At 51.2% G+C, this 570,718-nt stretch overlaps 5 protein-coding genes and 1 non-coding gene across 17 annotated transcripts; 4 read left to right on the top strand and 2 right to left on the bottom strand.

The window, feature by feature from the left end:
* The first annotated feature begins 119,198 nt into the window (after window positions 1-119,198).
* PHACTR3 (phosphatase and actin regulator 3) lies at window positions 119,199-317,466 on the top strand. The gene is made up of 13 exons (XM_032350182.1): window positions 119,199-119,764; window positions 232,979-233,140; window positions 236,362-236,439; window positions 242,390-242,572; window positions 250,839-251,051; window positions 255,983-256,157; window positions 256,951-257,198; window positions 284,795-284,948; window positions 308,756-308,811; window positions 312,496-312,557; window positions 313,476-313,616; window positions 314,978-315,054; window positions 316,882-317,466. The coding sequence occupies exons 1-13, from the start codon at window positions 119,647-119,649 to the stop codon at window positions 316,895-316,897; spliced, it is 1,683 nt and encodes a 560-aa protein (XP_032206073.1). The 5' UTR covers window positions 119,199-119,646; the 3' UTR covers window positions 316,898-317,466.
* An 8,822-nt stretch (window positions 317,467-326,288) lies between these two features.
* SYCP2 (synaptonemal complex protein 2) lies at window positions 326,289-402,920 on the bottom strand. 10 transcript variants are annotated; one of them, XM_032350167.1, is made up of 43 exons: window positions 402,836-402,920; window positions 387,592-387,653; window positions 386,476-386,619; window positions 385,581-385,709; window positions 384,684-384,788; window positions 384,310-384,334; window positions 382,107-382,192; window positions 381,383-381,468; window positions 381,077-381,111; window positions 380,085-380,227; window positions 379,952-380,004; window positions 378,492-378,537; window positions 377,420-377,515; window positions 372,321-372,381; window positions 365,996-366,144; window positions 364,719-364,793; window positions 364,151-364,297; window positions 360,970-361,069; window positions 359,955-360,112; window positions 358,033-358,102; window positions 357,680-357,737; window positions 357,016-357,149; window positions 356,435-356,874; window positions 345,848-345,975; window positions 344,809-344,845; window positions 342,893-342,963; window positions 342,742-342,799; window positions 342,223-342,278; window positions 341,672-341,729; window positions 341,023-341,191; window positions 338,914-338,951; window positions 338,241-338,411; window positions 336,611-336,809; window positions 335,217-335,428; window positions 331,020-331,110; window positions 330,630-330,785; window positions 329,958-330,085; window positions 328,812-328,906; window positions 328,634-328,733; window positions 328,337-328,395; window positions 328,168-328,246; window positions 328,015-328,071; window positions 326,289-327,103 (listed from the first exon to the last, which is right to left on the bottom strand). In XM_032350167.1, exons 2-43 carry the CDS (start codon window positions 387,613-387,615, stop codon window positions 327,026-327,028), a joined length of 4,404 nt encoding a protein of 1,467 aa, XP_032206058.1. In that variant the 5' UTR covers window positions 387,616-387,653; window positions 402,836-402,920; the 3' UTR covers window positions 326,289-327,025. The 10 variants fall into 10 exon arrangements, with proteins under 10 accessions (XP_032206058.1, XP_032206062.1, XP_032206064.1 ...); XM_032350171.1 differs by having other exon boundaries at window positions 386,476-386,616; XM_032350173.1 differs by lacking the exon at window positions 402,836-402,920 and adding an exon at window positions 397,617-398,360 and having other exon boundaries at window positions 326,289-326,971.
* Window positions 399,290-402,459, bottom strand: PPP1R3D (protein phosphatase 1 regulatory subunit 3D). The gene has a single exon (XM_032350181.1). It carries the CDS (start codon window positions 402,446-402,448, stop codon window positions 401,549-401,551), a length of 900 nt encoding a protein of 299 aa, XP_032206072.1. The 5' UTR covers window positions 402,449-402,459; the 3' UTR covers window positions 399,290-401,548.
* FAM217B (family with sequence similarity 217 member B) lies at window positions 402,660-407,837 on the top strand. 3 transcript variants are annotated; one of them, XM_032350178.1, is made up of 4 exons: window positions 402,660-403,054; window positions 404,620-404,748; window positions 404,893-404,978; window positions 406,351-407,837. In XM_032350178.1, exons 1-4 carry the CDS (start codon window positions 402,686-402,688, stop codon window positions 407,489-407,491), a joined length of 1,725 nt encoding a protein of 574 aa, XP_032206069.1. In that variant the 5' UTR covers window positions 402,660-402,685; the 3' UTR covers window positions 407,492-407,837. The 3 variants fall into 3 exon arrangements, with proteins under 3 accessions (XP_032206069.1, XP_032206071.1, XP_032206070.1); XM_032350180.1 differs by having other exon boundaries at window positions 402,938-403,054; window positions 404,637-404,748; XM_032350179.1 differs by having other exon boundaries at window positions 402,945-403,862; window positions 404,637-404,748.
* A 9,912-nt stretch (window positions 407,838-417,749) lies between these two features.
* Window positions 417,750-459,612, top strand: CDH26 (cadherin 26). Its single transcript, XM_032352949.1, is given in 18 exon segments — window positions 417,750-417,812; window positions 423,710-423,766; window positions 425,059-425,163; window positions 426,799-426,960; window positions 431,660-431,807; window positions 433,590-433,754; window positions 433,944-434,074; window positions 435,900-436,085; window positions 437,389-437,646; window positions 440,681-440,828; window positions 442,038-442,277; window positions 443,650-443,814; window positions 445,278-445,473; window positions 446,160-446,352; window positions 447,346-447,423; window positions 452,415-452,642; window positions 454,005-454,155; window positions 459,524-459,612. Coding segments are annotated over 18 exon segments (2,763 nt in total).
* Window positions 429,454-429,559, top strand: LOC116596665. Its single transcript, XR_004288249.1, has one exon. It is a non-coding gene; the product is annotated as a U6 spliceosomal RNA (small nuclear RNA).
* Window positions 459,613-570,718: the final 111,106 nt, after the last annotated feature.

Raw genomic sequence — 570,718 nt, 5'->3', positions numbered from 1 at the left:
AGCCCATCAGGCGCCCACACTCCAGGGGGAGGGCTTCTGGGTCTCAAGACCTTTGTGGTCTTGGGGCACTATTTCTTGGGAAGGGAGGAGGCTAAGACAGAGCAGGACAGAGATGGAAGCACCCCCTGCCTCGGAAGAGGAAAATGGAATTGCATTCATCCGAGGAGCCCACCCGACCACCCATAGTCTAGATCCTGACTGGGTTTCCTTGACACACGTTTGTAACTTGAACTGTAATGTGTTTTGTGCTCCGTGATGGGCTTGAGCAGTGGTAGTGTGGGACGTTCATTCATGCACACGACCAATGATGTACATGGTGGGTGAATTATCTCTACCTTTGATCGGTGTGGCTGTCGCAAGGAGGCATGCTCGGAGGGCAGGCCCATTGACTTCCCAGATGCACAGAGTCTGGGTTTGGTCAGCATGGAAGGTTTGCAAGCAACAGGCAGAGTCTTTTGGGATCACATGTATGTGGAGAGGCCTCAGTGGGCCTGGGTGGGGGGGGGGGCGGGGAACAGTCAATGGGTGCATTATTTTTTTTACTTTGTGAGAAACAAGCCAGTTAGCGGTGCCTTGAGTTAGGAAGGAGAAGGCCTGCGTGGTGATGATTACAGAATGAATCCAAGAAGGAAGGAAGGACATTCGGGGTTGTAAACCCCAAATGGTGTCTTCATGAAATGCTTAAGGGTTTCCTTTTCTTCTCCCCATAAAATCAGTCTCTTACCGTTGAGATATAATCATTATTATAAAAAAGTGGCCAACCATTTGGCTTTTATTTTCCAAATTCTTTTAAAGAGATTATTCCAGACAGCAGAGCAAGAGCGAGAGAACTTCGAAAGCCGATTTAAAGGCGGTGGTTTCAGAGGCCAGGAGAGTCTCCATCAAGAGTGATCTGGAAAAAATTGCCAAGAGAATTCATGTTGGCTCAGCAAATAAACTGGCCCTGGAGAAGCTGATTAATGTTTATTTACATCCATCCCAATGTTCGGGCTCTGGTGACCACAGCAGGCCCACTGAGATAAGCGGGCAGGGCACACTCATTAAGGACCCGCCATCTTCCCCAGGGCCACTTTATTACCCCTGGTTCATTTATTCGCTTTGAAATTATGATGGTGAATTGACGCCTCAAAGTGTGTGTCTTGTCACGACTGATTTCTCCTTGTTTGTGGAGAAATCAGGTGCGTATCCACGGTTGCCTGGATCAAGGGCCCCTGGCTGAGCCCCAGACCTGGGGCCGGAGCCGCAGCAGCCGCCATCACCTCTCCCCGGCCCCTCCGCCGCGGGGAGCAAGAAGGGACGCGTGTCACACCGTGGGCTCCATCCGGGGCCTCCCAGCTCGGTGGCAACGTTGCGTTGCCAAGTGGGTGCCCAACGCGACTGCCCTCCCCCGGAACGGCCCACAAAAGCCTTTCCCTACCTACGGCATTTACCAAACACACGGATGGTGCCTGGTGGCCCCACGTGAGGACCCACTGGCCCCGCTCACAGTCGTCTTCCCACTCCCTCCCTCACCGCCGTGCCCCCCCCACGTCCCTCCTGGGGCCCATCTTTACCTGCCATCTTGGATCCTTCCAGTCAGGAAGCTCTCTGGGCCTGTTGCCACCAATGGCACCACTTCCAAAGGCTTTGCAGGAAAGGCTTTGATGGTTCCAAGTCGGGAGAACCTTGTTCGGAGTAACCATGACCGCGAAGGCCTGCCGAGGAGACTCGGTGTTTCTGCCATCCTGCCGTCCAGGAGAATGTCACTTGCTCCCCTCAGGAAGCCGACGGGGACCCGGCAAACCAGCGTTGTGTGTCCTGAATGTAAATGAGCAAAGGGAGAGAAGATAGCCTAAGCCCAGAGCCCCCACCACATACTCAAAACCCAGTTTCTGCCTAGGACAGACGGCGCTGCAGTGGGGACCCAGGGAGAATGGCACAGGGTCTTGTGGCATGACGCCGTCCTCGCCAGACACGGTGGACACAGCACAATGCACAGCCCAGAGGGCCGCCGGGGCAGGACACCTTGGCAGCCACAGAAACGGGAGGAGCTTGCCCCAGGGAACCAGAGGGGTGTGCGGTCAGGTCCCGGGTGTCCTCCATGCCCACCTCCAAGGGCAGGTTTGAAGCCTGCACTTCCCACCTACGGCGCTGTTCCGAGGGCTCTGTGTGTGTTAGCTTTCCAAATCCTTGTCGTGGCCCTTTAAGATTGCGCAGAAGTATCTGGCAATGTCTAGACACGTGTCTGGTTGTCACAGCAGGGGTGGGGATGCTCCCGGCCTCAGGGGGGTCGATACCCTACAGTGACCCAGGCAGCCCCCCGACTCAGAACGACCCCGAAGGACTCTAGCGCCAAAGCTGAGGACCCCTAAGGGGGGTTGAATCAGTACCCCACTTCACAGGAGAGAAAACAAAACACCCAGAGAGGGGCAGTGACCTGCTCCAGGACACACAGTGCAGAAACGAGCTGCGTGTGTGTCGCAAGTGTGAGGCCGGCCGCGTCTAGCCTCCCGCAGGGAGACACCACCGTTCACGCCGCCTGCAGGTGCACGTGTCTGCCGGAGTCGCCCCCATGTCTCCACACGGGCTGGAGTGGCCGACTCGGGAGCCCTCGTTCCAAAAAGTTGAAGGCACAGCACCTGGCGGTGTGACCTCTTGGTTCCTGAATCGAGTGGTTTGGGAAAACCATGAAAGGCAGCGGGCAGAGAAAACCCACCGTGCAGGACTAACGTCACGGGAGCCAGTGCCAAACCCAAGGAAGGCTCCTTGCCAAAACCTCTTGGATCCTCAAAAGAACAGCCTCTGAGTTTTCATATATTTTAGCATTTAATAATCCAAGAAGTCTGAGTAATAAACATGAGGCTAGAACAGAGTTCTTCCTGCTGCTTCCCCCAGAAAGGACCCAGGCCGCTGGCTCGGGGCGCCGGCGCTGCTGCGATCACACCGGGGTGCTCCCGTGGGAACTAATGGTGCCCAGGAGCCCGGCGGGGGCTCGAGCCGGTGCCTGGGCAGGAGGTATGGATCGCAAAACTCTGTGCCAGGTTACCAAGGGTGCTGTTGGCATTGTAAGTGCGAGGGTCTGTTTTGTTTTCTCCTGATTCCGCTAAGCTGGGCAGTGACCACGGTCTGTTAGATACCCTTGCAAAAAGCCTTCTGAACAGCTGGGCTGTTCTGTACATTTAATCTCAGCCCGGAAAGGGGAGAGAGAGACGGCCTCACTGGTAAACACCAGCAAGCCGCCAGCTGCTGCCGACATACCCTGCGAGAGTCTGACCCCACACGCCCCTCCCCGGGGCTCCCTGTTCTCGAAGCCCCTTTGGAAGGATGGAATATTTTATTCCACTATTAGAGCTCAGGACCGCAGCGCCCTCCCCAGAACACGGTCAAGGGGATCACGGTTTTCTTGCAGCATTTTACGGACTTTCTGAGGTGTGTGAGGTCACCCCACCAAAAGAGAGGGGGGAGCGGGATTTCCCGAGTTCAGGGAGGATCTGGGGGTGCAGCCCCCTCTCTTCCCCACTTCGCTCAAACCCACACCCCCGGAAAACAGTGCCCTCCCAACCAGGGAGAGCCGTGGCTCACCCACAGCACTGGTCAGTGCAGCCTGAGAAAGGGATCTAGTGCCACCTTGAGATGCTTTTCAGGAAGCAGCCGAAACATCTAGAAATTGCTGGTCCCTGTTTACAAGAGCTGCCTCCCCAAGCGTTCAAGCTCGGGTCTGTCTCTTGTTTTCCAGGCTCTCGGTGTCTGCTTCTCCAGTTCTCAGGTGACCCCACTGACCCTGTCAAGTGGGAATGTGGCCCTGTGGAGGTGCTGGACGAGCCTAGCCCCCCTCCCTGCCCCCAGGACCTGGGGGCCACTCTCTTCAGCAAGGAGGTGGCCCTGGCAGGGCCAGCCCCCCGGCCCTGGGGCCTCCTTGAGCTCTTCAAATGTCACTTAGCAGAAATTAGTTAATCAGGGAAGAAAGATTTCCTGAAAATTAGTTCAAGGTTGGGGGTAAGAGGGAAATTGCCAGGCAGAGACTTCTTGTTTATGAAAGCTGTCCCTTCTCAGACCTGTTTTCCTTCCAACTAATCAGCCACCCAGCATTCTCCCCTTTCACCGCCGACTGGGGAGCCCCAACCCCCCCATGCTCCTCACATGGGAGACCCGACCTCAACAGCCCCTCTCCGAAGGGCTCCATGCGGCAGCCCCAAGGCAGGTTTCTGTCTCACTCAGGAGAGTCCTGAGTTTCTTAATGCATCAGAAAGGACAGAGGGGACTCGGGGCCAAAGGTGGGGACCTCCATGACCGGTCCCTCCTCAGCTCAGCCTGGGCACCTGGGGCTGGTAGGGTATGTCCTCCCCCAGTGCCACTGCCCCCCACCCTCCCCCACCCATGAGAAAACCAACTCTTGGGGAGCCTGCTCTGATCACCTCTGTCGAAACTTTCCTCTAAAGGGAAAGTCTTGTCTGTGCCGTGACTCAAGTGAGGGGTCCTGCAGTGGCTTGGGTTAGCACAAGACCAAGGCTTACTTTATTTTACAAGAGGTAGAGTGATTTTTTTTTTTTTTTTTACTGTTGAGAAATAATATTCAGCGCTTCCCAACCAAGGGGGGTTCTGCCCTATAGGGACACTTGGCAACATCTGGGGTCATTTGGGGTGTAATGTCTGGGATGAGAGGACACTACTGGGGCCCAGGGGACAACGGCTCAACACCCGTGCACAGGACAGCCTCCTGTGACAGAGAGTAACTTGACCCCACACGTCAGTCTTGCGGAGGTGGAGATCTGAGCTGACCGTATAGCAAGCCGGACAAATCCTGAGTGCACATGGCCACGACCTTCCACGGACAGACACACTGCATTACTTTCCTAATATCAATGTAAAATTCACCACAACTAGCAGCTTAAAACAAGCCCCCTGTGTTACGTTGCTGTTCCGGAGGCCAGAGGTTTTAGGAGAGAACCCACCTCCTTGCCTTTTCCTGTTCCCAGGAGCACCCACGGTCCTTGGCTCACGGCCCCATCCTCTGTCTCCTCTTTTCCGTGACCGTCTTGCCTGCGTGAGATGACCTTGGGCTCACCCAGTGATCCAGGAGAGTCTCCCTCACTTCAAGATCCATCCTGGCTGCAAAGTCCCCTTTACCATGTAAGGCAGCAAGTCCATGGGTTTCAAGGATTTGGACGTTGACATCTTTGCGGGGGCAGGGGGGCTGCATTATCCTGCCTGCTGCCTCGACTCAGACGGACACGAAGACCGCTTCCACGATCGGGAAGGCTCCCATGTGCTCCTTCCACATGCAGTATCCCTGCCCGCCATTCGGACTCTATCACCATAGGAAACTTGACTTGTTCTTGGGGCTGATAATTGAAAACTTGGACCCAGCTTGGAAGGGACCAGAACTTAATGAGGGTGGACAGTGGTTAGGCAGCAGGCAGAGACGGACATTAATAATAGAAGAGACGCAGGGAGGCAGGAGCCGAGGGTGGGGTTCAAGCGCCGGGAATCACACACACTCACAGAGCAGCAAATCATGGTGGAATTTTCAAGATGCTTAACATCGTCGTCGTGCTAATATACTAAGAGCTATCATGGATGAGAGGCTGGTGCGCGGCTGCCGCACAGAATGACAGACTGCCGGGTGCCAAGTTGCAAACATTCATGATTTTTCTCCCTTATCCAGCGGCACCGGGATGGGGCTTGGGGCCAAGCAGCGAGGCTCGGAGGCTGGGGTGGGGCTGGGGCAGGAACACGAGGGCCTTCTGGGGCTGGCGGGGCTTACTGCCTCTCCCCAACTCGGCACATGCTTCTTGAGAACAAGAAGGGCCCCTCACCGAGATGCCCTATGACTGGCACAGGACGGGCTCTGCCGACGTCCAAGCTCCAGCAGCCCTGCTTCGGGGTGTCTGTGGATGCAGGTCAGAGTCCAGCAACTGGGGGCCCTGGGGATCCGTCTGCCCTGCGGACTCGGGGAGCCACGGCCACCGCTCTGCCCGGGGCGGCTGCGACCCGGCCGTGGCGTGGTCTCCCCGATCCTTTCATTCTTCCGTGGCTGCGTCGGCAGCAGCGTCCTAGCCACCAGGTGGACGGGGCCAGGATTCCCGTTCACCGCTGGGAGCCCAAGACTCAAGAGGGACTGCTTGTTCCTCAGCCAAGGCCAGCCAGCCAGCCAGTGTCCAGGCGAGTCCCACCCAGGACCACGCCGTCCCGGGGCCCTGCACCCCTCACCAGCCAGGACATCTCGGTCCTGAGGTCTGTGCTGGCCACTCTGCTTTGTGGGGACACAGGACCCCCGCACATGGAGGAAGTTCCCCCTTCCATTCTCAGACTTGGAACCAAGCCCTGCCCCATGAGTTACCCCGGCCCTGGAGACAAAGCCGCAGAGGTCAGAGGAAGGAGGGTCAGCACACGAGTCCAGCCTGCCTCACTGGGCCAGAGCCCGGCCGTCTCGGGGAGGTCCCACCTCAGGGCGAGCTTAAACACTGGGATGGAAGTCCTGGTCGTTTGGGCCGTACATTGGCTTTCCATCTTGCTCTGTCCAGTTGGCCCAGGGGGCACCCAGAAGGGCAGCCGTGGAAGGCCAGTGGGGAGGCAGGGCGTGTTCTAGAAGGAGGTGGTAGCAAAGGGAAAAGGAGTTTTGTCGGCCTGTGGAGGCTATGGCCTGTGTCAGCTTTCAATTTTCCTAGCGTTCGGTTGTAATTGTCCCGCATCTTCCTGAAGACTGACTGAGCTGTGGCTCGGACCAAGAGTCCGGGCTCCTTGGAAGAAGTTGTTCTGGTCAGCTCGGAGCGAAGGGAGCTGTTCCAGGCTCTCTCCGCACGTGATCTTCAAGAAGGCTCAGCAGCCGGAGAGCCCACAGGAAGACACCCCCTCCCGCCTGCTGGGAAGCCTGGCGCGTTATGAGAGGAGTTCTGTTTTGTTTTGTTTCTTTGGATCTTAGAGGAATTATGCGAAAGGGTGCTCAGAAGGAGCTGGGACGATGCCTGGGCTGCACAGCTGGCCGGGACCCTAATGAAATTAAAAATGAAGAAGGAGAAACAATGGGAAATTATTGCAAAAGTATTTTCTCCGAATTGAGGAGGGGGACGGGCAGAAGAGAGAATATAATTGACTGGAGGTTGGGGAAAGGGCAGGACTCGCTCTAATAAACATCTCGCAAGAAAACTAACTAAGGAGAGTCTTTCTTGGCCCCATAATGGATTGTGTACTCGGCAAGCTCCAGGGATATTCGAGGAGGATCCGGATCCTATCAGCAGATGGTGTGGCCCGAGCTAACGAGCACACGCCTGAAAACGAAGGGAATGGGACTTTGTCGGAGGGAAGAGCTGCTTCTGACGCTACGTTTCAGAGGTTTTGTAGGGTAACGATCATAACAGCTTCCTTTCTGCTCCTCCCAAAGCACCCCGGCTCCGTAAATAGGTCAGCACCAGGCAGATCCTCAGTCCCCAAGGCCCTGGACCAGAACCTCCAGGTTCGACCCATGAGGCTGGCGGGCTTGCCCGGGTGTAGAGAGGCAGGAGCCGGGACGGAGCCAAGAGCTTCCAAGCTCCCTAGAAGAAGGCTTTTCTCTGCTTCCACGAGGGGATTCCTCATCCCTGCTCCCCTCCGGAGGCTGGAAACAGGGACCAGATCCTTCCACGGCACGCTGCAGTGGTCCCTCCCGCCCTTCGTGCCGCTGACCTGGTTGCATTGAAAAGTGGGAGCCTTTACGTTGCAACCCGGATGCAAACTTGTCTCGAGGAGTGGGGAGATCGGGCAGCTGTGGCCCGTTCCCCTGTGGTGCTGGCAGTCAGGCGGGGCACCCCCAGCCCATGTCCCTTGTTTAGGGTCTGGCCTCAGGCCATGTCTCTGGCCTGCCCTCCCTCCGTGTCTGAGAGTGTGATACCTGTTCCCCATCCCCATTTGGGGCGAGCTCTCTCCCAAGTCCCCAAGGCAAATGGAATAAGGGACAAACGCTGTAGCGATACTTAAAAGGCCAAAGTTTCTGTTCGTGCCAGAATCCTGTGGGTGCGACGCTGTGATGTGCACAGGAGCGCGAGCTAATCCTGTTTGCACCGCGCCCTCCGGAACCCAAACTCACCACCAGAGTCCGAGGAGCTTAGCTCCAGCTGGACAGTCCGAGCCAGCCCACCGGTTTGACGGCGTGGAGAGCCTCTAAGAGACGGGGCGCCGGTCAGTGGAAGCCCGGCTGAACGAAACGAGACACTGCGTGTGACGGAATTCTAATCAGCAGTTACAATGGGTGAACTACAGCCCTGTCAATGTGTCTTTAAATATACACACAACGCAATACTGTATAGCTGGACCTGGCAAAGGGCCCACCCACTGCCTGTTTTTGTAAATAAAGTTTTATTGGCACACATCCATGCCGGTTTGTTACAGATGGCCTGTGGTTGCTTTCACACTGCAGCAGCAGAGCCGAGGAGCCACAGCGGAGACCATATGGTCCACCGAGCCGGAAATCTCTATTAGCTGGCCATTTACAGGAAGCGTTAGCCATCCCTCGCTCTACATTATTTTGGGAGATATGCACATATCTATATTTCATGCATGGGTATTTGGTTGGAAAGATTTTTGAAGTTCATGGTCGAGGTTGTCTGTGAGAGGGCATTCAAGGTGTCAGGACTAAGTGGTGCAAGATGTCCTTGATCCTAAAATGCCATCTCTCTAGTTGAAAAAGTATATATTCGGAGCAGTACCGATAAATGCCAACAGCTGTCAGAGTCCAGTTGCGGTTCATGCGTGTTTGTTTTTTTAGTATTTGAGCTTTTCTGTATTTAAAATGTTTTAAATAAAAATGATGTCATCAAAGAACAAAATAAAGTTTTAGGAATAGACAATTACCCCTACATTATAAAACTCTCGGAGTGACACTATAATTACGTGTTTACAATGATCTACCATAGCCATCTTCTTAAATATTTAATATTACGCAGGGTTTTCATCCACGCTATTTGGGAAGAAAGGATTTAAGTTTCAGATTTTCTTTAACTTGTATATTTTACAAGTTCCCTACTCTATCTTTATAAATAGTTCCTAGGTACGACCGACAAATTCACTTAATCCAGGCCCCCCTCGCCCCCGCCTCGTGCTCCTGCATGATTTTCCCTCCCACGGGAGCAGCGTGTGGACTCATCCAAGAGCAACAGCGTAATTATGCAACCAGCGGCTTCTAGCATGTGAATAGCCCCGTCGGAGAATCCAGGAAAAATAACCAGCTGGGGCCTTGTCCCACTTTACTCAAATCACATGGACAGTTGACGTCCATGAATTGGAATTTCAACTTGATCTCAGAGTTTACGTGGAGGGGCCAAGGCACATTACAGGGGTGGAGAGGGAGGGGAGCTGACAAAGTTAGGAATTAGAGAAACATAAAATAGACACGGGCACTTCGCCAGGTGCCCCCTTGAGCCAGGGGCTGGGTTGGGGCAGGGGACTCGGGCTGCATGGGTCCTGCACCAGGCCAGGGGAGCCTGCGGCCACGTGAGGGATGATCGGTGGGCAGCGGGCAGCTTTCGGATCTGCAGTCTCTCCCTCTCTGGCTCTTTGCACCCAAGGAGCTGAGCACGGGGTCTGGCAATTTCAGAACATGCCCCCTTCCATACCTGAATGAGGGGTTCTGCCCAAAACGCTAGGCGGCCAGATGGGCGTCTTTTGAAAACAGACTTCTGGAATTTCCCAGACTTCTTGCAAATAATTCACAGTACTTTGTCAGGGTGGAAAAACCTGAATTTCTTCCTACTCTGTCTGGAATATATACAGTAAAGTCTTTGTGACTTGGCAGAGAGCTCCTGGCCACGAAGATCTCTGCTCTTGGCCGCACTGTGCTGCCATGAATGTGGTGACCTTCACAGACTCAGACACGTCTGAGGTCCTCTATCCACTGGTCAGGGGCACTGGGGATCTGGGGAAGGGCCAGAGTTTCTGAAAATCACAGGGTCACTGCATGGTGGCGAGCTGGGTGGGCAGCTCGCTGCTGTAGGGCTCTGGATGGAGAGCAAAGAGGGTCCAGAGAGAGAGAGAGAGGCAGAGCAAGCATCCTGGAGACTGGGGCAGGGAGTGTGGCCTCTCCCCAGACTTGCTGCAGACACATGGTCCCATCGTCACATGGCCATCTGTCCTGGTTGCAAACAGGGTGCCTGCTCTCCTGGACCTCTCTTTTCACGGCCTTTTGTGTCAATCCCTAGTTGTAACCCGCCTGTGGGCTCCCAGACCCAGCCTCCCACAGGAGCTCCTGGGTCTGTTCCCCTTCCCGCAGGAGGTTTTAGGAGCATGGACCCAGGTCAGACATGAGCCGCGGCTCGAGATGCAACCTTGGAGTGTCCTCAACGTCTCCAAAGCTCATCTGGGAAATGGGAGCGATCACAGGGTCTGTCTTGGCAAAGATTCAGGGAGAGCAGGACCAGAACTCTGAAGGGGAGGTCAGAGGATTGTTCCGTTCCCCGCCTCCCTCCGCCAGACAGCCCTCCATCTTCCTCCTCATAAAGCAGCCCTCTCTTGCAGCTTTGCCTTTTTCCTCAACCCTGGTCACTACCCATAATGCCTCATGCCCGGAATCCTGACCCCAACCCAAATATGGTCCCTTCTGTGCACGAGGCACGTCACCTCTTGTGCCGTGGGGCTGCCATGCCCTGCAGCGGCTCCTTTCTCCAGCACTCGGAGAACCTTCTCTGTACGGGGCATGGTCCTCTCGCTGGAGCAGTGGACTTGGCCGAGGAGGCAAGAACTTCTCCCTGTTGGTGGGACAGAAAAAAATAGAAAGAAAACACAGGCAATGATTAGGGCCTGCCTTGCCATGATGAGAGTGATGTGAGGGTCTGGTGAGGGGCTGCTTTCGGCAGGCAGGTCAGCGGAGGTGACTGGCCAACTAGACGGAGGCAGGCAGCTGTGCGAACAGGACACACAGCAGGCCGGCGGCAGATTGGTGAGCGCAAAGGCCCAACGGCAAAGACTTGGGCCCCCTGGGACCAAGCTGTGGTCTGCCACGAAGAAGGGGAGGATGTGACCTGAGTATCGGGGACCTAGGGGGCCGCAGCCCAAAGTTGGGGGGAATGTCCTTTCCATTTGAAAAAGCTGCAGGCCACCGCTGGGCAGGGCGGGGGTGGGGGGGAGCAGACCGTGGGGCTCAGTGGGGTGGGAGAGTCCCCACTTCTGCTGCCCTTCATTGGAGAGAACCGGGCACGTTTTCTAATTTAAGCTCCAGCTCAGTTAAACTAATTTAACTTCACGGAACCTAGGAATTAATGGCCGGTCCGATGACCCCACTGCCGCAGGAGCGTGGAAGAATCACAAAGCCTCACCCACAGAGAAGTTAATGAAAACTGCTTATGGGTCTGACCTGCACGGCCACAGCTGGGTTTTAATAAAATTAACACATTTGGGAACTCTGTTGTTCTTCCCTTTCTCAAAAGAAAACAAAAATGAAACACACCACCCCAATTCCTATTGAAAAGTACATGGTCTTTCAGAGCTGTGCTGAATACCTACTACCATATTATCAGGATTTCTCCTAAACAATCCCCCCCCTCCTAAAACAAAGCCACAGCTCTTTGGGAGAAGGTTGGCCTTAATTTAATTATTGAGAATTACTTTAAGATTCATGTTTTTTCCTCGTATTACTGAAAAGTAATCATCGTCATAATGAAGACCGCATGTGTCCTGGTTCTAATTATTAAATCGTTATATTGTTTTATAATTCCTATTAGCTGCTTTGGCTGAAGGGTCAGATGAAAAAAGTCAGAAGTGTTTTTTCTTTTTCGAACTGACATTTTAGTTTCCATCCATATGATTTCGGGCAGCGCGCCGGATGGCTGGGTAGGAAGACAGGGTTGGCCGTCATGGCAGTTGGGTGCCCAGAAGGATCCAGGTGGGGTTCCTGAGGCACAGGAACAGGATCAAGGGTCTCCAGTCCCAGAGCCGGCCCCTAAAGGCAGGCAGGAGGCACTCCATGAGCCAAGTCTAGGTGCCTTTTCTGCTGGGTCCTTCTTGGAGTGGCTTTAATCCTTCAGACACTGAGGGCTGTCCCTGAGGCTACCTGCCTTTCTCAAAGTCCTCTGAAAGGTAAAGACAGTGCAGCAAACACAGATGAGTGCATGTGCAATTAGCACCTAAAGGTGAAATTGTGTCAGCTGCAAATCTCTTACATACAGTCGCCTGAGCAAGAGGAGCAAAATCCATGCATCTTCCACTACAAAATAGAACACAAGAAAATTTGTAAGGACACATGCAGATAAGGCATGACTTTTGGGGGTAGAGTAAAATTCTAAATAATGGGAAAAGCCACATTATCAAAATCTTTCCAAACATTTCTTCAGCCAGAAATCTTTTGTGAAGCAGTACATGCCGTGGTGGGGCTGGGAGCAGCACCTCCTGCCTGGACCAGGACCTGTAGTAGTTGCTCATTAAGCCCTTCTCAGAGGATCTCTGGCACAGTCTGAGTTTGTCCCTGGGAACCATGGTAGGCTCCAGACAGAAGGAACCTAAGGCAGTTGTGGCCCCATGTCAGCACTCATGAAAGCCACTGCATAGTGAATTAGTGGAGTCCAACCATCGTGGAAAAGAGCAAATACTGCTCTGCTACCCAGTGCGTTCCAAGGGACATGGCCACCTGGGTCACTCATCTGCAAGGATCATGGAGGGCACAGGGGCTTGAGGGGATTAAACCACTGCAGCCTAGAGACGGAGTCATAGGGCCTTCAGCAGAGGTCGGAACCTCTTGCTCAATGCCAAGGATCCTGTTCAGACTTGCCCTTTGTTCAGACCCATGGGCTGCCCTTCGCTGAGCAGTCAGAAAAGGAGGTACTTAACAGGTGCTTGCCGACTTTCCCTCTGTGAAAGCAAGTTTTTGGCAAAGAAATGTCAGCAGGGGTTCCCAGGAAGATTCTGGAGATGCTTCAGGGAAAGCTGCATGTGAGAGACCTGTTTCTCAAAGCCCGGAGCTCCAGCGTGTTATGGCTGTGTGTTATGATGCCAGGAGGGTCTCGGCAGCCAGGACAGCAGCGAAGGTTAGAAAGGCAGGGCTAGATGACACTCTCCTGCCCACCCCTCTCTGGCCTCTGCACAGACAGACCCCTGCAGGTCCTTGAAAACTAAGGGATGGCTCCGTATGGAGGTTAATTTGCATTTAATAGAGGCATAAATTGCAGCAATGACTTAACCATGGCAACGAGCAATTATATTAGGCTGAAATTTTAAAATGGGGGAGAAAAAAAGGAACACCTGAAGGATCCAGCAGTCCCTTCTTAGACATGGGGACCCAAGACAGACAGTGAGGACTTCACTGGGGGTACAGGGCCCTGAGCTCAGAAGAACACACACTTAGTTTAATTCGGGGCCGTTGCCATCTTGAAATTTTTGACAATTGTCAAACGAGAGGGCTATCTTTTCATGGCACCAGGCCCCACAATTTGTATGGCTGGACCCAGTTATAGAATGTGGCTGCTGTACCTCGCCCGTCTCTCCATGTCTTCATCCCAGTTTCTCAGGCAAAGGACTTTGTGCCAGCGTTTCCTGTTTTTCTCTTAATTATTATTTATCTGCCCTTTTAAAGTAATGTATGATGTGCAAAGAGCAAAGCTCGAAAATCTTAATCACTGATTTATTGATTGATTGATTGTTGGATGTATGGATGAGTCCTTGTCCTGCGCTAAGTGTTCCCATCCCCCAGAAGGTTCTTTGGTCCAGCGTCTCAGTTACTCCCCAGGTACCTGCCATCTGACGCTAAGTATCATAGCTGCATTTACAGCAGCATTCTATCCCAGAAACATTTTCTTATTTAACCTCCTCACTTCTCTTGGAGATTATTCAGGTCCATGGGAATCCAGAAAATCATAGGGGAGGAAGAAATAAAAGAACTATTTTAAATAATACGGGCTATGGCACAAACACCCCAAGCGGGAAGAAACTTGGAGTCCTTCAAATACTGTGAGACGTAATTCTATTTGGACAGTCCATTTCTGCAATGAGATCCTTGGGTTTTTTACGAGATGCTTTCAGGGATCTGGAATCATATATTTTTGAAATGGTGTATTTCCTTAGATTATCTTAATTGGTTCATTAATGTGAACTTGATACAAAGTAGCCTCTCGCAGTACATCGCTAAGGAAGGGAAGCAGGTTAATAACCTCGTCAGGCATTTGGCAACAACTGACACGCCTCCTGGAAAGGGTACTCAAAAAATTTCATTTAAAAATGTAATTATATTGATTAGAAAGACGTAGTCCTTTGTTTTAGGGAGCAGATCTTATAGTTTAAGAGCATTTAGCTGAACTGATAGAATTATATTTAAAATGCCATCTTCTTAATTGTATAAAATGTAATTTCCAGGCTTTTACTGCAGAAAGACTAGGGTTTCTGGAGTCTTCTGTCTTCCTAATGTTGATTTGGGGGTGACCCCTGGTGTTACTGGAAATGAAAACAAAAATGAAGTAGGATTTTATGCACGGCGTCTTCATGCCAGAGCCCGCCTGGTGGCGGGAAAGGTGGCTGCAGTGGTACCGACAGGTGTGAGCAGTCGGAACAGGTGGGCAAGAAGGGGGCTCCCAGGGTGGACAGGGGCTCTTTGGGAAGTGCGTCCCCAGTGCCAGCTGCCGGGGGCCCGAGCCTCATCCCCCAGGGCCCAGCTTTCCTCTTGGGAGCCAAGAACCTTGACATAATTTTTCGGTCTTCTTTGCAGTAACATACCTACCTTCTTTGAGGGAGGGATGGCTATTTTGAAACAAGTCATTAAAGCTAAAACGAGCTCGTGATCAGCCCGGGGAGATGATGTTCTGAGATTAAATTCTGGACAACGGGGCAAATCACCAAAGTCCTGAGGCTGATTTTCTCGGGAGCCTTCAAAAGCTCCCCCATCCTTTGATCCTGGGGGTCCTCTTTCTCCTGGTCCCTTATCTGAAGGGAATCATACCTAGGAAGGGAAAACCATGCTGCCTGCATGTGGATCTGTGCGGGCGTGTTTATAGTAGCGGCTGGGTAAATAAACAAGCAGGCCAAGTCGAAAATAACCTCCATGCCCCCGAGAGGGTCTGCAAGGCCTCCTGGGCCCAGGCCCCCCACGCGGACGTCGTGAAGACGGACGGCCCCAGCACACAGACACACTGAAGAGGGAGTGTGGGAGGAAGCCGAGACCCTGAGGGGCGCCTGGCTGGCCCAGTCTCAGGAGCTTGTGACTGTTGATCTCGGGGTCATGGATTCGAGCCCCACGTTGTGGGTAGAGATTACTTAAGTAAATAAATATGTTTTAAAAAGAACCCGAGACCTCCAAATTGTAGGTGCCTCTACCTTTGGGGGAAAATAGCTGTTAGTTCAGGCTTGTGGGGTTCTGAGGGAAGGACGTGTCCCTTTGTTTTGGCTTCAAACTGCATCTTTTTTTTTTTTTAATTTTATTTATTTATTTGAGAGACAGAGATCACAAGTAGGCAGAGAGGCAGGCAGAGAGAGAGAAGGAAGCAGGCTCCCTGCCAAGCAGAGAGCCCAATGCGGGGCTCGATTCCAGGACCCTGAGATCATGACCTGAGCCGAAGGCAGAGGCTTTAACCCACTGAGCCACCCAGGCGCCCCTCAAACTGCATCTTTGTGGCAAAAATGCACGGGACAAAGAAGGGCAGCCCAGGAAAACGGCAGCCTCCCCCTGGGCAGCACAATTCTGAGAGGAAGTATTTTGAGCAACGACGCCGTCTCTAGAATGTGTGATAATCCCTGAAGGCAAATGTGACGGAAGGGACAGGGGTATCTGGACGTAAGTTCATAGAAAAATCTTCATGTAAATTCGTTCACTTTGCTCAGTACCAGCCAATGAGGATATTGTTCTTATCACCAAGTGACGGGGTGGGAGGTAACACTGGGTCCAAGACGGCCACCGGTGATCTCGCGGACGGTCCAAGGCTACATAACGGACTTCAGAGAAGGAGGCTTGTCCCCGGATCTGAGGCCCTCGTCAGACAAAAGGGGACTCGGGCAGACGGGTCTGTTCTGTCCTGTGAGACGAGGCGGGTGTCTCAGCCACACAGCCCGTGGCCTCCCTGAGGACTTTCCCGCCATCTTGGTTGTGCTCAGTCCCAATGGCATCCCTCAGAGGACCTTCTGCCTACCTGACCTGATAGTCCCTGGAGGCGGAAGGTGAAGTCTCAGCTCCAGGCCCCGAGGAAACCAACTCAAAGTCCCTCAGAGGCCAGAGCTGGGCGGGGCGAGCCTTGGTTCTCCTGCGACCCGTGGGCGGACTCTTCCCATCTAGGTAGAGATGTGTCTTCTATCATCTTTGACTCAGATCATGCAGCTCTCCTGGTTTATCTGTTCTCATTTTGACAGAAATTAGGATGAAAGGAACTATTGCTCTAATGCGACGAAAAACCCTGTCCTTGAGGGCTCACAGGCAAGGAGCACCGCCTCGGGAAAGCAGTAGGGCATTGGGGAGGATGTGGCAAAATTGGGAAATCCCACCCCGAGGGGGCTCCCTTATGGCTGCTTGTGGCTTCAGACTTTCTGTGGCACACAATTCTTTTGTCTTGCCAAGACTCAAACAACTGGTGTATTTGTAGAGCCCAATAAAAATGGCAACAAAGACATATAAAATACAATCCCCATTTAAAAAAATTATTAGCTCCAGCAGCCATAAAATTAATGTATGACATTGCTGTAGAAGTTTCTAAATGCTCGCGTGTCAGTCCTTGGCCCATCAGAGACAGCTATCAAGCCGCTCAGGGACCCCGGCAGCCCTGTGGCCAGGACCACCTCCAGAGCAGGACCGCTCAGAATGACCCCATCCAAGAAGCAGGAACCCCGGCGTGTTTATGAACCATCGGGTCGCCTACAGTCGCTAAGGGCTGTAACCCGGGCAATTAGCCCTCTGTCCTTGCGTCCCTCCCCTGCGGACCTGTCATGTCCAGCAATGGTAAGCGGCAGGGATACTGTACCAACCCGCGGGCACTGACGTGATGCCAGGGGAATGCGGACAGGCCACCGACAGCAGCTGCTCCACGAGAATCTTTCAGCAGCTGCTCTACGAGAATCTTTCTTTCGTGTGTGCTCCATTGTCATGGTTCTCAGACCTCCAAGTGTGGTCGCCGGGCCAGCAACATCAGCACCACCTGGAAACATGCTCGGAAATGCCCATTCTCAGGCTCCATCTGACACACGCTGAGTTAGAAAGTCTAGGAGTGAGACCTGCCAGGGGACTGCTCACGAACCCTCCAGGGGTCGTGATAAAATCCCCCCAAGATATCCCCCCCAAGTTAGAGAACCTCTGCTTCATCGCGTTTTAAAGCAATCAGGCCCACCCACAGTTAAGAAATACCTTTTCCCTCACATACAACTTATTCAAACTTAACTGGTTTTGGCATCCTTCTTTCAAAGCACTCAGAGTGAAAATATTTTCCTAACAATTGCATTATATTAAATAATGCAATGCCTTCAGCTCTCTATTTCCTTTTCTGTAAACCCCGCCAATAAGTGCAATGCAGAGAAACGGCTTTAAAATCCAGCTGTGAAGATCTGTATTCAGAAATGTTTCTCAAGTCACTCTTCTGTTAGATGTCAGCAGTGGCAATGATAAACTCCCTTCTGCAATGTGACACCTTCTTTACTCCAAGACCATTAAGTTGTCTGAAGCAGAGTTCTCTCCGATTAAACAGGAAATGCCATCTGCGGAGTCTGGTGTCCATCCAGGGTCTGTGAAGAGAGGGGCCCAGACAAAGAATAATAAAATGCCTTTCATTTGCTCCTAGTGCTCTATTCAAAGTACCTTCATGTAAATATGCGGAGAGCCTGGCCGTGACCAGGTGGGACAGACTGACAAGGAGTAGTGACATCGCCACTGGGGGACAAGGAAATTGAAGTGCGGGTGGGAAGGGGGGCTGCCTGGACGCGTGTTGTGTGCTGAGTGCGGGACGCTCTTCTTCTCCTGAACTAGACCCGGAGCTTGAATGGATTTGCTCAGATATGACGGTTCTCACTGAGCCTTCAGCTCCCACTGAATGCCCAAGGGGTTCGACACCAGCTCCAAGGGGCGTATGTGTCCCCCCTCAGTCTGGCTGGGCGTCCCAGGCCTCATAGCTCACCCCCAGGTTGATCTTGTGTCAGCAGCTTTGGTGTCACCCTATAAAGAATCTGATTGAGGTCTAATAGATCGTTGGTCCTGAGAACAGAAACGCGATGGAAGGACAATGACTTACTTGGCTATTTACATACCTTGATGCACTCTAAGCGGATAGTCCAAACTAATCTGAAGGCTTCAGTCCTTGGCATTTGTAGCCAAGTGGTAGCCGGCTGGCGCGGTTTGGCCATCTCCCGCAGCCCAGTGACGACATCTGGAGATGCGTCGGGTTGCCGCAGCTAGGGCAAGGGGTGCTGGGGGTGCATCGTGGGCAGAGGCCAGAGACGCTGCCGAACAGTGTGCAGAGAGCCCCCAGCGTGGGGGGGGGTCTGGCTCAAGGCGGAAAAGTGCTGCTCGAAGGCACTAGGGCCCTTCCCCACTCAGCCACACCTTGCACAACACCATAAACCAAGCAGTGCCCTAGAAACAGAGCAGGAGGGCTGGTTCAGAGAGTATAGATTTGGTGTTCAAAGTACAGGTTTGCTGGTCAGTGAAACTGGGGTCTGAGTTTCTTTTTTTTTTTTTTTTTAAAGATTTTATTTATTTATTTGACAGACAGAGATCACAAATAGGCAGAAAGGCAGACAAAGAGAGGAGGAAGCAGGCTCCCTGCTGAGCAGAGAGCCCGATATGGGGCTCGATCCCAGGACCCTGGGATCATGACCTGAGCTGAAGGCAGAGGCTTTAACCCACTGAGCCACCCAGGTGCCCCTGGGGTCTGAGTTTCAACCCTCTTTGCTGAAAGGGAAGATCTTTCCTACTGAGGGTTCATTAGTTAGTATCTTTTGGCTCTGTTTTAGGCAAACAAACCACCGATTTATTTTTGTTTAATGGAAGTTGAAATGCTAACCTTAGGCAAACTGTATTGAAATATGGATCGGGTGAGCGGGTCCCAGCACCTCCTGCCTTGGATGCCCACAGGCTGGCCGCCAGGCCCGAGGAGGCTCACCTTTCCTCCTCGAACAGTTGAGTTCCATCTGATGGATTTTCAGCAAGCGGCTGCTCCAGTAGCCACCACGGGGTCACCCCTGGCTGGCGGAGGTCTGGCGGGCAAGAGTTTCAGGCAACCCACAAGGTGGGGTGTCAGAAGGAGGCAGGCAAGGCGCCAAGGCACGGGGCTCAGAGATGGGGGCTGCTGAGGAGAAAGAGGGGAGGGGCCTGGGCTCCAAGAGTTCTCACAGCCTGAGATCCGCCGCCCCCAGGACCCATTAACAGCTAACTCCGTGCCCTGGAGGAAATTCTCTGACATCACACGGGGTAGAAGTTTCCTTGGACCCTGGAAGCGGGCGGGTTCATCCATTCTTTCTCCCTCTGCGCCCCCACCATCCCCTGCCCCCAGGGACGCCGGCTCCAGGAAGACCGCAGGAATTAAGAGTGCGCGAGCTCCCCCAGAGCCCTGCACCGGGGTTCCCGGTTTCTCCACTGGCAAGATCTGAGCCGTCAGGCCTGCCTCCTGCCTTCTGTGTCTATAAACATATTTCAGTCAACGATTTGAAGATGCACCTGAAGACGCCATCATTCCTGGAGGAAACGGAGCGGCCCGGACTCCCCTCACGAAGCACATCTGCCTTTCTCCTTCTCGTAATCGTGTTTCCTGCACTAACTTTATTTACGTGAAGATGGGGTCCGAGCCTGGCGGGCGGACGTCTAGGAGCATGAATGAGATTTGCTATGTGCCTCCCCGAGTGCCTCCCCTGGGTCTGGGGCTCCGGAGGAAGGTTGGGGTGGCTGGGAAGTAACCCTCCCCGCGGAGGCAGAGATCCCTCGGGGAGCGGACACCCCGAGTCAGAAAAACGCCCTCCTGGGAGTTCACGAGGGGCGGAACCAGCTACCCCCACTCCCGAGCCCCAGGTCGCCGGCTGCTGGTAGGATGGGTTTGGGCCCGTCGGTCAGACGGGACAGGGGCAAGACACTGGTCGTGTCAGTCATTACCATCCTGGAGAGGACTTCATGCAAAGGCAGCTAGACAGGAGATTGGAATTTCTCCTCTCTCAAATTGTTCATTATCTGCAACAACATCTTAATAATACAGACAAAGGGTCAGTAATTAGAGCTTGATAATTAAACTGAAAAGGAACCGCGGAGCTCCACGGCAGAACGCAGTGATATCCCCTGACGTATGGTGACCTACCGACGGAGGGAAGGGGCACGGGAGGGGTGGCTCAGTGGCCGAGACACCAGGCAGCGGCCCTGAGCTGCCTCTGCACGGCGGGTGTGGACGGAGGGGCTCGAGCACAGGTGCGGCGGCTCTTGTTGGCCGGGGCCACCTCTGGGGCCACCGCTGGGCCGCTGACGGGCAGGCTCGAGCTTCATTTAACCAGACGGCAAGACAAAGAAATGAAAATGAAACGTCTGTGTATTTCCTTTGCTTTCCGTATGGCAGATGTGAAGTTTCCTGAGAAGCTTGCCTGGAAAAAGAAATGAGTCTCCGCTTTCAAAGGGGAGAGAGCCTGGGAAGCTCTAGGAAAAACACGTGGTGTGAGTTCAGTGCTGGAAGGTAGGGAACCATGGACCGCCATGGGGGACTAAGAGAGGGCAAACAAACAAACAAACAAAAAAAAAAAACAGGAAAGCAAAAAAAACCAAAGAACAAAAAACAGCCCACCACCTCGGGCTGTCACTTTTCCCGCTTGCTTATCTCCTGGCGAATTTTGCAACCTTGAGGACTTTGCCCCGGGCGGGGGAGGGCTTGGTTCCAGACCCTGCAAAGATGTGGGTTTATCTAAATTCTGGTCTTTGTCTGAGGTCTCGGGAGGGCGTGAGGGGTGGTTCTGAGACGCTCTTCCTCCCGCAGCCCTGCTCTGTCCTCCATCGGCCCACTTGAAGCTCCGCCACTTCCCTGAAGGGTCCTTGGGAGGGCCTCTCTGGTCGGTAGCTAGAGCCCAAGGCGAAGGCCCTTCCACCGGTCAGGCTTGCTCTCTCGGGGATAATCATCCAAAAAAATCTCCTTTGTCTTTTGAGCAGGGAGAGGGTCACAGGGTCTAACAGGGCTGAGCAGGACCTGTGGTTTCCTGGGCTCCTCCTCCGCGCAGGGGGGACCCGAGTTCAGATCTCCCGCGGAGTCCCAGTTGCTCCCGTTCTTGGGGACACCGCGCCACCCCCCCGCCCCCACTTCCTTTCGGTCTGTGTTTGACTCCTCTTCTGCCTCTGCCTCTGTCCTGATCCCAACTGGCTCGCAGGGTCCTTTTCCCTTCCAAGGTTGGAAAATACCTTTGCCTCCAATTTTCCAAACCATGAGCACATTAATGTCTTGTTCCCAACTTGCTGGTTGAATTGCAGACCACCAACACAGAGCTCCGCCCGGGGTCAGGCGGCAGACGTCCAGAGAGGCCCATCGGCTGGGAGAACCTGGTGCAGCTCAGCACTCGGGGACCACGGAATCCTGGCCAAGGCACCTGCCCCACAACCAGCTGACAATTCTGTCAGACTGCCCTGTGTGTCCCGTCACCCACGGGGCTGCAGGCGACACTTGAGTTATACCATCTCATGGACGTTGGAGTTGGTGCTCAGTGACCGTGGCTGTCTCCGCATGGTTTCCTTCAGGGCGGGGAGGGGATAGGCATCCCTGATCATAAGGGGAGTCCCGGCCAGACTCTGGTCTATCATGGGTCTACTGGGCCTATGGACCCATGCAGGGGGCGGTTCCCTGATTCCCGGATGCCCATTTAGGGTGGACATGGTAGGCACATCGGATAATCTCAGTGGAGAAGGTCAAGAGAGAACTCTGAAACTTTGTGCCTTGCAGCCCACGTACCACATCCCGGGATGGGGGTGGTGATCAGGGCCGCTTTCCAAGAGCTGAAGGATCCAGCCATAGGGGGTCCCATCGCATCTCCGTGTGATGTTTCTCTCTGGCCCTGGTAGACCACCAGAAGCCCACCCAGTAGTACAGCAGTGCCCCATCAGTTTTGATGCTAGAGTACTACTACCTTCGCTAGAGCAAACTAGCTCAGTCCCAGGCCCAAGGTACGCAGCCACCACAGGGGCAAACACATTCTTTTCAGTCCCATCAGAAAAGAAGCCTAGACATGGTTTGCACCAATCGGGACTGAAGGCTGTATGCACTGGCAGGTTGGCCCGGGGCTAGCTCACCGTCCAACCCAGTATCATCACGAAATCAGCGCCACCCAGACACCAGCAGGACATCAGCCCGTTCTCCTGTACCGATGACATCGTGGTGCCAGGCCAACGCACAGGGGGCAGCAGGCTGCGGGCAGCCTTTAGCAGACACACACTTCGGGAGATCTGAGAGAGACCCTGTGACGATTCTGGGCCTTGTTCCCCCGACGGGGGCTCCGGCAGTTTGGAGGCGTGCCCAGACCTTCTCTCCGGATAGAAGACCCAGTGCAGCGTCTTGCACCTCTGACCGTGAAGCGGGCATGTGTGGGTCTGGCAGGGAGCGTATTCTGCACCTGGGCATGGCGGCAGCACACCACGGAGAGCCTCGAGGGGGGCCCAGAGCAGGGGCTGATGGACCCCTGGCCAGGGGACATCACGTGACCCCGAGATCACGACCGTCCCTCTGAGCTTCATCCTTTCCCTACCAAGCCATGGGGATGTGCTGGCCCAACAGCAGCTCCCGCTGAGTGGAAAGGGCCCAGGACGGAGCACGGGAGGGACCGGAGGGTGCCAGCCAGCTCCCCCCAGGAGGTGGCACGTGCGGAAGGGAATCCCGCAGGAGCCCCCTCCGGGAAGCCCTTGCTGCCAGCTGCTCTGAAGGCGGTTCGCAGGTGCCTCGGGCTGTCCATCCCGGGGGTGGGGGCGCCCTCGGCTGCTTTCCCAGGGCAACATCCGGGGACCAGCCCGGCAAGGACACAGAGGCCCAGCCCTTCTGGATGGACGTGGAACGTCCCGGCCGCACCAGTCCCATCCGTGTCCCTGCAGCCAGCCAGAGCTTCAGGCCCGAGACCCAGGCCTCGCTCTCCCCCGCTCAATGCCGCCTCGGCCTTGCCGGGCGCCGGGCCGCTAAACGGCTCCTGTTCAGCTCCCGCTCCAGCGCCTGCTCCTGGAGAATGAAGCCTGCGGCTCAGACCCAGCACCGAGCAGTGACGTGGACCCCTACACGCTTGCTTCTCGCGCAGGTGAGGCTCCCCCCGGGGGCTGCCGAGTGGGACGGTGTGTGCCCGTGCCGGGCCGTGTACACGCGAGTTCCAGCGCCCGCGCCGTCATTCAGCCTCTGGCTCGCGGGGGCAGAGGGTGCGGGGGATGAGGAGGCACAGCCGCTCCGCGGAGTTTGGGCCCCAGACGGACACCCATCGTGCGCCCCCATCCAGCGGCACGGGGGGCTGGGCAGGCGACACTTGGACCGTGTCGTCTGAGGTTGGGTCTCACGCCGGGTCCTGCCAGAAGCTAGTGTCCTCGACACTAGGAACCGAATGCTAGTGGTTTATTTGTTTGCCTTGTTCTTCAAGTTTTTATTTAAATTTAACTTAGGTCACATACAGCGCAGTCTTGGTTTCTGGAGTAGACTTCAGGGATTCGTCACCCACATACAACACCCGGGGCTGATCCGGACAAGTGCCGCCCTTAATCCCCGTCGCCCACCCAGGCCTCCCCCGCGACGCGGCCCGCCAGCGACCCTCGGTTCGTCCTCTGTCATTAAGAGTGTTGTGTGGTTTGTTTCCGTCTCACTCTCTTATGCCCGCTGCCGTACGCTCGTCTGTGTTGTTTCTTAAATTTCACATGTGAGTGAAATCATATGGTTTTTGTCTTTCTGTGACTTATTTCACTTGGCGTAATGCCCTCTAGTTCATCCACATTGTTGCAAATGCCTAGATTTCATTCTTCTCAGTGGCTGAGTAGTAGTCCACTGTGTGTGTATAACAGAGCACATATAATACAGACATCATCTGTAATATCATATATTACACACTCACACACACACACACACACACGAATGTCACTTCTTCTTTATCCGTTCATCAGTCAGTGGCCACTTGGGTTTTTCCCATAATTTGGCTATTGCTGATAATGCTGCTATTAACATAGCGGTGCCCCTCTGAATGTGTTTTGTGTCCTTTGGATAAATACCCCATAGCAGTGTGATTGCTGGGTTGTGGGGTAGCTCTATTTGCAACTTTTTGAGGAACCTCCATGCTGTTTTCCAGAGCGGCCGCCCCAGGGTGCGTCCCCTTCAGCAGTGCACAAGGGATCCCCTTTCTCTGCGTCGGCGGGAGTGGTTTATTCAGAACCTGGTCTCAGGAAACGCTGGGGGCGGGGGCGGGGGATGGGAGGTAGACCAGGAAAGGAAGGCGGACCCTGCACGCTGTGTGGGCGGGCGCGGTGCCCCTGCTGTAAACCGTAGACCCCAAAGTAATTCTGGGAGACCAGGCAGCCCATGAGGTCATCATTCCTGAGATGGAAGATACCAGTTCTGCCCGAGACTGGGAGAGGACTGATTCCAGGGGCGCTGACCCTCTGGTACCGGACGTCCCCGCCACGGGGAGCGCCGCGGTCCTCTCCTGGGCTGTGGACGCGAGCAGTCGGGAGACGCGTCTGCTCAGACGACCTTGCGGCGGAAGGGCAGCTCCAACCATACACTTCGCGCTGTCCTTCACCGCTGCTCACTGAAGACGGCAAAAGACGGACTCTCAGAAGAAATCGGCGCCCTTTCCTGTCTCTCCCTCCACCTCTCCGCCGCTACTGCCCAGGTCCTGTGCCAGTGCCTGCGACCGGCAGGAACAAGCCTCAGCTCCCGCCTTCATAAATTCTCAGCTTGGCGCAGGATGACGGCTGGGCTGGTGTGACTGGCAGATTGCGCCGAGGTGAGAGAATCCTGCTGACCACCCCATGAATTTTAAAAAGACACATTTTCGTTTTCAACAAGGCGTCTCCAAGTCTTGTTTTTGTCACTCATCCGGAAAGGTGCACACGCACGGGTGGAAATCCCTCGTATGTCCGGGTCCGCGTGTGCGTGCGTGTACGTGGCACCACTTTTTAGTCCTGTGGAAACCCGGACCTCTTAGGGTGACCGGAGGAGTGATTTTCTTTGCCTTTCAAGAGACCTTCCGCCTCTCAAATGCAAACACAGCCAATCTACCTTTCCTCCAGCTTTAATAATAGTTTTGCGAAAGCCCCAGGGACTCTGCCTTGCCTAACCTTCAAGCCAGATTTACAAGTCAAGGGATGTTAGAAATGAATTAATTACCCCGCGAAATGCAAGCGGGACACAAGTGCACATAAAAGGGAAGAGAGAGGCTCTTATTTCCCATGCAGAAAAGGTTACCAGAGAAATGATCCTGAAGTATTCTTCCTTCCATCACATCTCCAACATGTTTGAAAGCCGTATGCACCAGCTCATTTGCATATTCCCTGAGAAGCTGGGCTGCCCCTGCCTCTCCTCCCCACTCAGATGCCCACACAGGACCCTGCAGCAGAGACGTACTATTCTCCATCTGTTCCAAGGGTACAAAGGGAAAGCCCCGTCTTTCTCTTCTGCAATGGGCTTTTAACTGCCTTCTCGATGCAGGTGTGAAGTTCCGCTGTTCCAGCGTCGAGAAGGTAAATGTTTATGTGCACGTGCCAGCGACGACGCACTTGGTCTCCAGGTCTCCTTCCCCTGGCTCAGCCCTGACCTCACCAACCCCATCACAACCACCCCTGGAAACTTGTCCACAAAATTTAAAAAAAAAAAAAAAAAAAAAGGAGCCAGGTTCTCATCGTCCATCTCCCTATGAACTGACCCGGCTTGGGGGGTTGGGGAGGTGGCCTTGATTTCAGGGGAAGACTCTAGAGAAAAACCAAACAAGAAAAAGAAAAGCCTCATCCCTCTCTTTTTAAGCATTTCACTTAAAGTTTCGTGATAGGAAAAAAGAAAAGTTTGAAGGACGCACAGGCACAGAGAGTTGGGTACCAAATCTTTCCCACAGCAGACTATACTTTTATTAAAGTTCTGCTGGCAAATAAATGCTAGAAAAGCAAATTCAGGACTAAGAGCAATGTTACGACAATCCTGTAGACTTTGCCACTTTAGAATGAAAGTTTCAAGCTGTAAAAGGAAAAAAAAAGTCTCTGGAGCCACAGTTTATCCAATATATTGATTGAAGCCAGATTTTGCCAACCACAACAATGTCATCCCAGAGACCATATGCACAGACGTGTTTTCTTCAGAACTTCTAAAGTGGAAATCAAATATACAATGAAAACAATTAGATGAAATTTGGAAAATGCCAAACCAGGAGACCTGGGGCAGCTTTAGGCTGGGGCCCCTTTGGGAAGCAGATTCATGCTTCCCAGGAAGTGGGGGTTGGAGGTTGGGGGGGGTGGGGAGCTCCAAAGGGAAGTCTTGGAAATGCCCAGGATGAAAAAATCCAGAGTATTTGAGCAAACTGAGTGGGAGGGTCAAGGGCAGGAAGGCTGTTTGATCTACAGTGTTGCAATGGGGCTTTGTAGATTTTCTTTGTATCTGATCTCTGTAATCCAGTTTGGGACGATGATGATCGCGTCTCTAACCCGTGCTCTGCCGCCGGGCCCAGAGCGGTCCTGATGAAGGCCGCTGGCCTCAGGAAGGGAAAGGGCGGTTTTCGGAGCTGGGTCTGCGCACAGATTAAGAGGGAGACGCCCATGGGCTTGCATTTGGAAGTTCAGGCTGGTGTGACCTGGGGGGTGTGAGGGCAGCGGCTGTGGCCCAGGGCTGGGTGGTCCGCTGGTCGCTGGTCGCTGGTCTGGCCGCAGCTCGGCCCCTCTGCCAGCCTTCCTGTGCTTCCTTCACTCTGAGTGGGGAGAGCACCTCTCAGGGATCACCTTCTTGAACCCTCACAATAAAGGAAGGGACCACGTCACCTCCAAGTTGTGGGTGGGGAAACTAAGTCACAAAGGAGTTGAAAGGTCACACCTTCGAGACGGGGGTTGGAACCCAGGTGGTTTGGGCCCCGAGTCTCTCCGGCCCTGTGCCCTGCCGTCTAGAACTGCCCGCCATCCACCGCAGCCACCAGCCAGGGGGGCCGACTTATATTTCGATTAGCTACAGTGGAACTTAAAGTTTCATTCTTCAGTCACACCAGTCATGTATCAAGTGGCCAATAGCCACACGTGGTCACTGACCCCCGCATAGGCCAGTGAGGGCGTGGAGCACCTCCGTCCCTGCGGAACGTTCTGCGGGATGGCACAAGGTGTTCATCTAGACCCAGCCCAGGGACAGAAGGCTTGTGAAGTGGGGTAAACTCCGTTAGTGATTGTTCACGAGTGAAAGGACGAGGCTGCCCGCGTGATTTCTTTAACCAGAGGAGTGAAGCGTCCGTTTCCAGGTCACTACCTGCTGGACCGATGAAGGGGAGGGGAGTGGGTTGATGACTAGAGCTAGAGAAAGTTCTGGAGCGTTGGGCGTGGCTCAAAGCGCAGGTGGAGCAGAGTGCGGGTCTGAGTGGACTGCACCCGCCAGCAGGTTCCAGGTCACGGGCTCAGTTCCTTTCTGTGGTTGGATTTTGGTCTTAAAAATGGGGTGTCCTGGGACACCGGGGTAGCTCAGTCCATAGGGCGTCTGCCTTGGGCTCAGGTCATGATCCTAGGGTCCTGGGATCAAGTCCAGTGTCAGGCTCTCTGCTCAGCGGGGAGCCTGCCTCTCTCTTTCCTGCTCCCCCTGCTTGTTTGCATGCTCTCGCTCTCTCTCTCTCTCTCTAATAAATAAAATCCTTTTAAAAAATGGGGTGTCCTGCTTCACAGGGAAAGCTGACAGTGAGTCCAGAAGATTCACTTTGAAGACCGCCCGCCTGTTCCCCATTTGCCTTCTCCTTCTGGCCTGGCCACCAGCTTGCTGTGGGGCCTTGAGCAGGGCCTTTGACCTTCCGTGCCTCTGCTTCCCCACGTGCAGATGGGGAAGTGGGCCACTGTGGAGCACCCTGCGAATCCCCTCTTGTTCCTTTGCTCTGTCAGCTGTCATCCGTGCGAGGGGAGGGTGAGTCTCAAGGACGAACATGACAGGCAGAGCAGCGTCATGCAACATTTGTGAAACTCCTACCCTGTGCCAAGTTCCCCAAGCAAACTCAAGGTGGACTAAGTGGGTGGCTGAGCCGTGGCGGAGTGTGTCCTCGGAGCCCCTGGAGGGAGCCGTCACGGGGGACTTTTGCAATGAAGCCCTGCTCTCCGCAGACGCGCATCACCTATCGGCGAGTCAGGCATGGGTGAGGAGCTCATCGAAGAGGTGAGTTCATAGTCTCAACCTGGTCTCCCAGAGAGCTCTGGAGATGAGTTACTCCTCAAAGTTTTCTCCTCACCGCGTGACCCCCTGAGTTGAGAGCCCAAGGCTGTCTGGTCCCCGCATCTGACATTCAGGTACTGTGTTCATTCAGACATTCAGTAGTTCAGTAGTCGATGCCCCTGGGGAGACTGTGGGTTTTGACCCCACAGAAACCTCTGGGGACAGGGTTCTCAAGGGCAGGTGGTGGTCTTTTGGGGGGGCATGAGTGTGAGCCGCCAACAGCTGGGACATGTGTGCATCCGCCAGGAAGAGGGGACATGGGTGGGATCTACTATCTTTGCTTCCGTGATTCTCAGGCCACGAAAGAGAAGGCATCCCCTGTATGTTTGCAGAGGTTTCTTCAAGTGAAGGTGTCTTTTGATCCCTTCTAGAACACACTGAGGTCCTTGAGACAGCTGCTGCTGTGTCTTCCCCAGGAAGAAATGAAGCCGTTGGGTTTTGTGTCGAGTCAGTCCTGCCGTCATAAATGGCAGCTCAAAGGTTTCAGGCAGCACAGACAGAGTGGAAAAGTCGCCTCATTAACAGAGTGAGGCCCTGAATGTTCTGAAGCCATCGATCCCAAAGGGGGCTGCATTAATTAGAACTATTTCCATTCAACACAAGAACATTTGGCCATCTGGAAGCAGGAAAGAGACACTCAGTTGCCCAGTTCACCAATGTGCTTTGCAAAGCCTTGGTATTTCCGTGTCCCTAAAAGACAAAGGCCCACAAAGGCAGTGCATTTGGCCTGATGCAAGCTTCACCGACTTTCTAACAGGGAACGCTTGCCCCGTACATGCAATACTTTTCTAATTAGTCCGGGTGTTCCTCCTAATAAGGCAAGGCAGTCTGGGAGGTTGGAAAAAATTCTTTTCCTGCCAGACTAGAAAGAAAGGCGACGTTTTGAAAGACCGACTCTCGTCTTTCATGGTCTGAGTAGACTCAAGTCTGTGTCTTCGCATCTGAAGCCTCTGACTTCAGCTTTCCCGTCCATCCGGCCTCAGATGTCTCCAACAGTCTTGCAGCAGCCAAATTAAATATGACGAAAGTAGGAGGGTGCTTAGAAATGTCACAGCGCGTGCCTCCGCCTCATACGCGGCCGGAGGGGGCGGCTGGCCCTGGTTTCTCAAGCCTGAGACCCGGATCCATGGGAAATGCTGCTGGAAACAGCATAGAAGGTCGGGGGGGGGGAGCAGATGCACCTGAAATCCAAAATCCCAAAGGCTGTGGGGCTTTGGGTGGTGGTCCCCAAGGTGAGCAGTGCTTAACCTGCCCACCGCAGGGTCCTCCACTGTAATAGGAATAATACCAGACTCGTGGTTGTGTTGTGAGAACAGCAGGTGTGCAGGGGGAGCCCTGCCTGCATGTTGGTCTGTGTCATGGTTAACCACAGTGACATTCCTGGCCTGGGGTTCCTGCATGGGGTGCAAAAGCAAAGACCTGGAAAGAGGGTCTTTCTTCCTGGGGAGCAATTTACTTTACATGCATTTTCTGGAAGTTTCTCATCAGAAGGTGTTGACGTTTTAGCTTCTGGTCTCAACCGGAGCAGAGCCCTCTGCAGAGCTATGGCTGGAAAGGCCCCACCTGGGAGCTGGGTGGTCGTGTCTCTTCCTTGGGAGGCTTTGGCTGAGGGGGGTGGGGGGAGCAGCCCAGCTTTCTGCACAAAAAGGCGCCTCTCTCCCCGGAGTTGAGCAGCTCAGAGCAGCACACCCGTTCCAAGAGCTTCCGTGACCTTTCCCAGAAGGCAGAAAGGTTAAGAATGTAGGAGTGTAGGTCAGTGGGTGACCCCGGAGCTCAGAATTCTTGGACTCTGATCCTCCCACTGATAAGATGTAAGTGGATGTAAAAAAAAAATTCCTCGAGAGAGGGGCCCACGAGGGCTCCCACGCCGAAAATAACTTTGCCTTTTCTCTTCCTTGGGTTCAGTTTCTTTCCTCTTTGGACCCGTTTCTACCTCGTTTCTCAGCTCACATATGTTTGCATGGGTTTAATTAGGATGAAACGTCCGTGATTCACCATGCTCTTTGGCAAACGAAGAGAATAAGCACAGAGAAGAAGGCAGGAAAACATGCTCACTGTGTGTCCCGGTCACCCAGGATTCACGCAAATCTGTTCCCCGGGGCTCCCGGAGGCTGCGTGGGATACCCAAAAGAGCAAAACGGGGGAGACGGCCTCCTGGGGTGCCACTCTGGGCGCTAGAAGGCATTCTTCTGCCAGTAGAAGAGCTTTGGCAGGAGAACCGTGGTTAGTAACAGTGTACGGCACACTTCGATCTTAAGTGTTCTCCCCGCACGACAAATTAAACAGGTGGATGTGTGAGGCGGTGCATGGGCCAGCCAGCACGGTTGGAGAAATCGGCTCACAGTGTGTCCGTCTACGCAAAGCGTGCCCTTGTACCCTTCAGTCCGTGCCATGTTACTCACCAGTTGTGCCTCAATAAATGTGGGGACAAAGAGCTTCTCTTCCCTCTCCAGAAGCCCGCCCCTGTGCCCCACACTTCCATCTTGCTGACCCATATGATTCTTTTTGCAGGAAGGAATAGGCCATTAAAAAATACTTCCAGGCACCAACCTAATGGACCAAACGGTTAAATCCAACCACGAGCCTCTCCAGCTCCGCTATCTTGTCGAAACGTGGCAAAACGAGCATTTGTCTCTTATTGTAAATGAAATATTTTCAAAGGCTGCTCTAATTTGGAGAACAAGATTGATTGTGAACTTTCTGATTTAGCCAGGCGCGCGGCTCTGTAGCTGTTGGGTGATGAACTAAGCAGAGGCTCCAGCAAGACATGGAGCCATGGAAAGCTGACCCAGAGCCTGGCTGGAAATAGAGGAGGCGCCCTTCGAATTTCTAAATGTGGGAACACAACACTGAAAGGGGGTCTCTTTTGTTTTTGTTTTTTTGTTTTTGTTTTTGTTTAAGTAGGGCTCCAACCTCAGCATAGAGCCCAACACAGAGCCTGAACTCATAACCCTGACACGAAGACCCGTGTGGAAATCACGAGTCAGACACCCAGCCTACGGAGCCACCCCGGTGCCCCGAACGGGGGGCCTTTTTGAATTTATTAAGTTCAAGTTAGTTAACATATAGTGCCATTTTTTCAACCAGACCCTTCTCTTTTCCTGGAGTTAGAAAGTTTCTAGAGGATTCTGAAATTAACAGAGGCATAACATCAGAATGATACAGTTTACAGGAAACAGGCACTTTCTCTTCTCTGTGAGTTTAGGGGAAAGATCACCTCAGCACTCTTTATTCCTTATTCCTGCCTTCTCGGGAATGGACCTCATGCTTTTCAGATTCCCTCCTGTGGATATGTGACTCCCTGCATCTGGGGGGAGCCGTGGTAGTATCCGAGCTTGGAGCTCCGGGAGCGTGTTCACGGGTACGCCTCCGCCCCATGGCGAGGCCATTCCCAGATGCAGAGGCAAAGCTGTCCAGACGTATAATGCATTGGGCATGAAAAGGCTCCCAGACAAATAAACATGACCCAGGCCTCAAGTTCTCCCTTGAGCACCATGATGCAGAGTTCGTGTCTGGAAGGGGCAAAGCTACAGAAAGGAAGCCCTTCGGAACACGTCCGATCCAAATAAAGGGAAGGTCCGACAGAGACAAGATTGCAACTGTTCCTCCGAGTCCAGACCAGTGGCTGGATCCGCTCGATGGCTTTCTCCTTCTCCCCCCACTTCCCTCCTCACTCCCAGTGACCCCCCAACAACCCCTTCCTGCCCTTTTCCGTCTTTCCTCCGTTTCTCAGCTGGAATATTCCAGTTCGGCTGTTTACAGAGCTGAAATCCACGGGCTAATTGTCCGTTTTTCTCTCTTCCTCGTCACCGGTGGTGTCTTACCTGAGCTAAATGCTTACTCACGCAAGATAATAAGAAATACCAAAAGCCACAGAAGCATTTAGAAGACAAACAGGTTATAAAATTGCCTATTAGGGATCTAATTTAAAATCATTTCCGAAAGGTTCTGCATTCTTTCCCTCCGCCGCCAGCTGCCACCCCCTCTTTAAAATTTCCGGCACTACATGCAAAATGTGGGTGTTTGCAAAGGTCAGTTCCACAAGGCTCACTTGGAACCTCAATTACTTTCTCATGAAAGGAAAAGCGGGTGAAAAAAAAGAAAAAAAGGCACCATGACAGTCTGCGGAAATTTTAATTAGGTACCAAAAGGCAAATGCAAATCTTGGATTTTTCCAAAAGCCAAGATAAAATTGCTTACCCAGAACACCTGTTGCTGATCATACTTCCTGAGGTTAACTGGGTGAGCCTTGTGTATGCGTACGAAGAGACACCCACCTCTGTGGTATAAGTCTGTGTACCTAAACGTGCTATTATACGGGACCCAAAAACACATTCAAAGGATTTTTGTAACCAAATGGAGAGAAAAATGTGTTATTTTCATGTCACGTTAATGTGTTTTTTTTCCCCCTGCCCCTAATTATGCTATTTCAAGAAAATAATTGGAATTGGCTAGGAGAAATTAAGAATAGAAACTTGCAAATTATATAACCTAATGTATCTAACTTTTGGTAATGAACCTAGTTGCTACTTAACACGCATCATTGGACCCTGCATTAAACAGAGGAGCCCTGCTAATTCTTTTAATTCAACTGAACCATTCTTAATAATTCATAATTAAGTCTGGCTCAGAAATGATAGTCTCCATGGCAATATTGATTTATTTGCTTTTTGTGTCTCTGCCAAATGTTGAAAACGACAGAATCCGGAGTTGCAGCAGGCGAATGCCGTCAACAGAGATCACGGAAGCAAATGGAGGACAAAGGGCTTTACTGAAAGTCCTTCCTCTCTTCCGTTCCAAGAGACAGGAGCTATAAAATGCAAGAAAACGGGATGTGGGGCTTATGGGCTCCCCACTTGGGTTTCAGCCTGAGGTAGCAACGCCAAGCCCCTCCTCGTGCTGGAAAAATAGAAGCCCGTTGAGCTCTGTGTCTGCCGGGGGAGAGGAAGGTCCGCCGAAGGCTCGGGGAGCGGCTCGCCCCGTTCGCCCCATCTCCAGCTCCCTTTCCGCGTGAGGGACCATCACAGCCCGCACTTAGAGAGAAGATGACTCAAAGGAGAAGAGATTTTAAAAATGCCCCCTTTGGTCTTCAGGGCTTTCTCCGTGGGCCCTTCAAACAGAGACACGCCCGGCTCTGGACCATGCATTGGTCACGTAGACTTGAAAAACCCCAAATTACCCTCTGACTGTGATCGCTCGCTTTTTGCCTGGTCTTCATAAAAATGTCATTCTGCTCGAGCTGAAACACTCCCTAAGGACCCATCGTCTGAATCCTAAACTCTGACCCAGAAGGAAATGAAGGGGGCTCCAGGGCACGGCTCTCAGTGCAGAGCTGTTATTTCTAGAACACGTGGTCAGGAAAGCACGGATACCTATAATAAAAGTCATAGACTCAATGAAAGTCCGTCTTCAGAGACATTATGAACAGGAGTCAAACAGTGCATAAGCATGTGTTTTAAAAGTCCCAGGAAGAGCCTGCGTTAAAGGGCGATGCAGAAGAAACCCTGGGCAGAGCACGGGGCTCGCACGTGCTGCTTCCCGGAACGTTGCGGCCCGAGTCAGGCTCTCACGCACTCTTGAGGCTGTGCTGCCGGTGATTCACCAGCTGTTCTCCTCTGATGCCTTCCAGCCGGCTGGGCACCCGCACTTTACTGAATGGGAGCCTGATGCGTGTTGAACGGCGTCCTAGAGGCTTTTAAAAACGGCTTAAAATAGTCCAAGGCCAGCAACATTCTGCCGCTGAGATTGCCGAAACGTCACGCAGCGGATCCTGAGCCGCTTCCTCCCGGTGAGGAACGTCACCCGCCAGGTGCTGGTTTAAGTCCCGCACACAAGTGCACACCCACACCGCCCCGTCGCTGTGCCCCACGGCGAGGCTCCGGGCCCTGAGCCAGCCGGTGGGGTGTCCGGACGACCAGCTTTGAGTTTCACGTGGCCACCGGCCAGCCAAAGTCACCGTATGTCTCCCCCGCACCTTTAGCTCTCTCAGATGGGGATGATTGGCCCTGTCCCGCCCGCTTCCCGGGGGCGTCGAGGACTTCCAAGGCCAGGGGAGATGGGAAAGCAGAGGGTAAAGGGTCAAGGGGAGAGGGTTAAGGGTCAACAGCGTCCCAGCTCTTCCTCGTACCTGCTCCCACACGTGATACGTCCTTGTTTGTACAACATGGCGGTCACGGCGACATCTGTCTCCTAGGATCATGGTAGCCAGCACACTGATGGGGAGGGCACAGGGCAGCCTTTCTCATTACAGCTATTACCACGGCAAGCACGCTTTGTTGAAAAGGAAAGTGGAAAAGAGGTTGTCCTCTTCTCTCTGAGAGGGACCTGACTTCTGTCCATCAAGTCACAGGACCCGCAGAGCCTCCTGGGAGGCCCCTGATATAAATCCCGGAGGACAACACGGCCGCGGAAAATGGCGTCCACTATGTAATCTTAAAAACAACACGTAGCTCCCACAAAAACTGCAACAAATGAGTTTTCGATCGGGAACACAGGGAGGGCTCCCGGGCAGTCCGTCTGCGCTGGTCCGCGCAGCAGAGAGACCGGCAGAGAGCTCTCGCTCATTCGCTGGGAATCAGCGTCGGCCGAGCCCCTGCTGGGTGGGAAGTCCTTGCTGAACATGGGGCATCTGGGAGACAGACCCTGCATCTTTGCAGAGCTCACAACTTAGCAAGGGAGAGTGACTATGGGTCCAGAGAGGAACACGAGGGCTGGGAGCCCCGAGGGAAGGGTGATGTGTTTCTCGGGTGCCGAGGCGGTGCGCTGGGGAAAACTGAGAGATGGAGAGGCAGTCAGCCATGGGGGGCGTTCCAGGAGCGGAGGCGTGGGGATATCGGGGTGGGTAGCGACCGATTTCTGTGCGTGAAGAGGTGGGAGAGAGCAGACAAACTCAGGAAGAGTCTTGAAAACCTGCGAAGGACTTTGAATTTCACGTGGAGATGGGGTGGTCCACGGAGGCGCCAAACAGGGTTGGGATGCGAGCTCACCTCCACTGTGGAGTGCTCACTCCAGGGGTAGGAGGGTTGGACCAGATGGGGGTGAGACCAAGGCATAAGGCCTTGAGCAGGTGTTAGAAGTTCAGCAGGAGACCATCGGGCAGGCGGCCCTTGACCCCGATGGAAGTCCCCCGATCACCAGCACACTGTCCCGCACTCTTGGATGAGAGGGCGCAGAAGGGCAGTTTGGGGAAGGGGCTTCCCCTCACCGTCAGTGGTCCCGAGACGTGCTCTGCTGGGAAAACCGAGGAAAAGGCACGAAGTGGAGGTGAGGAGGACGAGGCTTCCTTGCGTAGCCGAGACTGAGGAGCGAGCGAGGGCGGCGGCCCCTTCCTTCCCTCCTCGGGACTTTCTGGAAATGAAAAGACGGGTGAAGAGACCCTGGTGTGATTTCCCTGGGATGCGACGCCAGGCGAAGAGGCATCCCTCGCAGGGCCAGGAAGTCACCTTGTCGCCCTGCATAGCTTGTCTGCCCTGAACGGACACTGCGGTTTTCAGTTCATGCCGAATAAATTAATTGGCAGAGTCGCCGCGTGAATCCATCACCAACGCGCCTTATTGAAAATCCGGGGCTGGTATGGGGAAAGATTGTGCGGGCGTCTTCAGCAACCCCACGGCGGCCATAAACGCCCCAGAGATCCACAGGTAGCCTTGGCAAACCTTCCTTACCCCCCATTCCTCTGGCTGCTGCTTCTGCTTTAATTTAAAAAGCTATTGATGGCCTGGCTCAAAGATCCCTGTTTTTCTATTCAAACAGCTTTCTTGAAGTTTGGAAAATAGAAAGTATCCCTCCGGGTATAAAGAACACACATTTCAAGAATGAGGAACCTGGCAAAGTGAAATTAAAAAGTTGGCTGTAGATAACACAGCTGTCAGGCGCAAGTGTTTTATTACCCAGGTTCTTAAAACGAAGCGCTAAGTAAAGGTTTCTTCCGCCTGCGCACCGGGAGGACGACCGGCGGCTCTCAGACCCGGCTCTCCGTGCTCCCCAAACATCGCCTGCAACCCCCGCTCAGCCTCACGGTCTGATCCTGTCTCTCTCACCCGCGCCCCCTCCCACGCGACCTCCGGGCCGCTCCCCTCTTTTTGACCGAGCAAAGCCCAAACACATACTCTCCATTCGTACTCTGGAATAGCTAAGATTTAAAGTGTCAACAATATCCGAAACATAAAACAAAATCTGCTCCCACAGCAGCCACAGCAACAGACCGCTGGTCACAAAGTGCCCCACGTCCGTCACCGTCCGCAGGTGCCAAGGCGGCGCGGGTCACGGGCGCCAGCCCCAGGGCAGCCCGTGGGAGCGGGGAGGGAGCCCAGGGGAGCGGGCCGGGCTGTGCCGGGCCGTACAATGCCCACGGATGGAGTGACTCTTGAAGTTGAGCGTTTTTCAAATTTCATAGGAAATGATGCTTGCTCTTGGCAGGGAGACATGTGGATCTCTTTTCTCTCCCGAGGACACAGTTGTGCTCAGACTGAGTTGGAGTAAACACGCAGCTGGGGAGGGAAGGGGTGAATATATGACTTCCCCTCACAGGCGATGTGATGCGTTTGCACAGAGGTAGTCAGCGCTGGGCCTCTTAAGCCAGCGTGGGTCTCACCTGCTGGTTCTCAAACAGCCTTCAAAAGGCAGCTGAATGTGGAGACCCAGGGCCTTGGGTGGGGAAAGGGGCCAGTGTTTGTTAGCTTTGGTAATCAGAGGGCATGACAGGCCACCCATAGGCCTCAGATTCTTCGTTTGGAAAATGGCTTAATATACTTGCATGAGGAGTCACAGACCAGGTTGGCAATGGCACAGAGCCGTGAATAAGACAGGGAAGTCCTGCCTGAGGGCAGCTCCCGGTCTGAAGAGGAGAGAGAAAGTTTACAGTCTTCCTCGAGTACTAGAAAGAGAACACAAATGAGTGATCTAGGGAGCCCTGGGCCGGGAGGGGAGGGGTCCAGACTGCCGCACCGGGGGCAGCAGCCCAGCCGACACCACGGGGCACCAGGCGCATTAGGGCTCTTCCTCTGTGCCACGTACTGTGCAGGGTCTGGACCCATCGCCGCAGGGATCACCCGTGGAACGCCCTTGTGAAGCCTGCCATCTGGGGAGGGATGGCCGGCAGAATCCCACGAAAGGTACAAAATGACAAGGTAGGCGTGGGTGAAGGAGCGCGCGGATGGAGGAGGCAAGGCCTGCCGGCCCGCGCGGGGTGCTCGGGTCCAGAAGGGAACCAGCCAGAGCACGAGGGGAGGCAGAGGGCAGTCATGGGGCAGGGAGGTGGCTGGGGACGGCCACACGGGGCCAGACCAGGTTTCCTGGGTCTGAGCAGGACCGCGAGCTGCAGAGTGATGCAGGGAGGAGACGCATCCGGCCTGGGGGTGCAGGAGGTCTCGTCCCAGTCGCCCCCCGGCTCCCCTTTCGGCTCTTCTCATCCTGATTCCCGGGTCAGGAAGGACCAAAAAGAACCTGGTGGTTCGGAGAGCGGGAGCGGGACGTGGCCGCTTCCCTTCGTTCTCGGCCCACAGGAGCGCCCTCTTGTGTCAGCTCGTGGGGCTCCTGGTGGATGGAGCTGCCTTCCCTCCGCACTCAGGTGTGACGCACCGGGTACTCCCTGAGAGACGCTGACCCGTGGCCGAGTAACGTCTTTGCAACAGTGTTTATAACGGCAAAATTTGGAACTTAAGTATGTCCGTCGCTAGGGAGTGGGTTGGGTAGATCGTGGCCGGGTTCTCAACCTCAGCACTACTGACATTTGGGATGGATAATTAATTCTCCGTGGCGGGGCTGTCCCGGGTCTTACCGGATGTTAGGCAGCACCTCTGGCCTCTGCGTACTTGATGCCAGGAAGCCCCCTCCCCAGTCGTAACAACAAAATATGTCTCCGGATCTTGTCAAACCTTCCCCCGGAGGGCACACTTGGACCCAGTTACGAACCCCTGGGTTATGGTGCATAGACGCCACGGGACATCATATTGGCCCTGAAGAAGGGGGAAGACCTTTCCTGGTCTGGACTCCAGAGAGCCCCTCCCTCGAAGTCAGCAGGTCCGTGGGAAGAGAACTCCCAGGCGACCGAGGTGGGGTCTGGAGGTGAGGACTTGGAAAACCACTGGCAGGAAGCAGAGACGGGGGACACAGAGCGCAACGGCCCCATGCTGGTCGGCTCACGGCTATGGCAAGAAAAATCATCAAGAAAAGCCGAGGAAGTATAAGGAAAAGGATGCCGAGCAGATGTGTGTACCGTACACACTTCCTTGAAATGAAATGAGTGTGCGGAGCAGCGTCTGCTGAGCCCCGCTGGGACCCTCGAGGCTGTGGGGCCAACGTCTCCACGGCCGCTTTGTCCGCTCCCTTGGGACCCAGGATGTGGGCCCAGAGTCTCTGACTGCCTGTCCTGTTTGGGGTCCAGCGAGCACCCCTGGACAGGTGGCAGGTCATTTAGAAACCCCATCCAGAGACTCATCTTAAGGCCCCCAGGATGTCAGTACGCCCAATTAATTCCAGTTGGCACCGAGTTAGCAAGTTTTCCTGAAGAATGCTCATTTTTCCGAGTAGTCTCATTGGTTTTATTTACAGAAACGGAGAGCGGCTCTGACATACGGACCAGATTCGCTGGCAGAGCAGTTCACAGTGGAAAAAAGTCCGTTTTTGTGGACATTGGCTTGACATATGCTTTTCCCTAAACCCGGGAGCGGGAGGAGTCGTGCTAATGGCCGCCTGGCCCACTTTCCGCCGCTCTCTCCTTAATGCGTAAATGTGAAAAGAAAACATATCGTTCCTCTCCTATCTTCCCCTGCCTGACTCACAGGCTCGAACGTGGCTTTTTGCTGGCTCAGCTGAAGCTGGGGGCCCGGACCTTGGCCTCCCCTCCAGCACCATCATATATACCAGCCGGTCTGAGCTGAAATTTCTCACTTAAGGTCTTCTCTTCCAGAAAAAAATAATGAAAGTGTCCCTCTTAGATCATAAAAAATGTGGCTTAAAAACTGAGAACATCTGGCCCAAGCTGATGGTTTAATGGAAACATCTCCAGGGGTTCCTACACGCCAGAGCCCTCCAGGGCAGCTTGGGCACTGAGAGCCCCTGACAGAGCAGCCAGGAATGGTGTGGCCCAGGCCGTGGCCACGGTCAGGCTATCAGCCACATACTCCTCTTGACAGAACAAGACATGTAGTTGGGGAGTAGAAATGTCACTCTGGCCCTTTAGGCTCAACTGCCCCCCAGCCCCCAAAGAACAGGGCAGTTAGGAGCCTTCGTGCTGAGCCATGGAGACCCCAGGTGCCACGGGCGGCTCCCTGACAAGGGGCCTGTGAGTCCAGGCAAGGGCTGAGCTGTCCCTGCAGGCTGGGGACAATTGTATCCAGGCTTTGCTACATTGGGACACAGCATAGCTCTTTCCGATATGACACCCCCCCCCCAAACTGTGGGCTCTGGTACATTGTTGGGGGCACCTGGCGAGGTGTATACCAGGGTCCCCTCCCTCTGATGGTCTCTTCCTCTCCTGCAACCTGTGGGAGTACAGAGGGGCCCTGCCCCGGGAACCAGGGCACCAGCCGGAGAAAGGCCGGGATTTGTCAGGACTCGGGCTCTGTTCCAAAGCTATCTGCAGATGGAAACTTCTCTGAGAGTCTTTGCACCGCAGAGAGAATTTTTTTTTTTTTTCCATCCGCCCACGCAGGCAGCTCATTTGTGAGGCAACAGCACCCCCTCTGGTCAGAAAGCAGTATTTCCTCTAGAACTTTCCGTGGGGTTTCAAAGCACCTGTGCCCAGGGTAAGAGGGTGTGCGGCAGGTGTGTGGCCGGGGAAGGGAAGGCAGCCTTCGCATGCCCCGTCCTGTCTGAGGGCCGGAACGGTTCCTTTCCTCTCCAGCACCCGGCGGCTGCTCCTTCTGACCGCGGATGACGGGGGCGAGTAGGCAGAAAGGCCCGTATCCCGAGAAGCCTGCGCCCCTCCCCAGGACTCCCCCCTCCCCTGGCCCCTCAGCCCATCCTCGCAGGGCCAGCCCTCCCTAACGCGACCCAGGTGTGTTTTGCTCTGGTCTGTTGCAGTCCCGGGGGGCTGACCGGAGCCCGCCTTGCCTTGATACCTCCCTAGGACACCCCAGCAGGGGAAACTGGGCTGTGGCTTGCTCTGGAGCAGTCTCGGGGGGGGGGGGTCTGTTTATTTGTCCAAGTCTCCCCGCATAATGCCTGAAGAGAGAGGGAAGTTCTTTCCCCTTGGAGCTTCCTCCCACCCCTCAGGAGACAGCAGAGTGGGGTGACATGTGTCCCCTGATCTTTCGTACCAGGACCCCGGTCCCCCACACCACACCCTCTGTCCCGGGACTCCTCCCCAGCCTCACCCTGAGCCCCGGGACAGGCCACCCAGCTCTCCTGGCCGACTCGCATCTCAGGGGCCCTGGGAGACTGAGAAAGGGGAGACTTGGACAAATACACAGACCCCGTGCTGGGTATTCGCACCGGAGGTTTGGAGAGGCTGGGAAGTCGTCGCAGTCACACGGCAGTGAGGACTCGAGCTGGGCCCCGGGGCCCACTCTGAACCTCGTGCTTTGGGAAGATCGCTGCTTCGTTTGTTAAGTGGCTCACTGTGTTCCTAAATGACTGTGGGAGGGGTTTTATCTGCATTCTCTTTCCCAATGATCACTACAAGGGGCAGGTTATAGGATGCCCATTTTATAGATACAGAAACTGAGGTACAGGTGGGCCAGCCCAGCTAGAAGTGATGGACTCAGTTTCCAAACCAAAGGCTTGACTGGCCTTTCATCTTTTACTGAGCTGCCGGGTCATCCTGCCTCTGTGGGGGCAGGTTTACACCCCTGGCTCCCGAACTGGGAACGGACGTCGTCATGGACGCTCGTTCCGCGTCTGCGCGCGGCGGGGCACTTCCCTCGCATCATTCACCGCCCCCACTGCTGCTCGGGGCTCGGTCCGGTTATCGTCCCCATCTCTCAGATGAGGGAACCGAGGGCCAGAGGAGTTGAGAGACTTGGCCAAGGCCCGGCAGCAGGAGCACAGCCAAGCCAGGGTTCAAGGCTGCCCTCAAGGAGCCTCAGCACTTGGCCATCATTCTCCAGCAGTTACTGGGATTAACGCTACCATCCACATCCTGGCCTCCGTGTAGGAGTTGCTTGGGCCACAGATGTGTTCTGAACGCTCCCTCCAGGTCGGGGTCTGGGCTGCCGAGCGGCTCCTTCCTCCTCACTGACCTCTGCTCTGACAGAGGGGATAAGCGGGCCACACGGCCCTCTGGGCAGGGACCCAGGCGGTGAGGGGCTCAGGGAAAGCCCGAGGGTATTCCTGCTGCCTTCTCCTTCTCTCCGGCTGCCTACGCTGCACCATTCGTCCCTCAGCACCCCTGTCCACGCCCCCAGGAACACCTCCCCCAAACACAGGGGCATTTCCGTCTGTGGGGTGCCCCGTGGCTCTCTTGTCTGCTCCGCACACAGCATGCTCAGTTCCACTCAAGGAGGAGCTCCGCTTAGACTCTCGGTCCACGGGGCTTGGATGGGGCTCACCCGCCTCCCTCCCTGACCAGAGTGATGAACCTGTGGCTCAGCCTGGACAGTGGAGTCATGATCATTTGGCTGGTGATGGGCATGGCACAGGAAAGCTGTGTGCTGCTGGGTGGGAGCCAGCCATGGTCACCGGCCTTCCAGATGCCCCCACAGACCCCGATGACTCTTGTCTTCTGGTATCTTGCTGTATGCAGTCCCTGCTCACCTTGGTAAAGCCAACCGGCATTACCAACCTAGAGGGCAGAGCGGAGGAAGCGTGGCTTCTAGGTCAGCAAAGACATTGCAGCCCCTCCTTGATCACTCTTCCCATGGTCCTGCCGTGAGGACACGCAAGCAGCCATGTGGAGAGGCCACGTAGCAAGAGACTGCAGCCTCCTACCCACGGCCTTTGGGGTGTGCCGTCTTGGAAGCCACTCCTCCAGCCCCATTCAGTCCATGAGATGACGCAGCCAGGCTGACATCTTGGTTATAACCTCACGAGAGACCTCAAACCATGACACCACTTCTGAACTCCTGGTCCACAAAAATTGTGTGAGATATTAGAGGCTTATTGTTTTAGGCAGATACATTTTGTGGCAATTTGCTACACGGTGCTAGTAGCAAATATAGAAGCAAGCACAGAGGAATGTAGCATTGAGAGATGGAAGGTGTCACGTTCATGATGACCTATTTGGACTCCCTAGATCCAGCTGTGCCTGAAGCCAGGAATCTTCAAATTTCTCAGTTAATGAGCCAATCAGTCCTTTTGCTCAAGCCAGTGTGGGTCGGGTCTCTTTGCAACAGAAAAGCCCTCATCAATACAGGGGCTTGAACAATAACATATGCACCAGGAATCCCACCCTGGCCTTCTGGGCCAAGGGGCTGCCTGAGCCCATCTTATGTGAAGGGAGAGACTCGGAAAGCCATCCGAGAGCCATAACCTCCCCTCCATCGCTGAAGAACCTTGTGCGTGCCCATGGCCTTGGGCCTGTGCCAGGGGGCTGTCACTCAGGGTCCTGGCTTCCAGGGATGCAGAAGCAGGAGGGGGCCTTGGAGCCACCCCCCCCTTCAGGCCCCCCGAGGGCCCCCTGGACCAGCTGGAGCTGGAGAGCGAGGGGGAGTTTGCGACATTGCCAGATGAGACGATGACTAATGGCCCTGCCAGGCCCTGGGGACACAGGGCAGGCTCAGCACGGCAGATGTTCCTGATTGCAGGAAGTCAAGGCAGGGGGGGCTCAGGGCCCTCGGCTCTGCACCTAGGGCGGGCTGGGCCCGGGCTTGTTAAGAACGAAGCGCTCGGCGCGGGCAGGCTGGCGAGCTTGCGCGAGGGCCCTCCGCAGAGGCCGCCATCTGCTTCCAGTTAATGACACAGCCTTGCTCTGGTGTTGCTCTTTTTTTTATAAAAAAACAACAACTCAACAAAAAGTCATCTTTTCTTTTTTTTTTTTTTTCCTTAAATGAAGTTAATCGTTTTTTAAGTTGCCATATGTTGCCTTCGGTTCAATCCCTTCTCAGTAGTTTACAGAACCCACATTGGAGGGCCGGGTCCCCGAAGTGCCTGTGTGAGCCCCAGAGGTGCGTGCTTCTGGAGGAGGGGCCTCAAAGCAGAACAGGGGCTCTGTCCCCCCGTGGGCCCCGTGGGCAGGAATCCGGGCGGTCTACCAAGCCAGCCATGGCCTCCCCAACGTGGCTGCACTTTGGAATCGTGGGGGAGATGGAAAATGCAGATGGCACGGCCACCCATGCTTCTCTTGGTCCCTGTGTGGCCCTGGGCGTCTGGAGTCTACAATCCGCCCAGGTATTCTAAGGAGATGCCAAGTCGGCCCAGGGCTGCGCTGCCTCGGGGCGTGGCCGGGAGGATAAAACCCTTACAATCCCCGCTATTACCCCGATCGCTGCAGTAGCGATTATTAACGTTATTTGAGCTGAGAAAATTGGGGCTCTGGGAAGTCAGCTGGTCTAGCCCATCCGGGCTGAGCACAGGGCTTCTGTGATTCCGAAGCCCCGGGCCGAGACGGAAGCTATTTCAACTCAGCCGAAGTAAGAAAACTGGTATTATTTCAGTTCTAGCTCACAATCAGCAATCACTCTACATTTTTATTTTCAATCAATAGGCGGCTTGCGGGGTTTAAAGACTCGGGATGTGAGTGGGAACGTTTCTCCTCGAAGTGTGCCCAAACTCCAGATTCTAGAGACTTCAGGGGAGCACCGTGGCTGCAAGGCACAGAGCGGGCAGGAAGTTCTTGCCCTAGGGTTGGGGGAAGAGAGAGGCAGTGAGGGGGAGGGGAAACCCTGCTCTGGGCGTAGCTGTGGAATTATCAGCCTAGAGAGAGGGAGTGAGGCAGGTGCCTGGTAGACCTTTGATCCCTCGGAGGGGATGGGTGGGCCATCCTGGACCGGGGAGCAAAGACATCTGAATCTTGAGGCCACCAGCAAGGTCTTGCATAACGAACAGCCTTGAACTTCTATGGGCAGCAGGGGAAGGGGGCAATGTCACAGGGGTTCCTAGTGGCGAGAGGGAGCCCCCAGATTTAGGAGTCAATGCTGGGAGCTTATTTCTCAGTTATCCATCTTTCTGCGTCTCTCGCTTAACGCTTGTCATCTTACGCCCGCGGTGGGCGTGAATCTGAATCACCTGGAAGGCCTCACCCTCAGGTTTCTAAGAATTTGCATCTCTCCCGGGGTCCCAGGTGCTGCTCATGTGGCTGGTCCAGGGTCCTCCGAGAACTGCTGTCTTGACTGATGTTCACAACAGTCTCGCGAGACAGGGACAGAGGGGGGCGCCGGAGCTCAGAGAGTGGAGGCTACTGCCCGAGGCCGCCCAGCTAGACAACCACACAGAGGCAAGACCGGAGCCCCCCACCCAGAGTCAGGTACCCTGCTTCTCATTTGAGGCTTGTTCTCAGACAGGCATCCTGAGTCGGGACTGACAACACTTCCTGTTCCTCCGGAAGCTTTGAGAGTTTTTGATGCAGAGGCTGCTCCCAGACCTGTTCGATCCAAATCCCTGGGGTGGCCCCGGGGTGGCAGGAAGTCCCCAAACCGGATGATTTCACTGTGTGGCCACACGGGAGATCCCAGACTTCGGAGGCCAGACCAGCCTTAGCAGCGAGGCTGGGCAGCACCACAGGAGGGCCACCCCACAGGTGGCCGACCCCCACCGAGCTGACGCTAGTCCTGTGTGGTCAGCAGTCCCCAGCAGGGGGCGCCCTGGGGCAGGCCAGGCCCCGCAGTGACCAGGGTAACTAAGGGAAGCGTGACTTTCCCAGCTGGCGACGGTTGTGGGGTGGGGTGGGCAGAGGCCTTGGGTAACATTCAGGGTAACCTACAGAGTGCCCAGGTGGCTTTGAATGTCAGCTAACAGCACAAACATCTTTGTATCATAAGCATGCCCCCAACAGTGCACGGAGCATGCGTCCACTAGAATTCTCTCCCAGAGTCTTTGCACCCTGAATTTATTTGTTAAATGCAGCAGTTCTGTGCAGAACCCTGCTCTGAAGAGGGACCCCAGCCCAAGCAGGTGACTCTGCGTGCACTGGGCGCACCGCTGGGGACAGAAGTCAGGAGGGAGGGACTGAATGAGCGCAGTTGTTCATCTGGTTAAGCCCTTGGAGCGATGCTGTGTGGCCAGGGGGTTGATTCTCTCACTGGAATACCAGGGTCTGCTCGTCAGGTCCGGGAGCCAGCAGGGTGGGGTGGGTCCCCAGGATACACACAGGGGACATGCACTCTCAGGGACCCCTCAGTACTGGCTGTTTCTGGCCCTGCTGAATAGATGCCTTTCTTTCCAGCTTTTTTTGAGGGGTGCAGCCTTGGGTTTGGAAAGCACCTTTGCGGGGAGGGGAGGGTTCTAGGCACTGGGAGAGGGGAACCAACCCCGCCCCCCAGCCTCCAGCACAGAGGATCTGGCCACCACCTTGATCTCAGCATTGAGAGACCCCAAGCTGAGAACCCAGAGGCCACCGGGACTTCTCACCTCCGGAAACAGTAAATCAGTGAGGTTGAGTTCTTTGAAGCTGCTCAGTTTGTGGCGATTTGCTACAGTAACAATCAAAAATCAGTCTCTGCTTCAAACCTCTGCAGCCAGGCAAAGCGTGGTTTCCTTAGAGCTCCTGAGAGAACACGGGGCCCAGGCAGATGGCCCAGGATAACTCCCCTGTTTTAGGGTCTGTAACCTAAAGTCCCTTCTGCCACATCACGTGACATTCACAGGTGCCAGAGGCGAGGGCGTGGCCGTCTTCGGGACCATTCTGCCGCCCTCGGACTTGCAGAGCCCCTCTCGATGTCTGTCTCCGCACCTGCGCACCCGCCACCACCCAGAGCCGCTCGCAGAACGTTCTGGGGCCCCAGCAAGCAGCCTGCCACCCTGGCCTGCGTCACCACTCTCCTGCCCCCAAAGGTACCCAGTCGCTGTTTCTGAAACTTTTTGAGAGGCGTGATACAGAATGTGTATTTCTCCATCTCTGTTTCCTGCCATCTAACGTTACTCTGTGAGATCCATTCATTTCGTTGTTGCTCTAATGGGGTATTCCGTTGCACGATCATGTTCTTGTCTGCGCAGGCTGCCGCTGACGGGCACTGGGGTCGTTAGGGGTTCGGGGCTCTTGTGAATGCGGCCGACATGCCATCTGGGTTACAAAGAGTCTGAGGTGGCTTCCGCTGACACGCGTCCCACGAGCGGAGCCGTGTACATGTGGGTGAGCGGCGACTGGTCCCACGGTCCGGACTGCGGACTGTTGTCCGACGGCTGGCGGTCTTGTCTCTGTGTTGCTGGGCCCTGGTGGCCTCGGGCTGTCACTCAACTCTCCTGCCTCAGTTTCCTCTCCTCGCAGAGGGTATTAATAGTCGCCCCCTCGAAGGTGAGGGTGCGTTCGTCCTAAGTACACGGTAAACACTGGCTATCGTCATCATGAGCCCAGCAGCATAACGAAACTGAAAATGCAGGAGAAATTAGAAACAGGGAAGGAAAACAACAGTAGGGACCTGCGGTGGGCTCACGAATGAGCCCCGTGCGGGGAATGCCCACTCTCAAGTCCACACACCCCCACGAAGTGGGCAGGGAGCAGAGAGCCCACGCTGTCCGCTTACAGGCTCGGGACCCAGGGAAGCTTGCTTGGGACAAAGGGAGAGCAGTGAGGCCAGCTGGAGTAGAGTGTGTCCTCCTGAACGACTGACTTTTTATATACAAATTTTATTTTTATTTTTTAATGTAAATTCCAGTGTAACTAACATAGAGCATGCAATATAGTGGTTCGACCATCGTGTACGTGACTCAGCTCCTCATGGTAAGTGGACTCTGAATCTCGCCCACCTGCCTCCCTCTGGTGGCCATCTGTGTTCTCTATAGGTAAGAGCCTGGGTTTTTGTTCGTATCTTTTTTTCTTTGTTCGTTTGTTTCTTAAATTCCACATATGAGTGAAATCATGCAGTATTTGTCTTTCTCTGACTTATTTTACTTAGCATGATGCCCTCTAGATCCACCCCTGTTGTTGCAAACGGCAGGATTTCGTTCTTTTTTATGGCGGAGTAATAGTACTCCGTTGTGTATACACACACAGACCGCATCTTCATTCCTCTGCCCACGGACAATGAGGCTGCTTCCGTAATTTGGTTACCGTAAGTAATGCTGCATTAAACATAGGTGAGCGTATCTTGTAGAATTAGTGTTTCCATGTTCTTTGGGTGAATATCCAGTAGCAGAATTCCTGCATAATATGAGAGTTCTATCTGTCATATTTTCAGGACCCCTCGTCCTGTTCTCCAGAGCGGCTGTGCCGTGTGCGTTCCCACCAAGAGCGCGCGAGGGTCCCTTTTTCTTTACATCCTCGCCAACACCTGTCGTTTCTTGTGTTGTTAACTTTAGCCATTGGGACAGGCGGGGAGTGGCATCTCATCGTGGTTTTGATGTGTATCCCCTGATGCCGAGTGATGTTGAGCAGTTTTTCACACGTCCGTAGGCCGCCTGGTGTCTTCACTGGAGAAATGTCTCTTCCTATCTTCTGGCCATTTTCAAAATTGGATGATTTGGCTTTCTGGTGTTGAGTTATGTGAAGTTCTTCATATGTTTTAGGTACTAGCCCTTTATCAGAGATGTCATTTGCAAATATCATCTCCCACTCAGCAGGTTGTCCTTGAGTTTTGTTGATTGTGTCTTTTGCCGGGCAGAAGAGGTTTATTTTGACGTTGTCCCCAAAGTTCATTTTTGATTTTGTTGCCCTTGCCTCTGGAGACCTCTACAGAAAAACGCTGCGGTGGCTGCTGTCCGAGAGATGACGGCCCATGCTCTCTTCCTGGGTCTGTATCGTTTCAGGTCTCACACGTAGGTCCGTAATCCATTCGGAGTTTGTCTTTGCGTGTGGTGAGAAGCGGTCCTGTTTCATTCTTCTGCACGAAGCTGCCCAGTTTCTCCACAGCATTTGTTGACTGTTTTCCCACTGGATAAGCCTCCTTTGTTGAAGATTAATTGACCATATAATTGTGGGTTTATTTCTGGGCTCCCTGTTCCGTTCCATTAACATTTTTGTGTCGACTTTTGCGCCGCTACCATATCGCTTTGACAACCACAGCTTTGCAGTCTAGCTTGAAATCTGGGATTATGCCTTCAATTTTGTTCTCCCTTTGCAGAATTGCTTTAGCCACGTGGGGTCTTTTGTGGTTCCATACACATTTTTAGGATTATTTGTCCTAGTTCTGCGAAGAGAGCTGTGGGTAGGTATTTTGATTGGGATTGCCTTAAATATGATTTTTATTTTTACACCAAAACAAAGTTTGAAGGAGACTGAAAAATCCCTTGCATTCTTAACATTAGGCAAGGCTCTTCAGAAACCTCTAGCATTTGCTCCCTGCCCTTGGGTGGACAGGGCAACGCCAGCTCTGTGCTTTCTGATGGCACCAGAGGGCAAGAGTGTGAGGTCCAAGATTCATAAGGCCCTAAAGAAAAAGAGCAAAGGGAGCATCTCTCCTTTCTCCTGGTTTTGGCTGACGCTGAGGTTGTTGGTGACGGCGTCATGTCACACCGGCTGGGTGGGTCCCTGCTTGGCCTCCTTTACTGATTTGTAGCCCTTCTGAGCTCCATCCACTCCCTTCCCAGACCAGGACTAGTAGAGAATAAAGAGAAAGAGAGGAAGGGGGAATTGGGAGCTAGAAAGGAGAGGGGTTCTGAGCGGGGGCGTCAGAGGCTGGTCCCTGGGCCAACAGGTGTTAGGGTCACGCTGGGGTTTGGAAAGCACCAGGCAAATGCACTTTGGGAAAGGAATGCTGTGGAGTGTGTGTGTGTGTTGGGGAGGTGGGGTCCACAAGTGCTCAGCAGCAGTGGCCGAAGGGGGGGGTCTGTCCCCAGCACTGTGACGCTGACGCCGGCTCCCCAGGAAGTGAGCAGAATCCCTCGACCAGCCGTGGAGCCCTGTCTTACCCACTGTCTCCTGGGGCCTCTGTGTCCCCTGTGAAATCAGAGTGACAAACAGCCCCGACAGTGTTGGGAGGAGGGAGCGGCAGCACTTTGGCCTGTGCCTGGCTCATAATGGCTCTCTGTAAATGGGAGCTAATGCTCGTTAGAGAGCCATTGTTGGCCACGTCCTCACACTCCCCTTCCTCCACAGAGGGCTCAGGATGGCACAGTGCCAGAGCGGCGGGCCGTCTGGAGCAGGGAGGAGGTGGGCGACAGCTCCCAGCTGGCCCCGGAGTCGGGCCAGTGGGATGGGTCACACTCTGGGCTCCAAGATCCAGGGGTCCCGGCCAGGCACATGGGTCGATGTGAAGCTGCAGGATAAACCTGGGACATATTTTAACCTAAATATTTGAAAATTAACAATGCGATGACTTTTATATTTAAAAAACTGTCAGGGTATTAGAAAGCAAAAGATAAAATTCTCATGAATTTAATGGCACAAGAACGCAGACTAGTAGAGGCACTGCCTCCCATCCCTCGGTGGCAAGCACCCACAGCCCTGTAGACACCTGGGGACCACCCCCCCCCGTGCTGGGAATCTGGACTCGGGGCTGCGGTCTCCCCAGCAACCACTAGAAGAACACATGCTTTTTTCCACCGCCCGAGAGACAAAAGTAAATCCTTTGCTCGGGTGTAGGTCACACCTATTAACTTCTTATTGCAAATAATACTTCCCTTACCTCTTCTTTCCTCGGTTTGACCAGTTTGGGGCCCATTTCTGGCTGTCGGTCCATGTCAAGACCCTGGTACGTGATAGTAACACACTGTCCGTGGATACAGTATCAGATGGTGACCCCCCCCTCAGATGCCTCTGTGAGCAGCACCTGAGCGCACCCCCAGCCTAAATGTTGGGCTCCGGTGACACTCCCTCCCACAAAGTCTCGATCTGGCCCCCGAGTGAGCATGACCCTCAGGTGTCCTTGTCTTCGGGCAGACAAAGCAATTCCAGGCTTTGAAGGATTGAGACCCAGGTTGAGGGCAAAGCGAGATTTTCACCTGCAACAGCCAGAGCTCTTAGCAGACCTCTTCCCTGCCCACAGAAACGGTCTCTGCCTTTTCCTGTAAGTGCCTTATGGGGCCATTTCTGACTCTGCTTCCTGTCCAGGCTCCCAGGTAGGCACTCTGCCCTCACATACACACCTCCTAGATTACACCCGTCCCGACACAGAAGCTCTTCCCAGTTCCACCTTTTCAATTAATGATACACAGTGAAGATCATCCATTTAATGGATACAGTTTGGCAACTTTTAGCAAAGGTAAACAAGCGCGTGACCACAACAGTACGGACAACGCACGCTTTCATCTCTTTCAAAGTGTTCACTCCTGCCCCTTTGTGTCACTCTCGATAATTCTGCCTTTTCTTCATTTCCACATAAAAGGACTCATGGAGCCATTTCCGCGTCCGGCGTCTTTCATCGTGCAAAGCGTTTTTGAGATCCATTCATGTTTTAAGTGTGTCTGTAATTGGTTCTGTTTGTTATCGCTGACAAGCGTTCAAGCGCGAGGGCACGTACCTATGTCTTCGTCTGTTGAGGGACATTTGGGTTGTTTCCAGTCTGGGCTACTGTGTATAAAGTTGCTGTGAACACTCACGCGCTTTCTGGTGACCTGGCTTTCGTTTTTCGTAGGCGAATGTTTCAATTAGCCTCATCTTTAAAATGAAAGACATATCAACTTTTATTGACGGCCCATGACTTTTGTATCAGATCTAAGACTTACGCTGAGATGGTGAAGATTTTTCTCCTTTATTTTCTTTAAAAAAAAAAAAAAAGATTTATTTATTTGAGAGCGAGAAAGAGCAAAGGGAGCGCATGAGCAGAGGGAGGGGCAGAGAGAGGGGGAGAGCCCCCTGGTAGACTCGGCAGTGGACACCGGCGCTGGCTCAATTCCGAAACCTCGAGATCATGACTTGAGCCCAAATCGATCAAGAGTCAGAGTTTCAACCAACTGAGCCACCGGGCTCCCCTTTGGTTTTTTTTTGTTGGTTTGCTTGTTTTTTTTTTGTTTGTTTGTTTGTTTTTGCTATCCCATGGTAATATTGACTTTTCTATTTAGATTTCTGATCAAATTTCAGCTCATTTTTGCATGTATTGTATGTTGAGAGTATCACGATTTCTCCCCCTTACGGACATTCAGTTTTTCCAGCCCCAGTTTCCAGAAAACACCATCCTTCTCGTGGAATTTCCTTGGCGCCTTATTGAAAAGCATTGGACCATCCACGTGAGGATCGATTTCTGAACTCCCTCTTCTTTTCCATTGATCTGTTTGTCTGTCTTAACAAGATGCTGTGCTGTCTGGTCACTGCGTTGGCAGCAGTGGTAGGTCGGACGGTGTCAGTCCACCAACTTTGTTTTTCTGTTTCGAAGCTATGGAGGCTGTTCCAGGTCCTTTGTATTTCCACATATGTTTTAGAATCAGATTGTTAAATTTACAAAAAAAAGATTAGGATCACGGTCGCTCTGAACCTGCAAACATCAAGTCTTTCGATCTATGAATGCAGTACAGCTGTTGGCTGAGGACCTTTTTAATAGCTCTCAGCAAGATTTTGTAGTTTTCAGGGTATTGATCTTGAATCTGTGTGGTTAAATTTGGCACCAGGTATTTCACGTTTTTTGACGTTATTTTAAAATTTCCTTTTCCAGTTGTTTGCTAGCATGCAGAAATACATTGGTTTTGTATATTGAGTCAAAGCAATCCCTCTCAGATTTCAGAAGACCTTCTTTTTGTAAAAATAAGCACATATAATAAGTCACTTATTAGTTACTATAACTAATGTGAAACTTCTAAAAAATAGAGTCTTTTTTGATTCCTTGGAATTTGCTAACATACATAATCACACTCTCTTTGCGGAATGATTTTTAATTTTGAATTCCATTTCTTAATTAATAGAGAGCCACTTAGTTTTCCTACTTCCTTTTAAAGCCATTATGGAACTTTTTTCTTTCAAAGAATTCATTCATTTCATCGAATTTATGCCGTGTAACAGCATAAAGCTGTTTAACGTCGACGGTGTACTCTCTTTTTTAATACCTTTGTTGAATTATAATTCATATACAAAAAATGCACATATCTTAGTATAGTTTGATGAGTTTGCATATATGCAAATACCCATGGTGCCATCCCCACAGTCAAGGTCATGGCCACACTCAAGGTCATAGACACATCTACTACCTTCCTGAGTGTCCTCATGGCCCTCTGTTTGTTCCTGTATGAGAACACTTAACATGAGATCTACCTTCCTAATACATCTTGACGTGCACAAAGCCACATTTTCTCTCTTCTTTCATTCCTGATATCGGTCATTTGTGTCTCTCTTCTTCTTGATGGGTCTAGCTAAAGGTTTACCAGCTTTATAGGTCTTTTCAAAGAAATTTTTTGGCTCACTTGAGGTCCCTGTGTTGTTTTGAGGTTTTCTTTTTTCTTATTTTCTATTCTTCTTGTTGGCCCCTGTGCAGCACTTTTGCCCTGAAGGACTTTCGATGAATCCTCAGGCCTCCCAGGCTCTGGGCTGGAGAGGCAGACGCTGCAACGTGTGCTCTTTGAGGGACGGTCCGGCTTCAGGGTGAACGCCCCCATGCCTGGTCAGCGGGCTGGACGGTCCCTAAGGCCTGAGTTGAAATTAGTTCAGTTGCAACGTGTGGTCTACTTATTTTTGTTTTTTTATTGTGGCAAAATGTATACAACAGACAGTTGACCATTTCAGCTTTTTAAAAATATATTCACCCTCTTGTGTTACCATCGCTACCATCTGTCTTCCCCAGCTGAACTCTACACCCCTGACAGCAACCTCCCACCCCCGTCACGTCCCCTGCCCAGCCCATGGCACCCACCATCTATTTTCTGTCTCCGAAGTTGACAACTCCAGGAACCTCGAAAGTGGAACCTACAGTATTTGTCTTTTTTTTTTTTTTAAAGATTTTATGTATTTATTTGACAGAGAGAAATCACAAGTAGATGGAGAGGCAGGCAGAGAGAGAGAGAGAGAGAGAGAGAGGAGGAAGCAGGCTCCCCGCTGAGCAGAGAGCCCGATGCGGGACTCGATCCCAGGACCCTGAGATCATGACCTGAGCCAAAGGCAGCGGCCCAACCCACTGAGCCACCCAGGCGCCCAGTATTTGTCTTTTTGTGTCTGGCTTATTTTACTTGGCATAATGTCCCCAAGGCTCACCCGTGTCGTAGCAGGTGTCAAGAACTCCTTCCTTGCTCAAGTCAAATAATATTCCCTTGTCCGGACAGACCACATTTCACGTATCCATTCGTCCGTCCGCGGACATTTCTGCTGTGTTCACGTTGCGGTTGTTCCGAATAACGCTGCTGGTGAACGTGGGTGTGTCAGCATCCCTTTGAGACCCTGCTTTCACTCCTTTTGGGTATATGCCCCAAAGTGGAATTTGGGGATCATATGGTAATTCTACATTCACTGTTTTGAGGAACAACAATACTGTTTTCCATGTGGCCACGCCACGTATTCCCACCAACGCTGAGCAAGGGTTCCCGCTTCTCCACATTCTCGCCAACGCTCACTTATTGTTCGTTCGTTTGTTTTGATCATAGTCACCCTACTGGGTATGAAGTGATGTCTCATTGTGCTGGGTTTCATTTAATTTTAATTTTTATAGCTTCTTTTTTTGAAGATTTTATTTGTTTATTTGTCCGAGAGAGGGAGAGAGAGAGCACAGCAGGGAGAGCGGCAGGCAGGGGGAGAAGCAGGCGCCCCGTCAGGAAGGAGCCTGAGGAGGGGCTCGACCGCAGGACCCTGGGATCATGACCTGAGCGGAAGGCAGCCGCTTCATCAACCACTGAGGTGCCCCTGATTTTTACAGCTTCTTAAGGGGAAAGCATAGGATAGTCTTTTTTTTTTTTTAATTTTATTTATTTATCTGACAGAGAGAGATTACAAGTAGGCAGAGAGGCAGGCAGAGAGAGAGGAAGAAGCAGGCTCCCTGCTGAGCAGAGAGCCCGATGTGGGGCTCGATCCCAGGACCCTGAGATCATGACCTGAGCCGAAGGCAGAGGCTTAACCCCCTGAGCCACCCAGGTGCCCCAAAGCATAGGATAGGCTTAACCATTCCACTCTGCCACTCCATTTTATCCAGGTCCAAGTTCACCAAAGATTGGGAAAAACAACTTTTAAAACCAATGATTTATCATTGAAAGGTATTTTAGGGGAATACAAGGCACCTCAAAAAAGAATGGGGCTTAAGTCAATGACTTTAGGCTTCTTCCTCCAACCTCAGACGAGGGCTCATCAGAACCAACAGTTAAATTTCCAGGAGTTTTATAAGCTGCTTGTTAATCACAACCATTATTATAAGTTAGAACTTTTAAACTTAAATAAATGATGTAATAAAACAAAGCAAATAATTACTCAAAGGCCATCACTTCCAAATGTCTTAACCATATTTTGCTATTATCTATGTTCTTAGGGTCATTTATGTCTAGGGTGTCCGTGGGACAGAAACACTATTTGCCAGTTGGTGTCTCTTCCCAAACGGTAGTCAGCAATATCACATCAGTAGCTGGTGATCATCCCTGATGGGAATATTTACTCCGTGGAGGGCAGTCCCTGTTAGATTGTTTTCTTGATTATCTAGACTTAATAAAGTGATAGAAGCGTGTTAATAATGCAAATTAACCTTAAACATGGCACGTCTGTGGCTCTTACATTGTAAAGAGCACAAAAACACTGAGGAAATAATCTTTTAGTATTTGAAAACCATTATCTAATTCAGCAAGGAAGTTACTCACATCATTGTCAAATGAGCGAAGTTTTGACATATGTCTTTGTGATATTACTTTTGTCTTACTAGCTAACATAAATGAAAATATCAACCAGTATTCAGGTGGGAACTGTAATTGTTTGTCAATGATGTGAGCCGAATTCTGTGCTGAATCAGATATCAATCAAGTGTTCATTCGCAGACTGCTAATGTGACTCTATTGTTGGCAGTATAATTTTAAAAGCTGGCGATGGAGTTTCAAGAAATACAATGTACACAGAAGTTATCCTCGTGTGGAATTTACAATAGAGTGTTGGAACTCGTGACTCCCAGGCTGTTGCTCTAAACCCTTCATGTCGGTCAACTTTATAATCTAAATATATATGCATGTGCCTATATGCGTGTTATTTTCTGGAAAGCCAGTCATGTGGTGTTTACTGGCATGTGACCACTCTTGTGTGCTCCAGAGCCCACGGGCAGCCAGCTGTTCCCTCCTGGTGGCTCTAGGAGGTGCAGAGATAGCTCCGAGACCGTGGGCTCTATAGTGGAGGCCTGAGCAGCGTCCTGTTTCTCCAACCTGAGCACATTCCCGAAGGACATTTCATCTCCAGGGGGGTCAGACCTCCAGACTCCAGCTGGAGAACACTGATGTATGACCCAAAAGCATAAGCTACAAAAGTGGTCCGGTCGTGCGTTAACCCTCTAATTGGGAGGGTTTTGTCAAGTTCTTTTTTTTTTTTTTTTTTAAAGAGAGAGAGAGAGAGCAGGAACAGGGGTGAAAGGGAGAAGCAGGCTCCCCCACTGAGCAGGGAGCCTGAGGTGGGGCTCGACCCCAGGACTCCGGGATCACTACCTGAGCCGAAGGCAGATGCTTAACCAAATGAGCCACCCAGGCGCTCCTTGTTAAGTTCTTTTAAAAAGTTTCCCATAGCAAAGAAAGGGACAATTCAATTTCTGGTAGCACATTCCCTCCAGAGAAGTCTCCCCATGGGGTCCACACCAGTGTGGGGTCCACTGAGCCGCAGGCTCACGTCACCCACACCGTTCTCAGCCTTGTTATTGTCACTGCCTTTCCAGCGTGAGACCCGCTTTCATGCCACAGGCACGGCGTCCCTCGTGAGTCCCTGCGGAGACGGCAGCTGCCTTTCTAAACCAGCCTCAACTAACGGAAGGCCCAGCCCCTGGGGTCCTGAGTGCCCAGCTGGTCCCCTGGGCCCCAGACCTTCCTGCTGTTTGCGCAGAAGCTGCCACATCCCAGCGCGTGACGTCCTCTGGCTGCCTGAGCAAAGTGCAGACCTAGAGGTTGAAGACAGCCCTGATGCGTTCTCTTAGAGTTCTAGAGGTCCGATGTCCTCAAATCAGTCTCCCTGGGCAACAGCCAGGGTTGCTCTAGCGGAGAAGTCATTTCCCTGTCTTCATCCACGGCTCCTGGCTCTTCCTCCACCAGAGTCGGTGGCGTTTCCGATCTCTGACTCCGAGCCCCTGCCTCGCTCTCACGGAATGTATTTCCATCGGGCCAACCTGAAGAGTCCGGGATATCGTCCGCATCTCAGGATCATTAACCTGATCTCCTTTACAAACTCCTACTGCTCTATAAGGCCACATTCAAGGGATTAGGGTGCGTACACCTTGGGGAACCCTTATTCACCCAAGTGCCCCCCACAACCCCCCAGTCTCGGCACGCCGTATGGCTGGTCGTCTGTTAGCGGTCCATCCCCCTCCCTTGCCCTCGGCCAGCCCCATTGTTCCATTGCGGACGTCTTTCCCCCGTGAGCCTGGACCCAGGGGCTGTCAGTTCACCACCCAAACCCGGGTGACGCCCCTGCCCTTCCGCCCCGGACACGGCCAGAATGATTCATCTCAGCCCAGCAGTGTGACCTTCTGAAAATTAATTAACCTTTGGGGCCATAACGGCTTCTATCCAAAGACAGTAATAAACCTTCCTCTTCCCGCCGGTGTGGGATGGAACCGGAGAGGGTGTGTGGCGTCCCTCGCAAGGGATCTGAAGGGCCCTCGATGGCTGCAGCTAGCATTTTAATCAGATCCCCATTGTCAGGGGTTTATTCACACACTCCTTTCATTTCAAGGAGGGCCCCTTGGGCTCACAATGCCTCATAAATTAGAGCAGCAGGACCGAGCCTGTGGTTTGGAGCGTGGAGAAGAGGGGCTGCCGGGCGAGTGAGCACAGGGCCAGGATGCTGCGTGGGCTTGGGCGGGGCTGGCGCACGGGACGTGGGGGGGTGCCCAGGCTCTCCCCGGGGGCAGCCCCCATGCTGGGCTCCAGGCTGCGCCTCCCGGGCCCCTAACTCCCAGAGGTCGCTGTCAGCGTGCTGGGGGGGGATGTAAAGCGGCAGGCCCTCTTTTCATTAAGAATCTGGATGTGAAAAGTCTATTTATATTGAAAGACGCAACTTTGTGGACATTATGCCGGATGCAATCAGCCAGCCACAAAGCCCAGGTGATGCTACCCGCGGGAGGTCCCTGGAGCCCTCGCGTTCCGAGAGAAGGAAGTCGATGGTGGCGGTCAGGGACTGCTGTCCTGAGAAGAGGAGGAGGCGCACGGGGAGGAGGCCACCTGGCCACAGAGCCCCGGTGGGGCGGCGGCGAACCAAGGATTGCCAGACACCTCCGGACGCTGGGCTTGGGGGGCCCCAGGGCAGATCCTGCCTACTGGGTGTTAAAGCCCTTCCTCCTCCTTTTCGTGATTCCAACACCAGGCCAGGGCTGGGAAGCGCTGCCTGGAGGAGATCCCAGGACGTCCGTGTGAGAGAGGAAAGCGCCATCTTAGGACCCTTCTTTGTTCTTGTCCTTGTCATGTTTGCGGTTCTGTTTGCCCTCTCTGCTCCCACAGCTCGGGCGCCAGCCGGGACGACCATCACCCAGTCTGCCTAGGACTGGACTCTCCCTACTCAAGTCAGGAAAGTTCTAGGCTTGTAGGCATGAGCCAGGCCCCCAGGGCCCTGCTGAGCCCCTGCCCCTGCAGTCTGTCCGCCGTGCTGTAAATGGGGTGACCAGCTGTCCCAGTCTGCACAAGACCTCCTAGTTTGGGCCTTAAAGCCCAGAGGGTGGGTTGTCCTAGCTGCAAGGTGCGTGACGCCCGTGATTTCGTCCATGAGTGAGGGCCGCCCTCTGGACCCGGGATCCTCACCCCTGCCTGCACCTGCCAGTCGCTGGGAAGAGTCTGGAAACCCTGGTTCTCTGGCCATGCATGAAGAAACCCTGACTGCCTTGCTCTGGGGAGGGCCTGGGCTGCCTGTTCAGACCGGTTTCATTCTTTTTGTGTCGGTTTTAATAACGTGGCTCTTAAAACAGACGGTCCATTGTCAAAATTTTCAACTTCTTGGCACAAATGTTTTCATCGTTTCTTCTCGCCTGCGCAGTGTCTGTGACAAAGCGTTCTCTTTTCGTCCCCGAAACTGGCCGTTGGGGTGCTCGGGCGCTTTACCCTCTCACTTGCCCCATCGCTTTGGTTTTATGGGCATTAAGGGCTCCGTGGTGTCTCCCTCTACTTTTCATCGCTGGGAGTTGTAGTTACACGTTTGAGGGTAGAGTACACGGGCTTCCGGGGGCACGCTGACCGCTGCTGTGGAACGTGGGTCACGATTTCTCCCCAAGACTCTCGTCCGCCCGCGAGAGCAGTGACTGGGACCACCCAGCTCCATGCCAGACAGACCTTTGGGAAGGGTCTGTTTGAATCTGGAGTAAGATGGGTCCCAGAGAAATAGGAAACCTAGGAACAAAGCAAAAATTAGGCACCAGCGGTAAAGAAAGTTAAAAATGACACCAAGGCAGGAGAAGTGGAGAGCCCCGTTGACTGAAGCCGGGAATGAGAATCCACACTTCTTGGGGGGCTGCTGACTTATTTCTCAAGTCATTCGCATCGGGCGGGGGTGGGTCCTGCAAGGAGCCCTGGGCCAGGTGCCAAGGACCGGAAAAGCTATGGGCACCTAGAGCATCTTCTCATGGTCCAGGAGTCACAAACAGGGACACACAGAGCCTCGTCTGTCCTGGCCGGAGTCTACGGATCATACGGATCGCGTCTCTTCAAATCCAATAGTCCTTCGGCTGGAGAGAGTGACCGTTCGATACCGGCGGTGCGGGGCGACTGGGGAAAATGAAGTCCTTCCTCGGGGCATTCAACGTAGAACACGCGGAATGCAGAGACGAGATTCAAACCCCGATGTGCATCCCCCGGGCCAGTGCTCTTAATGCCCGGGGACTCTGTCTTGGTTTCAGGGACGACTGTATTTTATATAAAGTCCCGTTAAAAAGTAAATTTTCTGTGTAAATGCGCGGAGCTGTGTTGTGCACGGAATAGCAACTTTGGATGCGGTTTGGAGAAACAACAAAAATGCACGAGTGCATGGCCCTGGGTCCAGTCCCGTCCACACCTCCGAGGGGCCTTCTGGAGCCTTGCAGAGCACTGGCAGCTCCTATTTTAATCAAACTGCCTCGTAATGTGTTTGGTTGCGTTCTCTCTCCATTCTGAGAGCGGTCCAGAAGCCCCAACCTGCTGTAAGTGCGAGAGGTAGGGTGACCAAGAAGGCGGGCGGCAGACGCCGGGCGGGGGATGCCCAGGTGACCCTCCCTGTCCTGTCCAGACCCGCTGGAGGGAGGCGGTCGTGTGCTGGGCCCCGAGCCTGTGCTTTTCAGACGATGGTCCCCTCGCCCTTGGGTCACCTGGCCTCAGGTACAGCACCATGCAGCCCATCTTCTAGGCACCTCTTTGAACCTGAAACTTTCAAGTTTTAAAAAACGCCATTATTTCATACCCAGAGAAACAGGCCCCTATGAGGGAGTAAACATGAAATTCCCATTAATTTTCCAGCTCAAGGGGAAAATGAAAGAAAATTGAATGCTCTCCTGCCCTCACCCCGTAACTCGGCGGGGGAGGTGGTGGGTTCCATTTGTTCAGCTCAGGAGGATTTTGATGGGAAAATCAGCGACGCTTCCACCCAACCCAGCGGCAGCCGTCCCGCATGTCGCCGGCCCCGCCCCGGCTCCCGGAGCTCCTGGGGGACTGTTCTCAACGTTTCCCGGCACTGAGTCGTTGCTGTTACCCTCTTCGTTGTGTCCAAGTCAGTTTGGGGCCAGGGCTTGCCACCTCCCTCCCTTGGACGCCATGTGATCCGCCGTGTCCCAGAAGGGGCCACCTTCCTACCAGCGTCCTGCAGCCTGGCTGCGGGTCACCCTCCCTGGAGGTGGGGCTGAGCACACACTCCTGCCGAGTTGTTGCCCAGAGAGCCCGACTGACGTGGACAGAGGGGGACAGAGCACGGACAGGTCCACAAGGTCAGGTCCCTCTGAAGCACGGCCCTAGAGCAAAGCAGGCGGGAGCTGCCAGTGCCCCCTCGCCCCCAACCTGGAGCAGCCAGCCGGCATCGCCCCCCACCCCCACCCCTGGAAGGAAGCACTTTGCTGACCACACGGTGCCCCTGGCAGCCAGCCATTCCCGGGGCCACGTGCACGGAGATGGACCCGACCTCCATGTCCACCTTGCCAGAGGACCCGGTGACCCATCCAGATGTGGTCGTCCACAGACGGGAGCCCAGGGGTCAAGATCTGAGGCCTGGGGGCAGGGTCCTGGGTGTGCGCCCTCTCTGCTTCCCGCCTTCCCCGTCACATCCCTCCTCCCGCCACCTCCAGCCACACGCCGACCCCCTCCTCCCTGGGGACCCGGCCCCGAACTTCGCTCCAGTGTTTCTGAGTGATGCCCTGTCGGCTTCCTCTTCAGACCCGCCGTCCCCTGTGGGCGCCTCCTCTGCCCGGGCCCCAGGCTCAGGGTGCGGATGTTTCTGCCAGTGGACTGTGCGGTCTCTCAGTTCCTGGTGGCCGCAGATTGGCCCGGCTTGTGACCCCACCTATGCCTCCTGCCCTCGAGGCCGGGAACTCTGTCTCCACAGAGCTTCCCCTCTGTGTGTCCAGCCTGCTTCTCCCTTCGCCAGGACACATGGCTGCATTAGGGCCCACCTGGACGGTTCGGGACAACCACTATCTCGAGATCCTGAACCTCACCGCGTCCATGCAGATGCCGTTTCTACAAAGGCCGCATTCGCAGGTCCCTGGGATGAGGACGTGGGATTATTTGGAGGGGACATTGTTCTGCCAACCACACATATGTTAATGGATTTAATCCACACAAACATACTATGAGATGAATTATTAATAGCCCCATTTTGCAGATGGGAAAACGGAGGCAGAGAAAGTTCAGGCAGAGAAGGTTCAGCTCGGCCACGGAGCTGGCCCCGGAAGCCAGGCCTCGGGCCCCAGGTCTTTTCAATGGGCACTGGCCCCGGGGGGAGCTTGTGGAGTGGCACTTGTATTCCGCAAGCCTGTGAAGCTTCACTTCCGAATGAAAATAATCCCTAAGACCCTCCGAACAGAGCTGAAGTCCCCATGTTAAAAACCTCCCCTCGAGAATTTAGCCTATTAAATTGTGAAAATGTCTTCCCATCGGGACTTTTCAGGGTAATTTTGTTTTTATACTTGGAAAGAGAACTTGAAACCCATCACTGCTAGGAAGTCTCTTTCATATGTGAGGTGTGTGTGTGGGGGGTGTCCTTCCGGGATCCTTGGCGCGCCGCCCTGGGTCTGGAGCCCGATTTGTCCTCTAGGTCAGTTGTCCGCTCCGGCACTTGCTGGAGCCAAGTGGTAGCTAGCAGACGGCTTAGGGCCACGGAGACGTCCTGTCCACAGCCTGGAGTCTAGATGTCCGGATCAAGGGGAGGGCGGGCCTCCGGGGGCAGCCCCGTACCAGGCGTCCTCCTGGCTTCTGGCGGACTCGGGCGTGGATGCCGTCCCCCGCGTGGCATTCTCCCTCATCGTCACATCCTGCGCTCTGTCTCCCTCCAGGGTCCCCCCTTGTAAGGCACATGATTCCCGCCCTCCTCCAGCAGGACCTCATCCTCACTAATTACATCCACCATGATCCTATTTCCAAACCAGGTCGCCCTCTGAGGCCCTGGGGTTTTTTAGGATTTTCACTTACAAATTTGGGGGGTGGGGAGCAGAATTCAACCTTCAGCAGAAGACTACCACGCCCACAGTCCTGCGGCAGGTTTGCTCTGTCCCTGGAATGAAGGACGTGGGCTCTCCGAGAAATGCCGTCAGCCCACAAAGGAAGTTTTTAGTAGCGTCGTTACTTGTAGTTAGGTCCTGGCAACCGTCCTGCACATCCTGGCGTCCGGCCACAGTCCCCACAGGGCTCAGGCTGTGTGTCACCCTTTAGAACAGGCTACCTAAGCCTGTGTCCCTGTCCTCCAGCCAAAGAGCCCGGGGTCATGGCCGTCATCGCTCCGCACGAGGCTGACAGACAGCCTGTGACTCGGTTCCTGGCCTAGGACGGGGCGGGGGGTGGGCGCACGAGATGGGAGCAATCACCCTTCAACCTCTGCCCCAGATGTGGAGAGAGCCGGGCTCGGGTCCCGTCTGGATGAGTGACGTGGGGGCAGCTGCAGGACCGCTTGTGATGTAACTCAACACGGCCACCGTGTCCTCTGTCAAGTGCTGATGGCGTCTCCCCTGCAGGACGGAGTGGGAGCGAGTGGGAAGACAGCCTCGCGCAGGCTCTGGCCACGCACCGGCCTCCTCGTCCGCAGGAGCTCCAGCTTCATCAAATCGCCACTGTTGCCGCTTCTTCATGGGCCCTCTTGTCTGCGGGGGTCTCGGAGAGTGACGCGCAGCAGGGCAGGACGGAAAGCAGGGAGGGTCAGGGCACAGGAGGGACCAGGTGGGGCGCTGCCCCCCCCCCATTCTTGGCCTGGCACAGGGGCTGCAGGTTGGGCAGGTGCCCAGGCTTCTCAGGGGCCTGAGGTGCCCTGTCCCTGTGCCGGGACCAGATGTCATCAGGGACACGCCCAGGCTCCCTCCACCTGCCAGTTAGAAAGTGAGAAACAGGATCATCCTCTCGACACAAACGTGTCTCTGCTGTGGAAGCCAACGGGTGACGTCTCCCTAGAGCTTGCGAGAGGAAGCGGAATGATTCAGAACCCCGTAGGCAATGCCCCAAGGCCCTTGATCCGATGTCTGCCCCGTGCGGGGCATCCTGAGTCGTCTCCACGGTGGGCCCCTCCCCGGTGGGCCACGGCCCTGGGCCAGCGGGCAGCTCTCCCTGCAACATCCTGCGGGGCCCGGAGACTGTGAGCAGGACCGAAACTCCGTCCCAGCAGCAAACCGTCCCTGTTTCCGTTTTCACTGGTAACAGTGTCTCTGCCACCTGCTGCTGGGGTCCACGTCCCGCCCTGGCTGGTCTCTCCGGGTTGCCGGCCGCCTTTACAAACACCCAGCGGTGAGGAGACCTGTTTGGGGTTGTCAAAAGCCACAAGGGATCGCCGCCCTCGCTGGAAATGGCTGACCTCTGACACCCACTCCGGAGCCCCTGCCCGCGCCCCCTCGCCCGGCGGGCGGACACACAGGCTCCGAACTGAGAGCAGCGGCATGTGCTTGGTGGTTAGCGCACCCCAGGACCCCTGTGACCCGCGATGTCCGCGCTCATCCCCTGGTCTGGGTTCCAGCTCCTGTGGTCCAAGAAGCTTCCTGAGCTCAGACCGCTTTGCAGGGTACTCTCAGGAAGGTGTTTCTTTCTCTGCTTTCTCTAAATTTGTGGGGCTGGTTGGGTATCCTCCCAGCCAGGCTACGAGCCCCAGGAGGGCAGGACTGGGTCCGCCTCGCTCACTGCTGTGCCCCCGACCCCTTCCCTGCCTGTCTGGGCCTCCTGCCACCCCCAGAGAGCAGGGGTGGACGGACCCACAGACCAAAGGACCCGGGAATGCCATTCAGGATCTGTGTCGAGCGGGGTAGGCTGTGTGACTTTCTGAGCCTGTGACACGGGGATGGTGCCGCCAGCCCCGTCTGCCCCTGGAGGCATGTGCCCGGAGCCCAGACGCTGGGCACTGACCTGGCGCACGGGGAGGGACCCTCGATGCTGGGAATCCATTTTCCCCTGAGCCTTCACTGCAATTCCATCCCACCTCCTCCTAAGCGTGCATCGTGAGGGCGTCTGCGGGGGCCTGAAATAGAGCAAGAGCTTCGACGTGGGAAGGGGCGAGAAGGCCGAGCGAGCTCTCCTTCCGCTCTACGTGGAGAGAGTGCGCCCAGATCTGCCGGCCGCGCCCCCCAGTCCTGCCCCTCCGTCCACCCACAGCGCACCCCGCCCGGGGTCCTCGCGCTCCCGGGGTGCCGCGACGTCCTGGGAGGGAAGGTGGACCACCTCCCAGAGGACAACAGTCATAGCAGATGCTTCTGGGGTCCTCCTGCTGGGCCCAGGGCTCCCCTGCGTCCCCCTGCTTGACTTTCCCCCTCAAGTCTTCGAAACGGCCCTTTCCGTCGGGTCCTGCTTGTGACAAGACTTTGATGTTGGTGGGGGGGGGGACGGCGGCGCCCTGGGGTGAGGAAGGGGCCCCCAGTCACCACACAGGCAGAGACGCTTAGACGCTAGACCTCGCCAGGCCACCCTGCTTTTTACCGAAATCTCTAGAAAATTCATACTTTCACTGTTAAAACAGATGCAGTCGCACTGTTCGGGAGAGCAGACCCTGCGGCCTGTGTGGGAACACCGGCGACATTTTCCTTCCGAGGAAGCAAGCCGCCTGGGGTGGCCGAGCCCCCTGGAAGGCCCCTCCAGGCTCCGGGGCTGCGGGAGGACCTGGCGAGCGTGTTAGAGGCTCCGGGTGATCCTGAGGTTGAAGCGGGAGCCCACGGCAGGTGACAGCCGGAGCCGTGAGCTCGCGTCCCGTCAATCCGCTCTGGTGAGGCGGTTTCGGGCCGCCTCTTCCTTCGGAGGCTCCAGCAGCCCGCATGGCGCACACAGGAGCCAGCGGACAGGGGTTTGGGAGCTGCTGGCCGGCCGCTAACAGGGAGGAAACGGGGAAACACTTTAGATCTGAAAACAAAACCAAAGCAGCTCTAGGAAGCGCGGTGCCTGCTGCCCACCCCGGCGGCTGAGTTCCTTGTGGGTTGGCCGCGTCCGCCTTAGCAGCCCCCGGTGGGCAGTGGAGGGCTCCTGCCACCGTGCTCCCAGGCCGCGCTCCCGGAGGACTCAGCGCCCAGAAGAGACCAGAAGACCAACTATCGACAATCAGGACATATCACGGCAAGTCTAGTCTCCTCCACGCTGGTTCCTTCTTTCTGGAAGCCGAGCAGACTTCTATTTTTAACATTTCCTTGGTCTTTAGCGTATACAACCACACATGCACGGACATTCGTGCCCCCCTCTCTTCGGGAAATAGTGGCATACTGTACACGCTTTTCTGCGTTTGTATTTTCGATGAAAGATCCATCCCCCAAAGCGCCCCAGAGCAGCGCAGGAGGACACGGCTCATTCCTTCACTGGCAGGAGGATGCTCCGTGGTCCCCCACCGTGGCCCACCAGTCCCCTCGTGGTGCACAGATGTTTCACTTCGCTAAAAGAGCTGCCCAGGTTGCCCTTATACCCGTGCCTCTGTGTTTTATGCCCCCGAATCGTTACCATTTATTCCTGGAGGTGGAATTGCCGGACTCCAGGGGAAAGGTACAAACCGCTTTTCTAAGCGAAGCAACGTCCCGTTCCCCTTCACGGGAGTCGTCCTGTTCTTCCTTCCGATCAGCAGCGACCGGGAATGCCTGTTCACAGACTCACCAACAGAGAAGGATCCACGCCTTTGATCCTCAGGCAAATTGACCAAAGAGAGACGCCATTCCAACGAGCTGTAATCAGTATTTCTTTTGTTCTAAGCAAAGTTAAGCTGTATTTTTTTTTTTCTTTATTTAGGGCCCTTTGCCTTTGCATTTTGGTGCACTTTTCCTCACTCCATTGTGCTGCCTGCGGCTCCTGGCCCCCTGCCCAGATCGCACCCCACTCCAGAGCAGACCCTGCCGCAGCAGGGCTGGGATGACTCCCACACCGGGTTTGGTGGATGACTCCTCTGGGTGATAGCGACATTGTCTCCTGTGTTTCGTAGTTCCTACACAAAGACAACTAGTGTGGAGGGATCGCTGGACTCAGTGTCTAAGGGAAGACTCTTGCCCAGGCAGGTGCTGTGTCGTGAGTGGTATGACCCCTTGTCTCGCTTCCATGATGGCGAACTTGAACAACAGTGGGTTTGCACACCATCAGCTGATTGGGCCAGTGTAATGGTACCCAACGACGTGGAGCTTCAGCTTTTTAGCGCCCATGGACAGCAATTGCCTAGATCCACTATTGCTGGGGGATCCAAAGGATAATTTTTAAAACTCTGTCATTACCCCTGAATTCATGAGCTGGCATTTTGGCCAAAAGAAGACTTTCTCTTGGCACCTAGTTGGTGACTCTAGACTCAAGTCCATATGGGGTAGTCAAAGATTTCATTTATTTATTAGATGGAGAGAGAGCAGAAGCAGGGGGAGTAGCAGAGGGAGAGGGAGAAGCAGACTTCCTGCTGAGCAAGGAGCCCGATGCAGGACTCCATCCCAGGACCCTGGGATCCTAGGGCAGGTGTTTCATCCACGGAGCCACCCAGGCACCACTGCGAGGGATAATCAAGATAAATATTTTATTGTTTCTTGTTATTTACCAATTTTTTAAGATAACAAGATAGAGTTGGTATTTAGGAAGTACACTCTGCATATGCAGGGCACTCATTTTTAAATATCACTGGGTCGTATTTTTCTAAATATTTTTATTAAAGAAGAAAGGAAATTATTTCAAGGAAAATATGTAAGTCCATGCTGATATTTTCAATTCAACATTAAGATTCCAGAGAGCTACTTAACTTCTTTGATTTCAAAATGTCCTCTTAGGGTAAAAATCGTAGCTCCTAACCACTTTAAATGGAATCATTTGCTTTATCCTATAATATGCCTATAATAGTTTTGAAAATAACCATACCAATAAGGAGCTCAGATTCAAACTTCTTTCAGGCATTTTTGTCCTTAGAACATTCTATTAGGAATATATATCCAAAGTGTGTTTAAAAGTCAGTTGAACCGATAATGATTTTCTCCGCATTGTGATGCTGCCCGTCTGATAGAATTTGGGGCTGATTTGTTTCCTTTTGTTTTAAATTATAAGGATTGTTTTCTTTTCCTTTTTAAGCTTAATCTTTTCCTTAAATTATACAAAAATATTTACACAGTTCCAAAGGGAAAACTCCACGAAGATCACACGCGGGGACGTCTGCCTTACCCTGGCCGTGCCGGTCTAGCGCTCCCCTCCCCCGCAGACCACCGAGTGGATGACATTTCTGTTTGCATTTCCATCGTTTCTTTTTGATCGTGTAGGAGTGTGTGTGGACGTGCCTTCATGCCCTGTTTGCAAGCTGCTTTTGCTGTTTTCCCGGGTTTCTTCGGGGAGGGTCCTAGAAGATGGACAGGTCAGGGGGTAGGGTCCTGTGGAGCCGTCGGAGTCCCCTCCCCTGGGGACGTTCAGCCCCAGCAGCAGCGTGCTGCGAACTTCTGGATTTTTTTTTTCTGTTTGTTAAGTGACAATTACATCTCAGCACACTTTCAATTTATATTTCTCATAAACGAGGCAGTGAGCCTTTGCATTCGATGAAGGACCATTTGCGCTTATTTTGCTGTGACTTCTTTGTATCTCTGGCTTGTTTCTTAAGCTTTGAGTTTTACCTGAATTCTTAAGGAGATAGGAACTTGGAGGTCCGCCCGCACGGGTGTCTGCTTTAGTATTTTGTTCATTTTTATCATTTGCATGTGCCACAGGGTTCACCAAGCCCTGGAGATTTGGGTTCTGCAGATGTGGTTGTTGTGAATAACACTGAACAGGAGTACAGACCTGTATTTCATGTATGCACACGTGTCTTCAATTCTCTGGGCTAAAAACCCAGAAAGGGAATTGCGTGGTCCATGACTGATATGTGCTGAGCCACGTGAGGGGCTGCCATCCTCCAGCTCCCAAAGTGGCTGCACTGCTGACATCCTCACCAGCAACGTAGTGGATTGATTTATTATTATTATCATTATTAATACAGAAATCTTTATTAAACCGCAAATGTTTATATCAAGCACAGGAAATCCTCTGTCTCCCTATCGGTCTACTCTGCACAAACCCAAAACTCTTTGGGATCTTCAGCACTTTTTAGGACTGAAAGGAGACACAAGATCCAAGCGTTTGCAGGGAAAAAGGGAGAAGCAGAATGTGTCTTTTTCTAGTGGCCACAAGAGGGCGCTGCGATTACCTCCTGCTGAGTTCTCCGCTGTGAGGCGAGCAGGTTCGCTACAAATTAATTTTCTCACCAGCGGGGCCCAACCCGGCCGGCCGCGTCTGAGGCCGTAAGGTTCAAAAATGCAGATTTAAGGATCTGCATTCGCACTGCAATGGGGGGGGGCTGTCATGAGGCTGCTAACGCCAATTTTTGTTATTGTTGTTGTTTTACTTTTTTTTCCTTGCCAAAAAACAAACAAAACTCTGGCATATGAAAAATTTCTTGGGAAGTGCCCCACGCTTTCCCCACCCCAAACACGCACTCCCTGTGCCCACGGGGTCTGCAGATGCCCGTTTGAGAGAGACACGTCCAGAAGCTAAGGTAGAAGGAAACTGATTGTTCTAGAGAAAGACCTCTTTTCCGCGTAGTGCCGATGCTCTGGTCAGCACCTTTGGCCTTTGCAACACTAGCAGATCATGACCGTTCTCCCCGGGGCCTGGGGACCCCGCCGAGAGCTGCAGACAGCCACTTCATGGGGCCAGGAGGAGCCCTGGGCACCTAGTGAGGTGAGGATGTACTGTCCCTCCATCCCTAGGTGGTGGACCCCAGAGCACCCTGTGCCTGGATCCAGAGCAGCCATGTGACCTCCCTGACAGTGTGGGTCCCCCCTTCTGTTCACCTGACGTTGATGGCAAGGGTATGCACAACACATAGGGTCCTCCACAAATAGAAGCTAATTTAAAATCACATGGCCACTCTTAGGTGTTGGTTCATGCTCCTTTCTTCCGGGGAGGAGAGGGAATCAATGAAGGGTCATGGCATGAAACAGACCTGGGCGAGGCTTGGGTCACCCACCCAGTCCTGTGACCGGCGGCATGGTGTGGCCCATGTGGGTTCTGAGCTCGTAGTTGTCTGTGCGAGGGTCGCTCCCAGAACCCTGGGTCCTTGACCTGGGCTGGATGTTATGGGAACTTGGGGTACAGACCTATCCGCAGGACTGTTTACCTCGAACACTTGAAAATTAAAAATTCCATTTTAATGTTTTTTTAACCAAACACCCCTACGTAAGCAATTAATTTGGAAGCGTTAGGTAGCAGTCGATACATAAAGTTCCAGGACTTTGCAAGAGAAGCAGGATGGCCCTCCCCGTGCTGGCACAGTCCACGCACCCTCTGCCCCGCACCTGGCCCATCCCCCCTGGGGATTCTGACCGAGCTCACAGGATCTCAGCTGCGGCATTTCCAACTGCCGCCAGAGGGAAATGAGACTCACCCAGAATTCGCAGGGTCTCCAGGAAAAAAGCAGAGGAGTATCAATATTCCTGTTTGCCCTGGAAACACTCAGCCCTCTCGGAAGTAAGGGGAGTAGGAACAGAAGCCTCCCCACGCCCTCCTCCGAGCCCCAGCGGTGACCGGCATTTGGCCAATTTTGTTATCTCCATCCCAACTAAAAACTCCTGTTTTCTTAAAGCATCTTTTTAAAAAACAGATCTTATTTATTTATTTGAGATAGATATAGAGAGCGAGAGAGTGCCCAGGTGGCGGGGAGGGGCAGAGAGAGAAGCAGACTGCCAAGCTGAGCAGGGAGCTCAACGTGGGGCTTGCTCCCAGGACCCTGAGATCACGACCCGAGCCAGAAGCCGGAGGCAGATGCTCAACCGCCCGAGGCCCCCAGTATCTCAGAGCAAGAGCCCGGGCCATCGCGCCGTCTCACCTTCAGGGGACACGTCAACAGGCAACCTCGAACCTCCCTTCTGGCCCCAGGAAACCTCGCGGTCTGCAGCATTTCCTGCAATGGATTGAAGGGGAGTCTGGAATGAACTTTGTCATCTGGCACCTAGCCCCCGAGAGTATGTTGGCGCTGCAGACCAGCTCTCCGGGGACACCCAGGTGTGACCCCTGCAGGGTCGCCACCGCCCGGAACCTCAGGCAGGTGTTTCTGCGGCTCCGTCCTGGCACGGGTCCCCCTAGTGGCGGACAGCAGAAGTGCACAGGCCTCCGACAGGCACAGCTTCGGAAGGTGGCAACGGTCACTGCACAGGTGCCCTGAACGGCTCAGCACGGAGGAGAGGGCAAGGCACCCGGGACTGATGACAAAAGCCCCTCAGCTAATGATGCGACCCCTCGTAAACCCTTACATAGCACAGATCATTTGAATTCTGTCTTCTACTCAGTTCTCGGCTTTTGCGTTAGTATCGAAGCAATGGATTCCTCTGGGAAAAAAAAACCTGAGTCAAACAGATATCCCAGGAGAGTGTGTGATTTCTACCCAAGGGGCCCTCTAATGCATGAGCTTGGGGCCATTGAAGGGATACGTAGAGCAGGAGATCCGGTGACCGTGACCAGAGCCCTGGTCCCATCGACAGTGTGGCCGTCCCCTGCCTCCTTGTCCTGTCTCTCTGACCCCCCGCTCCCAACGCCGATTTTGCTGTTGCTTTTTCTGGATCCATGTGACCCATTTGAAGCTATCCTTAGAGTAAGTGGGCTATAAAACCATGCAACATATGAGAAGCAAAGCGCACTCACGGCTGAGGGCTTCCCACCATGGACCAGATGCCAGGACGGATGTTCTGATCATCATCACACTGGCTGGACAGCTGTGAGCTGTCACGGCGGTCACTCTCTCACCCCGAACCCCAGGGGCACAGCGGGTGCACGGATGGGCTCCAGCTGGTGCTGTCTTGCTCCCATCAGAAGTTCGTGCAAACATCAGGGATGGGCTCCTGTCCTTGGACCACAGGTGGGGGCTGGTTTGCTAAGGAGCATGGAGATGGCCATTGCCAAGGCCTTTGCTGGTCTTCAGGAATTCTCTATCATGACCATCACAAAACTCTGTGCTGCCCAAAATGATCACCAAAGTTAGTGCTCCAGGTGGCCATGGAGCTGACTGTGCTCACGGGGCGGTCCCACCATCACCACCGTGGGCCGCTCTGCTGGATGCCTGCTCTGCAACTGTGCTGCTCATCGGCAGGCCCTTGCCTGTAGCCCAGAGCCTGTACGGACAGTGCGCAGAGCCCCAGAGGCCTGATGCTGAGCACCAGACGGGGGAGGTCAGCAGCTTCAGCAGGGTCCGAGGTGACAAGGCCTGGGACTTGGTGGGTGGCCAGGGGGCACGGGAGAAGGGAGCACAGCTGGGACGTCAAACAGGAATGAGGGCATCTGTGCCGCCAGGAAGAGCCGCGTGCCCTCTCCCAGACGCCTGTGCCTTGTCCCAGCTGCGGGGGGTGGGGTGGGGGGACTGTGAGATTAGGGGAGTTTCAGATGGCAGCCAGGCTCTGCCCCCACGTGGGGAGACTCCATCTGTGAAGGCCAGGAACCATCACCTAGCCCAGCAACCATCAGAGTGAGGCCACCCCAGGGTCAGGGACACTCTGGAGCCATATCCACACTCCCAGAATAAAAGCCAAACCTGTCTTGAGATGTCAGGGGTGTGGATGATTGCTTTTATACTAAAACAAGAACAAAGATACTGCACAGATGGCAACATTCAAATATTTTTCAAGAATAGGCAAGGGAGCCCATGAGTATGATTGCTTCCATTATAAATACTCGGCCGCGGTGTCGTGTCGTACTGAGCTACCTGCTTTTCCATCCCTTCAGAGAACCTCTTCAGGGTCATCTCTCTTCACGGGAATGTCAGTGTAAAGGTCAGAGACGTCCTAGGCCAGACTCTGTCAAGGACCCAGGAACCACCGCCTTCAGGGACAGATGCCTGTTTGTGGCACACGTGCCCACGTGCCCAGTGTGGGGTTTCCTCTGAAGGAAAAACATTCTCTCGCAACCCTGAAAAGTATCCTCCATCCCCCACAGTACATATGGCCCCAGACTCTGAAATTATGGTAGAAAAATCCAAGATCTTTTAGGAATATGTTCTCAACCGCAAGCAACGCTGAGAGAGACTTTTTCCTTTTTTTTTTTTTTTTAAATATAATGTGACAGATTTTTAAAAAACTATTTTGGAAATGAAAACACTATTTTGGAAATGAAAAAATTTGAAAAACCCTCTGAGGACTCTGAGACCTTCTGGAAAACTCTTGTGATCTCTGCAAACCCCGCACGAGACCCCCTCAACTTCAGAGTCCCCAGGAGTCGTGTAATAAGACTAGAACATATGTCAGAAGCCCGACAACTACGCAGATGTTTTTCTATCTTTTAAAGATCTTATTTATTTATTAGAGAGAGCGCACGCACACAAGCAGGGGGAGTGGCAGGCGGAGAGAGAAGCAGCCTCCCTGCTGAGCAGGAAGCCAGAAATGGGGCTCGATCCCAGGACCCCAGGATCATGACCTGAGTGGAAGGCAGACACTTAATCGACAGAGCCACCCGGGCTCCCCACAACTACTCTGACTTTGTACTGTATTTATCGTCTGGAGGTGGTGTGGCAGGAGGTTAAGAATAAAGGATCAGGAGGCTTCTGTTTCTAGCTCTGACGGAGCAGCTCGGCCGGTCTAACACTCCGCCGGAGAGCGCCGGGAGAAAGTGAGGAAAGTGTGTGGGATGCGCCAGGGAGCCGTCAGGTGGCCGGCACTTCAGGGGCTAAGATCCGAAAGAAGAGAGAAGAGCTACAGGAGCCCACATCTGGCTGCCTCCTTCCCTTCAGGCATTTGCTGATTCCCAGTGCAAGGGTGAGCCTCAGAGCCCCAGGTCCCTTGCAAAGAGGCAGCAAAGCCACCCACCCGAGTTTTGGGGAATAACATAGGCCCAGAAAGACAAAAACCGGAATTCAGGAACGCCGAGTCAGCGAGGTCTGAAGGGCCAGTTCCAGAGAAAAGCCACAGGGAGTTTGCCAGATGTTTATGACGCGTCACGAGAAGACAGAAAAATGGAACAGGAAGTCACCCAGAAGCCCACCTGTGCTGGTGAGGGCGTCTTCTTAATTAGGTCTGCTGATGCCCATACTAATCTCCACTGCAAACACCCACATAGACTCCCCCAGAAATGCTGTTTCACCAGCCCTGTGGGCACCCCTTAGCCCCGTCAAGGTGACCTGTGAAATTAATCACCATTGCCCTGCTTGTCACCTCGGCACCCACGTGGGTCCCCTTAAACCAAATCTAATCTCCAAATGAAGACAATAATGAGGTCACAATTTTAGCTCACATGATATAACCATCACGGGAAATGCACTATTCCCTTCCCCAGGAGAGGAGGGATGGTCCTTGAGTGATGTTTACTCTCCTCCTGATAGCTCATAACTTAAACACTACGATGTAAGATTAATGATACTTAAACATGTTTATAAAATAAATAAAGCTTATGTTACATGATAAGGAAATAAGAGAGGAAAGAAAGCAAGGATATTTGCCTGATGTCAGTATGCATACACACAAAGGTATTTGTGACAAGATGAGGGGGAAAAGCTCATGCCAATTACAGCTCTCATGTCAGCAGCTGGTCACGTGGTCATCGCTGGTGCTTAGAATGACCTTCTCACACTTACCTGTTCAGTGTTCCCTTGGTCTTCAGCAAGTACCTCAGCCCATTATGGTGCTCTCCTGGCAGGGTGACCCAAGCCTTCATTCCTAGAGGGTCAAGGCCTCAGTAGCCCTCCTGGATTGGGTTTAGTTCTCCACAGACCTTCATCAACACGGCACTGTGATACCAAGAGACCCCTGAGAGGACCTCCTGTATCCCCGGACATGTTCTCCCTCACCTCCCCGGGGACCAGCCATCCGGATTCCCCTTGGTGGTCAGGATCAACAACCCCAGCCAATACTATAGCTCCCTTCTTTGTCTGTTGAGTCAGAGACATGAGGAGCCCAAAGTGCCCAGGGAATGGTACCATACTGGGGACTCAGCTTTGGTCTCTGCTGTTGGCTATTGCTTGGGCCAGTCTTCCTGAGTGGGTATCCATGAATGAGAAGAAGAGCCACAGACTGTGAGAAAAATATTTGCAAGACACTTCTGAGGCAGGACTGTCACCAAAGTATAAAAAGAACTCTTAAAACTCAACTATGAGGAAACACAACCTGATTGAAGAATGAGTCACAAATCCCAAACTCACCAAAAAAAAGATATACAGATGCAGACAACCATATTCATCAGGGAAATGCAAATTTAAACAGCAATGAGATACCACTCCACATGTGACAGATTGACCACAAAAAGCCCTGTACCTGGATGTTTGTAGAAGCTTTCTTCATAATTCCCAAAATTCCTCCAGTAGCTGAGTATATAAATAAAGTGTGGTCCATCCAGACAATGGGCTCTTACTCAGGGCTAAAGAGAAGTGGCTAGCAAGCCACGGAAAGAGGAGGAAACCTAACTGAATACTACTGAGGGAAGCCAATTTGAAGAGGAGACATACGGTTTAGTTCCAAATCTATGACTCTCTGGAAAAGGCAGAACTAAGGAGAGAGACCAGTAGTTGCCAGGGACTGGTGGGGAGAGAGGGAGGAATAAATAGGGCGAGCAGAGGGGATTTTTAGGATAGTGGGCGTACTGTGTACAATATCGTATGATGGACACACGTCATGATTTGTGCAAACCCATACGGTGTACAGCTCCAAGAGTGAACCATAATGTAAATTATGGACTTTGGGTGATGACAGTGTGTCGGTACAAGTTCATCAATTGTGAGAGATGGATGCGACGGAGCTAGATGTCCCCCTGGTGGGGGCTGTTGATAATGGGGGAGACTGCTTGTATGGGAGACAGAACTCATACAAGAAATAGTAGCGCCTTCCTCTCATCTTTGCTGTCAACCTAAAACTGTTCTAAAAAATCTAAGGTCTTAATTAAAAAGTTCAAATGGATTTCCTTATAAAATTCTAGCAAAGCAAAATTAAAAGGGTCTACATGGTCAAACACTATTCTCACTGAACTTGTGTAAATAACTGGGCCAAATTTAATGAAACTTGACTTATTTTGCAAACAAATTGATCCTTTATCTTTGATGAAAATGGGATGAAAGAATTGTGTTTCAACAAAAAAGTTATAGCACACCTTTGAGTTATTGAACAGTGTGTCATGTACCCTAATTTTGAGCATTTTCCCTAGTGGCTGCCATTTTGTCAATAATTAACATTTTCCATTTCTCTCCCATGCTTCTGACGTAAAATTACTAAAATCTGAAATTTCCTTTTCTCCAAAGCTCTACAAGCTGAAACTGAATGACTTAATACAAACTTTAGAGAAATCAGTACAATGGACGGCATGTGGGCAGCCTTCATGCCTACTGCAGTGTGGGCCTCTTAGAAAGTTCATGAGAGTGAAACTGTGCCCCATGGGGTTAATGAAACTTACAGAAAGTTTAAAGCTTGTTTTTCAGACAACTCTTTCCCTCTCACTGGTTACCGTGTCTTTTCATACCCCACTGTGGAACCCACCAGCTGTCTCTGCAGAAGCCTGGACTCAAGGCCAACTGATAAGATCTTAGCTTATAAACAAGCAAGGCCCTGCATTCCTTACCCAAGACGAGGAGCCCACGACCCCATCCAGGTTACACGGACTCCTGGAGCATGCCCATGGCCCCTTTTTCTTGTCCTAAAGTAGCCTCCTGGCATCAGGAGCTGAATTGCCTCATTCTGAGGTTCAGTATCCACACCAAAGTGAACATAGGATGTCTGTTACCTATGTGTCTGCTCAGTGTGCATGCTCTCTCTTCCTCATGGACAGTCATGTCTCCCCTGACCTTTACATGAGTATGTGTATACTCTTACTTCTTAGGATTATAAAAAAACTTGTTCACTCCACCTTTGGGGAGGTGGATTTGAGACTTGCCCTTCCCTCTCGTTTGGCTGCCTCTCAAATAAACTTTTTCTTAATTACCCAGTGTCTCAGTGATGGTCCTTTCTGTGTATCAGGCAGATGGACTTGGGTTCAGGTATAAGAACATCCAGTGCTATCACCAGAGTCATTCAAACTACAAACTAGAAAATTCATCAAAATTGCCACTGCCTGTCTTCACTCCACGATCAAAAAATGCCTCAAGACCAGTGTTTCCTAGCCTGACTGCTTTCTGGACTCCAAAATGGGTTCAATTTTTGTTCTTCAAGGATTGCTTATTTTGGCTTGAAATATGGTAAAATAATTTATAACCATCAAGCTATTTGAGGGGCAAAATGTAATATATAACATACTTGTTTAATTTTTTTAAAGATAAGAATGAAGAGAATTAAAGGAGTTAATAAATGTAGGGCAGAAGGAAAACCAGTAGTAGATGATAAGAAGTAAATCTAAAGATATTAATTTTATTTAACATAAATGGGTTAAATAATCCAATTAAAAGACAAAGATTGCTGGACTGGATAAAAAGAAAACCATACACACTTGTTACTGCTTTCAAGGTACACTACCTTAACCTAAAGGCAGAAAAAATATGAAGTTGACTGTTGGAAAAGATATATGGAAATATTAACCAGAAAAAAGGTGGCTTATCTATACTGATACTGTCAGATGAAGTAGACTTTAAGTTAAGACACGTTGCTGGAGATGAAGAGAGTCATTTCACTATGACAAGTGGGTCAAACCACCAGGAAGTTATGAAGTTACGCACCTAATAACATAGATTCAAAATACGTAAAACAAAAAGCTCCTTCAAGTTTCCACAGGGAGATTGTTATCACATTACCACTGGTGGCGATGAGGGGGGTTCCTGGTGAGGAGCTAAATGAGGAGCGCTCTGTCCTAAAATGGGACTGGATTAGACTAGATGACTCCGTAGACATGAACTGCTTGATTTTGGCTTGGATGAAAAATAATTCAGCGTCAAGTTGAAGGGCTGGTGTCTATTTGAAATTATATTACAGTGCATCTAAATAGAGAGTGCTGGTAAATATCCCAATTCACAGATGATGTAGAGTTCCTCCAGGTGGTAAAATGCATGCAAACTCCTCCACGCCCTGTAAGCCAATGAAAAGATGTCAGGTGAGCTCAGTTACATTTTCACACCGAGGGCATACGTAACCCACACTCTGCATACGCAGTAACTATGAGGAATCCGTTACAAAGGCAATAAAGAGCCACTGTATATTGTTCCCACAGACGCTGGCTTCATCTGCTGTCACTAAACTAACTCAGCTAACCACATCTGGATAAACACCACGATGACGTCAATTTTGGAAACAGAGCAAAAATCATTATGACCTCATCCGAGGCCATCACACAACTGAATCCTGAGTTCGATGGGTTCTTTCCCTCACTGTGTCCGTGGGCAAGGAAGTCTCGTGAGGAGAGATGTAAAACGATTAGGGGCTATTATAATAGACTTTAAAAACAACTGGACTCGCCAGTCTGCAAAGTTCTAGAAAGGTAAAGAGAAAATGTTAGAATCTATAAAACCACAGATGGTAGACTTAGGGAAAGTCCAGACTTCTTCATTCAATCTTGGTGTATATGGGTGAGTCTCCAATTGCCGCCACAACAAATTACCACCAAGTCAGTGGCTTACAACAATACAAATCTATCCCCTTGTGGTTGGAGAGCGTGGGGGTCTGACATGGGTGTCGGCTGGCCTGTGTTCCTTCTGGAGGCTCTCGGGGAGAATGTGTCCTTGCTCTATCCCGTTGCGAGCCCCTGGCCCCTTCCTCCATCTTCAAAGCCGGCACCAGTCAGCTCTGTCTCCACAGACTGGGGGCTTCGACAACAGGCACGTACATCCCCAAAGCTCTGGAGGTGGGAAGTCCCAGATGAAGGCATTGTCGGGTTCATTTCTAATGTGTCCTCTCACCTGGCTGGAGACAGTCGCTTTCCCCTTGCGGTGGAGAGAGTGGGAGTCACAGTCCCGTGGGCTTGGGGCCCACCCTGACGGCTGAGTTCATTACGTCCTGAAGTCCCTAGATCCAGTAACAGTCACACTGGGAGCTCAGGCTTCAGCGAGTGCATTTTGGGAAGACATAGTTCTGTCCACAGCGCAGGGTGACGACTCCTCACGGCATGTCCTTCTGATCTCTCTGGCTTCCTTCTTCCTACTGTGATTGCATCAGGCTAACCGGGATCATCCAGGACAATCCTCCCATTTAAAGTTTGGCTGAGGAACTGCCTTAATTCCGTCTACAGCCTTAGTTTGACCTACTGCCCTCACAGGTTCAGAGGACTTGGGCCCCTCTGGGAGCCTGTGGTCCCATGACACAGTCCATGAGTCACCCCTGTTGAAGTGGAAGTTGACATCACAAGTTACCCCTGAGGTCTGAACCCAGGAGCTTTAGGACAATCTTTTCATGACTTGTGATAAAAACACCAACGTAAAATTTGCCATCCTAATCCTTTTTTGGGGTACGGTAGTGTTAACTCTAGGCACACTGTTGTGCAGCAGAGCTCTAGAACGTCTCACCTCGAGAAACTGAAAGTCTGTCCCCCGTTGAACAGCCCCACCCGTCCCCCCCCCCCACCCCGCAGTCCTGCTGGCTGGGAGTCGGGCGCTCTCCCCGCGCTTGGAAGAGGAGCCCCGCTGCATTTGCCTTTCTTGAACGGGCTTGCTTCGCCAGACGCCCTTGAGGTTCAGCCACAGGGATACGGATGTCCTTCTTTCTTAGGCTGAGTCACATTTCACTGTATGTCTACACCACCTTTGTCCACACCCGTCAGTGCACGTCCATATTGCTTCTGTCTTTGGTCTGTCGTGAGTCATGCTGCTGGGAACGCACGCGTGCGACTATCTCTCCGAGACCCTGTTTTCACGTCTTTGGGTTTTGTTGCCAGAAGTGGGGTTTCTGGATCGTGGGCATTGTTGGGAGAGGCTGTCTCATGTTCGGACTTTTGAGCATGACTCAGCCACACGGGGATGGGCCGGGGGCCCAGAGCACCCCCTCCCCGGGAGGCAGGGTTCTTGCAGCCTGTGCCGGGCTCATCCCCTGCTTTGCAACAGCTGCCCCTGGGTCCGACTCCACTTGTGCTCCTGTGTTCTGCTTAAGCATGTGCATCACATGGCCGGGCCCACGCCCTGCTCTCTCTGTCTCCTGTGGGAAGGGCACATGGTCCAGATGCGGCACAAGAGGGGTGCGTACCCACCAATGGCCCCATGTCTGCTAGCAGGAGGGACTCATGGGTTGGGGGAAGTGATGCCCGCTTCTGCGCTGATCTGTTCTGTCTCTTCTCTGTGCAGGGAAAGCTCATTCTGCCCAGCACCTCGCTGTGTTCTGTTTTCTGGTCCCTTCAATACCAAGATGCGTGGGCAGAAGACCTCCGAGTTCTGCTTCTGGTGACAGGGGACAGGAACAGATGCCACTATCCGGACAGTTTGGTGTGGTGAGTGAGATCACGAATGGAGCTCTCCCAGGCTTAGTCAAAATAGGGGGGCTCCTCAGCCCCAGTGCCCAGGATGGGGGTGCCTGCTCTCAGGAGGGATGGGCTGAGGGCGTGCTCTCTGGACACAGGGGTATGCCTGTGGTGTCCCAGGGGTCACAGACGATGTCCAAGGGAACTGCGGAGCCTCAGGAAGAGATCTGTTTTCACTCTACACAAGACCACTGACAGTGTAGCTAAAAATACGGTTATGGACAGGAGACTTGTCTCAAAGAACAAAACCTACACACTTAAGGTCAGACAGGGACAGAAGCCAGGAAGTCCCATGCAGCCTGGGTGGTGTGTGTGTTGGCTGAACAGGGACACCGAAATGCCTCTGGGTCACAATGGCACAGTTTGAGAATGGACAGAGGCCTCTGGGTGCCCACCTGGGGCGCGTGGTCCTTCACCCCTATCAGGATAAAACTCAGGGACTTTGGACTCCTCTGGGGCTCTCTGTCCTGTGCTCACGTGACGACGCTATTTCCATTGGGGAAGGGTTAAGTGGATGCCACTGGGGGACTTGGGGCAAACGTGATGAGCTGTGAGAGACGGACACTGACACACCTGTGGGGGGGGCTGGTGGCTCCCACAGCTGAGTGCATGGGGGACACCGACATTTTGGCGGCTTGCGGCACAGAGCGTCACTGTGCGGGGATGGCCGTGCGCCCTCAGCTAAGAACGGGAGTCATGGCACTGCTGTGTCCACTCCTTCCAGCCACCTCGATTACCCGAGCCCCGACAGGTGGTACGGGGCGCCCGGGGGAGGTGAGCATTGCTGGGGTAAGCCAGGACCTGCTGCAGATTGGAGGGTAACGAACCTGGACAGGTGTTGACCGCTCGGTCTGGCTGATCCAAAAGGCCCCCAGGCCACAGAAACCCACAAGGAAGCATCCCGGGCTGAAGGACCCCGCAGTGCCAGCCGTCATGGACTCCGCCACAGGCCGTCTGGACTTCAGACTGGAAAGTCGTTATCACTTTCTCTGGTTATGGAGCAGCAGGTGGTGAGGGCTGTCCTCCGTCACCGACACGCTGATGTCGCTGAACTCAACAAGGACGGTGACTTTGCAGGAGTGTCGGTCGTGTTCAGGATATGACTTCCCTCCCTGGGTAAGGGTCAGCTGAAACAGCAGGGGCAGGGGGTCCCCACGGAGGTGGGAGCAGCTCCTCTGGCCTGGAGGTTTGTGGGGCAGGTGGGGGGTGGGGGGAGCGGGTGTATCCTCTCCCGTGGAGGCTGTGCTGTGCCCGTCACCACGACACCCTAACACAGGGCAGGCAGGATGGTCCGTGCTGAGCGGAGGCGAACTTAGAAGTGTGGGTCTGCCGGCCCAGACAAACTTTCTCGGCCCCCATCTCGGCCCCCAATATAGCAGCCTGGCCACGCACCAGGAGTCACTGAACTCACCAGCCCAGGGGGGATGGGTACCACCTGGCTCTCGATTATCCGCGGGCAGAACCGCGGGGTGCGTCCCTGCAGACATCTGGTGCTGAGCACGTGTCGCTTTTGGGGCCGGTGGAAGCTTCCCAGAGACAAGCAGGCAGGAGGTTAGCAGCCGCACCCCTGCAGCCCCTCCAGACCACCCCCTGGACCCCATCTCTCAGGCGCCCGGGGATCCTGGTGGAGGAGCCTCCATCTCCAGCCCGCCCGCTGGGTGGTCTGGGTTACGGGGTTTCTATGCCTTTCATCGTCTTCGGGCGATTTTGCCAACCCGTCCGGTGGAGAAAACAATGGGGTGTGAGTTCTCCGTGGTCGGCAGATACGCAGGGGCTGTTGGTGGCGGAGCCGCGGGCCGTCCCAGAAGCCTGCAGGCGTCTCCCCTGAGCTCGCGGACGGTGACCCCCCGGCGGCTGTTCCTGGGACTCTCCCTGGAGCTGGCTTTTAGCTCCCACGGGTCGCTCATCACGGAGCGACTACAGTCACATCTCTGATGCGCGGTTATTTATATTTGTGTGCGGAAGTCACGAGCTCACCTTTCAGCAAGAATTACACCTCAGCAAATCCCTAAGCGTAGAGTGAAGAGCGGACGGAAGGTCATGGGAGTTTTCAGACGGCTGGGAGCAAAGTAGCAGGAGCTCGGTGCTGCTCAGCCCGGGGCGCGGGGCGCCGGGGATGGGGGTCTTTCAGCCTCTATCTGTCTGTCTGTTTAGAGAAAGTGTGCGCGCGGGGAGGGCCAGAGGGAGAGGGAGAAAGAGAAGCCCCAGCCAGCCCCACCCTGAGCACCGAGCCCGAGGCAGGGCTTGAACTCATGACCCTGAGATCGTGACCTGAGCCTGGTGGTTCTATTGGTTAAGAATGATCTCGGGGTCCTGGGATCGAGTTCCACGTGGGGCTCTGTGCTCAGCGGGGAGTCTGCTTGAGATTCCCTCTCCCTCTCCCCCTGCTTGTGCCCTCCCTCTTCCTCTCTTGCTCTGTCAAATAATAAAATCTTAAAAAAAAATTTGGTGAAAAAAATGGCACACTGAATGTTATGAATCGTGTGTGGTCCCTGGAGAGAGTCAGATGTCAGTGTCTGGATCAGGACAGCCTTGTGTTCCTGTGAGCATTTTGCCATGACCTCAGGAAGCTGCGGAGCTGGACTGGGCCCTGCAGAGACTGCCATGGGCTGGGGGAACAGAGGCCACCAGGTCCCTTTGTCCTGCTACCAAGAGGTGACAAGAGGCCCTCTTCCGTCCCTTGCAGGAGCCCCGGGCTCTGAACCTCGACCCCCCCCCCACCTAGTTGCAGATGACGAATCCAAACAGCCCGGCGGAGGGAGGGCTGGGCCTTTCCTGCTGTACCCCAACCTGGGCAGGGGACGGGGCGGGGGTTGTGTGATGAAACACATCATCAGAGAGAAAGAGCGTCCGTGGGAGGGAGATTCAGAGGACCAAGAAGCAAAATCAGACGTGCAATGAGAGACAGAGACCCAGAGACACGTAGAGACACACAGACTCTCACACAAGGGCCAGCACAGGCCTGCCCCACACCCACAGCTGCCCCACACCCACAATGAGCCCAGCCATATGCTTCCTCTGGGTCTCCTGGGTGTCTCCGTCCCAACTCGCAGGATCCGTGCCTTGCAGCCTCTGCCGTCACGGGCCAGCACACACCCTGCCAGGCGGCACGGCCCATTGCACTTGGATGGCCACGACTTCAGCCCCCAGGCTGCAGGAAGTGAGGGTCTCCTTCGGGCGCACCTGGGAGCTCTCAGGTTGTGGAACTGGTGCTTGGTGGGGGCTCCTCCTCTCCCACCACTTTGTCCGGTGGCGTTTACAGCAGCCGCCCGACGTGGCGCTCTTCCTTACATTCCTACGAATGTTCAAAAGCACCACGTACGGAGTCCCTGAGCTCCTTGCTGCTTCTAGGGGTTGACTCGAAGGACCCATCGTCTGCGTTTTGTGCGTCTGTAAACATGTCACGCTGTGGACTTCATGCTCTTTACTCCGGGGAAAACAACCCGAGGGTCTTATTCTTTATTTAAATTCAGTTTAGTTAACATGTACCGTATTACTCATTTTGGGGTAGAGTCTAGTGATTCGTCAGCTGCCGACAACACCCAGGGCTCATTCTACCGCGCGCCCCCATTAATGCCCATCCCCCAGTTACCCCGTCCCCACCCACCTCCCCTCCAGTAACCATCAGTTTGTTTCCTAGAATAAGAGTCTCCTATGGTCTGTCTACCTCTCTGTTATTATCATATTTTTCCTTCCCTTTCCCTATGTTCATCTGTTTTGTTTCTTTTCTTTTTCTTTTTCTCTTTTTTTTAAGATTTTATTTATTTGACACACAGAGATCACAAGTAGGCAGAGAGGCAGGCAGTGGTGGGGGGCAGGGGTAGAAGGGTCCCTGCTGAGCAGAGAGCCTGATGTGGGGCTCCATCCCAGGACACTGGGATCATGACCTGAGCCGAAGGCAGAGGCTTTAATCCACCCAGGCACCCCTCATCTGTTTTGTTTCTTAAATTGCACATATAAGTGGAATTGTATGGTATTTATCTTTCTCTGACTGACTTGTTTGACTTCACATAATACACTCTAGCTCCAACCGTACCATTGCAAATGGCAAGATTTCATTCTTTTTGATGGCTGCGTAATATTCCATGACAGATAGGTAGGTGGAGAGATAGATATTACATTGTCTTTATCCATCCTTCTTTCAGTGGACATCTTGGCTCTTTCCATAGATTGGCTATTGTGGACATTGATGCAATGAACACTGGGGTGCACGTTCCCCTTCAGATCAATACATTTGCATCTTTGGGGTAAATACCCAGTACTACGATCGCTGGGTCATAGGGTAGCTCTATCTGTAACATTTTGAGGAACCTCCATACTGTTTTCCAGAGTGGCTGCACCAGTTTGCATTCCCACCAACACTGTAAAACGGTTTCCCTTTCTCTGCGTCCTTACCAATATTCCTTGTTTCCTGACTTGTTAGTTTTAGCCATTCTGACCTGTGTGAGTTGGTATCTCTCCGTGGTTTTTATTTGTGTTTCCATGAGGATGAGTGATGTCGAACGTCTATTCATATATCTGTTGGCCATTTGTATGTCCTCCTTGGAGAAATGTCTGTTTATGTCTTCTGCCCATTTCTTGACTGGATTTTTTGTTTCTCGGGTGTTGAGTTTGGTAAGTTGAGTTTGGTAAGTTCTTTATCAATTTTTGATACTAGCCCTTTATCTAATAAGACATTTGCAAATACCTTCTCCCATTCTGTCAATTGTCTTTTGGTTTGGTTGACTGTCTCCTTTGCCATGCAGAAGCTTTTTACCTTGATGAAGTCCCAATCATTCATTTTTGCCTTTGTTTCCCTTGCATTTGGCGACGTATCTAGCAAGAAGTTGTTTTGCCGGAGGTTGAAGCGATTGCTGCCTGGGTTCTCTGGGATTTTGATGGATTCCTGTCTTACATTAGGTCTTTCATCCATTTTGAGTTTATTTTTCTGTATGGTATAAGAAAATGGTCTAGCTTCATTCTTCTGCATGGGGCTGTCCAATTTTCCCAGCACCATTTGTGGAAGAAACTGTCCTTTTCCCGCTGGATATGCTTTCCTGCTTTGTCAAAGACTAGTTGGCCATACAGTTGAACGTCCATTTCTGGGGTCTCTATTCTGTTCCATTGATCTACACATCTGTTTTTGTGCCAGTACCATGCTTTCTTGATTATCACAGCCTTGTAATAGAGCTTGAAGTCCAGAATTGTGATGTCCCCAGCTTTGGTTTTCTGTTTTTGACATTACTTCGTCTATTAAGGGTCTTTTCTGGTTCCATACAAATTTTAAGATTGTTTATTCCAGCTTTATGAAAAATGCTGATGGTATTTTGATAGGGATTGTGCTGAACATGTAGATTGCTCTAGGCAGCACAGATTCTTTAACAATATTTGTTATTCCAATCTATGAGCGTGGAATGTTTTTCCATTTCTTTGTGTCTTTTTCAACTTCTTTCCTAAGTGTCCTATAGATTGCAGAGTACAGGTCCTTTACCTACCTCTTTGGCTAGGTTTATTTCTAGGTATCTTATGGGTTTTGGTGCAATTGTATATGGGGTTGCTTCCATAATTTCTCTTTTCTCTGTCTCATTGTTAGTATATGGAAATGCCACTGATTTCTGCCATTGACTTTATATCCTGTGATTCTGAATTCCTATATCAGTTCTAAAGCACTTTTGGGGTGAAGTCCTTTGGGTATCATGTCATCCGTGAAGAGTGAAAATTTCACTTCTTCTTTGCTCATTTGAATACATTTTATTTCTTTTTGTTGTCTGACTGCTGTGGCTAGGACTTCTGGTACTATGTTGAACAGCAGTGGCGAAAGTGGACATCACTGTCATGTTCTTGACCTTAGTGGAAAGCTCTCAGTTTCTCCCCATGAGCATTCACTGTGGGTCTGTTGTATGTGGTTTTTATGATATTGAGGTATGGTTCCCTCTATCCCGACACTGAAGAGAATTTTTGTCAAGAAAGGATGCTGTATTTTGTCAAATACTTTTTCTGGATTTAGAGGATCATGTGGTTCTTGTCCTTCCTTTTATTAATGTGGTGTATCATGTCGATTGATTTGCAAATGTTGAACCACACTTACACCCCAGAAATAAGTCCTACGTGGTCAGGGTGAGTAATCTGTCTAATGTACTGTTGGATCCTATTGGCTGGTATCTTGGTGAGAATTTTGACATCCATATTCATCAGGGATATTGGTCTATAATTCTCCTTCCTAAAGGGGTCTTTGGTTTAGGGATCAAGGTCATGCTGGTTTCATAGAATGAGTTTGGATGTTTTCCTTCCATTTCTATTTTTTGGCACAGTATCAGAAGAACAGGCATTAATTCTTCTTTAAATGTTTGATAGAATTTATCTGGGAAGCCATCTGGCCCTGGACTCTTGTTTTTTGAGAGATTTTTGATGACTGATACAATTTCTTTGCTGGTTATGGGTCTGTTCAGGTTTCCATTTCTTCCTGGTTCAGTTTCAGTTTTGGTAGTTTATATGTTTGTAGGAATCCATCTGTTTCTTCCAGATTACCTAATTTGTTGGCATATAGTTTCTTATAAGATGTTCTTAAAATTGTTCATATTTCCTTGATGTTGGTCATGATCCCTCCTCTTTAATTCATGATTTCATTTAATTCTTTTTCAGTATTATTGATTTATTAGGAAGGATATGATAAAGGATGCAAATGACCAGCCAGAGGAAGAGATACCCAGGGCAGGGTTTGAAAGGGTCCCTAGCATAGGACCTTTTGTCGCCATGGAGTTCAGGGGGCACCACATTCATGATTTTGTTAATTTGTGTCCTTTCTCTTTTCTTCTTGATAAATCTGCCTAGAGGTTTATCAATCTTATTCTTCCAAAGAACCATCTTCTATACTCGATCTGTTCTACTGTTCTTTTGGTTTCTATTTCATTGACTTCTGCTCTAATCTTTATTATTTCTCCTCTCCTGCTTGGTTTAGGATTTATTTGCTGTTCTTTTTCCAGCTCCTTTAGGAGTAAGGTTAGGATGTGTATTTGAGATGTTTTTAGTTTCTTGAGAAAGGCTTGTGTTGCTATGTACGTCCCACCTGGGACCACCTTTGCTGCATCCCAAAGGTTTTGAACTGTTGTGTTTTCATTTTCATTTGTTTCCATGAATTTTTTAAATTCTTTTTTTAAATTTCCTGGTTGATCCAACCTTCTTTAGTAGGATGCTCATTAACCTTCAAGTATTAGAGTTCCTTCCAGATTTCCTATTGTGATTGAGTTAAAATTTCAAAGCACTGTAGTCTGAAAATATGCAGGGAATAATCTAAGTCACTTGGTACTAGTTCAGACCTGATTTGTGAAGCAGTATGTGATCTATTCTGGAGAATGTTCCATGTACACTCGAGAAGAATATATATTCTTTTGCTTTAGAATGGGATGCTCTGTGTATATGTGTGAAGTCCATCTGGTCTAGTGTGTCATTCAAAGTTCTTGTTTCTTTGTTGATCTTCTACTTAGATGGTCTGTCCATTGCTGTGAGGGGGGTGTTAAAGTCCCCTACTTTTATTGTATTATTATCTAATTTTTTTGCTAATTGGCTTATATAAATGGCTGCTCCCAAGTTAGGAGCATAAATATTTACAATTGTTAGATCTTCTTGTTGGCTATACCCTTTAATTATGATATAGTGTCCCTCTACACCCCTTAGTACAGTCTATGGTTTAAAGTCTGATGTAAGGATGGCTACCCTAGCTTTCTTCTGATGTCTATTAGCATGATAAATGGTTCTCTACCCCCTTGCTTTCAATTTGGAGGTGTCTTTGGGTCCTAAATGAGTCTCTTGTAAGCAAGATATTGATGGGTCTTTTTAAAAAGTCATTCTGACACCCTATGTCTTTTCATTGGAGCATTGATTCTATTTACATTCAGAGTAATTATTGAAAGATATGAATTTAGTGCCAATATAGTACCTGTCAGAAAGTCACTTTATTGTCTAGGTTCCTTTCTGGTGTCTGTTTTGGGGCTCTCTTTTCGCTAACAGGATCACCTTTACAGTTTATTGCAGGGCTGGTTTAGTTATCATAAATTCTTTTAGTTTCTGTTTGTCTTGGAAACTCTTGATCTCTCTTTGCATTCAGAACGACAGCCTTGCTGGATAAAGTATCCTCGGCTGCATTTTTTTCTCATTTAGTAACCTGAGCAATCATGCCAGCCCTTTCTGGCCTGCCGGATCTCTGTGGATTGGTCTGTTTCCAGCCTTATATGTCTACCCGTTGTGGGTCAAGGACCTCCTGTCTCATGCTGCTCTCGGGATTTTCTCTTTATCTTTGAAATCTGCAATTTTGCCTCTACTATAGTGAATTTTGGACCTATTTTATCGATTTTTAGGGGGCTTCTCTGTACCTCCTATACTTGAATGCCTGTTTCCTTCCCCATATTAGGGAAGTTCTCAGCTATAATTTGTTCAAATAAACCTTCTGCCCTTCACTCCCCTTCTTCATCTTCTGGAATTCCTATTTATACAGATATTGTATTATTTTGCTTTACGGAATCACTGAGTTCTCTAAGTCTCCCTTCATGATCTAATAGTTTTCTTTCCCTCTTCCTTTCAGCTTCCTTATTTTCCACCATTTTATCTTCTATATCCTCATTCTGTCCTCTGCTTCATTCATCCTTGTTTTTGTGGCCTCCACTTGGAATTGCATCTTGGTAATAGCATTTTTAATTTTGGTCTCACTAGATTTTAGTTCTTTTATTTCTAAAGTAAGGGATTCTCTAGTGTCTTTTAGTGTCCAAAACCCTCAAGAACCAAGGTCAGCATGTTCAAGGGCAGGAGAACACGGATGTCTCAGGTCAAACATAGAGAAGAAGCTCATCTCCTTCCACCTTTTGTTCTATCCAGGCCATCCACAGACGGTCCAATGCCCACCCACACTGGTGATCTTCTTTACTGAGTCTTCGGAGTCAAACGCTCCTCTCTTCCCAAGATACCGTCGTGATCACTCAGAAATAATATCCTCCCAGCCATCTGAGCATCCCATGGCCCAGTCAAGGTGACGTATAAAATTAACATCACACCAGGCAGACTTCTATTAGCCAAATGGGGATATTTTTGAGAGTGAAAGGGAGTGCTATTGATAATTATACCAAGACAACAAGCATAGAAAGGGCAGTCCCATGTTCACCGGGAGGCATGGTCACAGAGCTGACAACTGCCCCTGTCCCAAAGACCATTGTGTAGACACCTGCCAGCTCTAGCAGCAGAGAGGAGAGGAGAGGCAGGGGACCCCACATGGTCACACTGGCCATGCTGCATGACCCATCCTTGGGACACATGCTCAGCAAGGGAGAGTCCCAGCATGACTGGTTGTTTTATATTAACCCCAAAAGGGCAGAGTACAAAACTGATGAGCTTTTATGAGCTGAAACAAGTCCTCACTTCCTGTTGCTTCAGCTGCAGACCCTTCTCCTTCAAGGATGGCCTCCCTTTCCTTCCTGAGTTGAGGATCTCTGCCAGAGATGGTGGGACTCTGTGGCCAGCTTCCTGCAGCCACTAGAGGGACACCCAATTGGTGCCACAACTCACGTACTTCATCAAAAGGAGCAAATTGTTTTTGTTTTCTAAAAAAATTTATTTATTTACTGAGAGAGAGAGATAGAGAGCACACAAGGGTAGAGGGAGGAGCAGAGGGGGAGAGAGAATCCCAAGCAGACTCCCCACTGAGCGTGGAACCCAACTTGGGGCTCAGTCTCATGACCCTGAGATCATGACTTGTGCCGACACCTAGAGTTCAGACGACCAACCCACTTAGCCACCCTGGGGCTCCAAAGAAAATTGTTGTTGAGAAGGACCAAAGTTCCCAATTCTAATGTCAGCAGCATCAATAATGAGTGTGAGTACAGCTTTGTCACCATTATTGGCGGAGACTATTGGAGGGACAATAGTCTCCCTCACCCAGGACTTACTCTTCTACTGTGCTCTCTTATGACAGACCACCACAGAGGCCTGCAGGGCTGGCCAGGGGGGACACAGCATATGCTCTAAACTGTGCATGTTTCTGGTCGTGGGGGACTGGTTCTGGGGTACCCTCTCCTCTCGGTATGGCAGAGATCCTGCCTGGAGCGCACCTGCATGTCTCGGAGCCCCAGCAGCTGGAGGCGCCTTGCCGCTACCCACGTCCCCCCACCCTGCAGACACTGGAAATTGCTATGGGACCCTGCTCTGAGCCCAGATGCAGGGGAGTCTCAGGGAGTCAGGGCTCCTTGCACAAATCTTTGACCAAGGGGACATAAGAGGTGGTGGCAAGTCCTTTTCTTTTTCTGCCCACAGAGGGACCGTTCTGAGGGTGTCCCTTATACACAGGGTGGCCCTGTGTCACTGATTGCCTGGGACAGTCCCAGTGACACCTGCTGCCTTGTTGTCTTGAGATATCACGTGCTTTCATTCTTGTGAGGGTCCAGTTCATAGGATAAGTAGCTGCTATCCCTCCTTATTCAGCCTTCAGGAGACACAGCAATGGGTGGCTTCCCTGCAGTTTCCCTTGCTCCTGCTCTGGGTCTGCCTCCCTCAGCTCAGCCTGGGGTGGTGGTGGTGGGGGAGACAGGAGCCTTCTAGATGCTAGGAACGGGAGGACAGTACACTCAGCTGAGCCTCAGAGACAGAGTGGGCTCAGTTCCCAGGAGGACGCAGGGACACAGAAGCTCACACAGGTGGCGGAGGGCTTTCTAAAGAAGGGACATTCAGGGGAAAAGGAGAAACGGGTTCTAGGGAGGGCTGGGGGCACTCAGATGTGTGTGTGCAGGGACCTGGGGTGGACATTCCTGAATCCCTAGTTTAGAGAGAAGACTGGAAGGAGTGCCCCCAGTTTGCTGCTCCCCCTAAATCCCAGCCTGGGGTACCTTCCTGTGACCGGTAAGGAAGGAGGAATCAGAGGAGAGGAGAGGGATCCAGGAGACTCTTTCCACTGCGGGGGCACCGGGGGGGTCATGGAGAAGGAGTCCGCAGACCACGTCAGCTGCAGGGCCTGAGACGTGCAGACTGGAGAGAGCGGTGGGGGAGGGGCAGGGGAAAGGCTGGAACTGAGACAGGGCGAGAGAGTGAGGCAAGAGGAGAGAGTCCAGGAGACCACAGCTGATGGAGACCCGGAGGTAGCCAGGAAGGAAAAGGCAGAGAGTCAGAGAAAAGTTGAACGACCACAGAAGGATGAATGGGCAGGGGACAGACGGATGGACGGATGCGTGCATGGGTGGATGAATGCCAGCGAGTTCCCTCCCGCTGTTTCAGCTCTGGCTGTTCTCAAAGTCGGCTCCCGGGAGACCCCCACTCCGCCTCCTCCCCACACCAAGGGAAGAAATGGAGCCTGGTCCCAATCCCAACACAGTAGCCTTCTTGACTCCGTGTTCTTGCTATAAAATAAGTTCATTTTCCCAGCTGCCAGGGGTGTGGAGTGGGGTGGGATTACCTGATAACTTCTAAACACTCTGGCACGTGGTGGGCCCTTCACCAGGTGGCTGAGTGGAGAGCGGTATTTTTAATTGAGACGTCGCTTACGTATCCTAAAGTCACGATTTGGAAGTGTACAAATCAGCCGTTGTTAGTGTATTCACAAGGTCGCGCGGCCATCACTGCCATCCAATTCCAGATCTTTCTTATCACCCTATAAAGAAACCTCGCACCCATCAGTGGCCGCCCCCCATTCCCCACTCCCCAGCCCATGGCAAACACTAATTTGCCTCCTGGATCTCTGGATTTCTTCCTAAAGAGAACCCCACACCTGCTGTCACTCTGTGTCTGGTGTCTTTCACCGAGCACCATGGTCTCAAGGCCCGTCGGGTGATCACGGGTCCGCACGTCTTCCCCTTCACTGTCAAGTAAGGTCCCCTTGTGTGGATGCATTTCAGGTCAGTTATCCACTCACCAGCCCACGTGTATCTGGGTTGTTTCCACTTTTTGGCTATTGCAAGTTGTCATGCTGCCCTGAGGGACCAATCTTTCTGGTGAGACGTGTTTCCAACTCCCCTGGGTCGGCGCCCAGGGTGTGAGTGCTAGGGAGTGCGGGGTCACACAGCAGCTCCACGCTTAGCTTTCTGAGGAATTGTTGGACTGTTTTCCAAGGTGGCGCACCATTGTGCACTATGAGCATTTGTTTTTCACCATTGATCGATATCCCTGCAATGCTTTGCAAAAAGGTTTTGAGGAGCTTTTCCCTCATTCTTAAAACACAGTGGAGAATGGAAGAAGGCAATGCTGATTGTTGGCTAGAATGGCAGGTTGGGTGCATTTTAGAAAACATAGCTCGGCTGCCTGCATGATGCCCTTGTGGGCCATTCCCACCCCACCTCCCCCAACATCAGATAACTCCATCCAGGCCAGGCACCTTCAGCGCCCGGGGTTGGGGAACCTTGGACCAGCTCTGCTGCATCCATCCGAGTGGCCACTAGAGGGCGCGCCGTCCATCCCTGGAGCCTGACATTCCTGGAAACAACTTGGTTTCTGAGTTTCTTTCTCTCCAGCGCCGCAGCTTTGCAATGCTGACCTCTAGTGCTCACCCCCCAAAACTTCCCAAGGGGACAGTGGCAGGCTTAGACTCTTGACCTCAATCAGCATGTGGACAAAAGAGATGACCAGTGAGAATCTGATGGCTGGAGGCAGTCTAGCCTTGAAACGTCCTCTCTGTGGTCACTCCAACGACCTTGAACCCGTGACCCCCTCTGTAAGATGCTGAGAAGCAGGATGTGAGGGGTCCCGAGGGAGGGCATAGGGCCAGCGCACAGCCCCAGTAGGTGCCCCAGAACTGACAGCCACTGCTCTGTATATTTCCGTTTGACCCAAAAAGGGTTTGGGGCAGTTTAGAGTCATTCACAAAATTCAGCACCAGAAGAGAAGTGACTCTGAGCTGGGTCTTGGAGAGACAAGACTGCACAAAGACAGAGGAAAGAGAGGGGCACCTGGGCGGCTCAGTCTGCTAAACATCAGAATCTTCATATCCGCTCAGGTCTCGATCTCAGGGTCACGAGTTCAAACTTTGCGTTGGTCTCCACACCCAGCGCCCCGAAGAAAGGAAGGAAGGAACAGGCGGAGAGCAGGGGCGTGAAACGGGCCAGGACAGGATCGAGGGGGAGGAGGGGGCCGTTCTTGCGGAAGCCATCTCTAGGTCGGTCACAGTGCCCCCGGTGCGGGTCCAGGACAGCCACGGGGCAGAGTACCTGCTCCCTCAGCCTTGGCTCCCCTGGGCCATTTGGAGGGAGATTTTAAGTGTGTGCAGGGAAGGGATTTTTAGGATAAAACAGGAGACTTAAAAGAGCTAATCATTTCAGCCCCAGACCACTGCAGGGCACACACTGATTTTCTTCTGACTTGGGTTTGGACGCCAGGAGTCTCTGTCTTTTGCTTTCAGGAAATAAAGCAGACTCCCGGTGGCTAAGAGAGAAACACACACAAACACACACACAGTGGCTGTGTGTTCCTTCTCCAGAGTCCATCCTCTTCCTCAGCCGAGCCACACGAAGACACTGATACTTTTTGAGGGAATGCTGCTTTTCTCTTTAAAAAAAAAAAAAAATCTATCAACTTAAAAATCCATGGAAGGGGAGGTGAACCGTGAGAGACTATGGACTCTGAAAAACAATCTGAGGGGTTTGAACGGGTGGGGGGTGGGAGGTTGGGGGAACCAGATGGTGGGTATTAGAGAGGGCACGGATTGCATGGAGCACTGGGTGTGGTGTTAAAATAATGAATACTGTTATGCTGAAAATAAAAAAAAAAATGTAGCCTAAAAAAAAATTACTTCAAAAACTAATGATGTAAATAAAATCTTTTAAAAAAACTAAAAAAAAAAATCCACGTCATATAAAAGTAATCATTTTGTTTATTTCTATTTTTTAGAACATTCTTTATTCAAAGTTTGTCTTAAAAGAGCAACTGTCACTAAGATTCCTTTGCATTTTTTCTTCCAGTTTTACTGAAATACAACACAGCTCTGTATAAGTGTATATTGTGTATATATTGTGAAATGATCACACGAAGTTCATTAACATCCATCATTTCCTAGAGATACAAAGAAAGAATGAAAGAAAGAGAAAGAAAGAAAGAGAGAGAGAAAGAAAGGAGAAAGAAGGGGAGGGAAGGAAGGACGGAAGGAAAAAAGGAAGAAGGAAGGGAAAGAAGGCAAGAAAATGTTTTTTCCTTGTGATGATGATTGCCAGAATCTTCTCTCCTTGCAACCTTTGGATGTGCCACACGGCAGGTAGCCATAGTTCTCACGTTGTGTCCCACGTCCAGGACTGACTTATCTTAGGGCTGGATCTTCAAACCTTTGGGCCACCTTCCTCCAATTCCTTTGCCCCACTCCCCACTCCCGCCGCTGGTCCCCACAGATCTGATCTCCATTTCTATGGGTTTGGCTTTTGTTTGTGTTTTTTAGGCTCCTCACAGAAGTGAGATCCCACGGTGTCCGTCTTTTGCTGTCTGGCTTATCTCACTTAGCATGATGCTCTCAAGATCCGTCCACATCGTCGCAAATGGCAGGATTTCCTTCTGCTTTATGGCTGCAGAACATTCCCCTACGTAGCGCCAACATCTTTTTTTTTTTAATTTATTAACATATAATGTATTATTAGCCCCAGGGGTACAGGTCTGTGAATCGCCAGGTTTACACACTTCACAGCACTCACCATAGCACATACCTTCCCCAGTGTCCATAACCCCACCACCCTCTCCCTCCCCCACTCCCCCCAGCCACCCTCAGTTTATTTTGTGAGATTAAGAGTCTCTTATGGTTTGTCTCCCTCCTGATTCCATCTTGTTTCATTTATTCTTTTCCTACCCCCCAAGCCGCCAACATTGCATCTCCACTTCCTCATATCAGGGAGATCATATGATAGTTGTCTTTCTCCAATTGACTTATTTCAATCAGCATAATACCCTCCAAGCACGTCGTCACAAATGGCAAGATTTCATTTCTTTTAGTGGCTGCATAGTATTCCATTATATATATAGACCACATATTCTTTATCCATTCATCTGTTGATGGACATCTAGGTTCTTTCCATAGTTTGGCTATTGTGGACATTGCTGGTATAAACATTTGGGTGCACGCGCTCCTTTGGATCACTACGTTTGTATCTTTAGGGTAAATACCCAGTAGTACGATTGCTGGGTCATAGGGTAGCTCTATTTTCAACTTTTTGAGGATCCTCCATGCTGTTTTCCAGAGTGGCTGCACCAGCTTGCATTCCCACCAACAGTGCAGGAGGGTTCCCCTTTCTCCACGTCCTCACCAGCATCTGTCATTTCCTGATTTGTTAATTTTAGCCATTCTGACTGGTGTGAGCTGATATCTCATTGTGGTTTTGATTTGTATTTCCCTGATGCCGAGTGATGTGGAGCACTTTTTCATGTGTCTGTTGGCCATCTGGATGTCTTCTTTGCAGAAATGCCTGTTCATGGCTTCTGACCATTTCTTGATTGGATTATTTGTTCTTTGGGTGTTGAGTTTGATAAGTTCTTTATAGATTTTGGATACTAGCCCTTTATCTGATATGTCATTTGCAAATATCTTCTCCCATTCTGTCAGTTGTCTTTTGGTTTTGTTAACTGTTTCCTTTGCTGTGCAAAAGCTTTTGATCTTGATGTAGTCCCAATAGTTTTTTGCCCTTGCTTCCCTTGCTTTTGTGCCCACATCTTCTTTATCCATTCATTGGTTGATGGATATTTAGGTCTTTTCCATGTTTTGACTCTTGTGGGGAAGGCAGCTGAGAACAGGGGGGCATGCATATCTCTGTGACATGGTGATTTCATTTCCCGCAGATATATGGGGGTATATGTTCCAGTATTTGCAGGATCATGAGGCTGTTCTCATCACACTCAGTGCTGAGAGCTCAAAAGCTCTTCTCTGAGACTGGGAATAAGTCTAGCCATCCATTCTCATGGCTCCTACTTAACATGGGGCTGGAACCCTTCGTCAGAGCAATGAAGCAAGAGGAAAAAAAAGCATCAGAATTGGAAAGGAAGAAATAAAATTATCTCTATTTGTAGATGACATGATTTTATATGTAGAAAACCCTAAAGATTCCCCCCAACATGGTTAGATCTAATCAACTAATTCAGTATAGTTGCAAAACCAAAATTAACCAGAATTAAATGTGCAATTCTGTGAATTAAATACATTCATAATGTTGTTCTGTTAACAGAACCTTCAGAACGTCTCCTCTTCCCAAACTCCAACTGTCCCCATGGAACACTAACTCTCTCTTCCTCTTTTGCCAGCCCCTGGCAACCTCCCTTCCACTTCTGCCTCCATGAGTCTGACTCTTCCAGGGACCTCATTTAGAAAGGAATCAGGGAGTCCTGGGTGGCTCAGTCCTGGTTTCATCTCAGGTCATGATTTCAAGGTCATGAGATCCAGCCCTGCATCGGGCTTCACGATCAGCCAGGAGTCTGCTTGAGTCTCTCTCTCTACCCCCCGCCCCTCCCCTCTCTGAAATAAATACATAAATCTTTAAATTTTTTTTAAAAAATGGGATCATCCCATATTTTCAGAGCCAGTGTCTTTGCCTGGGCTGTGGTATTGGTACCATGGCCTCAAGGTTCATCTATGGGCACGCAAGTTCAAAGTTTCTTTCCTTTTTAAGACGGGGAATGTTCCACTGTAGGGATAGACCACATTTTGCTTCTCCACTCATCTGTGGATGGACACTTGGGTTGCTTCCACATTTTAGTTTTTGTGAATCACGCTGTTGTGAACACAGGTGGGCAGGTACCTTCGAGGCCCTGATGTCACTTCTTTTCTCTGCAAATCCAGAAGTGGGATTGCTTTTGGACCACCGGGTAATTTTATTTTTAAGTTTTTTGAGGAACCTCCATACCGTTTCCTGCAGCTGCCTCATTTTGTCCTTTCTATTGTGTGTACCCGAAACATCACACAGTCCCACCAACAGTGCACAAAGGTTCTCATTTTTTTTGTGGGTTTTTTTTCCCACTGTTTAAAAAACAGTGGTTTCGAGGTGGTATCCCATTGTGGCTTGGGTTTACATTTCCCAGGGATGACCAGTGTTGAGCATCTTTTCATGGGCTATGGGGCCATTTGCTCATCTTCTTTGGAGAAATGTCTGATCAAGTCCTTTGCCCATTTTTGAACTGGGTTGTTTGTTCTTCTGTTGTTGGTTTTGAGGAGTTCTCTAGCTTTTCAGATAAAGGCACAATTTGCAGACATTCTCTCCAATTCTGTGGGTTGCCCATTTAACACCTTTGATTTGTGAGTATGTTGTCACGTCTGTGTCTTACTCTCTCTTTCCCACCAAGAGTCCTGTGGTGCGTGCCCAACAGAATATGCACACAGTGCAGGGGGCTTGACAAGCAGGAACCAAATGCATGAGGAGGAGAAGCAAGGGAGGCTGAAGGAAAGGCTTCAGAGAAGACACAGTGCTTACACTGGGTCCTGAAGGATGAATAGGAGTTCGCCAGAACATGCCCAGTGGGCTGGGCAGAGAACTAAGGCACTGAGACATCGACTGGGGTCTGAATCCTCTTTCCCATCCTAACTTCCTAGGCCACGTTACTTCTTCTTTCTGAAGCTTAGTCCCGTTCTCTAAAAAGCAAGGTGATCCTAGTACTTCCCTACAGGAGCTGAAGGAGGAGAAAACAGGAGGCAGCTGGGGATGAAGTTCTCATCTATACAGTGGAGATGATAATTCTGCCTTCTTCAAGAAGTTGTCCTAAAGGTTATAGGAGTATAGGCATGGCACGTAGTGTTAGCTATTAGTTGTTACATTGTTACCAAGTTCTAAAGATGAGGAGTGATAAGGACAGGAAATGCTAGAAGCAGGTGGGTAGGATGTCCAGTAGCATCCATGACCAGTGCTGCACTCCGCAGCCCTGTGGCCAGGGACAATTCGTTCCTCTATGCGGCCTGCCCTTCTGCATCTGTGAAATGGACACCGTGATTGCACCTGGTTGCGGAGTTGCTAGGGTTTGAACCCGGGGTTTCCTGGGCAGAGCTGTACCTGGAAGATGCTGGGTGGTGGGGATGGGGGGGTTGTTGTCCCGCTGGGGCTCTGAGGACCTTTGCCTGGTACACTGAGCCAGTCACTCTGCTGGTGACAGGGACCTCTCCAGATGACCCTGATGATGCTGAGGGTCCTGAGCCCAGGTCAGGCAGTGATTCTGCCTCCAAGGCAAAACCCCCAAAGTCAGCAGAGGCGGCTGGAGCCCTTTGAAGACTCGCTGGGGGGAGCGGTGGTGACCGGTGGGAGCTCTCAGGGGGGCGGGGCGGGGGGAATGTTGGCACAGTTCTAATCCTTGAGCCAGTTGGTGGCTACGAGGGTGTCCCACATACAGTACGCATTAAAAATAGTTATGGTTTTAGTTTTATTTTTCACAAAGATCAACAACGCATGTCACGGTGTATTAGCACCACAATGGCTTCTCCGTCGTTAGCAGGTAAATTAAAGGCGGCCAAGGCGTCTCCCACCCTGGAGAGTCACAGTCCAGACTCACTCGCCTCTCGTTTCCCCATCCCCGGGTCCATTTCGCAGCCCCCGACGATGGCGCTGAGGGTCCCGCAGCGGCTCTCCCTGGGCAGCCTCCCCACGCTGTGAACTGCGGCTGCCCCTCCTGCCCGCTCTCCGGTTAACGCTTGCAGGGCGCCCCAGGCCCTGAGGTCCCGCAACCCGGGCTGGGGCGCCCGGCGGGTCCGCGGAGATCAAGGTCAAGGCGGCGCCCCCGGGAGCCCCCGCCCGGCCGAGGGGCGGGCCAGCGTGGTGCCCCGCCCGCGCCCGGCCCCGCAGCCCCGCCCCCGCCCGCACCCCCCGCCCAGCCTTCCGCACCCCCGGGCTCTGCGCGGCGCTCCGCGGCCCCCGGCGGACGCGGCCCGGAGCGGCCCTCCGGCGCGATGCGCGGCCGGGGCGGGGGTCGCGCCCGCTGGCCGGCGCCGGTGCGCTCGGTGCTGCGCGCCTTCGGGACCCGGGACGTCGCCGCCGCCGCCGCCTCCGCCGCCGCCCGAGGCCCCGCGCAAGGTAAGCGCGCGCCGAGGGGAGGGGCCGGGGGGCTCGGGGCCGGGGAGCGAGCACGCCGGGAGCCCGCGCCCTGCCCTCGGCCGCTGCGAGGTGGCCAGACACCCGCGGCGCCCCCCGGCACAGAGGTGGGCGCCTCCCGGCTCGGGCTGTCCTGCAGCCAAGGCGGGCGACTCTGCCCCAAAGGAGGGCGGTGCGCGCAGTGGTCCGACGCTGGCCTTGGGGTCTTGGGGCCGTCGCGGCTGGAGACCCACCTCTGCTAGCTGCGTGTGCTGTGCGCAGAGCACTTGCCTTCGTGCGGCATCTGTAAAATGGGGGCGGTCCAGTGTTTGCGCCTTGGGGCAGTAGGTGGGATCACGTGGGCAGCGCCCCCAACCCAGTAAGAGTTTCGCACGTGTTCCATTGTCCCCCTGCCCCCCAGGAGGACAGCGGGCCACCACCTGTGTCAGGCAGGAGAGGCCAGGGCCCCTGCAGGCAGACACCTGGTCCTGGAGAGGGTCCAGCTGAAGTTAAAGGGACAGGATCTCAGGAGAGGGGCTGAGGAAGCTGAAAAAGGTTGAGAGCGCCACCTGCCCAGGGAAGAGGCGCTGGGAGTGGGGCTTAGGGTCCCCAGTGGCCCTGGTGCATTTGGTGCCCAGAAGGCTGAATGCTGTTGGGCCAGAGGAAACTTGGACCACTGTTTGCAGACTGGCCTCCTGGTGAGAATCCCCTACTACAAGCAGCTTCCCCTGGGGGCGAGGGGGTACCACCCTCAGCCTGCCCCTCAGATTCACCTGGAATCGATATTTTTAATTAGTGCCAGTGGTTCTGGGATCAAGCCAGTCTGGAAACTGGCTTGGAAACCTCAGTAGCATTTTATTGGTGGCTCTCAGGTGGGGTGATTCTGTGCCCCCCATTTTTGATTGCGACATCTCCCCCTACTTACTAGTAGCATCTAGTGGGGAGAAGCCAGGCGTGCCTCAGAACACCTGTGATGCCCAGGACTGCCTCCCCCAGTCCCCCCAGGGAAGAAAAGAGGAGAATGATCTAGTACGCAATGCCAGCCCTGCCGACATTGGGAAACTGAGACACCCGGTGTCAGGGGGTCTAGAAAACAGTGACGCTGGGGTTGATGCTGGGGTTTGGGGATCAGCAGGTAGCCCACAAGAGCCAGCTTTACCAGGCCCTCTGTGGTGCCCTGGGTATGAGAACCCGTGGCTGAAGCTTTGGGGGACCAACCTGTGGTCAAGGGAGCATCTGGAATCCCAGCATAGAGGATGGACGGCCCTTCTGCTGTGACTCCATCCCTCCGGAGCACCGAGGACCCGCTAATCCTAGACCTTGTGCTGAGCTCTGGGGGTACAGCGCTGACCAAGAGTGGGATGCTCCCTGACCCCAGGGTACGCACCCTCCAAAGGGGAAAGAAGTTCCCACACCCCGTTGCCCCCTGCCTGCACACAGGAGGTGCACAGAGAGCTGGCCTCCTCCCGGAAAGCCCCCCGCCGGCCCCACCGTTGGGTACTGAGTTTACAGCCAGTGCATTTGGGGTTGGACTTTGAGAAGGGACAATCCGAGTCCTGACTTCCCACCACTCGCCGGTGCATGGAGAGCCCTCCCGAGGGTATGGGCTGCCCCGTGGACGTTACGCAACTCTGGCCGCACACGTTCATTTCAATTGTTGGGCATTTTTAAAATAGTTCTGTGGCTTCTGTGTAGGCCTTGAAGGCTGGCAGGGCTCAGCCTCTGCTAACCCACTTTTCCCAGGGAGAAAGCCAACCGCGCAGGTTTGGGGGGGGGTGGTCAGCAGGTGTTTATTCGTCCCTGAAAATGGGTCAGGAGCTGACCTAGATGCTGGGCCTGAGGGCAAGGTCAGCTTCCTGCCCTCAGGGAGCTTTTATTCTAGTAGGAGGGAGACCCATCATAGACCTGGAAGCAGAGAAAACAAATAGGATAATCCCTGGGCAGAGAATGGCTGCGAAGAAGCGGTTGATTGAGGATGGGGGCAGTTGCGGGGGAGGGGGTGGCCAGGGAAGGTTCTTGGAAGAGGGCGATTTGGCTGCAGATGTGATAATGGGGGAGAAGCAGGAGCCACGTATGGTAGGAGTGCGAGCATGTCTAGCCAGAGGGAAAGCCGCAGCAGCAGCCCCGAGATGGGAATGAGCTCGGTGGAAACAGGGAGCAGGGGGGGTCACTGAGGCCACGGACCTGTGTGCAGGGGGAGATGAGGGAACTATACCTGGCAAGGCGAGCAGGTAGAGCCGGGACTCCCTGATGAGCCACGGGGCTTTAACGGCACAGACGGCACAGGTCTGAGGCCACGGGCGGTGTTTAAGCAGAGGGATCGGCTGACCTGCTGTATCTGGGGGCAGCTCATCTGGCGGTCCTGGCTCTCGGTGGGGAGGGGAGATGCTGCTGCCCAGGGGACAGAGGTGGGCAAAGTGGACAGCCTTGGGGGCCTGAAATGCAGGAGAGCTCACAGGCTCCATGTCTGGGGCGGTGGGTTCGTGTATGGCCATCAAAGGAGAGAGGCTGGTGGGGGAGAAGGTCGGCAGGAGGAGGCCGTTCTAGCGCGAAGAGGCCGGTGGGACATCCCCGAGGACGTGTGGTGTGGGCAGTGGCATATTTGAGTCTGGAGCCTCCAGGCTGAGATTCATCCGGGCGGAGCCTTCATCCAAAGGATGTCACCCAGGAGGTGGAGGGGGCCCGAGGCAGAGCGGGGCGGAGTTTTTGGGTTTCGGTGTGGAATCAGATAGGACGGCCCAAATACCATATCTCGGTTTGGAGCAAGGGTCCCGGGAGCCGGGGCAGAGCTGGTAGTGTGCCCCCAGCTGTGTGTCCTGATGGCCAGACCCTGGGAAACGAGGCGCCGAGGGTTGTCCAGCGGCCGGCCGCCGGAAGCTCAGCCCCCCTGATTTGGGCGTGGCTGCCTCCGGGGGTCTGCCCTGGGCTGATCCCATGTCCCCACCTTAGAGGGCTGAGGGCTCTGTGGTCAGAGCCGCTGCTCTGATTTAGGAACAAATGAGCCACTCATTCTTCCAGACTTCGGAATCTGATCTGGAAGCTCTGACTCGTACTGGGGTATTTCTGTACCAAATGGGGTTGTATGTTTGTTTGTTTGTTTGAAGGGGAAGGCGTGCTGGATGGTATCATGAAACGCCTCGGCTGATGCTCATAAACGTTGCGGCTTTAGGGGCCGCACAAGGCAGCTGGAAATGTAATGCCTTGTTTCCCTGACTCAGCTCAGGGCTCAGAGTTAGGGCCGGGCCAGGCTTCCCGGAGGCAGTGACCCTGAAGATGTGGCAAGGATCACAGTTGCCCAATTCTGTTGAAATCGGAATGACAGCCAGCTGTGCACAGCTGGCTTTTCGGCTAGCAGGGGACTGGACCTCAGCAGCAAAAGGAGTGCTTGCCAGGTCAAGAGGCTGGAAGTCCAGAGCCCCGTGGCTCAGGGGCTCCAGCTAGTGTCCCATTGTCTGTGCAGGACTCGGGCTGGGCCGCATCACCTGCCCTTGCACCTGTCACTGTGGCCTGGGAGAGGTGGGGGGCTGGGTGGTAGAGGCCAGGTGTGGACGCCCGTCCCTCAGTCGCCAGGCCCGAGGCCCCAGAAGAGATCGGGGGGTGTCTGCAGAAGAGGGAGAGTGGGCGCTGAACACTGCAAACACCAAGCAGCCTGTCTCCGGCTGCCCCCACCCCCAGCAGTGCGGGGACACCAGGTGTAGGCTTACCCGACGGGCGGAAGCCACCATGGGTCCAGACCTGCCCTGCGGACCTCAGCCTTCTCTCTGGGGACAAGTATCATCAGGCAGCCGAGGGCCTGCCAGGGGGAGATCCAGCTTAAGACCTCCCTCCACTCCTGTCCCCCGCCCTGGCATTCTCTCTGCTTGTCCCTTGTCCGCAGGTATCGGCCATCCTGTTACCTTAGGAGCGCCGGCTGCCGAGGAGCACGGCCAATACCGTCGACCGCCTTGCTTTTGTTCCACAGGCACTGAGTGACCCTCAGGCTTTAGAGCGGGTCTGGCCTCTGGTCAGCGCTCGTCAGTATTTGTTGGCTGAAGCGTACGTAGTGCGCTCGATGCAGGCAACAGGCTTCTTTGGGGGAAACTATTAATTACTCCAGCGTGTCACGACTGCCTCGTCCGAGTGAGAAGTGCAAACGTTACGAATGAGGTGAGCACTGCTCCCTGCGCTTCTCCCGTGCTCCCCAGAGGTGACCCCTCTATTACCGTCTCCCGGGGTTCCCGGCAGACTGTCTGGACGCATGTGCGGGGCTCAGAAGCTCTATGGGATGGTTTCCTGTAAGTGTTTTCAAGAAATAGCATCCGAAGGCAGCACATCTTGTTCCGAACCGTATTGTTTTTGCGCACCAACGTGTCTGGGAGATGTATCTGGGTTAATAGATTCCTTCCAACTGTGTTAGAGTATTCCACTGCCGTCTTGGCTTTTTTGCTGCGGCCCGCCGTGGAGGTCGCTCTCGGGTCTTCGCGTCCCGGGCGGGGCTGCAACGAGCGTCCCGTGTGCATCTGTGGGACACCTGGCAAGTGCCCCTCTATACGGTGCATTGTTAGAAGCGGAATTTCTGGGGTAGAAGACACATACATTTTAAATTATGTTTGGTGCAACTGCATAGTTTCCCGAAGAGGCGACGTTGCTTCCAACGGCCGTGTCTGAAGTGCCTGCCTTCCAGCTGTCTTGAGTTGTTCAGAGTCTCCCATTTCCTCAATTCTACAAAAACAAGTGTCACTTCCTTGGTTTAATTTCCATTCCCTAGATTGTTTTGGAGGTTTTTTGTTTGTTTGTCTAAGATTTTATTTATTTATTTGAGAGAGAGAGAGTGAGCAAGAGAGCACACGCCAGGGGAGAGGCAGAGGGAGAAGCAGACTCCCCGCTGAGCAGGGAGCCTGATGTGGGACTCGATCCCAGGACCCTGAGGTCATGACCTGAGCTGAAGGCTGATGCTCAACCCACTGAGCCATCCACGTGCCCCTGGACGGTTGCGTGTGCGTGTGTGTGTATGTGTGTCTGTGCATGTGTGTGCATGTGTGTTAATGTGCATTTGGTTAAGTTTTGTGGGTAGCCGCTCAGTTGCCAGTATTTTTGTGGGGTTGCTGGTCCTCTTCTAGATAGTTTGTAGGAACTATTTTTGTGTTCTCGAGTCTAACCCTCTACTTGCTGAAGGTACTTATGCTGTCTCTGTGGCTTGTCTTTTAACTTTGTCTATAGTGTCTTTGGTGGAGGAGAAGTTCTTAGGTTGGTTTCTTCTTCAGATATAATGGACACGTAACATTGTATTAGGGTCGGGAGTACCGCCTAGCGATTCCAAAGCATGTACATTGCAAGATCCCGGCACTGAGTCTAGTGAACGTCCATCACTACGTGTAGCGGCAAGTGTTTTCTTGCTACGAGAACTTTTAAGATCTACTCTCTTAGCTGCTTTCGGATCTGCGGCCCGGAGCTGGTACCTGCCGCCGCCGCCCCCGACCCCTCAGTACATCCCCGAGGTTTTAGTCTTGATGTAGCAAAACCTATCAAGCTGCTCCTTGATGTCTTTGCTTTTTGTTTCTTAAGAAATCTTTTTCTGCTCCGAGTTTAGAGCGGACACTGAGTTTGCCGGGGACGGTCCTGGTTTTAGCACCGCCAGTCCTTGTCCCTGTAAGTCCTCAGTCCCCAGGGCAAACCAGGATGATGGGTCATAAACATATATGTCACGTTTCCTATCAATGGCCAATCAGGTATTTTTTTATTTCTGTTTCTACTCTGCTGTAGTTCATTTTCATGAAAAGGATGTGGTAGAATCCAGATTTTTAGTAGGGAATCCCAGAGTCAAAATGCTCAGTCCGGGGAGCTGCGGATTCTGGGGGAAACGTCCCCCCCTGCGCCAGCCCAGGCAGGAGAGATGGTCTGGAGGGCGGTGGGGGCTTCGGGTGGTTTCCTTTGCCCGGGATCACAGAGCAGATCCCATCTTCTGAACCATAAATGGAAGCCAGTTTTGGGCAAGAGTTTGTTTTCGGACTCTGTGACGTGTGCGGCTTACTGACACGATCACCGTGTGAGTGTGCATTCACACTGACACGATCACCGTGTGAGTGTGCTTTCACTCCTTCCTTCCTTCCTTCGACTGTGACGCGGCAACTCCTGGGGCCCGCTGCTCAGAAAAGTTGAGGTGAGCCTCCTCACTGCCTCAGTTGCTTGCCACGGCGGGGCCCCCCCGGAGGAGACCCTCCCCACGTGCCGCCCAGACAGGCGCTCTCACGACTTCCTCGTGGTCGACCCAGGGCACTGGGTTCCCCCAACCCCTCTGTTGTTTGAGCTTCATTGAGGCAGCTGCTGCCTTTGGGATTTGTACCAAAGTTCAGTTTTAGGAAATGCAGCTCTAAGGACAGTTAACAGGAACCACGCACACCCCTCGCATGGGTCTTCTCCGAGCCAGCCTGGTGGCCTGGCCGGGATGGTACCACTGGGGCCCCGCAGGCTCCTGCCGGACTGAGCACCACACTGCGGACTCTGCAGTCCTGGGGCAGGGAGGATGGGGGTGGGGAGGGGTGCAGGTGCGTGATGCGGGTGTGGCGCCCTCTGTAGGCTAGTGGCCTGGGTTACCTGGAAGGGGTTGATTTTGTGTGATTGGCATGTTTCTGGGAAGGTGACGGGTTCCACCTGTCACTGGGTGTGGGTGAATATATGTGTCTTCATAAGGCCTTGCTCCGAGTGGAATCCAGCAATCCCGGGTCCTCAGAATTGGGACACCCCGTCTTCTCCTGCCCTTGGACGTTGGCTCTCGGTCTTCAGGTGTGGGCTGGACCTCTGCCGCAGGTGTCCCCGGGTCTCCAGAGGGCGGGCGCCAGACTGTGGGACTTCTTAGCCTCCATGATGCATGTGAGTCAGTGCCTGTAATCAGTCTGGCTGTCTGCGTCAATATTTCTCCTGTCACTTTTGTTTCTCTGGAGACCCTGAGTCGTACGGCTGGTATGTTAGTTTGCTGGGGTCCCCATAACACAACACCACAGACGTGGGGCCTTAAACAACAAAAGTTTGATTTCTCACCGTTCTGGAGGCCGGATGTCCAAGATCGAGGTGTGGGCAGAGCTGGTTTCTCTGGAGGCCTCTCTCTTTGGCTTGTAGATAGCCGCCTCCTCATGTGGCTTTTGTCCTCTGTGTGTGTCGCCCCTGGCGGCTCTCTCCATGTCCACATTTCCGCTGCTTCTAAGCATACAGTCAGACTGGAGCAGGACTCCAGTCTCCCAGGGAAGCCCCTCAGAGACCAGCACCACAGCTGGCAACCGGGGGCTGGTTCTGAAGATATGCTCTGCCTGGCACAACCAGGCACGAGCAGGACTCACGCTAATGGCTTCATTTTGTCTTAATTACGTCTTTAAGTCCCTGTCTCCAGATAGATTCAAGGGCATAAGTGTATGAATTTTGAGGGACACGGTTCAGTCCAGACCTGCACCATATGGGTGCTGCTGGGAGCCCAGCCGGACTGTGGGTTTCAGATCCTTGCTACATGGGCGGCACAGGGGCCCGGAGGTCCCAAGATGGAGCCTCCTAAGAGAAAGGCTCAACTTCTGTTATCTTTGATGATCCGGCCCTGGACGTCACCCAGACGCAGGGGTGAGGGCTGGCACCCGTCCCTCGGTGGGGGCGGTCCAAGGTCACATGGTGAGGACGTGGCGGGTGGAGAACGCTGGGGCCGTAGTTGGAAATCAGCATCTCCCGCCCTGTCCGAAAGACCCCGCCTCGCTGCACTGAGCCTAGCACACTCTCTTCTGAATTCTCGTGCAGCCCTCACCACGCTGTGTGATCGTGTGAAAAAGGGTTAACAGAGCCAGCCCGTCTGCTTTCCTTAGAAAGGCCTGCTTGCAAGGCTGGCCTTCCGCCGGCACCTGCGCCGCTGGGCTTTGGGACGGGTCCCGCCGTTCTCTGACGGATCAGGGCGCCTCTCTGCTCCTCCGCTGTGTGCAGACCGTGGGCTCTACGCCGGGAGCCTGCTTTCCCTCCGGGGCTCTGGCCTCCTGGTTGTGCCAGGCAGAGCATATCTTCAGAACCAGCCCCCGGTTGCCAGCTGTGGTGCTGGTCTCTGAGGGGCTTCCCTGGGAGACTGGCGTTCACAGGTGTCGTCAGAACTTGTTGCTGGAGGACCTGAGTGCCGTCAGCAGGCCTCCGCTGGGAGAGGCTTCTGGAAGCTCATGCCTGGTTTTCCCGGGGCTTCACCCTGCACACCTTTTCCCTTTGCCGGTTGCGCTCAGTGTCCTGTCACGGTAATAGCTCGGGGCTGGGCATTTGACCCTAGCTGAGTTCCAGGAGTCCCCCCGGTGACTCCCTAAACCTGGGCCCTCGCCCAGGAGTCACGTGTTTGCTCACCCGTTAATGACCCGTCTTCCCTGCCAGATGTCCAGCTCTCACAGCAGTGACGTGTCTAGCCCACGGCTCGGTGTCCGGCGTGCGTAGCACACAGTAGGTGCACTACAAATTCTGTGGCCCTACGGAGCACGAGTGGCAGTCTGTGGCGGGACATCTCCTCTCTCCTGGCCCCATGGAGAAAGTCATCCTAGACTCAGTAGCACCTACCTTCACGGGGCTGGGGGCAGGCCGCCGGCCTCTTCGTAGGCATCTCTGAGTGGTTCCCACGTTCTGCGGAATGCACATGGTATTTTTAGACTGTATTGCAGGATCTACGTACCATTTCTCCAACAAATCGTGACTGGGTCCATGTAGGCTGTGGGGCCCTATTCTCCATACAGACCGATGTTCTGTGTACGAGTTCCCTAAGAGACACCTGGCAGACACCATTACCTAAGCCCTAATCAGATGTCCCTGCCTATCCCCGCCTCTGGCCCCCTGTCCACCCTACCCCATTCCTCCCGCCGCAAGCATGGTCTCTTGGCAGGTGGACAGGTGTCCGGCTGCTGGCAGAGTGCGTCTTACAGATACTGATGGGAGCTCCCTGCTGCTTCCCCAAAGAGCAGGAACTAAAAATCGGCCGCACTTAGTGCGGTTGCTAACATGAGATAAGGGCCATATCAGTCCCCTTGCGAGGGTCAGAGCGCTGGGGGAACCGGTCCTTATCCGATGGCTGCGAATCCTCCGACTCGTGCAATTCACACTCGCTCTGAGGACGAGGACGCCGGACTGCAGAGGCTTGCGGCAAATTTTCATTTCTATTTGTATTTTAGTGGCTTTGTCGTCTGTGCTTTCTTTCCGCAATCCACACAAAGTCATGGCAGATTTTTACCTCTGGGGGAAGCATGGGGATTATAAAAAGAAACACCTCTTCTCTTTGTAGATGAAAGTGGTCTCCAACGCGGAGAACTATGGCCATGGGCCCCAGTGCCAAGTACTTGACACTTCTCATTTGCGTTGGGTTGCCTGGGGGTCACCGCAGTGCGGGGACCTGGGAGAAGCCACCGTGAAGTCACCCTGTGGGACGGGGGTCATCACGGCGGCCGAGCCGACTCCGGGCTGAGGGCTGTGCTCCGTCGGCTCCTCCGTCCAGGCATGTCGGGAGGAGCTACGACCCCATTTGACAGATGAGGAGAAACAAGTCTCAGAGATCGGGTCTCTTGCCCAAGGCCGCACAGCTGGTGGACAGAACTTTTAACCTGGACAGTCTCCTCTGGCCGACCCTTGATTCCCAGCCGTTTGCTGTCCGGGCTCTCAAAATTTATGTTCTCTCCCTTGTGCTCTGGGAGGCAGTACTAGTTCTTAGGACCTAACCTGGCAGCCCTTAATGCATGACCCAGTTCTGGCGGCACCTTGGAGATGCCTGCTTTGGAAACGAGGAAGCTGGTGACAGGAAAGGGTCCTGCAGGGGGGATGCCGGGGTGGGGAGAGGGGAGTCCACCACACCTGTCCTGCTCTGCAGCCTCTTCCCTTGGTTCAAGCCTTGAGCTGACCTTGGATGTGACTGCCTCTGTCTTCTGCAGACCCTCTAGGCGGGGCGGAGGGGTGAGAGTTGAGCAGAGCTGGGGGAAGGACCCTTGGAGTCAGGCGAATGGCTCGTTCCAGCTGCAGCCCGGCCTCCCTGCATGACCTCGCGAGCCTGACCTCCCCGCTCTGAGCCGGGCTGTCCTCGTCAGCAGACGGCGACCCCAGAGCCAGTGTCCTCAGCCAGTCCGGAGGATGAGAGAGAGGATGTGTGTGCTTGTTTCCTGCGGCTGCTGAAACACATGGCCCTGAGCAGCCTACAGGAGGACCCGTTTACTTTCACCGTCTTCCGTGGGTGTGAGTCCAGTGGGCTTGGCTGAGCCCCTCCCTGGGTCCCGCAGGGGGAAGTCCCGTGTCTGCTGGTCCGCGCTCCTTCCTGGACCCTCGGGGGCAGAGTCCGCTGCCCGCTCACGCACCAGGCAGAGGTCAGCTCCCGGGCTGTAGGATCCAACTCCCTGTTTTCCTGCTGGCTGTTGGCAGGGACCACTCAGCCTCCGGAGGCTGCCGTGTTCCTCAGCTTGTGGGTCCTCGAGGCCGGTGGGGGGCCGAACCCTTCTCTCAGCTTCAAGTCCTTCTTCCCTCCCCTCCGCCCCATCTCTCTTCCTCTCCTGCCTTCCTCTGCGTAGTGGGGCTCCTGCGACTGCCCCGGGCTGTCCCGGTCACCTGGGGTGATCTCCCCGTCTTCGGGGCTGCTGACTGTAGCCCCGATCTGTCCACAAAAGCCTTCGCAGCAGTGCCTAGAGGAGTGTTTGATTGGGTCACTGGGGGTCAGGATCCCAGGGGATTGGCGCTCTGCCGTCCGCACTGTGGGGAAGTGCATTAGCTCACGGTCAGGCCCACAGGGAGCGGCTCAGTATGGATGGGGTGAGTGAGGGGACCCCAGTACATGGCACCGCCTTGTCCCAGCTGCACGGGTGTGTGGGGCTGGGCGGCTGAGTCCTGCTTTAAGGAATCCTAACACTGAAACAAAAAACCTTCTAACTTAGAGAGTGCATAAATTCGTTGTTAATTATCTGTATTTTAATAGTTTTAGTGGGGTTTTTTTTTTTTTTAATTACAGTAGTAGCGAAAGATACCTTGGAATAAGGCATTGGTGGAACGCAGTGTATCTCGCTCTGGCCACTGCCCTGAGCCCCATCCTCCATGCTGGATGCTGTGGTCCCCGTGCGTCCCTTGTCTCCTGGCCCCTTCTTGCCTCCCTCCACTTGACCTTCCACCCTGTGGCCCCATAACCTCCCGAGAGAAGGTAAATCCTGTCTCTGTCCTATCTGGAGACCCTGCTGGGTTTTTTGTTCCCCTCAGAAGAAAATCCATGCTCTACTCCATGGATCGTAAAGCCCTTTGAGTTCTGGGGTCTCTATGCCCACTCACTGCCTGCCACCCTGCCTTTTCTCAGCTGCTCAAACTGCCCAACCTCGGGGCCTTTGCACCTGCTATTGTCAGGAGCGCCGTCCCCGCCCCCCTCCCCCACGCAACACCTGGCACATATTAGGAGCAGGCGACATCAATCGCTGCAGAAGCACATCAGTCAACAGACCCAACACAGGGCCTTGTGATCTCAAGGGTGCTTCTGTCAGACCAAGCCTGGTGGATCTGTGTGGTCTCTGGGCCCCTGCCTGGATCTAAACGAAGGACCAGCGTCTCATCTTCACTGTGTACTGTGGGTGCTCCTGGGAGCCGGAGCCAACCCACTCGAGATACTTGTACCTTTGTTCTTTCCTGCTGACAGACTCCCAGGCCCACTGCCCCAAAACCCTGAGGCTCCCTTCTATGCCATGGCTTGAGTAGGCACGTGGGTCCCCCCGAGTAGCCTGGAAAAGAACCGAGAGGGTCTGAAACCCCCCAGACTACAGCATGAGACACCAGGAATAATCTGTACCCCGGGGGCTCACTGAAATGTCCCCTGCTAAACACAGAAATCAGTGCTGCCCCCCCAAAGGCTGCAGACATCCCTGGTACTGGCGGGGATGCCGGAATCCGATTGCCCGAATGACTGTTCCCCTGTACCCGACGTCCCGGTCGGCCCACCAGCTCTAGAGCTCGCGTTGGTTTTAATGCGTGCTGGGCTCTGAAGGAGATCACGGCTTCTACGAGAAAGTGCGGACGTTATCGGCATTATTTATGGGTTTGTACAAGTGGATTCCTGGGATTATCACTCCAGCCACGGGACTTACGATGTATTTTTAAAGTACTACCTATAAACCTGGCGTTATGGATTTTCTGTAATTTATAGATCGGGCTCAGTGCTGTGTTTGAACTGTTACAGTGCAAAGTGCTTGGTCTGCCGTTTCTGCAGGAGGGAGCTGGCCAGATCAATCCGTTCTGTGGTTAAGTCAATAAGCCCAGCTCTGCCATCTCCCACGGGAAGAGAAACACGGCTCTCCAGAATATTAATCTGGTGAACGTATTAGAATGTGCATGTTTTGTTGGAGGAAGGATTAAGTGTTTGGGTGACGAAAGGCCATTCCTTAAACACGAATTACCTTTTCTTAAAAAGCAAAGAGTGAAATGACCTAACAGTTCAGGCGGCAAGCACAGCGGCCAACGAGGGGTGCAGGTGTTCCCTCTGTTTATCTTTTACGTTATCATCACGCACATGTTTCATGATCTCCTTCTCTGAGCACGAATGAAATCGCCTCTGGTGGGGAGTTCGGGTGAGCAGCCGCTCCTGGAGGCAGCCACGTGGGCAGCGGGGGAATAGGGCAGCCCAGAACCCCACGTCCAAGCACCTGTGGTGTGACTCTTGCATTTGGCATCATTGTGTTATACAATGTAACCACTTGCCCTGGAAGTCATGATAGATGGATTCATTTCATTGGGGGAAAAAAAAAAAGCCACTATATCACATCCCTTAGTTTGTATGTATCCAAGGTCAGCCATTAGGCTTTGAGAGATATTCGGTTGTTTTCTCTTTATCTGCCTTGTTCGTGACTTCTGTGTACAGGGGTCCCTGCAGAGTCGTTGACAGGAGATGTCCATGCTGGGGGGAGGGGACAGGGTGCGTTTTGTCCTGGCAGAGGACAAGGGAGCCTCTTGCTCCCCAATTAGCTGTTCCGATGGCAAACCCAACGGGGCCGGGAGTGGAGTCGGCTCTGAGTGTGTTTGCCCGAGCTAATGGCTTCAGGGTAGCTGGGGTCATGGTGAGTGAGGGTCGTGGGCAGGATGGGAGGCTTCAGGGATGAGCTGGCACAGTGGAAAGAGGCTAAGAGTCCTGTCCTGTCCTGTCCCTGTCACTTTTTAGCTCTGGGACCTTTGTTAAGTCACACAGCCTCTGGGATGGCGAGTCACACGCGCCAGACTCTTGGTAAGTCATAGGATTGCAGAAACGCAGTTGTTAAATCATCATCATCATCTTCTTCTTCTTTTTTTAAATATTTTATTTATTTATTTGACAGACAGAGATCACAAGTAGGCAGAGAGGCAGACAGAGAGAGAGGAGGAAGCAGGCTCCCCGCTGAGCAGAGAGCCCAATGCGGGACTCGATCCCAGGACCCTGGGATCATGACCTGAGCCGAAGCAGAGGCTTTAACCCGCTGAGCCACCCAGGCGCCCCAGTTGTCAAATCTTCTGTCGTCGTCGTCCAAGTTGGTGGTTTTTGCAGGACTCAAAAAGTGGGAGGTTCCTGCCTGTGCCACGGAGGCTGTGCTTGACGTGGTTACAGCCTGAGCTCGGGAGCTGAGGACCTGGGTTCAAGTTCTGCGTTTGCCAAACAGGCAAGTACTAAGCGCTTTGCATCACACTTGCAAAATGGGAATGTACTAGGACCTAACCGTATTTGGTGACTTTCGGCAGTAGCCACATTAGTAATTACAAAGTGCTTAGAACGATGCCTGGCACATTCTCAGGTCTACAGGTTAAGTAGCTGAAAACCCAGGAGGTTCGCTCCCCACACACGAGATCCAGCGGGAGGCCACTGGAGCCTCTGTCTGCAGGAGCAGGCGTCCCTTCCTAGCTGTGGTGCTGCCCCCGCGAACCCCACGGGAGCCTCCGAGGCAGGGAGTCGGAGCCCAGCTCTTGGCAACAATCATGGCAAATGCCTTTTCTGTAAGTGGCCCTCTGGTCTGCGGCAGTGTTTTCCGGAGGCCTCGGAAGCAGGCCCCTCTCTGTTCATCAGCGGGAGACAGGGTGCCCCCACCAACACACACATGCAGCGGGGAAAAGACATAGGATGTACGGTGCATGGCAAAACCCCCCCGCCAAGTTTCACAGATTTGTGCTGACCTGCGTTAGCCAGAACCTGCTGCCTGTTCTCCGTCTTTCCTAGAGGAGGGCTCCATCTCTCCCCTGCTTGTGCTTCTTGCCCCAGATCGATTGCCATGTATGCCCACCCCTGGCACCTGCGCGTGCATGGGGCACGTGAGACAGTATCAGAAGTCTTGCCCCAGAGGAGACGTTGTACTGGGAGCAGCGAGCACATAGGGAGGTGTCCGGCGTGCCGGGCGCTATGCGGATTGCCCAAACCCGGAGAGTGAGGCTGCCTTTTCCCTCCCTCACGCACCTGGCCCAGGCGCAGCGGGGACAAGCCCGAGGCCACCTAGAGGAAGTCTCTGAGCCCTGTCTCATGCCCGGGTCTTCCGCTCCAGCTCGGAATGGTTTCGCTAGATGGTCCGAGGGGACAGTACCCTGAGGGGGGCTGGAGGCATCACTGGGAAGGCATGGGTCTCCCAGGCCGGCTCTGGCTGCCGGTGCCTTTCAGTACGGCGAGCACGGTGGGTGAAACGGAGGGTTTTGTTTTAAAAGGGTTGCGTATGTTTTAAGAAGATCCCTATCTGGCATTGTATGAAGTACCACCCTGGCCAGCCTTGTGGGTGCGGCTGCAGGGGCAGACCCCGTCAAGAATGTGGCCAAAGTGTGGAAGAATCCAAGGGCAAGGTTGAGTCCCCAAGCCAGGTCAGGGAGGGCCCCTGCGTGATGCATCGGGCGCCATTTCCCCAGTGGCCAGCAGAGGGCGCGCCTCCCCTCCTCAAGGCCAGGCTCAGTGCGATGTGACTGGCTGGTCCCTCGCTGGTCCCTTGGCCTCCCGTCCCCACCCTGGGGTTGGCCCCTTGTCCCTCTTCCACTGGTTCTTTAAGAGCTTGGACAGACACGGCGGCTTGAGCCGTGACGTGTAAGAGATCGAGTTTGCTGGTTTAATTCTGTTTCTTTTTATTTTTTCATTTGGATCCCACTGTGGGCAGCGCCCGGCGCCACAGCCGTGTGGGGTGTGTGAGGTTTTCACCGTTCTGCTCCCTACTTCGCCCTCCCCACCCCCGCCCCACCCGCCTCCCCTCTGGGAACATCACTGTGTTCTCTAGAGGTCAGAGTCTCTCTCTTGGTTTCTCACTCTCTCTTGGTCCTTCATTTGTTTTGTTTCTTAAATTCCACGGAGGAGTGAAATCTTGCCGTTTGCAGTGACATGCGAGGACCCAGAGGGCATCACGCGCTGATGGAGATAAGCCAGTTGGAGAAGATGATTCTGTCCCTGCGGCCGCGGCCGCGGGGAGGCGGAGCCCCGTGTCCCGGAGTGGGGCTCTCCGTCCCGCCGCGTGCACCGTGCACCGGCTCAGCCAGCGCATCTCTTTCCCGGGTGCCTGCGCAATGGCAGGCACGTTCTCGGGTGAGCAGACTTGACAAAGACCCTGAGGTCTTCTGGGTGCTGAGACCCCAGCAGCCCAGATTCCGGGGCTCCTGGGAGCATGAGGGGCCGGGAAGCAGTCAGTGGGCGCTGGCATAACCACTGGAGGGCGCTGACCCTAGCCTCGGGTAGGTGGCCGGTTGTGCCTCCCTGTCCCACTGCTGAGCCCTCTGGGTGCCTTTCACGTGCATTTGGTGGCTGGGCAATGGGGCTGAAGCCTTGGGAGGGGGTTCCGGGGAGAGGCCCCGCAGGGTGGGGTCAGCGCTTGCCACCGGACCCCTGGAATGACCACCATGGGATGGCCGGGCAGGAGGGACCATGCTCGTTCTGTGATGAGGAATTAGAGGCCCAGAGAGGCGTCCCCGGGGCTGCGTCTGGGACTGGCGCATCTGGGGGACCCAGAGCGTGTCCTTTGACACTTTCCGTCGCCAGCTAACCAACAGGTGGAACCCGGGAGTCTTGAGCCAAGTGGGCGTGGACCGAAGGCCGTAGGCTCAAAATGTTGTGTCTAATGAAGTTGGTCCAAAAGGGGCTTCTGGTCTGTCTGCCCCTTCCTGCCCCTTCCGTGACCCTCCCCACCCCGGGAGTAGCATTGTGCCCACCTCGTCGTCAGTATCGTATCATCAGGACACACCTGGACGTCCCTGCACCCCAGCCCCATTAATCATCGAAGTCAGCCATCCGGGAGTCACCTGTGGCTCCCTGCTCTGTCCCGTCCCTTCACAGCCGCCCCCTCGCCAAGTTGCTGGCACCACCTCTGCAGCACACTGAACCCACACTCGGCTCCCCTGTGCCCGCCTTGGGGATTGCCGGCCCCCTCGTCTCTCTCCCCCTACCCGAGGTCCCTTCTCCATCCGCAGCCAGAGGGATCTTCTGGAGACTCACGTCTGCCATCCGCTGCTTTTCACCTTTCTTGGAGCGAACTCCAGACTCCTAAGGAGCCGCACAAGGCACGGTGTGGGCCGCCTCCTGCCCCTCTCTCCAGCCTGGCTCGCTCCCCAGCCCCTCACTCTGCCTCTGTTTGGGGACTTCAAGCCCCACGCTGCTCCCCGGCCCATGTTGGCCCCGCTTCCTCTCTGGCTTAATTGTGGGGTTAATCCCCACGGAGACGTCAGCTTCAAGAAGAGCATCGGTTCCTCGGCCCAGGCTCCTTCCTCCCCAGGCAAGCCCGGCTCTGCGCTCCCTGACCTCAGGGCGCCGACCTAGGGCTCAGTCCTTAACCCTGTCTTCTTAAGGTCACGAGCTCCATGAAGCCAAGGACCAATCACATTTTGTTCATGGTGGCATTCCTGGAAAATCTCGTATTTTGGCACAAAACAGATGTTAACCTGCACATTGTATGAGAATAAAACCAACTCTAGAGATGTGTGTGGGTGGGACTGGGGTCCTTGTAAGCCTCTCCCCTGCTTCCTCAGGACAGTGGACACTTCCTACACTTCCTGTACTTCTCTGCCAGGCCCAGCGTCACCTCCCCCATGATGCCCCCCCTGACTGCCCCAGGCAGAGGAAGACCTTCCTTTTGCCTTCATCCTTAGTGTTTGTTGAAGGGACAGATTTTACTGACTTTGGCTCTTCCTAGTTCTTTGAGGCCACTGTGCTGGGGTTATCATGGCAGCCGGAGTCAAGAAATAGCTTTGGGTTTTCTGATCAAAGACCAGAAGGGTGGCCCCAGAGAGGACTTTAGCCTGATCTGAAGCCCCAGGCAAGGACAGCAGAGGTTTTAAGTATGGTTACACTCTGCAAAGGTGAGAAGCAAATCCAGTCATCCTTCAGATCCAAAGCCCAGCCTAAGGACCTTTGTGTACGCTGTGCGTTGTGTGTGTGTTTAAAACAACTTTATTGAAATAATGTACATGCCATAAAGCTCACCTGTTCAAAGTATAACATTCAGTGTTTTTAAATTTATTTATAGTTGTGAAGTCCCCACCATTGTCTAATTTTAGAACACTCGGAACATTTCTGTCACCCCAAAGGAAGCCCCGAACTCATTAGCAGTGCTTGTACGTTCCCCCAAATTCTGGCCCGAGGCACGCACTCCTCGGCTCGTCTCTGGAGGCGTGTCACGTGGAGGAAATCATGCAACACGTACTCCCTTGTGCGTGGCTTCTACCACTTGGAATAACACTTCAGGGTCCATTCATACTAGAGCCGGGGCCCCTATTCTCGTCATTCTGCGGCTGAATCATGTTCCGGGGCTGGACAAGTCACGTGGTGTTATTCACGTATCAGAGGACGGACATTGGGCTTGTTGAGGTGCTCTATGGTCTAGCTGGTGCCTGTAGGGTTTTTAGCCGGGCACTTACAGGGGTCTGGTTGAGGTGGGACTGTTGGTAACGTTCACTGAGACCCCTTGAGGGTCCTGGAGGCTGGGACACCTCCTGTGGACAGCTGCCTTCTGCCACCCATGGGCCAGATCCTCCCAGGCTTCTGGCCCCTCCTGCTCTGGGTTGGAATGACTTGGAAGGTCAAGTCTCTCCTGAAGGCTCCTACCCCGCAGACTAGTTGCTGCTGACCGGTAGCAGTGGTCACCTTTTTTTTTTTTTTTTTTAAATTTAAAGCTATTTTTATCATGGAACATTTCAAAGCCAGAGAAAACTACGACGACAAGCTGTATGTCTACTCAGCTCTGACAAATCACAATATTTTGCTAAAGCATATTTTTTAAGAAACTAAATCTTGGTTGTCACTCTTGTCTTCTGTCTCTCCACTCCTGGAGCGAATGCCAAGTCTTCTTTCATGTGCTTTTTTTTTTTTTAATTATTTTTTTTATTATTAAAGATTTTATTTATTTATTAGAGAGCGAGCACAAGCAGGGGAAAAGGCAGAGGGAGAGGGAGAAGCAGGCGCTCTGCTGAGCAGGGAGCCTGATGTGGGACTTGAACCCAGGACCCTGGGATCGTGACCTGAGCTGAAGGCAGACACTTAACCGACTGAGCCACCGAGGTGTCCCATCATGGGCTTTTGAGTCCTGCCCCTACGGTTTGAGGGTGGTGGTGAATGGCACTGCAGCGAGACCAACTAAAGAGACGAGACATTATTTTAGCTGGTGCCCGGACAGGCATTTAGGAACGTTGGCTCTCATAAAAAAATTCTTTCTGTGCTTTGTCCTTCTGGCCACATTGAGAACATGTCTGTTTGGGGCCCGAGTGTCTGAACGCCTCTCGACCCTTGCTCCTTTTCCTTTCCAGCGAAGCTGGAGCCCACAGGGGATCTGGCCGGCAGGACCCAGTCAGCACCGTAGTCCTTCCTGTAGGTGACAGGGAGGCCCCTTCTCTGTTGCTGGGACAATGGTTTCCTTTAAAGTGCATGTAAGTACTAAGAATTGATTTAAAAAAAGATCTCTTTTTTTTTTTTTTTGAAGATTTTATTTATTTATTTGAGAGAGAGAGAGAGAGAGAAAGAACACAAGCACGTGAAGAGGCAGAGCCAGAGAGAGAAGGGGAGAAGCAGCTTCCCCACTGAGCAGGGGGTCTGAAGCAGGGCTTGATCCCAGTACCTGGAGATCATGACCTGAGCCAAAGGCAGAGGCTTAACCATCTGAGCCACCCAGGCACCCCTGATTTAAAGGAAAATCTTAAGCAGCGTGGGTTCCGAGTAGGGAAATCGGAACAGTGGGAGGTGGTGGGCATTCGGCAGACAGCTGAAGGCGCCCCCCCCACCCCGCTCCAGTGCCTTTTTCTCTGGGACGCGCCCCTGGGCTGCCACCCCCACCCCCACCGGCCGGTCCATCTCTGTGCCTGCTGCTGGCTTTCTCATCTCCGTGGGGGAGGTGTTGAGGATGGGCTGGGTAGGGGGCTCGAAAGCCCGCCTGTGGGGCCAAGACTCAGCTTGGCTCTCGGGGGTGGGGGGCTGCCTGAAGAGCTCCCAGGCTGGGGGCTGGAGAGCTCCCAGGCCAGAGGCCCGGACAGGCCACTCACGGCTCTGATGTGGCCTCATGTCTGAGGTGGGGGATCTTCCTCAGGCGCCGGGAGGAAGAAACAACGTCCCAAGTGCAGTGCTCAGCCCGGAGCTGGACTCATCACCGTCCGGCACATCTCTTATGTGCATAAAAAGAATCCAGGAAAGTGTCTTCCCGGTTTCCTCTTTTCCATGGTGTTGTCAACTGTAACTGTTTTGGGGGACACCCGGTGGTTTTTTGGTGACCATTCTGAGCTCTGCCCTCCCCTCTCGTCCTGGAAGACCCATTGTGGGGGCTGTTTCTGTGTTTGTTCACTGTTGGATCCGTGGTGCCTGATGGGGCACGCAGTGCGCTAGACTCCTGGGGGTTATTGGAATGAATGAACCGATGGATGAGGGGTGACTGGAGGTGACTGCGGCCGACGGCCCAACGCTGTGCGTGGGCGAGCATCCGCAGCACTTCCCCCCTTCTTGGTTCTGTCCTTGGCCCTCCATGGGGGGGTCATCCAACAGTGCGACGTGCTCCCCCTACACACCCCTACACCCAGCTTTAGGGGCTGCCCACGTCTGGAAGAAGAGCCCCCAGAAGGTCCCAGTCCCTGCGCTGCTCTCGCCAGCTGTGGGACCCCTGGCCAGCTCCTCCTCTGATCTCAGTTTTCCCCTCTGAGCGGGCCTTCCCCCTGCAGTTGTGTGAGGGGCTGAGAGGGCATCCGTGCATGGGAACGCCTGTGCTCCGGCCCCGCACACAGCAAGTCTTGGGGGGAGCAGCCTCCCCCAGGGCCCCTGGGGCCCAGCCATCTGGGCATCTGGTGAAGTGCTCCCTCCTCTGGGCACCTTCCGAGGCCTGGCTCCGTGCCACGCTCCAACCTTCCCTGCGCCTTTACTGGGATTTCCTCTTTTCATTACCCTTCCCGTCCCCCAGGCCTTAGCTGGAGACGCTGGAGCTCCGTGTGCCCCCGCCCCCCACGCCACTATCTGGAATGGTGAGACTTGCTCATTAGCACTTTGGAGGTACCTCTGTAAGTGGCAGCCCTGGGGGTGCCACCTTCACTGCCTGGCCCACCACTTCCATCTAGGCGTCTGGGGAAGCCTCCCTGGAAGGCACGAGGGGCCCATCCTGCCCGTCTCCCCCCAGGCAGGGTGCTGAGGGCCTGGAGGAAGGGGGGGGCAGTGGAGAAGGGATTAAGGTTGCAGGGATAAAGCTCTGGAGGGCACCCCCCCCCCAGGGTGGAGTCTGGGCAGCAGGACCCACTGGCCTCCATATCCCCGAGAGAGGGAGGGCGGGGAGACCAGCTAGCTGCCTGAAGCCTCTGGGGAGATTAGGCCCTGCCTCCAAGGGAGGCACCCTCAGGGTCTCCTCCCCTCCCCCTGGGGAGGGGAGAAGGTGGGACCGGGAGCTTTCTTGTTTCTAGAGCTCTGCTGGGCAGGGGGTAGGCAGTTCATAACTCAGGATGCCCCCCCACACACACACCTCCCTTGGGCAGGCGACAGGCAGCCCAGGTATTGGAGACCCCTCCCCATCACCACGCTGGCTCTCACTCCCTCTCTCGTGACGTCATGCTCCTCTCGCGCGGCATGATGGGAGAATCCTAATGTTTTCCAACAGATGCTCCAAGAACAGCTTTCAGATTAAAGCAATTGCAAGAGCAAAGATTTTCCTTTTTCCCTTTTTTTTCCGGGGGGGTGGGGGGTGGGGTGGGGGGAGGGAGCGCCCCCAGAAATTCCTGGACATCACCCCCTGCCCCAAGCACGCAATAAACACTGACAAGAAAAGTTTTTATTTCCTGGTTCAACTTTTTTTTTTTTTTCCTGGAATATAAACTGAAGAATGGGAATAAACACGAATAAATAGCCGAGCGAGGCCGCGCGCCGGGATGCGCGGGGCTGCAGCCGCGAGGCCATTGTCTCACCGCCCTGAAGCCAGCCTGGCGTTGTCCCCCGGCTCCTTCCCTCTCCCTGTCCTTTTTGATTTTCCTTTTTAAAAAAACGCCCCCTCCAGCCCCCTCGCCTGTGACCTTGGCCGCCTCGGATGCTCTGATTCCAGCAACTTGCCCCCGCTCCGGCCAGGCCCATGGCCGCGTCCGAGGACGGGAGCGGCTGCCTCGTGTCGCGGGGCCGCTCGCAGAGTGACCCCAGCGTTCTCACCGACTCCTCGGCCGCCTCCTCCGCCGACGCCGGCGAGAACCCAGGTAACGGGGCCGGGCGAGGGCGGCCGGGCAGGTGGGCAGGCCGGGGGCAGGTGGCGCTGGGCTCGTCCCCGGCGCTGCTCCGCGCCGCGCTCCGCAATCGGGGAGCCGCGCCAGGACCCGGGCGCCCGGCCTCCGCAGTTCGCGTCCCCAGGAACGCGGCCGGGGCGCCGCGGAGCCCTTTGTCCGGGAAAGAACCGAGTTCGCGGGCAGAGCGGGGGCGCTCCGCATCGGCCCTCCTCGCGGGCTTGCGGGCTCCGCCGTTCCGCTCCGAGGGGCTGTCCTGCCTTGGGCGCTGACCAGCTGGGGGAAGAGAGTCAGACCTGTGGCCGCCTCCGCCCGGGCTGCCTCCGAGCTCTGCGTCCCTCCCCGGGGCCCCAGCCCCGGCGGCCCCGGCTTGGGCGTCCCCGCCCGGGCAGGGCAGCGCTCCCGGGGCCGCCGCGCACGGGGCCTCCGGCTGGACGCCCAACTCCGGCGGGGCCTGGCGCACCTGGGCGCGCCCGCCCGCCTCCCGGGACAGGTGTGCCCGGCGGAGCCTCCGGCAGGGAGATGCAGGGCGTGCGCCAGGGCCGAGCCCCGTTTCATTAAATTACACGGACTTTGTCCGCTCCCCCGCCCCCGCGGCAGCGTCGATTGTTTAGGTGATAAATCCGGTTACAAAGGCGTCTATAGGGCTTGATTGATTACTTTCCAGAGAGGAAGAAAGGCCTAATAAAGCAGGAGGGGGGTGGGCTGCGCGGGGCCTGTCACCATGGAGACGCAGGAAGCAAAGTGATCATTAAAACCTTTCTCCACCAGAAGGCAATTTTCACTTCACAGAGAGAAGTCTGAGCTTCTGAAATGTAGGGTTCAAAAAAAGAATCAAAGCTGGTGTTTTGGTATCAAGCCACTGGACTTGATTTCCTCTCTTTGAGAGGCACAATTTTCTCAGGGATGATGTTTTGACAATAAGTTGCCCCTACCTTCCTTAGAAGATTTATTCTCTCCAGATGCACCAGCCCCAGATGGGGACCTGCTCACGGTAAATGGTGGGCATGGACATCTAGAACCACCCCCCCCCCCCCGGGGGCTGGGGTGAACGCAGGGTTTGTGGGGAGACTCCCTCACCTCCCTGGAACACACAGGAGCTTTACTCTCTAACTACAAAGAGGGACCTATTAAAGGCAGCTCTGCGGGCACCAGGGCTCAATTTGAAATTTTAAACAATAAACCCATGCAAGGCTTGTAAGATTTCTTTGTTAGGACTAGTGACACTGTGTCATTTGGTCAAACTAAGGTACCAGCCGAGGAAATCCCTGGCTTTTGCACATCTGGGAGGGCAAGTTAATTTCCTGGGAGTTTCAAGGGAGCCGGCCATAAGGTGACCCTTAAGCGTTTAATTAATCCTTTTATTAGGAATCGGGGATTAAGCCTTCAGCACTCCATGATGGATTGGTTTTCTCTGTGTTGGAGATGCACATCCATGATTGTTCCAATTATGGAAGTTGAGTGGTTCGTCACGAGAGAATCCTTCCGAGCTCCTTTTGTCTCCCTGGCAGTAAAAGGAAGCAAACTTGAAACGGAAATTATGGAGGATTTAGCTTTTTGGCTGTCTGTGAGTTGATGCCTCCGTGGGTGGGAACAGAGGGCTCGGCAGGTGGCTGGTGCCAGTCCACCAGGGAGAGCTGGAAGGGCTTGGGTGATAACGTGATGCCCTAGGAGGGCACACGCCCGAGTTAGTCTCCGGCTCAGAGGGTCAAAATGGGACCCTGGGAGCAGCTGTCTGAGGTGAAAAGTCTAGAGCGTGTAAAATTCTGCAAGTGGTAGAGCCTTGCTACAGATATCAATTAAGTATTTATGGATTATGTTAAGCAGAGGAGTTCTGGCAGAAAGAGGGTCAGGATCCTCAAGTTGGAAGCAGCCCGGGAGCTTGAAGCAGGAAGGGTGGACTAGGGGAGCATCTTCTATAACTGCCTTGCCTGGTTGGCTTGGCAGGCTTGCATACCTCTTTTGACGGGAGGCTCACTTCTTTATGGGGCGGTGCCTGTTTTTTGGGGGCAGACCTGTTTAAAAATTCTTCAGATGGTTCACTGGAGGCTGCAGCCCGTCCGTCCTGGTGGGATCGTCTCACGGTGTGTGTTACTGGGGGTTGCAGGAAGCCTGTTATTTCAGGGCAGTTATCATATGGATCTGCGTCTTTTTTTCCCCTAGGGCTGCAAAGTCGCAGCCCTCATCTTGCCCTCCCTTCAGGACCTCTTCGTTTGTCCTCCTGCTGCTCTAAACATCTACTCCTGGGAGTTGAAGTGTGCCAGCTGTGGGATAACCCAGTACAAAGTCAAGGAGAAGAGTTGCCTCCTTTCCTCTGAATTCTAGATTTTTATAAAACAGCCCAAGGTTGCATTTACCCTTGCCCCCAAGGCATTTTTTTTTTTTTTTAAGTAGTCTCCATGCCCAGCAGGGAGCTCACTGTGGGGCTTGAACTCATGACCCGGAGATCAAGACCTGAGCTGAGATCGAGAGTTAGACGCTTAACCTCCTGAGCCACTCAGGTGCCCCTCCCCCCCAATACATTTTTCATGCATCAAGATTCTCTTAGTGAGGACTCAGAACGTTCTCAGAAGGGTAGACTCTCCCTCTCTCTCTCTTCAGAGGTTACCATGATGACGAGTTTAGAGGAGATCCTCGGAACTTTCCTATTCGTTTATAGCTACATGTTCTTAGAAGAACAGCTTTGAGAAAACACTGTGTGTAGGGTTCTTCAACTTGTTCCTACTCCATACTGGGTCTTGGAGGTCTTGTCACATAGTATATTTCCATCTCCCTCTCTTTAATACCTGCACAGCAGGCCAGAGAATATATTTTTCAGTTTATGTATTTGTGTTGTTTCCAGTTTCTACCCATCACAATCCCCCTGGCTGGGGCTCCCCGGGCAAAGCCTCCTTGGGCTCCTGTGTAAATTTCCTGTAAGGTGTGTCTCATCTTGTGGGATGTCTGGATTGCGGGGGACCCACATTTTCTTTTTATGATAGTGCACCCTGGAAAATGTACCAACTGACATTCTTTCCAGGCTCTGTGAGAGCGCCCTTTCTCTGATGGCTTGCCAACAGCTGAGATCATCAATCTCCTTTTCCCCCTGCACAAAGAGTGACAACTCGTGGCTCATTGTGTTAATTTGTGGCTCCTTGATTGCTGGTGAGCTTGAGCAGCCTTATTCGTGCATTAAATCTCTCCGTGGCCACGTCTGTGGCCAGGGACTGCGTGGTGGGGATGGAGGGTGCTCCCCGAGGGCCTTTCCTTCCGCTCACTCCGCATCATCGCTGTGATAATGATTCTGGTCTTTGCCAGGCTCCTTTCTGTAAGTCTCTACTCTCTACCCACAGGCATGGGCAGGCCTTCTCCCCAATCTGAGCTTTCAACAAGGGAATGCAGCACGCCTCCCAGGAGTGCCTGCTCATGGGGACTTTGGCTCTGCCCTCAGACTTCCTTCTGCCCCTCGGCACCAGGCACCTGACCTGGCGTGATCCCGCACGGAGAAGGTCATCTGTGACCTCCTTCTTGTCCAACCCTTGCTGCCTCCTCAGCCTTCCCTGTCTTGTCCCCTTAGTGTCCTTGCCCCGTCTCTTGTCCCTCTTTCTGATGCTGTCTTCCCCCTGGACCCTGCTGCCTTTGCTTCGGGGCTCCCTGTTTACCCAGCTTCTCCCCTCTTCCCAGCATGACACTTGGGGTCCCTGCAGGTCCTTGGCCACCTCTTTCTCTACGCCCTGCCACTCTGGATGCCTCCCCAGTTCCCCAGTGCAGGACCAGAGACTGGGCTCAGAGTTAGCTGGGAATACCTTTTAAAACACTTCTGTGGGGGGGGGGGGCGCCTGGGTGGCTCGGTGGGTTAGAGCCTCTGCCTTTGGCTCAGGTCGTGATCCCAGCGTCCTGGGATTGAGCCCCGCATCGGGCTCTCTGCTCTGCGGAAAGCCTGCTTCCTCCTCTCTCTGCCTGCCTCCCTGCCTGCTTGTGATCTCTCTCTCTCTCTCTGTCAAATAAATAAATAAATAAATCTTAAACAAAACAAAACAAAACAAAACAAAACACTTCTGTGGGGCCTGGTCGTCTCCCTTTGTAAAGGCTCTGTTCTAGAGGACCAGCCAGGTGGGGGACCTTTGTGGGTGGGCTTCCTCAGGCTTGGCCCTGTGGACATCTGTGCCGGGTCGCTTTCTGCAGTAGGGCTGTCCTCTGTGCTGTATGGAAATGGTTAGCGGCATTCCCCGCCTCTCCACTAGATGACGGTGGCTCCCCCGCCCCTCATTATGACACCCAAAAATGTCTACAGGCATCGCCAGGTGTCCCCTGGGGGTAAAACGGCTCAGGTGAGCTCACGTGGGGAATCCCTGAGTTTAGGGCTCAGCCATGGCCTCAGTCTCTCTGCTGACAGCTTCCGTGTGTGGGGGAGCCCTGCCCTGCCCTTCCTGAGTCCTGAGCCCCACACCTCTGCTGTCCCCTCTGCTGTCACCTCTGCTGTCCCCCTCCCGTCCCTCAGATCTCGGGCTGACGTCACCTCCTCAGAATGCCCTCCTTGTCCGCCAGGTTAGATCAGACACCCTGCCCCAACCAGCCCCGAACTGCCCTTGAGTTCCAAGTCACTCAGTGTGCTCATCTCTGCCGGGGATGTCGGGGTCTGTCATCCGTGGGGTGAGTCCCCTCTCGGCCCAGAGCCCAGCACAGACCTCACATGCAGGAGGCGCCCGCGAGCATTTGCCGAATGAAAGGCGGACAGGTCCCAGACACCAGGGCCTTCGCTGACGAGGCTTGGGGCTGGCCAGCTGCACCGGCCCCCGTGGAAAAGCAGCTCTGGCACAGCCAAAGGGTGGCTGAGGGGCCAGCAGCTGCATGCTTCTGCAGGGTCAGAGCCACATCTGGAGAGGGAGAAGCCTGTGAGAGCGTCCTGTGCCCCCCTGAGCTGCGGACTGATACCCAGACGCACCCACCGAGAGCGTCCTGTGCCCCCCTGAGCTGCGCACTGATACCCAGACGCACCCACCTTCCTCTCGGGGGAGCACTCCCATGGCTTTCCTTTTCCCTGCCCGTGGCCGCTGGGATCCCCCACCACACCTTCTGGCTGGACCCTCAGGACCGAGTCCCAGGTCTTCTTGTCCCCCGGCCTGGTCCCACAAGGCAGGGCAGGGAGCTTTCCAAAACGTAAGCCCCGTCTGGTGTCTCCTTTGCCGCAGCCCCACGGCCTGGTGGTGGTGAGGGAGGTGCACCCCGTTTACTTCTCTTGGGGTTCTTCCCGGCTCCTGGCTCCGATGCTCAAGTCCCGAGTCCAGGGGTTGTCCCTGTGGCCCCTGGCAGAGGGTCCGCGTGGTTCAATCAGCAGCAGAGCCGTGCGGTAATTACCTTGTCAGCTTCTCTGAGCTTATTAAAAAGAAAAGTTGGACGCTTTAAAGAGATATGGAGTTTAAAAACTTAAGAGTTTCCCCCCCCCCACAGTAAAAGCACCGCACAGAAAAAGATGGGATACTTTTGAGATTTCTGTGCCCTGCCCCCTTCTCACCCAATTGCCACCCAGAAGGCCCTCGCAGGGAGGGCTTTGTCAGCACGAGAAGGTCCATCACCAGGTTCAGGGTCCCGGCTTTTCCCCTCACCACCCTGCGCCCCTCTTGATCTGTTGCCAGTTGCCTTCTCTCTTGGAAATGATCTCACTGATTTATTCGACAACCTAATTTATTATGTCTCTCCCTCTAGACGACACTGTCTAGTGCCATAGCTGGTGACTTGTAGCCATTTGAATCTGAGTAAATAAATTAAAATTAATACTTCCTTTCCCCCATTGCACTGACCACACTTTAAGGACTCGAGAGCCACCGGTGGCTGGTGGCTGCCATCTTAGATAGTGCGGATCTAGAACATTCCATCCCCGTAGTGTTGGGCAGCACTGCTCTGGACTGTAAACCCCCTGAGAGCTGGGCCTTGTCCATTGCCCTCCTGGTTATGCTACACGTGGCTGTTTCCCAGTGAATGTTTGTTGATTGACTGAGGTCACCAGAGTGGGATTGTCATGGCCCAGAGCTCTCCTGCTAGAGAGACCCTCAGCCTCCTTCAGTCTGATCTTCTCATGTTGTGAAGAGGAGGGTGTCCAAGCAGAGACTATCTCATATCCACACAACATTAATTTGTTTCACCCCATTGAGTTTCCTCAGAGGAACTAAAATACCCCGTGTTTGGTTCTTGCTGGTTGGCTCTCTTTGACTAAGAAAACAATGACCTCCAAACACGTTGTCTGCAGCGGGATGGGTGGTCCAAGTCTGGCTCTGCCACATACAGGCTAGATGACTTTAGGCAGGGCACCTCACTTCTCCAAATGTCCATTTCCGTTATGTCACAGAGTGGTAATTTCTGTCCCTAACTCCTGGCGGGTGAGGTTTACTGAGCTATTGTCCATAACCAGGAGTAAATTTTGAGACACTGGTCATTGGTTTCACGGCTTCAGGGAGGCAGGCATCCCCTCAGACATTCTCTGATCACCTCGAGATTGTCCCATCTTCTGTGAATGAAGTCAGGAGGCAGCGAACCCGGGGACCAGGTTGGGGAGGTGTGGGAGGGACAGCTCCTGGGCCCTTGGCAGCCCCTGCTCTAACTGTGTCAAGGCCAAGCTCTCAGGCTCTCCCCCACGCATGAATGTGGGTGAGCCCGTGCTGACCCCGCGGGACTCGTCAGGACGCGGGGCCCCGCAGGGTGTCAGGGTCCGTTCTCAGGAAACGGTGATGAGGAGGAGGCTGTGGTTCTGATTGGGGTTCAGGTCTCCCTGCGTCCCTGCGGCAGCCTGCTGTGTGGACGGGCTGGGTCAAACCATCTCCCTCTCCCTAGCCGTTGGCTCCAGCCCGCACCTGCCCTTTCCCGTAGTCACCGTCCTTCTGGGGCCGTGCCTGACCCCACGGCTGCCTCCCTGTCCAGCTCCAGCTCCCCCTTCCCAGATGCCACTCCCCAGCTGCGTGCCAGCCCCTTCCCCAGACCGCAGTCCCCACAGAGTCCCCTCACCTCCTCCAAGTCACCGACTCAGGTACTATAATTCTGGGGCAGCATTTTGGTGGCCTTGAAATAAGATCTGAATGTGTATTTGGGGGGAGGGGTTTCACCTTTGTGAGTTTGCCTGGCGGGCTCTTTTGGGGAAGGACACCTTCTAGAAGGACATGGCTGAGTCACTGTGACACTTAGGGCCGTGGAGCAGTCACACCAGCCGCCGCTGCAGCAACGGGTGGAATGTTCCAGACCCCCTGCCGGCTCCTCAACCACCCTGTCATTGACGGGGTGGACAGAGACTGTCAGAGAGAGAGAGACACAGGGGGAAAGTGTGAATATGACCAGTGGATATCAGAGGGTTTTTTACTTACTGTTTTGCATTTTGCGAGGTGGGAGCGATTCCCTGCCCTATGGTCGTTCCGCACGGGGCCTGAGCTGCAGGGCCGGTGGGAGCCGCGTCCTGGCCAGCAGGCGAGTTGGGGAGTGGACAGCTGGCGTGGCGCCTGTTAGGGCCATGTGGGAGCACAGGCCCAGGGCTGCCAGATCCCCTATTTATATCCGGAGGCTGGACATCCAGATTTTTAATGTGAAATGTGATTGTTTGAGCTTGTCAAGTCTGTTGGTTAGGGATTGGTTTGGCTCCGTGAAAATAGGAAAACTAAACCGCACTGGCTGAAATGAGGTTGGGGTTTTCTCGGCTGCTAACCCGTTGCAGCATCAGAGGCTCTGTGACTTCCTTGCAAGCTTCTGGTTGCAGATGGTCGCTGCAACTCTAACAGCAGATACACCGTCAGGGCAGGATGAAGGGGATGGTGACAGGTTGAGGGCTGTCTACCTGTGGAGTCATGACCCTGCTTTCCTGGGAGCCCTACCCAGGGACATCCACTGATGCTTTCTTGGCAGGTGCTGCGGGGCTGGGAAATGAGGGGTTTTGTTTGGCTGATTCGTGGTTGTTTAGGATCGGTGCATGGCTTCCTCTCACCAGAGCTGGTGAAAAAGGAGAGGGTCCAAGTGTTTGTAGGTAGTCGCCCGCTGTTGCCTGCCAGGCCAGCCTGAAACCAGACAAAACCCCAACCCAAACCAAGCATCGGGGCTGCATGAGGCCCGCAGGCTGCCCTTCGAGGAAAACGGAGAAGGAATCTCAGGAAGACTGAAGCAGTTATTTTGTTCCATGGCATTTCTTTACCAAGAAATTAAAGGTTGGACTAGGATGTGTGATCTAAGCCTGAACATTATGTCTATCCAAATTTTATTTGAGAATATTTATCCCGGGTACAAGACTGACAAGGTCACTGGCCTTCACGGGGCGGACAGTCTGGTAGATTATTGATAGCTGGAGTGAAAATACGCACGTTGCCAACTCTGCGTTCCATGGGGGCCATCATGCTTCCTTCTGTTTCATCTTCCTCTACAGCCTTGAGGAGGCCGAGGGTCCGGCCCATGGGTAGCTTAGAGGAAGAGGTGGCTGGGGGAGGAGCTTGAATCCAGGGAGCTTGATGCCCCGCCCACCCACCTGCCCACACCACTGCTTGCCCCGCCCACTGCTTGCCCCGCCCCGTCCCTGCCGTACTAACTGCGCATCCCAACCACTCTCTGCCCCGCCCACTCTGCCCCGCCCACTCTGCCTGCCCCGCCCATTCTCTGCGTCCCCTTCATCCCTCTTACCTGCAGGGCCTCATCAGCCTCTTGGATGGAGCAGGTGCTTGTGCTCTGTCCCTCCCCCGGCTCCGGCAGTCCGTCTGGCCGACGTAGGTGTATCCGTGGTCGCATCAGCACAGGCGCAGACATCCTGGTCCATTTCCCAGTTCGTCGGACCAGAACGGCTGCCAGGATGAGATCTATGTATTGAAAGTCAGGCTAGGGGATGGCGGAGAGTCCGCCGTCGGCAGGGTCGTTGACGGTTTCCCCTTGAATGGGCTGGGGCGGTGTCCCTGTCTGTTCGGGCAGGTCACTGGACGGGTGACTTGGCAGCGCACCTTGTCCGACAGGCAGGGCCGGAGGAGGCTGGCACTGATCCGGAGCCAGTCACAGATCGAATCTGCCACGACCCAAGCGGAGGACTGTGGCCCCGTGGCCTAATAAATACGCGTATTCCACGTTGTCCTGCAGCTGTCCTAAATGTAGCCCTTGCTGACGTTTGCCGTCGGTCTCAGTCCTCCTGACGGGCTGCGTTACTGCTTTACGAGTTTGGTCCCACTCCTTCCCGGAAGTTTGTATCCGTGTGCAGAGAGATTTTTGCCTGGTTGTAATCACCAGCTCAGGGGATTTGAATCAAGGCGGAGAGATGTGCCAGAAATGATCTTTTTGCTTCCCTTTGGCAGGAAAACATCGTCTCGGGCAATGTTAATTCGGGGATGACTGTTTTCTGCAGTCACATGAGTCAGGTTGTTGCTGACCTTGGCACATTTGTCAGCCGGGTCCTTTGTGCAAAGCTCCTGAGCCCTCGCGAGCCTCAGAACCCTGCTGCGGTGCTGGGGTCTCCAGGCCCTGCCCCCCGCTTTTAATTTTCTTTTTAGAGTCCAGATGTGCTGGGGGACACGGGTTCCATGGAGAGTGGTCGTAGAGGATCTTCCTTGAAACCAAATCTGTTTACGTCCGGGGGAAGATGCATTAAAACGTGAATAAAGTAGCCCCGTCATGCGTTGAGACAGAAGACACAGAGGCAGCAAAGGTCGGGGAGGTCACAACCGGGGTGTCAGTTTCAGGGACTTGGGGAGATGCTGTATGTTATCATCCTGGGCTTGTGACTCTTTGGTTCTTATTTATCTGCACGGCCACGTGCTTGGTGTGGGGGCTGTGTCGCCCGTTCTGAGAGCTCACAGTCTGGCGAGCTGCACTGACGATACCACGTTCACAAATACAATGACAGGATCCCTGTGTCCTAAGCACCAGACCTCTCAGATTGGTCCCCTTCTGGGCTGGGTCTCGTTCCTTCTCTGCCAGTGATCAGTGGTCCGCAAGCAGGTGGCAGGTCAAGGACCCAGGCTGGGCTCCGTGAGTGCCTCTTTTCCACGTGGGCCTCACCCTCCACGGACCCAGCCACCTTGCCTCGTGGCAGTGGTGGAAATGCAGGTCATAGTAGATACAGGAGGGGCGGAGAACTGGGGCCACGGTGCAGCCCACACAGCAGGCTCGTTTCCCTTCCCGGACCTTCCAAGCTCTCAGAGACGAGGGCTCAGTGGGATTCATGTTCGGTGTCTCCTGCTCCTCTCATGTGGCGGAGCCACCACTGGGAGGCCGACAGGAGAGGTCCGAGGGGGCCTGGCGGGTACGTGGACTCTTTGGTGTCAGACTGCCTGGGTTAGCATGACTTTGGCAGAGCCCCTGAACATCTCTGAGCCTGTGTGCCCATTGGTAGCAGGACGGTTCCTCGTTGCACTGCCTACCATGGAGGATGGTGGTGAGGACGAGGGTGGGGTGGTTTCTGTAAAGCATTAAGCACAGTGCCTGTCAGTACAGAGAAGCTGAGCATTTGGCCAGTGACGGTGGGGGCAGCGTGGAGGCTCTGACACCCATGTCTCCCATGGGTGCCCTCGCGATGCTGCCAGAAGTGTCCCTCCTGGGGGAGTGTCCCTGCACTGCGGGTGGTAACCAGGCATCCCTTCTCACATTCCCACCCTTGCCTGGTTGGCCCCGGGGCTGGTGCACGGGGTCGCTGCTATGGGAGGGACACTCCTCTGGAGGCGCTGTGCCCATCTCCCTAATGGGGAGCTGAACTGGGGAAGCCAGGATGTAACAGGCCCAGGTCAAAGGACAAGGTTGAAGGCTGAGTCACAGTCCCAGCTGGGATGTTCTGCTGCGAGTGTGCGGGACTGGTGCTTGAGGTCAGCCTTGCGTTCGGGAGCGGATGCGTGGACAGCGGGGCCCACCTGCTCCTCTCGTGTGATTCCTGCCCCACGCCAGCTACCCTCATGGGTAGCTGCTTCTTCATTAATGTGAAGCAACAGAAGATTTAGGGACAAGGTATTAGTTTGTCTCACTGTTCTGGTGGGAGAGTGAGTAGCAGGGGACGTTTAATAGCAGGAACGTGGAACGAACTACGAACCCTCCTCATGCTTCTGGGCAGCCCCTCGAGGAGGGCAGGGGGCACAGGCGGTCTCTCTGTGTCCCCTGCAGGACTCTGGTAGAGCTGGCCTTTCCTTAACGCTGTCACTGCGAACATTGGTGACATCTTAACGTGACGCCTTTCCTCTAGTAGTTTCCCAACTCTGCCCCGCTTTCTGGGAACTATATTGGTACCTTCTTTCCGTAAGGATTTGTGCTGTTGGCTGCTGTTCTCAGCTCCAGGACAGTCCTGCTCCGCGTGGATGCTAGCTCTTCTTGAGTACATGGTAACGACACCCCGTACCCCCTTCTTCCTACACGCAGGGAACTGTCGGGAAAAGTAAAATCAGGGGGGGAAAGTCCCCCAGCAAGGGGCAGTGACAGCAGGGCACGGGGCTTCAGGGCAGGTGGTCTTGCCCTTTGGGGAGTTGCTGGAGCCGTGAGAAGGGCAGCACTTGGAGCACGACTCTTGGTGATACCAATACGCATTGCTAAAAAGCAGCCGACAAATGTGTTAATAATTAGTCTCTGTGTGGTTTTTTAAATGAACTAATGACAGTTTATTCCCGGAGGACATTAGCCCGGAGCAGCTGTGCCCTCAGGGAAATACCAACTCCGATCACCCGTCTTGTTTCTCTGGTTCCTTTTTCTGACCCTGGGCCGAGTGGATGTCGCATCTCGCTCGGTGGACTCTTGGGCCAGGAGACCCAGGTCGCCCCTCGAATGGCACCTAGAAGCCCAGTTACCAAACATCTCAGGGGGTGTGACATCGCTCGTTGCAGAGAGGGTGTTAGATGGCTTCTCACCCCACTGCGAGAGCCTGAATTGGGAAAAGAAGAGACACGCAACATACGTGTGACGACCCCAGGGGGCTTCTTGCAAGTGTGGGCTCCCCTCCACTTCCTCCTCACCCCCCCCCCCTCCTGACCAGCACACTGAGTGCCTGCCTCAGGCCAGGTGTGACGGTAGGCATGGGGACAGCATGGACAGCAGAGGCATTGCCCCACTGCCCTGGGGTAGTCTCATGGGGGGGTGGGCCAGGGCTGGGCTCCCCCACAGGCAAACGCGAGTCCCATCAGAGGGAGGCTGCCCTGGTGCGGGGGAGGGGCCTGCAGGCTGGGGGAGCTCCGAGAAGGTGTCACTCGAGTCGGGAGCCGAAATGTGGGTTGGAGTGAACCAGCCTGAGTGGGAAGGGCAGGGTTTTCTGGCGGGAGAAGATGGTCCGTGCAGAGGTGGGAAGGAGTTTGACGGGGTGCTCCAGGACCAGAGTCGTGTGGTGGCCGGAGGGTGGGAGGAGGGGGCGTGTGGCCGGATGGTGCCCCGGGCCGGGAGCCTTCTCCAGGGACTCCTGGGCAGAGCGGGGTGGGGGGCTTGTCTGCACCTGCAGAGGCAGCAGGAAGCCTGGAGGGAGGGGCCCCGTGTCTGCACGTTGTGGGCACGTGTGCGCGCCCGCGTGCGTGGAGAGGGGGACTGGGAGGCTGTTCTCGGGGCCTGTGAAGAGCTCCGGGTTCCCAGCCTGCGTTTTCCTTGGGCTCGCAGACCCCTGTGCGGCTCTGTACAGAATGTGCACAGACGCGACTCCCTGCGGTTTCTCGTGAGTGGGGTTCTGCTGTCCTCTCACGCCGCGAAGCCTGGAATCAGGCCTCACTCCACAGACTGGTGGGGCCACGGCTGTGTGGCCCCTGTCACCCTTGGGAAGCTTGGGGACCATCCCAGCATCGGGGCTGGAAGTGCTGGAAGTGTGGTCGGGCACCTGTTCTCTCTCTCTTTCTCCCTCTTGCCTGCAGTGAGGGGTCTGTGAGCCCGTGTTCACCGGCCCTCTCCCTGCCGTGGGCAGTTCAGAAACCCTCTGTGTGTTTCTCTCGTGGTGCCCAGGCCCAGGACGCTGAGCGTGGGCCCCCGTACCCTGAGGTCAGGGGCTCGGGTGGGCACCTGTACTGTGTGCGACGTGGGAAGGAGGTGGGCAGGCCCAGAGGACAGAGGGACGAGGGTCTCCTTCCCAGAATCACTGGGGGTTTCAGGCTTCTTTCTCCCCCTTCTCTCCATCCTTCCTCTGTTCCCCTCCCCGTGCTCCTGCCTCCCTCCTTCCTGAAAAGAAGCGGCAGTCGTGGGAGAAGGCGCACGGTCGGAGGTTCGCCAGGAGCTGTGAAGGTCCGCTTGTCAGGCTCCTGCAGGCTGTAAGGGCTACACAGCTCCGTGTGCTGACTTTTGTCAGAAGTCGCTGCGGGGGTGGGGGCAGCCTTCGCACACGTGTGTATGTGTGCATGGGTGCAGGGGTGTGTGTGTGTTGAGGTTACTGTTGTAATTCTCATCTTTTGGGGAACGTTTATTTATTCGACAGAGAGCGCGCATACGCTGGTGGGCGGGGCAGTGGGAGAGGGAGAGAGTGTCAAGCAGACTCTGCCCGGAATGCAGATTCCGGACGCGGGGCTCGATCCCAGGACCCTGAGATCATGACCGAGATGAAACCGAGAGCTGGGTGTTCCGTCAGCCAAGGCACCCAGGCACCTGCCTCCCCTCTGGTTTCGAGGCCTCAGAGGGAAGGGACCTGGGTCAGGCGCCATCTCACATCTTTCCCGCAGACCGCTGGAGCCAGTGTCCGGGTGCCTAGTAGTGGGCCTTCGGGGCAGTCTGGAACCCCAGCCCCCCACCCCTCCCCCGGCCAGCCTCGGCAGGCGCCTGCGTCGGGCGCTGCTCACTGTCCTCCTTTCTCCTTTGTGCGTGGAGAGACGACATCTCTGCCTTCCTGGGGAGGTCGTGGGCCTCCGATGAGGCCTGGGAGCTCGGCCCAGATCAGCTGTAACTGACCTGCCGCTGACACTCGCGGGTGGGCACCGTGAGATGACGCCCTTCTCCTGTTCCCCCGGGGTGGCGAGTCTGCGATGGAGCTGCTCTGACTGTGGGGGACGGTGCCCCCTGTTTGCTGGCATGGCCTCAGAAGCCCTCACCGTCTTGCTGTGCACGGGAAGGCCTGGTGTCTTTGTCGCCTCTCCAGCTGCAGGACAGGCAGGGGTCAGAGTGCTTCTGGGGGCTGAGCTGGGCATGGGTCTTAGCAGGGAAGCGCACACATCCAGAGTCCTCTGGGCTGGGTGCTGTTCCTCCGTCCGGGATGCCTGCGTCCTTCCTGAAAGCCGTGAGCCACTGTCTAGAGAAGCCTGAGCTCGACTTGCTGGGGGAGAACCCTCGAGCTAATATGCAATCCCACTGTTACATTTATTCTGGGGAGCACGTGTTCTAATTTGTGTCATCTTAGCTTCCATCAGAAAGATCTCCAGCAAACACTCAGAAGCTTGTTTTCATAGAAGGCATGAGCCTTGGAAAATAATATCCCCCCCAACCCTGGAAATATAGGCAGGAAAGGGGAAATAAATGTTTTCCCTGGGAGGTGGTAGGTAATAGTTCTTATAAAAAACAAAAGGGTTTTACACTGGAGAAGTAATACATGCCCACGTCGGGAAAACTCCGGGCCAGCGGGAGACGGCGGAGTAGGCGCCGGTGAACTGGCGTGGCCCACTCGGGCCTGGGCTGGGGTGTGTTCCAGCCAGCTGTCTGTTTCTTCCCTCCGGGCCTCAGTTTCCCCACTCGCAGCCCCCACCCCCCCGGGTGGTTATGGTCGGCGTTCAGCAGTGCCGCATGTCAGGTGCCCGCCATGGGGAGACTGAGGTGGAGGGGGACTCGGGTGTGCGGGGCAGGGCAGGGGAGGAAGGGCGGCCCCCAGACCCCCTTCAGATGGGGACGGCTGAGGAGCACGATTTGGGGAAGGAGAGCTTGAGTTCAGGAGACGGTCTGGGACGGTTGCCAAGAAGGTATCGGGCACGTGAGCCGGCTGGAGAACAACATCACGCCGACGGGCGCATTTGAGGCTCCGTGCTTCCCTCACAGCGGGGCTGTGGGACACGGGGAGGGACTTTGAATGTCCCCAGACTCTTCCCTGTCTCGGTTACAGTGGGGACCCTGACCAGTCAGCCTGCCTCTGCTCACCTGCATAGAGGCACGGTGCTGGCTGGCTGCTGGGGACAGCCCAAAGGTGCCCTGTCCTCACGGAGGTAGGCCTCGTGACCTGTGCTGGCCACACAGGGGGCTTGTGTCTGGGTCTGAATTTAAGCTCTGGCAGGGGTGGGTCCTAGGGGGACGCTGGGTTGGATGGTGCGGCTTCGCGTCTGCAGTCAGGTCGACCTCAGTGAGTTACTTGCCGTCTCTGTGCCCTCTTTCACCTGTAAAAAGGGGAAAACGATGTGATTCAAGCTGTTTCCAAAGGTGGCCACGATCATTACCTCTGACCCCACCCACCCTTTTGCTATGTCCCCCATCAGGAAGGGTGCTGTCTCCTGCCCCCCTGTGTCCCCGTCACTTGCTTTGACCAACAGATGCCTCAGAAGGGACACAGTATGACTTATGGGCATAGAAGTTAGAGCTCGTGGCCTCTGTTGTGGCCCTCTTGCCTCTTGTGGGCCATCCAGCCAGAGTAGAGCTGAGGTGACCCCGTGAGAGCTGCCGGGCCAATGAGTGCAGCCGTCCTGGACGACCCCAGCCCCGGCCAGGCTCCCAGCTGAATACGGCAGGACCAGTGAGCCCAGCCCTCCCCACGTCGAGCACACGAGCCCGTGCTTCTGGCCCACAGCAGCGAACAGTTACATCCTAAAATAGGCCACTGAGATGTGGGGTGGTTTGTTCCACGCCGATAGCTGATGGACACGGACTCCACGGTGCCGGGGCCTGTTTCTCACCAGGAGTCACACTCTGGTCCTTTGCTCCATGCTGCTGGGCAGGTGGTGACTTTCAATACGATTTCTCTGTTTCTGGCTGGTGCTGGGTCTGCCTTGACTTTGGAGGGTTCACCTGGTCTGTGTTGATGGAAATGAAGGTTTCTATCCCAGGAGCCAGAAGCAGGGAGATTTTAGTGCCTGTGGAGTGCCAGGCAGAGGCCAGCCCATCAGAGGACCCCGGGGCTGGGCTGGATTTTGAAGGCACTCAACTCCGGTGTTCTGAGCTGGGAGCATTCTTTGCAATCCCTTGTGGGGAGCTTAAAAATGAAATCAGCCTGAACTTTCTCCCTGGAATTTGTGACTGGCAGCCGTCATTACAACTGTTTATTGGATACCTGTTCCGGGGATACAGCAATAAAGACTATGATGTCCCTGCCTTCACAGAGCGAATCCTCTGTTGGGATAAAGGGAAACGAATTGGAAAGATGAAGATGTATGGTGTGACACCAGGGAGTTATAAGTGCCCCAAGACCAGGCAGGAGGAGAGGCTGGCTATTGTTAGGTCGTATGGTCAGAGAGAGACAAGGCAGAAGTGAAGGGATTAGTCATGTAAATGCCTTGGAGAATAGTTCTCTGGGCAGAGGAATGGCAGGTGCAAAGGTCCTGAGGTAGATGTGTGCTTGGAGTGTTGATGAACAAGGGGACCAGGAGGCTTAAGTACAGTGAGTGATGGGGGGCTGGAGGTGTTAGAGCCCATGAGACTTGGCAGTCAGGGCTGGGATGCTGGGGAGGTGCCATGGCCCTGCTGGTGGCTTGGGCTTGGTTTCCAGAACCAGCTCTTGGAAGGGGATTGATCTAGCTGCAGTGGGGCATCAGACCATATGGAGTAAGGCCGGTCATGTTGTCAGAGATCGTAGTGGCCAAGAGCACACTGTTTGTAGCTGTTCTTTTGGGTACCCACATCCCGACCCTAGGACCTGCTCTGTCTCTGTCTTCAGCTGCGGTTCCAGCTCTGCCCACACGGCAGGTAGGCAACAGGCGATGTGCCTGAGCCCTCCAGGCTGGCACTGGCGCCCAGGTCCACAGTGGCGTGGTTGCCGGTGCTGTCACGTTGGCAGCTTGAACTTGGCCATAGTTGAAGTATTTATATCGTGGAAACTGGCAGCTGCTATGTGCCTACTCCTGTATCCCTCCCGGGTGTTGGTTAGACACTTAGCAGCTCCCAAGGCCAGGACCCTGCCTTGGGCAAGCACTGGGGGCCCCGGCCCTTCTCCCCTGAAGTGGAAGTATGGCCAGAACATCAGGGAGCTCATGCCTGAGGACTAATCCTCAGCCGAGGGGATGGGGCCAATGTCCTGGCCTCCCTGCTTTCGGGTGGGCAGTCTTAGGAGCCCGTGCGGGGTAACGCCCCGCTGCCCATGGCAGAGACCTTGGGAATGCACATGTATTTCCCCACTCCCCAAACCCTGCTGCCTGGGGCCATCTTCCAGACTGTTTCTCCAAAGCCCACCTCCGGCTCTGCTTCCAGGGAAGCCAAACCAGGATGGTTCTGGAGGCTGAGGCCATGAGATGGGGCCGCTGTCTGGCTGTATTTCGAGGGGGGAGTCCACAGGATTTGCCGAGCCTGAGAGGGGACTCAGGGGGACCCTGAGGGTTGGGCCTGAGCCCCTGGAAGAAGGAAGTCGTTCTGGACAGCGACGAGGGCGGGGGTGGGGAGGGGGAGATAGTGATGAGCAGGCTGGGGGTCTGGGAGTCCGGGTGCGCCGGTGAGCCATGCAGGTTTGAACAGCTTCTGAACCAGAGGTTTCCCAGAGGCCTGGGTGGAAACGTTGCTGAGTTGGGAAAGGTGTAGCCACACGCCTGGGAGGAGACAGCATCGAGCCACTGGCCCCGGCCTCTGACAGTCCGCTCTGTCTCCCGTCTGAGAAGCACGGCGCTCCCTCCGCCCCCTCCTCCGTTCCGTCATCGAGGTACCTGTGTCCCTCATGTATCTTTGATCTGCTGTTTACCTGCCTGTCATCCCCGTCTGTACACGTCATCTGTCTCCCTCGCTGCTGATTGATCTGTCATCCTTCAGTGTATCAAGCCCATCTACCCAGCTACCTCGCATCTGTCTAGCTGTATCTGTCATCGGTCTAAAAATCACCTGTCTGTCTCTCAAGCTCCCATCCATCCATCCATCACTCGCTTCCTTTTAACCCTTCCTTGGCACTCCTGCCCAGACGGAGCCTCGCCCTGGCTTGAATGCCCCCAGGGACGGGCACGTCCCTACTTCCTTGGGATTCTGCTTAGAAGTTTCCGCCTCCTGGGCCCACTTGAGCACCGTGTCATCTGGACCCTGTGCTTCTCTCCCATTCCTCACCCGAGATTTATTTACACTCTCCACTTGCCCCGAGAGAGCCACTTGGGAGTTCAGAGCCGTGCGTCCCCTGGCGGGGCAGCCCTCGGCGCGCTGGGGAAGAATGGGGCCAGTCAGTGTGGGGGGACGCCCCCGCCTCAGCTGCAGCTTCCCTCCTCTTGGCTCCCTGGGCAAAGGCGGCTTTGTGCTCCGCACGGACAAGGCCCGCCATTGAGGCAGGCCAGGGGACGCTGTGGAAGAGCAAATGATGGCTAGAAACTAAAATTAGGCATTTCACAGAAAGCAAGCCCTGCGCCGGTCTCCGCGGCGAGCCCCCGCGTGCCTGCGCCTGAATGAGCTCTTTGCTCTCCGACTGCGCCGCTGAGCCCCGCTTCTCAGTCCCAGGGAGAAAGCTTGCCCTGTTCCCTCCTGGGGCTCTGGCTGACAAAATGAACAAAACCACAAAGAAATGCAAAGTGGTGAGACGATTGGTTCATTTTCTCCTGGCTGCCAGTGGGCCTCCAAACCTGCTTGCGGGGGGAGGGGGTGATGAGTGTTCTGGAAGGTTCCCTACAACTTATTTGCAGATGGGCCAAAAGGAGGCTGGCTTCGAGAGGAAGACCAGTGGCCTGTGACTCAGACAAAGGAACTGGGGCGGCCTGTGAGGAGCTTCAAAGAGGCAAGACTTTGCTTTTTAGATTTTTTTTTTTGCATTTTCTAACTTTTTTATTTAGAAATCATCTTAAACTCATGTGGAAGTTGCAAAAGGTAGTAACACACATTATGCTGATGGACAGCAGGAGATGACCCTTGAAGGAATATTCTAGCCAGGCCAGAGGCCGGGGCCGATGCCAGCAGGCTTGACCTGCAAATTCTTGGTGTTAGTTGTGTGAGATTTTGTTACATTGACAGATTGACCACAAGATGCTGAGACTTTACTTTTAGATTGAAAGCATTTGGCTCCGGTGGCCACTGTGGTCCCTCGGGGCCGCTGCTGGTCCCGGGCAGTGGGAGGCAGGCCCTACCCCCACGAGTCCCCCTTACCCACCGAGGATGCTCAGGACTCTGCCCCCTTCTGCACGAGCTGCCCCAGAACCTTAGCTTGTCTGTGTCCCCCTCCGCTCGTGGTTTCCTGGGGCACCTGGAACAGAGCACTACAGACTTATGGCCTAAGGAAGAGAAACAAACTCTCTTATGGTTCTGGAGGCCAGAAATTCTAGATCAGGGTGTGAGCCAGGTTGTTTCCTTACGGTCACATCCCTGCCCTTAGCACGGGAGGTAGGTCAGCTCCACCAAAGCCCGTGCACTAAGACGGGGCGGGATGGGCCATTACAGGACGCAGGACGAGTAGGGATGCGGTGGCCACTGAGTGGATAGGGCGGCGAGCCCCCGAGACGGGCGCCCAGCCTCTGTTCTGGGCTGTTCTCCTCACCTGTGGCAGGTGCAACTTTCATGCCATGTGCTACCTCCGTCCCCATAAGCTGTCTCCGCCTTGGGTTCTGAGTGGACCCTCTACCCCAACTCCTGGAAGCCTTCTGTTCTCTCTCTAAGGCTTCAGCATTTTGTCCCAACATCCCGCTCTGTTTCTTCCATTGGACTGTCTGCGTCTGTGACTCTTACGTGATATGGGGCGTTTGTTTACCATCTCTTCCCTCTTCCCCACGCTGAGCGAGAGCTCCAGGGAGGAAGAGATCCTGGCTGCATTGTCCCTCCCCCACCCTCTGCCATCGGCCGGCACCTGGCCAGCACCTGGCCAGCACCTGGCCAGGGACTCGTGTGTTCTCAGACGGCGGCATTGCCTGGGACAAGCTGCGTAGCCTCCCTGGCCTGGCATGTCTTTAGCTCTTCCCGCCGATAATGGTCCTCACTGCACGGGCTCACCGCGATCACTTCATGGGACAGCCACATAGAGCACGTAGGGCTCTGCGCTTCTGAAGACCGAGCAAAGCAGCCCCGTTATCCTAGAAATGCTTTGGCACGGCCGCGAGAGGTGGTGGGACGCGGTGGGTAGATTGTGGGGACCTCCGCCGGCTCACACCCAGCTCCGCCATTATGAGCTAGTGAGTTGGTCAGTCACGGTGTGCCTCAGTTTCCTCACCTGTGAAGTGAGAGTAGCACTGACACCAGCCTCCAGGAATCATCTGTTAGTCAAGCACTTACATCCGCATCTGGGTTGGATTGCTTGTGGAGGTGCGAGGTGTTGTCATTGCTGGTGTGTGTCGCCGTCAGACCGCAGCTCAAATGTCGCTTCTCCGGAGCGAGCTGCTCAGAAGCCAGTTGAAAACGCCCGTCGGGAAACGAGCAGAGTGTTTGGGATCGGGGTTCTGCGACTCTAGGTCAGGTCCTGCTGCTTTATCATTAATCCCTAAAGATGCCACCGCCAGCCGGGTCCCCTGCTCACGTAGATGCGTTTCATTGTTCGGGGGACAGATGTGCTGGGCTCCCGCGTTTGCTTCCTGAGCCCCTGTCCAGCTCTGTGCTCTCTGCCAGGGAAGGTCTTACGGGCTGTGGGCTGCACGCCGGCCCCAAACACATTCTGGGGCTTCCGGCTGCCGGGATTCACCCCCAGGAGGCGGCTTCTGTCCTGTGTCAGGAAATGGACCAGAATAAACATCGTCCTTCTCTGGCGTTGGAGACCCGTTCTTGTGATTCTGTGTGAGCACTTCAAAACGTGAAAAGAAAAGAAACCAGCTCTCAATCCCATTACTGTCTTCTGAATAATCCCAGGGTGTGACAAGGAAGGAGCTTTCCGGGGTTATATTCACACTCGTGACCTGTGCTCACACCCTGATCCATAGAAAGTCATTGAGAAAGCATCCCGGCTGGTGATGACCTTGGGGAATCACACGTGTGGGCGTGGCTACTGACCAAGATGTTCCTGCGGCCGAAGGAACACGGATGGCCGTGTAGGTTGAAAGGGTGCCGGCAGGGATGTGCCTGCTTATTCCCTGTGAGGCCGCCCCCTTGCCGGCCAGCCCGGTAGGGTACTGATCTCCTGGCAGTCTCCGTGAGATTTTAGGAGGGGATAAACTATCACATAAGAAGTGTGTACCTTTGTTTGATTTTTTTATTTGGATAAGATTATGTTTCCATTAAAGTAGATGTCAAAATTTCCTTTTACATTTACTTAAGAGAATGTTATGTGTCTATTAATTGCAGACCAGCTGGTTTTATCAGGGCAGAATCCTTGGGAGTCGTGGCTGAGTTAGTGAAATGTGGGAGGTGTTGCGTTGTGCAGAGTCCCGAGGCCCCTCATCCAGCAGAAGGGCTGAGGATGGTTCAGGGGATGCGGAGGAGGGGGCCCGGGCTGCATGCCCTCCAGGAGCTTGCAGTCTGGAAGAGGGGAGGGATAGCACAGGAGACAGGGACGGGGACTTGCTACGCCTGGATAAGCAACTTGGTACCAGGGGGGTGCCGGGAAGAGGGTTATATGCCTGGTGTAGCTGGGGGGTGTGGAGGTGTTTGGCAAAGGCTTTGTGAAGGACAGGAGATGTGTCTGTGGACATTCTGGAGGTGACCGTCAGGGTGCAGGTGACCATCCTGGGGTAGCCGTCATCGTTGAATGATAGGCATGAGGTGGGCTTACAGAAGAGCTAGCAGTGTGGTGTAGCCCTGCCTCAAAGAGAAGCAATTCGAAGGGGGATATGGCCCTGGGCCAAAATTTATGGGGCAAATGCCCATGCTTGGGGGCCCTCTAGTGGCCTCATTAGCAAGAAGAGGTCCTCGCTCCGATAGTCTGGCCCCCCCCCCCCCCCCCCCCCCCCCCCCCCCGCTTCTCGGACTTCTGTGTGCACCTGCACAGATGCCCTGGAGATTTTGTTACAATGTGGATTCTGACTCATCAGGTCTGGGGTGGGGCCTGGGACTCTGCATTCCCAGCAAGCATCCAGCAGGCCCCCAGCCCCGACGGAAGCTTGTCGCCATCCTTGTTCCAGTGACACGAGGTTTGCCGCGCAGAGCCCCGAGCCCGGGGAGGGCGGGAGGGGCAACTCTGCCGCCGTGGTAAAGGTCAGTCCCTTGTTAGTCGAGGCTCAGCCTGGAGGGAAGGGTGGGCACAGGTTCCAGACTTTATAATTTTGGCCAAGTAGGGGTGTTTTGAAACAAAAGAACAATAATGAAGGAATAAGAGGAAACCTCCAACGATGACCACAGGTATTTCCTGAGAGAAACGGGGGTCAGAGTCCAAAGAAGCAGGGAATCTGACCACGCCGGCGGAGGGCCATGTTTTAAAGTAGGCACAGCCTGCCTCAGGAGCACTTTGTAACGTTGTCCTCGCTTGGGGGTCTTGGGAAATGTCACCACAGGCTGGGGTGGATGGACAGGCTGGGGTCGGGGCTGTAGCTGTAAGATCGGGGATTTCCGTGGTCCTCAGAGCTATGGGAGCGTCCCCTGGAGGCCTTGTGTGGCGTGGCTGGGGCTGATCTGACCTTTCCTGGGAGTAATGTGTGGGTTGGGGGAGGCCATGAGCCGGGGGGCCCTCTCTGTCTGTATTGCCCTCCCCTGAGGTCGCTACCCCAGTGCTGCCCCTACTCCGGGCATTTGCCTCATGGTCTCTCCTCTGTGTCCCTCATAGCCCACTGCGAACCACGGGCCTCACCAGCCTGTTTCCCTGAGACACAGCCTGGGTGGTGTTGGGGCCGTGTCCCCAGAGGGCCCAGGAGTGCCCTGTTTCTCCTCACCGTCCAGCTGGGAAGGAGTGTGCCTCCTGTCTCCATCCTTGTGGGACCGGCTGCCGCCCTCCATGGTGCCCTTCTGCCCATGGTGAGCAGCTCTGGGATTGACACGTGACTCAGGCTTGACCCCTGAGAGTCCATTCCCGGACTTCATGAGGAAGGAGGTGTTTTCTCTTTGTGAAGGCGTCCCTGAGCTCCTAGGATGGGAGCCTGGAGGGCTGGTGGCCACTTTCCTCAGCCTGTTCCAGAGGACCTGCGGGGGAATGGGTCCAGGAGGGGAGGGTGACTTTCTGCTGGCGTCATTTCAGCCTGGAAGCAGTGTGGACCCCGGATTCTCAATTCAGCACTTACTCCCTTTGATGCTTAAGCTGGTTCCACTCGCAGCTAAGAGCTCTGAGGATCTCAGCACAGAGAGGAAGGAAGGGCCCTCGCCCAGATGCGGGGGTGGGTGTGAGTGCCCAGACTGGAGTCCCACCCCTGGCCTCTCCCCCCACGATCTGGTCTGGTCTTTGTCCTTCCAAGCACCCCCGCAGGCCCAGCAGCCTCCAGCAGATGACCGGTTTTGCCCATCGGTCTTCAGCATGTCTGCCTCCTGGAGGGTCCTGGGGCTTTTCATGAGCGTGTCTGGAGGACTGGGGCAGTGCCCAGGGGTGTGACAGGAGGCGTCTGTCTGTGGCTTCTGCTGTTGGAAGGACCTTATGACTCCTGATGTCTTAGCAGGTGCTGGGGGTTCAGGCTTTTTCACTAACGTGGGGTTTGCTCGGACCCTCTCATCGTGTGGGCTTGCGTGTCACCTCCAGCCGCTCTAAGTCATGGCAAAGGGTGAGCTCAGGAACTGCTAATGACATATTTCATTTTCATAATGAGACACCCTGCTCACCGCTTACTCCCTCCCGTGGCTTTCCATTCTGGCTGAGCGGCGGAAGAGTCCGCGGTTCGTGGACAACACGATGCATTATTTAGAATGCGGAGGGGGAGGTTCTTATAAAACCAAAGACCTTGGGACCCATTAACTAATAGGTTCCTCACTTAATTATTATTTTGAATTTTCCAAAGACTATTTTCTCTAAAATCACCCAACTAGATGAAGTTCTTGGGGGACATCTAATTTTTCTATGATTTCTCTGCGAGGTTTGACTGGTGTTGTTCTTATCACACCAGAGCTTCCAGCTTTCACGTTACTGTCTGTGAAACACGGACCGTACATCCAGGCGTTAGGAAGCCTTTGGAAGGGTTTGCCACACAAAGTGGTATTTTAACACTCTAGTGCTGCAAATGTGATCACGAGGTTCCGTCTCATTCTCTCGAGGGCTGGTGTGTAGTGGCGACCAGAGAGCCTCAGGCAGGGTGGCCTGAGTGTGCATCCCAGCCGCTGCGCGTGGGCCGGCCACGTCACACCTCTGACTCAGTTTCCTCTGTTGTGCAATGGGGATCCTAGTAGTGTTAACCTGTGTGGGTTGCAGAGTAGCCGTTACGGCAGGACCCCACACGGGGATGATGGCAACACTGTATTCACTAGAGCGAAGGTCAGCAAACCTGGCCCTGGGAGCCCACCTTCTGTGTTTGTAAATAAAGTTTTATTGGGACACAGCTGCACTCATTCATTTATGTTCTTCCCGTGGCTATTTTCACACTACAGTGGCAGAATAGACTAGCTACCCAGAGACGTCTTTATTACATCTTATTTAGTTACAGTTAATTAAAATGGAAAGTACAGTAGCCACTTTTGGTCACGTTTGCACTCTGGGCGCGCAAGGACGTGCTTTTTCTCCCGGGCCAGAGTGTCTGTCCGGTGGCATTTCTCCTGGGCCAGAGTGTCCGTCAGGTGGCATCTTGTGTGGTCCCTGTGGGAGTCCTGGGTGGAGGGGGTTTGGGCTAAGAGGAGGGGAGGGCGGAAGGCTGCCTACTTTGTTTTTTTCTTTTGTTTTTGGTTATTAAAAACATTGTGAGTCATGAGCATCAAACTTTTGGTGAAATATTTGCTAAAGGTAGAAAAGCATGAAGGAAGAAATGAAGATACCTGATCTCATGGTTCTGAGAGGGCTCTGTGTAAATATTTTGTTTGTACGTTGGCGAGATCAGATGGGATGCGGTGCGTTCAGGGTGCTGCGGCCGTAGACCGGTCTGCACGTTTGGTGTCACTTTCGTATACTTGTGTGCTGCGGGAGAGGGGTTGAAAGTGCCCCCGGGGGTGCCACCCTACTTTGCCCCCAGGTCAGGCGCACGCCTAAAGCCTTGTGGAATCGAGGTCCACGTCTTTAAGAGTCTTGGTGATGCGGCAGCCTCTTGGGTTGGTCCCGGGGCCGGTCACAGCCAGGGACTTCGTAAGCAGTTCAAGGATGGTCGTCCTTGCTCTAAGTGTCTTTGCGGTTTTGTTTTTCATGTTCATACAGAGTTCCCACGCACCCTCCTAAGAGACTTTTATCAGTTGATGTTCCTGCAAGAGGTGTTAGAAGTTTCTGCTCCCTCCCACACTGTGGATCCCTCCCACACTGTGGATCCCTCCCACACTGTGGATCCCTCCCACACTGTGGATGCTCAGTCCTGCTCGTCTTCCTGACCTTCGTCAGTCTGACAATGAGAAATGACTCCTCCGTGTTTGTATCACTTTGACTTTGAATAAGATGTGTCCCCAGGAGTCACTGCTGGGAAGTATCTCTGATCATTTCTCTTGCTCTTTGTCATTTCTGGGTTGGGCTACTGGTTAGGAACCAGTTCCTGAATCTTTGGGCAGTCTGGTGGGGTGCGGGTTGGGTCTGCAGAAAGCAGCCTTTAATAGGAGCTCATATTTAATGAGAGTTTTACTACGCATTTTGCTGGTTTTCGCTCCTCTATTCCTGATGACCCAGACACTGTTATCTCCATTTATTGGAGACGGAGCGCTCTCAAGTCCTAGGTCACTGAGTGACAGAGTCTGGAGTTAAACAGATTGCCGCCAGCGCTCCCACTGCTCAAGCCCCCAGTGGGCCGCGCGGTGCAGGGGCAGGCGTGGGAGGTGGGGCACAGCGGATCTGGCTGAAATAGGGCTCACTTAGGGCTTTCTGGCTGGACCAAGTTAGACGGCCCCTCAGAGTTCATAGCTCCCAGAGGGATTCCGGGATGTTTACCTTGTGGGGTTGTTTTAAGGATGATTTTGTCTCAAGAGAAGTGTATAAGAGCCCGGCATCTTTCCTTATACCCCACCAATGACAAATGGTGGCTATTATCTGTATTATCAGCAAAAATTATTAGTACAATGATGAAACACATGGGGTGAAGATGATGGATAGAAAGTGTCTAGAACATCTAGCTACCTGGGTACTAGTTGTCATTATTTCATTACTATGTTGCAATGTCTATTTCTGCATTCTGTAGCATAGCACTATGCAAACTTTGCCAGCCCAAGGTCACTGCCAAGAGCTCCTCATGGGCCCTCGATGGTCTCACAAATGCAGACCTCCCGGCTACAGTGGCCAGGAACCAGTCCACGCAGCCAGTAGTATTTTCATCAGTTTAGGCAAGAATATCACCGGGCTTCACAGGCCGGTGGGGCCTTCCACCTTCTCCTGGGTTTATGGAGTTGGCCAGGCCATGACATCTTAGCTTCCTCTTGGCCCAAGTTTACTGGGAGTAAAAATTCCTGGGATTAAACTCTCCATGGAAATTTGTGTCTGTGACGAGTGCATCTCTCTTGGGAAAGACACTTTCTTAAAGGTAACAACCGTATCATTGACTCTTGACTGTCCCTGTCCTCATTCCAAACCATGGTGTCCACCTTGAACTGATCGGAAAGGAGCCTTAAAACCAACCGACATACCACGGTGGGAAAAAAAAAAAAAAAGAAAAAGCCCATCAAACAGCAGGGAAAAGTCATTCTTTCGGCAGCTCTGTGTCTCCCAGTGCCTAGACAATGCTGACTCATTCTTTTGGCAGAGATGTCCTTCTTGTGGTTGGTTTGGGTGCATTTCTTCTCGTGGAGAAGTTGCTAAAAGGTAGGGTCAGTGATGGGTCTGTGGTGGCAGCTAACGTCTTTATTGATGGCCTGCTTTCTGTCAGGCACCACTCTTAGCTTTTTACACACTCACCTCCCTAAAGTCTCAGGACGGCCCCCAGAGATTCCCTATTACTCTTCTTATTTGGACCACAAGAGAAGAACTGAGACCAAGAACTGAGGCTGGGCGCCCTCAGAGCAGCACCGCCACAGACCGTGGAGGCCATCTTGCCTCCGACTCCAAGGTCTACACTAGATGTGCCTGGGTTCCTTGACACCCCTCCCACCCACCCCAACCAGGTGAGGTCGTCTAGTATTAGCCCTGTTGGCATCTGCAAGGTGGCTTTGTGGCATTCACCGAAACTGTGCTCGGACTGTTGTTCGCCAGCTTGGTCGTTGGAGTCTGTTATGTAGGGCGAGCCGTAGACCGGTGAGGACAGGAACAGTGTCCGCTTGTCTCTCTCCCAGCGCCTTCAGAGTGCTGCACGCACGGCAGGCCTCAGTGACAGCTGGATGGACGGACAGAGGGATGGATCGACACACGGATGGGTGGGTGGATGCCGGGTGGGTGGGTGGGTGGGTGGGCTGGCAGGTGGGTGGTTGGGTGGACGAGGAGCAGGATGGAAGGGTGAGCCGCTGCAGGCACAGATGGCGGCAGAAGCAGACATCCTGTGGGCTGGGGGGTTTCCGTCATGGTCCCCCATTTTGTGGCCCTCAGCTTCTGGAGAAAGAAGCCCCTGGCGGAAGAGCTTGCATGTATGTCTTTTCTTTCCTTTTGGCTGAGACACCCTCACAGCAATGTCTGGTCACACTCAGGAGAAGGGTCTCCTGACCACACAAAGCTGTAAGGAGAGAACAGGCCCATCTCGGGCCTCCAGCTGACTTGAATCTCTCAGCCCGACCCTCACCCTCCACCCTCCGTCTTGGGCCTCTTCTGGGCCGGCAGAAGCGAGAATGATCACCGTGGTGACTTCGAAGAGTCTTCGGGGCAGCCGCACAGAGCACCGGGCCTGGAAAGACGCGCTCGAGCACCAGCCCCAGCGCTTACCGGCCGTGTGGTTTAGGACCAGCGCGCGCCCCGGCAGGCCAGCGTGGGTCGGGGTGGGGGGGCTCCTGTGCGCCTGGAGAAACTGCAGCCAAATAGGGGTGTGTGGCCCGCGCTCATGGCCTGTATGGGCTCCCCGTTTCACTCTCTGTGTTTCCTTGTTAACAAAAACTCCTGGAAGACGTGCTGCGCTGGGATTTACTCTCTAAGATTTATTCTCTCTGTCCTCCGTATTATTCATTGGTTTTTTAAATTTTAATTTTATTTAAATTCAGTTAATTAACACGTAGTGCATTATTAGTGTCAGAGGCAGAGTTGAGCGAGTCGTCCGTCTCGCCGAACGCCCGGTGCTGCTGCCGGCGCGCGCTCTCCTTCCTGCCCGTCCCCCGTATTGTCCATCAGAGCGCGCGTGCACGCGCACACACACACACACTCACACAGGACTGGACAGCCCTGCCGCTGTGCCCCCTGGGAGCTGGCAGAGACCGTGGTTCCAGCCCTGGCCCCGGGAGAGGGCCTCCTGTGGAACAGGGCAAAGCAGGTGTCCTTGGTCCTATGCACGCGGGCTTGAGCCCATGGTGTGGACTGTAGGGAAGTGGAACGTGCCAGGTGGGTTGATACCTTGCCTGAGTCAGCCGCCATTCACCCGCTGAGTGACCTCGGGACAGGCTCTAACCTCCTGCAGCAGCGGCCTGGGTGCATGAGTAGGACCCAGCACAGCGAGTGTAAGAACACTTCAGCCTGAGCACTTCCCCAGGGAGCCTGCTTGGATCTGGGCTGGGCTCAGAGCACAGAGGATGCTTGATGCCCTGGGGCCAGCTGGGCCCCCCCAGGCCTGGGGATTCGCAGCCACTGCCTCCAGCTCAGGGCGGGGAGACCCTGGGAGTCCCAGGGCACCCTTGCCCTGTATGACGAGAATGCGGCCAGGAAGCAGCTGGTTGTGATTATGTGGGAGTCTGAGCTCAAGGTTGCTGGACTCACGGCTTTTAAGAGAATTTGAAAGTCGAGATTTTCATATGCAATCTCTTGACTCTTTAAAAATGTTTGCTTTCAATTCTTAAAAAAAAAAATAAATAAAGTGATACACATATTTCTTGACCTTAGACGCGGGGCCTTGTCAATGCGACAGGCTTTACGGGGAACATGGACGGGGCACCTGTCGTGGCAGAAGGGTCATGAATGCATCTTTGGGAGTCAACAACTTGACTTCTAAGTCATAAAAATGGGCCAAAAAGGGACCAGCAGGGCAGGGACACGTGATCAAGTGTCTGGCTCTACTGTTACCTCTTCTGTCTCTCTTTCCCCCTCTCCCCGCTTCCCTCCCTCTGTTTCTGTCTCTCTTTCAGGGGATGGGTAGACAGAAAGAAGCATGCCTGTATGTGGATGTCTGTAGATATGTGGGTACATAGGTTTATGATACGTAGTTATCTTGTCCACGAGGCTTCACAGCCTGGAGCGAGCGATGACCTCTGACCTGGTGGTTTCCAGTGTCTCTTTACAGACGAATAAATTAGGCAGCATTGATGTCCTCGTCCCTCTTATTAATTACTCTCCTGTTAGTCTGTTTAAAGTCAATTAAACTTCATGGAGTCCCACCTCCTCCTGTAAACATCAGGTCCCTGTCACTTAGGAAACCCAAGCAGACGACCGATGTCTGTTCTCGTGTGACCATGTCCCTGGGGCACAACCCCTCTGCATCTCTGGCGGTTTTCTTGTCCTGGGATTGGCAGAGGGCGTGGGGCTGCCGGTGTCCGGCTGGACGGGCTGTCTGTGGAGAGCCAGCCTCTGGAAAGAAGAGGTCTGGGTCAAAGAGACTGAGGCATGGGCGGGTGCCCTGCCCAGACTCTCCTTTCTCTGGCATCCTGGATTTTGGGGGGTGTTGGGTCATTTCAATATTTAGTTACTGGCTTGTTGCTCTGTCTTTACTTATTTGACAGAGACAGAAAGAGAGAGAGAGAGACCGCACAAGCAGGGGGAGGGGCAGAGGGAGAGGGAAAAGCAGACGCCCCCCTGAGCAGGAACCACTCTGTGGGGCTCAATCCCGGGATCCCAAGACCATGACCTGAGCCGAGGGCAGATGTTTAACCGACTGAGCCACCCAGGTGCCCCTCTAATGTCTTTTCTTATCTTTCTTTTAGACTTTTTTTTTTTTTCCAATCACAGTGACAAATATATGCATTGCTGAAAATTCAGAAAACACAGGAAAATACTGAGAAGGAAATAAACACCGCTCACGAGCCCCCACCCCCACCCCCACCCAGATGTAGCTACTGGATTCATTTCCTTCCAGCCTGTTTTCTATGCAGCTGTTTCTTGTGTGTTTGTTTTTTCTGTCTTGGGGTTACTGTGTATATTCTTCACGAAGTCGGCGTGTCATAAGCACTTCTGCTCTCTCCCCTGCTTGAACCTGCGGTCTTTCATGGTGCTTCACAATACGAATTTGCCAAAATTTACTTGTTTATTTTTTGCCCGTTCTCCTTTATTGGAAACTTAGTCTGGCTTGATGCTTTTATTTGCTTCTTGTTTCTTGCTCTAGTAAGTCTGTGATGGACTTCAGGCTGCATATCTTTTTGTGCACATCTTCGGTGATCGCTTTAGGTTAACTACCTAGCAGCAGGGTTCCTGAATCAAAGGGAGCAAGGTTGGAGGCCTTCGGGCGTCTTCCTGCTGAAGGCGAGGTCTTTGTGGAGAGAGTGGGCTCTGGGCTGAACTAAACAGCATCAAGAAATGTAATTCGACCCCTGAGAGTTGGGGGTGAGTACATGAGAAAGCTGTCACAGCCCCCAGCACATGGTGTACCTTAAATGAATGTGATTCGTTTCTTCATTTATGGTGATTTTCCCCGTCTCTTAGAATTAACTTTATAACTGATTTCCTCCTCTCTTTAAATTGGCCTTATCTGCAGAGCGCTGGGGAAATTCTCTCTCTCTCTCTCTCTCTCACACACACACACACACACACACACACACACACACACAGTGATCCCTTTTTAACATTATTTTAGGCATCATGATTTAATGTGATCCTCCCAATTTTGCTAACTTTTGCCTACTTTTTGAGTATTTCTGCATGAAACCGTGTCCTTACTCCAAGAGGAAAGTAGACATCTGCCTTGATCTTCACAGGATAATTAGACTCTAAAATTAGAAGGGAAACAGTGCATGTTAAAATGCATCTAAGTAAAATCCCAGCGGGAGAACTAGTCTTTGGCGGCCGTGCGGGCGAGCTCCGGTGACGCCCGTGCAGCCGGGAGGAGTGAGTGGGAGTGAGTGGTGCTCCCTGACCTCGGGGAGCACGGGGACAGATGCACAGGTGCTGCTGACTTAGTCCCTTCACTCTGTCTAAAAATACTTCCAAATGAAGCGAAGGAGCGGTGGGCAGCCCTCCAGTGCTATCCTCCGTCGTCCGATGTGCGAGGGTGGCCCTTAGGACGTACTAAGTCCCACCCGGTGTTGTTCTGCAGCTTGTCAGAGAACGCTCCTGGCTATACTTGAGGAAGGAGGCAGATCAGACACCCCGGGGCATGCACAGCTTTTGTTTCAATGACATCAGTTGACCCAGAATATTCCACAGCAGTCCCCCCACCCCCCTGCGAACACTGACTACATGTCTCGTCAAGGGGAAGGGCTCCTTTAATAAGTTAAGGTTCATCAGACACCTACTGTGTGCAGGCAGACATGGGGGCTGCGGCCCCTGATGAGCGAAAGGGACACGACATCCACCTTCCTGAGCAGAGCTGGCGCCGGAGGGCGGGGCAGACGCTAACCACGATCCCCAGACAGCCGGTCGGGGCAAAGGGAGCCGAGCGTGCGTGGGTCTGGACAGACACGTGTGTGCTGTGTTTTGAGGTGAAACGTTTTGAATTCACTTCTACCCGTCGCGAGAGTGAATGGAGTGGATAACACAGAATAGCGGCTCTGGTTTCATTGTCCAGTGTCCACGCGCGCTCGCTTTTCCCGGTCTCTGGCCCCGCCGCACGTCCGCGGAATGGTAAAGCCCAGGAGGTTGGGACCGCGTCTACTCTGTTTCCAGCCGGGACTCCAGAGTCTAGCACAGGGCTGGCACTGAGTGGCGTCTTGTGTGCGGGACGGACCGGTGTCCCTACTGATGCCAGCAGACACGGCTTGTCTCGTGCCACGGTATGGCCTGAGCACCTGGAGATGGGCTTTGGGCGGAGGCCCCTTTAGCCCAGTGTCCCCAGAGCTGACCACTGCCCAGGCTGCCCCCACACCCTCTCAGGAGGCTATCCTGAGCCCTCCCAGCCTCTGCACCCCCGCTGGCCGGTCCTGCTGCGCTGGCGGTCATTTGACCAGGGCTGGGCCAGCCTCCTTATGTGCCGATTACAGGAGCTCAGTATTTTTAGAACCAACACACGTCCTGTTGTAGATTCAAGAGGGAAAGCGGGAGGAGCACCGGAGTAAGCACGGGGTAGGGCAAGGCCTTCCCTCCTGCAATAACCCGCCCTCTCTCTTAGCACCACTGGTGCCCTCGTGACATCCGTCTCAGCTCCCGGGGACCCTCTCCGGCCACTGTTGTGAGATGCTGTCCCCTCCCTCACCCCCACTGTCACTCCCATTACTCATCTCACTGTATTTTCTCCTGAGCACACATAACGCCATCCAGAAATCTATTATTTATGCACAACTGACTACTGCTTATATTAATTATATATAAGATACAAACATGTATACAGACAATAGATAGTCACATGTACATGGCCACCTGTCTACACTACCAGAACAGAATTTGAAATGAAGATGGTCTTTTCTGGCACTCGGCACCTAGCACGTTGAAGGCTAAATTATAACTCGAATGAATGAATGAATGAATGAATGAATGATTTAATTCACTTTGTTGTATTTTTCATGAGGCTGTTGAGCCTACCCATGGCCAGTCACCTCTGGTGCTCGGGCTCACCGAGGGGGACCCACAGTCCGGATCGTGAGACCCGATGGCAGTGGGAAGCTCCTTCCGAGTCCCATGGCAATTCCAGAATCTTAAAGCCCCTGAATTTCCCGAGACGACCCCATGGCATATTTCCAGCAGAAACCCTGACCCAAAGACAGTGTCAGGCCCAAGTCCTTTCAATCTCTTTATCTCCCCTTCTCCCCCTCCCCCACTGGTCCCTGAACCCCTTTGACAAACAGGCTCCGTAGTTTCAAAAGGAAAGGAGTGTTGGGAGTGTGTGCACCCCTGTGTGGACATGTGTGCCCTGTAGTGTGTCCTCTCCTGTAGCGTCTGCATTCCTAACCTGGTTTCCTGAATGCAGTAAGACTTCGGGTCCCTGAATCCAGGCTCCAGCCCCACCGCAGACTTGCTTGTGCCCTCGGTGGCCTTTCTCAGCTTGATTTCCTCACATGTGCGACCTGGGATTTGCATTATTCCATTTCTCCCTTCCTTTCCAGCTTTGAAACACTCTGTGGGTTTCTATTTTGTGTCTACTGCTGGCATCAGAACACTTCTTGGGATTAATTGGTGGATGACGCAGGCGAGGTGCTTTCCCTCCAGAAGGTTTTTCGTCTTATCAGGGAAGATTCTTTGAGTTGTCTGTGGTTTAGTTGCCCTTGAGAAACCCAACCAACCACACTGGCTTCCCCGTAAAATATATTTATTGACCTACAGATTGGATTAGTCTGGGGGGAGTTTGACTTCAGGCCCTTGGATGCAGGTGGTTTCCTTCGAGCCCCAGCATTGGCTCCTTCTCTGTCTCGTGGCCAGATTCTCTGTGTTCACCTGTTGCGAGGCTCTTCTTCCTCCTCTGGGGGCCCTTGTAGGCTCCAGGTTCCAGCCAACTCTGGGAAAGAAGGGAATTCCCCTCTCTGCTAGCTGAAAAGCAAACTCTAGGAAATTGTCTTCTTGGCCTAGGGATGGTCAGCATCTCTGAAATCCTATGGACCGAGTGGCTAAGGAATGGGGGCCCTAGGGGATGTCCAGGGGCTGCCACCAGAAAAGGGTGTAGAGAGGGAGAAGTCCCTCTAATATCTCCTCTAAAATTTCCCCATGATGGTTTAACCAATGAGAGGATGGCTTGAATCCTTATCCTGCAGAGCAGGGTGGCCATGGGGCTGGGGGTTAAGAAGCTGGAAGTCCTGACCTCTGGGGATGGGTGGCACCCCTTGCTCTGCTTCCCAATAACAGACTTGTTCTGACCTTGTTGCTTAACGTGGGCCCTGTCCTTCCCTCCGCTCACCAGCATCCATCACTGTCATGTCCTTTTGGCACTAATTCAAGAGGACACATTGGATTAGTAGAATGATAGATTGGGTGGTTGTGAGTCAGGGTAGGGGAGAGTGAGAGAGAGGAGCTCGGTCTTAGAGGAAGCCCCACCCCGAGTCGTGCAGAGAGCCCACGACACCGGGGGGGTTGGGGTAATCTGGCTACCACCTCCTCCAGGAGACCTGCTTGAATTAGGGACCCCTCACACTCCTCTGTCCGGGGACACCTGCACGGAAGTGATGGGCCACGAAGGGCAGGCGCAAAAACTGTCCTCCCCTTGCTTTGTCCAGCTCAGGGGCGTCGACTCAGGAGGATGATAAAGAACCAAAGGCTTTGCACCCCAGAGGTCATGTGCTGGGTAATTGTTTGCACCCCAGAGGTCATGTGCTGGGTAATTGTTTGCACCCCAGAGGTCATGTGCTGGGTAATTGTTTGCACCCCAGAGGTCATGTGCTGGGTATTTGTTTGCACCCCAGAGGTCATGTGCTGGGTAATTGTTTGCACCCCAGAGGTCATGTGCTGGGTATTTGTTTGCACCCCAGAGGTCATGTGCTGGGTAATTGTTTGCACCCCAGAGGTCATGTGCTGGGTAATTGTTTGCTTAGTTTAGTCAATTTCTGAGTTTTCTTTCTACGACTTGGCCTCACATTAAAAAAAAAAAAAAAGGCTAATGAAGTGAAATTTTATGGTAACTATATTGAAAAGCAAGTAGCGAATAACCCATCTATGAAATTGTTATAAGAAAAGTTATTAGGGTAATGGTTAGAACAAAACAACTCTATTTAATGCTTGGTGGTTATAGAGATTCCAACCAAGATACAGAAATGTATTCTTTCTTAAGAGATTTTTCAAGGCACACGTTTTAATGTGCTTTTTATCCTACACAGGCACGTGTATTCATGAACCGGGTTGAACAGCGTGGCCTGCGCGCAGCAGCCCTGTGTGTGCTTGCTTTCCTTTCTGTTTTGTTAGTTTTTTTGTCATTACAGAAGTGCAGTTGACATATGATATTATATTGGCTTCAGGCGTACGACACAGTGATCGATTCAACAATAACTGGCATTACAGACCGCTCGCACCATAGTCACCGTCTGTCGCTGTACAAAATGATGACCGTATTCCTGATGATATTTCCTAGGCAGTACTTCTTACCCCCATGACTTACTTGTTTTATCACTAGAAGTTTGAGCCTCTTAATCCCCTTCACCCATTTCACCCATCCCCCCACCTCATGACTTCTTTCTTTAAACACAGGATGTAGTTCATGTTGTAAGTAAGTCGTCATTCAAGTTGGATTTTGTGGGAATATAATGGATATTTGGGGACCTGATGTCTATTTTGATTTGGGCTTAAAGAACTTCTCTGTACGCCAGCCTGTTCAAAGAGTCATCCTGTTAGAATCTCAGAAATGCTTCCTCCCATGAAGAACTCAGATGTCAGTACAGATTGACTCTTTGAAGGCTTTTCTTAACCGGTTCATGGTGCAGTAGTATTTGGTGATGTCATGTAGTGTAAGGTATCATTGATAGATCGGGGTGCCTTCTGTATTAGATACAAATTGTCCCTTAAGTACCCGATTATCATTGACCTTCACATGTTAGAAATAAGAAGCAAAAACCTTACAATGTGGTTTTCCACCTTATCTTCGTTTGCAGTGGGGATATGCTTTTATAGATTAGCTTTTGTCTGACTTATTTGAGTTATTTTAGAGGTCTTATTGCACACTTAATAACTGGTAGGTTTCCAATATTTTCAGTGTGAAAAGTCAAGTGGTACTTTCCTACGTATTTTTTCCCCTGCAGGTCAAAAGGTAAATTTGCTACATCTGTCAGAATATAGATGAATAATTTATAGATGTGCACACGTTTAATTTTTATGGGTAGACAAACAGATATAAAGGGACCTAGGAAGGATTTCCTTTTGGCAAGTGAGCATAAAACAAATCAAACTATAAAGAATGTAATACCAGGCTTTGGGTACAGTATACTGTTCATAATATAAAATATGGAGAGTTTTTTATTCATATTTTCTAAGACAGGTTCTTAGAAATCTGTTTCTGCTGTGAAACAAAACAAAGAAATAGTTAAACATCAGGAGAACCATCAAATAAAATGCAAATCAGGGGAGATTCCAAATGCATTTGCTTATGCTTGGGTTTCCTCTAAAATTAATAAAGTATATGCCTTTTGTATCTGCACATATCTAAGGTTTACATAAAGGGTTGCCGATATAAAGACTCTAAGTTCTTAGTGAAGAGAAATAATGTATATGAAGCTGTTTTCTGTCTTTTGCATTATGCTGATCGTGCCTGTGGGGATAAAAATTAATTTTAAAAAGCCAACTGAAAGTAAGCTTTCCCATTAGAGAAAGATACTGTTGTTTTAAAATGTTATCTCACTCAATGCAAATGAAAATGAGATGCTATTTACACTCGTCCTACTGGCAAAAGTAAAAGCATGTAACAATGGGAAGTGTTGGCGAATTTGGAGAAACGGGAACTGTAAGGCTGTGGATGTTAGCATACATGGGTCTGAACACTTTGAAAAGCATTACAACGTGTCTCCTTGAGTTCAAAATACCACCCCAGCAATGACCCTGGAGAAGATCGCGTCCCTGAGTAGCAGGAGAGATATCCAAGGCTGTTTATCCCAGCATGGACTCAGTAGAGGAAAAAACGGGAGGGGCCACAACAGAGGAATGAGAAATCACGGCAGTGAGAATCCACACGCCCACCGTGACGGTCACTGCCTGGCGGTGGCAGAATCAGGTGATACTTTGGACTCCCACGCTTAGCCCAGGGGCTTCAACGCCACCTGAAATACCTGTTTCTCCTAAAAAAACAAAAAACAAAAATGAAAAAAAGCACCCACTTAAAAAAAAATTCCATCCATATATTTGAGAGAGAGACAATGAGCACAAGTGAGGTCAAGAGGCAGAGGGAGAAGGAGACTCGCCATGGAGAAGCGAACCCAACATGGGGCTCGCTCCCAGGACTCTGAGATCATGACCTGAGCCAAAGGCAGATGTTTAACTGACTGAGCCACCCAGGTGCCCCCAAAGAAAACCCATTTTAAGCAGTTATGTCAAGATGTTAATATTTGCTATTTCTGGCTACTGGATGCCCCTGTGTTTATTTTCTGTTACCTGTGTATTATTTAAAAGCAATTAGCACATTCAGAGTGCATTTTTTAAAGTAGTAGAATCCTTTATATTGGAAACTAGAATCATTCATGTCACTGAAGTATGTAGAAAATTATGAACTGTTGTTGGTTGTCAGAATATCCTGCCAGTGTGTGTTAATTAATAAAAAAATATAAAAATATATGAGTTAGAAAAACTAAACTATGTTAGATACCATCACAAACCAGCCCTGTCAACCTTATGGAAGGAAATTTGGCTATGTTTAGCAGAATGACATATACAGTTACCCTTTGAACCATTAATCCCACTTCTAGGAATCTATCCCAGAATATCTTGGCAAAATATAAAATAGCACATATGCAAGACTATTCATTTTGTCATTATTTGTTATAGCAAGATGTTGGAAACAACCCACATATTACCAAATAGTGGACTGGTTGGCTAAACAATGTATATCCCCACGGTGGAGTGTTGGGTGGCTCTCAAGAGAAGGGAGGGTGCCCTTTATGCCAGTGGGGAGTGATGCTCGGGTACATGCTTGAGTGGGAGAAGAATCAGGGTATAGAGCAGTGTTTCGAGTATACTATATTTTGTGTTAAAAGGGAGGAGATGTGTGCATGTGGATGTCCACATATGTGTGCATGCGTGTGTGTGTGCATGCACATGTGTGTTTGTATGCTTAGATTGTCCAAAAGGAACCCCAAAAGTATAAAGCAAAACCGAAGAAACATGGCTGCATGTAGGAGAGGAAACCTACAGGGCGAAGGGCAGAGGTGCAGAAGCAAGGCATCCGTGAGTGCACTTGGTGGTTGAACTTGGAGATTTTTTTTTTTTAAAGATTTTATTTATTTATTTGACAGAGAGAAATTACAAGTACACTGAGAGGCAGGCAGAGAGAGAGAGAAGGAAGCAGGCTCCCTGCTGAGCAGAGAGCCCGATGCAGGACTCGATCCCAGGACCCTGAGATCATGACCTGAGCCGAAGGCAGCGGCTTAACCCACTGAGCCACCCAGGCGCCCCGAACTTGGAGATCTGAAACATGCCAATACTTTCCATATTGAAAGCATTATGTTAAAAAAGGGGAAAAAACAGAAAGATATATAATCATTGAATCTAACTCTGTACCCAGGCAGTGGCTTCGCCTCAGAGAAAGTAATGCCTTCAAGTGACTTTAAAACCCAGTGTTTTAATTGTCCATCTGTCGTGAGGTATAAAGATACATATGCATATAGAAACACGAAGAGATCATGAATAGCATTCATTAGTCTCATTAGCTATGATGTTGATGTTGTTACTTTGAAATTATTATAGGAATAATTTTAGAGAAAGCAAATAAGTGATGTGTTAATGTTAGGAATCAAGGTTCTTAGCATGATGGAACAGAGGTGAGGAAGAGTATTTTTACCTGAAGTCCTATCCTCTTAACGTTGAATTGGAAACATCCAGATGCCTCCATTGCATTCTTTGCTCTTCCAACTATCTCCGTCATACCCTGCATGCCAAAGAGGATTAGAAGCAGTAATAATCCCATGGCAGTGAACACTCCTTCCGGCCCACAGTTTGGTTGCTAAATACCATTTCCTGTAAAAAGGCAGCAGGATATAGAGATTCAGTGGAATGGTTTTCTACTGGTGAAGTTGACATACTTGCATGTCAAACAAAATAGTGACCAGAATTGATTGAAACATTTCAAAATTATAAAAATCTATGCCTTCCAGAATGATACTTCGAAAAGCAATTGGTCACCACTCTATGCTGCCAGGGCACCAGCTGCTTATTCTGCCAGCTCCTAGATAAGGAGGGAGAGTCACTCATTTCTGTCTTCCTGTTTGACTTATATTTTGGGGTAACCAAGTAGTTGGTGCTGGAACGTTTTCCTTTAGAGACAATTTCTAATCAATCAATGCAGAAGGAAAGATACAACTTGGAAATTACCATTTGACAATCATGGTGAAATAACAAATCTAGGCGGGTGTCATCCCTGAGTCTTAACATTGTTGGCATCCATCTAATGGGGAATTGTATAATGGATGAATCTTGCAGATATAACTTGGATCAACTGATCTTTTTCACCTCTCTCAGAGTAGGACAACCACACCTGCTAGTCGTCCCAATACACAACTGGAAACACACATCACCGTCTGGAATGGATTCTTGCCTTAAAAAGTCAACCCTGAATATGATCAAGATTCTAGACCTTACTACCAGCTTGCAGGAAAAATGGGAGCTAAAGGAACATGTTAAGAAGTTAATAACCTTCTGGAACAAGATGTGGAAGAAGTCCATCACTCCAGAAATGTTCCTAGTTTCTTCCTCCCTTCAATTCCATCTTTACTCACAGAAGCAGTGATTTTCCATAGATCTCACCATAGATTATCACACAAATGGCGTCGAGTCCTACAGGATGCATCTGTGCATGTGTCTGGCTTCTTCCACTAAACATAATGTTTTAGAAATTCTTCCATATTGTGTGTGTGTGTTTATATATATAATTGGTTTGTTCCTTTTTTATTGTTGAGTAGTACTTCCTTATATAAATATCCCATAATTTGTCTATTCTTCTGTTGATGGACATTTGTGTGGTTTCCAGTTTTTGGCTGATGTACATAAAGCTGCTTGTGAACATTCTTGTACAATTCTTTTTGTGGATGTATGTTTTTATAACTCTTGGATAAATTTACAAGACGTGAAATTGCTATAATGTAGAGTAGGTATATGAGTAATGTTACAAGGAAGTTAAGTAGTTCTAAGTGGTATGAATTCCAGTGGCTTCACACTCTGCAGAACTGGGTATTGTCTATCATTTTAATTCTGTCATTCAGGTGAATAGGAATTGGCACTCGTTATGATTTTTTTTTTAGTTTATTTTTTACAAAACAGCTTTATTGAGTTTCACATATCATACAATCCACACATTTAAAGTGTATATGTTAACGGTTTTTCATATCATCATATGGTTGGTCATTTGTGATTTCCAAGAAATTTGACCCTCTCTCCTGAATTGTCTGATTTATTGATGTGCAATAATTCATAGTATTCCATCCTCATTCTTTTTATTTCTGCAGGGTTGGTAGTGAAGTCTACTCTTAGATTCCTTCTTTTAGAAATTTGAGTCTTCTCTCTTTTTGTTCTTCAGCAGTTCAGCTAAGGATTTGTAAATCTTCTTTGGTCTGTCCAAGAACCACGTCTTGGTTTTGCTGATTTTCTCTGTTCTTTTCTCTTCTTTATTTCATTGGTTTGTGCACGAATCTTCCTCTATTCCTTCCTTCTGCTTGCATTAGGTTCAGTTTATGCTTCTTTTTCTGCTGTCTTCAGCTTGAGCCTTAGGTTATTGTTTTGAGATTTTTCTTCTAAAATAAGCATTTTGTTGCTATAACCTTCCCTTTATGCATTTCTTTAGCTGTGTCCCATACATTTTGGTTTGCTCTTTCCTCACTTTTATTCATTTTGATGTACTTTCTGATTTTCCTGTGGTTTCTTCTTTGACTCATGGGTTATTTAGGAGCATGTAGTTTAATTTCCACGTTTTTATGAATTCTTCAAATTTCTATTAAGGATTTCTAATTTCATTCCATGTGATCAGAAGTCACACTTTTTATGATTTACATCCTTTTAAATTTATTGAGGTTTGGTTTATGATTTAACACATGGCCTGCCCTAGAGAATGTTCTGAGTGCACTTGAGAAGGATGTCTATTCTGCGGTTGCTGGATGGAGTGATCTGTAGGTGTTGGTCATATTATAGATGCTACAGTTGGTCTATTGTGCTGTTTGGTTCTTCTGTCCCTTCTTGAGCTGCTGCCTGGATGTCCTGTTCATGACTGAAAGTGGGCTCTTGACATCTCCAACTATTGGTATAAAGTTATATGTTTCCCCTTTTACTCTATTAATTTTTGTTTTGTGTGCTCTGGAGCTCTGTTGTTAGGTACATATGTCTGTAATTGTTATGCAGTCCTGACAGATTGACTATTGTATCTTTATAAAATGTCTCTCTGTCTCTAGTAACATTGTTATTTTGTCTGATATTAGTAACCTTCTCCAGCTTTTTAATGGTTGCTCTTTGCAAGATATTTCTTTTGCCATTCTTTTGTGTTTAACCTGTTATATCTTTGAATCTCAAGTATGTTCTTGTAGGGGTTCTTGGATAGTTCAGTCAGTGAAGTGTCCAACTCTTGGTTTCTGCTCAGGTCATGATCTCAGAGTCAGGTTCCACACTCAGCATGGTGTCTGCTTCTCCCTCTGCTCTGCCTCTTCCAATCTCTTTCCCATAAATTGAAAAAAAAATATATTCTTGTAGACAGTGTATACCAGATCTGATTTCTTGTTGTCTGACAGTCTCTGCCTTTTGTTGAACTGTCTAATCCATATAATGGATTTAATGTTATCAACACAGTGGATTTGCATCTCTGTTTTCTATATCTCCTATCTTTTTGTTCTTCATTTCCCCGTTTACTGCTTTATTTTGCATTAGTGAAAACTTTTTAGTGTAGTAATTCTCTTAGTGGCTTTTTAAACTTACTTTCTTAGTGTTTGCTCTAGGGCTTACTATATGCATGCTAACATTTCAGATGATTTATACTGATTTAATTTCAGTCAGATATAGAAACATTACTCTTATATAACTCTATTCCCTTCTCTCTTTTTGTGTTATAATTATTATACATATTACATGTTACATGTTCCAACTCCGATAATACACTGTTACAATAATTACTTCATATGAAATTATATCATTTAAAGAAGCTAAGAGAGTATTGTTTTTTATATTAATCTTTCTGTTTACTATTTCTAGTTTTCTTCATTTGTTCCTGTGGACTCAAGTCACCATCTGGTGTGATTTCCTTACCCTCATTCAGCTTTATCCCACATACTTCCTTTGTATCATTATTGTAAAACACATTACATTTCTAGGAGTTGTGGACCCAGTAATTCATGTGTGTACGTGTGTGTGAATGTGTGTGTGATGTTTTATGTGATTGCTCTTTAAAACCAGTTAACAGAAGAAAGCAGAAGAAATATGCATTCATGCTGTCTCTTAGGATTACATAACCATATTTACTGTGGTGTGTTTTTTTTTTTTTTTTTGGTATGTAGATTTGAATCACTGTCTAGTGTCACTTTCAGCCTGAAAATCTTTCCTAGCATTTCTTATAAGGCAGGTCTGCTAGCAGTGAATCCTCTAGTTTATTTATCTGGAAATGTCTTTCATTCACCTTTAAGTTTGAAAGGTAGTTTTGTTGGATATAAGATTTGTGGTATACAGTGGTGTCTCCTTCCACTGTTGGAAAGTCAACTGTCATTCCAGTGCCTTCTGGCCCCCATTATTTCTGATGAGAAGTCAGCCGTTAATCTTCATGGGGTTGTCTCATATGGCCCTTGTCATTTTTACCTTGCTACTTTGAAGGTATTCTTTGTCTGGTTGTAGGTATATGTGTATTTGTCCTCCTTGGAGTTTATTGAGTGTCCTAGATATAGAAATTAGTTTTTAAAATCAAATTTGGGAAGTTTCAGCCGTTTTTTCTTCCAGTATTTCTTCTGTCCCCTTTCACTGTCCTCTGATTCTGGTACTCCTGTTTTGCATATCTTGTTGCACTTCCTGTTGACTCCAAATTCTTGAGCTTCTTTTTTTTTTCTTTATTCTTTTTTTTCTGTTCTTCAGATGGAATAATGTCATTTTCAGGTTTGACAATTTTTTTTTCTGCAAGTGCAAAGCACCTGTTGACCCCTCTGGTAATTTTTTTGTTTTCATTATTGTAACTTTCTCTTGCAGAATTTCCATTTGATTCTTTTAAATAATTTCTCTTTATTGACATTCTTTTTTAAAAAAATAAGACATTGACATTAAACCTCCCATTTCCTCTTTAAGAGTAATTTCCTTTAGTTCTTTGGACCTTTTTAAAGCTGTTTTGAAATCTTTATCAGCTAAGTCTAACATCTGGCCCCTTTCATAAGCTGTTTCCATTTCTGCTCTTTTTCTATGCATTGGTCATATTTTCCTGTTTGTTTATACATCTGGTATTTTTTTAATTAGATATTTTAGATATGAGACCTTAGGGACCCTGGATATTGGTTTCTTTTTCCCTTGGGTTTGTTGTTTGTTTATGTTTTGTGACTTTGACAGGCTCTTTTGGTGTTTGTTTCTCCCCACAGCCCTTGGTGTTTCTTCTCAAAGGATGCAGCCTTCAGCGTGTGCATAGGCACCCTGAGATGACAGTAGTTTTAGCAGGTCTCTCTTCAGTGGCTGGCCTACCCCCTAATTTCTCTCTTAATCTGCTTGCCTCCTCAAACTGTTGGGCTCCACTATTGCCAGATGATTACTCTATTATTTTTGTCAAGGCCCTGGGGGTTATCTTCCTCTACAGTCTGATCCAATTAAATTTAGCCCCCCCCTTTGCAAAATTATTTTCGATGCTGATTTTTGGCTAAGAGGGCTCTTCTTAGCTCTTTTTCTGATGAACTATCTGATCTACAGTATATCTTGTCGCTACTGGCTTTTTATACCTGTCTTCACATTCACTGATAAATTTCCATTGCATTGCCTAGTCTGCCATTAAGCCTATCTAATGAAGCCCTTATTTCTGATGTTGTATTTTTCATTTTGGCATTTCCATTTGGATTTTTCTCTTAGTTTATGTGTGTTTCAATTCTCCATCTCTTCAGGCATATTACTACTTTCCACACAGTAGTCTTTGGAATTTTTTTCATAGTTATTTTAAAATCCCTATCTGATTATTTCAATAGCTGAACTATTTTAGGTTCTTCTTCTATTGTTGGTTTCCTCTAATGGTCACGCACCAGATTTTCTTGGTTCTTCACACACTTACTCTTTACTACACATGAGACATTTTGTATCAACAGCAGTACATCCCTCTTCTTTCAGGCTATCAAAATCGGAGCCCCACGTCAAACTTGTTTGTAATTTAACTCTCTTGGAGCCTTATTTTGATTGGGTTCACTTCCAGCTGCAAATGCTTAACTCAGCTCTGAGCACTATGTTTTCTAGTGCTTTACCTATGAGCTACAGGCCTTCTGAGACTTGTCATAGCTTAGCTAGCAGAAGTAGGGGTCACAGAATTATTGTATGGTATGATGCTTCCTGACTTTGGAGACTCCAAAGGTCTTACACTTAATGAAGGCCCGTGATGCCTTGATGGGGTTCCCTGTCACACACATTTCCATACCCTTAGGCTTCAACAACTCAAGATTGGAATTTCCGGGATGGATTTCTCTTGAGTTCCCTCCTCAGCCCCCCACTTTCAGGGGACTTCTGCCTTTCAATGGGGGAAGGCGCCACACATTACAGGAATCTTTTTGTTTTCTTGCTTTATCTGTGGGAAGGAGTTGGAGTGGGTAAAAACTCACTCAGTGGCCAGGCTTCTTCATATTCTGATCTGTTATCTGGCCATCAGAAATTCACTAAAATATCATTGCATCTCTCCTTCCTCCTATTCTGTCATTGTGCTGTCAGGGCTGAGAGTAGTCAGCTGCCAGACTCCTTAAATAATATCTTCTATCACTCATTTCCATTTTCTGAATTTCATACTCATGTTAGTCATATGTAAACACTGTGTATACACAGTAAGGGCATCGGTCTCTTGGAGAGCCAGAAAGTGAGTTGTTTTAAGAAACATCCCTTAGTCAATTAAAAATAAACAAGTGCTACAATAGTCATTGCTTTGTCCGAGAAAATTATAGAGGAGGGAATTTGGAGGATCATGACTTCATCTCTGGAGGATAGTTTTTATTTGTCTTACTGACATCCTTTATTCTTCCCAAATTCTGATGGACAAGGAAGAGAAAGTGGCAGCCTAAGGGTCTGTTTGACCACGTCTCTTTACACTGTGATTCTTGTCTTCCTAATGTCAGATCTCAGACATTTCAAGTGGACAATGGATTGCCCAGGTTTTCCAGAGCCTCTTACTCCCCAGTCGTGTGGGAAAATTGGGCTCAGGGCTGAGGGCATAATCTGCCAACCTCACCCAGGTAACTGTGACTTTGCTCAGAATTAAGGATGTTTGAGCCAGAGAAACTGGTCTTTTCCAGCTGGGCTGTTCTTTTATTGCTATGTGTGGTGTGTGATTCCAAAGTCATTCCCTATAGTAAGGACAAGCCCAAGTTGTCATTCCCACTGTAACAGTCCCTGGATCATTGCCAGCATCCTTGTTTCAGGACTTGGTTCTTTGGCCCCCATGCCTGCATCCTGTGTCAGTGAACGTGTTCGCCAAATCTTCTTAGCTATGTTGGAAACGTGTCTGGCTTGGCCATCCATAGGTTGTTCCATGGCCAAAGAGGCCCATACACGTTATTTCCTACGTGCTGGTGGTCTTGGCTCCCCTGACCGGCCATGGAGTGACAGCCCTGCCTCTCAGTGGGAGTTTTCAGGATGTCTAATCAGATGGAAATCTGACCTGTTTGCATGACTGGCTTCAGCAGTTAGATGGTGCAAAACAAATCTGCCCTGGTTTCCTTCTTCCACAAGGTGGCCACAAGCGGTCTTCTGCTTGCTGCAGGCCCCTCGTCTTCTGGTTGGATTGCTTCACGTGGGGTCCGCTTCTCTTGACCCCTGCAAAAGGGAATCATGGAGGCATATTGTACTCAGTGCTGCAGAGGACACCATCGTACTCCAGGGTCTTTCTGTGTGCATTTGCGGCTGTTCGTTCATTCATTCATTTGTTTGTTCATTCATTTTCTCAGCTTCTATCTATTGTACCTCTACTAGGTACTAGATTCCTTGCAAGGCAGTGGGGTCATGGGGGTAAACAGAAGACAGTTCTACCCTAAAGAGCCTTGCATTCTAGAAGAGAGATGGACAGTGAACAAGCAGTTACACATGGGAATATGTGAAGAAGCTCAGGATATGGTGGGACAGCTAGCAGGGAGACGTGGCCCAGCCCGGGGTGGCAGTGGGGACAGAGGTGGTTTCCGCAGAAAACAGCCTTTCCCGAGACCCCCCCCTCCCAGGAGAAACAACATTCCCCAGATGAGGAGGGACAGGTGGGAGACGAAAGAATGACCAGGACAGTGTTGAGGCAAGAGAACTGTATGTGCAAGGGACCTGTGGTAGGCTGAGCAGGATGTCTCGTTCTAAGGTTCCCAGTAGACATGACACTGGGGGGACTGCTGGAGGAGGAGCCATGAAGTGTCCAGCTTTCTGGCTGAGGATGGACCGACACCAGCATGAAGACAGCAGGGCAGCTGAGGCGGGAATGCACGTGGACTGTTGACGTGGGTGTGGGTGAATGACCAGGTGAAGTGAGCATCTCGGTGCACCTCGGGTTGACCTTTTGTTTGGTTGATTCTACACGGAAGCCCTTTCTGCTCTCCCTTATTTAGTGTGCTGTTCTGTAAGCTGCTGCGTGGACGTAGGCTCAGTTCAGTGAAGATTATACACTTGAAATAGTGTGATGACCACCAAGACCTCACCCAGTGCAAGTCCCCTGGTGCATGGCAGGGGGGCGGCTGACCCCTCAGCACCGACCAGCTCTGCACACACCTGTGTGCACCTGAGCTCCTCTGAGCTTAAGTTGCTTCCTTTGTGCAGTGGGGACAAAAATAGGGATAGGGCCATGGAAGGAACCATATAATGCTAGGAAGTGCTGGACAAGAGGACTGGCCTGGTTTTTGTTTTGTTTTTACCTTTAATGGAGGAATTATGTCTGAGGATTTTTTTTTTCACCTAAAAGGATTCTATTTTTAAATTTTTTACCAAAAAGGATTTTTTTTTAACCAAAGAGGATTCTATTTATTTTTTACCAAATACCTGAATAGGAGGGTGTCCGTGATTGTGTGATGCTGGTTCATGCGTCCGTGTTACTCCTCAGTGTCCATTATTGACAAGCGCCGGGTTTCTTGTGACTCTTCCTCCTTTCCTGAACAAGTTGGAGAATAGAATCCCACTTAACTGCAGAGTCTTACTTATGAAGGTATATTTGATTTAGCAGCCTGGGAGATGGGTGCTTGATGGATAAGTAAGAAGCAAAATATAAGCAAAACAATGAGCTTCTCCCACGGAAAGAGGGCAAGGAAGTGAAACCCCACAGACGGGGCAGGACCACGGACCTTTAATCTGATGGGTCTGAGAAGCCCAGTTGTTGCTGGCTTCCTTCGCAGCCCGCCTACACGGCCCTACCCTTGGTCCTCGCATCACACAGAAGACCTCTTCCTCCAGAGTCAAACTCAAGCAGCCAGCCCACCTTTGCAGTCCTGCCTGCCCTCCACCTCCCGATGACCCTGCCCCCAACCCTCCTCCTCCTCATCTTGTAGTCCTTTCCTGGCCCAGCTGCCTCACCGAGCTAGTCTGGGACCCAGGAGCAGACCCAGCCTCACTGTCCCTCGGCTTCAGCCTGGACCCGCAGCTCCCATCCTCAACTTCGGAATGTCCTTCCTCCAGCCCCGGGGAGCTGGCTGCTTGTTGGTGGCAGAAGTCGCATGACCATGCGTTTATCCATTCCTCAACCCCGGCCAAGGCCAAAGGGCTGCTCGCCTAGCTTCTTGGACATCCTAGGATTGCTAAGATCTTGATTCGAGTCTGACCTCCGGCCCTCGCTGGAAGTACCTGACCTTCTGGGCCAACCGTGTGGATGGCAGCTTCCACAAGTCAGCTCCCAGCCTCTGAGCCTGTCATGAAGGCTTTGCCCTTATGTTCATGAGACAAGAGCGAATGTCCTCCCACTAAGTACACACTTCCGGCTGGAGCTGTCGCCCCCAGCCACTTTCACGCTGTCTGCCCTGATGCATGCATTTCAGGCTTGCGCTCGACCTCTGCCCTGAGACCACCATCCACTTCTTTTGCACCTGGTTCGCTTTGTCTTATTTTATTTGGTTGTCAAATAAGAATTTATTTGAAGTCTAAGTTGAAGTTTCATTGCCAAAATGCTGGCATAGGCTGTTCCAGCAGCGTCCCCACTGAAGTGAAATTTACTCACCTGGTCCTCCTTCTGCTGGATATTTTCAATGCTTCGGAGTCTTCAGTGTGACGGCTCATAAAATGGTAAAATCTTCCTGCAGGGAGGGTTCTCTGTATTTAGGATTTTTGTGTCCAGGGTAGAATGTGAGACATGAATCTAGGAAGTTCAGTGTTTGATGCCTCTTGAAAAATAATGCAGGGTTGCCTCTGTGCAGGGCCACACTGACTTCTGCACTCTCAGCAGTGCACAAAGGGGAGTGATTTCACTGCCCCCAAGAGGACTGGAAAATGATGGGAAATCACCTGGGGGAGAGTGGAGAGCTCTGAAGGTGCTCAATGTCCAGCTGAAGCCAAATAAAAGGAATTTTTCGGGGAGCATGGCATTGTGGTTTTCCTCTGGCAGCTTTTAAGCTGTGTGCCTGGGAGCAGAAATGAGAAAAAGCAGATGGTGGGTCAAGGAGGTTGTGGTGGAGGGCACGGGGGTACTGAACCTCGGGTGCTGGTCGGACAGGTTGACTGTGGGGGGCTCCGGTTGAGCTGGATGGAAGTAACACCTGGGAGGAGCTGGCTGAGGGGCTGAAGGCAGGAGAGAGAGCCCGTGTGGCCCAAGGGCTCTGTGGATGGAAGGACGGGGGTCTGAGGCGAAGGGGCTTCATGTTTTCAGTTGAGGGGCAGATCTGGGGGAGGCCGTCTCCGTGTTGGCCATGGTCATGGTGATTGGAGGTGGCGTCGGTGTTGGAACGGCAAGGACTCCTGATGCTGGGGCCTGGACTGGTCCTCACGTGGGCGATGGTTGGGAGGAGACAGAAGACCGTGGCTGGGCTCCCGGGACCTTGGGGCATGGCCAGCGCGGCTGATGATGGACAGAGATGGGGGCCGGTAGAGCTGCAGGCCCTGAGCTTCGGGCGGGTGGGATGTTGGACAACCATAGTGGGGATGTGGGGTGGTGGAAGCCGAGAATCGCCAAGATGAATTCTGTTCGCTGTGGCTCCGACACCGCGGCCTGAGAGAAGGGAGGAGGGCCTTCACGGGGGAGAAGGACGTCGGCTGCGGCTCACGTGCAGAGGCGGATGAAAAGGACCTGCTCCCGAGGTGTCTGCGTGCTCAGGTGGCCGCTCAACCTCTCTGAGCCTCTGTGAACCGAGGACGAAGGCTCCAGCCGCGAGGCCTGCGGGGAGCGCTCTCGGAGCACCCTTGCCCGGAGAGGTGTTCAGTCAAAGCCGGTGATGACAGCACGCGTGGCTGTGAGATTTCTCGGCATTCTGGGTCTCACACACTTTGTTTTTTTAGCAGCTGAAGATGGGGTTAATTACCGATCACCTGGGGATGCAAAGTAAGTAGGGATGCTTTCCTTATTGCCCTATTCATACTCAGGATGTGGCTTCCAGATTGGGAGCATCTGACCCACAGATAAGCTGCCTTGGGAATTTCCTTTCTTTCTTTCTTTTTTTTAATAATTTTTTTTTTTTTTTAATGTCCTGCATGTCCTCCAAGCTGGGGAGTGGGGTGGGGAGGGGCAGAGCGAGAGAGAGAATCTCAAGCAGGCTCCGTCCAGTGGGGCTGGATGTCAGGACCCTGGGATCATGACTCGAGCTGAAATCAAGAGTGAGAGGCTCAACCGACTGAGCCACCCAGGTGCCCCCCAACATTTTCTTTTCTTTCTTTCTTTTTTCTTTCTTCCCTTTTTCTTTGGTAGCAACTTTATTGAAATATGGTCTACACCACATACCGTGAAATTGACCCATTGAAAGCATACTATTGAGTGGTTTTCCCAATTCACAGAATTGTGAAACCAGCACCATAATCAGGTTTAGGACACACCGTGCCCCCAAAAAGGAATCCCTGAGCCCATTAGGAATCACTCCCACACCCCCTTTTCCAGCCCCCAACAGTCTCCAGTCCGCTTTCTATTTCTGCAGATTTGCCTTCTCTGGACGTTCTGTATGAATGGGATCACGCTGTGTGTGGTGATTCTCACCAGCTCCTGTTCCACTTAATGATTCTGGGGTCTTCCCTATTGTAGTGTGTTCAGAGTTTCATTCCTTTCTGTAGCTAATGTCCCCCCGTAGGGATGGACCACATTTTGCTCATTCATTTGTCAGCCGGCAAACATCTGAGTTGTTCCTACTCACTTTCCATCCTCCGCTGGCTTTCACAGCATTCTCGCGTGGATATTTGTCTCTGCTTTAAGTTTCCTTAGTCTGTCTCCTTATCTGTTCAACAGATACTTAGGGAGCACCTCTGTCTTCTGAGTGCTCTGCGGGGCACTTGACAAGCCCACTCGCTGACACGGGAGGGCATGGGCTGTGACCAGTGCACAGGCCGCTGTGTGATAGGTCGGCGCGGGGAGTGCCGGGATCAGCCACGCTGGGCAGAGACCAGGCGAGCGACAGATCTGTTTCCAATGTGGTTGTCAGGGAAGGCCCCCTTGGGGGAGGGGTGTGGGCAGAGCGCGCGCTTGGTCAGGGTCAGGTTCAAAGACGGGCGGATGAGCCTTCCCAGGCCTGGAGACTGGACAGAATTTTGTGGCAAAATCCTTCTTACTCCCTGTGAATCAGCCTCCCATGTGGTCTAGCCCCGAGGGTCCTCCACACCTGCAGGGGTGAAGGGCATCGACGTAGACTCAGCTCCCACCCCGCCTCCGTGTTCTCTGCATTTGGCCTTCTCAGGAGAGAGGAGGGGAGGGTGGACACTTGCAGGAGCCGGCCCTTTCTGTGTCTCTGTCCTGGACAGCTGGCGGTCAGGACCCCATGCTGACCTTCAACAGCACGGGGCACGGGGTGTCTGTAGCCTGTAGTTCATGCCATCTTCCACCGCGATCAGCTGTTTATGGGTCCATCGTACTGGATGGTCTTGTGGGTTCTGTCTCTAAACTACCTCCCGACGGTGGCCAGCTGTTCCCATCTCCCTGCACCTCCCTGGCCCGACTCACCTGCTCCTTGTACCTGGACAAGTGCCGCGGCCTCCCTGCTGGTCTTCCCGCTTCTTCCCAGTCTCACACGTTTGCTCCCAAAGCGGAGGCTGGAGGTGTATGGTGTGCTCTCTGAGTGACCTTGAGGGGCTGCCCCTCTCCCCATCAGCTCCTCCCTTGGTCCAGGAGAGAGAACATTTGGTCCAGGGAGAGCCACGTGGTTCTCCTTCTGCTTACTCTGAGCTTTCTCTTGCTTTTAGCTTCACTTCCCAGCATGGAAAAATCACAGGAGCCAACTGGAAGAGATTCCCAGAATATTTGGCCTTCCTTAAGTGGCTTCCTTGGCCCAGGCGAGAGGGAGATTTGACCATCCATATGTTTCATGATAAGGGCCGGGACATAGCTCCATGCTGGACAAGCCTCCCTTTTCCTGGCCAGGAAAAGTCAAACGTTAGAATCACACTTTCCCTGAAGCTATCATGCTTTCTCCTTTCTCTCTTAAGCCTGGGTCAGAAGCCACCAAGTCTAGAAGCAGCCCAGGGAGGTGACTCGGTGCTGTTTTTCTCTAAATCTGGTGGAAAGGAAGATAGAAATCTAAGATTCCAAACAGGAAGCCCATGGGCCAAGGTTAACCTATAGACTTGCTTGGTTTGGTGAAGAGTGTGTGTGTGTGTGTGTGTGTGTGCATGGCGTGCGCGCCTGGGCACATGCATTTGTGGAACTGAATAAACACTTAAAAGTTGAGGGCTTTCCTATATACAGAAATCCATTGCATCTCTATACACTGATAACAAAGTAGCAGAAAGAGAAATTAATGTTAAAAATTCCCATTTACAGTTACATAAAAAATAACAAAATATGTACAAGTTCACTTAACCAAGGAGGTGAAAACCTGACCCTGAAGAGTGTGAAACACCAGTGAAAGAAATTGAAGATGAGACAAGCAAGCGGAAGACTATTCCCTGATCGTGGGCTGGAGGGACCAATGTTGTTAAAACGTCCATACAACCCAAAGCAACATTTGTGTGGAACCACAAAGACCCTGAATAGCCAAAGCGATCTTGACAAAGAAGAACAGAACTAGAGATATCACAATCCCAGATTTCAAGATATACTATGAAGCTGCGGTAAATAAAACAGGACGGCACTGGCACAAAAAGAGACACAGAGATCGATGGAACAGAAGACAGAGCCTGGAAATGAACCCATGATTATGGGCTCAGGTAATCTTCAACAAAGGAGGCAAGAATATGCAATGGGAAAAAGACAGTGTCTTCAGCAAGTTGTGCTGGGAAAACTGGGCAGCTGCATGCGGAAGAATGAAACAACGTTTCTTACACCGCACACCAACATAAATTCAAAATGGATTAAGCACCTGAATGTGCGACCTGAAACCACACATCCACACGAGTCTGAGAAGAGGGCACTGCAGCCATCTGTCTGACATCAGCCATAGACGGCATCTTTCTAGACGTGTCCCCAGAGACAAGGGAAACAAAAGTAAAAATAAAGTATTGGGACTCCGTCAACAAAAAACCTCTGCACGGTGAAGGAAGTCATCAACAAAACTAAAAGGCAACCTCCGGAATGGGAGAAGACATTGGCAAATGCCATATCTGATAAAGGGTTAGCATCCAAAGTACATAAAGAACTTAAAAACACAACCGGGAGACCCCAAATACTCCAATTAGAAATGGGTGGAAGACATGAACGGACACTTCTCCAGAGAAGACATCCAGATGGCCCGTAGATGCACGAAGAGACGGCATCCTCACTCATCATCAGGGAAATGCAAATTAAGACCACAATGAGCTATCGCCTCCCACCTGTCAGAATGGCAAAAATTAACAATGCAAACAACAGCAGGTTTTGGTGAGGGTGTGGAGAAAGGAGAACCCTGGTGCACTGTTGGTGGGAATGCAGGCTGGTGCAGCCACTGGGGAAGACAGCGTGGGGTGCCTCAAAAATTCCAAAGTAGAATTGCCCTATGGCCCAGTATTTCCACTACTGGGTGTTTACCCAAAGAATACGAAAACAACTAATTGGAGACAATATATCCACGTCTGTGTTTATCTCAGCATTCTTTAGAATAGGCAAGATGTGGCAGCAGCCCAAATGTCCGTTGATTAAAGGATGGATAAAGAAGATGTGGTCCATATACAAAAGGAATATTACGCAGCTATAAAAAAGAAACAGGCTTGCCGTTTGCACCAACATGGATGGATCCAGAGGGCATCACGCTAAGTGAAGTCAGAGAAAGACAAACACTGTATGATCTCACTCATGTGCGGAATTCAAGAAGCAAGGCGTATGAGCAAAGGCGGAATAAAAGGCGAGCGAGGAAACAGAACACACTGCTGGTCACCAGGAGGGAGGCGGGAATGGGGGTTGGGGATGGAGGGTGTCTTGTCGCGATGAGCGCCGGTGGTGGATGGAAGGGCTCAGTCTCTGTACTGTGCACCTAAAGCTGACGTGATTCTGTAAGTTAACTAACTGGAATTAAAATTGAAAGAAAGGAAAGAAAGAAAAAAAGTTGAAGGATCTCACACAAACATCTGGCTCTCCTGGCTCGGCTTGAAAACCCCAGGGCTCTGGCTGTGCTGGGCTGCTGCACTGTCCCTTTCACAAATGACAAGGTTTCTGTCTGATTTGTTCACTGTTTGGTTTTCTTTGCCTGAAAGTCCTGCTTGGAGGCGCTGGTCAGTAACTACAAATGGAGAAAAAGATAGCTGAGTGCGGACTGTGTCTTCCTGGCAGGACCTGCACCAGCCCTGTGCCTACCCCCTGTGTGCGGAATTCGCCCCGGGTCACCTTTCCTTACCTGAGTACTCAGCCGGGGCTCCTGGGCACAACCGTGTGGCTCCGGGTCTGAACGTGGTCCTCCAGACCTCCTGCAGGAGCAAACCTCGAGGCTCAGCAGTGGGCCTAGCCCTCGTGAGTGCCCACATTCTGGAGGGGATCAGCTGGAGGTCACTTGCTGTCGTCTGCCAGGGGAGTGCCCGCTGTGTAAGTGGACATGCGTGGACAGAAGGATGCTGTGTTCAGGGGCCAGTGATGCTCTTTTTGTTTTTCATTTTCAGTGACAAGAGGTCTCAGACCACGGCTAGAGGCAAGGACCACCCTGTCCCTAACACCCCAGTGTTCTGACATCTACAGCGGGGGTGGGGAGAGTGGCCTTGGCAATGTCTGCAGGCATTTTTGGTTGTCATAGCCGGAAGGGAAGCTGTGTTGGCGGTGGCTGGGTGAAGCCCCTGGTGACTGCTGGGCGATGTGTAGCGCGTGGGACAGCCCCACTGCTGAGACCATGTGGCTTCCGTGTCCGTGGTGCGGGGACTGAGACGCTGTGCTCCGCGGTCACAGTGCCCTGGCTTCCTGTGCCCACTCTGTTTCATCGCTGTGTGCCACCGAGCTTCTGCCTCAGTTTCCCATCTCTAACATCGGGATGCTAATGAGATAGCCTGTACCCAGGGTCAGGGGGCGGAGTTCGGCCTCTCTGGGAGGGATCAGTCCTTGGCTGGGGCGCCCAACACTCCGTGCGTGTTAATGGTGACCTCAGGCAACCTGCTCGCCCTCACTGAGCCCGTTGGGTCACCTAGACATCAGGGAGAGAACAGGGTACCCTTCTGGGATGTGAGCATCGAGTGGACCTTGCCTGGACCCGGCACCTGGAGCGCGATGGCGTGTGAGCAGCCTGCCTGGTCCCTCCTCCCCGTGGACCCCGCGCCATTTGGAATCGGGCTCCTGGCCTTCCCTCCACTCACTGTCTCTCTTCCTCCACCAGCCCTGCTCCAAGCCTGTCCTCTGACCCACACGCTCCAGGAGGATTCTGGAAGTTTGTCCTGGGGACAGCTAAGTGTGGCTTAGTCTGGGCTGTGGCCAGTGGGGCTGGGGAGGAGGTGGTGGGACATCCTGGGGGAGGCGCCGGGAAGAGTCGCCAATAGATCGATGTGTCTGTTGCAGTGCATTGTGGGGTACCTGGGGGCGGGAGGGCACGCACTTGACTCCTGTCTCCCGACATCCGAGTCAATATGGTAAATGGAGTTCAATAAACTCGGAGCTCCTGGGCGTCTCTCTGGCACTGCCCTACTTCATTTGTCCTCACAAGTTATGCGTCAGAGTGGCAGGGATGTCCTAAGACTGGGTCCAGGACGCTGTCCGCCTGCGCCTGGCTGAGCCGGGTCTCAGGCTCCCCCTCTGGAGAATGGGGACAGAATCCCTCCCTCCATCGGCTCCTGTGAGGAGCAGAAGACCTGGTGTTGCAAGTCCCGGGCAGAGAGATGGGCTCTTGACATGCAGACGGGAGGAATCTGCTGACGGACCATCCTCATGAGAGCTACCCCCAGGGGTGCTGAATGTGCCCCAGGTGCCTGGCGCCGTGCTGAGCTGAGTTTCCACGGTCGACCTCGTGTGGCGGGGACCGGCCGGGGAAGAAGGCTCTCGCTTCTCTTGTACCTGCTCACAGCCGGTTCTGGGCTGGGCATGGCTGCCCCATGGGCTCAGTCGGCTTGGGGGCCCCTGGGGAGGAAAGGCACCCCTGGAATTCTCCTTCTCAGGATCTGGACTTGCTTGGGCTTTGGTGCTCCCTTGGGACTGCTCTGAGTCAGGACTGTGACTCAGTGGCTGTCCTCTCCCTGAGTGGGGTGCTGGTGCCTCAGAGTGGCCAAGGGTCACACCCTGGCCCAGAGTCAGACAGAGGTAGTTCCTGCTGCCCTCCCCTGCAGCCTCCTAATGAGTGGCAGCTCACTCTGCCTCTCTGAGCCTCAGTTTCCCCACTGGACAGAGGGAGCGTCGAAGTGCTTACCCTTGGGACTGCCGCGTGTGAAGGGGAGGCCGGGTGGGGCTGCAGGACTCTGTGTGGCCCGTGGCCATGTGGCCGAGGAACTCCGCCGTTCCAGGTGCCTGGAAGCCCAGTGCAGCTTCTAGAAACGCCTTGAGCGGGAGGTGAGCAGACGTTACCCGTTTAGGGCCCCATCCTCGCCATTGGCTGTGCTTCTAGTCCTCCACTGTCCTTCCCCGGAAAGGGCAGAGAGGGCCGCCAGCCGCAGTGCCAGTGCACACCGGCTCCCAGGCAGGAGCCGGTAGAGGTGTCATTAGCAGGACAAGCCCTCTTTTCTAAAAGGCAGGAACAGCCTATCATTGACTGCTGGAATTAGAGGTTTCCAGAGAGACCCCAGACATGGAAAAAAGCATGAAAAATGTTTGGGGTTAGTGTGCTTACCCAAGGGACGGTTTTGAGTCTCCTGGGTCTCCTGGGAGCCCTGCCCTTGGGCTGGACCCCCTCCCCGCTACTTCTCCTTGTCCTCCCCAGGTCCTGAGTGAGCTGAGGTATGTAGAGTGATGATGGCACTGGGGAGCCCGTGCCCTTGCACGGTTGGGTGAGCAGAAAGGCATGTGGGGGAGTGTGTGGAGGCAGAGCCCAGCCCCACTCCTGAGCAGGAAGGGTGTGGGCCCCTCTGGGTGAGAGCTCCATTAATCAGCCCCTGGCCTGGGCTCCATTCTTCATGGCCGTTCTACCCACTTCGCAGATGAGAGCACTGAGGCTCAGAGGAGTGGAATCCCAAGTCCACACGGTCATGCAGTTCTTGATTCAGACCCACTCCTGCCTTTCTGCAGCACAGCGGTTCTCAGTAGGGCAGCCCTGCTCCCAGGAGACCTCCAGGATGTCTGGAGACACTGTGGTTGTCCGCCAGGGGTGGAGGGGCTTCTCGCTTCTAGCCAGGAGAGACTAGGGAGGCCGCCAGAGATCCCACAACAGTGCGCAGGCCGGGCCCACAACAGAGATGTGTATGGCCTCAGCGGGCAGCCATGCTGAGCTGGGGACACCCTACTCTGGACCCCCTCTTCCTCAGGCGTCTGCCTTCAGCGTCTCTGTCCCGAGGCCGCAGGTCAGAGTCCCTTTCTCTGCTGTGGTCCCCGGGACTTGGCTCTAGGCAGCCTCCCCGGGCTGAGGCTGCTGCGGCTCCAGATGGCCGAGGTGCCTTCTCCCCAAGGTCAGCGTGCGCTGCTGGGGCAGTGGGGGAGGGAGAGCACCCCCACACTCAGGGGAGAGGTTGCCTAAGGCCCGGAGGGGGTGCTGGCACAGTGGGTTTATTTATGGGAGACTAAAGCCTTCAGTTTGGCGATTTCTGCCCGGCTCCGGCCAGCTGCTGGCCAGGGCAGCGTCCTGACCGTGCGACAAATCAGTGGCACTGAGCAGAGCAGGGGCTTGGTGGGGGCTGGCGCATGCCGCTTGGTCCCCTGAGCCAGTCCCTTGGCCCTGAGCAGCCCTTCTCACCCCCGCCCCACACCCGCACTCCTGCAACGTCTATATTTAAAAATGTTTACGGATAATAATGGTGTTCAGCCCCAAAAGGCAGACGGGAGCTTGCTGACAATTGCAGTGTGGTGCCGGGCTGGGGGGTTGGGGGTTCTTTGGGATGTGAGCGAGTCCTGAGGGCTGCGGGGGCTCTTTGCCAAGCATTACCTCCGAGGGAGGTTTGGGGAGCGGGGATCCGGGAGCCCGCAGGGAGACAGAGTTTCCTGGGAGGATGAGGACCGTAATTCAGAACCTTTCTTTGACTCTAAGGTAAGTGGAATTTGTCCAGACACCGCTGGGGAGGGAGAGAAGTGGACATATTCTGGGGGGAGGCCGCTTAAAGGCAAAGGCTTTGCAAACGTTAACAGCAGCGGGGCTAGCCAGGGGGGAAGGGCGCTGTTGCCCCCTTGAATCAAATGTCCAAGTCTGGAGTCTGGGCGGAGGGATGGGTGCTGCCCCTCTCCCTGCAGATGGGCCCTTTTCAAGTCTCTGGTGAGCAAGCCAGCGTTTGCCAGCAGCCCCGGATCTGCCACAGAGCCCCGGTCTTTTGTTTCCACGTGAATGTGATTTTGACCCTATTACTTTGGGGCTAAAAATAAAAATTCCACCTGGATGCCTTTTCATCTCCAGCTTGTACGAAAATTTCCAGGAAATAATAGATTGTCCTCGATGCGCATTTTGACAGCACAAGGTTCTGTGCGAAAGCCAGGTTTTGTAAAAATCTAAAGGAGGGGAGTTTTCCCAACAGTGGAGATAGAAACCTTCATTTGTGTCTGGAATAACCCTCCCCACCCCCCCAACCCCCCACCCCCCCCGCCCTGAGAGTCACTGTCCCTTGGGCTCTAGGGGGCTGGCCCCTGGGAGGAGGTGGGGAGGAGGAGGCATTTTGCTTTTCTGTGATTTTTGCATTCAGTACCGTTCCTGAGTTTGGATTTCTAAAGGAACAGTTTGCAAGGGAGGTTGGATATCTGGAGTTGGGGCCACAGAGGGAAATGGGGGAACTGATTCCAAGTGTTAATACGGGTCATGGGAAGTTCCTGGAAGCAGAATTGGTTCCCGGTGGTCCCCCACTGTGTTGCTGATGCTGCAAGGGAAATGATGCTCAGAGGGAAATGAAGTTCCCAGGATGTCGGGAGAGGGCTGTGGTCAGCGTGCCCAGCCCCCTCCCCTGAAATGTTCACTTTCTTCCTGGGGGCGGGGGGTGGGGCGCACGGGGAGGAAAGATGGTAATTTAGCAGTTGTGCGGTGCAGAGCCCTGGGCGTGTAATTCTGCCGGGATGAATTACAGAATTATGCACATGCATAATGATGGTAGCCGCTTCCAAACTCTAAGAATAACCGATCATCAAAAAAACAAAAAACCACCATGCTCCAAGTTCATTCAGAAATCATCAGGGGTAGCCTGCTGGAGGGTAGAGAGGAGCAGGGACACTGTCGCAGAGTCATCTCAGCTGTCACTTAGGGGCCACCCCTCAGCAGAAGCAGCCGCGGCCCCTGAGGCATTCTGCACTCCGGCTGCTGTTTCATTTCCCGGCTTTTATCGGGCGAGCTAAAACAAGAAGCCCGTAGGAAAACGCGCTGTTTCTGGAGAACCCGTCACCTCCCCTCCCGAGCCACACCCAGCGGTGGCAGGACACTTGCCAGCTCTCTGTCGCGGTGGAAGAGATAGAAACATTGTGTCTGTCTTTCTTCCCTGGGAACTCTGTGGTTGCGGAGCAGCTATTGACCCTCGACCTGTGTCTCGCCGCGGTTTTTTTTGAATCCCATCGTTGTTACATAATGCAATAGCTTCGCTCGTGCGGTGACTGCTGATATCATGCGTGCACGCCGAGAACATTCTATTTTTAAACCATAGAATAGCCTTCTCAGGAGCAACCTGCTCACTCCTGCCTCCCTGGGAGCCCCGAGCTCTGCACCCGCGGTGTCGTGGGCAGCTGACATGTGGACGGAGCGGGGACAGAGCAGCTCTCCTACCTGGAGCCTTGTGGGACCTGAGGAGTGGCTGGAGGCAGCTTCTTTCTGGTCCTGGAGTGGAGGGACGGGAGCCCTTAGCGCTCAGCCTTGTGGTGCTATTTTTAGCTCCCTTTCTTCATTGCATCTTGACATCATTTGACATGTCACAGCTGAATCCCATCTTTCTGCAGAGGCTCCTGTGTTCTGCAGTCTGGGTTTCTTGGGGCAGACATCGTCTTTGCCTGGGCATGTTGCACTGTCATTACGCAGGTGGGAAGTTCAGATATTCCAATTACCAACTAACTTCAAAAGGTACCTACAAAATAAAACCCGCCCTTTGGTTTATTTTATGCTAATTTCCCTGCCCTCCACCACCCCCTCTCCCTGCTCTGACTGGAGGGACCACCATGGTACAAGCTGCTAGTCCAGAGGAAGGAGACAGTGCTTCTCAGGGTCTGAGTCCCGAGTCTCCCGTAGGGGAGGTGGGGGTGGACGGTGCTGGTCACACCGCTGCCTGCAGGGCCCACCTGCGGAGTTTTAGGGTTCTGCCGGCCTCGTGGGGGAGTGTGAGAATTTGCAGCTGTAATGCGTTCCAGGGCTACACTGCTGGTCAGGCCGCGCTTAGAATCATGGATCCAGATCACAGCGCAGGGTCGGTAAATATTTAAGGGCTGGGAGATCCCTCCGCCTGGGGAAGGCAAGCCAATTTAAGAAATATCCAGATGGCAGAGCTGGAGATTTTTATTGGTTGTGTGTCCTGTATTGGTTGAAGAGGAACGCAACAGGGAAATCAAGTTTAGATGAAAACTTTATTAACTAGAAGGGGCTGGGATTCGGGGTATGAGGGGGTGTTCTTAGTGGTATTAGACACGACCCTATTACTCTAGGGGGACGGGCCACTTAGAGGCGGAGTGTCCACACTTCAGCGTCCTCTAAGACGTCGTGCGGCAGCCGGGCCTGTAGCAGGTGCGTGCGTGCGGACACAGGAAGCTCACGCAGCGAAGTACTAACGATTGCTCAGCGTGGGCTGTTCACTACACGGTTCTTAATTCTTCCCTGCACGTTCAAAAACCATGTTATAACACACCAAGAACGGTCACAGGGCTGAGGACGCAGCTGTGCTTTCCCGTGTGTGTGTAAAGGGGCTAAGTCAGGACAATGCGTGTGTTCAGAGCGAAGTTGCTTGGGGAGGGGTGGGCATGTGGGTGGCATACTCGAAACTCTGACACACAGTTGGTGGCTTCCAGTTGCTCCTTGGGCTGCGGTGATGCGCCCAGTTCACGACGTCTTACTGATACTGGTGCAGCGTCCTCTCCTGGAGCTAGGGTTGATGGCGTTGACGGCCTGCCGGTTCCTACCCGACCTGCAAGCTCCCGATTTCACTTGTTTCCCTGTGAACTAAGCCCCCAGCTGTTAACAAAAGAATTCCCTAAACACAGGGCTGAGGCCCCTTCCAGAACCTGCCTAGGGACAAAGACGTGCATAGAGTTAGTACCAGCTAGACAGTTCAGCCTCTGGAAGGGAGGCATAGCCCGGAGCTGGGGGCTCACAGGAAAACACTTCTGGGCATGTGGAGATCGGGCTGGTGCTGGGGTGGGAGTCGTTGCCACCTGGCCACTCAGAGAGAAGCTCTCGTGCCTTTCTGCCTCCTGCCTCCTCTCCTTACTTCTTTTTTCCACATGGCTTCTGTTACAAGCAAATGGCACAATAGAAACTCGGTGTTAAACTTCATCCTTGGAAATAAAACGTCACCCGCTCCTTCTCAGCCGTCCATGTGCTTCCCCCCGTCCTCACCTGGGCATGGGAGGCAGGTCCTGTCATTGCTACCATCTTACAGATGGGCAAACTGAAGCTTAGGGGTTTAAGGAACTTGCTCATAACCTCCATTCTGAGCCCAATAAGCCCACTTTCTTCCCCCTGCTGTGGTGAGGAGACGGGACAGGACGGGAGTCTTCCAGTCTGTTCTGGGCTCTGCCTCTTGTGCTGGGCCTTGGCTACTCACCCTGTCCAGGTGGAGTTCAGCCTCGGAAGGTGGAGACAGACCTCCGGACTTCTGCTGCCCGGTGAGAAGTTAGTGTGAGCTCCAGATGCATGGCTCAGCTCACAGCTGTCACGTCCCGCATCCCACAGGCTGACTGTGTTCCAGCTTCTCTCCAGGATGCATGTGGGGTATGGCTGGATCTGCTCAGAGAAAGTTTCATCCTGGGCAAATGTTGTTTTTCCTTGGGCTTGTGGGCTGCTGCCGGGTTTTGTCAATAAAGTTTTATTGGAATGCAACCATCCCCGTGATGTATATTTTATGACTGGATTGTTGCAGAGAAAGAGTGCTGACCTCAGCATTTTCCTATAGGAAAATGGCTTTCTTGGTGGAATTTACACACACACACACACACACACACACACACACACACACACACTCACACACTCACAAACACACCACAAAAGGAAATGCAAGATGTTGACGGAAGAGTCCGGGTGTTATATATACGATTGTTCATTGTACTTTGTTTCCCTGCCTTTCTGTATGTTTGAAATTTCATAAAACATTAGGATGATGGTAGTTTGACCATGCCAGGATCTCTAGAGGAATGCAGTTCTAGGTCCTGAACCATCAACATTTGCCTTAACAACTTGACAGGTCAATCAATGGGCTAGATGATAGAAATCGATGAACGCATTCACAGTCCGGCCAACATACTCAAGAGTCAGATACGTATTTTGACAGATGGCTTGGGCAGCCGAGCCAGCCGGGAGGAGGTCAGTGCTGGTGGGCTTCAAGTGCCCAGCCTAGATTCACGAAGCTCCCTGCCAGGCCTGGCAAAGAGTGGATTTGGGCGGAATCAGCCTCTTCACTGAGCTGAATCCCCGTGTTTGGGTCCCTAGAGTGTGCGAGCGCTGTCCTGCCAGCTGGGACACGATGAGCGCAGCAGACAGGATTGCCAGCCTCCCAGGGCCTGCCTTGTTGGGGGGAGGGAAGACACACGATAACTAGTCCCCATGACCAGTAGGGAGTCATCCCGCTTGCCAGGGGTAAGTGCTGTGGGACATGCACAGGAGAGGAAGGGCAGGCACGGGAATCCCAAGTTCAGGGAGGGTCAAATGGAGTGTCAGGGTAGCCATCCCAGCAGAGGTGACGTTTGAGCAAGGTTTGGAAGCAGTGGAGAAGGAGCCATGTGGCTATGGGTGGAAGGGCTTCGGGAAAGGACCTGCCGGCACGAAGACCCAAGTGGGAGCCCGCCAGAGGGTCTGGGAGTAGCTAGGAGCTGTGGTGGCAGGAGAGAGCCAGGGGTGGGGGAGGACGGTGGGTGCTACCACAACTGTGGCCTTTGCTCCCAGTGTGCAGGGGGCCGTGCGAGGGCTTGAAGCTCAGAGACTTCGGATTCGAACTCAGGATTAAGGGACCCGGGCCTCCGCGTGACAGCAGGCAAGTGCAGAAGCAAGGGGCAGACTAGTTAGAGGTCACTGCTGCATCCAGGTGGGGGCCTGTGACTGGTCCCAGGGAAGGAGGTGGCAGCAGGTGCATGTGGTGGGACTGGCCTCCCTGGTGGACAGGACAGGGAGGGATGGGGGTGCCGAGGCTGCCCCTCGGGATTTGCCCTTCCTGCCAGGAGGGTGGAGCTCCCGGCATGGTGGATGGAGACGGGCTTGTGGGGAGAGTGGGGGCTGGGTGCCCCTGTCTGGGCTGGCGCTGTGCACCCGGGGCGCTGCGGAGGCAGGGACTGAACACGCACCCGCGCGTCCTTGCCAGCCTTTGTCGTTTCTCTGCCACTCTTAGCATAATTTGGTGACTATTGTCTTCTAATTCAAGTCTATTTATTTTTACTTAAATTTATTTTAAAAGGAAATATTTTGTTAAGACTAAGCAGAATGCTGATATTGCTTTTGTAACTTTGAAACAATGACCATAAAACATTTAGTTTAAACTAGACACGACCTCCTGCCGAGGTCCAAACACCAAGATCTACAAATGTCGGCGGGCATCAGAATCCTGTCACCCACCATGCTCTAAACTGGGCCCATGAACCCCTTGAAATCACTTCATTACCCTCAGGTCTGTGCCAGAGCCTGGGGGAGGTGCTGGACTGTGTGCAGAATAAGGGAGCTTGGGGTCCAGCCTGACCCTCAGCCAGAGTTGGGTTCACTTTAGGATCCTGTGTTTTCCGAAATACGTCGGCAAACTGGAATTTGCGAGAACGCTGCGGGGGCTGCGGCTGTTTATTCTAGAACAGACGTGGGGAATGGCTGCCTTGGAAGGAAAGGGAGGGGGTTTGTCCCGCGTGATTCCAGAAGGCGGCACCGGGACCTGTGGGGAGGAGACAGCCGGCTTTCCATTCCCTCTGAGCACACGCTTCCTCTCTCAGAATTCTCAGAGTTTGTATTTTTAAATTAAATAATCTGCCTCCTGACTCATCTCTTTCTTCTGGGGAGTTTCTCTCTCCCGTCTGTTTATTACGGTCTCTGTTTCATGGGACAGGCTTTCCTCAGTTGCCTGGTGAGCCACGGCTGACCTTTCCTGCTTGAGAACAAAGCGGCAGGGACCCGAGCGTGCTTGTCGCACGTGTTTCAGTAGAGGGTCAGCTTTGGGGCGCCGGTCTGTGTGTGGGTCCTGCCAGCCCCATTTGGTGGGTGGCCTGGGGACAGGAATGGTGGCCCTCTATGCTGTGCCTGGAGCTGGGAGCTCCCCGCCGATGGCGGGTGGTGAGAGGGGGAGCTCACTGTCGTAAGAACTATGTAAATCAGCCCCCCTCGGTGATGGAAAGGTTGGGGTCTCTGAGGTTCTCCCTGTTTTGTCCCTGTGACGTCTTCTGCAGGAATCCCGAGGCTTCTGACACCTTCTCTGGGCTGGGGGCGCCTGGTGGCTAGGAGCTGCTGGTGGCGGTCACATCACACCCTGCCCTGCTCATACCTTTGGGGGACACACTTAAATGTGAAATGAACGGGAGGAGGAAGGATCCCGCCCCCGAGGCAAACTGCTTGACTGCAGATCCCGGAGCCCAGCATGGTCCCAAGGCCCTTCCCTAGGGAGCTTCCCTAGTTCCCTGAATCCTGCCGTGTGTCCAGGTCCCGCTGCTTTATGACATCTTGACTCACCGCCTGCACCTCTGTCCCCAGGTCACGGTGAGCCTTCTGGTTTCTCCGCTGCTGTTCTCCACACACTGACGCACAACCGCGCAGCCTTCCGGTGGGCTCCCTGCCCCCACTCTTGGCCTCTGTGGACCACCTTCTGCCCAGAGTGGGGGAGGCTCTCAACGTGTAGATCAGAGTCATGCCATCCCTGTTGTCCTTGAATAGAAATCCAGGCTTCCTTGCGGGTGTCACCTTCTATCCCTGTGGAGTGGTGGCCATGTGGCCACGGGTTGGGGACATGGACCCAGCCCCGGACCATGTGGGTCTGAAGCCTGGCTCCCGGCATGCTTGCTTTGTGGCCTGGTTCCTCTTTTCCCTCACCTGTGATGGTGATGGCAACACTGGCTGCCGTGTAGTTTGCTCTGATGCGCCAGTCGACGCGGCCGAGCTGCACGTGGTCGCCCTGTGGGTCCGCTGCGTCTCCCCACTGCACGCAGCTCTCTGGCCACTGGGGCCTTTTCTCATGACTTTGAACTTGTTCAGATTGTTTCCGCCTTCCTTCATTAGGGACATTTGTCCCTGACTTGTCATTTGCTCAGCACGTTATTCTTTGGGTCTCAGGTTAAATGTCACCTCCCTAGAGCAGCCCTCTTTGGCACCCTACTTAAAGGGGGTCCCCTACTCCCACACTCTATCAAAATCCATATTGCCTTGGCTTGCTGTTGTGTTGTGTCTGCAGTGACCAGAATTTGTCCATCACTAGGGGTGAGGACCTTGCTTGCGCTTTCCTCTGCTGTGGTGCCTAGAGCAGCAGGGCCCCGGTCACCCTGAAGGGAGGCGTGAAGCATGAGGGAAGGCGGGAATGCAGACGGGGACCGTGGTGCGAGGCGCCTGGGCAGCCCCTGTCCCTGCCTCTCCCTCTGTGAGAGTTGCTCCTCTGCCCTCGTCCGGCGCTGGCCTCAAGGGCAGGAATACATCACACCATGTGACAGACACCTGCCAGGTGTCTGGTTCCCCGAGACAGCTCAGTGCTAGGGATCAGGCAGAAAGGCGATGAGAAGAGGACTGGGAGCCTAGCGGCTCCGGTGCTCCCTAACTGCTCCCGTGTGATGCTGATTCCTGCCACTCACCGGCCAACTCTGTTCTCCCCGATTACCTCCGTCTCCTCATCTGCAAAGTGGAAGCAACAATAGTACTTGTCCCGAGGGTTGCTTGGGAGGATTAAATGGTGATCCTGAGAGGTCTGCACACAGGGTCAGTGTTGGGCAGGTGGTAATTGCTATGTCAGTGGGAGCTGCTGTGACACTGGTGGTGGTGGTGGTGATGATGGTGATGGTGATGATGACGATGATGATGGTGATATAGTGGTGGTGATGGCGGTGGTGATGGTAATGATAGTGGTGGTGATGATGGTGATGGCGGTGATGGGGCAGGTGGTGATGGTGATGACGTTGTTTTGTAATAGATTTCAGAATGTGGAACAGAGCAGATTTCAACAAAGGACCCCAGAGCTAATGAGAGAGCAAGGACAGAGCAGGTTTTCGCCAGGGAGGGAATAAGCCTGTCTGCGGTTATCAGATGAATTCAGACTCACGAACTTTACTGCAACTGAACTTTCTTGGGGCTAACGGCAGGATCCCTGTTTCCTAGGATGTGGACGCGGCCCCCGCTGGTATCAGAGATTTTCTAGCTGCACATCTCACACCCTCTGTGAAGTGGGACCTGTTTTAAAATTTCCAATGTGTTACAGAGTGGTCCTTTCTTTAACGCGAAGAGAAGCACTGTGACACTTCGGCCTTAAGGGAAGACGGGGGTGGGGACTGGCACCTGGGACAGGTCCTTACCTGGTTGCCATGGCTACACTTGCTGTCCAGATGGGTGGTGGTCCGGATGCCCTTTGAGCCCCACTGTTCTCTGTGTAACTCAGATGGGGCTTTGATGTCACGGAATCGGACGGTCAGATGGCTGACCCCTTTGAATGCTCTTCCAGTCTTCTGGTTGTGAGTATCAAGGAGAAACTTTTAGTTTGTGGCTGGTGTGTCTTTGACCCCAAATGCTAGCTGATTTCCATTCTCCGACAAGCGGAGAACAGCCTCGGCAAGGGCCCTGGGAGGGTCCGGTGCCAGAATATAACTGTACTGACTTGTGTCCACTGTATTTGTTTTGGGGCCACTTAACGATTCTGGAAAGTGATTCTGATTTTCTTTATTGGAGCAGACGTGTAAAATTTCCTTGATAGATACATTTATTTAAGTGCAAAGGCAAGTTGACTTAAAACATACAGTGAATTATCACGTTGCTGAGTGTGCATATCTGACAAAAATCTCATATAATTGGTACAAGAAAGATTCTTGCTAAGTTTTCAGAGGACTCCAGTGGAAGGCAGGGTAAGGGAAGTGCAAAAGGACAGGATGGAAGCTTGGGGGTCATTTGAGGTTGTGTAAGCTTCTCCCCCCGCCCTCTGGTGGGTAGCATCAGGGGCACGCTTCTTTTCATCCCAAGCACCTGATTTGTGAGAAAGCAAGGGAGCCGTTACTCTTGGTACCAGGGCAGCATGGTTTGCTTTATTTGGGGGCAATGCAGAGAATGTTGTAACTGATCTTGTTTCTTTCTTCACGAGGGTTGCTAGGAAGCCTGTCCTCCAACTTCAATTCAAATCTCTTGTCTCTGCACAGAATCCTTTATTATGTGTTTGTGTAACCATGGGATCTGGGGACCCCTGGGTGGCTCAGTCAGTTAAGCATCTGCTTTCAGCTCAGGTCATGAGCCCAGGGTCCTGAGATCGAGCCCCACATCATGGTCCCTGCTTAGCAGAGAGCCTGCTTCTCCCTCTCCCTCTGCTGTTCCCCCCACTCATGCTCTCTCGCTCTTTCTGTCAAATAAACAAAACTTTAAGATTAAAAAAAACAACAACCATGGAATCATGTATTTTTTCACGTGTTTTACCCCTTTCTTTTCTTTCTTTTTTTTTTTTTAGACTGCCATAGGTATTTTTGTAAGCTCTCTGCCTCCTTTTTGAAACATGATGTGGGCAACGAGTAAACTCTGAACAAATAAGTAAATAAGGAACAATGACGCTCTTTTCTCCGGCTGCAGGATTGGGGGCAGCTCTGTTGTTGGAGGTTCTTGAAGGCGATCGGGACTGGGGAGCAGGAGAGTGAGAAGGGTGGGCGCCCTTGCCTCAGAGGCTGGGGCCGGGCGCCGTCATGATGGCTCCGAGCGCCAGTTTCTGTTACCCTGCGGCGCTCAGATCTCGGGCCTCTATTTAAGATACAACATAGATTTCTTCAAGGCACACATTTGCATTGTGTGTGGGCTGAGGTGCCTGGCTTCATTCTCTCTATATATACCCACACCATCCCGTGGGTATTTTTAAATGCACGTCTCGAGAGCCAGCTTTTTGCAGGGTGCAGGCTTATCGTGCCAGGGGACTTGCCGTGTGGGTTTGCGAGGGCTGAGGGCAAAGACGTTAACTTCTGGGCAGAGAGCTGCCAACCTTGAGCAGGGAAGAGCTCGGTCCCCAGAGCTGTTAGGGTTACGGCTGCTGGAAGGGCCGGGAGGCCCCGTGGCCGGAAGGGCAGCGTGGGGAAAGGAGTCAGACAGACTCAGGCAGCGGAGTTGCATGGCGGCAGCGGGGGCTGGCCAAGTTGTTGAGACCCTCACTGTTTCCCGCACTTGTCGGGGATCTTCCCGAGTTTGGTGAGGGCACCCCTCAGGTCCACTTAAGTGAGGGGCGTCCCAGGCTCTCTGAGACGTCTGTCCCTTGGCGTCTGATCGGCTTGCTGTGTGCATCGGGTGGAGCCCATACCTGGATGGTGAAACAGGACAGAAAGCCCGACAGGCGCTCCAGCCTGGCCACTTGACTCGAAGGGAAACTGAGGCCCTGAAGTGGTCCCAAGCTTCAGTCCCTCGTCCTTTATCAGTGTTCCCAGGGGAGGACCCTGCTCTCTACCCAGCTGCTAAAGCCAGAAGCCTGCCTCACCAGTTTTCCTTCTCCCCCCACATCACCACCAACAGCCCTGCAGCCAGCAGACTCCCCCCAGTGCCTCTCAAATCCACACGCTTCTTGGCGCCTCCAGCGAGTGCCAGCATCCAGCCTTGTCATCTCTCGTCCTGCGGGATGCAGCTGCACCCTGACCCAACCCTGCTTCCTCTGATAGGCCCATCTAATTGGGTTTCTGCTGGGTAATGGGAGTGATCTTTTTAAACCTCAAATCTCATTATGGGAGTATTTCCAGCTCCCTCTTCCATGTTCCCATCTTGCTCAGAATTTCTCAGGGTCTGTCCATGACTTGTAAGATTAAAAACACCCAAACTCCTCCCCATGCCTGCTCTGGCCCCTCCTGCTCTTCTGGCCTCCTGATAGCATGGCAGTCCTTCCGGCCTCAGGACCTTGACCCATGCTATACACCACCTGCACCACAACATGTGCAGACCTGGGATGTCGCCGGGCTGAGTCCGGCTCCCCCTTCCCGTCCTAGTCCAAGAACAACTTCTTCACCACAGTCTGTCATGTGTTCTGGTCCTTTGGGACGCTCAGAACCTACTCTCAGTGTCTGAGCTGGAGATCTGTCTGGTTCTCTCACCCGCCAGGTCATTGGCTCTGCGTGCTGCCATGTGGAGGTCTTTAGTAGGTGCCTGTCTATCCAGGGTACCGTCGCACATGCAGAATGGATCAGGACCTCGAGTGTTGTGGGGAGGCCATGGGCCATACAGAGATGTCTGAGATCCAGCAAGAAATGTCTTCTCTCTCCTCACTGTCCTCCTCGGAAATCTTCCCTGTTGGGTTGCTGAGGCATCGTGTCAGGGTGGTTTCAGATTTGGAATCCTCAGGCAAAGGGACCGTCTTCAGTTCACTGTCCCCAGAGCCCCTGCCTTTTGTATCCTATAAGGGTCTCTGCTGCAGATGCTGCTATTACTAGTAATCAGTATTTAACGAATTACTTGCAGTCGGTCATACTGCCAAAGATGAGTCGTTGGAGGCTACCAGCAGCACTCCTGCAGTCCAATGAAGTCAGTTTTATTGAACCTGCTGTGGTGCAGGAGGACATACCATCCTGCGGCCTTGGCAGCCTCCCCGTGAGAGGGGCTGCTTGTATGGTTTGGGGCATGAGCTGGATGGTTCTAGAAGGAATGCAGGAAGTGAGGACCCGCTCTGGGTTAGATACTGTCAAGAGAGAGGCTCCTTCCACTATGGGGTCCCTGTTCAGGAGGTGACAACAAATTGGGGGCAGGAGGTCATGGTTAAAAAAGCAGGACTCGGCCACACGCTGCTGTGTGGCTTCCTGCGTGTCCTGGCCGTGGCCTTGCCTACCATGGGCACCGTCCCCTGGTTGTCTGTGGGGTTGACTCGTGCTCTGCTCACTTCTTTATCGCTTGTTTGTTTGCTTTTTCTATTTCTGAGGGCTCGTCTCTTAGGGAAATTCAGCTCTTTGCCTGAGACACGAGTTGCAAGTATTTTTCTTCGGTTTGATGCTAGTCTTTTGACTGCTTAGAGTGATTTTTGTCATACCCACATTTTCATTTTTATGTAGGTGAATTTATCAAGATGTTCTTTCATTTATGGCATCTGGGTTTCATATCATAGTTAGAAAGGCCTTCTCCACCCTGAGATAATTTTTTAAATGTTTTATTCTCCTTATGTTTTCTTTCTTTTTTTTTTTTTTTTGGTATATTTTAAGCTCTGATAAAGCTGGAATTTATTTTCGTGTAAAATGTGAGGGACAGAATCAACCTACTTTTATTCCCATGTACCACCGATCGCCGTAACTCCATGTACCAAGTAATCCCATATTCCTCTGACTTTCCTTTTAATTCTTTAGAGATATTTTAAATTCCCATGTGAGTTGAGGTCTATGTTTGGACTTTTCATTTTGTCTCATTGACACCTGTCTATTCTTGTAACAAAACCATATTGCTTTAATTATCCCTGTATTATATATGTCTTCATAAGAGAGAAATCTGTGGTTCCTCTCATACCTTATTTCTCTTTCAGTTTTTTTTCTGGTTTCTTGTTTATATCTCTTTTTCATTTAAACTTTAGCTGATCTGCTCTATGTCTCCCGAGTCTCCGATAACATTAGGAGGATTTTAGACCTACGGGGACAGGTGGATTCAAACCTGGGGAATGCTCGCAACCTTCAACGTAGTCCTTCTTTGCTAGAGGGGGCGTAGTGATTTTATCGAGACGATGCTGGGGGAGTGTTGGTGAAGAACCAAAGCTGGTCTTGTTTGCTGCCAAGGAGGAGCTTCATCAGCAGGTGACCCAGTATCCTGTCTTTGACTGAAATTTGCTCTTTTAGGGCAAAGCACTGCCTTGTGCTGTGTAGATGGTAGAGGCGAGGACAGAACTAAGGAAGTCAGCTTTGATCTCCACTTTGCTGGTGGTTTTGTGAGCGAAGCTACAATGTAGCCGATGCGTTTCTTTGTTTCAATGTCGGAAGCCACTTCTGTTAGAGGGGTTGGTTGGCTCCATCGAACTTGTGGGAAGAATGTCCCACGTATCCAAGCACAGGAGCGAGCCGTGTGAAACCGGGCCTGGCAGGCGCTTCCCCAGCAGGACCATGGGACCGGAATCACAATAAACAGAAGCGGGTGAGGATCCAGAAGGTCACACGTGGCTCGGCTCCGGGGTGCCCTTGCCTGTGCTCGCTCTGAGCTAACGTCCGCCTATAAATAGCATCTGGCCAACCGCCCGTGATGATTTTGACTGTCCCTTGCCGGAGGCCTGCACTGCTGGCTTGGTCAGGATTCTGTCGTGGGTCTCTGTGACCTCGAGGAGGAGGGAGTTAGGCGATGATGGATTCTGCTGATGTTGGCAACTAATAGTTTTGGACAGCGTGTCTCATACCCTTCTCTGCACTCTCCCTCAGTTAACCCTTCAGCCTTCCAACACCCCTTGGAGGCAGGTGCTTTATTTATCCCCATATTGCAGATGAGGAAACTGAGTCCCAGAGAGTGGATGGCATAGCTGCTCACTGCCCACAACTCCTCGTCTCTTTTATGTGAAAATACAAACTGCACGAGACATAATCCCACTCCCCGGGGGTGAACGTCGTTGGTGTCTTAGTCGAGCTTGTGACAGTGTTTTCCCCATTCATGTACGCAGATGGGGATTTCATACACAAAATACTGTTTATGCTGTATTCTGTGCTTTTTTTTAATTAAGTTTTTAAATTTTAATTCCTGGAGCGTTAGCATACAGTGTTATATTTGTTTTACTATAGTCTGTGTTTTTCACCCCACATTATTTTTGTGACATGAATATCTTATTGACGGAGGGTCTGGGGGTCAGGCAGTTTTCATTTTACACCTTAAACTCCATGACTATGTAGTAAATGGGGATTTACCAGTATCTACCAGTATCTACCTCACAGAGGTATTTGGCTCGGCTCCCGGGAGGGCTAAATGAGCTGGAGCACTCAGCCCAGCTCCGTAGCTGTCCGCTGTACCCTTTCCAGTGTGTTCCATGAGTTTGGGATCACGACAGACAGTGTACGAGGCTGCAGGTATCCCCTGCCTTCCAGAAGCTGGTCTTAGACCACTTTGCTTTTCTTTTCTCTCTCTTTTTTAAAAGATTATTTATTTATTTGACAGAGAGAGAGAGAAAGGGAGAGGGAGAGAGGGAGCACACACAAGCAGGGGGAGCAGCATAGGGAGAGGGAGAAGTGGGCTCGGGCTCGAGCCCGACGTGGGGCTCTATCCCGGGACCCCGAGAGCATGACCTGAGCCAAAGGTGGAAGCTTCACCGATGGAGCCGCCCAGACGCCTGAGGTCACTTTGCTTTTATAAAACACTAGTTGGTACCCGTTTTTGCTAAGCCCTAAGCAGAAGAAATCCAAAGATGATTTTTATAAATGCACTCAGCGTGGGCGGGGCAGGGAGCCCACGAGCTGTCACAGAGGAAAGCCCACCTCCCCCCGCTGCCCCCACCCCCGCCCCAGGCAGTGAGGGCGGCGCCCCCAGCTCGTGCCCCAGGAGACCCACGCAGGCTCTCAGCCTGCAGCCCCCAGAGTCTGAGCCATGCCTGGGGGCTTCTGGGCTTTATCTCGATGTATTTTGCGCATCTGTTATTGAGATGTGGCCTCAGGTATCAGAAAAACCCAAGAGAGGTTATTTTTGGGGACTGGGATGGCTAAAAAAATTTGTTTTCCATATAAATTCATGGCAGTTCCTTCTTTGCTTTATGTTATTTTGGCTTATGAAAGGTTTCATAGGAATGTTCTATTTTCGATAGCGGGAGGAGCCTGTATTTGGAAGGTCACATGCCAAGAGACATGCTGTATGGTCTTTGGTGCTAGTGCAAAGTAAAATGACATGGAGGTCAAAGCGGAGAGCACTTACGGGTTCCCCGAGTGTCAGAACGACAGCGGCCGGCCGCCAGTGACAAGAGCGGTCTGGTGACGCGGATGCGTGGCTGTACACAGGGCATCCGTCGGCGGCCAGCGGGGAGAGCCAGCCTCGCGGAGGGCGCTCGCAAGAGTCTGCGACGGGCGGCAAGAACGGGAGTGGATCGGAGTCAGGCCTGGGCCGCCTCCTCCGGACGCGGTGGGACCCGCACAGTGTCCGCGGCGGCTGAGCGCGCCGGGTCTGCCCCAGGCAAGCGTGTCCTCGTCCCCACTTGGGTGCGCTGCTCCCCGTGTCCGGTGGAGTGTGTGCGTTCGTGGGGGGCATTCGTACGCCAGCCCGCTGTGCCGAGGAAGCCGGGCGACTTGGCGAATACTAAGGAGGGGCCCCCGGCCTGGCTCAGCCCTGCCGGGCTGCCTGGGCAGCTGCCCACGAAGAATGCCGACAGCCTTGAAGAGGAGCCGGCCAGCAGCGGGCCCCTTCGTCTTGGCGGGACCCAGGGCAGCCTCTCGGGATACCCGGGTCTGCTCCGGGGAGACTCACAGGCTGGTGAGCTTCTTCCCAGCTCACTCTTGCTTTGCCTGAGTCAACACCGGGACGCTGGAAGTGTCGAGCTCTCCGGCTGGGTGGTCTCCGGCTGGACAAGCGGATGGACACTGACCGTCTCAGCAGTAACCCAGAGACGAGTCTCCGAGTGGACCCGAGGGGGATGCGCTTCATCTAGACATCTGGGCAGGGAGGGGAGAGCGCTGGTGGCAGCTCGCTGGTGATGTGACCAAGATCGCTCATGAGTTCCGTTCCCTTTGGTTCTTAGCAAGGCCCTGGGGATGCCGTACGGCCCCACATAACAGGCTGTGAAACTGAGGTTCAGAGGGTTGAGGTGAGACGCCCGGGGTGGACAGGAGCCTGGAAGCCTTCTCTAGAGCCTTCCACAGAGGTGGCAGGCATGGGCGGCTTCCTTACCGCTTTCTTCCCAGTGTGGGACGGCCTCCTCTTTTACTGATGGCTGCAGGAGCAGTGAATTCGGATGGGTCACAGATTCGTGTCATGACTTCACGGAAGGAGGAAGAGAGTATGTGTCTGTCACGGTGGCTCAGACCCACTTCTCCGTGCCTGTCGTTGCGCACAGAGGCCCTGGCAGATACCAAGCAGGGGTTAATGGGTCCACAGGCGCCTCGGCTGGAGACCGTTGCCGTTTCCTAGCCACGGGACTGTTAGCAAGTCCCAGGCGCTTCCCCAGCCTCGGACGGCAACGATTGGTTAGTAACCCACGAGGACCAAGGAAACGGTCACTGAGCATAGGATGCTTTAGGTAGTGCACCGGCCAAGAAAGGAACGGAGAAGACGGGAGAAGGAAGGAAGAGTGGGGCATTTTTCACCCAAGGGATTGACCGAGCCATGGAAATCTTTGACAATGTCAAGTTTGGCCAAAGTGTGTGGGAACAGCTGTCAGGCATCTCAGGTAGAGGTTGGTGTGGTCATTTTGGAGTGGTGGTTTGGCAGACTCGAAGGAAACTGGTAACGTGCTTCCCCGTGTCTGTTTCTAGGCAAGGAGACTTGGCACGGAGGCCAAGGGGGATCCCTCTGATGAGGCCATTGTGGGTAGTAATAAGTCATGAAAACAACCCAGATAGCCTCATGGGAGGGGCCTGATAGATCAGATCTGGTATGTTCTTACCTGGGATGCTGGGCAGTAGTTATAAGCACCAGACTAAATTCCTATGACAAATTCAAGTGCAAGAAATGTACAGTGTGCTATCTTGTTTGTAAACCTACCCCCCCATGTAAACAATATCATACTAGATAAGACTGTGTGGGAAGGTGGCCGGGAGAGAGGAGAGAGTGTGTGTGAGCAAACACACCTGCAGGCAAGTGTGCACGAGCACTGGCAGTCTTGGCCTGGAAAGGCACGAACCAAATCCATTCTGTTGTTCCTTCAAGGAGTGGAAGGAGTAAAGGACCCTTTCTGCTTTGCCAGGGATCCTCACTGCGAACATGGTATGTGTACGTCACCACAGATACGCCCCAAACAACGGCACTGACAACTACCAGTTCTATGTGTTTAATATGTTATACTCTGTGCTTTTGTTTATTTTTGTTTATTTTTAAATTTATTTTTAAGTAGGCTCCACGCCCAGCTTGAAGCCCAATGCAGGGCTTGAACTCACGACTCTGAGATCAAGACCTGAGCTGAGATCAAGAGTCAGACGCTTAACCAACTGAGCCCCCCAGGCGGCCCTCTCTGTGCTTAAAAAAAAATTTTTTTTTTACTATGTGGAGATGTTAAAGAAATAATTTTAAAAGCAAGATTTATTTCTGGAGGAGTTTAGAGAGGAGGGCTGAAGACTCATATTTTAAGTTCAAGGTTGATTGGTCTTACTTTTGTAGGGTCATTTTCTCCTAGAGAATGTTTTCAGCAGACACTTAATAATTGCTGATCATGTATATGGGTCCAGAACAGTCTGTGGTGCTAGTTCTTTAACTACTTGGCACAGAAATAAATTCTCTAATCGAGTTCATTTTGGGTGATTTTTTTCTCTCCATTTGATCAAATCGCCACGCTCTGGGTCACGTAAGTCACAGAATGTGGAGAGCAGATCAGCAGTGCCTGGGACCTACATTCAGACATGGTTTGTTCCAGATGTCCCTGTGTTCCTGCTGATCCCAAATTTGCAAGGCTAGAATAAGTCCAGGGGTCATGTCTGAGCTATAAAAACATCAGCAAATTGCTTGATTAATAACTGGAAAGGGATGTTGCTTATTTTTAGCAAGAGCAAGAGCAGGGAAATATCACAGACCAAGCCAGGGAAGGATGGACACACCAAACCCTGAGCCTCTGTCTTTATCCGCCACCAGACGTGGGGCAGGGGTGTGGTTTGCCGGGAGACGTCCGCACATCCTTATGTTACATCCTGGGCTCCATCCAGTGTAGCGACCTCTAGATTCAGGGCCAAGAGCTACAGGACTCATGTCCTGAAGCAGCAGCTTCAAAAGCAGAAGCTGCTGATTCCTAAGGAAATGCCAGTCCTCCACGTCCCCCTGTGGCCTGTGAAGCCCTGGGATTCCTTTATGCTATTAGTTGTCCTGCCTCCTGCCTCCTATGTGTATGACTCCTTTTAAATCACCATGGGCTCTGGGTCTTGTGCCTGGTCTGGAAAATGGTTTTATTTCTTTCTCATTCCCCCTTACATTTATTTTTAAAATATTTGAATAGAAAAATCGCGTGTATGGTAAGAAAAAATGAAGCAGCAGGAGAAGGGGCACACTATCATCATCATTGCCACTGCCATCGTTATCACCACCATCATCATCATCATCACCACCAATATCACCATCACCACCAATATCACCGTCACCACCACCATGGTCAACATCACCACCATCATCATCATCACCACCAATATCACAATCACCACCAATGTCATCATCATCACCATCAGCACCATCACTGTCATCATCCACAACATCACTACTGATATCATCACCACCAATACCATCATCACCACCATCATCTTTACCACCAGTATCACCATTGCCACTATTGTCATCATCACCACCATCAACAACTTCACCACCATCATCATCACCACCAATATCATCACCACCACCAATATCACCACCATCACCACCATCACCACCAATATCATCATCATCACCATCAGCACCATCACCAACGTCATCCACAACATCACTACTGATATCATCACCACCAATACCATCATCACCACCATCATCATTACGACCAGTATCAGCATTACCGCCATTATCCTCATCTTCACCACCATCATCATCATCACTGCCAGTATCATCATCACCACCATCACCACCATCACCACCAATATCATCATCACCATCACCACCATCACCAACATCATCCACAACATCACTACTGATATCATCAATATCACCACCAGTATCTTCAATATCACTACCATCATCATCACCACCACCACCAATATCATCATCATATCATCATCATCACCACCACCATCATTATCATTGCCACCATTATCATCATCATCATCATCATCATTACCACCATCATCATCACCACCAATATCACCATCATCATCAGTTATGAGACAGGGGAGCCCCTCCTCCTCCTCTTCACTGGCTGCCCGACTCTCCTCTTCTGGCCTCTTGTTCGACTCCTTGAAGATGTACTCACCCTGTAGCATGCATGCACACATGTGTGCGTGTCCTTGCTTTTCACAGTCATGATGGCATTCTCTGCACGCCATTTGGTACCTTTTCTTACTTGGCAGTATTTCTTATAGAGCATCCTGTATCAGTCCACACCAGTCTTTCTCATTCTTTCTCTGTGCTGCCTGATGTTCTAAGGAGAGACATAGCAAAATACTCTCTCCTCCAGGGCCCTCCTCCAGGATACTGAGGTTGCTTCCAAATGCTTGTCAATGAAATCAGCTGTAGCAAGAGCACTCACCTGTGCTCACCTGCGAGGACACTCATCTTCATTCTTGGCTTCCGGTCTGTCTGTAACGTGTGTTCTGGTGATTGTAACCGCTCAGTCAGGCAATTTCATCTGGATAGATAGGAAAAATTGACATGCAAAGATATTATGCCAATTTATAATCAACAGAAATTGGCAGGGACTCTGTTTCTCAACCCCCGCATGCCACCTGTCCATCAGGCTCTTGGGGCACCGGTCACTCTGAGGGTCGACTTAGTAGATCGGTTCCAGGAGGATGGGAAAGAAAGGACAGACACAGGTGGGTTATAGGAACAATTACAACAGCAAGTCTCCTGTTTAAATAGATTTCATTTTTTAGAGCAGTTTCAGGATTAGAGAAAAATTGTACAAAGCTGAGTTCCTATATATTTCCCCTACATTTCTCCCATGACTGCCCCTTTGCAGTAGTGTGATACTTTTGTTACAAGTAATGGGCAGATAAAGATTTTTAACGTAATATGGATTTAAATATGGAATTTTTAAATTCATTATTTAATATTATTATTTATAATATTTATTACATATATATTTATTTATTTATATTTATTTATTATTATAAATATACATTATATTTTTATGTATGTATATTTATATTTATATCTATATAAAATATCATAAAAACATATTTATATTTATATATAATCTTTATATATTATATATAAATATATATAAATTATATATAAATATTATATATAAAATTTATATATAAATAAATATATAAATATAAATTTATATAACTATAATATTTATTTATTTATTTATTTGTAACGAATATTATTTAATATTCGTTATTCATATTCGTTCAAATACGTTAAATATGGATTTAACGTAATATGGATTTTACGGTTTTTAAGTAACGGAAGTCCACAGAGCACCTCGGGGCTCCCCCTTGGTGGTGGGCGTTCTGTGATGTGTAACGTGCAACGTATCCACCTTTACGTCAGCGGATGGAGTCGTCCACCTCCCTGAAAATGGACTGGGCTCCGCCTGCCCCTCGCTCCCTCCCTCTTCCGCCCCCCACAGCTTTGCCTCTTGCAGGAAGGAGGTCATCCCCGTGGGGTCGTACCGCGCGCACACGGCTCGTACTGGCTCTTGATGCTCGTGTCCCCTCGGGTCTTGAGAACTCCTTTCTGTTTATCCTTGGATATTCCGTTGTCTGGAGATGCCACTGTTTGTCTGTTTCCCTACCAGGCTGGGGGCAGCTCGAGTACACTTCCTCCTGGCCCAGTCTTTTTTGAAGAAATGTTTTCAAGGCATCTGGGTGGCTCAGTGGGTTAAGCCGCTGCCTTCGGCTCAGGTCATGGTTTCGGGGTCCTGGAATTGAGCCCCGCATCGGGCTCTCTGCTTGGTGGGGAGCCTGCTTCCTCCTCTCCCTTTGCCTGCCTGCTTGTGATCTCTCTCTGTCAAATAAATAAATTAAATCTTAAAAAAAAAAAAAGAAATGTTTTCATGTGCAATGGATGAATCACTAAATTCTACCTCTGAAACTAAATTTAAAAAAGAGTTAGAGTTTACCCATGAGACTCACTGCGCCTGGAACAGCACCCGGGTGCTCCGCACGACCGGAAGCCCAAGTGGCCTGGGCTCCGCCACCCTCACTGCCCTGCCCGGCTTCACCCCCTCCTGTGTCTCCCGCCCTTCTTCTACTCTGCAGCTGGCCACACTTCCCGGCACCACGCTGAGTCCCACACCAGCACCTTCCGCTGCTTCTTCCCTCTGTCCTAAAGGCTCTTGTGCCAGCTCTCTCCCTGGCTGGGTCCATGCAGCTCAAATGCTACCTCCTCTGAGAAGCCCTCCTGGACCCCTTCTGAAAAGAAGGTTCCCTGCCTGGGGGTCCCCCACAGGCTCCTGTTTTGATTTCCTTTAGTACACTCTTCACTCCCTGAAATGGTCCCATCTGCTCGCTTTCTCTGTTACCTGTCTCCCCGCAGAGGGAGGGGCCCCGTGTGTCTCCCCCCGTCCCCATCTCCCAGCGCTAGGGTGGTGCTGGGGTGCAGAGCGGAGGCTGGACGAGTGAATGACAGTGATGCGTCTGACTGCTCCGATGCTGCTCAGGCTGGTCGCGTCACCTCGATGCTGGTCGAGTTCATCCACGAAGGAGGGGACCTGCAAGCCCGTCTTCAGCGGTGTGGGTCCTGTAGCTGTCGGGGGGACAGCGACAAGTTTTCATGCGGCTTCTGCTGGAGTCGGGTCCACATCCCCTCCCTCCAGAGCAGAAGGGATGGAGCCCGCAGTGGTATATCATCCTACACAAACACGTTGCGAGAATCAATTTCAAAGCGGTCCTTCTTAAAATGAGATTTCTCTCCTTTCCTTTCCGTCCATGTGGCCTCTGAAGGATTTTTATGGTGATTCTGCCGGTCTTCGTTTCCGGCGTGCCGGCAGGTGCCATAAATGCGTGCATTTCGAACGGGTCCTGAGACTTTCTGACAACATTTCCATTTTCTTGTCAGTACTTATGAGCATGAATGGCCTTTTTTGGGGGGGAGGTTGGGGGGGAACTATCTACAGTTGGGGATGGTTTGGAGGTATTTTTGTGAGGACGTTTAGTCATTGGGGATCACTTGTTCCTGAGTCACGCATTTATTTTAAGCCGAAGTCTTTTGAAAGGTCATTTAGATTTTTCAAATATAGTAGGCAAATCATTGTCTCACGTTTCTTCTCCTCACCCATTCTTGACTGTAACAAAGGAAATCATTTTCAGAGAAAGAAGATTGAGATGATGCTCAGGCAGCCCTGGGAGAACAGAGCTTTAATACACCCTGCGAGGTGCTGCGTCTTTTTATGGGGGAAGGCTGGTGTCCGAGGTAGGAAGTGGTGAGAATCTCACCCAAAGTCTCATCTCTGATTATGAAAGTATGACATGTCACATGACGGAAAGATTTTCAGTAAGTGTAAGAGAGAAAATTGTCACCAAGTTGCACCAGATAACATTAACTTTTGGGTTTATTCTGTGTGTGTGTGTGTGTGTGTGTGTGAGAGAGAGAGAGAGAGAGAGACCTTGCGGATCGGACGGTAAATACCAAGCAGGCAGCCCCTCACCCGTCTTGTTATTCTCTAGGTGTCTGTCTACCCCGGAGAAGCTCAAGGCCAATTACTGAATGAAATCAAGTTAAGTATATATGCGTCACGTCTCTCAAAGCAAAATTTAGATAGTTCTTTATATTTCGTTTTGTATCCGGCTTGTTTTTCACTTAAAATACCAGCAGTTCCTCATGAAGATCTCTTTGAAAACATGAGGTTTAATAGTGGGATGTCCTCTCATTGTATGAACACCAGCTGGAAGCCCCTGCCCCCAGCGACCCTCCAGACCCCCTTCATCCATTTTTTGCGGTCCATCTTACGAAGCGGAGTTCTTGGATTGAAGGGCGGGAACGGATTTTAAGCATTTTATATGTTTTTGCTAAGTAACTCTCCAGAAGGAGCCAAGCTTCACTCCCCTCAGGGAAGCATGAAGTGGCTTCTCGGGGTATGCCTCATGGCTAGTGGCTTCGGGGCACCCTCACGGGACAGGTGGATCCCTGCTGTGTATGTTAAAAATATTTGTTCCAGGGAGTAATCTTCTGCTGGGGTGGTGGTATGGTTGTTTTTCTTTTTTTAAACAATGTGTTTTCATGTTCAGAAGCTTTGAAAATCGTGAGGTCAAATCTACTAGTGTTTTTTCTTTATGGCTTCCCTAGTTTCCTTTATACCTAAGGTCATTCCCACTGCCACATCAGATGAGTCGCTACACTCATTATTTTCTTCTGATCCTTTTCTGGGTTCCTCTTCTTTATATTTGACCTTCAGCTCATAGAAAATGCGTTTAGCATGAGGTGGGAGGCCCTGACCTTCTGAGTTAGGTCAGAGACCCAGCTCCGTCCTTGAATTGTCCATTTTTGCCACCGATTTGAAATGCATGTTTTATAATGTACCCACTTTTATTTATACTACATTCTTCTGGAATTTTAACTTTCTTTCATTTCCCTGAGTCTGTCCTTTTAATAACTGGGGTCATGTATTTTAATATCCAGCCTCCCTCATTACCTACTTATATATTAATCATAATTGTACACTAATTAAAATGTATTCAGTGTATGTTTTAGTGAGAGACCTACCTCATTATGTTTTGGAGCTTTGGAGAATCCACAACTTTGCCACATGGAATCATCCTATTCAAGAACATGGTACCTCTCTCCACTCTTTGGGACTTTGAAAAAATAATTCTGTTTAAATTTTCTCGCTTGTTGCCAAGGAGTTCAACAGCGTCTTAGGAGTTTTGCGTCTGTGTGTTCAATGCTGTGTATCAGTTATTACAAATGGGATTGTTCCCTATTAGATTATCTGGGTCATTATTGCTGACTAATTAGGAAAAAAATTGTGGTTTGGATCTGATCATTTTGTAACGAGTTACCTTAGAAACTCTTCGTGTTTAAAATAGCTTTCCCAGTGGTTGGCCTCAGCCCTCCAGGTATAGATACGACCCACCAGTCGCCCACAGGGCCAGTGCCGGAGGGAGGGCATGCGTCCTGCCCACTAAACGCCAGCTGGGTCCATCCTGTCGCCCCTCCGGCCTTTTCAGGGTGCTGTGCTCCCTGTCCCCGTACGGACTCCTGTTCTGACCCAGTGATATCTGCCCGCTCACACCTCTTCTCTTACGGCTCTCGCTGCCAGGGTAAGGACCCTTCTCCCCTTCCCGTCTCACTCACCCCTCATTCAGAGCCACTTCCTTCAGGAAGTCTTCCTGGACGTGCCCACTAAGCCGATCTACCTGGTCCCTGTTTCCATGAGGGCACTTTCCTTTCTCCGGAGGCGGGGGCCTTCGGGTCTGGTCCACGGATGAGACCGGGTAGATAGTGAGCGCTCTGCACATCTAGCTGGCAGGGGTCAGGGGAGTAACGGGGTCCCCCGGGAGGATTTGGGAGGCCAGCCAGGGCTGCCTGTGATCTGAGTCTGGGCCCCCACCCAACGGTCAGGCAGGGGGAAGTGCCAGCCTGCAGCATTCGGACGCCGGCAGGGGACAGTGCTGCTCGCTTGGGAGTTCCGACTGTGTTTATGTCCCAGGACATGGGCAGACCCCGTGTGATGCTGACAAGTCCCCTCGGAAGCCACGTGAGGTCTGGGACCTCTCATTAACCCGCGAGGACGTGACAAAGGGAGCTTCCCAAACCATGGCATGTTTCCTACATGCTCTCCTCTGAGCCTTTCTGGCCTTAGTGAGAGCCTTTCCTGAGGCTCTTGCACACATGGGTCATAGTGACAAAGGGCACATTGACCCCAGCCAGGGGGCGGGGCCCACAGGAAGCTCCTCCTCATCCCTCTCAGCAGAGACCAGGCTCTTGGGCTCCTGCCTGGATCGCATTAGTGCTAATGGACGGTCCGCGTGGGCCGACGGAGATAATGGAGCCGCGTCCCCCCGAGCTGTTAAGTGGGAAAAGAAGTGTCTGTTCTGCTTTGCTTGTTCCAATCTTGTGAGTCGCTTAGAAGGCGAACACGTACCGTCACATGCAGGTGTGCACGGCCGGGAGAACCAAGGGCCCTTGGGTCTGAGAACCAAGCCCGATGGACAGAAAGACAGAGGGGGACCGTGCACAGCCTGGCTCCCCGCGGCCGGGCTCTGGGCTTGCTCGCCGGGGAGCCGCTCAGCTTTCTCTCCCGGGCTGCGAACACCTGCCCTGCTCAGCGCCCCATGTCGTCCAACCCTTTCCTCAGGGTTTCCCTCTCTGCGTCTTGTGCTTGGCTTCCGAGAAGCCTGCGGAGTCTGTCTGTCTGTCCCAGGGCGGGGGCAGGTCTGACTTGGGCAGAGTCAGGAGAAACCAGAAATGCCAGCCAGGGCAGCTGCATCGGGGTGGGGCTTGGAGGTGCGGGAATCTTCTGGGTTGGGTCCGCTCTGCCCACCCATCCAGTCTGGCGTCCTCCCCACCGGCTCTGCCCGGACGGAGCAAGCAGCTCTGGAGAGCCCTGGCCTTGTGCTCTGCATGTCCAGCGATCCTTCCTTGGGAAGACAGACCTTAACCTCAGCATTTGCATGAAACCTCCTGGGGCTGATTCTCATGGGGGGTCCAGGGGGCGCAGAGGCTGGTGGGGGGGGCATTAGGGTGTGAGCTGGGCTCATGCTGCCGTCACTCCCCGAATGTCTGAGGGACTCACACCTGTGGCGTGTGTTCCTCGGATTCTACCTGCCCTCACCCTCAGTGGCACTGGGGAGGGGCGCTGCTTGCACGTGTCCTCGGGGTCCAGGCTTGACCGCGGCGCTCCTGCAGCACATGTCTCTGTGGCCACAGCAGCAGGAAACATTGCTGGTAAAGCATCGGCCCAGAGCGGCCAGCGGGGTTGTAGTTGTCCCCTGGGTGAGACACCCAGCTTCTGTCAGCAATGACAGAGGTACTCCAGCTTCCTCCGCTGGTCCCCAAATCCTCACTTCCTGCCCCTGCCCCCAGGGAGATGATCTCGGGGTCCCAGCCAGTCGCTATAGCTCCTTGTCCAGCACACCTTTAGGGGACAGGTTGTGGTTTTAGATCGTGTTCAGATGGGGCTCTTGTCGGCTCAGAGACTTAAGACAGGTCACCGACCCCCCAGCTCGCCCCTAAGGTTTCCTGTGCTTCCATAAACACTCGGGAAGGGGACAGAGGGGAGGCCCACGCAGCTCCCAAGTTTCAGGTCTGAAACTTCCCCCTCCCTGGGGGAAGGGAGTTCCTTGGTCAGACCCTGGTTTTGTCCTTGGGATGAGCTCCCAGGGCACAGTTCTTAACGCACTGCCCTCCCCACCCCACCCCCGCTCCACCCCTCAGGATGCCCTCTTGTCTCATATTCTTGGTGGGTTGCAACAAGAGATGTTGGAAGACAAAGTGGTCCTGAGCAGTATCTCAGCCTGGAGGGTCAAATCCAAGGACCGGTTATGCAACAGACTGTGCCTGCTTTTATCTCATCTGCTGAGAGTCTGGGCAAGGTAAGCCGCTCAGAGCTCATTTGCGGGGCTCTGGTTGGCCTCACCAGCCAACAGCCATACCTCCATTCTGTCTGAGATGTCTGTGCGATGTGCCCTCCCTGTGAGTCGGAATTGGGGTGCTCTGATGTTGTCAGATGCCCACAGAAGAGCCATAATCGTTGTCACTTTGCCAAACAGTTTCGTCCCTTGAAAGGGTTTGCTAGACAGCATGTAAGTCCATCCCGGATTTTAACAAGGAGTGGGTCAGCAGACAAGAGTCGAAACTACCCTTTGTCACTCAAGGCTTTCTTGCGTTTGTGTTTTCTTGTCGGTGCTAATGAAGCAGGGGGAGCTTCTCCCCACCTTGCAGACCTTTGAATTTCTGGATTCTGTTTCAGTGCTGCTGGACCTCGTTCTCTGGGTGGGCATTTTCCATGGATATCGGTTATATTGTTGAGGATTATTGCCTTCATCTTGGGAGGAATTTGGTGGCTTCTGAGCTGAGAGTTAGTGTCTACTTGAGACTTAAAATTATCCTTAGCATTTCGTAATAAGCAATTGGATGTTTCATGCCGTGTGTATCCCCTTTGTCACTGGAGCATTTAGAAGCCAGTGGAAATTCTGGGTGGGGTGGGGGATTTGGTGCGAGTGGGACACTCGCACGTGGGACGCTCGTGCATGCTGACTCATGTTCAAGTCCCTTGACTCAGGGTCCCAGTGCCTCTGTGATTACGTAAAACCATCTTCGACATCTCTGATGTGCAGGTTACGGGGTGACTTGTAGTCGCTGTGTATGGTCTTTTATGGGGTCCTACCACCTACACAGTATCATCTGGTCCTTTGCAAAACCTGCTGAGCTCGGGTTTTCTCCATTTCGGAGGAGAATCAGTGACATTTCAGGGAAGGTGCTGGTAATTGGTAGAGTCTAGTTTGATGATCGCGTCTTTCTGATTCGGTGATAATTTTTCCCTTTACTTTTCCAGATTGGCTTCTGGAAAGATTTCTTTTAATCATCCATGGTTTACCACTTGAGTTAATAGATGTATCCTAACAAGCACAGAGAATCTTATAATAATCGTTTGGGTATTGTGGACAGGAATGGCAAAGAGAGAAGTGGCCCCACTTTCAGACCCAAGAACTGCATTCTCCCACTTTCGGACCCAAGCTGGATGATCTTGGGGTCTGAGTGGATCTCAGGAGGGATGAGTCTGTAAGACACCAGACGGTAATGGTCCTCCTTGGATCGTGACGAGGGTGACTTACAGAGCTTGGTTTGTTCTTTGCGAGACCGTGAGGGCTCGAAGCGCCATCCGCAGGGGATGGCGGACACAGTAGCAGCTGGGTTTGCTGCTACCCCTTTAGGCAGACACACACTCTGGACTCCTCCAGTCTCCAGTTAGGCTTTTTTATTCTTTGTCAGTTTTCGTCTGGCTCCTGGAAATACCTGGCCCCTTGCAACAGCACCTTCTGCTCTGCGGGTTTCACCAGCGGCTCCATCAGTGACTCCCTTATGGCTGGTCCCGTCCGCTTCACCCTCGTCAGCGCTTAGCTCAGCTTCCAAGTCCCTCTGGGGTCTGCATACCCACCCTCCCTTCCTCACCTCTGTCACCATGGCTCCCCTCAGCCCCCAAACCTGCGTATGTCTTCTCTGCGACACAGCTTTCCCATGATCTGCAAGCTCTTCCCTGCCCTCGAGGTCTAGGTCAGGGCCACACCTTCAGGAAGACTACAAAGAGAACAGTGCTCGTCTGCATCGCAGAGTGTTACGCGCTTATTGTGGAATATTTACAAATCACATGAAAAACACCTGCAGTCATACCAGCCAGTTAATCGCGGCAAATATTTGCATGGATTCCATTCATCCTTTTTAATGCAAATGTACACACACAAAATATAATAGTGACACCATACCATAGAACTAATTATGTGTCCTGGTTTTAAATGCAGCTACTGGACCATTGAGTTTACTTACTTATGTATGAATCTGTGTCTATATTCCCGATTATTTCTTTAGAAATATAATTATGGCCAAGGTGTATAAAGTACTTGAAAGCCTTTGACACACATTGCCAAAGTGGCATTAACTTATACTCCCATCTGTGCTAGATTCTTGCCTTTCCAAATCTTTGCCAACTCTGATGAGTTGATTTTTTAAAAGTTGAATTTGTTCAACTACCAATTTGGTAAAAACGGAAACAATATTTTATTTGTTTCTTTGGAATAACTTGGACAATCGGGTTTTCTTTTCATATTTTTATTGTTTACTTTTTTTTTTCCCCAAAAAACTATTTAAGTCTCCTGTGTACTTTCCAAGGGGCGGCTTTTGTTTTTCTTGTTGATTTTAGAGAGGTCTTTATATATGGAAAGATTTTAGCCTTTGTCATTTCTTGTGAATATATTCCAGAGCTCATCTGATTTTGTTTTATGTGGATTTTAAATGCAAAGTTTTAAAATATTCTTCTATAAGTTGGACTGCCCGTTCTTTTGTTCTCGATGACTTATATTTCTTTTTAAGTTTAAAAAGTTCATCTTAATTCTGAACCAGTTTCATTTTTTCCTAGATTTTCTACCATTGTACTTAATGAATTAAGCCAGGGTTGATCTTAGGGGAAGTACCCACAACTGCCCCGTGTGACCTTTTCCCCAACACCTGGTTCAGATTCCGCCACCTGCTGCGTTGCCGAGGAATGTGTGGCTTCCCACCCCCTTTACGACGCTTCCTTTCCTGTAACTGTGAAAGTGACTTGATTTAAGGGGTCCGGGTGGCCATGTGCTGGGGTCCGAGTAGGAATATGCCTGCAGCTTTGCGATCCTTTTCCAAGTCCGGAAAGTACCCCTGTCGTCCTGCCTTTTCGTCGAGGTCTCCTCCCGGAAGGACTTCTGCCTTCCAGGGGTTTCTGCTGATTGGTGGCTATGTCTTTGCTTTGACGGGTAGCTCCTCAAGGACAGGGGCTGTGTCTTCTCACAGAGCGTGGCCCATCCTGGGGCCGGCCAATTAGAACTCCAGCAAATGTATCTGTCACACCACACGTGCAATTTCCTTCAGGTCATTTTCTGGTTTCCTTGTATTTTTAGACAACCTGCAATTCAGGAAGAAAATATATGCCATTTTTCTGTGGCTCTAGTCTCCAGGCTGCAGCCCCAGCTGATGTGACTTCCCACGCTGTTGGTGGTCAGGCATGGCTTTCTCCAGCCGTGATTTGTAGCGACTCTGAAACGGGAGTTACTTGTATTTCAAACCCAAACGTTATCATTTTAATTATTTTATTTCCTTATTCCTATTTCAAACCAAAACATCACACTGGGATATAAGATGATGTGGAAACATCCAGCAAGGAGGTCTTGACAAAATGAGGTGCTTCCTCTTTTCATGTCAGGATCGGGGTTTGAATCCCTGTTGGAACCGTGATGGACATGGGGAAGCAGATGACCTTCCAGGCTCTTCTGAGTGCTCTTTGACCGCCTGCAGTCTGGCGGGCATCTCTTGGGGTTCACGTTCAGAAGCCCGGAGAAATTTTAATCATTCCTATTTGTTTTTCTGTTTTTTATTTTAACACTTAAATATGTTCCTGGGTATGTTTGTTCCCCACCCCCCCCCCCCCCGCAAGAATAGGCATTTGAAAGACAGGTTTGTATGTTTTTTTAACTTGAAAAAGTTTTAGGAACATTTTATTGCTATGTAGCACTTCCATAAAAATAAAAAACTGTTAAGTGTGCAGACCAGCTAAGTGAATGGGCCTTGCACTGGTATCCAATGGGGAAACCAAGCCATCAGTAGCCCAGAAGACCCTGGGTTCTTCAGTTAGGATTCCCCAAAGAGATCTGCAGTCGTGACTTAGAACAGCCTAGGTGAGTTTTTCTTGTTCCCAAGCCTTTCACAGTTGAGCGAGTGTGACTGATCCTATATTGTATCTGGCTTCTTGTGATTGACATTGACATTTCTGGGCATGCCTCCTCCCACCCCCCCGCCCCCGCCAGAGGCGGTGCTGGTTCACCTGTCTCTCTGCTGGCTGGTACTCTGTTGGGTCACTATGCCACAAAGAGGTCATCCTACTGGGGATACCCCTTGCTGTTTCCAGTATTTGACTGCTATGAATGGTGTCCCTAGAAACATTCTTACTTGTTTTTGTTTATTGGTTGGTTTCTTTATTTCCTTTTTTGTGGGGGGGTGGTGAGGATTGCTGGGTCAGGTGGTTTGATAGGTTCAGCATTAGCAGATCCTGCTGAACAGGCTTCTAAAGTGGGTGAACCACTGTCCATGCCAGTGTCCCTCCCAGGCCAGCAGTGGGGAGTTCTGTTTACTCCGTAGTCTGGTCCCACCGCTGATGCCGTCACCTGCTTTAAAACATTATAGCCCTTGTCGCATCCACGTGGAAATACTACGTTGTGATACAACTGGTGTTTCCTTGGAAATGAGTAAAGTTTGAACGTCTTTTCATTTTCTTTTGGCTCTTGGTAGGTCTCCTTTTCGAAATGCCTTTTAGGTTCTTGTTCGTTAATTGTGTGAGGAGGACAGTGCCCGACTTTTAAAAAATAATTTCTAGAATTTTAAAAAAAAAGTATGGTTTAGATTGAGTGCTTGGGTGGAGATAGAGATCTTGAATATTTTCCCTTGACATGACTCACCTTTTCATTTGCCTAATAGTATTTTTTGATGACAAGAAAGATTTCATTTTAACATAGGCCCCTTTATTTTTTTTTTTTCATTTTTGTGTCTTGTTTGAGGAATATTTGCTCATCCCCAAACCAGTAAGATTTTCTTCTACGTTTTCTTCTAGAAGTGTTAGTATTTTGTCTGTGATGTCTAGAATCAGAGCTGACTATGATTTGGTGTGAGGGAGGGGTCGAGAGTCCGTGTTTCTGTTTGGGTGTCCCATGGATTCAGCAGCAAGTTGGAGAGGCTCACCCTTTTCCAACCCCATACTGCGTAGCTGTGTCCCTTTCTCCTGAGTCACGCTCCACATGGATGTGGTCTGTCTACACCATTCTCTATTCCATTGTGCTTTTTGTCCTACCAACAGCACGTTGTCATAGTTATTATGCATTTATAATCAGGGTATTTTGATAGTATAAATCTTTTTTTTTTTTTTTTTTTTTTTTAAAGATTTTATTTATTTATTTGACAGACAGAGATCACAAGTAGGCAGAGAAGCAGGCAGAGGGAGAGAGAGGAGGAAGCAGGCTCCCTGCTGAGCAGAGAGCCCGATGTGGGACTCGATCCCGGGACGCGAGATCATGACCTGAGCCGAAGGCAGCGGCTTAAACCACTGAGCCACCCAGGCGCCCCTTGATAGTATAAATCTTAACCACATTTATTTTTATTCTTCAAGATTGCCTCAGCCATTCTTGGTCCTATGCATTTCTCTATACAATTATGAAATTTGGGGGGCACCTGAGTGGCTTAGTCAGTTGAGCATCTGACTCTGATTTCAGCTCCAGTCATGATCTCGGGGTCATGGGATCAAGCCCCGCATGGGGCTCCACACTCAGTGGGGAGTCTGCTTGGGATTCTCTCCCTCCCTCTGCTATCTCTTACTCTCTCTCTCTCTCTCTCAAAATTACCATTTAAAAAATTATGAAATTTTGAATTAATTCTCTCTCTTACACACACACAGACACACACAGACACACACAGAGTTGTGATTTTTTTTTTAAAGATTTTATTTATTTTTTTGACAGAGGGAGATCATAGGTAGGCAGAGAGGCAGGCAGAGAGAGAGAGGGAAACAGGCTCTCCCTGAGCAGAGAGCCTGACTCTGGGCTCTATCCCAGGACCCTGGGATCATGACCTGAGCTGAAGGCAGAGGTTTTAACCCACTGAGCCACCCAAGTGCCCCCAGAGTTGTGATTTTGACTGGGTTTGTATTGACCCTATGAATTAATTCGGTAAGAAATGAAATCCTTAAAACATTTAGTTTTTCAATCGGGTGGACCTGGTGTATCTCACATTGTATTTAAGTTATTTCCCTTTTCTTTCAGAACTGCTTTCTCTGTGGAGGCCTCACGCACATCTTTCACCAGATTTATTCTAGGGTATATATTTTTGATGACTTTTAAATGATCTCATTATTTAAATATGATTTTTTAAATCTTTGGTTCTGGCATATAGAAATATAATTTATTTTTGAAAAGGAACCTTCTATGTAATAACCTTGCTAAATTAACTTATTCTAATTTTAGAGACTCTTTTGGATTTTCTAAAAACATTACTCTGGAAAAAAAAAAAAAAGATCGCTTCATTTCTTCCAGTCCCATACTTAAACTTTTTGCTCCTGTCGTGCTGGCTAATATCCCTAGCGCACTTTTAGAGAGACATGTTTAGTCTTCCTCCTGGATCTCAGAGGGAAGGCTTCCAGGATTCCTTCAGTAAGTATGAGTTTGCAGGAGATACTTTGTATCTATTCTTTACGAGACCAAGGAAGTTCCTCCTATTTCTGATTTGCACGCGGTCCTTAATTATGCATGGATGTGGACTTCTATCAAGGACTATTTCTGTATTTATCGAAATGATCATATGACCTTTCCCCTGTATTTGGTTAATGTCATTCCACTGATTGAGGAACAAGTCCAGGGGGAAAGCAGTATGATTGTTTCCGGAACGAGGCCGGCAGGCGTGTGAGTTTTGTCTTCCCGAGTACCTCTGTATCTGACTGACCGGCTTGTGAGCAGCATCTGAGCAGGCAGGGGCGTGGGAGAGTCTGGGCTGCCCCCTCCACTGCTGGCCACGCACTCTTCGGGTTCTGTCCGTGAGTCCTGCCGGCCTCATAAAAAGGATTCCTCTTCCTCCATTCTCTGTAAGGCTGCCATTATTTCCTCCTCATGGTGGCTTGGTGGCTGGGGGTGGGGGGCTCTGTCAATCCAGCTGATGCTCCAGCAGATGCTTAAAAGATTCAGAAAAGACCCCTTCTCAGATGATTGCAGACCAAGCGACAGCCAAGCAGGTGGAAGCAGGGGGCTTGTCCCTGCTTCCCTTAGCGGGAAGATTCATTCATTCAGCAAAAATCTCTTAAATGTCTGAGTGCACCAGGCTGTGCTGGGTGTTAAGGGCCCTGTGGGATCCAAACCCAGAGGCCACGTGCCAGGGAGTTTACGCTTAGGAGAAAGGAGTGCTTTCAAGGCCAGGATGAAGGTGTGTCCCTGCCCTTAGGGCCCCTTGTCCCACACCCTCCCTGCAGCTGCCGCCCCGACCCCTTCTCCGGCTTCTTGGCCCCGCTCAGTTCCCTCCTGGTCTCCTTCCGTGTTTCCATACTCTGGGGCGTGCTGTGCCCCACGTGGCTCAGGGACACTTCCCTCTCCGCTCCTACCTCCATCCTTCCTCTGTGAGCCCTGCTCATTCTGAAAGGTCATTTCTTCAGTGAGGGGTGGGCTGGCTGCGGTTTTAAATGTAGTAGATGAGTAGAGACTTGGAGATGTCACAAGGCCAACAGTTACCGCGGGAAGGAGAGTTCGTCACAGTTCCCAAGAGAAGGGCACAGCCACGCCAATGACAGGGAAGCCCCGGCGTGGGTCAGGAGCCCCTGGGAGCGAGGGGGAGTGGTGGACAAGAGCCTTTACTGCGGTGTCCCAGAGAAGCAGGCTTGGGCTTGGCTAGGTGGGATGATTCCAGTGGGTTCTGGAACACGGGGGCTGCTGCCCCTTGTCTGGGATACGGCCCTAGGGAGTTATGGCAAGTGGATGGTGTCCCAGAGCCCGAGACCCCGTGAGGAAGCACACTGGGGTGTGGCTCCAGGTTGCTTGGCTTGATCTGCCAACCAAGCTTGTGGGCAAGTTGTTTACTGCTTGGCTAGCGTGGGGAGGGCCGTCCCTCCAGGGTCAGCGAAGCTCTCGGTGTCAGAGCACCGGAATGCAGAAATAAAGAGACAGTAGTGTGGCCCCTCGGGCTCACTGAGGGTCTTCAGGCACAGGCTCAGAGCCCATTCTCCTCCCGCAATTGAGTCCTGTGATTGTTGTCGTTTTAATGGTGCTTGTTCTCACCAAATTGTGGTGCTTCCTGGGGACACAAGTTCTACTCATTCTGCTCAGCCGTGGAATCCCTGTGCCCCATGCAAGGCTGGGCACACTCTAGGCGCTCAATAAAGGTGTCCTTCCCTTCCTTTCTAAAGCGTTCTGGAAGGACATTAGTAGGGGAAAAAACACGGAAAAAAAATATAAAACAAAACCTCAAAAAACAAACCAAAGCCAAACCAACCAAATGCAGAAAATGCAGATTAAGACCAAAGCCATCTTGCTTCTGCCATGGGTCCCCGCACCCAGCACGGCTGTGCTGTCTGTACTGGCGGCGTGAGAGCATGAAGGGTGGGGACTTCAGCCTGCTTCCCTTGCGGTGGACGACAGAAACGGTCATCACAGCGAGATTGTTTCAGAAGTGACTGCTCCTACGCGCATTCTGTTTCTGCCCCCAGCAGTACATAGAGACCGCTATTTTTTGTTTTCATGAAAAATTGAAGGAATCCTGGAGTGTTTATTCTCGGCATCCTTCTCGGCAGGGTTAACGATCCTAATAATGAGAATGGCCGGCTGACTATTTAAAATTTGTGTTGAGATCATTGTGGGTCTGCAGGCAGCGTCAGAAATAGTTGAGAGGGATGTGTGTGGCCTCCCCCGGTTCCCCCCAGTGCCAGACTGGAGGGTAGCCGCCTGCCGGACATACTGACGTGGACGTAGTCCCTGAATTTATCACGCCGGTCAGCTTTGCATTCCCATTCAAGGACCTGTGGTGCGTGCTTTGTCTCCTGTAATCGTCACAGCAGCCCTGCATGCGAGATGGTGTCATTGCATGTGTCCTGGAGCCCGGGGCACTAGGGCGGTGAAGTCAGCCTCCTGGCCGGGCCCGCACCACGTGGCAGAGCTGACTCACCCCAGGAGGCCTGGGCCGATGGGAGCCGCCGCGCATGGCTCTGTCTCTCATTGGAGATCATCGAGGAAGAAATTAAAGGGGGGGTAACAAGAAGAATTTTGTTGGAAAGGTGTTTTTGAGTATTCCTCCCAAATCGTGCCTTCTGTAAGTCTTCAACGCCGAAGGCAAACTGTGAAGGTTCAGGGCACCCGGGTGTCCGAGAGGAAGCTCTTTGAAAACCTGCGTGCGTCATTCGTGTTTAGTGCGTCATTCCAGACTCGTGTCCTGGAAGAGCTCTGCCTTTCGGGTTTGCAGGTGTCCCGACGAGGTTTGGGAAGAGATCCCAGGTGGTAAGAAAACTGGGTTTGCCATGTCCTCCTATGTTCTCAGAAGCCAGGGCGCTAAGGCCACCTAGCAGGGAGGTCAAGACTCCCTTTTCTGTCTTCTTCCCAAGACTTTCTCACTTGGGAAGATCGGAAACAGCTTCCCCAAGGCCTGCGAATGGGTCCTTGAGTCCTGACAGGTGCACGCTCTGCCGCCCGCACGTTCTTTCCTGCCCGGTGAGTGGCGTCCAAGCCCACCCGCTTCCTTTCCTGGTCCCTGCGTGGCTCTGGATGACTCCCAGGCAAGGGGCTCCTCGCTATCCCCCCCCCAGCATTTCCTCACAGAGCCCGCAAGTGTGGGCGCCGTGCTTGGGCTGAGCTCCAGGAAGACGCCGCCCCAGGGTCTGTCGCCCTGTTCCTCTGCCAGGGCCACAGGCACTCGCTCCTTGAGTGCCTGCACCTGGGGGCAGAGGAACAGGGCGACTATTTACAGCAGCACGAAGGGCTCATTCCTCAGACTTTGGTCTGGCCCCTATGGGTGACGTAGGAGAAAACTCGCGAACATTTCCAGTCCTACTCATGCCCCTGTTACTTCGTTATAGAATGAGATCCAGCTTTGACCTGACTGGGTCGAACTGGACATGGAACTGCCATTTCTGTAAGGCAGCGACGGCTGAGTAGTGGTGGTGGCGAACGTCCGGTGTCTGTAATACGGTAAGTCCCACCAGCCGTGGAGGAAGGTACAGAGCCGCACTTGGCATGGCTCTGTGTTTTAACAAGGGCATCAGCATCCTTCCGCGGATTTCTGTCGCGTGCTGCAAGCAGCTGCTAGTGGGTGGGGCACCGCGGTTGGCCTGTGTGCGGCCTGTTGTCACCAGAAAGCCCTCCCCGTCCCCAAAGGGACAGGAATGTCATCATGAGGGCCCTTCCTTACCTAGAGAAGAGCCCATCAGATCGCATGAAAATTTAATGTGTCAAAAACTATACTTATGTGAGGCTTCCCCCCACTCCCAGGAAATTAGTGTGTAGCCCCCGGTGGCACAGGTGAATCCATGAGTGATGGGACCTCCTTGGGGACTGGGGGGCTGACAGGCAGCACGCGGGCTGAAATTCGCTTTCTCCTGTTTGTGAATCTATATCTATAAAGGGGACCCCCGGCCCTTTATTTTCCTTTCTGACGTGATTTTAGTTGTGCCGGTTTCTGTGGGGTTTGAGTTGGATTTTGCCCTTTGAGCCCGAGGGCTGCCGCGGGAATAGTCCGGTCACCTTCCCGCTGAGAAACCGTAGATTCTCGCGAGTGGCCCCCGCCAAGCCTCTGTTCTGGGGCAGCCGAAACAGGACTGGTGAGTCGGGTTGGCTTGCTGAAGCATGGCTTTTAGTGGCTGGTTCTGTCATGGGCGTCACCGATGGGGTGAGGGCCCCTGAGGGATGAGCAGAGGCCTGTGGCCTGACCACGGCGACAGGGCCAGCTCCGTGCTGCCAGCCAGTGGCTCCCGGCTCCGAGCTCTGACTCTTTCAGGATTGGCGAATGAGACTGTGGGAAGCTCCTGGGAAGCAGACCCTGTGCTCACTTTTCCATGTCCCTGTGGCCTCCAGTGCTTCACAGGGAGGTGCGTGATGAGCTCAGAGGAGAGGCATTCGGTGCTGGCTGCTTCCCAGATGAGGAAGGGGCATCAGTTCCATGGTACCCTTGGAGGGCCCTGTGTCCAGGACAAAACAGCTTCTCCCAGGAGGCCAGCACACCTGGCCAGACAGCTCCCCATTTCTTTGGGTGAGCCCTGCATACAGTGACCCCCAGTCCACATGGCAGCTCGAGCCCACACAGCGACCCCGAAGCCCGCACAGTGACCCACATCCTGCACAGTGACCCCAGCCTGCACAGTGACCCCAGCCCACATAGTGACCCACATCCTGCACAGCGACCCACATCCCGCACAGCGACCCCAGCCCGCACAGTGACCTCAGCCCGCAAAGCGTCTTGCTGGCTCCTGCAGGCCTGTGCTGTGGACACTCACACATCAGTGAACATCACCGGCAGCCACGGGGAGGCCACAGGCGCATGTGGACAGGCAGGTGGAGACTGAACCAGGCAGAGGCCACAACCTGTTACCTCGGGTCTCTCTGTGGCCACGCCCTTGCTCCCTGGGGCACGGCCATGCAGTGCGGCCCTGCCGCAGCGTCTCTGTCAGGTCCCCAAGGACATGTGGCTAATAATGAAAGACTTGATCAAAGTGTCTTTTTTTGTGATTTCGTTGAAAACTGTGCGGCTTTGCCCGGGATCCCCATGGCGTCCATTCCACAGGTGCTCCTCATTGAGCACCTGCTGTGTGCTGGCGACCGCCATACAGCAAGGCCCCCCAAGGGTCCTGGAAAGACCACTGTCGAAGCAGGTGGGGGCGCCGGGGGTTGTGAAGCCTGGCCGTGTGCTGGACACACGATGCATCTTGACCAGCGTGCGCTCGCCCCACCCTCACAGCTGCGTGTGCGGTGGGTGCTGGCGTCCATCCGTGCTGCACAGATGCCAGGCCCAGTGGCCCCAAGAGGCCAAGTGACTTGTCCACGTTTGGGCAGGTCACGAGAGCTTGCACCGAGAGGCGGTCTGTCTGGCCGTGAGTGGTGTCCAAGCTTGGCAGGTGCTGCCCTGCGCTGGGCGGGCTGGGCCTGCGGGGGCCGCTGCTCACCCCACAGCCCTTTCCCGGGGACTGACCTTGTGCAGGGGCCTGCCCTGATTGGGGCGGCCCCACCTGGCTCTGCGCTCAACGGAGGCTTCCAGCAAGACCTCCGACGAAGCCAGCGGTGCTCTATGAGACTCGATGGAAGGCAGCGGAGATAGACAGCTTGGGGGCCCAGAGCAGGGGGGGCGCAGAGCCCCAACTCTGGAAGAGATTTATTGCGGGAGGACGTGAAGTTTAAGCTGTGATCCAGAGTAGGAGTTGGCCAGCCAAAAATGCAGGGAAAAAGGATTTTCTGAGAGAAGACATGTGTAGAGATCTTGAAGCAAAAGAAAAGAGATCTTGGGAATCACAAAGTGACCAGTTTGGTTGGGTGAACAGTGATGAGACCAAGAGCAGGCAAAACCAGATCCCCTGGGGAGGACCCTGGGGGCCTCCTGGGCTCCCCTCCTGAAGGCAGCTGAGCAGGGGGTGGGAGGCATCCAATAGAAATGTATTGAGACCCTATTGCCCTTGGCGTATGATGCTGGTCAGAGCCCTTGCCCTCCAGGGGCTTGTATTCCAGTGGAAAAGCCAATAGGTAAATATACCACACGGCATCAGAGAGCACTGTGTGCCCCCAAAGGGAAGTCTCAGAGTCAGTTGTGAGGGGAGTAGGAAAGCCACATGAAGAAGGTGGTTGGAGAGGGAGGGCATATTGATGCAGTCGAGACCTGGAGATGAGGAGTCAGCAGTGTGGCAGTGTTGGGGGGAATGCATTCCAGGTGGAGCGGATAGCTGGTGCAAAGGCCCTGAGGCAGCCACCAACTGGGCACGCTCCAGAAATGCAGAGTATGGTAGTGTGGCTGGAATAGAGGGAAGGAGATGGGAACGGGAAGCCAGAGGGATTTCAGGGAGTTTGGGTTCAATCCCAAATCAGGGAGAAGCCAATAGAGAGGGTAGACAGGGTGTGGCAGGGCCTGATTTTTGATTTTGACCATCACTCTGCTCTTGTGCAGCCAGTGGATTGTGGCACAGCAAGCATGGACATTGGGTTGGGTGGAGGGAGTGAGCTCTTGCTGCAGAAGCAGGTGAGTCGACCTGAGCGAGTCCGTGGTGGGGAGAGGAACTCAGGCGGGTGTGGACAATGTTGGCACATGCTCACACTTGCTCTGATACGGAGCTCCTGACCAAGGGGCAGTGACGACCACAGCTATGGGCAGCAGCCTCGGGTCCAGAGGTCCACTTGTCGTGAGAGACACTACCGTCCAGGGAGGTCGGGAATGACCCCCCACGGCTCTCAACTGGCTTGGAAATGGAGCTGGGAGACGATGTGGTCCGGCCTCGACCGTCTTGTGTTTTTCTTTTTTGTAACAGGTTTATTGAGCTATAATCCATGTGCCGTACAAGTCACCCACGTAGAGGATACGATTCAGTGGTTTTATGTCCCCAAGACTGTGCCACCATCCCCACGATTTGTGTAAATGAAGCCCTGTGTCACACGAGGTCTTCTGTGACTTAGTATGATTCCGAGGCCCATCTATGGGGAGCAGGTGTGCAGCCTCCACTCCTTTATATGGACCAGTAACGGTCCGTTGTGGGGACAGCCCATATTTTATTTCTCTGTTCATCAGTCGGTGGAAGCTTGGGTTGTACTTTCCCACTCTCTGGCAATGGTGAGGAACGCTCTTACGAGTACTCACGGGCGTTTTTGTGCGGACGTGTACTCTCACTTCTTTGGGAGAAACACCGGGAGTGGAATTGTCAGAGGGTGATTTGGGGCAGGTGGTCAGGAAACTGCCAGACCGTTCCCCACAGCAGCTGCCCCATCTTCCGTCCCGTCCACTGTGTGTTGAAGGCTTGGCCCTTCTCACGTCCTCACCCACGCTTGCGATCATCCCTGAACACCTCTGACAGGTCCTGTTGCACTTGCCTGAGCGGTCCCCTGGCGATTTACAGACCAGGCACCCGGGAAGAGCACCCCCAGCTCCCGGCTGCGTGAGAAGCTCCGCATCCAATGTTCTCCGCTGCCCAGGGTCCGGATGCCTCAGGGACAGGGTCCTTGCCTTCTCTCCTTCCCCATGCTCATTTCAACCTGCCGGGAGCATCTCAGGCTCCGCTTCATTTACTTAATGGATGGGGAAGGAAATGATTTCTGAGGCCAAGACGCGAGCGGTCCCCGTGGACTCCGTTCTGACAGCACATGTAAACTTCCACGTGGGGATTCGCTCGTTAGGCTGGAAACTGTGACCCAAGACCTTTCAACATTTGGTGTTTATAAAGGGAGTTTGAGAGTAATGACTTTTTAAAAGGCATTGGAGTGGGGAGGGCTGGCATCATTCTGGGGTCCACAGTGTACGTGGAGTTTGCAAAAGCAGCTGGACAAGGCGTGCACTTTGTTACGCTCTGGTCTGGGCTCGGAGGTGGGTGAGCAGCGCAGATGTGTAGAAATTTCCTTCGCCCGGTAAGATGCGAAGCCCGCTGTTCACATCCGGGGCCGTCAGCCGGTGCCGTGTGATCCTGGGCCAGTCACTTAGCCCTCCCCGGCTCTACTTGTTGCTTTGGCACGTGGCTCCTATGGACATGCAAGATCTATGGGCAGTGAAGATGTTTCGGAGAAGGGTGTGCCTGTGCGTCTCCAAGCTGACTCTTTGCAGGTGGCTTCACACACTGTGTTTTTCCAATTGGAAATTGCTTACCCAGACTCATTCCCATTTGATCTTGAGTCTGATTCCTTCTAGCGACTCCCTGCTCAGGCAGTGGAACGGAGCCGCCGCCCGATTTCCGAGGCGCTCACTCAGGAGCTCGCATGTGCTCGCCAGCTGAAGCGGTGCCTCCGCGCAGCATCGTGAGAGCCCAGCCAGGACGCCCTGAAATCAGTGATCCTTGGTGCATTTTTAATTTAGGGTAATTGCAAAATTTGCATGAGACTTTAGGCTTGTGTGGCCTTTTCAGATCTGCCTGAGCCACAGTCCGGATGTGTGTGGGGGTTACCGCTCTGCATCCCGGCTGGCTTCCTCCTGGACCCCAGAGTCCTGGTTCAGCAACGGGCTGGGTTGGCATACGTGAAGGCAGAGGCCAGGCGGGGCAGCGACCGGCGTCAAGGGCACGGGGAGGCTGCTCGCCTCTGTGCAGACCTGCTGGGTCTAGAAGGATCACGTGAGTTACTCTCTGGGACCCGGCTTTCCTTAGCACCGGGGCACGCCACGCTCAAGACGCGGGCGGAGGGGCAAGGGCAGGACTGTTGGACCTTTGTTCCTACCCAGAAACCACCGCTCTTCTTATTAGTCTGACCCTGCCTTATACACGACAGGGGGCACCACTGGGTCAGGACATGCTTTTTGTTTTAATAGAGGTAAAATGACCTCAATTTAACATTTTTAAATACCTGAATTTAATATTCTCTAATTTTTAAAAAAAGATTTATTTATTTTCGAAAGAGAGGGAGAGCACGAGCAGAAAGGGGCGAGGGAGAGAGAATCGCAAGCAGACCCCTTGCTGAGCGCGGAGCCTGATCCTGGGGGCCTGAGACCTTGACCTGAGACAAAACCAAGAGTCAGATGCTAAACCGACTGTGCCACCCCTAAATTTAACATTTTAACTATTCCATCCCCTACGTCAGATGCTAAACCGACCGTGCCACCCCTAAATTTAACATTTTAACTGTTCTATCCCCTACTATTCATGTACGCATAGAAATATGACTGTTTATCTTGATTAACCGTTGGCTTATGTCATTGGCTGCTCCCATTTGGGGGCATAAACATTTACAGTTGTTCGAGCTTCGTGGTGGGCAGCCCCTTTCAGAATGCTGTCATGTCCTGCTTTATCTCTGGCGACAGTCTTTAGTTTAAAATCTAATTTATCTGGTAGGAGAATCGCTACCCCAGCTTTCTTGGAGGCCCGCCGGCACGGAAGATGCTTCTCCTTCCTTTCACTTTCAGTCCGGATGTATCTTTAGGTTCCACATGGGTCTCTTGTAGACAGCATATGGACGGGTCCTGTCATTTTATCCAATCTGCAAGCATGTGCCATTTTATGGACGCATTTAGGGCATTCACGTTGAGAGTGATTATTGAAAGATATGTTTTTATGGACATCGTGTTACCTGTGAAGTCTTTGTTTCTATAGACTGTCTCTATAAATTTCTTTTCTGTGTCACTCTTGGGTTCTTCTTTCTTTTATAGACTCCCCCCCCTTAATATTTCTTATAATGCCGGCTTGGTGGTCACATACTCTTTTTTAAGTCTTGCCGGTCTTGGGAGCGCTTTATCCCTCCATCCATTTTGAATGTCAGTCTTGCTGGATAAAGTATTCTTGGCTGCGTGTTCTTCTCATTCAGTGCCCTGAATATGTCTTGCCAGCCCTTTCTGGCTTGCCAGGTTTCTGTGGACAGGTCTGACCTTATCCTGATGGACCTTCCTCTGTACTTAAGGAATCTCTTCCCCCAGCTGCCCTCAGATGCTCTTGTCTAAAATTATGATTTGTCATTTTCAAAATCAAGTGGCCTTGAGGTCTTTCGAGATCCATTGACCTTGGGGGGTGTTCTTTCTGCCTCTAAGACATGAATGTTGGTTCCATTCCCCAAATTGGAAAAAATTTCATCCAGAGTTTGTTCAACTATATCTTCTAGTCTTCTCTTTCTCTACCCCCTCAGGGATCCCAATAATTGTGACGATGGAATGTTTCATGGCGTCATTTATTTCCCTAATCCTGTTTTCATGGCTTCTAAGCTGTTTGTTCCATGCTTTCTCCTGACCCCTTTTCTCTCTCAGTTTGTCCTCCAGATCACGAATTCTGTCTTCTGCCTCGGTTTCCCTAGCTGTTAGACTATTATAAAGGGTACAGTTCTGTGGCCTTCAGTACCTTCACAGGGTTGTGCAACCTCTGATTTCAGAACTTTCTCATCACCTAAACAGAAACCCGACCCATCAACCATCACCCCGTGTCCCTCCCCTCAGCCAGTGCTGGTGACCACCGATCCACGTTTACCTATTCTGGCCATTTCATACCCATGCATGTCTTTTGGGACTGCGCCTCTCGCTGGGCATGCCCTTCTGGGTGTTCATCGAAGTCGTGGCGCACGTCAGTGCAGCCATGTGGGAGACAGGCTGACCTCTGCTCAAATAGGACTAAGACCCAGCGGTCACGCTTCCATGTGTGCATCCAAAAGAACTGGAAATAGGTCTTCCAGCAAAAACGTGCCTGCGAATGTCCCAGCGGCGCCGTGATGCATGGAGACACAAAACGTGGTGCGTGCGTCCAAGCAAGAGGCTCTTCTTCCACATTGACTAGCTCGCTTGCCTCCCGCTGGGTCTTCAGGACTCGTGCCAGGCGTCCTCAGGTGTCCTCAAGTTGGCCGGAAACTTACCTGAGGCTGAGACCGACCTCGCCTTCCCCACAGAGCACCTCCACCGTGGAGGCCCTTCTGTTCCATCTTTCCCTGCTCCTTTCCAGAACTCTCTAGATCTGACTGTGGGCGGGGCCGGCTGTGGGCGGGGCCGGCTGTGGGCGGGGCCTGTCATGGGTGGGACGGGCTGTGGGCGGGGCCTCTCCTGCAGGGACAGTCCTAGGGAGAGCTTCCGAGGAGCTCTGCCCGGCAGAGCCGGGTTGTGCTGTAGCTCCAGGGGCCTCCCTGTGGAGGAGAGTCTGGCACCCAAAGCCGGGAGACCAGGAGGACGTGGCTGGCAGAGGTGGGAAGGAGAGGGTCCCGCCAGGGGTCACCAAGTACAGGGCTCCAGAGGTGGAAAGGGCCCCCGGGGGCTGAAGCACAAAGTGGGAATTTATTCTAACAGCAGCAGAGGCCACTGGAGCTGGGTCAGGTGGGCTCAGATGTTGCAGGGACTTGGGAGCCATGAGGGGGCCCGGCACGGGGGCAGATGAGCAGCAGAGGATGTAGGAACCAGCACTGTAATGTCCGGGTGCTCGTTCTGCCTTTGCCACTGCCCCCACCCTCCGACCCTGGGCCTGGGAGCACAGGGTTGGGTGTTGGGCCCAGAGTCAATGGTCAGCCAAGTTGTCTCAAGTGTGAGTTAATCAGTTAATCAGTCCAGTCTCCCACTCTTCAGTGGGAGTGGGCAGAGCTGGCCGCCTCACCAGAGCAGCTCCTGGGTGCCCCGTGATGACAGACAGCAGTGGCTGGGGCTGAGGTTAGCCGTGCTTCCATCCGCTGGGGCTGGCCTATCCTGGGGGGCACCAGGAGGCTAGCTCCCAGCCACAACCAGAGACTCTGAGCATTCTCCAAGGATACAGGTGTCACCAGCCGTGGCGTGTTCCTGGAAAATGTGAGCTGTGCGGACTTGCTACCTGGCTGGGCTGGGGTCACCTTTCTTGTTGCTTCTGTGACAGCCACTGGGGGATCCAGGCCAGGACAAGGGCCTGTGGTGAAGTTGGGAGCCACAGTGACAACAAAACAAGGACACTGCATGTTTTCAGGCACAGCGGCTTCTGCTCTCAGGGGCAGCCACAAGTCAACTATGGAGGCACCGGGCGAGGGGGGTGCAGTGCCAGGCTAAAACATAGTGTGGCTGCAGGGTCAGCAAACTGGGGAGGGAGCCCAGCTCGGCAAATCCTGAAAAACGCATCTTGTTGTGTAAGATTTTACACCTCAGAGGTGCCTGCACTCCTTCCCCACGACTAGAGACCGTGAACTCGAGCACAAGCACAGAGGTGTCGGCTTCTCAAATACTTGCCGAAGCTTTGCTGGGCCCTCCTGGGCTCTGTTTTCGTGCCTGGGGAGGCAGTTACATGGGACATCCTGGGTCCCTGCTCTCCTGGTCAGATAGCAAAGGAGGACATTCCACTCATGAATGGGCAGATCAATAGCGAATTCTAAATTGTACTGGAGTCTGTGGTGCAAAACGTAACAGGAAGCCTAACAGGTGGGTACGGAGGACGGGACCCTGAGGAGTGAGTAGGAGTTCATCAGGGACAAGAGTTGCTTCTGGAGGGATTGGCATAGGGGGCAGTCTTACGACGGGAGAGCTCAGGCAGGGCGAAGCAGAGGAGAGGCGGCAATCCGTGGGGTGAGGCAGGGGCGCGGTGGGAGGTAAGCTTGAAGCAGACTCCAGAATCTGGGGTCACTGTTGCGGTCTTGTGTGTCATCCTAAAGGCCACTATGACGCTAAGCAAGGAAGTGACGCAGACCCTGTCTGCCTGGGGGGCCCGGCGTAGCAGAGAGACGCTGGGAAACCCGTCGGAGGCCGCAGAGTTGGAGGCGGGAATGACTCTGGCCTGGACCCCAGGGCTCAGGAGTGCGAGCGGAGGTAAAGCATCCTGAGCACAAACCACGCCCGCTCCCCCTCGTTCTTCTCCGAACGCCCAGGGGGTACCTTTTCCCTGAAGACCTTTCCAAAGGGACCATCTATGGCAGGAGCTGGCAAACAGTGGGTAAACACAGCCGATCTGTCTTCCACTGGTGCCTATAAATCAAGTTTCATTAAAATATATCCAGGCCTATTAACTTAGGCACCGTCTGCAGCTGCTTTCGGCGGTGGCTGGGCAGTCACAGCACAGAGTGTGTGGCCCACGGCACCGGAGATAGATACGAGCTACATGGGAGAGCCTTTGCCCATCCCTGACCTGAGCAAAAGGAATGTGGGACCCATTTTCAAAGTACGGATCTATTGGCTCAGAATCTTCCCAGCATTTGAACATGTTCAATTTCCTCAGAAAAATGCTAAGACATGCATATTTTTAAAAAACTGACATTTGCCCTTAAGCTTGGACTGGCGTCTGAGAACCTCCTCTTACACTTTGGTTTGGAAAGTCCGGGCTGGGAACTTGGGCTTTGAAGATGCTGGGCGGTATCGTCGGCCTAGACGCACATCGCGATGCCGGGGTCTCCTGGTGCGTCGTTTGACGGTTTATCCTCTCTCCGGGACGCTCGCTCTCTCCTCTGTCGGAGAGGATCTTCAGGGGCTGCCTCTAAAAGCAGCTCCTAGACTTTGCAAAGTCCGTGGACTTCTTGCTAAATAATTTCTGTAAGCGTTTGCTGATGTGCAAATACAGACTTTCCTGCTGAGCCCAACACCGGCGAACGCCGAGCCGGTGACGACAGAGGTGCCTTCCCGTCCGCGCCTTCTCCCGCCCTGAGCCCATCCTCCTCCTGCTTTTATTCCTGGTTCCAAACTCCACACAGCCTTTCCAGACCCGCTTGATTTACAGATTTGAGCTGATTTTCACTTGGAGAACCGGCCATATGTCTGGCAGACACCAGCGACCATTGGCAGAATTATGGGGTTGATGCTAAACAGATGGGCCTTCTCATCAGATGGGCTGGTTTTTCCACAATGTATGCGAGGAAGAAAGAAACTGCTTGAATGATGCCTTGGTTTCTCCACGAGTGTCAGGATGTAGATGGTTCTTTGTCTGGTCTTTATGTTTGCACCGTTGCCATGGCGGGGCCTCGAGCAGCTAGAAGACACTTGGAGACACGGGGAGCTTCGAGGCCCAACTTCTAGGAAGGTCTTAGAGGATCCCCTTTGTCTTTGGAATACAGATATTGGGGACAAGACGTTTATATTCCAAAAAGAAATTTGCCGTGTACACTTCTTAGCGGGAGTACGTATAAACTGCTTCCTCTGCCATCTACTGCTCCAAATCCGTTTTCTCTCCAGCCCGGGTGTGGTTATGGCTGTCTGGGCAGCAAGGCATAAACAGGCCTGATCCATCTGTGTAGGAAAAGCTGGCTAAGCAGCTGAATAGAGTTGCTGACTGCAGGACTTCTCAGAGCATTTGTTTGCTGTGACAGTATGTGGTGGTCCTTCAGGGAGGGCTTTCAGCATGCACGGTGTTTTCTCACCTGCCTTCAACCGCAGAGCCCCTCCCGTGCCAGGGTTCCATGGAATGTGCATTGGGAAACACTTGTGTCACGCCCCACAGGTGAGCTCTATTTCGGAAAGCCTAGGCTCCCGGGCCAGTCCCTCTGCTTACCAGCTGTGTGACTGTCTAACTTGGGTCCTACCCCTGCCCCCCGACCCCTGCCTCCTCTTCTTAAATGTCAAATGGAGCTGGAAATTCGGTCCCTGTCCCCTGGGGTTGTTCACTTGGAACAGACATGCTGAAGAACTTGGCGGCTCCCCTTGGGCATTCAAAACCGCGTTCTCCTACAATTAAGCATCCACTCGATGCACGATATTCTGGGGCCACCGTTCTCCCTGAAGCCCAGCCAGGCTCTTGTGTTTCTTAGCCCTCGACTGACGAGCAGGACACAGCAGGGAGACGCTGTCTGTCTGCGGCGCAGCCGGGAGACGGGGTGCGGCAGCGTGAAGCCTGGACGTTGCTTAGGAATTGAATTATCCCCCGCTGTCGAGGGGTGCAGAGGTGACTCCGGTCGCTGTTGATAACCAGTGACCTGCATTCTGATCCCACGTCTGTTTTCCCCCGGCAGGATCCAGCCCCTCATTCAGGCACACACTGACTCTCTCCTTCATGTACTCCACACGCCAGGAGCTATGCTGGGCGCCCAGAGAGGGGTAGAGCCCCGCCGTGGGGGCCCCGTGGCCTCTGCACCGGGGAAGCTGTGCCTTTCCACGCAGGGGCTGTGATGGGTTGCAGGTTCTGAGGGGCAGGCTGGAGGAGCCGTGGAGAAAGCCTGCAGGAGTTCTGGGAAGACGGCCGTCGGCCCTTACAGGTCCCCCTTTTGGATACACTCACCCTTTTTCCTCCCCTACCGGCCCCTCTGACCCCAGTGGCCAGTCCCCGCGTCCACCCCAGCCGTGATGCCGCGGAGTGCCGCCCTCCTTCCTGGACGGTGTTCGGGTGTGGTCCTGCTCCTGCCTGTACTGGTCAGTACCCCCCACATGTCCTGCCTTTCAGCTGTCACTCGAGCGATTTCCAGGAGGCGTGAAGGTCAAACCAGCCATATTTTCACATCTGGGAGACTTAAAGTCCATTTTGAAAATTTGGTTTAGGAGGTTCAGACCCATCCGGGTGATGGGTCACTTAAAACACCAGCACCTCTTTGTGGACAGACATCAAACCACAGCTTTTGCAGGCTGGACACAAGCGGCGGCCTTTGATGCCAAATGCCCTGACCTTTGTCTGTGCTGCTCTGGTGACGGTCTCAGCTGCAGGCCTGCTTTCATCCCACAGCCCGCACCCCTAACGGGGACGTCATCCTCCCGTCCGCGGGGTCTGACGCAGGGCGTAGGATGCGGGTTCCGCCAGCGGGGGTCCTCCCGTCCGTGGGGACTGACGCAGGGCGCAGCGGGGGTCCTGACTTCCGATCCTACTCTCTCCTTCGCTGTGTAACCTGCGGAAATGATTTCCCATCTCTCTGACTCCATTTGTGTCCCTGTGATGGTGACCTGCCTTCTAGGGGCTTGATAGGAATGGAATGAGCTCCTTCATGGTAGGGGCTCGGGACAGGGCTTGTCACACAACACAGCAAGTGTCCCAGAGGTGTTGCTGTGGCCCGTCTCTGTTTTCCGGATTCTTCCCCGTGTGTTCACGTCCCGTGTTGATGGCTCTCCCGGCTCGGGTGACGACTCTGTCTCAACAACATCTCTGGGTCCCTCCCTCCTTTCTGTGCCGGCCCGCCCCCCTTCCCCTGCCTGTCCCTTCTCCGAGGGCCCCCCCGCCTGCAGCCTGGGCCCCTGCCTCCGGCCATCCACACCACACTTTTGAGGCCTTTCCACTGCTCGTCCTTAGCGACTGCCCATCCTCAGGGCTTCAGTCTTGGCCCCCCACGACTCTTCTTGGCCGGGCCCCAGCCTCCCCTCTCACGCCCATTCCGGGAACCCCGAGCTCCAGCTGAGGGCTCCCAGATTCAAGTGCACAGACCCACGCTGGGCAGAGAGGAACACCAAGGATGAGACAGAATGGTTACCTTTTCTCTTACCAGCATATTCCCAACCAGACGATGCCTTTCTTACTTGGAGATTATGTTCTTCCTGTTATGTGCGGCCGGTGGTGCTGGTGGCAGACTCGTGTGGGTGTACTTGCGCGTGTCCGTGTGTGTGTGTGTGTCCATGAGCGCACGTGTGTCCGCATGTGTGTGCCCGTGGACACGCGTGTGTGTCCGCACGTATGTGTGTCTGCACGTGTGTGTCCGTGCGTGTGTGGTCCATGTGCATGTGTGTGTCCGCACGTGTGTGTCCGCACGTGCACGTGTATATGTGTGTGTGTCGGTCGCTAACAGGCACTGTAGAAAGTTGGCGTCTCCATGTGGACCTCGATTTTCTGTGTAGGGATTTTACTGGGCTTCTTTGGAACCTCAGGGACTGTAGACATCAGATCGTGCTTCCCGGCCGTAATTCCCACTGCCCAGATACCACGTCCTGTCGCACGTCGATGGATTTACAAATCCTTGTCAAACTCTGAGGCCTAAATCAAGTATTACCTGGGCCCCAGTGGCCTCTGATTCTCACTGCCCCCATCCCGGCCCCCGGGCAGGAAGAATCATGTCCTCTGCACGTATCATCCCCTGACTTGTTCTTCCTGGTAATTCCAGGCATCTTGGTTTTCTCTGTGGTGGATGGACCGGCGGGGGGAGGGGGAGTGGGGGTCCCCAGGGGGGTCCCAGCACCGCTTCCTTGTTCATCACAGCTGGCAGGTGCTTGCCTCACAGAAGGCGGTCGCTGAGTATCGAGAGATGGAGTCTTTGGGGCCAGGAAGGCTCCCGGAGGACAGAGGCCCCGCTGTGGTGGTCGGCGTGCCAAGTTCTGACATGAGTCCGTCGGTGATCTGACGTTCCCTGGTTGTTTCCCTCTTCACGTCTTCCCCCCTTCTGTGCGCGAGTCCACTTCCCGCAGAGCGGCCCCGGCCCCGCAGGCTCAGCCCACAGCGGACGGACGAGCCTGCGGATGAGTGAGGGCAGCGACCGCGGTGGCGCCGGGATCGCTGGACGCGGAGGGCACTGCCTCCCCCACGAGGCGGCCCGGGCATCAGCGCGGGGTGGGGGGCTTGCCTCCCGCCGTGTTCTGGGGAAAGGGGAAGGGCAAGAAGAGACACCGGAGGTCGGCGGATAGAACATGACGAAGCGGGAGCTTACTCAGGAGGGGCCGCGGGAGTCGGACGGACGGGGCCGCTGGAGTCGGACGGACGGGGCCGCTGGACTCAGACGGACGGGGCCGCTGGAGTCGGACGGGGCCGCGGGAGTCGGACGGACGGGGCCGCTGGAGTCAGACGGACGGGGCCGCGGGAGTCGGACGGACGGGGCCGCTGGAGTCGGACGGACGGGGCCGCTGGACTCGGACGAACGGGGCCGCTGGAGTCGGACGGACGGGGCCGCTGGACTCAGACGGACGGGGCCGCGGGAGTCGGATGGACGGGGCCGCTGGAGTCGGATGGACGGGGCCGCTGGAGTCAGACGGACGGGGCCGCTGGAGTCGGACGGACGGGGCCGCTGGAGTCGGACGGGGCCGCGGGAGTCGGACGGACGGGGCCGCTGGAGTCGGACGGACGGGGCCGCTGGACTCAGACGGACGGGGCCGCTGGAGTCGGACGGGGCCGCGGGAGTCGGACGGACGGGGCCGCTGGAGTCGGACGGACGGGGCCGCTGGACTCGGACGGACGGGGCCGCTGGACTTGGACGGACGGGGCCGCTGGAGTCGGACGGGGCCGCTGGAGTCGGACGGACGGGGCCAGGTCCAGGCTCCCGCCACGGCGGTTCCACCTCCCAGAGCTCGCGGTGATCAAGACAGCCGCAGCTCCTGTTCGTCCTGGTGGGAAGGACTGACGACCACAATCAGCGGGACGCCCCAGGACGACATCCTAGAGCCATCAGAGCAAGCATGGAGGGGATGGCGTGAGGAGAGGCTGGCCTCGGGCCAGGCAGGACCGTTAGCCGGTAGCCCAGTGAGCTCAGTCACGGGGCATCGGCGTCCTTCCCTGCCTTGTTCTAGAACGGCGCCGGGCCACACGTCTGTGGGACCCACTGGTGGGGGGAGGTGGGCAGGGCGGGCACCAGGGACCAGGAGAGGCCGGCGCTGTCCCGGCTGCGGGCTGGGGCCTGCCCCCTTAGCTCCAGCCACTCGTGTCAGCGGGGCCGGCCACGCCCCATCCCTCCTCCGGGAGCCCCGGGAGGCCCCTGCCTGCTCCGTGGGGGCCTGTTTGACTTCCGCATGCAGCTGTGGGAAACAGTTTCCGTTAATTAACTGCTAATGCTTCCCAGGTGGCAGAGGTGGCCCTGGCGCAGCACCGTGTTCCTCGGAGGCTCGAGGGATCTGCTAATGCGTCTGCACCTCCGGGAGCCTCCCATCGCGGGGAAGGGCTTCCTCCCGAGCCCCAGGGAGTTGGCGTCTGAACTCACAGGCGGGGGACGGGGTCCACGCGCACGGCCACCCCACCCTGCCTGCCTTCTGGGGACACACATGCGGGAACGCGCCCACCCGCCACATTGGCCCCAGCCGCGCTTGCGTGCCCTTGAGTGTGTGGGGGCCACTCTGTGCCCAGGAGGGCGCATGCCCGCCTCTTGCTCCCACGGACCCCCACGCACACGGTCAGCGACACACTGATGCCCCCTCTGCCCTCGAGGTGCCGGTGAAGAATTGCTTCGCTGGATGCTACAGCGTCTCTTCTGAAATTTCTCTCCTTGGGCCAGTCCCTGGGCCTGAGCCCCGCTGGGGGAGGTGGCAGGGAGAGGGCATCCCTCCCGGGGTGCGGGGGAGGGGTGCTGGAGCCTGCTGCCCCCTGTGCTTCGCTCCCTGGTGACAGCAGGGCCCCCGAGGAGTTGCTCAGAGGAAGGTGTCTGTCCTGGCCCAGCATGTGGGATACCTGGTAAATGGAGAGGAAGAGACCTCAGGGGCTCCTTCCGAATTTTGGGTCAGGTTCAAGCCCCTGAGTAGGGCCCCTTCTGTGCTCCGGCTGTGTGTGAGGACCAAGTACGCGCTCCAGCCGCCAGGGACAGAGGTGTGGTGGGGGGAGCAGGGAGTCCAGCGAGCCACGTGGCCGAGCCCCAGGCAAGAACATGGGAAGGGCGGCGCCCTCCGTTCCCCAGCAAGGCCGCGGGAGGCGCGAGGGTGCCGGGAGGAGATGGGGTCAGCACGTCCACTCCCATCCGTGAGAGACCGAGCCCGGATGTGAGCCCGATCCCCGGTCGTAGCCCCCGTGTTCCGCATGACTGCACCGTATGGTTTCCGTAGCACGCCAGAAACGTTACTGCCCGGCGAGGACGATAATAAAGTCACGGGGCAGAGGTTGGCAGAGGTGAGTGGGCAGGGGCGGGATGAAGACGTGGGAGCTGTCCTGGCTTGGCGGTCGGTCTGCTGCTTGTGCTACAGGAGAAGGGAAAGGGCAGGGAACGTGCAGAAAAGTGGTGTGACTAGAATTCTGTTTTTAAAAGGGGTGGGGGGACTGTGGGAGGGGGCTGGCTAGAACACCCGTGGGGGCATCTGGGGGGAGCTGCTGGTGGCCTGGACCGGAGGCCCGGTGATGTGGGTAGCCAGTGGGGTGGGATTTGGGGTCCTATTTATGGTTTACTCTGTGTGCTGCTCCTTTTTGCTTTGGCTGCTAGGAAGCTCAGAGCCCCACGTGTGCCCTTCTCCTGTGCCGTCGTGGCGTCTCTAAGCCCTGGGTGCTGTGGTCCTGCCCAGAACTCCCTTCCTCTGGATTTCTGCAGCTGCTCATCTTGTGGGCCCTGTGTTTCTGGTACCCGCCCCCATCTTTTGTGAGCTGTAAACCAAGTGACAACAGCAGTGCACTGTCCCCAGGCGCCTCTCTGGGGATCTTCATCTTCTTCCTCCAACCAGCCTGGAGGCTTGGGGGGACCTGGCCTGTTCTCTTCCCCCTTGTGTCAAAATGCCTGCAGGACAGCAGCCTTCCGGGGCCATGTGGCTCTGGCCGCTTCTGTGGGTGGAAAGGAAAAGAGAGAATAAGAACACGGAATGAACGGCCTCTGGGAAGGGTCTGCTTCCTGTGCCTGGAGGCCTGGAGTGCAGAGCTGGGGAGCCGGTGGTGGGAGGAGTCTGTGACCCAGGCCCTGAGGCTCCTCCCGCTCCCTCCCTCCCTCGCCCACACTTCCTGCGCCCCTGCAGGCTGCTGGGGACACGTGGGAAAACGGGCTCAACTAAGCTGCTTTCTCCCTCAAGTCACCCCTAGGCTTGTTCTTCCACACGGGGTTGCTTTGTCGGCCACCGTGGACACGGTCTCCGCCGTGCAGTTAACAGAACAGCTAGAGAGTGGCCACACACCCTGGTGGGCTGGGACGATCCTGGTTTGTGCCTTTTGTGGTGTCTTCCCCATTTGCGTCCTGCTCTGGGCACAAATTTACAGAAGCAGATTAGAGATACAAGGGGGGGGGGTGGCTCTGGAATCACACTGCTCAAGGTCACGCCGACCTCCAGCATTTCCTCGCTCTGTGAGTCAGCAGGATGGCTCGCGGCTCTGAGCCTCAGTGTGCTCATCTGTACAATGGATAAGAGTCTGTTTCTTACAGATTTACTGTGAGGGGAAGTCGGGTGGTCCCTGTCCCGGAACAAGCCCGGACTGACTTCCGCCCCGTCATTATTCTCGTGCTCCTTGTATAATATAAACCACCAGGAAAACATCTACCGGGAGACCCCCCCACGCGAGCACGGTACGGTAACCAGCGTGTCTGCAGAGCCTTAGAACGTAGACAGTGCTATAATGCAGGGTTTGTAACATGCTCTCAGTGAACTTTGTGTTGAATGTGTTTACCTGAGTTTCCGGTCTCTGTGGTCACCCTGAATCTTCCTTTCAATACAAGGCATCTGGGATGTTCATTATCTTTATTTTACAGACATGGAAACTGAGGCCAAAGTTGCGGGTGCCTTGCCAAGAGCCTTGGGCTGCTGATAGGTGTCAGACCTCCGGGATCATCTGACTGCCGCTCCCCGGGGTCGCGTGTCCCTGGGGCCCCTGTCACGTGGGGCACGGGGCTAGATCTGACGGCGACCAGTCCGTCACAGGGCCTGGCCCCTCTGGGGGCCTCCTTCTGCTGACAGCCCTCCTGATACCCCTCATTCCAGCCCTGCTCTGCCGGGAACCTCGGGTCCCTCGGGGCTTCTTGGATCCATGTAAGCCCCCCCGCCCTGTCTGTGGGGAGCAGCATGTGTGCTGGGCAACATGTGTGTGCACGTGTGTGTGTGTGTGCACACATCTGCATGAGTGTCCTGGCCAGGCTCAAACATGTGTGCCAGCAGCCACACCGGGGAGCACGGACAGGTGTGTGAACATGCACCCAAAGGACACGGAAAGGTTTGAAACTTGGGCACTTGGAGCCTCGTCGCTGCCAGAAGAAAGGTCCCTTCCCTGTGCCTGGGGTTTGGGGCAACTGAAGCTTCTTTCTCCATCCGCTTGGGCGCTGGCCTGAGCGCGGCCTTCGCCACACCTGGTGGACAGGGTCCTGTGGGCCGTGGGGGCAGCACAGGTTGCTCTCACGCGGCTCTCTGATTACTCCGTCTTGTCCGCTGCGTTGTTCTCCGTTCTAACGAACCCTCTGTCTTCGAACGTGAACACATCCTAAACTCCTGAAGGGCCAGTCGTGAAGCTCATGCCTTCCTCTCTCCCAGGCCCCCAGTAGCGCATGTCCCCTGTGGCTTGAGGGCCCCGCAGACGTGTTCCGCGCAGCCGTGTTCTCCGCACGACCGCCTCACGCACGTTGCTGGCGTGTGCTGTGTGACGCTGTGTGTGATTTCTTGACTTAGCAATCGACCGTGGCCTGGTTGCCTCTCTGCTTTCTTTCCTTCGTGTCCATACATGGGTCGCCGAGCGGAGGGATGATTAGTGACTTAGCACTGGCCTGTCGATAATACCAGTCTTGGCACCACGAGCGTCCTTGGATGTCCATCTCTGTGTCCCACAGAGTGTGAAGACAGCGTAGTTTTCTGAACAAGGATCCAAAGGAGAACCACTTTCCTTGGCCTGTTCATGGACCAGCTCCTTCCCTGGCTCTCCAGAGGACCATGGCCAGGCCTCTGCTGAGGGTCAAGGCAGAGAGCTGACAGCTGAGCGGGAGGGCAGGCACCCAGGGACCATTGCGACTCCTCGATGCTGGCACAAGTAGCTTCAGGAGCAGAAAGCAAAGCTCTGCACCTTGTGTGGGGCAGGAGAAGGTGCAGCCTTGTAGAGAAAGTCAGATTTAGCAGAGTGGCTGAAGTTGACAGGGCAAAGAAGACCAGAAGTGCAGCACAGGTGGAGGGCATAGCATGAGCAAAGGTCCTGGGGTGGGAGAGATTTCACGGGGAATTGGAGAAGTCTTCAAACTGCTGTGGCCAAGTGCAAACTTGGGGGAGGGCTTCTGGCTGGCCACGGAAGGGTTCCAGGGGGGAGGGTTTCCCTAGAAGGGGCACAGGAATTCAGGCGCTGGTATGTGCCACCTGTGGGTACTCACCCATGGCAATGAGCCCCAGGCTTTATAGAGTCACTAGTGGCCCCTTGGGTGAGGGAAGTCACCTCAGTAACCCCCCCCGCAAGGAGCCATGTAGGGCTGGTAATCACTTGAGCCCCTCCTTGGTGTCCCCCTCCAGATGAGACGGACCAGGCGCCCCCAGCGCGCTCCGAGCATCTGGTCTCAGGGACGCGAACCCCGCCGGTGAGGAGGAACAGCAGACTGGCCACCCTGGGCAGGATCTTCAAGCCCTGGAAATGGAGGAAGAAGAAAAACGAAAAGCTGAAGCAGACGACGTCCGGTGAGTGTGGGGGACGGGGGCGAGCACCCCGCTGGCCGCGCCTCTGCGCTGACGCTGCCTCCCCGGCCGCCAGGGGAGCGCGGGCTGAGCTCTGTGGGCCCCAACGGCGGGAGCTGCTCAGCCTTGCCGGGTCGCCTCCTGGCTGGGGCGGGTCAGCACCGGGCACACCTGTGACCCACCCACCGCCCAGACTCACGGGGCACACAAGTCGCTGGCAGTCCCGGAGTCCCTGCAGGCCGGGGCAGGGAGGCTGGCTTGGGACTAGTGTCCTTGCTGACCACGCTCCGACCACACTGGGGCCTGCCCTCCCTAGGAGGCCTCTGGGTGACTGGGAGGGTCGAGGCCCTCATCCTGGCTCTTACTGGAAACCAGAGCCAGCTGCTCCGGGCTCCGCAGCTCTTCCTGCAGAGAGGCTGGCTCTCGGGCCCTCCCCCCCAACGCCCTCCCTGCAAAGGGCCCAGAAACTCCCTTCCCTCACTCACCGCGGGCGGCATCCTCACTCACACCCTGCCGGTCCAGGCTCTGTGGGACACTGGGTTGCGCCGGGTTGTACCGTTGCCCCTGCCCCCTAGCGTCCGCAGCAGGAACTGTGGCCGGGGCACTGGACCACGGAGGACAGGTGCGGGGACAGTGACACAGCTGGCGGTGATAGCAAGTAAAGTGACCAAGTAAACACAGAGGACCAGCCCACAGGCCGGTGCCCTTCCTGGGACCCCACCCACCTCGGGAAGGGGCCCCAGGATCCAAGGGAGAAGCCCAGCCCAGGGTCCGGCAACCAGCTGGCCACAGGCTGGGGTGACCCCTGGCAGCCTGGCTCAGGTCTGATTCCTGGATAACGGGGTGTCCTTGGTGAAGGGGAGGGAGGTCAGTGTCCTGAGGAGCAAACCCCGGGGGGATGGCATCTCAGCTCCCGCCAGGGCTCCCTGCTGAGCACGTGCTTGTTAGCTATGGCTGGAAACCATGAACAAGGGAGCTGTGCATGTGGGATTAGTCAAGGCCTTGGGGACCAGCCCGGGAAGGGCTGGTCTCCGGCTTCTGTCTCTAGCCGTCCCCGGAGCCCCGGTCTCCTTCCCATCCTTGGAGCCCTGCAGATTCCAGAGCATCTAGGACACGGAGACAGAGCCGATGGGGGTGTGGGGAGCTGCCGAGAGCAGCAGGCCCTCCGCTCACACTTGTTACACAGTTTACAGATTATTTCTTAACTCCCCAAGAGGCTGATTGAGGAGTCCTCCTTGTTGAGAATGAAGGCAGAGCGGGGTTCCTGCAGGAGTCCTGACTGCCTGCTGTGTGCTGGGCACCGAGTAGATGGGGGGCCTGAGCACTCAGCGCTTTCTGCCCAGTGGGGAGGGGGCAACAGGCCGGCGGGCATGTGCTCCAGCCCTAGAGAGGTCATGGGCCCCCGGTGGGGCCGCGGAGGACCTGAGCAGGTGCTGGGAGGAGGTGCGGTGGGCTGGGCCTCGTTTGGGGCTGGATGATCTGAGCAGCCTCAGGTGAGGAGGCACCGTTGAGCTGAGTCACGATTGGCTCCTTGAGAAAAGCAGGGAACGGCATTGTAGCAGAGGGAATAGCTCATGCAAAGGTACTGAGCTGGGGAAGGCACAGGGGACCAGAACACGGTGACCTCTGTGACCTCGGGAGCCCCTGATGTGCTCTGGGCTGTAGAATTGGAGGTTTGAACTGCGCAGTCTGTAGGCTCCACTCCCTGAGCCCCATGCTGCGGGGGAGTGACAGGCTGTGGGATCCCTGCAGGTGGGCTGAGGTCTGCAGGTAAACACCTGTGGGGTCCTCACCTGGGGGCCTGCAGCCGGCATTTGGAAAACTGGGGATCAGGGCTGCCTTTCGTTTATTCTAAATCATTCTTCCCCGTGAGCGTGGGGGGTTATTTCCGTGTGTTCAGTATATTACTGACCTCACAGGCGTTGCTGGCTAGCATGACGTACATCTAAAGGTGATTTAGAGACAGACACGCCCACAGTGGCCTGGGAAGGGCGAGCAGGGGCAGCACGTCGAGGGCGGCTCCCAGAGGCTGTGGTCTGGGATGTGGGCCCTGAGCTGGAACGTGCTCTGGGCAGTCCCCTGAGATGAGGACAGCAGACCCTCGCGGCGGCCTCTTTGGGTCACTGGGAGGCTCAGGAGTCAGGGCGGGTGACGTCCCGTGTGGGGGCCGGGCCCCCAGACCAGGGGTCCCTCGGGTCTTCACCTCCACCCCGGTTCTGCTCACCCCCATCTGCTGGTCTGGATGGCAGGCGCTCTGTGTACTCCTCCCAAAGCCAGGGCTCAGTTTCTCATTTTTGTGCATACTTCCGGCATCTGGAGATTGGACTAAGAAAGGACATTATGTTTCCTTGGCCCGAAAATGTCTTTTTCCCAACATTCGGGTCTTCCTGTTCATGCTCAGCTCTCAGCGCGAACACCCGCAGGGAAGCCAGCCCCGAAGCTCAGCCCAGCCAGGGCTTCCCAGACCCCGTCCCTGTCCCTCGGGTTCTGGGTCATTCCGCTTGCTCATTTGTAGATGTTCATTGGCTGGTGTCCCCAGGTAGGAGCCGCACCCGTCTTGCTGCCCTATGCCTGCCACAGTAGGTGCTCGGTAGGCGCTTTACTAGCTCTGGTCATTAGAACAGCCCTGTTATTCCTGCCGGCTCCCTCCTAGAGCCTCCTGGAGCCCTGGGCAGTGGGGAGCTGCATTGGTTCTTCTTCCCAGGGACTCCCCAGTGCATGCTCAGCACTTAGCACATCGTAGATGCTCAGTAAGTATTTCTAAATCCGTAACTTCATTGCCATCACCTGTTTGTCCTCTGCTGCCAGTCTTCAAGCTCTGACGGGAGGGGCTGGCTCTGTTCCATGTCCCCCACTGCCGCCTTCGCCAGGCAGAGTGCTTGCATGCGTGGGGGACCTCACGCCCTCTGTGATCACGGTTCACAGCTGCAGTTGGCATCTTTCCAAGAAAGGGTTTGAGGAATTGCATGGGGTCGTATTCGAAACCGAGTTCTTTTGTAGGCAAATCGTTTCCTGGGCAGAGAAAGGAGATTGTCCAGCAGAGCGATCCCCCTACCTCAAGTTTGGGGCATCTGTGCGATGCTCAGCAGAGTGCATAGTAGGAAAGCTTGGGGTTCCTGGACAAGGCCCCTGCCAGTGGCCCCCGACCCCGCAGTCCCCTGCTGTAAATGGGAGGCGCAGGCGGGCCCCGTGGTGACTCACTGGCACGTTTGTGTGTTGTGCAGCGCTGGAGAAGAAGATGGCCGGCAGGCAAGGCCGGGAGGAGCTCATCAAGAAGGGTCTGCTGGAGATGATGGAGCGGGGTAAGTGGGGCTCAGAGGCCCGGCGGAGGCGGAGCGGCTATGGGGGCGCCCAGGGTCCAGGTGCAGGGGCTGGGCCCCAGCGGGGCCTCCCCAGGGGTCGTTCCCTGTCAGGCCCGTCCTGAGGTCCAGGCCACCTCTGCACTGGGCACGGAGCTGAGAGTCGTCCTCTGCCGGGCGGCGCGACAGGCTGGCCCTCCGTCCTGCTTCCCCCGAGCTGGCGGCGTTGGCTTTCGTTTCGAGTTCCGTCACGATCCCCGACTCGGGCAGGTGCTTCTGACTCACGCGGCCCTCTCGTACCCTGTCACCCTTGGGAAGCATCGACGGTGTCCTGCACGCGGACCCGTCCCATTCCTTCCCTGCGCCCCCAGCCCCCGCACTGCTGCTTACCCCACGCTGCAGATGAGGAACGTGAGGGTCTGGGGTGGCTTGCTCCGGGTCACGCAGCTCAGGGCCCGGACACCGTGCACACCTCTCTGGAGGTCTCCCCACGGGGCGTGTGCTTGCTGGCCGATTGTTCACAATGTTCTGGAGCTCCCGCCTCGCGCTCTCGGGGGTGACGAGCCACAGGGCTTGGGTCCTCACGCACACCTTCTGTGCTTGGTCCTTCACGGAGACGCAGGTGTCTGCAGACCTCGCCACGGCTGGGAGCCCCCGCGTCCCAACCGGGGGGCCTGGCCACTTGCAGTCAGCTCCCCGAGGCTGTGCGGGCACGTGGAGCTCCCGGCATCGGGACTGGGAAGGGGCCTCAGGAAGCGGGGGGTCCCGGTGCGAGCGGGCTCGGCCTCTGCCTCATTCCTCCTCTTCAGCTGCAGAGGGACGGGTTTTCATGATGCCACGTTCCTGGGAAATCTGCCCCCGAAATCGCTTCCTCCGGGGGTTGGAACTTCACGCGTGAGTGGGGTGCTTGGTCCCGGGTGCTGTGGCGCTCAGGTGTTGAATGTCTGACCCTCAGATTTGGGGGACTGTCACTGCTGATGGCCATCTGGGCTGTTTGAGTCGGGATGAGACAACGCAGCTCTAAAGCCCGCATTTTGAGTACGTCGCCAGCAGACCTTCCTGCGGACTCTGGGGAAGGGCAGGGCAGGGAGCGTGAGAGAAGCCTTGCTGCGGTTCACCGTAGGAGCTGTTTGGTCAGCAGATGGAGAGGGAGCCAGGGTGTGGGTTGGAGTCCTGTCAGAGAAGCAAGGGGAGCCTTGCAGAGGAGGGCTGTGCTTTTCCTCAACTCTGAGCCCTGTTAAAAGATGTCGTCTGAAGGATGGACGGGCCACATGGAGCCGGCGGTGTCCGGCCTCGGCTCCCGGCGTGTCATTTGCCAACCCCCCAGGTTCGATCCCGCTGTGTCCCGCTGAGTGATTATGAGTCAGGAGCCAGGTGGGTCCAACACACAGTGTGTCCTTCCTCGGGGGTTGGAAATGCGCTCCTGGACGGATGCCGCGGTCAGTAACCCCACAGGCCAACAGAAAGTCACAGCCCAGCTGTGTCACACCCAGAGAACAAGACGCGCGGCCCCGACCCCACCCGGGGGGCAGGGTGTGATGTCTCAGTGGGATCCCAGGACATCAGAAAGGGCTCCGGAGCCCACTGGTCATTACCGCCACCTGGGGAGTGCGCCCGTGAGCGGCTCTGGGCTGGGACGCAGGCACCTGTACTTCCTAAGCCCCCCAGCTGCCTCCGGCCGGGGGCCACCAGGGCTGAGAAGCGGAGAGCTGGAGAGCGCAGGGTGGGGGCGGGGCCCATCTTCCCGCCCCCAGCAGCAGCGGAGCAGGGCCCAGCGTGGAAGGGGAGAAGGGGGGTGAGTGCAGGGAGGTTGGAGAGGGGGCAGGTCCCACAGAGCCTGGCCTCTTCCCTGCACTCCTGGTGGGTGTTAAGCCCAGGGCCGAGCAGGGTGTGGGTCTGCAGTGGGCCTGCCTGGGGTGTCGCTAAGGGGGGCCTGTTAGCAGGGTGGTATGGGTGCTTCCGGGAAGGGGCCTGGGGTCAGGGAGAGGAGGGGGACATGCTCTTGTTCTGTGGGCCTCTGTCCTGCATGTGCCCTCCCCGGAGTGGCAGGGACAGCGGATCCGGGGCCGTGGGGGGCAGCGGCCCCCTTGGCTGAATACCAGCCCGCACTGGTGTTTCTGCCCTGTGGGTGCTCAGGAAACGCCTTCTGCCCTGGGGCAGGAGGCCGGCCCTGGCTTGTCCCAGTGTTTCTGCTGGTGGCTGAGAATCCCTGGTCGGGCTGTGGGCCCCTCCGCCTCTGCGCTGGGAGTGGAGCGGTGAGCCCCTCCGCTCTGCTGGCCTGTGTCTGGGGTAGGGGTGGGGCGTGAGTCCCCATCCTGGGTCTGGATGAGGGACGCCTCAGTGGCCACCACCTGGTCTCGGCCAGGCCTGTGCCTGCAGCCCGAGTGCCTCCCTGCCGCTGGTCGCGTCACTGAGCCTGCGCCCTGCCGGCCCCCGGCGCGGAGGGGGCGCTGACCACGGGCTTGGCCAGGGACGCTGCAGAGGTGCCCCAGACCTCACACTTGAGCTGGTGGCCAGAACGAACCCACACCCGGCTCGCACCTCATACCTGGCACCTGGGAGTTGGCCCACAAAGCAGTAAGCAGCAGGATGGTGCCCCCAGGCAGCGGGGGAGCCCAGGGTGCGAGCCTGTGTCCCTCTCTGGGGCTCTTGTCTTCTGATCCTAGGAGCCCGAGCATTACATCAACCAGCCTGACCCACCCCTCTTGTTCCGAATAGCCTGGTGGTCTGTCGGAAGCTGGGAGGGACCCGTGGCTGCTGTTAAACACACGGGGGGTGGACCAGGCATGGGTGGGGAGGAAGGAGGTGACCCCCTCCCCCGCGCCCATCTTCCCTGCTTTGGTCACACTCCTCTGACTCCTCAGTGATGGGTGGGGTCCGGCCAGCGCCCCCCAGGCTCCTCCATTCCGTCCCTTGCCCGAAGGCAGCCAGTAAGGGGCCTGCACACTCCTCCATCTTCAGGCATGTGTGCACTTGGCTTTCTCCTAACTGAAGGAATTTCGTCCTCGACCACGGGAGAGGATATGGTTGTCTCCCCGGTGCTGTGTTCGGGGACCTGGGAGGCACGAGGTTTCCTTCCTTGGCAGGGACGGGGGGGATTGGGCAGTGACAAATCACATGTGTGTGGTTCTGTGTGGCAGGGATGCTGGGGGCAACATGTGCATGCGTGTGTGTGTGTGTGTGTGTGCGCACGTGCGTGTGTGTGTTTGTGTGTGTGTGTCTGCGGGTGACGGTCCCGGGCGCCGCGGCTGCTCCGGGTAACACAGGTGCTCCACTGGGTGGCCCCGCAGCACTCGGGGTCGGGTGGGCATCTGACAGAACGGGCTGGGAGGGAGCGCTGGCTGAACAGTGAGGCCCAGGGGACAGCCACCCACAGCTCCCCCCGCCCCGGCTGGCGTTCCTTAGCAACGGCCCTGCCAGCAGCGCTATTTTGGGAACTGTAACTTTTCATTGAACAGGATTGTGAACGGGAGCTCTGAGCACGGTCCAGAAGAGTCCTACAGGTGCCCCAAGCTGGGCGCACGTGGGGGACGCTGCCACGGCCTGTCTGCTAGAGACCGCCGGGCCAGTGGCAGGTGCGGACGCGTGGGCCTTCCTGATTCAACGTTCTGACCGCTGTCTGGTTGGTGATGATGACGGTGGGGTGGGGGGCGGTCACTGGCGCAAACCGCAGTGTCGTCACCGGCAGGAGGTGGCCTGTCCTTCAGAAGACCAGGAGTCCGCCTCTCTAAACGCCGGGTTCCAGCCTTGCCCGGCAAAGGTGTGCTGTCGTCAGACTCGGTGCTTGCGGGGTGCCCGTGCTGGGCCTCTGGCGGGGCACAGCGTGCCATCCGCGCCGGCCGGCCTCTGTGCCGCGGACCCTGTAAGCTGAGGGCAGAGCCCGTCCCGGCCGTGTGTCGACGACGTGGAAACCGGCCCTGAGCAAGGGAGGGAGGAAGCGCGGTTTTGAGCTTGAGCTCTGTGACCTTTCATCGTGTCCCCCGCTGTGTTCTCCCAGCCGGCGTCTGCCTCTTCCCCTGGGTCGGTGTTGGTCGGTGAACCCTGGCTGCTAGTCCTGGCCCAGGACCAGGTTTTGGAAGGACCTTGGGCTGCGTCAAGGTTTTTAAACTTAAAGCGCTTTCTGTAAAAATAAAAAAATAAAAAATTGAAGACTTTCAATTTTGGGACCAGATGGCATGTGGGCCACAAAGTCTAAAATACTAGCCTTCTGCTCTTCTTTTGGGAAAGGTTGCTGAGCCGTCGCCCGGACCCTCTGGTCTGGGACACAGCTGCGGAGAGGAGCCCTCCCCCGCCGCACATGTCCAGACTTGGGCCTGGCTGACATTTCTGCCCTTCCCGGGGAGAGGGCTGTGGCCTCGGGGGCAGGAGGTGCTGGGCCATGGCGGCTGCTCCCGTCCCTGCAGGGTCACGTGCACGGGCTGGGCCCACGTCCTGGGTGCAGCGAGGGCTCTGCGGGGGAGCCCGTTGCTCTCACCTGGGCGCCTGCCCCCAGCCTGGGCCCCGGACAGTCCGTCCTTCAGCGTCATCAGCGGCAGTTAGGGTCGTGGCAGGCACACGGCGTCTTTTCTGCGGGGGTGCTTTGTAGACGCACCCACTTACTCCCCGCACGGGTGCGGTGAAGCCCGCAGTGACGTCATTCTCTCCTCTTTTCCGAGGTGAGGAAGCGGAGACCGGAGAGGCCCGCCATGCGTTGGGACGCGTTGGGAGCGAGACCGTCTCCTTCTTGGGCCACTCTGGGGGTAAAAGGGACATTGTTGGAGGCCCAGAAGGCAGCGGGTGGGGTGAAGGGAGCGCTGATCTGAGGTCGGCACCTGCCCCAGGCCCCACAGTGATGGGAGGCAGTGGTTCCGGGGCAAAGGCTCGTGACCCCGCAGCGCCGATCTGCGCGGGGTGGCCTCGTGCACACCGTGTGGCATCTGGGGGGGCATGCGGGGTTCCATGCCCAGTCTGCTCTGCATCTCAGAAGTGGTTATCGTTTGCTGGCTGTTTCTAAGCCCGGACCTGCCATCTGGTGGCCGTGGGACTGGACGCGGTGTGTCCCTGAGCACCATGTCCTCCTTGTTAAGTCGGGGGCTGGAGGTGAACAATCCCTCCCAGGCCAGACCCTCAAGGACTCCAGCCACGGCGCCCAAGCAAGGGGAGGCACGGAGCCCTCCCTTCAGTCCTCCCGGAAGCCTGGGTCGTTTCTTCAGAGGCCTCCCGTCGGCACTTACGGACTCCCTGCTCTGACCCGCTTCAGCCTTGGGCTTCCAGTGCCTCCGCATGAGCCAGCCGGGGGCAGGGATCGACTCTTACTCCCCGCCGCCTTCCTGGGGTGGATGCAGGCCTGGGCGTACCGTGGGTGACAGCGGTTTGTGTGTGAGGGGACCGATGTGAAACAATGGCACAGAAGTGGACCGGTTATCTATAACCACGAGAATGTTCTGTAACCCCCGTAGCTCCTCGGGGCAGACAGCCGCCAGTGGGTGTCATCCTGTCTGGGGCCGGTCTCTGCTGGCTGGACGGGAGCAGCCCTGTTTTGTACATCTGCCTTTTGTCCCTAGCCCGCTGGCCCGGTGCGTCCCGGCAGTGAGGACAGGCAGGGGCTCGATTGTGGGGGTGTGCGAACGCTTCTGAAGTCACTGCTGCTTCAAGGCCTCGTTGGCCAAAGCAAACCAGAGGGTAGAGGCCAGCATGGGAATGGGGAGCACCGCGGGGGTGCCGGTGTGGGCGGGGCTATGGCCAGTCTCCCACAGGCAGGTAGTGGGCAGAGGCTGGGGGGCTGGGGGTGCGGCAGTGCCTGGGCCTCCTTAGGAAGCCCAGATGTGGAGAGGGAGTCCGGGGAGGTGTGGGGAAGAGATGGGGTACCATGCCGGGGCCTGGGGTGCCACTTTTCCCAGGAAGGCCCCTTGCACGATTGAAGGCACATAGGGAGAGAGATGGGGGTTCTGCTGATGGCTGGATTTCCTTGCAGATGCTGAAAGCAAAGCCTGCAGCCCCGACGGAGGGCCCCGGGCCGCACAGAGCGAACCCTCCACCCCCAAGCAGGAGACGCTGACTTCCGATGAAGCCCCTCCCGGAAGTCCTCTAGCCACGGGGACGGACCCCTCATCCCTGGACGAGCCGCTGTCCTTGGACTCCCATTGTGACGACACAGGTACTGGCCACGACCGTGCCGGGCCGAGCTGCTGTGGGGACGGCCGTTGGCCTGGGCAGGCCCCCTGGGGTAGCATTCTCGGCCCCTGTGGTTGGGTTTCAACACTCGCCAGAGCATTTCCCGCTCCTGGTCTTGGCGAGCCTGGCACAGTCAGCAGGTTGTAGGAGCCTGGAGACGCTCACAGGGGCGTCCCCTTTTCATTCGTCCTGGGACAGGGTTGCACGCCTCTGCGAACTTCCGAACGGGAAAATTCTCTCCAAGGGAGCCAGGGCCCAGTGGGAGCAGCTTAGTGGAGCCCCAGGCTGTGGGGCAGGTTGAGGAAGAGGGACCTCCCTCGTGGCCCAAAGCCTCCGCAGGGGCTGCCTCCCCGGCAGCGCCCGTCGCCCGTGCCTGCCACACGGCGCCCGGGGCCTGGGGGTGCTGCTGGGGCGCCGGATGCTTCTCTCAGCTCTCGTCTCCGTGGGGCGTGCTGGGGTGCTGCTCGGAGCCCCCTTCTAGCCTCCAAGAGGTGGGAAAGGCAGTGGTTCCGATTCAGGGTTGTTTGGAGGTAAGAGGAGTCGCCTCGGGTCTTCGCTGGGGACGGTGGGCCGCCAGGTGCGGCTGAGGGAGCAGGTGGGTAGGATAGGATGGTGGAGAGACCACCCGACACGAGCCCACCTGGGAGCCCCTGGTGCTTTGAAACTCCCAGCGCTCTTCTTCGGACCCGGGAGCGGAGTTTTTTATAGAAAAATGTGTTGGGCGGGGGTGAGGGGGGCTTTTCCCCCATGACATTGGCAGCTATGAACGCGTCAGGCCTGGTCTCCACCCGTACGGGAAGCTGGAAGTCCAGGCTGCGTGGACAGGCCGCCGGGTTCTCAGGCTTCAGAGGCAGGTGGGCGTCCCTTCCCTGCGGCCTTCCTCTGCCACCAGAGCCCTGCGTTTCCCCAATGGCCCTGGCCGGCGGAACCCCTCGAGGGTCGGCGGACCCCAGCCAAGAGCTCTGCTCTGCCTTTCCTGGGGGTGCCTGTGTCTCTCTCTGGTTCCACCCCAGCCTGGGGATGTTGTAGGAGTTTGGGGTCTGAAGGGTTGTGACCTTTGGGACTGTCCCGGGGTCCCCAGGCCTCAGACTCCATCCGAGGGGTGGCTGGTGAGCCCCGCCCTTGGCCACAGAGCGTCGCTCTGCCGGGGTACCGCTCCCGGTTCCCTGCTGGGGCGGGTCTCCTCCGCGGCCGGTTCTTTGCGCCCGGTCCCCTCGGCACCCGCCAACCTCGGTGCTTCCTTTCTTGTGCGCTTGGTGTAGAAATGGGGTTCTTGAGAGCAGGGTTGGTCTGTGGAGAGCACAGGTTTGTATTAAGGACTCTCTTCCAAGTAGGATGTGCTGTCGGTCGGGGCTCATAATGGCAAACGTGTCTGGGTCCCGTCCTCACCCGACCCCGAGCGACGGGAGGAGGTGAGCAAACCTGCAGACCCCCTTGAGCGAAGTCCATGACTGTGGGTGTGCCCGCGGGGCTCCTCCCTGAGCCTGGGAGCTGGGGATGAAAAGGCGTTGGTAGGGCAGAGGGGGCAGGAAAGAGCATCCCTGAGCTGGGAAGGAACCTTGCAGAGACCGGAAACAGGGTCCGCAAGCTGCTTCTGCACGAGGCCACGGAAGTGTCTGTCCCCTTCGCGTCAGGTTCCTGATGGACCCACTTCCCTCCTCCGTGTAGCCCAGGAGCAGCCACAGAAGACTTGCGAACGAAGGCACAGGCTCTGCCCGCAAGCCTTCCCTCCAGAAGCGGACCCCAGGCTGAGTTTCGGGGGCTGCAGTTAGCCGGGGAGCAGGGCAGACCATGGCACTTCCATAGAACGCAGTGTCGGTGCGTGTGGTCAGAGCCAGGATAGGATGGAGAGAGGGGCTGAAGGCGGTCGGAACCCAGGGAATGGAGAGGGAGGTGGGGCCCAGGGGATTTGCCCTGCGGGAGGGCACCGGGCTGCAGGGCAGGCCAGCACCTGGGGAGCGAGCGAGACCACCGTCTCTGGTCAGTGTGGGGCCTCCTCCAGCCACTGCCCTCCGTGGGGTCCTGAGTCCCTGGGGCAGGAGAGAGAGTTTATGCAGTTGGTACCGGGAGAAGCACTAGAAAACTCAGCAGTGATGTTTGCTCTCAGTTAGCATGAGGCGAATGGGTTTCTCGTGGAGGACAGTGAAAGGCTTGTGTCCTAATAGAGAAGTTAAAATGAAAAGTGTAAGTTCATGTAGCAGAAAATGCAGCAAACCAAAGTACAGAACATGGAGAAAAGTCTGAAATGTCTGAAGGGGGCAGGTTGTGTGCAGGGCTCTGTTCTAAGCACTACGGACGCACCAGCTCATGTAACCCAGGGATGGAGTTAGGGAACTCAGCAACGTGCTTGATTTCCGGCCAACCCGGCCTTGAGACGTGGCTGAACGCTCGGCTTGGCTGTGTGACGGCGGTTAAGTCCCTCAACCTCTCTGAGCTGTGTTCTCAACTGTAAATGAGGACAAGACCACACCACCTCTCAGGGTTGCTAAAATGAGGGAATCCCCAGGAATCCCGACTCTGTCCTGACACACCCCAAGGACTCTGTAAGTGCTTGCCGCTGGTAATGGTTCTCGTGGTCCTTAGAGTAAAAGCCTCTCTCAGGGACAAATGCACGTAGCACACAGGACCCAGCTGCCCGCACAGGTCTGAGGATGTGGGTCTACCTGCATTTTGCTACTGAGCAGGGGAGGGGGGTCACCGCCGGGGTCTCGGGCAGCCCTGGGGCCTGGAACTCTGCATCAGAAGCCCTGGCCGCCCCTGGGGCCCCAGGTCACTGTGGAGAAGCCTGGCCTTGAACAAAGCCCTTCAGGGAGGGAGCATGTTATAATCGAACAGACTTTAAACTCACTGCTTAAAAAATTGCAAGTCAGCATTTAAAAACAAGATTTCACCCAAATCTTCATGTGCAGCTGGCTTCTTTCCAACCATCAGTGCTACCCCCACCCACCCCGGATCTGGTGTTCCGCTGCAGCTGTGGCTGCGGGCCGTACCCCTGCACGGCCCACCTGTCCGCCCTCGCCCGGCCCATCCTGTGGAGGGCAAGAGCCTGGTCTGTGGAGCCACCTGAGCTGCCACGGGAGGTCCTCACGTGGTGAATGCAGTGGCCCCTGCCTCCATCCGTGGCCTCAGTTCCCCACCGCGAGCCGCTGTCTGGAAGCAGGTGCATTTCCTCCTGACACGCCGTCAGTCAGTCAACGGTGACCGAGTGCTCAGTCCCAGGCCCGCGGCCTTCCCCTCACCGCATCTCCTCACGTCGGCTCATATCCTCTCCCGTCACAAGAAGGGTGAGATCTTCTGAGAGAGCGACCACGTTCACAGACCCTTTTCTCCAGGACGTGGTTATCACGGTTCTGTTCTGCGAGTTATTATGACTCTCCCTGGCTGTGAATTGCACATATCCGACAGGCACCTGGAGAAGAAGACTCGGGACCTGTCAGCTTCGGCGTTCTCCATGGTTCTAGGCATCCAGGGGGTCCTGGAACGTGTCTCCCACAGATAAGGGCGGCTGCTGTAGTTAAGGCACCATGGGGTCCCAGGTCTGCAGGGCCTGAGGCAGAGCTCGGGTGGGCGGGTGGCTGTGATCTGACTCTCTTCGCCTATCAGTCTTGTCCCTACACCAAGTCTTGTCTCCTTCATGTCAGCACCCGACGGAGCCACCTGCTTGTGACCCGTCCCTCTGTGCTGTCAGTGATGCCTCACAGAGAAACCCGGATTGAGCAGCGACTGTAGCAGGGCAGAGCTCGAACCCAGGGCAGAGGCTGGGCTCTTTTCTTGGATCCAGGAAGTTCATGGAAATGTCCAGCAGCCCAGAATGGGATGGCCTTGTGTCCCCAGGAACCCCCTGGGGACTTCTGTGCTGTTCACTGTGTCCTGGAGGGTTAGCTTTTTTTTTTTTTTTTTTGTAAACAGTGGACTTCTGCAGACTTTGCAGGGGAGAGGGAAGGCCACACGTGTGTCAAGAAGCTCCCAGCTTCAGAGACAGCACTCCTTGGCCGGGTGGGAACACCCCAGCTGGGTGTGTGGTTTTCACGGGCTCCCAGCTGCTGTGTGGGTTCGGAGGGGAGTGGTGGGGGTTCCCTCCAAACATCACAAAGATTCTGACCATTGTTTTCTTTGACCCTCAGTTTGAGTTTGGTGGTTGGGGTTGACTTCGGACCCTTGTATTTAGGGTGATTTTGCTTTTCTTGGTTTTATGCAGATGCTGTTATAGCAGCAACATAGCATTTCCTAAAAAAATCGGGAAGGATCTGTTGTTTTGGCTTTGAACAGGACGGGTGACTGTTCTGTGTCTCTGTTGCTGGGCAGGGGCTGAGCTCTGGTGTGCCTGTGAGTGCACTAGTTAAAAAGGAAAGTGGCATTCAGGAAGGATGTACTTTGTTCATTATATTTCCTTAACAACCCAGCTTTTTTTTTTTTTGTTTTAAAGCTGAGAAAGCAGAGGCCCAGAGAGATTTTTGTTCATCCAAGACCACAGAGCCCGGAAGTGGCCAGGTGCAGCTTGATCTCCAGACATGCTTTTGTCCGTGACATTTTGCAGCCTAAACTAGCGGCAAGCAGGGGATACACCTTCCGCCCGCTTCTGGAATGTTCAGGAGTGTGGTTTTTTTCTGAAGTAGAGGTGGGGGTGGTGACGTGGAGGCCCTAGGTCAGACCTGGCTGCCACCTGTGTCTGACGGCGCGCTCGAGTGTGCCACCACCGTTAACCCAGAGTCCAAGTGGAGACCTCCTCTCCCTGACCGGTGGCCACACTTCCCCACTGCTTAGAACCTGGGCTCAGCCCCTCAGACCAGCTGTCCGGCTGAGACCGAGGACATGCCAGGTGTCATTAGGGTGCAGTGGAACTGGACACAGCAGCTGTCCCCCAGCCCACCAGGACCTTCCTGTCACACTGGTCACTCCTGGTCTGGGAATGTCTCTAGCGGGTGACAAATGGGCTCAAAGGATGCCCACCACCTGGACAGCACTCCCAGGCTGACGGGCAGCGTGGAGCTTAGTGTCCATGCAATTCTCTTGTCTTTTGCCTGCCAAGCCTAAAATACGGACTCTGTCCCTGGACGTCAACAAAAAGTTTATCAGATGCTGCCTAAGAAAGTACGTGGGGGGACACGGAAGTAATGGAATAATTTGGTAAAATGTGCTGTTAAGTCGCGGGTGTGCAAACTTGGCTCAGCTTCGTCCCTCCCGTTCATCCTCTACCCGGAGGTTTGCAGGATGACATGGAGCGCTGGTTGAGGGCGCAGCGGGTGAGCAGCGACCTCTGCTGGCGGGAGCGAGCACGAACAGCCCCGGGGCAGGATCCCAAACGTGGGGAAGGTGGGAAAGCGGACATTGTCTTCATTTTTTTTTCCCTGACTTAGCAACTAAGACATTAACGGATTCTGACTTAACGTTTAAATTCTCATTTAATGTTCCGATTTCAACAAGATTGCAAACTATAATGGTGGCTGCACACTCACATGATCTGTAGAGGAAGGTGTAGGCTGAAGAAGATGTTGGGGGCATCTCTTTCCCAGCCTGGGGAGCCCCAGACAGATCAGGATCAGGGACATCGGGGACTGTGTGTGATCAGCTTGGATGAGCTCTGTGGGAAGATGTTGGGGGGGGGTTTGGTGAGACCTGCTGGTGTATTGGGTCCTGGGGCTCTCAGAGCAGAAGAGGGGGACCTGCCTGTCACCTTGGGCTGGTGGGGAGGGAGGACTTCCATAGAGCTGTTAGAAGCTGACCCTGCATTCTCTCTCTGGTTGAGGGGGTAGGGGCTGTGACCATTGACTCCCTCCCAGAAGTCTGCAGCTGCCCTGTGTAGCGCAGTACTCAGTGGCTGCGTGACTACGTAAATTAATTAACACTAAATGAAATTTTAAAAAATCAGCTTCCCAGTCACACTGGCCACTTGTCAGTTGCTCATTGGCCACATCATGGTTGGTGGCCTACTGAAAGGGACAGGGAGGAAACCTGTCCAGCATCTCAGAAGGTTCTATTGGTGGCACATACCCACTCTGGGCACAGGCAGGGGGGTTTTGCTGTTTGAATTGGTCAGCCTTCTGGACTCTGCTGCACCAACAGAGACACTCTGGCCTGCAAAACCCCTTATGGAAAAAGTTTACCAACCCCTGGTTTCAACAATGGATTTGGGGCAGGCAGCATAGCAGGAAGGAAGAGAGCCCTGGAGACCATTGCTGCGGTCCGGGCAGAGGCTGGGGAAGCTTGCACAGGGAGGAAAGTGGACGTGGCTGGGAGTTATTTTGGAAGTAGCCCAGCCAGGATTTATCTGTGAATTACATACAAGGGCCAAGGCATTGGGTGTCCAGTGTGGCTGCTCAGCTGGTGTGTAGGAAGCCTGGTGAAGGATCTGTCTGCTTTAGTGCTGTGTCTGTGGCTCCTGGAAGGCTGCCTGGACCCTGTAATAGTTTCAGGATTGCAAATGTTTCAGGGCATTTGCAAGATGGGTGGATGGATGATGGATGGACAAGTGTGGGAGAGGGAAGCCTCGGGAAGGCTTTCCCCTGGGAAATCAAGAGATGGGTTTGGGAATGTTTCATTTTGTCTTTCTGACCTTCAGATGGAGATGTCACAGTGGTTGATAATGTACGAGTCTGGAGCTTGGAGGGAAGGTCAAGGGTTGACAGAAAGATGGGATTGATTCTGAAGCCAGAGGACAGGATGGGAGAGTTAGAGCTGTGGCCTGAGGGCTGGGTCCTGGGAAGCCTATGTGTGCTGGTGAGAGACTGAGCATTTGTGGTCAGCATGATGGAGGGGACCAGGGACAGGTGTCTGGAAGCTAAAGAGAAACACATTGAACTGAGGACAGCTGAGACATACCAAGTGGACCTGCCCTGGCTGACGCAGGTGTGGGGACCCTGACTTAGGCTGCTCAGTCTTCCTGTTAACCTTTTCCTCGGCAGCACAGCCAAGGGAACACGTGCGGCCAGGTCATACACTGCTCACCTTGTCCAGACCCCCAGGGCCCAGAAACTGGCCTATCCGTGTTGTGCCACAAGAGTGTTCCAGCCATGGAGTCAGCCATGGAGAGTTAAAAGACAGAAATGGTAATGACATGGGACCCGTGGAATGTGCGGTTTGGCCAGCGCTGTGTGTTCAGCACCGCGGACAGCGCCCCGCCCTTCAGGACTCTCCCTGAGGCATGACCCGCACTGTGACTTTAGGATCTACCAAGCTGTTTCTGATGAGTGTTTGTGTCCTCCTCCTCAGCTGGTCTTAAAAAAAAAAAATAAGGTGAGATGTATACAGGCATCGTACTGGGCATCTCAGGTGTGTTCCGAGAAGGCAGGGAGCGCTGGGATCTCGGGTGGGCACAGGGATCCTGTATCAGGGAAGAGGGAGGCAATATGGGGTTTCAGGGACGATTGTGTTTGAGTCAGGGGCTCCTCTATCATCTTTCTCTTGCAGTACTCATGGGGCGGGACCTGGGGGGCAGAGGCCTCATGAGGGAGCTAAATGGAAAGGAAGTGAGGCAGAGGACTTGGGGGTGCCTGTGGGGTGGGTGGTGTCGTGATGATCGGTGGAACTTGATCTGGATGAAGGGAGACGTGAACATGGACTGGGACAGGCCGGGCTGGTGCTCAGGGAGCAGCAGGAAGGAGCGGGGGCGGCCGCAGGGCTCTGAGCAGGCGGACTCTTCCTCACCGCTGGACCGCCCGGCCTCCCGTGCCACCTGCTGGGACCTCCATGCCAGGGGCCGGGGCTGTGGAAAACCAGACCCGTAAAGTCAGTAGGTGCTGAGCTGCTCATCTCATCGTTACTTCCTGTTTAACCCCTACAGCGACCCCATGGGGGACTCCTGGTGTTTGTCATCAGATGTCACGTGTGGGTAAATGGAGACACAGGGGGTTTTTAGTGATTTACCGGGATCGCAGTGCAGCAGCTGATGGGAGCCTGGGCATGTCTCCTTCCGAAGCCTGTGATGGTCGCCATCCCCTGGTCAGGTGGGAGCCGGGACTTTGGCACCACCGGCCGAGCGGGGAAAGGACGGCATTACCTGCGCTCTCGAAGTTCCTCCTTCCCCTCCCCCTCCTCCCCTTCTGTCCCTCCCCACTTCCCCCTTTTGACTTCCAACAGTTCATTGACCTCTGAACTCACCACAAGTCAGGTCTGTCTATAGGCGAAGTGTCCCCTCTGTCCGCTGTTCCTGTTCCAATCCCACCCAGCCCAAGCCTCCTTACTGTCCTCGCTCACGTCCGCCCTGGCCGGAGGAAGAGTAGCTTATCAATGCTGTTTTGCCTTTGAACCAGCCAAGATGCCGTCCGCATCCAGAGGTGAAGAAGCAGACGCCGCCGGCAGCCTCCCGCCAACCACGGACGAGCCCTCTCAAGCCGTAGCTGGGTCTGACTCCCTGGACAGTCCTCCCAGAGCCCTGGAGAGATCCGTGGGCCAACTCCCCAGCCCCCCGCTGTTGCCCACCCCACCGCCCAAGGCAGGCTCCCAAACCACGAGAAACGTCACAGGTGGGTCCGCAGGTACACGTCCTTCTGTTCATCAGCACGTGCTCTCGGCCTGGGGGGCGGCCACGGCGGGCGGGCTCTCACACTTTGCTTTTGGGGTCTGGGCTCTGGGCGGGTGTGGGGAGCAGAACGGGATGCAGGAGGGCAGTTCTTAGCAAGGAGCTCTGGTTGTCAGGAGTCGACCCCTTGGGCTCCCTCGAGCGAATGGGGCAGTCTGTCAGCTGGGGTACAAGGTGTCTTCTAGAGCCTCATGCGGAAGGTGCAGCCGCCCCCAGAATGAGGACTGTCTGTCTGTCCGCCTGGGTGTTCAGGTGTCCTCTGCTCCGTGCCCTCCTCTCCCTCCGTCTTGCTCTCTCATGGTCTCGTCTCCCCCGTGAGCTCCGTCCTGCAGGGCAGAACCAGAAATAAACACTGGCCTGTCGGGCGGAGATCCGAGGGGAGCGTGGCCGGGCGGAGGCCCCAAAAGGCATCGGCTTCCGTAGCGTTGGCCACACTGGCTGAATAATCCCAGAAGTGGAAACATTGGCTTTTGGAGTTTGGGCATTTCTTGTGCCATCACGGGTAGAAACAGGAGACAAGCCTGGTCTCGAGGGAAAGCAGGTCCTTTCGTAAGAGGTGACTCTCCCGAAGAGTAGATGATTCCCCGCTGCCTCGGGGGGTCGCGGGCCAGGAAAGCACACGGATGGCAGACCTGAGCGGCTCTGACCTCGGCCCTCCTTGCTGCTCTGTCCCTCTTGGGGGGGTCACAAGGAGGCCTGGGTACACATCGCCTGTTCCTAATGCCTGTGTCAGCCTCTTGGGGGAGGGGGTGTGTGCTCAATTCATAGTTAAAGAGACAGAGGCTCAGGGGGCTCCGGCAACATGCCCCGGGTCCCATGGCTAATGGAGACTCGACCCCACTTCTGGGCCTGAGGCTTGTGACACCCCCAGCCCCGCTATAGCATTCTTCTCCCTGCTTCCCCCCGGCAGTGCGACCCCAGCCCTGCAGCAACGTGCCCCTTGCCCTCTGGTGCCCGTCACATCCCTTCCCCTTGCCCCATGGGTTGAACAGTGTCCCCTCAAAATTCACTTCTATCTGGAACCTCAGAAAGTGGCTTTCTCTGGCAAAGGGTCTTTGCAGACATAATTATATCAGGAACAAGAAGAAATCATCCTGCCTTCATGTGGGCCCCAAATCCAGTGAGAACGTCCTTACAAGTGACAGAAAAGGACACAGAAGATGAGGGGGAGACAGAGGTTGGAGTGACCTGTTTGCAAGCAAGGGCGTGGTGAGGCTGGCCAGTGGCCACCAGGAGCTGGAGAGAGGCTGGCATGCTTCCCACTCAGCCCTCAGAAGCCTCTAGTCCTCCTGACCCCTTGGTCTTGGACTTCTGGCCCCAACAACCACAAGAGAATGAAGTCTTGTTGTTCTGAGCTACCCCATTGGTGGGATTTGGTGACCACAGCCTAGGACCCCACCGGCCCCCCACCAGATCCCAGACAGCAGCCTGGGACCCCCACCAGGCATACAGCAGGTGCTCAGTGAGTGCACGCGGCCGCAGTCGGTGGAGCAGATGCGTGTCCTGAGCCTCGCCCGCCTAGGACCCCACCAGGCATACAGCAGGTGCTCAGTGAGTGCACGCAGATGCAGTCAGTGGAGCAGATGCGTGTCCCGAGCCTCGCCCGCCTGCTTCTGCATCTCTGGGAAGGAGTCCAGGCCTGCAGGTTGCCGGCGATAGGGCCCCCAGATGAAAGCATTGATCAGGTTCTCACGGTCCTGTGTCTTCCTCCTGTCCTGTGATCAATTTCTTCTCCACCCGTGGCGACCTGAAACCGCTGGAAATCCATCCGACCGGGCACCGTCCAGCACGTTTTCTTCTGGCTCACCTGCAGTTCGCTCTGGTCCCGGGGTAGCTCAGCAGCCCGAGATGACCCGCGTCCGCCGTGCTCGGGACGGACCCGGCCGCGGGCCGCATGCTCCCCCATGGCGACTGCTTGCTCTCACAGCCGAAATTCTGGGTCCGACGCCTCAGGTTCAGTGCCCCGACTTCCGCCCTCTGCTTCCAAGGAGCTCCAGAACATAGGGGGGATTGACATGGGGGCGGGACTAGGAGCTGCGAGAGCACAGGCGGGCGGCTTTGGTCTCCATCTTTTTAACCTCCGAGAATGCATTTTGGTGACGTCTTTGTTTTCTCCCTTCTACCTCTTCCTCTTCTTTTGGGGGAAGCTTCAGCGTGTGGCGCTGGGTGGCAGCAGAGGAAGGCCCCTTACCCGGGCTTAGCTGGGACCCAGGGGGACAGCAGGTACAAGCCCAGTCCCTAGGAGACGCTTTCTTGTCTGCGACGGTGCCCCCAGCCTCCAGCAGAGGTCGGGAATCGTCTCCACGCCCCCAGGCCACTCACAGACTTGCTCTGCTGGGTCTGTTTGGGGTTTAAGTTGTTTTAATGGGTTGCCAGCATTTTAAACGTTCACATACGTTTCAGTGTTAAATATTAACATGGGAAACCACGTAAACTTTACCCGTCATCCGCGTGTTGGGCTCTCCTTGACCAGTCCTCCTGTCCGCAGCCCCGAGTCCCAGCAGCCCCGAACAGGTGGGCAGGTGCTCTCGCTGGCCGAAAACCTCGCCCCTGTTTGTAGGAACTGCGTTAGGTCCCTTGACTCACCTGTGTCTCACCTGCCTGGACCTGGGCCCCGTGTGAGCGAACCCCCCTCAGAGCAGAGCTGCCCTTGCCCAGCTGGGGCACAGCTGCCCCTCCACACGGGGGTCCCGTGGCCTCTGCCAGCTACACTCAAAGGCATTCCAGTCCCAGCCCCTGCCACACCCTGGAGGCACAACTCGGAGTTGGCTTCGGAGCCTGGTTCCACACCTGAGACACGGGGAGGGCGAGAGGCGCCCCGGCCAGGCTGGGGGAGGCGGGCCAGGAACGTGGTCAGCAGAGCGGCACGGGGGAAGCACTCACTCCGTGCGCCCGTGGTTGGTGGGGTGTAGAGACCCCCTCAGAGTCCCGGCTGAGCGAGCCCAGGCAGCGCACGTCCCCTCCATCTCCCTGGGCTGGGGACGCCTTCCTAGCAGGTGCGGAGTAAGGATTCCAGGCATCACCTCCTTGGGGTGTGGTCCCCAGGACGAGCAGGGACGGAGGCTGGCGGGGATGAGCTAGCGGAGTGTGGACAGCTGGGATGGTCTGTGGGCCACACTCGGGGTAGAGCCCCCACCTGCTCTGTCGGACTCTGGCTGGCACCGTGTCGTCCCTTGGGTGTCCCTCCGCTAAGAGGGTCCTGCTGAGAAGCCTCGCCTGAGCCCTGTCACCAGCCCACCTGCTCCCTCAGCCCTGGCCTGAGCCCATCTCTCCCTAAAACTGTCTGCCTTTCCTTCCTGGCTCCGCCCGACCGGCCTCGAGGCCCATTGAGAACAAGGCCTGGGCTGTTTGGTGCTTGTGAAGAAGGAGAAATGACGTGTTTCAGTGAGACTTAAAGTTTTCCTTCTAGGCGCGCGCGTGTGTGTGTGTGTGTGTGTGTTTATTGTCACCGTCCACCTTCTAGGATTGCGTCAGAAAGGCTTTGTCTTTTACGGAGTGGCTTAGATCTGTGTGTGTCTCTCTCTTCCTGCTGAGGCTGAAAAGGGAGTTGGTTGGTTTGTACCCCATCAAACAAATTGGTGGAGCCTGGAGGCTGCGTCTGCAGAGACCAGTCTGGGAGCGAGTCTGTGTACGAACACGTAACACATGCCAGCCCCCACCCCCCACCCCAGCTGCCAGGCTCCTGCTGCCCTGTCAGGGAGCTCTTGGCCCATTTAACAGACAAGAAGGCTGAGGCTTTGAGAGTTCAGGGGGCTTGTCTGGGTGGCTGGGGGGGGGTGCTCTTCCAGCTGGTAAGTAGCCGATGGAGACCGGAGGCCAGATCTATGTAATGAGAAAACCCCTGCTTTCGGCTGCCCCGAGCCCCCGATGCTGTGCAGGGCTTGGAGTGAGCGTTCCGAAAGTAGCTGTTCTTCGGATGGACTTGAGCAGCTCTTTTCTGAGTCTTCAGACTTGTTTCATGTAAATGAATGTCTGTTGCACACGTATCAAGTGCCAGGCCTGGGGGTACAGCAGTAGGAAAGGCAGATGCCAGCCCTGCCCAGAGGCGCAGTCAGGAGAAGGACAAACCCGATGAAGGAATTCATGCCAAGTGGGAGGAGAGGGTGTCAGAGCTGTCTTGATTCCCACGGGCAGGTATGGTGGGCTCTGCACAAGGGTGGGGATTCACAGAAGGTCTCCCCAAGGAAGGGAGATTGGTGCACACAGGGGAAGGGAAAGGCATTCCAGGGAAAGGGAACAGAGTATGCAAAGGCTCAGAGTAGAGCGTGTGGTTTCCTCAAGGACTGGAAAGATCCTCCTGTCCTAGAGTGAAAAGAGCTTGATGGGGATAGCGGAGGAGATGAAGCCAGAGCACCGAGCGGGGCAGCCTACGGGGCCCTGGAACTAGGCCGGGAGCCCAGATGCTGTGCCAAGGAAAATGGGAGCTGCTCGCCTTCCTAACGCTCCCACCGGGTGAGGTACGCGGGGAGGGTTGGGAGGAGATGTGAGGAAGCAGGGACGGTGGTAGGTCCGGGCTGAGTGACCCCTGCCTAGCTGGGGGAACTGTGCTGGTTCCCACGATAGGAAGCGTGGCTTCGGGAAGCCAGATCTGTAGCAGAGCTTCAGGAAGGAGGGTGGTCTGTGCCTGAGACCTTGCCGGGAGCCAGTGGAACTCAGCTCCCAGGGTTGGAGGCCGGAGGGCCCATGGGTGGATCTGGACAGGGGTGAGCCCTGGCTCTGGCCCTGGGGGCAGGGGACCTGGCACAACATCTGAACAGGGTGTGAGGGTCCCCCGGCCAGGCGCTGTGTCCTCTGCTCCTGGGCTCCCGTCTTTGCAGACTCCTTCCTCCCCGCTGCCAGAGACTCACGTTCCCGCTGGTGTCTCTCACGCTCCAGGCCAGACTGCGCTCTTCCAAGGCCCTGGTGGGAAGAGCGCTGACCCTCCCCTCCGAGGACAGCTGTCCACGCCCACGGGGTCTCCACATCTCACCACTGTCCACCGGCCGCTGCCCCCCAGCCGTGTCATTGAGGAGCTGCACAGGGCGCTGGCCACCAAGCATCGCCAGGACAGGTGAGGCCCTCTGCCCTGCTGGTACAGAGACCTGGGTGCCCGGATCCCCGTCAGCCTTGTACTGCGCACCTGTGTAGACACACACACACCCCCCCCCCACACACACACCGCTGGACTGGTCTCTGTACACTGCTGTCACAGTCTTGAAATTGTGAATTTTTGGACAAGAACCCCACCTTTTGATTTCGTACCGGGCTCTGGTCTTGGTTGCCACATTCTGGGGGAGGACATTCTGGGTGGAAGCCTGGCCGTAGAGCCCCTGGGTTTCTCCCGGGGGGCCCAGGGAGGGCAGGGGCGCCTGTGGAAGAGAAGCAGCTGTCACACTGCCCCCGGACCCTGAAGGCTTGCAGGTTTCATTAGGCAGGAGGATAATTAAGCCTGCTCTTGAAGCTTCTAGTTTTACCTTTGGTCTCACATGTCCGTACACAGAGAAGGAGAAGTGGTTGATGGAGGGCAAAGCGGACAGGTAACGGGATGCCCGTAGGGCTGGGCAGAAACGCCGCTGGAGCGCAGCGCCCTTGCCCGATCCTGGGTCGTCCCGGAGCCCAAACTGTGCGGTGCGGAGTGCGGTTGCCCGTCTGCGTCCCTCCCAGCTCCGCCCCGCACTGCGCGTTGTCCACAGCCGGAGCCCGTGCGCCCCCGGGGCTGCTCGTCCCGTGCCTTCGGGACAGAAGCTGGGCGCCGCGCGCATTTGGGGACCACCTTTGCAGTCTCCTCACAAGCCCCCGGGTCGGCTGGGCAGGGTTCTGCGCGGAGGCGGACAGCGTCCAACCCAAACCATCTTCTGATTCAGTTTCCAAGGAAGGGACAGTAAGGCGTCCCCGAAGAAGCGGGCGGACGTCCGCCTGTCGAGAACGTCCAGCGTGGAGCGGGCCAAGGAGAGGGAAGAGGCCTGGAGCTTCGATGGGGTCTCGGAGAGCAAGCGGGCGGCCGCCAGAGGGTCGGAGGAGAACAAGGAGAACTTGATCGTGAACTCGGAACTCAAGGACGACCTGCTGGTGTATCAGGACGAAGAGGCGCTGAACGACTCCATCATCTCTGGTGCGGAGCGGTGGGAGCCAGCAGGGCGGGGCGGGGTCTCAGGCAGGGGGGGCGGGTGGGGGGGTGGGGGGGATTCAGGCTCCAGGGGGGAGGGGCGGTCAAGGGCCTGCCCCCTGGGCGATGGGAGGGGGACGGTCCTGAGCGGACAGGCCCTGGCAGGGACTAGGGGATGCTGAGTGGACCCGTTTTACTTTGGTAACTGCATCGTCATTTTTGAGTGTCTTTGAAAACACCTAGAAGAGGCTCGGTAGTAAGTTCGAGAGCAGGCTGCTCAGGGAGACCCCGCGCACAGAAGTACAGGTGCTGCTCCGAGGTCCATTGTTTGGGAAATAGAGCAAAAACTGTGCCAGGAGAGCGAGCTGCAAAAACTGTGCCCGGAGAGCGAGCTGGGGCGGAAGGAGGGAGAGAGGGCCAGAGTCCAGCGGCCATCCCCGAAGTCGTGCCCTCCGGCCGGCGCCTACTGCTGTGGGAACACATGTTCCGGAGGCCAGCAGAGGCTCAGCTCCAGCTCTGTCCCCCCAGTGTGCTCCGGAGGTCAGAGGGCGTGCTCCGTCCTGCCTTGAGGATATGGGCTCAGGGAGATACAGCATCGCAGCCCCCCTCCCCACAGTGGTGAAGGGAGAGGAGGTGCCGGCCAGGCCAACGGAGCACGGGGAGGGGACGGCGCCCGCTCCTTGCCCGAGGCTCGGTCTCATGCTGACTGTCACCACCGTGGGCAGAGCTCTGGGTAGAGGCACCAGGGACCCAGCCCAGCAACTTGCTTTTTCCTTGGGTGTCTGGTGGCAGATGGGGAAGGGGCTGATGTTGACCTTAGCCCTGGCTGGTCCTGGAGGGATGCGGGCATCAGGCACCATGACCTGGTTACGTGAGGTGTCAGAGGGCAGCCCTGGCTGTCAGCCGTCCTGTCCCTCCGCATACCTCTGAGCCTTTCCCACCATGGCCAGCAAGGCATTTCCGGGAGGGGGTGCCAGCGCGTGTGAGGAGCTCCAGGGTTCTGGGTGCTGGGAAGAGGCTGGCTTTGATCGCTGAGCCAGAAACATGGAGCCAGCCCCTGGCCAAGGGCCTCCGGATGCATCACAGGGGCCTGAGCCTGTGGACTTCCCCCAGCTCCCCCGGCCCCAGAACTCTCTTCCTCGAACACCTGTCAGCCTCTGAGGGAGGGGGTCCCGCGGGAGATCTCTGAGAACAGCTGGTGAAAGTGGGGAAGCCAGTCTGGTGCAGGTGTCCCCCAGGCTCAGCACCGGGGACGCTGGGGACGTGTCCTGTGCCTCGGAGGGTGTTCAGCAGGACGTCTGACCTCCACCCCCCTGGGTCACGCTCCCTCCAGCTCCGGGGCTGGATTCTGTCTGCCCCTCAGCTGCTGGCGGCTCGAGGCTCTCCTGGGCTCGGCAGCGGCTCCCCGCAGTGTCCGCGGTCACATCCCTTTCTCGTCTTCTCCCTGGATCCTCTCCCTTTCTCCCCTCCAAGTACGAACCAGGCCCGATCCTGCTTGGCTGCAGAGATCACACGAGACAGAGCATGTTCAAGGTGGTGCGGCCATAGACACGCCCTCTCCTTTTATGATGGGGCCCCTAGTCACTCGATGTAGGGCTCATCTGCGTAATCATGGGTGCATCTCCTCATTTTGACATCCTTAATTACATCTAGAAAAACAAATCGCCTTTTTTCCCAAATAAGGTTGCATTCACAGAGACAGGGTACACATGTCTTGGGGTCACCATCCCGCCTTCTCTGCCAATCACTCCCAATGGCAGAACATGCTCCTGGCTGAGCCGCCGCGGTCTGATGGACACAGCGAGGGTAGAACTCCTTCTGGAAACACTGTTGCTAACGTGCACAGGCTCACCCCATGCTGCCCAGGAACGTGCTTGCCCAGGAACGTGCTGCACTTCACTGTTTCTGCAAACCCGAAGACAAGCGTCTGCGCGTCTGGCCCCTCCTCCGTGCCGCCAGTGTTCTGGACAGTTCCCTGTGCAACCTGTTGTTGGCTGGGCTTGCCTTACTCGCCATCAGGAATGTCTGGAGAGTCTAGTCTAATGCCAGTCGAGCCTCCGGGTGTTCCTGCCGGGTGCCTGATGCGGGGCTCCCAAAGTGGAAATCCAGTGTGGAAAGTGGGTTCCTTGCTTTTATACATTCCCCTGTGTGTCTGATTCTTTCCAAGAACTTCTCCGATAAAGTACTTGAAGAAAAAAAATTCTATTTTGGTTCTAGAAAAGTCTAGAAGTGTTACTTTTAGAAGGACAGTTACTCACAGCAGGCAGGGTCCCTGAAAGTAGTCTGCTTTGCCTGGTAGGACAGTAGTGACAAGGGTCAGCTGTTTGCTTCTCTCGGGTTCAAGAAGTGTCCCGGGCATTGTCATGTCCCACATGAACATTCCAAGGATGTGACACCCAGGGTTCTCTAGTGAGGTGACGTCCTACACATCAGCGAGAGAATTCCATTTCTTAGAGCTGGTGGTGGCCTCACCCCAGGCAGGTTACCTCATGAATCAGTGACTCTTTGTAGTGAAACAGTGCGCCTGTCGTACTCGGAGTCTGACGGTTGGATTTCCGTGACCATGAAGTGTCTTGGTCAACACAGAGAGATATGTGACAGGCTGTCCTGTGGTGGGCGCAGGAACCTTCATGGGGTGTGCCGTCAGTGCTGGGTAAAAACAGGACACCGAGAATGTTCTCGGGTTCATCAAAGGCGAATTTTTAGGATTTAATTTTTAAAAAGTGGTTGTAGGTTCACAGGAAAATCAAGAGAAAGTTACAGAGACTTCCATGGGCCTCCCCAGCCCTGTGCCCTGCGTGGCCCCCCTGTTAGGAGTGTCGCTCACCGCAGTGGTGCATTTGTGATAAATGATGAGCCTACGGACCCCTCGTCCCCCCAAAGGGTCCTCTCTCGATGTTGTGCCTTCTGTGGGTTTAGACAAATGTACCAGGACTTGAATGATGTCATTCAGAGAATTTTCACTGCTCCGGAACTCCTCCATGGCCCCTGTGCATCCCTCCTACCCCGCAACCACTCATCTTTTTCATTGTCCGCAGTTTTACTTTTCAAGAATGTCACACAGATTTGGAATCGTATAGTGAGTCTCCTTTCCAGACTGGCTTCTTTCACTTAGTAATATGCAGTCAAGTTTCCTCCTTTTAGTGCTGAATAATACTCCGTTGTCCCACTGTCTGGACGGATGGCTGTTTATCCATCCCCTTCTGAGGGACATCTTGGTTCCTTCCAGGTTGGTGACTATGAGTAAAGCTGCTATAAAAACTCCTGTGAAATTTCTCTTGTGGGCATGATTTTCACCTCCTTTGGGTAAATACCAAGGATTGAGATTGCTAGATTGGTGTGGTAGGACTATGCTTAGTTTGTAAGAAACCATCAAACTGTCTTCCCAAGTGTCTGTGCCATTTTGATTCCCAGCAGCATGAGTGAGCTCCCGCTGCCCCACGTCCTCGCCAGCATCCGGTATGGTCAACGCTCTGGATTCTGGCCCTTTTCAGAGGTGTGTGGTGCCACGTCATTGTTTTAATTTGATGACGTGACCTGTGATGTGGAGCAACTCTCCGCACGTTCACTTGCTGCCTGTCGATCTTCACTGGTGAGGTGTCAAGGTTTTGGACCCATTTTTTAATCAGATTATCTGTTTTCTTAGGGTTGAGTGTTAAGAGTTGTTTATATTTTGGATGGCCTTCCTCTATCAGATGTAACTTGTACAAATATTTCCTCCTGCTCTGTGTCTCGTCTTACTCTCTTGATGCTGTCTGTCAAAGAGCAGAAGTTTCTAATGGAGTCAACATTGTTGATTATTTTTATCCTGGTCTGTGCTTTGGGCAGTGTATCTGAAAAGGATTCACCATACTCAAGCTCACTTAAGTTTTTCTCATGTTATCCTCTAAGAGTTTTATCACTTCAAATTTTACATTTAGGTGCATGACCTATTTTGTGATGGTTATATGGCCTGTGTCAATTCTTTTTTTAAATTAATTGGTTTTTTAATAGATTATTTGTTTATTTGATAGAGACAGTGAGAGAGGAACACAAACAGGGGGAGTGGGAGAGGGAGAAAGAGGCTTCCCGTGGAGCAGGGAGCCCGATATGGGGCTCGATCCCGGGACACTGAGATAATGACCTGAGCTGAACACAGATGCTTAACGACTGAGCAACACAGGTACCTCAAGATTCTTCTTCTTCTTCTTCCTTTTTTTGAATAAAAAAAGATGTCCATATCTAGCTAATTTGCTAATTAAAATGTATTTAATTTAGAATTTTAATGTTTCACTTTAATATAAACATTTAAAATTTAACAACTTAGCATTTTTAAACTTTATTAAGTAGGCTCTACACCCAGTGTAGAGCCCACTGCTGGGCTTGAACTCATGGTCCTGAGATCAGGGCCTGAGCTGAGATCAAGAGTCAGACGCTTAACTGACTGAGCTGCCCAGTCAGGGGTCACCCTAAAACTTATTTAACCATTTAAATAATTGTTCTTAATATATTACTGAAGATTTTTGCGTCTGTGTTCATGAGAGATATTGGTCTAGAGTGGTTTTTTTTTTTTTTCTCTGTTGTCTTTGGTTTTGGTATTAGGGTAATGCTGGTCTCAGAAGGAGTTAGCCTCGTATCCTCAGCTTCTGTCCTTTCCAAGAGATTGCAGAGAATTGGTATAATTTTCTTAAAATTTCAGTAGAATTCACCAGTGAGATCATCTTAGCCTAGTGCTTTTCTGTTTGGAAGGTTATTAATTACTGATTCAATATCTTAGATATAAGCCTGTTCAGAAAATCTGTTTATTCTTGTGATTTCGGACAGATTGTGTCTTTCAAGGAATTGGTCCATTTCTTCTAGGTTATGAATTCTGTGGGAATGGAGCTGTTCATAGTATTTCTTTATTTTTTTAATTAATGTCCATGGGATCTGTAGTGATGTCCCTTCTTTCATTTCTGATATTAGTAATTTGTGGCCTCTATCTTTTTTCCTTAATTATCCTAGCTGGAGATTAATAATTTTATTGATCTTGTCAAAGAGCCATCTTTTGGTTTCATTGATTTTTTTTTTCTCTTTTGGTTTGCTGTTTCAGATATCACCGATTCCTGCTCTGATTCTTACTTCTTTCCTTCTTCTTGCTCTGGATTTAATTTGTTCTTCTTTTCCTAGTTTCCTAAGGTGGAAATTTAGATTACTGATTCTAGATCTTTTTTCTCTTCTAATCCATGCATTCAGTGCTATAAATTTTCCTCCAAGCTCTGCTTTTACTGCATCTCACAAATTTTGATAAGTTGCATTTTCATCTTCATTTAATTTAAAATATTTAAAAATCTCTGTTGAGATTTCTTCTTTGACTCATGTGTTGTTTAGATATGTGTTGTTTACCCTTCATGTGTATTGGGATTTTCCAGGTGCCATTCTGTTACTGATTGCTGGTTTAACTGCATTGTGATCTGGGAGCAGACAGTGTTTAGTTTCTAGTCTTTTAAATTTGTAAGGGTGTGTGTTATGGCCCGGAATGTGCTATATCTTGGTGAATATTCCGTGTGACCTTAAGAACAATGTGTGTTCTGCTCTTGCTGGATGAACTAGTCTGTGGGTGTCATTTACACCCAGTTGGTTGGCATGGGTGTGGGGTTCAACCAAGTCCTCGCTGATTTTCCATTCCTGGGTCTGCCCGCTTCTGAGAGAGGGGTGTTGGAGTCTTAATTACAATAATGTGCTCACCTACTTCTCTTTGCAGCTCTGTGTTTGTCACACAGTTCGACATGCTGTTGTTAGATGCAAACTTGTTAGGAACTGTTACACATTCTTCATCCTATGGAATGCCCGACAACCTTCCTTGCTTTCAAATATGCTCTTCTAAAATTAAAGTAGGTACTCCTGTTTTATTTAGATTTGTGTTTTCAGGGTATATTTGTCTATGTCCATCCACTCTGAATCTCTCTGTGTCTTTATATCTGAAGTAGTTTCTTTAGACAACATAGAGTTGTCTTATTTTTTTAAAATATTTTATTTATTTATTTGACAGAGAGAGATCACAAGCAGGCAGAGAGGCAGGCAGAGAGAGAGAGAGGAGGAAGCAGGTTCCCTCCTGAGCAGAGAACCTGACGCAGGACTCGATCCCAGGACCCTGAGATCATGACCCGAGCCGAAGGCAGCGGCTTAACCCACTGAGCCACCCAGGCACCCGAGTTGTCTTATTTTTTTAATCTACTCTGACAACCTCTGCCTTTTAATTGGCATATTTAGGCCATTGACATTAAAAGGGATTGGTAATGTAGTTGGGTGAACTTCTACCACATTTATTATTGTTTTCTGTTTATTGTCCTTGTTCTTTGTTCTTCTCTTCTACCATTTGTGCTTCTATTTTCTTAATTTTAATTCCACTATAGTTAATATACAGTATTATATCAGTTGCAGGTGGACAGTATAATGATTCAACACTCCCATACGTCACCGGTGCTCCTCACAGGTGCCCTCCTCAATCCCCATCACCTGTTTCACCCACATCCCCATCCACCCCCCACTGGTAGCCATCCACTCAATCTTTAGAGTTAAGAGTCTATTTTTCTGTCTCCTTTTTTCTCTTTGTTCATTTATTTTGTTTCTTAAATTCCACACATGAGTGAAGTCATACAGTATTTGTCTTTCTCTGTTTGACTCATTGCACTTAGCATTATACCCCCTAGTTCCATCCATTTTGTTGCAGAGGATTAAGATTTCGTTCTTTTTGATGACTGAGTAACATTCATTGCATACATATAACTTCTTTATGCATCTGTTGATGGACACTTTGGACTGCTTCTGTGATTTGGTTATTATAAATAATGTTGCAGTAAACATAAGGATGCATGTACCCTCTCAAAAATAGTATTTTTTGTGTTCTTTGGGTAAAGAGTAGTGCAATTACTGGATCTTATGGTAGATCTATTTTTCGTTTTTGGAGGACCTTCCATAGTGTCTTCCACAGTGGCTGCACCAGTTTGCATTCTCAGGCAGTGTGTGAGAGTTCCTTTTTCTCCACATCCTCACCAATTGATTTTTTATTTGTTATTTTAACCATCCTGACAGATGTGAAGTGTTATCTTCACATGGTTTTGACTTGCATTCCCTGATGATGAGTGGTGTTGAACATCTTTTCATGTTATCTATTGGCCATTTCTTAGTCTTTTTTGGAAAAATATCTGTTCATGTCATCTACCTATTTTTTAATTGGATTGACTTTTTGGTGTTGGATTGTGTAAGTCTATATTTTAGACACTAACCTTTTATGAGATATGTCATTGGCAAATAACTTCTCCCATTCAGCAAGTTATCTTTTGCTTTGTTGTGTTTTCCTTTGCTGGGCAGAAGCTTTTTATTTTGATGCAGTCCCAATAGTTTATTTTGCTACTGTTTCGCTTGCCTTAGGAGACCTATCTAGAAAAATGTGGGTATGGCCAATGTCAGAGAAATTACCGCCTGTGTTCTCTTCTAGGATTCTTATGCTTTCAGGTCTTACAGTTAGGTCCCTAATCCACTTCCAGTGTGTTGTTGTGGTGTGAGAAAGTGGTCTAGTTTCATTCTTTTGCATGGAGCTCTCCAGTTTTCTCAATACCTTATGTTGAAGACACTCTTTTTCCCATTGCACATTCTTGCCTCCTTTGTTAAGATTAACCATATAATTGCATGTTTATTTCTGGGTTTTCTTTTCTGTTTCATTGATTAATGTGTCTCTTTCTGTGCCAGTACCATACTGTTTGGGATACTACCTCTTGGTAATAGATCTTGAAATCTGGAATTGTCATGCCTTCAGCTTCCTGTTTCTTTTCCAAGATTGCTTTGTCTCCTCAGGGTCTTCTGCAGTTCTGTACAAATTTTAGGAAGGTTCTAGATTTGTGAAAAATGCTGTTGGTATTTTGACAGGGATTGCATTAAGTCTGTAGGCTGCTTTGGGTAGTATGGACATTTTAACATTGTTTCTTCTTCCAATCCATGAGCAAGAAATGTCTTTTCATTTGTTTGTGTCATCTTCAATTTTTTTTCTTACTATGTTCAATTAGCCAACATATAGTAGTACATCATTAGTTTTTGATGTAGTGTTCAACGACTCATTAGTTGCGTATAACACCCAGTGCTCATCACAACACGTGCCCTCCTTAGTACCCATCACCCACTACCCCATCCCATACCCCTTCTGTAATCCTCTCTTTGTTTCCTGGAGTTCAGAGTCTCTCATGGTTTGTCTCCCTCTCTGATTCTTCCTATTCAGTTTTTTTTTCCCCTTCCCCTATGGTCCTCCGCTCTATTCCTTATGTTCCACATCTGAGTGAAACCATATGATAATTGTCTTTCTCTGCTTGACTTCACTCAGTGTAATCTCCTCTAGTTCCATCCCTGTTGATGCAAATGGTAGGTATTCGTCCTTTCTGATGACTGAATAATATTCCATTGTAATTATGGACCCCATCTTCTTTATCCATTCATCTGTTGAAGGGTGTCTTGGCTCCTTCCACAGTTTGGCTATTATAGACCTTGCTGCTATGAATATTTGGGTTCATGTGTCCCTTCTTTTCACTACATCTGTATCTTTGGATTGAATACCCAGTAGTGCAATTACTGGGTCTTAGGGTAGTTCTATTTTTAACATCTTGAGGAACCTCCATACTGTTTTCCAGAGTGCCTGCACCAGCTTGCACTCCCATCAACAGTATAGGAGGGTTCCCCTTTCTCCACATCCTGGCCAACATTTGTTGTTTCCTATCTTGTTAATTTTGGCCATTCTGACTGGTGTAAGGTGGTATCTCATTGTGGTTTTGATTTGTATTACCCTGATGGCTAGTGATCTTGAGCATTTTTTCATGTGACTGTTGGCCATTTGTGTGTCTTCTTTGGAGAAGTATCCATATTTTCTGCCCATTTTTTGACCGGATTATTTGTTGTTTGGGTGTTGAGCTTGAGAAGTTCCTATTAGAACTTGGATACCACCCCTTTATCTGTAATATCATTTGTGAATATCTTCTCCCATTCTGTTGATTACCTCTTAGTTTTGTTGACTTTTACCTTTGCTGTGCAGAAATTTTTCATCTTGATGAAGTCCTAGAAGTTCATTTTTGCTTTTGATTCCCTTGCCTTTGGAGACATGTCTAGTAAGAAGTTGCTGTGGCCAGTTTTTAGTTTTTGGAGTACAGGGTTTTTACCTCCTTGGTTAATTTTATTCCTAGGCTTTTTATTATCTTTGATGAAATGTAAATGGTGTTGTTTTCTTAATTTCTCTTTCCACTACATCATTATTAGGGTATCGAATTGCAGCAGATTTCTGTGCATTGGTTTTTGTATTCTGTGACCTTAATGAATTCATATATTAGTTTTAGTAGTTTTTTTTATGGCGTCTCTATGGTTTCACCTATATAGTATAATGTCATCTGCAAATAGGGAAAGTTTTATTTCTTCCTTATCAATTTGGATGCCTTTTATTTCTTTGTTGTCTGATTGCTGTGGCTAGGACTTCCAGTACTATGTTGAATAAGGTGGTGAGAGTAGATATCCCTGTTTTCCTTCTGACCTTAGGGGAAAACTCTCATTTTCTCCTCATTGAGTATGATGTTCACTGTGGGTTTTCATATAAAGTCTTTGTTTCATATAAGGTCTATGTTGAGGTATGTTCCCTCTAAACTTTATTGAGTTTGTTTGTTTGTTTGTTTTTTAAGATTTATTTATTTATTTGACAGAGAGCTTGTGGTGAGGAGGAGCAGAGAGAGAGGGTCAAGCAGAGTCTGTGCTGAGTGTAGAGCCCATTGTGGGTCTCCATCTCATGACCTTTAGATTATGACCTGAGCCAAAATCAAGATGCTTAACCAACTAAACCACACAGGTGTCCCTACTGAGGGTTGTGGGGTTTTTTGTTTTTGTTTTTGTTTTTGTTTTTGTTTTTTTAACCATGAACGGATGTTGTACTTTTTAAATAGTGATTGATTTTTTTTTAATGTATTGGATTTGGTTAGCTAATATTTTGTTGAGGATTTTAGCATCTGTGTTCATCAGCGATATAGGCCTATGTGTCTTTATCTGTTTTGGTGTCAGGATAATGATGGTCTCCTAGAAAGTATTTGTAAGCTTTCCTCCACTTCTATTTTCTGGAGTAGTTTGAGGAAAAAGAATACTGTTCTTCAAACATATGGTAGAATTCACCTGTGAGGGGCACCTGGGTGGCTCAGTGGGTTAAGCCTCTGCCTTCGGCTCAGGTCATGATCCCACGGTCCTGGGATCGAGCCCCACATCCAGCTCTCTGCTCAGGAGGGAGCCTGCTTCCTCCTCTCTTTCTCCCTGCTGCTCTGCCTATTTCTGATCTCTCTCTCTATCAAATAAATAAATAAAATCTTAAAAAAAAAAAAGAATTCACCTATGAAACCATCTGGTTCTGAGCTTTTGTTTGTCAGGAGTGTTTTGGTTACTGATTCAATGTCCTTGCTAGTAATCTGTTCAGATTTTCTTTTTCTTCCTGATTCAGTTTTGGGAGGTTATATGTTTCTAGGAATTTATCCATTTCCTCTAGGCTATCCAGTTTGTTAGCATATAATTTTTTGTAATATCCTTTTATAGTCCTTTGTGTTTCTGTTATTCAGTTATTTCTCCTCTGTCATTTCTGATTTTGAGTCCTTTTTTTTTTCTTTTAATGAGTCTGTTTAGAAGTTTACCAATTTCGTTGATCTTTCAAAGAACCAGCTCCTAGTTTCATTGATCCATTCCATTGTTTTTTTCTAATTTTTGTTTTTAGTTTCCATATCATTTATTTCTGCTCTAATCTTTATTACTTCTTTCCTTCTACCAGTTTTGGGTTTTGTTCTTCTTCTTGTAGCTCATTTATATGTAAGTTTAGGTTGTTTGAGATTTTTCTTTTTGAGGTACACCTGTATTGTTATAAACTTCCCTCTTAGAACTTTGCTGCATCCCAAAGATTTTGGATAGTTTTGTTTTCATTTTTATTTATTTCTGTGTCCTTTTTAATTTCCTTTATTTCCTAGTTGATCTGGTCATTGTTTAGTGGCATGTTATTTAACCTCCGTATGTTTGAGCTTTTTCCAGATTTTCTCTTCTGGTTGGCTTCTATTTTTGTAGCATCGTGGTCAGAAAAGATGCATGGTATGACTTTGATCTTTTTGAATTTGTTGAGACTGGTTTTGTAGCCCTAATATGTGATCTATTCTGGAAAAGATCCCACGTGCACTTAAAAAGAACATGTCTTTTGCTGTTTTAGCATGGAATGTTTTGAATATATCTGTTAAATTCATCTTGGTACAGTGTGTCATTCAAAGTCATTTCCTTGTTGGTTTTTTCCATTCAGATGATCTGTCCATTGATGTAAGTGGGGTGTTAAAGTCCCCTATTATTATTGTATTATCAAATAGTTCCTTTATGTTTGTTTTATGTATTGGGGTGCTCCCATGTTGGGTGCATGAATATTTACAATTGTCATATCTTCTTGCTGGATTGTCCCCTTTATGATTATATAGTGTTTTTCTTCATCTCTTATTACGGTCTTTGTTCTAAAATCTGTTTGTCTGATAAAAGTATCGCTACCCCAGCTTTTTTTATCACATCCATTTGTATGATACATGTTCCTCCATTCCTTCACTTTCAGTCTGCAGGAGTCTTTAGGTCTGAAATGAGTCTCTTGTAGGCAGCAAAAAGATGGGTCTTGTTTTTGTTTTTGTTTTTTTAATCTATTCTGTCACCCTATGTCTTTTGATTAGAGCATTTCGTCCACTTACAGTCAGTGTAATTATTGATAGTATATTTATTTCCATTTTGCTACTTGTTTTATGGGTGTTTTTATAGTTCTTTTCTCTTCCTTTGTTTTCTTGTTCTCCTTTCTGTCTTTTCTCATGATTATTTGGCTTTCTTTAGTGATACACTTGAGTTTGTTTCTCCTCATTGTTTGCGGATCTATAACTTGGTTTTGATTTATGGTGACCATTAAGCTTGTATATAATATCTTCTGCATATAGTAGAGTATATTAAGTTGATAACCACTTAACTTTGAATCCATTCTTTACTCCTTTCCCTGCCATGTCTTAAGTATATGGTGTCAAACTTTACACCCTTTTGTAAGTCCCTTGACTCATTTTTACTGCTTTTCTGCAGTAAAAAGTAAAGTACTCCTACTTTACTTAGAGTCTTTCCTTTCCACTCCAAGAGTCCCCTTTCACATTTCCTGCAGGGCTGGTTTAACAGTGACAAAGTCCTTTAACCTTTGTTTGTCTGGTAAACTCTTATCTCTCCCTCTTGTTCTGAATGATAGCCTTGCTGGATATTCTTGGCTGCAGATTTTTTCCTTTTAGCATTTTGAATATAGCATGCCACTGTCTTCTGGCCTGCAAAGTTTCTACTATAAAATCAGCTGTTATCCTTATGTGGTTCCCCCTATATGTAACTGTCTTCTTTTCTCTTTTTATTTAAAAATTCTCTTTCACTATTTTTTTGTCATTTTACTGTGTGTCTTGGTGTGGTCCTCCTTGGGTTGATTTTTTGGGGGTTATCTGTGCCTCCTGGACCTGGATGTCTATTTCCTTCTTCAGATTATGGACATTTTCAACGATTATTTCTTCAAATATATTTCCTGCCCACTTTTCTCTCTCTTCCGCAGGGATGCCTATAATATGATTGTTACTATGCTTGATAGTGTCACTGAGTTCCCTGAGTCTATTCTCATTTTGCAAATTTTTTTGTTTTTCTCTCATCTGCTCAGCTTGATTACTTTCTACTATTCTGTCTTCCAGGCTACTGATTTGTTCTTCTGCTTCTCTTGACCTGCTGTTTGTTCCATCTGGTGTATTTTTTATTTCATTTATTGTATTCATCTCTGATTGGTTATTTTTAAAATCTCTTTGTTAAGGGTCCACCGATATCCTCCACTCTTTTCTCAAGTTCAGGGAGTGCCTTTATGATCATTAGTTTAAATTCTCTATCCAGGGATATTATTTATATCCATTTCACTTAGGTCTCTTGTGGTTTTGTCTTGTTCTTTCATTTGGGACATATTCCTCTGTGTCCTCATTTTGCCTAAGTTTTTTTCTCTGTGTTATAGAAGTCAGCTTCGTCTACTTGAACATAGTGGCCTTATGAACAAGAGGTCCTGCAGTGTATCCTGCAGAGCAGTGTACCCTGTTCTCCAGAACCTGGTATGTTAGAGGTATCTCCTGTGTATCCTATATGCCCCCTACTCTTATGGCTGAGCCACTTTTCCTTTCAGTCCAGTCATCTGCAGTGGCTCTCTTGGCTTGTGGGCTGGTCTGGGCTCTCCTTGGAACTGAGTTGAGTCAAACCGGGCATTTTCCAGAGAGGCAGCAGCACCAAACTATAGGGCACTGTCCCTGTGTTGTCCCCTGAGATGCTTTTGTTGGTGGGCAGGGCCTGTAGTCAGATCAGCTGCCTGCCCCCAGCCCACTCTCAGGGGTCTGCAGTGTGACTGGTGTGTGTGGTTATCTTTTCCTCTCCATGGAGTAGGACACTGTTTGGAGTGGTGCTGGCCCCTGTCAGGGCTGTTTGCGCACTGTCAGGCTTGTGGCGCCATTTTGGATGGGCTCTGGCCAAGAGCATATTGGCAGGTGTGGATCCACACAGCAAACAGGGTGAGAGGCAGTGTTAGCAAGGCTTGTGTTGATCTTCTGCAGGGTGGGACTGGCAGCACTGGGGCTGAGGCAGGCTTGGCTGGAGGGGTTGACTCCACTGAAGCATGGCTGGGACAGGGCATGGGGAAGCAAGTTAGGAAGTGAGTATCAGTGTTGTGCTGGTTCCTGAAGCTGGCAGTGTGTTTGTGTTGGGGGGCGGGGGAGAAGGATGGCTCCTGCTAGCTCCTTTACTCTTGAAGGAGTCTCTCTGGCATCTCCATCCCTCTAGAACATGCTCAGAGATGAGTAAACAACACTTCCTCTGGTAGGCACCAGGAGCTTTCAAGCTGCTGCTTCCATGCTGTATTTCAATGGACCGTTGTACTTTCCCTGTAAGGGCTGGGACTCAGTTTTCTCTTGCCTGGTGATTTTTAAAATTCCAGGTTTTAAGACCCACTAGTTGTAAGAACTCAAGAAATTCAGCCCTCTGGTTTTCAAAGCCAGATGTTATGGGGAAAGCACCTTCCCTGTGCAGGTTCCCTGGTATGATTGTCTCTTTCTCTCCCTACTCTGGGCTTCTGCCACATTTAGTGGAGGAGTTTGTTCTGCCGGCCATTGATTTTCTGGGTTCTTTACACTGATGTGAATGTTACCTGGTTGTATCTATGAATGAGGTGAGCATAGGGTCCTCCTGCTCTCTCATCTTCCCAGGAATCCCTACTTTTTGTGGTTTTAATTTAGAATTTTATATAATTTTATTTTCTCTCTTTCTTTTTTCCTTTTTTTACATAAAAGTTATACTTTTTCTTCATGGCTATCCTTGAGTTTATAGATCTTATATAATATACATATAACTCAAGTCCACTTTTAAAGAACACTAGACCAATTCATAGGTAGCACGAGTATTTTATAGTAATGAGATCATCCTGATTCCTTCCTTTGGCCTTTGTATCATTCCCGTTCCTCCTTTCACCTACATAAAAGCATGTATATACACATGAGGAATATACATAAGCATGAAAATATAGTATATATGATATATAGATAAATGTATGTAATCAAATACATTGTTGTAGTTATTTTGAATAAATTTATCTGTTAGATAAATCAAAAATAAGAAAAAATAAAAGTTTTTCTGTCATCTTTACCTGTTTCCTTTGATGGTCTCCCTTTCTTTATGCAGAGCCAAGTTTCTGGTCTGCATGTTTTCCTTCCCTAAAAACTTAACATCTCAGGCAAGACAGGTCTCTTGGTAACAAATCCCCTTGATTTTTGTTTGTCTTAGTAAGTGTGCTTCTCCTTCACTTTGGAAGGATGATTTCTCACTTTCTATAAAATTCTAGGTTGGTGTTTTTTTTTTTTTTTTTTTATCTAAACACTTCAAGTATTTCATTTCACTCTCTCCTTGCTTGTTGGTTTCTGAGGAGAAGCTGGATTGAAATCTTTTCATCATTCTGTAGATGTTTTTCTCTTCTGGCTTCTAACAGAATGTTCTTTATTTTTGATTTTCTGTGGTTTGAAGATGTTATGCCAAAGCATAGTTTTGTTTTGTTTTTCTTTTTGGCATGTGCCCTGCTCGATGTTCTCTGGGATTCCTGGATCTGCGGTTTCGTGTCTGACATTAATTTGAAGAAATTCTCAGGCATTATTATTTCAAAGATTTCTTCTGTTATCTCCGCTTTCTTCACCTGCTGGTATGCCCATTATGTGAGTGCTGCATCTTTAGTAATTGTCGGTCAGTCCTTGGATAGTCTGTTGTTTTGTTTCAGGTTTTATTTTCTCTGCTTTTTGATTTTTAAAGTTTCTGTTGAGATGTCCCCAAGCTTGGAGAGTCTTTCCTTAACTGCGTCCTTTCTACTAATAAGCCCATCAAAGGCATCCTTCATTTCTGTCACAGTGGTTTTTTTTTTCCCTCTCTCTAGAATTCTTCGCGGTTCTTTCATGGAATTTCTCTCTCTCTGCTCACCTCACGTTGCTCACCCCGTCTCGTGTGCTGTTCACTTTATCCATGTGCGCCCTTAGTGGGTTGATCAGGGCTGTTTTAAATTCCTGATGGTTCCAACGTCCCTGCCATGCCCAGTTTCATTGTTCTGTTTCTCCAGATTGTGACTTTGTCTTTTGGGATGCCTCCTAATGCTTACCTGATAGCTGGACTTGACGCCCCAGGGGAAAGGAGCTGCTGTAAACAGGGCTTTGGTAACCAGAGGGGAGGTGGGGGGAGGGGGCATGTTCTGTAGTCCCGGAGCGGGTCTCACTGTGTCCATGAACCGAGCCTCTGGACCATGAAACTCACAAGTTTCTTGGCTTTATTTTCCACCTCAGGTGCGACCCGATGGCCCACGTGGGCTGGAGTCGGGGGTCTCCCTTCCACTGGGACACTTAGCTCTGAGGATATCCCAGTGGGTTAGGCTCTGGTGAGCTGGTTTCCCCAGAGGGAGACCTTGGTAAGGAGAACAGAATGTTCTGGGGTGTTTCAGATCCCTTCTCCCCTTCCTCCTGCTGGAAGGAAGCAGAAGGAGATTCTTCTTCTGATTGTTCACTGCGGGAGCCTGGTCGGGCTCCTGGTGGTAAGACTCGCAGTGCTGTGGGGCCCCTGTGAGCGGGCTGCAGTTTCTAACTCTCAGGTGGTCGCCCTGAGCCTCCAGCAAGTCCTCAATCACCGTTCAGGTCTCCCTGCCCCTGCACCGGTTCCCATGGAGGCCTCTGCCCATGAGTCTCTGCTCTAAGAAGAGATGGCAATTTTGAGTCTGTTCAGCTTTTTGCTTGGTGCTAGAACAGGGTAGTGACTTCCAGGTTCCTTAACACGCTGACCTAGAAAGCAAATTTTGCTCCCCCAGAGGTGAAATTTGCAAGGAACAGTTTCTGTTCTGTTGCCAGTCCAAGATGCAAGCTTAAAATCTGTCAAGAAGATTGTTTTTCCTCTTTTCACCTGTCCTGAACTCAGGGACCACTTCTGTCTACTTTGTCCACTGTTGCTGCCCCGGCCCAGTGGACGCCACGCAGCAGGGGCTTGGAGATTGCTGCATGGCGGGAGGGGGACAACAAGTGACAGAAGGGCTTCACAGCAAGTGGGGCTGTAGGAGAAGGAGGGACTGGAGTGGGAGACCGCCTGTCCCAGAGTGTCCTCAGCAACCTAAGCCATTTGTCCCTGCCTGTGGGTGCTCTCTGCCCAGGTGTCTGCTGTCCCTGCGTGCGGGCAGTTCCCGCCCCTGATGTCCACACAGTGACCCTGCAGAGCCAGGATGTGCATGTGGGGATAGAGCAGGTGCCCCCACGTCCCCCTGTGGGGTGTCTTCGTCTGTCCCGGCTGCTGTGATAAGACACGATAGACTCCGTGGCTTAAACAACAGACATATTTTTCCCAGTTCTGGAGGCTGGCAAGGCCAAGGTCAGGTGCCTGCAGACGGAGGGACTAGTGTCGGCCGCTTCCTAGTCAGCAGATGGCCATTTTCTTGCTGTGCTCTCATGTAGTGGAGGGACAGGGAGGAACAAGTGGCCTTGAGTCTGTTTAAGAAGGGCTCGCGTCCCGTCACGGGGGCTGCGTCCTCGTGACCTAAGCTCCTCCCGGCACCAGCCCAGACGTTCTGTCTGGGGCATCGGGAATATCCTGGTTGAGGGCTGGCCATGCTGTCAGATACGCCTTCTCCCCGGTTCACCGCGTGCTCTGAGAGACATCGCAGGGACCACAATCTCTTTACCTGTCAGGATGTGTCCCTTCTGGCTCTGTGACCGCGGCAGCCCCCCTGAACCTCTCTGTGCCTCAGACACACCGTCTGTAGAACAGGAGCAATGAGAGGCTTATTCTGATGGCTACGGGGGACGGCTCACCGGCGGAGCCCTGACTCTGTGCCGTGAACGCTGTTGCCCTCGTAACCATCATCATCGCTGTCAGTGATGACTGGGGAGGAACCGGGGGGGGGGTCTGGGTGCCCCCATGCCCAGGGTCTGAATGAGTTTCGCCTCCAATTTTGTCGATACCATGTAGCTGATTTGTTCCTTGTTCCCTCAGCTGATTCCCTAGTTGAACCAGAGTGTCCGTGTCCCTGCGGCCGACAGGCCTGTCCTCCACTGGGGAGTCTAATCCGTCCCCTGCACCCTTGGACGTGGCTTTAGAAGGATGGAGCGAGACACAGAGAATCGACCGTTGCTCGGTGCCCGATTCGGCAGACAGGCTGAGGGACCCCTGGCACTGGGAAGGGACACCCCAAGGAGACCTCTGGTGGCACCTGCTGTGAACCACCTGTCCCTGACTTCGAGGGAGGACTACCAGGTCGTAGCTTCCCCGTCTGTAACTGCTGGTGTCCGTTGGGCCTCCCTGATCAGGTTTCCAGGGGACTGACGAGCCATCACGTGTGGCCACCTGCACGGCTCCCATAGTGGCCTCCGCAGTCTGTGTCCTCATTGCTCCTTCGCATGAACACAAGAGCCCCCAGATCCTGAAGTCCCTGCACCTTGTGACAGCAGGCATCCCGGTGCCCTTATGTCCTTGAGACCTAGCAGTTGTCTCCGAGGATCCAGGCCTGCCCTAAACACGGTGGCAGCGGACAGGGCCTCTGGGGAGGCGATGGAGGGACGCGCGGCCCACCGGCTTCAGCTCCAGACGCAAGCAGCACAGGGAGTAACTTGTCCCCCTTGCCCTGTGCCCCAGTGGTACTTGTGGGGCTATCGCCTTGTCGCCCAGTCTGCAGACCCCCCCACACACGTCTGGTTGTGTTCTGCTAAGGGAGAGTCATGCTGCTGACTGTCAGTGGTGAGCACTTATCAGATCGCCCAGGAGGACAGGAAGACTGGCCCAAGGGGGGACCGTTCCCCGGCTGTGCTCAGCGGTGGCTGGTGGCCGTGATCTGTGAGGCATTATGACCCCAAACGCTAATCTGTGGGGACAGTCAAGGTTGAAAGAGAAGCCCAGGGAGGCCGAGGGAGGAGTGCATGTCACCTGAGTGTCACAGACCCCAGCGTAGCCCCAGACTGTGCGGAGACCCAGGGAGGGGAGCCCGCATCCGCAGGCACTTCGGGGTCACTGCTGTTGGGATTGTCTGTGCTTGTGCTCTCTCTTCTGGTGACTTTGTTTCCAGGAATTTCTCCCTCGGTTATCCTAGCACTCACGCACCATGGTTTATAGGCATGAGGGTTTCTCCGCCTTGGTGCTTGTCACATTGGGGGCCGGGGTTTCCCTGCTGTTGGGGGGGGACCCTGGGCACTGGAGCAGGATCCCTGGCCTTCACACGCTCCATGCCAGGAGCCGCCCGCCCCCAGTCGTGACATCAAGAAATGCCTGCGGACACTGCCCCGCGTGCCCGGAGGGGAGCAGCTCCTTTGGTGGAGAAGCACTGACACCTTTGGACGTTCGTGTGTGGTAATGGCCGCAGGGAAATGCTCCGAGGGGGCATCAGTCAGGGACCCATTAAACAAGTTTTACCCCATGTCTGCAGTGGACACAGGCATTGAACAGAAAGTTCCTGCTTCAGCGTGAAGTGCATCCGAGGTGCATGGGGAGGGCGCAGAAAGAATTGAAAACGGTTGTTTTTGTTAACGACGTACAACAAAGTTGCACACACAACCGTATTCTTCACTATAAGGAAGAAAGAATAAATGAGAAAGCAGACCTTTTCTTATCCAGTGTGATCGGGACCTGCCACTTCTGTTTCAGTCAGAACAGCTGATGAAAGTCAGAAACAGAAAACCCAGGCCGGGGCCTCGATGGGGGTCTTCTGGCCAGAGCCCCCAGCCCCTGCAGGCAACACGCCCACTGTGCGCCTCCCGTAGCGTCCAGCTCAGGTTCTAGAGGACGGAGTGGGGGCGAAGGTGCTTTTCAAAACGATGTGGGCGTTCGCTCCTACATGGTAGTTTCTTTCCAATTCTACTTAGGGGAGAAACAGTGAAATCTAGGGTACTCTACTAGTCATCTTGACTTTGTATCAAGTACAAAGTGAGGTCCTCTTGGGGAGTGTAGAGCACAGGTGGCTTCTCCTTGATGCTTACCAGGGACTGGCAGAGGGACGTTCCCTGCGTACAAGTTGCAGGGTTCAGGAGAGCAAGAACTAGTGGAGTTTCTCCTGTTTGTTGCTTTTCAGATCTGCTTAGGAGACAGGTGTTTGCCTGTACGCAGGCCTGGCATGCAGGGGAGGGAAGCGCCTGGTGTGAGCGCAGCGCCTCCCCCAGGAGGTCTGCCAGACTTGCAGGTGGTCCTAGAGAGGGCTGGGGAGCGAGGGCAGGAGCAGCCGCCTGGCTGAGCGCAGGCAGACGGGGTAAGAGCACCTCCCGCAGGCCCAGGGGCCACACAGAGAGGGCGAGTGTGTGTGTGTGTGTGTATGCGTGTGTGTGCAAGAGACGGAGAGAATTCTGGGTACATCTAGATCGTTGCTCCTGGACGTGGGACTCCACTTCTGGCCTGTCTGTCCCCCATTTCAGGCAACGCTGTGCTTGCCTCCCAAGGAGGAAGCCCTGGAAATAACGGCCAGGTTGACAGGAAGGTGCCTTTGGCACTTCATCCTCGATCGGAAAGCACCCTGGGGGCTGTGCTGACACCCCCCCTCAAGGCAGAGAAGGAAGCACCCATTTCCCACCGCGCCTTCAAGCATCCGATCCTGGGAATGGGAGGGGCAGGGAGAGGAGGTTGTTCAAGTTGCCGCCTGTCCGGGCCTTTCGGAACGAGCCCGTCTTTTATCGCTCCACTTTCGGGAAGCCGCCCCCCCCCCCCCGCCGTCCTGTCGTCCTGTCTTGAGGACTCAGTGTTTCACGGAGCAGGTGATAAGAGCGTGACAGCCTGCCCCGGGGGGCACACAGGCTGGGAGCGGGGTGGGCCGTGGGCCAGCGTCACGGGAGGGCAGAGGAGGCTTCCTTCACTGCAGAATGAAGGAGAGGGTGCCGGGTGGCTGACGTCTCGGGAAGGGGGCAGCGGTGGGTGCACGGAGGAAGCTGGCCTGGGCTGCCTGGGGCCCGGCACGTGTGGACAGGGAGCTCTTTGTCCATGGAACAAAGGGTTAAGGTGAGGGTCTTTGATCCCCTGAGCAGCTCTCTGGGGGCTCCCAGCCGTGCGGATCCTCCCACCTGGGCCACGTCCCCTGGGGGGGTTGGTTCTGGGGAGCCACGCGAGCTGCTTCCGGGACTCGCCGTTGAACTCCTGGGCTGCCCTGTGTGCCGCGCGGTTGAGGGAGACCTCGGGTCCGTGATGCTCTCGTGAATCCAGGTGATACTTGGAGCCGAGACTGACCCCTGTGTGGGTCCCGCAGGTGGGGGGGGAGCACGAGGCTTTACCAAGTGACTGTCGGCAGGAGTGCGACCGGATTTAGCGCCACCGATCTGGAGGGACGTTCCTACGGTTTTCTGATGGTGCACCCCAGTAGCAGAGGAAAAAGTACACCCCGGATATCTGGGCGTCGCTTGTACACCTGAGTCCATACGAGTATACCGCAAACATAAAACGTGCCCGAAAATCAGAATACAGAGGGAGGCCATGGACTGGCCGCTCTGTAAGCGTCTCCTGCTGCAGCCTGACCCGCACAATCCTGGGAGTCGGTGCATCCGTGAGCCCAGGTGGGGAGCGGGTGACATAGGCCCTGGGTCCCCAATTCATCCTGGGTGTAAGATAGTGTGAGATAGTGTAAGAGCTAGAGTTGTTTAAAGCTTCTAAGAATGCCTTATTGTTTATTCAGGAAGCACTGTCCGTCCTCGCTCGGGGCGGGGCCTCTCAGGGCCGACTCGGCCGTCCGAGCCGCTCGCTGCCGATGGCGGAAAGCCACCTTTCCGCATCGGGCAAGGAGTCCAAAGAGGCCGTGTCTGGGTGAGGGCCCTTGGGACTCTGGGCTGGACAGATGTGGACGTGGGTGTGGGGGCGGGGGCGGCTGAGCGCTTCTGGCACTACCTGAGCCGAGGGAAGAGGTGTCCCTCTCTGCAGGCTCCGCGACCCTGCCCCTGCGTTTGTGAAAAGCGAAAGCTAAAATGTACTGCGTTAATAGAACCTCATTTCAAATGCGGCAGGGGGCATATTGAAAGCCTCCTTGCAAGATGTCCTCTGAAGTCACCTGTCCGGAGTCAGGGCTCACCTGTCCTCCTCGGGAAGCAGGGCTGGAACCCGCCATTTCCCCCGCGGACACCAGGTGGCGCTGCAGACAGTCGCCGGGAGGCCAGATGCTCTAGGGCGGACCTTGGGGACAACCTGGTGGGCCTTGTGTGGAGGAGTCTTAGGTCTGGGTGGTTCTTGCTGGACACAAGGCGGCCACTTCATGGACGTGAGGGTCCCCGTCATTCACGAGCAAACTCACGCTGTGTCGCGAACGCCCGCCCGCAGGTGGGGTTGTAAGGGCCCCCGAGAGGCGATTGCAGGATTGAGGGAGGAATCCCGGATGTGCACAAGCCAAGAGCGTGCGGATTTCTACAGCCTAAAGCCTTGGCGTCCAGGCCGGCTGCGTGCCCTAAGATGCCCCGATGCTCGTGCCTCCACCCCCGATGGAAGCGTGTCGAAACTGACCCGTTGGTCCTGACCCCCCAGCGTCAGGAAGGTGCCCAGGCCGGGGCAGGATGGGGGCAATGGTGGGGCGATGGGGCCGTCAGGAGGGCCGTGGCCCGGCGCGGGGAGAGGTGGGGACCTCAGAGCAGGGCTGGCCGGGGGTACCAGCCGGCGCGGCCGCCCCTCCAGGTTGCCAGAGACAGGGTGGCTTAGACGTCAGGCACGTCTCGTCTCACGGCTCCGGAGGCTGGCGGTGGCCTGAGTCTGGGCTGTGCCGAGGTCCCTCTTCCTGGCTTGCAGACGGCCACCTTCTCGCCGTGTCCTCCTGTGACCTTGCCCCCGTGAGCACAAGGGGAGGCCTGGCTACTTCGGCTTCTCCTCTCCTCTTAGGACCCCCGTGTAATCGGATCAGGGCCCTGCCCTTAGGGCCTCAACTCTAATCCCCTCCAAAGGCCCCGTCTCCTGGTACAGGCCCATATCGGGGTGGGGCTTCAGGCCATGAGTTTTGTGGGGGACACCAACCCGTAGCCCCGGGGCAGGGGCGAGGCTGAACCAGAGAGAAGCAGTGGGCGGGAGCGGGACTGGTGAGGCCACTGGCTCAGCATTCGGGGGAGAGGAAGGGGTTCCCTGCCCTGTGAGCTCATAAGGGGAGTCCTGACAGGCTCAGGGTCAACTAGGCACCGCACGGTCCCTCAGGAACATTTATTGAGTACCTTCTGCATGTGTGCTGAGTGAAGCCTGGTGACAGAGAGGAGACAGGGGAGCGAGCGTACCTGGGTGTCCTCAGAGCTCCTTGGTCTTGTTCCCAAGCTCCGTCTTCATCCTCTGCTTCCAGCGAGACCCGAGTGGCTCGTGACCTTTCCCTCACGTGGGCCGTCCGACCCCATGTGGTCCCAGAGGCTGTTTGGTTCAGGAATCTGGGTGTCCGTCCCAGGGTGCTGAAGACTTCTAGGCGACTGAGTGTTTCCCCTGCCCCTGGTCCCCTGCTCATCCCTCAGCAGGACCTTGTCCACTGCGGCTGGAGGGGCCCTGGGCTCGCCGCCGTCCCTGCGCAGGGCCTTGGGGCCCTCCCTTCTCTGACAGCCCCCCTTTCCCCTCAGAAGGATCTGGTCTCCTCCCTTGGACAGTTTGAGAACTGGAGGCCCTCTGGGCCCAGAAGGGAGCCGCATGAAGACAGAGAGGGTACGGGTCAGGCCTAAGAGTTTCAGGAGTTGGTCAGGCCTCTTGCTGCTCTAACAGATGGCCGTGCTCGGTGGCTCTAAGACGAATTATCAGCTCACAATCCTGAGGGTCACCCCGGGCAGAACTAAAGCCGTCAGCTGGTTCTGGGCCTTTTGAGGCTCTGGGGGTCTCGCCTCCCTGCCTTTCCCTTCTCATGCCGCCTGCACCCCTGCGCTCGTGGTCCCACCTTCAAAGCCAGCAGCAGCCGGTGGGGACTTGGCAGTGACACTGACTCCTCCACCACCGTCTCTCCCCGGTAAGGACCCCGTTGATGACATGGGCTGCCCCTGGCTACTCCGTGGTCCCACGGTCATGTTCTGGGGTCGGGAAGTAGACGTCTCCGACGGCCTTCCTTCTGCTGACCGCAGTGTCCTTTTTTGTGTGGTCACAGACCCCTCCCTCATGTGCTCTGTTCCTGTACCATTCTCAGCAGTGTGCCCGGCACATAGCAGGTCCTCGGCGATGACAGAGGTAATGGCACGTGGGCCATTGTCCCATCTCACCGGTGACAGAGGACGCGGCTGGCTAGGACTGCGTGGCCAGCAGGCGGTGGCCCAGGGACACCCGGAGTCCCATCCCCCTCCACGTGAGCGCAGCTGTGAGTTGGGGACGAGTCCCTCGCTCCCCCCGGGTGGCAGGTCCCCGCGCTGCTTCCTGAAGCCGGGCTGCCGAGAGCCCTGGGGACGTGGAAACGCGGGATCCGCAGAATCACTTGCTTGGAGTTGCTGTAGCAGCTCCCGTTGGAAACACACGCGAGAAACGTGTTCCTCCCGGGGAGGGTCGTCGGCCCTTTGGGTTCCCCCCTCGGGTTGAGAATTCTTACGAAGGGCTGGGCCTGCTGCCTCCTTTTGAGCAAGATGGCTGGGAAAACGGAGTTTGGGTAATGTTAAAGGCCGGTTGGTCCACGGTATGGTTTCTGGGGAGCAGAGAGCAGAAGCTTAAGGGACAGCAGACTGCAGGGATTTAGGGGTCCCGGGGGCAAGAGCCACAGGACTTCCTTCCCGGCAGCCCCGTGGCGGGGACTGGGCTCCGTGGTAGCCTTTCCTCCGTTCGTGGTCCCTGTGGCTCGTTGACTCCACACTCCCTGTCTGTGCGCCCCGCCTTCCTCGGCTCCCTGCTCTCTTGGCTCCTGTCCCTGCCCTGCCCCTGCTGGGTGTCCCACGGGCTCCCTCCCTCTCCCAGTTCATCCCCACAGGCTGTCCCCATAGCCTCCCCCAGTGAGTGGCTGGCCTTCACCCCTGGCTGCAGGGCTCTGTGACGCAGAAGCCCCAGGTGTCCCTCTGTCCTCTGTTAGTGTCCCCATAGATTCTCTGACTGCCCCCTGGCTCCCCAAAAGCCGAAGCCGTCGCTGCCCCTTCAACAGGAAACCCACCCTCCTTCCTGGGTCTCCATTCGCCGTCGCATCCTCGCCGGGATTCTAGGGAGTCAGGCTCCGGCAGCTGCCGCCTCCCCTTCCCCGCCTTCCCAGAATTCCTCTCTTTGTTCAGGAAATGCGAGCCCCTTTGCATCCTACACGGGGGAGAGAGATGGGCAGGGGCAAGTCCGTGCCTCCAAGGCTCTGGGAGTCTAGTGGCAGCCTTTCTGAGCGCCCCTGTGGCTTTTAGAAGGGGTCTAGCCCTGCTTCAGGCCTGGACAGAACCGTGGTGAACACCCTTCCACCAGAACCGGCTACGGACTGGCCTCGGTGTGGGAGCCACTGTTTGGGGGCGCTGGGCAGCAGGCAGGGCCGGACCATCACCCTTGTTAGATGGGAGACACACGGGGTGAGCTCCACGCCGGCTGTCCGGCTTTCCGCTGGGGCCTCTCCCGGGGGCGGGGGGGTGGCCTCACCAGGATGAGGGGTTAGAGAGGGGGGTTCTGGCTGTTGAAGCAGCTGCAGTCTGTAGGACAGGGACAGACAGGCTGTGTGAAGGGGCCCCGGATGTTGGCGGGGAGGCTGAGCGATCCAGGGCACCGGGCTGTGCCCAAGCAGGTGGAGCTCCACGAGGCCCTGTGCTGGTCACCTGTGGGAGTGAGGCCTGGGCTGGAGTGTAGGAGGTCGGGGGTGCAGGGGGACCCAGCCCAGACCGCGCTCAAAGCCACATAGACCTGCGGGTGTACATTCAGGATCTTCAAGGTCAGGATGAACAGAGAGACAGAGGATTTTAGAGAAAAGAACTATGAAAGAGCACTGAGTGTGCTTTCTGGGGATAAAGCACGTAATGGTTAAAACTGCATCACAGCCATGAAAGGTGGCCCCACCGTGTCACTGCTGGTGCCCAGAGAGGCCGGAGGGCCCTTCTCATGCAGGCTCATGCCCAAGCCGGGCCCTGGGACCAGCGGGGGACCCCTGCCACCCTTGTCTCTCTCCTGGTGCCCAGCCCTGCTTGTTCCTTCCAGAGTCAGCTCGTGCGACCTGAGCCCCCAGGGAGCCGGTGGCCAGTCCAGCTGCGTCAGCAAGGAGAGGGTGTGTGTCCTCGGAGCAAAGACTTGGGCATCTCTGTAATTATGTCCTTAGGATAAATTCCAAGGTGCCACTCATTGAGGAAATTCTGTCTCTTGGCGAGTTTAGCTTCAACTGCCAAAACCTAGTAACGTGCTGACACTCTGGAGAAGACCTCAAGTGAGCCCATTAGTTTTTGGGGTGACCCTGCTGTGCGCATGGGCTGTGCCTGGGAGGCTGGGGGAACCGCTCGCTCCCGGCGCAGAACGAATTCTCGTTTACATCTGTAAGTCTCTGATGAGGGGATCTTTTTTCCGTGAAGAACAAATATGATTAAAGTTTATAATAAGAAACCCAAGACATTTGCAATGTGCTTAAAAGACTTTTGCTATCAAGTGCTAGAAGGATCAAAGGGCACCCAGGGCCGTTTCACGGTTGAGCGCGTCCTGGATCTCCGAAAACCGCAGCCCCTTCTCGCCATGTACCAGACCCTTGACATTCACAAGGATCGTCCCCAAGACCTTCGAGACTCCCTTAACTCATGAAGGCCACCACGGCGCTCTGTTTCCCCCAGAACACATAGTAAAGACTAACCGAAGCCGTGTGCCTCCTTCAGGCTCTCTGTGATCCTGTAAAGCTACTCAAACAAATTCAGGCCGGAGCCCTTGCTGAAATGGCTTGTGCAGTCATTAGTTTTTTCCTTCTCTATGAAACACACGGCAAACAAGCTCACATTAGAAATTCAAACCTCAGCGGAGCCCCAATTTTTGTGTCTTACTTTATCCCAAACTTCCATAAAACGGTCATGTTATTAGACTCATTTCTTGCTTTCCGTTCCCATCTTGGACACTGGGCGCTGGCTGTCTTTGGGAGCCTTTTTTCGGGGGGTGGATAACATTAGCCTCCACCCCTGGGAGTGTGACGTTGGGTGATGGTTCGAGCCCCAGGATCGAAACCCGTGTCCCAGTAGAGATGCAAAACCAGTCACCCTGCCTTGTACTTCCCAGTTACTCGCCAGGGCAGGAGGGGGGTCTCAACGCGCCTGAACACGTCCATGTCCTAGCCCACTAATGAGTTCCCATCCGTGAACACCACCAGACCCCACCTCTCTTAATTTAGACACTCTGTCCTCTGAGATCTCACTTTGCACCCCGATTTTACATCTGTGGAAATAAAGGTCAGCCTCAGCCTGGAGACCCTGCGTCAGCCCCCACGCCCTCACTCTGCGGTCTTCACTGGGGGTTTGCTGCATCGCACGGATCTAGGGCCCGGGCAGGGAAAACCACTCTTGAACTCAGTCTCGTGCAGGAAACAGAATAAAGTAGCTGCCAGGGAAGAGATTGGATTCTGGGGCATTAACGCTGTGGTGTGCTGGTGGTTGGAGCCCCGTCAGGCCTCTGTGGGCAGTTCAAGGCTGGCTGTGGGGACAGGGCTGGCCACAAATGGTCGAGCGGAACAGGGTGGCCGGTGGAGAGCAGACCCGCTGCAGAGGCCCGGAGGTGGGACGTTCTAGAGACTGAAGCCCCACGTGGCCAGAGGGCAGAGGTCAGCGGGGAGTGTGGACCACGTGGGAGAGGGGAGAGGACGGGGGGGGGTGCCACATGCAAAGTGACTGTAAGTCGCGGTCCACACTCGGAAGAAAGCCTGGGAGCCATCAATAATCACGCAGGGCACCAGGTGTCCACCAGGACCGTCCCTGGGGGCCTGGGATGTGCGACTGCTCGCCCCCCCGTGGAACACGTGGCCCATGGTGGTGACATCACCGTGTCCCCAGCTTGCCCACATTCCCGCTGGAAGGCACCCCACGCTGACAGATGTGCCCCAGGTGTCCGGGTGCCGATGCCTTCTCCCAGCAGGGTGGGTGGCTCGCTCAACCAGCCAGCGCTCGGCTAACACTGGTCTTCTTGTCCCTTCTCTCCCCGTCTCTGGGGGTGCTCAGGAACACTGCCAAGGAAATGCAAGAAGGAGCTCTTGGCGGTAAAGCTGCGGAACCGGCCGAGCCAGCAGGAACTGGAAGACAGGAACATTTTCCCCAGAAGGACTGATGAAGAGCGGCAGGAGATCCGGCAGCAGATCGAGATGAAACTCTCCAAGTGAGTAGGGGCACGTCGCCTCAGGCAGAGGCTGCGTCCCGCCGGGCAGCTCAAGCCCCTCGGAGGCCCTGCCCTGCCTCCCGGGGCCGTCCGTGCTGTCTCAGGGCACCCACACGGGGCTCTGACGGTGGCTTCTCACCTCGCCACTATCTGCACTCGGCCTGGGCCAGTGCGTTGTCGTGGGGAGCTGTCCTGTGTGCCATTGGGTGCTGAGCGGCAAGCTGGGTCTCTACACGTGACACCCTCCTGTGACCATCAGAACCGTCCCCACATGTTTTCAAATGTCCCCGGGCGGCAGGGAGCACATCTTCTGCCCCCCAGGGGAGAAGCTCTGGTCTCTAGCGGCCAGGCCAGGCACCTGCAGAAGTGAAAAGGGGGTCGCACTGGGGAAAGGCAGTGACAGAGTTGGGGGGATGCGCCTTGTTGGCGTCCAGGGCCCAGGGGAGAGTCCCACCTGCTCATTGTCCTACCAGAATTACATTTAGCACGGCCACATCTTCTAAGTTTTTCAAGAAAAGCTGGAAATCTATTTGGGGGGCACGGTGTGTGCCGAGATGAGCTCATCTGCTGCCTGGCTCAGACCCGAGTGAGCTCCCTCGCTCCCAGTGGTCCCCTCGGAGGTCCCGGGGTTGGCCGGCTGGAGAGGCACCTTGCTACGGGCCGGCCGGCGTGGAGCTGTGGGTCTTGGCACCTGGGGTCTTTGGGACCCGGTTACGTAGCCCCAGAAAAGGATGCTTCGTAAGGTGGACAGGGTGGGGTTATGACAATGAGGCCGTTTCAGGGGCCGGCTGACTCTCTAGGTTGCTTTCCAGGGACTGGGCTCTCGGGTCCAGAATCCAGAGCACGCCAGGCCCCCAGGGCTCCCCGGCCCCGAAGCCAGCCCAGAGCTGAGCTGGAGCCAGAGCGCTTTTTCAGGGAGTCTGGCCTCCTCAGCAGCTTGGGCCTCCACTTCCTGCCGTCCTCCCGAAGCGTGGGGCCTGATCACAGCCCCAGGATGTGCGAGTGGATGTTGGGGAGGAGATACAGGCGGAGGAGATACAACACAGCTGCGCGCGTGTTGCCGTGTCCCTAACCTCCCTCCGGCACCTGTGCAGTGTCGGCCTGGCCGGCTTGAAGGGACCGTGTCCCGGATCCCCTCCAGCCCACCCGTGCCCTCTTTAAACCCCAAAGCTGGTCCCAGGGAGCAGGAGGAGACGGTATCCCAGTGGTGAGCTGGACCAGCGCGTCACGTGAAGAGCGGCACAGTCTGCTTCCCAAACTGCAGCGCGGTTCAGGGGGCTGTGACGAGAGCCTCCAGGTCTGCAGACGCCGGAGGGACTGGCCTTCGTTGCCCTGTCGGTGTTGCTGCTGGAGCAGGAGCCCCATGTTCTCTTTTCCTGCTGTTCTCGCGATGGAGGAGATTCCCCGTCTCCTCACCGGGGCTTGTGAGGCTCACGTGAGAAGCCAGGGGGAGCGGGTTGCCCGGAATGGGGCCTCCTGCCCTCACGCTGGGTCATGGTGGAACAGCCGTCTTGAGCCGCGCTCTGCCTCCGTTTCCTCGCAAACTGCTCCTTTCTCTCCACTGGGGCACAAGCCGTATTTACACAGTCACACGCTCGGCAGCTACTTGCTGAATAATACGACGTGGCAGACACTGGGCAGGATGCTAGGGTGTCATAGCAAACAACACAGAGGCACTCTCTGCCCTACGGGGCTCACAGCACCTGTGCGTGCTGCAGGCATGGCTGGATCCAGGTGCTTGGATGGCATTGGCAGGAGTTGGTCTGCTTCTGTTTCTTGACTCTCTCGTGCTCTGTGTGGCTTCATTCTCTGGCTCTTTTACTTGACCCCCTAATCCCCTAATCCCTGAAGCTCCAGGCTCCATTCCAGAACCAATCCCTTTGACCCAGAGGATAGAAGGACTAAACTGGACAAGTCCGTATCACGTGCTTGTCCTTGAGCCTGTCACCATGGCCAGGAGCATATGCTGTTTGGTCCAGCTTGGCGAGCGTTGTCGCTGGTCTTGTTGGGTCGTGTGCTCGCAGGCTTGGTTTTGTCTTATTTCTAGTGAGACTGTTAATCAGTGTTAATCAGCTGCTTGGTTTCTTTTCATGTACTTAACCTGCTGCCTTTCCCATCTTAATAATTTTAGGAGTGTACTTGGGAAATCGTGGCTTCCATTTCTTTCTCAGTCTGGGGACTCGTGTTTCGTTTCGTTCCCACTTTCCTGGGTGCAGGAAGGTTGTCGGGTTTCCAGCCGTATCCTCTGGGCGTCCACAGGTCTCTCTGCAAAGGGCCAGAGAGGAACCCTTCCAGGCTCTGTGGACCCGAATGTCGCATCAGCACAACCCTACCCTCGCAGTACTAATGCTACCAGTAGCCCGTGTGCCGTGCGTGGGCCTATCTGTGTTTACAAACGCAGGACACAGGACGTAGTTTGCTGACCTCTCACGTACGTTGTGGTTCATGCCATTTGTGTCATGTTCAAAAAATCCTTCCCGACCCAGAGGTAAAACGTTTATTCCCTCACTGAAGTATTTTGAGCTGACTTCTAGCTCTGCCATCTCAGGATGGTTTTCTATTTGATACACAAACCAAGTTTCTCTTTCAAAATAGAGAATTCAGTGAATTGATTTAAAGAGAAAAGTAATGGGGCGCCTGGGGGGCTCAATGGGCTAAGCGTCTGCCTTTGGCTCAGGTCATGATCTCAGGGTCCTGGGATCCAGCCCCGTGTCCAGCTGCCTGCTCAGCGGGGAGCCTGCTTCTCCCTCTCGCTCGACCCCTCCTGGCTGCTTGTGCTTATTCTCGTTCTCAAATAAATACAAATCTTTATTTAAAAACAAAGGAAAATAGTAAACCGTGATGTATATTTGGTTCAAACCCAGGACAAAGTTATCATGAGGACCCCTGGTGTAAGAGAAGCCCAGGGATCCATCCCCCCCACTGTCTGTGGGTGCAGAGAGGAAGTGGGAGGGGGTGGGGCCAGGAGCCCCACCTGAGGGCTGCAGAGGTTCCCCGAGCACATGCCCTGGACTGGACCTCCCCCATGACTTGCTGAGGCTGTAACTGATGTTCGACCTTGGACGAGAACCCAGCAGCCCCTTAGGCATCCTTTGCCAGGTGTGAAATGGAAAAGCAGGTCCAGTTCTGGGGCTCCTCAGAGGGGCAGTTGAGATGTCGGGTCCCCAGAGGGTCTGCAGCTTGCTTCCCGGCAAAAACAGTTAATTGGATCCCTTTGTCTTTGTTTTGCCTCCTTCTGGGGTCTTCACGAGTGCGTGCTGAATAATTCAGCCCTGGTTGCCATGGCAACACGCCACCTGCCCGTCCCCCTCCAGTGTATTGGGGGTTTCTATTTTGTTTTATTTTCTTTAATTTCCAGACCTTGAAGATTTTATCTCTGGAGCGCTCCCGGGGCTGTTGGGGGTGAGGTGGGCACCGTCCCCGGCTCCGTGCGCAGGGTCTGGGGACTCGGGGACGTCGGAGGCTTCCCCTGATGCGGGAGTGTGGCGCCCCTCAGGACCACGTGCACATGTGTGTGCGAGGGCAGGCAGTGTGTTAGGAACCCACAGCCCCACTCACCACATGGCAGGGGTGTTCTGGAAATCATGCCCAAAGTCAGGGACCTGCGCGCACTATGTCAGGGGCGTGGCGTTTAAGGGGGAAGGACACCCGGCTGTGTGCGTTTCTCCGGGTGGACCCCAGGCCGTAAGTCCTGCTTGCTTTCCCTCATTTAATTCCATCCTTGCGGGAGCCGAGTGAAACAGGTGTCTTTGTTTTTTTTTTAAGATTTTATTTATTTATTTGACAGACAGAGATCACAAGTAGGCAGAGAGGCAGGCATAGAGAGAGAGGGGGAAGCAGGCTCCCTGCCGAGCAGAGAGCCCGACTCGGGGCTCAATCCAGGACCCTGGGATCATGACCTGAGCCGAAGGCAGAGGCTTTAACCCACTGAGCCACCCAGGCGCCCCTGAAACAGGTGTCTTATCTTCATTTTACAGATGAGAACATTAAGCCTGGAAGAGGGGTTCAGTGACTCACTCAGGGGCCCACAGGTTCCCCGGTTCCAGGTGTGTCCCCTGGAGCCCATGCCTAGCCCCCCGGGGAAGTGTTCCAGGACAGCTCCAGGCTCGTTCATCTCAGGGCTTTGCAATTCTCATAGTCCTCTGGCTTCCGTCAGGGCATGTCTGGGCCCCCAGCCAACACAGGCGGCCCCTGGGTGCAGAATCCTTTTTTTCCCTGTCTGGATGGGGGGCAGAGATGATGCAGAGTGTCCCCTGCTGTGAGCGGGGCGGGGGTTTTGTGATGCCCAGAACAGGCCCCTCGAGCCCAACCTCACGGTCACGGCGGTGGGAATTCAGGCAAACGCTGTTGGCTCTGAACCTCCCTCCTGCTTGTAAGGTGGAGATGGGACAGCGCCTTCCCCACGGTCGGTCCTTGCAAGAGCATAAAGCGTGTTCCCGGCAGGAGGCGCTCTGGGGGGTGATGGAGCTGCTGCTGGCAGGTGCCTGGCTGGGGGACCCCTTGTTTCATGGTCGCCTGCGCCAGAGGACAGAGTGAGCCCCCCTCCCTTGCCCCGCGCTCTCCTGGAAGCCAGAGCGGCCTGCGGGCCACGCGGCAGCACCAGCGTCGTTCTCGTGTGTTCTTATTTGCGGCTGCTGCATGATCCTCCTGGAGACGGGGAGCCTGCGGGACACACGAACTTTCTGTCAGCTGTCCCGTGGGGCCTCTGCGCTCGGGGGCCGCGTCGTGAGAAGCTGACGAAGGCCCGGTCATGTCCTTCGGGACTTGGTACTTAGCGTGTGAACACGGGAGTTAAACGATCCTCGAGCTGCTGCCTTTGTACATTTTGTACAAAGCCGCATCCAGAACGTCTGCCGCCACTCAGCCTCCATGGAAACCCAGGCTCCCGGGGTAAAAAAAAAAATTGGAAAAAACAAAAAAACCTACTGTTGTGTGCAGTGCCCCACACCTGCCACGGCCACCCTGAAATCCGCAGAACCGGAAAGAAGAGGCCGGACGTCCCGGGGGTCGGGGATGGAGACGCGGGCTTGATCCCGGGCTTGTCTGGCCTTGAGCACCAGCTTTGGGACCTTCCACTGAAGCCTCAGGAGTGGTGACGGTCCCTTTCAGGGTCCCTGTTCTGTGGACACAAAATTTCAAAACTAGAGAAACTGTTCTTTCTGTGGGCTAACCCGGAAAAAAAAAAAAAAAAAAAGACTTTTAATTGTGGGAAAAGAAGCGTTTCCTTCGGACGGGGCCGAAAAAGCATCGTTGCGGGGACGTGGGGGGCTGTCCTCAGAGCAGCAGGCGTCGGTAAATATTTGCCAGTTGAAGAAATGTTGCTCCACCACTACCCCCTGCTGCCCTGCAGGGTGGGAACCCAGCTCCTCCCGAGCCACTCGGCTCAGGCCCCCGGGCCTCCTGCAGGACCGTCTCATGATGGCCGCTGGGGACATGTATGTGGAGTCCCGTCCAGCTTCCTGGAGTGCTGCTTGATAGTCTCCCCTCGAAGCCTCACAGGGGCTCCCCGGGGAAGCCGCTCTCCACCACCTGGCGTTCAGGTGAGCGCTGGCTCAGACCAGGGCCGTCCCTTGCCCGCGGGTGCACGGCAGGAAGTGCGGACGGGTGACTGGTCGTCTGGTCACGCCTGTGCCCACTCCTGCATATCTGGATTGCTGGGGAGCTTGGTGGAGACAGATTCCCAGACCCCGCTCTGAATCTCCCAAGAAGGAGTCTCTGTTCTAACAGGGCCCTTCCTCACCAAGTGTCCCTGCTGCCTGAGATGTGCTGCGTCTCTTCCTCAGGGTCTTGGGAATACTGTTCTCTGGGGCTTCGGGATCCCCGTATGCTGTGCTCTCCACGACCGCTGCCTGTTAGTATCTTAAGGAGAAAGCACACTTTAGGGGCACCTGGGAGGCTCTGTCAGTTAAGCATCCGACTCTTGATCTCAGCTCAGGTCTTGATCTCAGGGTTGTGAGTTTAAGCCCCATGTTGGGCTTTATGCTGGGTGTGGAGGCTCTTTAAAAAAGAGAGAATGTACACTTTGGAGTTCATCGTGTTTCCCTTTTTGCTTTGGCCACCAGGGTGCTCAGAGCCAAGTGTGCAGCTACTGTGGCAACGTTGTTGTATCGTCTGGGGTGTGGGTCTGCATCTGACTTTCTCTTTTATGCCCTTTGCCTGGATTTCCTCAGGTCTTTATTTTATCTCCATGGGATGTGATTTTTCTATACATGATTTCAAAATCATTTCCAGATTTTACTATAAAAAGTAAGTAAAAATGCATATTTTTTTTTATGGAAGCCCCCTCAGTGAATATGAGATTTGGCCACGTTAGCATCCTGTCAGAAGGGTTTCCGTGGTGCGACACCGAATTCAGATGCTGGTTTTTAGTAGTGTCTCATCTCGAAGGAGCAGACGCATCTGCCAGCTTTGCTGTTCCCTCCCACACTCAACAGACGGGGAGTTTCCCTCAAGATCTTTACTTTTAAAGTAAAGCGACAAGGCTCATTTTCACACGACCGTGTTTTCCTTTTTACGGGTTATTTTCATGAGCTGCGTTTCCAGAAACGGGAGGAGAAGTAAAGCAGGAAGAGCGGGAGGAGGAAAAGCACTCGGAATGAGACAACCTCGTTCCTCGGGAGTGAGGTCACTTGTCGGGGAGCACAGCCGGACCCCAGCAGGTCCCCGGGTGGGCAAGCCTGGAGGGGAGCGAGGCTGGGAGCAAACACGGGGGAGGGGAGAAGCTCTCAGCGTCACTAAGAATCACAGACACGAGAACCTCTAACAACAAAGAATCTTTCCTCCCCAATTAAAATGACAACAGATCTTTCAAAGAATACGATTTTGAAATATGACCCTTTAATGTTCCTATAGACGGAAATAGGAGTAAGGGACTGTGGAATCTGGCCCAGCCCCAATGAGGTGGCGGGTTTCGCGCCCTCCCATCTGCCAGCAGATTCTGCTTTGCTGGGGGTGCGCAGTGGCCCCGAGGCCGCTGCGGATGAGACGATGCACCTGTCGACTCTCCGAGTCTTCCCAGCCTCTGCCTTCAGCACGGTGCCGAGAGATGGGCATTCCCGGGGGTTCCCCACGGTACCTGGGCTGCTTCTCTGGGAGATGCTCTCCTGACCCTGCCTTCCCATCATGACCAGGTCGGCACCGTCATCCGCAGTCAGAGCACATGTTAATGACTTGGTGCCGGTGACCCACCACTGTGTGGGGCTCTGGTCCTGCCCGACCCCAGAGTCAGGCTGACCCGGGTTGAACCGCGCTGGGCACTGGGCCATTTGCTTTTCCGCCTGACCGACGTCCCGGGCCGGAACTGTTGTCTCTGCCCTGCAGAGGAGGAAACTGGGCCCAGAGAGGCAAAGTGGTGTCCCCACGTCCCAGTTAGTGAGCAGCAGACAGCAGGATCCAGAGCCCTGCCCCTGGCCACGGGGCCTCCCTAACTGAGGCCCAGGCGTCCGGCCCCATCTTGCGTACAGAGTACAAAAGTACAAACCTACTGCAGCTGAAGCTTCTGGTGTGTGTCCTGTTAGTGGAGCGGTCCCCTCGGTGTGTGTCCTGTTAACGTCCCCCCGGCTGGGCTGAGTCCACCTGCTTCCACCGCAGCAGCCCCGGGCCTCGGCTCTGTGTCCCGGGTCCTGGGGACCCTGGGCACCGTCGCTGCATCCATGCAGGGAACACCGCTCTTGGGCCCATGGTGGGATCCCCAGCCCCATGCAAGCCAGCGCACCACCCCCCAGACCCGGGCCCGGCCTCAGCCTGCACGGAATACCCCCCTGACCATGGCACTTGCTGCCGTCCCTACAAACTCTTCGAAATTCTGCCCCCGACCCTGACTTTTTCTGTGGCCGCTGTGCTTGAAGGCGAGGGTTTACGTTACGCGGAGAGAAGGGAGACGCCGAGGCTGCAGGGAGACAGGACTGGTCTTCCCAGCAGCTCCTGGATGCGTGCGGCGTGCTCAGCCCCAAGTACCGGGATGTCTGGTTCTGGGGGACGGGAACGGAAAGGCTCGCTCTGAGATGCTGAGAGCGACGTGTGACCCAGCCACAGAGCTGCAGGGTCTAGTGGGGGGAGGGGCCGGGCAGGGATGGGGATGGGGACGGGCCTCAGAGAGCGGGCGGCTCGGAGCGCGATTCTGACGGACCCGCAGGCATCGGTTAACCTGCAGGCAGGAGCACAGGGATGTCCCAGGCTGAGATCCCCCCACAACACCCAAAACCCCGCTAAAATGCACCAAGTCCTGAACCAGCGTGGCTGTGAGGACATGGCGTAGCTGTGGAGGGGCGTGGTGGGCAGAGGGCCCAGGGCGGCTGGGAGTGGGCTTTCTATGCTCCCCAGCCACAAGGAATGGCCTCTGCTTGTCCCTGGCCCAGCTCGGGTGTCCCCCCCAGCCCCGGGCCCTGGCATGACCGCCCCGCCCCCTGACTCCCCCGATGCTCACACCCTGCCCCCCCCAATGCTCGAATCACATGCCGCTATTGTCCTCATCAGCTGCTGCTTAAAATCGCCTCTTTGTTGGCCGCTTCAGGGTCCCCTTCCCCCCAGGACACCGGGATCCTGTCTGTCTTGTCACTGGTGTGTCCTTGATGCATTCAGTAGGTGCTCAATAAGTTGGCGCTAAGTGGTGAACAGAGATGTCTGGTCTTTGTAAGCGGCAGTGAGCGGCCCCTGAGGGGTCACAAGCAGGGGTGCGTTGGGGTGAGGGCACCTGAGGAAGACCGCTCTGCTGACATGTGGGGGGTCGAGTGCAGGGCAGGATGGGGTGAGTGGACACCGGTCCTGCAGGGGCTGCTGGTCAAGGAGATAGACAAGTCACACGGGCCATGAGCTGGACGGCGTGGACTTGAGAGCAGGGGAGGAGAGATCAAGCCTGGGGAGGGGTGAGGGCTTGAGCTCGCCCACCAGGGTGGACCTGGATGCTGTGCCCCGGGGGAGGGGACCCGGGAAGGAGGAAGGGAGATGCGCGCGGGAGGCTCCGTGTCCCTCTGGACCGCGTCAGTGGGGTCCCTGGCACATTTAGCCGTGGTTAACCTAGAGTGTAGGTGAGCTTGCGGAAGGCGTGTGTAGACCACGGGGGACCCTGTGCGGAGCCTCTGCTGGCAGCTTTGAAGGGATGGCTTGTGGCCAAGAGCAACACCAGCTCAGCATCAAGGCCACTGCGGGTCTCGCGCGGTTGTGTGTTCCCTGTTACTGTCCGTTCATTTCCTACAGGGGTCTTCCCTCTGACTTCTCGCTGTTTTCACAGACGTTTTCACTGACCTTCGGGGACCTCTCAATCCCCTGGAAACGGGGCAGCATTAAATGCAAGGAAAGCAAAATGCAGGGGCCTTGGAATCCACTTTCTTTGTTCTGAAAGCCGGCAGGGCTTGAGCTGTTGGCCTGGCTGCATAAGCTGGGATCTGGGGCTGACATAGTAGGAGCGAGTTGTTTCTGCTCGGATGAAGCAGGCTGTGGCGAAGGCTACGATCTTCCCGGACGCCGAGGAGGGCCGGGCCCGAGCTCTCCCCGATCCGTCAGGGGTAGAGTTTGAGCGGCTGACGTGGGACTCAGCCGGGAGAGGTCTTGGGTCGAGGACCACCCCTTGGTGGCAGAATGCCCTCCCAGGACCAGCTTGAGCCTCGGCAAGAACCCTCAGAGCCCGAGCTCGGCTCCCTGGGGCACGAGAGCCGGAGCGCTGGCTTGGTGTCCAAAGCTGCCAGTGGGTCCGTTTCCAAAGGGGTTTTTAGAACGTGGAGGGAAGTTAGTAGATGAATAGACTCATGGAGAGCGCACTGTGTCCAAGATCGCTCGTGAGCAAATAGACAAAACAACACCCCCCAAAAAAACAAACAAAAAAACAACAAAGAAACAAAACTGACAGCCTGGTATCTTCAGCAAGAAGCAGCACAGTTGTGTGGGGAACGTAATTCGGAGCTATAACCGGCTTTCCTTTTCACTGTGAATCCCAAATGCACAAAATGTGGGATCACGCCTATGATTATTAGCCTTTGAGGTCATGCATTTAGGAATTGAATGAAAGACGTGTGCTGGGCGCGCTGCGTCACTGGAATTTCCCCCACTGCCTCTCTGGGCTCAGGACCTCGTGATGTCACAACAGCTGAGCCCTGGGTGACGGATCTCACCGTCTTTGTTGTGCCCATGAGGGAACTGAGGCTCGGAGCTGATCGTAGCTGGGGAGTGGCTGAGTGAGGCCGTGAGCTTGCCCCTGCCCCGCTCTGCTCCTATCAGAGTCCTCGGCACCTACTGCCTTGGCTGCCCTGAAGCGCGCCATGGGCCCTCCCTGGTCCGAGACCCCTGATCCGCTCGTATGATTCCCGCCCCTCCGAGGCAGAGAAGGGAAGGTCCTGCTCTTTTGATGCCTTAGCCCCGTGCCTGGTAGAAAGCAGGCTCTCGGCCAGCAACACTTGACTGGATGGTAGCGGGAGGACGTGGCTGAGGGCTGTGGACAGTCGTGCGGTTATGTGGGTGGGTAAGTGGACAGAGAGATGGATAGAAATATGGACAGGGGCACCTGGGGGGCTCAGTAGGTTAAAGCCTCTGCCTTTGGCTCAGGTCATGATCTCAGGGTCCTGGGATCAAGCCCTACATTGGGCTCTCTGCTCAGCAGGGAGCCTGCTTCCCCCTCTCTCTCTCTCTCTGCCTGCCTCTCTGCCTACTTGTGATCTCTGTCAGATAAATAAATAAAACCTTTAAAAAAAAAAAAAGAAGAAGAAACATGGACAGTTAGGTGGCTGTGTAGGTAGGTGTGTGGATGGACATCAAGGTGGACCCCCCCCGCCCCGGGGGGAAGGCTGCAATTCAGTAAGAATTCGGTTCCACGAAGTGTGCACATGGACGGACAGGCATCCTGTCCGTAGCGGGGCGTTCATATATTTCCAAGCAGTGATTCCACTCCCCGGTTTGGTGTGTGACCAACACATCCGTGGGCCATGTGCCTCTTCAGATCCACAGTGGGTGCTCCTGCTTTTGGAGCGTGGGTCCGTCCCGGGGCTGTCCTGGCGGGGACGGCACACGTCTCCTGCTGCACGGCTGCTCTCCAGCCCGCTGACCAGACTAGGCTGCAGGTGCTCAGGCACTGGGGTCGGAGTCCCCCACGCGCCCCCGCACTGTCCCTGGAAGGCTGGCAGACATTAGGACGTCAGGGCTGCTCCAGAATTCTTCCTGAGCATTTTCAGGAGGGGGAGTGGAGTTATCTGCAGCGACAAAGCCTCTTGACCTGTGACTCTCTGGCGGGGGAGGGCTTAGACTGTGTCTCCACAGCTCGTGGGCCGGGCAGGACATGTGGCAGGTGGAGACTGTGTATTCTCGCTGAAAGGGACAGCTGCCGTCGCCCACAGCGTGGACGTCCCCTCCAGCACGTAGGACCAGGGCAGTGGGATCATTCAATGGAACCTGGCAGTGTCGCGGATTTCCTTCAGTTAAATGTTGGCAGCCTATTCACGTTCTTAAAAAACGAGTGTGTGGACCCCACAGAACGCACTGGTGGGCCACATTTGGCCTGGGGTCACGTCTTTGGACCTGTGATATGAAATCCCTTGCAAACTCGTTTTCTGAGAAGCCCATTCTTAGCCGGTGCTGCGCGTGGGGATTTTCGACCGTGGAGTTGCTGTAAACGCACAGCATCTCATCGGCTGTCGGCGGCGGCAGCATCCCCGAGGCCCAGAGTGTAGTCGCCGGTGCCCCATGGAAGCGTCCTCTCCCTCTGGCAGGGGCACAGCTGTGCTCTGAGAGCTGGGGTAGGCCTCTCGGCTCACCTCGATCACAGATGGCGACTGTGGGGGGGGAAGCTGAAGGTCTCAGCTCTGGCCAGAAGGCCTCTGCTGCCGTCCGGGCCCTGGTTTCCAGCTGCCTGACCGCGCGCGGCCACCTCCCTGGCCTGCACCTCCCTGTCCTCCTCCGTACAACAGGGATGTTTCCAGAAGAGTCTGTCTTGTGGGGCTGCAGGATGGAGGCCGCGGGGCAGGACACGGAAGATGCCTGAGATGCCAGGAAGTGGGGAGCCCGGGGAACAGCAGGACTCGCGCAGGGAGAGCGAGTCTGTGCTTTTGTCGTCAGTTTCCGGAGCTGTGATTTCTGCACTGATCAGTTCACCTTTCCCAAGTGCACAGTTCACTGCTTTCTGGGGGTGTGTACCGTCGTGTGCCTCCACGGCTGGTTCTAGAACATGTCCGTTCCCGCCGGAAGCAGCCCCTTCCGGTTGCCGATCCCTGGGCCGGTCCAGGGGACCCGTGGGTGCCACGTGTACTCACGTTATCGTCCCAAGGATGGCGGCGACAGTGTAAGCCGGCTGGTCCCGGACGTCAGCAAGCGTCAGCGTCTCTGTCGTCTCCGCGTAACCTCCATCCGACCTTCAGCATCATTCAGGACCTTCATCACCCTCTCACCCATCCTCCTCCTGTCTGTCACTCCTTTCGTCACGGTCACCGCTGGCAGCGTCACTCTCACGCCCAGTCTCACACACGGGAAGCACTTAGGGAACAGCGGCCTCCGCCCTTTGACGCCCACGAGCCCCGTCCGATTTCCAGGGGACTGGAGCCCGGCCCTGCAGCCCAGTCAGGAGCCTCCCACGGCGCCCCGTCTGCAGAGACTCGAGGGGACGGGGCAGGGGACGGGGATAGACGTCGCAGACCCCACACAGTCTCTTCGCGATGCTGCCACCGCCTGTGTCACAGGACGGATGACGCCCTCTGCTGGGACACGTGAGGCAGGCAGCTCCCTGTGACCCTCTTTAGATCCTGAGATCCTAGGAGCAGAGACTCTGCTTAGCTGTTCCTCTGCCCTTTTTCCATTTCCGGGGAAGCAGGTTTGCCTGACGTGCTTCCCAGCCCTCTCGGGGTCTCAGGCCTGTTCCTGCGGCTTTGCTCCTATTTCCGTTTAGAAAGCTCAAGGTGCCAGGAGGTCGGGTCTACTCTATCCTGCCAAACCCTCTTGGCTGTCAGCGTGGTAGCACCTGCCCGAGCCACCGTGGTGGTGAGGGGCCGGCCGCCAACAGGACACAGCCTCCAAGGTCAGGAGGAACGCTCCCATTATGGAGGCAGTCAAGGACTGATTGCAAAAATGCAAAAGAAACACCAGAGGCAGGGCTGTGAGCAGGCCCTGTGGCATGTGGGGAGGGGAGGACGTGACCTCTGCCCCAGAGGGAGGATGCCCGGCACCCACAAGGCCTGGGCGGCCGGCAAGGCCAGCAGGGTCCAGTCAGAGCCTTGGATGTAAGGTATGGGTCTTGCACATTCTGGGTTTAGACGGAGGTAGCTAAGCAACAGAAAACAGCACTTCCAAATCAGGAAGGGTTTGACACATGGAATCCTCCAAGAACATACATGTAGATCTTGGTCTTTGGGTGGAACTCATGGTCTGCACGGAGCGCCAGGCTGTGGGGCTCGGGCTCCCGTGTTTGGGCCATTGTGCAGGGAGCCCGTGGCCTTAAGTCGGCCTGGGGTCAGCTGCTCTTAGTTTTTCCTGGTTGCTTGGGAACCTGTCAGAGAAAGTACAGCGTGTTTTGTAAGAAAAAGCAAAATGACATAATTCAGTATCAATAAAACACGAATCCCAAACCGGAGCAGGGGGTCTGGTGGTTTAAAGGTCCCCAGGCTGAGACTGGCAACGGGGCCCGGGTGCCTCCCACTGTCCGAGCTTGGGGAATGGGTGTGGAATTCCTGCCTGCTCACATTTTTAGGGACTGAGTACACCGGCTCTTGCTTTAGCTGCCATCGGGGCTTAACCCTTGTGAGTTGTGGTTGTAGCTGTGACGATGCCACGGGGCCTTTATTAACATTTATTAAATTTGTGTTCTGTGCCACGGTCTCTGCTTCGCCTGCGTTCATGGAAGCCCAAGATGTAAGTGCTAGATCGGTTGTATTTTGTGGCTAAGGGGATGGTGGCTCAGACAAATTAGGTAGGTGTTCAAAGTCGCATGAGTAGGCTGTCACAGAGCTGAGATCTGACCTGGCAGGCTATCTCTGAACACCGGGCCTGGAGCCACTTCGCTTCATGGAATAGTTGCAGACTGTGAGGTCTGTTGTGGTTGCTCCGTAGTCACTGAGAGCCCAGGCTCCTCCTGTCTTCCTGCTCGGTTATGCTCACGCTGGCATTTATCCTCCGTGGTCTGAGATGGCTGCAGGAGCACCAGACATCGCATGTAAGTCCCAGAGGCACACACCATGCTAACCGTGGGTGTTCGAGTTAATTCAGTTGTGGAGATAGAATGAAGAGAGAGGGGAAGGAGCCAGAAAGCTGATGGACCAGGGAATGGAAACATTCCATGGCAGGCAACAGCAGCTTCTAAAGCAATCTGGCCCGAGGAGTCTCCATGGGCTCAGGCGAGTGCCCCACATATGCTCTAGTGCTGGGAGGTGGCAAGAAGCTGGGGGGGAGGTGGTCTGCGGTGTGGACAGACGCTGTTGTTCCTTCCTCAGTGATTACCCACTCTGACAACCTCTCAGTTCAAGGACTCCCTTCCTGAGCAACTTCTGTGCCCCACCCTCCACTCTGAGCTCCGGGGACAGGGGAAGAATGGAGGCAGGGCCTTCAGGACTAGGGGACAGGACAGGAAGGGGTCAGCTACGCGAGCGTGAGAGATGCAGGGACACACAGTGCGGGGAGGCGGGACACGGGAAGTGCTCCCAGCACGCCGGGTACAGGGGTGCCGCTGCCCCGACCCTGCCCCTGCTTCACCTCTCTGAGCGCTGAGGGCCGGCTGCATCCGCGTGCATCGATGGAGCTGCGTGTCCCGTAGGAGTCCTCTGGGCTGGTGGAGGAGGCTTTCAAGTGCAGATTTGTTTTCTGTCTACCTTGATGGTGTGTCGTCCAGGTTGGGGCTCCGTCTGCTCCCCTGTCTGTGGCCCACACGGGACACGGGACAGGGCAAGACACCGGTGACGCCTCAGAAATCCGGTTAAAAGCAGAAATGATAGACATGATCTGTTCTTGCTCGGAATCCTTTCCTTCAGCCCCAGTCACACAGGTGACAATCGAGGACGCGCACCCGAGGGCGCAGAGGCGGGGTGCGCTTCGTACGGGTTCTAGTGTCGGGTTTTTTGAAGAGGAGTGAGCGCGGAGAGGCGCCAGGAAGGATCTGCGAGCAGAAGCCCCCAGAGTTTTCGATTCCCTCCCGTCGTTTTCACTCCGTCTCCCACACTAGCCAGCAGAGTGTTTTTAGCATCTTCACTTTCCTGACGCCAAGCCTTCCACCCTGTTCTCACAGAAATGTTTTCCTTTGACACCCATATTAAGTCATTTAATCAATGTGCGTAAAATTTAATTAGTTCACCTAATCACAAAAGTAAGGACACCCGCTACACATAGGTTTGGGAACACAGGGAGCTGTTCCGACGGGCAGGGGCTTACCATGGAGAACAGACTGTGAGGGGCAGCGGCCGCGGGCCAGGCACGGCCCCGGGGTTCCGGCCTTCCAGGACTGGGAGCCTCGGTGCTTCCAGAGCCAGTGAGTGGGGGCACTGGAGAGAGCCCCTCCTGTGGGATCGTCATCCTCACTTATAGACAGGGAGGTGGTGTCGGTTGGACAGCAGGGAAACCAGTAGGAGACAAATAGGGATTTATTGTACAGTGTGGGTGTGGGTGAGTGCGGGGCTGGCTAGGCAGGTCTGAACCGGTGACACGGGCTGTCGGGAAGGGCTGCAGCGGTCAGGCACAGTGTCCACAGGCGGAATTCTGTCTTCACCAGAGAGCCTGAGCCCAACTCCTAAAACCTTTCAACTGATTGGACCAGGCCCACCAGAGCATTCAGGATAGTCTCCCTTTCATAAAGTCACCTGATTGTGGACTGTAATCACATCTACAAAAGACTGCCATTGTGGCACCTGGATGAGGGACCAAATGGACACCTGGGGACTGTCACCGCCAGGTGGACACCTCCGACTATCACAGAGCAAAAGGCAGTGAGAAGTCCATGAGCAGGCTGCAGATCCCAGAGCTGATCTGTGCAGAACTTGGAATCCCAGCCCAGGCCAGGTCCGGAGCCCAGATCCTTAACCACAGCGTGATTCTGCATTTTCCGTCTTCACGCTTCTGCCCATTCTTCCCGGAGTCCAGCAGGCCGGGCCTGTGGAAGGCTGGTGAAGTCACGCCTGTCCTTTTCCACGTGGGTGGAGCTCAGCGCCGGCCACTGCTTCCTTCGTGCAGGCCCTGAATGGGCAGAAAGCGTCTGCCCTGCGTTTTGCTGTCACGTAAGGGCACTTCAGAAACTGTCCGCCTAGAGCCAGAGCCGCTGGGTCAGAGGACACGGCGTTTCTAATCTTGGTGGACGGCACTGAACTTCCTGGAGTCATGGTCCCGGCTGTGCGTGTGCCCAGCCCCCATCTCCCCGGGGGCAGGCAGCAGGTGGGGCCGTGGGTGGGGTCTGCACAGGCTCACATCCCCGCCACAGTCCTGCTTTCTCGCCTCCTCCCCACCTCTACTCCCCCTCCCCCCCTCCAACCACGGAGGCCCAGGTGTGGGCGCAGACTCCACAGCGCAGGACAGCACCAATGTGGGGTGACTGCAAGGGCCCGGGGGGCTCAGGTCGCGGGAGCTGCTGTCCCCCAACATGGAAGCCTCTCCCCGCTCAGAGCCCGCAGCCTGTCCCTGCTCTGTCTCCTGGGCCTGGACTTTGGGTCCCTCCCTCGGGAGGCCTCTTGTCCCCTGGCCTTCCCTCCCAGGCTGGTCACAAGTTCCTGTGGGTCCACAGCCCTGACAGTGCCCCCGGGGAGCTCCTCCCAGCCAGCGCGTGGCCCGGGGCCGTGTGTGGCAGGAGGACACCCCACGGAATGACTGCAGGGACACTGCCCTGCCCGGGGACCCATCCGAGGCAGAGAGGCCAGCACGCCGGGGTGGCACCAGGCTGGAGCGGTGGTGGGCTCGGGGTTCCCGGGCAGAAGCTCCTGGAATAGCCCGGTGGCCGTGGGTGTGGGGCTGTCTGCCCGGCCGCGTCTTCTCCCTCCGAACCGCACCCTGCGTCCGTGGAAGGAATCATTCTCCGTTCTTGTGGACACCGCGGGGGCGTTAGTCCTGTTTGAACCCCAGGCAGGGACAAAGCCAGGGTTTGGGTCTTCGACGTAGGGCCAAGCAGGAGGCTGGGGTGTGCGGCTTCTGACCCGTGTCCCTCCTCCCTGAGCCAGGCCTGCTGTCCCTCTGCTGCCCTGAACTCCCTGCAGCCTGAGTGCCATGCGGGGACAGTGCTGGAGCTGCCACCGTCCTGGGCCTGCTGCGTGCTGGGCCCTGGGCTCCGGGCTTCTGCGCCGGTTCACTTAAGTAGCCGCAGCCCTGGGAGGCGGGTACCATCGTCCTCTGTTTTCAGGGGAAAAAGTGCAGCTCAGAGGACACAGGACTGCCCCCGTCGCAGAGCTGGAGGGTGACAGGGTGGGGACTGAAGGTCTGAGTGGCCTGGGCCAAGATGCACGCCGACCACCTTGACAGCAGCTGCTGCACCCCGAAAGCGCTCCTCTAGGAGAGTGAATAAGAGTCGGATGTGGAGCCGGCACTGAGAGCCTTGGAAATCCCTGGTGAAGGCACGGCAGGTGTGGCGAGTGGGAGCCCGAGGCCACGGGGGGTGTGGGGGGCCAGGGCACGCAGGGCGAGCCAGACGGGGCTAAAGTACAGGAACAAGCGGGGTGCACAGCTGGTCCCCATGGGGACGGGCACATGAGGAGGGGGGCTCGGGGTCACCCTGGGAGCTGTGCGGGGCCCAGCGTGAGTCCCAGCGGTGCTCTTTCCCGGGGGCTCCGTGCTCTGCAGAAGGAGCCCTTTCCCCCAGGGAGTCGGGCCAGCGCTGGGTGGGGTGGTTCCAGAGGCTTCTCTGGGGTTTTGTGAGCTGACGGTAGGGACCTCGGCTTGGGAGTTCTGTGGGTTTTGGCAGAGGGTTCTCGTCAGTGGGTGAGAGGGTCTGAGGCACAGGAGGGGTTGGGGGAGTCCAGTGGGTGAGAGCAGGCCACGGGGACAGGCAGGGCTGGGGGAGCCTCGGCCTCTGTGGATGGGACAGCACCACCCCCAGCCCCCGAGCAGCTGCAGGTCCAAGAAGGCCTATGGTGACTGCGGTGAAGGTGGTGCCTTCCAGGGGGTGTGACTGCAGTTCACCTCCCGTGACTCAGTTTCCCTGGCAGATGAGCGGTGGCGAGATGGTAGTGAGCAGAGGACCACATCACAACGTTGGGGTTCACGGACCTCAGGAAGTCTGGGGCTTCGTGGCTCTGGAGAGAGGGGTTCTGTTCCCCAAGCCCCTGTATGCACCGCTCAGCAGCAGCAGGCTGGGATGGGTCCGTGCACAGGACCCCCTGGACCGGGGACTGGGGGGATGGGCCCGTGCATAAAACCCTCCCCCACCAGCCTCCCTCCCAGCTGAGGAGCAGGGTCGGGCCCACATCACAGCCCCTTGTCCATGGACAGCTCTGGGGTCCTGGTCTCGGGGTCTGGCCAAGCCCTGGGGAGGACGGCTGACCTGGCCCAGAAGGAGGAGAGCGCGGGGACTGCCAGCCACCAGGGTGCCCACTCTGCCCCACGCTGTGCCTGGGGGACAGGGGTGGACACCCAAGTAGGAAATTTTTCTGTATATTCCAGGAATGTCAGGAAATAGGGTATTTCGTATTTGATGATTGATGGTGAAATTAATTAATGTCCCTTCATGCTCTTGTTTTTTAAAATACGAGGCAAGCCCAAAACACACCTGCCTGCTGTGTTTGGAGTGTGGAGCATTGATGGGTCTGGTGGCCAGGCTGTCCCCAACCCCAGGAGGATGGGGCAGAGGGACACCTAAACCCTCAGTCCCCCTGGCCTTGCAGGGCTCCTTGGGGCTGGCCCCATGCTGGAGAAGGCCCTTGGCTGGTCCGGGCTGTAGGCAGGCCTGGCCCTGATGGCATGGTGCCCTGGAGGCAGGACCAGGGTCATGGCCAGCTGTGGCCCGAGCTATGCTTCCCAAGGTCAGACGGCCCTATGGTGATGTCCCCACCCAGCACAGGCACATTTCTCCCACGCAGGCGCCTTCGTGGTCCAGCGAGACTGGGGCAACTGGCCTCACGCGGAGGCGGGCTGGGGCCGCTGTGGTTGGAGGCTGGGCCATCATGTGGAGGCCCAGGTGCCCACGGAGGGGAGGGGAGCCCACGGAAGCTAGCACGCTCCTGCAGCATCTCTCCAGCTTCCAGCTGCTGCTCCAAGCCAGCCACCCAGCCCTGCCGGGGGGCTGGGACATGTCAGGAGCCCCGACCCTGGCGAGCTGTGGAGGTCCCTGCACCACTGGCCCAGGTCAGCTGCTGGAGCCCATGGTCACTGGGCAGTGGGACAGGGTGGGTGCTGTGTGACGGTGCAGCTGGGTCACCTCCATGAGGGTGGCTGATGGCTGGGCCTCCGTCACCACCCTGCGCCTCTGCTGGTGGGAGCCTGGCACCAATGGTCTGATGGAGGAGGGGTGAGTGAGTGTCTGACGGGGGAGGGAGGGAGTGTGTCTGATGGAGAAAGGTATGAATGAGTGATGGAGGAGAGGCTGAGTGAGTGTCTGACGGGGGAGGGAGGGAGTGTGTCTGAGGGAGGAGTGTTTCCTGGGGATCCTGATGGGCGTGGAGGCTGCCAGCAGGTTTAGAGATCAAAGCCCCCACGGTTGAGGCTGGAGGAGACCTGGGCTCAGCACACCCGATGGGCACGGTAGACACCAGTAACGGTGGTGGCCCCTGTTTGTTCCAGCTTCTTGTCTCCGAGTGTCCTCACCCCTCAGTACCCCTTAGGGTCCCTGGGGCAGGTGACAGCTGAGGACCAGAGGCTCAGGTCGGGGAGGGTGTTAACAGGAGGCAGAGCTGGGCCTCGACTTCAGCCCCTATGCATGTGCGGTGGCCCTCGGCAGTGGCCCTCGGCGCTGGTGCGGGTGGAGCAGACATGTGACCGCCTTGTGCAGAGCCGGAGCCTCGTGGACGGTGCGACTGCGTCCCCTATTCCCGTGCGGCCACACGGGCATCTGGTCAGCCAGCTGCCCGAGGCCATGGTTCCTACTGCCACGCACCCTCACCCTTCATCTCCTCCGACCCGGGTTTCCCGGGCTCGCAGCAGAGGGTCCGGTGTGGGGCATCTGTTTGGTATAGAGCGGGAGGGCCCCGTGGGACCAGGAGCCCAAGCTGGCGACAGGTGCTCATGGGACACGCGCCCACATGTGCATGCGCTGTCCCCTGAGGTACCACGCCCCCCACCTTGCCCTTGGCTGGGTGCTCCAGACCTTCACCTCCCGTTGGGGCCCCCAAGGCCTGTCGGCGCGCTCCCTGCCCCGGCCAGCGCTGGCGTCCCAGCCTCTCCTGCGTGCACAGGTGGGGACCAGGCCCAGAGATGGGCACAGCCTCTCTCTACCCTGGCACGCCTTTTCCCGCTGCCGCTCCGCCCGCGGCTCTGTAATTAGCTGCCACACTCCAGCTTTCTCCGTGGGAAGAGTCAGAAATAGACCGTGTCTTCCCCGGCGGCACCTGCTGCTCACTCGTCACTCGTCACTCGCGGGGCTGGGCTGGGGCGCGTTTCTGAATCGGGGGAGGGAGGAGCCTCCCGGAGTTGCTGGGGAATCCTGTGGCTGGAGCACACCCACGCCCTCCCTGAGGCCTCGGCCCCCAGCTCCTGGCCCAGCCGCCCTGGGGCTGTGTCTGCCGGTCCTGGCCACCGAGGCTCCAAAGGAAGAGCCTCCCCCGCCCCGGGGCCGCTGGGACGCACCGCGTGGGGAGGGGTCTCCACGCTCTCATCTGCGCCGGGTCTCTGCGTAGGGTCACCTGTGCCGGGCCCCGGGGTGAACCTGGGCGCTAAGACCTGATCACGTCTTCTCTCATCGACCTCTGACAAGGGGTGGGGTCGTCGCTTCCGGAAGCCTCCCCCACATGGAGAGCAGAGCTGAGTCCCCGCTCGAGGGGACAGCACGCCCTGGTTCACTGGCTAGGCTGACGGTCACTGAGCTGGAGTTTGCCTGTTCGTCCTCTTGAGCCGATTCCTCCCCCGCCCGCCCTCGGCCCCTCGTGGGTCTGGAGCACCCGTGCTTCCTGACGGGGTCCCGGCCCTGGGGAGGCCTGTGTCTCCTTGTGGTGACTTCTGCCCGGTCCCTTCTGGGACAGCAGCCTGAAGGAGCCCAGACAGGGCTTCCGAAGGCAAATCCAATCTCGGTGCCCCCTCAAGCCACCCACCCTTGCCTGCTTCAAGCCATCATATGCCTTCTCAGACTCCTGGGGTGGCTACAGACCCCTCACCCGATGCCAGGCTGTGGCCCCGTCCAGCTGTCCTGCCCCACAGATGCTCACACCCCTCAGCCCGTCTAAGGAGCAGTTGCAGAATCCCTCCTCATCCTAGGGTCAAAGCCCAAAGGGGCACCTTCCTGGGAGCCGGCCCTGAGCAGGTCAGCCCTACCTAGGCTTCATCCTAGTGCTGTGTGGGGACAGGGTGAGCGTCTGTCCCCCAGGGAACCTGCAGGCCCCGGCACAGGACTGGTTCTAGTGTCTCACCACCGTGTCCCCAGGGCCCCGCGGGTCTCAGTGCTCCCAGAACACGCGGTGAAGGAAGGTCGGCCGAAGCCAAGGCAGATGTTCAGAATCTCATAAAGTGGGATCCTGGGTACTGGGTGGCCCTCCTGGGTCGGAGTGAGTCTAGACTGGACCTCTGGACACGCAGCCCTGCCCTCGGGGCCTCCTCCTCCCCTGTCCCTCGGGAGGTGAGTGAGATCCTCTCTCCCCGGGGAGAACCACACAGGGAGGGGTTCTCGCCTCTATGGGGAGGGTCAGGTGAGGGGCGGCGCCCGCCCATCACTCGTGGTGGGGTCCCTAATGGGCCTGTGTCCACCCAGAGGCCTGGGTCGGAACTGGCCTGGGGGCCTGCTGTTCCCTTGCCCGGGTGGCATCCAGGAGGACCCCGCAGTGTGGGGCAGGACCCGGCCCGCTTTTGGCACACGGGCCAGGGGCATAGATCCTGGTGATGAGCCGTCGGCACTTTGGAGAGACGCAGGAACTGGGTGACAGGCCTTTCTGGGCACCCCGTCCGTGGCCAGTTGGCAGCTCCCCGGCTGGGTTTTCTGGAGACATTTTTGAGAGACTACTGTGTGCCAAGCTAGCACTCTCAGGCTCTCAGCGCATTACCTCATTCTGTGCTCACGCTTCTGGGAAAGTCTGTGATGGGTCCCATTCGGGGGAAGCGAAGACAGGCCTCCAGCAAGAGAAGGCCTTGCTAGTGGGCATTTGGGGGCTTTTCAGGTTTGAGGAAATCTGTGGCCTCAGTCCCCAGGTGTCGCTTCAGGCGAGCTGGCTGGGCAGTTACTAGTCTCCAGGCTCTGCCTCCCCACGGATGCTCCACAACGGCCCAGAGTCGCTTCTTCCATGAAGCCTGCCGAGATCCCTCCTCCCCTCCCCGCCCCTCCGCCGCCCTGCACCCTCTCCCCTGTCTTGAGCAGTTAGGGGACGGACGCTCCGGCTAGAGAGTTGTGGTCTTCCCGCGGCTGCCTCTTCATGTGGTCTGGGAGGAAAGGGGTCCACACGAACCCCTCCGCCCCCGCAGTGCCTGGTCGCTCGTTGGTCGCACGCCCTGTCCTGTGTCCTCCACGGCATAACATCCTGGAATGTCATGTGCCTTTCGTACTGTTCGTCGGCCTTCCTCCTCAGACTGTGGGCTTTCCCTGGCGGAGGAGGCTGGTTGAGCGCCGTGTCCGGGGGCGTGGGACCGCCTGGCACAGAGCCAGCCCTCCTTGGTCCTTTGCTGAGGGAGCAAGCGAGTGGCATTGGGAAATCAGGGACCTCTCGGTGCCAGTGGCGGTGAGGGAGCCAGATCTTGTGCGTCCCACTCCCAGGGCCCGTCGGGAGCCTTCACCCCGGGGTCCCAGCCAGGCCTCGCCGGGGGCGGCTCGCGTCCCCGCAGACCTGCAGTCGCGCTGTCAAAGCGGCCGCCCACGGACCCGCCGCACACAAAGCCGCCAGGCGCCACGCGCTCCGTGGCGGAGGAGCAGCAGAGCCCGGGGACGCCCTCGGCTTTGTGCTGGGACAGGGGTTCCGAAGAGACGAGCACGTTTGGAGGCTGCATCCTCTTCGGGGCAAATGCGGTGGCCCCAGAGTCGGGGCGTTCCCGGGCTCGGCCCTGTTGTCTCCCGAGGCTAACGGTCCGGAAGTGGGACGGCTCCTGGCTCTGACCCAAGGACAACAGTGTCGGAGATACAGAAATAATTGGCTCTTGGCACTAATTGTGGCTAATTATGCCTCTTTCTCCTGACAAGCCTTTTCTTTATTTTATGTATTTGTTTTTGGCCGGATCCTCTGACTCTTTCAACTCGAAGCTGCTGGAAAGGCTGGTTCTCTGCCCAGGAGGGCGCCGGTGGGGTGGGGGCAGGCTGGGGCTGGAGGGGAGGAGGGAGAGGGGAGGCGGGCGGGGGCGCCCCTCCCTCCGCGGCTGCCGCTCTGCTCTGCTGGGCCGGGAGGCGTGGACGAGAGGCGAGGGGCGGTGCTTGCTGTCACTCCCCGAGCCCAGGGCTGCCGGCCAGGCTGCTGAGGACAGGAGTGGGACAGGTGCTGCTGCAGGAGGCAGCGGTGGCAGTGGCCGCCCATGCTTGGCCTGGGCAGGAGGGGTTTCCTCCCACCTGGGGGGCATCCCGCCGTGGGGCTGCGATCGGCGGGGCTGAAAATGAGCCGCACACCGCGAGGGGGCAGGGGGTCCACCCCAGGAGCTCCGTGACAGAAGGCGACCTCCCTCCTGGGCAGGATCCTCCTGGCTTGACCAGCAAGAGGCTGCCCCCAGAGGTCCCCACCCCTCCTCCAGCTTTTGGGGACTCTGCCCTCGGCTGAGCCCAGGTGGACTCTGCAGGCGGCCACGATGGTGCAAAATGTAATTCTGGTGTTTTTCCGCAGACGGCTAAGCCAGAGACCGGCCGTGGAGGAGCTGGAGAGAAGAAACATCTTGAAACGTGAGTAGCCAGGGACCCCTCCTGCCCCAGGTGCGGGGGTGGGGCCGGGCTCTCCCCCTGCTGGCCCCCTCTGCAGGCTGGACGCTCCCCTGCCTGGGAACTCCAGCTACAGAAGCAAGCCCTAAAGGAAAGTTGATGCATTCAGGCATCTGCCCTTTTAAAATTGAGAGAGAGAGAAAAGCTCTCCTCCTGGCGTAATTAAAGATATCCCTGTTTTCAAGGTTATTTAGTTAGCCCTGTAGATCTAGGGGAAATGGCTCAGCATCCTCTTTGCTTTCTGGGGTTTGGAGCAGGTTTTTCTAGGGGTCTGGGAGGGAGTCCTGATGGGCGCGGGGACAGACGGCATCAGAAACCCGAGGGCAGGAGCACATGGCCCTGAGCGGCAGCGGAGCGGCTGAGGGACCCGGAAACCCTGGGAAACTGCCCCGGGCTCCCGTCTCTGCCATTCCAGGACCAGTCGGTCCTGGCTCCACGTGGCCCCAGGGTTCCCTGGCAGGTGTGTGGTCACCGTGCCCACGGATAGCCTCCCCGGTACAGAGGATGCCGTTCTGCCTCGTGAACATCCTGGACGGTTTGGGGGTAAAACCCCTTCAGCAGTGGTTCTCGGAGAGTTCTGTCTCTGGCCGGCAGAGTTTAGTTTTCAAAACGTTTTCTGCAAATGGTGTTCTTGAAGGGCCTGGGTTTTTCAACTCTTGTTGCTCTTTTTCCTCTTTCTGTGATGAAAGCTACGGATACGCTCTGAGTTTGGCGTTTTATTCTGAGAGCTGTGAGCTCTCCCCAAAGTTAGGGCAGCGCCAGAGCGGATGCCCGAAAGCCAATGGGCGGCAGAGCCTACAGGTCTGGGTGCAGAGTCCCAGCTGGTCCCGGTCCCGTTTCCCCCTACACCCTCTCCGGCCTGAGCGGGCCCCTCCGTCAGGGGCGGCGGGACACAGCTCACCTAAGTGACGGGATTCCAGGGTTTTATTGTCAGACTTAAGATGTGGCCCCTCCTCTTCTGGCCATGTCTGCGGGTTTAAAGAGAAGCTTGTCCTGGGTTCCTCCTGCTTCCTCCGGTGGGTGGGTGGGGACAGGGGGAGTCGGGCTCTCTCAGTGACCATGTACGAGAAGGTTGGAAAATGCCGCCGCTCATTCATAAAGCGACCTCGTCCCAGAGGCCCTGGAAAGAGCAGCCCAGGGGTCGGTGGACAGGCTGGAGCGGCAGGGGCTCCCAGTCCGTCTCGGCCCCGCTCCTGGGGGTGCCAGGTCCTTGTGCCAAGAAGCACCCCCAAGTCTATTAGTCTTGGCAGATGAGCGCCAGGGCCTCCAGAGAGGCGCCGCTGATGGCGAGCCCGGCTGCTGAGCGGGGACGGGGCCGGCCACGCTCCCCTTCGGTGCACGGAAGGAGCAGTGGGCTTCCTCCCCGGCAGCCGCGGCCACCCCTTCTCCACCCACAAGCCGTCCGGTGTGTCTGTAGCTCAGGAGCGTCCCGGGTGTCCCGGGTGGGGTGTCTGCGAACTTCCCTGCTGGCTCCTGGTGGGGGTTATCCTGTTTGGTTCCGCGGAGCTGAGACTGGAGTAAGCACGTGTGGTCCGGTGTGGAGCACTATCACCACCGCCGCCGACCCGGGCTGCAGGCCCTCCTGCTCCAGGGCCCTTCCTGAATGCTGCCTCGTCGTGTCTGGCCCTGCACGTGGGGGCTCACGAGTAACCGATCAGGCCTGAAGGACCCTCGGAACTCGGTTTGGGTGTTGGGACAGGGCCCCCTTACAGGTGATGACCCCAGACCCGACGTGCCGACCTTCGGCCCGAGCTGTGCCGACTCAGGGCTTGCTTACGTGCCCGTGTTGAATCGTCACAACAGAGTCATGAGGTTTCACACCGACGTTCCCATTTCCCTGGTCAGGAAGACAACTGAAGGAGTCAGTCGTACGGCTTGTTAACAGGACTCTTGGCAAAGAGATGGAGCCCAGGTGGCTGGTTCCACGGGCCATTCGGACCCCTGCATCAGAAGCAACAGTGCATCTCTGACGATTTACAGAGGACGAGTGTGGCTTCCCAGCCGCTGGCTCGGTTTCTAGAACATCTTGGTGTGGAGGCTGTGGTCATGGATGCCTTGGTTTGTAGAAGGCACAGGGCTTTCTGGGTCGGGGACGTGAATGTCCCCAAAGCCATCACTAGGTGCTGCTCAGAGGGAACCCATGGGTTCAGGCTTGAGGAAGGGTTTCTTGGGGGTGGCAGGGACCCAGAGGGGTTCCCTGCCGGCCACCTTCAAACATCCACTCTCCAAAGCACCTGTGTCACTCACGTGACCTTGGTCGTTGTTGGTGATTAAAGATAAAGATCTAGTTTTGTTTTACCTTTTTCACAGAGAGGCTACACTTGGCCTTTGTCTGTGGCCGATTTTTTAAGAAATCTGAAGAATTAGCGTCGTGGCATCACAGAAACCCCCCAGGGCTGGCCTTAGATCGGCACTTCCACATTTTTTTCTTTATCGTCATCAGCCTTCTGACGAGAGAGCTGCTCCATGTGCGTTCTCCTGGTGTGTCCCTTGGATTAGGAACCAAGAACATAAAAGGGCTTCATTTCCTTTCCTAAAACTCTCAGACTTGAGACGAGCACCGTCTGTCGAACCCCCGTGAACCCAAGCCCCGAAGTGCACACGTGTGTGGGATGTCGTCAACCCACCACCCAAGGCAGGCGAGGGGAGGCGAGGTCAAGCGCAGCAGCCGGGCTCCCCTTTCCTGAACCAGCCCTGTTTCGAGAAGCGAGCGCTGGCCCGTGAGCCTCCCTTCCCAGGAATGGAGCTTCCTACCCCCCGGGACCCGAGGCTTTATTTAGCAACAGAGAGCGCCAGAAATAGGACATCCATTATCCTGAGTCCCAGGGCAAAGCCTGCATTTTACGCCCGGGCTCTGACTTCTGCTCTATTTTTAGCCGCCGCGTGTAGGTAAGAGCGCAGCTTGCATGTTAATAGTCCCAATCCGAAGCGCGGTCTGTGCTGCGAGCCTCGGAGGCCGCCCTCAAAGGCTGGGCTGTGTCGCTGCGCTCGCTCCCGAGGTGGGAGTCAGCCGGCTGCCTGGTATCTTTGGGTGTGAGATATTCCCCTGAAAATGTAAATTCCAGGCAAGCTTATGGTGCCCGGAGCCGGGGAGGGGTGTCCTTTGTGCGTGCTGGTTGGCTGGAAGTGTGTGTATTCCTGTAAAGCGGAAGGGACTACGGCAGTGACAGCTCTGTTACGGTCCCTATCGGAGGGTCACATGCGACAGGTATTAATAGTCACGTGTGTGCACAGTTACGCTCCTGGAATGCGTGTGGGTGCCCTCTGTGCTCCGGGGCGTAAATGCACGGAGGGTGGGTGTTTGGTTGCAGGGCAGGGCAGAGGGAGGGCTGCTTCCTGCTTCTCCTGCAAGTAAATTTGCGCAGCCGAGTGTGTGTGCTGAGTCCGGACGTGGAGAAAGTCGAGGAGAAGGACTGCAAGGCGGGCAGAGCGTCCCCCGGGGCCGGTGTCCCTGTGGGGCGGTGAGACCACGGTCTGAACGTGGCTGGCCAAGTGCCGGGAGACCAGCCGTGACACCCAGAGTCCCGATGACCCTCCTCAGCCACCAGAATTGCAGGGGCTGGGAGCTGACTTCTTTACCAAAGGAGAGTCTCAGCCCGTTTTTCTTTCTTTCTTTCTTTTTTTTTCTTCTGTTTTAACCTTTCACAGAGAGGAATGATCAGACAGAGCAGGAAGAAAGAAGAGAAATCAAGCAAAGATTGACAAGAAAGGTACAGTGATTTGAGTGTCTTATCCCTGGATCTTGAGGGACAGGTGACAGGTGCACTGATAGTGGGGTTGGGGGGAGGTGACGCAGGGCCTCTCCATGTCGCTCAGTGACGTCTTCCTGGACGGCAGCGAATTCACTCCCCAGATGCTGGGAGGGCAGCACCCCGGCCCATCCCAGCGTGGCCCTCTGTGCCCGGGGGACAGGCAGGTCCGATGACATTTCTGCGGATCTCTGGGGAGCCAGACGGTGACAGGGCATCACCTTCGTTTACGGGAGATCTTCACACAGAGCCTGGGAAGAGCCTCCCTGGGTGTCCGCATGCGGTGACCTTCCGGGCTTCTTGGTTCCTCCGGCTTGTCTGGAAGATCCTGGTTGCAGAACCGTTTGACTAGCCTCGAGGGTTGGGTGTGGGACTTGCCGGGCGGAGGTGGGTCTGGCCAGCCCGAGGTGGCAGCCCCACAGCCTGGTCCCTTCCCGAGCCCCAGCCATGTCTAAACTCAGTGTCTATGCCTAGCCCGTCTCCTCCGCACCCTGGAGGACTGACAGAAGCTCCCCCCGCCCCCTCCTGGGAGGTGGGTCTTCCCTGAGCTTGCCTCGGGGGTACCGCTTGCGGCCGCCTCTGCGCCCTCCAGACCTTTTCTTGAAGCTCGCCCGGAGGGTCCAGCGCGCCGGGGCTGCCGTGAGCTGCGGCGACCTGACGGTCCTCAGCAAGCCTCCCGCGAGCTGGGGCTGCGCTGGCAGAGCCGCGGGGTCACCGTCGGGGCCGCAGTCCAGGCCTTCCCGCTGGCCCTCGCAGGCGTGAGGGTTGAATGTCCCAGTTTCTGACTTTCCCGTGTCCCTGCAGACACGTGCTGTCTGTCCGAGGGCTCGAGAGCGCGGGCATGGCTGCGGGCGGCTCACGGGCCTTCTCTGATTTCAGCTGAATCAGAGACCCACAGTGGACGAGCTGCGGGACAGGAAGATTCTGATCCGGTTCAGCGACTATGTGGAAGTGGCAAAAGCTCAGGACTACGACCGGCGGGCCGACAAGCCCTGGACGCGCCTGTCCGCGGCCGACAAGGTCCGGGCCGCTGTCCCTGCTGGGTGGGGTGGGGGGGACGGCAGCCCCCGAGGAGGGCAGTCCGTGACAGGCAGGCCGGCAGGTCTGTTCCTGGGCCAGGGGCGGGGAGGGGAGGGGTGCCACCCGCTGTGGAAATGGCGGCTGTGCTGTGCCCCAGGGATCGGCTTCACAGAGGTGATCCGGGGCATGGCTGTGTCTGCTGCTAGGCGACAGTTTGGTCCTTGGCAATCAATGTCTGGAGACATTTTTGGTGTCAGAAATGGGGGGCAGTGGCTGGAGCCCAGGGATGCCCATGAGCTCCCCGTGAAGCACAGGATGGCCCCACCCAGGGTGACCGGGTACCCAGGGTCGAGCGTGTGGGAGCTGAGAAACTGGAAGCTGGCGGGAAAGCAGGCGAGGCTGGCGGGAAAGAGGTGGGGGACGGAGGTTCGGCAGAGTCCACTATAGCGACACGGGGCGGAAAGACCGAGGCCCGCAGGAAGGCGTGGGCAGTGTAGACGGAGGCGGCTCTGGCTCCATCCCCACCGCTCTGGGGTGAGGTGTCTCCAGGGGCCCTGGTGGGAAGCACAGGAAGGGAGCAGGGAAGCAGCGGGTCCCAGAGGCCGTGGGGAAAGCGGAGGGACCTAGTGAGTCCCAAGTCTCCCCCAGCCTCGCTGTGCCGGGTCCGGACCCCAAATCCGGCCTGTCCACCAGCACACATCCCTCGAGCCCCAGAAAATCCCGTGGGAGGCGGGTGGTCATTTCCCCCGTGGAGGCGCTGCGGGTGGCCGGCCTGCAAGGGCTCGGAGGGCAGCGTCCTGTCCCGGGGCACACGACTCCCAGCCTCTCCCCAGCTCTCAGCTGGTCCCTGGGGGGCTCACCCTTGGGGGCGCAGGGTCCCAGGGGGCCGGGGAGGCTGGATGAGGCCGGGGACAGGCCCGACACGCTGTGGTGCTCACCTCACCCACACGTGACGATGACACTGTCCCGTGACCCAGGGGCACCGCGTGCCCAAGGCTGGAACAGCTTCCTAATGATCTCGCACAGTTCTGGACGAGTTCACTCCAAGCCTGACTCCCCGCGTGATCTGGCTCTTTGGATGCCAGCAGGTGGCTCCACCTGGCTCAGCGCGGTGGCCGTGTGCCAAGGCAGCTGGGGGGCGTCCCCGGCCTCTCTGGGACGCGGCCACGCGCTGGCCGGGGCCTGGCTGGGGACAACGGCGACCAGGCGCCAGAGGCGGAGTGCTCAGCCCAATGATGATTCTGCTTCTCTGGAAGTATCTTCCAGAACACCAGAACTCGGGGGACAGTAGGAACTACTGTCCATCCCCCAGGCTGCTGGCGTCCTCTGTGCCTTTCGTAACGCCCGTCTCTGACCCGCAGGCGGCCATCCGTAAGGAGCTGAACGAGTACAAGAGCAACGAAATGGAGGTGCACGCGTCCAGCAAGCACTTGACAAGGTGGGCTTCTGCGCGGCGCCTCTGCTGGTGCCTGTCCGGCTGCCTCGAAGCCGCAGAGAGGGGCAGAGCCCTGCGCGCCTGGGCGCCCGGGGCCAGGAGCTCTGCGGAGAGCTGGAGGGGACATGTGGCTTCGGGGCGTGCAGGGCAGTGCAGGGCGGCGCTCCTGGGTCCGCCGTGTAAGGAGCTCGTGTGTGCGCCAGAGAATCGGCCTCAAAGCAGGGAACAGGACGTACCTGTAGGCCGACCGTCCCTCCCGTCGTGTCTGGACCTCTGGTGACCAAACCCGGCCCGTCTGTGCCAACCGGAGGCCACCAGGTCCCTTCCACTTACTGGTGCCTGTTTCCCTGCCTTTACAGCCGCATCATTAATACGATATCAATCCTTCCCCAAACCCTCCAATATTTGGGTCCCTACAGCGTGCCCGGTGTCATGCCAGGTGTGGAGACAGCAGTGGTGCGTTAGGTAAAGAGGACCCCGCGCCGGGGAGCCGCTGTCCTGGTGGGGCATGTCGGCCGTCCTCCAGCACCGGGCTGCCCGCATCATGGTCAATGCGGGCTCTGGACGTGCTGCCCCACAGCGGCCGCGGGTCTGCATAGGGGGACCAAGGGTGAGGACTGGCCTCCCCGTGCTCACTGGCTGTGCGTGTGTTCTTCGCTCTGCCGCGACAAGCAATACGGTCTCACGTTCCCTCCGTCTTGAGACCGTGCTTGTGATGCTCAAGCTTCCACCCGAAGCAGTCCCCTTGCCACATCCCCCGCGGCCTCGAGAGGCTCACGCCCCAGAGACGGAGAGAAGGGAGCCCTGAGAGCAGATTCTGCCTTCAGCTAAAATAGTGACGCCTTTCCTTTTCTGGTGTGTCCCCAAGTGGTCACCGTGGCTGTTGTTGAGTCACTCACTGTGTAGGTCAGTGTGGCTGTGGGGCAGAGCCGGCTGTGAGGGGTTCCAACTGTCCCCAGGACAGTTTCGGGGAAAATGAATTAAGGTGGGGGAGGAGGTTGCAAGAGCAGGTGAAAATGATTCCCAACGAACGGTTTAAAATTTGTTCAGGTTCCCCCCATGGCCGGCGTACATTTGAGCAAGAATGTGTCATCTTAGTTTGGATTTTCCGAAACACTCAAAAACGTTGAAGAAATCGACATTGTCCAGTAAAATATTCAAAGCTGTTTTTAATGTTTACCATGTTAAAGAATAAGGGTGGAATTGTTACGTAGCATCGAGTGTGTTAATGTCAAAATACCGAGTACGTTTTCCCATTACACGTTATTAAACGTGGTTGACTGAGGATACACGACTTCTCTCCTAAGTCCCTAATGCCTTTCCTAGATCAAGGAATTCTAAGAGTTGGCTGCAAACTTGGACATCAGGAAATAGGATTTTTACCACATTTTAGCACTTAGTCTCCGTTTTGAAAAGCACAATAGTTTAGTCACCTGAGACTTTGTGAAACGTATCACGTTACCACAAACATGTTACTGATGTACAAAACCAAAACCAAACCATAACCCTGATTTCCAGAATTTTGCTCGGTTGATTATTACTTCTGATTGTAGCAAACCTTGGCCTGACACACTTCAGGAGCTTAGCCAACAGCCTTCAGACTGAGTTTTAGGCAGAATTCAGCAAATCATTCTTTCTGGAGTCCAGCGCAGGCCCGGGGGACTGGGGTGCTCGGAGGTCCTCCAGCACCGGAAGCGAAGCAGGCCCATCCTCGTGTCCCGTGTGGGCTCTGAGCTGCTTTTAACGGCCACACGCTTGTTAGTGGGAGGTTTGGGCCATTTCAACTTCCAATGTGTGACCTTACGCTGTTTGCCTTTTTGTACTTCCTAGATTCCACAGGCCATAGAGATTTTCTTCTGAGAAGAATTTGTGTTTAATTTTTGATACCAACACTGAACATTCATCAGGGAACTTTCCTGAAGCTCGGCTCTCGACTCCCTGCCGCGTCAGCGAGAGGGGCAGGACCACTGAGGCAGGTGAAGTCGGGGCTGTGCTCACCTGCAGGAGGGGAACCCAGAGGACGCCCTTCGCGCTCTGGTGTCCGCGGAGTGGGGGCTGTCGGGCCCGGGGGAGACCCAGAGTCGCTCTCCCAGAAGAAAACTGTCATTTGCCTTTGAACCCGGTTTTTCAGTTCTGCAGCGACACGGAGGCTGGGGACGCGCATGTGCCGGCGCCCCTGCCCCGGGCCTCGGACGGGACGGGCCGCAGGGCCGCGCGCAGGATTGTGTGTAAAAGACGTTTTTATTCCGGTCACAGTTAATTTGAGAACTCTTTAAGTTCATGTTCCACAAAATTATTGACTGTATTATACTTTTCTTTTTTTTTTTATATAATGTCTAACAAAAAAATCCAGCTGCAACATTTTGATTCCTGTTAATTTTGTTCTTTAATTAAATGACTACTTATTGCAGGAAACGAACCCGGGTTTTATGTTTTCATAGAGTCGGGAGGAGAGTGGGGGTCTGTGAAATAAGTCGGGTTTTATTACTGTCGAGCCGTCAGATCCAAACACATAAAAGAGAATTTCAACTTTTTGTGTGCTTTGTTTTGTAAATTCTGTTAGTACATGTGGTTTGTGCTTGAAAATCAGATCATCTTTGAATAATGATCCCAGAGGTAAGCAACAACTTGGTGGAAAATTCTACCATGATGGAAATTGGGCCGTCTTTGAGTATTTTTAGATTCACGTATGCAGACATTATGGAAAACTCTGTTACAGGAGACAAAGGTTTAGAGGGAGGGGACGTTATAAAGAGAACATTCACCCTAGCACAAAGGTAAAACGTAATGTTGGCACAAAGAGGGAAAATTAAAAAAAAAAATAATGTTCCCAAAAGGTATTTTTACTTGGCCTTTGAATACGTGTCCTCACAGGGGAGCCCGCCCGCCGGGTACATGGTGAGGCAGGAAGCCCGGGCGCTCGGAGCCTAACGTCAGAAGCTTGCAAACCCTGTTGCTTAAACCCCAGCCCTGCGCTGTTCACCAAGATACTTTCTCTCCAGGAAGACCATCGCTCTCTCGAAATACTGCTGTATCTTCTAAAGGAGACGACCGTCACCAACACTGTAGACGGCAGCTGCTGGCGGGGCAGGGCAGCCCTGGGGGCAGGTGCATGTCCTCTGACGTCACTGCACACCCTACCTCATGGCTTGCTGTGACCTTCCTTGCTCATCTTCTTTAATGCTGAAGTGGGTCAGATGCCCCTAGAAACTGCCCACCCCATGCGGCAGCGCTTTGTCCGGTCCGTCCTGGATGCTGGCAAACGGGGTGTCAGTTAGCTGAACTCTTTGAAAGAAATCCCCGTTGGGGTACGGAAATCCCAGCTCTGCCTCTCTGTGCTGTGCCGCCTTCGAACTGCTTCACTTCTCTGAGCCTCAATTTGTCTATGAAATGAGATGCTCTAAAGCTTTTCTAACTAGAAGTCAGTTCTTTAATTTTACAAGCACGTGTGTGTATGTTTCTATATTATATGCGTAATATATACCTATACTCTATTCATAACCCATATTTGTGGCCAACCTCCAGAAAACTTCAAATTTTTTTCCTATTCTACACTATTTAAGCAGCTTCCTATTTTCTTCTATTCAGTTTAGAATATTAAGCGGGAGTCCAAATTATGTAAAAGTGAGATTTCAATCTCCTCAACATGGAAATATGCATGAACTTACTATGAAACAAAGAAAGGAAAAGGTGCTTCTGTTGGAAACCGTGCCGGCAACCAAGGCGGAAAGGATCACTACTGCTTGGAAGATGGGCCTCTGCGGAGAGGTGACTTGGCAGATGGGATGTGTGTTCAGGTGTTTTGCCCAAGCAAAGTTCCATAATTAGTGGTTAAGTAAAACTCAAGATGGAAATAAGGCACAGGAGACCCAGCAGAGGGTTTGGTTTAGTTCAGGCTTAAGGGTTCTAAGACATCATAAAACCAGAAGACGGTTTCATTGTAACCAAAAACTTTTAGCCACAGTATCTAACTTCTCTATGGTATTTTTATTAATTATAAACTATTCCTCTAAGTTGTATTTCCATAGTTCACATTCTTAGCCAGTATCACAGAGGTCGAGAGAGCCAACTGAAGTTGGAGTTGGGCGTGTTCACTTCAAAGAAGCCCACACAGAGGAAGGCTCTGACGGGTGTCCCCAGTGCCCCTCATCCCAGCTGGAGAAGCAAAATTAGGAAGCAGCTTATAAATCTCATGGGTGATATGCAAGCTTGTGTATATAAATGCACATATGTTCTATAAATTTGAAGAGAAAGTACATATATTTAAGAGCCTGAGGTCTTAGAAAAAACCGTTTCTGCTGCCTCCCTGCTCAGTAACAATCACAAACCTTCACTACGGGCGTTGTCAGTGCATTGACTTCACAAATCATTTGTTCTAATTTCCACAAAACAAACTGTGACTAACTATCAGTTAATAGTTATAGTAACAATACTATTAAGTCACTGAAGGAATTCTGCTTTTAAGGAGATTAAAAGATTAAAACCATAATTGATTATTTTATATTATTTTATATTATAATAGTTTTTAATAGTTATAGTAACAATACTATTAAGTCATTGAAGGAATTCTGCTTTTAAGGAAATTAAAAGATTAAAACCATAATTGATTATTTTATGGGAGGAAATTAAATCACTTCTAGAAGTATTGAGTTTTAACCTGGCATGATAGGAGGAATAGTACATTGTAAGTCTTTGTAAAAAAAAAAAAAATTAAGGATGTTGAAAGGACTTTGAAATTATATTACATAAGTAATGCTTAGGCAATTGAGATGGCAAAAAAAAAAAAAAAAACCCAAAACAAACAAACAAAAACCACCCCAAACCCAAAAAACCCCAAACCCTAACGTCAAGAAGTCCATCTTGTGGAAATACATGGTAATTACAAGTCTAAATTCTGGAGGTGAAAAGCCAAGTTTTTAGCTACGTACCCATAGTTCTTTAACAGCAACTTCAAGTCCAGAACTGTAAAATTCTAATTACATTATTAAAATTATTAGTCTTACATGCTTCTAATCTCAAACCCATTCTTTTACAGAGCGTTTTTTACAGCTTTTCATGTGAAAGAAACGTCCAAGATGCTCGTAAGAAACTGAACATGTTGAGACTCAAACTGAACATATGAAAATATCCCGAAACAGTGAATTACCATAAGTTAATTTCTCTTAGACAATGTTAGAATGAGCAGTGGAAAAGCTACTAGTTACAAGTTCCCACAGTTCCATGAGAACAGAATGGCATGTTATGTTAAGTAATAAAAGTAACTTCTAATTGTTAGATCTCCTTTAAAGAAGGTGAGCAGGGAAATTCTTTAAAAAGCACATTTTCTTGACAGTAAGCCACGGTAAGAAACTCTGGATCTGGTGTACATGCTAATAATTCTTAAAGTTAAAACCATGCTTTTGTCTGCACATTATTGCTTTCTGAAAGCAATGTATTCCCCTTTTCCAAAGGTATGGGTACTGCTCATGCACAGGTGTGCCCCCCAAACGAACAGCGCCTTCCCTGCATTCCACCCGGGAACTTGGTTACAGCGGGGACTCCTGGGGCGGCACAGAGCGGTCTCGGGAACGTCTAACACCTTGCTCCATTTTTCCGTCCCAGCTCAGACTCGTGTGCTCTCACTCCCTGCCGCGTCCTCGTGACCAGTATCCTGCTTCTGTTGTCTCTTCGCGGCACTCAGGATTCCGCCCGCGCTGGCTGTAACTCTCCGCCGGCTGTGTTTGGGAACTACGTAGGAATTCGGGGACAGCTACCGTGAGTGGGTCAGCTGTTAACAGGTGGGAGTGACAGGTGGCTGAAGAGCTGGCTAGAGCCACTGCGGGCTTCACACCATGTGCTGAGGTCGGAGTCAGAATTTGTCGCTGTTGACTGCCAGGTCACTGGGGCGTTAAGTGCGGGATGAAAACCACCAGCCCACTAGGACTCGGAGGGTCTGCTAGGCGTCCATGGTATCAGGATTTGGTGGCATTTACGTCCCTGTAGTAACCTCTCTTAGACTGGACCAAGTTTCTGCTTGGCTATACTAATGATGCAAAATTTGTTCTCTCCCCCGTGTGTTCTTCTGAAATAGTTAGGACTTTGCAGCTCAGTTCGGTTGAGGAAGTGTGGGAAGCCGCACCAACATGTGTTAAATTCCACCCAGGTCAGAAATACAAAGTATTGGCTAGAATGGTCATTTATTTTTAATATGCTTTAAATAGGAAAATCAAGAAGTTGTAGTTACTTCACATAATCATTAGGCTCTGCTAAGACAAAATTGATTTAAATCACCATTTTTGTTAAATAGTGAGATAAGTTGAGAAACACACTGTATAGTAAAGAAGAGAGAGATCCGATCATTAAAGGTTTGTTTCTATGCTACCTGTCTTGCCAACTTCAGCCCACCAGCCCAATCTGGCCTGCCTTTTTTTTTTTTTTTTTTTTTTTTAAATGGCTTGCAAGCTAAGACTGGTTCTCACATGTTTACACAAATACCTACATATATTCTCAAATTTACCTGTTGGCCCACACAGTGTAAAACATTTTCTATATGGTTGGTCTTTTAGATAATTTGCCAACTCTGGCTCTAATTTTTCTTAAGTGTAAATAAATATAGAAAATGTTAAAAATGAATCACACAGAACAAAGTCAAGCAACTATATCTTTTTAAAATACACTTAAATTTTTTTTACATCAAATCTGTCCCAGACATCGTCTGTCCCAAATGTCAATATTCATTATAAACTCATACTGATGGTAGTCGAGTTGCATAAAATGCACATTTTGTGAGGTAAATAATAAAGGCCTTATTGACGCTAAAGGCCAGCATTTCCTTGTAGGACAACACGCACTCCTCCCGCTTCCTTGTACTTAACATGGTTGCTATCACAGCAGCACAAACCAAAATCATAGTATCTAAGCTGAAATTCAAGACACTGCACCAAATAGATCTCACTCAAAACATCTGTGTTCCTGGAGAAAGCCTCTAGATATTATTTTAGAGTATTTCCATGAGCTTTTCTTGGTCTAATGTTTTTCATATTTCAAAAAAAAAATTGTTTTGAGAGAGCATGGAGTTGGGGGAGAAGGGCAGAGGCAGAGGGAGAGGGAGGGTCCGAAGCAGGCTCCGCACAGTGTAGAGCCTGACGTGGGGCTCAGTCGCACAGCCCTGGGATCCTGCCCTGAGCTAAAAATCAAGAGTCAGACGCTTAACTGACTGAGCCACCCAGGCGCCTCTCCAAGTATGTTTTTCAAAAAGCCCAAAACTAAACATCACAAATATAACCATTAAAAATATAGTATCTTGGATGATAAAGTCTATGTACATTTGACACGCCTACACAGTTCTTCCAAGGGGCCCATAAAATGGAAAGCCATAGAATTCTTTGGGACTACATTGGTGCTGTTTTTTTTAAAAATTCAAACACTCCTCGTTTTTACAAAACATGGATATACACGTTTCACGTCTTCCTAGAATAACTTTAAAAAAATTATTTAAATTACCTTAATAGGGGCGCCTGGGTGGCTCGGTGGGTTAAAGCCTCTGCCTTCGGCTCAGGTCATGATCCCAGGGTCCTGGGATCGAGCCCCAGAGCCCCACATCGGGCTCTCTGCTCAGCGGGGAGCCTGCTTCCTCCTCTCTCTCTCTGCCTGCCTCTCTGCCTACTTGTGATCTCTGTCTGTCAAATAAATAAATAAATCTTAAAAAAAAATTAACCTAATATATTAATATATGTAGTGTTAGTTTCAGAGGTAAGTTTAGTGATTCATCAGTTGCGGACAACCCCCCGTGCTCGCCCCATCACGCGCCCTCCCCCATGCCCATCCCCCGGTTACCCCGCCCCCACTCCCTCCCCTCCGGCCGCCCTCGGTTCCCTTCTTGCTTGTCTCTGTATGTAGAGCTGAGCACAGTATGTGACACAGACACTCCGGTGGCTGACTGACTAATACTTCATGATCCGTTTTAATGGAAATGCGACCATACGGGATTTGAGGGTCGGAGAGTTTCAGGCACATCTGCCCTCTTTGAATTCAGTGGATTTCCACCTAGAAACACTCCGTTTATTCCCTCATTCATTCACACTGTTGCAACCCTACTCTTCTAGGCACGTGTTTAGGTTCGGGAAATAGTGGCCTAAGTTACTATTCATAAGTGAGTAAGACACACGCGGTACCTGTTGTCATAGACTTTCCAGCAGCGGGGTTTATGGGAGGGAGGAAGAAAGAAGTTTCTGGAGTGACAGGAGGATTGATAGGGCTGTGCGGGAGGATCCCTCTGAAGTACTGTTTACGTGAGACTCAGAGGACGGCATGGGCGCGGGGAAGCAGAGCCCCAGGAGCAAAGCCTCGAGGACAAGAATGCGACCGTCCAAGCACCAGGCCTGGAAGTCTGCTGAACGAGGGAGGGGCAGGAGGCACGCGAGGACAGAGGCAGAGGCCGGCTCCCCTAGGGGCTTTCAGGCCCTGATCTAAAGCCTGGGTTTTAAATGCAGAAGACACCTCTGCACAGGTTTGGTGCGTTTGTGTTTTATTAAGTCAATTCAGGTGAGATGCCGATAGCACGGAGTTAACCGTGTTGGGACTGCCGTTTCGTGGCACCTGGTCCACTCACCAGCCACTCAGCCGCTGCTTCCGTCTGGTTCATCACAACCCAAGGAGACTCCATATCCTCGAAGTAGGCACTGCCCAGCTTCCCCTTCCCCGAGCCTCCGGCAGCCCCCAACCTGTCCCCGTGGATTTACATATTCTGGGTGTTACCTACCCATCCAATCCGACAGTGTAACCTTTTGTGTTTAGGTTTCCACGTAGCGTGTTTGTCCACATGCATCGGCGGAACTCCGTCCTTCTTAGGGCTGCGGAACAGCCCGTGTGCAGATGGTCAACCTGCGTTTGTCTGCTTGTTGCCCATTCGAGTCATTTCCGTGCCCAGCTGCTGGGACTTGTGCTGCTGTGGACATTCGGCTGGCGTCTGCTGAATATCTGGTTTCAGGTCTTCGCGTGGATTGCCGGGGGGTGGGACCGCTGAGTCATAGGATAATTCCTCCTTTAACTCTCGGAGGAGCCACCAAACTGGTTTTCACGGGGACTGCAGTGTTTTACTGCCCCCAGAAGCCCACAGCCACCGGGTCCTGCACAACCTCACCAATACTTATTTTCAGTCCTTTGGCGGGTGTGATGCGGCGTCTTGCTATGGTTTGTGGTTTCCAAATGACACATGATACTCCGTGGATGTTTGTGTGCTTGTTGGCTAATTGTACATCTCCTCTGGAGAAATGTTCATACAGGTCCTTTGCCCCTGTTCTTACTGGGTCATTTGTCATTTTGTTGCTTAGCTGTAAGAATTCTCGATATATTCCGAATACCGGATCGTAAGCAGACGCGACTCGCAAGCGTTCTCTCCCCTTCCGTCGGTCGTCTTTTCACTCTGGTGAAAGTAATCTTTACACGAAGGTTTTCTTGGTTTTTAAAGTCCACTTTACCTTTTGGGTTTTTGGTGGTTGTTTTATTTTCTTGTTGGTGGTGCTTTTGGTGTCTTACCTAAGAATCCACTGCCAAATCCAAGGTCATGAAGATTTGCTTCTATGCTTTTTCCTAGTAGTTTCGTAGTTCTAACTCTTTTAGGTTTTTTGATCAACGTATTTTGTATATATGGTGTGAAGTAAGGGCCCAGTGTTGTTTCGCAGAGGCTAGCCAGTTGCCCAAACCACGTGTTGAGGACTGCTGTCAACACGGAGACGTCTATTACACGGAACCATATGAAATTACCTAAGGAAATGTAGATTGAAGAAAAGTAACAGACCAGGAATGAGCCCTACATTAAGAGGAAAAGGGAAGACAGGAAAGAGATAGGAAATGGAAAATACGCCAGCCGAAGTCTGGGTGAAGCGGAGTTAAGAAGATGGAGCCTGGGGCATTGGGTGGCTCAGTCAGTTAAGCATCTGCCTTCATTCAGCTCAGGGCTTGATCCCAAGGGCCTGGGATGGACCCCCACCCCGGGCTCCCTGCTTTGGGAGTCTCTCTCTCCCTCTGCTCCTCCACCTGGCTTGTGCCTGGCTTGTGCTCTCTAATGAATAAATAAAATCTTTAAAAAAAAAAAAAGGTGGGAGAGTATACTTGGTAAAATTAATCACTGGTGGTTTTGATAAAAAGTAGGTTCAGTGAAATAGTAACTAGAGAAAATTCTTGCCCTATGTTCTGTGTGAAGGGGAACAGAGAATCACATCGGATGGGCAGCAGTCAGAAGGGAACTTGAACCAGGGGCGTTCGTGTGTGTGTGTGTGTGTGTGTGTGTGTGGTAAGTGTGGGCTATGCACACTGGGAGAGATGCAGAGACCACAGGATTCCGAGCACTAGCAGGGGGACCGTCCTTACATAAAAAGATAAATCTGCCACAGGAATATGCGAGAAATCAGAAAAGGCTAGTATTGATGCAGGGAACATACCGGGAGAAAAGGTGAGGACAGTATGAAGCTCGGCCCAAGAATCAGGGAATGCAGCAGTGATAGTCGGTAATACTCTGGAAATGCGGTCAAGTCAGGCAGAGGTAGGACTGCTGTAAAATATGGGGTCATAAAGTTAAGTCTGATTTTAACTCTTCTCTAGTGACGTTCAGATTCCGGAATGAAGGGTGTGAGTCGGCAGAGTCAGAGAGAGGTGAGCGAGGAAGAAGAGTGTGAGTGCGGACTGGAGGATGGATCACGGGTAGGGAAGGAAAGAGGGCCGAGGAGGAAGGTAACAGGACAGCCAGACGGTGGAGGAGCGAGCGGCCCAGGCTACTCTGGGAAGCAAGCTGCAGGGGAGGAAGGTCAGGGTGAAAAGGGCGTTGGAAAGGGAGACTCAGCAGGTGGCACTGACTGTTGCTGAGCAGGTCACAGCAGAGACCTAGGCTGGGCTACACACACGCAGTGCAGTGTGGGAATGTGTGTGACTCCTTGTAAGTGTGGCCAGACAGGAGGTAAACAGGAGTCCTAAAGCTGCACAGGGCTCCATGGGGTTTCAGCTCCTGAGCGGCGGTCACTGTCAGAGCAGAACTGTCACTGTCTCCTGACGCAGAGTCCCTGCTGCCCTTCCACCAACTGAATCCCTCTGCTTGTCTATGCTAGGAAAGCCGCTTTTTCACTGAACTTAAATACCGGTAGTATTCCCACCCTCGGCCACCCTTCTGCAGGCCAGCAGTGGGGAGTGAGGCCACTTTCTATCCTGCCTCAGATGTCTGATGGGAGCAGGATGTTTTGTTTGAGCCAATATTCATCAAATAACTTTTTATTTATAATACTATTTAAGTCACAGAGTATTTATTTCAACTTTAATATATAGTTAAAACATGTATATTTTTATGTTAGCAAGATACTATTACAATGAGTACTAGGAGCTTAAAAAGAACCAGTAAAAACAGCTGCTTGAGCTGAGCCTTCTACCTACAGCGACGACATCTCAACAGCACGGTAAGTGGTTCGAACCGAGCCGAATGTCTGTGCTCTCCGAGTGCGCTCAGAGCACTGGCTTCCACTCAGGTAAGGGTTTTAAATCTGAGCCTTTAGACTTTCTCAGCATGCTGAATTTTTATTACATGTAGTATATTCTGAACTAGTAATACTTATATTTGGTCCAAACTGTATTCTTTTAAAAATATTTTATATGATAAACCTTAGTTTATTAAAGAAACTAGTTTTATGAGTGTAGTTAACTCGGTAAGATTTGTGCAATGTAAATATTACCACAAAGACAAGCAAATTCTTTTTACTGTTTGGTTTCCCCGAAATTTCCCTCTCAAAGAAGAGCAGTATTCTATAGGCAGAAGTCTCTGGAGGTTGGAGTCATGTTAAAGTGGTTCTTTCACATCCATAAGGTGACATTTCTTTGGATTTGGAGGCTCCTACAAAAGCACTCTGGCCTGGGTGACATGTGTATTTTTCTTTTTGTAGGGCTACTCTGGTATTTCCTGTTATACACAAAAAGGAATAAGTGGATAAAACCTGTTGATAACAACTAGACATCACACACGAACATTTCTTTCATGAGCCATGAACAATGACATCAGTCCTCTGCGTACATTAAGAAGCTCCTCTTCTTGCTAGAGCCGGGGGTGGGGGGTGGAAATAAAAATCACACTTAGATTTTAAATTATCACTGTAAGACCACCAAATGGCGGGGGGGGGGGGGGGGAAGGCTATTACTTGGGCTTCTTTTTAAAACGATCCTTTTTGTAAAGATATTTTGTATCAGTGCTCATTCTATCCAATGCCTCTGCCCCCAGGATCTGTTCCTAGCTAGCTACAGAGTTCAGGGATCATTACTGATATTCTACATCAACTGAGAGAGCCAGTCTTTAAAACCCCAAATTGTTGAATTTTTTCTCTAGACAGAATTTCATTGACCGGTCTAGTCAGTCAGCTGGTTCGCTTCAAGCTAAGGTGGCTCAGCCGCAAGCACCTCCGCCAGTCCGGCACCGTGAGCGTCTACGTCGCACGCATCTTTGTGTGCGGGCTACATTACAGGGTCCTAAGAAGGTCTGCCATCTCCGAGTCAGCACTGAAGATGACCTGCGCCCCCCTCAGGACTGCTTTTCCCCCACAGAGCAGCTGTCGGTCTAGCGGACCTCAGGAAAGGCAACTACACTTCTATCCTCAAATCGAAGTAAAGGAAATCCTGTTGTCCCTGTGGCTCTGTCCTGACACACCTCCTGCAGAAGGCACAGCAGAGGTCCTCTGAAGGGCTCAGTGCTTGGACACAGGACAAAGAAATCATTCTTTGAGCTCATTTTAAAATCTGCAAACTGATACTCCTTTTTTCCTTAGGAGGGACTCATAGTAAAATACTAATAGAGGTGATTTTAGTAAGTTTGCTCCCACTATTCTAATTTAAACAATAAGAATCACTGGGCTAAAACTGTCTCTCAAACCAAAACAAAAGACAAGCCTGTGAAAGACTTGCCCCTGATTGGTGGCCGATCCACGTGAATCCCTGACCCAAGAGGGGACTCACCGTTTCCTTCAGGAGCCTGTCTTGGAGCATTTTCATGTTTTCTTTCATCGAACACATCTGTAAATACACATATCATCTATGAAATTTACTGTAAAACTTTCACAGCAAAGAGGTATTGTGAGAGATTATGTATAAACATGTAAAAGTTGGTACCTCAGATGTAAAAACAGTGTCTTCGTAATCAGTGTTGTAGAAGACATTTTTGTCCAGTGATGCTTTCAAAAGGTGAAGCCTAACGAAAGGAGTTACCTTTGCGGTTATCATTTTACACTGCATTGCGGTAATATAGCGATTATAGTTTGATTAAGGACGTCACACTAACCTCTGCTGTTCACTTTTTTGATAGGCGTTGAACTTCTGAAATGTCTTCTCCCAGAAATCCTTAATTTTAAAATACAAAAATTAACACTTGGATAATTACTATACTCCTAATTTAAACAACGTGGCTATATGCTAAGCATATTCTAGATATTACACACTCTCTTTCAGGGTTTTCCTCTTATTATCAAAGGCATTACTCAGCATAAGCTTCAGTCTATGTGTGTACATGCAATCTAAAACTATTTTCTAAAGAACAAAATTAACAGTTTTCCCAAGTGTAGCTCTTAAAAGCACAAACCACAAACTCCTTCTCCAAATCTTTTAAAGACTGTGAATCTTTTTCAAAATTTTCCAGCTCCTCTATGATGATGAATTGGAACTTGTCAAGTTTTTTGATCCTAGTAAAGAAACAAAATGAGATTATTTTTATAAACTGTAGCATTCAGAAGTTTTCAAAAGAGGTTTTTATTACAGACCTATAGTCCTGAATCTGATGGTTCATTGTGTTCAGATGTTGTTGTGCTGTTTTCCAAGACTGCTTTGTAAAATAATCCATCACTTTCTGGCGGATCTGAAAAATACTAATATTTAACTTGAAAACTCTTTACAAAATAATCTAACCAAGACTATGTTACAAACAAAGCCTTGACCATGCAAATGATTATGAAGAATTCAGAAAAGTGACAAACGAAAACCTAAACCCAGTGTTCATAAATAAATCCAGTGGAAGCGGCATCTGGTTCCAACAGGAAGGTTTTGACTAAGGGTTTAACTGATCACTGGTTTTGTAAAGACACCGAAGTCTACATTATTTACAAAAATGCTACTGATTATAATTCTCTTCAGGAACAAAGTCAAAAGTCACACTCAGAATTGTTACCATCTTCCATGAAAACGTGTTTGCTAGATGCAGCCAGACGCAGAACAAAATATATAAATCAGGGCTTTGCTGTTGAGATTAGTTTGACCTTTGATAATTAAAATGAAATATACAGAATCTTAGTTTTAGAGAGAAAAAAAAGATAAGAGGTGGGGCTGGCGATAAAAGATATTTTTCTGCACAGGTTAACTAACAGCAGGCCAAGAACTATTCTAAACACAGGCATGTGAGGAAAAAGAGGTAGGTGGAGAAAACAATAATTAAAAATTGTTCTAGAAAGAATTTTTGCAAACATCACCTCACCGGAACCTTAGCAGCTAAGGCTCCGTAGGTGTGCAGACCTGGTGACAGAGAACGAGCGGGCTTGCATCCTTTCCTCGCTGTGAGGGCGCCCTCTCTACTTGTCATCTCCGTGCAATAAAAAGATGAGGCACGAAAAGAAAATCGTTCAGAAAAGAAGAAAAATCATGCCAAGAGTCCAAATGGTAAGCAAATTGAAAAGGGAAATAAGACAAAGAGAAAGGAATCTAGAAAAAGAAAGAATATGGGTAGCGCACAGGTTTTAGAAGAGAAACCGGGCTCCGAAGACAAATTACTCCACTTTTCATCAGTCCGTGAGGACCGAGGGAGTTAAATGGGTGTTTTGTTGCCAAAGGATCAAATCCAGCTGACAGTCTCGTAGAAAGGTAGTATCTTATCATACTATCGGGCAGAAGTCATAATTTAAAGAATGGTAACTCACATGAAACTTCTTCCTAAATTCTGTGTTGAGGCTCTCGCACATCTCCCCTAGCTCGGCGATCTCACTTTCCCAGCTCTCCCCAGGGAGAGAAAAGTCATTTGTTGATAATGGAGATACACTTCCAGATACTAAAAAAGGAAGATAATCAAGTAAAGTTAAAATATACATTATTACAAATTTAGTCTGAATCTAAACTTCATGACGTTTAGAAGTCTCATGAAGCTGAGAACAAAGTCTTATTTTCAGATTCTGTGTGTGATCTAGGAATTATGACATAAAAGACTTAAAACTATTTTGATTTCTAAAAAATCCTCTTGGCAATGGTTACACTGGGATGCAACATTTTTGGACTGATCATTTTTCAACTATTTCTATGTTAATAACCCAATGTTTGGTGACATACTGATCAGTAAATTTATATTCTAGTAAAGCTTATATGTGGTAATCAATGATAGAATCATAAAGGAGATTTATGAGTACAAAACAGACCCTTACAACCGTATTTTTCACAGAAAGTGAACTTTAGGATAAAGCATTACCCTTATTAGACTTATCCAGAGTTCCCTTTACAGAGGGCATTTGTGTGTGTGTGTGTGTGTGTGTATCATTTGAGATCTAAGAAACCACCTTCCACAATAATTGCATTTTGTCAAAGTCATTTACTCTACCCACCTTTGTAAGTGTGATGATCTCTATCCTCAGTTTTAGATACTTTTTTGGGAAGCAAGTATATTCTCCTTTCCTCCTCTTCTTCCAACTCTATTTCATCAGCATTGCTTAGATCATCTTCTACGTACATTCGTTTGCGACTAAGATGCTGTGTGGGGCCTTAGATACAGTTAAAAAAATGGTGCTACAATCTTGATTAAAAATACCAAATAATTTTCTTGCTTTTATTAAAAAAAACCCACAAGCTTTCAATTATTTGTTTTTAGGCAATAGTGCGTTAAGTTCTCTTTTCCACTGGACTAACTAAACGGATAAATGTTATGTCTTAACTGATAATTCCCCGCAGTAGTATTTCAGTGATGCTGTCTTTAAAGCAGGGCTAGGGCTACAAACCTGACGTATGAGTAGAGCCACAAGGCAAGTCACACCATATCTGCTCTCTTTCTTCACTAGACAGGGACAGTGGGGATGCGGAGTGACCTCCCTAAAACAGATATCAGAAATCGGAAAATTCGGTAAGCGCTCTTGTTTCACCCATGACCATGTTTCTCAAACCGTGAAGCCATGCATTGCAAATGTGGTCCGTTTCTTTTTCAGGTAGTTCTGTCTCTACCCCTTCCTCTGCATCTCCCCACAACCACACAGTGACGAAAAGCCTATGTCCATCTCAGTCCTACATTATAGCAATATGTTCAGCTGGCTTTTTCAACATTCTCCCAGTTTTCCATTCTTCCTTAGTAGGATTTTGATTTCTTTGAGTCAGGGAATGGGAAGCCACACAAAATAGAAGTCAAAACTCTTTTCTCAACCTACTTTTCAACATCTTTTTTTAATCTAACCTGGCATTTTCCTGTACACAAGCTTCTCCATTGCAGTCAAATGAGTCCTTTCCCTCTTCCATGAAAATGCATGCCCGCCCCAGTCACCCTCCTCTACTTATTAGGTGGGTCAGTACATACTGACCAAGCAGAGAAGGAACAGAAACCTATCTATTGAGGTGGAGGTCAAGCCCTCCCCAGGCTATAAAATTCTGTCTTACAAAGCTTTCTGTGTTTTCCAGGCTATTACAATATTTTTGAGATGGACTGATGGACTGCTACAGTGGCACAAAGCTCAGCCAAATTTCTATATAATCATGAAACCCTAAAGTCCCTGTTATAACTATGTAAGTCAGTGATTCAGCTGCTATATCCTACTTAAAACCTTACAACTTCTTATTTTAAAAATTTCAACTTTTTTTCCAACATCAAACCATCCTTCATACTTTAAACATCAAATTTTCAGTAACAGTTAAAAATATTAAAATATAACTATTCTTAAAGAACAGTTATCTGATTTTTGTAAGAACAAACTTAGTTTAAACTGCTATTGCTTTATGCAGGATTTTCATTACTGTTTGCAAGTTCAACTTCCATCAACTTTTTTCTGAACTATAAATGCTTACATCTGAGTAGCTGTTACAATCATGTGTATCTTGTGTAAGTATCACAGAATTTATATTTTTTCTATTCACAACAGTATTATTAACTGGAGTATGCCTGGGCTATGAATGAACAAGACATATACAAACCCAAAGGAAATTAGAAAATTATTTAAAGCCAAAACACAACAATAAGAAACCAAAACTACTTATGTTTTGAGGGAATAATTCATTTGCTACTAAAATTCAACACCCATTCACAATTAAAGGGTGAAAAAAATCCTTAGACAACTAAAACATTAATTTGATCAAAGTACCCACCAAGAACTACAGAATAAGCATGCCTATTGGTACAGTTTCTAGTGAACATTGTCACCAAGGTCATCATCACCTTAACAATAAAAAAAAAAAAAAACCAAGTATAAGAACTGGAATGGAAAATGCAAAAGTTATCATGAGTAACTGTCTCTATGCAAAATCCAAGAGGGCCTAGGCAGGGAATTATGACAGAATTAGTCAAAGTAGTTGGAAATATAAAAATCAATAGTGTTTCTATGCAAAAGCAAAAGAAAAACCCAGAAAATTCAGCTTTTTTAATACAGCAAAAAGAAAGTCCATAAAACACAAGAATTAATCTATTTTCTCTGTGGAAGATTTGGCATAATTTTTTTGGAAATATCACCAAAATGTAGAGAGAAAAATATGTGGACATGAAAGCTTAGTATCAATCTTGGGAAATGGCAATCCCCTTAGACAAACTGAGAAATTTGCATAAGTGAGTACAGGGCCCAGAGCATGTGAAAGTACAAAGCGAAGGTGGTGAAGCTCCCAGGAGGCCCTGCAGAGGAGAGCCTCAGCACACAGAGCTCGCCCAGCCGCTGCCGCTGCCGGGGCTGGGCCCAGAGAAGCACTGCAGACGGCGGAGCCAGCAGGGCACTCAGGCATGATCTTGCACTAACTCACTACCCACGTGCAAAGAGAAATCTTAGAAAGATTGAAAACCTAAAAGTTGAAATAAATTAAAACTAACACTTTTAACCAGGAAGGAACATGACAGTAGCTGAGGGATTTGTTGAGCACAAAGACTGGTCAATTTTATGGTCTCATTTTTTTGTCCTATGGAAGTTTTTTATTTAAGTGAAAAGATAACATACTGGAAAAAGAATGTTTGCATTGTATATAACCAATACAGAATTAATATCTAAAATATTTTAAGAACTCCTACAAATTTATAAGAAAAATCAGATGATACAAAAAAAAAATTAAAAGGCAATTCACCAACCTGTCAAAAAACATGAAATTCTGATGCTGTTTATCAGTTAAATGCAGAGTAAAGTTCCTCACTACACTTACAGATTGGCAAAAAGAGAACCATCTGGTAACAGCCGGTTAAAACTGTAGAGAAATGGGAGGGTCACATACCAGTGCTGGAGAGTGCAAGCTGACAGAACTATTTAGATAACAAATTTCTGATATCTAAGAGTCAACAGTAAATGGGAAACAAATGGCCAGTAAGTATGTGACAATTAAAATTCCAACTAGCACTGAGCAGCATAAAAGAAAGTGGGCAGGGGATTATCTTGGTTTTGAGATTTCAAGATGGAGTACTGAGGGGAGGAAGGAATCAGGGCAACCAAGGATGGCAGAGCATTACTGACAAAGGATGCTGGGATGGTGATCTCGTGGGGAAGTGGTATTCACTATGGGCTATAGAAATTGAGTCTTGCAAAGGTGCCTTGGGGTTGACTAGGGAGGGAGGCCGAGGAGTCTAGGCTGCAGACCTCCTGTCTGCTTTAAACAGCAGAGCTCCATTCCCATCGGTTTGGCGCATTGGTGCTTTCATGAGAGATAATGTTAGAAACATGCTCTGTGAGGACTAATGGCTAACCAGAATAAAAGGCCCTTAAAACCCGGTAGGAATACAAACATTCAATTACAAATGGTAGGACAGAAATTTGGTGTTATCAGAGGTTTTAGATCGTGGCGGTAGCTGTACTGAACTCTCACTAACTCCATCTCTGTGCACAGAAGTTAGCACATATCAAGAGAAGAATGTATTTGGGTATTTACTACGTGTCAGGTATTAACGCTTAAATAATCAGACTGATTTTTCACAGCCCCACTGTGCAGATGAGAAAACTGAGGTGCGGAGGGATTCATTAACTTGTAAAATGTGACACAGTTAGCAAAGAGCGGAGCCAGGATTTGAATGCCAATCTGTCTGACTCACAGCTCTCCTGCTCTACCCAGTTACAGTAAACTATATTATCTTGGTAGTCAGTTCTGTAACTTGATTACTGCTTTAAAATTCTCTAATTTAAGCCATTTATACAACCCAAGCCAAGAAAAAGGGCGGGGGGTGGAGGCGGGGTGGGGTCTGTAAAGTAGCACCGAAGTCTCCACAACAGCAAACTTCTTTGTAGGCGCCGGTGTTAGCCGCCCTCCCTCGCTTGGACCGTAACTGCTTCCTGTCTTTACTGTCTTTTTACAACCCTGTGCACACCTACATATTGAGAAAAAATGGTATATACATATATAAAGAATTTTTCCTGTATCATTACATTTGTCAATATCCATTCAGTAACTATGTGATTTGGACGTACAAAGTGAGTGGCGCCCCTAGGGAGGCGAGCCCTCGTATCCCAGTACCAGCGGCGCTCAGTGCATCCCACACTCAGTGCGTCCCACACTCAGTGCGTCCCACACTCAGTGCGTGCCACACTCAGCGCGTCCCACACTTAGCGCGTGCCACACTCAGCGCGTCCCACACTCAGCGCGTGCCACACTCAGCGCGTCCCACACTCAGCGCGTCCCACACTCAGCGCGTCCCACACTCAGCGCGTGCCACACTCAGCGCGTGCCACACTCAGCGCGTGCCACACTCAGCGCGTCCCACACTCAGCGCGTCCCACACTCAGTGCGTCCCACACTCAGTGCGTCCCACACTCAGTGCGTCCCACACCAGCACATCCTTCATCCTGCACAGCCCCTTCCTAGTCTCGGTTTCACGGAGACTATTTGACTCATCAGTAGGTCACTCTTCTCCCGCAGACCAAACCCTGAGCCTTACGTTAGGTGGATAATCAATGTATATTTGATTAAGATTAGAAGGAAATGATTTACCTCCTTCAGATATATCTGATAAGGAAAAAAATAATGTATATTCTTACCAACAAGAAGGATCGTGGAATTGGCGAGCAACTTTCTCTTGCACATAAATTTTTGTCACTGTTTTTAGGTGACTTTTTTGCACCTCCAACTCCATATTTACTGCTTAAGGATTCAGGGGATGAAGTTTTTGGAGAAGGTGATAGGGAGTTTGTTATACGGTCATAATCCTGAGTAAAGTTCCTTTCTCTTATTTTCTCTATACCTGCATTGCCTCACAAAACACAAAAAGCAGATGGCAAGTATTATCACTGGTGACTGCTTCAGAAATAATACGATTACATTCTAATATAATAATTAACCAAATCCTCAAATATTATCTATATAAATAGATAATAAATCAAGACCAATTTTGTAAGACTCTGAAAAAGACTATAGTTCAAATTAAAATGTAATCATAAGAACTTTCAAAAGCTCAAACAAAAATATCTGTGGTATGAGCTGCTCTGTGAAGATAAACCTAAGTATTGTCTTGAGTATTTTGACATCATAGCCAATAGTCACATAGTAAAGCCACAGAATTTTCTGGTTGGAGATGGCTTGGGAAATAATCTTATCTCAATCCTTCATATATAGCTGAGCAAATTCATGGCCAAAATAAGTCTTGGTATAAATGAATTCTCAGTTTTCAGGTCGAATAAGGGCATGTGCATCTGTCTTCCAGTGTGTGGTTATCTGACATGACAGTGGTCCTGAGCACTATGGAAATATTCTAGAAAAGAACAAAATACTACTCTGGAGGAAGTATATGTTAACTTATTCAAATCCTATATTTTAACTGAAAAGATAGATACTTGGAAATGTTTTAAAATATCTTTAAAGGGAAGTGAAAAAGATAAAAGTACAAACTTATAGTTTCTGTGCTAGAAAAGTGTGTGATGTATGTGTTTGTGTGTACTATACACCAGAGCTCCCCAAAATATGAATATTTGTCAGTTATTTTTAAATAAAAGCAAACCTCAAATCATGAAGATAACCTACTATGAGTCCACAGAATGACCATGATATTCTTTAGAGACTTTGGTCAGTGAAATGTAAAAAAGAGGAAGGAGAAATCCCCATCGTTATTTTCACGTTATTAAATATATTTGGGGATTAAAAATCTAAAAGTTTATTCAGCACATTATAATTTGTAAATATACATTAAATATTTTCCACATTGAAGCATTTGATCTTTAACTTCCTATCATGAAAGACATGAGTGTCACAAGGACGCTGTCCTGATGTCTACTTTGCAAAGACCAAGTTATCAGCATTAACTAGCTCAAAAAATGAGGTTTTAACTACCTATAATTTTGAAGGGCATGTTTAAGATTAATCTTTAAACTGTATTTTCACACAATTAGAATCATAATAGAAACTTATTGAATATTTAAAAGAAAAAAATGATACTGACATCTCATTACTTCTATAGATGATGGGCTCCCAGATAGGGATATAGGAGATAAGTCAAGGCTATTATCTCTTAAAGCATCTTTTAGGAGAGATGAATTTTTCCATTCTTTTGATATATTCTTTTGTGTTTCAGCAGAGAAGATGTTCTGTTGTTTCTTTGGCAGCTTCATGGTTTTGCTTCTGGAATGGATATTCTCCTCCTAAAGGTATTGATAACTTTAAAATCATACTTGAATACAGATAAGTTATACTTAGGCATATAAAACAAATTATGCTGAAAATACCAAATATCTTCTATTACTATTTACAGGCATAACAGGAGCCTCAACATGAGTAGTGACAGACTTTCTAATATATTAGAAGACCTATGGCAAATTCACAGGAAAAAATACATGGACTATAATAGCATAAGAAATACCAAAATGCTGTAAGGAGAAAATTATAATCAGTTTGGGGAAACCAGAAAAGAGTTCCTGGATTTCATGGCACCTGACATGCTTGGGAGTTGTAAAATAAGATGGTGAAGGAAGACCTACAAAGGCCAGGGGCGACTCCTGACAGAGCCCAGGAGGCGGAGAGGCAGGGATCTCCCTGGGTCTGTGCGCTGGCGCCGCGAGCCCACCATGGGTCCCGTTAGGGAGTCACAGGCTATCCCATCCGTTTCAGCTCTGGGAACACGCCAGGGGACAACAGGGACAAGGAGCGTGGAGAGGTATTCTGATGCACTATTTCACTGTATGGAGATTTTCAGGGTTTTTCTTTGCAGAGGGATAAAAGGAGAGGTAGCTTGGGAAACAAACAGCTATATGTTTAGGAATTTAAAGTAAGAAGTGATAGAAAATGTGGAGATAAGTCACAAAGTCCTTAAGGTCTTCCAAGTAAAGGACAGCAAGGCTATGAACAAGGTGAGGTGGAAGTTTACTGATGTGACGTTAGCATAGTGGAATAGTCAGAGACCTACCTTTAGTGCTAGACTCTTTGGGTTCACAACTTTGTTTTACCACCTCCTACTTGTGTGACCTTGGGCAAGTTCCATTATCTCTCTGAGCCCTGATTTCTCATTTGTAAAATGCGATGTCAATACGAGTACTAATCACGTATGGTACTTGAGAGATTTTAAGATGTTAAGGTACTTGGCATAGCACCTGGCACACTGTAAGCACTGGATTCTTGTTATTGTTTTGTTTTTTTGCTTTTTACTTTGTTAAAAAAGCTTTCAAGCACAGATAGCTAGGCATACATATATTAACTTTCAGGACAGAAACCAGGCATGGACACAGGTTGGGCAGCGTATAGGAAGAACCTCAGGTCCACTCAAGAGAAAGATTCACTGCTTCCCAACAGTCTGTACTTTCTTGAAGTAAAATTTTGGAAAGATCAAGCACCTCTCTAATTCAAAGATATTATCTTCAAGTTATCATTTTCCTAGAGTCAAACATCTGTTTTAGAACACTAATGCCAACTTCTCACAAATTTACATATTGCCTGAACATCAATTTTCAGTCTATAAAATTTCTCATATAGAAGGTTTAACCTCAAGATGTGACAAATTTTGACATTTCTGCAAAAATATATTGTTTAGTATTTTCACAGGCTTTTCAGAAATTTTTTTCTGATTTGTATCTATTTACCTTTACTAGCAATTTCTCTTTAAATGAATGTGAAAATTCTTGTTCACTCTCTGATTCTGAATTTGAGAGATCTTTATAATTTTTTTTGGTTTTTGCTGCTCTTCGTGGAAGTCTGGCTCTCCCGTCTGGAACTGTCTCCTCTACCTTTTTGGTGATGCTTTTGTTGGGTGTCTTTAGGAGAAAAATTTCTGAATTATTAGGTCAGTATTTGAGATATAAGAAATATAAGCTATTTTCTATAAAACTGGCACTGTGACGAGAAATACATAAAATATTTGTAGGAATAAAAAAGACTCCTGATTAACATTTTTGAATGATGGGATTTTATCTTTCCATCCAATTATCTTCTCTATTACCTTTTTTTAATCCCTGTCATTAAAGCTCTGGGAGGCCTGGTATATATTACCTAACTTACATAAAAAAGAGAAGGAGAGGAAAAAAAGAGAAACAGAGATATAAAAAGTTCCTATAACTCCAGAATAAAATAGACCTAAAACAGGCCAACATGATCCAAAAAGGTAGAAGGTAGGAGGATGCATGCAAAGTCTCGAACAATTATGGAAAAACAAGCAACAAATAAGGATAAAATTACGAGATGAAAAATGAAGTTTTTTACATGACAGAAGAAAAATAATATTAAAGTGATGTTGGAACACAAACTTCTTGGCTTTACCACTTTAGATCTTGGTTGTCCCCTTTCCAAAGACGGTTCTGCAATTCGAGAAAATGAGTTTTCAAATAGATATGAACTGGCATTAAAATTTATTAGAATATTTTTGCATGGAAGTTAAAATCATAACAAGAATATATCTTTAAACTCATTCAAAAATTTAAATTTCAAGATGATTTGAGGCTACATTGACATTGATAACTTATTAATGTTTGGTAGGATATGAATCACCAATTTCCTTTCTCCTCCTTTACATCCTGAAATTTTTAAACATGCAGGAGAATACGTCAGTTACAATGAATACCTACATGCATCTACCACTCAGTCCAAGAGCCGGATGACCAAGAGCCATGTGTTACTTATGTGTACTCATGAGCATCTCTATGATGCTCAATACCCCTCTGGCCAAAGGGAAGTTTTCATTATATCGAATTATTTCTCATTCACTTGGTCTTAAAAAAGAAAGTTTTACTTCACAGATATGTATCCCTAAACAATATAGTGAGCTCTATAAAACGGTACCATCTCGTATATAATACTGTATCGTTTGCTTTATTTTTCACCATGGTTCCTAAGATGCATCCATATTACTGAGCATAGCTTCAGTTTCTATTCCCTTTTTTGCCTTTCAAACACAATCAACTTTCTAAATATTCTCTGAAGCCTAAGAAACTACCCATACCAAGGAAGCAATGAAGTTCTGGGAGGAAGGTCTTGCAGTCCTGGCAAGAAGCCAGCCTCTACACACTGACTGGCAGTTACTCAGCTATTCAAACAAAACTTCACTCAGAAGTTCAATTTTGGAAGTACTTACTGATGACAGTATTCTCACCCTGAATGGTCTCCTCAAAAATCTCTGATTATCTACTCTCTGCTACAAGTGACTGTAAACTCCCTGAGAACATGTGAATCTTCTGTTTCCCTTTGGCTTATTAGAAAATGCTGCTTCGAAGTCCGGACATGTGACCAGACGCAGTGCGTCTTTCAACATCTTCCTCCAAGTCTGATCTGTGTTCCAACTACCCCAACACTACAATCCCTGCACGAAAACATGATGCTCTTTCACACTTGTCTCTTTTACAGGTGATAACACTGTTTGTTGCTTCTCTCCCACATGTATGTGATAGGCCTTATCTGTTTTCAAGATTCAACCTCGTTTATGAACACATACCAAACTTCACTTCCATATTTCTATTTTTACTTCTATTTAAGTCATCACCTGCTCCCTCTGACATATGCACAAAGGTTACTATTGGTTATTTTTATCCTGAACTAAATGCCGATTTCCTTAAAATACATATTGATTTAAAAGTTCAGAGTTATGTTGTCTTCTTTTAAAAATGGACTATATGAAATCTTTGTGTTTTAGCAAACAATCCAGGAAAATGGTCATTAGGTCTAGCTAAAAACCCATGCCTCAAACTCTTATCCAACTACTTCAAGAGAGTCACTAGACAAAGCAGAAGCCGTATGCTGGGAAGATAACCTGTGGGGCGCCTAGGTGGCTCAGTTGGTTAAACGACAGCCTTCAGCTCACGTCATGATCCTCTCATGTTCTCTCTCTCTTTCTCACTCGCTCTCTCAAATAAATAAATAAAATCTTAAAAAGAAAAATCTGTGGAAGGTATTTCTGCAAGAAAATTGTTTTCCTTACAATCTATCTTTATATGCATTCTATGTGGATTCTTAAAAAAGGATATGTGTGGGTGTGACAGGAAATGGGATGTCCAAGATTTGATTTTTGCTTAGAGTGTTGGTTTTATGAGTACTTAATAATATGTCATTCACAATAATTGTTAATTACTGAATAACAACAGTAGGCCATGAGTAGACAAATGAGAAGATGCATGAACCAAAAAATATGACAGTTATATTTTGCGTCTCTAAGATTCTGGTAAAAAAAGTAATTTATATAGAACCATATTACTAAAAATGAGAAAACAAAAACCAAAATGACTGTAGTGTTGTGGAGTATTTGCTCTGTTCTATTTACAAGGCTGTGTAGTTGCAAACACTAACTATATATGCAAATATACTTACAACCAACAAAGCATTTCATGTACTTGATATGGTATATCATTTGCAACATTTCTCTAAAAAGTGATTTCTTACTTGATTTCCCACTTTTAGGTTTCTTCGTGTTTTTATTTCTGCTATAGTCTATTAGTTGTGGTTTTGACTTTGGTTCCTTTAGCCAGCTGACATCAGTCTTGCTGTCATCACATCTGTATTCTGTGTCAGTATCACTAAAGAGATTTTTCTTTTTAGGATTTGTTACAATCTACAAAAAAAAAAAAAAAAAAGAATCCTTGTAATAGATGAAGAAATGTGTCTCATATTATGCTATGTAAGGTAAGTTAAGCCAAAACAAAACAAAACCAAAAACCAACCTGAAGCAACAGAAAAACTAACTTCTTAATTTTTTGGTATACTAATCTACCTGGCATTAAGGAAAACATATCTAGAAATTCACTCAGAAATCCAGAGCAGAGACTGGGATTCATATTTTGTTGTTAAAACTGCTTACTCCTACAGAGACATAAGCCAATGTCATCAAAGAAAGTGAAGCTGTCATATCTTCTATTCCTAGATGATTACAAATAGCTCAGAGACCATACCAAAGTCATAGCGGGCAGGTGGATAATCCCACAGAGGGGGAAAGATTCCAAATGATTTTGTTTTCTAGATCTGTGATCATCTTTGGCATTGGAGAATTATTTTTAAAATACTGCTGTTAATAGGCAATTAGGATATAACTTACTCTTTTATCTTTTGTTTTGAGAGAAGTTTCAAGTTCATCATGATTCCTTAAACCTATCCTTAAACAAAAATATTCATAAATTTTAATTAACTTTAGTTATTAAAGTAACATATACATATTATACATATACATATATACATATACATATTATAACATATACATATATAAAGTAACATATATAACATATTAAGGTAACATATACTGGACAGTTAGACATTACTAATTCACTATATAATTCTGGTCAAGTTGCTTATGTTCTCTGACCTCAGTTAATTATAAAAATAACAAGGTCAGATGAAAGGACTAAGTTCTTTCAGCTTTATCATCTAAGAGACACAACTAATATTAAAAGTACACAGAATCTGCACATTAATTTTAGAAGCAAAGGTTGAAATATTAGAAATATAATGGAGGTAATCATGGCAGTAGCATTTTTTATTCATTCTTCTCATATGTTAAATACTCTCAAAGTGGGAGGAAATATTGAAGACAAAGAACAATTGAGAAGTTTATTTTAATTTGATCCATCTAATTATAATAAAAGCACCTACAGTTTTATTGAATTATCCACACAGGCTTCTGTAGCTGTAGCTTGAAATTCCTGGATCTATATTGTGAATAAACATTAAATACTTCTTCTTAGTGTTGAAATAAGGTAAATAAAAATTAAAATTATAGTTTCTATAAGTTTCATAAGATGCAGCCATAAAATTAAGTTTACTAAAATATTTTTATATTTAAGAAGAAAGCTAATACCATAAAATATACTAAAAAAATAAATAGGAGTAATTATTTTTAAATTTCTTGTATCCAGAAGGAAAGTGATTTTCTTGATATAATAGTATGAGTCCCATCCCCATGCCCCAATTACCAATTTTTCCTCTACTTTAGTCCAGAGGATTTGAAAGGAAACCAAATATACCTAAAATGGCGCCAAATAAATTTTAAAATATTTTAAACTCTTTCAAAGCAAATCTACAAGAGAATGGAAACCAAAAAACATACACTGTAATAACTATATGGCGAATACAAAATAAATACTAAATACAAAATACTGATTTCTAGCTTACTCCAAGTTTTATAATAGGCTCATCAGCTCCATTCAAATTAAAATTGTAAACATCATTCCTGTAAAAATGAAGAGAAATATTAACTCTGTTATATAATTAATACATTTTCTTCAAATATGAATAAAACTAAGATCTATGAAAAATTACTTACAACGGGCATTCAGAAGTAACATTAACAAAAGTAGTCTTCAGTTGTCTATAACTTTTTTTCTGAACCTTTTCCTAAGTACAAAAGAAGTTTATATTACATTCAAACTTGTACACGAGTATACTTGGCAAACAAACAACATATCAATTATATTTTCTTATATTTTCTACTTGTTTCTATTCATGTTTTACATCTCTAACCATTTCTTTAATGTAAACTGAAAAAAGTATTACAACATCCAGACCAATAAAAATTTTGAAGACTTTAAGTACTAAGAACATAATTGGAAGTACTGTAAATTAAATATAAAATATAAGGTTCTTACATCTTTATTTGCACTGACACTCCTGTACATAGGTAAACGCTATCCTATAAGCTGAACCTTAATGATTTTAGAAACACAAAACAAGCATGTTTCTTTTTTTCCTGGACTCATTTGCTTTAAAGTCTTAGACAGAAAAACTTTGGAGGAGACTAAGGTTTATGTAAAATCACTATTAGTATTACTAAATGATTGATTAGTGAACAGAGATACTCTGAAGTCTAATAAGTTGGAAATACTAAAACTATTCATTTTAGTTGTTATTCATATTAAGTTTTATTCTGTATTTTGGCTGTTTTATATATAACTATTTGTATTTTTTCAAAAAGTTTATCCCTTAATATATTACTCCTCTGATCTCTGATCTCAGTTATCCTTTCCAGTAGGATTTTTACCAGCATTTACATACACCTGTTCAATACACTACTGTGTACTAGCCTGCGCTAGGTATTAGAGAAGACACAAAAAATAAGCCAAAATATTAAAAAGGATATGAAAGGAAGCAAAAGCGTTATACAGGACACAAAGATGATTCTAAACAACCCATGCTAACAGAGACAAAGGAGAGATAAAAACTGCAACAGCGAGTGAAATCTCGAACAATGGTACAAAGAAATCAGTGTGTAGATTCAGAATTCTTGCCCATTTGGATTTTGAGTCAGGACACCTTGGAAGTTTTTTTAAAAAAAGGCAGATTTTGAAGCAAGACTCGCAAGGAGGAATCAAGTTTTGACGAGCAGAAGAGTGCGAAAGCACACGGACTCAGTTCAAAGTGCTTTCTGAAGAGGGGAAGAAAGAGAATCAACACTTGGAAAGACACTCGAGGTAAGCTCAAGTTCTTCTTCAGCTAAAGGAGACACGCATAGGGAGCTAATACTAGGAAATAAAGACAGACTTTCACAAGCTGGCCTGAGTCTCCACTTCATAAGCAACAGAGACCAAAGAAGGGATTTTGCACAACGGATTGGCGTGACTGAAGCTGTGTGCTTTAGAAAGAAAAAAGCTCCTTCTGAACAGAAGGATAGGTTGGCAAGAGAAACGCTAGACAACAAAAGAATCACATAAAGGCTACTGCAATAATCCAGAGACTGGAAATTAGAACTCAAACTAGGAAAAAGGAGTTGCATAGGCAGCAAAGGGGATATTTAAGAAGAATGTATAGACGGTGAACCTCAAAACTTGAAATTAAATGCACAGAAAGTAATTGTGAGGAGTAAATCAAAGATATTGGTATTTTAATCCTGAATAAATGCTAATTTTTTAAACAAAAAACAGAAATTTAGGAAGGATCTTATTGTCAGAAGAGATGGGATTAGCTATGAAAATAGAGATTTATTGAATCAGGTACCAAAAAATGAAAACATCACACTCACATATGGAAAAGAAACATTTTTCTGTTTTGTTTTGTTTTGAAAAGTTGAACAGAAAGAGGACTATTTTGAGTAGTTACCATTAAACTTGTCAGTTGTTTAATTCATTTATCAACATGCTGCAAACACTAATTCCATCCCATCCTGCGATTCCATTTTATGTTTACAGTCAAATATCATTTAGAGTTTGAGTATACACTTGGGGTAGTTAAATAAATGAAACCTACCTTACTGAGCTGTAGATCAGATTTGTTTGAAAAACCACTATAAGAAAGGTTTTGCCAAAATTAAAAAAGAAATTCAGTATCAGAATATTTTTCATAAAAGTCATTTTATATAACATAAAACTTCTGGGTCACTAAGTTTACATTCAATACGCTATAAAAAAACTGAAATGTGCAGCACTAGCCAGGTAATTTTGCAACTTTACTTGTAGTAAATAGCAACACTGACTGTTAATGAAAAGCTGAATCATTCATGCAGTAGGAGGTGCCAAGCAATTGGAAATGAATGGTTCTGCCAGGAGAGTAATTGTTTTGTGTCTTATCATAGGGCCAGAATTAATTTAAATATGAATTAACCACCAATCAACCTGTAAAGAAACATTTCTAATAACAACTAACCTTCAGAAAGACTGTAAACAAAAAAATACGTATTTACTATATAAAAATAACTTCTCAGCTCATTTAAATTTCATGTTTCATTAAGCAATATATTTAAATATATTTAGTTTTACTCATCACTAGGCTCAATAAATAAAATCTTAAAATGTTTATATCCCAAAGATTTATTTATGAAATGGTATGCTGTATCAATACAGTATTTTTGATATTTTATAAAATGTAATAATCACCTACTACAAAGACTAATTTCAAATTTAGTTCCCTTCCTGTATAATTTAAATAGCTACTATTTTTAAAAGTAAATAACTAGGGACGCCTGGGTGGCTCAGTTGGTTAAGTCGATGTTCAGCTCAGGTCTTGATCCCAGGGTCCTGGGATCGAGTCCCGCACAGGGGTCCTTGCTCAGCAGGGAACCTGCTTCTGCCTGCCTCTCTGCCTGCTTGTGTGTACTCTCTTTCTCTCTCTGGCAAATAAATAAAATCTTTTAAAAAAAATTAATTAAAAAAAGCACAAATAACTAGGTGTTTTCTGCTGGAAAATTGTATTACTTGAACATGCTCAAAACTTACCTTCTTAAAATTGAGTAAAATAATTTAGTTGTATCAGGCAGAAAAATGTTTATTTCTAAAATATAAGACCATACCTGTCAATCAAAGACTCCTTGAATTTTTTTGTAGACTTTATATCTTCCTTTGGTTTATACCTCTTATTAATTTGGTTTATCAAGGATTCTGCTGCATCAGTAAAGCCTTTCTCTTTTGACTTTTCTCTCTGAAACAATTTATAAGTTACTTTAAAACTCTACCAGTAATCCTTCAAAGGAAAATAAAGGAACATTTAAGAAAAATCTGGTTCTATATATAACTACAAAGAGAAATAAAAGAGGTAAGAAATTATTTAGTAAGTCTGTTAGGCATTCGAAAACACAGGATAAGACTTAACAGTTTAAAAAAAAAGACTTAACAGTTTACACATGGGCAGAATGTTCTGTACAGATCCAAATTAGTTTCTATCCATGGAAAAATAAATTTTATTAAAAACTGAAGAAAACTAAAATCGGGTTCTTTGAAAAGATCAATAAAATCAATACATCTCTTGCCAAGTTAGCTAAGGAAAAAAAAAGAGAGAGGGGAAAAAAAGGATAGAAATTACTACTATTAGAAATGAAATAGAGGCTGTCACTCTTAAGGACATTAAAAGGATAATAAAGGAATATTATGAACAACTCTTTGGCCACAAATTTGATAACCTAAATCAGATGGGCCAGTTCCTTGAAAGGTAAAATCTACCAGATGTCATACAAGGAGAAATAGATCATCTGAATAGGCTTATTATCTATTAAAGAAAATGAATCAATAATTAATAACCTTCTAAAACAGCAAGCACCAGGCCCCAGATGGGTTTCCTGGTGAGTTCTACCAAATACTTAATGAAGAATCATACCAATTTTCCACAATCACCCAAGAGATAGAAGCAGAGGGAATACTTCCTAACTCATTAAATGAAGCTGGTATCATCTTCATGCAAAATCAAAGACAATACAAGAAAGGAAACAGACCTTACACTATCTCTCAAGAACATAGATACAAAAACCAACAAAATATTAGCAAATTGTATTCAATAATGTATAAAAAGAATTATATAAAATTAAATGGTATTTATTCAAGATATGCAAGTCTGATTCAACATTTGAAAATCAATTATAATGTATCATACCAATAGCCTTAAGAAAAATCATATAATCTTATCAATAGATATAAGAGAAGCATTTGAAAAAACCCAGTATCTTTTCATGATAATAATTCTCAGAAAACTAGGAATAGAGGGGGATGTCTTCCACTTGATAAAGAATATCTTCAAAAAAAAAAAAATTAGAGCTAACATCATACTTAATGGAGAAAAGCTACATGTTTTCCCACCAAGATCTGAAATAAGGGAAAGATGCCTGCTCTCACCACTTCTATTCCACATCAAACTGGAAGTCCTATGAATGCAGTAAGACAAGAGAAGGAAATAAATGGTATCCAGAATGGGAAGAAATAAAACTATCTTTGTTTGCAGATAACATCATTGTCTATGTAGAAAAAAAAACTCAAAAAATTAACAAAAATACTCCTGGAACTAAAAAGCAATTTTTAAAAAAGATTTTAGTTATTATTTATTTGACAGACAGAGATCACAAGTAGGCAGAGAGGCAGGTAGAGAGAGAGGAAGGGAAGCAGGCTCCCTGCTGAGCAGAGAGCCTGATGTGGGGCTCGATCCCAGGACCCTAGGATCATGACCTGAGCTGAAGGCAGAGGCTTTAACCCACTGAGCCACCCAGGCACCCTCTAAAAAGCAATTGTGATAACACCGCTGAAGGATACGAGGTTAATATCCAAAAGTTGGCTGCTTCCTCATAAGCTAGTAATGAAAAACGAGAGTTTAAAATTACATTCCATTTACATTAGTACTCCTTAAAATGATTTATATACTTAGGTATAAATCTAACAAAACATGTACAAGATCTACACATGACTAATGAAGAAAATCAGGGTCTCAATAAATGGAAGGAAATTCCATGTTCATGGGTAGGAAGCTCAATATTGCCAAGATGTCAGTTCTTCTCAGCTTGATCTAGAGATTCAATGTAATCCTAATCAAAATCCCAGCAAGTTATTTTGTGAATATCAACAAAATGATTCTACAGTGTACACAGAGAAGCAAGACACCAAGAATGGCCAATATAGTATTGAAGAACAAAGCTGGAAGATTGACACTAGCATACTTTAAGACTTACTATAAAGATACAATGATCAGTGTAGAATGCTATTGGTGAAATAGACAAATCAAGAGAGCAAACTGAAAGCCCAGAAATACCCTCATATACACAGTCAACTGATCTTTGGCAAAGAAGCAAAGACAATGAAATGGATAAATTTGTCTTTCCAACAAACGATGATGGAATAACTGGACATCCACATGCTAAAAACCAAAAATCAAAAGACAAAAACCAAAAATGAATCTAGACCCAGAACTTACACCCTTCACAAAAATTAACTCAAAGGGGATCATAAGCCTAAAAGTAATATGCAAACTATAAAACTCCTAGAAGATAACAGAGGAGAAAATCTAGATTGACCTTGGGTTCGGCAATGCCTTTTTAGGTATGAACCAAAAGCACAATCTACGAAAGACAAAACTGAGACGCAGAATTTCATTAAAATTAAAAACTTGTGTTCTGTAAAAGACACTGTTTCAAAAGTAAAGAGACAAGCCACAGACAGAAAGAAACTATTTGTAAAACACATATCTGATAAAGGCCTTGTATGGGCCTACTGCAGAAATACGGCGGGGCTGGTTCTAGAACACAGTGACAAAGCAAATGCATTAAAGTGAGTCAAACGAACTTGGTTTCCCAGTGCATATGAAAGTTACGCCTACTCTACACCGTAGTCTATTAAATATATAATGGCATTATGCCTTTAAAAAAAGTACATATCTTAATTAAAAAATACTTTAATGCTAAAAAATGCTAATCATCTGAGTTTTTAGCCAATAGCACTCTTTTTGCTGGCAGAGGGTCTTGCCTCAAAGTTGATGCCTGCTGACTGATTAGGGTTGTGATTGTTGAAGGCCGGGGTGGCTGTGGCAACTTCTAACAATAAGAAAACAATGAAATCTGCCACATTGACTGCCTCTTCCTTTCATGAACGATTTCTGCACAGCGTGCAATGCTGTTTGATAACACTTTACCCACAGCAGAACTTCTTTTAAAACTGAAGTCAGATCTCTCAAACCCTGCCTATGCTTTATCAACTAAGTTCAATTAATAGCCTAAATTCTTTTTTGTCAATCTTCACAGCATCTCTACCATAAGTAGATTCTTTTTTTTTTTAATTTTTTATTTCTTTTCAGTGTAACAGTATTCATTGTTTTTGCACCACACCCAGTGCTCCATGCAATCCGTGCCCTCCGTAATACCCATCACCTGGTCCCCCCAACCTCCCACCCCTTCAAAATCCTCAGATTGTTTTTCAGAGTCCATAGTCCATGAGTCGATTCCATCTCAAGAAACCATGGTCTTTGCTCATCCATAAGAAGCAACTCCTCATCCATTAAAGTTTCATCATGAGATCGCAGCAATTCAGTCCCACCTTCAGGCTCCACTTATAATTCTAGATCACCTGCTATTTCCACAACATCTCCAGTTACTTCCTCTACTAAAGTGTTGAACCCATCAAAGTCATCCATGAGGGGTGGAACCAACTCTTCCACACTCCTGCTAATGTTGATATTTTGACCTCTTTCCATGAATTACTGATGTTCTTTTTTGGGGGGTGGGGGAAGGGAAAGAGAATCCTAAGTAAGGCTCCACACCCACTGTGAAACATAACACGGGGCTCGACCTCAAGACCCTCAGATCATACCTGAGCCAAAATCAAAGAGTCGGATGCTTAACCAACTGAGTCACCAGGGTGTCCCATTCACAAATGTTCTTAATGGCATCTAGAATGGTGAATCCAAACTAAATCCTTGGTTTGCCTAGATCTATCAGAGGGATCACTATCTGTGGCAACTAGAGTCTTATGAAATGTATTTCTTTAATAGTAAGACCTAAAAGTAGAAATTACCCTTTGATCCTTGGGCTGCAGAATGGATGTTATGTTTAGGAGGTATGAAAACATTAACTTGGGGCACCTGAGTGGCTCAGTGGTTTAAGGCCTCTGCCTTTGGCTCAGGTCATGATCCCAGGGTCCTGGGATCGAGCCCCAAGTTGGGCTCTCTACTCAGCGGGGAGCCTGCTTCCCCTTCTATCTCTCTCTCTGCAAACCTCTCTGCCTGCTTGTGATCTCTGTCAAACAAATAAATAAAAAATCTTTTAAAAAAGAAAAACAAAACATTAATTTCATTGTATATCTTCATCAAAGCTCTTGAATGACCAGGTGTACTGTCAATGAGAAGTACTATTTTAAAAGGAATCTTCTTTTCTGAGCAGGCCTCAACAGTGGGCTTAAAATATTCAGCAAACCATGTTGTAAGCAGATGTGCTGTCACATAGGCATTGCAGTTTCATTTACAAAGCACAGGCAGAGTAGATTGAGCATAACTGTTTAAGGGCCCTAGGAGCACTGGCTCTAACTTAGTCACTGGATGCATTAGCCTAACAAGAGAGTCAGCCTGTCCTTTGAAGCTCTGATGCCAGGCACTGACTTATCTCTAGCTATGAAAGTCATGGATGGCATCTCTCCCTAACATACGGCTATCTTGCCTACACTGAAAATTCCTCAGTGTAGCTACCTTCATTTATGATCTTAGCCAGATCTTCTGGATAACTTGCTACTTCACCTTGCATTTTTACATTACAGAGACGGCTTCTTTCCCTAAACTACATGAACCATTCCCCGCTAGCCTCAGACTTTTCTTCCGAAGCTTCTTCACCTCTCTCAGCCTTCATAAAATTGAAGAGAGTTAGGGCCTTGCTCTTAAGTGGGCTTTGGCTTAAGAGAATTTTGTGGCTGGTTTGAGCTTCTACCCAGGCCACTCAAACTTACGAGATCACTCCAGATCTCATAAAGGTGTTTCACAAGAGGACAAGCTTTTTGCTTATATCAGCTTTCTGCATGCCTGCCTCATTAAGCTTAATCATTTTTAGCCTTTGACCTAAAGTGAGAGATGTGTGACTCTTCCCTTCACTTGAACACTTAGAGGCCCCTGTAAAGTTATTAACTGGCCTAATCTCAATGTTGTTACGTCCCTGAGAACCAGGAGGCCTGATGACAGGGAGAGAGATGGGGGAACTGCCGGGTGGTGGAGCAGTCAGAAAACACACATTTATTAAGTTCGCCATCCTATCTGGGTGCGGTCATAGTGCCTCAAAACAATTACGAGAATAAAATCAAAGAACACTGATTACTGGTCACCATAAGTAATATAATAATAATGAAAAACTTTGAAATATTATGAAAATTACCAAAATGTGGCAGAGACATAAAGTCAGCAAATGTTGGTGGAAAAATAGCAGCAATCCACTTGCCCACCACAGGGCTCCCAAAACCGTCAATTCATAAAAAATGCAGTATCTGGGGTGCCTGGGTGGCTCAGTGGGTTAAAGCCTCTGCCTTCGGCCTAGGTCATGATCCCAGGGTCCTGGGATCGAGCCCTGAATCGGGCTCTCTGCTCGGCAACAAGCCTGCTTCCCTTCCTTTCTCTCTGCCTGCCTCTCTGCCTACTTGTGATCTCAGTCAAATAAATAAATAAAATCTTTAAAAAAAATGCAGTATCTGTGAAGGGCAATAAAGCATGGCATGCCTGTATCTAAGTTAGACAAAGAACTGTTAATATTCAACAATAACAAAGAACCCAGTTAAAAAGTGAGCAAAAGATCGGAAGAGACAACTCACCAAAGACATACAGATGGTAAATAAAAATATAGGAGGCTGCTCAGATGTGTATGTCATTAGGGAGCTGCAAATTAAAATGAGATACCACCAAGCACATATAACAGTAGCTAAGCTCCAAGACACTGACAACACCCGGTATTGGCAAGGATTAGATCAACAGGAATTTTCTCATCTGTTGCTCAGAATGCAAAAATGGTACAGCCATCTTTTCCATTTTCAGAAGACAGGCAGTTTCTTATGAAACTGAACACATTCGGACCATATGATCCAGCAATCATGCTCCTTTCTATTTTCCCAAATGAACTGGAAGCTTATGTCCACATGAAACCTGCACAATGAACATTTACAGAAGCTTTATTCGTAACTGTCACACCATAGAAACCAGCTAAAATGTCCTTCCACAGGTGAACACCTAAACGATCCTGGTACAAGCATATAAGAGAATATTATTCAGCAGTAAAAAGAAATGAGCTGTTAAGCCATGAAAACACATGGAGAAAACATCATTGCTATTACTAAGTGAAAGAAGCCAATCTGAAGACTACATACTATATGGTTCCAACTCTGACATTCTGGACAAGGCAAAACTACGGAGACAGAAGATCAGTGACTGCCAGTACTATGAGGGGGTGGGGAGCACAAGGGAATTTTAGGGCACTAAAACTATTATGTATGATAATACGTGTTGCCACACATCTGTCAAAACATATAGAATATACAACACAAAGGCTGAATTCTAAACTAAACTATAGGCTTTAGTTAATAGTAATGTATTGATACTGGTTCATAATTCGTAATCCAGGTACCTACTGATGTAAGATGCTAATGATGGGGAAACTAGGGTGTGGGCGAAGGGGAAACGGGAAGTCTTGATGTACTTGTACACCTGAAACTGCCTTAAGAAATACTTTGTTTTAAGGGTACCTGCCTGGCTCAGTCAGTGGAGTGTGCAACTCTTGATCTGGGGGGCATAAGTTTTAGTCCCATGTTGGGTGTAGGAATTACTTTAAAAAAAGATAAAATATACTATTACTCTAAAAATGGAAGAACTACAACTATCATCTGCATAATTTTAGATAATCTGGCTAAAATTCCCTATAATACTCAAAGGTACGAGTTCTCCTGACTCTAATCATTAGTTTTCTTTTTTTCTGGGAATCAGGCATTTTTTTAAAAGTATGGTAAAATATAATAGAAACAAAAAATTTACTTTTTTTTTTTTTTTTTGCTGGAGAGCCAGAGTGAGAGGTGGTTTCAGGCAGAGGGAGTGGGAGACAGAAAATCTCATGCAGGCTCCATGCCCATCACAGAGCCCAGTGCAGGGCTTGATCTCACAACCCTGAGATCATGACCTGATAGGAAATCAAGAGTCAGATGCTTAACTGAGCCAACCAGGAAGCCTATTTTCAATCATTTTTCAGTTTATGTTTTTATATGTAATATAGATCATAAGTTACTATTTAATATCTCTTCTTGAGATTACTGTACTTGGTTTGATAAAAATGTAGCAAAAATGAACCTCTCCCAGAATAGTGAGTGTATGGTTTAGGAACTTCCAGTATGACTGGAGCTGCCTTGGGAAACCTGTACCACCAAGCTGCAGAAGTTCTGTTTCTCTAGGTTAGTCCAGTGAACAGGAAGCGGGACCAGATGACTACCTTAGAGAAGAGTCATCACGCCTGAGAATGGCAGAAAGTCCTCTATCGTAACACAGGGAGCAACATTATGAAAGACTGAAGAGAACTTCTGGAAACAGGAAGTTGGTTTTAAAAAATGAGCACACAGTTTCAATGATCAGTTTCTGTGGTCCCAGAAAAAAAAAAAAAACAATGACTAGCTCAGGGAAATTCTGTGGAATAATTCTAAATTCCAAGGGAAACAATTTAAAATAAAAACTGAGAACATTCAGCATTCAGACAAAAAGAACCTACTTCCCTTGCATCTGAAGAACTAAACAGCAGCTACAACTAGAAAGAAGAATAGCATACTAAGAAACAAGAGAAAGTGACCCAAAAGGATTTTGTTTAAGAAGAAAGTAGCCAAATAAGGCACAGAAAGTGAACTGCAGATTAAAGACAAAATAAAAAGCCTGGTCCAGACAAATGAAATGATGTCTAATTATAAATAACAAAAGCAAATTATCTATTAAGTATTTCATTTGCATATTGAGATGCTCCAGTACATGGACATTTTATATCAACTCTAGAAATTTGGCTCTCCAGGTATTAATACCACTCTGAAAAATAAATGAAAATAGAAGCCTATAAAACCTGGATCTTCTAGACCTAAATGCGAAACAGGAATCTATCAAAATCCTTGAGGAAAACATAGGCAGCAACCTTTTGACCTCAGCTGCAGCAGCTTCCTTCTAGAAATATCGCCAAAGGCAAGGGAATCAAGGGCAAAAATGAACTATTGGGACTTCATCAAGATAAAAAGCTTTTGCACAGCAAATGAAACAGTCAACAAAACTAAAAGACAACTGACAGAATGGGAGAAGATGTTTGTAAATGACATATCTGATAAAGGGCTAGTATCCAAACTCTATAAAGGACTTATCAAACTCAACACCCAAAGAACAAATAATCTAGTCAAGAAATGGGCAGAAGACATGAACAGAAATTTCTCCAAAGAAAACATACAAATGGCCAAAAGACACAGGAAAAAGTGCTCAACACCACTCAGCATCAGGGAAATCCAAATCAAAACTGCAGTGAGATACCACCTGAACCAGTCAGAATGGCTAAAATTAGCAAGTCAGGAAAGAACAGGTATTGGCAAGGATGTGGAGAAAGGGGAACCCTCCTACACTGTTGTTGGGAATGCAAACTGGTGCGGCCACTCTGGAAAACAGCACGGAGGTTCCTCAAAAAGTTGAAAATAGAGCTACCCTATGACCCAGCAATTGCACTACTGGGTATTTACCCTAAAGATACAAATGTAGTGATCCGAAGGGCACATGCACCCCAACGTTCACAGCAACAATGTCCACAGTAGCCCAATGTCCATCAACAGATGAATGGATAAAGAAGATGTGGTATACACACACACACACACACACACACACACACACACACACACACACACACAGGAATATTATGCAGCCATCAAAAAAACCAATATGGAGTATTATGCAGCCATCAAAACCCCCTCATATATTTATATATGTGTGTATAATGGAATACTATGCAGCCATCAAAAAACCCCTGAAATCTTGCCATTTGCGACAATGTGGCTAGAACTAGAGAGTATTATGTTAAGTGAAATAAGTCAATCAGAGAGGACAATTATCGTATGATCTCACTGATTTGAGGAATTTGAGAAATAAGACAGGATCATAGGGGAAGGGGGGGGAAAATGAAACAAGACAAACCAGAGAGTGAGACAAGCCTTAAGAGACTTTTGGTCCCAGGAAACAAACTGAGGGTTGCTGGAATGGAGGGGGGCGGGAGGGATGGGGTGGTGGGGTGATGGGCACTGGGGAGGGGCATGTGCTATGGTGAGTGCTGTGAAAAGTATAAGCCTGATGAATCACAGACCTGTGTCCCTGAAACAAATAATACATTGTAAGTTAAAAACAAAACAAAAAAAACCCTGGATCTTCTAAAGAAGAGTGAAAAACAGATTCTATCCCTGGCAGTGGAAAGTATTCTAATTAAAAAGTTTTCTGGGGCACGTGGGTGGCTCAGTCAGTTATGACCTGCCTTCGGCTCAGGTCATGATCCTAGAGTCCTGGGATTGAGCCCTGCGTCAGGATCCCTGCTCAGGAGGGAATCTGCTTCTCTCTCTGGCCCTCACCCCTCTCATGCTCTCTCTAAATAACATTCTCTCTCTCAAATAAATAAATAAAATCTTTAAAAAATTAAAAAAATACTTTCTTTTAAAAAAGTTATTAAAATGTATCTTGATAGCAATGACAAAAGATATTTATAGTAACTACTACAAAAAGTAAACTTTTGATCTAAAGTATGGTGAAGATGAGCTTAAACTGTCCTAGAGCATCCCACAGATGATGAGTCTGAAGGAGAAGGTAAAGACTCCAGTGGGGATGAGCAACAGGACAGTGGAAGACAGTCTCCTACACTCCACCTACATTTTTTCTTCTCATTTGACAAAACCTGTCAAACTCTAATGCAATAATCCAAGAAATGGTTTCAGATGCTACTACTATGTGCAAAACTGAACGGGGCCATGCAAGAAAATGAATGACGAATAAACATAGTCTTTACACTCTAATAGGTTAAAACAAGGAGAAAAATAGATACAAATAATCACTTTTTAAAAGAAAGGTAAGGGGTGCCTGGGTGGCTCAGTGGGTTAAAGCCTCTGCCTTCAGCTTAGGTCATGATCCCAAGGTCCTGGAATTAAGCCCCGCATCGGGCTCTCTGCTCAGCAGGGAGCCTGCTTCCCCTCCTCTCTCTCTGCCTGCCTCTCTGCCTACTTGTGATCTCTGTCTGTCAAATAAATAAATATTTTTAAAAAAATAAAAAAAAATAAAAGAAAGGTAAGCACCACAAGAGAGACACAGACAGTTCTATATACTCAAAGCATCTGCAGGACAGAGAGGAAGAAAACCATCAGGAGGACACAAGGAGCTGCAGGGTGCCTTCATGCCACACCTATTTACACACCTGCCCTGCACCTGTGGGCACACCGGTTGGGAGGGGAGCCAGGGACAAGGATGAGGAGAGGGAGTTCAGGAGGCACTCATTCTCAGACTGGAGACTTAAAGATCCTGGTCTTACAAATGTTAAATCTGCAGCAACCCATCAAGCTTCCTTCGCTGTCTTATGTTATTAGCTGGGCATATTATAGGTGTGCAGAAACCAAACACACTGAAAACTCACCATTTTTTTTGGTCTCAGATCCCAGGAATTAAGTTCTGACGTTAATCTTTTCCCTGATTTTCTATGACTTTTCACATTTTTTCTAGGAGAAGGGCTCTTATCACAAACAGCAGGATTCACATCTTTTGACAGTATGTATTTCTTCCTATAGATCAGAGATTCTTCGACTGTCTTATTTAGGAGAACAGACTTAAAAGTAGTTTCAGATTCAATATGCCAATCACTTTGCTTGGTATTTTCAGTGCTTTTCTGCTCCGAATGTTTAGGATGATTTAGTCGTTGCTGAGTGTCTCTTTTGCAAACTCCTACTTCTGCTTTCTCTATTTTGTTATGCTGCATTTTTTTTTTCTTATATCGCACCTTTCCTGTTTCTTCAGAATTATCCTCAGATATGGAAGAGGATGATTTTTGTTTCTTAAGTTTTTTGTTGACAGTTACACCTAGTGGAAAAATAAAAACCAATCCTTATTAAATTAATAAACTGGTAATACATAAATTGGTTAAAATAAAAAATATTAGACATTCCAAGAAATGAGTATTTCCCTGAGCTACTATTGTATACAGAGAAAATGCTGTTTCACCTTGACTGAATGTGTCTCCTGATGAAGTGCCTGCCCTTTGGTTGTTACACAAATTAATATTTGTTACAGGAGTCCAGCATGACCATTTGGAGGGCATTTTATTTCCACAGATGTTGCCCGAAACACCAGGTAACCTGGAAAATAAAATAACTTGCTTAATGTATTACAAAACATTAGCCTATGACTCTGACATGAGACTGTGATTTTTTGTTTAGTCAGTGTTTACCGATAGCAATTTATTAGTCAAGTATGAAAACATTTTGCTAAGTCATTATGCAATTTAAAACCTACTATGTAATTGATCAGATTAAAAACTATAAAAAAGTTCCATTATTGCTATTATTTGGTATCTACTTAAAGATATCTCAATTATATCTCACATATCTTACATGTTCTACTGTGTATTTAAACTAGGTTAAATTTCTTCACATTCATACTTAATTATTTAAAAAATCTCATTCATTTTAAGTATCAATTTGGGAAAGAGTTGTTGGTGGCTATGAAAAAACACAGACTAATCAGCACAGTAACACTTGAGCTGATTAGTGCTAGAGCCAATACTACATTCTAAGAATATAAATGCCTTTTCTTTTAAATTTATTACATTTATGTAAAAACAACATTAATATATACTAACTTATTTGATGGTTTTCTTCATACTTACATAGGCTTATGTATTTTCTCCACTGCCTGGGAATCTGGAGCAACACCCTGCAGGTCATCTAAATTAAACAAAACAAAAATTACGGCATTTTCAATTTTTTGTGCAGTTGGCAGGGTAAAATGGGAGTTGGTATAAAAGTTGATCAAGATTCACCTATTAGGATACAGAGATCGATTTTCTTAGAAATAGAGACTGTATTATATTTCCTTGTAACCTCTAAGCCCCTTTCATAAAGCCAAATGCATTCATTATAAATCTTTTTCAAATCAATGAAGCCAGTGGAGTTAAAGGGAAATATGAAATGATTACATTTTTTTAAAGAGAAAGTGAAATTAAACCAAGAAAGTACTTACTAATATTTTGGTTTGGGAATTCAATGTTCTTATTCTCTTTCTTCCCTACAACTTTAGCAGTTTCGATGTGCTATAACACATAGAAAACACAGTAATGTAAATTTAAATCAAGGGGTTACATGAAAACAACTCTTAGAAGTCAGAGTATCAAAGTTTAACATTTAAAATAATTTGCCTTGTTACTAAAAGTTGGATAGTACTTCTATGGTTTCATGAAGGTTATGCCCATTCCAGAATACTGTTTACCCTAAAACACAAGAAAATAATTTTCATTACAGACAGGGCAGAAGAGCCTACAAACTTTCTGACCTCATCCACAGCTAGTACAGTAATTCCATGCTCATCTGTAACTGACAATTTCTAGAATCACCATGGCACATCTACTGCAGTTGATCTCACAACCTACATCTACTGTCTTTTCACTAACATATACCCAAGGTTTGGCAAGTCTAGAATATTAAAGGATTCTGTAAAGTTGTGGCCACTGAACAGGTAACTTCTTGTCTCTACCAAGCTTCCCTCTTTTCATAGCCACAGATCTGATGATAATCTGCCATCACACTCGGAAATACATGCCCTCCAGGCTAAGATGTGGTGCCTCATGCCGGCCGTCCTCCCTACGTGGTCTAGCGGGCACTTCTCCACCCCAGGACAGGAGCAGTGGGCGAGCATGAAGGCACATGCTGCTGTTCCAATGACAGAAGGGCTCCCCTGACTGGTACAAGCAAGTACAGGCCTTGGATGCCCACCATCCTACCACACTCCGGACCACTCCACAGCACTGAACAACAGCACCCTAAGAATGGAACATTTAGCCAATTAATTTGAACAATTAGTTTTGACTTTTTTCCTTGAGTATCTTCAACTCTTGCACCATTCATCCTTTGGCCACATGACTTTTTTTTTTTTTTTTTTTAATCTACTACCTATCCTTTCTGACGGCGCTCCGTTGGAGAAAATGACACATATTTCTGATCTGATGCCATGATAAAATTCAGTCTTAAACTGAAAGGGCCTTCAACCTAACACCTTTACTTATTCTTCATCATCCTTTACTTGCCCTCCCCATTATCTCTTCGTAACGGCTTCACATCTTTACATGTCCCTGAGCCCACTACTTGAGCTTCCCGCCAAGACATATTCACCTTGTTCACCTCACACTTCAGAGGAAACAAAACTATCAGGCATTTCTCATCTACAAACTTACTTATCTGTATCTCCAAACCTCCTTTATCTCTCCAAGAAATAACTTTCTGTTAGTTATTCTCTGTTTTGTCCTTTCCACTAGCTGGAATGAATGCCCTTCTCCTTCATGTCCGCTTCACCAATCGTTATTGACCGTTCAAAACCCAACTCACTCTCCCTCTCCTTAAAGAGCATCTCCTGATCTTCACCCTCCCCTCCAGCTATGGAGTTAGGTAACTGCCCCTCCACTAGTTTCCTACTGCATCCCATGTGTACAATATGAGAACATTTACACAATATTATAATTATCTTATTAAGTTGTCTGATTTCCACACTAGACTTTGAGATACCTAAGGACAGAGTCCACTTGTATCTTATATTTCTAGCAGCCACTAACTTGTATAATAAACTAAAGAATGATGCCAAGTTCATTTCTCCTACTGAATACATTAATCAGAGTTATACTGAATGGATATTCCTCAATTTTACTGTTAGCCTAATAAGTAGATCCTGTCAGAAGGAACTGACTTTCAAGAACAATAAATCACACACACACACACACACACACATATACATGTATATACATATATGTGTATGTGTGTGTGCATATATATATACACAACGTGATGATGCTTTAAACAAAGTGAGGCCCTCTCTGCTTGCAAAAGAAATTAGTTCAATATGTATTTCTACAATGACTTGATATATTTTAAAAAATGTTTTCAAAGTAAAATTACTTTGTCTGTATTAGCTCCAGTATTTCTTCCTTCAGATGGTCTAGATACAAGAGATACAGCATTGTCCACTCCACTTTGTGAGGTTTTAGGTACATCGGGTTTTTCTGCAGAACCCATCACTTGCAATGGTGGTTTAATTCTTCCTCTTCGAGGTGTTGCTAAAAGGGGGGACAAAGGACGGCTATATTTATAGGGCTTCTAAAATTACATATTGCTATTGCTGAGGTACTTTTCAGATGAGGAAGGTAAAGAAGGAAGGTGTTAGGATAGGTCCCACGTTTCCGGTTTAGATGGATAAATGGATACAGATGCCCTTTACCAAGGTAAGAAATAGACAAAAAACTTGGTAGGGAGGGTGGAAAGATGAATTACTGTGGAGCCTACTGAACATCAGATACTTGCCCAGTAGGCAACTGGATTTTGGGAACAGAGGTCACTATTAAATTGTCACATAGATTAAAGAAGACTGTGACTTATAGAAGCTAGTATATAGTATTATTTTTCGATTTGTATTTAGTCCTTAGTGTGTAGCAGGCACTGTCTAAATGTTTCACAATATTTCTCGTTGAGTGAATGATTTTCATTTAGTCTTCTAAACAACCTGATAAGATAGACACTTTAGTTCCATTTTATAAAGAGAAAACTGGTTCTAAACTTACCTGGCGGACAATCTGTACAAAGCACACAACTGGGGGGAAGGGAAATAAGCACAAGCATCCTGATTAATTCAATGTTTTGTCCACTATGTTACAGCTGACTCCCACTTAAATAACAATAAATTATTAATGCTGGCTATTAATATGTTAAAAAATGTTTACATGATAATAACCAATATGCCTTTGTTAGAAATTTGAAATTTCTTGACAATTAGAAGACATTTGTAGTTCGTAAATTAACAATTTCTGTATCCCCAACTTATCCTCTATGTAAATTATGCCCAGAATATCTCTGAATTTAAAAATGCTTGTTTAAAAAATTTAATTTATTAGAAGTCTTTTAAGACTAAACAACTTACATGTGTTGATTAAAAGTACTGGACTTCTCACAGTGTATCTGTCCGCACCAGGAACAATCATTGATGCTTCAGACATTTTTCTTTTGCTAGGAGTAGTTATCTGAAATCACGAGAAGCAGCCAGAGTAAAAACACACTCTCTTTTGAAATTACTCTATGATTTTATCTGTAACATTTTACTTGACTACACACAAAAGATATATGGTACCCTTTTTTTAAAGATTTTATTTATTTATTTGACAGAGAGAGAGAGAGAGAGATCACAAGTAGGCAGAGAGGCAGGCAGAGAGAGAGAGAAGGAAACAGGCTCCCTGCAGAGCAGAGAGCCTGATGCGGGGCTCGATCCCAGGACCCTGAGATCATGACCTGAGCCAAAGGCAGGGGTTTTAACCCACTGAGTCACCCAAGTGCCCTATACGGTACTTTTTAAAAAGATTTCATTTATGCACTTCAGAGACAGATGGAGAGAGCGAGAGAGAAAGCACAAGCAGGGGGAAGAGCAGAGAGGGAGGAAGAAGGAGATTCTGTGCTGAGCGCGTGACTGAAACCAAGAGCCGGACATTCAACCGACTGCACCACCCAGGTTCCCCGATCTGTGGTATTTTATAAACAACATAATATCCGTAAGTATCTGTGTTTTAGATTGACTTAGAAGGTTTTACCCTAATATTTGGTATTGAATAGGTAGCCCAAACAAGGAATGTTATTTTCACAAATATTTATAGAATATCCCAGACATGTGAAATACAGCACCTTTATATGCTAGCTGAAAATATTTTATTGATACTGAGTATATCTATAACCAATGGCTCAGTTTCTTATTCTATTTCAGTGTATGTTTGGATATGTATTTATGTAAATTTGCAAATGCTTTCATAATATTTAGCATTCTTCAAAACTTTTCACACATTTTTAAAAACTGTATTAACATTCTGTGAGGACTAAAGTGACTTTGGAGTAAAAAGTTGCTATAGGAATTCAGAGACTCAACAGCACAGTAGCTGGCGGTTCAAGTAAAGATGTTCATTTTCTAACTTCATCCTAGAGTCACTGAACAGAAGTGGAGAGGAGTCTCAGAGGACGCCATGACAGGGAATAAACAGACAAACTATTAAGGTGCAGAGGAGAGCTGTTTTTCAAAAGGCACCTGCCCCTAAGACTAAGAAAAAAAATACTGCAGGACTTTTTAACAGGTCTGTAAACGGGGTGTGGAGGAGGGGTGAAAGGAGAGAAAACCGGGGAATTCTGTGATTAGTCAGAAAACAAACTACTGAAACAATGCATTCCTCAAGAAAAGACAGTTCCTAGCAGCATAGTGAATGGGACCGGGAAGTTACCTATTCATATAAATGCTTCAAACAGCCATTCCTTAACAGAAACATGGTGGTATTTAATAACAGGGTACTGTTTCTCAGAGATCTTGAGTTCTAGAGTTTATGACTCCATAAGTTTAAGGTAGGGTGCCCTAGGAATCAGCATTTTAAATAAGTACTTGTGTTATGACTTTGATATAAAAACACAGAAAATGGCTTTTATAATTTAATTGTCCAAGAAATACAGAAGATGGAATTTTTCATTTAAGAACGGATATAAGACTAATGGGAAAAAACAGTGAATAACATCAACATGACAAAATGTATGGAAGAGCCTCTGAGAGTTAAAGTTGCCTAAAGGTGAGAAATTAGTAAAAACTAAAACAGGAAAATGTCCATGAAGAAAAGCGAAAATCAAGACTTGCAAACGTAACAGCACATTAAATGAGGGAAGGTAAACAAAAGGACAAACAACATGAATGAGGGTATAGAGGCAAGAATTAGTGTCACGTTAAAAGGGGCAGGAAAGGGGCCCGGCTCTCTCAGCTGGGTGAGCGACTGCTTTCAGCTCCTCAGGATCCTGGAGGCCCTGGCTCAGCGGGGGGTCTGCTTCGTCCTCAGACCTTCCCCCTCTCAGGCTCGCTCTCTCTCATACTCTCTCTCTCTCAAATAAATAAAATCTTAAAAGGAGGCAGGAAAGCAGTTAACCTTACTAACGTGGTGGCTGTGCAGAGTAAAAGGAATTTGTAGAAGGACTCAGAACTGAGTCAAAATTTCGATGCAGGGAGATAAACACAGAGATGCCACAACTCTGGGCGGAATGCAACACGGACTGTGGGATTAAGAAAAGCCGGGGAAGGAATACCACATGAGGCAGGTCACAGAGTCAAAGGCCAGTGAGGAGGCTGCTGGGCTGGGCTGGGTGTGCTCAAATGAGTAAGGGCGAAAGGAACGAGGAGGAAAGAATGCCTGAGGTACTATGAAAGAACCATCCTGAGTACCTTGGTGTTGGGGGAGAGGAGGCGGGATTCGGGATACTATCGGAAAATTAATGGTAGCATTATTGAAGTGTGGAGGCAGATGCACATTTGAAGCAAAAAATGAAAGAGTTTGAGGTTAGACTTCAGGAAAAGAAGAGACATACCAAAGGAAACATTCAAAGAGTAAGCAGAGATTTCACTGCAGCACTTGGAAGAGTGGTCTGGTGTAAGAGCTTAAACTATGCACACGAAGGAAGCTCTTTAAGGGATAGGGCATAGAAACTCAGGAAGCTGAGTTGAGCTTTCGGAGCAAATCTGTACTTACGATGCAGGGAGAAAAAGTATCTCTGATGTAGTCACAGAAGCAGGAAGAAAACTAAAAGGCTAACAGAAATCAAAGAAGAAAAGGACATTAAGAAAGCGCTGTTCGCTTTGTCAAGTGTCACAACGACAGGAAGGCTGAGAACTGGTTCTGCTGAATGTGGCCTAGAGGAGAGCCTCCACCAGCAGCAGCAGGAGGAAAAAGAACTTAATACTTAGTTTTCTTTCCTTGTGCAAATAAAGAGACCATTACTTACAGATTTGTATTCTACGTAACAGCCAAAAGCAAATACAGACAGGATAAATGTAACAAGGGGTACTTTCTTATACATTTCTAACTTGGAATTTGCAAGTGTATAGTATACCTTGTCTTGACCCTCTTACCCTGCACATAAACACAATTGCTAAAACACTATCTTTTGTTTGCATGTGTAAAAGGCAGAGGAAATATTCTGAATGTTACTGATGAAGGCCATTAAGGTGAATTCTAGATGCTTCTTTCTATATTGTATGTTACAATGATTTGACCTGTGCTGTTTTATAAGCAGCTATTTGAGACCATATTTACCTCAAGCTGACTATTCTTTTTGTCCCCTTGATTACTGTTTTTGATGTATTTTGAAGGTTTAGCAAATTCCTTTTGGGAATTAGGTTTTTCTTTCAAAGCAATGAGTTCCTCTTCAATGGGCGAGGTTTGACTTTCTGGCACTAGAATCTGTTGGAGAATGTGGAGAAAAGTATTTCAAACTGCAAACCACAAGAAGTTCTCAAAAATCACTGGGTATCTTAATAAAGCATCCATTCGTCCCACACTTACAAAAGTCAATTCTTCCTGTTTTCTATGTACTTAATCCTACATAGTGTCCCAACAAAAAGCACCCACATTTTCGAATGTCAACAGACATAAAACAAGCTTTGGCATTAGTGGCAGGACATACCATACCTAATTTTTAAAGTTACCAAAATAACTATCTTCTGTTCTAAAATAAGTGATCTTTAACAACATGCTTAAAAAATCATATACCTTATTGGGGCTCTATATGTTGAGACAATATTCACCCTCCAACATCATACTGTGCAATTATTTAGGGTTCAACGTAGTCCAGTGATGAAAACCAAGTAAGTCAGACACATACCTGTGATCCACTTGCATCGAAAAGTATATGCACAGATGTTTTGGCAATGGAAATACCTTGTTTTCTGGTAAATTCCTAAAATTAAATTAATTCATCGTAATGTTATTTTCTCCCAGCTCCTTCCATGTTCATGTTCAATTGTTCATGTTCATGAAACAATTGTTTCCTGTTTCCTTTCTAAACTCCCAAATCCTCTCAAATCTTTCTTTTGTATGCCCTTTCTTTTGTATGTAAATACCCTTCTCCACACAGTCTCTATTTTTCTTCACCATAAATCTTCTGCACTGCTATGAACTGAATGTGTCCCCCTAACTTCATATATTGAAACCTAATCCCCAAGGTGATGGTATTAGGAAGTGGGGCCTCTGGCAGGTGATTGGATCATCAGGACAGCGCCCTCGTGAATGGGATCTATGTCCCTATAAAATGAGACCCCAAGAACTCCCTCACCCTTTCTGCCACATGAAGACACAGTGAAAAGACAGCTACTGTGAACCAAGCAGTGGGCCCTCACCAGAAAATAAGTCTGCTGGTACCTTGATCTTGGACTTCTAGACTCTAGAACTATGAGAAATAAATGGAAATAAATGGGAAGGAAGGAAGGAGGGGGAGAAGAAAGGAAAGAAAGAAAAAAAAGGAAAGAAAAGAAAGTAGGTCCGTCATTTTAAGCCTCCCAGTCTACGGTATTTTTGTTATAGCAGCCTGAACAGACTAAGCTTGTCAACAGAGTAGCTCCCTGAAACAGAACATCAATTGTCACCTTACTGATTCATGATGTCTTCCACAGTCCTAGAACGCATCTTCCCTAAATTTCACCCATCAACTTCCAAGGCCATTTCAGGCCCCATCTGAATGAACAGCCTTTCCTTCAAATCTGAATCTTAATGAGCAATCTCTTTTCTCAACTTCTATACCTGCCCCTTATTTACTTCTTCTGAGGTAGATTCTGTAATTCTCACAAAAAAATGTTTAATATCTTAAAAACATGGTCTTGCCTCAATTCACTTTGTAAAACACCAGGAATTCATTAACCATTTTGAATACTGCAGCTTATTTTGTCTTCTGAGATTCTAACAGCTCAAGGATATGGCTAACAATCTGATGGCTATTCCATAATAAAAATTCAAAGAACTAAAAATCAATATGTCATTTTAAGAATTCTAAGGGAAAAAAATCAATGAAATTTATAGCCCCACGTAACTGCAATTTTCCAGAGTTATGAAAATATTAAAAAGAATTTTATGAAAATAGATATTAAAAGGAATTTAAACACTTACCTTATATTTATTTGCACCAAAAATTTTTTGTGTCACATTAGTGATTTCTAATGATGCATCAAAATACAAAAGCAATTCTTTCCCTTCTCTTTTACTAATTTTTACTATGTTTTTCAGAATTATGGTCAGTAGCTTCTTCGATTCTCTCACTGTATACAAACAGATCACATTGATTAGTTTATATTCATTTCTATGATACCACTCTCTAGGTATACTATAAGTAAGAAAGTCACATAGCGTATTGATTAAATTGAAGTGAAATAACATTAACTTTTAGGATTTAACAATCAATTCCAGTGTTAACTACGTATGCAAACAAATCAATTTATTATTCAGAATCTCAGTTTCCTGACCTATAAATTATAAGCTAATACAATAATTAATGAGCTAAAGCCCAAATATGTTCTGGACACTAACAGCTTCCTAATAAATATTCCTAGAACACATCTAAGAAAACTATTTGCTAAATTTAAAAGAGGCAAACAAAGAAAATAACTTTAGTTCCGTACATAACTGTTTTTCTAGGCATAAACATATATTTAAGCACTTCTCTTAAATCCAGCTGTTACAAACAAGTTGACAGTAAACAACAGTCAAAAACCTTGAGGGCCAGGAAACTGAAGAAGAGTCAGTGCGACTCCTCCATTAATTTGGCTGATACACTGAAAATACTGGAAGTGCCAGTTTTTAAGAGGTATTCACCGCCCTTCCTCCCAGTATTCACCAAAGAATCATCTGGCATCCAATTAGCGTGCCTGTATTAGTGTATGTAGGCCACTTGTGGCTCTGTCCTACTTCGGATGGTGCGTCTGTTGATGACTGTCAAGTCGCCACGCCAGCCCCTAATGTGTACTTTTGGGCAGGAGGAAACCATCCTGAAGGAGATGGAGCATGCCAAGTAGAAAAGTTTGTCTCTACCTCGAGAAAAGTTCTACTGGCTACTTCAGGACCTAACCTATAGGACAAATGCCCCCACTGGCTATAAAATTCTGATTCCTGAGAGGCTTACTCAAGCAGAATATGTGTTCTATGTTTTTGCAACTATGTGGTCATGAAAAACTTCTGCAGTAATGTCCTTTGATGGCTTTCGGAATTACTAATTGCTTGAAGACAGTGGTGAGAGTTTCTAACTCAAAGAGTGCTGGTGGTTTCATTTTGGAAAAAAAAAAGTCATGTGTTTCAACAGTAACAAGTTTTCAGGCTTTAGAGATGAAAGTTTGGGTGGCTTTGGAGACAAAAATGTCTTGAATTCTGATGAATATTAGAAAACTTATAATCCTTACGGATATTTTGATTATTATTTTGTTCAGATGATTTTTTTCTACAGCTTGCCATGAAATTGTAGTAAATACAATGTTTGTTTTACTGCTTACCTAAACATGGTATTAGAATTACTTCTAATATTGCTGAATGTTTTACACTTTTTTGTACAAAGTATTCTCCACATATACTGTGACAATCTATATAGAATCTATTGATATTTGTTATATTTTATTGTGGGCTTTGTTGAAATTTTTGGTATCTCCTGTAATATTACTGAGATACCAAAAAATTTATTTTGCTGCTTGCTAAATAACCAAGTATTTGTGGGCACCTGGGAGGCACAGTCAATTGAGCATCTGACTCTTGGTTTTTTTGCTCAGGTCATGATCTCAGGGTTGTGAGACTGAGCCCTGTAATGGGTTCCGCGCTCAGCTCAGAGTCTACTTGTGATTCTCTCTCCCTCTGCCTCTCCCCCCACTGCACATGGGCATGCATACGCGTGCTCTCACTCTCTCTCAAATAAATAAATCTTTAAATTAGTCTAAGTATTTATAGATAAAACATATTTATATGAGATTCAAATGCACTATATGAATATAATATTTTCTCCTATGAAGGCATTTAAAAAAATTTTAGGATTACCCATGGAGCCTTTATTTAATAAATTCTTAATTTTATATATGAAAGGGTCTAACTGCCTGCAATCCATCATCGCTACTGCTTCCCCAACCCCTCAGTCTGCAACTAATTAAATTCTTTTTCACTGTAAATATTGAGTTCCAGATTCTACTTTTTTTTCTTACTTCCATGTGTGCCCTTCATGTAAAAATTCACATACTGTCCGTTCCATACAGGTTACACCAGACTACTACTCTGCTACGAAGGACACTAAAGGATACACATGAACAGCTGGGTGAAGAGATACACAGTGTGAGGTCTGGAAGGGTCTGGAGCACAGGAGCACCTGTCCCTGAGAAGCTTAGGGTGCCCTGCCCTCCAGGCATGAAGGTATGAAGGTTTATTCTTTTTTTTTTTTTTTAAAGATTTTTTTATTTATTTGACAGAGAGAGATCACAAGTAGATGGAGAGGCAGGCAGAGAGAGAGGGAGAGAGAGAGAGAGAGAGAGAGAGAGAGAAACAGGCTCCCCGCCGAGCAGAGAACCCAACGCGGGGCTCGATCCCAGGACCCTGAGACCATGACCCGAGCCGAAGGCAGCAGCCTAACCCACTGAGCCACCCAGGCGCCCCAATGAAGGTTTATTCTTATTCACCAGCCAGGAAGCTCCAAAAAACCCCTTTTAATCCATACATAACTTAATTTTTTATAAAAGTGTCCTCATATAATTAGGAAGAGTTATATGTTGGAAAATAAATCTAAAAAATCAAGTTTTGCTATTAAAACAACGAAAATAACTTTTTTCTGGCCCAATTATGTGCAACTATGTCTGCATGATGCAAAAGACAGAACTTTATTAGGAAGTGGTAGCAGTGATTAGCATGATAATATAGAGGAAAAAAGAAATTCAAAAAATGTTAAGAGAAATAAATGAACATGAAAAATGGTTAGTTGAGAGAGAAGAAACAATCAAGAATGCCTCCTTCTGGGGGACCTGGAAGGTTATCATACATTTTGTCAAAATAGGAAATAAAGGAGAAGTATATAGAACTTAGCTGGGAAATTAGGAAAAAAGATTCAAAAATGAAATTGTAGTCAACAGTGTCAAATGTGGGAGAAGGGTCATTATAAGGACTGAAAGTGTGCATACTGATATTAATAATAAAATTGGGGCACCTGGGTGGCTCAGTGGGTTAAGGCGCTGCCTTTGGCTCGGGTCATGTTCTCAGGGTCCTGGGATCGAGTCCCGCATGGGGCTCTCTGCTCAGCAGGGAGTCTGCTTCCTCCTCTCTCTCTCTGCCTGCCTCACTGCCTACTTGTGATCTCTAAAAAAAAAATTTTTTTTTAAGATTTATTTTATTTATTTATTTGACAGAGATCACAAGTTGGTGAGAGGCAGGCAGAGAGGGAGGAGGAAGCAGGCTCCCCGCTGAGCAGAGAGCCCGATGCGGGACTCGATCCCAGGACCCTGAGATCATGACCAGAGTCGAAGGCTGTGGCTTAATCCATTGAGCCACCCAGGCGCCCCTAAAAAAAAAAATCTTTAAAAAAAAAGTATGGGAGAAAACATTATGCTAAATGAAAAATGCCAGTCATGAAAAGATATATACTGTATGATTTCACTTAAAATAGTCAAATTCACAGAAGAAAAATGTAGAAGGGCTGGCTGCCAGAGGCTGAGAGGATGGGGGGAAAAGGGAAGTTGTTTAACAGGGATAGAGTTATAATCTGGCAAGATGACAAAAGTTCTGGAGATCTGTTGCACAACAATGTGAATATACTTAACACTACTGAACTATACACTTAAAAATAGTTAAGGTAGTAAATTTTATGTTGTATTTTTTTTAACCCCTATTTAAATACGTGGAAACTTATTTATATTACATATACTAACATAAATATGCATATACATAGGTATTGTTGAAAAGAAGTACCCAGAAAAAAAACTGCTATATGCTGTAAGACTCTATTTAAAGGAATTGCAGAAAATGTAAACTTGTCCGTGGTAGAGAAAACATCAGTGACCTCCTGGGGCTAAATCTTCCTGAGTATAGATCAAAAAGAACATAAAGAGGGCGCCTGGGTGGCTCAGTGGGTTAAGCCGCTGCCTTCGGCTCAGGTCATGATCTCAGGGTCCTGGGATCGAGTCCCACATCGGGCTCTCTGCTCAGCAAGAGCCTGCTTCCTCCTCTCTCTCTCTGCCTGCCTCTCTGCCTACTTGTGATCTCTCTTTGTCAAATAAATAAATAAAATCTTTAAAAAAAAAAAAAAAAGAACATAAAGAACACCTAGGGGTACTGGATATATTTATTACCTTGAACTGCATAAGAGCTTCACAATTGTTTACACACATGAAGACTCACCAACTTCCTGAATCTGATGGAAGGTCATCTACAAAAAACCTTCAGCTAACATCATGTTTGAGGCTCAAATACTACATGTTCTTCCCAAAGCAAAGATCATGAAGAAGGCAAAGATGACCTCTTTTACCACTTCTATTCAATGCTGTACTAGAAGCTCTAGCTATTGCAGTAAGGCAAAGGTAGGAATAAAGGAGTAGGGGAGAATAAAGGGAGGGAAAAGTGGAGGGAGGGAGGAGAGGTGGGGGAGAGGGATAACGGAAGGAAGCTCATTAAGGAAGGGCACACGGATCAGAAAGGAAGAAGTGAAACCATATCTCTACTTGCAGATACCATGACCGACTGCCTAGAATATCTCCAGGAATCCACACTACAACTACTAGAACTAGATAGTGACTTGGCAAGTTTGTAGGATACAAGGTAAGTATTTAGAAATCAATTGTATTTTTACATACCAGCAGAAAATACCTGGAAAATGAAATTAAAGATCAATTCTATTTATAATCATATAAGATTAAGATTGAAGATGTGGAAGTAAGTTCATCAAAGGATGCATACGATTTCTACACTGAAAACTACAAGGCACTGTTAAGTGAAATTAAAGACCTGAACAAATGTGAATCTACACCATGCTTGTGGACTCAAATACTTAGCTACTGTTACAAGGTTGTTTTCTCTCTCTATCAAACTACAGTTGCAACCACAAATCTAGCAGGCTTTTTATAGCAATTGATAAGTCAACTCTAAAAGATATATGGAAATACAGAAGGTCTAGAATTTCTAAAATAGCCTTGAAAAAAACCACAACGTTGGAAGACTTACACTATCTGATTTCAAGACTGACTATAAATCTACAAAAATTAAAACAATGTGATACTTCTGCATAAGGAATGGCAAGCAGATCCATGGGGCGGAGTAGAGCTTCAAGAAACAAGATGTGCACTTCTATCGGCCATTTGATTTTCAAATAGGGAACCAATGAAATCCAGTGGGGAAAGGAAAGCCTTTCATCAAACAGTCCTGTAATAACTGCATGTCCATATGAAAAAATGAACCTCAACTCCTGTATCATACCATAACCAAATGTTAATTTGAGATGGATCAAAATCCCAAACATAAAAGCTAAAACCACAAAGTTTTTTATAGACAAACAAAAGAACATCTTTGCGACTTGGTAATAGGCAAAAATGACTTAAGGCACACAAAGCAACAAGTACCATGGGAAAATGTGATCAAGTGAACTTGAAACTTAAAGACTTCTGCTCATGAAAGATATCCCTAAGAAAGTAATTAAGCAAGATGCAGATGGGGAGAAAGTACTATTACACAGAACATCTATCTATCAGAAGACTGGTACCTGCATATGTAACAACTCAAAAACTTAATTAAAAAAAGACAGCCTAGGGCGCCTGGGTGGCTCGGTGGGTTGGGCCGCTGCCTTCGGCTCGGGTCATGATCTCAGGGTCCTGGGATCGAGTCCCACATCGGGCTCTCTGCTCAGCAGGGAGCCTGCTTCCCTCTCTCTCTCTGCCTGCCTCTCTGACTACTTGTGATTTCTCTCTGTCAAATAAATAAATAAAATCTTAAAAAAAAAAAAAAAAAAGACAGCCTAGTATAAAAGGATGAAATATTTAAATAGATACTTCACAAAGGAATATATATCAATGGTCACCAAGCAAATGCAAAATGACTAAAATATATCTTGATACCTGAATATGTAGTGGTACCACTCTGCAAGTTGTAGGACTTAGCCAGCAGTGTTATGCAATTCCAGTTATATTTGTGTAGCAACTAGATGTTTGGATCCATTCAAACTAATAGGACGAAAGGCAAGAGCCTTGAACATATTGACAAGAAAATAGTCATGGGTTTTAGACTAGATACAGAAAACAAGTTCAGGAAGGAGTTGAAAAATTGGGGTAGAGGAAATACAGGTTCAGGTAATACTGGCATCAAATTTATGAATGTGAATATATGAAAATTTTGACTTTGTTTTCATTAGTCTACTTTTTTCTGCAGAGAGCATGCAGTTGCTACCCCACATGATTGGAGTCAAGGGGAGAGTTAGAGAAAACAAGTTTAATACCTTCAATGCTGTATATTTGTACTTTATCCTCAGGGACAGTCACTGCTTCCCACTGATGATCCTTAAATAAAAACAAGTTTGACTATAAATAAATAATTTATTCTGCTTTAAATCTTCTGTAAATACCAATTTAAAAATATAAAAGTTATTCAAACAATAAAGTTATTTTTATTATCACTAAGTAACACATTTCTTGATACATCAATTGATTGTGTAATACATTATAAAGCATCATATTTAATCTATTTGCTCACTTTTAAAAGGAAATGCTGGTATGATTTCATAGTATAATGCTATAATTTCTTGATTTTGACCAAAAAAGCAATCACTACCATTAATATTTATTAGAGGATATCTTTTAAAAAAAGTTACCAAATCCTGTCATTTATGCCTTTGAAAGAGTATGAAATCCTATGTAGTCCTCAATTCCCACTCACTGATTGACCGACCTTAGATTCAAACACTGAATGCACATGAATAATCACCATATTTGCCCCTCCCCCTCCCATGTGATTTCACTGAGAATTTGTATAACTTAATAATACTGAATTCACAAAAAAAGCTACAGGGAAAATTAGGTTATCATTCCTAAAAGATGAGATCCTAAAACCTTCCACTAATCTTGTAAGGAAAATAGATTCCCTTCTTTTGTTACTTAAGGGCATTTTATAGAAATTCACGCTGAACCCTCAGTCTCTTCACTAACTCCCTCCACTTCTTTTCCTTAACTGAAACATGTCCATATGCTGAGGGCACCACCACCGTCATGGCATCTCCAGGTAAGGTGCTAATTCTCCCATACCTCAAAGCCTCCGGGTCAGGAGGAAAGGGTTGCTACCCTCTTCTCTGCCACAAAGCTTTGAGCAACTTCTTATTTTCTATGTGTAAAAACACTTGCTCCTTTGAAGCACATGCAAAATGGTTGTTAACTTCAAAGTGATGCTTCCTGGTTCACTGCCTCCCCTTCTAAGAAATTTTTATATTATGGAAATGTTCATGATTTTTATTTAATTTTTTAACTTAAATGCAATTAACAGTGTATCATTACTTTCAGAGGTAGAGTTGAGTGATTCATCAGTCTTACATAACACCCAGTGCTTGTTACGTCAGGTGCCCTCCTTAATGCCCATCACCCAGGTACCCCATCCCTCCGCGCCCCTCCCCTCTAGCCACCCTCAGGGTGTTTCCTATCATTAAGAGTCTCTTATGGTTTGTCTCCCTCTCTGATTTCATCTTGTTTTATTTTTCCCTCTCTTCCCCTGTGATCGTCTCTTTTGTTTCTTAAACTCCACATACGTGTGGAGATCATATAATTGTCTTCCTCTGATTGACTTATTTCGCTTAGCACAATACCCTCTAGTTCTATCTGCATCATTGTAAATGGCAAGATCTCATTTTTTTGATGGTTGAGCAGTATACACACACACACACACACACACACACACACAATGGAATACTGCTCAACCATCAAAAAAAATGAAATCTTGCCATTTACATATATCTTGCCATTTTATACACACACACACACACACACACACACACACCAATGGAATATATACAATGGCATTGTATTTATACACACGTAATACAATTCCACTGTGTGTGTGTGTAATACAATTCCACTGTGTATATATAGAGGTATATATCTATATATACATACCACATCTTCTTTATCCACTCATCTGTTGATGGGACACCTGGGCTCTTTCCATAGTTTGGCTATTGTGGACATTGCTGCTATGAACATCGGGGTGCAGGGGCCCCTGAGAATCACTACCTTTCTAACTCTGGGGTGTATACCCAGTAGTGCAATTGCTGGGTCATAGGGTAGCTCTATTTTTACCTTTTTGAGGACCCTCCGCGCTGTTTCCCAGAGTGGCTGCACCAGGTTGCATTCCCACCCATAGTGTAAGAGGGTTCCCCTTTCTCTGCATCCTTGCCAGCATCTGTGGTTTCCTGACTTGTTAAATTTTAGCCATTCTGACTGGTGTGAGGTGGTATCTCATTGTGGTTTTGATTTGTATTTCCCTGACGCCAAATGATGTGGAGCATTTTTTTTTCACGTGTCTGTTGGCCATTTGTAAGTTTTCTTCGGAGAAATGTCTGTTCATTTCTTCCGCCATTTCGTAGCTGGATTATCTGTTCTTTGGGTATTAAATTTGGTAAGTCCTTTATAGATTTTGGATTCTAGCCCTTTTTCAGATAAGACATTTACAAACATCTTCTCCCATTCTGTAGGTTTTCTTTTGGTTCTGTCTACTTCTCCTTTGCTGTGCAAAAGCTTTTTATCTTTATGAAGTCCTAATAATTCATTTTTGCCTGTTTCCCTTGCCTTTGGAGACGTGTCTAGCAAGAAGTTGCTGTGGCCAAGGTCAAATGTGCCACATGTGCCTATGTTCTCCTCTAGGATTTTGATGGATTCCTGTCTACATTGAGATCTTTCATCCATTTTGAGTTTATTTTTGTGTATGGTGTAGGAAATGATCCAGTTTCATTCTTTTGCATGTGGCTTTTCAATTTTCCCAACATCATTTGTTGAAGAGACTTTTTTCCTATTGGATATTTCTTTCCTGTTTTGTTGAAGATTATTAGGCCATAGAGTTGAGGGTTCATTTCTGGGCTCTCTATTCTGTGCCACTGATCTATGTGTCTGTTTTTGTGCCAGTACCATACTGTCTTGATGATTACAGCTTTGTAATAGAGCTTGAAGTCCAGAATTGTGATGCCACCAGCTTTAGTTTTCTTTTTTCAAAATTCTTTTGGTTATTCAGGGTCTTTTCTGGTTCCATACAAATTTTAGGATTAATTGTTCCAGTTCTGTGAAAAGTGTTGATGGTATTTTCATAGGGATTGCATTGACTGTACAAACTGCTCCGGGTAGCAAAGGCATTTTAAAAATATTTGTTCTTCTAACCCATGAGCATGGAGTGTTTTCCATTTCTTTGTGTCTTCCTCAATTTATTTTATGAGTGTCCTATAGTTTTCAGAGTATAGATCCTTCCCCTCTTTGGTTAGGCTTATTCCTAGTATCCTACAGTTTGGGGTGCAATTGTAAATGGGATTGATTCCTTAATTTCTGTTTCTTCTGTTTCAGTATATAAAAATGCAACTGATATCTGTACATTGATTTTATATTCTGCCACTTTGCTGAATTCCTGTATGAGTTCTAGCAATTCTGGGGTGGAGTCTTTTCCACATAAAATATCATGTCATCTGTGAAGAGTGAGAGTTTGACTTCTTTGCCAATTCAGATGCCTTTTATTTCCTTTTTTTGTCTGTTGAGGTGAGGACTTCTAGTACTATGTTGAATAACAGTGGTGAGAGTGGATGTCCCTGTCCTGTTCCTGACCTTAGGGGGAAAGCTTTCCAGTTTTTCCCATGGAGAATGATATTCACAGTGGGCTTTTTGTAAATGGCTTTTATGATACTGAGGTATGTTCCCTCTATCCCTACACTGTGGAGACTTTTAATCAAGAAAGGATGTTGTATTTTGTCAAATATTTTTTTCTGCATCTATTCAGGGGATCATATGGGTGGGAAGCAACTTTAAACATTAGACTGAGTTACCAGAGAGTATCTCTATAAAGAAGCAACACTTATACTGAAATCTAAATGGGAAGAAATGGAGATGCAAAGATCTGGAAGTTTCTGGGCAGAAGAACAAACAAGTAGAAAGATCTGAAATGGGCACAATCTTTGTTAAAAAAAGAAAAAAAAAATGAACGTGGCTGGAACATAGTAAGCATAGAGAATGGTCTGAGGTGTCAGAGAAATAGCAAAGGACCAGATCACAATGACCCTCATACACAATGTTAAAGAGACAGAAGGAGGATTTTAAGCAGCCACTACATGGAGAATGGCTTTTAGGAAAGTCAGAGAATACAGGGTGAACATACTACTGCCAGAGAAATCCAAGAAAGAGAGAATTCTAAATATGCATTTTGGAGGACTCTCCCTGCCCTTCTAGGTTCTGGCACATGGCAGGCATTTCACATTTATAAATGCTTTCTATACCATACCTACCGGGTAGGATACTATAACTGCTATTTTCTTGTTGGAATCGTCCACTAGAGCACACCGAGTGCCGGCAGGGACTACATCGATTCTATTCCATCCTCCTCTCCCAAACCAGTTAAAAAATATTCCTACAAACTCTACTGGAATAAATATACCAGTTAAAACTGTGAGTGACCCTGAAAAGCTGTGCTAATATTTGGAACTCAATTTTAATTAAGTATTCTATGAAGATGCTCTAAAATAAAAAGAAATAAGAGTATGTGGAAAACCTCAGGGGCATTTGCTTAATGTCTATCTATAGTTTACCTGGAACAAAAAGCAGGATTTTACAAGAGACAGAGCAAAAAGACTAGCGCCTCATTAAAATTTAGCAACTGCAATTAGATTAGTAAATGCAGATCAACTCTTAGTTGGACTTTTATAAAGCAACTATATAGTCCAGACTAGAAGTATGCCCCTGGACTAAATATTAAGTGGTAGATATTTGTAAACAATGGCTCGAGAATTCTCTTCATGTTAAAAAGAAGTCAGAAAATATACCATCTGGTTGGAAGGTTAAAATTAAATATAGCTACAATACAGCACATAAAGAACTAAAGCATTTCCAAACACTACCATAAGAATCAATACCTCACTATTTTCAAATAGAAGAGTTTATGAATGGATAAGATCACTTACCAGTATTTGTTAAATTATTTTTAAGTGAGTGCCTCTACATTTGAGTAACTGGCATCTTTTCTAGATTCCAGTTCATATGTTCATATGAGTGTTAAATGTTAAGTAATTAACATGTAATTTATTTCTGAAAAATATTATGTTAAAAAACTAGTATGAAAATCTAGCATTAATTTTTCTTTTGCAGTTAGACATCAGAAATAATCTTCATTTCTAATTAATGGAATGGGCTACCATGCTAATCAGAACTATAGGGTTAATACTGAAATCTATTAAAAAAGCCAGAAAAACAAATAAACAAAAATCCACATTCTTAAATTAAAACATTTTATAACATATATATAGATAGATAGATACACACACACACACACACACACACATAAAATGATAGATAGAATAAAGCTTACATCATTATCTCCAGCAATGTAGAATGATAGAGTCTGGCTCCCAAGATTAAAATCTATCCAAAATTCCTCAAGTTTTTCATCTGAAGGTATTTGCAACTAATAAAAAAATAAAAAATTATTATATACAATGATTTTAAAAAGGACAATAGAATATTTTGACTATGTTATATTCCTGGTTGAGTTTGTTTTGTTTTGTTTTTTAAAGAAAAGAGGAAGGGCACCTGGGTGGCTCACTGGGTTAACGCTTCTGCCTTCGGCTCAGGTCAGGATTTCAGGGTCCTGGGATCAAGCCCCAGGGTCCTGATATCAAGCCCTGCTTCAGGCTCTCTGCTCAGCAGGGAGCCTGCTTCCTCCTCTCTTTCTGCCTGCCTCTCTGCCCACTTGTGATCTCTGTCTGTCAAATAAATAAATAAAATCTTAAAAAAAAAAAATAAAGAGAGGACAGCCAAAAGATGAGGTAATAGAAAGAGCAGCCAAGCACAACATTTAATCAGAAACAATAAAAAGAAATGCTGCTTTAATACCTTACACAGAAATTAGCTAAGCTTCAAGAAATCACAAATATTCCAAGTACAAATAAAGGTTGAAAATATTAGTTTGACTATATTATTGAATGCTAAATCAATAATGGGCTTGACTTAAAGGGAAAAGAAGCAAATCTTTATATTTCAGTTATCCTTGGCCACAATACGTCACTTCATAAAATGGCTCTTAGACACAGAATACTAGCCCAGCTGTACTTGTGATCAAGTTATGACTATTTTTAACATTCTTGTCAACTTGTAACCTATAATTCACTAGATCATGTGTCAACGTTCATCTAATACCTAAAACATGTTTCATTTATTTATTCATTCATTTATTCATTTTAACTCTTCTGATACAGAGAGATACAGACAGAGAGCATGAGCAGGGAGAGAGACAGAAGGAGAAGGAGAAGCAGACTCCCGCTGATCAAGGAGCCCAGAGTGGGGCTTGATCCCAGGACTCTGGGATCATGACCCGAGCTGAGGGCAGACGCTTAACCATCTGAGCCACCCAGGTACCCCAACATGTTAAATTTAAAACTTACCTCATATTTATCAAGAAATGCTGATAAACAAGGAAATGTAAAGACCCTGAAATAAAAAGCAGTTCATGTTAAAAAAATATTAATAAGCCTTCACACTGTAATCTTGACTAGCCATAGAAATCATGTCTAGGATCAAAAGGTAATCAGGCTGTGGTTCTAAGGATTTAAATAAAATCGTATCTCTTTCTAAACTAAAATAAGAGTTTAATGGAAATTTGTTTCTGTAGAAAAAGTATATTATTTTGAGGATACTACTCAGCCTCCCCTTTTAACTATTGTGACTATACCAATTTACTCTTTTTTTTTTTTTTAAAGATTTTTTATTTTTTATTTGACAGACAGAGATCACAAGTAGGCAGAGAGGCAGGCAGAGAGAGAGAGGGAAGTAGGCTCCCCAATGAGCAGAGAGCCCAATGCGGGGCTTGATCCCAGGACCCTGAGATCATGACCTGAGCTGAAGGCAGAGGCTTAACCCACTGAGCCACCCAGGCGCCCCAATACCAATTTACTCTTTATGCTATAGAGTATAAGTAGAAATTCCTAATTTGGCTTATACTATTAAGATAGTGGAAGCTCCCATAGGTTTTACACGGGAAAAGAAGAGTAGAAGTGAATAATACAGCTAATAAAAATGACTGAATTTACCAAACACTTTCTTGGTCAAACACTTTTTATTATAAGCACTTAACATAATCATCTCATCTAATTCCTACAACAAACATATGAGGTAAATATTACTGTATTCTCATTTTACATCTAAGGAAACTGAAGCAAGTAAGTTTAATAATTTGCCCACATTAGAATAGGAAGAGGGGAACCTATGATTCAAATCCAAAGAGCCTGAGTCCCTGTGCTCAACCTTCACCCTGTCCTTGTTTCCTTAGTAAGTAAAGTAAATGTTCAATAAAGATGTCCTGAGCATCTATAATATGATGCCAAGGAATAAAATGCAAATACTGCTCTGTTAGTATCGAAAGTGTTACTTTTCATTCATGCCCATTCCTGAGATGAGAGAACCTCAGAAAGAGCTTAGTGTTACGGTGTGTTCATTATTAAAAAAAGACGATTTGTTTGCTATATATTTTTATTCCAGTATGTGGATGAAGGAGGCAATATTAATACTAGGTTTGCATTATTCCTCGAACACTAAATTTACGATAAGGTATATGTAATTCTAAATAAAACAGTTTTTAACTACTAAATACAAATATATGTTTCCTCTAAAAAGTACAAAGTAAAATAAAAATCTCCGCAGGAGATTTTATCAGTCGACCATGCAGTAACCTATAAATGGTATTACAAAAAAAAAATTGTTTTAAATATCCCTGTGCATTTTACATCCCAAATGACCAAGTACATTTTAAAGGTTCAACAACACTGTGTGCTGGCTCCTGGGCTAGTTTTTTTTTTTTTTTTTTTTTTTTTAATCAGAAAACGGTTGAACACTATACTAAGCTTACCTTCTCTTGTCTCCAAGCATGCCATTTACAAGGTTGAGAAATACTCTGCAATCCTAATTTTTAAAAAAGAGACTTTAAAAAAGCATAGTAATAAAAACCCCTATTGTTAATTTACTGTTTTTATACTACTTACTGTTTCAAATTCAGAATCTTTAATTCCTTTAAATGCATTAGCAATAAAATCCATTGAAAACCACTGACATGCCAAGTCTTGTCTTTGTTTTTCTGTAGTCATTCTACATAGTGCTTCTACGATACCTACTTGTAAGTCATAATCTTAAAAAAAAATTGTTAATGTATTATTAGAAAGTATGAAAAATAAGTTTATAAAAGTCATCGGTTACAAGCAATTAGAACAAGGAAGAGAAAGAAGGAAAATACTGGTGTCATTCACTCATCTTTTGCTATTCTGTTTATATGGATTAGACAGATTCAGAAATGAATACAGCCCAAATAAGAAGTTTGGTGCAAATAACAAGTTTACTAATAGAAGAAAAGAGTAAAACTTTTTTTTTTTTAAAGGATATTTGAAAGAAACTCCTAAATATTCAAAGACTCTGCCATTCCATTATTAGAGTTGTGAATTGCAAAATAACTCATAGGATAGCCTATAAATCACAGAAGCTTTTACTTTTGTATGATGGTTACAGTCATTCCAAAGTACTTTAAACAGTGGTTTGTTTGATATGAAAACGACTATATCAAAATTTTCTCATACTGAACTTAGAAAAGATTGAGTTCTTTTAAAAAACTCATTTTTTAAAAACAAATCTTTAAATCCCCAAAATATTAATAATTTCACAAAACACCATTTGAGGAATTTCTTAGGAAAAGTAATACAAATATGTTAGAAAATTAAATTATTATTCATTAAGTCTACCATTAGGCACAATTTATATCTGAAGACTCCTACTGTCATGTTTAATTATTATTTTAGCCTCAAGATATAGATTATTTAATCACCTATTAATAATTAAAAATCGCTTGATTGTACATAGTTTATAATTCCCTCACATAATCTCACTACATTACAATGTTAATATTATTTTGACTAAAGAGATATTATATTTTACTAATAAATTTGGAATACTTCCAAATATGAACATTTTGAAAAAGCAAACTTACCTCCAGCATCTAAAATCCTTTCTCCCATACTACTCCTGTAAATCAAAATAACAGATTACATACCAAACTAGTACCAATTAAATAAAAAACCCACATATTTAGGGGGCAAAAACTTCACTAAAATTTACAATTGGCGAGTATCATAGACTTTTGCAGAAAATATAACCATGAATTATATTAGAAATATACAGTAGTTTATCAGTTTTAATTATTAATGCAACTCATGGCTGTCTTACAGCTTTATAAAATATCCTTTAAATTCTTAACCTGAACCACTAATTAAAGCAATATGGTACAAATTATTACATGAGAATTAACATTTCTTGGTTAGAGAGTATTTTCCTGGCATCTTGAGGCATTTTGTCAAGCATAGCATTCATTTTTTTTAGAGTCTAGAAAAGAAAAAAAGATAATTCATTAACTTTATATACTCAGTGAAACATTAAGTATTTAGAGAAATATTCTAGGTAGACAAACTTAGAAGCCTATTTTTTTCCCCTTTAGTAAAGCATTTTAAGTAGGGAATGGAGAAGGGTAGAGAAAAGAATATAAAGTATAAAATAGTGAATACAAAAAACATGAAACGAAGGATATCAAGAATAAAATATACCATGATTCCAGTTATACTCTTTGTAATAAGACATATGTTTATTATTACTCTGTTATAAGAACTAAAGGAACAAAAACTATTACTTAATATTTGTTCTTATGGTTATATATATGTACACACATACACATATTAATATAGGTTATTTTTAACATTTAAATTCTGAGAACTCCTAATATCTAGATGCTATAATTTATTTTCATACAAGCTATATGCATATAAACACAGATAGCTATGAATTTTCAATAAATATTTGGGTAACATATTTATTCATCATGTCAGACAATGAATTTAAGACAACAGAAATATACTACATAATTAATTCAGTACCAAGAAAAAATTATTGATTTTGATGAATTGCTACTAAATTTGCTTCACTCTCTCATTTTTAGTTTTTTAAAAAACTCTAACAAATGGTTTTACCTCCTGCTGAATACAAATATTCACTCTTGAGTCAATAACCAGGACACAGATTCGAGGCACGAAACTTTCCAGTACTTGCCTTTTACCTGAAAATGTTAAATCATTAATAAATGTATATTTTAAATTCTTTTAAGTGGCAATCTTTTCTTCTATGAATTAATGAAAGAATGTACTAGTTCAGAAAAGGCCCGCTGACAGTCTTGGGCAACAGGAAACATGAAATCCAGTCCTAGTCGTCCTACTAACTAGCTCTGTGGCTTTGAAAAAAACACCTCTCAACAGATTTGACTCATCTTGAGCTGGGAAAGGCATAACTTCAGATTCAGCTTCTCCTTTCAGTTATAAGGTAGTAGGGCTTTTTTCAGATGAAATAAATATAGTTCAAAAGTGAAATTTCTATCATGAAGTTCTTATGAAAACTGGCCTCATTAATTTAATCATATATCAAAAGCTCCATAATGGCCATAATCACTCCTTGATATAAAGATCTAGGTATCTTGAGCTTTTTTCCTAAAGTTAAGCCTAGTCGCAAAAGACAAGGTTTTATCAATACTAAATATATTCAGAGGAATTTGCCACATGCTATTTCATAATGCAAATTTAAAAAATAATTTTAAATACTGGCGATACATCAGAAAATACACAACTTTCCAGGTAACTACACTGAAGGTAAAAAAAGAATAAAAACACTTAAATGGGTAAAGAGATATAATTATTTACTTATAAAAGCACATGGATTACTTCATATTCACTGATGCTGTAGGACTGTTTTCTTCCCTAAAAACTTAAAAGTTTAGGCTAGATTATATGTCAGCTGTAAAGCAATAAATGAAAAGGTAGTATTAACTACATCAAAGTAAATAGCAATTGAGCTTTTAAAAATTTTTGGCTTTGAAGGCAAACTGTCCTTTTATTTATAAACAATTCTCCACCCTCAGTGACCAATCCTAGGTAATTCTTCAACCAACAGAGATAAAATAATTTGCTGGACTGCTGCCCTGGCAAAAAGCAACGGTCATCTGCAAGTGAGAATGAGCAGTCATGTGTTCCACATACTGAAAATTCTGTCCCATTAAGGTTAAAAGTTGGCAAATTAGGGCCCACAAACCAAGTCCACCCCACTGCCCATTTCGTATGGCTCTGTTATTCATCAGGAGGTACTCAACGGAAATATCTGCATCACTGAACCAGCAGTTTCACACTGAATTCCATTCTCCTCTCAGGAATTTAGCGAGTATCTAAACGGCTTCAGTAATTAGCATGGGCTATAGTGTTTATATTTCTTAATGAATTCAACCCGAAGTCATAAGGCAAAAATCATTCTTATATGAGAAACTTCTACTTCACTAAAGTCATTTCAATGAAAGGAAGGTTATCTGAACCACAATAATGAATAACTGTTTTATCTATTTCCCAGGTTGTCAAAAATTAAAACAAGGAGCCAGTTCTCCATTCCCACACACATTTACAGGAGTACATTTTTTCTAAGTTCCAATTACAGGTCCAGCATCATTTCTGGACACGGATGAAGTACAAAGGAAATTTCCATATTTCAAAATCCATTTAAACGTTCGGCTGAGGGGCTTCCACCAGCCTTCCGTTGTAAGTGATTCATCCGCGATGCAATGACATTCTACAAGGCAAATACTAAGAATCTAATACAATTCCATAAATGCTTTCCAAGCGATGAACATGTTCAATTAAAAATCATGAACTGATAACAGTATTTGGCATCATCTACATGGAAAGACATTTTCTAATGCAATTCACATAAAATCTTATTACAGATAAGCATAAAAAATGAACGCTTGCAATCAGTTCTGTTAAGAGCAAACACTAACTCTGAGCCTTAATTAAGTGAAATGTCATCGCCTCAAAAGAGTGCTAGTCTCATTAGTTGACCTATATTACAAAAACACTGTACTCAATTATTGTAGTATCTTGAATTGTACCAAGATCTCTGTGGAAATCTGTTTTCTTTCTTGTTATACAAGTACCTATATAGTATCATTGATTTCTTTTGCTTGGTCCTACTACAAAGCTTAAAATGTTTACTATCTGGCCCTTTACAGAAAAAGGTTGTTGATCCCTAAATTAAATAGTTAGATTCCTAATATAAGGACAATACTCTGAGGACTGCAAAATTATACTAAAAGCCTAAAAGCAAATTATTATTTTAAAAGAAAGAAAATGTTTATTATACCTTCATCATTGGTGTCATGTATGACCTGAAAAAAAAGAAAAATTTATAATTTATCATCTTGTATTATAAACCATTATAGTATATTGATACAGTAGTAGATATTAAAAACAGTATTAAAGTAACAGATCCCATTTGAATTCACCATGTAATTATTTAACTTATTAACTATTTATTGTGTTTGTCAGGATAAGTGCTTTATATAATCTGAGCAGACTAATCCACTCAAGTCACTAACCAGTCTGTTGGTGACTTTTGGGCTCTGGACATATAGAACACAAACTGTATCTTTAACCCACTGAGCCACCCAGGTGCCCCCAAACTGTATCTTAAATAAACACATGCTTGTAAGGTTGGTTAATCAATGTGATTTTTACCATCAAAAGGTCAAATAAGTCTTCTATCATATTTATAACTGCCTCATCTTTTGAATTTCCTCTGCTGAGAATAATCTCCTTTGATTTTTCAAACCAGGCAACCATGTAAAAAAAGAAATGTATACATTAGTTACTTTGAATTCAATTTTAATAATTTTAAGCATGTACTTACCTTGCATAAACAGTAAACTTAGGAATAAAGAAACATTAAAAATAAAAATTCCAGTATTATACAAAAAGAAGTTTTATGTTTTTAAACATCTTTGTTGTTTTCATTTTTTGGTAACTCAATGTATTTTACCATTGTTTAGGTGGGAATGGCGGAACTAATCTTAATTCTAGGCAGAAGACCTTGATTTCCCCTTTCAAATTCCTAGTTCAGGTACATTCATTAATAAATGAAAATAAATCATCATAAATTAAGTTGTTTTGGCATTATTACTATTTGAGAAGTTTTGGTGTTATTCTACTTTAATTAATTCATATATTTGAGAATATACTACATGTTAGGTACTATTCTCAGTGCTAGGTATACAGAAATGAATAAAACAAATAAAATCAATATTCTATATTCCAGCATGGGAAATAGATAATAAGCAATATAAAAAGAAAAACAAAGTTAGACTGTAAATAGATAAGAGAAAATAAAGCAAGTAAAGGCCTCAGGGAGTCTTGCGACCTTAAATTCACATGATCCTCAAGGAGCCTGGTGTAGAGGGTATCTTTCTGATCTTTATCTTTGTAACGTGTAGCTCAGGTTACAAAAATACTTATTTTACCTAAAGTTTTAAGTAAAATCTCCAAATTTATTTTTCAACTTTTTGAACATTTATTTATTAGAAAACACACTTTGAATCTTATTTCCCTTCACATAAATACTTCACATTCTATACTTATCTTTTGGACCAGTCCTTGCTTTATCATAGTTGTAAGTCCGGCGTGCCCCAATATAGTGATATTTTTGCCACATCTTCCAAAAGAAACCAAAATTGTTGAAACTGCTTGGATATCCTTTTTATTAAGTTCCTAAAACAAAAAGTATATATTTAAACATCTGTAAATACAAAATAGTGTGGAACTGGCACTGTGTAATTCTCACATATCCTGAAAGTCAGCTACTACCACCATCTCCATATTGCCAAATACAGAAGTGTGGTTTAGAGAAGCAAGGCTTAAAGCCACCCAGCCTGTGAATGAGAAACCCAGCACAAATATGCAGATTTGTGTAAGTTCAAGAAACTTTAGACAATGGTACAATGAATCAGTTACCTTTCATTCCAAAAAGCTCTATGTATTTAACCAATCGAAATAAATTTTTACTCAATCTTTTAGATCCATAACAAATCTCAGATACTGGAGTACTATACCTTTTCTCTGGTATAAAAAATGCCTTACATATAATAAATCAAGTCCAGGATTTTGGATAATTTTTTGTGTATTTGTTTTTATTTTTCAAAGCACCAAGCACTGTCCCCATTACATGAACAATATGCTGATAGATTTTTAAAGTTTTTCAAACTTCAAATAGGTAAACTATTTTTCCTCAGTTTAGGTAACATTTAATAGTGGCAACACAATGTAAACATAACTTTTTGTATACTGTATTTAGAAAATAGTAGTCTAATACGTTATTTGGGACTCCAGATTTTTTTTTAAAAATGAGCACTTATTTTTATAACTGTAAACAAGTTTGCCAAAGCCTTTTTACTCATTTCTTCCAATGGAGTGTTTCTTCCTAGAAAGAGTGCTATCCAATAATTTTAACAATCATTCAACAAAAAGGAGTATTTACCCTGCATACAAGGTCGTCCAACTTGTGGAAAAACTGCTTGCTGCATTTAATCTTCACCTCTTCACAAATATCAATTTGTAAAAGTGTTTTCAAAGGTTTGAAATCATTTTTCCTTAAAGCATCATCAATGCATTTTTCCAACTGCTAGAGAAATAGAGTTAATGGCACAGAGATTGAATCAAAACCAAAATTAGTCACCCTATGCAATTCAGTAATTTAACAATTATTGCCACATGAAAATTCTCAAAAGAGCTTATATCAATTCACTTATTTTTTTTAAAGCTGTCCACTATTAAATTTGGAGTAACAGAGATAGAGATCAAGCTTCTTGCATAATACCAAGATTCTACATAAAACATATATATATATATATATATATATATATATATATATATATGGTCTACTAATTTTCCACTTCATATCCTTTATTGTAAATTCATCATTATGTTCAGCTCAAAAAAGAAACCTATTAATGAAAGACACAAAATAAGCTCTATAGTAATTAATACTTAATATCATGGATAAAACCCTAACACATCTGAATATCAATTTCTTAATGAGGTTTAAATAGTTTTTAAAAAATGCATAAAGACAGATAAAAGCACTGTTTTGCAACTGTATCAATATAATTTAAGAATTAAATATATAATTTGTGTTATACATTTATAACCTTTACAAAATCTACCATCCTTGCTACTAAGGTATAACATTACTAATAAGGAATATTTATACTATAATCTGATCACCACACTTGGTGGTAAATTGCATACATGTTAAATAGATACATTAAGTTTTTTTACCAAAATCCAAGTATTTACAGTTTTAGACCCTGACATAAAAATATCCAGACATAAATTTTACATGAATCATGCATAATTCTTTTCAATATAAAAGGCATATGTAAATAATCAGCATCTCTCATACCTCATAAATAAGATTTTGAAAACAAATCTACTAAAAAAATGAAAGAGTAACATTTTAAATTATTCCACTCTTGACTATTTCATAAAAACAAGCTTCATTTTTCCTAAAAATACAGCATTTAACACCTATAAACAAACAAAAGTGATTTTAGGAATTAAAATACTTCCTTCTTTTTGATCTAGGACTACCTACCTGGAGATCTGGTCTTATGGGCATTTTGACTTAATTTTAAAACAGCAAGACAAAACAAACACCTGTAAAAACAAAACATATGCTTTTAGTATCTTATAATCTATTCTGTATGTTCATCGTTCAAAATCTTAATACACATAAATAAGCACTGGTGCTTATACTCAAGGCAATAAATAATTTCAAGTTCCTCACTGTTTATGAAATTACACAGGTGCATCTGGTCAAGGAAGTTTCTGGAGGAAAGTCTGAAGATCACGTATTCAAGCCTTCTCTTCTTATAGATTACTTAAATAAATGTCGCAAGTCTTGTCAAAGGGTCACAAAACTAGTTAGTGAAAAAATACAAACCTGGATCTCTCTCATTAGGGATTCCTGCTATACTTGTTCCAACTTTAGGAACAAGAAGAAAATAATCTTGAATTAATGTGTAAATGAAATTTGGTCTAGTAACATAATATTTAAGAAGGGGAGAATATACAACTGAATTAATGTGTAAATGAAATCTGGTCTAGTAACATAATATTTAAGAAAGAGAGAATATTCTCATGTAGAATATATGAGAACAGACAAATACTCAAATATCCAATGGAACGAGGAAAAGAAAACCCAAGTACACTGTCTCTTCAAAGAGGAATGGAAATGGGAATCAACACATAGCAACACCTACCATGTTTCTTTTTTAAAGATTTTATTTATTTATATGAGAAAGAAAGAGAGCAGGAGGAGAGGCAGGGAGCAGGGAGCCCAATGTGGGGCTTAATCCCAAGACCCTGAAATTAGCACTTGCGCCAAAGGCAAATACTTAGCTGACTGAGCCCTCAGGCACCCCTGCATCACCTACCATCTTGACAAAAGCATCTAACATTTTTAAATGTGATTTGGCCATTATATCTATAAAGGAAAAGAAATATCATCTTTTCAAGATATTATAACTGGAACAATTAAAAAATAATCTGTACTATGAAAAGCTTCATAATAGAAACACCAGGAAATCCAACACAGAGAGACAATTAATTAATTAGCCCAAGATGAATACAGGACTACATAGTTATAAGAACAAGTGGTGTTAGTTACAGTCTACTTTCTTGCAGATGTGCTAACAGAGAAATTAAGTGCCAGTAAGGGCATACACATCGGGCAGACAAAAGGCATGAATAAAAAAATCTCTTATATTTTCCAATTAACTCCAGGGGGAAAAAACTGATCCCCAAAGAAACATTTGTTCCATGTGCATAAGGAGCCAAGTCTAAAGATGCTTTTGTAGCACTGTTTGGAGTGGCAAAAATTCAGAAGTATCCACAAAGGAGTTAGGAACGGGAGGGAAGGTGAAGAATGAATAAAATGTGGTATATGATAATCAATTTCATCAACATAAGAGATGAACCAGAATTTGAGATATTTGCAGTCAATTTTAAATTAAAAACAGTTGCCAAATGATACTGTAATGGCATTTATGTGAAAAAAAAAAAAAGAAACATTGTCTTACGATTATATCTCTAGGAGTAAGTATACACCTCCTTGCAAGTGTGTGTGTATTTGTGCCTGCGGTGAGGGGAGAGAGGGAGAGGAAGATTCCGCTGGGAGGGTTTGTCAGCTCCCTGGGGAGGAAGAATAGTAAGTTGCACACGACTGTAACTTGCTATTTGTCAAAGGCAAACTTTATTTGTAATTTACGCTTATATGCCTTCTTAAAAGTACAATAAAGCCTTGCCAAACTACAGGTAAGTGGATCCAAAACATGATGAGATCAGTACCATGGAGGTTGGGTTATCGCAAGGGATGAAAATGACCAAGGCCAGCCTCCAGAGCTGAGCGGCTGCGAAGTCCAGCTGCTCCATCCAAACCTAGTCAGGGCTTAGCTGTGATTATGCCCCATCTGGTTGTGCTTGTCTGCTCTGGCCGATACACGAATGGGGCAGTTCCAGGCCCATGGCTAGCTGGGAAGTCCAGTATACCAGCAATGATTCCAAGATCTCTAAACAGCTAGGAGTCATTCTGTCATTTTGCCTGACTCAGAGAGCTCTGATCCTGAAAATATTGGAAACTCAGGGACCCACTTTTTGCTTCCCCAATTCCAAAGTACGGGTTTGCCGATTTTTTACTTGGCTTCACTCTTTCCTTAATTCTCTTGAGGCCATCACAGAAAATAGAAATTTAGCCTGGTTCTGTTTGAGAATGTCGTATCACACACTGTTAAAAGATTTTAACACACACACACACACACACACACACACACACACACACACAGAGGCTTGCTTCCTAGATAGAAAATGGGATGGGGGGAGGATACGAAAAGTATTATCTCAAATACAGCGGGAAGAAATACGTACTGGAGGTCAACAACCACAAGGGTGATTACTGAGAAACGACCTAACCTAGAACTTTAAGCATCCACTACAGGCACTATTGTCATAAGCCTGAAGCTTAAGGGGGTAGCTGTCTGCAGGAGCAACTATTCGTTGGGTGATACAATACAGAATATCACAAAGTAATAAAATGACAAAATGCATACAAGAAAAAGCTGAGATTTCATATCTCAGATAGGAGAGATGCAGACATTCCAATATCTACTCAATAAGAATTCCAAAAATTTAAAAAAAAAAAGTGAGGTAGCAACAGTTGAATAACAACTGAGAATTTTCCCAAAATAAAAATGGACATCCACAAATTTAAAGAGTCCACTGAATACCAAAGAAGACAAATTTACAAACACTGTGAGGTTATTTCTGAATAATAAAAGAGAAAATCTTAACCCACAAAAGCATAAACAAAGCATGCAAAAGAATAACATAATAGATACCCTGTTCTCACAATAAATTTAGAAATCAACTACAAAGATAGCTTCAAACTTTCCCTATACTTGTAAACAAAAATATGTCCCTTTGCAAGATAAAAAAAGATGGAAATGACTAAATATTTAAGTGAATATGTATACATACAAAACTCTATAAGATGAAACCAAAGCAATACTTAAAGTATAATTCATAGACTTGGACGAATCTATGAAGACATGAGGAATAGCAGAGGTAGCCCAGACTAACAGGGTCATAGGACCTCCAGATGGTAAAATTATCAGATACTTTAAAGTAACTATAAATACTGTGTACATAAAGATTATTCAGAAAGACTGAGAACTTTGACAGAAAACTAGAAACTAGAAACTAGGGTGGTAAGGAAGGCCACAGAGAATCTGAAAAAGAATCGCATAATTCTAAAAACAAAAATAGTCAATAACAAATTTATTAAGAATAAAATGGAAAGACACACAGGTGAAAATTATACCGAAGCGAGCACATAGAAACTAGGGTGGTAAGGAAGGCCACAGAGAATCTGAAAAAGAATCGCATAATTCTAAAAACAAAAATAGTCAATAACAAATTTATTAAGAATAAAATGGAAAGACACACAGGTGAAAATTATAGAAATAGAAGCTACATCAGAAAAAAATATCCAGAAAGAAACAAAGGTAAACAAAAATATGAGGAGAGAAACTAGAAGACAGAACAACACAGGGGATAAGTTATGAAGTCCTATGTATCTGTCACTGAAATCCTTGGAGACAGTGAATGGGGCAGAAATAATCCTAAAGAAATGATGAGAAAGAATTTCCCCAAACCAATAAAAGATATCAAACTAGAGATTCAAAATGTCGTAAGAATCCCCAACCAAAAAAGAAAACTAATATCCAGGTGCACCACAGAAACTGCTAACAATCAAACAAAAACATTAAAAGTGCCAGAGAGTTTTAAAAAAATTACTTTTAAGTAGCATCAATCAAACTGATAGCTGACCAACAAAAACTATGAAAGCAGAAGACTTAGAGCAGTGTCTTTTTTAAAGTGCCTTAAGATTGGACTTACCCTACATGTTAGACCAGAAAGACCTGACAGACACCTACAGATCATTCCATCCAAGAGCAGCAGGATACACATTCTTCTCAAGCACACATGGAAGATTCTTCAACATAAACCATATGTCAGGCCACAAAACAAGTCTTAATAAATTAAAAAAACTGAAATCATATCAAGCATGTTTTCTGACCACAAGGATATGAAACTAACAATCAATTACAAGAAGAAAACCAAAAATTCTACAATTATATGAAGATAAAACAATATCCTTCTGAACAACCAACAAATCAAAGTAGAAATTAAAAAAAATACCTTGAGACAAATGATATGGAAAAGCAACATAGCAAAAAATCTATGGAATACAGCAAAAGCAGTTTTAAAAGATAAGGTTATGGTGAAAAATGCTTACAGTAAAAGAAAAAAGAAAGATCTTAAACAACCTACCTTTGCACCTCAAGGAACTAGAAAAAGAAGAAAAAAGTAAGGCCAAAATCAGTGGAAGGAAGGAAATAACAAAGATATGAGTGGAAACAAATGACAGACTGAAAAGACAACACATGTGAAAATAAGTGTTGGATATTTAAAAAGAAAAGTAAAATAGACAAATCTTTGGCTGAGTTAACAAAAAAAAGAGGATTAAAATAAAATCATAAAGAAACATTACAATTCAAATTACAAAGATATAAAGGATCGTAAGAGACAATGAACAATTACATGTCAATAAAATGGACAACCTAGAAGAAATGAAACCCAGAAGAAACATATAAACTAGAGAAATATAACACTGAATCATGAAGAAATAGAAAATTTGAACAGATTAGTCATGAATATAGAGACTGAATCAGTAATCAAAAACCTCCCAGCACAGGAAAGTCCAGGAACAGATGGCTTCACTGGTAAATTCTTCCAAACACTAAAACCAGTGCTGCTCAAGCTCTTCCCCAAAACAGAAGAGTTGGGATACTTCCAGTCTCACTACATAAGTGAGCATTATCCTGATACCAAAGCCAGACAAGGACACTATAAGAAATCACAAAGGGCTAAGAAGAAAGTCAATCATCATATGGTTTCACTGACTTGTGGAACATAAGGAATAGCATGGAGGACATTAGGAGAAGGAAAGGAAAAGTGAAGGGGGGATGGATCAGAGGGAGAGATGAACCATGAGAGACTGTGCACTCTGAGAAAAAAAACTGAGGGTTTTAGAGGGGAGGGAGCTGGGGGGGATGGGTGAGCCTGGTGGTGGGTACTAAGGAGGGCATGTATTGCATGGAGCACTGGGTGTGGTGCATAAACAACGAATCGTGGAACACTACATCAAAAACTAATGATGCACTGTATGGTCACTAACACAACACACACACAAAAAAAGCAAATTAAACAAACAAAACAAAACACCAGAAAGGGAAGGAAGAGAGGGAAGGAAAGGAAAGAAGGAATGAGAAAGAGAGAAAAAAGAGAGGAAGGAAGGAATTACAAAGTGCTGATAGAAAAAACTACAAATAAATTCTATAGCCAGCAAAAATACCATTCAAAAATAAAGTGAAGAGTTTTAGAGGAAACATATTTCCACATAATAAAGGCCATATATGAAAAATTCACAGCTAACATCATACTCAATGGTGAAAAACTGAGAGCTTTCTCCCTAAGATCAGGAACAAGATTAGGATGTCTACTCTCACCACTTTTATTCAACACAGTACTAGAAGTCCTAGCCACAGCAATCAGTAAAGAAAAAAAAAATTAAAGGAATTCAACTTGGTAAGGAGGAAATAAAAATCTCATTATTTACAGATGATAAGCTACCATACATAGAAAACCCTAAAGACTCCACTAAAAGACTACCAGTACTGATAAATGTATTCAGTAAGGTCACAGGATACAAAATCAACATACAGAAATCTGATGCATTTCTATACACTAATAATGATGTGGCAGAAAGAGAAATTAAGAAAACAATTCCATTCAAAATTGCACCAAAAATAATAAAATCCCTAGGAATAAACTTAAAGACCTGCACTCTGAAAACTATAAAACACTGATGAAAGAAACTGAAGATGACACAAATAAATGGAATGCTATTAGGACTGGGAGAAAATATATTGTTAAAATCTCCATACTACCCAAGCCACCTATAGTTATAAAACAATACATGTCAAAATACCAAAATCACACTTCACAGAACTAGAACAAATAATCCTAAAACTTGAATGAACCACAAAGACCCTAAATAACCAAATCAATCTTGAAAAAGAACAAAACTGGAAGTATCATAGTCCCAGATTTCAAGATATATTACGAAGCTATAGTAATCAAAACTGTATGGTACTCACACAAAAACAGACACATAGATCAAAAGAACAGAAAGTGCAGAAATAAATCCATGATTAATTATATGGTCAATTAATCTATGACAAAAGAGACGAGAATATAAAATGGGAAAATGCCAGGGTCTTCAACAAATGGTGCTGGGAAAACTGGACAGCCACGATGCAAAACAATGAAACTAGACCAATTTCTTATACCAGACACAAAAATAAATTCAAAATGGATTAAAGAACTGAATGTGAAACCTGAAACCATAAAAATTCTAAAAGAGAGCACAGGCAGTAATTTCTCTGACATCAGCCATAGCAACCTTTTTCTGGATAGGTCTCTTAAGGCATGGAAAACAAAATAAAAAATAAACTGTTGGGATGACATCAAAATAAAAAGTCTGCACAGCAAAGAAAACAGTCAACAAAACAAAAAGACAACCTATCAAATGGTGGAAAATATTTGCAAATGACATATCTGATAAGGGTTGTGTTCAAATACATAAAGAACTTATACAACTCAACAACAACAAAATCCAATTTAAAAAATAAGCACAAGACAAAAACAGCCATTTCTCCAAAGAAGACATACAGATGGCCAACAGACACATGAAATGCTGCTCACAATCATGTATCAGGGAAATACAAATCGAAATAACAATGAGATATCATTTCACACTTATCTGAATGGTGAAAATCAACAACATAAGAAACAACTGTTGGTGAGGATGTGGGGAAAAAGGAACCTTTGTGCAGTGCTTATGGGAATGAAAGTGGTGCAACCACTCTGGAAAACAGTATAGATGTTCCTCAAAAAGGTAAAACTAGAACTACCATATGATCCAGTAATTCCACTGCTGGTTATCTACCCAAATGCAAAACACAAATTTCAAAAGATATATGCATCCCTATAGTTTACTACAGCATTATTTACAGTAGCTAATTTATGGAAACAGCCCAAGTATCCATCAATAAATGAATGGCACAGATGATGGTGTATATACATAATGGAATATTACTCAGCCATAAAAAAGAATGGAATCTTGGCATTTGCAACAATATGGATAGACCTATAGAGTATAATGCTAACTGAAATAAGTCAGTCAGAGAATGACAAATACCACATGATCTCAATCGTACGTGGAATTAAAGAAATAAACAAAAACAGACTCTTAAATCTAGAGAACTGTTGCTTACCAGAGGGAAGGAGAGTACAGGGATGGTGAAATATATGAAAAGAATTAGGATTACTCTGAAGTAATTAAGTAAAAAAGTAATTAAATAATTAAGTAAAAAAGTAATTAAGTAAAAAAGTAATTCAGATTACTCTTATTGTGATGAGCACTGTGTAATGTGTAGAACTGCTGAATCCCCATATTGTATACCTAAAACTAATAAAACACTGTACAGTAATTATACTGGAATTTAATTTTTTAAAAATAAAGTGAAAAATGGAAGAATAATCCTATTTGATATTTACAAATGTCACAAAGACACAATGCTAAAAAAAAGTGTTAATAGGAAATAAATGGATCAATACGACAGAAGAGAGTTCAAATGCATACCCAAACATCTAAGTTCATGCATATAGAAGGCTTTATAAATCAGAGGGGAATAGGTCAACTAGTTGATAAACGGTATTGGGAAAACTGACTCACCATATGAAAAAACAATTCAGACCTCTATTTCCCACATTCACAAAAAGAAACTACAGATCCGTTAATTACCCAGTGTAATAAGTAACGTTTAAAAACTACTAGAAGGGAAAGCAGGAGGCGATCTCCGTGATACAGAAGGACTTAAGACGTGGAAAGCACAAAGCACAAAGATAGCAACATTCTGTACATCATTGTCTCTGTCCCGCCCCCACACCCACTTTTATTAAGGAGAACACAAGAATCATCTGTTCCCTGAGTCCACCCCCGGCCAGCGACTCCTACCACCATAACACAGACACTCACTCCTGGGCCTCAAACCTTCAGGCCCCAGAGAAACCTCTTTCTGGCTTACGCCTTTGAAAGAAGGGGCCCCGTTAACTGTACTGCTCTGCTTTGGTTGTATATGCTAGACACCCTGTCTAAGGAACAGCTGTGGTGCCCGCGTGGTGCGGCCAGAGGCCATGTGGCTCCTGGTTTCAGCTTCGGTTGCCGTCTCAGGGGTCCGGTTCCGAGGCCCTCTTAGGGGTCTCCGTGCCTAGCAGGGAGGCGGCTTTGGGAGTCCCTCCGTCTGTCGGTGCCCCCCCCGGACAGCGCTCTCTCGCTCTCCCTGGAATGAATAAATAAATCTTTAAAAATCCTTAAGTGGGGGCGGAGGCCCAAACAAGGCCAGTGCGGCCGGAGAAGGCCGCAGACGGGGCGAGCACTGACGTCTGTCTCTAAGCTTAGAACGGAGGCGGGATTTCCGGCGCCGAAGCGGTCAGGCGCGAGAAAAGACACGGATTCCCCGCGGAATCGCTCCCGAGTGCGGCACAAACACAGCGGCCCCTCGCGCAGTGAGGAACCGTCGCTAACAGCGTCAAACGTCACTTCTTGCTCTTCTCCGCATTCCAGCTTGGAATACACTGGAAGGCGGACACTCCGGCACCCGCAGCAGTTTGGCGGGGTACCTGCGCAGGTGCGCGGGGCGACTGAGGACACCTGCCGCTCCGAGCGACGCGCTGTCCTGATCCCGCACTCGGACGCCCGCAGACACGGCGGGCGCCCAAGGCCGGCTCCACCCGGCGGCGGACAAGGGAACACCGGGGCGCGGACTAAAAACTTCCACAAGAGCATTTCGTAAGTTTAATTAGGACGAAGTTTCAGTATTAGTTAAATAATTTTACTTAAGACCGATGTTCATTACTAACTCATGTTCCTTCCCGATCTCTTAAGACTTCGTTCTTTTTGAAGGAAAGAACAATTCTCAAGTGGGCTCCGCCTCCGCCGCGGAGCCCAGTCCCACGACCCTGAGGACAGGACCCGGGCGGAGATCGAGGCCACTGGACGGAAGCCGCGCAGACACCCGCGAAGGGAACACCGTTTACACGACGCCCTGCTTCCGCTGGGTGCATTCCGAACGCAGCCACAGCGCGTGCGGGGAGGGCACGGATCGTCCAGGCCGGGGCCAGGGCCTGGAGACCACCCGGCAACCCCACAGGAGGGCACACTCGGCCCCAAAGCCCCGCGGGTCAGTGCAAGGCGCGCGCTCCAGCCCGCACCGACCGCTCACGTGCACGCACGGACCGGAGGCCGACCAGGACCGGGGACAGGGACCGCGGACGCGGACCGGGGAGAAGCAGCGCCCTCGCCCCTCCCTAGAAGGGACCCGCCGGCGGCCTCAGCGACCAGCCGCGACCTCGCGGCGCAGCCCCGCGCACGCACCCGTCTCATTAGCGCCCCCAGCGCCGAGCTCGCAGACAGCCCGGCCGCCGCAGGTGGGAGCCGGCGCCCCGCAGGCCCCGCCCACCCCGCAGGCCCCGCCCCGCCCCGCCGCCCCAGCCAACCGCGAAGGCAGGGGGCGGGGCTTGGACTCTCCTCACCTGAGGCGGCCGCCGGGTCTGCCCCGCGCGTCGGCCCCGCGCTGCCCCACAGCCCACCGCCCGCCGCTCGCGCCCGCCGCCCGGCGCGCAGTGCGGACCCAGCCCCTGCCTGCCCCGCGATCGGCGCGAGGCCCGCCCTGCCCGGCCGGCCGGAGTCGTCCTCTTAGCCGCGCCGCCGCGCCGCGCCGCCCCGGCCGTTTCCACAACGGCTCCGCCTCAACCGTCAGGGGCCGGCCGCCCCCCCGCTCGCCCACCCGCTGCTGCCGGAGACCGGCCCGGCGCCACGGCCCCCAGCCACGCAGCCCCACCGTCAGGGAGGCCCGGCCCGGCGCCCGGCTCTACCTGCGGCTGGAAGAAGCTCCCCCGTCCGGCCCGGGAAGCCGCCGCCACGGCCGCAGCCTCGCGTCGCGTCTCCGGCCTCGGCTCCTCAGGCGGCCGACGGAGGGCGGGAAGCATCCGACCAATCAGCGCCGCGTGCGTTCGGAAGCGCGTCCAATCAGCGCAGCGCGCAGTTCAGGCTCCACCCCTAGCACCCGACGGTGACGCAGGACTCGCCGAGGCCCGAGGCAGGGGCGCCGCGGTGGGCGGGGCAGGGTAAGGGGTCTGCGCGCTGCGGCCACTGCCCCGGCCCCGGCCCCAGAGGAGGCGACGGCGGCCCTACCCGGCCGGCACTGCCCTCCCCCGGTGCGGACGCCGGGTGCCCCCACTCGCCGCCGTGCAGGACGTCGGCTAGCAGGGCGTGGGCGGCCCCGGGAGACCTCTGGGCTGCCCACAAGCCCCTTGGACGGTGACGGCGTGACGGGGTCGCGGGGACCCGGACACAACTGCGAACCCTGAGAGCGGGCGAGGGCCCGACTCCCCCGAGGGAGCCCACGTGCCACCGGGCCACGCCCACGTGTGGCCACGCCCACCTGGGGTCACGCCCACCGGGGGACACGCCCCACTCCAGTGTCCTGGATGCAAGCGGTGCCAGGGTTTGCTGCCCTCACCAGCCAAACCGCAGACCCTTGGGGGACGTTAGGTTGAGGCCCTGAAGGCGTGGTTCTGAGCACAGTCATCAACTGTATCCCCAGGCTTTTTGGAGCATTTCCACTTAAGTTATCAGTTTAAATGATAAGATCAACGGATGCTTGTTGTGCGAAATAGGAAGCAATTCCGAAGCAGACAAGCACTTCGGAAGTCACGTCCCCATCTCTGGTCTTACCACCTTCTAGTGGAGAAGAAAAATAAGGATGCTTTTGTTGTTTCAAGGATCGGGCAAGCACGGGGTTTACTACACGACCACATGGAAGATAAAAGCGATCATCTTAATTGAATTGTTCTTAAGTAGGGTTTTAGAGTACGCTGTTAGATGGAAAACCTTATCGATCAATCATAACTGGATTTCCCATTAAATTTCACAAGCACCTCCTGTTACAGGGCAGAGCAGGTGGACTTTGGTCTAGGTTGAAGGCTGACCGGGAGGCTTACCAGCTGGGGGTCTTCAGAAGAATGGCTGAAACCCCTCTGAGCTTCGTTCTCGTCAGCTAAGAAAGCAGGGGCATTATCTATCAGGTAATTTTCAGAGTTCAACGAAATCCTCTGCATGCAGTACCTATCACTGGGGCAAGCCAATAAGAATGAGGGCACAGTACATGTTAGTTTCTTTCCCCGAAGTGCAAGGCTTTGTGCTGGGTGAGGGACACAAGGGGTGGGGGAGGCAGAGAGACACTCATTACTCCACACACAGAACTCAGTAAGCATTGAAAGAATCATTTTCCCATACCCTACACTCCCTTCAAACTTGCATCAGATGTTAACACGAACCCGACCTAAGAGACCACATTTGTTTCTCAAGGACATACACAACTGTGCTCCTAAGGCGGAGGGGCAGTCCTACAATTTTCCCTTTTTTGGCAAGGCACTAAATCTGATAGTGTTTTAGAAAGAGTAAGACTTACGTATGAAATGACTTAAACAAGAAGTTTCTAAAGTCTTGTTTCTATAATTAGATAAGAAAAACACACCTCAGATAACAATTTATGCACATACTTTAATATTGAGGCTTGAGTGAAATAGTCTTAAATGACCTTCAAATATGTTTGGGGAGACAGCCCCACAATTGCACAATCCACTGCAAAATTTTAAAATTTAAGCAATATAACTATTTCAGGATCTGAAAGTTCTCCTTAAGCTAAACTTTATCAACTTCTTTATCAAATAGGCAGGTATATTTAAGTTTTTACAATTTTAAATGTTGATTTTTTTAAAGGCACGTTGAGGTTCTTTTACTATCGAAGATAAAACATTTACTGTATATTCCATGAACAGAACCTTTTTGACAAGTGACTTTCACGTGGATAAGATTCTTTACATGCCTTTTACACAACAATACATTTGGCAGCTCTAACTCTTATACCTGAATGCTCTGGACAGTTGTCTTGCACTCTGGGCTTGGGCCAAGGACACAACAGCTAAGGCTCTCAGAGGCTTGGTGACCTAATTGGACAGTTAATTAAACAGCAGGAAATGGAAATAGGCTTCCGTCCCTCTTGCATGTCAATGTAGTGCACAGTGCTAGTAGCCAAAGGTTGTTCCATTGAATTACAACACTTTAAATCAAAATTCAGTGTTCTTATTATCAAAAGGTATCAAAGAAAGCGATCCCTCTTCTTTGAATTTTAGAAACACGTAAGTTGCAATTATAAAACAAATTGGTTAAAAGGCAAAACACATCGTTTACATAGCGATTTGACAAATGTCAATAAGTATTCAAAAATTGAGAGTCAATTCATTGGTGACAGCTATCACAAATTAATGACACTGGTTTCAACTGTATTAGAACCAAACTTCCCAAGTTGGGGGTCTTGTTCATCTTGGCTGGGTTTCCACACCTCAGTGTTAGCACCTGCTGTCAGAGAGACCACCGCTCAGCACCAAAAGAAATCAGGAGCAGCTCGCTGGGAGTTTTAAGTCATCCTGGCATTCAGCAGGGCACAAAGGCTTTGACTTCTTGGTTAGAGATAAACAACAAAGAAGGAAAAGCATTTAACATTTTAAAAATGGGGAGGTGGGGAAAGTCCAGACAATGTTAGAAACTCTCCTGTCTGAAGGCACAAAGAATAAAGTTGGCAGGTAGCTGATAAAACTGGGAAAATATGAATACAATTTAAAATGATTAAAAAGTATAAATACTGATGACTTTTCCTGCAGGGCTCCAGCTACTGATAAAAACACCTGCCAGTTCCACTTGATAACCTGACTTCTGAAGGATGACCGCTGGAATTTTCTGACACTTAAGCAGACATTAAAGGAGTCACCTTAGTCATCAAAAAGGTAATTGCAAAGGGCATTATTGCCTGAAGTTTTTCCATAGAAGTGCCTGAAAACTGAAATAACTTAAGGCAGAATTTCTTAAAATGTTTAGGTCGTCTCAAACCTAAACAGAATGGCCTGATAACATGCAGATACATAATTATCAAAGAGAGGAAGGGGGAGGCGAGACTGCAAGAGAAGGGGCTGTTTTGCTAGTTTTGAAAGTCCAGCTTTCCCCCCTTCCTTGGCTGTTGATGTAGAAGACACATGGCCTAACCAGGGCAGCCTGAACTCCCAGGAATGGCTGTATGATGACTGATGAGGCATAAATTTCTTGCCTATTAATAGTTTCCCACTGTTAGAAGTCTACAGACATTGGCAAGCAACCTAGTCTCAGGTTTTCCTTGTCCCAGGGCAGAAACGCCTCAAGGGACCATGATGGGGGTCACACCGAACATTCTGTTTGCAATGGGCACAGACACACAGGGCTTATTTTTTAGCTTGTTAAATCCAGAATGTTCTTGAGAAGGCATCCAATCAGGGTAAAATGTTCCAACATCACAATGATAATAAATAACAGCTACATTTAGAGAGACCCGGACAGAACACATGCAAAAGCCACAGGCTTTCCTAGCAGGAGGATGCCGGCCTTTCCAAAAAACCCACCAACCAACCCACCCCACCCATCCCGCCGGGGCTCTCTCCGGAAGGGCCGACCCAGCCATGCATCCGCCCACCCAGCACCCTCCCCCGGCGCGTTCTAAGACTCGGCCTTCCGGCCACCTGAGGCTACTTTTTAGACCTAGTGACACAGATGTTTCAAGCAGAAGATGGGAGGGGCCACCGCCCAGGGACCTTGCAGCGGGAAGTGAAGTGAGAAGACTCCGGCTGGCGGTGGGGTATGAGGAAGAGCAACCGCAGGGACGGGAGAGACCGGCTAGGGAACCGCTGGGGCCGGGCCGGGCCGGGCCGGGCCACCCTCAGATGAAGTGGATCCAGCTCTCCTCGCACTCCCCACGAGGCATGTGCAGCGCGTGGTTGCGGCACGTGAGGCTGTAGTCGTGGCCATGGTTGTTGTCCCAGTACTCGGCCCCGGCCACTCGGTAGCGCAGCGCGAAGTGCACGCGCGAGCCCAGCGCCAGCAGGAAGGGCGGCACCGGGAAGCCGAAGGCGAACACATCCTCCGTGCCCTCAGCGCCCGCGGGCCCGCGCCACCGGGCCACCACCTCATGCGCGCTCTTCCAGTCTGAGAAGGTGTAGCGCACCGCCACCTGCTTCTCGAAGGCCACGTTGCGCACACGCACCGTGCCGCTGATGCCCAGGTCGGAGCAGGTGACGCGCTCCAAACAGACGAGCTGCCGCCCCAGGCGCTCGCTGAAGTCGGTGGCCTCGATGGGCGGCAGGAAGTCGGGCACCAGGCACTGCAGGGTGAACTCCAGGTCCTGGCTGCTGCAGCACAGGTCCGAGTTGATGGCGAGGCGCGACAGCACGTGCAGCGGCACCGACGGGTCGTCGCCCGCGTTGAACACCTTGACCTGCGCCAGCTCCAGGCCCAGAGCGTCGGCGAAGCGTACGCGGAGCTGCCGGCTGCAGCCCGGCCGGCACGCGGCTCCCGGCGCGCCCCCAGCCTTCTGGCGGCGCTCGGGGGAACTGGGCAGCGAGCGCGCCCGCCGCAGGATGATGGGCCGGAGGCGGGGGTCGCAGCCGGACGGCTCGGGGGGTGGAGGCGGCGCGCGGCCCGGGCTCCCGGGGGGCCTGCAGGGCCGTGGCTCCCGGGCAGCGCAGCCGTCCAGGTCTGAGAGGCAGCTGAGGCTCCGCGGGGCGGGCTTCCGCGACCCCGGGGCGGGGGGCAGGGCCGCCGAGCCCCAGCCTCCGGACATGGCCCGGCCAGCCGTCGGGCGACAGGAAGCCGGAACCGAGGGGCAGCCTCCGGACTCGGAGCTGGCTACCTCGGGGTCCCCGTCGGGCTCAGAATTCCCTAGTGTCCGCCGAAAACCGCCGCCCGCAGGGAGCCTCTGGGGCCGGCTGTGCGCTCCCCCCGTCCGCCGCCGCGCCCCCCGAGTCCTGGCGCAGGTCTTCCGCTTCTTGCAGCGAGAAAGGCGATCGCCAGCCGAGAGATGAGTGCTTTCTCCGGGGGGAGGCTTTTCCGCGCCCCCGCTCCCTGGGAGCGCAGGGTAGCGCCTCCCTTCGGCTTCCTCCGAGGCTCTGGTGGTGGGGGACGCGGGCGGCGCCGCCCCTCCCACCTTCCCGGCCGCCGCGTTACTTACATGGCTGCAACTTGTCGGGGCGCAACTTCCCGGCGAGCCTGCGCCCCGCCCCTCGTGACGCCGCCGCGCGCCGGCCCCGCCGGCCCCGCGCAGCCGGGGAGCCCTGCGCGCCGCCGCCTCCCCTGGCCTGCCGCAGCGCGCCGCAGTCCGGCCTCCCCGCCCGGCGCCGGGAAGGCTGCCTGGCGGCCTCGTCACGTGTCCTCGGCGATCGCCGAACAGGTCTGATCAATTTCTGTCTGCATCTGCCGGGTCCCTGCGCCTATCGATCGCAGACCTGTGTCTGCACCAGCGAGGACGAGAAAGATGCATGCTGCGGGCCCTTGGACTTCTGGGTCACCGGGTTGGGGGGTGCGCATAAATCGCCTTTCCAGAAGCGGGCCCCCGGCTAATTGGAAGCCTGTAGGCTAGCCAGCTCCTTGGACGTCTGCCCTGCACCCTGGGGCCCCTGCCAGACCGAAAGAGCCTCGCTGCGCAAGGGGCTGGCGTCCCACCACACATCACCCACAATGCTTTGCCGCCCGGACCGCCAGCCAGTTCCCCCGAGGGTGGGGAGGGGGCGGTGCTGCCCTGTCAGTCTCCTGGCGCGGGGCCGGAAGACCTGGGAACCGGAGTTAATGCCCTGTGATGAATTATGCCGCTGCCCTTAATCGGCCGCTGGCGCTGGGGAAGCCTTTCTATAGCCAGAGTCTCAGACCTTTAGCTTTGTTCCGCTGCGGGCGCAAGCCACCAGGGAAACCGCGAGCTTGCTTTCCACATCTTAGGATGCAGGCCCCCTGCAAGAATTTTCTCCTACTTCACTCTGTAATGGCCCGAAAACGCCGCCGCTTACCTGTAGAGCGTGCCAGGTGAAATGCACTGGGGAAGGTGCAAACGCGCCCTCCAGACAGCAGTACGGGGCCAGGCATCGTAGAAGGTTCCTTTTTACCGTCCTAGGGGCAAAGCAGAAGGAAAACCAAATGACTGTTGGGAGGGCTGGCCCAGTAAAGAACCTTCTCTACATCTAACATAAATCAAGCCTGCTGATGGTGTAAGTCACCAATTGTGAGAGCCTGTGTGCCCTGGCTGAAAGGCACAGGCGCTGATGAGAAGTAATACAGCAGAGTTTCAGGAAGGAAAAAGTCTTCTACCCCACCTCTTGTCTATTTTACGGAGGTGCCGGGTGTCGTGGAAGAAAGTATTCACTTTCAAATCAGGGCCCTTTTAGTAGGCCACCCACTCAAGATCAGGGAAAGCAGCATTCTTGATACAAATCAATGGAATTTCACAGAGATAACATTATATGATCTGTATTACTATACTGACGATCTTTTAATGCACTGATGTGATCCCGAAGGCGGGAGAATTAAAGGGGAGCTTCCCCAATAGAGTGTTCGTTCCATGACAGCTGGGATGTGTGCCTAATCCTGGCCGTTTTCAAGGCTCTCCTGTAATTACTTGTTGAATGAATGAATGAATGAATGGGCATGGGAGATTGGAGTAATACCCAATCTTAATCATTAATTAGCCCCACACATTTCTGAGGAGGCTCGTGTGTGTGTGTGTGTGTGTGTGTGTGTGTGTGTGTATAAGAAGAGAGGGAAGGATTCCATAGGCAACATTTATAGCTGTGTGATTTTGTATCTAATATCCACTGTGAAAAACAAGCAAAAAAGATGAAACTGTACACAGAAGGCAGTACCCCCCCCCCCCGCCGTTTCAATACTATGCAAATATTTCGAAACAAACCAGTGCAAGCCAGCCCAGTACTGGGGACGGGACCCTTTGCAATCCATACTTACCCACAGGGTTCTGTTGCTTCCAGTTCCGGTGGTGAGTCGTCCTTTCCAAATATAAGAGGAATAAAGAAGTCACTTCCCCAGCTGTCATCATCTGCAAACACACTGAGCAAGAATATTTCAAGCACGACAGAAAAGGTGATGTAAATTCCGAGGGAAAAACCTTACTAGATCTGTTCTGCTGTTGTGTTGTGTGTGTGTTGTCACGGTATTTGTTATCTAAATTATTAAATTTATTATCTTATCTAAATTATTATTTTTAAAAGCATGTTTGTTTTTTAGACAGTCTGTCAAACCCTAGAAGATGATCAGCCATCTGATTTTTTCAAAAAAGGGAATAGGGTGACGAAGTCTCATCAGAAAAGCAGGTAAATGATTTTAATGGCTTTATCTTGCAAAAGGCACAAGATACCAGTTCTCCAGACCAAATATGTGTGGCTGGAAAAAAAAAAATGTCTGTGGGGAAGAAATCTGTGTTTACATTTTTTATGCAACAGAAATGAGTTGGCAAAGTGGTTTTAAACATTATGAGTTAGTAAGAATTCCAGAGGTCATAATTTTGCCACCATTAGCAGAACCTATCATTTTGGGTTAAGCCACTTAATTACCCTTCTATGACTGTTTCCTTTTTTATAAAAAGGATCCTGATAATCACTTTTATTGATGTACACTGACAGAGTCAACAAGAGTTATAACAGGATTGGTTATGAGTTCCAAATGAGTTCCATTTCTTCAACATATACTGAGCACGTGTTAGTTTGTTAGCCATGATTCAACACCTTTCATATTTATTAAGAAATCACGTATTTTCAAATGATTGCTTACTGTGGTAGAAACCACAGCACCAGTGAACCTCTGAGGTTTCCAGAAAGCATATTAACACTCATTTGCTTTTACCCTACCTGACTTGGGTTCCTGAGAGGTATTGTGAATCCTAGTGAGATGCTGTGTTTTGCGTAAATACACAGAAAAGAAAGTATTTTCAACTCTGGTAGAAGATCTTCCCTCAGAGTAAATCGCTGGGCGGGGTGGGGGGGAGGGGGCAGTTGCTCTCCTAGTCACCAATCCCTTTCCTGCACAATTCACAAGACAGCAGTAATCCTGCTTTCATTCATGCTCTGCTTTACGGCACCCTGTGATTTTTTTTTTCTCTCTCCTTTTAAAGTTTTCCTGAATGTGTTTCCTATTTGAGAATACTTTAGTAAGCTTTTGATTAAAGGTACAGGTTGTCTGTGCTATACTCTTTCACATTAAGATTAGATTAGATTAGATTCAAGGGCTCAGAATCACCACTCATCAGTGATTAAGTTGTAGAAAACTTGCATTTTACACCTTGTTTACTTTTCATGGAAAGTAGCCTTGAGAAAGAAACCATGGCTTTTACTCACTAGGGTCATTAAACACTGTTCACCAACAGCAGAACAGATGGAGAGTTTAGGACAGATATTCTCCAAACTGGTGGTGGTGGTGTTTTTTAAAAGTATACCTGACTGGTCTAAAATTATAAGCACTTTAAGAAATGTCAGTGTTTTTCCGAAGTGATACTATTTGATATGAGACTGAATCCGTGCAACTTCTTTTGGCCCCTGTGCCCTGCACTGTTTCTTGACTAGAGCCCAGGGTGGCCCACTGCCCCTCTCAGGGACAGCGCCGGCCACAGCCAGGGGAGCCTGCTTGTTTAATCACAGCCAGACCTCTTTGTATCCTACGAACTAAGAATTACAGTTTTCTTTCTTACAGCAATATGAATGGTGGCCCGTCTTGGAATAAAGTACAACGTTCAAAAAACCCTTCAGGAAAGAGGCAGAGTCAATCCCAAGTGCTCTGCGTGTCCTCCCAGCCTCCTGCGGACAGACTCCAGGACAGCAGGTTCCCAGAAGGAAAACCCAAAAGGAGCCCACCGGGCCCTCAGCGGCGGGGCGCCTCGGGGAAGGAGCTGTTTCTGGACCTGCAGTGCATGAAAATCCTGAAGGAGGGTGTGGGCGAGGATGAGGACAGTGCCAGCGACCTATCCGACTCGGAGCGGGTGCCCCTGCTGCCGTCGGTGCGCGCGCCCCCGGAGCTGCACCTGCGCGCGGAGGAGATCCACGCTACGGACCCGGGCCTGGAGTCAGACGCCGAAGCGGAAGCCCGGGGCGGCGCGCACCCCTCCTACCAGTATGCGGACTTCCTGCCGGCCCCGTTCAGCTCCTGGGACCTCCGCGACCTGGCCGTGCCACCCGGCACCGAGCCCAGGCCCGCAGCTCGCTGCGGTGCTGTAGGGCCACTCGCCAGGTACATCGACAGGCTGGTCCAGCTCGAGTGGCTGCAGATGCAGACCGTCCAGGGTGAGAAGGGGAAGGGCGCCAAAGCCAAGCCTCCCACCGTCCCTGGCATGTCCACGGGGGCTCTGAAAAGCCCAGGCAGAAGCAAGCTGGTGGCCAGTGCTGCGGCCAGGCCTCCCCAGGAGGGGGCTTGCAAGCGGGGAGCTCCGGGCGCTTCCCGGAGGAAGGAGCTGCACCCAGAAGAAGCCCGACCGTCCTATTACGCGTTTGACACAGCCAAAGGCCTCCGTGCGCCTCGGGCCAGCAGGCCGAGTTCTCAGAAGCCAGCCCTTGACGTGAGGACGGAAGAGCAGAGAAAGAAAGTCAATAAGAGCCCCAGACTCCAGCGCTGGGACCCGCCCTGCGGTGACAGTGGCGGCGCCAGGGCTCCCGTGCAGGGGGCGACCCCCCGCGACTCCGCTACCCCCGGCGGGGTGGCCAGAACGCAGGCACACGCGGGCCTGAAGAAGAAGGGCGGAGCGAGCAGCTGTGTTCCCGCGGCCATAGCCAGCGAGAAGAAACCCAAAACCAATGGAGTAAAGCCAAGCACATACAAATTCAAACAAGAACCGAAATGATGCGTTGCAAAGTCCCACAGAGTGCTAAATGTCAGAGCTCGTCCGAAGGTTGGCACACTGTGAGTCCCAGGACGTTTTCTGGCGACCCACAGGCGAGTCCTCGGGTGGTCCCGGGGTGCAGCCGGCTGGGGCTTATTTGCAAGGAAAGGCAGCTTTCAATGAGCCTTTCTTCCTGCCGACAATCTTAAGCACATGAGAGCCCTTTAGCTTCATGAACCCAGGTCTGCGCCATATAACGACCTAAAATGACCAGTCCGAACTGGACGCTGCTGCCAGCCGCACACCCCCACGTCGGCACCCTCCAGCTCCCCCAGCTGCCCCGAGCTGCCCCCCAGCTGCCCCGAGCTGCCCCCCAGCTGCCCTCTAGCTGCCCCCCAGCTCCCCCCAGCCCGGGCACCTGCAGGTCGAAGGTCCTGCGTACCGTGTTCAACTGTGCAGAGTCTGAGACGTTTGAAAGAGGGTTCTCCGTGCCCTTCTCCTAAACCGTCCAGACAGAAATCCTGTCTACTTCAGGCCCAGGAGGAGCCACAGCCCTTCCTCTCATTCGGGAGCCCCTTCTGGAGCGAAGTCATGGAACACTGAGCTGCTTGTTCTTTCCAGACAGTGGAATCTAATATTTTTATAGTTTTTTGTTTCGTTTTGTTTTTTAAGGCATTTGAAACTCAGAGGTGGTGGTGAAATCCACCTTTGTGTTCTCTACCCAGAGATGAAAGCAGTGCCCAGTGGGTCTCAGCAGAACCCTTCCTGCCTGGTGGGAGCCCAGAGCGGAGCACTTGGCACCCAAGCAACTCTGGCATATGTGTGGCTTCTGGAAAAGGTACGCAGTAAAGCCACGGTTTGTGGAGTCTGCACGGAAGGCCTGCCACGAACCGTAGATACACATGAGAGCACTGTGACTGTGACCGGCATCACATGACTGATTCGGGACCTGGGGCCTGCTGTGGGAAGCCGACATGACATGATCTGCTTTACTTTGCAAGAGCAGGATCTTATCACCTTGCTTCAGGGCGGAGGGGTGGGGGACACATTTCCAGATTGGGGGGGTGTCTTCTTCACAAACAGTGGGTCCTGTGGCTCCCCGACTCTTCTAGAAGCTTCGTATTTAACCACCACTAAGCTGGGTCTACGTGGGCCTTCAGTCGCACTGTGAGGCCTCTGTTAATAATGTAAAATCTTTAAAACCTTTGGTGGACCACTGGATATACAGTATGTTTTAATCACGGAAGCCAGTTTATCTCTTGAAATGATTATTTGCTTTCATCCATACGTGTTTCTATTTTTTTCACCTTTAGGTCAAATGTTTTCCAAGGCCCTTCAGTTAATAGGATAAGGACAAGAGACATTCGTAAATGAAATAATGCGCACAAGTTAAATGTTAAGATCCCATTTACAGTCAGACTTTACTAATACGAAACAACATATACAGATGTTTAGGGCCGTTTTCTTCGGTCCCATGACTCGACTTCTAGGTTTTCACAGTTTCTGTCTTACGCTCTTTACCTTCCACACCCGCCTGCTGGAGAGAGCGCGTGTTTTCACGAAGATCTTGTACCTTTTTATACGGACGAAGACGCCCATCTAGTGGGGCTCATTTCCCTAGTTCTCCGTTATGCTGTGACGTGTCCACTCACTGTGTGCACTGCGGCTTGAAACCCTAGCGCGGCTCTGTTCACCTTCCTGTGGTTGCTGCGTGGCGTCCCCCGTGCCCTTTGCCTGCGCTGCTCCTTGTGAGTGCGGCGGGACTCATCCTTTGTACCCGGCCGGCGCCGCCCCTCATTCGTGATGCCTTCTCGGCTGTGACGTCCAGCGGCTCTTTAGGACATTTCAGGGCCGATGAGTCTCTGTAAGCACGTCATGTATATACATGCACTCCCATTATTAATACTAAGGGGTCTCTGGTGAGCTGCTACCTTCTCCAGGAGTGCCGTGTGGGGGTCCTCTGGGAGGCCCTACAGGGTGAAGGATCCGTGTCCACTCTTCCTGGTGGACATCTGAGCCGAAGACCATCCTGGTTAAGAAACTGGGAAGCGGTGCTTCGGATGTCACATTTGTTCCTTGCGCTTTGAACTGAAGTCAGTTTCCCAATTTGGGGAACAGTTATAATGTCACATGTTATGACAGTTTGAAAAGCCTGAAAAAGTGACTTTGCTTACTCACATTTTTGCCTCAGGTTGACGGTTTATTTTAAGCAGGATTCTTGCTGCTGGATCAGAGCCCCCGATGACCAGCGAGGGCTCACTGCAGAAAATAAGCACAATTTCCTTCCCAGGATTTCCTAGCCCCTCCCGATACAGCCTCCTGTCCTAATGCTGCAGACCCTAATCCTGCTGACCCTGCAGACCGCGCCCCAGAGCGGAGTCCTGGCCTCCTGAGGGTGGTCCCGTCTGAGCCACCCAGGGTCCTGCGAGTCTGGGGACCTGTCATTGTCTCCAGAGAAGTGCCTCTCACTTCTGGGAGTTGTTGACATACGTGTTGTGTTTAAACCAACTAAAATAATCCAAGGTTTTAAAAAAAAAAAAGGCGTAGAGAAAATTAAGAACTATTGAAGGTTTAGAATCAGTTGTGAAAGTGTACAAAAGCGAATAAAACTGCAAAAACCTATCAGTATCAGCTATGGTTCTCTGGGGCGAGACTAGCTCTCAACTCCTCAAGGCCCAGGCCGGCTGAAGGATTGTAGCTGACTGGCGGGGCGGCGGCGGGAGCCTGTGTGGACCAGATCAGAGCGCCCCGGGTCTCCTGGCAGCTACGGGCTGGAAGGACGGAGGCTTGTCCCGGTTTTTACACCAGTAGGCTAGTTTCCAGAAAGACGGAACAATCTCTGCCTTTCCTGATTTAAATGCGAGTTCCTCTTTACCCTCTATTACTCGAGTAGTTAAAAATAGAAAACTCTAGGTGGTATCGTGTTTCAAGATAACAGAGAAGCAGTATTTATGATTTCTTCATGTCTGTGTCCAGGGGTCCATTTCAAACGGCCTGGCCCCGTCGAGCATGTTTGTTATTTGCTGTTAAATTATTGTATGCTTGGTTTTGTACACAATAAAATGAAAACACATCTTACGTTTTCATGAAGCTGGATTTTTCCTTCTTTGAGGTCGATGAAACAGTAGGAGATATTGTCTGGGTTTTTCGGGTGTGGGCCCATTGTGCTTTTCGTGCAGTTCTCTTCCTGAGTCTGTCTCCTGTCTGCCGGGTCATCTCACAGAACCGCTGGGCAGGAGACCATGCCTCGTCCTTTCTTAACACTCAGCAGCACACCTGCCAAAGGACCGGGGGCATCTGAGAAGCCTGACTGGGCTTTCTGGAGTCCCTGCTCCTCTTCTTAAGCCCAGAAGGTGCCCAATGGTTAGGGAGCCCGGATGGAAATTCAGTAACAGTAGAGCGACATGATAGGAGCTCACACAAGAACATGCACCTCCTGGACCGGGAGCCAGCTCTCCCCGGGAATGCGCCTGGAGCTGCAAACATTCTCAAAGGCTCCTTTTTCTAAGCTCACTTCTGAGAAGGAGGTCCAATCATTTGAGTCTACCAAATAGTGGCAGTTTAAACAGTAATTCCGGGGGGGATTAAAAAGCAAAATTCCACCAAGAAAATTTTATAGATGTTATTGGCTTTATTTAATGATGTGTGAGTCGGGGAGCCTCCACCCAGCAGGTGGAAAGGAGCTCCAACGTGTGCACGAAAGGACGGACTTCTATAAGCAGAAGGGAGCAGGCACGAGGAAGTTGTGCTAGATAAGAAAGTGGCCGGGTCACTGCAAGCTCACTTTCCTTTTTGGGGTGGCCAGGGCCTTATCAGGAGAATGGCCTCCCCAGTGCGGATCAGGTGACAGCTGACTGCCTAGTTTAAGATCCTGCTCTGAGCCCAGACTCCGAATAAGGCTGGGTTCTGTGGCCAGCTGGGCAAAGTCATGCTGTAAGGCCCTGTGGTCTTTTTATCAGGGGGTTTAAAAATAATTTTCTGGTAGTTGGAAAACCAACCATATTGGAAGTTTTAAATCACATACTTGTATATAAAGGGCAGGTTATTCTTGGATGTTGCTGTTTTATTATCCACGAGGCAGCAAACAAAACCTCTCGACCTAACCCTAAAACCACCTCAGTCCAATGGTCTCCTTGTTTGATTAACATCATAAAACAATGTTATCAGAATAATGATCAGTGGAGGAACACAGATCATGAATTTTGTAAAAATCCTCCTAGAGACCCTATAAAAATCTTCCCTGTCCTCAGCAACTTGCTGTTGAAAGGAATTAACTGGGCTACCACTGGGAAATCATACAGAATTTTTAGAAATGGGGTAGTTACTGGGGCACCTGGGTGGCTCAGTGGGTTAAGGCTCTGCCTTCGGCTCAGGTCGTGATCCCAGGGTCCTGGGATCAAGCCCTGCATCGGGCTCTCTGCTCTGCAGGGAGCCTGCTTCCCCCTCCCCGTCTGCCTGCCTCTCTGCCTGCTTGTGATCTCTGTCAAATAAATAAATAAAAAAAAATTGGGGTAGTCACGAATAGAACTGTCCCGGCTCAAAGGATATTTTAGAGAAAGTCAATGTCCATCTCTCTTGCAATCCCAGTCGGCCAGCGCGGTCCCGTGGCCCTGCCCCTCCCCCGGCCAGCCCCCTCTCACACCTGCTGCAGGGGGAGGAGCTCCGAACACACCGTCCGGAAATACGCCGCCGGGGCACACTGCCTACCTCAAGTTAAAGACACTTGAAAAACAGTAAGTCGAACAAAAGCACTCTTACCTTTCTTCTTTTTCTTCAAAGCAGGAGATAAAATTCCTGTAGGAGACATGTCCTCCCAGTGCCAGAAAGGAAGAATCATCCTTCCAATCAGGGATGAGAAGTGGAGACCGAGAATTCTGCACAGGTTTTGTTAAAGGGCTCTTGTCTTCCTCGGTCTCCCCACACAGCCGAGGACGTTTTCTAAAACTGCCTCTCCTTGTTCAACCCATGAGCAAAGCTCCCGACTCCCACCGCTTCTCCGGGGGCTCCTTCCTTCTCAAGGCCCCGCATCTTGCAGAACGGGACTCCACAATGGGTCGGCTTTTTTCTCCTGTCGATCTGTGTCTTACATCGGCTTAACTCTCAGCACCAGCCAAAAGGGACCCTAAGAGGAAGCAGGAGAGCGGAGTTGGCCGCCCCAAAATATTTTGAAGGGACAGCACAGCCACGGGAAAGGCTCCAAAAGGCGAGTGTAAGGGTCGCACCGGGGAGATCCCCACGGGTTGGGGGGTGTCTCCCTCTCTGTACCGGAAAGAGGAAGAGGACCCTAGAAATGCTTATTGACTCTTACCTCATTATGGCCTGGACTTAAATCTGCGAAACAGCCATACCCATTTATTGAGCTTTTCCCGGTAACCTCACGGGGTAGGATTTAGTGGCTTGTCATTTGCTTGTAACACCCAGTGCTCGTTCCGCCCCTGCCCTCCTTGTGCCCACCCTCCAGCCGCCTCGTCCCCGCCGCCTACCTCCCCTCCGGCAACTCTGTGCCCTAGAACTCAGCATCCCTCATGATTGCCTCCCTCTCAGTTTTCAGCTCATTTTATTTTTCCTTCCCTTCCCCGACGTGGGATTTAAGAAACAAATGAACACCTTTCGTCTTTAGGGGCAGGTGGTATTGGAGGAGGCGGCGAGAGCCACTTCGGGGAGTTCTGGGGCTTCCTGGGGAGTCTCCCACGCACGCAGGAGGCACACGTGCTGTTCAACTTGTGTTTGTTTTTCCTCCCATGAACCTGCCTTTTCTTATAGGGTCTCAGTCAGGAACCTAAAAGGGTAGAAGTCAGATTATGTTCTATGGCAGTAAAGGTCAAATTTTACTTCCCCTGTAGAATAAAAGTCTGTGAACCAGCAAGATCCTCGGTGGTTCACGTTTGAGAAACCTGCCTTGTTCGCGGCACTTAGAATTGTGCAAGTCTGACGCCGCTGCTGCGACCGCGTGTCTGGGCGGGCCTTGTCCCCGCAGCGGCCACACTAGCGAGGTCTCCTGCTCGCTGTGTCCGCTTCTCCAGGGCTTACGGGCCCTCGGCGAGCTCTCGGCTCAAGGACAGACCCTCCGCGGCCTCGTTTACGGCCTCTGCTCATCTGTGGGGCAGGTGAGCGCCGAGGAGCTCAGGTTTCTTAGGACAGGCCCCCCTGAGCCCCCTGCTCTCCCAGCAGACGCTACAGCTGTAGGGTTCAGGGGTGACACTCTCGCCCTGTCCTCCGCTGGCCTTAGCCCCCTCCATCATGCTGGCTACGTCGAGGAGGATCACCCCTGCCTGCCACCGAGCTTTTCCTGCAAACTCCAGTCTCACGGGACACCGCCCTCCTACAGTGCGGAGAGGGACGGGCTGTGCCGTGGTCCCGAGTGGCTCACTTTCCTGACCCTGGAGTGAAATGCTTCCTCCCTGTAGGTCTGACACAGTAAGAGGAGGACGCTCCACCGGGTTCCGCTGAAGATGCTCGAACTCAAGGTGCGTGTTCTTCCCTGCTCAGGACAGTTTTGACGTGACAGGGTAGACTATGTAGCCTCAAACTGAAAAAGTATCACAACATTCGTATACACAAATAACCAAAAAAAGACCTCGGTGCTTCCACTACTGACGTACTTAGTATAAAATACACCTGCAGAACGCGAGAAACCCCCCAGTCGGTTATGCTCTGCCGTGTTAACCCGCATGTGCTCACCTACATCTACCGGTGGGGTAAGTAGGGCCAAGAGGCTAAAATTTCTCCAAGGAAATGTTCTGGGCAGGCCTTGGAGGCTGACAAAAGACTAAAAGACAAGGGCCACACTTTCTCCTCGGCCCGCGTGGCTACCCCAGCAGCAATGAGGGGCAGACACGATGGTCCCTTAAAGCAAATCAGGAAAGACGAGTGAGGAGCGGTGTTATGGTCCCGGGAGACCCACCCTTCAGCCCTCACACAGGTTAGGTGTTGGGGTCCAGGGGTTAGAGGCACACCAGGAGGCATGAGGCTCAGGGTGCACTTCATAATAACTTGGGGTTTTCAGTGCTGCAGTCAGATTCACTTTCTGACTTCTCCCCATCAACATCATGTTACAAAAATTTTCAAACATCCAGAGAAGTTGGAAGACTTGTACAGTGAACGCCCACACGCTCGCTGTGTAGACGGCAGCGCTCACAGCTTGTTCTCTGCCTTGTCCCCCTACCTGCCCGCCTCCTGCTCCGGGCACCTGCTCCCTCCCGTCCACACCTGCCTTTGCTCCCTCTCTAGCCCTCCTGAGGCCTTGTCCTGCATTTCCTCCGAGGAGGGGTGGTTATTCTGTCTGGCAGGGCCAGGACGGAGGACACAGCCCTGCCCTGGGACTTCTGTTCTGTTTTGCTCCTTAACTCTGCTTGAGACTATTCTGAGAAATTAAACTTTTCTTGTGACTTTGAAGAAACAGGACCTTGAATTCAGAATCCCTTGCGGGGGGAAGGTACAGTTTACAGGAGTGGGCAGACATGGACAAGTCTATCCAGGGGGAGGCCCGACCAGAGGCCGTTTAATTTTTCGGGCATCTGAGTTTCCAAGCCTGCCGTCTGAATCCCTCCCTTCCCCCGTGGGCGTTTCCCCGAGGTCCCTCGGCTACGGAAGCCGGTCCCGTTTGCAGTGGCTCCTGGGTGGGCAGTGGGGGCTTGGCCTCTCACCTGCCCCAGCGCAGAGACGAGGCCGCCTCCGCGTCTCCCTCCCCGGGGCTCTCCTTCCTCCGGCTCCGCCAGAAAAGAGGGAGGACCTGTGTCTCCCGTCTCACAGGCTGCCCACACTTTCTCCAAGGTTGGTGCACGCTTGTGCAGAAGGTGTCCAGGGGCCACATCTGCGTCTGCCCCCACCTCCCCGCACGGGGAGGCGGGAAGAGGGGTCACACCACAACAACCCCTTTGACATGTACTTGACCAGCATGGGAAGCTCCGTCTCCCGGCCTGCCGGACGGAGGCAGCGTTGGGCCCTTTTCCTGCACCCTCTCCAGGCCCTGCTGTCCACCCTGGCACCCAACTCCTTGTGTGGGCCGGTCCGCCAGACCACTGTCCAGGCAGAGCCAGAGTGAGGCTCCAGGCGCCCAGCCTGGCAGTCACTCCCACTCATTACCCTAGAAAAATCCAACCCACCGACTTCCCGAAATGGAAAGAAAGTTTCCCATTCTTCCCCAGTGCGTGGGGTGTGGGGGTGGGCAGGCAGCTCCTGCAAGTCAGGGGAACAGAGGAACAGAAAGCAGCCGACCCCCAGCCCCAAGACCCCTCACGTCCATGGCCGCGGTGGCAGAGGGCCAGCTGGGCAAGGGGGTGACAGGACCCGTTCCACCATGGCTTGTGGGTCCTGAAGCATCTGGTCTTAATTGCTGGGTCTCATCTTAGAGCGTCCTGCGTGTGACAGTTCCTCGTCTTCAGTTAAGGTTCTACTCACCGATCCCTGGGCCAGCAGGAACCTTCCGTGCCGGGTGCTTCTCCCTGCTGAGATGGAGAAGCAGCGCGTTCAAGCTGCCTTTACCCTGAAAAACGACCCTGAGTGGGAGCCTGGCGTGGGCAGGAGCCTGCCCTGTCCTGGATGATGCCTGACAAAGTCAGTCCTCGGCAGCACTCCCAGTGTGCGTGTTGTGATAGGGAATCCCGGGAGGGGGAGGCGGTCCGGCCAGGTGAGGCTGTGAGTCCGGGGCCTTAGCGCTCCTTCCTCGCTTTCCAGTACCTGCACCTGCGTTCCGTCCCGCAGGCCCCGAGCGTCTGGGAGCTGCCACCTTGTGGCTGCGAGGTATCAGTGCGTGTCACTAGACTCCGCAGTCACAGAGGCTCAGGACCCAAGGGGAAGGTGGGCGCCTTCTGGTTCACCCTCCCCTGAGCCATGCCCCGAGGCAGAGGGAGCCCAGCGCCACTCTGTCCCCAGCCAGAGAAGGGCGGCCTTCGGGGAAGCCGACATCTTGCTCAATTACTTTTCAGCGTTTGAGGATGTTGAAAATGGGGCTGTTTCTAATCATGAAAAGACCAAGTTCTTTCAGCTGCAAGAAATGTAGAAGTAGAGCCCCCCACTCGCATCCCCAGCCCCTCCCGTCTCCGGAGGCGGCGCACTGTCCTCCCCAGCACGGCCCCGGGACGGCTGCCCTGCCTGCATCTTCCTTTTCCTCCACAACGTTCCACAGGGGTTAGCGCATCTGATCTGTAAAGCCCGGATGAGCCATGCTAACTTGATCAAACTTTCCGTAGACCGCCATGGAATAGAAATACCCAGTTTGAAAACAGGCGCGAAGTTGTCCAATAGATCATTATTATTCCGCTTCTATTTGGGCATGAAAAATAGAGACCTCAAAATTACATTTGTTACTCTTTCCAATAATAAGCTACTGATTCGGATTACGACGATGATCTCCTCAAATGACAACACCCAGGGGCGTCTCACAGAGCCGTGAACGCCCAGGAAGGAAGGCTTCCCTCTCCACTTGCCCAAGAACTCTCGCTGTGAAACAAGGTGGTGTGGTGACAGGCTATGACGTCCAGGTGGTCAGATTAACGGGTCTCCGATTTTGTATTAAAGTCAATCATCGCCACTTCAAGTGTCGGTTGCGTAGAGTCCTGTTTCCTGGCATTCTAGTGCACAGACCCCCGGTTTGGCACAGAGAGGCCCCCCCGTAGGGCGTCTCTCCCCATCTCTCCCTCCTCCTTCAATCCTAAAGTCACAAGGACAGAGTCAGCCAAGCTGGGCAGAGATTTGGGTAGAAATCTGAGAGCCCTGAGCCCAACCGTTACCCCATGGTTGGGATAAAGGTCACTGGTGTTCTGGAAAGTGAAAATGTTTGGGTTTCTTTCCTTGATCAAGTCCCTCTTTCTTGAAGTCCTTTCCCACTGCTGTCCTTTCAAAGCATAGGGGTTATTAGAAAGTCATTAAAACACCCTACTTCAGACAGAGATTATGGGGCCTTGAGAGCTGGAATGAAAGACACACAAAGCAAGAACAGGGGCTGGTGTCACATTCCGCAGGCTGGGTTGACCCGCCGGGGTCGGGTTCCAGCCCGCATGTGTGCACGAGAGGTGGGTCAGGCTTTGTTCCTCTCCACACCCTTCCTGGGAACTCGACCGTCACCGTGAGGTTAAACCTGAAGCCTCAGCCCAGCCCAGCCGGCTCTGATAAATGCAAGTGCGGCTGGGGACAGAGGACAGGAGAGAGGAGACCAGGGCGCCAGGGGCAGGAGACCTGGGCTGGGAAGGAAGTGGTCGGTGATTAGAAGCCTGGCTGTGGGGGACACCGGCCATGGTGGGGGGGGCTTGTGGTCATCTGTGTGCCTCCCCACGTGAACATGGGCTCCAGGGGCCACAGCTCGCTGTCGCTGGTTCCAGTGCTGCTGCTGCTGCTGCTGGAGGTGAGCTGGGGCAGGTGCCAGGACCTGGGCTGGGGCCCCCAGGCAGGAAGGTCCATGACTAAACGCACAGCTCCTGTTGGCTGTGCCCCTGCTGGGGTGACGGCCTGAGGGAGGGACCAAAAAGGGTGCCCTGGTCATGCCCTGTGAGGTGGGCAGGTGGGGTGCCCGGGATCCCCACGTAGTGGGCCTCGGGCAGCGGGGCTCCTGAACATATACGAAGGAGAGGTCTGGGATCGCAACCTGTTTGGGGCCGCGCTGGGGCTGAGCTAAGGGGACTCGTCTTCCACTGGTTCATACAGCACACGCCATTTTTATCTAGGTTTGTGTTGACCCCAACCTCTGAGGGTACTTCTGTGCACACCTCACATAAGACTGAGACGATCTGAGCAAACCGAGGGTCGGGGGACGGACCCACGGCCCCCGCCCTTGGCCACGGTTCGGACAGAAGGATGAATGGGGGAATCAAGGTCAGGACATGCGTGGGCTTGCTGCGTTTGGGCGCACCGTGGGGACTTACCGTGACCTGTACCTGACAGGCTACTAGTGCCACAGCTTTCCACGGAGGGAGGGGCGAGCTCAAGGCTATTGTGTCCAGTTCTCCCGAAGTGGCTGGCCCCAGGGCCAGCTGTTGGTCTGGGCCGGGGCCGCTTAGCATCTGAACCCGGCCAGTCCACCCCCGCTGGTGGTCTGGGCTCGCCACTGACCTTGGTTCTCACGTTGGCTTGACGTGGACTCTTCTCAAGAGCTGTCGCACTCCGGAGGCCCGGCCACCTCCCCCAGAGGTTTAGACAGAGCTGATCTGCGGGGCAGCTCTGGCCTTACTGCTTTAACTCGTTAAGCCTCACTTGTTAAACCTTATTTTCTTTGCCGGGAAGTGGAGCTGATGTTTGCTCTCCCTGTCCTGGTGAAGGATGAGGGGGGCTTGGCCGGCGTGTCCGTGTGTCGGTGTCCTTCTGGTTTGGCACCCTGTGTGTGACCCATATGCTCCCGTGGGGTTCTGCTTCTGACGCGAGAGCCATGCTTGGCAGTCTTGCTTGGCATTGGGAGAGTTTTCTCGGTCCCCTTTGGCACTTCCAGTTGCGAATGTCCTCAGGCAGGCAATACTCTCACTTTATCTCCCAGCCTTGTCCAGTCCTGTCAATAGTCCCTTTTAATACTCAAAGCCTGTCCCCCTATTTCCCTTGCTCCTGCCCTTGCCCCTAACTGGTGCTTGCCAGAACACTCAGGTCGTTTCCTCTTCCCTGTTGTATTAGCAGAGCCCAGCCAGGCAGAGTCGTGTCTGAGGGTGTGCTGAGGGGGGGCCCGCAGTGGGGAGTGGACCAGGGGTGGAATTTCAGCGTTTGGGGAAAGCAGCTTTAGACCGATTCCAGGGAACGAGACAGAGGACAACAGCTCGGGAGTCAGGAACCAGGTGTTTCCAGCAATCCCCGTCCTGGGCCCTCAACAGGGCAAAGAGCTTTCTGCCCAGTCTCTTGCTGAAATGGCTCTAAAGAACCCATTCCTTCCCGCTCCTTTTTTTTGGCCACAGAGCTGCCTTACAACCGCCTCTGACATCCAGGACGGGTGCCCACTGGGCCTCCTCTGAGCTCTGCATTTAGCACCAGGCCCCATCCTGCTGGAGTGCTCTTCTATCTACAACAGTTTTCCTCTGAGACCCCACCTCTTTGCCGTCCGGGGGACATAGAGCAAGTGACAAAGTTGTGGCTTCCCTGCAGGTTTTCATCTTGGATCCAGATTCGGTGATAGGCCGTGGAAGGGGAGTCCTGCCCTGCTCGTAGGGCAATTTCTGGTCCTGAGGATTCCTGAGTCCTCTGCTCTGGGCTGCGGCAGGCTTCCAAGATCAGAGAGGAGGGAGGGTTTGAGACCATGAAATCGGACAGTGAGCAAAGTCTCTTATGTCGTCGTTGCTATTTTTTAACCTGGGAAATTCTAAATCGACTTATTTTTAAAAAAACTGTCAGCACCGATGTTCTGCCTGGTTAATTTACGAAGCATCCATCCAAGAACAACAGTTAGTGGGGTGCAGAAGGTGAGAGATGGTGTGGCCGGGGGGTGGGGGAGGGCGTGGAGCCGGGCACTCGGCAGGGACGGAGCAGGCTGGCTCTGTCCTGAGAGCCCTGGGGACCCAGAGAAATGATGAGGTCTGCACTTCTAAAAATCACCGGAGCTTCTGTATAGAGAACATACCTGGGCAGTTGATTAACCTCCTAGGGCTGCCGTGGCCGAGAGCCACACACTGGATAGCTTGGGACACCGGAAACGCACAGCGTGGCATCATTGCTCACCGTAACACACTGCATACTTGGATGTTGCTGAGAGAGTAGATCTTTAAAGTTTTCATCACAAGAAAACTAAATCTGTAACTCTGTGTGTTGACAGATGTTAAGTAGACTTTTTGTGGTTGATCATTTTGCAATTCTGTACACATATCAAATCACGATGTTGCACACCTTACAGCGAATACAATGGCAAACACCAATTATAACTCTATTTCAAAAAATCCTCCTTGAATGCAAATTTGCAATAAAAAATGAAATATTTTCAGGAGAGAATTATTTCCATGTGGGCCTTGTAGTTCCTTAGCATCTGCTGCAGACACAAAGCCCTCCTGGACCTAGGTTATTTCTCTCCAAAAACATCTTGGCTACTCGACCAGGGCAGCCTGCACTGTCCTGGTCCATGTCCCCACGCCTAGCACTGCCTGTCAGATGATGTGTGCGTGACCCTTGCAACCAGATGCCCACCTGGCCCGTAACATTAGGGGGACACTGCGGTCAGAGACATCCAGACGCAAAGAAGTTTTCTCCCCTCACTTTACAGAAACCTTACTACACCGTTTGGATGGCATCCTCTTTGGACCAACTACCTAAACTTGGCAGGGATGGGAAATATAATAAGCACACTTACAAAGTCATTTCAGCATATATAACCTTTTACTGGTCTTCTTGCAACAGCCAGACGTGATCGCCTGATTTGCAAGACATGCATGGAGGGGGAAACGTGAAACACACAGAGCGTCAGGTGTGCAAAGCTCGGAACCCGCACTCTCACATGGCTATTGGCTGAGCTATTCAGGCGCTGGCAGAGTGAAAGCACAGAAGCTTGTGTGTGGAAAGTGTCCTTGAAGGCCTCATTTACAGAAGGGGAAACTGAGGCCAGCAATGAGGAGAAACCTTGATATATTCCTTGTTAGGGGGCTGGGCTCACCTGGGGGAATAGATCTGTGCTGGAAACGGAATGACTTTCTTCATTCTTTTGCAAAAACTGCAATTTTCTCCATTTTAAAATCACATACCTGGTTAGACCCTTTATTTAAAACCACTGACACGAATAAAAAAGCATTCAATGTCTGAATAAATCGATGTTTGAGATTTTGGAACTCCAAGACTTTAAAAATTCTTTTCCTTTAAGTGAATAGAGATGTAGCCCGTAGCAGGAAACAAATACCATCACCATCTTGACGTTAATGAAACAGGACTAGCTGGTGATGTCCACCCCCACCAGGAGGGTGACGGGCCACAAGGGAAGGACACACGAGGTATGTGTGTTCATTTTCTGTGAAACCGCTAACATTCAGTCCATCGGGCACCATGTGCCCTACAGCAAGGACGGACCCTTATGGGTGAAAAATGACCAGGACCAAGGGGGGTCCCTCACCCTGTCCCAGAGACTGAGGCCTGGTCCTAGAGTAGTTGGGGTCCGACTGTTTGCTCTCAGGACGTCTTCACACACATCACATCACTGGGAGCCCAAAGAGCTCCTGCTGGCGTGGGATATATTTACTACGAGTTACCAGAAATTAAGACTGGGACATTGTAAGTTTTTCTCAGTTCATTAAAGATAATACTGAACCCAGTACATGTGAGTGGATGCCACATGCTTTTATGAGAAATAACCATATTTTTAAAGAAATTCTGTTTAGCGTGAAGAGTGGCACTGTTTTATATTCTCACAAATCTCTTATTCTAAAAGAGGAAGGCCGGATTCCGCTCTCCGAGTCTGCTCTCAGTCTGTTGTAAATGTCATTTAGTTAAAGGATGTGAAGAAATTCTGGTCTCACACATGTATGCGTACGGAAAGGGAGGAATATTTGAATGACCTTGAGCAGATACCTGTGGATATCCTTCTTTGATAATACACCAAAGCTTGACAAGTGGTATGTTTGAACAATCTGAACACATCTTCATAAATCTTCCGTGTTCTGTTACCTCAAAAGCAGTGGCCTGTCGGTCTCGCGTTTTGGATGATCCTTCCCCGTGCATGACTTCGGAACGTCGTGCGTTAATCAGTAGGAAACTCTCGGCTCGTGGAGTTGCGCAGATCTTCTAAGTGTTGACAGGTTTCATTCCACAAAATCAGAAAATCACTCATTAATATCTCCACGGATATCACCAGAAACATCTGGAAGTTCTGGGAAGCAGTCAAGCCCATGGTAGCAGACGTAAGTTTTCCAACATTCTAAATTTTGACTGGAATGCTTCCCTTCTGTCACTGGCAACATGACTCTCCCCACAGCCCCTCTTGAAGCGATAGGCTCACTCGTTTACCGTCGAAGCACCATCTGCAAGTGCCCAGTCCTGAGCGACACAGTCCGGCAGTCAGACTTTCAAGGAAAATGCTGTCCCATAAAAACGTGGGCCGTTCAACTGGTGACTCCAGCCAGCACCCCGCTGCTTCCTCTGAGACTCTGCCCCGAGGGGCCACCTGGGCTTTCACGCGCACGTCTCACCTAGTCCCACAGAGTCCAGCAGACACGCATCCTGGCGGCACAGGACAGTAATGCTGGTGGCCTTTATTGCTTCATCGGTTCTCAGGGGACGTCAGCAATCGAGTCAGGTCACCCATTACTTCATTCCTAAACGCAATAGGCTTTTCCTTCCCTTCTTCCTGCACCTGTGTGGGGATGAGGACACAAGGATGCCGGCGGCTCTGGCGCTGCTGCCTTCCTTGGGGCTGAGGCCCCAGCCATCTGTCCCATCCGTGCAGATGTCATAGAGGAAAATCAGCACAGGACGCTGGTGTGAGGAGGCAAGCCAGTGGCCTTGCAGACTCTGGTGGCGTCAGGCCTCCCGGCGGACCCCACTCAGAAAGCTACTGCTCCCCAGAAATTACCTCTCCGCGCGGGGATGTTTGTGACCGCGGCATTTCTGTTTAAGCGAAAGCAAAGAACAAGTAATCCAGATAATGAGCCCCGGGGGATGAGTCAAGGAACTGTCCCCTGTCCGGGTGCTGAAAGGCTACCCCCGTAGTGAAACGGGCAGACGAGAGCCACAGGCGTCAACACACCTGCACAAGCTCGTGGCGTGCCCTTGTGACACACTCTGCACTGCCTGTCTCTATTCCCACAGTGTCGCCGTGCCCGTGCGGCTGTCCTGGGGCATGTTGAGACGTAAATAATAAATAATTCTCACTGTAGATCACCATGTAAGTGAAAAGTACTGAGTTTTATTGTTTTATTGATTATGATACGATAAAATCTAAAAATAAGGAAAAAATAAAAGAGGAAACAGGGAAAAAAAAGCCCAGTTGCCTCTCTCCACCAGTTAACGCCCGGTGCTATTCCGCACTTGCCGTAAGCTCACCGTGCTCACCGCCGGCACAGTCTGCTCTCCCCCTGTGCTGCGTACAGTTGAGGCTGTGCGCTACGGTGTTAGGTGTCCCTGATGTCGGCCGGACTCTGTGAGAATTCTTTTGGTTAGTTCTCCTGCAGATGCTCAGGAAAAGCAGTCAGTGTGACCTGAGATGTCGAGAACAAGAAATTATATTTATCCATTAAGGTTTTTTTTTTTTTCTCTCTCTCTCTTTTCTCATTGGAGAAGATCTTGTGTCTTCAGGCAGTTTCTACATGAGTCTGATAAATGTATCCCTTACTAATTCATGCCCTTTGTATTTTTAAGGTCAACAGCGTCAACAGCCTCCAACAGGAAGAGGATGATCTTACGGATGGAACAAATGTGGGTTTGGAAGTCACCATCTTCATAAACTAAGTGAGATCACACTTGACTCAGAGGTTTGATCACAGTTTCAAGGTTTTTAGTTCTTGGTCGATGTTCAGTTTGCAGAAAATAAATTAGTAACCAGATGTGGCCTTTTGGAATCTTGAGGGACTGCTAGGGAGTTGTAGTGGATGCTTTTATGTCTCCTAGAATATGAAGAATCTGCGAACATCAGACACCAGCCGCACGGCACTGGCCCAGAGCTTCCTCCTCACTGTTTTCCTCTTTATGGAGTTAAAATATATGGGATTGACATCGTCCAGTGTGTGGACTTTGGACAGCCCAGGGGGGCAACCATGTTTGTTAGGAGCTCAGGCCACCTTACAAATACTTCCTTCCCGTGGTTCTTGTCAGCAACTCATTTTCTAATTAAATACAGTTGACCTTTGAACAACATGGGTTCGAAGTGCGTGGTCCACTCATATGCTGATTTATTATAGGACAGGGCTAGTGCGTGAATGTATTTTCTATCCTTATGAACTTTCTTAACGACATTGTCTTTTTTGTAGCCGACGTCATGCTAAGAATACGGTATATAATACACAAACGTACAGAGCATGTGCTAATCGACCGCTCGTGTTATCGATAAGGCTTCAGGTCTACAGTAGGCTGTTAGTTAAGTTTGGGGAGAGTCAAAGTTTCTACGATGATTTTCGGGTACCCCTGGGGGCAGTGCCCCAGCCCCGCATTGTTTCAAGAGTCAACTACAATTTTTGAAAAGGCTCACATGTTTGTAGATAAAAATTAATATGTAGATTAAAATTTAATTTTAAATTAAAATTAAAGCAGCTTTGCTTGCAGTGAGTAGTCAGTTAAACCCTGTGGTCCCTCCCCTGACAGTCTCTGAGCCCAACGTCTGAGTCTGAGTCTCTCCCTGTTGGAAGGGAGAGTAGTTGATGAAGAGACGTTGAAAGCCCATCACCCCTGAATGGAGACGTCCCAAGTGACTATTTCGGACAGACAGAGGGCAGGAGGAGGGAGGGCCTTGCTCATCCATTCAGCGGCTGAGGGCGTGTCTGCCATTGGGCAGGCGCTGGCACACGGCAGGCAGTGATTTTAAATGTGATCTTTAATACGATCTCAGGACCCGTGTAAAATCAGGGGGTGGCCCACAGTCTAGAAACGCCTCCACGGTTGTCAAGAGAACTGGCATTTTAAATTTCTAAGCATTGGAGGCGGCCGTGAGGACGCCCGTCTGTGCTTGTCACATCACCTCGCCGTCATCCTCATGGTCGTCACTGTAATTTTAGGGAGAGAACCACCGGCCCCTACGGCGATCCAAGAGAAGACGGATTATTACCACCCTGGAGCTCGAGGAGGAAGGTCAAGGACCCTTTCCCAAACCTGTTGGGGAGGTGAGGAGGGCCCCCGCCCCTCTGGAGGCACGCCTCCCCTTGTCAGGAGGAACGAGTGTTGAAGAGCTCCGTGCGAGCGAGGCTGGGGAGTGCAGTGGGCAGAGGAAGGCGGCACTGGCTTCTAGAACCCGCTCTACCTCCACCCGGCCGGGGCGCTTCGGGCAGGTCCCCGCATGTGAGCGTGCGCTAGCGCATCAGTCCCGTGGGACGAGGGCTGCTTCCCTCCAGCCTGCCGGCCTGCTTTCTTTGGCCCACGCCAATGTATTATTTAAAAATAAGGAGCCCGCAGTGCCCAGAGACTGGGACGGGGTGGGAAAAGGGAGATTTGAAAAACGAAAGAGAAAGCAAAACGCCGTGACTGCCAGGGCCGGTGGGGAGGAGGTCATGGGGGTTTACCGTGTGAGGGGGACAGAGCGTCCGTTTGGTAAGATGACGAGCGCTCCGGACGCGGATGGTGGCGGCCACGCGACAGCATGAGTGCGCTTGGTCCCGCCCGACCGCGCGCTTCAGGATGATGAAATACCATGTTGTGTGTATTTTACCACAGTGACATGGAACTGGTAGGAAGATTGTACTAGAAATTCTGTACTTCTAGAGGCTTTCCGACAGTCCGAAGGTCTGCCCACAGGGAGCCTACGTTCCACACGGCAGCGACGGGATGGGCTTGAGTTTCCCACGGTCCCCCCGCTCCCTGCTGTCTCCCTCCGTCTGAGGTCGAAGCCATCATGCGACCATCTTGGGATGCCAGAATATTCGCACGTGGCCCATGTCATTCTTGCCGTGACACGGCTGACCCTGTGGACCCGTGAATTACACGCTGAGTGACTCGGTCCCGACAGCACTGACATCCTACGATTTCTGGAGAAAGAAATTAAAATAACTCCTATTTTTGCAGCATTTATAAAAATAGTAGATGCCTGCTATAAAAAAAAAAAAAGAATGTTTTCAAGACTCAATGGTTCAGACTCTCCACTCCCAAGAGTTCAGGGGACGCTGTGGGCTCATACCGCAGGCGCCCCACACCCCTGCTGCGGGAGCCCCACCTCCTCACTCTTTCTCACCGTGCGGTGTGGTCAACGAGAGGACCTACCTTGTGGGGCTGTTTTAAGGATTAAACAGGCGAGGGCACGAAAGGCATAGAGTCCGCTGGCTCATTCTAAGCCCTTTCTCTGTGTTAGCCGCACGAGTGCTCCCCCTCTCCCCGAGAGAATCACTCCTGTTAACCCCTTCCAGAGAGTTCTCTAGAGTCGCACAGAGGGGAGTCCACCTTGACAAGACGGGATCGCTCTACGCGTATTGTTCTGCGACTTGTCCTTCTGGTTTACCCGTGAGACACAGCCTCCTTTCTGGGGCAGAGTGTGTTAAGTCCCGACGGCTGGGGGCCCTGCCCCATGGAGGGGCTACTGCGCTGGGATTCTTCCCTAGGGAGGGACACGTGCGTTCTTCCCACTGGCCCACTGTGACAAACCTCACGCCTGCCTCTTCGCATGTCTCTCTGTTTCCTTCAGATAAACCCTCAGGTGAGCGATTTCGAGGCGTGGGGCTTACCAGATGCCTGAGTCCCGGCCTTCGTAGTTGGTGTGCCTTGTGGTTTTTTTCTCATTCTCTTTTCTCCTATTACTTTTTCCCTTGCAGCTGTTCAACGATATGTCATACATCATGTCATTAATGTATTTAATCAGTGGACCTGGTGTGGACACGTACCCGGAGATTGGTTTGTTCTCTATAGAAGATCACAGGAACGGAAGAGTGTACATTCACTGCCCTGTCAACTGGGAGACCACGCCGTCTTTCAAGGTACCTGACATCTGATACATTCTCAGCTTGGGCTTATGGTAAAGCTGTGGCAGGACAGGTATATTCGGCAGGCCTTAGTTAAGCTGCCCATGGGCCATGTCACGGGAGCCTGCCCATGATGCCATGGCAGCTTTACAGCATGGATGGGCCGACAGGCTGATTTTGCAACGTTCTTTTAAAGTTCTGGACGCTGGGATGAGGTCTTCCTTCTAATGACTGGATTCCCAGCACGATCAGACTCGCAAGGAAGACAGAAAAACAGGCTGATGAGCAGAGTTGCTGGCTGTGAAGAGTGGGCTAAGCCGGGGTCACGGAGACCCCGCCCAGGCCGGGCCCTCCAGCTCAGCCACCTGCCTCTGCAGAAGGATGCTTGCTACCGGCTCTCGGCCATGCATAAAGCCAGCGTGTATTAGAAGCGAAGTCGGCCCAAGGGTGGGCAAAAGGGCCTTCCCAGTAGCACTGCTGTGCTCCTGGGGCACAAGAATGAGCCAAAACACAAAAAGCTTGTGTTTGGGAGGTGGGGGTGGGGCGGGGAGGGGCTCACTTCTTGATAATTCCGTAAGCCTGTGAGAACGCTGCGCGGCCGCCAAGCACTGCCGCAAGATGCGATGCGGCCGGAAGAGGGGGGAGTCTGAGTCGCTGGGCACGATCTCACCCGTTATATCAGAACATGCTCAGTTTCTTCGGATACAAACACACACAGCTAAGTCTTCCATATTCCTCGAGATCTCCAGCGGCCCTTCACGCTGACACACTCCTCGCCGCCTCCTTGTTCCGATGCGTACAAGGGGCCTCGTCCAGTGTGTTTGCCTTTTCTCCTGTGTGCTCATCTGTGGCCAAGAGCACCTGACCTGCCCTGTCATATCGGTGGTCGTACGCCCCGCCTGCGCCCCCCCAACGCCACCACACTGCGGTGTATGTATGGCGTTACATCCCAGGATGTAAATCTTAAGTCTGTAACAAAAGGCTGAAAACCCTTTCCAAGTGCAGACGACATCCATGACCTTTCCTTTCCCCGCTGCAATTCTGAGTCCCTGGAAATTCTGAGCGTCTTGTCAAAGAATAAACAGCACTTGGGCCTCCCAGGCGTCCCAGAGAACTGACGGTCTCCGATGTGGCTTTTAGGATCATAAATGGACTATAAGATAATAAACACAAAACAAACAGGCGGCGCTTATTTTTAAGTGGAAGCCTTGCAGTTGGCACCGTGTCAGAGCCAGAAGTCCGCGTGATTCTGGAGCCGAGTTGCCAGCGCGGCCATAAATTATACAGGAGCCTGCAGAGATGGTGTGCAAGAAGCCAATTTGCTTGCACAGAAATTTAAAAATGTATGTTGCATTCCCTGGAACAGACCAGTTCAGTGGTCTTGAGGGGACAGGAGACAGCTAACCGCGGAGAGCCTGGGGCCCCGGCCACTGTTGCAGGAGAGCTGTGGGGACCACCATGGTGGAGGCTGATGAGGGGAAGCCGACAAGTCTGCAGGAAAGAGGCCCAGGGAGGTTGGTGCGGCAGAGACCCTGTGGGCTCTGGGGAAAGGGGCAGGCTGCTGCCTGAGGCTGGCGGGGCCGAGATCCCTGGCACCTGAAGCTGCCTGCTCTGGGCTCTGGGTGGCTGTGGACTTGATGCAGCCAAGTCCACAGCTCCTTGGACTTGAATCTGGGCTGCGCCGAGTGTGGACACCCATGGAACCTCCCCATGGCATGCAGTAGGGTGCCAACAATGCCTCCCTCCGCGGCTTCTACAAGGAAGGGAGGAAGGGGTTGGCGGAGGAGCTTGGTCCTGGGCCTCACTGAAGCCGCTTCCCTGGAATAAACCCCGTGCTTGCTCCGTGTCCCCTAGCAGACAGCCCTCGAGGAAGCACCGTTCCCAGAGCAGACCCACCTCCGCCTGGAGAATGACTCCGCGTGCGTGATGTCCCTCCTGTTCATTCCTTTTTCTGGGACTCTGAACTCCGGCCTCAGCACTGACCCCCCACAGTCTTTTCACCTTTCTACAAATAAAACCACTGTTCATCCGAGAGCAGCAGAGACTCAGCGGCAAGTCGCATCAGATTTACTTTAGCATGTAAACCACATGTATTATGTATGTTCTATCACATATCACATATATTATGTATATATTATTATGTATTTGTATTATATTATGTGTATGTATGATATATAATGTGCATTACACATGTAATATATAATGTACATAATATATGTAATATATAATACATATATTGTGGTGACAACATATAACAATTACGGAGGGTCCCAATATATAATACGTAACATCTGTTATATATACCGGGTGGCTCAGTGGGTTAAGAGTCTGACTCCTGATTTTGGCTCAGGTCGTGATCTCGGGGTCCTGGGATGGAGCCCTGCAGCGGGCTCCGCGCTCAGTGGGGCATCTACTTGAGACATTTCTCCTTCTCCCTTTGCCTCTCCCTGCCTGGCTCTCTCTCTCTCAAATAAATAGATAAATCATTTTTTGGAAAATATATATATGGCGCTCACTTCGGTGGCGCGTAGACTAGAACCGGAATGGTCCAGAGAAGATTACCATCGCCCCTTGGAAGGATGGCAGGCAAATTTGCAAGATGTTCCTTATTTAGAAAAACAAAAATAAATCATACATATGGTTGCCCCCTTTTTATTTTATAAGTGGGGACTTTTTAAAATTAATACTTTCTTTTTAGAGCTGTTTTGGGTTGCCGGAAGAGGAGAGTGGAGAGTACAGAGCACCTGCTCCCTCTGCCCCGCCCCACAGGTCCCCTTCTCACTAACGTGGCGCATTGCTGCTGTGCGTTTACGACAGCTTTCGAGCCAATACAATACACTCCCATTAGGGCTCACTTCCGGTGCCGCCCACGCTATGCATTTGGACAAATTGTATATGACACATATACACCCTTGTAGTACAACACAGAGTATTTTCACTGCCCTCACAGTTCCCCCAGCCTCTCCATTATCCATCCACCCCTCTTTCCCGCGCCCCCGGCAACCCTGATCCTTTTGCTGTCTCCCTATTTTGCCTTGTCCAGGATGTCACATGGTTGGAGTCACACGGGGTGTATACAGCTTGCTCAGACCGGCTTCCCTCACTTAACAGGGTGCACTGAAGAGTCCCTCAGGTCCTGTTAGGGCGGGATAACACTCCACCATCTGGAGGCTCGGCAGCTTGTCCAGTCACCAAGTGAAGGACATCTCGGTTGCCTCCGTGTTTGATGATTATGCATAAAGCCACTTTAGACATCTGTGTGCGGGTTTTTGTGTGGTCGTAAGTTTTCAACGCTTTTGCATAAATATCAAGGAACATGATTGCTGGTTTGCACGGTTAGAGGATGTTTTGTTTTGTAAGAAACCGCCAAAGGAATGAGGAATTATTTGCCATCTGTATATCTTTGGAAAAAAAGATATTTGTCTGTTCAAATCCTTTGCCTATTTTTAACATTTGAAAATCAATTTTAGCAAGGTCCCAGGAAATAAAGTTAATATATAAAAATCAATTGTATTTGTATATACCAGTGACAAATAATTGGAAGTCAATGTTTTAAAAACAGTATCATTTATAATATCACCAAAACAAATGAAGTGCTTAGACCTAAATCTAAAATCTGTGTAGGATCTGTTTACTCAAAGCTATAAAACACAAAGGAAAGAAACCAAGAAAGACCTAGTTGAACGAAAAAACAGACTGTATTTATGGATTGAAAGATTGAGTAATAAAGGCATAATTCTTCCCAAATTTATCTATAAGTTCTCTAGACTACTCGAAAGACTAGCAGACCTTTGCATCGATCTCAACAAGCTGATACCAAACTGTATATGGGAAGGCAACCAGCTCTTGGTTGTGTTGACTTTGTTTTGCTCTTCTGAATCTTACTGATATCTGTGTTCATCTTTATTATTTCCTTCTTTCTGTTTGAGTCTAATTTGCTCCTTTTAAAACGATTTATTTATTTATTTTAGAGAGAGAGACAAAGAGACAGAGAGACAGGAGGGGCAGAGAGAGAGAGAATCCCAAGCAGACTCCCAGCTGTGCACGAGCCCCACACAGGGCTGGGCGCCTTGACCCTGAGATCGTGACCTGAGCCAAAATCAGGAGTCTGATGCCTAACCGACTGAGCCACCCAGGCGACCCAATTTCCTCTTTTTTTTTTTTTTCTTTTTAAGTTCGTAAGAAACCGAAGTGAGAAACCCATAGTGTAGCTTTGAGACCTTTTGAGAGGAAAGACTTCTCAAGGCATGTTTGAGACAAGTGGACCCTCCTTCTTCAAGCCCAGAAGTGACATCACTAACCACTCCAGAACCCACCATATGTCAACAGCTGGGCTGGTTACTTTCAGTTCCCTTTCCCCAGAAGTTCTAATGTCTGCTTGCCACGGCGTCTCTGCAGTATTGTTCAGTGTCTGTATTTCTCACCATGGCACCAACAGCAGAAACTGAGGCTCCTGAACAAGGTGGTTACGTTTACCTGGGTAGAAAGACTGAGATTAGAACCCGATCACAACTAATATTTCCTGAGCGCCTCGTCCGTGCCAGCACTGTGCTCAGTCCCCGGGGTCATGTGGTGAAGGACAGCAGTGAGGTCTTTGGCCTCAGAAACTTTGCAGCTCGTGCAGGAGAGGACGCAGAACATGCGAGGACATTAACACGTACCGGGCCATCAAGTAAACGATCCCACAACATCAACTCCGCTCTCTGCTTCCCAGGTTTACTTTGACGTCGCGGATCACCTTACAGGAAAGCTCTTGGATAATTCCTTGGTTTTCAACATTAGGATCCGTGATGTGAATGATCACGCACCCCAGTTTCCTGAGAAGGAATTCAACATCAGTGTGAAGGAGAATCACATGGCAGGTGCGTGAGACCGGGCGCGAGGGCTTCCTCTCCCTGAGGGTCCTCTCTGGTCCCCCTGCGTCGATGCTGGTGTGGTGCCCGATCCTCCTTGTCTTTTGGGAGAAATGTCACTGTTCAGAACACATCCCAAAGGTGGCAGGCTCTGGTTTTGAGCAGAATGCTTGGAGGTCTGTAAGAGTCGTATTGTATTGGCAATAAAATGAGATGGAAATTGTGTCTGTTGCAAGAGCTGGTATGTGAAGGCCGGTCTCAAATAAGTCAGATGCACTGAGGGAGAAAGGCAGAGTGGAACGGTGCCTTCCTGGACAGCTCTGTAAACTTCTCTCCTGGAAAATGGCAATGAGATGACATCTCAAGTTTCTGAGCTGCAGAGTCTGTGAGTCTTTAAATCCAAACCAGTCTCACTAGAATGTGCATCTACTTTCATAACAGAAAAGCATTATTTATTTCACAAAAGAGGCTTCAGAAAATTTGGAAAAATTCCAAGAAATTAAGACAGAAGTAGAGAGCATATTTAATACTTCCAATTAGAGGTAAGTCCCATCCATGTTTTAGTTTATATTCTTTCAGTATTTTTCTTTGGATTTTATATATGTGTGTGTGTGTACACACAATATATATTTATCTACGTGTATATATTCTCCGATTTTAGATATAATTAATTATGCATTTTCATCTTTATCATAGTGCAAAATGTATATGAATATATATGAGATATTTACAAATGTGCGGATGTTTTTTCATACTTGTATAGTTACGAATTTTCTTTTCTAAACAGGCAAATTTACTGTTTGTAACCTAACCGTGTACCCCCTCAGCATCTGATTATGTAATATTTTATTTCATGGATGTGCTTAAGGTTTTTTAACTAATCTCCTGTTGTTAGACATTGATGCATTATTTCCACTTTTTGTTATCTTCACGAAATATGCTTCAGTGAACATCTTTGAGCTAAATCTGTGTCCACTGAAGCATTATTCACTGGTCATAATTTAGAGGAGTAGAGTGGCTGGTTCTGACTGCGCACACAATTTCAGGGTTCCGCTTTCCTCGCCCACCGGCAACATCTGAGGGCACCTGGCACACGGCCCGTCTTTGATCATTAAATGCTCGCACGTTTATCCACTTCTGTGTATCGAACAGATGCACGGTTCCTTTCTTTGTCCATTTCTGTTTGGGTGCTTGTCATTTTTCTTCTTGATTTTAACCTTCTCATTCGGTATTAAAAGTGTTTATGTCTGCCCTATATATTTAAAATATGTTTTCCTGGTTTATCATTTCTTTTAACATTTTGTCTACATAGTTCTTTTTGGCACAGACTTTAGAATCTGTGTGCTCTCTCAATGCTCTCCTTATGTCTTCTGCATTTGCAATCATGATTAGAAAGTTCTCGTGACTACTTAGGGGTGCCCGGGTGGCTCAGTCGGGGAAGCGTCTGCTTTCAGCTCAGGTCATGATCCCAGGGACCTGGGTGTGAGTCCCATGTTGGGCTCCCTGCTCAGCCGGGGTCTGCTTCTCCCTCTCCCTCTATGAGCACTCTTTCTCTCTCTTTCTCTCTCTCTTTCAAGTAAATAAACAAAATCTTTAAAAAAAGAGAAAGTTCTTTTGACTATTCGAATATCCCTCTTTATTTTTTTATAGCATATCCACAGTTTGATTTTATATTTAAATATTTAACCCATTCTGGGGGATGTCTCGATGTCATTTAGCGAAGAAGCATCATTCCATTGGTTTGTCAGGCTGCTTTTGGTCGATAGTAAATGTTAAGACAATTCTTTCCAGGTCAACCTACCTTCAAGGTGTTAACAGCTGATTCGGATGAAGAAGACGCTCCAAACGTTCAAGTCCTTCACTTCCTTATTTCTCAAACGCCGTCGCTGAAAGAAAGCAGCTTCCAGACGGACCCGATTAGCGGAGAAACACAGCTGTCGGGGTGCTGAGATTATGAGCTTATGTGGAATTTGTGATTTTGGAAAAACGAGATGTGTTCTTGATCTTGGAGCCTGGGCTTAAGATTTATGTTTATAGTGGAAAACCCTCTGTGGCTGGCGTTTGAATCTGCGATACTGCATTAGTACTTTGTTAGTAGCTCCCTTTGCTGTAGTGCGGGCTGCCCTGTTCCTGTGCTTCCCACCTAGACTGCTCCGCGGTTTACGCTGCTTGTTGGAGCGAAGGATTTGGGAGAACCTCTCTTGACGTCCACGGCCACGGTTCACGTGAACGTGCAAGAAGGCAGCAACCACCGGCCCACGTTCACCCGGGAGAACGTACGGCACCTGGACGGCCCGAGATGCCACATCCCTGACCCCAAGTCCCCGGCTTAGCTCCGCTGAGGGAATTCTCCGTAGCCCCCAGGATACACATCGCTCTCCAAGATCACTCAAACTAGACGGAGGCATCCCCCGTCCTGATAGAGAATCATTGAGTAACGGACTTGTGAGCTCACGTGTCCTTTTACTGTTTGGAGCCGAACGCTGTGCTTGGAGCGGTCCCGTGCGTGCTTTCGTCTGGGACTGCCGGGATTTGCACGCGGTGTCTGTCTTACAGACGGGGACGCCGAGGCACCGGGGAGAGAAGAACTCCGTGCTCGCGTGGCAGGGAAGTCTCTCTGGTCCGCACTACTGACCGGGGACGGGGAGTTCGTGGTCGCGGGGTCAGGGTCGGCTGCCTGGAGCTCTGCAGGATGTTGGGCAGCAACCCTGCCCTCTGCCCACGAGTCACGAGATGCCGGGGGCACCTCCCAGGCACGAGAGCCCAGAATGTCTGCTGCCATTGGCCGGCATCCCCTGGAGGGCAGGCTTGCTGCTGGGGTGAGAAGCTAGACCTGAGCTTTTCATACAACATCTGGAGTTCTGGAATAGTGAAGATTTTTATATCAGGCTCCACACAGGATTTCGCATGCTGCCAATCCCCGTGTGTGAAGAAAGCACTGGAACCCATTGTTGCAGATCATTTGGAAATGCCGCATACCTTCAGATAGGCAAGATTGCTAAAAACACTCAGGACTGGTTTCCTAGTTCATGATTTTTGCTCTTTCATTTGCATTTTTTAAAAGAAAAATATCCATTTTACTTCTTTCTCCTGACCTTTCTCAGTGAGACCTTTCCCAACAACCGAGTTCAATCCCCAATGCAACATCCCACCCACAGTCCCTCCCCAATGCACGCGTGCGCGCGCACACACACACACACACACACACTCATCTGCTCCCTGGGGATGGAGTTTTGCGGATCCTGCTCACACACCTAAGATAGAATCTGGCACGTTGGAGCCTTTGTTGAATATTGATAAATGCTTCAAACAATTATTTTCAGAAAGTATCATTTGAAAAAAAATGTAAAATCTGTATACCCATGGGGTGCCTCGGTGGCTCAGTCAGTTAAGGGTCCAACTCATAATCTCAGTTCATGTCTTGATCTCAGGGTCGTGAGTTCGAGCCCCACACGGGGCTCCATGCTGGGTATGGAGCTTACTTAAAAAAAAAATAAAATCTTAAAAAAATTATACAGAAAAGCTGAAATGTTTTCAAATGAAAACACTTTGCCAAGCAGTACAGAATAACTGAAACATATTGAAACTTGTTTTGAAATCCTTCTCTGGCTTAGTAAAAAGCTCTGCTCTCAAGACCGAGGGTGGGGAAAACAAGCCCTGTTTCCACGTATGTGTCAACGAGAAATTATCTTGTCACTGAGAGGACTAACAAACTACAGATCTACATATGTTAGAAAAATGATTGTCCTCATCTAAGCCACCATCAGAGTTCTATTTCAGAAGAGCTAGGTTTTTTTAGCAGCATAAACTTGGGTGTCCATTATGATGTTAAAGATTCTTGGGAAAACAGTGCATCGAGTTGGAGTTCAGAGGACTTTGAAAGCCGCTCAGCTGCAGACACGAGTCACCGGGAGAAGGAAGAGAGGCTTGCGGTGTGGGCGAGATCAGGTGGCGCTTCAGATCGCTCGAGATCAAGTTCCAGAGCAAGGGAAGTAACATTTCCACGTTCCTGGGCGGAGGGCTTACGTTTTCTTTCCTGCTTCCTTTTTCAATTGTGTGTCTCTGCCTCCACGGTGCGGGCACGGCGGTAGCCTCCCCCAGTACAGGATTCAGATTTCCGAAGGCCGCACAAGCCCGAGTGTGTTACGTCTCCCGGTCCGAGATGGGGACTTGCTGTTTACGTCAGCCTGGAGAGGAAGATGTCACATACTGAATGGCAACGAAGAGGGACATTTTGACATTCTAACTGACCCCGAGACCAATGAAGGGATTTTAAATGTGATCAAGGTAAGGCTGTCGGGGGTCGGTGGGGGGGCGCCCCTGCCAGGCAGCTGCAGTGCCGGGGCCCGTCTTCGCAGGAGTCCCGGGAGCAAGGTGGGAGCTGGTGCTGGGGGACGCCTGCTGGGTGCCAAGCACGTGAGCTGGGGTGTGCTGTGTATCCAGTGGCGCCCAGTGAGGAGGGCAGGCTGGGTCCGGACCACCAGCTGCTCCAGGCCCTTGGCCCCTCTGCCTTCGTGGCTCCTCCCACCAAAATAATACCAATACTGAAAATGACTTTTGACACGGTGCCAAGTTCTTCAACATTTAATTTTTTCTGTTTGAAGCAAAATGGATATATATATATATATATATATATATATATATATATAAAATTAAGTAGGCAAAATAGATATATATAGATTCAAATAAAAATTTTTAAGACACTTTCTCTCATCCAGAGAGTTCATGTTTTTCCTTTGGAGTCTAAAAGTCCTTCCAAGGTATACTTGGGCCCCTACAAGTCCTGTGGGCTCCTGGTGCTTCGCCTGGTGTGCCTGAGGACAAGCTGGCCCCTCAGAAAAGTAGTATTTTCTCCTTTCACCAACAAGGAACCAAAGCCCAGAGAGGTTGGGTTGTTTTCACGAAGTCACACAGCTGGAGGAGGGCTTCTGACTAAGGTGGTCACCCAACTGCTCTTAGTTAGACCCTGGAGTGACCGGTGCTCCTGGGTTGGGTGGGCGAGTCAACCTGGGATCAGGTTCAAAGATAGGCCTGGGTCAGAGGGTCAGGGGTGAGGTCTGGGCTCCTGCCTGTTGGAGGAACAGGGTGCTGGGCGATGCCCGTGGGCCCCAACCGTGCTGTGAACAGCAAGGCTCAGGGGAGCTCCGTGCCAGATGCCGGGACGGAATATCTCACATATTCTTAGCTGTTCAGTCCTTTTAAGTCACTGCCCCCTCTGCACCCTGAGCAACTGTGATCATTAATTTCTGTATTTCCTTAAGCTCCTGTGGTTTTTTTTTTTCTTTTTTTGCAGCCGAGTTGCCACATTAATGTTTCATTAGGTTATGGTTTTTGTTGCATTTTTCATTACTCTCTGATGGATGGTGGCTCTTTTCAACCCAGAGAGGGGGAGGAAAATAAAAACCCAAAAAACAGAACTCTGTAAGTGATTTGAAAATGGGCCGGCAACTGCCTTTTGATCATTACCAGAGACAGCGTCAATAATACATGAAACGCAAAGCCACACGCTTGAGTGTGCGCGGCCCCGTGCGGAGCGCCCTCCCCAGGGAAGCAGCAGGTGCTCAGGAAACCCTGTCTCTGGGTCCCGCAGCCCTTGGATTATGAAACACGCCCTGCACGAAGCCTCGTCATCGCCGTGGAGAACGAGGAGCTGCTTTTCCCCTGCGAGGGGGCCGGGTCTGGGGGCCCGGGGTGGGGGGTGGCGGCCAGCACCACTGTGAGCATGCAGGTGACGGACGCCAACGACCCGCCAGCCTTTCACCCCTGGAGCTTTGTCGTCGGCGAGGTCGATGGCGCCGGGCCTGGAATTCGGCGGGGAGTTTTCAGTGCTGCAGATCCAGACAGGGCGGCCGGGCCGGTAAGCCGAGAAGACAGGAGTGAGGGGGGGTCGCTTCAGTGGAACCAGCCAGGTACCTGCGGGCGTTCCTGATGGACGCCTGCCCTGTGGCGGTGGGTGAGGTTGACGCCGCCAGTTACGAAAACACCAGAAGCCACCAGGAGAAGGCCCGCTGGCCCACGTTCAGAGCCTCCTTCCTTCTGTAGCTGCCTCTGATCCCTGCCCCCCACACAGGGGAGCTCACGCGTTCATGTCCCCTCGCACTTAGCACACATCGCTTTTATATGGTTTCCTTGTACTAAAATAATTTATGTGTTTCTAGGTCCCTTTTTACCAAAGGGCAGCCCTCTGGCTTCTGGACAACAGAAGTTTTGTTTTCTTTCTTTCTTTCTGTCTTCTTTTTTTTTTTTTTTTTAATTTAATTGTGGTAAAATATATTTAACAAAAAGTTTACCATTCTAGCCATTTTTAAGTGTATAGTTCAGGGGCGTTAAGCACATTCATATTGTGCAGTCATTCCCACTCTCTGTCTCCAGAGCTTCTTGATCTTATAAAACTGAAACTGTCCCCATGAAACAAGACCCCCCCCATTTCTCTTCCCCAGGCATTGGCAACCACCATGCTCGTTTCTGTCTCTGTAGACCTGATTACTCGAAGTGCTTTGCAGAAGAGAACCGTACAGTATTTGTCTTTCTGTGATCATGTATTTCACTGAGCATGGCGTCCTCCAGGCTCGTCCACGGGGTAGTGTGCTACAGACGCAGACCCTCCTTCCTTTTCAAGGCTGAATAATATGCCGTGGTCTGCACAGCCCACACTGTGCTCACCCCCTCACCTGAGGGCGCACACCTGGGTTGCTCCGTGTTTTGCCACAGACTTGCCATAATCCCTAGGAAGACGGTAGAGTGGGAAGCACCAGGACTGTCTCTCCACTCAGACCACTGCACTGGAAGAATCTGTCTCACGTACCTAGTTTGCAACTCTGGAGTCTGTTGAAGGCTTGCAGCTGCCAGAGAATCGCTTGGATGGTAAATTGCAGTTAATTTTGGTCAATTATGACTCTGAGCACAATAGTAGCAATGCATCCCTACCCTCAGCTGGTGGCCGGCAGCTGTGCACCTGTTCCTAGAATGGCCCAACATAGTTTGCAGGAGCCAGAGTGGGCAAAAACCCTCCGTCCTGAAATACCAGGGATGTGTGCACTGCTCACTGTCTGCTGCTTTCATTCCCAGAGGTGCAAAGAGGAAGGCAGCCATTGGTTGCGCCCCTCCCCCAATGTGGCAGACCCCCTCCCCCACCAGCTGAAGTGTCTTCAGGGATTGGGTGGACAGGTGCCATCACTTTCCCCTCTCCCTTGTTTGCTTTCTCCTATTTCGGGAGCCAGACACTGAAATCTTGGACATTCCACAACCACCACATGTATGAGGAAAATCAGAGAGCAGCCAGCGTGCCCAGGGAAAGGGTCAGGAAAGGCCTGAGAGGGCATTGAGTTGAGAGGCTGATCCTCAGCACAGAGACATCCTGTGATGGTCCAACGAACAAACAAAAATAAAATAAAAACGATAAGGCAAAACAAAAAACCCTGGGAAGGGGGAGAATCGGATCCTCAGTGGTCCCACATGAGAGCCAAATGCCCAGTGTTCAAGGAAAAAAAACAACCCAAAAACCACAAGGCACACAACGAAACAGGAAAGTAAAGCCCATTCAAAGGAAAAACAAGAGATCATCAGAAACCGTCCCTGAAAAATACATGATGGCAGATCCGTTAGATGAAGGCTTTCAAACAACAGCCTTAAAAATGCTCAAAGACCTAAAGGAGGATGTGAAGAAAGCCCGGAAATGGTGTGTGAATGAAACGGAAAAGCACTAAGGAGACAGAACACCTAACAAGAAAGGAGAAGGGTGATGAAGGGCTCACGGTCAGAATTACTTCATACGTAAATGGATTAAACTCTTTAATCAAAAGACAGAGACTGGCAGGATTTTATACATTCCAACCTATGCCTTCTGCAAGAGACTCACTTGAAGATCCAAATACACAAACAGGTCACCTGACACCATATGCAAAAACGAGCTCAAAACGGACCCAACTGTAAGACCAAAAACATTAAACCATTTGAGGGAAGCACAGGGCAACGGCGTCATGACACGGAGCTTGGCAATGATTTCCTGGATGTGGCACCAAAGACAGACAATGAAGGACAAAAATGTCAAATTGGACCTCATGAAAATCCAAACATTTTGTGCATGAAAAGACACTCTTATGGAGTACAAAGGCTACCCCCAGGATGGGAGAAAATATTTGCAAGTCCTGTAACTGAGAAGGGGCTAATTCCAGAATATATCGAGAGCTCCTGAGACGCAACACCAGAGGAACACCAGCAACCTGGTCTAAAAGCGGACACAGGACTTGAACAGACGTTTCTCCAACCAGCACACGAGAGATGCGCAACAGCACTAGGCAGCAGGGAGATGCAAATCAAAGTCCAGCTCACACCCGTTTAGGACGGCGACTACCAAAAACCTGGAAATCAAGTGTGGGCACGGATGTGGAGAGGCTGGAACCGCTGCGCATGGTTGGCGGGGATAAAGTTGGTGCAGCCGCTGTGGGAAACAGTACGGTAGTTCCTCAAAAAAATTCAAGGTAGGACACCCTGAGATCCATCATGTCCGCTGCTGGGTATGGACACGCCCAAAGAAGTGAAAGCCGGGGCTCAGATAGTTGTACGCCCCTGTTCTAGCTGCATTATTCCCGATAGCTAAAATGCCAAAGCCACCTAAGCGTCCACCGAAGGATGAACGGATAAGCCCAACGTGGTATATCCGTGTGACAGAATGTTATTCAGCCCTGAAAAGCGAGGACGGTCTTCAGTACGCCACAACGGGGTTGAGCCTGTAGGCGTTGTGCTAAGTGAAATAAGCCAGTCGCAGAAAGACAAATTCTGTATGATTTCACTTACAATTTCCCATTTTGCTTATGATAAGAACTGTGTCTGCTGTGATACATTTCAATTTGCCTTTTGATGTGACTTTTTAATTTTAAAAGTTGCATGTGTTTCCTTCTTACGACCCAGCCAGTTGGGTGACCGTTGATGAGCTCTCAGGAACAGTTACCACCACGCAGCAAATCGACTGAGAATCCCCTTATGTAAATCACAGCTTTTACATAATCATCGTGCAGGCTGTTGACGATGGTAAGTGTTTACCCCAAATTAGGGGAGGTGGACGTGTGTTTCCTTGCTTCCTGAGGGGAAATGACACTAGTGAGAGTCTTTCCCCACAACGGGGAAAAATAAATAAAATAAACCTTTTTAGCACTATGCATCCATCCTGGCAACTACTCTTCATGATCATTTTTGAAATGGCAAAGCAAGGACCAGTGCCCTGGGGAGAGGGGCAGGATGCATTCAGAAGAGACGATGTAGGCAGCCAGGAAGCCGCCAGCAGACCCGATGTCCGTTTCATCCCTCCATAAAACAACTCTGTAGCTCTTCCGCAAAGTTGGTTAGCACAGTTTCCCTGTCCTTGGAATGGCTGATCAGCTCTGGTAAATGTGACGGTGTGGGACAAATTTGTTGTAAACCGGGGTGCGCAGCGCTCTGAGCGGGTTACAACCCTTTTCTTTATGATCTCCCAAGGCTGGACTTCGAAAGCTGCCCAAGCACAGAGTTGAATAAACAGCGACTCTCAAATAACTTTAATCATTGTGTTTAAGGAGTCTCTGAGTTACAGCCCAGGGTTTAAGGGAACTGTCGGTGTAGGTCCATTTGCATGAGGTTGTGGATGACGTGTGTAGGTGGTGTACACAGATGTATATAGATGATGTGGTAGATGCTGTAGCAGAATGTAGGTTAGGAAGATGTGAAGTCTGTGTTCCTAATCAGTCTGAGGTGGGCAGACAGCAAGGGGGGTGTCCATCTTCCAGGGACCTGAAGGAACAATGTGGTGGGGTCCAGAGTACCCACTGCCCAGTGTCCCCTAATGGTTAACACATTGCAAGACTGTAGTGTCTGGTGACAACCGGGACTCAGACATGGACACAGCCAAAAGCCAAACATCTCCATCTCCATGTCACACCCATTTCCCTCCTGCCCCGCTCCCTTCTTTACAGCCGGCACGACTCACCGGGAAACACGAATGAGTCCATTTTCTACCTGGTTCTACAAATGATCTGAGGTGGCAAGTGTTTTGTTAACGTAGCCTTCCCAGATACTCTGAATTTTCAGAAAAGCAGGAGAACAGAGCAAGCACCTAGGGGAGAGCCTATGACCTTGAAAAGGAAGCGGTTTCAGCGCAATGGCTCCTTTCCCGGGAGGATGACGTTGCCCATTCTCCGGGGGTATGTGCGCATCGAGAGGTCTCTCTAAATTAACAAGCAACCCCTCCTGGGATTCCATTTCCAGGCCTCCCGCCGCAGACCGGGACGGGGACCCAGATGCTTTTCCTGTCTGCCGTCAACGACAACGGCCCCGCTCTCCATCCCCGTTCTCGGTACGTGGAGGTCTGCGAGTCTGCGCTGAGTGAGACCCTCCTTCTCCAGGCCGAGGATGCCGACCTGGAGCCCTAAGCCGACCCCTTTACGTTTGAATTGGACAACTCGTGGGAAAGAGCAGGAGACACATGGAAGCTGGGGGAAAATCGGGGTGAGTATTTGTATTGGTTGGGGATAAAGCACTGAAAATAACCTGACTCAAACCGACCCAGGAAAGGAATAATGATGATAACAACAACAACAACATCAACAATAATAAATCGGCTTTTGTAACTGACGGAGATGCCAGTCAAGCCTGTGTTCTCGCAGAGCTGGGCCTGGGTGCTCGAGGAATGTCCCTGGAAGATGTTTGTCCTGTGGCTCTGCCTTTCCCTGGGTCCCTTCATTTCCAGGCAGGCTCTCCTCTGGGTGGCAGGTGGCTTCTGGGAGTCCCTGGGACTCACCCGAGTGTGTGGCAAAGGTATTTATATCACTGTGTGGCTTTGGTCAGCTGCCCCATCAGTTATTGTGGGTTGGGGTTGGGAAGGCAGATCTGCTGATTGACTGCTTCTTGTTGGGCTCTGGGCTTCGCATGTCCTGACCTGCATGGGCTGAGAGTTCAGGAACTGGGGGCTCTCCCGAAGAAGACCTGGGGTGCTGTTCCCAGGAGCAGCCATGGGCATCTGCTGTCAACATTCTCCTTGGAGCCTCTATCAGTGTGTCTGTAGGATGTACCCTATTTTGTAGATGGAACTGTGAGCACCTGTTTACAGCTCCCAGACCCAGAGTGTGTCGTAAACCATTGAACTTTGCCCCAAACAAGCTCTGACCTTTGCCCTCAGCTTCTGGAAGATGAGCTCTAGGCCTTTGGGATGTCTTTCCTGAAAGGAATGCCTCCGTTTACCTTGGGCTTGTGCCCACCAGATACAGACATGATTTAGGGTGGGGGCTCTGGGTCCTTTGGGCAGCCGCGGATCTCCAGCAACACTGGGGACCGAGGTCAGCCGTTGCATGGCCAGGCAGATTCACACGACCGAGTCTGGCTGAAGACCCTGCACGCAAGGCTCAGGGGAGCTCCCCTGGCTGGCAGCGCTCCACACGTGCGGTCACTCACTGACCTGGGAGGTCCGTCCTGACTGCTGGAGAACGGAGAGCTCGGAGTCTGGTGCTGCTCTGGATTCTGCCCCACGTGCTTCTTCCCTTGGCCAGTTTTAATCCATATCCTGTTGCTGTGCTGGATCGTAAGTAGGACCACACTGGTTTCAGGGAGTCCTACGGTCCTTCCAGAGCACTTTCAAACCTGAGCACCCTGGACTGGGAGCTGGTCTCAGGCATACGTGAGGGTGGTGTTGGCGCCTTTTCCCCCCAACTTTGGACCTGGCTAACTTCTGTACAGAGCCGTGGCGCACGGGAGGGACTTGGTCGATCTCTGTTGAGTGGATAAGCAAGTGAGCAAATCAACTCGCGCAGCGTCTGCTTCCCTTCTGCGGGTCGGTCCGTGGAACTTTAAGTGTTGAGAAGCCTCCTGCCCGGTGATTACTCAGTTCATCAGAGACAAGCAGGGACTTTCCAGAAGCCGACTGTCCACGCAAGGGTCTGTTCCTGTCCCAGCGGAGGCACGTGTGTGGAGCCCTCAGTCGTGGTCACAGGAACTGGGCTCCTCATGGGCGCCCTGGCCCCTGCCTGTGCCGCGCTCGTGATGCTGGCAGGTCAGGGGTCTGCGGGTGCTGGCCTGGGGAGGCGGCTCCTCTCCCCAGCCTCCCAGCAGAGCGCAGTCCTCTGGGGCAGGGAGCCAGCATGGCAGAGATCAGTGCGACACCTCGAGAATGACCCCTCGGCTCAGCAGAGTCTCAGACTCAGATCAGACGTCCCCAACCTGGTCGGACACGCTGACTGCCTGGTGAAAGCAGCTTCTAGGAATTTAGTAGGTAGCAGTTTACTGAATGAACGAATGAATGAACCAACCCAGGAAAATAATAATAATAATAATAATAATAATAATAATAGTAATAATAATAATAAATTGGCTTTTGTAACTGAGGGAGATGCCAGCTAAGCCTGTGTTCTAGCAGAGCTGGGTCTCGGTGCTCAAGGGACATCCCTTGAATAAGCCCCACGAATGAACACTGTGGTTCGCAGAAAGAGGGGGGGCAGTGATGGGCAGATACCTGGACTCCTGGACTTGGAGGACACGAATGAGCAAGCTCGGTTCTCAAAGAAATGACGGGATTTTATCGGTCACGTGGTATTGATCAATTCAACTAATAGTTACCCGGCGCTGACGTCTACCCCAACCCTCACTGTCATATAGTTCCGGAGATGACCACCACCCACTTGACCTTGTCTGTTCATGGCTGAGCTCCGAGTCATCAGAACGAGGTCCTGTTCAAACCCCTGTTGAGCACGAGATGCCCGGCTCATTTTCCTGCTCTGCCCCATTGTAGCCACTCTGCTGTGCCCGCTGTGATGCTGTTTTGTGTCCGAAGTCAGGCCTGGAAGCTCCGAGGATGGCCTGCAGACTCTGATCACATATAACAACGAGAGCAAACCCATTTCAACGCTGGTAGTGGAAACCAGCGCGTCGTGTTTCCGGATGGTGATGTCCCTCAACCCCGGGCCTGTTTTTCCACCCGCCGAGCCCCCGTCACTTCGTCATACTCCCTCATATTCGAGTAGCAAACAGGAGAAAGATCCCCATGAAAACTGTCCAACTCAGCTGAACTGAACTGTTATTTTAGGTCATAATGAGGGCGTGATTCTGCCCCCGCCCAGGCGATGTTTGGCGATGTCTACAGACCGTTTTGGTGGAGGCTTGGCTGGGGTGGGAAGACACGGCTTTGGCTTCCAGTTGAAGCAGAGAGGCTCAGGGAGCTGCTGAGTGCCCCACTGTGCCCGGGGCGGCAGCACCACAGAGAAGGGACTGGCCCAACCTGCCCAGAGTGCTAAGGGGGGAAGCCTTGCTTAGGAGGAGATGGTGTCTACCAGCGGACGTGCTCTAGATGGACGCGTGTCAGGCTCGCTAAGGAAACACGGAGCCCGCCCCACCTCCCTTGCCCGGCGGAGGCTGGACACAGAGCTCGCTGGTCTGGCAGGGACGAGACCCAGATTCTGCTGCCCATTAGCTTCCTCTTGTTGAGCGAGTCTCACCCCCACATCCTCACCTGCCCCCCAGAGAGGATAAAACTCAACCAGCAGATGGGCTGTGCACCAAAGACGACGCGCCCAGGGAAGCTCCCGCCCTCCTCCGGACACAAGGTGGTCAGTGGGTACCTGAAGGCTGTCAGGCCGCTCCTGCTGACACTGACCTTGCCGTGTGTCCTCACGGCAGCCCTGGGCTGGGGTCAGCCGGGCATCCAGAGGAAGGCACCGTGAGCTCTCCTGCTGTCTTCACCCGGAACCAAGCGTAGCTGGCTCAAACACTGAAAGCCAAAGAAATGTCCAAAGGGAGCACCGTCTTTCCTGCACGGAGGGTGCGGGGGCCCACCTTGCTGCTGCCTTAGATCTCCAGCCACGATTTTCTCCCCGAAGGACGAGACACGTTGTTCTAAGATGCCTTTGAGAAGAGACAGTGCAGTTGATGTGGCGTTAGGCTGCAGTAGGCAGATAGGGAGATCCTCTAGAGAGTGCCCGCGGCTGGGAGACGCCGGGGGTTGATGACACCCTCGGGTCCTTCTCGCATTTTCTCTTTCTTCCTGGCACGACGGAAGGGAAGTGACCGCCTTGGGCCACGGTAGGGGCGTGCGTGCCTGTGCGCCCACGCAGGCCTGCGTGGAGCCCTTCCCGGTGTGCGGTCGAGGAGGCAAGAGGTCCGGTCCGAACTCTCCAGACTGCTGGACCCCCAGAAGAAGCCCCACCCCCGCAGTGACAGCCGCACTTCACCGTTCTGATTCATTTGTGTCGTTCTGAGGAGACCGTCTGGACAGACTGGACAAACGGCTGTGCTCCGTGAGCCCTGGGAAGCTTCACTCTGCTCAGACGCTCAGTCATCCAGGGACAGGGACAAGGCTCCTGGGCCCGGGCTGAGCTCAGCCTCCTGTGTGGGGTTGTGGTTGAGGCAGCTGAGCCTGGAGGAGCCCACTGGGGACGTGGCCTCCCTGAGCAGCGTCCGTGGGCACAGCTGCAGCAGAAGAGGTCGTGAGGATGCCCGGTGCTGTTCTCGTCGTCCGGGCGCCCACTGGCTGTGTCCTGGGGCCGAGGAAGCCGCTGGAGAAGCAGAGGGTGTGGAAGGGAAGCCTGGTCCTTGCAGGGTGAGGGCCAGCAGGCTGGAGGCCCCTGTCAAGATCAAGGACCAGCAGTCAGAGGGACAAGACAGCCTTCCCGTGTCCCCTCCTTGTCCCAAAATGTCCCCTTGTCTCCTACTCGTAGCTCAGGACGTGTCCCTGCTTCTACCATCATATCTTTGGGGCTCTGAGGCCTGGGATCCAGCAAACCTGGGTTTGGACTCCAAAACTGTGGCTTATCAGACAGAGAAGCTAACAAACCCTTGGTTTTCACATATAAAGAGAGGTTAATAATGCACGTGCTCTCTCTCTCAGGTTTACTGGACAATTAATCAACTAATACGAAATCTTTAGCACAGGCGAGGGCATTGCCAGGCACGGAGTGAACGTGGCTGCCGATTAGTGTTATTAACGATACTTAACTAGTTTATGTCTTTGGAGCCATAGGTAAGTCAGGCCATTTCGAAGTGTACACGCCTCCGCAGGCATCCGTCTCACGTGAACACTCCACGCGCACACACACGCACACCCAGGGGCCTTCTGCGCTTGTGGCAGGACTCACCTCCTCCAAGATGCTGCTGCTGATCCTACCACTCTGTCGTGTCCACGAGATGGCACAGAAGCCCCCTCCAAGAGGAACCCAGCCCCAGCAATGCCTGGGCCCTTAGGGATGTGTGCTCACTGAGGAATGAACAAGACAGTACACAGCACCGCCCGACCCCAGGGGCCCACAAAAGCGTCGCCCCAGCCTCGGGAGCTGTTGAGCTGTAGATTCTGAGACCCTCTCAAGACCGGGGTCTTGTCCCCATCACGTCCATGAGACACAGAACGAGAAACTCCACCTCCTGACCAGCGGTGCCAAAGGAGCCCAGATTCTGGGCAGAATAGGTGCATTTTCCTGGCTCTGGATGTTTTCTGTGATGGTGTGGAGACCTGTGATGTCATTTCTTGGTCTCTGCTTTTACTCCTGCTGTCTGTGATTTCAACTTGGTCAATATTCTTTCCATGTGTGTCCCACAGGGAAGGCCAGATGTCAGGGACCAGGCGCCAGTCCTGGTGCTCGATGCCGCTGAGGCTGGGGCAGAGCTGGGCACTAAGGTGAGCACGGCCTGTTTGCTGCTTGGGTTTAGACAGAAAGGTGGCTTTGTGGGGGGGGTTCTCACGGCAGAGAACAGCACCCCCCAACGCACTCGAGGTTCCTGGGCAAGCCCGCTCCGCGCCTGCCTGTGCCCAGCCTCACCTGCTGAGCTGTGAGCCCCATGACTCTGTGTAGCCCAAAAGGACAACAGCATCGGATGCCCCCGGGCCCCAGTTTCAGCCTGGCCGGTCACTGTCGTGACTTTCTACCGTGTTCTATGTCCCCAGGGCTAGTGTACTTTTGACCGTATCTCTTTCTCTAAATCAACCTCGGTCCAAATAAAGTACATTTCTTTAAATAGGGCATTCTGTATTTCAACAGCAAACAAACAAACAAACAAAAAACAGTTTTGGGGCGCCTGGGCGGCTCAGTGGGTTAAAGCCTCTGCCTTTAGCTCCGGTTGTGGTCTTGGGGTCCTGGGATCGAGCCCCGCACTCTCTGCTCGGCAGGGAGCCTACCTGCTTCCCCCTCTCTCTGTCTGCCTGCTGCTCTGCCTACCTGTGATCTCTGTCTGTCAAATAAATAAATAAAACCTTAAAAAAAAAGTTTCACTGGTATGAAGAGCAGAAGAGGGAAGAGAAAAACAGACACAAGAGAAATAAAGCCCAGGAGCTCTGGCTAGAGGAAGCCACCTGCCACAGGCACAGGTCCCGGAGGAAGGCAGAGATAGGAAAGCCATGCTGGTTCAGACGCCCCAGCCCCGTGCCATCAGCATGTGGGTAAGGAGTCGGAAGGGGAGTCATTTTCTCACCATGCAATTTAGTGCCGTTTAAGCCTGTGTTCCCAAACTGGTTAAACCTTCCCTTCTCTACGGGCTAGATGACCCCACTGCGGAAAACAGCGACTTAATCCAGCGCTGCCATAAATTACAGAGCAGGTGCCTGGCCGGGGGTGAGCAGGGGCAGGTCCCGCAGGCATTCCGCCCACCAATCCGTGCTGGGGGAGGGCTGCCCTTTCTCTCCCGTGCGGACACGGTGTGCGCTGGGCTGGGGGTACTTCCTCCCTGGCTGGTCTGTCAGCCTCCAGAGGCCCGAACAATCGCTCCCGAGAAGCATGCGAACAGCTCTGCTTTACTGAGTGTGCCCTGGGGGTGTGCACCCCGCAAGGACCATCCCGCGGACACTTCACCAGAGCCCCTGGGGGAGGGTAGTCCGCTTTCTCCATCTCCATCTGCGGGGGATGAAGCCACGGCGTCGGTTCCCGTCTCTCCGGGCGTCTGTTCCCTGCGCTGCGCCCCGCTCGCAGAAATTGCTCCGGTGGCTCCTGGTTAGCCATGCCCCCATGGCGCACCCCACCTAAGTGAGGGCGGCCTGACTTACTGGGTAACCTGTTTTAAAACCTGCTCGAAGCATGGAGTCTCTTCAACCGTGGTTAAGATCTGTTGCCTGCTTTATTCTCTTTGAAATTCTGCTTCGTTATGGAAAGGCCTCATAAACTAGGACGCCCGAAGCAGAAATGGCCGATAGCCCCATCCTTCACTCGTCTGCTCACTGGCCTGGTCTCACGCCCGCGCTACCCCGTGCTCAGACTTCAAGAGTATGGCAGGGGGATCGCTGGAGCCCCCTCCTACAGTCACCGCTGGCCACGCGCTTTGTTTCCAGAGGCTCCGGGTGCATCTCCCCGCCTCCCCTCTTCCACTCGCATTCTCCCTCCGGTCTTTAGCGCCAGCGTCGATGGGCAGAGGAGCGTAGGGCAAGGGGAAGGGGCGGAAGGACACACACGCATTTTCTTCTGAGTAAGTCAGCATCTCCCCCAGGATCTACAGGACATGCTACCACCGGCAGCGAGAGCACTGGACCGGGAGTACTTGGTCTCAGGGACCCCAGGGCATTACAGAAGTTCACTTTCTCTTGCCATAAGCCCCCTAATGGTTGACAGTTGGTTCCCTTGAGGAGTGGCCTTTCTAGAAGATTCTGTGATACCAGTAGAACAAATAGGAGTCAATGAAAACCTCATTTATCTAACTAGCTAAAGTTATTGTTGGTTGTTAAAACGTTATTTGACAGTCCCGATCACATATGATGCTTTTTAGAACGCCCACGAATGAATACTTTTTTTCATGTCCATCTGAGGGTGTCTGGGTCATCTGGAAGGTTCTAAGCACATTGCTTTGGCCCCGCATTTCAGTCCCATCTTTGGTCGCAAAAGCCCAGTAAGGTCCACTTGGTGCGGTGGGCAACCCTGAGCCCTGACACCCTCCTGCATCATGTCTTCATACACTCTTTGCAAAAATTCTAGAACTGTCGCTATACTTTTAAAAATGATTTTTCTGGGGGATGCCTGGCTGATTCTGTTGGTAACGCGTGTGACTCTTGATCTCAGGACCACGTTCAGTTCCTACGTTGGCTGTGGATCTTACTTTAAAAAGTAAAATAAAACAAAATCTTTAAAAAGTAAAATGATTTTTTTCTGAAATAATTTGGCTTGTAAGAAGTTGTAAAAATAGGTCAGACTCCTTGTGTACCCTTCACACAGCTCCCCCCGAGGATAACGTAACCATAACACTTGATCAAAACCAGAAAACCCACTTTGGTGTAACACAATTAAGAGAGGTTTCAAATAGAGACCTTATTTGTACTGCCCCAGTATAAGTAGGTACTACTTTAGCAAAAAATGTACTTTTTTGGGACAACTACTAAAAGAGATATTCAAGGTTCAAAAAAAGCTACAATGTTTGTGATGAAACCTCTAAAAAAGAATTCAAGATCTCTATAATTTAATTACCTTTCCTCGGGTTGTGTTTGAGCTAAGATAAAAATGTGGTGTTCTTTTCTGCACAAAGATGATGTCATGAACCCACCTTTGAAAGGGTTTGTGCATTCATAAATGTGTCCCTTTGGCCCTGGTAGGGCCACCATTGTGGGCACAGATAGACCTGAGCAGTCACATGGGGCCCTGTGCTGGTTTAAAGCTCTGTGGTCACCATCTTGAAAGTCTTAATATTTGGGCAAGTGGTCCCACATGTTTAAATTTTGCTCTGGGTCCTGCAAATTATGTCGCTGGTTTTGGGTCCTAGGGATCACGAATGTACCTCATTCACAAATGTTGAGGCTGTGCCCATGGCACCAAGTGAGCCTTACTGGGCTTTTGGGACCAAAGATGGGACTTGAAAATCTCCTATTTTCAAACTCCATCCCCATCAAGCAACCGAAAAGCTTTCCCATGGATTTTTTCTATGGATGGCTATGCTCACTAGAATCGTGATTCCTTTAGTGCAGAAATTAAAAGTACCATGATGGCAAGAATTTCTAGTCATATGTCTGCATCCTTGGGTGATTTATATAAAACCAGTAGCATTTCTATCCTTATTACTTTATTTTACTTACTTATGTATTTTTCATCCTCTTTAAATTAACAGGTTGTGACATGCTTTTTGAGCCAAGAGGAGTGAGAAACAAGTATTCTACTCTTGTAAGTACAGATGAAGGTGTTACTATGGAAAGGGTTGCCTTACCCTGCTAACAACTGTGGGAAGCCCTGAAAATTAGAAATTTGAAAAAATATGCCCAACATAAAAATAAAGTAAAAGGAGGCGTGAGTGTGGAAAAATGAATGATAAGTCATTAGAAACCACACGTCTAGACTTGGAAGCAGAGGGTTTTTCATCCCTCGCAAATTCCTTTTGCTGCTGAGTCACTAAGAACTTGGCGAAGGCCTGCACAGTCCTCAGTGTTCTTCGCAAGCTTACAGGAGTTTGGAGCTAAAGGGGCCCCAGAGACCCTCTGGTCCATTTTGCTCCTCAACCTTTTTTAGTAGCCAGATTCTTCTGTCACGTGAGATCCTGGGAAGAGCGCCATTCTAAGTACAACAATAAGAGCTGCTTCTTATTAGTGTCTGTTTTGAGCATAGAGACATAATATACACCCACCACCAAAGCCCTCAGTAGAATCAGGGGTTCCCCTGGAAATAAAACAGAAGTCGATGTGGTGGATGCAATTCGCAAAATCATTTTATCTTAGCACCTAATCCACTGCCACACATTGTTGCAAATCGGTTGTCAAAATATCAAGAAAATTTGGATTTCTGCCAAGGAACAGTTTTAAATGTGAAGTTTTTAGGTAGCTCCACTTATAATACCAAGATTTCCTTTGATTTAGCAAACAGGAGATGGAAAATTCCTTGAATTCATTTCATAAAAGCAAATTATGAAGTTTTTGCTTCTATTAACAAGTTGGGGGGGACTCAATTAAAAAGATGTAAGCCATTTTCCACTATATTAAAAGCCTGCTGGCTGGTTCCACTCTGCCTCCCTTCACCCCCAAAAGCCACGGCAATGAAAGGTCCGGCGATGACACCTGCAGGGCCCCCCCCTCTCCCAGCACACACACAGGAGAGGTGTGCACACTGTCCTTCGCCTGACTCCTCCCCTGGACGGCCCTGCCGGAGGCAGCAAGGGTACCGACCTGGGGAGCCGGAAGGGGGCTCCTCAGTGCTGCTGGCACTTGGCTTATTTGCTTCGCAGGTTTTCTAGGACACTGTGGTGCCCAGACGATGCCTGGACTCGAGGGCCGGGAAGATGGCAGAAACCCTGAGTCAGGGGGGAAGGGCATCCCTTTGCCCATGCGTCAGCTGTGGGTTCGGCTCCTGCCTCTGACTTGAGGCTCGCTGACCCTGTTCTGTGAGGTCTGGGTCAGGTGGTCCTTCTGCTGGCCCCTCCCCTTGGCTGTTAGAATGATGCCCCACGTGGCACCGTGGCCCCAGGAACGGGAGCCTGGCCCTCTGCAGTCACAGCCTGGGGCCTCCCCCGTGTCAGGCCCCAGAGTGGGGGCTGCAGGTCTCCATGAGGGCCCGAGGCCGCAGGGAGTCCGGTCGCTCCCCAGCCCTGCAGACAAGACCACAGACACTCTCCAAGTCTAGAGGCAAAGCCACACTGTCCAGCCCCTTATGGGAAGCGCCCCCCCAACCCTGCAGCCTGTGGCCGCAGAGCAGTGTCTGCCCGTTTCTCCCTAAGCTGACGCAGCGCTGTGAGGGCAAGGTCGTGTCACCCGACTGTGCGACACGTGGTGGCAGAAGACCGGCCGCCAGAGCAGGAAACGTGGGCTCAGGGACGTTGCTCCAGGTGGTCAGCGACAAGGACGCAGACCCAAGGCCGGGCTTGGCGGGCTCATGGCAGACCCCGGCTCCTCGAACGACCACCCCCATCTCGGAAGGACACGTAGACCCCCTCGACCCCCCATCGGTGAAGGAGCCCTGAACAGCGCGCTGCCCGCCAGGGCACCGACGCATGGAGCAGCCGCACAGATAGCGCCGACCCGCGCTCACACGGGGCTGCGCCGCGCGGACTGTGTGGACGCGCACGAAGGTCCACACCCAGCGGGGAAGCTCTGTCCCCCTCCACCCGCCTTCCCGAGGAGAAAAGCGCAGAGGAAAGGCCCGGCTCTTTGTCCCCCGAGACTTCCAGCGTCGGGGCGGGGCCTGTGCTGGGTCCCGGGCCTCCCGCCTCTGGAGTCGCTGACTCTGTCGTCGGCCTCGGGGGTCTGCAGCCGAGCCCACAGCCGCAGCTCGGCACTTCCCCCCAGCTCCGCGCGCCCCGGGTCCCTCGTGGATCACGGACTCGGCTGGGGCGGAGGCACCTGTGGGTCCCTTAGGGCCGCGGCCAGAGCCCGCGTGCGACCTCTCCTCCCGCCCGCACCCCTGCGTCCCTGCCCGCACCCCTGCATCCCCGACACGCGGTAAGCGCAGCTCCTGAGCGAGCAGACGCCCGCGGGGCCTACCCGTGGACACGCAGGGCTCAACGCCGAGCTTCGGAGGGCCTCCTGGGGTCCGAGGAAGCTGGGGACAACGGGCTGGGAGCTCGGGGACACGGGTGCTCCCCAGGGCTCCTCCACTTTGGCCTTTGGCCGACTTTCCGCCATCTCCCTCCTCCTGGTGCTCTGGGCCCTCCGGTTCTGCTTGTCCTCGGGCCCTCGGTGAGCTCAGCCCCTAGGGACGGCCGGTGGGCGACAGCCGGGAACGCTCTGGCCATGCCCGCCCCGCCTGGGCCGCTGGCCCGTTCCCACCGCACCCCCCTGGGGTGTCGAATAGTGAGCAGGTGACGGCCCTTTAACCTGCAGGTCCGTCCCACCAACGCTTCCTGCGTCCCTCAGACCAGAAAAAGCCAGAAAAGTCCTCACGGAGAAATGACCTGGGTCCTGAAGGATGAGCGGGAGTTTGCTCAGAGGAGGCTGGCAGGTGGCGGCGGTCATTCAAGGGGAAGGGACAGCGGGTGCACGTGCCAGGAGGGGACACGCCAGGGCAGGGTGAGGGAGGGGTCACCCGTGAGCACCACAGGCGGGAGAGGGCGGGAGCAGGGCGAGGTGGCCGTCGTCCCTCCCAGAAAGCAGCTGTGAGGTTGAGGTCGGGGCTGTCTCCCCTCCCCTCAGCCGGGCACCCTTCGTTTCTGAGCCGGTAGAAACGTCTGTGACAGCAGGGACTGTGACAGCGGGGGACGGAAAATGGCCGCCTTACACCGCATTGGGGGGCTCGCCAGTGGGGCCTGGAGAGGACGGGTCTGGTGTGGAAGGACCCAGCACTTCCTCCTCTTTCCCTGGCTTTTCTTCAGAAGCTCCGTGGCCTGGACGCACTGGCAGGTGACACTGGGGACGCGCCGCACATCTACGCAGAGCAGGGAGAGTGTGAAGGAGCAGAAAGCCTCAGCTCTCTGGCCGTCTCAGAGCCCGACGGGGACCCCTGGGCTTCACAGGCCGCTGCACGTAAGGAAACGCATTCTGAGTCAGGCGGTCCTTCCTAAAAAAGCGTATTTTGGGGAAGTGGACTAATTTGTGGAAGGTAATCACTGTTCAAGGACCTTCTTCTCCCCCACCCTCCTCTTTCTCCTTCTTAAATCCCTCCTCGCCCTAACACAAGGGCCTGGATTAAATGCTCTGATAGTTTCAGAGCAGACATCTTGAATCAAAGCAAAGCAATAGGTCATGCTTTTTTTTTTATGTGAATTTGTAGAGAAATCTTCATTTAATACTTTAATTTAATACTTTGTTTCTATTAGCAGCCCTGCTCTGAGGGGAAATAAAATGATAACTTATAGATTACACAGCAATTTGGTAACAACAGGTAATACTGGGGAAAATGAAAATGGATTACTTTTAGTAATTATGTACATTTCTGTAATTATGATTCTGCTTCAGTTTAAGTAAGAAAATAGATGCATAGGGAAATGTCTTTTGTAATATTTGTGATCAATTTTTTAGTAGTTGTCAAGAAATAAATATTAATTCCTTTTCACTTTTGAGTAAATAAATGTTATAAGACAAATTATAATGTGTAACTTTATTTTATTTTATTTTATTTTATTTATCTGACACAGAGAGAGAGATCACAAGCAGGCAGAGCAGCAGGCAGAGAGAGAGGGGGAAGCAGGCTCCCTGCTGAGCAGAGAGCCCGATGCGGGTCTCGATTCCAGGACCCCAAGATCATGGCCCCAGCTGAAGGCAGAAGCCCAACCCACTGAGCCACCCAGGCTCAATGTTACACCCAATGTGTAACACTTTAAAAGTAGTACACGCTGTAACACACAAATGGACACAATGTAACTTGTATTTATTATGAACATGAAAGAATTTAGTAACCATTGAAAGAATAAATTCCAATTGGATTTTATCTTTAAACAAAACCCAAACTTTAACCAGGTTTTTACTTACCCACTTACTGCTAGTTTAAGTGTGTGTGTGGTGGGGAGAGGAGCTTCTTTTAAAATTTTTTTTTAGGGCGCCTGGGTGGCTCAGTTGTTATGCATCTGCCTTCGGCTCAGGTCATGATCCAAGGGTCCTGGGATGGAGGCCCACATCGGGCTCCCTGCTCAGCGGAAGCCTGCTTCTCCCTCTCCCACTCCCCCTGCTTATGTTCCCTCTCTCTCTGTGTCTCTCTGTCAAATAAATAAATAAAAAATCTTAAAGAAAAATAATTAAAAAAAATTTAAATAGTGGGACATATACTCTATAAATAGTTTTCCTGTCTGCGTAAAAGATGCGGGACACAGGACAAGAGAGCTGCAGGTTCCTGCTTCCACGAGTCTCTGTGGGTCCGATCCCCCAACCACCTTATTTTGGACTCAAAATCAGAGAGGTTTAAATACATCTTGTTTAAGCCACTGCTCTTTTGGATTGTCTGCCACCCATGGGCAAATCTAATCTTAACTGATCTGAAAGAAAGGATCACGAGGGGCGCCACAAGGAGAGGAACAGTGACACAATGAGATAATGACAGCGATGGATAGGAATAAAAACAGAGTTTTCTTGTCCGAGTCATTTTACTTAGTAAGTGGCTAAGCAAAATTGTAAGTGCTGTCAGGACACTTGAATAAATACGTTGGATATCTAAACATCTCCGGCCAGATTCTAAAAATGTATATAATGGATGGGCATCATCTTTGGTGAGAGCCTTCTCACACCCCAGGATCGATCAGGAGGAAAACACCTTTGCTGTCTGATCAGTGAAGTATTACATCACGTCGTTTTAGCTGACTCAGGGTGACAACTTGCCCTTCTTTCTGAAGAAGCTGTGCAGATACTCACGTGTTTGCACATCATTACTTCACTCATCACTGAGTGCTCTGGGGAACTGAAAAGGAAGAAAAGCCATCTCTGAAGCACTGGGACATCAACCTGACACTGAGGTAGAGAACAGCTGTGCAAATGCTGGAGTGATCCAGAAGAAAGTCTGGGGCATTTTCTGGGTAATTTGGGATAAAAGTCAATTTTTAGAGAACTATACTTTTTGAGACTGAATTGTTCACAGGGATCAGTAAGTGGTCATTAGACCTTCTGGGTCTGAAGCAATGGTCAGAAAACACAGCAGTGCAGCCAGTAGGTATGGCCTGTAGGGGCCTACTTAGCCAGAGTGACTCCATCTCGGTTAAACAGCCATTTTGTTGTTTATGCAGTAAAACTTAAACTGACCCTGTACCCCCCCACCCCCCCCACAGGGGACCTTACTTAAAAGCCTGGGAAACCAGTAAAATATGGTCGACCAGTCCCTGATAACAGAGCCCAAATACAAGGGCGGGTCAGGTCAGGTGGAGATACCAGAGCCCAGAATGCAAAGATGAGTCAGTCCAGGTGGAGACATCCAATCAGTAAAGCACACATACTATCTCCCTAACCACCAAACAATGTAAACCTTGCCTTTTGGGTGCCACACTAGGGCACCAATTCTGACCAGAGTGATAGGCTAGTTCAAACAGCTACTATAGGGTAAATTGTAACTCAATTGGCCACCTGTGTGTGACCTAACATGACTATGCAACTTTCTCTGTGTGTTACAATCTCATTGGCCAGGCTCAACCACATGGCCTTTGCGCTATAAAAGCTAGTCTGTGAGGCTGGGGGTCGTCACTCTCTCTGTAAGAGACAGACCCGGCTGGTCGGTTTGATTCTCGGTGCTGGCACGAAATAAAGCTTTGCTTGACCTTTGCTTTGTATCAGTCTCGCTCCTTTGATCACGGACCTCATCGTGGCCCACTGTCTGTTTTTGTAAATAAAGTTTTATTGGCACATAGCTATGTTCTTACATTGTCTACATGCCATCAGTGACTGGTTTTGTGCTGTCACAGCAGAGCCATAGGGCCCACCCCACAAAGCCAAACATAATTACTTTCAAGCCTTTAACAGAAAAAAGTATGCCAATCCCTTATTTAAGGGTTTTTTTTTTAACTCCATATTGCATCAAATGTTAAAGAAACGTATCTATAACCAGGGTTAAAAACAGACGCCTTGCCATACAAATTTTGAAAGGTTTTTAAGCCAGCTTGCTTTCAGCGATGGACAGCTTGTTTCATTTACTTCTGGTTATGAAACTTGGCCATTGTGAATATTTGTGAATTCTTGCATCATGAGATGCTCTGCAACTAATTATTTTCAAAAGTAATAAAATACTGATGAAAAATTCATGAACACCGAATTTAGCAATTAACAAGGAGAACAAAGTATTATATTTTGTAGGTACTTAATTAGACATTTATTAATTTTAATTTTGTTGCTCCCTTAGTGAATTTTGAAGACTATCTATATGTCTATAGATATAAATATATGGATATATAGATTTCAGATCTTGATCATTTTCATAGGTCTCAAGCTTTGGGGTTATAGTGTCCAGTGGAGAAAAAGGCCCCATTAGCATGTGTATGAACACACCTGGTGCATAGACTTTCCCTTTAGGATGTCGGTCTGTATTATATATCGTCACTTTCCCCAACTGACATCTAGAGGGAAAGTTCATGGATGTTCTTCCCCACAAGTTCGTTCTCAAGTCTATGTACATGCTTTAAAAAGTTTCCATTAGAAACATCAGCCTCAGGAGGTTTTGGTGAAAATGTTGCCTCCAGTGGATTTACATACATTTGTGAACTAAATCAAGTCTCATTAATGGCAATGAAGTAGGCAATAAAACAGAAATAGTAAATATTTTCAGGGAAAATGTGATTTTATTAAGAACATTAGCCTCCGAATTACTTAGCAGCCCAAAGATAGCTGCCGTCTGGGAAGTTAAATATTTATTTTGCATTTCATCAATTTTGGTTTCCCATTTGCATTAACAATCTCATTGGTTTTATGGTGCTTTTCATCGGAGGTGTTTGTTTTGCTTACTTTTATGATTTACTGAACATGGAAGCTCTCTCGGTCTGTAAAACCTCCTCAAGTGGAACACTAGCCTAAGAACCCTCCCTTCTTGTCCCCGCGAGAGAGATGTAGCAACAGCCCCATCCTCAAGGAAGGCTTGGGTGGGAGACCGCACACCTTGTCTGGTCGTTGTCTCCCCGGAAACGTGCATGTCATAGGCCGAATAACTCTGCCATAGTAAGGAGGATAGAGAACCCCGGAGCTAGGGGAACCGGAGAGACACTGGCACTGAGATATCTGTCCCCTCTCCTTCCTCAATAAAAGAATCTTGACTTTTCTGCCATCCGGACTGGGACTGATTTCTCCATCTTCCGCGGAGCCAGATCTGGCCATGTGGCTAAGTTCGGGCCAATGGAAGGCAACTTCCAGGAAGTGTCCTTGATGAGCGGAGACGTGCCTGTCTCTTCCCCGCCTTCTTCTTCTACTGGCTGGGGGGAGGATAGGACGGCTGGTGGGGAGACAGCCATGTGGGACACTGCCATTAGAGCTGGTATGCGGTGCAACAACAGGATAGGACACGTGTGGGTCCCTGCTGCCACGGAGCCCCACTGGACCTCTCCATGGACTATCTTCCTCTGGGCTGAAAAGGAGGGAGGATTAAATGTCTTGTTTCAGCCACTGCTCCTTTGGGTTTTCCCTATCTGTCACTCATGGGCGAATCTGGTCTTAACTGCGAACAAAACGAAGGACTCAGAGCAGTGAGCGGCGAGCAGCAGAGCTGAGGCGTTTGGCACCGGCTCACTGGCCGCGGTCAGGTGGCAGGGACTCGGTATTGTGGGCTGCAGGCCTGGCGATGGTGACTGCGGAGAAATGGAGCATTTCAGAGCAGCTGGTCCCTACTGGTTTTTGAAAAGCAGCCCATGTTCTGAACGAGGATTGAGGTAGGAAATGAAGGAGAAACCCATCATGTAGAAATGTTGGTAGCCGCTTCTCACTGCTGCTAGCAAAGCTTTACAAGAGAGACGTGGGCCGCGGCTCCTGGCGGCTGGAGGAGTGGAAGGAGCGGGACGCAGCCGTGCTAATGGCGACGCGCTCTGCCTGCAGTCTGCAATCGAAGTTGCCCGAGAGCTTGGTAATTTGGAGCCTTGCAGGGTTGAAAAAGCCACTGCTGTGTCTCTCAGATGACATCAGTAACAGGGATGGTTTTCTGCCAAGCAGCACACTTCGTGGAAAATAATACCAGGGCCAGTCCTACCAATTTGCAAAGCTTGCAGCCAAAGCCCATTGCTTTGGAGGCTCAGGGCGGTCAGGACTCCGTGCTTGGGGACAGGAGGAGCCAGCCCAGGCCAGCAAGCAAAGGCCAGACGCTTCAGGGTTAGAAACTGCCTTGATAGAGCTGAATGGAAACAAATACATCAGAAGAGTCTATACGTTTTCGAATAAATGCTCTGCCACAGAAAGCACAGCCCGGTCTGGGAGAATCTGCGATTGTCCAACCCCAATGCAGTCCTTGGAACCACCGATCTGAAGGCCAAGAAGCAAAGTGTGGCAACTGTGCACGGGTATGTGGGCGACCAGAGGGTAGGCGGTAGCTGAGACTACTCCCCCGGGCCCTGTCCCTTCTTTCCTTCCTCCTAAGGAATCAAGTCTGCGAGGTTCACCTACAGCAGGACTCCTCCAGATGAAAACCTTCCCCAGCCCCTCCTTGAACTAGGCACGACCAGGTGACCAAGTTCTGGGGTGCAGATAGAAAAGTGGACTTTTGGGGAGACACAGGGACATAGGACGCTTTGCACCGTGCAGCATGCATACGGAGGAGTCTGGACCCTCTCCCCGGCAGGCCTCCGGAACCTGGATCGGCACGCTTTAACAGGAGAGAAAAACAAACACGGGTCACTGTTACTTGGGGGACTGTGTCTGCTATTTGCAGCCAAAGCAAATGTCAAGCAGCCCAGACTAGAGGACGCAACAAACACACCCACGTATAGAAAACAGCCTGGCGTACTACCGTGTGTGATGCGTCAGGGTAGTTACCTCGGTTCATTCGTTCAATTCATGGCACAGATTTTTTTTTTCATTGTGTTCAAATCTTTGTGCAATGACTGTTTTGTATTTACAATGTGCGGCATTTTTGCTTACTACGTTTTCGAAGCTCTTTTACAAATGTCACTGTCCGGTGGCCGAGCCTTTAACATACCGTCTTCTCTGTATACGCTGTGTATTTTGACATTGGATTTGGTGTCTGACTGCCCAAAGTCATTCAGGACCCTTTTGGGTAAGCAGGTGATTCTGTTTTGAACTGGAAAGTAGGTGCGAAGGTGCGTGGACCAGGCAGACCATGGGTCCTGTCAGACGCTGGAGCCGGGGACATCCCCGGGCAGTGGCTCAGGGTGGGCTGACCGTGCCGGCCTGTCCTCTGCATTCTCGCTCTGCCTGTGTTAAGGCCACTGGCTTCATTCTGCACTTGTCGCTTGTGATGCTCACTGCCAGGCCCAGCGCGTGGCTGAGGGAGCACGAGCACCTGGGGAGCGAGTGTTACCTCTGCTTTAACCAATAGGAAATTTCCCGAGGATGCTACATTGTGCGGGTGGAGACTTAAAAAGCCACACATGCATGTGAGCCCAGGAAGGAGCCCTCTTTGGGGAAAGGCCGGTGAGCAGATCCCAGGTCTTTGGAACCACATCACTGAGGCCACCGTTCCCGTTTCCAGACCCTGCAGGCTCCGTTTTTAACCTCCAGCTGAGGGAAAAGAAGAATGATTTTTGTTGCTCTGCTCATTCATGTTGCCTTAGCGCGGGCCCCTCCGACAGCTCAGATCCACTCTAAGCCTGCCAGCATCTGGGGAGAAGCCTGGTTTGGAGAACGTTAGGGTCGGCCTCTGCTGAGAGCTCTGGGGGTTGCTCTGTAGGACTGTGGTTCTAGCCGGGATGACCTGCCTCGAGGGACATGGGGACATGTCTGCAGACACTGCTGTCGTTATGACATGGGGTGGGGGGAGGAGGGGGCGCTGGCACTGAGCGGGCGGAGGCAGGCGTGGGGCTGAGCATCCCACCTGCACAAGGATGTGAGCAGTGCTGGGGTCGAGAGACCCTGCCCAGAGCCCCTGCGAAATCCGGTTCGGAGGGCAAGAAGCTGATGACCTCAGCTGAAAACATAACAAAACAAACGCGCTGTCCCGGACGAGCTGGAAGCCGGACTATGAAGCCTCGGAGTGAAACGCGCATGCGGAGCGTTAACTCCGGGCGGGACCACCACTCTCCAGTGCCGGCCGGACAGCCACCTCCCTGACCCTTAATGGAAGCAGTCTTGAGCTCAGCGGGGGCTGAAAGTAGAGCAAAGATAATCAGACACGAGCTGCTTGCCCCCATCCGAACAAGCCGGAGCTGCTGAACACCGGGCCCGCTGCGCCCGCCGGCAGGACGAGCTACCGCTCAGCACCACGGTCAGCGCACAGGAGCCCGGCGCGCTCAGGGGGCGGCGAGGGACGCGAGGCCCACGGGAGGGCCCAGCTCACGGCTGGGTGGGGCTCGGCCACCCCGTTGCTGGGACTTCCCAGGTGGGGGCCTCGGCGTGCGGGCGCACGACTGAGCGGTGCTTTCACGGATCCGGCAGCCTCGGTTTCCCACGACCGCGTCCGCTCCAGAGTCCATTATGGAGGAGCTCGGGTGTGTAGGCCGCGAGCCCCCTGCCTTCGCACCTGCCGCCCCTCACTTCTGAGAAAGCCCGGGGGGCCCCGGGTGTAGGATCCTGAGGGCTGAAGGTTGAGCTCGGCTCAACCTTCTACCCGCTGGGGGCCGCTTCGGGCACCGCCAGCCGAGGGGGCAGGGGCCGCGGCTGAGCGTCCCCGAGTCAGCGGTGGGGTTGCGGCCACGCGGCGGGGGAGCTGGAAACACCCGCTGCCGGCCTAGCTGCCCCTTTGGAGAAGAGTCTTGATGACCAGGGAGGTCATCAAGAGTCTGTATTGGTCAGTATGGGAGCCGGCACCGCATTTCTCCTCCTCACAGATTCCAGTGCCTGAAATTCAACTTGGGGATTAATTGAATTAAATTATTTGTAACAACTTCTTCAGGTTCATTAGATGAAAGGGGTGTCATATTCATGAAATTCTGTCTGTAATTTCCAGCAGTTGATACGATTCTGCTGCCTTTCTTGAACTGCTTTAAGGGGCACAGAAAGTTCTTTGTAAGAAAGGTGGACAGAGCGGGAAGGGGCCCGGGAGAGAGAGGGGCTTACGGCCCCTCCCTCTGGGCTTTTGCTGGGTATTTATCCGGAGCTGACTGATGACAGAGGTCTTTTTTTTTCCACTTTCTGGATTTGATTTCTGAGGCTTTTGTCTCCCTACTTTGGAAGCATATTGACTTAACCTACCACGTGATTTGTAAGTCGGGACCCCGACGGGAGCCGTCTGCTTCTCTAAGCTTCAGTAGCCTTGGTAATGTTGCGTGTTAAGACCTGCCTCTTCCCGAAAGTCAGTTTTTAATATGGGGCAAGACTGAGTTCTTCCTCCTGAGCCAAAGAGGCTGGGACTAATAAGAAAAGAAATAATAATACACACGGTATCATAATTCAATACCCATCATTATTAAAATGCCACTGTAAAGCTCCGAGCTTTACAATGGATGGCAGAATTTGGAGAAATAAACCCTGAGATGAATCTGTCAGTCAGGGAGGCCCATGTGGGTTCCCTCAAGCAGACACACCTGCAAGTTCTCTTAACCAGGGCAGGCCGGTTTCTCATGAAGGCAAGGACCGGTCACTGAACAAAGTGGACCTCCAAGCTCACGGTGACAGAGCAGACATGAAGGAGACACAGTGGCTCTCGGATTCTGTCGGCCAGCTCTGGCCGCACGGCCGCTATCTGTCTTCAAGGGGGTCAGTGGGCAGAGGAGGGCCCGTCCGTATTAAAGCCCTTCACCACACCTGATGGATTTCTGCTCTGTGCTCCTTAGTCAGAGATTAAAGTCAAGATCCCGATTTAGACAGTGGGATTACGGAGACTTGAATGTGGCCCTAACCTGGAGTCACGGCTCTGGCCCCAGCGGCCCGCAGACCATGAGAACGCAGCGTGTGAAGATACACGTCGGTGTCTGGAACACCAGCTTTGCTTCAGGAGGGAGCCAGGACTTAGACTCCACCACTTTCCTCCCGCAGCCAGCCCTCCACCTTGAGCCTATGTTGCTTTGTCTGTGAAGTGAGGACAAGAGTAATGCCTCTCATATGAGTTTTCTGAGATATCTTCAGCGTTTCTGTCCTTCTCCCATTGCCATCATCACCAGGGGCACCGGCAGCAGCAACAATGTCAACACACCTGGCTTTTTAGCGTCATGAATAGAGTAGCCACATTCCTGTGGCTCGGTCTCCAAGAGCTAACTGGACCCTTCCGTTGGCCTGGTGTCGGGAGAAGCTGCCTAAACCATGAGGTCAGGGGATAACGTGACTTCATGTCCGTGCAGCTGTCGGCCGGTTCTCAGGGGCCATTCAGCGGCCGAGCACCGTCCCTGTGGCAGGTTCTACACAATCCCATGGAGAACCTGCATGAGGACAGATGCAGGCCTGACGTGGGAAGTCGGCCTGGAGTCAGAAGACCCGTGATTTTAGTAGATTTTCAGCTGCTCTTCAGCGAGCCGTGCATTACTGCATAAGCTCTGTCTTGTATGCAGACGGCGCTCATTCATGCATACACTGAGTGTTTATCGAGCCCTTACGGAGTGCCCGGCCATGTCAAGTCTCTTGCCTCTGTATCCAATTCTCACGTTCTGTCATCACCCCATTCTGTCGAGGAGGACGGTGGAGCTTGGGGAAAGCACGCGGGTGACCTGTCCAAGGTCACAGCCGGCAAGAGGGTCCAGAGCTCCTACTCCTAATACCTCTTTGCAAAAAAAGGTCTTTTCAGGAGCTGACAGAGGACAGCAGGCAGGCGACCGCAATGGTGGGGCTGTGTCAGGGCTATGGCTGGGGTGGGGGATGGGGTAGGGGGCAAGTGCTTGTTCTTGGAGGCTTGACGGTTAGGGCCTGGGATAGTTCTCTCTGGAGGTTAGGTCAGCCATCCAGGAGCACAAAGGGTGTGTGTGTGTGTGTGTGTGTATGTGTGAGAGAGAGAGAGAGAGAGAGAGAGAATGTGGCAGAAGTCATGACATGTGCATTGGCCTGGCAGTTCCCAGCTCCTCTGCTGTCTGGGACGGGCCATGGACCGACACACCTCAGTCGTGATGCCCTCTCGGCTGGTTTCATCACAGTTTATCAAACGCACACAGAAGAGTTTCTTTCCCTCCTCCCTTCTTCTGCACATTTTAGTAGAATTTTCTCTGAGACGTACCAGAAAAGGAGGGGGCGCCGTGTCAAGCTCATGGTGCACTGCCCGGCATTCACAGTTCAGACGTCGCTGCCGTGAACCACAGGCCGAGACAGTGAATCCACACACATGACATCGCAGAGCACAAGAGGCATTGCGAGCCTGGTGAGGGCCGCAAGCCCCGGGGGAGCCGCAGATCCGGGGCCCTGGGCCAGAGCGTGTGTCTCTCTGCTCAGCCCAGAAGCTCCACTCTCCATTGTCTGCGCGTGAGCGGCTCTGACTATCTAAAGAGTCGCCGTTCCAGGCGGGGGTAACGGTGCCCCTCTGCTGCCGGGCAAAGTCACATGCTCAGATTAGCCTCTGCAGGGCCCCGTTCTGTCCTGGGACTGCTCCGGAAGAGCTGTGCCCTCTGGGGGAAGGGTCACAAGGGAAGCCATGCAAGTTCTAAATTAGCCATGGGACCTTGCCCAGCCCAGAGCAGCGACCCGAGATTTAAGAATGTTCTCTGGCCCTGGCCTGGAAGTCCCTGCTCAGAGCCTCGGAGCAGCGGCTACCACAGAGAGTGGCTAAAAATACCCTGGTGATGGGTCTACAAGATCACATTTAGCAAATTGCTTTCAGAGGCAGCCTCGGGTGAGCGCCGACCGTAACTTGGGCACCAGGCGGGACGCCCTGCTGCAAAGGGCAGCCGGCCCCTGGGACCTGCAGATCTGAGCCCCTCCGGGCCGGTCTTCGTGCTCAGGCTCCCATGAAATGCCACCTGCAGCTCCTCTGCTTCCGAGATTTTGAGAGCCAAAAGCAGCCAAAGACCTCCCTGTTTTTCTATCTTCACAGCAAGTCTGTGTGGGTGCGGCGGGGAGTGACCAGGCTGGGCTCTACCCCGAGGGCACCTCTGAAATGCTCGTGCAGTCCCTCGGGGCCAACTCTGCTTCCGACCGCTGCCAGCCGCAAGACGGACTCAGGGCCTGGGGTGCGGCCTCAGGCTCTCCTGTCCGGGCTTCCAAGGAGGGACAGACACGGGCAGGAACTGACTCTCTTCTTCCCAGTGGGAGGCTGTGGGCAGGTCCTGTCCCGCTTCCTTCCCATCGGCCCGGAGGTGGGGGCGATGAATGCCACGGCCATGAGGCAGGAGGGCTCCGGACTCTGGGAAACCACACAGACACGCACAGCTGTCCTGTAACTAGCCCACCCACAAGTGCTGTCTCTTCAAGGGACAGTAAGTCGCGAGGGGCAGAACTGAGCCGAGTGTCCCTTGAACAAGACTCCTCACGGCAGCTCCCGACTGAAGACTCGCTGTGCTGGGTGCTGGGCGCCGTCTGGTTTCGTCCTTACTAAAGGACTCACAAAAGCAAGTGCCCCGGGCAGGGCCACCACCGTCTCTGCTCTGCCCACGAGGACGCTGGAGCTGGGGGCCACGGTGGGCTGCGGAGGCTAACCGGCTGGTCGGGGGACAGTGGGCATTTGGCCCCGACTCCTGGGACACTCCAGGCACCTGCCTGGGCTCATCCTCCCAGGACTGAGCAGCAACGTAGGCCTTGCCCAGTGGACTCAGTGCTCGTGGCACCAGCTCTCTGGGCCAGGATCCTGGAAGCGGTTATTTTTGAGTAGGATTTGGCCAGGATCCTGGGGCTGAAACAGAAGCCACACTTTGATCCCCTTGGGGAGCTCTCCAGGGCTCCTGGTGACCTTTGTCCTAGAAGAGAAACCGCACTCCCCCACCGGAGCCGCAGTTCTCAAAGTGGGTGCCCTGGATAGCAACATCGGCCTCGTCTGGGAGCTTGTTGGAATGCACATTCCTGGGCTCAGCCCCAGAGCTGCGGAATCAGAAACTGGGTGGAGACCAGCACATGGTCTCAGGAAGCTGTCCTGAGGGTCTGGATGCTCGGGAAAGCTGGGAACCGTGGCCCAGGGAGATGGCAGGCCCCCTCGTGTCCTGCTCCATCCCCCTGAGACAGCTGCACTGACAGTCAGGGTTGAGCTGGGCCAGCGAGGGGCTCCCAGTGGCGAGGCATTCCTCAAGGGAAGAGAGGGGCCGGGTGTGCGACTAAGCCACATGCCAGGCGGCGACCCTTGAGGAAGCTAAGCAGGTAGCTCCGTTCGAGACAACCAGGGGTCTTCCCTTCCCTGGAGCAGGCTGTCTTTTTCCGGCCCCAACAGTGCTGAGAGATGGGGCTCCTGAAGCTCTTAACACCTGGTTGGCGGTCCCGCTAGTAGAGGAATAAGGTAGGTAGCGAGGTTTGAGAATGATGGACAGCTTCCTTCAAACTTTCTACCCTATACAGTTCTCTCTGGCAGGATCCCAGTGCCTGAAATCCTGTCTTTATTCCTGTTATAGTGTCGCATCCTTGTGGGAGTCATTTACACTTTAGTGTGAAATAGACTTTCAACAGCATTTCTAAATCATGGCTGCTGAGAGTCAAGTTACTCCGCTGAGAGTTAGCAGGGTTAGAAGTCGTATGGAAGGCTGATGGAGGCGCTAAGCGCCGGGGGGAAGGGGATGCCCATGAAGAAGAGTAGGTGCCATAAGCGCATGGTCAAACTTGAACAGTTTGAAAGAACAAACTGTAAAGAGGCAGTTTCTGTCCCTGCAAGAGTCCAGTCCCTTGGTCCTCCTTCCCGGAGTGGCTATGATTCGTTGTATCTTCTGACTAGGTCTGTGTATCAATTCTTTAATTGTAATAGGTGCGAGCAAACTGTCCCAAACCTTATCTGTTCACCTAACCCTCTGCCTCAAGTACTGCAGATAATCAACAATGCATTGTCTAACTTTCTAGAGATGGGTTTCATACCACTCTCTTGTATGATTATACTGTGATTGACATAAACACTTTCTTGCTAAGATTATTCTGGTGATGTCCAGCCTTCTGCTGCAACAAACAACACTGCTGACAGCATTCTTTTTTTTTTTTTTTTAATAAGATTTTATTTATTTGGCAGAGAGAGATCACAAGTAGGCAGAGAGGCAGGCAGAGAGACGGGGGAAGCAGGCTTCCTGCTGAGCAGAGAGCTTGGTGCGGGGCTCGATCCTAGGACTCTGGGATCATGACCTGAGCCGAAGGCAGAGGCTTAACCCACTGAGCCCCCCAGGGGCCCTGCTGACAGCATTCTTACTCACATTTCTCTATACACATGCGAAGATATATTGTTCAGGTAAAACCCTCAAAGTGAAATTCCTAAGTCAATGGGATGGACAGATTAAATTTTAATACGTATTGGCAGATTGTCCTCCAGCACTCCCACCAGTAGTGTTTACCATTAATTTTTAATCTTTACTAGTCTAAGTAAAAATTTTAAAAAGTTTTTGTAATGGCACTTTTAATGTTCATGTCTTTCATTATAACTGAAATGAGCTGAGCATATGAAAATATTTATGAGCCATGGACTTTCCTATGAACTTCCTGGTTTTTTTCTCTGCCCATTTTTCTAATGAGTTCATGGTCCTTTTTACTTAGTTATAAGAGCTCTTTATATATGAGGATATCTGTCACTCATATGTGTTACAAATATTTTCCCAGTATGTCATGTCTTGGTATTTTTTTCCATGTGGAAATTTGAAGCATCTTGAAAGAAGTTGCTGTGGCCAATGTCAAAGAGGTTACTGCCTGTGCTCTCCTCTAGGATTTTGATGGATTCCTGTCTCACATTGAGATCTTTCATCCATTTGAGTCTATCATTGTGTCCAGTTTGAGAGAACGGTCTAGTTCATTCTTCTGCTTGTGACTGTCCAATTTTCTGGGCACCGTTTATTGAAGAGACTGTCTTTTTTTCATTGGACATTTTTACCTGACTTGTCAAAGACTAGTTGGCCATAGAGTTGAGGGTCCATTTCTTGAGACTCTATTTTGTTCCACTGATCTATGTGTCTGTTTTTGTGCCAATACCATACTGTCCTGGTGATCACAGCTTTGTAATGTAGCTTGAAGTCAAGCAACACAATGCTGCCAGCTTTGTTTTTCTTTTTCAACATTCCCCTGGTGATTCAGGATCTTTTCTGGTTCCATACAAATTTTAGGATTGTTTGCTCCAGCTCTTTGAAAAATGCCAATGGTATTTTAATAGGGATGGCACTGAAAGCGTAGATTGCTCTGGGAAGCACAGACATTTTAACAATGTTTATTATTCTGATCTATGAGCTGAAATGTTTTTCCATCTTTTTGTGCCTTCCTCAATTTCTTTCATGAGTGTTCTGTAGTTTCTAGAGTATAGATCCTTTACCTCTTTTGTTGGGTTTATTCCTAGGTATCTGAAGGTCTTTGGTGCAGTTAGAATGACAAAAATTAACAAGTCAGGAAATGGCAGGTGTTGGCAAGGATGCAGAGAAAGGGGAACCCTCCTGCACTGTTGGTGGGAATGTAAGCTGGTGCAGCCACTCTGGAAAACAGCGTGGAGGGTCTTCCAGATGTTAACAATAGAGCAGCAATTGCACTACTGGGTATTTGCCCCAAAGATACAGATGTAGTGAAAAGAAGGGGCACATGTACCCCAATGTTCATAGCAGCAATGTCCACAAGAACCAAACTGTGAAGGAGCCAAGATGCCCTTCAGCAGATGAATGAAGAAGATGTGGTTCATGTATACAATGGAGTATGATGCGTCTATCAGAAAGGATGCATACCCAACTTTTGCATCAACATGGACGGGACTAGAGGAGATTATGCTGACTGAAATAGATCGAGCAGAGAAAGACAATTATCATACGGTTTCAGTCATATGTGGACCATAAGGAACTGCACAGAGGTCATCAGGAGAAGGAAGGGAAAACTGAAGCGGGGGAGATCTGAGAGGGAGACAGACCAGGAGAGACTGTGGACTCCGGGAAAAGATCTGAGGGTTTCAGAGAGGGTGAGGGAAGGGAGATAGGGTAGCAAGGTGGTAGGTGTTAAGGAGGCCACATGCGGTATAATACGCAACTAATGAATCATTGAACATTACATCAAAACTAATGATGTACAGTATGGTGGCCAACTTAACATAATAAATAAATAAATACAATTTAAAGCATCATGTAGCCAGATCACCAGTGGTTCTCGGTAACCCACTGAAACCCCAACGCCAGGTACGTGGGATGTCAAAGGAATGGAAACAATGATCTCTGTTCTAGCGCAGTGGAGTGACTTGGAATGACAAGAATTAATCAGACAATGTCACACGCACACACAAACATACACACACACACCCCTGCGGCTGTGGTCCTTGCTACAGAAAGGAGGGTGTAATGACAGGGGGTTTGACCTCATCTGGGGGGTGCGACAGCCCCAGTAGGTCCTGCTGAGCCACGCAGTGACCAGGAGGGAGGCGGTGCCACAGGCTGAGAGGGCAGCATGGCTGGCAGGGCCGTGAGGCTGGGAGTGGGCTGGGACGGTGCGCAGCAATCCTGCTTCCGGTTGACCTTGCCTTTCAGAGGATTTCAGGCCGAACCAGACTCCCTGTGAGGGAAGAAGGGAGGAAGTTCCCCAGTGTAGCAGGTGACAAAAAGAACAGTGTTTTTCTTTGGAGCAAACATAATTTGCTTTCAAGCAAGTGTACCAAGGGCGCAGCAGCCGGGTCCCCCAGGATGATGTGTGGCGTTGCGGAGGCTGGGCTCGTGTTTCAGGACAGGTCCCGCGTGCAGGGTGACTGGGCCGTAGTCTCTAAGGCACCTTCCTTCCGCCGAGAAGGTGAATCCGCACGGGGAGGCTACGCCACAGGGCAAGGTCGTCTGCGGGGGAGCCCTCCAGACACACGTGAGCCGGAACATTTGGGGACCCTACCGTACCTTGGGTTCTGTCTTTTCAACATGTGCAGTGCACAGAGAGAGCTGAGATCACGGCTGAATGTTAGCCTCTGCCCCGGATTTTGCTTGCACCGTGAAGACAGACGGTCGAAATCACGCACATTTCAGCTTCAGATGAGACACCCGGCAGCTCAGATCTGCCTTTGTTTGCGAAGTTTACTTGATCGGTGAATCAATCTTATGCAGTGACGCCGTGAACTAGTAATTCAAGGCTGGTAACCTTCAATCAACAGCAACTGAAGACCTTCCGCTGAACGGCGGAGGGGAGAGCACGGTTTCCCGAACGCCAGCAGCAAAATCCGCTTCCACCCTCCCTCGTCACTTTGATGAACTGCCCTTGACTCCTAACTCCCGACGGCAGTTGTCGAAGTCGAGCACGGGGCTGGCAGGGTCAGGACAAGCTCTCAATCGTTGGAAAGACTCTTTTACTGCCGTCTTCAGATGGGCACTATTCATTTAGGTTTCGGTGTGGGGGGGTTACCCCAAATCTCCCCAGGGCAGCAAACACCGTACCCATGGAGTGTGGGCAGCTCGCACCTGCCGCAGACCTCACGTGCTGTGCTCCCGGCCGGAATCGCAGATCCCAGACACCCTGGGCTGCTCCTGGCTGTGCCCTTCCCAGCCCGCAGGTGCTGGTGGGGATGGTCTCGGCCAACGTCCCGGGCCAACTTCTCTGACCCACAGCTCCTCACGCCAGCCCCTCGCGTGGCACTGGGGACACAAGCCTCTTTCTGGCTCATCCGGTCTCCCCTCTCGGCTGTAGGCAAGGCCTCTCGGGACACGTGCTGTGTCTTACCCTCGTGCGTGGCCTCCCCACATAACACGGCCCCTGGTGGTAGGTGGGCGCTTCCTCAGCGTGGGCTGAAGTACAGACGAGCGAACCAAGCCCCTTGCTGGTTCACACCACGAAGGAGGGTGGAGAGACGGACAGCAGCGACAGACGGAACCTAAGCTCCCGTGCGCCAGAATGTCCTGGGCCGTGTGTTAAAATGCAGGTGCCGGGGTCGAAGCAGGAGGCCTGGGTCTCCACATTTGACACGCCTGCTGGAACTCCACAACCTCTGGGCTTCCCCTTTCTTCTTTGCCTCGGAAAGCCCTGGCTGTGGCCTGTGGGCGACAGGCTCGTTTCTCGCGGGACCATGTTGAGTGTACGGGTGACGTGGGTCATGGCCCTTGCCCACGCCCCAGTAAGCGGCGGGAAGGATCATGGGGAGCCCTAGGAGGTCCCTATGGCCGAGGGACACCAACTGAAGATGGCGCATTGTGAAAACCGCACGTTCGTTCACCCGCTCAGCACGTGTGTCGGGCGGCGTGAGGGGCTGGGGGAAGGGGTGAGTGGGGACGGCCACGTCACGGTCTGGTGGAAGGTGACCCGCTGACCCGGGGGGCTGGGAGTGAGTTCCCACTGGCAAGGTCTGTCTGAGCTCGCTCGCGGCCCAGGGCAGGGCGAGCCCCAATGCTGCAGCCGCTGCGCCGCCCGCGACCACCGGCAAGGCCTGGCCGGCCCGAGCGGGTGAGCAGTCTGGAGGCGTCACGGCCCCGCCGTGCCCGCTGCGGCCTCTCTCGCTGTGGCTTTGTGCATGGTTGGCCTGGAAACTCACGGGACTTTCAGTGGAACTTGCTGACACCCCTTCAGACTCAGGGGTCTGTCACAGTGGGTGCAACTGGGGGCAAACTCCTGCCGGTTTGAATCAAGAGAGACCATGGACGTCTCCTGCGGGGCTCGTGAGCACTCTGAACTTGGCTCCTCAAAGTGTGTCTCTGCCTGGCAGCACGGGCGCCCCCAGGAGCTTGTTAGAAACGCAGAGTCTCTGATGTTGCAGGAGAAATGAGAATTTTGGTATTTCAGGTCAAATTCCCTTTTCCATGTCTTAGGAACAAATCTCATATTTGAGAGCCGGTAACCAAACAGAACACTTTCGCAGGTCAGAGACTTCCCGCTCCGGCCAGGCTGCTATTCCTCTCTCGGCTCAGCGAGGGGAGGTGAGTTCCTGAGGCGCGGGGGGGCCGGCTGGAGCGAGCCTGTCCTCCGGTGGGGAGCCCCGCCTCCCCTGCCTTCTCGAGGAGCTGCACGGGGTGTACCCCAGGCTGGAGGGTGCAGAAGAGGTTGGAGAGTGCTTGTCACACCCACAACCCTTAGGAATTCCTGCTGATCCTATCAAATCCCATTTGGCAGGTTGGGATGAGATTCCGAGACTCTGGGTTTCTAACCAGCTCCCAGGTGGTGGGGGCCGATGCGGGTTCCGGGGCAGGGGCTGAGCTGCGGTCTTTCCATGCGGGCAGTCCCTGCAGGGCGGAGCCGGACACTGGGAGCACCCGGAGAGATTTAAATCCCGCTCCTCGCCTAGGCGGCACACAGACCCTGGACATTAGACCACCTCGGGGTGGAGATCCCAGTGTCAGGATGTTTTAGAGCCTCTCAGCGAAGCCGGTGTGAGCCAGCCCTGGATTAGAGAAATCGGGGACACACTTCTGTGCTGGAGGAAAGTGGTTCAAGGCAGCGGGGGGCAGGGAGGGAAGCTTCTGAGTTTTCAAAGGGAAGGCTCTGGCACCGCAGAGAGGGAGCTGCTGGACCCCACCGGATGGTCACTGAGCCCCTGAAATGTGAGGGACAGTATTGGGTGTGCTGCTGTGTCGCCTACACGCTTGATCTTGAGGACTTGGAATAAGCAAAAGACAGGAAAGAACTTCATGGGTCACTCGCATACCGGTCATATGCTGAAATGATACTTGCGGGACATGTTGTTGGATGAACTGGGATAAAGTAAGTTTTAAAAAAACTAATATCCTGGGGTGCCTGGGTGGCTCAGGGGGTTAAGCCTCTGCCTTCGGCTCAGGTCATGGTCTCAGGGTCCTGGGATCAAGCCCCGCATCCGGCTCTCTGCTCAGCGGGGAGCCTGCTTCCTCCTCTCTCTCTGCCTGCCTCTCTGCCTACTGGTGATCTCTGTCTGTCAAATAAATAAATAAAATCTTTAAAAATAAATAAATAAAAACTAGTATCGCTATTAACCTTTCCTTTTTAAAATGTGGCTATTATAATTTTTTAATTGTAATAAAATGTGCAGCTATTAGAAAATTTAGAATTACGAATAAAAACCATATGATCATCTTAACAGATGCAGAAAAAGCATTTGACAAAGTACAATATCCATTCATAATAAAAATTCTCGACAGAGTAGGTTTAGAGGGAACAGTAAGGGTCAGCTATGAAAAATGCGCAGTGCACCTCATTCTCCAGGGGGGAACCTGAGAGCTTTCCCCCTCAGATCAGGAACAAGACAAGGCTGTCCACTCTTGCCATCGAATTCAACACGGCACCGGAAGACTTGCCCAGAGCAATCAGACAGGAGAAAGGAATAAGGCTTCCAAACTGGAAAGGAAGAAGTAAAACTTTCACTATTTGCAGACGACATGACACCTATAGAGGAACCCCTAAAGACTCCGCCAAAAGTTCTGCTTGAACTGAGAAATGGATTCGGTGACATCACAGGCTCTCGTCCCGTCTCTCCTGGAGGCTCTTCTCAGAACCTTCACTGTCCAGAAGTCCTGCCTGGAGACCCGCATGTATTCGAAAATCGGAAAACCACCGAGCTTCTTTAGAACCGTGCACACAGCTTGCTGTCTCTGGCCCCGGGACGGCAGCGTCAACATCACCCGGGAAACTGCTGGAAATGCACATTCCCAGGCCCCATCCCCAGACCCCCTGCATGGGGAATTCTGGGAGTGGGGCCCAGCGAGCAGTATTTCAGTGAGCTCGCCTGCTGGTTCCAGCACATTCAAAGCGCTCAAAGCAGGGAGGCACTGGTTTACCCCACTCATGAGGACTGGCCAGGCAGGAGGCACTGGTTTACCCCAGTCATGAGGACTGGCTAGGCCGGTCTCCCCGACGCGTCCCAGAGGGTGGAGTGGCAGTCCCAGGAAGACATATTTTGACAGCAGCGGCCCCAGCACCTGCCCCCCAGCACCCGGCCTGGTAGGGGAGCTGTGATGGACTTAAGGAAAGGGAATGTTTAAGAGGAGGAGGATCCTTTTTCAGAAGCAAAGCAGAATTGCAGGAATTGCTGAGTGACTGAAAAGCAAACCGTATTGATCTGTTACTCGTGGAAAAGGGTGTGGGCAGCACAGTCCCAGCTGCGGGAAACAAAACGGTCATATTTTTGTGGCTAAGTGTGAGAAGAGCCCTCAGCGACTGCCCCCCCCCTTCCTTCTTTCCCCTCAAGTGCAAGGCCTGTGGCCTCAAAGACGTTGACTTTGCAGGGAGATGAGACTGTGACTTTGACTCTGGGAAACCTGTGCTCCTCCACGTCAAAGGCAGAGCGGGGCTCACCCTGCTGAATCCAGAGAATTCCTGTCTTCTGGGCCTCCTCTTCCTGCAGCGGCGAGCCGGCTGCACTGAGGCTACGGCCCCACGGCCACACCTCTGTGTCAGAAGCGTGATACGCACACGAGGCTCATCCCTACTTCAGGGACAGACTTCAAAGCTGGATCTGGAGAGCAGGTGAGACAGGAGACAGACTCGCCCGACTGATTGCTGAAGAGGCCCTACAACCCCACAAGATGCTGACACCAAAGGGAAGCGGTCTTACAATTTAGCACATTTTGAACATCGGCCAAGAAGGACAATTTGGTGGATGACGGATTTGTGACCAAGATCAAGGGGATTAGCGGCCTCTTGGGCAGCCTCCCAGAAGAAAGGCCAGTCCGAGGTCATCTGAACCGCTCCCAGCAGGGGAGTGGACAGCCACAGCCGTCTGCTCTGAAAGAGAGCGTAGCAGGACCAGGAGGACCAGGAGAAGTCCTGTTCGAGAGGACACATAACCCACACATTACGTCGCATTAGGAAGTGGAAGGAAAATTCGTCACCTGCTCCAAGGGCTGTTCCGCCTCGGAGAACAATTCGTTAGGCCTGTTTGTCACGGCAGGCGGAGGACAGGGCACTGCCGGGAATGGGGACATCCTGGCAAAGAAGGTCACATCTGTCTGCGTAATGACATAAATGAGTGTCCTCCATGTTCCGATGAGAAATGGTTCTCAGTCTGGGATGGACACAGTCCCCACTGCAACTTCCACTTACCCCTCTCTTAGCAGTGGCTCCTGAATTCAATTCGTCTGGGAGGCCCCAGAGATCAGAGGTTTGAAGCAGGCCATGGGGCGCCGGGGAAGCCAGAGAACAGGGTCCCGTGTGGGTGTGAGAGGCAGAGCGGGTGGGGGCCGTGGAGAGGGCAGCCGGAGGCTCCCGTGTGGGGCGGCATGGAGCTGCTGTGCTCTGCAGGTGTCTGGCTGCCTGGTTTTGTTTTCAGCTCTGGGCTGGAATATGCTTTCTTCCTACCCCTCCCACTCCCAAACCATCACACTATTTTATACCCGCTGTCTTCATGGAACCTTAGGAGCACGGTGGACTGGAGAAGAAGAGGTCATGTTCACCTTTGGAGCAAAATGGAGTTGTGCATGGACCGCAGCCACTACAAAGACAAGATATTAGCGGTCATGGAGAAAAGCAGGATGAGAGGACAGGCCACTGTTGGAAAATATGTGCTCTACCCTCCCCCCCACTTCCTTTTTTTCATAGAATCCTCAGAAATATCCTGGAGAGGACTCAGTGCACCAGGGAAATGTGTGATGTGCAGGGGTGGGTTATTCTGCCTGGGCACCGAAGGACTGGGTGGACCCAGGGGCTGGAGGCCTGGCGGGGAGGCGGAAACTGCGGCTGAAGCTCAGTCAGGGTCACAACTGCAGTTTTCCCAGCGGTGAATCGAATAAGCATGGGGGAACATGGGAATTCAATGACTTGAACGCGTATCCTGGTTTCTCACTGTGAAGTTAAAAGCAATTCAGGGCAAAAAACTTGTTGTACACACAGCCTTCCCCCCATCGTGAGAGGACATGAGAAGAACAGATATTTGAGTGTCCATTTTAAAGGTGGGAATCTTCAGTTTTTGAAGAGGAACTTAGGAGTCAGAGATGATAAAGGTCTGACCCAGATCAACCAGCGGGTCAGAATGCTTGAGACGGCTCAGAGAGAGGAAATAAGAAATCACAGGATTTGAAGGTTGAAAGTGTCCTTAAAAGTAAAAAACAAAACAAAACAACCCCCCCAAACAAACAAACAAACAAACAAACAGAAACCCAACTATGATGATGGAAATAGAAATAGTGGTGATGTTGGTGGTCATGGTGGTGATGGAGGTCATGGTGGTGATGGGGGTCTTGGTGAAGATGGAGTTCGTGTTGAGGATGGAAGTCATGGTAAGGGCAGAGGTTGTGGTGACAGTGGAGGTTGTGGTGAGGACAGAGGTCATGGTGATGATGGAGGTCATCATGAGGATGGAGGTTGTGGTGGTGATGGAGGTCATGATGGTGATGGAGGTCATGGTGACGATGGAGGTTGTGGTGAGGATGGTGATAGTGGTGGGACATTGTCGTGATACTGATGACCTTCACCATCAGGTAGCTCCACATATGTTGAATGCATCTAACAGATCCTATGTGGATTATTTGTCTGGACAGTCCACAAACCAATTTTCATCTGGCCAGAGTTTTACAACATTGGCACTATTGACATTAGGGACAGAATAATTCTATTTTTTTTTTGAAGAAAAATGGCCTATTTTGATTCAGCATGTGATTCATTGTTTTGTCCAGACAAATACAATCATCCTTAATTGTCCAGTGACCACTCCTACTGCAAACCTATATGCAAGTACAAATCTACGAAGCTGGTTTCTCTCACTGATCGCTGTTACCCAACTGTGCATTCAACATTTCCACAAACACTTGATCATTTTACCTCTTTCTGACTTTACTGGGGTATTATTGGCATGTGACGTTTTGTAAGTTCAAGGTATCCAGAATAATTCCGTCATGGGGGCTGTGCCATGCGCTGTAGGGTGTCTGCCACATCCCTGGCTTCTACCTGCTAAATGCCCCCTAGCCCCTGCCTGCAGCCACCACAGACGTCTGTCGAGGTCGCTGCAGGACCCCCGAGTCTTCTCAATCCGCCCATGATATCTCCCTTGCGCGGTGAGAACCTTCACGACTTCCAGTACTTGTCCCGAGCTGCCAGGTCAGCTGTGAAGCTGTTTGAGTCGTTATGTCACTCACGTTGATCACGATGACCCTGAACCATCAAGGAGGCTTCAACGGTGAGCACCAGATGAGTCCCGAATTGTGTCCACCACCGGGAAGAGATTCTCCCCCTGGTACAGGCTAAAGCTATGACGGGGGGCACGCCCTCCGCCCCCAGCCCTATTGGGTTCTTCAGGAGGTAAGATCCCACCAGCTCTCCAGAGTGGTCTAACTTCCTGGATTAGCCAAATTCATGGTGGTTCCTCATAGTTGAGGCCTTCTTAGATTTGTCTCTCCAGAATATTTTTACAAATTTTCGTGTCCAACTTTCTGCATTGCCTGTCTTTCCCCAAGGGCTGGGCTGCCTCTGCTCACTGCATGTCCCCAGTGCAGGGCACAGAGCATTCCATATGGTAGGGCTCGGAGGGATTGTTCCAGTGAGTGAAGACAGGGGTGGACGGCAGCTTGGGAATGAAGCCTGTGAACATTCCAAGGGCTCCGCTTGAGCTTGGGTTTTGCCTGACTCATGGGGCCACACAGGGGCGGGGTGGAACGGGTCTCAGGAAGGGGACTGTTCCCGGATGGTGGGCTGGGAGCAGGGCTCAGGGACCACCCACACCGTCCCATCTCAGTACTGACACATCTGTGTGACTGGAGGTGGAAAGGCTGAATGTTATTTTAATTTTCTCAACATTAAAATGGGGATTAAAATTGCCTACCTGGAGGGATTAAGATGAGGATGAACTTGGTGAAAAAAATATTTCCAAGTACCTATTGTTCATTTTCAGAACTTCCCGCCTCTTCTGTCCGTGTATCTGGTGGGGCTGTGAGTCGGACTGGCCCCAACCTGGCCAGAGTTACCCCTGCTGTTCTCCGACCCCGTGCTTGGTGGGCACGTGACGCAAGTGAGCCAGTGGGAGCCGTTTGAGGTGGCTGATGGGGATGCTGACCCTCCCCTTCCCAGGGTCCTGGGCCGCAGGGTGAGGGACCGACCCAGGGGGTGGGTGGAGCAAGGCTGGCCACAGGGGCCACTGGAGATGCACACGCAGCCACGGGGACACGGAGAGAGGCTGGGTGCTGATCCCAGGGCTCAGGCTCCTGCATCCAGCTTTGCCTGAAGCCTACACGTACCTTCTGATTTTCCCATTTCACGAGTCAAGACTCCCGTAATTCTTGTTAGTGCAGATCAGTTTGGCTGTTGCCAAAACATTGGCTGTTGACTAAAACATGGCTTATCTCTTTCCTTCTTCCTCGTCTGACCCCTTCCTCCTCCCGCTCCCATGTTTCCTTCCCTCCCCGTGGAGTCCCGCAGCCCTCACTTCCTCGCCTGGATGCCTCGTTTGTCCCCGTCACTGCTCCAGAGGTGTCCTCCTACAGCTGGTTACTCCTGGACACGTCGAGTCACACTCAGAAGCCCCTTCCAGGACGCCCCGGCGCACGGCTCTCTCAGGGGAGTGCTGGGCCGCGCCGTGGACAGTGGGGTCTCGAGGCCGATATGCCCAAGCTCCAGCCCAGACACAGTCCACTTCACTGGCTCCTGCCTCATTTTTGGTTTCATATAAGTGAAACTATCTTGTTCTCACGAGGACCAGCCTGTGCGGATGCCCTGATCCAGGTGTGTTTGGAATGTTGTCTCCAGCTCCTGCTCGTGGCCGATGTGGCTGAGGGCTGCGGGGCTTCCCCGGCCGGGGGCAGCCTGTCCGGTGAAGCATGCCGCCGTGGCGCAGGGCTGAGCGTGAACGCAGCCTGCTCACCCGTCACTGGGCCTGGCACCCCAGGGCTCCCCAGCACAGTCACAGGCAAAGGATGTTGCGAGCGTCCTGGGGTCTCCTGAGCAGCGGGCAGGCTCACCAGCCACGGGGAGTGTGTGCACACCGGCAGGGCGGAAGTATCGCTCCTCAGAGGAGCAAGGATGAACCAGTCCCTCAATTTTCCCGTGGCCTCCGACATGAGCAGCATCTGCGTGAGGCGGGAGGGGCACTTTCCGTGGCTGGAGAGAAGACCCCAGTCGCCGGGCCTGATTACGCCCGTCAGCACACGCCCCGGGGACAGCAGCCGGTCAGTCACCAGGCACGGTGGCCTGGGTCCCCTGGGCCATTATCCCCATTGTCCTCCGCCAATCTCTCTTCCAAAGGGTGGGGCAGGAACTGGGTCAGCGCAGCGGCCTCAGCTCGCCCCGGGACGGCTCAGCGCCTCATGATCCGGACGGCAAGAGCTCTGGCTCTGAGCCCGGTCACCGCGCTCCTGCTTGGCTACCCCCGCTACCTCTGGCCTCCGCAGCTTCGTCTGGCTCAAGAACCACCTTCAAGGTCTCCGCCACATTCATGCAGCATGGTTTTTCCTTTCTTTTCTTAAAAAAAAAAAAAAAAAAACCAAAAAACAAAAAACAAAAAAAAACCCAAAAAACTAATTTTTTTCCCTTGGAAAGTAAACCTCCCAAATCTCTTCTGCATGGGAACTGCAGCGCTTGCTAGAACGGGAGGAAACCGTGAGAAATAAGACGTGAGCCGTGTGGACGCCCGTGGTTTCCGGCCCGGCTCGTAAGCGGCAGGAAGATGCGCTCTGGCCTAGCAAGTACGACGTGGAACAAACTGGAAAATCAATAGCTCTTCTCACATCCGTCAGAGAAGTGGAGTCCCAGGTCAAACGCCTGCCCCCGAACTGGAGACCCTGACCGGCAACCCAGGGAAGCAGAGCTTCCCCAAGGTGAAGGCCACGGGCCTGCCTGCACGGCCGCTGGAGCCAGTGGGGGCAGCGGGGACTCACCGAGAAACTGCTGGAGGCTCCGTGTGGAAAACTCTGAGTGAGAAAAGCTCGGGGATGACCCAATCATCAGGGCCCAAAATACTTTTGTGAATTTTACCTACAGGGGCTTGACCAGGTTTTCACAGTAAATATCAGAAATATCCCCTTGGTTCTGGCAAGAGAAGAGGAAGAAGAACCTTCTGAGATGCATCAAAGCATCTGTTCCAACAAGCTCTGCCCTTGGGAGAAACTGGTGAACCGGAGCCAAGCCTGCTGGGCTCCGTCGGAACCTGACTGCCCAGTGGTGACGGAAATACCCAACGGCGGCCCCCGGGCGCCATCCTGCCCGCCCAAAGGGAGAGGAAAAACCCGAGGAAAACTTGAGAAGCTCACAGTCCAGAGGCACAGGTTCACCAAAAGACTGAGACCTAATCGCGGGCTCCAGAACGATTCCCTTTGCCGCACCTGACCGCAGCACGGCCAACGACCTGGCTGTGCGGTGCGCAGCGGAAAACCTGTAAGACATGTTTGAAGGCAAAAAGAAACCCCAACAACAAAAACAAAACAACCCCAACCCTCCCCACCACCCCCCAACACACAATTAGAAAAGACAGAGAAAGTATCAGAACAAGACTCAGACACGGCAGGGATGCTGGAATTCTGAAACCAGGAATTTAAAACAACTACAGTTACCATGCTAAGAGCGCTAACGGGTAGCGAGGACGGCACGCCGGAGCGGACAGGCAGTGTGAGCAGGGGTGGAAGCCCTGACAAAGAACCGCAGACAAGTGCTGCAGATGAACACAGTGGAGCAGAAACAGTGAGCGCCTCTGACGGGTCACTATGGAGCGGACCCCACGGAAAGCGAAGGGAAGACTCTCTGAGCCAGAGGGCATCTCCGCAGAAGCAGCCAAATGTAAAAGCAAAGCAAAAAATAAAAAAAAAGACTACTCAAAGGCTCAGGGACGACTACCAAGGGTATAACCTACACAAAGTGGAAATTCCAGAAGAGGAAAGGAACAGAAGAATTATCTGAAACGGTAATGACTCAGAATTTCCCCCAAATTCGTGTCCAGTATGAACCACAGATCTTGGGAACTCAAAGAACACTGAGCACACTAAGCTGCCCAACAAACCAGCAAACAAAAACCACACTATCGAGGCACGTCACTTTCCAATTACAGAGAATCCAAGGTAACGAGAAAAGAAGTCAAGGGAAAAACGCGGCGTCCACAGGGACGCGAAGAGCGGGACTGCTGTCCGGCTTCCCGAGATCGCGGCCGGCAGGAGAGCGCGGCCCTGGAAGTGTGCAGGCGAGAGAAGACAAAACCGCAAGGTAGAATTCTGGACCCTGTGAAAACACATTTCAAAAGTGAAGGTCGAACAAAAACCGCGGGGATCTCTCGCCAGCGGCCCTGCCTGCCGGTCTTTAGAGAGAGGAAACAACGCAGGTCGGACCCTCGGATGTGCGGAAAGTAAGGAAGAGCGTCCGAGAAGCAATGGGTGAGGAGTAGATAAAACCTTCGCGCTTCTAGCTCTTCACTGGTCGAACGGGCAATACAGTCTCTTCCAAAGCAGCAGCCGCACCGCGTTCAATTACGTGTCCACACGCACCGAGGCCTGTGAGAATGACGGGAACCGCAGCGTGATCCGAGGGGAGGCCGGGGCGGGAGGTGTTCCCGCGGCTGTGAGGTGTGGCACCACCCGTGGAAAGTGGCCTTTGGTAGTTGTGACCGTGCACTGCAGATTCTGGGGCAGCGACCGACAAAGGTAAAATAAAGAGGTGGGACTGGTGGGTTAATGGGATCATGCGGCGTGTTCAGCTCAAACCACAAAGGGAGAAAGAGGAAAGACAAAAGCTGGCGCCGCGAGCGAGGGTAAGAGAGAAAAGTAACAAACACGACAGACGTTCCTCCAACCGTATCAATGACACCTGAGGTATCAACCGTTAGCAACAGCAATTATAAGACAGAGACGATCAGGGTGGGTCAGGAAACACAACGCAGCTACGTGTCATCCGCGGGACAGCAGCGCACAGCTTTGGGACGGGCCAAATCTGGAGCGCCGTCCACACCAGATGCCGGCGAGGACGTGGGGCAGCGGGAGCCCCTTCATGCTGCGGGAGTGCAAAATGGTGCAGACACTTGGGAAGACACTTTGGCAGTTTCTTCAAAACTCGACATATTCTTACCATATGATCCAACAGCCACTTTCCTTGGTATCGATCCAAAGGAGTCGAATACTTCAGTTCACACAAAAACCTGCGTGTGGTGCTTATTGTAGCTTGGTTCATAATCGCCAAAACTTGGAAACAATCAAGATGTCCTCCCGTGGTGATGGCTAAACCGTGGTCCATCCGGACAATGGACTAGGATTTAGGGCTAAGAAGAAGTGAGCTGTCACACCACGGGAAGACGTGCAGGAAACTTGGATGCGTATTACTCTGTGAAAGGCGTGGAAGACGCCAGTCAGAAATGTCCCCATATTGTAAAACGGTGTGCATGACAACCATGTGACTTCCAGAAAAGGCAAAACTATGGGCAGGGTTGAGAGATCGGCGGTTGCCAGAAATCAGGGGCAGGGAGGGGCGAATGGTGGTGCGCAGAGGAGTTTTCGGGCGGCGACACTACTCTGTAGGGCACCGTAATTTTAGATACATGTCACCCTGTATTTGTCCAAGCCCACAGGATGTTAGCATGTGACGTGACCCTCACGTGAACTAGGGCCTTTGGCAACTGAGGACAAGTTCCTGCAGGTTCATCAGTCCTAACGAGCGGACTGGTTGTGGGGAGGCGGATCGTGGGGGGCTGCGCGAGGGTGATGGTGATAACAGGCCGGCAGCAGGGATGCGGGAAATCTGTTCAGTCCTACCTTCCACTCAATTTTGCTGTGAACTTAAAACTGTTCTAAAAAATAAAGCCTACTTCAAAAATTTACCGGCAGCACACGAATGGCTCAGTTGGTGAAGCATCCGACTCCTGACTTCAGCTCAGGTCATGATGTCAGGGTCCTGAGATCGAGCCCACGTAAGACTCCGTGCTTGGCGGGAGTCTGCTTCTCTCGCTCTCTCTGCCTCTCCCCTCCACTCGCACGACCTCTCAGATGAATAAATCATATATATACATGGTTTACCATCATTCATTATAACGTGTTACCATGTTTTATATTATATTATTTATGTTATTTGTTATATTTATGTATAATGTAAGTAATAGAATATAAAACATGATAACACGTTATAATGAATGATGGTTGATACTGTTGCCTGCCCAGGACTCCGAGCAGAGCCCGGAGCTCTCGTTATTACAAGGACGCTTAGCAAGGGCTGGGGACAGGTTCACGATGCAGGTGTGATGTCAAAGCTGTGAGGCGTGCTGACCGGTCTCCGCAGAAGCACAGAAGAGGGGCTCAGAGCAAGAAAGTTAGCGTTGACCACGTCGATGCTGCCTCGCCTCACGTCACCACCAGGGCCCAGAGCCGGGCCGCTCTTTTGTCTCACTGCTTCCCGTCTCACCCCCGACCGTGGTCCCGGGCCATTTCAGAGTTGAAGAAACGCACTTAAAAAGGTTGCCCGGCAAGGACGTTTGGGGTGCAGACCTGGTCCTGGAGTGCTGTGGGCGGACATCACTCCGAGGCGGGATGCCGAGGCCCACTGGGTCGGAGACTCGCCCAGGCTCGCCGGCCCGGAGCACCAGCAGGGCTCTCGGCAGGGGCCTGGCCTCCTCCCACGCACGCACACGGGCCACTCTCAGACGTCATCCGTCCTGTGCTTCAGCAGTGGGTTGCGCAGCCTCTGCGCGGCTGGGGTCTTGGAGTGGCGAGTAGCAGGTGCGGCTCTGACCAGCACAGCAGAAAGGGAGTTTTCTGGAGGAGCCTGCCCAGGGCCCAGGTCCAGACTGGGAGCTGGAGAAATGGACCTAAAGAACCGGAACGCAGGAGCTCCGGGTGTCCGGGCGGCCTCAGAACATGGCTGCTGGAATGAATGGGCGCCTGGCTCTTTCTTCATCCTGGGGTCTGTCTGCTCAAGGGTGGGTTCTTGGACCTAGAGCGTCTGATGGGCTTGCTCAGGGCCCAGGCCCACCCCCGGGGCAAGGTGGGCTCCTGGTTGGGATGGCCCCAGCAAGACCTCCCTTAACAGAGGAGGGGCTGTTCCCTAACAGGAAATCAGGGTGCTGTCATCCAGGACAGGGTGGCCCACACTAGCCGAGGTTACCTGTAGCACCTACCGTGTGCCCACTCCGGGCCGGGCTTCCATCCCACACCCATAGCCACAAGTCCGAGCCTGAGGAGGGCATCGGGGGCTCGTCCTTGCTCACTCTCGGCCTCCAGCTCCAGGAGGGAGATCCTGGGTTGGGCCTTATCATCTCTGGGGGTGGGGGAGGGGTGTCTCAGAGAGATTTAGCTCAGCTTCCTGGGCCCTGTATCCAGGGTGGTCTTGGAACCCCTCCAGGCCTGACACCCACAGACCTGCTCACCTCCTAAGCCCCCAAAGCCCAACGCAGCCTCCAAACTGCTGTGCCCCTTGGCAATTTCGCTTTGGGGATCGCCCCTCACGGGCGCCCCCTTTCCAGGGCCACCCTGATTCAAACAACGTCATGCAACAGCACCTCCTCCCCGCTGTTAAGGAATGGGTCACCATGGTGTATCTTTCCAACAATAGTTTTCATTAAATTAAACCCACAGCACCTACATCCGCTGGGAGTAGCAGGTAGGTTAAGCATGGCAGAAATGTGCTGGAATGTCCTCAGAAATCAGCCTGTTGCTGTGTGAGGACCGGCTGGTGGTCAAGGGCATAGACTACGGAGTTAGGCTTCAGGGGTTAAATCCAGGCTCTGGCCTCTGTGGCTGCGTGACTTTGAGTAAGAAGCATCACGTCTCTGGGTCTCAGCCTTCCTGTCTGAAGAACACAGGTCATAGGGATTCCTACCTACTTGCCGGCCTGTAAGGGTTAAATAAATACCTAACGTTCAACAAGGCGAGCTACCGGCATGTCCACAGGGACTCACGTGGGCCATTCCTGTAGCAACAGGGACGTGGCAGGAAGCTTGCTGCCTGAGGTCAGACTGTCACGTGTGTGCAGAGGACGAGGCCGGAGGGGGAAACCTGTCGTGGGGAAGCTGGCGGCGGCTTTAAGACTAAGAGTGGGAATGAGCTGCCCTAAGCGTCCTCGCCTCTCCTTGCTTTGTTGGCCAGACAGAGTCTCCTTTGCTACTTCCTACTTGAGTAAATTCCGTGATCCTAAATGGAAACACGCCAAGCCAGCACAGACAAGCACTTGCTTCCGGCACACACTGCTAAAAGAGCAGGAGGAATGAGGGGTCACCTGGTGAGAGACGCGAATGCTACAGGACGCAGAGCAGGATTCGGCCAAAAGGCCGTGCAAGGTCAGTCCATTTGCTCCTTCTTTGTTAGACTGTTCGTGGGTTCCCTCCCTCCTTCCTTGGTGTGGCGGGCAGGGACCTACATGCAGGGGAGACAGGGCAGACAGGAACCATGCAGCGTGCCAACTACAGGGGACCCTGGGAGGCGGCAGAAAGAAGGCCGTCATTCCCCCGGGAGGCATGTACACATAAAGAAATGAGAAGGAGATGTCAGCCCTGCAACAAGTTAAGGGGTGTGCCCCAAAGTTCTGTAACAGCCTGGAGTCAGAGAAGCCGCAGGAACTGTGTGGAATTGAAAGTCATCTCTCCGAGGCTGAAAACCCATTATTTGGGCATAACATGTCCCTGGGAAATCTCTGCTCTGTCCAGCCCCCCAGGCCTGTCTAAAGGTAGGTGTCCCGTAGCACCCACCATCTCCAGTCCCAGCTCACCTTCTCTGTGTCTTACTTTCCATTGCACCTGTTGTCAGACCGTTTGGATATATCCTCGGCCTGGCTCTCCTTCCGCGACGTGTTTCTGTTCTCCACCTGGGAAGCCGGTATCTCGAGGGCAGGGCTCTATGCTGTTCCTTCTCCACAACCCCCTCTGCACGACTGAGCTCACAGTAGGTCCAACATATGAGCGGCCGATGACGGAGTTCTTTGTGCATTAGAGACATAAGACCAGAAGCCTTGCCAATGTCTGCACTGTGGCTTGTGATCCAGAATTCAGGAGATGTTCTCATGCCAGTTTCCCTCAACTTGAAGGGTGCTGACCCTCATGTCTTTTTGTCCCTTTTCCATTCCATCTGTTCTAGTCCGGCTGATGTCAGGCCGTGCTGTAGGAACACAGGAACTGTAAATCATAATCGCTTAATGCAACGTTTGTTTCTAGGTTGTGGAATGAGCACAGCTTGCGTATGCATGTGTGCAGGGAGATTCCGTCTCATGGCCAGCTAGAGACATGGTCTGACGGAGGAGCCGCCATCGTGTAGCTGCACCACCCAGGACAAGAGGTCCCTCTAGTTGCTGTGACAAAGGATGAGACCTGGAGCATCACTTCCCATCCCGACTCTTCCCTGTCTTGGCCCCATCATCCATTCTGCTTGCAGCCCAATGGCCGGAACAAACCTCATGGTGCTAACCAAAATGGAGGCAAATGGATTTCTGGTGTGTGTGAGTGTCTTGGCCACAGCATCTCATTACTCTTTGTTCACTCTCTGAAACTCCCAAGATACACGTGATTTTGTTTTTGTTTTGTCTTCTCTGCGTCCATTCCCTCCACTTTGGGTATCAGGCCATGGATAGGTGGTTGGGTCCCCATCCATGATCCTGGGGTGGGCACATGGCAGTCAGGGTGCTTGGAGGCTGCTATGCCAAGAAGTAAGATTGATCCTGTCATCAAGGTATTGGTTTGACTTTCATCTTTGAAGGATACTTTGGCTGGGTATGGAATTCTGGGTTGGCCTTTGTGTCCTTTGAGAAGGTGTTTTTCTACTGTCTTCTGGCTTCCCTTCCCTCTTTGAGTTCATCTGTACTTTCGCTGTTGCTCCTCTGAAGGTAATAGGACTGTTCCTCTGGCTGCTTTGCTTTACTCTCGGGCTTTGGCTCTGAACAGTATTACTGTGACATGTCTCAGTTTTGTTTTTATTGAATTTGTCTTGTATGAGATTCAAACTCATTGTTGGAATTATGGTTTGATGTATTTCATCAATTATAAAAATCTCAGGTTTTATCTCTTCAAATATTGCTTCTGCCTGTTCCCTCATCCCACCAGAACTTCAATCACATTTACATTACTTTTCTAACATGGCCCATATATCGCTTGTGATTTTTATTTTCTACTTCCTTTTCCCTCGATTCTTCAGTCTGGATGACTCTTCTGATTCATACCCCAGTTTACGAAGCCTCTCTTTGGTTGTTAAACTCATCTCACACGCTTTTAAACTCACTTATTCTATTTTTCAGTTCTGTGATTTCCTTTTGCTTCCTTTTTTATAGGTTCCAGTTCTATGCCAAAATGATTGACCTTATATTTTAATTCTTTCAAGATATTGATCATATTATTTTTTAAAAATCTCCATTATCTGGATCTGAGGATCTGATTTTTTGTCTGTATTTCCCCTTTATTTTTGGTCACAAAATGTATCAAATGTTTGATTATTTTTGACTGAGTGTTGGACATTGTTTTTTGCTTTTAAGATTGATTGATTGATTGATTGATTTGAGAAAGAGAGCAGATGGAGAGGGAGAGAGAATCTGAGGCAGACTCCATGCTAAGCACAGAGTCTGTTGTGGGGCTTGATTCCACAACTGTGAGATCATGTCTTGAGCCGAAACCAAGAATCAGATGCTCAACCAACTGAGCCACCGAGGTGTCCCAATGTTGGACATTGTTAAATAAAAAATTCTTGGGACGCCTGGGTGGCTCAGTTGGTTAAGCAGCTGCCTTTGGCTCAGGTCATGATCCCAGCGTCCTGGGATCGAGTCCCACATCGGGCTCCTTGCTTGGCGGGGAGCCTGCTTCTCCCTCTGCCTCTGTCTGCCACTCTGTCTGCCTGTGCTTGCTCTCGCTTCTCTCTCTATGACAAATAAATAAATAAAATCTTAAAAAAAAAATTCTTGAGTTCATATGTAGTTTTTCTGAAAGATGTTGTCTTCCTTCAGAAAGGCATTAACTTTATTTTTGGCAAGCAGCCATCCCAAAGGAACACACTTTACATGATTATGGTTTGATGTGACTTGAAGCTGACTTTAGTTTCTCCTGGGCAGGACTGTTTTCCAGTCAACCCTTCCCTTAAGGCAGAGCCTGTCCAAATCCCAGTCCCAAACTCAGGACTACTTCCCAGATCTCTCCTCCTCAGCAGCCCTTGAATTCTAACACTTGTCCTCCAGCCTAATGAGAGCGTCATAAATTCTAACTTCTCAGTGTTTCTATCATTGCTTTTGGGATTGGCAATGACTTCTAGGGGAAATGAGATACCAGATGCTCAGTTCTCACATCATGGGTTCCTTTCTCTCCCAGATTTGGCCCCACACTGTCTCACTGTTTCATTAACTCATTGATGCCCTCAAACAGGTATTTTTTTAAAAAATTGTCCCGATTTTCTTCTATTTTAAGTAAATGGATTGGTTCAAAGGCATTAGCCTGCTGGAAGAAGTCCACTGTTCCAAATTATATCCATGAAAAATTGGAAGCAACTTAACCCCAAGAAAAGATTCATTATATTATATCCATGAGAATGGAATAATGAACTATCATTAAATGTTAAAATTTTGTTGTTTAAAACTGTGTCATTAAAATGTTTAACATTTTATTGTTATGATAGAACACCAATAATGATATTTGAAAGAAAATCAGAATATGCTTCTTAAACATTATCCCAGTTCTATGAAAACAGCAAAGTATCTGTATGAGCAGAGATAAATGACTAGAGATAAATAGAGTAAAATGTGTCCTGAGGATATATTATCTCTAAGCCAAAAGGTAAGGAAGATATTTAAATTTTCTCCAGGTTTGCAGAATTTGCTAGATTATTTCTTCAGAACACCCCCCTAGCCCATCCCCCATATCCCAGCAGCAGCTGTGTCCTCGGGGAGTCCAATGCTACTTGGTAAGCGTCATGTCCTTGGTCATTTCATACCAATAAGCTTTATTTCCCTGATTATCTGTCTGAACTTGGGGTGGGAGGGGGCTGGCTTTATCTCCTGGATGCTTCGTTTGCAGCCTAGGTGTCTTATCCCACTTCTGTCTCATCAGGACATCTTGATGAACATTTATTGATTAGCTATTGGACATTTATCACCACACTCATTGACCAGCTTATGAGGCACCCACGCTGGAAGGGAGCTTGGAGATCCTTCAGCTAAGTTAAACATTATGTAGAACACACACACACACACACACACACACACACACATACACACTCAGCTGGGCTGCTCTTCCTGAAGAGTGTGTGTGTGGAGGGTCGGGGGGGTGATTTCTAGCCACACTTGTGGTCTTTGATCTGCCTCAGCACGCGGCTGCTAGGGCAGGTTTGGGGACCCTACTGTTAAGTATACAACACAGATGCTTGTAGGCCCCTTGCTGTGTGAGCAGGACCCTCTGTCCCTGACCAGTCAGGCGAAGCACCTGCATTGTCTCCTCCACACGTCACACTTGTGTTCTGACGCGTCTCACCAGGGGTGTCCGTGACTTACCTGTTTAGGTTTTGCATTTCCCAGGGGAGCGTAAGCAGCATCAGGGCAGGGACCCTGTTCGCCAGGCTCACTCCAGCTCCTCGGGGCCATGCTCTCCCTGTGTGATGCTGGCAGGTTCCTAGCCTCTCTGGGTCTGCTTCCTCACTTGTATTGTGGGGGTGCCTTAACAGTCACACGTCATAGGGGTCTCGAGAGAAGGAAAGAGTCACCATATGCAAATGCTTAGCGTGGCAGTCGATGTGCAGTAAGTGTCCCCCACCGGTCACCTGGTGGGGCTGTTACTGTCACTGTTAAGGGCAGGGTTTCTTGTCTTCTGCAGCCATGCCTGTCACTTCTGCCAACAGCCCTGGTGTGAGTCTAAGCCCTTCGATCTCTGACAAGGGCCGGCACTCCCTCCCTGCAGCGGGTCCCAACCCCCTCCTTTCCTCACGGGCAGTGGGCTGGAGCCAGAACCAGCCTCTGATGCTGACTCACTTCCCCTCCTCGCCCCTGCTCACTGTCAGCGAGGCTGGTCACTGGGTTTCCCAATCGGTTTCCGGGGTGTTGGTGCAGCAGGAAAGCAGGTTTCCTGTTCGCTTCCCGGTGCCCCAGGGCCTTGTGAAACCCCAGTGGACAGCACCGCCCAGCAATGCAGGGTGTGCCCAGAAGTCCAGTGTCCAAGTCGCCTGCCCTGGGAATGAAACAGTGAGAGAAAGCATCGCCCCAGTGGGTCAAGCCATCCCAGGTGCTATTGTGGGGTCTGGGGCTGGAGGGCCCGAGCCTGCTCGGCTGGAGGTGAACTTTCACAATGCAGTGCAAAAGCCATTTAGCACCTTTAAAGAAATTAGAAATGGGTTTTTCACATGTGGCGGTGCTGAAAATTGCGAATAACGATAGAATTATTAAGAACGGCCTCCCTGGCCTTACACTCTTAATTGCCTCTGGTCTGTAAAGCTGACAAATGTGAAACGGTCTCGGGAGCCTGGGAGAATGGCTCCTGGTTCCTTTGTTGTTCGGCTGGAGAGGTGCTGGGGGAACGAGTGCGGCGACCGGGGAGCCGCGGGCCTGGGTTCCCACCTGGTCGTGCTCTCTGGGGCCTGAGGCGCTCATCCCGGTAAGGAACTGACGGGTCTGAGAAGGTCAAGCAGGGTCTATGGAGGGACGATCTTCCAGAGCCCCGCGGGGGCTCGCAGGCAGCCAGCTCCTACTGGGGGGGGCAGGCAGAGCTTAGCCAAGTAGGCGTCTTGCCGAAGGACGGCCCAGCGCGGTCGGTGGAGTTGTAACAACACGAAACATTTTGTAAGCACTCGCCCTGAGTCACCCCAGGGCTGGCGGCTTTGCATGCGACCCCACTTGTCCCCATCCCCATCAGCAGGTGCATGGGAGCCGCTGGGGCGAAGGGAGCACAGACAACTGTCCTGCCCTTCACAGGGCTTGTGAGAGAAGCGCCAGTCTTCCCCTCAGACGCTCCTACTCTGTGCTGCCTCCCTGTCCTGTCCCGAACACCTCGAGAGCCACCTTGAAACCACGCCGTCCGGGGCTCCCATTTTCCAGGTCGGAAGATGGAGGTTTCTCCAGGCCTGGGAGTGGCTGGGGGCAGGGTTCCTTTCCTCCATCCGCCACCCCCCACGGCCCTCCCTCCCGTGCGCTGGGGGCGCGCTCACCCAGCCGCGCCACCTGGGCCCTGTGCACAGCCGTTGCTGCAGAATGTGCCGTCCAGTGTCTCGCTGCTGGGGTTCAACCTCAGCTACACCACCTGGTATGTCACTCTGGGCTTTTACCTAACCTCGTTGAGCCTTAACAGCCTCCGCTGTGAATGGTGCCCTTCCCTCAAGAGGTCTGGCATCCTAACAGTTAATCGATGTAAAATGCAGAAAAGTTATGGGACCAGGAGCAGGGCATTTCCCCCACCCCCCTGAGGCCCAGAGTCCGCCCTACTCAAGGGTTGGGTCTGCCAGGCTCCCGGCTCTTGCCAGGGGAGAAATAAAGTTGCCAAAGAATTCTTGCAGGAAGGAAACCAAAGCGCCCGCGAGCTCTGTGCTGCACTTCCCGGAGCGGCCAGCAGATGGCAGGAGCAGGCCAGGGACGGGAGCCCGCGTCCCACCTGCGGGCGGGCGGCCGCGCCTGGGCCGCTCCCGGGCTGCTGGGTTGTTGTACCGAGAGCTCGGGGCGGGGGGGCGCGGGGAGCCTCCTTCATCCTGGGCAGGACTCTGAACGACCCGCACTGGCCTGCGGCGGGCTCCCGTTTGCTCCCGGCGGGCACGATGCCTCCGGGTCCCACGCGCCAGCCTCTCGCAGAGGACCGTCCTGGGGACCTCCCAGGCTGGCGCGCCCAGGCCGAAGGGCGCCGCGGGGACCGCGTGTCCGCGTCCGCACACTGGGCTTGTCCGCCAGGCTGGTGCGCGTGGCCCGGTCGTTTCCCGAGTGTCTGTGGGGCACCCGCGGTGTGTCCGGCCCCTTCCCGGGCTCGGCCGCAGCTCGGGGACACGCGTCCGCCGGCGGCCCGCAGGGAGCTCGCGTTCCTGCGGGAGAGACCGAGCGAAGTAGGGGGTCCGGACGGGCGGGGACGGAGCCGGTGGAAGAGAGACAACCGCACGGCGGACCAGCGCGGGGGCCGTGGGGGACGAGGGACAGGGTTGCGGGGGTGGTCAGGGAGGGCCTGGAAAGGAGAGCCGGGCGGAGGGAGCGACCAGGGCGGACCCCGCGTGGTGGGGGTGGGGAGGCCTCCACGGTTCAGACCTGCAGACGGCCGGTGTGGCTGAGCTGAACACGCGAGGGGGCGGGGCGGGCGGCGGGGCAGGGGTCTGGCCGCCTGGAGGTCAGGGTCGGGGATCGGGGTCGGATTCTGCGCCGCACCCGGCCAGATGCGGCCAGTTCGCCTGATTCCACCGGCCCGCTTGGTGGTCAGGGGTTTGGTTCTTGAGCTTCGCGGACCCTGGGATTGCGGCAGCCCCTCCCTGCGGGGGATCGAGCTGACCCCGGGAAGCTGCAAACGGCCTCAAGCCCCCTCCTCCCGTCTTGCGGACACCGTCTGCCCCGCCAGCGCCCAGCGCCCCTGCGCAGCGGCCCGTCTCTCCTGCGCGTCCGGCTCCCTGCCCCGCGCCCCAGGCTGCAGGCCCCTCGCTCTTTGCGGGGGAAAAGCTCAGGCCCCCGGGAGCCTGCGACAAGCCTCCCGCCCCACCTCCAGCAGGTCGCCGCGCCGCCCGCACCCCGCGCCCTGGAAAGCCCAGACGTGCTCTTCACATCCGAGAAAACAGTAAAACTGGCAATTCCTCGCAGACTCGGGTTCAAGTCCTCATTAAGCCGTTCGGTGCGCGGGGATTCCGTCCTTCCCGGGCTCCTTCCGCCAGCGTCGATCCTCCGCCGTCCCCTGCCTGTCTGCCCCTTCTGTGTCACCCGACGCCGTGGGCGAGCCGCGACAGGCCCCCCTAGAGCCTCGGGGGAGGCAGGAGCCCAGGCAGCGGGAACTGAGGGCCGGGGAGGCGGTCGGAGAACCGGGGCGGGCAGCGTGGGGACGTGGGCAGGAGAGCAGCAGAGAGCAAGAGGCCCCGGGAGATGCCACGGCACACGCCCCGAGCCGTAGAGGACGAGATGTCTGTGACATGTGCTCAGCTGGGACAACTCGCCGAGCACAGCGGGGACTGGGGCCGAGGAGTCCCGGGAGACGGGGCTGTCCCGCCGGTGGGGTGGCTCTCGGCCTCCTCCGAGTCTGGAGAAGGGGCCCCCAGCCACTCCTCCAGGACCCCTGTGAGGCTGCCGCACAGGAAGTCAGTTTGCTCCTGGCTCCTGCCGGGCACCGAGGGCTCCCCCCCACCCCCCACGTCTCACACGGGTCCTGCTGGAAACTCTTCGCAGGGCAGCGTCCCAGGGTGCAGCGGGGGGCCTAGGGGAAGGTCAACACCCGCACCGCACTGGGTCGGGAGTTGCTGCAGTGTCACCCACACAAACCCCCTCAGCGCGTCGCTCTTCCGTGTCAGGGTTTAGTGTCGTTCGGAACACGGTCTGGGGGTGTGCAGGGCCAGCGAATGAGCTGGGCTTCCTTCCGCTTTCACGTACCGGGGAACAAGCTTGGGCGCCTGCAAATTTGCTCTGCAAAGTGTTCCCAGGAATTGACGATGTGGGATCACAAGGGCTGCCTGTTCCCGGCTGGCTTTCACCTGCCCGGCGTCATTGTCACCGGAGTGGGCCAGGCCAAGCCCGGAGAAGCAGGCGTCGCTGAATCCCACCTTCTTTCGTCATTCACGGGAAAAACACAAACCAGAAATGCCCCAAAGAACCCTGCTGCTTGCAGCCGATGGAAACCCTCTCTTAGGGGTCCGCCTGCCAGCCGTGGGACAGGAGCTCCGCAAAAGCCAGGGAAGGGCCCTTCACAGCCAGACTGCGGCAGGAGGCCAGCCCCGACAAAGGACTCCACAGAGCCGGAATGCAGGGTGCTGCCCCTCCCGGTGCCCGCCGTGGGCTGGTGTCGTGGCTACAGCCGATTGATCTGCTTGAGGCTGGCCTGTCACCAGGCACCCGGAGACCCCGTGGGCCCGCTGTGCCATGGGGCTGCTTGGGCTGCCTGGGAGCCGGCTGCAGCCTTTCCTTCTGCGACCTGGTGCTGGCCTCGGCCCTGCCTTGTCCACCACGGTGTGGGCCATGCCTGCCTGTGGTGCCCGGCCGCTGAAGCACCCCTGGCGTCTGCAGAATGTGCTCCTGGCCTGAGAGCTCGTTCTGTGGTCGAGCCACCCGGAGATGCAGCTTCTGTGCCAGCAGGGTTCACGCTCAGCTCTTTCCTCCTCGGGCCTGCATCACCACTGCATCACCACTGTCTGCCGAGGACAGCCCCTCGGTGAGACTGCTCATTGAAACCACGGCACTTGGGGGCAAGAAAGAAGTTAAAAACTCGGAAGTCGCTTTCCCTTATCTTATTTTGGAAGGGCTCACGGAGCCCAGGCCAACCAGGAAAACCCGCACATCTCAGATGAGCTCAAGCAGGTTTCCTGGCGGAACTCAGCGGGATGCCCGGGGGCAGGACAGAGACAGGCACCTGCCATTGGCAACAGATGGGGGGGTGGGGCACCCTCACCTGTAGCCCCAGATTCAGTTCTGGGGCAGGGGATGGGAGGAGGGGCCCAGATTTTCTTGGAAGCCCGGAGAACTGCTGACCAGCTGCTTTGGAACCTGCTGACCCAGGCGTCTGCGAGCTCAGCCTGCCGGCTATCCCTGCGTCCAGCTCTCTAGAATTTGATGACTGCTGTCCACAGGAAGTCCACTGCAGTGTGGTGGCAGACACTGCGGAGGGGCTGTGTCTGGATCCTTTAGTCACACAGAGGACTCCCCGCTTTTCCGTGTTTTCCGGCCCAGGCAGCTGCTCTGAACGCTGACAGCTCTTTGCAGCTGGCGGCATCTTGGGCAGCCTGCGCAGACTTTCTTCCTTTGAGAAAACTCCGAGTGATGCGGAACGGCCCAGAGGGAGGGGCGTGCTCTGAATCGGGGGGCAGCAGAAAGCATCTTCAAGGTGCAGGCCCAGGCCTTCTGCCTCGGAGGGTGCAGGACTCTCACTTCCGAGGGGTTCGCTCATCCTGGGTGCTTGGACTAAGTCGTGAGATGCTGCTTCTCACGGGGCAGCAAGAGCAGGGCCTTCAGGAGCAGCGGTTGAATTCCAGATCATGGCCTTAGTCCACGAAATACCTAATTTTCTCCTCTCTTCTCCACCTGCCCATTTAAAGCCCAGCGCACCGGGGCTGGGATGGGGCAGGGGCCTGGAGTTGCTATGGAAACGTGGTCTGGAACTCGATACATCAGCCCAAGGCTTGCGTGTAGACTGGGCCAATCCTCTACTCCCTCACCTTTGAACCCTGCCTGCCTGCGGTCCTGGAGCCACACGGAGACCACAGAGTCTGGCCTGCCCTGCAGGAACCCAGGGGAGCACCGCGCACGCTGACTTTCCCTGAAACTCACACACACCTCCTATAGGCTCCTTCCAGAATCTTCTCCAAATCCTCTCCCAATTCAACTCCCTCTGTCTCCATAGCAACCGACACCCCTTGACAAGAGGCCAGACCCATTATTGTCTTTGTTTTACTCCTGGCATCTTGGGCCACTGAGAAGGAGGCCGGGGGCTCCTCAGATGCCAGAGAGCCACTCCCAACGGACTCTGCCGGAGTTCTGGATCCAGGCACGGCTGTCCTGCACGGCCACGCGAGTCCAGCCCAAATGTCCCCGTGGTGTAGTAAAGGATTTCTGGCCTTTGCCCCCTGCTTTCCGGGAGGCAGCCTCTACCTCCTGGGAGTTTCCCGGGGGATAGGAGTCTCTTGGTTGTTCACGGTGGGCACCTGGCATCTTCCCTGGGTTCCTACCAAGGAGGTGACTCAGGATGGGGCTGACCCTGCTGGGAAGACCAAGCCTGTGATCTGACCCACAGGACATCAGACCTTGGGGCGCGGGGGCAGGAGGCTGAGTTCAATCCATCCTGCCTCTGTTCAAAGCTCTGGGCCCCGAGGCACAGTGGGGCCTCCGGGCCGGAGATGCACAGCAGTGTGCTAGAAGGGGATGTTCCGAGTCTGGGACCCTTCCAGGCCTGGCCCTGGCCCCTCCGTTTGGCTGGCCCCCCTCGGATCTTCTGTAATGACACTGTTGACATCGGTATAGCACCCCTGTGTGTTCTGTGAGTCCTTGTGCAAATGACTGTCCCTGAGGGGGTGGGGGACCCTCAGATGTATAACCAGATGGTCCGAAGTGCAGGTGGCCCAAGGACCCCCAAGCACCGGGCACTGAGCGCCACCCTGTGAAGACTGAGCCAGCTGTGGGCCGGGCCTCCGCGCAAGGGCAAGGTCGGGGAGGAGGGAGCGAGGGCATCTCCGCGCGTCTGCTCTGCGGTTCAGCAGTGCCCAGGCCTGCTGCCTCTCTGAGTTGCCGATGGGGCTTTTGGAAGCCAGAGCTGCCCAAGCCCCCTCTGGAGCACGTCTGATTTGGGAAGCCTGCAACGGGAACCCGGAGTGGACGTGTTTACAAAGCTTTCCCAGGTGGTTCCAAGGCAGAATCGTATTTGAGAATCGTTTTCTCAGGAAGCCGAGCACGTGTTCCAGGCAGAGAAAATCTGCTTGAGAGAAGAGAAGATGCAGGAGCCGTTTGCCAGCGTTCAAACAGAAGGGAACAAAGGGGCGGCGGGTAGAAAGTTAAGTGCTGGTGGGCAGATCCCGTTAAGCTCTGTCTCTGGGAAGGCACAGCTTGAAAGCCACATGTCACCTGAAACGGGCTGTGATACGGCGGCCACTTGAGGGATTTTTTGCCTCTAATATGCTCTCCTCTGGTTCACGAGACCTGGAGTTTTTCTGTAGGGTCAAGACACCAGTGTCCTCTGCTGGGACGCACGTTTTGGATCTCAGGGAACCAGGCTAGGGGCCGGAACCTTGGCCCTGAGCCTTTGATCAGATGGAGCCGAGATGGTGCGGATGCGGGCGGTGAGGTACCTGGTGGCATGGAAGTAATTCACTGTGACAGCTTTCTCAGCTCCGTCCTGTTCCCCTTCTCCCTGGCCACGGCCCTGAGCCACCGTTGTCTCCGGCCTGGGTGACAGCTGCAGACTCTGCTCTCACCTCCCGCTGCTTCTCTTGCCTCTGTGTAACCTTCCCCCGCCCAGAAGCCAGCGTGATCCCTTCAAAAGTTAATCATGTCGTGTCTTTCCCTTGCTTAAGATCTTCCAGTGGGCTGCCACCGCACTAAGAAAAGCACGAGTCCTTGTGATGACGGTCCCCACCCCCCTCCCTCTCACTTGGTGCACTCACGTGCCCGCTGGCGGCCACACGGGCCTGCTTGCTGTTCCTCGAAGAGGTCCCAGCTCTCTTCTAGCACAGGGCCTTTGCATAAGCTGGTCCCACCACCTGCCATGCCCTGCCCTTAGCCTCACACTTGCCTTGGCCTATTCCTTGAAATTCATGCTCTCACTATTGTTACTCTTCCAAAAGCCCTTCTTTCCACAAAATCCATAGGTAGGTCGCTTCTTTTAGGTCCATGGCCTCACTCTACTCATGCCCTTCATAGAACTGGTCGTGCTTCTCAATATAGACCTGCTTACTTACTTTTCCTGTTTCTTCTGCTCTGCTGCTGAATGCCCCATGAAGTGCCTGGCACATAGTAGGTGCTCACTTTAGCTGCGGCGATTACTATGAGCTTTACCAGCATCTGACCCTAAAACCCTCAGGGGCTTATCCCAGGAAGGTTTATTTCTTGATCCCGTGACTCACCCGCTACGGATGCGTGGGGACCTCTGCTCTGCACACGCCAGGTAAAAGGGGCCTTGCCGCTTTGTAGCCTCCTAACCTGAATAACCTAGCCCAAAAGATCGGCCAAAGAAGAGGAAGCAAGAGAAAGATGAGGCATGTGGCTTTGAACAGCCTGAAACGCACGGGTGTCACCTCTGTTCATGGTCCATTTGCCCCAACCCGTCACATGGCTCCCCGCGCAGCCGGGGGTCTGGGAGACGGAGGTAGAGGAAGGCTACAGGGGTGCAGGGGTGAGCGGTGGGGGTAGGGAGATCCGTACAGCCAGGTGCCCCGAGTGAGAGGGGCCTTCCCGACAGCAGAGACGGGAAGAGCTGGACAAAGACTCAGGAGCCATTAGCAGGTGCCGCTTGCCTGACGCTCCACGAAGCATCTTGGAAATAGGCCACCCGGGAGGAAAAGGATCCCCGGGGCCCCCGTGACCGCCACCTCCCTGGCGGGCACTCCTGTTCCCTGGAAGCCACCCCTCCCTCCTAGTGGGCTCCCGGGAAATGGGTGGCAGGAACCAGCCTGGTGATTTACCTCCTGCCTTCCTGTGACTGCCCACCAGGCCGGGCATCTCATGTTTAGTTATGAGGCTGGGGACGGTGGTGATACTAATTCTAGGGCCGCGGCTGTGTTACCTGGAGAAGGTTGGTGCACGTGTAATTTGACTCTCCTCTGGAAAGAGAATTCTATTTTTCCTGGTCTCAGAAAGAATGCCAGGGAAACATGCAGAATCACACTTGAGGGTTTTAAACTAATGAGCTTCAGTTAAAAAAGTTGAAATCCTTCCTCTCTGGTGAAGTTTGGGAGGATCCAGTTCTAGCATTCGGGGCTTTTCTGCAAGGCCAGCGGCTCTCCCATGGGGAGGCTGTGCGTGCGCTGTGAGGCACAGCTAGCGTGGCCTGGGGTGCAGAGCCACGGATGGGGCACGCGCGGGTTTTCTACGTACACGGAGCAAATGTGTTTCTTGGCAAGATCTATTTTTGGCGCAAAGCAAAGGGGCACATTCCAGCGGGTGAGGCGGGGAGCGTTTGACACACGTTGGCTTGTGAGTAAGTAAACACCAGGTTAACGTGAGTCATAGTAACACCGATAATAGTAACGACCTTAATTAGAGCTGGCGTGACAGGCCTGGCCTCCGTCCATGCGCCGGGGGTGCGTGCCTGCTGCCGTCCAGTCTTCCCCAAAGTCCTGCAGGGGTCCCCCGCTTTAACCCCATCACACAGAGGAGGCAGGCGGCGCAGGGGGGACCAGGCCTGTGCTCAGTCTGCGTGACAGACCGCACGGCCGACTTCGTCCCTCGGGGCGACTGCATCAGGAGCATCGTCGCGCGTCGCGTCACTATGACGTTCGTGCTGCCGTTTTAAACTCGGTTCAAACCGGTTGTGTGCTAAGCATTAGTGGGTGCCTGTGTGTGCTGGTGTCTGTGTGTGTGTGTGTGTGTGTGTGTCTGTGTGTGTGTGTGTGTGCGCACGCGCACGCGCACGGAGAAGGCAGATGACCCGGGTGAGCTTGGAGAATCCCAGATGCCCGAGGAGCCCGCATGGGCGAGTGCTGCGGGAGGGGGAGGGGGCCGTGCTGGTGACCTCAGGAGAAAGGGGTTCCAAATCCACATCGACTCCCAGTTCTCCGTGTGATCTCTGTCATGTCGCTTCAGCTCCCTGAACTTTGTTCTTTAAATGCCTTTTAGGCTTTAAAGCTGTCGGACCATCATGCACGGAGAGAGGCGCGGGTGAAAGCCTCACGTCATGAGTTCTCACAGGCCAACAGACGTGACCACCGCTCGGCAAAGAACTCACCGCCCCCGCTGGGCAGCCCCTGGGCGCCCCTCCCCGGAGCCCATCGCCGGCCGGGTCTTCTCTCAGCTGCCGGGAGGAAAGGCTGTGAGGCGTCATCAAGAAGGCAGTGACGGGACAAGGGTGACGGTGCGCCCGGGTCGCTGCCAAGCCCTCGGCGGGAAGGGAACTGTCGTGTGGGCCTCCGCGGGGAGCCCTCCGCCCAGCTGCAGGTGAGGACAGCGTGGGTCTGAAACGGGAATCCAACAGGCCAGCCCAGTCGTGAGCGCCGACCCTGCCTGCCCCACGCGGGTCGCCGACTCCGGTTTTTCTTGCTGCTTCCTTTATCCATTCCGAGCGCCTCCCTGGTCTCCGGCCACAGACCACAGCTCGGGCCACCGGACACCGTCTCAGGCTGTGATGATTTCCACTCCTCCTCTCCAAGAATCAAGGGACCCCAGGAGGAAGCCAGCTCATGGGATGAATTATTCAACAGAAGGCCAGAAAGCTCTGCTCCGCTGAACCTGATTTGGGGTAGACAAGGGGAAATTATTAATAAAAGAAATTCTACCACTTTCCTGATCCCACAGTGGGAGAGGCTCATGGAACCAACTCTGAGTGAAGGCATCAAGTTTAAGCTGCTAATTACTTCTTAATCATGCAGAATAAAAGCTACATCCCTTAAAATACACCAGACAGCTAAACCTAATCTTTGCTTTTCCTGGGTATCGTCGAAGGAATCCAGATGTTACTGCAATGAAACTGCTCCGTGAACAATCAGAATATCCAGCTGTAGGGAGGGACTCCTCGGCATCCGTGTGCCCCCAAAGGCTCTTCCTGGGCTGGGGTCCTGGATGCTGCTTGGCCTCCCCGTCTCCTCTCCTGGCAGCCCCCACTGCGGCCACGTAACCAGAAGGGACACCAGCACAGAACTTGCTGAATGTCCAAGGGTCTAAGCCTGGGACCCATCTGCAGGCTGTGTCTGTGGACTTCCCAGCAAGTGAGGGGCAGCCCTGGGTCTTGGTGGGTCTGGGTGTGGAGAGGGTGCCTTGTGTAGATTCAATACGTTTGACTCAGACCTATGGAGATGCTACAGTTGATTTTAGGTGCATCGACATTAATAACAGTGGAAATAGCTAGTGTTTATGGAGATCTCAGCGGTGCTTCCTCTGTGAGCCCCCAGGACAGGACGAGGTAGAACCTGCTGCTGACTGGGGTTCACAGGTGAAGTCCTTTCCCCAAAGTCCCTCAACAAGTCTACAGTGAAGGTTGAACTTGAGTGCAGAAGAGCTGATTCTACTACTGTTTTACGAAACGTTCCTCTTTGGTTTGAGCTGGCTTTTGTTCTTTCAAAACAACTTTAGCTGAGCTCATGGTTTAGTAAAACGAAGTCAGTTTTGAGACCGGCAAATGAGTGCATTTAAAAATGTTTATTCTTTTATCTTGCAAGTTACTACGTGTTTACAAAATGATAAATGTTGGCTTGTTGTAAACATTTTGAACAAGACATGGAGAACCAGTTAGGGGCCACCCGAATCCCATCCCCGAATCCCATCCCCGAATCCCATCCCCGAATCCCATCCCCGAATCCCATACCCGAATCCCATACCCTGTTTCATGCTTTGCTGAGTATTCTCCTGGATCTGCTCCATCCCAGACTGTCTCAAGAGGCAGGTCACTCCAAAGATGCTCCAAGAAAAAAGGGCTCTGAAGTCCTGTTGGTTGGGAAACACTTGGAGGGTCTGAGAAGTTCTGCAGTAAGTAAACCCTTTGGCTGGGGTCAGTGTCATGTTTCCCAAACCAACGTGTGCACAGGATGCCTTATCTCATAATAAGGGTTTGCCTTCTCTCCAGAGAGCCCGTCCTGGGAAGTGGGGGCCATACAGGCGGCACCAGCCAGCAGGTGTATGCTAGGTCTGGGCTGTTCAGGCTCTGGAGGCCCAGGGATCAAGGAGGCAGACTCCTCTCCCGTGGTGCCCCTTCTGTGGGGCAAGGCGGTGCATAAGCGAACAAGAGAGAGGAGACCACCCAGGTACTTTCAGATGCTGACCTTGGCCACCATGAAAAGAAGAGGTGCACATGGCGTCTGCTTGCACAGAAGGCCTCTCAAGGACGAGACCCAGAGAGCCAAGGCAAACGTGCTGGTTCGGGGAAGAGCCATCGTGAAAACCTGCGGACCTCTATGAATACAGATGAGGCTACGGGTGTGTGATTGTGTATACTGATATCACGGTGTACGTCGACACTTGCCTTTTCCACTCAATTAAAATGTCAGAGACGACATTTCTAGCCACTATTGTCATGTTTAACAACTTCTGAGCATCTTTTAACCAATCCCCTGCTGGTGGAAACTGTGTTTCGGTCTGTTCAGGCTGCTGGGACAGAAATAGCCTAGACTGGGCTTGTGTTGGTCACAGCTCTGGAGACAGAGGAGTCTAAGGTCAGGTGCCGGCGGATCTGGGGTCTGGCGAGAGCGCCCTGCCTGGTTCCTGGACACCTGTCTTTCTGCCGTGTCCTCACGTGGCAGAAAGGGCAAGGGAGCTCTGTGGGCTCTCTCTAGCAAGGGCACTGATCCTATCCATGGGGCTCTGCCCTTAGGACCCAACCTCCTCCGAAGTCCTCACTTCCTGACACCATCGCACTAGGGGACACAGTGGGTGAGGACACAGATATTCAGTTTCTTAGAAACTTAGAATCTTAGAGAGTTTTCTTGTGGGAGCATTTTTCTCACTTCTGAAATAGTCTCCTTGGGATAAACTCCTGGAGATCGGACCGTTGGGTCCAAAGCTGTGAGCATCTTACGATGTCATACGACCTTGCCAAAGCCTCAGTGGCCATGCACGGCCTTCCGTTCTCTCCAAGTCCGCACGCGACGCCTGTTTTCCCAAGTGCCCGCTATGGCTGGTTTTCATTGCCGTTGCAGATGCCAATCTGGTAGGTGAATCATGAGATTTTATTTCTATTTATCTGGTTGATAATGACCTTGAAATGCCTATTAGCCTTTTCTGTTTCTTCTTTTACAAAACGCGGTTCAAATCCTTCGCCAGTTTTTCTCCTGATACGCTGATGTGTTTTCCGACTGACTTCCAAGAGCTCTTTCGTATATGGGGGATATTTATGATAAATCTGTGATAAAGTTTATTGCTGTCTTTTGGTTTTATTTGTGTTATTTCAAGCCATTCAGATATTATTGTTGTCTTTTGGTTTTGCTTGTGATATTTTAAGCCATTTAGATGTTGTTGTTGTGTTTATGTTGTTAAAATGTCTAATTTTGTGTTTTCTGATCTCATAGCCCATGTAGAATGGCCAGCCCTACCTTATGATTATATGAATATTCTGTCATATTTACTTCTAGCTTTTTTGGGGTCTCTGCTTTTCTGTTTTTCTTTTCCTTGAAACCTTTTGTCTTTCGGGAACCCACTTTGCAGGAAGGATGAATTTGGGGTCCGGTTCTGTGCTCCCAAATATCTCTTCGGCTCTTCTGCTTTGTGCCTTGTTAGAAATGACTGTTAGAATCTCCGCATACTTGGGACTCTAACAGTGACCTTGATCTTTGTTCTTCTGAGCTGTCTTTTGATGTCTTTGCCAAATCTCACTGCTCTCCTTCCTGTGGCCATATAATATATTTTTGATATCTGGCAAGACAAGTTTCTCACTACCACTCTTTAAAATAATTTTCCTGGTGTTATATGATAAACATCTTATAATTGACCTTACAAAACATTTTGTAACACTTCCAGATAAATTTTAGAATTACTTTTTTTTCCCCAAGCTAAAATACATCACATATTGGGAACATATTGAACTTAAAGGCCACCTTAGGAAAAATTACATCTTTATTGGAATGTCCTCTTGTTCAATAAAACAAGACACGACTCTCCATTTGTTGATTTATTTTAAATGATCTTCATTAGAAACTTAGTTTTTGCTTCACATCTGTCCTGCACATTTATTGTTAAATTTATTTCTCGGCATTTTAGGGCTTAGGTTCTATTGCAAATGATTTTCTAAATCATATTTTTCTATTTTGTTATAACTTACGTATGAGGTTGTAAATTATGCTGATTGTTGTATAACTGATCACACTTCTGTGTTTTTATTATTTTAATATTTTTCTATTACTTCGGGTTTTCCCAGAAGCATACCTTCATTAGTTACAAATTATAGTTAGTTTTGTCTCTGGTGAACATAGGGGAAGGGAGGGAGGAAATAAGATGAAAACAGACAGGAAGGTCAACCATAAGAGACTCTTAGCTCTAGGAAACAAACTGAGGGCTGCTGGAGGGGGTGGGGTTTGTGGGGGACGGACATTAAGGAGCCATGTGATAGAACGAGCCCTGGGTGTGATGTGCAAATGACGAATCGCGAAATTCTACCTCTGAAACTAATACTAACACACCCTATGTTACTTAAATTGAATTTAAATAAAATTTAAGAAAAATCAGAGCTGGCTTTGCCTCTTCTTGTGATCACAACTGCTTTTATATTTTTGTCTAATTCTGTTCAGCACTTGGAGAACAGAGTTATACAACTGTAGTGATAAAGGGTACCAAGAACTTTTTTTTTTTTGACACAAATGGAATACTTCTAGTGTTTTCTCAATGATGGTAATTTTTGGATTGAAGTGTGTGTTTTGAAAAGTCTTTAGAAGGAGGTATCCACCGTTCCCCTTTCAAGGATCAGAAGTGGGTTTTATGAGATGTCGTTACGCCTTTTGCGAAAAGAAATGACTGTGTGCTTCTTTTCCCTTTGTTCTAGGAACGTGGTGGAAGTGTGTTTACAAGTTTCTTATACTGAATCGTTCTGGACTGTGCCCGTCAGCTACTCACTGTTTCGATGTATTATTTACTTCTGTTTGCGAATACTTCATTCCAGCTTTCTGCAGAAACCTCCTCCAGTACCTTTCCCGTGGTTTCCGGATCAGGCCCTGCATCCAGCAGATGCCGGGTTCACCAAAACCATCCCGTGACTTTCGTCTTTCTCTGTGTGCTGGAAGTGTTTCATGAGCGCAGGAATGATCCGTTCCTTGAAGGTTTGGGAAGATAAGACTCTTCAAGCAGTAACTCATAACCCACTGTCCAGAGCGTGACTTGTCTCCGCCTCTGTGACAGTCATTCGTTAGTACCCAGTTAGGTCTACAACACGTCACCCCTGCAACACTGCGGAGGCACTCGGGGTCTGCACCCCTTGTGAGCACAGCAGTACGTAGCAGCACTTCCGCCGCGGCGCTGCGGCTAACAAACTGGAGAGGACCTGAGTGCTTTTCCCTGGAGGACCGGAGGTAATTTATGCGAGGACTAATCTGAGGACTTGAAGTGATTGGATGGGTTCTCCCCACATCAGGCTGGAAAATTCTCAAAGTATCCCGGGAAGGAAAAGAAAATGGAAAAAAAAAAAAGAAAAAGTCTATTTTGATACAATCTGTATAAAAATAACACAGAAACAATGCTATGTAGGATTTTGGGACGCGCGTATTATCAAAAGGGAAGAATATGCATCTCCGCTAAGAAGCTCAGTTTGGAAATGGTCACTCAAAGGTCTCCGTCTGCTATAAATCTGGAAAGCTCATGGCGTCTTGTAAAGCTGAGAGCTGGGACGTGGGTACCCGTGGTATGAACCACGTTTCACTTACGGTTTTACCTTCTCTGCTGTCTTTCTTCATTTTTACCTGGTTCTCAATTAAGGACTGAGGGGGATTTTCAGTGTCCTGGGGTGTTTACACTCATTTTTCCTGTTTATCTTCTTGATAGAGCTGGAGGCAGATGCTGGGTAGTGATGGCTCTTACCCTTCAGGCTATTCTGAGTCGGGTAACAAAGAGCCTGGTATGCAGTAGGCACTCAATAAATGCTAGACGATGTCATCGTCCTCCTCCTCGCCACTCTACACTTGTCGCCGTCAGCAGTCTGCGTCACCTGCCGTGGTATGAAGCCGTGCAGGTGGTCGCAGCCCCTGGACTGTGACCGTTTCCAGGCTCGGAGGGGATCGCACCCCTCGAGGGGCTGCGTAATGTGCGCCACAGAAAACAGAGGTCAGAAGCTGTCACCTCTTCTGTGCCTCCCCTTCGCCAGTATTTACAGAGCGCTACTGTGACAACAGTGGGGACACAGGGCAGGCCTGGGTTGGGGCACTCACGGTCCGGCGGGGACGCAGGCAGAAGCAGTGCACGTGACGACCACAGGCACGAGGAAGACGGCAGTGCGGGCAGGACGGCCAGGAGGGCAGCTGGCAGCATCTAGGTAGAGGGGCTGTAACAAATTACGACAAACGTGGTGACCTGAAACACAGGAAACCTGCTCTCTCGCCATCTAGAGGCCAGAAGTCTCTACTTTGGGGGACGTCAGGGCTGGATCCTGCCCCGCCTCTTCTGGACACTGTTGATGCCACGTGTTCCTGCTTGTGGACGTGTCTTTCCAGCCTCTGCCTCTGTCTCCACATGGCCTCTCCCCTGCGTCTGCGTCTCCCCACTTCCATCTCTGGGAAGGACACTTGTCATTGAAGGTAGGGCCGGCCTGGAAAATCCAGGTGATCTCATCTCGGGGTCCTTAAGTACATCTGGGAAGACCAGACCCTTTTTCCTAATAAAGCCACATTCCCAGGTTCCAGGGATTAGGACATGGACGTACCCTTCAGGAGGCCACTGTTCAATCCTCCCCCGCCCCCAAACTGCACAATTTTTCCCTCCTCCAAAGAGCTCATGGGCACTGCGAAAGCTTATGCCATTGTGGGCTCTGAACTTGACCCTGCCTGTGTGCACACGGGGGTTTGGCAACAGGACCCTGGTTCAGCTCTTTAATTTCCTGGGGCCTCAGTTTCCATGTCTGCAAAGGGGGCATAACAATACTACTTAGCCCAATTGTAGGAGCATCAGATGTGATAAAAGCACATAAAATGCTCATGGCGTCTCTTGAGTGGCTAGGAAACACTCGTTATTGTTAATGATTATCAGAATAATATCATTCCGGGCCGGAGGGGTACAGCTGTGCTCGCTCCTGCTGGAACCAGGCAGGCTCCTTCTTGCTGTGTGGGGGCTGACTCCTGCGGCGGAGCTTCTCTGGCTGGAGCTGTGGGCTTCGGCGGGCGCAGGGCTGAGAGTCGGAGGTGGGGTAAAGCCACCCAGGAAGCCTGGGACGCAGACCCGGAGCTCCAGTTTCCTCCAGAGTGATCAATTCCACGTTTTGAAAATGACTGTCTTCAACCATTACAGAGTCGAATGCAAACGCTCATCAGTTTTAAGGTAAGAGGTCCGATTCGAGCATGTTCCTCAGGGGGAGACCCCATCCCTGTCGGTTCCGATCCTTCCTCCCAGGGCGCGCGGCACCAAGCAGGCAGCAGGCCAGGGCTCGCGCCCGGCGGAGGACGGCACGTGGACGGACATGCTCTTCATGCGCTTCTCTTCTTACGCAAATGTTTTTGCGACCCGGTGCCCCGAGGCCAGGTTTCAGACCGCAGTGGGCTCCCGTGGCACCCGCAGACCCCCTCACTGGCAGCTGGAGCCCAGAGGAAGTGTGTTTGATCGTCCGCCGCCGGAGCAGTCAGGCCTGGCCTTCCCGGCCTGTTGTGCCGGAGCGAGGCCGGCGGTTCTGCGGGCTCCTGCGGCCGGGACTGGGTTTAATCCAACAGTCCGGCGTCTGGGAGAGCTCCCCGCCTCCCCGCTCTGCTTCCCACACTCCCCCGTCACACCCTCCACTTTCATTCCATTTCAGAGCAACAAGGCAGAGCTGGAAGGCCACCACCGCAGCCTCCGTCGAGGAGGACACCACGTCCACGCACGGCAGCAAAGACCTGCTCGTCGCGGCCTTGGCCTTGCCGCTCCGTGTGGCGTCAGCTCTCACGCGGGGGCGGCAGAGGCCCCGGCCGTCTCCCCTTCTCTCCTCACAGCTCTGTCCGTTCCCGGCTGGCGCCAGCCTCCTGGCCTCCCTCCCCTCACTCCCCCCGATCTGTGGGATGCTGGCCGGGAGCCAGGGAAGGGACGGCTCCCCAGGCACATTCTCCGGAAGTGGGGCCTTTCCAGCACTGTGGTGGAAGGGCCAGCATGGGTCATTTTAAGTATCTTAAGAAAGACTCAAGGTCAGGATTTCTCCTGTTGTTGGTATTTAGGACTGGGTTACTCTCTGCCATGGCGCTGCCCTGTGCCTCTAGGGTGTTTAGCAGCGTCTTGGGCTCTACACAGCAGGTACCAGGAACACGTCACCCCCTACATGTGACAACAAGAAACGCCTGTAGACAAAGCCAAATGTCCCCAGAAATCACAAATGCCCCGAGGTGAGACCCATTCAGAGACAGTGAGGTGCAGACCAGGACCAGACCGTTCAGAGCATGGTCAGAGGCTCAGAGTCTGAGCCAAAGTGGCTGGCGAGGGACCCCCAAACTCCAGCAAAGCAGGGGTCCTTTTGAGGGCCTGGCTCACCTCCATCAGAGGCGTCCTCCACCCAGATCCTGCCTGGGCAGGGGTGCGGCAGAAGGACAAGTCTCCCCTTGGCCTCCGAGCCACGGTCTCCCGACAAGACTCCTTCCCGAGGTGGGTTCTCGGATGCCAGAGGCCCCGGCTGCCGACACAGACCCCGTCTCCCTTCCCCGCGCTGCTCTTGCCTCCTGGGCTTGGGGCACTTGGGCTCCCCAGCGGGGCCCCCGGCTCGGGGGTGCTCCCCTCCGGATTATCACACAGAGGTCAACGTAACCCGCCACAATCCATTCCTCGAGCCTCCAGGCCCCTCCGTGGACAGGCGGAGTAGGTGCGCCCGCTCCGCCCCACCCAGACCCAGCGAGGCCACCCTGGGCTGTGCGAGGTCGCGGCCCGGCCCGGCCGGTGGCCCGGGAAGGCTCGGCTCATTATGCCGTTACCTGCGAACGGCGCCGCCGTAATTGGCACATTTGACTGCAGATTGCTGGGTCCTTTAAATATCTCTTCTGAGGTGTTAAAATTAGCCTCCTCCTAGGCCCCAAGAAGAGAAAGGAATGTCCTTTTTAAGCAAATGTGTGCAGAAAGCTCCCGTTTGTCTGGAGCCGTTGAAAGTGGCCGTTTTCTGAAGCCCGGGGTGTGCACCGGGTGACCTCGCCGGGCCGCATTGGACTCAAGATGTTAGAATTCTCCCCGTTTGATGCGGAAGAAAAGAGTTTCTGGACACTTCAGAGCGTTCATAGCACAATGGAGCTGGAAAGGAGGAGGGGCCGCCTCCCGGTCCTTGGGGTTGGGGCGCAGGAGCGGGAGGGGCGCGTGCGGTCCGTCACAGGAAGGCCTCTTTCCGATGGGACTCAGCCCTCGCGCCGTGGGGATCGGGTGCGCGGGTTCTCCTGCCCCAGGGAGGCCCTTCCTGGCCTCTCTCCTGCTTCCCTGTTCCCTCTCCGTGTCCCTGCAGAAGGACCCGGAGTGTGGGGGGGTCTGCAGCTGCCCGGGGCCTCTGGGATGCCAGGGAAGGAGCCGAGGTTTGGACCGCCTGTGGGAGTCCGAGGGTGACCTCGTGAAGTTGTGCTGCTGCCAAGGTCAAGAGAAAAATCAATCTTTCTTGTGCTTCTGGTCTAATCAAACGGAAGTCCCCGAAGACCTAGGCAGCACAGCTGAGCCCCCGCAAACACAATGGAGCCCTCTGGGAATGCTCCAGGTCTTGAACTTGACCTGGTGTGGCTGGTGGTGGAGGCGCCCACGGCTCCCCCCGCCAGCACCCGGTCCCACCCCGACAGCCTGAGGGTGCTGAGCTCTGATGGAAAGTTCCGGGTGCCTGTGGCCTCCAGAGCAGAGCGGCAGGTGTGCAAGGAGAGGTGTGAGACCACTGTCCAGGGGCACACGGAGGGAAGGAAGCTGTGAGAAGGAGTGCACGGGACACACTCTTTCCCCTTCATTAATATTTCAAGGGTGAGCTCTACACCCAGAGAGGAGAACAGACGTGAACCAGGTGGGACTCGTTTTCGGTCGGGCAGCACGGGACGAGACCAGGAGGAGCAGTGTCCAGAGTCAAGGACATAGGACGACTGTTAGGCCAGGGTCAGATGCCAGATCTGTCGCGGGACAGAGATGACGGACCGCGACTGCTCACGGCGGGGCAGGCCGGGCTGGCGCAGGAAAGGAGGGGCTGGGGGTCCGGTGTTCTCAGACCTCCTCCTCCCTGTACTCTCCGCCCGATGAAGAAGACGGCTTTGGGTAGCGCAAATTACTCCCCTCCCCACAACTCAGGCTCTGGGGTTGAAAAATCAGGGCGCGGAAGAGGGGCCGCCTCCAGGCTCCCCTGTCATCCAGAATCTGGGCTGTAGGTAACGCATGTGGGGACTAGAAGGTGCCCCCGGGGCTGGGGCGTCTACAGGAGGGTGAGGACGAGGAGGAGAGAGCAAGACAGGACGGTGTTGGGGGGTGTCAGGAGGTGTATTTTGTGGTTTGGCAGGTGAGAAATCTGGAGGGTATAAACTAATTGGGGAAGAAGGGGAATTGGGAGGAGGGACGCTTTTGAGTTAATCGGATGTGTGCAGAGAGAAGCAAGAAGAGATTGCAATTTGTTTCTAATCATTTTGTTATTGGGAGGTGCTTCCTCGAATGTGACTCCAGGAAAAGATCGGGCCACGTGGGGCACTGGTGTGTATTCACGCCTCTCTCAAAGCTGTTCTGGAACTTCCTCTGGGGGACGGCTATTTCCCCGTGGGGTGGGCAGTGTTCTATAGTCCACTGTTCTGTAGTTTTACAAGCGTTTCTCCCGAGTCTCTCCCAAGCATTCTGTAGACGGCACGGTGTGGGTTTTTCTATGTGCGCGTCCTGAGGGCTGTGCCTTACCTGACTGGCACGAGAGGAGGATTCTGTCCCCTGTCAGAAATGCTAAGCTTTGGCCATTCCCTGAATGTCAAGTGTTATTATTGCATCAGTCATTTCATTTCTTCATCGGCTTAAGGGATTACGTCAGCAACCACCCTGGGCCAGACACCGTGTTAGGCCGGCAAACGTGGCCAGGCAGAGCTTCTGGAAGAAGGAATCCTGGAGCCTCCAGGAAGAACGGGTAATCATGAGGAGAAGCGCTGGGCGGTGGGGAGAGGGAAGGAAGCAAGAGAGGGGCCGGCAGCCGCCGCACAAAGCCTGGCCGGGGGAGGACCGAGTCTGCGGGCCTGGTCGCTTAGGCCGGCTCACCCTTTTCTCTTCCGATTCTTGCACTGGGTGTCGGCGGCACGGAGCCCGGCCAACTGGTCGGCGATGGACTGCAGATAATTACATTTCATAAGTACAATTTACCAAAAGGCAACAATTTAAACTTAATTTTCCCATGGGTGTCATTGATTTTTGAATTCTTAATGACGTTTTATCTAGAGTCCATGTGAGGATATACCGGAGCCCGGCAATTCTGCATTGCTCTGGTTTCCTAAAGATGAGTTATTTCTCCACTGAACAATCGGTAATGACACGTTAACAGATAAATCAATGAAATAATTTATTTAACTGTCTCCTTGAGTTTATTCTTTCAACAAGAATATAATATGACATCCAACATCTAGAATCCTCTAGAATTCCCCAGTGTTACCTCCATTCTAAAGCAGGGAAAGGAGAGGCACAGAATGTTCACGTGATTTGTCTCTGGTCCCCCTCCGGATACGGGGTCAAATTGGGATGTAAAGCCAGCTTTTCTGACTGACGTTTATGCCTGTAAAATCCCGTGTGGCCACGACGGCGGAGGACTCTTGGGTCCTGCCGTCTGAGGGCCTCCCCCTACAGCCTGTCTGGTACCCAGCGTCCGTGCTGGGAGGGGTGTTTGTGGAGAGGGGCCTGGAGAGCTGCTCCATTATGCAAACTTGATTATCCTGTCTGACATTATTGATGTCAGCAGCCTTTGTGAAATGAAGTTTGGGAGGTGCAGTGTGGAGCACCGCACTTGTGATTTTTAATAATCATCCTCTCGTGCTTCTTGCGGGGAGGCAGTGGGGGAGAAGCTAAGCTTCAGGGCCGGGGCACTTTAATGGAATCTGTCTGTCATGAGAAGGAGGTGGAGAAGGTCTCTTAGCACTCTCCGGGCAAGTCGGGGCTTGGCCATGGGTTTTCTGGTACGTTCCTCGAGAACCTCAGATACTCCGCACCGTGAGGGCAAACTGAGAATGACTGCAGAGCCAATGGCACGGTGGCCCCGATATTTATTCATCTCTGAGGTCCTGGTGCCCTTCTTAGGGCTGGGTATCTGGCAGGCGCTGGCGCGTGATGGCCATTTCCTAACTTAATAAAGAACCGTTCTGTGCAGAGAGTTTCGACAGCTCATGCATTGTGCTGTCGACCCTTTGACAAAATCCCGCATCCAAACTCCCTACTCAGCTTCTGCCTTTCTACCAGGACCAGGACAGATACGGTCCTCTCAAGCACACTCCTGTGAGCACAGTGAATGACCGCGCCATCACCCAGCCTCCCAAGCAGGTAGGGCCCCTCGGCACCGTTGGTGACTTCTAGTCTCCTCTACTCCACAAACCTACTTGTCCACCGGGCACGGTCTCCTCCCTCTCTTAAATCCGAGAGCTTCTCCGCATCTCCACCGCGGGCTCTCAGGCGCTTGCCGTGTCCTGCCTCGTGCTGACGGCTACAACAGTCTCCTGGCTGGTTCCCTGTCAACCCACACCCCACGTAGTAGTCGGAATGGCCTCTAGTCAAGGCCGCCTTCAAGCCCTCCATGGCCTTTTAGGTCAAAATCCGAGGTTCTCTCATGGCCGAAGGCCCTCCGAGGTCTGGCCCTCACCAGCCTCATCACCCCTGTCTCCCACCTGCTCCCCACCCCCTTAATCCGGTCTCCTTGTCTCCTTCGAATTCTTCCAACACGCCACGCCTCCCTGAACACAGCCTTCACACACACCGTGCCCTCTGCCCTGCGCATCCTCCTGCTCCCTAGTGCGGCCAACGCTGGCTTCTCTGCCTGGTCTCAGCCTGACTGTGGGTCTTCGGTGAGGATTTCTCTGAGGACTGGGAAAAGCAGATGCTTAGAAAGAAAGGCCTTGCTAAGGTGCCAGGTACTCACCACAGGCACTTTGCGCACTCTAGCTTACCTAGTCCTTGCGATTACCCTATAACCCGCCGTTTGCAGATAGGGAAAAGGGGGTGCCGAGAGGTGAATGAACTTGTCCAAGGTCACAGACTAACAACCGCCAGGATTCGGAAGCCAGCATCTTGGCTCTGCAGCCTCTTCTGATGGCCACACCACGCAGTGTCCCAGCCGGTCTGTGGCCACGGATACGCCCGTAGCCCCCCATGCGGAACCCCCTCTCGTGGCGCTGCGAGGCCGCTGGGCTTCCATCTGTGCAGCACAGCCACGACTTCCCATGGGAAGGACCAATTGAAGAGGCCCGGCAGGGCAGCGCGCTGGCCTTCTGGAGAGCTGCCCCGTCGGAAGGACCACGGTCAGTGTGCTGACTCAGCTACGCTGCCTTCTCTCCTGTGCTGACTGCCACCCTCTGTCCAAGGGCACTCCTCCATCGTGACGGGCTTCTCTCCGAAGGGGCCCATCCTCGGGAGTCACTGGGGTCAGGAGGCCAAGCGAGAGCTTGGCAGAACCAGTGGCTGACGGGGAGATGGGGGGGTGGGGGCTGCTGGGAGTCGGGAGAGGGAAAACCGGCTCAACCACACCTGGCTTCACAGGAGAGTTTCACTCAATAATTAATAGCAGCGGGCAAAGCAGATGTGACATTAGGAAAATTTAATTAGAACATGCAACTTAGACACGTAAGGGGATGCCTGGGGGTAATAATGCACTTTCACAATACTTCTAACCAAAAAAGAAAAAAACCCTATTTTAAGTCACTAAATGGGATCAGTTGTGAACACCTGCAGGCAGTGGCTGTCATTTCTGTCATCCTGAGGGTCCCTTCTGTGACCCAGTGTGCGGCACAGGACGTGCACACAGTAGGTGCTCATGAAACTGCTGCTGTGGACTTTAGTGACAAGATTCGGTAAGTCAGGGCACCCGCGGCCTTCGGGACTTCACCGTGTGGCTGCATATTTAACCCCAGAACAAGCCTGGGCAATATTCTTCCTGATAATGGTTTTTTCATTGACGGCTCAACTGATGCCTCAAGACCGTGGGGCAGCTCTTCTCGGACCCATTTTACAGCCAAGGAAGCTGAGGCCCAAAGCCCTTCACCAACTTGTCCAAGTTCACAGGATAGGAAGTGACAGAGTTGAGACTTGAACCTGGGTCTTCGGAGCCCCCACTCTGAACCGCTAAGGAAGCACTGGGGTCAGGCCGTCGAGGCTCAGCTCCCAGCTCGCTGTCCACTGGTGGTGGGGCTGGGACCGAGCAGGCCAGCTGCACAAGGCCGAGCCCTGATGGGGTGAGAGTGAGGTGACTGAGGGATGCCCCGTCTTGCCCATTGTTCCACTTGCCTTACAACAGCTAGAATTATGCTTTCTAAGCTGTGTGAGGTTGGGCTACCCCTTTGTCCCACACTCCTAATGGCTTCCGGTCTCACAGAATGAAGCCTGGTGTCCTGGCCTTGGCCCCTAAGGGCCTGTGCGAGCTGCCTCCTGCCTCTGTCTCCAAGCTTCCCTCACCCCTGCAGCCCACTGGCTCCTGCCCCAGGATCTTGGCACGTGCCGCTCACGCTGTCTGGGATGCCTCACCCTCAGCTAGCCTCATGGCGGGTTCTTCATTTCCCTTGGGTTTCCGCTCAAATGCCTCTGCCTCAAAGAGCACATCCCGGGCACTGGATCTAAAATAACATCCCCACCCCGTCCCTGGCATGTCCTGACCCCTTCAACCTGCAGTCTTGCTCTGCACAGCGCTTTCTGCCCTCTGGTTTGCTTGTCTGTGGAAGGAAGCCCCGGGATGGCCCGGGCCTCACCTTGGTCACGGTGGTTCTCCTGTGCCTGACTCTAGCCCCTAACAGGCGCCCAGTGAGCCCGCGTGGCATGAGTGAGGGGAAAGCACCTCCCACAGTGCTGTGTGTGTGTGGGGGGCACCGGATCAATGTCAGCTCCTGCCCCGACCTCCCAGAGTCCTGCCTCATCGACGGAAGATTTACAGTCGCTGCGCAGAAGTTTGCTCTCAGCGACGTCACTGAAACAGCCCACGAAACCACCGTGTCTACAACTTTTCTAATGGTAAAATGGTATTATTTTCCTAGAAAGTACATTATTGTAGAAGGAAAATAATCGCTCGTCATCCGACTCCTCCCGCCTCACTTAGGGTTGGGTACACGCCTCTGTTTTCGCGCTACCGTACTTGTCATTTTAATGGTGACAAAACGCACGTGACACGAAGTCCGCCCTCGGAGGGCCCGTAAGCGTGTGGCTCCGCGGCATGGAGCCCTTTGCGTGTCGCGCTCCGCCGTGCCCCGAGCCCCACCGCGGTCCTGCTGCCTTTCTCCCCCGCCGGGAGGCGGGAAGCTTCTGTGGGAGGAAAGCGCGCTCTGACTGGAGGCCGCGGTGCAGCCGGGCTCGGCCTCTGCCGGGACGCTGCCTCCCTTTCACCCCGGGCTCTGGGGCTCGGCCTGCAGCTTGCTTCGCTGGGCCCCTTGTGGGCCCTCCCACGGCGCCTGCCCAGACAGAAGCGTGTCCCCACGGAGGCCGAGCACGGACGTGGGGTTCGGCTGCTGGGATGGGTCTGGTGCCGGGAGGCTATGGCCTCCACCTGCCCCGTCGCTCGCCCGGGCCCCCGCTCCTCCTGCTCGGGCACAGGGCACCAGCGGGCGCTCTGCAGGGGCACATTCATGGCTTGTTAGCCTCATGGGGTCCCTGTGATTTCACCCCCGTCTCTCTGCTCAGCTCCCGTGCCGTGGGTTTCATGGAGAAGCCAAAGAAAGAGCTCAGCCCTGAGGAGATGCCACAGATAAGCAAGTTCACCCCGTGGCAGAGGTGAGGGAGGAAGGGACGGCATCTGGCAGGTCATGGAGGGCTTCACGGAGGAGGCGACCAGAAGGGCCAAGGAACTCAAAGGACAGCAGGGGCAAGGCCCTGGGGAGGTGCGTTTGTGAATTCTAGGACTGGCCTGAGCGAGGGGGTGGGGGCGAAGAGAAGAGCAGAAGCGGAGGCGGGGGTCACAGTCCCGGGGCACCTGCTGGAGAAGGTCACTCCGGGGATGGGAATGACCCCTTGCCCCTGACCAGAGGCCGGACCTAAAGCTGACCGATAGGGTCACAGCACCTCCACTCCCCGAGGCCAAGCAGCAGCTCCGGTGGTCTGCCTCCTGGGAGTGACAGGTAGAGAGACAGGTTGGTGTCCGGTGTGGCCACCCACTCAGGAGCCCCTCAGCCTCCCCGGCTCTGAAGGAACGTGGGGCACAGGCAAAGGGCAGGAACCCTGGGGCCCCCATCAGCCAGGTGAACGGATGCAGCCGGGAGTCCAACCGGCTCTAGTTACCGAATCTTCTGCACATCGGAGGTTCTGGGAGCCAGGCTATGGCTGTTTGCCCTCTCTGTGTCTCCCAGGGCTCCTGGAGGCCCCTCGGAGGTGGAGAGCAGGCCGGGTGCACACGCGAGCACGTGGGCGTTCAGGGGTGCCGTCCTCCTGGTCCCCTCGCCAGGCCTGACCACCCTACCAGGCTGACTGAGCCTGGACCACACTGGCCAACGCGACTCGCCCAACTAGACTGGCAAATCGGTTCCTCGGTACAAATTCTGTTTGTCTTATTTCTCAGTCATTTTCCTAAAATGCCAGTGTCTCCACTCTTCCTGCTGCGTTAATTCTTCACTGTGCATCTGGCGAGACAAAGGGGCCCGCACTCTGGTGAGCGGCAGCCACATTTCTCTCCTGCCCTTTTGAGACTCTCTCCAGATTCTATGTCAAAAACCTTCCAGGCGGCCACTTACGGACACTCCCTTAAGGCCAGGGATCCCAGCTTGTCCTCCAGGTCCCGCAGCCTTCCTTAGAGTGAGGTGGCTCCGGGAAACAGCGTCTGTCTGATGGGGACCAGAGCCCGAGTGGTGTTCGTAGGGTGTGCGTTCAGAAAATCAACTACGTCTTTGGGTTCTTACCAGAACAGGATTTCCTGGAAGTACTGGGCAGTCTCCGTCCCTATGGCCCTTGCAGTGACAAACGGTTGGGACAGAGGGACCAGGGGACTGCCCAGGCCTCCTGAGCCCTCTCCTGATGTGGCCACAGGGGCATGAGCTTCCACCAGCCTCCTCACTAAAGATGGAAACCACCAGGCCACCGGGGGTGGCCACCGAGTCTCACCTTCGTGCCATCCCTGCTCTGCTCACTGCCGGGCTGCGGGGGGTCCAGGCCATGGCAGTGGCGGCAGGAGGACACGACGGAGCTCGGCGGTCCTTCCCGTGGCAGGTGTCGCCACGCTCGCAGCCAAGTGTTATTCACGGGGCGCTGTGCGGTTCCATCAGCGAGACAGATCACCGAACCTGAAAACCTCTTGCTGTCATTCTTTCCATTATCGCAGGCAACGGGACAAGAGGAGGAGGCTTGGATGCCTGATGGGGACAAGCGCAAAGTCACGCGAGGGACACCAAGGCTGACCGTGTACTTCGGGGGTGGGCTTCATGACGCTTCCTTCCCACGTGGCTCTTAGAAATGCGTTTACCCAGAAGCCTCTTTGTTCTAAACAAATATTACCAATTTCGCTGATACTAGTTGCTGACGGGGGAAAGTTCATGTTTCCCAACAAGAGCATAAGCTCGGACACTGCGCCCCACCGTCCGGCACACGCTTGGTGAGGAGGAGCCGTGGCCCCTGCTTCCTGCTCCCGGTTACCTGGGCTGGGCTCCCAGCTGGCTCTGGGGACACGGCCGGCCACACGCTGCTCTGTCGGGCGGCCGTCCACGCCGGCCGCTCTGAGATCTGCTTCCTTCCCTCCTGCGGTCACCTGCACCGCAAGGAAGCGCCTCTCCCGGCCTCGGCCACTGGGACGCAGGCATGACGCGAGGAGGCGGGGAGGTCTGAGTCCGACGTTCTCACAGGCCCTGGGAGGTGGCTCCAGCTCTGGCTCTCGTCCCCACTTCGCGGCCACCCTGCCCTGTTCCCCTCCAGACGGCACAGCCCTGCCATGACTCTACCTCAGCAGGATGGCCTTGCCGTCTGTGTCCTGGGAAGGCCACCTCTGCCATGTCTTCTTCAGTACTACGGACATTATGCCAGTGGTGGAAAAGCAGAGAAGCCAGAGGGACGGGGAGGCGAGCCAGAGGTCAGAAAGATCAGAAAGCTGCTCCCACCTCTCGCTGAAGCCACCCAAAAGCCAGAATGCAAGGCAGCTCTTGGCTGGCTTCTGTTTCCCTTAATGGACCCTAACTGACCATCCCTATGGTAAGCGCATGACCCAGGCCTGTCAATCAAAGAGCCACAGCCCCCTAGCAATGACGATGGGCTCAGGGAAGGGCACGTGATGTAACCAAGCCAATCAGAAGCAAGGAGACTTAATTCTGGGTCTTCCACTTCAGCTGAGGGGAAGCTGCCACTTTCTTCCTCACCTAGATGCTGTGACCTCAGGGACCGCGGCTGCTGCAGGATAGCCTCCCAGTGCTGTCGCCTGAGCCAGGCTAGTCCTGAGGACAGATCTCCGACACGTTGCTGAATGCAATAGCTTCCTCTTTCAAACCTAAGCCCGTCTGGTGCGGATTTTATCACTTGTAGCAGGAACAGTCTTCAGGACAGGTCTCCCTCACACACAGTGGTAGCCCCCCAGGCGGCAAGACCAAGAGGGGAGGATGCTAGACGGCATCAGTCAAAATTGGTCCCGTGCCCACTTCCACTGATCTGTTATTGACCCTGAGCCAACCGCTTCCTCCTGGGGACCTCAGCTCCCTCTGCAATAAACTGAGAGGGGGCTGTCCTTCCAGCCCGAGTCAAGAGCCCTGGAGCAGAAGGAACACAGAAAGGCTGCAGAGGTGGTGGCGAGCCATGTGTCACCACACCGGCTTCTCAGCCTCCCCCTCTACGGTGAAGTCATTCAGGAACCGGTGGCATCGAGCAACGCACGTCTTAAATAAACTGATTCACCGCAGCTTGCTCTCCTTGGGGACAGGACAGCCAGTGTGCATCACAGGCCTGGGGGCGGACGGAAGGGGGGCAGTGCAAAAGGGCCACGAGACTTGACTGTATCGACATGTGACACAGGCAGGTTCCCAAGAGAGAGACAGTGCCCGCGGCCTGCTGGAAGGCATGGGGCTGTGATTATTATTATTTTTTTTTATAAAGAATGCACTTCCTTATCTCTAATATTTACTGCAGAAAAACATGATCTCGCTTTTACCGTGTGGAGACTTTATAGACACTTTGACCTTCACAACATCCAGCAGGGTGCGTGTCCCTTGTCCTCAATTCATGGACGAGAGCACAGAGTCTCCTCCAGACGATGGAGGGACAGGCTGGGGGCACCAGGGGGTAAGACCCAAGACTGGAGCCTGTGTTCTCTACCACTCTGCTCTTCTTGGGGATTTCACTGACTTTAAAAATCTTCTGCTTGTGGTGCCAGCACGAGATTTTCCCGAGCCCGTGTACACAGCCAGTTCTGCCGGCATCTCCCGAGTCTCCATCACGGATGTCAGCGCCACCGGCCAGTGCCCCGCCCCCCCTCGGCCCGCAGGTGCCGCTGTTAGGTCTGTTATTAAGTGAAACAAGACTGAGACAAAGTGAAAGTTATTTAAAGCTTTATTTTATGCCAAGCGTTAGAAGTCAGACTGACCGGCCAGGGCCGCCTCCGAAGAGAGAGACCACCCCCAGCTTACAGGCTCAAGAACTGACGGACTGACCGGTCAGGGCCGCCTCCCAAGAGGGCGACCCCTCCCCGTCTTACAGGCTACCTTTTATAGAGCAAAAGTCTGGCCACACAGAGATGGCCGATGAGACTGTAGTCATGTTAGGTCATACGCAGGTGGCCAATTGAATTACAATTTACCCATAGTAGCTGTTTGACCTAACCTATTACTCTGGTCAGAACTGGCGTTCAAGGTTGGCGCCCAAGCGGCGGGGTTTACGTTCTTTGGTGGTTAGGGAAAAAGCATGTGTGTTTCTTACTGATGGGATGTCTTCACCCGGCCGACCTGGCCTTGTATTCTGGGCTCTGTTATTAGGAACTGGCCGACCTGGCCTTGTATTCTGGGCTCTGTTATTAGGAACTGGCCGACCTGGCCTTGTATTCTGGGCTCTGTTATTAGGGACTAGCTGACCGTATTTTACTGGTTTCCCAGACTTGCTTCTAAGTAAGTTTCTCTGGGGGGAGGGGGACAGGGTCAGTTTAAGTTTTACTGCACAAACAACAAAATGGCTTTTAACCAAGATGGAGTCGCTCTGGCTAAATAGGTCCTTGCACCGCCTAGCCTGGAGAATCCCGCCTGCCCACTGGATGGCCATCAGATGTTTGGGGGTCACTCTGGGTGGTGAACTCCTCAATGAATTCTGCTTTGGCAGGACCCGAGCAAGAGAACCCCGGAGCCCTGGATAGCACGAGGTAGCGGGAAGAACATGGGGCTTGGGCTTGGGTCTGAATCCTGGGTCTTCTCCCTGCTGGACCCCAAATGCTTACTGTTGGGAAGCATCGACTGGGCCTTCTAGTGCGGTTTTAAGAAGGGAGTGTAAAGCGCGGCTCCGCTAAACCCTCCGGGTTCTGGAGGTAGGAACACGTAGGAGTTGAACTCAACCCCTGGTTCCCTGACTTATAAGCTAACACCTCACTGGACCTCACTCCTTGCTCCGACTGCCCTGCAAATTCATCTCGTGGGGCCAGTGAGATCACAAACCTGCAGCCCTGAGCACAGGGCCCAAGGCGACACGGGTCCGCGGACAGCAGGGGCCGTCGCCGCGGCCGCGGTTACCGCTGTCCTACGATCAGTCTCTGCTCTGCAAATAGTCTTTGCTCCCGCTCCTTCACACCTGCTGCCTTTGGTCCTCCAGCCGCCCTTCAGCCAGCGCCGTCCGAGGGTTCCCGGAGTTGCAGGCAGCCCTCATTCTCCTTGTAATGGGAGAGAGATAAAGTGAAATTACTGCCGTGGGTAGCTGCTTGCTTGGGAGGCTGGGAACAGCCCAGCCCCTTGCATTATATACTACAGCTGCGTTTCCAGTCCTAAGAGCAAAGGGGCAGATTGCAAATCAGGTCATTTACTGCTGTTGCTATTTCAGCGCGGAGAAAGTTCCCACGGGGAAAGAGGTGGGGGCTGCAGTGGAACACTGGGGTCCCAGGGCACCTGAGGACCAGTCTGGGCGTGCTGGCAAGACCGGCATACGACAGCGGGAAAGGAGGGCCAATGTGCTGTGTGTGTGTGTGTGTGTGTGTGTGTGTGTGCGTGCACACATGTCTGCGTACATGTCGCTGTATGTACACATGTTCTGCTCAGCCGGCAATCTGTGTGTGAGGTGGGGAGGCTCGCAGACCAGTAGTGTGCAGAATTGAAACACAGCTGGCAAAGCAAACAGAGTGACAGAGTTTCCCAAGGGCTCCCAGGCCTCCTGCCTGATCTGTGACCTTCAGAGCTCTTAGGGTATGATGCCAGCAGAAGCTGAGACACCCTTCAGACTCTGAGGGACTCGAATCAGGAGGCACCAGCTTTATTCCCTTGGTAGGCTCTGGGCACTGAGTCCCAGGGAGATCTCAGAGCCTGCACAGTGGAACCTGCCTTGTCCTCAAAGGCTTCCTACTGCCCAGCTCGGGGTTCAGGACAATGCCTGCTGTGCCTGCGGTAGGACGTGTTTACCAGGAGACCTTTGGGAGCCACTGCAGAACGGGAATCCAGGAACTGCGTGGGTCCTTGACTGCACCTCCGCGTCTTCTGTATCACATCGACACACGCCGAAAATCCATCCCAAGTCGTAACTGTCGTCCAGCCTCCAACACGTGGCTAGAGAACGCAACAGGAGAAGAGTGGTCGGTCTGTCTGCTCCGAAAGTTACCGGTTCTGATGCTTCTCCTTCATTCCTGATGCTCTGAGTTTCCTTCTGTTGCAAAACTTCCTTTAGCGTTTCTTTTAAAGTGAAGATGTGCTGGCAGTGAATTCTCTTAGTTTCCCTTCCTCGGAGGAATCTTTATTTTGCCTTTATTCCTGAGCGGTCTTCTCTCTGACTACAGAATTCTGGGTTGAGTTCTTTCCTCTCTGCTCTCCCTAAGCAGCGTGCCGCTTCCTTCCACGTTTGTGGTTTCTGGCGAGAAATCTGAAGTCCTTCAGACCCTTGTTCCCCTACAGGTAACAGACTAGTTTTTGTGCAGTTTCAAGATTTTTTTTCTTGGTCATTAGTTGCCAATAGTTTGATTTCAATGTGTCTGAATGTGGATTTCATTGGGTTTATCCCATTAGGGGTTTGCTCAGCTTCTTAAATCTGTAGGTTTACATCGTCTGCCAAATTTGGGAATTTTTAGCCATTATTTTGTCAGATAATTTCCCGCCCTGCACTCTTTTTCCTTCTGGGAACCTGAAGACATGAACAATAGAACTTTTGCTCTTGTCCCATAGGTGTCTGCAACTCTTTTCATTTTTTTGGATGCATTTTTTTCACTGTGACATTTGGATTGGAGAATTTCTGTGTATTTATCTTCAAGTTCCCTAATTTTTCCTTCTGCCATGTCCATTCTGCTTTTGAGCTCACCCAGTGAGGTGTTATTCTAGTTACTGTATTTCTTCAGTTCTAGAATTTGTATTTGGTTCTTCTCTACTTGCTGATTATTTTTTGAAATTTTCTCTTTTTCTAGCCACTTTATCATGCCTGTGATTGCGTGGGGGGGCTAGTTTTATAATAATTGCTTTAAAGTTTAGGCCAAAAATGCCATCACGTGTGCCATCTTGGTTTTGGCATCTGTAGAAATCTTTTCCCACATGAATTAAGATTTCCCTGATTCTTTGTATGCCGAATCATTCTGGATTTTATCCTGGACACTGTGTTTATTGTGTTGGGAGACCCTAAGTCTTGTCTCTGGAGATTCATGGGGCATGTTTACATTTTTGTTTTAGTCAGCAAGTGAGCTGGTTAGGTTCAGGGCACACGTTCCAAGCCAACTGTGGGCTGCAGTTTCAATCATTAGCTGTTTTCAAAGTCTTGACATGCTTCTCAGATCTGTCCCGTGCCGGTAATACCCAGAGACCAGTGACTAATAGATCAGTTGTGAGACTAGTTGGTATGTGGGTTAGGATCTGGTCTCCTCCAGGGGACTCGGATTCATAAGCATCTTTCTGGGCTATCCCGGCTCCTCCTCCTTGGTCCTTCAGGCTCCCTGGGGATCCTCTGCCCCAGCCTCCACCCAGAATGCAGGGCTCAGTCTCCCCACTCCGTCCTGCACTTGTGTGACTGTGCCCACTCTGGGAGAGGTGGGAAGGGGAGAGAGAGGAAAGCAAGCCAAGAAGACTCACCCCGTCTCCTGCTGGGGCCACAGCTCGCGGACAAGAAGGAAGGATCTTTTCTCCCAGAAGTTTGGCTTTTGTGCACCCCTGTGTGCTACTGCTGGCTACTTGGGGGCGGAAAGAATAAAGAAAATAAGTTCTCTTTTATTTTACATCTGCCCTGTTCCAGGGCTTTAGGAGTTCCCCTTCCCGTCCCTAAAGCCAGAAGCGTGGCGTCCCGGTGCATTTCTGTCTCGTGTCCTGACGCCCACTTTCTGCTCAGGCTGTGAGGACACCGGGCTGGGATATTCCGAAGGGAGGTGGTGGACTATGGGCCCGCTCCGCGGCACTTCTCTACGGGGAAGGGTGGTGAGGAGGCGTGTACTGGGGGGACGGCTTGGAATTGGGCTTCCGCCTGCTCCTGGGTGAGCTCTGAGAAGTCTAAGGTTCCAGTGGGTGTTCAAAGGTGAAAAGATGTTGGCTGTGGCCCTGAGTGCGAGCCAGGACCGTGACCGGCCACTGGAGAGATGAGAGTGCCATCTTCCTGCAGACGGCACTCGGTGCTCAGTGAGGCCGGATCCCGCAACGCTTTCATCCCCCGCGGAGGCCTCACAGAGCGAGGCAACGGCCAGAGCAGTGGCTGAGAAGCCGGTGACACCACGGCCCGGCCCTGCCCACGCCACTCGGTGAATAAGCAGACCAAACTTCTGAAAAGAATCCATCCTTCAGCTGTTTTTCTCACTTAAGTGTCCCTGGCCTGGCAGGCCTGAGCTAAAACGTCTGTTTAATATTCCATTTGCCGAATGCGCAAATCCAGATCCGCGCTCGCCAAGCTGCTTGTCAAGGCTGACTCGAGGTGACTAACAAAGGAAGCAGAGGTGTCCTGTGCTGTCGCTGGGCATAGAGCTACTTGGCAGGAAGTGTCCCCACGTGCTCCCCAGGCAGGGTGCTCCGTGGACAGCTCTGAAGACGCAGGAGTCTAACGTTTGGCTCCAGGCAGCCCTGGTGCCTGCTCCCCCCACACGTCCGGACTCCTGGGTATCCTCAGCTCAGAGCCTGTGGCCTGGACAGGCCAAGGGACGGCTATCTGTGGAAAGCAGATGGATGCATCTGCTTACATGGACTGCTAACTTCTGCGGAAAAAAACAAAATAAATTATTTACCTGTCACCGCTTGGAGACACCATCACAAAGCCAGTGCTGACATGTCATGTTCACTTGGAGAGGGTACAGGACGAAGCATGGACCATGGCCTGCTCAACAGACTGCGGTGCCTCGGCGGGGCCGCTTGCTACCCAGGTCAGGAGCCGTGTGCCGTGACCGTAACAGAGGCACGACCCGAGGACAAGTCGTTGCGGCAGCTTGGCCTCTAGAGTGAGGAGAAGGGGAGAGAACCTGTGGCTGCGGCTGGTGTCCGCTTCCTGCAGGGCGGCCCGCGGGGCTGGACGGGGTGGCTCACAGGTGTGGCGTGAGAACGCGTTGTGTCACCTGCAGAGACGGTCCCTTACCTCTGCTCTTTCCCAACCTGGCGACTTCCCGTAGGAGGTGTCGGCTGGTGGCAGGTGCCTCGCGCACCGCACCTTTCACTCCTTGAAGACGGCGTCTGCAGGTGACGGGGCTGGAAAATCAGTAAGGCTGTTTAGTGGCGTTTCCTTTCTTTTTCAGGTTATGACTCCTTAGGGATGGTGGTACCAGATTCCATTTACAGGAGAGAATGCTCTTTGGAATTGACACCTCACCTCCTTCTAACGGATCACTTACTTGTGTGCGTTTGGCCAGAGGAGACCGTCACCTGCTCCGAGCGGCTGTGTATGGAGAGGCGCACACTGAAAACCCCGCCTCCAGTCCTGCCTCTCCCCAGCCGGCTCCCGCGCCCCCATGATGCATTGCCCCTCTTCCGTGCAGGCTTTCAAGGAGTTTGTGCCAAACCGCGGGCTAGGAATCCGCATTCTCCTCCCGCACGAGTGGTAGCACCTTGACACACTGCTCTGTGTCCTTTCTGGCATAGCCACAAACCCTGGTGATTCTTCCCTCTCGGTGCATTTCCCCATTCGTTGTGCCGCTGCGTGGAATGCCAGGTCCTGGTGTGCCATGGGTGTGTCATAGTCATGGGTGTGCCTCCGCTCACGCATCCGTTCCCCGTTGCTGGACACGGGCATTGCTTCTGATCTCCTGATGTTAGACACTGCACCGTCGGCAATAACATGACCTACAGCAAGCCACATACGAGGGAGCTCGCAGGGAGCTGGCATCGCTAGGTACTGCTGAGGCAAAGACACTGTTTGCTTGTAACTGGGCTGGGGATTGCCAAATTGCCCTTCCAAAGGGTTATAGTAGGTTTTTGGCCTTTTTTTTTTTTTTTTTTTAAATTGTTACAGATTTACAGAGAAGATCTGAAGCTGGCAGTAGTCCCGGTGATGTGCTGACGGGGTGAGGCCTGTGGCACGCGTGCCCTACAGCATCTGGGGGGATGATCACAATTCCTCCTCCAGGGACAATGGGGGCGGGGAGCTGGGGCTGCTCTCCCAGTGGGGCTCTGACCTGGCCGGAAGGATGGGGCGCCCAGTGGTGGGGGCCAACTTCCCAGGGGACTCCTGTCTCCTGCCTGTCCTGTCTGAGACTGGCCAGTGCATTTTTCTTGGATTCCACAAGATTCCTCACGATAAGCTCCTTTCTGGGTGACTTTGACTGGGCGTCTTTCCTTTCACACACGCGGCCACCACGGGACACTCCGCAAGCCTGCCCAGACGGAAGCGACCGGATCAGGGGGTGTCAGAAATTCCTGTTGCATCCACTGGTGTCCACATTGAAAAAATCGAAACTCAGAGTTTACCTGTGATCCCTTTTTGGGAAAAAACCGTCTTGGCAAAGTTTCTGCTTTTTATGACCGCTTTGGTGACCGGTTCCTAATGGTGAACATTACGAATGTCTTCCTGTAGTCAGAGGCGAAAAGGAATTCTCCATTCAACAATGACAACGCAGGCTTATGCCGAAGGCACTGAGAACGTTGTGGGCGAAGGCACTGAGAACGTTGTGGGCGTGCCGGCCAATACGGCGTAGCAGCGGGAGAACAGCCTCTTACGTGGGCCCAGTCAGAGGAAGTAGCGCTTGGGTCTGGAGGGGAGGGGGTCTTTCTTCCTGCTGGTAATTTGTTTTCAACAAAAGATTCAGAATGCCTTTTCTTTTCTTTCTTTCTTTTCTTTTCTTTTCTTTTTTTTTTTTTAATAAAGGAAGGATATAGTTAGTTGACCAGGGATTAGCTAGGGATTAAGGGCTGGTTGACTTTGCAATATTTCTACCTGCCTGCTGTGCGTTTTCTTGAATTAACAATGGTAAATAATCAAAAGGGTATTAAAATGTGAGTCGGGCCACAGAGGAGCAGCCCAGTATCTATCTTTCTGTTGTACCAAGCCCTGGGGCCTCCCTCGGCCTCCCTGGAATTTTGTAGTTTTGTATTTAAAACACCCAGGGACTGCGGAGGGGGGGGGGGGTGGTTCCTGACAGCCTTCAGCGTTGCCTCAGCACACTGCAAATAGCCATGATTGGGGGTAATTTTCCTTGATGGTGAAGATGATGAAGAATCTAGGTTCTATTTAATTGAGAGACTTGTTTGTGGCCAGACACATGGTTATCGGCAGAGACACATTGAAACCACACAAAGGACCCTCGGAGCGGAGGAGTCTGCGCCAGGAGGAAGCCTGCGCCGGGCCCTGGCCACCATGACCATCTGACAAAAGATGTGACCCACTAGGAGGGGGCCTGACCACAGCTGCTTCTCACCTGCTCAGTTAAATTTGACTCAAAGGCTAGGAGGATGATTTGATGAATTCTGTATCTCAGCGGAAATCGGAGCGTCTTAGAAGATCAAGGTTTCAGAATGCTCCTGGGGGAAAAGACATCAGCCATACGGCACAAAGAAAACCTCCTTTCCATTTGTCAGAGGAACACCTAATTGTGCCTTTTCCTCCTTGAAGAAGTTTATAAACATTTGCAAGTTGTCAGAGGTAATTAGTCTAAAATTGTTTCATAAACCATGGGATGAAATCGATCGTACCTTGTTGAGATCAAAGGGCTCCTGTTACCTTCTTGTTATCACACATGAGACTCTTCTGGAAGTGAGCCCCTGGAATCCGCACTGGCTTCTGTTGGCCCTTGAGGGTGGGGGCGGGGGGCAGGAGCTGAGCGTCAGACAGGACGGTGTGGGAGTAAAGTGACAGCCACAGAAACTGCTGTACCTTCACCAGCAGCACTGCTCGGTACCAACAGATACAAGCCCTGCTCCCTGGAAAGCCCGGGCCCTGCACTCCTTCCAGGATGGCAGCGGGTGCAGTTGGGATCTGGGATCTTGACCTGGCAAGGCGGGAGCCAGCGTGAACCCCTGCACGGCTCCACATCAGGTTACAAGAGGGGCTGCTGAGTGCATCTGCCCGGGTCTCCACCCCTGCCTTGCCCCCTCTGTGGAAAAGCCATGTCTCCGCGGGCTTACCTCTAGGCTACGGATGGGAGCCAACCTCCCTCCCTGGCAAGGTGAGTGGTGTCGCTGTCAGCAGGTCAGCTTAGTGGCCAGCCCAGAAGCATCTCTGGTAGCGGCAGCTCTTGTGGCTGTAACTGTCATTTGTTCTTAAGAACAGAAATTAGCAGCCATTTGCTGAGGTCTTCCCGTGTCCTTCAGTGCTCCAGGGGCTGCAGGAGCTCCGGGGAGAGGGGGACGGGTCCCCCTCTCTTGGGAAGTCAGAGGTCTGCACACCCTCCGGCCGTGCAGAGGTGCAGAGAGGAGCCACCCAGTAGCCACATGCGTGTGGCTTAAATGACACTTGCTTTCAGGGATCTACTTGTTGGTGAGGGTGGTTTGTTGCTACGTGGATCAGAAGCGCGATCAGAGTTTGATGACTGGAGCTCAAACCCCTCCCCGTCCTTGGAGTCACGTGTCCCTCCTCACCCTCAGCCGCTCCCTCTTCTCTGGTTTCTTCCAGATGCTGGTCCTGAAGCAGCAGCGTGGACCCTCCCTCAGCGTGGAGCCTCACTCCTGCCCGTCTCACCGCGTGCCTGTCAACTCATGTCCCTGCTGCAGGGCAGGGAGCCCGCCTGGTAACACCGGGACAGCCACCCGGACAGCGCCGGGACTGGTGGCAGCCAGAACACGACGGACACCCAGACCCTACCTGTGCAGGCCGGGGGACAAGACCACAAGCAGATTCCTTTGGGGGATCCCCAAAATTCCAACCCGGGAGTTGTTACCACAACGCTACATATGCAGTCCCAGACAACCTCCCGCTGTGTGAAATCATGCATTTAGAAACAGATACAACAAAACACCAATTAAAAACAAAACAGCGCTACTGGTAAAAAAGGGTCAGGGCAGATTGCTCAAACCCTATGAAGTTGTGATCAAAGCACTTGTGGAAAAACCGCAATTGCTCTAAAAACCCCGCCCCGTACAATCCAGTGTCATGGTCAGAGACTCCCTCGAGCCTGGAAACTCCCGGCCTGCACTTGCTTCTGTGCGCGGTAGGTCCTGGAGGGCATTCGCTTTGAACAGAGATGGGTTTTAAAATGAAAATTAAAAGCGAACGCAGGGTGTGTCTGAATCTATTACTCCGTGGTTTGAAGCAGGAGACGCGGCTGCTGCCGCTTATGCACCGGCGAGTCCTGCGGGTGGCTGGCCTGGCAGAGAGGGAAGGGGCCCTTGAAGACAAAGCAGCCACTACTTGCTGTAAAGGAAGGCATTTGTGCAGATTTTATGCCTTTTTTTTTTTTTTTTTTTTAAATTGATAGGGCATGCTTTTCAAGCGGGAGAAAGCTTGCCGCTGACTGCTCGGAGCCATTAATATGCTTGGAGAGACCACGTGAGTGGAGCACCAGAGGGGCTCGTCCCTCCTTCCCAGCCCAGCACGGCAGAGCGCGCCCCCCGGTTCCCCCTCGCCACGGGCCAGGAGTTATGCCCGTGTGCGTGGTCTGCGCGGTCACACAGAGGATGCTCACGGGGCCCTGCGCTCTCGAGAAAGCCCCGCCCTCCCCGCGTGAGATCCCCCATTACTTTGGAACAAGGGCCGGCGTTTTCATTTTGCACGAGTAACATTTTGCAGGTTCTGAAGCTGACCCTGCGTTTTTGCTGGCGAGGTCACTTGGCACTGTCTCTTGTCATACATCAAACGGGGTGTGCGTGAGTGACCGGAGAAGCTTGGGGCCGTCTTTAGTGTGGGGCTGACATTCCGTGAGTAGGAGGCATGACAAAGGTATTCCGTCTTCGGGGACGGCAGAAAGAACGGAGCTGAGCTGGGACGGGGGCCTTGTGCTCATCTCCCCACCAACCCAAATCGGTCCCCTGCCAGGTTCCTCCTCTTGACCCCCGGGGGAGTCTGACGATTTCACCAGCCCCCAACCCAGTATCCTGCTCCCCCTCTGCACTGTCTTTGTCCAGCAGCTTCTAGGGGTCTCCCCAGACCAAACTGCTCCCTCTACCAACCACTGCCGGCACTACTGCTGGAGGGTCTCTTTGGTGGTGAAAATACCATCACAACCTCCGTATACACCTTGCCTTTTTTACTTAACACATTGTGGACAGCTTTCTCAGGAAGGAAATCTCAGCTTTCAACTTTTCTCTGCTGTTGTAAATGATAAAATAGCCGTAGTTTAATTAATCAGTGCTGTGTTGATGGACGCCTCGTTGTTTCCAATGTTTCACTATTACAAACCATGCGGCAAAGACCGTTTTTTAAAAAAATATGTCTTTGCATAATTGGGTGACAGTTTCTGTAGGACAAATTCTTTCCTAGAAATAGAACCACGGGGCAAGTGGCACGAACATTTTAAATATTAATTGACATTGCCAAATTGCCATCCACAAAAAGCCCGTGAAAAACGTATATTCTTAACAATCGGCGAGAACTTATACCAGAGAGGATGCTTTTGGATGGAAGTGGCAGGAAACCCAACTCAAAAATGTTTAAATGGATAAAAATGAGTTGGATTGTATAACGAGGAAGTCTGCTGTAAGGACTTAATAGATATTATCGGAGCCTGGTTGTGTCTGGGTCCTAGCTCAGCCCTGCTGTCTGCTATGTGCTTGCCCTACTTTCAGACCAAAGCTCTTCTGGTGGTCACAGGAGTGCTGCGATCAGCAAGGGGGTCCACATCAGGGAAGTAGAGCTTCTGGGCACAAGCCCTAGCTTTCTGCTCTGATCTGGCTCACATGCTCACCCCTGAACCCATCGGTGTGGGCAGGGCAATGGGACATGGGGTGGTTTGGCCGCAGGGTCACATGTTTATCCTTATGGCTGGACGTGGCCTCGGCTCACACCCTATGAAGGATAGCAGGAAGCAAGGCTGGCTTCACGGGAGAACGGTGTGGGTGTCTCCCTACGTCGGAAGGGCCCCGTGTGTGGTTTAATGCCTTGTGATGGCCATCTTGAAATTCTTAACAACCGTTGAACAGTGGGGCCCGCATTTACACTTGGGTGCCGCACTGGTTCCTGCAAACCAGGTAGCCCATCATAGATGAAAGCTAGGGCTGTTTCTAGAAAAATATAGCCAAGTCAGCAAAACGTTAAGTGTCCACTGCAATGGCCCGTGCTAATATGACTCAGGCTGACTTTCCCCTTGAACAGGTCTGTTACCAGCTGTCTCTAATTCTTGGTCTCGTATGTAAAACGATGTGTTGGGTGGGCTCCCAAAGCATTACAGCGTTATGTCTGCCTCCCTTAGGCAGTGAAAATTCATCTGCACCTTGTACCAACTTGACGGACACGGTGATACTCTGAAATATGTTACCTCAACTGTATTGGTATTAAAAAGTGACTGAATTTAGAGGGAAAAAGCCTCCATGACAAGAAGGGGAAAATGGAGTTGCTGGGGCCCGGCTTCCCTTAGTTAGCTCTCAGCAACCACGATCCTATGAAAAAATTTCCAGTAAGAAAATCCGAAGGGTGGGGCATCTGGGTGGCTCAGTGGGTTAAGCCGCTGCCTTCGGCTCAGGTCATGATCTCAGGGTCCTGGAATCGAGCCCCGCATGGGGCTCTCTGCTCAGCAGGGAGCCTGCTTCCTCCTCTCTCTCTGCCTGTCTCTCTGCCTGCTTGTGATCTCTCTCTGTCAAAAAATAAATAAAATCTTAAAAAAAAAAAAAAAAGAAAAGAAAATCCGAAGGGTTAAGAAGGTGCTTTTTGAGGATTCTTGTAAGTGGGTAATGGTTTGGTGTAGTGGATTAGACATATTTTCTTAGTCTACTTTCTTTTAAAAAGTAACCCAATTATTTTTCTCTAATTGAGGAGCAAAGCAAACATTTAACTGCCATCTAAATATTTCTGGTGTGCTTCTTTTTTTCATCATACACGGTCCCATCCATACATTTCAGCAAAAATCACATTATGGCCCATCTTCCAAAAAACTGATTAATATTTAATTTAGCTATCAATACATAAATACTCTTGTAAAAAGAAAAAAAAAAAGGAAAAAAAAAAGAAAAAAAAAGTAGAAGCGTTCCAGATGGGCTTCGAGTCTGTCCTGACCAACTCTCCGATCACTCATTCTCAGCCCTGGCCCCTTCTAGGATAGAACCATTGTTAGCACTTCCAAATCTCCTTCCAGAATGGTCTATGCATTTAGGTATCTATCCTCTATTTATAGTTCAACACCGCAGAAAATATTGACAAATGCTTTGCTCTATTTTGAGCTGAAGGGCATCATCACGTATGCCTCTTTTCACTTTTTTTAAAAAAAGATTTCATTTATTTGACAGAGGAAGAAGAGGGAGTGAGCACGAGCAGGCGGAACAGCAGAGGCAGAGGAAGCAGACTCCTCACTGAGCAGGGAGGCCAATGTAGGGCTCGATCCCAGGAGCCTCAGGTCATGACGTGAGCCGAAGGCAGGTGCTCAACTGGCTGAGCCCCCCAGGCGCCCCCTCTTCTCACTTCTTTTAACTCAACAGAGCCTGCCGAGCTTTCCGTGGAACCGTATGTAGACCCACCGTATCCTTTTTCACAGCAGGAGTGTGTGCTGTACAAGTAGTCTGCATTCTACACAGCTCTCACGGGCCTTAAAGTTTATTTATGGTTTCTACTATTTCACCCAAATGCCTTCGAGGACAACCTATCTCAGTTTGGGGGTCCCTGTGAAGTGGGCTCTGAGACTGCTGGCTGGGGCATGTCCTCAGGATCCGCACGTCTGGGGTGGAGGCAGTGGGAGTGGGCAAAGGGGGCCTTGGATGCGATGGAGCTTCACCGGAGCCTCCGTCATGCCCACAGTGAGGGTGCGCTCTGCAGCAGGCTCTTCAGAGTCGTTCTGAGCTGGGTCATGGGCTGGGTGTTCGCACCCCAAATCAATGGGTCACTGAATGTAGGAGGCGGGGGGCGGGCATGACCTTGCTCGTCTGTAGCAATCCCAGGGATGGGCTGGGCAGAGGTACGGCAGTGGGGGCTTGGCTATGGCCATCAGCCATAGGGAGAGACATGGGGTCATGGGACCAGGGTCACGGGTGGAGCCCCATGGACCCTCAGAGTCCACACATCAGAGAGACACATGAGACCGCCTCTGGGCGCCACGGGCTTGGAGCTGGGTGCTGAGAAGAGGATGCGGCCTGGACCTCAAGGGAGAAGACGGCGTCAGGTAGTAGTAACCGCTTAGACCCACTTCATTCTGTGGTCCAGACACAGGTCACTGAACCACGGCCTTCCCGCCCTCGGTGCACATGGCCATTAGGGGGTGTGCCAGGCTTGACACCCCTTCAAATGCCTCTGACCGGTGCTTCTTCTGGAGCGGGTGAGACTCCGAATGCACTCTGCCACCCCAAACACACGTGCTCTCGGCGGCACATCAACTGGATGAACTTGAATAAACTGGGGTTTGAGAACTTATTTTTACACAATAAATTTTATTAAACATAAATGGGAATCATTAGCAGAAACACTTAATTAAAACCATGGCCAAATTAGATAAATGCTTAGGAGAGTTCTCTAGATTTATTGCCGGATGATCTATAGGCTTGCTCAGTAATACACTCCCAGAAACCTCCTTAATGAAGCTATTAAGGGCATGAATATCATATGTGCCAAATGGTGAGATTTAGTGTTGATCTAACCCCACTGACTTGCTAAGTAAATAAACCAGGTTGAAAGAAACCAACAGTGGATGCAGAGGACAACCACCAGATGAAAATCCTTACCCGCCTGAAAACAGACCTTTCAAGAGAAGTAATGTATTTTACCTGGAGGCTAAGAAGTGAGGAGCTTCTCACCACCAGTAAGCCGTCAGCTTTTGAACTTCTCTTGCCCCATTTCCTGAACTTGCCTTCTTGGAAGTGCAGAGCATGCACCATGGGCTACCTGACATGGAAGCTGGTAGAAGCTCCTTCTCAGGAGGGCTCCTCTGTTCACAAGAGCTGGCCGAGCTCTTCGCTGACGTGACACGTGGACCGGTCATGGTCTGGGAAGCCCAGGAGTGCTGCAGGTGTGTGTCGTCTGGGGTGTGGGCTTGAAAGCACCCAGCCTCTCCTCTTCCCCGCCAACCTTAGGACGTTGCTTCTTTGGGCTGTCAAACCCTCACTGCCAAGCAGGTGGATGGGTCCCATGTTCCTGATTCGAAAGCTGAGCTGAGGAGACTAGAGTGTTGTGACCCATGACTGTGGCCACAGCGGGCACCTCGGGAACTGGCCCTCCTTCCCCTGTTGGACTCAGATGACCTCACCTACTGCTTTGCTCATTGCTCTAGCTCTACCAGCACCTTGACCCTGCCTTTCCTGAACCCCATCCTCTGGCCCCCAGTAACCACAAGGCCACCCTCCCTGCACTGATCCCGGTTGCCTGCTCCCCTTCTCTCCTCCCCACCTCCAAATAGGACTCCCAGGCCCATCACCCCTCACGCTGCCTGACTTTGTCTTGTGTCCTGGTTCTTGTGACCAGTGGACATCTTTTATATTTATCCATTCATAGTCTGTCTTCGTTCCCATGATCGCAAATGCCACTGGAGCCAGGGGAGGGAGTAGCTACTTTTTCTGTTCACTATGAATCTCCAGCATCTAATTCAGTGCCTGACACACAGTTGGCACTCATTACACTTATTTTTTTAATAAATAAATGGATGAATAAATATTAAGCGGCGGCCACAGAGCCCTCCCCCTATGCTAGGATAAGGGCTCCATCCGCCCTGAAACGGGATCTGTCCCGCGGGGCTGTGATGCAGAGGAATCCGGGGGTCCAGAAACTGGCCGGGCCGTCTCCCGGGAAGTGCAGGGCTTGCAGGCAGCGCCCAGGAAGCCAGCTGACCTGGGGAGTGGGGTGGGAAGCTAAGCCCAGAGGGACGTCGGACAGACAGAAGAGCAACACGCACAAGGCGGTGAGGGAGAGGAGCTCTCGGAGGAGAAACAGAGCCCCCAGAAGCAGGATGGAGTCCGGGGGGCTGGGTCCCAACTGCACGGAGAGAGCCAGCCAAAGGTCCGTTGACTGAATCACCCGCCACTTTGTGGTCAAGAAGGGTCAGAGGCCTGGCTGTCGGCCTGCACCAGGGGCTGTCACGGAGCCCGGCGGGTCTAAGCCAAACCCCAAGCCGCAGCGAAGAGAAGACAGCCAAGGGGAGGGTGCAGACCGGACGGGCGCACTCTTTCCAGAGGGTGAGCTGTTGGATCCTACAGCAGTAGGTCCCTTTACCAATGAGAACCTGAAGCTCAAGTTTGCTCAAGTGGACCCAGGCCCGCCTTCAAAGAGTGGATCGTGGTCAGTCTATTGATGGGTCCCAAGTACAGACGTGTTTGGGAGACACTCTGAGGTGGCCCAGGGACATGGCACCAAGTGGCACTTCCCACAGGGCAGATGAGTCCTGGCCTTCCCAACTGTCAGTCCCGAGCAGGGAAAGTAGAACAACTTGCACAGGTGTTACCCTGTCTCGGGCACCTCTTCCCCGCCGGCCAATCTTCCTTTCTCACAGAACTCAGAGGCCTTGGCAGGCAGCTGCTTCTGCCGGGTGCATTACGTGACTGGGCTCTGTGACCCAGTCTCTCGAAGATCATCTTTACTGCACGCAAGGGAGGTTCGTTTTTATTCAAGGTGGCGATGCTGAGTTTCTCTTAAAAATGCATTAAGTAAAAAAGTGAGTTAACTGTAAAAATGTAGAAAATCAATTAGGTAACGTTAACTAACAGGTGGCCTGGAGAAAGGAGAGAGCTAGGCCAGGGAGGTGGGGCAGGGTCGGGCACCATGGGCCACAGCATGCTACGAAGGTCATCTGGCCGTGCCCGGAACCTGGGCTCCAGAGAACCACACGGACGGGGTCTTTACCGTTCCAGCGGGTGCAGTGTGCCATCCCCACCCCCACCCTCCCTGGCCCCCATTCATGTCTACTGGGAACCTCAGGATGTGACCTTATTTGGAAATAGGGTCTTTACATATGTTAGGAGTTAAGATGAGATTGTACTGGGTTAGGGTGACTCTTAATCCAACGATGGGTGTCTTGTAAGATGCAAATTTGGACACAGAGACAGACATACAGAAGGTCATAGGACAACAAAAGCAGAGAATGCGGTGAGGCGGCTGCCAGCCAGGCTCAGAAACCGGAAAGGGCAGGAGGGATCCCCCCAGAGACTGGGACGGAGCGCGGAGTGACGGTCGGTGACTGGCACGTGGCTTCCGTTCCAGCCTCCAGACCAGAGACCCGGCGCCTGTCTGAAGTCTCCCAGCACGTGGGGCTTTGTTAGAGCGGCCCCAGGACACCGCAGCAACCGCTTTCTGAAAACTGACCAACAGGTGATGAATTCACAATCAAGAAAAATGGCCTGATATGGTATATGGATGAGCATTTTGATTTCCATATCGAATTCCTTCCTTGCAATTGTTATCCTGGGTGAATCCTGAAGCCACGAGGCGAAAACACAAAATTCTGACCCAACCCTTGGGGTCTTCACAATATTAAGCAAATTTTATCTTAAAAAAAGAAAGAAAGAACTCCTGACCTTTACATGAAAAATAGGTGTTTGCCAATGTATACTTCTATTTCCAATAAATTTGATGAAATTGGGCAGTAGGACAGGTGGCTTCGCTTGGAATAATCATCCTTCTGGATATATCCTTGTCTTGTTCTCACTTACAGCCTTAGAGGCATAAAAGCATATTTTCATAAAACCAGCCCTTCCATATGAAAGCAGATTTATCATTCAGATCCATCATTAATTTCCCAATGACGTTCTCACTGGCCATAAAAAAGACTTAGAGCTCTTTATGAAAATTTTATTCCAGAGCAAACGGTCTTGGAACATGGTTCACACCGACCTCTTTTAACCTCTGGTTCTCTGTGTTATTATTATTAAGTAATAATGTCGCTTCCTGCCGGCATCACTCTTCCCTCTTTGTACTTCAGGAAACAAGAGATGCCTTTCGGAGTGGAGGACAAGCCAGTGCTTAGTCCCCGCCTCGCGCTGCTGGCTGGCCCATGTGCCTGCTGAGATGGCGGTCTTCCATCATCTTTTACGAGTACATCAACTTATTTGCAATTAAGTTTAGATTGTCTAATAAAATCTGGTGACATTTTAGCTTACGGTTTATGTCCCAGTAAAAGGCTCCAAATGTTATTGCCATGAGAATCCATGTGACAACTCAACATAAACCTTTGATTTCAGGCTGGACAGCGGACTGTGCATGTAGGAATGGCAGGGGAGGGCCATGGAGGGGCCGGGGGTCAGGACGGTTGGCGAGTCCAGGGGCTGGGTTTTCACAGCCAAGCTCTCCGTCTAGAAGTCAGGCACGCCAGCGCTTCCCTCCCTCCCCATGTACTGATCAGCCTCTTGTATTTATTTGTACTGTGGTAAGAAACGTAACATGAGCTCTGCCCTCTTACCACACTGTTCGGTGCACAACACCCAACTAAGGGCACCATTTTGTGGAGCACGAAGACCTTCAGAGCACATTGATCTGGCATGACTGAGACGTTGCCCCCACTGAGCGTCACCTCCTGTCTTCCTCTCCCTCTGGCCCAGGGCAGCCACCATCCGACTCTGTGCCGGCGAGACTGTCCGACGCGTCATGGAATCGTGCGGCATTCGTCCTCTAGTGACTGGCCTATTTTACGCAGTGTGGCGTCTTCCAGGTCCGCCGTACAGTTGCATATGGCAGGACTTTCTTCAGCTGAAAGGCCGAATGATATTCTACTGTACGGGCATACCGCATCTTCGGTACCCACCCGCCCACAGGAAGACACTTGCATTATTCTGTGTCTTGGTCCCTGTGAATATGGTCGCCGCAGACGTGCAGTGTGGCCGTCTCTTCAGACCCTGGTTTCACTCCTCTTAGAGAAGGCCCCGGCGGTGGGGTTGCTGGATGGGAATGGGCTGGACGTGAGCCTTGGATTTGGGCAGCAGATGTGAGGGCTGAAGAAATCTCTGAGGGCGTCAGACTTGCTAGTAGGATTGTTTCTGATCCTGAAGTGAGGCCTCCACGCTCCGCTTGGGTAAGGTTACTTTCTTTACAGCCATACAGGTCCCCAGTGAACTTCCAGCTCAGGAGTTCTCTGCTGGGAGTGATCTCCTTGCCCAGGGACGCTTGTCTGGAGACGTGTTCTGGTTGTCACACCTTGTAGGAGGGCTGCGGGCATCTCCGGGTGGCAGCCAGGGACGCTGCTCCTCCTGCAGCGATGCGCAGGACGGCGCCGCCGCCGGGAACAATCCTATCCCATGGCTGAGAAACGCTGGTCTGACTGAGACGGGCCCTGACGCTTGACTTTTCGAAGTGGCTGCTTGAGTCTTCTCCGTCTTTTCTCCTTGGATCACGATCTCGCTCAGTCCTTGAAAGTGGGAGGTGAAAACACTGGGCAAGGTCAGGGGTGGCCAGCCAGCCTCCAGCCCCCGAGGAAGCATGTGGGGATTTGAGAAGAGAGGAGGTTCTAAGAATAGAATTTGCAGCCAGTTTGGGGAAGAAGGAAAAAGAAAAAAGGAAAAACAAAACAAAACAAAAACAAAAACCATGATCTGCTTTGGTTTTCTGTTGAAAGAGCAGCACCTTTGAAGCAGCGACTTCATTGTCAAAGAGGACGCACATTCTCTGAGGAAAAATCACCCGGTGCTTTTGGAAGTAGCATTCCAGAAGCCCTCAGGATTTACAACCCCAAACTATGCTAATGGGTACGCCGGATGAACTCCTGGGCGTAATGTGGATGGGTGTGGACTATTCCACGAGTCTTACATCTTAAAAGCTTACAGATTCCAGAAATGACACCAGTTCATGCATAAAATATCCGATGCCAGAGCACGGTCATTTTCCTGTTTGCCCTTGTGTGGGGATCTGGGTTATAAAGTATTGCGGTTAGACCCGAAAATCCTCAACCGTGTGGAAAGAGGCCCCTCTATTTATAGCTCTCCTCATGGTGACTTACAGCGTCTGCATTAATCTCCATCCGAATTCTGAGCCCCCAAACGCCTAAGGAGATATGCTAAACCCTTCTCCCCATGGCATTCTTCCAGACAGAATTTAAGAGACACTAGAGGATGGCACATTTATCCTGAGTTTGCAGTTTCCTAAACATGAAGAAGATGAACGGCTCTCAGTTAAGGAACACGGGTCAGATAGGAGCTTGAAATGGAATATTTGAGCTGACACAGGAGAGAAATACTGAGAGTGACTCCATAGAGTTCCTGCACCTCGAAGCTTCACAAGACGCCGTGATTAGAAACAGATTGAGGTCGGAGAGCATGGTCCTATTTGAATTAATGAAAGAGCCAAATTGCCCAGAGCTCTGGTGTCTGGCTGCTGGGCTTGGAGGGGCTGCGGTGACCTCGTCTGTGGGGGGGAAGGCAGCAGCTGGGCCTTGTCCTGGACTTCCCTCTTCCACTAGTTTGGTAATTTGAGATTCCAAATAGAATTCAGTGGGGAAAAAAAAAACCCACAAAATGACTCTTATTAATTAATTCAAAGGGGGAAAGACTGTTAGTGAGAATTGGAAGGGAACTATTGAAAGAGAGAAGATCAGCTTTTCTACTCTTGGATGCTGAGGAAGCTCGCAGAGTAGAAGGTAAATGGGCCTCATGGTCAAGCAGGCCTTGGTCGGATCTAAGAGCCTCTTCACCGGTCTGTGACCTTAACTTGGCTGAGTCGCCAGAGCTCACTGGGGCCGCTGCAGCAGAGGGTCTGGACGGTAGCCCTGTGTAAATGCACAGAGAACACGGGGTCATGGATCGACGGCAAGTGAATGGAGGTCTCGGTCCCCACCTTGGGCTCCCGCTGACCTCGCTAGGCCCTGAATCATTTAGAATTCTTCGGTAACAAGAGACGGAAACCAGCAGGGGTGATGTTAAGCCACGAAGAGATTTACTAGGAGGCTGTTGGGTGGCTGGTCCCTAGAGAGGACAGAAATGCTGAAGACTGAGGCCCAGGAGCAGGAAAGAAGCCGGGGAAACCACCTTCTCCGTGGAGAGGGGAGCTCTGCTGGGCATTACCACTGGAGTCAGGCTGATGACATTTGTTTGGGTTTGTGACCCAAATCTGTCCAGCTTTGGGTCACCAACCTGTTCCTTCCAGGTGGGTAAAGCACCTTCACGAGAGGCCCGAAACCTCAGCATGGGAGGACAGTGGCCCCTGCAGGGAAAGGCCGATGCCGGCGGCCGCAGCCACGGTGCTAACTGTCTGCTACTGCCCCGCAGGCCTGGGTCCTGCCCGCCCCACGCGTCCAGTCCCGGGTCCCTCTTAGCGCCTCTGCCAGCTGGATAAGAAGGTGCTGTCAGTTCTGAGTCAGCTGCCCCAGCTTGTTTATCTGAAGTCGGGATTTTGCAGAGGTAGCGGCTGTCACCGCAAATACTCCTGTCGCCAGGCAGGCAGCAGCAAGCGGCATATGCTCCTGTCTTCGGGAGTTTGGGAGTCTCTCTAATGATGCACTCCAAAACTTGGCCTTAGATCTCAAAAGTTTCCAAGTTAATGAATAGCCAGAGTCCCCAGAAACAATGCGAGCAAATGTTTATTCCAGTGCCCTTCACAGGCCCGCGCTCTGTGCGTGGGTTTGAATGAGCACTGAATAAATTATCGGCACGTGCTACCTCATGCAAATACCCAGCTCCCCGATTGTTCCCCTGTGCAATGACAGCTTTAGCATTCTGCGGGAAAACTCCTTAGATTTGTTTCAAAGTGTCTTATTCTGCAAGATGATATGAAGAAATCTAGGCGAAGAAAAAAAGAAAAAGAAAAAAAATCAGGCATATTGGCTAATTTAAAAAAAAAAAAAACTTGCAAAACTAAGAGAGAGACGAACAGCCTCCAAATTTCAGGCTTATGAAATATTTATTCAGTGGCAAAGAAGACACTGAAGTCGGAAATGAACTTTGCAAAGTAATTACTTTTGATCCCAGCAAAATGCATTCAGAGGCCTTCAGGTAAACATCACCTCTGATAGGCAGGAGGTGAATTGTGAAGCAACATTATGCTTTTCAAGGAAACAAGGAATGAATGAAAGTAAGCTTGAAGGGCCTGTCGAAAAGCATTCTGCTTCACGAGAAATGTTTTCGACGATGGTCTTGGAAAGGACAGCAGAGATGTGAATTCAGGAAGCTAAGATATGATCAATCAGTAAATGAGAAAAGCCACAGGCAGGAAGCCCAGGAAGGGGCTTCTTGCTTCTTAAAGAAACTTTAAATGATGCCCATGTATTTAAAAAATAAGAGTATGTGCCACTAATTTTGATAAAGATCTTTAATGCACATTAAAATGGAAATACGCTCAAACTCAGCATCTCCTGGGAAAATGTCACTGGTTGTGTTACACTTGTTTTCCATTTTGCTCCAGTGCTCTTATGAAAATAGCTTCCTCTTCAATACTCCCAGAGTAGAAGGATGGCGTTTCAGGGAGAAAGGAGCGCTTTTTGTTTTTTTCTTTTTTCTTTTTTTTTTGGTTTTAATAAATTCTCCAGGGAGAGTTTGCTCAGTGTGAGCATATAAGCTTTTCCAAGGTGTTTACCCGGGTGCTGTTTCCAGGGACGTGTGTTAGCGTCTATTCTTTTGTCTTCCGAATTGTAGGCCTGTGTGAGAGCAGGCCAGGGTCCACTCCCAAGCTCACTAGTGTCAAGAAGTAAGACCACTGACCAAGGAACCTGTAAAAAAGTGACCCCGGTTCCAGGTTAACACATTGATGGCGGGTATCCCACAGCTCCCAGTGTTCCTGGGTCTCCACAGACCCAGCGGAGACGATCTTATGGCTTCAGAGACAGAAAGCTCCTCTGAGGGCTATTCTCACGTGGGGCGAGCACCCAGCACCTTAGGAAGGCAGGCGCACCCTCCCCTTTCATTCCCCGGAGATGTCAATGTCAAGCCTCATGCAAACAGATCTCCCTCTTTGAAAGTTGTTATGAGAAGTGTTTTATAAATTCTTCATATGAAAAAAAAAAAGAGTAGAAAAATCTGAACGTGTCTCCTTGCTTTCATAAAAACCCTAAAACAGTCTTAAATGCCATTTCTGAAACCCTGTTTCTAGAACCTTTCCCTTGAAATCTTAGGACACTATTTGAAAAGCAACAAAAAATCCCCTTCACCTCCCTAGCTCATAAGAAGTAAAAGTCGACCATATATTTGAAAGAAAAGCCCGAAATAGGTATATCTTTTTTCCCTGCTGGATTACAGAGCAGCAGAGAAGGTGAGCAAAGATTCAGAATAGTAATAAAGGTCAAGTCATCCCCCAAAGAGGGCTCGCCACTAATCTCAGCCTTTGTAATTGGAAAAATTGTGCATTTTGAAGATGTGCTTTGGAAGATCCGGAAAACAAGGCAGAAGTGTTATCTTTGGGGTTATCTGATGGGGCTGAACCTCACTGCCCATCAGGAGTGGGAGCGTTGGCGGGGCATGTTTCAAGCACGCAACAAATGCTTCCTGAATGCCAGCGTGAACCAGTCCAGGGAGTGGGCTTTGTGCACAGGTGAGTTGCCAGGAGAAGCGTCCCGGAAGGGAGTGGGACCACGGGACAGGAAAGGTGGAGAGAGACTAGACAAGGGTGCCCTGGAGGTCACTTCATCAGGATCCTCCAGGGGAACTAGGAGAGGTTTCTCAGACGGGGGCTTGCACAGGTCTACAGCTGTTACCATCGGCTTCGGGCTGCCCAGGGAGCCATGAACCTTGGGCATCTCTGAGCCAGTGCAGCGAAGGGGCTGCGGGAGCCTCTGAGCTGTCCCTGGGAACAGCCACAGTAACAAGAGGCTAGAAGTCAAAACCCAGAGAAGTCAAGGGAAGAGGGGCCTTGCTCAGAAATGGTGAAGTGGACAGGAGGGGTCTGGGTGGCGCACCCCCGGTGCCCTTTGCGACAGGCACTGCAAATGAGAAGCCAGAGTGCAGGAGGCCGGCGCGCCCCTCGAGAGTGCACGGGCACTCGGGCACGCGTGTGTAGCCCGGTGGACGGAGCCCTCCCGCAGGCGAGCGCACCGAGGCTGGAGAGCAGAGGTCCCTCGCCGTCAGGTCCTCCCGGCCAGCCAGTCAAGGCCAGCTGCGCTGACTCCAGAGCCACCCTCCCGCAGCCCACTCCGTTGTGTCTCCGCCGGAGCCGAATGTCCTCCCGCCGTTTGGTTCGGAGACTCTTCGGCCCCGACGGTTTGCTCCCGGAGATGAAGGCCACCCGCGCCGCCGCCCCGCTACTCTACGCGCTTTGTGGATCCCGCTGTGTTGGGGTGACTGCGTCTTTTCTTCTGTGAGGAAGACAGGCAAAGGCCCCTTTCTCCCCCAGCAGATGTGTCGGTGTTGCTAAGTGACAGCGAGAAGTCATTAGCACCCGCGTCCCCCTGCCGGCAGCCCGCGCGGAGGCCGCGCTCCTGTCAGACGGCACCGGCGCGCGTGGATAATTCATGGCCCCTCCACGGCCCGGCTCTGCGCGCGGCGGGCGGCTCGGCTGCTGCTGGAGAAGCGAGCCCGGCAGACAGCGTGGCGTGGGCTTCCTTCTGAAAGAGGGTTTTTGCCCACAGAACCAACTGGCTGGCGACCGGCTCCGACGGATTGTTCAGAGCACACAGCGACACCCAGTAAAACCGCCCAAAGCCGAGGCCTGAGAACAGCTGGGGGGGCCCCCCTTAAAGGCCGTTGGTCGCTCTGGGAGTTTATTCATTTCACCCCTTGAGTCCTCCTGGAGCCCCGCCGCGGGAATGCCCCTGTCCTCAACAGGACAAGCCACGGCCAACGGCTTCCTTAGTGTCTCAGCTGCGGGCAGGGGCCCACGATGGCAGCACCGGCCTGAGGGTCCCAGGCGTGGGCTGGGGCCGGTCTGCTGAGAGGCCCGGCAGCTACAGACGGAGTCGGTTCCCTCAGCCACTGGGAGGGCGTCCAGGAGGCAGGACATACCGAGCAGGGCCCCAGGGAGAGGGGCTGAGCTTATTTGGGCAATGGGGTTTCTCCTCCTATTTCACACCCAGGATGAAGTCATTTCCAAGTTTCAAAAATTTACTAACAGACACATGCATCTGTCACAATAGGGTCTTGGAAGGCAAGTGGCCAAGCTCTCCTTGTGTATGTGTATGTGTGAGTGTGAGTGCGTGTGTGAGGGTGTGTGCATGCGTGTGTGTCCATCTCTGTGTGCGTGGTAGTGTATGGCACACGTGATCCTGTGTCTGCCACTGTGCTCACCCCTGAGTGTGAGCTCATGCGTGTGTTCAAGGGTGTGTGTGAATATATGCGAATGTGAGTGCCTATGGCAAAGGGTGCACCCGTGTGCCCGTGACCGTGCGTGTACCCGAGTGGCACTCACGTGTTCTCATGTATGCATGAGCGTGCATATGTGCACACACACGTGGGCATATGTGCAATGTTGTATGTACGGCATGTGTGTTTGTGTGACTGTGTGTGTCTGTATGTGCCTGTGTGAATGTACACATGCACCGAAGGCTGAAAATATCCCCTCTGTTCACCCGTGTCCACACCTGAAACTCTTACTGGAATTATAAGCCCAACATGCTCCTGGAATAACACTTCTCTTAACTCACCCTCCTTCAGCCTTCCCAAAGTCCTGGGGTCTTTGAGGCTTTCCTATTGTATATGCCTAGGCTGGCCACTTGTTCCACAATTACCAGAAGCCTTGGTGTCCTCTGTGATTCCCTTACTCTCCCAACCACGAGAGACAGATGCTAAGTCACGGGGTCTTTACTCTTTACTTTATTTTATTTATTCATTTACTTATTTATAGGTGCGGGAGTGGGGGAGAGGCAGAAGGAAAAGGGAGAGAGAAAAACCCCAAGCAGGCTCCCATGCCCAGCATGGAGCTCAATGCAGGGCTTGGTCTTATGACCCTGAAATCATGACCTGAGCTGAAATCAAGAATCAGACGCTTAACTGACTGAGCCACCCAGGTGTCCCACGCGGTCTTTACTCTTTAATGAACTTAATTGTTTTTTAATTGAAGTATAACACACACAGAGAGAAAGAATTCATAAATGTATAGCTAGGTAAGTTTTCACAGAGTAAACACACCCATACAATCCCTACCCAAGTCGGGAGAAAGTACATGGCCATCCTCTTGTGTCCCATCCTGGCTACGAGCCCCCACATCCCCAAAGATCATTCTCAGGCGACACAGAGTATGCCACGTGGGTTCTGCCTTTTCTGAGCTGTGCGTAAAGGGAACCACACAGGAGGTCTGCTTCTGTGCGTGACTTCTTGTAAGGGAGACCCCCCCTCCCACTGCTTCTAGTGGCATTTCCCCTTTTAATTGCTGTAGAGTGTTCTGCAGCAGGAATGTACCACATGGATTTATCCATCCTATTACTGACGGGCACTTGGCATGGTTCCAGATATTGTCTATTTCAAATGATACTTCTATGTATGAATATCCTTAAAAGTTGCTTTTGGTGGAAGTATATATGCATTTCCATTGGGTATATACCCAAGAGTGGAATTCTGAGTTTCCTCGATTCTTTGCGTGGACCCCAGCAGCAGCCTGAAACCAGGTTTGCCTTGATCTACCCCAGCCTGTACTCCCCATGCTATAGAGCACATCTGCAGGAAGCCTAGTTCAGCTCTGCTCAGCAGCTCTCGGAGGGTCCCCCAGCTGCAGCATATGATCGACCTTCTGGATGATTTTTATGCAGCACACTACGGAACAGAGCTACACATTCCTTGTGCAGATTCATGCCTCTTGGCAATGAGATGTGGCAGACCTCACTGTTCATCTACTCCCTTGAATATGGACTGGTCTCCCAAGCTGTTTTGACCCACTCAGTGTGGTAGAAGTGACTCCAGACTGAGGCGTCAAGAGACCCTGCTGCTGCATTTCTCACTTCCTGGGACGCAAGATGAAATACAATGGAAGACCAGGGGGAGAGAAGTCAGGGCACCCTGACAAAAGCCAGCCCTGCCAAGCCCCTAATCACCGCTTCCTAGACATCCTCTCACTCACTGCAGGCCCCCATCGGAGGGGGGCCTGTCACCCTGTTGGTGGCCACGAAGACAGAAGCCACAGGCGCTAACACGAGACCAAGATGAGGTGGGACTGAACCCAGGAGTTAGCTGCACAGCTGTGGCATGTCCCCTGCATCACTTTTCCTCGCACAGCATCCTGCCAGACACATGGGAGACACTCAGAATACCTACCAAGTATAAACGAACCCGAGTTACTGGACCCCTAAGTGTTAGTGCGTTATCATTTCTAGGCATCTCTGCTAGGAAGTGATTTCAGCCAACTAAGGACAACAAGAGTGGGAAACTAAATGATTTCCCAGTAGAAACTGCCTGGCAGGAAACACACACAGACATTGTTTTCTGGTTAAGCTGGGGGCTCAGAGCACTTCCCCGTGAGGAAGCGCTGGGTTGGCCCACTGTGACGCACTCCACATTCCTCAGCTCAGTGAGCCCAGGAGGTTCTGCTGGTACCGTCATTTCACACGTAATGAAACCAAGGCTTGAGTGGTGAAGCCGTCCCCAGTCCCACAACTAATAACTGCAGCCCTGGCATCCATCCCAATCTCCCCTGGGCTGTTCATTTATTTAACAACTGTTTATTGAGCCAATACTATCTGCTAACTTCAGAGACAAGGGCGCGAACTCAGTAGGAACACCTCCATCCTCTCTGAGACGGATGCTCACATTCTAGATGTCCTTCGAGTTGACATCAGGGCAGCTCCTGCTATGCTGGGCTTTCTAGTTCCAAGACCAGCCTGTTGGAGGGCAAGCCATTGCTGGGTGCTGTCACTGGCTGGTTGTAGTCCCAGGGCTTATTCCTTAGACTACTAACACGTCAGTGCGGCTGAAACAATGTAAGGCCTTGCAAGCCTCCTGTACAGCTTTGCCTAGATAAAAACTGAGCTGTTGTAACAAACTCCCAACAGCTCCTTCTCTGTCTCACCCCTCCAGGTAAATCTACTGCCCGAGTCTGCAGCTGCTCTGAGTGATGGCCTCCTCCGGTGCTCAGTGTTGTTTAACCACAAAGAGTTCACGGTAAATTTTGCTTAAGTAATAATTCATATATGGTTGTTTTAGCATTGGAAGGGTTTTATCTTCTTATTCTTTCTTAGATAAGCATTGATAAGGGAACGCAGGCAGTAAAACACTTCTTCGGATTTTGCAGGGTTGTGTAACAGGGGTCACATTTTCAATGAGCCCAAATGAAATTTCCTCCACTTAATGTTCTTGCTCATTGGTTGTTATTTGGAAGAATGATGATGAGTATTTGAGAGGTCTTTCAGATGGAACTTTAGAACTCACATTTAATATTTATGGCACAGAAAGGCCTGAGTTGGGATTTCCGAAGGCAGAGTGTGGGGACGGCAGAACCTGGTTCTGGGCGTTGCTCAACCCGACATAAATCACACCAGACGCTTTTCTTTAATCGCACGTTCCATCAGGATGCAGGCTGGACCCAGAATAATGTGAACGCTGTAGGCCACTTGCTGACGTTAACAACGCACTTCATTTATTTTAAATATTCTAAAATTCAGTGCCTAGCCTCGGTGCTTCTTTATGTCACACATTATACCACTTCCTATGCGTTTTCTAGCTTAGCACCAGAAGGCAGAGCTCTGACACCATGGGGTCAAACGCTACTTTGGTTCTTTAAAAGTCCTTTGCACTGCTGACCTTGGGATGCCTCAGTTTCTTCATCTGTCAAGTGCGAAACGGCACCATATCACACTCGCGGCACTGTTACAAGGACTGAAGGGGACAATGCAGGGTTACGCCTGCATCACGCCCGGCCGGAAGCAGGTCCTCACCCACTGCTGTGACCACTGCTGCTGTGCGCTGGGTTGGGGGTAGGGCGTGATCGGTGCAGATGGGCAAAAAGTATCTAGCTTCCTAGAGAAGCTGCGACTGGCAGAAGAACCCCTCGAGTAGTGGGTGGCATTCCTTCGTCAAGCAGGAGGGTGCGGACGAAAGTCACTTGGGTCCCGGGCAGGGCGTGGGCAAGGCAGGGGAGGCATCAGCACGCTGGTGCGCATTCTCACCTGCTTCTCTCTCTGGAGGAGGACGCTGGCTTGCCTAAGTGTGTGTTCATCCTGTTCCTTGAGTCACATGGCTCCCATTCTCCCTGCGTTTTCAGTATCTTCCCATTCGTTTGTGTTTGGACGCAGGGCTCTGGCTCCGGGAGAAAATACTGCGCGTCGGCTGCTGGTGCAGAGCGTGTACAGTCGCCGCTCTGTGCTGGCGCAGGGGCCCCCGGGGGTGCACGGGACAACTGTGGGGGAGGGAAGAACGCCTGGGCTGTGGGGGCGCATGCTGTGAGGGTCCTGCCGAGCGGAGGCGGGGCTCTATTCTGGGGGCGGGGGGAGTTCTGCCGTTAGCATCTGTTTGTTATTCATAGAAGAAAGCAAAATTTTGCAGAAATAAGACAAATGTTCCATGCAACCGCACAAGTTTTCTTGTCAAATTAAAAACATAAATGGTGTAGCAGCCGCTTAAATATTTTCTGCTTCTTTGTGTCACCTTCAACAAAATGAAGAAGAAAAGATGTGGGAGGAGATGACAAGGGAGAAAATGCTGGCACAGGTGAGGCTAGGTTTGTTGGCTTCACAAATCAACAGATTGTGTTCCTGTGCCACCTGGAGGGCCGCCAGGAGAGGTGTGGGAGAGGGTGAGGCCACTTCTGAAAACCGTCTGTCGCAGCTTCTACGAGCGCTCTGGTGTGCCCGCTCTGCTGCACTGTTCGAGGATGTGAGCCGACCAGCTCCTGGCACCGGGCCCATCCCAAACATCCGCAACCCGGATCTGTGCAGATGACACCGAAGCTGTCGATCTTGTCCCGAAACAGAAGCGAGCCTCCCGCGCGCCTCAGCCAGGGACAAGGTATTCCGAGAGGAGATGGTCCTGGAAACCGTCCCCTCCGTCTCCACTCAGGCTTGCACAGTCAGCAGGCAACCGGCAAGATACTTCAAGCTGGAACGAGCTGTTGGTGGAGCTGAGGCATGTGGAAGCCGCTGGATGGGAGAGCGTCCCACAAGTCAGGCAACGGCAGGAACCTGCTGGACTCTGTTAAGGAAGCCACCATTGCTGCCTGCAGCCAGAAGCAGAGCTTGAACGTGAGCCACGGTGGGGGGCTGGAAGATTCCGGAAGGCTCTGCCTCTGCTGCTGCTGGTGCTGGAGGCTGCTTATCTTCTGCCTTCTGCATTTCATGGGAACAGCTCTCAGAGGCAGAATCCAAACCAGGCTCCTACTGGAAAGGGATTCTGGAAAATGTAACGCCCAAGCGTCTAACCCCTGGGATGACATGGCCCAGCTGCTGCAGGGACTGGGTGGTGTGAATGCCGACAGCCCGTAGCCGGCCCGGCCCACTCGTGGCTACTCAGCATCCAAACCCATATTCAACCCGTGTTCGATCTCCAAACAGCAATCACAGAATCATCATCATGTTTCTTCACACGAAATGAGAAATGCTCTCTTCCATGCAGGGATAAGAGACCCACAGTCCCATTAGTCACAGAATAAATTTCTGAGCGGTCCTCATCCTCCTGGTTCAGACAAAGTCGCCCTTAGACTGGGGCCTGCAGCCTGAATTACTAGGTTAGCGATCAACACACCTTCCGTAAGTTGGCAGAGATGGGGAGGTTAGGAAGAAGATGTTGGCTGATGATATAAAAGACACGTCGTAAAGCAAGTAAGAAAATCCCTGTAAGTACCTGAGTCCTTGCTTCTAGTAACTGGCTGAAAAGCCTTTTGGTATTTATAAATTCCTTCTCCACCACCCACCAGTCCACGTCACTGCCGCGCGTCAGTATCCCCAGCTGGCGTGATTTCACCAAAGCCCCATTCCTGAAGGACTGAGCCCTCAGTGGTCTGGCCTGCTGGGAGTTTTCTTCTGGAAGTCCAAAGGGGGCCCCGGCAGGCCTGTGCTTCCCATCTCCTGTCCCCCCGCCCCACCACATCCCTCTGATAGAAGCACGCCCAGTGAGCTCGGCCAGCACAGGCTCTGGAGAAGGAGAAGTCTCGCTTTGCTACGTTATAGCCTCAACTTCTGGCATTTCTCTGTTGGAAGCCAAAACCTCGAACTCTGCCAGGCCGAAGGTTGCAGGGATGGGCGGGCGTTAAACGACCCGTGTTCGGGTTGTTGGGTGTGTTAGTGAGAGAAGCCACTTGCATCTCTGCTCCCTAGTTCCCACATCCACATATTCTGGCCAGGGGAGGCACAGCAGCATAGACGGGGCACTGGGCCGGAGCAGAAACTGCTCCTTGTCCACGCCTCATCCCGGCAGGGTGCGCTCCCCCCTATAGGCACCAAAACTGACTCTTTGAAAAGCCATTCCCCATTCTGCCTGATAATAAGACTTCCCATATAGCTATAGGAATTCAGTCAATGCAGCCCTCGGGGAACGGACAGATCAGTGAAACAGAACAGAGAGCTGAGTAGTTGGACCCATGCAACTCTGCCCACCGATTCTCACAAAGGTGCAAACGCAATTCAGTGGAGGAGCGAGAGCATTTCAACAACGGCGATGGATCGAGTGGACGTTCATAGGGTAAGGGAAAAAAATAAAACAAATCTTGACCTAAATCTCACACGTAATACCAAAATTAACTCACAATGGATCATGTATTTAACAGAAAACTAAAATATAAAAATTCTAGAAAAAAAAACAGAACAAAATGTTTGGAGTCTAGGGTTAGGTGAACAGTTTTTAGACTTAACACCAAAAGCTCAATTCATAAAGGAAAAAAAAAAATACACTGACTTCACCAAAGTTTTGTTTCATGAAGCTCACGTGAGGAGTATAAAAAGGCAAGGTACAGACTAGGAAAAATTTTTAGAGACTATATATCTCATAAAGGATTAGTAGCTAGAATATATAAAGAATTCTTAAAACTCAACAGTAATAAAAACCTTAAACAATCTAAGAAGAAAACAGACAAAAGACTTAGAGATATTTCACAGAAAGGACATACAGATAGCAAATAAGCCCACAAAAAGACAGTCAACATCATTAACCATAATGAAAATATAAGTTAAAACCACAACAAGATATCACTACACACCTATCGGAATGGCTAAGCCTTAAAAAAAAGAAAAAAGAGTGATAACACCAAATACTGGCAAGGATGCAGAGAAACTGGGTCACTCATGTCACTTGGGGGAATGTGAAATGGTACAGCCATTCTGGAAAGCAGTTTGGCACTTTCTCGTGAAACTCCATATGTAGTTACCACGCAAGTCAGCAATTGCTCTCTTGGGCATTTATCCCAGTGAAATGAAAACTTAGGCTCACATAAAAACCAAGGCATGAGTGTGTATAGCAGCTTTATTCATAACGACCCCAAGCTAGGAACAACTCTTATGTCCTTTGGTGGGTTAATGGTTAAGCAAACTGTAGATCCACCAAACCATGAACTACTACTCAGTAATCAGAAGGAACAAACCGTGGATATGCACTTACTTGGATAAATAGCATAGGAATTATGAGTGGAATAAAGCCAATCCCCAAAGCGATATACTTGTGTACACCCGATTCCATTTATGCAGTTTTTTGAAATGATGACATTAAAGAAATGGAGAAGAGATTAATAGCCGCCAGTGGTTGGTGAGGGGTCAGGTGCGGGAGGTGCGTTTGGCTATAAAAGACTCGTCTGAGGACCCTTGAACGGATCCGCTCTCTGTCTGGACTGTGGTGTGGATACATGGACTGGCTCATGGGATAAAAGTGCACAGGACGAAACACGCACAAGCGCCTACGCGTGTGCACACACATACACAGGTAGAAGCCAACTGACAGAGTGTGAATGAGATGGGTGCACTGGGTCAAGGCCGGTTTCCTGGTTATGATACTATATTTCAGTTTCACCAGATTTACCCCTGGAAGAAACAGATGAAGGCTACAGGGGACCCGTCTGCATCATTTCTTAGAACTGCGTGTAAATCTACCTCAAAATAAATAAATTGGGGAAAAAAAAAAAAGTTGGGAGGCAGTGGGGCAGTGGTAAGGAATAGTAAACCCCAGAGTAGCTCCAATGGCTCATTTCCTCTGCTATAAAATGAGTTCCTGGGGCAGAGCCCCTGCTTCGGTAGCAATCGGCCCCATGGATGATCGGACGATCAGGGCACACTCACGCCAACCCACCTGGAGTCTCCCCGTCAGTCTGATGCCCGGCCGTTGTGCTATACCTGGTCTACACGTGGGTGACACTCGTTGCCCGAGTCTTACATTTAAAGTAAGTAAAAATACCTATAAAGGTAAAAGTAAGGAACCGATTTGTATGTATGAAGTGACTGTATGATAATTGTATGTTCAGCTACTTAATGCTTTGCCTTGTTTGATACTGCATAATAAATCTATCATATTGTATGATAATTTTGTGATTATTGTAGGAGAGTTTTACATCCTGCTACCCAAATGCATCACCTTGTTTGCATTTCTTGCTTGAAATTTTCTTAAATGGAAGAAGTCTGTATGAAAATAATAGTGTGGCTGGTGGGAATATAAATTTATATAGTTCTCTTGGGAGTTAACATGACATTCGACTTTAATGAATTTATCCTAAGAAAATAACTGTGATCCCAGGGTCCTGGGATCAAGCCCCGCATCGGGTTCTCTGCTCAGCGGGGAGCCTGCTTCCCCCTCTCTCTGCCTGCCTCTCTGCCGACTTGTGAGCTCTGTCAAATAAATAAAATCTTTAAAAAAAAAAAGAAAATAACCGGTCAAGTATGAAAAGATGTATATGGAAAGCTATTAAGTAAAGTATTATTTATTATCGTGAACCATTGGAAACAAGCAACGTGTCCAAACAAGCAGGAAGAGCCTGGGGAAGCCGTCGTGCTGCTGCACCATGTGAGATGACTGAACAAGATCCAGCCGTTCAGGGTGACGCTGTGTTTCTCTGTTTACTACAGTGAGAGACGCTCCGCGTAAGTTAGGTTGACATCACTGGGTTTCACCCGAGGATGCGGCACGAATCCATACTTACCTGTAGAGCGCCCGGCTCTCCCCGTGGGTTTACGGAAGCGCTACAAACAGGGCATCCTCATTTGGAAGGAGAAAGACCCAAACCTTAACTGTGCTAATCTGTGTGGGAGATTTCAGCTAATTAGGTTTTTAAAAAAATGTAACTCTTTGGGCATATATAATTATTTTCCCTAATGATTACTTATATATGTAAAAATAATAAAGTCTCCTGAGTTTTCACATTACAAGAAGTTTTATCATTTTGATTTTCCATTTTTAATAGATTTATTGCAAGGGAAAATCTGCATGAAAACAGCATCATTTATTTTCTATCTGATTAAGAGAGACAGCTTCGTTCTGAGAGCAGAACGAGCCACGACGCCAACACCCAGCAGGAAGTTTCAGGTTATGAGTATTGAGGAGGTGCCCTTGGAAAGACAGGGCTGAGTTTGGTCCTAAGAGCTAAACATTTAGCGAGGCCAAGAAAAAGAGGTTGACTGTGAGTTCTTTGAGGGGAGGGATCTCTCCCTCGTTCACGTCTAGGTCCCCTGCGCCTGGGTCTGCCTGCTCTAGGCCAGCACTGCAGAAGGAGCAGTGACCTGGAGAGCCACAGCCCTGGCTTCAGTGGGGTCCAGTGGAGAGTAGAAGCAGCAGCAGAAGGAATCGGGTGACACAAGTAGCGGAGTCATGAGCCAGAATGTGGGAGCAGAGCAGGAAAGGAGACATTCAGCCCCAGCCTGCCCTGAGTCCCGGCCAGGCCTGGGCTGAGTAGAGCAGCGTATTCTAGGGAAAGCAAGTTCCAAGGCCATGGGGCAGAAAGGAGTTTCAGGGCCTGGGAGCAGGGAGCCCGAGTGGGATGAGGGGTGAGGGGATGTAGCCAGAGTTAGTAAGATGGGCTTTGATGGTTGCCGTGAAGAGCTAGATGTTCCTCCAGGGGGTAGGGATGTTATCGGAGGGTTTTTCGGAGCACTTTGACTTCCAGAACAGTTCTAGGTTTACAGAAGAGAGTGCCTTCATACTTCCTTCCCAGTTTTGCTTGTTATTAGCATCCTGCTGTCCTATGGGGCATTTATTATGATTAGGAAACTGACATTGGTGTATTGCTATCAGGCAGACTGCAGATCTAATTCAGATTTCACTATACCTGCATTAATGTCCTTTTCCTGCATTAATGTCCAGCACCCCAGCCAGGACACCACATCGCCTTTAGTCATCATGTTGCCCTATGCTCCCCTGGGCTGTGATGGAGACTCAGACTCCTTGTTTTGGGTGACCTTAACAGTTTAGGGGAGTAGTGGCTAGTATTTTATAGGGTGTCCTTCACTTTGGATTTGTCTGATGGTTTTCTCATGGTTAGACTGGGGTTTTGAGTTTTAGGAGGAGAAAACAAAGAGATGGTGTCTTTCTGATCCTGTCAGGGTGCATGCGGTCAACATGACTTTTTGATCATTATTGTGAACCGTGAACCTTGGCCACCCTGTCAAAGAACGAGGGAGTTAGGGAGGAAGCTGACGCGGGCCAAATGAGCAGGTAATGGAAGTGGAGGAATCGCAGCAAGAGAGCTGACTTGGGGAGAGTGACCAGTTGGACGTGAAGGGCAAATTCAAGCAGAGGCGGGAAGTGAGGCTGGGCAGGGTTGACTTCCAGGCTAGGGAGTTTGAATTTTATCCCGGGAATTTTCAAATGCTGGCCTCTGAGTCCTACCCTCAAACAGAACTTAGAAAAAAAATGGCAAAAATAATATAAAACCTAAAATGAATTCCCTGTGATGGCAGGAGAAATACTGGACCCAGAGTCACTGAAGACACCGCCCACCCCCAAGATTTCTGGGCAGCTTAGGGTGATCCCCAGGAAGAGCACGGCTACAGGCAAGGTGAGCGAGTGTGAGGGGGAATCAGGGGTTGCTACGCCTGACATAAGGGAGGGCCCTTCCTTCGTCCAGAGGGGAAGCACCTGCAGCTCGATCGGGGGTGGGGAGAGAGTGTACCCACTGCCTAAGAGGCACTGACCAGAACGAGCAGCTGGCCTACCCCGCTTGCGCAGGAGGGCATCAGGGTGCTTTTAAAGGCAAAGGTGGGACAGCCGTATTCCTGGTCTCCACAGACTTCATTTGCTCTGGGTCTGATCTCATGGATAATTAGAGAAGACTCCTGAGACTGCAGAAGACACACAGTGGGTCCAGCTTCATTTGGGGTTTGGCCACTGGGGAGCTATGGTGTCCTTGAACTGGACTTGAGCAGCTGTCTCCCAGACGTGTGTTTCTCGTGTGCTTGAGGGTTTCTATGATGTGGTGGTCGACGGAGCAGCCTAATGACCACAAATGACTGCCCAAGAGGACATCTTGTTTAATATTTAATACGCAATAACCACTGCTAGCTCAAGCGCTCTTCTCCCCATGGGCGGAGTGGGGCTGTTGGGGAACTTCCAAGCTAGTCACGAGACCTTTAGAATCCTCGTCTCCTTCGAAGGACTTTTCATGCCAGAGTCGCTCTCTAGGTCCTCTCCAGCAAGAATCCAGTTCCTAGGACTCCAAAAGCAACGCCTGCCCCGGGGTTCCTGCCTGCTCCTGACTCTGATCTCAGTCCTCGGTGAGAAGCTGTTCCGACCTTCCAGACTTCCGGGATGTGGCACTCCACCCCACCAATCAAATGCGAGGCACCCGCTTGGTGCACTGACAAAACCGGCCAGGGGTGACTTCAGCTCATAAGGCGCTCACAGCCTTACCCGCGTCCTCAGATCATCTGATTCCGAAAAGCCTGAGTTGCTGAACATACAGCACATTTGGGGCCTCAACTCGGACTTTCTGAATCAGAAACTTTGGGGTCTGAGTCTGGCATCCCCCTTTAACTCACAGTGTGACCCCCACACTGAATTCTTAGCATGCAGTTTAACCTTCTTTATGGAATCTAGAACGTGCTTTAATTTGCATATGTATCTCCTCTCTCTTAGATTGCTGCGCGTGGTCTACAGTACACGCTGGTCTGTGTTTGCTGAATGGACGGACATGCGGATGGATGCGTAGACTTTCCCGCCAGAGTGGACATCACTCTGGGGTAAGGGGCCGGTGATGTGCAGACCCCGGAGGCCGCTGCTCGGGGCAGCATATAGGGGCATGGGCCTGGCCGAGCACACGGAGTGGAGTTTGTGCCCAAAAGTGGCAGAGAGGACTGGCTGTCAGCAGGGTGATGAAGAACAGTAATGACGACGGCGCCTGGCGGAGGTCTGCTGCGGGCCGTGTGCGTGTCAGGCACCTTGATGTCTTCCTTTCCATCGCTTCTCCCTCCAGCGGAGCAGACTCTGGAGCCCACGGTACGGCTGCGGAGCGCGCGCGCAGAGAGACGGCAAGTGCAGTTGTAGCAGAACTACTCAAGGCCCAGCAGCCGGAGGTCTGAGCGTTAGCGAAGGGATTTTAGCAGCTGTGACAGTCAGCCTGGAGAGAGAGCCGGCAGGCGGTCCTGGGGCTCATGGCGGGGCACGCACTGTCTCCACTATGGACAAGGTTGGCCTGAGTGGCCTCAGTGCAGTGGTTCCCACCTGCTTCCTGATGGACGTTGTGGAATTGAACAGCGTGACCACAGCAAACGTACTCTCTTAGACCCTAGACTTTTCCAGGACTGCGTGACCTTTCTTTGTCCTTGCTCTGCTTCAAGTCAAGTCAGCCATGTTGACTGAGCACCGCCAATGAGTCATGTCCGTGAAGGAGACATGGCCCTCTCCTTGAGGAGCTCAGAGCCCAGGAACTGTCACTTTAACAGACTTCGCAGGGACAGAGTCATATGTATATGTCAGACGTCGGCTTTGCTCTCATTAGGATAATTGCCCTGCACTGTACCAGCAATTAGGCCCCTCAGTGTGTGTGGGTACGTGTGCCCCAATTAGTTATGTCCTTTACCTAATACAATGTTAATATTTGATAGCAGTCCTAAAAAATTAAACTTAAATAATTATATAAACTGAATTAAGATAGCATAATATTACCAATCAGAATAATGTGGCTTTGTAACCCAGTGCGATGTCCTATGAATCTACCAATTAGGCAGCGCCTCAGAGGGTAAGACCACATCCTTTATTGCTTTGCCTTAAATAATTTAAAACTCCTCCTATCCACGAGGAAACAGCTGTCCCTTGCATTTAAGAGTCGTCCTTCCGGCCCAGACGAAGCTAAGTAAATGGTGCTGCCGTCTTTTGCCTGCAGGTGCCTGCTGCCACGGCGAAACACCAGGAAGCGGGGCGCGGGGTGGGGGGGGGCAGATGTCAGCTGAGGAGATGGTGGTCGTGGACATGACCTTTCTAGTGTCCTGAGGAAAGGTGAGACCGGGGCCTGCTGAATGCAGGGCTCTACGGGAGAAGGTCTAAGGTGACCAGAAAAGACTCCACCCTCCAGAGGGGCAAGCCCTGTTACCACCGAACAGCCGCAACTGTGGGCCACGAGGACAGGTGCAAGATGTGCAAGCCAGTGAACTCAGATGTCTCCAATCTGTGCTGAGTCGGGAGACAAAAGAGCTAAATGAGGAAAATGAGATTACCATCACCAAGATTCATGTCTTAGGTTTTCTGATTCAATTTCCATGAATCTCATTAAGTAATCAAAATGCTAAGCCTGAGACTTGGGTATTCTGCCACCAGGGGGCAGCACCCACTGACTTCAAAATGGTTTGTTGAGCGCCCACTGCGAGCTGGGCGTCCGGGCCAACAGCAAAGAGCAGGCAGAGAAAGTCCCTGGCATCGGGGAGCTGGAGGCTGGTGCTTAGATCTTCTCATCTGTGCGCAACAGTGTTAAATGATGTAGCGGTAGTTAACAGAAAAACCGTTTTATTTATTTCAAAGCTGTAATTTTTTATTACAATAGTTACTGAAATAAATGGAAAATAAGTATTAAACAGTTATCAAATGAGAAATAATATTATGTTTAGTTATAAAATTAAGTAGAGGTTTTCAAATATCTTTAAGCTTTGGGCATCCAAAATTATGTGAGGAAGCAAAAACCCCGAGTCCAGAAAACACAAAGAACTTTTCGGTTTGGAAGGGAGATGGGCTGGGAAGCCGTCCCACGGGGCCAGGCGCTGAGGGGCTGGCGGGAAGCAGCTGGAGAGGCGCCGCCAGAGCCCGCGTCTCTCTGCCACTCAACCCGAGCGCCTGCGTCGCTGTGTGTGTGAGGACTCGGCCACACGTGAGAACGTCTCTCCAGGTTTTGACGGGGCCCTGCCTTCTCATCCACTCTGGACCCCTTCCCTGTAGTCAGACCCTCCCCGCCTCACCCCCAGACTGAGGACTTGGGGGTGGGGGGTTTGGCTGTCACTGGGTGGAGAGACTCTGCAGGAACTTGCCGCTTGGGCTTCTGCCTGTCCCGTTCCTGGGCTGTGCAACTGCCTTCTGCTCCAGCCTCCCCAGACTGCGGTTCCCTTGGAGACCACTTTCCCGCAAAAAGAAAGGAAGGAAAATCAAGTCGCATAATGGCTACTGCTGCTGGTAATCAGAAGCGCCGGTGACTGTTTTACCCCTTTCAAACAGAAGGAGGTGGTCTTGCCTGCATTCCCTCTGCAGGTCGGCCCTGCAAGCACAGGCTCCCCCGGGCCCGGAGGGAGCGCGTTCTACACCTGCCATGAGCCCAAGTGCTGGAAACTGCAGCCGCCCTCACCAGGGATTTATGTGCGAACGTTTTTGGAGCGTTTTCAGATGCCAAAAAACTGCATGTCTTTGGCTTTTCTGCTACCTTAGGACATATCTCGCCAACACAGTCACAAAATGCCTCGAGAGGAGGAGCAGGAGCTCACAGACACCGTGCCGAGCTCTGGGCCGGGTGCTGAGCGTGGCTCCCAGGGACGGAGTTGGGGGCGCTGCCTCCGGATGGCTTGCTGCAAAACCAGTGCTGAAGGATATTTTAGTTTTTTCACCTTTTTTCATAAAAGCAAAAACCCTCTTTGGATTTCTTTCAGTTAGTGAAAGCAGCGGCTAACGTCGGTCTCTTGTAATAGCGAAGTGCTGCGACACAGACTCAGAAAGCAGAGCGTACGCGCAGCACAGAAAGTCCTCCAGCATGAGGGAAGTAGAGCTAATGAGGAATAGATAACAAAGAATAAAAATAAATAGGGGTGCCTGGGTGGCTCAGTGGTTAAGCCTCTGCCTTCGGCTCAGATCATGATCTCAGGGTCCTGGGATCAAGCCCCGCATCAGGCTCTCTGCTCAGTGGGGAGCCCGCTTCCTCCTCTCTCTCTGCCTACTTGTGGTCTCTGTCTGTCAAATAAATAATAAATAAAATCTTAAAAAAAATTGACAAACCTCTAGCCATACTGACCAAAAAATCTTAAAAAAGAATAAAAATAAATAAAAAGTCGCAATCTACGACCTGAATGACAGCACTACTACTTTGCTGTAATTCCTTTCCAATATTTTCCTGCAATGTTATTACTTATTAGATACTTGCAATCATACTCGGTAAAACTTTGAGTCATGATTTTTAACTTAACATTTCTTAAAATTTTGTTACTGAATTTCTTCAGCAAAATTATTTTAATGGCTACTAACTACTGAGTGGTGGGTATAGATTTATGTAACCATTCTCTGTCATCTGTACTGCTTCTGTTTGTTTCAAAATGAGCACAGTGGAGATTATCATTCCCTTTCTATTTAAAACAACATCCATTAGGTCAGATTCCCACATGTCTGATCACTGGGCCCAATGATACAAAATTTATAATAGCCTTTCATGTGTGTTGAGTGATCCTCTCCAAAAGCTAATTGTTCCCATTTGCTGGTTTACCAGATGCTTCCAGAAATATATGAAAATGCTAATTTCATTACACCATTGTCAGCACTAGGTATTTCCACTAGAGGCATTTTAACACAAGTTTAATACGCAAAAGGGACCTGCTGCCTGTGTTGATTCCATCTCCTTGTGTGACAGGCGGAACATTCCACTCTTCCGGAGAGGGCAAACATTAGGTCTCCAAGGAGACTCCCCAGCAGCTGCTGCTCTAATCTCTAGCTCCTGCCTGAGGCCAGCCCTGTTCTGCTGGGGCAGACTCCTTAGCATCATGGGTGTGCCTCTGTCATGGCGTCTGTGCCACATACCGCTTCTTCATAGGGCTGTCTACAGCTGAGGATCATTTCTGGGGAGAGGAGATCTCATAATCCCCGCACTGACCATCGCGTGTACTAGAGGCCCAATCCAACTTTACAACTAAAATAAAAAGGACTAGGGGTGCCTGGGTGGCTCAGTGGGTTAAGCCTCTGCTTTCCGCTTGGGTCATGATCTTGGGGTCCTGGGATTGAGCCCCGCATCGGGCTCTCTGCTCAGCGGGGAGCCTGCTTCCCCCTCTCTCTCTGCCTGCCTCTCTGCCGACTTGTGATCTCTCTCTGTGTCAAATAAATAAATAAATCTTTTAAAAAAATAAATAAATAAAAATAAAATAAAATAAAAATGACTGAACTAATGAATTGAGAAAATACTTCCATCAAGAGACCTCAACATTTGAAAGCTCAGGAGTGGAACCTAGAACCTAAACATTGGGATCCTGGTTCTGGTTTTCTTTTATCTCTGAATCAGGTAGGAAGTGAATCATGGAGCCTTTCAGGCGTGGATCATTTGAAAGCATGTGATAGGATCAAAGCCTCTTAACCTTGCACGGGCTAGTCACACTGATGACCCTCTCTCTCATGGGCTCCCAGGGAGGAGACCTCATACAGGGCTCTTGTTTCTGGCTCTAGAGCGGAGAGCTGAACCCTTCTGCTCTGCGTTCCTGAGTCATCCACTCTGGACACCAAGCTGCTTGGTGATCACTGCATCCACGTCCCTCTTCACCCACCAGCCTACCTCCCTACACACAGTGCAGGGACCTTCCACCAGTGTTCCCAGTCCCTGCTTCCAGTCCCCTCTTACAGCTGCTGCATTACACACTTATCTTTCACACATCAGTAAGAAAAGTAAAAAACCTTTTTCTTCTTTAATCCTTTCTTAAAGTTCTTCCTTTCTTTGTGCGATCCATGTTTCTGACCACGTCTGTGTTCCTTCTGTCTAAAGAACTGAATATTCCTCACAGGGCAGGTCCATTGGTGATGAATTGCAGCACTTTTTGTTGGTCTGAGACTTTGTTGCTCCTTTATTTCTGGAGGACAGCTATTCTGGATATAAAAAGTGTATTTCTTTTTTTTTTTTTTTTAAGATTTTATTTATTTATTTGACAGACAGAGGTCACAAGTTGGCAGAGAGGCAAGCAGAGAGAGAGAGGAAGGGAAGCAGGCCTTCTCCTGAGCAGAGAGCCCGATGCAAAAGCTTTCAGCCCAAGCCGAAAGCAGTGGCTTTAACCCACTGAGCCACTCAGGCACCCCAAAAGTGTATTTCTTTCAACCATACATGTTTAATTGCATTCTCCTTGAGTTAGCACGGTTTCTGATAACTTCACTGTGACTCATATTCTTGGTCCTCTGTAGAAAAGGTTTTTGTTGTTTGTTCTTTTCCCCTCCTGTCTTACTCTGTCTTCTTCGGGATTTTCTCTTTGTTTTTGTTTTTCTGTTGCTTGAATAAAATATGTCTACATGTGTTTTTTAAGGGTACTTTTCCAGTTCTTTGGATCTTGTGTTTGGCGTCAGTCATTAATTTTGGGAAGTTCTTGGCCATTATTGCTTCAAATACTCCTGCTCTGTTCTTTCTCCTCATATTCCAATAACATGTTAAACCTTTTGACATTGTCTGGCAGTTCTTGGTTATTTTGTTCTTTCCGTGTGTGTGTGTGTGTGTGTGTGTGTGTGTGTGTCTTACTTTTCTTCTTCCATTTCCATTGGGGAACTTTATATTGACATCTACTCATGCTTGTTGGTTCTTTCCTTAGCTCTATCCAGTCTGCGGAGGAGCCCAGCCAAGGCACTCTTCATTTGCTTTACAGTGTCTGGGATTCTAGTATTTTCTTTTGATTCCTTCTTAGTGTTTCCATCTCTGTGTTTATATTACATCTGTTCTTACAAGTGCTCTACTTTTCTATCAGAGTCTTTAGCATGTTAGCCAGGGTTGTTTTAAACTCCTGGTCTGCTGATTCAGGGTGCCGGTATAGACAGAGGGGCAAGCAGGCTTTAGGGTAAGAGTATTTGCCATCTGGCTCGGAGCTGAGCGGTGTTTGATATGTTCAGTGGCTGTAGGTGAGAGCTTCAAATTCCTCTGGTGTCCTTGTTTTGTCTGTTCTTTTGACCTTGAATTTCTAAATCCTCATCCTCATGGACGGCCTGTATCTTGGGTCTCTTTTCAGCTGCAACCTGGCTGCTACGCTGGAGCCCCGGGCACTGGAGAGGAGCAGGGAGGAGGGGGGCGTTCTCTAGTCTTCACATTCAGTCCGCGCGTTAGCAGGCCAGGTGTCTGGTCTGCGGCGCCTGCAATGGTTTCTGCAGTGGCAGGGCTTTCCCTGTTCTCTGTTTCTTCTGCCCGCAGCCTCGCCAACCTCCTCCTTCGTGCCGTCCTTCTGCTGTTCTTTCTGCCTTAGATGAGACAGGACGACCCTTCCCCCAGCAGGACCGGCTGGCAGTCTTCCCCGTGCAGAGCGGGCCTTCCTTAAGGAGAAGGGTATTTGTTGTTGTTGTTGTTTTTTAAGATTTTATTTACTTATTTGACAGAGAGAAGTCACAAGTAGGCAGAGAGGCAGGCAGAGAGAGGGGGAGCAGGCTCCCCATGGGGCAGAGAGCCTGACGTGGGGCTCAATCCCAGGACGCTGAGATCATGACCTGAGCCAAGGGCAGAGGCTTAACCCACTGAGCCAGGCAGGCGCCCTCAGGAAAGGCTCTTTTCCAGGGTTTTCACCATGAGACCCTGGGGTGGGAGAGCTTCCCTGAGATAAAGTCCACAAGGCGGGGAGTGCCCCCAGGAACGTCTCCCTCTCAAGCGAGCACAGATTCAGGTACAGCTATTTGTCAAAATTACTAAGCGTTCCCACCAGATAGGCACAACCCCACCTGAGTTGCGCCTATCTGGGTTCATCTGCCTCTCTACATGCTAGGCTGGTGGTGTGGAGAGAAAAACATGTCCCTTTACCCTCTTAGGGACCCTGACTAGGTCTGAAAAGTAATCTGACAAATGCGGACCAAGAGGAAAGAAGCAGACAAGTAATGACCTAAGTTTTATGAGACACTGAAGCCTTCGTAAAGAAATGAGGACCAAAGGCTCCTGCACGGCTCAGTCATTAAGGGCTGCCTTCGGCTCAGGTCATGATCCCAGGGTCCTGGATTGAGCCCCACATCCAGCTCCCTGTTCTGCGGGAAGCCTGCTTCTCCCTCTCTCCCTCCCCCTGCTTGTGTCCCCTCTCTCGCTGGCTCTCCCTGTCAAATAAATAGATAAAATCTTTTTTAAAAAATGAGGACCAAGGAAACAGTTAGACCTGAGTGTTTTCGTGGGGTTTGATGAAGAGTGGGCAGTCGCGGAGGAACAAGACAGGTAAGGAGTGTAAGTGTAGGAAATAAAGGGAACAGCCAGGCCTGTTTACGTGTGTCCTCTGTCCTCCGAGATGAAGAAGCTCCTCTCCTGGGTGAGGAGGACAGCCCATGAGGGTTTGTGACTCTGCTTGAGGGGTCAGAATTACTTTCCATTTCGGCCATTTTCTCAGATTCCTTCAGCGTGAAATATTCAATCTGCCAAGGTACCTTCTTTTGGGGTAGCATCCCCTGAACCCCATAAGTGGTTGGTTTACCCTGGAAACTCAGTTCCCCAAGGAGTCCAAGAGAAGTCATTGATTTTCAGTCTGTCCAGCTTTTTCTTCTTAGAAGTGTTGGAGAGACGATGTCCAAGCTTTTTATATGTAAAAACTTGAAAGGAGAAGCCTCTTCTGTGTAATTAAAGGGCTAATTCCCGTGTTCATGAAAATATATCACGCATCCTCTCCATCAGATGATAATTCATAGTGCTCAGAGAAACCCGGTTCTTCGTGTTTCCAAATGAGCTCGAGTCTCCTGGTTTTCTCCCAGGAAGCACTTGCCTGCGTGTGTGCATTACCGTGCACCCTGAGCGAGAGAGGATTAATTCAGAATAGCACTCAGTGGGGGGGAGTTAAGGGGCAAAGACCACAGGAAGCTGCAAGAGTCACTTCTCGCTGGGTCACATATTTGAGTCCCAGATATTTTCCTATTATCTAAATGAATTATTTCTAGCCACAGTTTCCATCTTCCCAGAGATGCCGTATTAAAACACATGGATGCATATTTGACAACTGGTGTATTTTGGCAACATTAAGATTAAGATACGTTATCAAGAACGTACTAAAGATTTTCTCTACTCCTTCTTTCTTCCCCCGGTGGCAACCCCACCCCAGGATCTATACCAGTGCCTTTCTTGCCAATGCTTGCAATCTGCAAATTACATTCAAGTTGTTAAAACAGTGCCTGGAGGCCCTTATCAGCCTGTTAAGGCTCCTACATGTTTTGTGTGGTTGAGAGGAATAAAGCAATTAAAATCAGGATGAGCTCTACGTACACACTGATTAATGTAACATCTTGGATGCTTCCTTAAAATGAAAGGCTCTGTCCAGCACGAGGAGTAGAGAGGCGCAGGGTCCCTCCTGAAACCTCTGCTCCGGGGGAGGGGTGAGACCTTCAGCAGAGTCGGGAGGATCCCCCCCCTCCTTTCTCCCTAAATCAGGTGTTCTGTGGGAAGAAGTCTTCAATTGATTTATCTGAACAGCTTTGTGTGGTAGGAAGGCGTAGAGTGGATTACACGGTATTAAGAACCTGGGTGTTTCAGGAAGAAAAAGAAGGCAATTTCAGGTGTTGTGGACTTCATCAAACAGTCTCCAAGAGGGACAGCAGTGTTTTCTGATGCGCAGTTGGCCACTGGGGGTGCTCATGAGGAATTTATTTAGGATCCTGCAGCTTCCCAGATGGGAGGACTTTGTTCTGAATATTGTAATCTCTAATGAAACCCCAAACACACCTCCTTCGGTAAGCCACGTGAAGTGCATTACCTTGAAGGAATCCAGAGTGTTGGTACAGATCATTCCCCCTGGTTCCCTAGGGCACACCGGAAGCTGAACTGCCCGCAGGCTTGCCTGCTTATTCTGCGTGTTACCCCCACACCAAAATGGTTTTAAGTCATTCCGGCAGTGATCCAGATAGGGCAGCCATAGAAAGACACAGATTTTATCTTGGGAATCTCACCAATGTGCTTTGGGAGGAAATAAGTGATTTGACTTATTATTCAATTTCCCATTCTTTTATTCGCTGCTTAACTGATCCATCCCTTTGAACGGCACAGGAGCCTCAAATCTGACCTATCCAAAACAGAAGACTGGATGCTGATCTCTAGGACCAATTTCACTAGCATTTTCTTAGGTTCTCTCTCTGCAGTGGGTTTTCCACAGAGTTTCAATGATAGGTTTCCTCTGAATCTCCAAAGCTCACAGTCTCTTCTTGACATCTGCTATAGATGTTTGCGTCCGAAGGGAGAACTCATTCACTCTGCGATCTGGGAGATTGGTCTTCTCCTGCCTTTAGACTCAGACGAGGAATTAAACCATAGGCTCCCTGGATTCTCAGGCCTTCAGACTTGGACTGAACTCTGTCACCAGCTTTCCTGGGGCTCCAGCTTGCAGATGGCAAATCGTGGGACATCTCGGTCGCCATAATTCTGTGAGCCAGTCCCTTTATGTAGATTTATTGTCTATTTAATATATTCTATGTCTATTCTCTATCTATTCCATATACACACATACACTATGTATATCTATACATATACTGTATAAGATGTATATATTATATGTACCTACACAGATTACAGATATAGATATATATCTAGGTCTTATCACTGTATCTATTACATATACACACATATTACACACACACACCTCTCTCTACATTTATTATACGTATTATATGTATACAGACACACACACGCACGCACGCACACACACGCACGCACACACACACACACCCATATCTAGGGTATCTACCATCCATCTGTCCATGCATCCATCTAACATGTATTATGTCTGTCTGTCTACCTACCTACCTATGTTACCGTATTGATTGTTGCTCTGGAGAACCCGGACCACTGCAGTAATCATGGTTAAATGAGGTCATAAGGATGAGGACTGGTGGCCTTGTAAGAAGACAGAGATCTCTTCTCTCCACATGCCGGAACTGAGGAAAGGCCGTGAGAGCGCACAGGGAGCAGGCAGCCATCTGCAGATGGCAAAGAGGAACCCTGTCAGACCCTGATCATTCTGGCACCTTGATCTTAGACCTCCACCCTTCACAGCTGTGGGAAAATAAATAAATTTCTTTTTTTTTAATCCAGCTGATCTGTGGTATTTTGTCATAGCAATGAGAGCCAACGAAGGCCCCATATGAAGCAGACCCACTCCTTTCTCCGTCCTGGCCCCCGGCCTCTGCCCGTCACGGCACTGATCCCAACCCCCGAGCGCGGGGCATGGAGTCCGTTGAGGGTGGGTGTGACGGTTCTTCACAGGTTCTTCATCTTTCATGCTCTCTCCTGCTCCAGACAGCAGGGCCAGGCACAACCAGTGAGCAATACATGCCTGCCGAACAAAAATAACTGGCGGATGCCGATCCTATTTAGATGATAATAATACTTCCCGTATTTCCTTGTAGTTGAATGATATTCCAAGCATCGGTATGATCTGAGTAGATCCTTTCAGAAACTATGAAATGGTAGGCAGGGCATCAGGGTGTCCAGAGAGCTGCGTCTCATTTCAGAGGGAGAACATTCAAAGCAATTCAAACTCAGTGCTCGGCATGAAGAAGGAGCTTTGAGGATCTGTTTCATAAATAATAGACAAACAAGTATAGAGACGGGCAAAGATACAAAGACCAAGAGAAAAGAAGAAAAATGTGTAGAAGAAAACAACTGAGGTAGAATATGCAAAATAAAGACAGAAACCAGCAGAAATGCAGAGACCATGGGATGGGGCATGAGGGTGTTTAACGGCACTGGGGTGGGAAGTTCAGAACCTACAATGGGAGGGAGCAGGGGACCGGCCCTTTCATAGTAGGTAGTTTGGGGCCTCTAGGTAGAACACAACCTCTGCTGGTGGGCCCCTATCTCCACAGCAGTGACCCCGCGCTCAAACAATAGCCCGAGGACTACCGCCTGAGCTGCATCTCCATCATGGGCTGCATATTTTGTAAGCACTTAATGTCTCTAGAATGGCTACCTGGTGCCATGACCCAGGGACAAAGGAAAAGCTTGGACTGCCCCACAATTCGTGACCCAAAGAGCCTGGATTCAACGGCTCTTTTTCTTAGGGTGGTGGCCAACCGCAGGGAAGAAAAGGCTCTAAATCAGATGGTCCCTTGTATTTGGAGTTGAGAATTTTTGGGTTAATTCGCCCAGTTTTCTCATGGATTGAAAACAGAAGCTCTGTGTGTCTGAGCTTCTGGACAGCCTCACATTTCCATACCTACTTCTTGGGTCTCACTTTCTTTCTCCACTATTGGGCAATACTTTCTATCTGGCCTCACCAGACAATGTGCTGAATCACTGAGATCAAACAAGCTCCCTGAATGTTTAGTACTCAGCGGGTGCAGGCACACATGCACCATGCACACACATCTCTTTGTGACTAGTAAGAACACCTGTTCTTCCCTTAGCTTGTTTTCCCAGAGTCATGATCTTGTAAAGCCCACAAAGCCCAAAAGTAGGCTTTGGGGGTGCGGGGGTGGATTCTGATTGTCCGGATACCTGACACCAACGCGATCCTTCTGACATCCACTGGGAGGACATCCGGATTTCCAAACCAGGACAAGCCCTTCTTATGAGCTCACCCATTTGTGTTCCCACTTCTTTTTGCTTTAAAAAGTGAATAGAATTTGATTTCTCTTTCTTTAGGCATATTTGCAAGTTATCCAAAAAAAGAATATGTCTGCAGATTCTCTGTGCTGCCTATTCTCTGCCACAGTTGGCTCAGGAAAGGAGTCTGATGCCTGGCTGCCCTGGGACATGATGTGGGTGTGGCCAGCAGGAAGGAGAACCAAGCACCAACACACCCTGTTCGCTGACGGGATCGGAAAGACGCTCCAACTCAGTGGCCTCAAGCCATTTAAACTTCATTTTTGTTTTTACAGGAGGGCTTGAATTAAAATGTGACGTGAATGCAAGAAATCCATTAAGCTAGATTAGTACTGAACCCCAGTCCAGACCCTGGCTTTGATCATTAGGTCTGGCTGTGGGTAGCACTAAATAAGTCTGGTTACTCCCTCTCCCACCCACATTAATCTAAATTACCTGATACAATGAAAAACAATCCTTTCAGTGGAGACAGAAGCAGACCTCAGGTGAAAGATTTAAGGCAGGAACCCTCACAAGGATGTCTTGACAAGGTAGAGCCAAAAGCCCTGGATGTCTTTGTTGTGAGGGCTGAAAGGAGCTATCCTTAGAAACCCACACCGGAGGTGGTCTGGCTCACCAGAGAGGACCACGGGGGAGGGTCACTGGGACCACAGTGACAGGCACCGCTGTGGCTGTTGGGCTAATTAATAAGGATGACCGTGAAAGGTCATGAGTAAAGAACTGAAGGAAAGAGGAAACTAATATTTAAACGCCCCGCAACGCGTGATGCTTAATTCAGAGAGCAAAGTCCAAGCCCACAAGCAATAGATTTTACATTAAATGAAGTACAATTGGACTAGGACTCAGTGGGTATTTCACTTTGCCTGGGTCTTAGGTTAAGTAATTAAAATCAGCATCAGGTTCTGCCTGGAAGCTAGGGCAGCAGAGCAATGGCTAATTGTTACAGCAGCAAAATTACCAGATGATCAAAGAAAATTTCAGAATTTCTTGCCAGAATGAATACGCGTGAAATTCTATCCTCTAGTCTAACAAAATGGATACAGGATAGAATTAAATTTAGCTAATTAAATTAAGTATGAATTAACCCATAGTTTTGATTTAGTAGGCTGTACTAACATGTATCGAACACTTGTCATATCATGGTAGAAGGTATGGCTGTGAGGACCCTGTTGACTGGCCTAGTCCCGCCATTACGTACCTTGCTCCCCCTGATTTTAATTCCGTAGGCATATCATTGTCCACTTGGCTTCCATTCACCACCACCACCCCCCCGCCCCCGAGATAGGGACCTCACCATTCCTGCCTGACTTTGAAATGGAGGTGGGAAATAAATACATTATGTTGAGTAGAAAGACAACGAAATGTTGTTAAATTCAAGGAAGACTTTGGAAAAGGAGAAACTGATAAAGAGGGGATTGTAGGATGAGTGAGAAGAGCCAAAAAAAAAAAAAAACCAACACCCCAAAACCCCAAAACAAAAAACAAACCAACAAAAAAGCAGTGTAATACCTCAGAATGAAGAGCAGGGTGTGACCACAGCACAGCCCCGGGGCGTGGTGAGGAGCCAGCAGCAGTAGGACTCTCTTCCAGCGGGGCTGACTTCATTTCCTTTGCTTCCACGGAGGCCGCGGGGCTCATCCCAACGCGTTAGGAGCTGTAAACGCCGGACGGAGCTGTAAACGCCGGACGCGCTGGAGAGTTCGTTGAGTGAACGGGACTGCTGCAGAGTCTCCCACCGCATCTTGTTTCATCAGTTCTACCCTCTCTCTCTTAAATTGCATCTGTTCAGCATGGAGAGGGTAGACATTTAATTTTTTTTTTAATACTCAAGGATTACTTAATTAACAATAATATGCACAAGGTTTAAACACTTAGTTCAACGAGTTTTGTCCTTTGTACGTACTCATGTAATCACCACCTGAAACCAGATGGGGGGCACTTTATCTCCGCTTAATACTTCCCTAGTCCTCTCTCCAGCAGATCCCCTTGACCGGCAGATTTCGTTTTATGAACATACCTCAATTTGTTCATCCATTCACCTGTTGATAGACATCTGGATTGTTTCCAGTTCTGGCTATTGTAATGAACATCATTATGAACCTTCTTGTACAAGCCTTTTTGTGGACACGTTTTCATTTTTCTAGGGTAAATTTCTAGGGGTGGAATTGCTGGGTTACAGAGGAGTTGCCTTTTTAATTTTATACAAAACTGCCAAGCAGTTATTTAAGTACAATTCTACACAGCGACCCAGCAGTGTGAGAGAGTTGCAGCTGCTCCACAGGCTCGCCAGCACTGGGCACTGTCGGAACCCTGACTTCAGTCACACCAATGCACGTGAAGCTGTTTTTACTTCCAGTGTAAATCTCCCTAGTAAGTGATGGTGTTAAATGCTTTTTCACATGCTTATTAGCCATTTATTTATCCTCTTGTTTAGTGTCTGTTCAAGTCTTTTCCCCACTGTTTTAATTGGGGTATTTGTCTTTTTATTATTGAATTGTTGGAGCTTTTAAACATTCTGGATCCAAGTCTTTTGTTAGATAAAAGTGTTGTGAATATTTTCTCCCTTTCCGTGGTTGTGTATTTATTTCCCTAATGGTGTCTTTTAAAAGAACACTTTTTTATGAGTCCCATTTAATCTTTATTTTCCTTTTTTATATATTTTATCTAAAGAATCCTGGCCCACCTCAAGGTTGTAAAAATACTTTGTTTTCTTCTAAAAGATATATGATTCTAGCTTTCACACTTATGCCTAGTCATGATCACTATCTGGTATGGAACAATGTGGGGTCAAAAATTTATTCTTTCCTCTCCACACAGGTAGTTGCTTCACATTTATGGAACACATCTTCCTTTCCACATTGGATTGACTTGAGTTGGGTCTTGAATTTTCCCCACTAAAATCTGACAACCTCTCTCTTCCAATGCAATATTCTGTCTTCTAACTTTTCATGTAGTTGTCAGTATAACTGGATTTAAGCCTACCATTTTGTATTTTTTTTTTCCTATTTGTTTTGTGTATTCTTCGTTGTTCTCCTCCTGTTGCTGGGTTAACTGAGTATTTCTGCAGTACTCTTCCTCCAATCCTTATTAGTTGTATCTTTTGTATTTACTTAGTGGTGGCTCTGGGACTTACAGTATTCATCTTTAAATCAGTACAGACAGTTTCAAATATTTTACCGCTTCACAAACCATCCATAATTCCATCTACTCCCCCATAACACTCTGTGCTTTTATTGTCATATATTTTACTTCTGCATATGTTACCAACCTTTCGATCCTGTATTATTTGTGCTTTGAACAGTCAAGAATCTGGTATCATTTCCTACAACCTCAAACAATGTTCTCTAGCCGACTTTTGGTAGTGCATATCTGCTGGATATATGATATTTCAGCTTTTACCTAAAAATATCTTCCATATTTCTTAAATTTTTTAAAGGATTTTATTTATTTGAGAGAAAGAGATAGCGAGGGAGAAAGCATGCGCAGGGGGAGGGCCAAAAGGAGAAGCAGAAGCAAACTCCTGCTGAGCAGGAAGCCCAATGCCTGGCTTGACCCCAGGACTCTGGGATCAAGACCTGAGCCCAAGACGGAGGCTTACCTGACTGAGCCACCCAGGCATCCTTCATACTCCTTAATTTTGGAATGTGGCCCTCCATAGTTTTTGTTGAGATGTCAGCTTCCACTCTTTTCAGTATTTCACCGTACATACCTTCTCTCTGTGAAGACTTTAAGACTCTGTATGTCTGATTTTGGCAGTTAAATTGTGATGTGCCTGGATATAGGTTTCTTCCTGCTTGCGCTGCTTGGGATCAGCAGAGATTTGGGATCTGCGGTTGATGCCCTTCATCGCTTTTCGTCATCGCCGGCTACGATTTCAAATACTTTTCTATTAGGCCATCTGGTGTTCACTCACAGTTCTAGGACATTCTCCTCCAGTTTTAAAAATTGCTCTTTTTTTCCATTTGGTGGTTCAGTGCGAATAGTTTATTATATCCTTTCCTCACTGATTATTTCTTCTGCTGTG

Source organism: Mustela erminea, chromosome 7 (assembly GCF_009829155.1).
Source record: "Mustela erminea isolate mMusErm1 chromosome 7, mMusErm1.Pri, whole genome shotgun sequence".
Classification (NCBI taxonomy): domain Eukaryota; kingdom Metazoa; phylum Chordata; class Mammalia; order Carnivora; family Mustelidae; genus Mustela; species Mustela erminea.
Note: the sequence above shows the minus strand (reverse complement) of the source record. Positions and strands in the feature narration are given on the sequence as shown.

What these genes read in the sequence shown, in the direction of transcription:
- PHACTR3 (XM_032350182.1), top strand. Translation starts at nt 119,647, where the DNA reads ATGGCCGCGTCCGAGGACGGGAGCGGCTGCCTCGTGTCGCGGGGCCGC. An exon ending in CTCCCATTGTGACGACACAG is followed by an intron (nt 242,573 to 250,838) that starts GTACTGGCCACG and finishes CCTTTGAACCAG; the next exon opens with CCAAGATGCCGTCCGCATCC. An exon ending in GCCTGTCCGCGGCCGACAAG is followed by an intron (nt 313,617 to 314,977) that starts GTCCGGGCCGCT and finishes TCTGACCCGCAG; the next exon opens with GCGGCCATCCGTAAGGAGCT.
- SYCP2 (XM_032350167.1), bottom strand. Translation starts at nt 387,615, where the DNA reads ATGCCCATAAGACCAGATCTCCAG. An exon ending in CATTTCTTGATAAATATGAG is followed by an intron (nt 377,516 to 378,491) that starts GTAAGTTTTAAA and finishes TTTTTTTATTAG; the next exon opens with TTGCAAATACCTTCAGATGA. An exon ending in GACAACCAAGATCTAAAGTG is followed by an intron (nt 338,412 to 338,913) that starts GTAAAGCCAAGA and finishes TTTCTCCTAAAG; the next exon opens with ACACCCAACAAAAGCATCAC.
- PPP1R3D (XM_032350181.1), bottom strand. Translation starts at nt 402,448, where the DNA reads ATGTCCGGAGGCTGGGGCTCGGCGGCCCTGCCCCCCGCCCCGGGGTCG.
- FAM217B (XM_032350178.1), top strand. Translation starts at nt 402,686, where the DNA reads ATGAGTGCTTTCTCCGGGGGGAGGCTTTTCCGCGCCCCCGCTCCCTGG. An exon ending in CCTCGGCGATCGCCGAACAG is followed by an intron (nt 403,055 to 404,619) that starts GTCTGATCAATT and finishes ACTTACCCACAG; the next exon opens with GGTTCTGTTGCTTCCAGTTC. An exon ending in TTTCAAGCACGACAGAAAAG is followed by an intron (nt 404,749 to 404,892) that starts GTGATGTAAATT and finishes TTTGTTTTTTAG; the next exon opens with ACAGTCTGTCAAACCCTAGA.